We start from the raw sequence: 479,612 nt of genomic DNA, 5'->3' as shown, positions 1-479,612 counted from the left end.
CTAAGAACATCTTTTTCATGAAAAGGTAACGAATGCCATCCACTCTGTGCAGTGTCTCTGGGAGACTAAACCAGCATCTTTTCTGGAGATGTCTATAGGGTTCTTGGAAAACACGATGGACTACATCTTACATTCAAAAGTGAACAAATGGCTCTTATGCTAGAAAGAATAGATCAAAGTAGCTCAGATGTATAAACCAGAGGCAGTTAGAAAAACAGTTTTTATTTAAAGAATATGGGCCAAAAAGAAAACAGAAACTCAGAAAGTTAAAGAAGTCAGCTCAGCTCAGATCAAGAGAGAAAGAACAGCCCATGCAGCTCTGTGAACCTGGGCCAGAATCTGCATAGTGGGCCAATGGCATGGGAGAGAGAAGCTAGGAGGTTGCAGTTGGCAGGGTGAGGCTTGAGTACTAGGCTCTGCATTAGCTGCTTGTCACAGGTAATCACTAATCCTCACAACTCCTCAAGAAAGATACCATTTAGTCCACACTCCAGATGGTGAAACAGACACAGAGAAATCAATCATTTGCCTAACGTCACACAGCTAGTAAGCATCAGAACCAGAATTCAAACTCAGAACTATTTGGCTACAAACTCCTCTTTCCATAGGTTGGCTCCAATGAAACTGGAGAGCAAACAGTCCAAATCCCAATATCCAAAGGGAGAGCTGAGTTCCAGTGTAGGCATCATGTATACCTGGGAGTGAAGGATGGCAGAAAGCTCTAGACAGTGGCAATGTATGTTGTCAGGTGGGTCAAACAGGCAGGGAGGGAAGGGATAGAAGGACAATTAGAGAAGGGCCCTGTTGGATTAGAGGCAGCACCCAGCCAATGGCTAGGGATGGAAGTGGGAACAAGCCACAGCTCAGGGATAGGGACTGGCATGGCTATCTATCATCAAGGAACCATCATTGCTGGCTGGAAATTGAAATTCAAACTCAAACTGGAGGCAAAGGCCTCATTACATGGAACTAGAAACCCTGTGCACAAAATTCCTTCACAGGTAGGGTCCCTAGGCCTGGCTGGTGATAAGGGCCAATCTATGGGATGATTAGTGGGGCAATTGGGGGGCCCCCCACTGGCACCAGCCTTGGCTGGCCTGGGGCTTGCGGGCTGGGGTAGCTCCTACGTTGAGCATCTGCCCTGGGTGGTCAGTGCTCATCATAGCAATTGGTCGTTTCACCAATCATTCTGCCATTCAGTCAATTTGCATATTAGTTTTTTATCATATAGGATAGGTGTTTGGGGAGAAGAGATGAGATGACAATTATAGTTCAACAGGTTGCAAGCCCCTAGCATGCATTTCAGAGTCACTACACCTTGACTGTAAGGCAACAAGGCCATATCTGGTGGGAACACGTTTCTGTGGGTCCTGAGACTGCCCCTGAGTGGAGTCAAACCTACAGGCTAAGGGTCTTCGGCATTGGCATCCAACCATGGCTTCTAGAAGAGGACACAGAAAATAAGCAAGAAAACCAATTAACAAGCCCTATCCAGTTGTGTTCAGTGGTTAGAGTGCTGGCCTGTGGAGCGAAGGCTCAGGGGTTCGATTCCTAGTTTAGGGTGTATACCTCAGTTTCAGGCTCAGACAGCCACGTGCAGGAGGCAACCAGTCCATGTGTCTCTCTCACACTGATGTTTCTCTCCCTGTCTCTCCCACTCCCTACCACTCTCTCTAAAAATCAATGGAAAAAATATCAGAGTGAGAATTAACCAAAACACACACACACAAAAAAAAAAACACCAATTAACAAGCAAAATATTTGAAAGTCAAAGAAATTCTGAGAAAGGAAAAAACAAAGAAACAAGAGACTGAGAACAGAGAAAGAAGTAAAGGAAGACATTTACAGTAAAAAAAAGAGAAATGTGCAAAAATACCTCCGCAATGCCCATCAGCCAATCAGAAGTGAGTGTACAAATTAACCCAACAAAGGTGGTGAGTTAATTCCCATATGCAAGCACTGAGCTGCCATGGGGCTGGCAGGCAGGCAGGGCAGAAGGACTGCCAGGAGGGGAGAACTAGGGTGGGGTGAGGAGGGCAGGGGAGAGAGGAAAGAGCTGCTGGAGGCACTGGGCTGGGAGCAAAGTATGCAGGCTCCTCGGCAGCTGGGAGCAAGGACTTGCAGGCTACCCGGTAGCTGGGAATGAATCCAGAGGAAGGAAGGCCTATTCTTGCACAAATCTTCGTGCAATGGGTCTCTAGTACTTTACATAAAGTGCTCAAGAAAAGTCTCTCTATGCAAATCACATTTAAGTTGCAAATTAGGTGAGGGAACGAAGCTAAGCCAGAAAGGAGTAGAAGGAAGAGTAATCCCAACTGAGGGAACAGCTGGTGTATCAGACCTCGGGTGGGGAAAGTTGGGAAGCTAAGGAAACCCTAAGAAAGTGAGGTGAGTGAAGTGAGAAGGGGAAGAAGAACATTAAGTGATGTAAACAAATGCTATATAAAATGTCATTTATTTGTTAGGGAGAGATAAATTAATAACACTATTGATGTGACAAAAAAAAAAAAAAAAAAAAAAAAAAAACCTTGTGAGATATATACACCAAAATTTGAATGGCGATTACTTTCAGTGGTGGACTTCTGGGCATCACTTAGTCAAGGAACTAAGTAATCATACTTAATGCATTAGCAGATTATTTTTACTAGGACCACACATTTATACGTGCGTGTGTTTTTACATCTGCCTCTCTAATCAGAAAGAACGAAAACAGCCACTTTCATTCAGGAAGAAGCAGACAAACCACAGTTCGGAAACTTCAGGTGGAAGCCGGAAAGAGACAGGCTGCGGCCAGCTGCTCTGCCGCCGCTGTGATCAAAACGTAGTTTGTGTTTATTTGGTTCAACAAACACTTCCTACCCTGGGCCAGATTCCTCCTAGATGATGAAGCACAGATGAATCCATCATATTCCCTGACCTCAGTTAAGCTCACCAGGAAATAACCTGGCTTTAGATACACTTATAGAAGGTTATGTCATTTTGCTAGGATGGCTGTAACAAAATGCCACGATTTATTTGCTCATAGTTCTGGAGGCTGGCAGACCAACATGAAGGTGTCAGCTGGCAGGCTTTTTTTTTCATCCGAGGCCTCTCTACTTGGCTTACAGACGGCCACCTTCTCACTGTGCCCTCACATGTTCTTTCCTCTGTGCTCACATCCTGTGCCTAAATGTCGTCTTATAAGGACACCAGTCACACTGTACTAGGGCCCACAATCATAATTCTGAGGTTCTGGATGTTATTAACTTCAATATATAAATTTATTTTAATTTTACTGATTTTTTTTTTTACTGGAGATGTGCCTGCAACCAAGGTATATGTCCTTGACTGGAATCGAACCTGGGACCTTTCAGTTCGCAGGGTGACCCTCTATCCACTGAGCCAAAATGGTTAGGACTCAACATATAAATTTTGAGGGCTCACAATTCAGTCCACAATAAGAATCCACAAAATTAAACTATCAGTAGTAAGATTTCTATATATTTTATGATTTATTATTGATGTCTCTTAAATTTTATGAAATCTGAACCAAATATTCAGAAATACCTTACAAAATAATGAATAATAATCATAAAATAAACATAAAGAAAATTACTCTTATCTTCTTATAAAACAGATACTATATGACACTTTTATTATTTACATTCAAAATTCAGAAAGATTGACCAAAATGTAATTTTTTAAAAATGAAGAAATCTTCATTGTAGCACCTTGGAAAGGGGTACTTGGAATGAAATTTCCAGAGGGTGAGATTATATAGACTAATGCAATAGAGCTTTATAATCTATTAATAACTCCTCAAATCACTTTGCCTTATGTGTGATAAGGTGAATCAGGAGGCTCAAATAAAACCAGAGACTAAAAAGCTGAAACCACCTACAAGATTTAAAATAATTTTTCCATATGTCGAATTCAAAAATTCCACTCGCTTTGTTCAGGAATGCTCAACATCCATTCTGCTTTAAACTATATTCCATATGGAAGGGAACAGAAAGCACCGTCTAGCTGGAGAAAAGGGTGACTGCCCAAAGTGCAAACAACTAACATAACTTACCTGACCATGGTAACAAAAATCAAATAGGACACTCTATTCTAAATGGCAAGCAGGTTCCCTCTCTCACAGCAATCTTCAGGATAATGCCAGCAATATGACCTCCTTAACATACTTGGGGGGCGGGGGAGAGAAGTGGGGATCCTCTTCTTACTCTCTCTGCATTCTCTTTTGTCCAAGATTCTACATGTAAAACAGGAGGAAAGCCAGGAGGGCTGCCAAAAAAGTAGCAGCATTTTCCATCCAGTGCCAGACGCAGAGTAAATGCTCAATAGATGTATAGTGTGTGTCTATTCATTCCTTCTCTAAAATAGATCCCCCTGCAGTCACCTCTCCTTTCTCAATTGTACCCTAAGTTCCTTTGGCAGCGTCCATCTCCCAACCTCAGTCCTAGTGTGAAGACTGCCTTAACTGCACTATGTCACCAATCCTAGGAGAGGAGTCCATTTCGCTTTAGTCAATCAGCATTCCCTATCCACTTTGGCCGTGATGGTTGGTTTAAAGATGACCACATTACTTAACAACTAAAAAGATGTGAAAAGACTTGACTGAACACTCCAGGAAAGAATCTTTCTTTCTCTCACCTAGTTGGTAGATTATGAAGCCTAGAGGTAAGGCAGCTATTTTGGTACCTAAAAGGAAGAAAGAGAAAAGGAGGGAGGGAAGAAGGGAAAGAAGGAAGAGAGGGAGGGAAAAAGGAAAGGAAGGAGGGAAAGAGGAAGGGAAGAAGGGAGGAAGGAAGGGAAGGAGGGGGAGAGAGAGAATAAGAGGGAGAGGGGGGGAAAGAAGGTGAAAGTTTGAAGCATATCCCAAATATTTCTTTAATTTATTTGGGTCCTCCTTAGATAACAATTAGGGATAAGTTGTTCAACTTCGCAGTATTTAAAGAATTAGTCACATAGCTGGTCATTGTCAATAAAGAGTTTGAGAATCCTGTAACAAAAGAACAGTGCTGCCTGCTAGTATTTTTTCATAAAGGTGTAACAGCAAAGAAGAGGATAAAAAACATGCACAGAAGCTCCTGGCAATCAGTGGCTCTTGGAATCTGGGAGTCATGTGCCAGCAATCTGGTAAGGAAGCAACCTGCTTTATGCTGTCTTTATGCCTCTGAAACCAAATAGCTCTGGACACCCTGACTCAGGCACCTTGTGGGGATTGTGATGTCAGTGATACCTATACATGTATTCCCTGATTCTGCTCCAGTTGCTATACTCCAGAACTCAAATCAACTCCAGTTATTAAGACAGCATAATAAGTTATTTCAAAATTTCATGGTTCAAAACAACACTTAATTTACTGTTGGATCTGTAATCTGAGCAGGGCTTGGTAAAGACAGCTCATGGCTTCACTGGGCATCAGCTGGGAAAACTTGAAGGAGACTGAAATAATTGTAAAGCTTGCACAGTCACTTGTCCAATGTTAAATGCTGGTCATGGATTGAGAACTTAGCTGAAGACAGTGGCCAGATATTGGATATGTGTGGCCTGTTTTCCTTACAACATGGTCACAGGTTTCCAAAAGTGAACATCCTGAGAGGATCAGAGAGAGGGGGGAAAGGTGAGGGAAGAGGAAGGAAGTTGAGGGAAGGATGAGAGGCTTAGAGAGGTGGAGAAGCAGAGAGGGGGAAAGAAGAGGAAGGAAAAAGGATGAAAGGGAAAGAGAAAGAGAAAGAGAAAAAGGGGAGCGGAGAAGGCACAGAGAAAGAGAGAGAACCCAGAACCCGTTGCAGTCCTTACTCAGATTCTCTTGGTATTCCTTTCAGAAGACACATTCCAGATCTGAATCTTACATGAAAGGTCTTTAAGTGAGTATAAAGTAGGGGCAGAAAGCACTGTGGATCATATTGTAAAATCAAATGCCAAGTGCTCTAGTTAATTTATCATAACAACTAAAAATACCAGAATGAAGGAGAATAGAACCTTTTACTGAGCTATAACACTATCAATTTTATCAAGATTTAGTCACTGATTACGCTGGGAGAAGGATTATATTTTGAAAAGTGAGAAAACTGACAAATCCCTAGGCCTTTAATTTATCCCATAAACTGTATTATGATTGTCCCTGATTTACAAGAATATTAAAACCTAGAAACAAAGCCTTTTTGGAGATATTGTGTATGAACGTGATAATGTTTATTTTCATATGAAAGATGTGCAATCATTGAGATCTATTCATATTAACACATTTTATCCCTGCATAAATACCCTAGGGAGGCTGAAACTCTCTTGATTTGTTGGTTTCATGCATTGTTCCTTTATGCAATGTTTGATCAACAGAAGAGCTCTCACAATAGTTTTGAATTAATTAAAGCATTGAGAGTGCCAAGCAAGCATAATTATTTCTATATACTCTCTTTTATAAGGATAAAGTATGAGAAAATCTTTGTGTTTCCTGATGGCCATTCCAGGAAACTCAAAGATTATTTAGACATAAAGGCCATCTTAATAATTGTATTATTATGAATGTAGGATTTGAATTTAGGGAAGGCAAAATCAAGACGACTTGTCAGAAAAGATAAGAACATAAGTTATAAGTCCAATGATAAAAGAATGGTTACATGAAATATTTTTAAATAAGTAATCATAACTATTAATACTTTAACTTTAAAAAAAATAAGTAATCCTTTTTTAAAAAATAATTTAAGAGTAGTCAAAGAAACACAGAATAATTTAGCTACATAAAAGAAAATAAAAATATTTCAAATTCTAATTTGATTTTTTGTGAGTTAAATCTACGTGACAATTTGCAATAGGGGATTTGTAAGCCCTTTTTTTTTTCTTTTTGTATAAATACATACAACCTTTCAAAATTTTCAACACCTTTCTCACCACTTTTCAAATTATTGGATGTAGGCATTACAAACTTGTAAAAAAAAGGACTCAAATTTGTCTTCTTTAGCTTTATCAAGGCCAATATCCTTCAGGAACATAGTTACATTTCTTTAAAAAAAAAAAAAAACTAGCAACTGAAATCCATCAAAACACAATAATAAAAACAGTGCATGACCAAGTGGAGTTCACCCTAGAAATGTATGTTTGATTTAACATTCAAAAATCAATTGCTGATGTTCATCATGTTAAAGAAAATAAAGGAGAAAAAACACATGATTGTATAAATCAATGCAGAAAAGCATTTAATGGAATTCAATAGCTATATATCTCTGCAAATGAGGAAAAAGGGGAACTTTTCTAACCTAATAAGCGTCATCTAATACCCTAATATTATATATAACTGAAATATTGACTGCTCCTCCCCAAGATCAAGAACAAGACAAGGACTTCTACTCTCACCTCATCTACTCAACACCGTATGAAGGTCCTAACCAGTGCAAAGAAGCATGAATAATAAACACAAGTCAGAAAGATTGGGGGGGGGGAGGGGAAAGTAGAACAAATCTATTCACAGATTATATGATTGTTTACCTAGAAAATCCTAATGATCATAAATAAATTTAGTGAGTTCTCTGAGGAGAAAGTCAACATACAAAAACAAGGTGAATATACTAGCAGCAAACTATTGAGACAAAAAATATTTTTAAATATAACTTACAATAGCATCAAAAATTAAATAATTAGTAATGTCTTTAACAAAAATATATGACATATCTACAATGTAAATTTGAACTAGTGCTGGGATTTAAAAATACCTAACTAAAATGGAGCAATATATCATGTTCAAGTACTGGAAATAATATTAAGATGTCAACTATAACCAAATTGATACAGCAATTCAACACAATTCTAATTACAATCCCAGCTGATGTTTTGTAGAAACTGGTCCGCTCTTGCCAAATTATATCTGAAAAAGCAAAGGACCTAGAATATCCAAAGCTATGTTGAAAGGGAAGAATAAAGTTGGGCTCCTTGAAATTAAAACGTACTATGAAGTATTATTATCAGGACTATAGCACTGGCATGAGAATAAAACAAGAGATCTACAGAAAGAATAGAGAACAAAGAAATAGACCCAAATTTTGTGGTCATTTGATTTTCGACAAAAGTGCCAAAGCTGCCCAATAAACAAAGAAAATGTTTTTTGGTTTTTTTTTTTAAATCAAATGGTGTTAAAAACAAGTAAATATCCACATTGGAAAAAAAAAAAATAAGCCTCAGCCCCTAATTCAAAAATAATTTGAATTAATTAATTTAAAGATAAAACTATAAAGCTGTTAAACAAAAAAAATTTTTTTAGAAAACATTTATTTGATAAATCACAGAGGTAGAAGCAGTAATATCTAGAAGAAACAGGCTTAGGGAAAAAGTTATAGAAGTAAAGGAAGGACTCTTGGAACGTGAGAATGAGAAAGTTAAAAGTAAGGGGCCTGGGGCAGGGAGGGTAATGGGGACAGAGGAAGGGCTGTTAAATAAAATATGTCTTTGATACATGAAAATAAGCAAAGATTTCTTAAGATACAGAAAGAAAAATCATAAGTAAAAGTAATATTCAATTAGAATTTGTCAAAATGAAAACTTCCTCTCATCAAAAGATACTATCAAAAAATGAATAGAGAAGCAACATATCAGAAACAAATATTTGCAATACCTATTTCTTACAAAAACTTATAACCAGAATATATAGAATTTCTAAACTCAATAATAATGTAATAATAACTTTTAAATATATATTTGAGGAACATTTTATAATGGTAAACAAATCAATTCCTCAATAAATGCACTGCATGAATCTGGATTAGAATGAAGAAAACATATTAGTATCAGTCTTGGACAACTGATGAAATTTTAATATAAACATGGATGAATCTTAATAACGTTATGCTTAGTGAAAGAAGCCAGTCATAACTGACTATATATTATTCTATTTATATGAAACTAGAGGCCCAGTGCACAAAATCCATGCACTGGTAGGGGCTGCTGGCTGCCAGCCAGGTCCTCCCTCCTTTCCCTGGGTCAGCCCCACCCACTGGTTGAACTCCCAGACAACTTTCAGTCAAGGCATCAATTTGCATACTATGCTTTTATTATATCTGTAAAGACAAAAAGTAGACTAATGCTTTCTTAGGGCTGAGGAAGATGGTTAGAAAGAGGATAATAACTACAATGTTAAAAGAATTTTCTCCTACAGGTGATAAAATGTTCAAAAAATTGTGATGATGCTCACACATATCTGTGACTATTCTAGAACATTTGATGTGGTCCCTTAAAAGGGGTGAATAGTATGGTGTGTAAATTTTATTCTCAATAAAGATGTAATTTTAAAAAACCAATGGCTCTTCATGTACGCCCATATACATATCATCTAGGTTTTCTTCATGTAAACCTGAAAACAGAGCCAGAGTCTCGGATTCTAGTGTGTATAATGTATTCAGGGAGTGAGGACTGCAGTTCTGGTAGAGGGAAGAGTGGAGCAAGGATAAAGTTTAGCTCTGGGGCCTAAATTGCCCCTACAAATGCGTCCCCACCTGGAATGAAGAATGCTGGTCTTTATGTGCCCTTGTATCAGTCAGTCTTTGGCTGCAGCTACCCCCTGTGGTTGGAGTTGTAGCCTTTTTGGAAAGCAGGTTCCTATTAGCTAAGAGCAGTTATTAGGTGAAAAGGGGTAGTTGTAAGTCATTAGCAGCCAAGACACAGCCACTGAGGCATGGATGCACTCCTTTATTACAGGAAGTTTGGGCAGCACATAAACCAAAACTATTAAGCACTCCCAAAAAGTTCTCATGGGGGTTGGCAATTATTTAGCTAAAATAATTCATTACAATATGGTTTGTGATAGCAAGAATTACACTTGATTGCCCAACAGTTTAAGAGGTGTTTGTTTTATTCATACAGCAGAAAGCTATTAGCCATCTATATATATAAAAGCCAAGTGACCAGAATAGCGGGACAACCAGAGCAACTGAAACAACCAGAATGACCAGTCGCTATGACGCACACTGCAGCCAGCCAACCAGCCTGATGGGGGTGGGACCAGCTGGCCAACCTCCCGTGGGCCCTCTCCCCAGCCAGTTGGCCCTGATTGGCCCTGATCAGGGCAGGCTGGCCGGACCCCACCTGTGCAGAATTCATGCACCAGGCCTCTAGTTAAAGATATAATAGAAGACCATTTAGAGAAATGGAAAAAAAAAAAAAATCCCAGAAATATTGTGAGGGGAATAGGAACCAAAAGTATGAAAAGTATAATCCAATTTTATGAATTATGCAGTATATGTTTTGCACACATTCTTTCCCCCTTCTTGGAAGGATGTACACAAAGATTTAAATAGTGGTTATTGCTCAGTGGCGGGTTTAGAGCTATTTTTATTTTCTGAATTTTGTTTGTTCATTTCATATTTGCATTTGTTTAAAGAAGTGATGTCCAATATTATATCTCAAGAAATTAATTCTCAAATGTGAACTGAAATAATGAGAACATTCTCAGATATGGATAGGTTGCAGAGTAAGACCCCAAGAACAAACCTAGTTCTCGGAGAGGTTACCATCCCAGTGTATTATTCTCTACTTTGCACATTCAGATTTGTCATTATACCTAAAGCTGGTCAGTTGGGTGGCCACTAACAAACAAGAGATATAATCTACTGATCAAATATCCATGGGCTATTTTTTAATGAAGTGACCATTACATGTCAGCAACCTTTCCATATGTAACTTATTTACAGCCTCATGTTCCCAAGGTCGGGTACCTGAACAGCCATGTACGTTAACAGAGCATACAAAGCAGATGGTCTGGAGAGATATTATACCTAGGCTTGGTGCTGATGACTGATAAACCACAGCAGACACCCCAGGGTCTTCCTACTCACTGCTTCTCTGAGAGTCCAGCAGCCCTGGCCATAACTGAGAGAATAAAAAATGTGCCAGTGACTGGAGAGCAGCATTCCACATGTTGGTCAGACTTTGGTGTAACTTGAAGCTAAAAGGCGGGTTGATCCAAGTTGCCTCTCAGAAATTTTAAGTAGGCATTATTAAGATAATGAGGTTGCTAATGCGAGCAAAAGCTGGGACAAAGCCATGAAGTCATGGTAGGGTCACAGTGTTGTCATGGAAGTTAATGTTATGAGACAACTCACAGCTAGAAACAAGACTCCATGAGCTGATAGATAATGGCAGGCCATGAGGAGGTAGAGGGTGTCTTCAAAGGTGACCTCAATTCTTGGCTGCTCTCCTTTTTCAGCTCACAGATATCTTCAAGATAAACTGGGGTGAGCAGGATCTCGAGTGAACCTCTTGATTCATTGAATCATAAGAACTTCACTTCACATGCACTCCACCTGATGTACCACTGAGTAACCAGAAGCCTACCATACCCAGTATCTCTTAGGAACCAATGTGGATTAACTCTCCAAATTAAGTTCCAAGACAAGGGGCTAGAGAAGTGTACTACTTTGAAAATAAATGTTCCCCCCTCCTCAAGCATCTAAGATTCCTGAAAACAGGAGGCTCGTCCAGTGTGTACCCAGCATGGTAGCAGCACTAAATATTTTTTGAATGGAGGAGTCAACAAACCACTTTAAAATGTTTTACTTATTTAATTTAGTCAACAAACCACTTTAAAATGTTTTACTTATTTAATTTCCACAGCAGCCCGGTGAGATATCTCTCTCTAAACTAGGGGTGTCGAACTCAATCAGAGAAGGGGCCAAAATCTAAAATCCAGCCTAAATCGCGGGCCGAATGGTTTACTGAACAGTCATAAACTGACAATGTCATAAACTGACAGCGGAGTGCAGTGATGACAGCGCGGTGCGGGCCACATTGCAAGGCCTGGCGGGCTGGATTTGGCCCGCGGGCCTTGTGTTTGACACATGTGCTCTAAACCATGGCTTATAGTAATGCATTTGTCCATAGACCCATGTAAAATTAAAGTCAAGAGCAATGATAATACTAACTTTTAGTATTTCAATTAGTCCTTAGAGTCATTAAAAAAAAAAGACACCAAAAAAATCCCTTATCTATCAACAATGTGCTAAGCCATTTTTGTTAGTCTAACTTAATATTTCCATCAACCATATGAAATAATATTACACTCTAATTTTACACACAAAATCCAAGGCACAGAGGAGTTGCATAATTACACTCTAATTTTACACACAAAATCCAAGGCACAGAGGAGTTGAATAAAACCAGGATTCAAACATAGGTCAGAATTTTAAATCTTAGCTCTTTCCATTTATCCTGTACCATTTACAGGGATCTTAGTGATCCTCTGATTTACCCTTTTGTTTACATGTGGGGAAAGTTTTAGGAATAAAAGTAGAATTTCTGGTTCCTGATTCTTTGAGAGTTATAAAAACAGGAATACCACTATTCTACTGATGAAGGACTAAAAGCACAAAAGAGACTAAGGCAAGGATAATTCCTTACTGGAGTCACTGCAAGTATCAAGGTCATTTAATTTCTTATCCAGTTAATGATACTATTTATTCCATTTTACTATTGCAGCTGTTAAACTTTCCATGTTACACATGGATTGATGAAATCAGTGGATGGATAGATCTACTTCTCTACTCATCTAAATGCATACATAATTTCCCCTGCAGAGGAAGTTACTACACTTTATGTGATCAGTTCCTCCTCATTCGGGCAAAGGTAGATTTGTAATAATTTTGTAGAGCCACGTATTGTCCAGGTTATTTTACCTATATACCACCTTACTAATTTGGAGCTCCTAAAAAAGCCTCCATTTCCTAAATCCTCATTAATTAAAATCTCTTTCTGTGTAAAATGTGAGTGAGCATGAAAAGGCCTAATCCCACCATTGTCCCACTCTCCTGATTCCTATTGCTTCCAAGAGAGATGTGGACCACTGCCAAAAGTGGGTCCTGAGTGCTGACTTCTAAAACTGTCCTAGACCATTGACGTCATCTCATGCTGACATACTTTATGTTGCATCGAGTCAGGGTAGTAAGAAACCTGGGAAATTCCTTAATAAGTGGACTAAGGAAAGCTGAGACAAAATAATTAAACAAAGCTAAACAATTTGAGCAGTTTACAGCAACTAATGAATCACAAGGTTTTATCTTCCCTAATCAAGGACATTTATGAGCAAATGGTTTACACATTCCAAAGCATCCTGGGGCAGCAAGCCTTGGTCCCGGTCCTCCCTCAAGAAACTAACCAGAAAATAATCCTTACCCCTAAATATGCACATTTTAATGAATCAACATATTGAAGGACACACCTGAACAGCTAATGAATATTGTGTTAAAACCCTCCCCTATAGACCTTCCCTAGGATTCTGGCAGGCCAAAGAAATAGCATACCCATGCCTTGCATCTCCCTCTCTCCTAAACTCCAAGGGACCCCATGAGACTTACAATAAGGGCAGCAGTGGGAAGGCTCACCCCTGAACCTGTCTCCAAGGCCCCATTTTTCTCTGATATTCTCTCTCCTGTTGCTTCTTCTACCTTAAATCCTTGTTTTTTTGTTTCACTGTCCCCAGTTTTAATTAACATACTCTCAAAATCACCTGGACTCTTGTTGTGAAATCTTTCCTACCCAAAGTCAAGAACCTACACACTACCAGCCATCCCAAGGAAGATGTATAAGATGGGGTTAGTCCCTATCTGGTAACACCATGGTGATTAAAAGTCACACCAGCAGGACAGAATTTCATAATAACCTGGAGTTTTCTAAATTCCAGTTTGCATTCTTTAGCAATGACACCCCTGCACTAGATGTCAACAGTCGAAAACACCTAAAGATGAAATCTCTGCTTCCAAGTCATGTGAGAGGAAGCATGTCCATGCTGTCTAAGCAGCAGTGCAGGTACATGTCAGACCATGTCCATGTTCAGGTTTTGCAACTGTGGTCTCAAGACACACTGGGACTCTGAGATGCCTCAAATCTTTATTGCAAGTTGGTGGGCTATAATGAAATACACACACCAGATTTATGAACACTGCTATAACTTGATGACTTCTTTAAAACATTCTTACTCTTCAGGGCATAGTAGAAAGTTCATAAATGTCAGAGTCCAACATCTAAATTCAAATCCAAGTGCTGTGATACATTAATTTGTTTACAGTTAATCTGGGACAAGTTGCTAAACCTTCTTTTCTTCTCCTTTTTCCCTCACTTGTATAAGAAGAAGAAGAATGCATTTTCTATGAACTAATAAAATAATGTAAGCAATGCTCTTAGCACAGTACCTAGCATATAATCCTCAGTGAATGTAAGACCCCCTTCGGGTAGGAAGAATGATAGACACTATTATGTTCACAAAGGTATGACATCACAAAGTAAGTAGGCCACCAACTCATAGTTGGAAAAATACTGAAGAATATATGGAGTAAAAAACAAAGTTCCTAGAAAACCAGAGAATATTTGGAAATTCAGAATAAAATTATCTAAAGTTGAAATAACACATGGCTGTCTTCCTACAAAAAAATAGATTACAAGTTGCAGTTTAATGTGCATTTTTCTTAAGAATTTATCTCTTTAAGCCATTTTAAGACATGGATTTGAAGAGTTCGTATTTCATCAACTTGAAATTTGTAGCATTTGATCTCTTAAATTCCAACACAAACACATGGGATTTATCTATAAATATATATTTTACAGATAGATCAAAGGGAGACACTGTTCTACAAAGTCACAATGTAGAACATAAAAGAAAACTATGAGAAAATATGATGGTGCTGTGAAGTGTTTTATTTTCTAGTTAAGTATGACATTCTTTAGAGGATCATATAATTGTTAGGCCAGGCAGTGTCCCTAGGCTACTGTGAATCTTGCTGCACTCAAGTCTGCAGTGGCTTAAACCATGGCAGAGAGATGGCCTCTATTATTGTTATGACCTAGCCAGTGTGCCTCAGTGGGTTGGAGCATCGTCCTGTGCACCCAAAGACTACCAGTTTGATTCCTCGTCAGGGCACAAACCTGGGTTGTGGGTTCAATCCCTAGTGGGCTGCATTCCGGAGGCAAACAATCAATTTTCTCTTCCCTTCTCTTCTCTTCTCTTCTCTTCTCTTCTCTTCTCTTCTCTTCTCTTCTCTTCTCTTCTCTTCTCTTCTCTCTCTCTCTCTCTCTCTCTCTCTCTCTCTCTCTCTCTCTCTCTCTCTCTCTCTCTCTCTCTCTCTCTCTCTCTCTCTCTCCCTCTCTCTCCCCCTCCTCCATCTTCCTCTCTCTCTAAAATCAGTAAAACATATCCTCAGGTGAAGATTTTTTTAAAAAATAGCATTGATATAACTTCTAGCGGTTCACAATCCTAAATCATAGCAACAAAATTCATAGAACGTGCTTTTTGAAGGTTGCCTGAACTAAATAAAGCAACTGGTACTGGTATAGTTCTCCCTTAAAGGCCAGTTGTCCTGCAAACAAATTCAAGGAGTGAACCAAGGTTAACCTTCTTGACAGACTGACTTGAGCCTTTGGGGGACTTTCTTTAAACAGTGATCACAGATAAAATAAATACACTACATGGGGGACCACTCAAACCATGAATGTGAAACCCATTTATGTGATAAAATGAGTTTTCCAGGTGAACATGAAGTGTGATGCCCAAGATGGAGTCTTGATGACAGATCAAGTCAAATAAATTAGATCAATGTCATAAAAGTAAACAAATTGTTGGCATTAAGGTCATTCATTAAAAAGATGTTTTCCCAAATCTGTTCACACAAAAGGCTGACATACCAGGGACAGGGCCTAGGGTTTGTGGAATAGTGTGAACATTCCTCTTCCCTCAGACTATTCATGGGGATGTGGGGGGGATAGACCCCTGAGCAATAAAAAGGAAGCTTACCATGGAAACTCAAACTAGAAGCAAGTACTTTTAATGCTGTGTGGGGGTTTTCCATTAAGAGCAGGTAAAAATGTTCTAAAAACAAAAACAAAAAACCGAGTATCCAGTAAATGGTAGGAACACATTCATCAAGTAATAGAAATTATTCTCTAACTATGAATAATTTTTAAAATATCTGTATTTGGCATCATGCATTAAAAACTACTTTCCCATTCATAATCTGTTTTACACCTCCTATAAACGCCATATGTTCAGTGTGGTTTTTTTATTCTTTTTTTTAAATAAATTTTTATTGTTCATATTTGTTCAGTGTTATTTAGTCCCATTTTACAGATGAAGAAATGGACATGCAAGATGTTAATTAACCTGACCAAGATAACACAGCTGGTAAATGGCCCAGCTAGCATTTAATGGTGTGCTCTCTGGTTTCACAAATTCATTTGAATGGCATATATATGGTATACTTAGTTACCTCGTTTAACATTATCATACGATAAAAATTAAAATCACAAATAAAATCCTCAAAGTATGACAGAAGTACAGAGACCATCAGTTCTTCTGAGAACAGTAGCATAAGAAGCCAGCACAGAACAAGTATTATTACTCATTAAAGAAAAATAATCACTCTCTCGTGGTAGTTAATTTACTGTAGTATTAACAAAGCTTTAGAAAACCCACAGGATTATTTATTCTGCGGAAGCAGAGCAGCTTACAGATGACCAAGGAAAGCCTGGGAAGTGTGCTTCTCTCGCTTGGTTGCCCCCCCCCCTTTTTTTTTCTTTTTTTTAATTCATTGTCTTTGCTTTGCCCAGTAATTACATTTCAAAATCTCAGAGCACAGAGAAGCTGATGTAGCAAGTAAGACGATTTCAATAGGTTTGTCATGTTTCTCATAGAAGCATAATTTGCAATTACAATGTTTTCCTTCGCAGGGTGCCTTCGGTGATGGAATTCTCCCTTAGAGCAAGGAAACAGAATCGGCCAATCTGCCACATCCTTCCCCTCTGCCACCACGTTGTGATGGAAGTTCCTGTTGGGTTTGACTCTTTCCTGAATCTGAAATACTTTATTGTGATCTTAAAATAAGAAACAATGTCTCCCCCCTCTATGGTTGGGACAAGGCCCATCCTATAGAGCCAGTGATAAGCTTGACACTTTGCCATTTTCTCAAATCATACTGCAGGACAATGTGCAAGTATTTCTCAAAAATGATTCCTTTCACGAGTTTAAAAAAAACAAAACTCTCTCTACTACACAGAATGAGCACCTAATGGAGTTCCTCCTTCTGTGAAATCAGCCACCCTCCATTGCAACCTAATCAATGTAGCCACGGTTCCACAATACTGAGACTCATTCAAATTTAAAAGACTGATTACAAAATGAAATGTTTTCACCAGCTGAGTACCATCTGAACAGAATCAGAGTCGCAAAAAAGAACACTTCCAAAGGGAGTTAGGGGAAAGGATGACTAACACAGAGAGTTGGCTTTCTCATCCTTGAACTGAGCCTTGGAGATGCCCAAACACCAGGAAGAAGTTAACAGAACCCTGAAGGCCAAAAATCATGGGAAACCTCCATGAAGATAGAACCAGGGACCCAGCGGTGGCAGGAAATGGGCACCAGGAGCAGAAGTAGGCACCATGGACACGCTGTGTGTGTTAAATCAGTAGCAGCTCCGGGGAACCAATAACTTAGGATGGTTTGTCCTTCCTCACCCCTCTGTCCAACAGGCATCTGTTAGAAAGGCACAGTGCCCGAGACAAAGGTAGGTGGAGGTGCCAGAGGGGACACTTGTATTGGAGTAGGGTCAGGTGGAGGGAGCTCTCCGTCAGTCAAATGAGCACAGGAAGTGCTACCTCAACCAGAAGACCAAGGAAATTCCTCTCTGCTGCTAAGCACCCCTTTCCTTTCTTCCTTCCCCACCTGGAACTACCTCCCGACTTCATTTCTTACTCCATGTCAGTGCCAGGGTAGGGAATACAGATGATCATAAAGATGAAAAAGGAGGAAAGAAGGGAGAAGAGAAATAGGTGAGCCGCCTCCCCTGATTCTTCCATCAGCTCCCATGTGGAGGTCTGTTTTTCCCACCTCTGTGAATCATGCTACCAACTTCAAAAGGCAGATGCTGCTCACTGTAATTGGAGGTTGGTTGGTTTGTTTTAAACTGTTTCCTATTAAAACCTTAATTACTTATAACTTACCAATATTTTAATTGCACAGATAACACCTGTGTTTTTTGAATGGAGGTGGCAAGAGGTGTTCTTACTAATTCTCCAGAGCCACTGGCAGGCCAATACAGTTCTTAAGTTGCAACATTTCAGAGGGGGGAAAAAAGTATTCTTTTAATCCCAGACCATGCTATCAATATCCTGATTGATACTCTCCCACAAAAGCTTTAGCAATAACAACTTAGTAACAAAGGGACTGGTCCAGGTTTTAGTCACATGGGATGAGTGGCAGCTCTAGAACTTTCTATGAGAGCACCACAGGCAGCGGGATGGCCCCAGGACCAGAGGCCAGCTCAGAGGTGTGGCTGGAAGCTGCCCACATCCTCACTTGCAGGCTGCATAGGAAGCTGGGGAAGGGAAATGAGCCCCTTTGAGACAGAGAGGGGAAGCATAGAGTATAAGGCAGAGTCTCGGAGTACCCTGTTTCTCTAATGCAGGAAGAGCTAAAAAAAATATTTCTACCATTTTTTTTTAAGTTAAGTGGTTCCTGAAAATAAGATCAATGTTTTATGTAAGTTCAGCCTCCGTGGCTACTGGAATGTTGTATCTGATATCTGCTTTCCTCCAAATGATGTTCTTGAAACATTTGCTGAAATCTCGGAGGTAAAAGATAAAGGCAAACCAGGACCTCCAGCATTTGTTAAAATGTTCTGTGTAATCCATCCCAGCTCATTCTGCTCCTGGGCTGGCTGATTTTAATCCTCATGTGCAGTCCATTCTGACCCTCTGCCCACAAAGATAAGAGCAGTAAAGCTTTTACAATAATGGAATATCATATCTGGAAAGGATTCCACAAATCCCTCTGCGAGATTTGTACGAAAAATCCAATTTAGCAGAAGCTTTAAACACAGAGACGCACACACTTGATGCAGTGTTCCGCCGATCTATACGGCTCCTGGGGAATGAGGGCCAGGTGAGAAACAAAACCTGAACTCCCCAAAACCACATCACTTCCCAGCACACTTTTTAATTCTGCATGTAAAAATTAGACACTCTGAGCTAGTTATTAAATGGGTATTAAGAGCGTTAGATCTTTTCTCTCCCATGTGCTCTGAATCTCAGACTATCAAAAACATAATGCCTCTGTTTTACATGATGAATCTCCCAACTTTTTCTAGCAAAATAGCTACGTTTTGGCAAAACTCAATTGTGCTTTTTTTTTTCTTCTCCTTTAGGATATAGTGCCATGAGATTTCAAAGTAAATTCAAAAATTTTTTTATAATGTTAACCTTGCTGCTTTATGCTCATAGTATTATCCAGGTTTAATGGAGAATTAATAAACAAACACAAAAAGCAGTCTAATGGTTTGCCAACCAACAGCAGAACAGATAAAAGCGGTTGGTTTCCCCGGGGCAGATTTTGACCAACATTATCACAATATCTTTATCCTGTGAAGTAAAGTGATCAGCTTCTCCTAAAGCAGCCACTCAACTGCCTGCTTAAGCTATTAATCTCTTTTCATTACCTACATTTCTGTCCTCCTCGGTGCGGGCCCTTACTTGTCTTTGGTTTCAGACAGTTACAGGCTCAGGAAATGAGGTGTCGCCGTAGAGCCACGTGCACCTGGGAAGTGAAAATGCGAGTGTCATATGTGTGGAGATGACAGAAGACCTCTTTTGTGTGAGAGCTGTAGAGTCATATAAAGAAAAGGTCTTAAATAACATTTCTCTGGTCTTTGAAGAGAGTACTACCTACTTATTCTACAGTGAATTCTTTCATAAAATAAAATGTTATCTAGTGACATTGTTATCTTTAATGTATCTGTTTTACTTCTAGGTCTTCATTTGTTTAGTTTCCTAGAGTGACTTGCATTTGTTCACAAATTCGGTCTTCATTTCTTTCTGACCCCACTCCCCGCTCGCTGACAATCTCCTAGATGACAAACTCACGCGCATAAATATTCACAACAACTCTGCCTGTGCCTTCCGTTCTGCACCCGCCTTCCCTGGAACATCCTCACGTCCCACATCTCCTGCCTTCCAAGTCCTCTGGCTTCACGTTCCACCTCATGCTGTAGCTATTAGTTTGCATGTCTCGTGTTCACTACCAAGATGATCATCTCCAAGGTCAGAGCAAATCTGGCCTCATTTTTTATTACCCAGAGCTTACATAATAAGTTCTGAATAATTATTTGTTGAATTTAAACTAAAGTCCTTCTCTTATCAGCATCCAAGCTTCCCCTGACATGGGTTCAAGCAAACTGAGTTACAACACAAAATCTAAATACCTTATATAGCATACATGATTAACCATATACCTGCCCCAGAATCAGCCTTATTTCTAAGCATTAATCTCCTCTGTCCACCCCAAACTATGTGCACAATCCTTACATATTTCTAGCCACATGAATTAGATAGCAGTGTATCATGTTATTTTTCAAGAACTGATTGCATAATATTAAGAAGATTATTTGTCCTTTCTAATTATATTCCATTACTGTTGATTTCTTTTTTCAAATTTTAGTTCCCAAACCAATATTATCTTATGCTCCTGTGCTTTTGCACATAACTCCTCCCTTTAGAATGCCCCCTGCCCTGATTGCACCCACAGTGTTCTTCCCTCTTGCTCGCTATGCTATGGCTACACTAAGCTTCTCTCTGTTTTTACAACATCCCATGATGTCAACTCCATCCCTGTGTCCTTCACTACTGTATCCTCCACACATAGGCAATGCTTGGCACAGAATACTCAAAAATGCTTACTGAGCCGAAACTGGTTTGGCTCAATGGATAGAGAGTCGGCCTGCAGACTGAAAGGTCCCGGGTTCAATTCCGGTCAAGGGCACGTACCTTGGTTGCAGGCACATCCCCAGTGGGGGGGGGGGGGGGTGCAAGAGGCAGCTGGTTGATGTTTCTCTCTCCTCAGCATTTCTAACTCTCTATCCCTCTCAATTCCTCTTTGTGTAAAAATCAATAAAAATATATTTTTTTAAAAAATGCTTACTGAATGTATCAAAGGATGAATGGTTTTGAGGATCATCACCTTTATACCAGAGAGCAGTGGGATCCATTATGATCCTCTTAGCTGCAAGTATATATGATCCAACTAACAAGGTCTAAACAATAAAGAGTTTTATTATATCACACAACAAGAAGATCAAGGATAGGCAGTTTTGGGTCAGCTTTGGGTCAATTATTTCAGCTTCAGAATAACATCTTCAAATACTCAGGTTCTTTCCTTCTCTCTGTCCGTGCATGAGCCAGGCCATCCCCTTCAATCACAAACTGACTGGTATAATTTCAGCTATCACAGGTAGATGATAACATCCAGCTAACAACGGGGTTATCTCCTCCATCCAGCTCTTTGCATTAATGAGGGAAACCTTCTGAGAAGGCCCTCAGTAAAATTACCCTCAGTCTTATAGGCCAAGATTGAGTTATATGCCCTACCCATTCCTAATAAAATCACTAAGAAAAAGAAGATCACCTTAAATCAGTTATCGTTTATATTTCTGGACTAGGAAGAAGTTCATTTTTCTTAAGCAGTAAAAGAAAACCATAAAACAAAAACAGAGCTCTGCCAACAATAAAAAGTTGAGGGTCGGGGAGAAATGATAAACGGAATTGACAAGGAAAAGGCAACTAACAGTGTCCTTTAAAAAGAATATCCATAAAAGAATATCCACCATCGTCAAAGTTCAGAAATATTGTTAGCCAAAGCACATTTTCTCTATTTAAGTGTGTTATGATGACTTGGGTCTATAAGCAAAGGCTTAAAATTAATTCTAAAAAACATTTTTGTGGTGGGTAACTTGACATGTAAGGACAGAGCTCCTGTTTACAACTGATCGGACTTCAATCAAAACAGCTATAGCTTCTTTCTGTTTACTATATTGAGGCTCCACAAAATATTACAACACAAAAAAATTCTTTGACATCCATATAAATTTCTAAAAGTTTTCAAATTAAGAAAGAACCCAAACTTTTAGGGTTCTAACCTTCCAGTGAAGGTAACACCTGATCAGAAAGTAGTGTTCATGGAATGAGACAGGCAGCTATTGTCCTATGACTCTTGGTTTTCCTCTTCTCCCTAACATCCCTTCTCTATCTGTTTGTGGCCTCATCATTATGCTTCTTAAATATCGATTTACTACAATCTCTGCTTTCTATACTTTTTGCCTCACATGTTTCGTTTATTTGGTTTTGATTACCAACTTGCTAATGAACAGAAATTTCTATCCCCAGCACTTCTCTCCCATTTCAGATTTGAATTTGCAATCACTCACTGGTGATCGCCAATTAAATATTCCACACGCACCTCTAAATCCATGCCTTTAAAAATTACACACAACACCTAGAATCTCCTCACTCACCCCTACTTGCTCTCTCTCTCAGTTGTTCCCCACATGGGATATCTCCCCATCCATGAAGAACCCAAGCCAGAAACCTGGTTAGTCATGTTCTGCCCTCTCTTTTCCTTACCTACGATTCAAAAAGTTGTCAATGCTGTCACTTTCAACACTTAGATCTTTTTCAAACCTACTCCTTTCTACCCTGCTCCCTGCAAACTACCCTCATCATTTTGTAGTAAATCCTTTGATGGTATAACTTGCCCTTATAGTTCATCCTCCCTCCTGCAATTGTGATAATATCTCTAAAACAAATCTCCGAAGTTATTTTCTTTCTTAACAATTTTTTCCACATCTACAGGATGAAGTTCGGCTCCTCAGAGGACCCTGAAAGCCCCATCATGATTTAACTCTCACTTTCTCTCCAGACTAAAAGCTATAATTTATAATACATGATACTTACAAGTATTCTGCTAATTGAAAACATTTTGTACTCTTGCTTCACTCTTCTTGTGTGATTCTTCATTTGGTAATCTTTGTTCTTTAGGAATGGCACACAGGTAAACTCCAAACCAGCCTTTGTTCAAATTAGTGGCATCTACATGAATGAGATTTGCGTCTATTAATTTGAAAAACACCACCAGTGTAGCAGTCAACAATATCATGAGCTGGCAAGAAAAGTGATTCAGTAAAATCATTTTACTGAGCTGGTGGACCATGTCCAATTTTCTCTACCCAGTGTTCTAAAGATTCCTGCTGCATCTCTTATCTTCAGAATAGCTAACTACAAACTTCAACTTAGTTTTCCTTGGAGTAATACTCTTTGAGGAGCTGGTGTACCCAAGTACACTGTAATAAGGAGACAGATTAATATGAAGGGTGCAATGCAAACTTGCATGCTTGCTCTTTAGGGTGTCTGAAAATGTAGCTGAGGAGAAGCTCTGCAAATGCCAACTTCCCAGTGAGTATGGGAGGTAAGAGGAGCTGGGAGATACTGAGTGTGTGAAGACAAGTGATTGTCCGCAAAGCACATCGCCTGAGTGGTCACATGAGATCTATCAACTATATATTTTTTAAAGTATGAAATAAGGATAACTTGATTTAAGAAAGCCACACACAAAGTAAGGAATATTAGAGAAGTGATTCAGTGAGCCTGGTGCCAGGCAGGTTCAATTTGGGCATGAGAGGCGGGTCAAAGGTAGAGTTGTGTTGACTTCTACACCACAAATAAGAAGGCTCCTTGATGTTTCTTTCCTTTTTCTTTCTTTTTTCTTTTTCTTTAACATATTTTATTGATTTTTTTTTACAGAGAGGAAGGGAGAGGGGTAGAGAGCCAGAAACATTGAAGAGAGAGAAACATCGATTAGCTGCCTCCTGTACACCCCCCACTGGGGATGTGCCCGCAACCAACATACATGCCCTTTACCAGAATCAAACCTGGGACCTTTGAGTCCACAGGCCAACACTCTCTATCCACTAAGCCAAACTGGTTTTGGTGATGTTTCTTTCTAACATAAACCAACTCTAGAAGTCCAGAACATGTCTTCCTTCCCCTTTAGGTTGCAGCCACAGTGTGCTGACTAATGTTTAACAACTAGTTCTCATGGTGTAATTTTGACATGAATTTTAGTTGATGTTTTGGTTACTATTAGCGAGTAGGACAAATGTGAAACAATTAAGATATTGAAATTTCACATTTACCATTTATGTGAACAACTTTGCTGAACCAATTTCCTAATACTGAAATAATATTTTCTCAGTTTCTCTGTGCTAGTCACAATGAAACAGCTGAAAACACCGCACACTTAAGTTTTGTATGAATTATTAACATTTTCTCCATCACTTTTTTAGGTCTCGATAGACAATCAACAAAATACTACCTCAGGATTTATTGATTTTCATGATATAAAAATTCTCACCATGGTTCCTATCAACATGATGTCTTTAAATGCAAAGTTGGGAAGAAATGCACAATACTATGCTATTATTTAATTTTTACCATACAGGTAAAATAAATAATATCAAGAACATAAATTGTAAATATGGAGCAAAATGATTAAGAAGTAATGAATTTCTAGAATTTTTCCTATTTTTTAATGTAATTCACTTTATTGTAAGTTCACACAATAATTATTTAATTATGGCTTTAACAGCCAGCTTGCAAAATTCCTAAACAATTCAACAACCAACTCTCAGAGGATATTAGAGCTGGCTCCATCCAGACCACTGGTCCAGCCTAAGTATGTAAAATATCAACCTGAAAATGACTAATTTACAACCCACCTTCAACATGTGACTTGTGTCTGAGCTTTAGAGACTTCAGAGAACAGGGCACTGAAGGAAAGAGACACAAGGTCAAAAGCAACAACAAAAATTTCAGAGAATATTTATGACAACCAAAAAATACAGGAATAGATACAGGGCAGTTAATATGTCACAAAGGGTTGTTGCATTAAGGATTCCATAGATGAGACTTCTGGTTACCTATTCAATTGGTATTTATTCTCCTTATAGATGAGATAGCCAGCTGCCTATCTCCCTTCCTTCTTATTAAAAGAATACTGTTATTAAGAGCACCCATGTACCCAATTAAGAAAATGTACTTTTGCCCAGCCAGTGGATCAGTGGTTGAGTGTCAACCTATGAACCAGGAGGTTATGGTTCCTTTCCTGATCAGGGCATATTCCAGGTTTCAAGCTCCTTCCCCAGTAGGGGGGCGAACAGGAGGTGGCCAATCAATGATCTTCTCTCATCATTTATGTTTGTCTCTCTCGCCCTCTTCCTTTCTCTCTGAAATCAATAAAGGTACTTTAAAAAGAAGAAAAAGGAAGAGAAGAAGGAGGAAGAATAGGAGGAAGAAGGGAGGAATAAGGGAAGAAAGAAGGAAGGAAAAAAGAAAGGAAGGAAGGAAGGAAGGAAGGAAGGAAGGAAGGAAGGAAGGAAGGAAGGAAATGTACTTTCCAGCCTTTGCATCTAGGAATGGCCATGTGACAATTTAAGTGGAAGTCATTCAGTAGGGCTTCCAAGAAGGCTTTCCTAAAGGATTCATTCAGCTGACATGTGATATTTGTTCCTTGGTCTCATTCTTCTCTGTCTGGAATTATGTCAAGGCCCTGCATTCTTAAAACTGAGAATCCACATTTGACATATCTGAGCAGAAAGACCGGTCCCTAACAACACCCTGCCATCCCCTACTACCTACCTCGAACTCCACATTACATGAGAAAATTAGATTAAGCTGCTCTCACTTCTGTTACATGTGGCCAAACAAAAACAAAACAAAAAAAAGCCTAATTAATAAGGGACCAACATTAGATAACTGGGAAAGTTTGTTAAATGAGAATTTGATAAAGCTCAACCATCAGCATCACCACCCCAGTTTAAAAATGCATCCAGATGTCCTTCATTAACTCTCACTAACCTCCCACTAAATATTTACAAGGACCAGAAAGAGAAAACCAGGCCTGACTGATAATGTATGCTAAGAATTTGGAAGGAATTTCAATAACTATGAGGCTATTAAAGGATGAAAAAGAAATAATTGGTGACTTACAGGTCACGCTTTGCTACCAGAAGCATAGGCACAAGGCGGAAAACAGAGACACTCTGCCACTATAGCAGCCAGTGCTTCTTTGTTTCCAAATAAGAGAAATCAACTCAAATTAACATAAAATTTCAGGCCAAAAGTAAGCTAGAGGATTGTGTAATATCAGTAAGTCTCAAGTCCTCTTCATGTTTGACTGTTTTTCTTGTGTTAGCTGAATCTAATGGATCTCTGGCTCCATGTGGTGACCCTTATTAGTTCCAGGATCATATTCTCTTGGGCTCAAGCGCAGAACAAAACATCCATCTCTTTCTCAGCCTAGGAACATTATGTCTCATTGGCTCGGCCTTTTTTCACATCCCATCTTTGAATGAGTAACTGTGACCACGGGAGCATGCAATGCTCTAGTCTGCCATGCCATGGCCACCTGCCTCCTCCCTAGAACCAGGGGGGAGGAACTCCTTAGAAAGCACAGGGACAGTGGAACAGCATCACTTACTGTTGGTAGAATATCCTTATTATATTATATATATAGAATATCCTTACCAACAGGGAGAATAAGGATATGCAAAGCTACATCTTGGCCACTTTCTCTCAATGTATCTAATTCCTCTGAGAAGGCATCCTTTTGGGATAATGTGCTCTAGTGAAATAATTGTTTCCCTATTCCTACCACATATCAGAGAATAAAGAGGTATTTCTCTCAGAGAAAAAAAAAATTGAATTTGATACCAGAAAAAAAGAATCAAATGGGGAGGCAAAAATAATGTCCATTATACCCACTTCTGTCTTTGGATCAAAAATTCCATTAATGCAAAAATGGAACCCCTCTGCAGATTAACCACTCCGCAGATGGCTCAAGCAGTACTACATCACTTTCCACACACGTCAGAGGCTGCGATTTCAAGGAAACAACTAACTAAAAAATTGGAGGGAAGGAGCACGAGGGCAGCATATTTCATCCCGAGGGGTATCGTCCTGAGTGTGAAACCTTGGAGATTGGTAGAGAAAGGAAGAGCAGCTCTGCATGAAGCAGATGCTGGGATTGCCATTTTTAATGTATCACAATGATCCATGGAATCAGAGGTGGTAAAAACACAATAAGATCCTGCCAAAGCCGATTTATGATAGCTCAGTGGATAGAGTGTCGGCCTGGGGACTGAAGGGTCCCAGTTTCAATTCCGGTCAAGGGCATGTTCCTTGGTTATGGGCACATCTCCAGTAGGGGGTGTGCAGGAGGCAGCTGATCAATGTCTCTCTCTCATCGATGTTTCTATCTCCATCCCTTCCTCTCTGTGAAAAATCAATAAAAAATATATTTTTTAAAAAAAAAAAACAGAATAAGATCCTGCCTCAGTGAGACAGGACCGCATCACATGAATGCCTACCAAACACCAGGAATCAAACTGGGAGCACTTCACACCAAAAACAAGAGGATGACAATACAGTTGTCAGGTATATAGAAAGAAAAAGTAAGCCAGGGGCACATACCAATTACAGACAAAGGCTTAAATAGCACAGAGACGAGTTTATGTTGACAAGAGAAATAAACTACCATAAATCTTTATGTCAACTATAAAAAGCATAAAATACTGTAAGATAGAAAACTGATCACAAACATTATTTCAGATTGACAGTAACAAAAATAAAATCACTACATGTCAAAACTTATCAGTAAGGTAGTGTTAATGTAATGGAGGATTGTTTTAGTCATTTATTCATTGAAGAAACAAAATACCCCTGGAGAAAAGTGTTAGAATCAGTTCTCTCTCTCCTTCTTTATCATCCCAACCAGTGACCTACTTGAAACTGAATAGTCTTGAATATTCTGTGGTTTCATAATGGACATTGTTCTACTTATTCTATTCTTTATTTTTCTTCTTCGCTGTCTCCTAGGCTACAGTCCACATAACACCTATCCAATTTTTTTCTTCTTTTTAAAAAAAATATTGTATTGATTTTTTACAGAGAGGAAGGGAGATGGATAGAGAGTTAGAAACATCGATGAGAGAGAAACATTGATCAGCTGCCTCCTGCACACCCCCTACTTGGGATGTGTCCGCAACCAAGGTACATGCCCTTGACCGGAATCAAACCTGGGACCTTTAAGTCTGCAGGCCGACGCTCTATCCACTGAGCCAAACCAGTTTCGGCTCCAATCATTTTCTTAACATGACTTTGTATTGGCTTACTGTTTTTACCTCAAATACATTTACTTTATGCAGTGACTGGTGAGTAGGAAAATATAAGGTAAAGATAAAAGGTAGAAAGGCCCATGCCTTGGAGTTAGAGGACAGGGCAGAAATGCCCTAAGAAGCAAGTACTGAAGGTACACTAGTTTGATGGGATTGTTGTAACAAGGCACCAGACTGGGTAGCTTAAACACGTTCACCAGCTGTTGGTTCTGTCAACCCTTAGATATCATTGTATCTCCAGGGAGAAAGTACACAACAAATATTTGTGTGTTTTGAATAACTAGCTTGGACATTGAGCATTTGTTAATATTGCTTCTTCTGCACCAAACCAAGGATCAATATCCCAAAAGCACATCTTCCCTTAGATTCATATCACTTCCTTTCCAGTCCTGAAAAGTTTTACTCTGCTCCCATGTGCAAATTCCTGATCTGTATTGAAATGGTGAGTCTCTTCAGACTCAAATTTAAGTGTGCTTAGACTAGAACTCAAACCAAGTATGTTAGCCCTGGTCAGACACTGGTAGCTCCATTTTATGAAGCAGTAGAAATTACTCAGTCCTAAAATTTAAATATGATCAAACATCCTCCAAGTAGCCTTAATAATTCCTCTTCAAGCCTTAATATGATCATAAGGACCTATGCTGACAGAATCCCTCTAATAAAGTACAAGGAGCCAGTGTGGAGGGTTAACTCAGGCCTGGTTGCCCAAGACCTGCACATTCCAAAGAAAGGTCTGACTACAAGACAACTGGCCCTTGTTCAAAGAGATAATCTCGATCTCCTTAGAATAGCCTGCTGGATAAGAGTGATTTTATGTTCCTGAGGCCTTGGACCAGGAACAAGCTGATTTGTGCTAACAATGTGACTAATGGTAAATGCCCTTTTGTGTATGCCTGAGGTCCTGGGTCATGCTTTACCAGTTTGACCTCAGAGGGATTGGAAACTGAGTCACTGAGGTGAATCAGGTGGGTGCTGCATTCCTTTGAGACTGACCTGAAACATAAAGCTAAAAACCCTGGATTCCATGGCTCAGGTAAGTTCCCTGGTTGGCAATGCTTTGCACATGTTATCACACAGATAACTGGGAGAATTAAGGGTGTCCAAGTGACTCCACTGGGAAAGGACAAACCTCAAGTTCACTTCTCTAGGACTTCACCCTAATTGTCTTTTACCTTTGCTAATTGTAACAACTTTTCTGAATCTTGTTTGTCTTCCTAGCAAATCATCGAGTCTGAGTCTGGTCTTGAAGGGCTCTGGTGCAGGAGTGAGAGAAGCCAGATATTCTGGCTTCTCTCTACCTGTAGATGTTCTGGTACTCAGAACACTCAGGCCTTTTACATAGTTCTGTCCCAGTGGTTCTCAACCTCTCAACCCACTGGTTGAGAACCGCTAGCAGGGTCTCCTAAGACCATCGGAAAACACAGATATTTACATTAGATTCATAACAGTAGCAAAATTACAGTTATGAAGTAGCAACGAAAATAATTTTATGGTTGTGGGTCACCACAACATGAGAAACTCTATTAAAGGGTCGTGTCAATAGAAAGGTTGAGAACTACTGATCTATCTCATTACTTTGGTTTTCACCTATTTATCAAATCCCAAGAACTGACTATATCTAGAAAATTTTAAATGCCTAAATGCATTGACCAAAAAAACTCAATCTCTACAAATTTAACAAAAGTAAATGCTATATTCATTCTAGTATTTATTTGTAAATAAAAAATTAGAAGTAATGATATGCCCTTAAACACAGAAGTGTTACAATATATAATAGAATATCCTTTATGGACTCTTATGTAGTCGGGTTCTTATATAGAATGAAATCCAAGAAAAAATGTGGGGGGCAAAGGGGTTGGAAAGCAGGTATACAGAATAAGGCTTCATTTTTATAAAAACAAAATAAAATTCCAACTCTTTTGTTTCTGTACACATAGAAAAAGCTGTAATCTCATTAATTTGATGCCAGTGGGTACCATGAAGCAAAGAAGGGAGGGTAAAGTAACAGTTTCTTTGGTGATATTTAAATGTTTTAAACCATATATCATTTCCATAATTTCCACAGATTTTTAAATACCAGACACCCCAATTTTTGACCACTTTGTCTCTATTTACAATGCCAAACCACCTAACTCTAGTCAGCAAAATTCAGCAGTGTCAGAATTGGTGTTGCCTGTATTTCCACTTTTATCAGTTGGGGCATGGTTGGGACATGTGGCATGTGCAGGAGGCAACCAATCAATGCGTCTCTCTCACATCCATGTTTCTCTGTGTGTCTCTCCCCCTCCCTTCCACGCTTTCTCTCTCTCTCAAAAAAAAAAAAAAAAAAAAAAAAAAAGGAAAAATATCCTCTGGGAAGAATTAACAAAAATAAATAAATAACAACAAAAATATTCTTATTATTCCCACAAAGAGAAGGAAAAATTAAAATTTAAAAATATAAATAAAAAATGCTACCTACCACTTCATATTAGCCGTATCAGATAGTTCTAATTCTCACCAGCAATATATGTCTTTGATGAAGTGTCTATGATGAAGATGAATTAAAACTTTGGTTAATGAAAAGTGCATGTTTTATATTTATATGTCTCTTTAATTTTTTGCATGAATAAAGAGGGAACATTAATCTCTGACAATAGAGAACAGGCCTCAATGTTAACAGAAATGTAATTCAAAGAGCTTGCGATCATTTTCAATCTCTAGGACCAAATTCTAGATATTCCTAACATTTATTTCTGTCTATCAGAACTACAAGAAAAAAAAAAATTCATTTATGGTCTTCATTTCCAGAATAAATTGAGTTTCATTATAAAGCATCCCCACTTTTCTACCAGAATTAATCTGCTCACAATTCAGCCAATGGCAAAAGATTAATGGAGCACAAAGAAGTGCTGCTTTGCATGGCAGAATGACCATCACCATGACTTCAGTCATGACACCAAATGACCCAGGAGCCTAGCTCTTCTACAACAACTTGTAACATGCGTGCTGCACTACTAACTGCTTCCAAAACAGAATTATGAGTTTCTGAAATAGAATTTGCATTCTATTTCACTTTTGCAATTATAAACCCCGGACGTTAAAGGTCAAGAGAAAAGGTCAGTCAAGTCGGTTCTATAGCACCACCTGGGCAGTTGACACCAACCATTTTCATGGCGCCCTTGCAGCAGCTTCAGTGCTTCAGACTGTTGACAGAAGGAGTTCATTTTAAGTTCAACACCAATAAAATCGGGAAAAAATAATCTTGAAAAACTACCCCTACAGCAACTAAAAGCTGATATTCTATAAAGCTATGGGTTAGCTGGTGAGAACTTTTACGGAGTAGCTTTGAACCAATAGATTCTGTTAAGATCTGAGGTAGGCGCAAAATAGATAGATGACAAAATCCTTTCTTTGAAGAAATGTCCACTCTACATGGGGCTCAGAACATGGGAGACAAAATTGTAATTTGAAAATACAGGTAAAAACTAGTTTGAAATCAAATTGGGAATATAAGCACTGAGAGTCATCAAATGAAGGTGTGAAACAAGCCAAAAAAGCAGTAAACCTGTATGGCAACTTGGAGAAATGTAGCTAGGAGGAAAATTGGACAAATGGAAGCAGTTTTATAGCGTTGCATAAAAAAGGGCAAGTCTCTCAAGGCTGAAGATAAAAATTTTGATTGGCAATAGAAATTTCAGCTAGAAACAGGAATAAGCAACTTTTTGGTTAGAATCTTTCTCAACAATGCTTTTGAGTCATTTCTGGGGGCAATAAAAGATTGGGATGTTGTCAAAATACCTGGACCACACTATAGGAGCAAAAATAAAAATACTAATATTAAGCACTCATATTATCAGATTTCAGGAAAACCTAGAGTGTTTGGGTATCATGTGAGGATAGTCATACTTTGGGATTCGGCTTGGGAAATTCTAACCACTGAAAACATTATAAAACCTAGACAAATATTTAAAATAACTCCAAGCAATGAGTACAGGCAGGGTCTTGAGGGGCTTTGGTGCATAAAGAAAGGAAGGTACAGGTGTCAAGCTTTACCACATCATCCAGCTATTTCCCTGAGATTGGTTTATGTTTCCTATAAGCAGAGGAATAGATACCCAGCAAAAATATGTAGATCTTAGTGAACTATGGAGAAAAAGTTTTGAGCTTGGGCAATCAAAGTAGCTAGAACTTCAAGATTATAATCACAGAGGGAAGGGAACAATGGAAAAGTGGCCCCCTGATATGCGTATGAATTCTTCAAGTCACTGACTAACAACTAAACTCCATATGAAGAGTATGAGCATAAAGGAGAGAATTCCTACTAAATTCCATAAAACAAGAAAATAAAAAACAGCCAACATGATATTATCAGACAACATGATTGTCTTGGAAGAAAAGTCCCAATTTAACCACCTATGGTATACTTGGCTTATTGTTTTGATTTTGGAACCATGTAGATGTTTTTACATAATTTTTAAAAGTAGATGTTAAAAATTATACTGTGCATAAATACACTGAAACAAATTCACCTAATAGTCTACCACATTGATAATAGGAACATATGAAGAAAAATTACTTCGAGTGACTCTAAAACATATTTTGGTGTATCATTCTCTGGGAATGTATATGAAAGACAAAAGAAGGGCCACAGAATCACAAATGGCATTTAGCGGTATTATTTTTAGTGAAAATGCTGCCAGTGTTACTTTTCAAGTACAATAAATAAGAAATGTCACTAGGAAGCAACATCTTCAGCATAAAAGAGAAATAAATGTAAAATAAAAAATAATCTGTTTTCATCTCAATTGTTAGCTCTCTATTTCTTCGAAACAACTGTTATTCATCATCTCATTTGTGGCTTTGGAACAAGCTTGCAGGTCTGGGAAACAGGGAATCAAGACTGGAACCCAAATAAATCTGAGGACACACAAGCACTATATCATATTGATTCTAATTCAAGTGAACCATCAACCCAGAAGAGTTCAATAAGAACACAACTGCACTTCGTTCTGAAGCTTCCCAGCATAAAGAACAGCAAGAAAAATGAAAACTAAACTCATATATTTTATTTTCAGTGAACCTAGGAGAAAGAAACATCATAAAACTTCAAATAAGTGCTGCCCAAAGATGGAGCAGAACCAGGGGGAGGGATAAAAGGTGCAAAGAAGGCCTGAGGAGGAATCATCTCAGAAAGAGCCAGCACATATAAAAATTACAAAAGCATGGGTCTCCCTAGAAGGCTCTCTCTCTCTCTCTCTCTCTTTCTCTTTTTTTTTTAAGGCTCTATCTCTTGCTGATTGTCTCTAGGTGAGCCCAAGGCGGATGCCAGAAAGAGGGGACCACACAAGAGGCCCTGCTTTAAATCATTTGCTAGGGCAGCAGAGAGGAGGCCCTTGAGCTGTGAGCCTAGAGATCTACCCAGGCCTCGGCTCCCACAAGAGCTCCTGCTAAACATCACAAAACTTCCTCACTCCTCACTAAACTAAGCGTAATGACAAAGAGACATTCTCTATATTCACACAAAGATACTACCAGGAAAGTAAAAAAGATGAAAAGAGCAAGAAAGCCTTCTTAGAGACAATGAAAACAACCAGAAAAAATACTGACACAAGGTGGATAAAAAAAGTACAACCTAACATTCCAACTGAGAATGTTAAACTTTTATGCCACAACTGGGACTACAAAGGAGCAATACCACAACTCAACTCAGGAAAGAAATAGGAGAAAAAAACAAAGCCTTTTCAGAAATGAAGACTAAATGATAAGGAATAAAAGGAAGACTAGACACCATAAAAAGCACAGTGGGGATATAGAAGACTGAAATGAGAAAACCAAAAAATGCAAAATAGAGTAGAGGGAGGGAAAAAACAGTACACAGAAAATATTTATTTTTTAAGTCAGTACTAGAAGGTCATAGACCACTGAACTCACAGCAAACAGCATATAACTCATGTTTGGATGAAGTCTAACACATGTATTTTTCTCTATAAGGTACTTCACAGCTTTCCTGCACTTAAAATCACTAGACAGCACTTCATCATTCAGTTGAAGGGCCAGTTTAAACACTGTACTCGCCAACAAAAGTAAAAAAATAAAAAATAAAATGGAGCTAAATAGACTGTATGATGAAAGCTCAAACCATTAGGGGAAACGTTGCCCTGTGTCCCTCTGCTGGGACGTGCGCATCAGGTGACAAATGTTCGCCCCTGCACACATCCACCAGGGATCTCAAATCACCACGAGCATGGATTTTGGTTTACTAGTAAATGTTAGCGAGTAAGCAACTCTCAAATGCATAATGTGCAAACAAGCAGAACTGACCATAGTTTTGCAGATTCAAAAGCTCAGAAAATGTTCACATGGAAGTATCTTTACAAAACCTGTAGAGGGCAAACTCCAGCAAACTGAGAGGTAAATTAGATTAACTAAAATTAGAGGTGAAGAGAGGAGTTGGGCAAGAGAACACAGATTGGTTTCATTGCTTCTCATTTAGGGATAGTTATTGTTTTGAATAAAAGTGGAATGAGGGTATCAGGTAAAGGCAGCCCCCAGATTTAAAATTAAAACTTCCTAAATATCAAGGGGGGAAATAGATTGTAATTGGAAAAGGAAGAAGAAAAATGGTACACAGAGTAAAAGTTTTTAAAACTTTTATAAATAGACCAGAAAACATAATATGAAATTACAGAACACACATTTTCTATCAAGACATGTGCAGAAGCTTAAGTAAGCTATTAAAAGGAAAAAAATTTCAGGTTGTCTCCCAAAACAGAATCCAGTTCTGTACTATATACAAAAGACATGCCTGAAACTAATTTTAAACCATTAAAATATAGAAAAACATACCAAAAAAGCATAGATTGTGACTGTAATATGAATGGACCATATTGCCACCGGGTACAATTCACAATGAAGACATAACAATCACGCTGGTTTTAGTGACACTGTTGAAACAAGGAAGGCCACACCCCAAGTGTCCCAGCAAGTTATTCTGGGCTTGTTATAGGATTGAGGCCTGCTGGGTGATTAGGAGGAGGGTATAGGGAAGTATGGTTTAGCTCTGGACAGATGGTGTCTGCAAGGGGGAACAATTCTAAGACCAGTATCTTAATGATGTTTATCTAGGAGGTGAAAATACACACTGAGGCTAAAGCTTTCATTGGTAAAGGTAATGGTTAATTTTATTTGACTTGACTGGGTTCATGAGTGCCCAGATAGCTGGTAAAACATTATATCTAGGTACATGGATCAGCGAGGGTATTTCCAGAAGAAATTAGCATCTGATTTGGTGAACTGAGTCAAGATCCCTCTCACCATGCAGGTGGAGGGCCAGGATAGAACACAAAGGTGGAAGAAGGGTGGACTTGCTCTCTGCTTGAACTGGGCACACATACATTCCTGCCCCCTGACACTGGTGTTCCTGGTTCTTGGGCCTTCAGACTCAGACCAGGACTACATCACTGGCATGCACCGTCTCCCCGCTCTCCCTGGTCCCCCTCCCGGCCCCATTCTTCAGCTTTCACATTCAGATTTGGACCAGAACTATACCACCCGCTTTCCTGGGACTCCACCTACTAAGGGCAGATCATAGGATTCTCAGCTCCCATAATCATGTAAGCCAATATCTTATATTCAGCCTTTTTCTGCATATTTATACAGATCCCACTGCTTCTGTTTCTCTGGAGAACTCTAATAAGCACAGTAATGAAGCAGCAGTCACTCAAGATAGCTGGGAGGGGCAGACATGTGTAGTCATTTTTCTGATTTGTACAAGTTCTTATTTTTGCCTTTGCTTACATATGATTACGGACTGGTCTTCTTTGGTCATACTCAGCCCTATCGTGGCCAACATGTGTCTGATGTTGGCACCCTGTGAAATATACAGTGGTGCCTCACACAACGAACTTAATTCGTTCCAGGAGCAAGTTTGTTATGCGAAAAGTTCGTTATGTGAAACGCGTTTTCCCATAACAATACATGTTAAAAAAAATAATTCGTTCTGTAGCATAAAATATGCTAAGATGACATAAAAAAGATAAATTTTTGTTATTATTTTTATTTTTGTTATTATTTTTATTTAGATACATCTAAAAACATAATTTTTTAAAAAAAAAACACACATTTTTTTAAATTTTAAGACAGACTAAGTAGAGTCTACCGAATCTTGCACATCTTCATCCATTTTCTGCTTTTTGGCCGATGGTTTCATGAAAAACCTGTCCAAAGTCGTTTGTTTAACGACTTGAGTTTAACTTAAAAGGACGACTGCCGTGATACGTGCGTGATTTAATTTGTAATGAAGAACGATTGCCGCGATACGTGCTTAAGTTAAGCGCAGTGACTAACGACTGCCTGCAGTGCCTGCGCGGAAGGATGCAATACATCGGCAGCGATCATGGAAGCTCGGGCGAAGCAGTCGTGGAAGCTCGGGCAAAGCGGTCGTGGAAGCTCGGGCGACTTCGTTGTGTGAAACGAAGTTCGTTGTATGAATCATGAAATGAAGTTCGTTGTGTGCAGCGTTCGCTGTGCAAGGCGTTCTTTATGCGAGGCACCACTGTATGTTCAACAGCAGAACAGCATTGTCTAACTACATATAAGAGGCAGGCAAGATACCAATTGTCAGCTTCTATCAGGAGCTGCTTCCCCCTCCCTCCCATTACTGCTCTTATTTTCCTCAATATCTATACACACAAAAAGGAGAATAGCTACTTTCCATAAAACAGAAATTACAGAAGGATATAATGAGGTACTAACAAAAGGAGATTTAAATGTATCTCTCTTTGTCTAAGATCAATTTGAACAAAATGGAGAACATAGAATACCTAAACAACTCATCAATAATGTAGATCTGATTGATATGTTATCCAAGTTATCTGTCTGGAAATAGAAAATATATCTTATCTTCAAGTGCCCATGGAACATTCACTAAAATTGACTACATATTAGTCTACAAGGAAAATCTTCATAAATCCCCAAGGAATAAACAGAATATAGATAATATTAGCTAACAATGATGAAAGAAAACTGGCAATTAATTACAAATTCAGAAATGAAGCCGCGACCGGTTTGGCTCAGTGGATAGAGCATCGGCCTGGGGACTGAAAGGTTCCAGGTTCGATTCCGGTCAAGGGCATGTACCTTGGTTGCAGGCACATCCCCGGTGGGAAGTATGCAAGAGGCAGATGATAGATGATTCTCTCTCATCGATGTTTCTAACTCTCTGTCTCTCTCTCTTCCTCTCTGTAAAAAATCAATAAAATATATATATTTTTTAATTCAGAAATGAAGACTCTTCTACCCAGAAAATAAAAATCCTGATCTCATAAGACAAACAGGTAGCATGAAGAGAAATTTCAGAACTTTTAGAAAGCAATAGTAACAAAATAAATTACATATCAAAACCTATAGGCTACAACTAAAGCAATGAATAGGAAGAAACTCCTAACTTCAACATACTAACCATTAAAACGGGAAAATAAATAATGCATAGGGCTCAAAAATTTGTAAGGGAATAATAAAATAACCCCCCCCCAAAAAAAAAGCAGTAGGAAGGAATTTAAAAAGGCAAAGCAGAAATGAATTAATTAAAACAGAAAATCAATAAAAACTAATACCTAAAACAACATCATTACCACTGTTAATAAGATTTCTACCAGGCAAATTGCTTTCAAAGAATGACTCAGTCCCGGTATGAATTGTTTTCACACCCCTATCTCTATTATTGGAGCTGACTCTGAAAGATAGAAGTTTCAAGATAGTGTGACCTTGAAAGTGGAGAAGAAAATGTAATCTGTACAAAAAAAATGTACAAGCACATTAGTATTTGAGTGTACATTGTAATTGCATTGAACATTGTAATGATTTTTAATAAACAAAGCCATAGGAAGATCAACAAACTTTTTCTATAAAGTACCTAAGAGTAAATATCTTAGCCTTTGAGAGCCATATGGTCTCTGTCACCACTACCAAACTCAAATGCTGTGCTCTAAAAACAGCTATAAGTTGGGAACAATGTTGGAGGAAATTTAAAGGTAGCTATTCCAAGGGAATTAATGTCTACATTAATTCAAGGTCCACCAAAACGGTGCTTGTGCATATCTTATCCCGTGGTCGGCAAACTGCAGCTCATGAACCACATGTGGATCTTTGGCCCCTTGAGTGTGGCTCTTCTGCAAAATACCACGGTCTGAGATAGTCTATTTTGAAGAAGTGGCACTAGAAGAAGTTTAAGTTTAAAAAATGTGGCTCCCACAAGAAATTTCAATCATTGTACTGTTGATATTTGGCTCTGTTGACTAATGAGTTTACCAACCACTGTGCTATACCACATCCTCTGCATCAGGTGTCATATCATACAACCTGGAAAAGACTTCTACATTTTGATTTCTCATTATAAATTTGCATCTACAAAATCCTTGCCTCCTGATCATATGTTTTATTTCCCAGGCAATGTAAGGATAATGTTTAAATAGCCACTCAACTGGGTTTAAATCCCAACTGTCCCACTTAATAACTGTATGACTAAAAGGGAGTGTGTCCAATCCTTAAACTTAGCTCCTCCTTTATAAAATGAGGAAAATTACAGTAATATTTACAGGGTGTAAGAAAGTGAGAGGAGATCACGTATCTGAAGCACCTAGGGCAATACACGGTTCCGTTTCTTCATTCTATTTCCAATTTCAAATAATATTTCAAAACCCATCTGCTACTTTAAAGTAAAATGAATTCCCATTTTTTATTTCTCCCTTTGAATGAAATAGTAAGATTCTGTAAGGAACCACTCCCGTTTCTAAAGTTCTTATCACACATTAGTATAAATGATCACAATTTATCTATATTTAAAAATGCCTTTTAACAATGAAGCTGATTATTCATTTTATGGAAACATTCTGGATGCCTCTGTTTTTAAAGCAGAAAGATTCATAAGAACATCCAAGCATTAACTTCAAGCGTACAATATATCAAAAGTTTCAGAAATCATGCATATTTTTCCTTGTACAACATTAATATCCTTTAAAGTTGTCAAAATATGCCATCTATTTTGTTTTCTTTTTAGAAGTGCTGTTCATTAAAATTGTGAATCTTCCCATTCTGCTAGATAAACCAAAAATCTGAGAATTCTCATCACCAAACTGGAAAATGCTGAGAAAAAATAAAAAACTTTCTTGACATTGAAGGAACAGTGATCTATGGACATCGCGGCCAATCAGATACACTTGCCCAGCTATTCTCTCACTTACCGCCTCGATCTCAGTTTTAACAGATGGAAGGTTCCAGTGTCAGACTACCTATGCTCAAATCCCAGCTCTTCAACTAGTAGGATAAATAACGCTGGGTAAGTTTAGTCAGTTTCTCTGTGCCTTAGTTTTCTCATCTATAAAATGGGGCTACAGATAATATTATCACAAAGGAAGACCTGTTGTGATGATCAAATTTATGCCTAGTTTGGGTTCTTCCAAAAAATCAAGAGTCTGAGACAGGACTCAGGTTCAGGGAGTTTGTTTAGGAGGTGCTTCCAGGAAACAGGAAGAGTGAGGCCAGGGAGGGAGAAACACCACGCCCACTAACCAGATGTTACTGACTGAGTAACCAGGGCTCAATCCTGCAGGGGGCCTTCTTAAGTACCTTAAAAAATAGCACGCAAAACTCTGCCTCTGAAAGAAGCTTGAGGCACTAAACCATTAACTCCCACTCCTCATTTGTTGAGGTTCACTCCTGAAAGCTTTAATTTCTCCTCACAACCTGGCAGCTGGCTCATTCACTAGCTGACCGCCTTCCCCAGCTTCATATGATGCCCAGAGGCAGGAAAGTTGAAGTATTATATGTTCTTGAAGTGAGATGGTGGCAACAAGAATAGAACTTTTCACTACAGCTACACTAAAATCAATCTGTCGCAGGCAGAATGGTGTGGATTCTGACATTATCTGATACAATATGTGAAATACTAAGCACAACATATGGGGAAAATTGCTTAATAAAGCACAGCTCCTATTAATATCAATTTTGTTATCAGAAACTATGTCGTGCTGTAAGAAAACAAACACCATTTGTCCTTTGAGTCCTGAATTCTGAATAATGATACCTATCAGATAGGAAATGCAGGCAAAAGTGCAAGCAGCAGAAGGGCACAAAATAACAGGCTTAGCTAGGGTTGCACAGGGTCCCAGGTGCCTGCAAGATGCCGTGGTAGAGCTATGTAACAAACAGGAGTTTGTGTCTGGAACTCGGAGAAAGAATGGGTGAGAACTGGAAATGGAGACTTGGGAACCACCAGTATCTGCGTTAGAGTTCAAATATTCATGTGTGATCTTGGAGGAAGACAAGTTGGAGAAAAGAAGAAGGCTAAGACTAGGCCCTCAGGCCACGCTGATATTATGAGGCCATGAAAGGAGGGTGACCCTGGAAAGTACACTAAAAATAACCCTGCCAGGGAAGTAGGAGACAAGCAGGTGAGGGTGGTGTCATGGCCACTAGAGGAGGGGGGAAGAGAGAAGTTTCTAGAAGGGAGTATTCAGCAGTGTCAAAGTCTGCCAAGACCAGCATGAAAACAATTAAAAAATGCTCATTACATGCATATTATAAAAAGACATATTTGTTTTCAATGAAATATGACTTTAGTGGGGAAAATAGAAACAATTAAGAGCAATTTAAAAATTGAGGCACAGTGGGATCTATAAATTCAATTCAATAAGTGCTTTTATTGAGCACCTACAATCCTATATAATAAAGAGTTAATATGCTAATTAGACTGGACAGCAGAATGACCATCCAGGTGACCTTCCGGACAAAGCCAGGGCTGCGAGCGCCGAGCCCCTTGCATGAATTTCATGCATTGGGCCTCTAGTGTGCTCAATAATTGAGACTGATTGTCCAAAATTCATGTTAAAAATTCATGTCTAATTAGTAATTAAAGATTCTTTAAATCTCTTCTCATCTTTATCTATCCTTAAAAGGTGGGTTTTACAGTGTGAATAACTGATATTATGAAATTGACCACAAGCTTAAATTCCATTAGTGTTACTTAATCAGCAACCATCCCTCACTGCTCATGCTCCACTAGAATGCAAAGCATGTCACTGAACAATGGAAACCATGCAAGCCAACCTAATTATCAATCCACCCACTGGTTTTTCCAAACATATGCTTAAATATCCTCTTCAATCTAGGATCTGATAGCCTGGTATCACAAAAACAAAAAACCTCACTTGTGTCCTTGCCATAATAACCAATTGTCTTTTACTTTTGTGGTTGGGAGGCACTGGCCACTAGGTGGAGAGAGATACCCACTGACCCCCTAGGCAAAGGCATGAACTGAATTTTTAGGTCCCCACATTCGCTCAGTGACTTCCCTAGACAGTAGGTTGGATTCAGTTCTGAACAAAGGAAATCTCTATGAATGGTGATGCCAAGTATTCCATGCACTTCGGGTCATTGCTCCTTTCCCTGAAATCTATGCATTCACTCCCCAAGAATGAGTTCCCTGCCCTTTTGATCAAGATAACCCTCAGAATTTGAATTAACAAGTTACTATTCTGCCTCTCTGCCTTTAGCCTTCTGCACAGTTCCTGGGAACAGCTCTCTAGCTACATTGGTGAAATAGAGGGGATTATGCCCCTTTGTCTCCTATTGTCCTGCCTTGCCCTCAAAAGAATCCTATATAATAAACATGTAATATGAAAATTGTCCCCTCGACCGAGAGTTGTCTGGGAGTTTGACCAGGAGGTGGAGGCGGCCAGGGGAAGGGAGTGAGGCCCCAGCCGGCCAGCAGCCAGCAGCCACTAGGGACCCTAACAGTGCATGAAGTTAGTGCACTGGGCCTCTAGTAAAGAATAAAAAATAATGGACCATACCCTCCAGGGATCTAAAGGAATAAAACTCTTAAGGGTGAGATTTGAGAGCCATGATTGACACACCTATAACCCACTGTAAGATCTGTCTTGATTGAAATCATAGTAAATGTCCCACTATCTTTGAAAAACTTATGTGAACGGTATTTTATAAAGAAATCTGTTCCTCCAGCTAAAAGACGTTTTTATTCAACTAAACTAAAGAATTAACTCTACTAAATGCCCTTGGCTATATTCTTTATCTCTCAAACTTTTTAAATAACAGCATAATTTTTGTTTTCTTGCTAATGATTTTCCCTGAGTATATATCTCTCCCATTTTTAATATATTACTTTCACAAAACACCTTTTTAATTTTCTCTTTAAATAAATTTATATACTTTTTTTTCCCTTCCCTCATCTAAATAGTTAAGCACGTCCGTCCAAGTATGTGAGTTATTTACTAGAAAATATCTTTCTACTTTCCAACTGATCGTTGTTGGCAGAGAGAAACAATTAAGTCATAACTGTTTCATAAATAGAATGTTCCTCTTGTGCAAGAATATTCCAATAGCTGCCACTTTAAACTCTATATTGTATAAATTTTAAAACCTAAGAGTTATCATCACAAGGGAGAAAAACCTTTCTTTTCCTCTGCATCTACTAGTATATGAGGTGCTGAGCATTAACTATTGTGGTAATCATTACACAATATATTAAGTCAAGTCTTTCTATATATACCAGGGGTCTTCAAACTACGGCCCGCGGGCCACATGCAGCCCGCAGAGGAGTCTGATCCAGCCCGCCAGGTTTTTTGGGCAGTGAGCGCAGCCGAGGTGTTACAGTAGGAATTAGTAGTGCATATAGTCCGGCCCTCCAGCTCTCTGAGGGACCGTGATCTGGCCCCCACTTTAAAAAGTTTGAGGACCCCTGATATATACCATAAATTTATTTTTAAAAATTGAAAGATAAGCCCTGGCTGGTGTCACTCAATGGTTAGAGCATCAGACCATGCACTATAGAATCGCAGGCTCAGTTCCTTGTCAAGAGCACGTACCTGAGTTGTGGGTTCAATTACCGCCCGTGGTAAGGGTGCATGCAGGATGCAACCAGACAATGTGTTTCTTTCATATCGGTGTTTCTCTCTCCCTCCCTCCATCCCTTCCACTCTCTAAAAAGCAATGGAAAAAAATGTCCTCAGGTGAGGAGTAACATAACAAAAAAGAATGATAAAAATGGAATAATGGATGGTCAAAGATACATGGAGGGGAAGATACAGCTAAAAAAGAAACCGAATGAGAAAATAAGTGAAGGACTGAATGGAGAAACATCTGATACGGTCTGGAGTTGTATCTGAAGACCTGGGGGTTGCTGTTTTTTACCCCAGATCTGTCCCTTTCTAATCATAGGTCTTTCCATATTTGATTCCTTACTCCAATAATTTCCAGATTCATTGTTTTCCCTGATATTTTAGTTCTTGTGAAGATATCAATAGACCCAAAGACAACCATTAACTGATTATTCCAAGGAGTCGTTATAATTAACTTGGTGACTAACTACCAACTTATTACCTTTTATAATTAACTTAGTTGGTCTGAAAATGGTGAGATAAATCTTTTACTCTGCTAGATCACGTCAACCTGAAAGTGTGCCTCATGCACACTGCAAACTCCATGCACAAACGAGATCACAGGAACAGAGTGGAGACCTTAGGAAGATCTAATTCTAGCCCTTTCTTTCGAATGACAGGGCACTGAAGCCTGGAGGAGAGAAGCACCTCCCACATCTCCTAACACTGGTCCGTGGATTCAGACTTCAGCAGTACCACTCCCAATCCAAGGCTGTGCCACACACCGTGATTCTCCTGAAACAAAGATGAGCTCAGCCTAAAATGCATGTGTCTGTTATATTGACAGGAAAACAGCAGACATGCTCTGCTTTCTACCAGCAGAAATGGAACAGTGGTCTGTGCAGCCCAGATTTCTCTGACAGTTGGGGTTCATCCAATGAGGACCTAGGAGGGCCAATAGCCCAAGCCCCAAATGTAGACTTTTCACCTTATTTCCAAATAAGGTTAAACATTCAGTTACAGAAAGGTGCAAACAGAACTGACTTTCCCCGCCCAATTTTAAACTTGGGTCCCTTCCAGACCACCCTGTATGGCAACAAAATCATATGAATAACACAGTCATGTTGGATGATGCTGTGTGTGGGGTTGTGTGTTAACAGCATTGATGTGTTAAATGGATGATGCTGTGTGTGGGGGGGTGTGTTAACAGCATTGATGTGTTAAATGTAATCATGCAAACTACCTACTTTTGTATTTCACATCCTCATATGCCAGAAGATTCAAATATTAAAGTGTTCTGACCTCTTTGGACATCCATGAAACTGCTAACAGAAATACCAGGTTGCTTTGTGGGAAAACTGGGAATTCCTCCAAAACAGAAGCACCATTCAGAAACCCTCTTCTGGACATTCTATGTGGAGCAGTGCAGTATCTTATCATGTGATAACATGATTCCATGCAATCCTCATAATACCCTCTGGCATAGTATCCAGTTCACAGATGAGGAAAGTGAGGCTGAGGCCAAGCACTTGAGGACATACAACTAGTAAGAGGTTGAGCCAGGATCAGAAAGAACCCAGTCCTGGCTGACACCAAAGCCAGGTTCCGGCCCCTCTGGATCACCACCTCCCAGGATGAAAACTACCTGATGGTTTTCAACTCCTATTTAGCAACCTATCAGATATTAGGCTCTTCCCATCGACCTGTATCGCCCTATGAATATGGAGAAGGTGAGGTGCTCTAGGCCAGCAGTTGCCAATCAGTGGTCCTCGGACCACCGGTGGTCCATGAGGTCTGAAAGGTTGGTGAATGCTGCTCTAGGCTGACCTGGAGAGGTGAAGGTCTGAGTGTGAACACTGACCTACAAGTTTAATGTGAGTGATGTGCGAACCAATTGGTAGTTCAGTTACCTGTGACTCTGCATCCTTCCCCTACCTTTATTCCTAACTCATGTCAGATATGGCCACATTTGGGGTCCCTATTTTACATTACAATCTATTGAATTGGTGCAGTTGTGGCTCATTCCCCAGCTTTTCTGCCCACTTCCAAATAGTACCCAAATCCCTTTTCTGTTTCTTTTTCCAATGATCCTAAAGGACAATGTTTTTCTCCAATCTTCTCTCTATGCCCATGATGTGCCAAACCACAAAAGCCTAAAGGTTTGTGAGCTGCCAGCCAAAGGCTGAGACCAGGTAAAGGCAGAAAAAATGGGAAAAGGTGTCCTCAGCACTTACCTCTAGTTGTTCCTATATAGATCTTTTCTGTTCTGCTCTCCCTTGACCTCCTGTGCCAGCCTGCTACCCTGGATTCCTATAGTTAGGAAAGACAATGGTGAACCTGAGGAGGGGTGGTGAAGGATTAAAGAAAACAGACAAGAGAATATAGCTGGGACCAGGTGGGACACAATTGTTGGCTGGAGAAACAGTGACACAGCCTATAAGCCAAGTCTTTATTTTATAGTCAGATCCCATGAGGCAAAGTAAGGGCATGGTCAAAATGTTTACAATTCTCACGAGTTACTAATCTACTTAATTACATGCACCTGAGAACTCTATCAAGCTTTGTTTTGGCAGCACTTGCTGCACCTCCTGCAGTCTACATCACTCAGCTACCTGGGACCACAGGTTCGGACCATAAGGTCAAGCTTGCAACCATAGTCTTTGGCTATAATTGTGCTGTGAAGGCTTTTCCCTCCAAACTGGGACCTGCACATGGTTTTGCCAGGAGAGGACTGTGCCCTCTCATTAATTCAAGGCTTGAACCTGTCCAAACACTGTGGCCACTCTCCACACAATAGTGTTACTAATTCATGGCCATAGGTATTGTGACTCACTGGTCATTGTCCCTTACCCTTTCAGAGGACTCCTGGAGGGGGCAATACCTTTGGTAGAATTCAGACACTGCACACATGTTAGAGAGATATTTTTAGAAAGGTGCATTCATTATAACATATAAACAATTGTTTGCTCACATAAAGTTATCCCCTCCCTGAGCTAAGAGCTACTCATCAGGGGATGGCCAGATACGTGCCCTCGTCCCTCAGCAGAATGAGGCAGCCTCAGAAAGAAAAGAAACTGAACCAATGGAGAGAGCCAGACCTCAAGGACAAGTTCGCTCAGCCCGTGAAACAGAATATGGTACCCAGAGGATTTAAGGCAACAGGGTTAGGAAGTGGCGCAGGCAGCTGTTGACTTCCAGAACATAGCACAAATTCACAGAAGCATCCAGACAGGCAAGTAGAATAAGGAGGAGATTCGCCCTAGAGAGGGTCACATGATGAGATCTAAGCAGAAAGGTAGGAGCACCAGCCAGGCTGGGGAACAGGAGCCCTGCTGAACCCCTGGTAGGTCAATGACCAGACTGAGACAGGTCCCCCTCTCTAAAGGGACCAAGGGACCAGGCATGTGTCTGAGTTATCAATTTAGCTCAGAAAAAAATAAGAAAAGACTCTATCTCTTAAGTATAAGTGGAGAACCTGGGTCTCAGGGCAAAACCTCCCTGATCAGAGCAGAGAAAGAAATTCGGGGCCAGACCTGGTACTCTGACCCCTGCACAGAGTCCCACAAACATTCTCTGGTTTGCAGTTAGGAGGGGGCCATCCTGGAACTTGGTCCCAGTTTGAAGACCTGAGATAGGGGTCAGGTTGGGCTAACAGCCCGTATAACACTTTATATCACAAACTCAGGAAAAGGCATCCGTCTACACAGAGGTAAACCTGTGGGCACAGCGCTTGGCAAATGAACAGCATCTCTGTATTACTTGTAAAAAGATGCCTCTCCAGGTGAACACAGACCTGCGCCGGGCACAGCCTCGTGTGTGGAACACGGGCAAGGTTCAGCCTCCTCCTCCTTCATCAGACAGCAGACAACCCGATCACCAACACCAGCAGACCTAGGAAGTACATTGGCACAACAGTGAGAGAAGATTTGTTCTGGAAAGGTCTAGAATCTGGGGCAAGGGAAAGGTTTTTCTTCTCTCCTCTCAGGTATGACCAAATCTCCTCCTTATATCCTACGGGACATAAAAAGTAGAATTAAGCAGCAGGTGCATTCGAAGCTGACCGACAGACATTTTTCCTCCCAGAAAGGATATGTCAATATGAATTCAAGCTGAGAAATCTGAGGAACTCCAAAAATAAATGCTTTGGCAAAAACATACACACCGTGACTTTCTCTTCATTGTGGAGTTATGTTCCTGCTTTGTTTTTTTCCAGGCCCTCCTAGCAGGGTTTTCATTATTTATGACCAAGGAAATGATAAGTTGGACAGATGCACCATGCAGAGGCCAAGTCTCATGCAGCAATTTTTTCTGGAAGGAACATCTGGCTCTACAGCTCTGTTCCCCTCGGAGACTCAGCGGCTGTAGACGTGGCTGGCTGCTTGGCTTGCTTCCCAGCTGTGGAGATGCATCTCGAGTTGCTTCTGGCATAAGCTGTCTTTGGACATCTGACTTTATCCTTCCACTGCCTCCCCCTCTCCTTTTACGCGAGACCAACCCTAAAGGACTCGGGGTGAGGCCTCAGTAGCCACTGGAAGTGAGACCTGGCTGTGTGGGAACTGGCCTTCCGTACCCATGTTATCATTTAGGAAAGAGGTTAATCCCTTCCATCAGGCTAGACCTGAGGGGGGTGGGAGAGAGTAAGTCTCCATTCACAGGTGAGATGAAGTGAGAAATCCTTTTGGAGAGCAGGGGCTTTAGTGTCAGTGAAGCGTGAAGAGAAAGAATGAAAAAGAGGCATACATATTTAGGAGAGAAAGGAGAGCAACAGTCCCTAAGGGTCCCAGAAACACCTTTAAATTGGAAGAATTCCAGTATCATAATTTGTTTTAAGCAATGTTTTCATTTTCCAAATGAAACATACTCATTAAAGAAACTACAGGAAAGAAAAGAAAAAATAACAATTCCTAGAGAGAACAGTATTTCTTCCATCCAAACTCAGCCTGTGTGGAGCACTTCCGTCTTGCCCTTCTTTTCTCTGTATATAAAATGAGGGGGGGAGAGGGGTTTAGATCCTTTCTAGATATAACTATACATGATATATGTGTGTATAGATCATATGAGAGGGGAAGTGAGAGGGAGAGAAAGAGAGGGAAACATCAACATGAGAGCGAAACACAGATCAGTCGCCTCCTGCACTCTCCCCACCGGATCCAACCTGAAACCCGGGCACGTGCCCTGACTGAGAAATGAACCAGCCACCTTTCAGCACACAGTGACAAATTTTACAAGTTTTTATCAAGTTAATGCTTCTTTTTTAATTTAATTTTTCAATTATAGGTGACACCCAATATTATTTTAGGATAGTTTCAGGTATGCAGCACAGTGGTTAGACACATACACTTCTTTACAGTTTTTAAGGCTTCACCATTAAGTAGTTTTATCAACTTTCTAAATCGTTGTAATGTAATTTAGATTCAGTGGACACTTAAGAGACATTTTCAAAGAGGAAACAGAATCGGTGAAAAAGGGTTGGATTTAGGCAAAGAGAAGGGAGGAAAAGTTGATGCAAACTGCAAGGTAGGCACAGCCTGAGCAACCAGCAAGATGGCCTCAATAGCAAAGATACTGAAACCATGAGGGGCCTTAGAGGTTGTCTAGCACCCAAATACTCAATGGGCAATCCACAAATCACCAGCATCAGCATCAGCTGGGAGCTTCTCAGAAATGCAGAATCTCACTCCAGAATCTGCGTTTTCAAAAGACCTTTGGGTTGTTCACATGCACATTAAAGACTGAAAACCCCCAGGTTAGAACAATTCCTTCCCCTAACCAGAACAGTGAAGTCTTGCCACAGTCACTCAGTGATAAAGTGGCAGGCCTTATCTTCTTTGTACAGCAAAATGGATCTGATTCAACTAAAATAATAATGGATAATATTTATAAATGATTATGTGTCAGAAATTATTCTAATTTGCTTTATATCTGATTCTTACAACAACCCTGTCTGTGTCCCTCTTTCACAGATCAAAAATAAGATTTAAATAATGTGCCCCAGGTCACACAGCAACTGGCTGAACCCTTGCCTCAATAGCTGTGTTCTCAACCACTGCCCTGGGTGCATGGATGGACAAATGGATGGATGGATGCAGCCTTTTGCCGTAGGTTAGCCCAACTTATCTGACAAGTAGTACATTTAAGTATGTTAAGAACATACTTCAGTATTACCTGTTTATTGGATTTTCTATTCTTTATTTACCCACTGGTTTCTTCTCCCAATGCACTCCTTCACTCCAGTCTTTTTCTTTATTTTCTATTTCAGTTCTGCTCAGGGGATTATGATGATCAAAAAATTCTCTTCCCTCATCGAGTTTGCAATATAGAGGAAAAGATTAGATTAAATAAATAATACATAAACATGCATTTACCTTCAAGCAGTGCTCTGAAGGAAAATCACAGAGCTGAAAAAAATGGGGTCATGACCACATATTGAGTCAACCTTCTTTTGCACTACCCCCTCCCTGCCATTTCACACATACTTTATCTTCTTCATCACTGTCTCTCCATTCAAACATCAAACTCATTTTGATAGCATCTTACATTCTTCCAAATCACATACCTTCCCAACACCCTCCCCCCACTAAATTTGTCATCTGTACTTCTTTCCTACTTCAACTGTAATTAATTACCACAATCTCGGTGGCTTAAAACAAAGCAAATGTATTGTCTAAAAGTTCTGGAGGTAAGAAGCCCAAATTAGGTCTTCCTGGCCAAAATCACGAAGTCGGCAGGTCTGCATTCCTTCCGGAGACTGTTGGGGAGGCTCGGTTACTTGCCTTTTCTAGAGGCTACCTCGCCAGCCAGCAATGGCGTGGCTCTGACCTCCACTTCTGTCATTGTCTCTGTCACTGAATCCCCTTCTCCTGTTTTCCTCTTAACTCATAAAGCCCTTTGTGATTACACTGGGCCCACCCAGATAACCCACAGTCACATCCCTATTTCAAGATCCATACCTTAATCACATCTGCAAGGTCCCTTCTATCAAGTGTAGTAACATACTGGCAGGTTCAGGAGATTAGGATTCAGGCTTCTTTTGGGCCATTATTCTTCCTATCACAGCAGACTCATTCAATTTGCCTTGCTCTGTTCCTAGACTCTGTCTCCATGCATTCCCTTCATCCTATTAGCCACTATCCACTATTTCCTTTTCATTCTTTCCCCTCATCAGACACCGTGTAATGATTCCAGCAAAACCCAGTCAACAGGAAGAAGGAAGCATGGTGGTCAACCTGAGCCATGACTTTTCCACTGGAGCATAACCTTTCTTCTTTTTTTCAAACAATGCTTTTGTCTTGGACTGAATTTTCTAAAATCCAAAACAGCACATTTCCCGGTTCAGAATGTACCCTCAAAACAATAGAAAGACCATCATCATTTTTTCCAGGTAATTTTTATAAAGGAAAAAGTTACACTGCAACAGTTCATTATATTGGTACAGACACTGGGAAGATTAATGACTATATATCAAAAGGAACTTAAGCTCCAAAAATCTATCCTACAAATAATTAGGGATGAGCACAAAGGTGTGTACTTGTTTATAATGATGAGTAGAAAACAGTCTAATTATTCAAGACTCAGGATTGAATTATTATATCTGGGTAGCTGTTCACTGTGTAACCTTTAAGGTAATATATACTAACCTGGTATATACAGTACTAAGTGACATGGAAATAGAGTAGTGATACCCATTTTCAGAACACTACAACATAGTTGGTTAATATACATGATTATGTCCAGAATTATGTAATAAGAGAGCCACATGGCTTCATTTTTATTATTCTTGTGGCTTTATCTGTGGCTTTCTAATTGCTCCACTACAGCATAGATTACTAAGCAATCAAAAGGCAGAGTTGATCTAGCAGGTTGGCTCAGGGGATAGAGTGTCGGCCTGTGGACTGAAGGGTCCTGGGTTCAATTCCAATCAAAGGCATGTACCTGGGTTGCAGGCTTGATCCCTGGCCCTGGTCAGGTCCCATACGGGAGGCAACCAATTAATGTTTCTCTCTGTGTGTTTTTCCCCCTCCCTTCCATTCTCTCTAAAAATTAATGGGAAATTATCCTCTGGTGAGGATTAAAAAAAAAATTAAAAATTAAAAAACAGAGTTATTGCCCTAACTGGTTTGGCTCAGTGGATAGAGTGTCGGCCTGCAGACTCAAGGGTCCCAAGTTCTATTCCAGTCAAGGGCATGTACCTTGGTTGCGAGCACATACCCAGAAGGAGTGTTCAGGAGGCAGCCAATTGATGTTTCTCTCTCATCGATGTTTTTAACTCTCTATCCCTCTCCCTTCCTCTCTATAAAAAGTCAACAAAATATTTAAAACAAACCAGAGTTGTTACAAGTAGGGTTTACTGATAAAACATACAGATATTTAATAATATATCTGCATTATGTCATTAAATATAATAGTATATTTAATATAATATATCACTGAATATATCATGACTGAATATAGATTTTTATTTTGTTTTTACTTTTTCCCAGAAAGTTCTTCAAAGCTTCCTGTGTTCACTCCTCATCATTTATCCTACAAACAAGAATAATTTTAGCCGAAACCAGTTTGGCTCAATGGATAGAGCGTCGGCTTGGGGACTGAAAGGTTCTGGGTTCGATTCCGATCAAGGGCATGTACCTTGGTTGCGGGAATATCCCCAGTAGGGGGTGTGCAAGAGGCAGCTGATTGATGACTCTCTCATCGATGTTTCTAACTCTCTATCTTTCTCCCTTCCTCTCTGTACAAAATCAATAAAATACATATATTTTTAAAAAAGAATAATTTTAATTTAATCTGTATTTTTAGTTGTCATTATTACCATAGAAGCAAATATCTTTCCTATTTTTCTATATCATAACCAGAAGGAGAAGGTTTTTCTATCCTGATTCTCATATATACCCCTGAAATATAGAAACTCCAAAGGCAATTTATACAAAAACTCAAGGGCTACATCACTGTTCTTTGGTATATGTGACCAAATTTGGTTCAATCATAAAGAACTTTTTAATATAATCAACAAATCTTAAACACTAGACAGTATACATAAGAGCCAACTAACAGCTGCTAGCAATGCTGCTCACTAAAATCTACAAGAATTGACAAAACCGGTTTGGCTCAGTGGATGGAGCGTCAGCCTGTGGACTGAAAGGTCCCGGGTTCGAGTCTGGCCAAGGGCATGTACCTTGGTTGCAGGCACATCCTCAATGGGGGGTGTGCAACAGGCAGCTGATCAATGATTCTCTCTCATCGATGTTTCTAACTCTCTACCCCTCTCTCTTCCTCTCTCTGTAAAAAATCAATAAAATATATTTTTTAAAAAAACAAAAGTTAGATTTGATAGTGCATGTAAAACCAAAGACAAAAAAAAATCTACAGAATTGATGCACACCATATCGAAAGAGACTTAAAAATATGGAACTAGTTATTGAAAATCAGTAATTCAATACAACTGCGATGGTCCACCTTCAAGTTTTGGGGATTTAGCTATACAATTTAGTAAAACCTCTTTAAAATGCCCCACTATGTCATTAATTTGGTTTTTCCTGAGAGTCCTACAAGATTCCATGAATGGACACATAGAGGCTGTATTTCCCATCAGATAAGAGAGCAGAGAGGTACCAGGGCTCTTTTAAGCAACCCCTGATTTTCTCAATCACAGATTCTGACCATTCACTACCAACTAGCCTCCTGGCCTTTTTGTTAGCACCCACTACTACTAGAGTTTAATAGTTAGGAATTTTCACACTTCAGTATAAAATTACTTTACTTAAATAAACATCTATGAATATCTACCAAATGCTTAACTACTCATTTGCCTCTAAAAATAAATGGGATGTACTTACTGCCCTTAAAAATTTCAGGAGTAACTTATCTCAGATTCCCATCTGAGGTCTCAGCTCTTCTCAATCTCCTCCTCTTCCATGCCCCCAACCCTAAATGAACCCCTTGCCCAGTGTCCCCAGTTAACTTTACTTCCCACTGTTGACTGCCTTCCAGATCCCTGACTCCTACTTGAAACAACTCTGGCCCCTCTACTTTGCTCTAAAGAGGTTCTCTGCTTCTCACAGACTCTGCCTCTGGATTCAAGGCATCCTAGATCCAAGCATTTTTATTTAGGGAACATCTCCTGGTCATACCCTAAATGAAGTTACTCCCAACCTCGAGTGCCCTCTATGACATATCGACTCATTAAGCCTCCTAGTTCCTTGAACACCCCCCAAAATGTAACATTATGCCACAGGAAGCCAGTGGAGTGTATCACCCATTCAAAACCAGACATTCTTTTTCAGTCTCTTAATCTAATCTTCAGCACTTTCTGTCATGAACTTCCATTAGGACAGAATGAAAAAGGGAAGACTACAGATCCTATCTGTCATATGAATTTCAGACCTGAATCAGAGGATCCCTTGGGCTATAATTTTCCTACAGTCCTAGCTTTTACCTACAATCCTAGTGTTTGTTAGAAATTGTTCAGAAAGATGGTCACAGCGGTAGCTCCATCCCATATACCTACTGCAGTCAGAGTTTTCCACTACTCTCATAAAGCTCTGGAGCCTCCCCTTAAATCTGCATTGGCCCTCTGACTTGATTCTATTACAAGGATGATGCAGAAGGAGTGAAGATGTGTGGCTCCAATGCCAAGCTTTCAGGGAACTTACAGTGTCTATTTCCATGCTCCTGGACATTCCTGGTAGGACTGCTTCCTTGAGAACACAGCGCTGTAAGGAAACCCAAGTTAGTCAAAAAGCCAAAAGAACATTAAGACACCCCACTTGCAACTCCACTGGAGCCCAGTCTTAAACCAATCCTGCCAGCTGAAAGTAACCACCTGAGTGACTCCAAGGAATAGGAGAACCACCCAGCCAACCCATGGAATCATGAAAAGTAACTACATTTTTAAATCATTGTTCTACAACAATAAAAACTGAAACAATATTTAAGCCAAATATTTCAAGAGCCTGGGTTTAAATCCCACTCACTCTTCCACTTAATAGCTGTGTGACCTTAGGCAAGTTATCCATCCTCTCTGTGGAGCTAGATGCCCACCCCTTCTTTCATGGTAATACAATTTTCACTGGGTACACAACTGCCCGGCTAGACTACATTTCCCAGCCTCCCTTACACTTGGTGACCATGTGACTAAAGAAGGTGAGCAGGAAAATGTGTGCCATTTCTTGGTCTGGACCTTAAAGTCACTGGAAATACACTTCCTCATGCTCTCTTCTCTTTATAAAGGACTGGAACATGGATGTGCCCCAAACCTACCCTCACCCAAGCAAATATAGATGACCTAAGAAATAATGCAGAAACAAAAAGAAAGGAATATGGTGCCCTGAATCAGTATGTGGACCCAACCTGCCAAGATCCTAGATTCACTAGACTACAACACGAGAGAAATATGCTTCTTTGTTCTTAAAGTCACATTGTTATTCAGTTTCCTTGTTATGATATCTTAGTCTTAATCTATCTGATATACCCCCTATGCCTTAGTTTTAAATAATGCTTGGGGTCAATTTGGAATTAATTTATATTCTTTTGTAAAGGGGAAATGATAGGAATATTATAAAATTATTAGGGTCTTTCAATAATCCCCTACAGAAAAAGTATTTTGCTGCAGTTGAATACTATAAGACAATCTAAAACAATGTCGTGCAAGGAAATTTCTTATAACTTATTGTAAGATACAATGTGATCAAGGCTATGAAAAAAAATATTTCATGCAATTGTGACTTTAGTTGAAAAGGATTCTAAGAGCACTCAAAGCATCCCACCTACTGTTGGACTAGAATTAGTTGCTCAGATTAGCAATGTATATGTCTGAAGTTTCCAATTTTAATTCTAGACTAAATGAGGTGAGATTCCTGTTTCAACTTGGATAGTCAATACTTTAAATTTCTTAAAAGTAAATAAGGCAATTGATTTTTAGCAAATTTGATATACTACTTAAGAGCATAAGACACACTTTCTATGCTGTGGTTCATTCATTCCATTGCATTGGGGATCAATCATGAAAACAATATGGTTAAATGGAACAAATTTTCCCTTATTGTTTTTGACCCAGTGGAGTTCACTTGAGGGTCAAATATCTGGAACCACAGGACTAGAAAGCCAATTTTTATGAAAGAGAATTAAGTATAAATGCTTTATTTAAATATTTATGCTTGAAAGGAATTCTCTCTGAAATTTCATTTAGAGTTGCCCTTATACAGCAAGAATTTTGGTAAACTTACTGCAAGCTTTGACAGATGTGTAACAAGGCAAAATGTGTCCTAATGTTATCAAATGAAAAAACATAGAACTGTACTATTTCACACTAGTCTGCCAAAATTCATACTGGATGACTCATTGAAGTTTGTAAAATAAGAATGGATAAAATATGCATAAAGCCTTACACAAATATGTTGTTTTCTCATGTTTTTAATAGTTGCTGCAAAATTTGTGTTAAAATTGATGCTAACAGCCCTGAGAGAATAACCATTTAATTCAAGAATAAAATGAAAATAAGCTCAGTTGTATATTTCTTCAAATTTATACTAGTGGCCCAGTGCATGAAATTCGTGCACAGGGATAAGAGAGTGTCCCTCAGCCTGGCCTGCACCCGCTCCAATCTGGGACCCATTGGGGGATGCCCGACTGCCGGTTTAGGCCCAATCCCTGTGGGGCCTAAGCGAGCAGTTGGACATCTATCTTGCAATCTGGGGCTGCTGATTCCTAACCACTGACCTACCTGCCTGCCTAATTGCCCCTAAACACTCTGCCTGCCAGCCTGCTCACCCCCAACTGCACCCCCCCTTGTCAGCCTGATCACCAACTGCCCCTCATGCTAGCCTGCTCACCCCCAGCTGTTCCCCTGCCAGTCTGCTCGCCCCCAACTATCTCTGCCAGCCTGATCACCCCTAAATGCCTCTGCCTCAGCCCTGTCACCATGGCTTTGTCCAGAAGGACATCTGGAAAGTCTCAAGGAAGGTCTCCCAGTCAATTAGCATATTACCTTTTGATTAGTATAGATGAGTGGGTTCTTGATGTTTTAAGGTCTGTTTGGCATTCTAAGATTGCTAAGTGTAGAGAATAAGAGATAAGGAAGCCTTGACCAGTGTGGTTCAGTTGGTTGGGCATCAACCCATGTACCAGAAAAGGTTGCTGGTTTGATTCTAGGTCACGGTACATGCCAGGTTGCAGGCTCCATCCCCAGTAGGAAGTGTGCAAGAGGCAGCTGATCGATGTTATATTCTCACACTGATGTTTCTCTCTTCTCCCTTACTCTCTCTCTAAAAATCAATAATATATTCTTTAAAAGAAGAAGAAGAAGAAGAAGAAGAAGAAGAAGAAGAAGAAGAAGAAGAAGAAGAAAAAGAAGAAGAAGAAGAAGGAGGAGGAGGAGGAGGAGGAGGAGGAGGAGGAGGAGGAGGAGGAGGAAGAGGAGGAGGAGAAGAAGGAGAAGGAGAAGGAGAAGGAGAAGGAGAAGGAGAAGCAGCAGCAGCAGCAAGGAAAAAAGCCAATAGACAATTTTATGATATTAAGAATATTAAAATCCATGTAAAGGGGGGAAATAATACAATGGAAATGTATGTTAAATAATCCTCTCTTTAGAACTGGGCTGTGAGGGAAAGTAGGAGTGGTATAAAAACCAGATGTTCTCTTTGCCTACAAATGGCTAGAACCACATTGTAAAGATGATCTCAGACCACCACCCTTCCATTCAGCACTCTGGTGTGATTGAGAGATCCAACTCAGGATTAGAAGCTGAACAAATTAACATTGGTCGCATGCCAGATGCTATGAGCTAGCTGCTAGATTCCTAAAGCATCTTCTTCCTGGGGATCTGGCAATTAACAAACCAGATCTTGAGTTGTAGATATAGCTTTTAGGGGGCAAGTCGTACTTTAAAATTTAACTCTTTTAGATAATTTAACATTATAAAGGAACAATTATAACTTTACTAGAGGCTTGATGCACAAAGATTCGTGCAAGAAGAGGCCTTTCTTCCCCTGGCTGCCAGCACCGCCTTTGCTCTGGCCCAGAGCCGCCTTTCTGCCTTCACTCTGGCCTGGAGCCATCTTCGACCTCTCACCTCATCATGACAATTTGCATATTCCCTCATTATTGGCTGTGGTGCTGCCATCTTTGTCATGGAGTTATGGTCAATTTGCATATTCCATCTTTATTAGATAGGATTATGAGGGAGATCTGGCAAATACCACTTTAACCAAGTGACCAAAGTTAACATCATCAATAGTCAGGTAAGCTGGCATCTTCACCTCCTGACATGATCCACTAAGAACACACCTCACTCTTCCAATAGTCCCACCCGAAACACATAACCTGAATCTGACACTGAGGAAACATCACATAAACCTAAAGCAAGGAGCATTCCACAAAACATTGGTCTATATTCTTAAACATCTTGAAAGACAAATAAAGGCTGAGAAATTGTCCAAATTAAAAAAAGGTTTAAAAAGACATGATAAATAGATGAAAAGCAGATTCTCAGGTTGTATCCTCTATTGAAGGGGAAATTGCTCTGAAGAAATTGTGGGGTTTATGGTTATTCTTCAATTACAGCTATTTAAAAAATTGAATATGGACTGCAAATTATCAAGATGTTATATTTCCTGAATTTGATAAATAAGCTCATCCTTAGGAAAGACATGCTTAAGTATTTAGAAGTAAGAATATATAATGTCTGCAACACAGGTTCAGGAAATGCTATCTATAATAATAAAAGTGTAATATGTTAATTATACTGGACAGCCGAACAACCTTCTTGACATCATTCCGGACAAACCCAGGGGGTGGGAGCCAAGGAAGAGGAGGTTAGGGGCAATCAGGCAGGCAGGAAAGTTGTTAGGGGCAATCAAGCAAGCATGCAGAGTGGTTATGGGTGATCAGGCAAGCATGTGAGCAGTTAGGGGCATGAGCAGTTAGGGGCGATCAGGCGGGTAAGTGAGTGGTTAGGGGCAATCAGGCAGGCAGGCAGATGAGAAGTTAGGGATGATCAGGCAGGCAGCTAAGTGGTTAGGGGTATCAGGCATGCAGGTAAGTGGTTAGGGGTGATCAGGCAGGCATGTGAGCAGTTAGGGGTGTGAGCAGTTAGGGATGATAAGGCAGGCAGGTAAGTGGTTATGGGCAATCAGGCAGGCAGGCGAGTGGTTAGGGGCGATGAAGCAGGTAGGCAGGCATGCAAGCAGTTAGAAGCCAGTGATTCCAAACTGTGAGAAGGTGTAGGCTGAGGGACTATCCCCCACCCCTGTGCATGAATTTCATGCACCAGGCCTCTAATGTACAATATATATAAGGAAAGAAGGAATAATAAAACAAATGTGACAAAATGTTACTAATTGGTGAATCTAGATAAGGAATTTATAGGAGTTCTTTGTAGTATTCTTGTAACTCTTCTTTAAATTTAATAAACTTTCAAATGTTTAAGTATAACTCTTAAAATATGAGGGTACTAATACTTTAGAATATAAAATGAGAAATTATTATTTTTATGCCATATTGATTAATAATGTTGGCAAAGTCTATAACTTTAAAAAAATGATGTTTATGTCTTAGCAAAATAAGAATACAGATCATTAGAGCTCTTCATTAAACATTTTAAGTAGTAACGCCTGTATTTGAAATGGATATTTTTCAAGTGCTTTTCTTTCATAGTTGTTTCATTGAAAAATTCTATTTTGAGTGCACATTATTAAGCACCTAATATCCATATTATGATACTAGAGGTCCGATGCATGAACTCATGCACCAGTGGGGTCCCTTGGCCTGGTCTGCACCCTCTTGCAATTGGGGACCCCTTGGATGATGTCAGAGGCCCAGTGCACAGATTAGGCTCGATTCCCACAGGCTAGGCCGAGGGACCCCACTGGTGCACATGCAGCGGACTTCTAGGATGTATATCAGATCTTTGGTTAATCTCTTTCCACCCTCTCCCCCTTCCCCTTCCGTCTGAGATTCATCAGTCTAGTCCATGTTTCCATGCCTGTGTATTGAGTGTCTGCCCCCTAGTGGTCAGTGTGCATCATAGCTACCAGTTGAACGATCCAGCTGTCAGTCAAATAGTCTTGAGGTCAAACAGAAGAATAGTCTAACAGTCCCTTAGGCTTTTAGATGATAGATAGATAGATAGATAGATAGATAGATAGATAGATAGATAGATGATAGATAGATAGATAGATAGATAGATAGATAGATAGATAGATAGATAGATAGATAGAGTGCACTACAAATCCAAAGCTCCATGGCTCCTCTACAAATCTATTCCTTCAGCATATCACTGAGCCCCGTTTTATAGCAATTACTGCACTACTTGTGGGCCAACTCAAAGCTCAAGTGTTGTTTCCAATAAACTGCCAGTTCCCAGATGGATATCTCTAGCCCAAAATTCTCCTGAGCTGAATTCCACGTGGGCCAAGACCTTCTACATGTCTTCACTTGGATGTCTCAAAGGCATCACCCTGTATGTGTCAAACTCCCCTTCAAATCTGTGTGTCCTCCAGTCTTCTTCTGTTTCAATTAATACTGAATCCTTCTAGTTGATTCCAGGAATCATCTCTGCATCATCCACCTTCCTCGCCACTCATAGCCAATCAGATATCAAGTCCTCTTGTTCCTATCTCTAATATATCTTTATCTACCTTTCTCATCTCCATCTAGGAGAGACAAGTAAGTTTAGTGACTAAAGTCATGATTTATGAAATCAGATTGCTTTGATTTCAATATCTATCTCATGGCCATGTGACCTTGAGTAAGTAACTTTGCCTCATTGTGCCTCAGTTGCCTATAAAATTGGGACCAGTAATGGTATCTATTTCATAGTATTCTTATAGTAAGTGCTCAATAACTGTTAAATATTACTATCTACCTTACCATCAATGCAGTCCAAATAGCCATCATCTCTCAAATAGATAAACTAACTTTTGATCCATCTCCCTAATTCCACATTTTCACCTCTCTCCCCAATACAACAACTGAAGAATCTTTATTAAAAACACTAACAAAAGGCCCTGGCCAGTAGCTCAGTTGGTTGGAGCATTGTCCTGCATATCAAAACATTGTAGGTTCTATTCCCAATCAGATCACATACCTAAGTTACTGGTTTGATCCCAAATCAGGGTGTGTATGAGAAGCAAGACATTGATGTTTCTCTCACATGATTCTCTCTTCTCTCTCTCTCTCTCTCTCTCTCTCTCTCTCTCTCTCTCAAATCAATAAAAACATATCCTTAGGTGAGGCTTTAAAAAAAAACAAAAAAAAACAGCCAAAACCGGTTTGGCTCAGTGGTAGAGCGTGGGTCTGTGGACTGAAAGGTCCCAGGTTCGATTCCAGTCAGGGGCATGTACATTGGTTGCGGACACATCCCCGGTAGGGGGTGTGCAAGAGGCAGCTGGTCGGTGTTTCTCTCATCGACGTTTCTAGCTCTCTATCTCTCTCCCTTCCTCTCTGTAAAAAATCAATAAAATATATTTTAAAAAAATATAAATAAATAAATAAATAAAAATAAAAACACTAACAAAAGCTTGGGTGCCCACCGGGTGTAGCTCAGCAGGTGAGCATTGACCCAGGAACCAAGAGGTTCCTGAATTTTATAAGTGAGCTCACTCATTTGTGATTTGATTCAATTCAATACACTCAAATCCCTGGTTCAATTCCCGGTCGGGGCATATGCCCAGGTTGTAGGCCCGATTCCCAGTAAGGGGCATGCAGAAGGCAGCCAATCAATGATTCTCTCTCATCACTGCTATTTCTCTCTCTCCCTCTCTGAAATCAATAAAAATGTATTTTTTACAAAAAACCTGTCATTCCCTATGTTCCAGTGGCTTCCCACGGCCTTTAAATATAATCCAAACATTTTTGTTCAAAGGCTATATGCATGACCTAGCCTACTCTAGAGTTTCCCCAACTTTTGACAGCTGAAGGCCTCATGATGGGCAGTCAGTTGACAGTGTTATGAATTTTAGGTTAAGAAAAGAAACAAAGCCCAGCCAGCATGGCTCAGTGGTTGAACATCAACTTATGAACCAGGAGGTCACAGTTCAATTCCCAATCAGGTCACATGCCCAGGTTGCAGGCTCGATCCCCACTGGAGGGCATGCAGGAGGCAGCTGACCAATGATTCTCTCTCATCATTGATATTTCTCTCTCTCTCTCTCTCTCTCTCTCTCTCTCTCTCTCTCTCTCTCTCTCCCCCTTCCTTTATGAAATCAATAAAAATGTATTTTTAAAAGGATAAGAAACAAAGGCTTATCCCAATATTAGATAATAAATTCATAATTTAAAAATTAAAAATAATGGTTATGTATAACTGAGAAGTAGAATATTGTTCACAATTTTTCACCAAGGCATCCAATTCCATGTCAACTTAGATCAGTTTCCGTCCACATATAGATAATTTGTTTTCAATATTTTCTTTCCAATAAACTTTAAAATCCTAAATCACAATGTGGATATCAAGAATAGCCACTTAAAATGGATCTTTCAGAGACCCCATAACTGAATTAAGCAGACGATCCAAAACTTATGGCATGATTTTTTCAGTGAAGATCGCTTTCAAAGCTCTGTCAGATGTTAAGTCAAGGAACATATCACACATAAGGCTGAAAGAAAGGTTAGCGATTTGAACCAATTCCCAGTCCACTCTTACAGCATCCAATTCTGACAGCATTTCTTCAGTTTCTCCTACAGCACTTAGATATGATTTTCAAAATATCCCAATAGCACATAATCTTTTTTTCTCTTGCTGGAACCAGTGAAGAACATCATCATGGACTGAGGGAAAAATTAAACTCGTAACAATGAAGCCTTTTTTGCTGAAGATCATTCTCTTTATAACAAATCCCATTTTTTTATCCTTAACATTAAAAATCTTGATATGCCAGCTTTCAAGTAATGGGTCAGGCTATTTGAGATTCTGATATCACTAAAATATACCACTTGAGCAAACCATTTAAAATGTTTCAATGAGCCGAAACTGAAAGGTCCCGGGTTCGATTCCGGTCAAGGGCATGTACCTTGGTTGCGGGCCCATCCCCAGTAGGGGGTGTGCAAGAGGCAACTGATCGATGACTCTCTCATCGATGTTTCTAACTCTCTATCCCTCTCTCTTCCTCTCTGTAAAAAATCAATAAAATATATATATATATTTTAAAATGTTTCAATGACACAAAACTGTCATTATTAGATCATCATAAAGAAATATCTTTCATCTCTTCCCTCATTGCAAAATCTTGTGAACACCTTTCCTCTCATCCACATTCTCTCCTTATCTCTGAAATCAATTTTTTCCCTTTTTATTAAGACACTAGAGGCCTCATGCACGAAGATTCATGCAAGAATGGGCTTTCCTTCACCTGGCTGACAGTACCGCCTTCTCTCTAGGGGGAACCATCTTTCCACCTTCCCACACTGCCCAGGGGCCCAGAATGCCTACATCCCACCCTGCCTCCAGGCAGCTCAGTGCCTGCATATGCAAACTAAACCACCATCTTTGTTGGGTTAATTTGCATACTCACTCCTGATTGGCTGGTGGGCGTTGCAAAGATATGTCAATTTTTATCTTACTCTTTTATTAGTGTAGATTCTTATAAGCCAAAAACTGTGCTCTTATTCTGGACTTTAAAAGAAAAATATCTCCAATTTTTCTGATTCCCCTCTTAAACCTCTCCAGTCAGGTTTCTGTACCCATGCACTCCAAAACCACTCTTGTCAAGATCACCAATTACCTTCACATTATAGTTACTTGTCAATCCTCCTCCCACTTGAACATCAGCAGCACTTGGCACTGTTGGTCACTACCTCCTCTAGGAAACACCTTCTCTACCTGGCCTCCTGGACACCACACTCTCTGCGGTTCCTCCTGGAAGCACTCTCCCTGCTCTTCCTCAATCTCCTTTGCTCCTTTTATCTGAAGAGGTCTCTCCTTTCTTCAGGGAAGCAGGTCTACATCTCAAGCCCAGCTCTTTCCTGAAATCCAGGCCCATATATGTCCCTGTTTGTCTAATAGACACACCATCCCCAAAACTGAAGTCTTGGTCTTCCCTACCCAAAAATCTCTACTCACAGCCTCAGTTAATGGAAGTCCCATCTTTCTAGTTGCTCAAGGGAAAAAAAATATTTCAGATTTATCCATGACTCCTCTTACTCTTTCTAGACCCATCTTTAGACCATTGGTATACCCAGAATATGACCTCTTCTCTCCACTTCCAATCTGGTCCAACCCACCACCATATTTCACTTGGATTATTACAGCTGTGTTCCTTGCTTTCATCCTCCCCTCACTCCCAGTCTAAAATCTTCACGGAAGCCAGAGTGATCCTTTCAAATTACACTCAATCATATAATATCATATCATTCCTCTGCTCCAACCCTTCAGTGGCTCCCCATCACTCTTGACAAAAGTCTATACCTAAAAGGATCCTCAGTCTGGCATTGTGCTTCCTGCCCCCTTTTCTCCCCTCCCCCCTAACTCCCATCACTTTATCCCTCGCTTGCTCTATTTGAGGCACACTGGAGCCCAAATATTTTAGGGATACTCTCACATTAGGGCCTTTAAACTAGTTAGCCCCTCTGTCTAATACACTTCTCCCACATATCAGACATCTAGAGTCTCTGAGAACCCAGCCCTCTTCTCTAGCCAATTATCCTTATCTTGCTACAGTCTTCTTATTTTCCTATAGCACTATAAAGGTAATTTACATATTTACTCTGTCCATTATTTATTGTTTACTTTCTCCCACTAGAATGTAAGTTCCATGGGAAAATAATTTTTAAATCTGATTTGTTCACCACAATATCCCCAGTACTTGGTAAGTACTCATGGAACATCTGTTGTAGAAACTAATAAATCCATGGTAAACTCTGCTTTCAGCCACTTCCCCAAACCTATACACTACATTTAAAATCATAAAAAACAAGTGGTTATTAACAATGACTATAAAAAGGCTTGAAGAGCAAGGGTGATATGGCCTTCAGATTCAGACTTAGACCTGAACCCCTGCTTTATCTCTTAACCTACCACCTCTGTGACTCGGGTGAGACTGTTCCCATTTAAGAACAATAGAAATCATGACACCTGCCACCATGATTATTGAAAGGATTGAATGAAATAAGTGTGCAAACTTTCTTAGCACAGTGTCTAACATATAAATAGTTGTTCATTAAATGTTAGAAGATCCATCTGCCTTTTCTCCTTCCTCCTTGCTTATATAGGAAGAGTTACTTTCTGTAGCTGGTGAAGGTTGAGCAGGGTCAGAAAAGGATTTCACTTTACATGCCGATCAGTCTGCGACAGATTCCTGGAGCACAGCTTTGAGAAGGTTCTGGCAGCCGTGTCCAGATCCACCTAGAACGTGTGCCGTGACGATATTTACCCCGGTGATGGAGGGGAGAATGGTGGCATCGGACCGCCCTGGATTTAACGGCTTACCCTACTGCCCCACAGAAGAACCTCTGCTTCTCAAAATGCTCATTTGATCTTTCTAACATAACTGTGAGCGGAGCTATATTACATCAGCATCCATTCCAGGTTTCTGAGGTTCAGGAATGAGTGTCCTGCTGGCAATGACTCAGCCCCCCTGGGGAGGGTGGTTCCTGTCCAGACTAGTCCTAGGACAGTACGTTAAGTTTTAACAGTGACCAACAGATCCTGAGATTTGGGCCCCGTGGGAGATTCAGGAATGAACTCCTACAACTAGCAGCCCCTCCTGCCTCACATCATTCCCACCACTGGGAGAGGCCTGACACTGGAATGGGAGTGACGCATGATGACTGGCTGGGCATCCAGAATCCCAGGAAACACAGCACATTCCTAAGATTAGAGTTAAAGCAGTCTCCTAGGCAGAGGCTAATCCAGAACCAGCGTATCTGATCCTATTGCGTTATTTCTCTGTGTAGCTTCGAATTTCAAATACAAAAGAAAGAAAAATAGAGGAGGAAGTCTGAGCTTTTTTTTTTTTTTTTTTTAAGTCACACCAAAACTGGGCGTAATCAGAGGAGTCCGAATTATATACAAACATGTTCTGTTGGCATTTGGCAAAATTCATGTGACACCAAGTGAATTTTGTCCTCAAAGTTCAGAGGACAAGAGGGAGCCAAGGAATTAAGGCCTCTTAGAAAAAGCAGGAAATGCCGCGCAACAAGACTTCACCATGTGCTGGTAAGTTTGTGTAAACTTGGTGCTTGAGGTAAACCACATAATTAATGGCTATGAAACCACTCCCCAGTCATTGCAGATGGCCAGGATCCTGACGGACAGGCATCTGGTAAAAAACATTTTAGCAAACGGTCTTCATAGCACTTCTAAATTCATACCTAGAAACCTTTGGAATTAAAGTACATTCTTGACCATTCTACCAGGGCAAGAAATCACAATTCTTTAAACTTGTGAACCAGTAAGGACAATGATGAATTATCTTTAAAAAAAAAAAAAAAAAATTCTGTTTCTCTGCTTCAGGTATATCTTTTAATATTTAAAAAGATTTATTCTTTCATGGACAAATTGGTCTATATAATAAGCAGATTATTAAAATGTTAACTGCCATTTTTACATGAGTGTCCCAAACATTTCTCCCTGTACAAATTCAATGGGGGGAGGGAGGATCCAGTAAGAATAATGAAACAAGTTTGAGAAATATAAGCCAACATCCTCAACAGCCTTGGTCCATGTTTGCATATGATCCAATCTAGTAGATGTACCTACCCTCTGAGTCAGCGGTAAAAGACCCATAATTGGTTGTGTCGTCTCCTAATTGTCTCTCTCTCTCTCTCTCTCTTTTTTTTTTTTAATTAAGGTATAGCAATGGACACGAACTTAAATATCTGTGTCTGATGGCACAAGGTTTAGGTTATATATGGATGTAGCAAAATGTTACCCAATCCAATTTCTCGGTTTTTTCCCAGACCAAGTGTTTAGTGGGTTGGGCCTATTTGTAACGGAGGAGTTCAGGCTGGGCAGCCATGTTTGAGCACATGGTATTTGAATGGCGTACTGACCCAGGCCACATTCACTGCCTTCTCTCAGGGATAAGGTCAAAGGCAGAACTCCTCAATGGTATGCCAAATACGTATCATCACATTGTGCTCAAAGTGATCTTGTTCATCCTCAGGATGGAGTTCTCAACATTGTCAGTCACTCCTTCACCTGCACAGGTTTATCTGGCTGCCACTTCCACCCGTGAGCCTATTTTCTAGAAGGAAAATGTAAGTTTTCAAATTGCAATTTCATTACACCATATTCCAGATGTTTCAGGTAGACTGGATGAAAATACTAGTCTTTCATCGATCACATGCATGCAGTAATGGGAGCTTTCAAATGCTTCAGAACAGCATGAAGCATAAACAATTCAACTTTTGCACTGCTAATTCTACCTCAACTACGTGATCTCTGGGTTTCTAAACCACCTGTGACCCCTAGACAAGAGTCCCACAAATGCTCTCTGGTTTGCAGTCCCTATGGGCTATCCTGGAACCTGGGTGCTGCCAGCCCAGCAACTGAGAGAGCGGTGGTCCCAGTTTGAAGCCCTGAGACGGGGTCAGGTTGGGTTACCAGCCCATGTAAGACTTGAACACGAGCTCAGGAAAAGGCAGTGGTCTACACACAGGTAAACCCTCAGCCACAGCACTTGACAAGTAGACAACTGAGTGTTGCTTCCAGAAGGAAGCCTTGAAAGCCAACGCCACCTCCCACACTGATTTCTTCCTCTGCCATGGAGATTATCGTCCATGCGCTCCAGGTGGCTGCTCCATCAGCCTCGATCCCAGAATGAAGGTGACAAAAAGACACACTACAGATGCAAGAAACACACCTGTTATTCTATATCATTGAGCATTGGGAGCTATTTTCCATGGCAACATGGCCTAGTAGATATACCGTAACCTGACTGAAACACAAGCCCTTTGTAGGAAAGATTTTGGGACATGATGCAATATGGCAAATGTAACTATAGAAGAAATCTGGGCTGTATCTATTACCCAGTAGTATATACACTGAGTGGCCAGGTTATTATGATCTCTGAACGCATAATAATCTGGCCACTCAGTGTATATCCTATATAATAAAAGGCTAATATGCAAATTGTCCCCTTGACCAGGAGTTCGACCAGTAGGCAGGTCAGTCAATCTCTATGTCCCAATCCCACCCATGCACGAATTCATGCACTGGGCCTCTAATATATGAGTGTTTGTGTGTATACACACATATATATTAGAGGCCACACACACAAACACACACACACTGAGTGGTCAGATTATTATGCTTTCAGAGATCATAATAATCTGTCCACTCAGTGTATATGTGGATATACAGAGACTTTCCCACGCTCCACACACACACACACACATACACACACACACACACACACACACACACACACACAGAAAGAAACCTCCTCTAGTCAATTAGATATTCTGAATACTCAAAAGTCGGTGCTCAAAAATCTCAAAGAAACACAGTTGCTCCATCAAAAAAGGACTTGACTTATTTGTCAAAATCATTTGCTGAGTTCCACTTCTTTTCTAAGACCAAGTACATTAATCAAACTCAGAGCTTCAAAGGGACTCCATTCTGAGTGATCCAACAGGCAAATAAATTAGCTGCCCATGGTTCCTTTGTAATTGAAGGGAACCAGGCTGACCCAAGGGAATGGGGCTAAATCAAACAGGGAACCCTCCCAGTAAAAGCAGCATTTAGGGGCCTGAGCCAAATCAATGCAGCCATCCCACACACTCCCTTCCAAGAGTGAGAGTGAGCCAAGCACATGTGTGTTTCCTCACTAATAAGAAGATGCAAATGTCCCACATCTGATTGATTTCTTATGTGCTATGACCATAAAAAGGCTTGTGTCTGGAATACACATTTGTTTGAGCGTTGTGCTCAACTGTGGCAACTTTCAATCCTGAACACACGTTACACCTATGATCCAACTTTCTCTTTGAAATCCTAAACTAATCCTGGACGGTTTTGGTTTGTTTTTTTTTTCCCTCTCTCTCTCTCTCTTTATTGCAGGAAGGAATCGCTTAAGGTTTCTCATTTAAGTATGTGACGAACTGTCCATTTTTCATTTACAGAGCTTTTAAGTGGTGACTCAGAGAGGGATGATGTCATATGTTATCCTAGCACGGCTGGTGTGGTTCTCTCTGCTCCCTTAAGCCATTCCCCTGTTTCTGGGGCAGACAGTGCTCCCCAGTTTCCATCCTTTCATCAGCCTCTTCCTGGCCAGCCACAGGCAAACAGCCTCCCCAGCAGCGGACGGACAGGAAGTCTGACAGCTTGAGTCTGCAGTGGGACCCCTAGTGCTTTCCCACTCCAGGTCCTGGCAGCGTTCCCCAGAAGTACAAACACACGCACACAGAGCTCCCATTGTTGCAGCCTTCCCCAGCCCACGGAGCCTAATATGGAATGCAGCAGGAAACCCATGATTTCCTGACACTCGGCAGGCTGGAGGAAGCCAGGGGGAAACTCCATTAAAAAGCCCGGCTCTCCTCCATGTTAGCTGTGAAGGGGGAAATGGGGAAGATTCAGCAAAACCCCGTGTCTGCAGCCGGGCTGGAGAGGGGGAGAGCAGAGTGAAACCCGCAGGCTGTTGAAATATCCAGACTGCCCTTAGTGCTCGGTGAAAATGAGGGTTTCTGGACTCACACTGCTTAGGCAAAAGGGATTCGTAATTCTCCCAAGTGTGTGTTACCTTTCTCTGCCAGCATGGTAAGCCAGAGGGCATATGCCAGCTGCCTCCAACAAGTCTGCGGGACCCCAGGTACCCAAAGTCAAGCAAAGTGACCTCAAGCCTGGTGCTTGAGATCCCTTCCCGCAGCTCCATGGGCTCTGGGAGAAGCGGGAGAAGCCAGAGCAGCGGCTCAGGCACCGCAGCTGGAGCGGCGAGAATGAACTGCAAGGAGAGTGACAGCAGCTGCGGCTGCGGGGGCAGCGAGGAGAAGAAGATGCTGAAGTGTGTGGTGGTGGGGGACGGCGCCGTGGGCAAAACCTGCCTGCTGATGAGCTATGCCAACGACGCCTTCCCAGAGGAGTACGTGCCCACCGTGTTTGACCACTATGCAGGTAAGAGGAGCGGGGAGGCCGGTCCCTGCCTGCGGGGTGAGTGAGGCGGAGGCGACACCCCCCTCCCCAGGAGCCTGGCTGGCTTCTAATGTCAGTACTGGGTGCGGGTCTGGCAATACACAGGTAACTTAGCATGACATGCAACCAAGGACTTTGCTGGAATTATTAGGAGAACAATTGGTACATCGATTTGTATTGTAACTCTCCCCCACCCCCCACCCCCCCCCCAAAAAAAATCAAATGAATAATACTGGGGAAATTCCCTAAAATGCGCCTGAGACTCATCAACTTTTTTATTGTGAATATTTTAAAATGTAGTGTAATTGCACCACAATTCTTTTTTTAAAAAATCACCACTAACCACACAAGTGGTGAAAGAAGTGTTCTTGCCACTTTTCCTATATTCACCACAGGCCGTTCAGAAATGAAAATGTTGGGAATAATAAGCTGATAGAATTTTTATGCTGATAGAACAATTGGTGCTGTACTATTATACTTTGATTTTCCTGGGGGTTGGGGGGGAGTGTGTGTGTGTGTGTGGGGGGGGGGGAGTCATAAAAGGATTCAAGTATTTATTAGGCGATCTGTAACTTGAAGGAAAAGAAATATTTTTAATTGATAGGTTTTACAAAGTAAAAATAGAGATAAAAATAAAATCTAAAACTTTTTAAAGTATGTCCCAAAAGGACAAGTTTGGGGATAAAATAATTTAAAGCATGATAGTTAACATACTTTAGTCACGACTTAATTCTTCTAGGTATGTATATTTTTAAGCGTTCTAAAGTTCGTAGTGAGACTGCTTATCAATGTGATATCTTATCTAAATGTTTCCATTTTACTCTTTCTTTCTCAATTTCCAAAACAAATCTTATTTAATTTCCTAAAAGCAAGTTCATGAGATTCTTCAGAAGTTCACAATAGCCTCGATTTTATAAGTTTTTAAAATAGTGATCAGTTGGGTGAGTTATCAGGGATTTGAGATTTTGTAAGAGGAGAATTTCCTCCCCCTTGGCTCTGGGACAGACGCCCCAGAGGGGAAGTGGCCCACAGGAAACCTGTGTGAGTGTTGGCTTTGTTATGGAGCCATTTGGAAGCCTCTTTCTGCAGGAAGTAGCTTCTTTCACGAGCTAAACAATCACCTAAGTCTCCCCACCCCTCCTCAGCTTACATAGCTTATGGCAATAGTACAGAGCAGACAGCGACAGAGCCACAATGTCCATTTCCCAGCTGGTTTTCTGTGTTTGTAGAAATTAAGAGCGAATTTGAATGCTGGCTCCCTTAAGCTTTTCTGAAAATACTAGAAGCCCAGTGCATAAAATTCATGTACTCAGGGGATGGAGGGTCCCTCAGCCCGGCCTGCATCCTCTCACAGTTCGGAGCCCTTGGGGAATGTCCAACTGCCACTGTGCTCGCCAGCCAGGAGCCCGGCTTCTGGCTGAGCAGCACTCCCCCTGTGGGAGCACACTCACCACCAGGGGGCAGCTCCTGCATTGAGTGTCTGCCCCCTAGTGGTCAGTGTACATCATAGGCCCCCTGGTGGTCAGTGTACATCATAGTGAGTGGTCATTCTCCCGTTCAGTCGATTTGCATATTAGCCTTTTCTCATATAGGAAAATGACTATGCCAAGAGAAGAATATTTTAATGAGAATAGAATAAAGAGAAGAACAGGTAGGCTTTCACCTTGAGGGGAAAGAACAAATAATGAAACTATGGGGTCTGTAACTTAAAGTTACTGGGATAGTTGTAAGGTTACTTATTCCACACTCTCTTTCGGCCAGAAAAGAAAAACTGGCTGGTACCTAATTTCAAAAGTGTTTCAATCAAAGGTGGAACTCAAAATATCCTAAAGGAAGAGGTTTCAAGTTGTTTTGAAACACATGTATCCCATCCCCATCCTTGGGTGAAGCAATTACTGGATCATAGGTCAATGCTCAACCACTGAACCATACTGACCTGGAACTTTATAGCTTTTTAAATAGGCAATCTTTTCTCATGTGCTTTCAACTAGATTACAAAGGAAATGAAGACATGAGCCAATACATCTAGGATAGTAATGAAGTGAATGTTTCCATCAATAAAAGGATCTCCTCCATCACAAAACTCTAGTTCCTTTTAACACCATCCTCTAAATCTATGAGCTAAATTCTTACACATGAGAACCTATTAACAATTGTTAAAACAAAACAAAACTAATGCTCTCTTCTCCATGTGGAGTAATTAGTATCCAGTACCTTGGTCCTACCACACTATTCTGAAATAAAAACTTGCATGCAACTGACTTACTGAATCTTTAGAAAATTATAGTTCAAGTCAAAGAAAGCCTACCCCTTGAATATGTTTCCCTAATAGATGGCCTTCTCAGGAAGGTAGAGATAAAATAGTAAGGATGGAAGTACAGCATACTGCTCAAAATGGTAAGCTCTGAAGCCAGATAGCCTGGTTCTTCTACTGGCTCTGCCATTACTGTGTGACCTTGAGAAAGTTACTCAGCCTCTCTGTGCCTCAATTATCACAAATGGAAATAGATGATAGAGGTATTAGGATTTTTTTTTTTGGGCGGGGTGAATAAATTAATACATGTAGTTCTTACAACAGTGCCTTACAATGGTAGGCATTAGGTACATCATAGCTATTATAATTAAAAATAGGGTCTTTTTACTTACACACACATTTAAAAGTGAATTAAAATATAACTAAAAGATAAAGACTATAACAAAAAATATATAATTCCAAGAGTAGCCTCCACATCGAGTAGGGTGTGATGGAGTATGTGTACTGTCCTTATAGTTATCATGAGTATGATAATTGATAAATATGTACACACGGAATTATAATAATGAGATATTCACTTGGGAGATGAAATATCAGTTGTGCATGAGTGATTATAGAAAAATCAATAACCAACTAGAATCTCAATAATTTCCCCTTTTCCTTATGTGCCAGAATCCGAAAGTACATTTCCTTCACGACGCTTTCCTTGCTCCATCTTCAACTCATCTCCATGAATGTATTAAATTTCTGGAACACAACTTCCACCATTGGACAACAATTTATCCGTTTCCTTAGGTTCCCAATTTCACGGTGCTGAGAGCTCTTGAGGCAAAGGGTCACATCTTGCCAAATCAGTATTCAGTGCTCAGTCCTCCTCTTACTTGGTCTCTTGGAGGCTTTACTTATAGTTTGTTACTCTCCTTGAAACACTTTATTTACTTGGTTTCAAAGGCACCACAGTCTATTGGTCTATACTGCTCTCGCTGGCAGATCTCTCTCCGTCTTCTCTGCTGCTTCCTCCATCTCTTCCCAGCCATTAAGTGCTGGCATCCATCCAAGCTCAGTCCTTGGCCCTCTTTATTTACACTCATGCCCTTGTTGATTGTATCTTGAGTCATTGCTTTAAATATTACTTAGACACAGGTGACTCCCAAATATGTACTTCACCCCCAATAACCTCCTGAGACCCAGACTGGGATATCCACTGTCCACTTGGGTATCTAACAGGCATCTCAAACTTAACCTGACCAAAACAGAACTTTTTATTTCCCCCAATCTACTTCTCCCCTAGGTTTCCCATAAAAACCTGAAAAAGCTGGTACTCTCCTTAAGTTCTTTCTTCCTTTGACCGCGCCTTTCTCTCTCTCCATCCAACCTCTGCCAGTAGCTCAATATTCAAAATATATCCCAAACCTGACTACTCCCCACCTCCATTGCCTTTACTCTTCTCCAAGCTACCCTCATTCCTCAACCAAACTACTGTAAACACCTCCAGATTCCCTGCTGCTAATCTTGTCCCCTATAGTCAGTTCTGCACATGACTGGCAGGAGGATTACCCACAGCCCCAAATCCTCCATCACACTCAGACCCCATCACACTCAGACTCCAAATTCCATCACACTCAGACCCCATCATTTATCATGGTCTACAAGGCATTCCATGACTCCATCCCTGTTATCTCTCCAACGTCATCTCCCAACTCTGCTCTTCAGTGTTTCTGCAGTAGCCATATCAGCCATCTTGACATTATTCAAACACACTCAACTCAGTCCTCCCTGGAAGACTTTGTATTTGCTCTTCCTCTATAGTATCCAGCCTGACACTATTTCTCCAGATCCTCCTCAACTTCAACTGACTATGCTAGTTAACACATTCATACACACAGTCACTCTTTTTTTTTTCCAAATTTTTTTATTGATTTCATAGAGGAAGGGGGAGGGAGAGACAGAAACATCAATGATGAGAGAGAATCACTGATTGACTGCCTCCTGCACTGGAGATCAAGCCCGCAACTCCGGGCATGTGCCCTCCACTGGAATCAAACCCGGGACCCTTCAGTCCGCAGCCAATACTCCATCCACTGAGCCAAACCAATTAGGTCTGCAGAGTCGCTCTTTAATCTCTCATCCTGCTATGTCTTTCTTCATAATGTTTAATATACCTGGCATTATACTTATATTTGCTTACCATTTGTATCCCACACTCAAATGTATACTCCATAAGGTTAAGGACTTTGTCTTGTTCTATCCTCAGCTTCTAAAATAGAGCCCAATAGATAAGCATTGAATAAATGAATTAGTATGCCTTCCTCATTTGGGGCCCTTTAGTGCTAAGATAATTCCTGGTCCATTAAAGCTTTGATGAATAAATGAACAAATTGCTGATCCCATAGGTATTTCTTTAGGAATGAACATATAAAATTAGTACATTTATTATCTAACATGTGAACTATATTGTTCACATGTTAGAATAAATAATCATTTCATCTCTGCTGGAATTATAATACATCATTGAATTTACTTGACCTATGTAGCCAATATCAGATCTATCAAATATGTACGTCTAAATTGTACATTTCATTTGGTAACAAATGGATGTATTAAAATTCCTACAGATATCCAAAATCTTGCCTAAATTTTGGATGGCACACTCAAACATTTAAGTTCTTATATAAAGATCATGTTCTGGGATAGCCCCAAGTTCAACTAAGGGCTAGGACTAAAATTTGGGGGCAATAGAATGATGGTAGAAAAGGTCACTCACGCTTTCTACAAATGTAGGTAAATGGTGTACCTAAGAAATATCTCTGGGCCCTTCTCTCCCCTCCCCTCAGGAAGGCTCAAGATGACCTAACCTTTAGAGCTTTCACAGCTTACCATGAACAACCACATTTCTTCTCCAACCCTGTTTTTATCCTGTCTGTAAGCTTTGAGTTTTGAAGCAGACCCACCACCGAGAAAGTACTAGCAAATAATGTTTCACATGACATGACAAAAGGATAGCACTTCCATTTTGAGTTTAGTCAGAGTGCATGTTGAGTCAGACTGTGATGGTGGTTTGTATGTTTATGTGTGTGGGTGTATGAAATAAGCCCATTCAGCTGAAATCTGGAAAAGATGTACCTCATGCACCATTTCCATCACTCTCAGAATCAGAGTTGATTTTGTCTGTGGCTCTTTCTTCTAACACCCATCCCTCCTAGAGCTTGTTGAAAACCACCTGTGTTTGGAAACTCATTTTAAGCCACTATTTGCAAACCCAGGCTGCCTATGCAGGAAATTAACACAATTCATGGAAAAGGGGAGGAATCGAGTTACTCTATCAACTGAGTGATATGTAAAAGGAAGTTTCCACAGAAAGCTGAAAGTGGATTCTAACTTCTTCCACCTAATTAAATGGTCCAAGGTAGATTCAACCATAACATTAATAGCCAAAGCAGAGAGTGGGTTCCACTTTGCACCGGGGATGGGGGTGGGAGGGGAGGAATAACATAAAATAAAAAGTGAAATTTTTAAAACTTCCAGGCCTATACAGAGCTGTGACACAGTTCTGCCCATTTGAAAACAGATACTCGATAGTTTATCTTTTGTTCCTTCAGAAGACACCTGAGAGTCTCTGGAGAATGGATCCAATTCATGTTTTGTAAGCCAAAAAGGAACCCTAAAACAACTCTCATGGGTCTATGAAATAAATCACCAGGATTTTAACTTTAGACACAAATCTAAAAGAAATTAGTGAAAGGGGAGACAAGAATGAGTCAGTGGGATCATTCACTCTATTCCTTCTAAATGTAATGATGCTCAAAGCCCAGTCTCATAGGTATCCAACCCCCCAATATCTCTTTTTTGCAGCACTGTGATGGGTGTCTAATGCTTTTTCTGGACTCTGGGAGGCTACACCAAAGGCACAGTGATAGGAATTATGTGGCTAGTGCCTTCCACAGCCTACACTGTGATGCCTATGGGACCCATCAGAGGCTCCAGGGGTAGAAATTACACTCAAAAAGCAAAAGTATAGTGCAGAGTTGGTAAGAGAAGAAGGAAGGAGGAGGAGGAGAAGAAATAGGGAGGGGGAGGGAGGAGGGAGGGAGGGAGAAAAGAGGGAGAGAAGGAGGGAGAGAGGGAGGGAGGGAAGGAGGAAGGGAGGGAGGGAGGGAGGAAGGGAAGGAGGGAGAGAAGGAAGGGAGGAAAGAAGGAAGGAAGGAAGGAAGGAAGGAAGGAAGGAAGGAAGGAAGGAAGGAAGGAAGGAAGCAAGGAAGGAAGGAAGGAAGGAAGGAAGGAAGGAAGGAAGGAAGGAAGGAAGGAAGGAAAGGGAAGGGAAGGGAAGGGAAGGGAAGGGAAGGGAAGGGAAGGGAAGGGAAGGGAAGGGAAGGGAAGGGAAGGAAGGAAGGAAGGAAGGAAGGAAGGAAGGAAGGAAGGAAGAAAAAGAAGGAAAGAAAGACAGAAAGAAAGAAAGATAGAGAGAGAGAGAGAGAGAGAGAGAGAGAGAGAGAGAGAGAGAGAGAGAGAGAGAGAGAGATTAAGTATCTATGACCAGAGTGACCCGGGAAAAGCCATGCTCCCAGGTTTAGAAACTGCACCTGCAGAACCTGCCTTCCTGCCAGTGTTAGCTGCCCACAAACCAAGGGCTGTGACCAATTCAGGCCTCAGCAAACAGGCTTCCAGCAACTGAGGCTTCTAATTCCACAGAGCCTGGCTCCCTTCGCCGACCAGCTAGGAAATGCTTCATAAATTTTACTACTTAACTGCCTGTTGAGGTTGGGCTTCAAGTAAACAGTATTTTATCTCTGGAATAGTTTTCTCAAAATCTTCCATCTCTCCTCTTTTTGTGAGTCAAAGAGCAAATTGGGCTCAGTACACTGGATGTCTGTTTTTTGATACAAATGTAGGTAAAGGTGGACAATACAAGGCCTCTTGGGACAGGAGAGGGAAGAAAACAGAGACTGCCTCTCATCAGTCATGAGCACATAATCACAAAGGCCTGTGGAGGCCCTGCCCACTGTGTGGGGATCCAGGTTCTGATCAGGCAGAAAAATTACTTTACCATGAACAAGAATCCAAGCAGTTAATTTTCTGGGTGTAGCATGGTTAGGATAAATCCCATTATGAATTCAGTAGGGACTGTCTGTGAGTCACGGAGAGCCTGGCATCATTCCTGCTACTCTGAACTTTTGGATTTGCCCAATGTTCACAAAACAAAAAGAGCTGATTCATGTGTATTCACTCAGCATTTTGTCTTGGATCATAATGCAGCTTTTATCCAGGGTGTTCATCATTGCCAATCTCAGTATGTGGTAGTATTAATTACGAAACCCAAACGCCACAAGAATGTGTGTTAATAGCAATAACGACAACTGTACACTCCTATAGTCCTTCAGTCACACTTGTGTTTTCACACATCGATGGTTGCCTCCTCACAATGACCCTATGAGGTGCTACTATTTTCCCAATTTTACTAATGAGGAAATCAGGGCCCAAAGATATTTACCAATTTGCCCAAGGTTAGAGACCTGGTAATGGAAGAAGGGAAGGCCATAAAACAGTAAACAAACAAGTAAGCCGTGTATCAGTTTAAGCTAACAACATTAATCAAAAAGTCAATATTAGCTAGCCTGCTATAAAAAACAGACCCAAACATGTAAGGGATTAACACCGCAGTTAAGGGTGTTCCTTACTAATGTTATGGTCTTGGATGGGCATGTAAGTCAATGGGGCTGCTTTCTTCCATGTGGTCATCTAGGGACTTAGGCTCCTTGCACCTTGTGACCCTGCCGTCCCCTAGGATCTCCAGTTATCTGCACCCAAGCAGCCTAATGAGAAAGAACATGGAGAAACTTGAATAGAAGGTTTTATGGGCCAGGTCTGGAAGTGACAGACATTATTTCTAGTAGCTCTCCAGAGGGGATAACTTAGTGACAAGGCCACGCCTCACTCGAAGTGAGGCTGGGAAATGAAGCCCATCTACGTGGCCAAAAGAAGGAAGAATGGACTCTGATGGAAACTAGTCATCTCTGCCTGCATCAGACTCTCCGGTCACCAGATATCCTTGCACACTTTTTCCCACATACAAAGCAAACTCACCCCTTTCCTAAGAGGAACCACCCAGTGTTCCATTCTGTCACTGACGCAGGTCAAAGTCTAGCATCTGCGGGTGGCACACTCTCCTTTCCATTTGATGGAGATGTGACTCCTGTGGTCCAACGGAAAACCAATCATCTGTCCTATATACACAATCACCCTTTTGACAGTGACAGGTGGGGATGGGATAGCTAATACATTCCAGCCCCCTTTCAGAAAAGGGAAGAATGGGTGACCCATAGTAATAACAGACCCCTGAAGGCAAACACAGGGAAGACCCTGCCCTGGAAGTGGGGGGAATTGATCCTCATGCTGCTCTCTGAGAGGAATTCCTTCATCATTCTTCTTGACTTTCCCTGGCGAGGCTCTTCAGAAGGTTTTTCTTCCTCATCCATTATCCTGTAGGACTCACATCTGAATTGGACCTTAGAGGGTATGTTTTCCTTGGGGGCTGTACGACTTCAGAGCATGTTTCTTACTTGTGCAGTTTTGGGGCTCAAGTGGTTTGTTGTTGTTGTTGTTGTTGTTGTTGTTGTTCTTTTGTGGTGTTTTTATTTTGTAATCATAGCATATTTAATCCAAGCTTGACATTTCTTTGGAAATACAACTCTCCAAAATTTACTGGGCTTCTGGTAAGTTCCATGTGTCAGCAACCACATCTAAGACTGAAGTGTCTTTCCTAGACATAATTTCTTAAACATGCTTTATTTGTCTGCTTCCTCGAACCAATGCCTTTTGCTCTCAAATTAACCTTGGCTGCCTGGAGGCCATATGAAGCAGTAGGCTTAGATGGAAGGGCAATACTTGTTGGGTCTTATCTTTGACACAGAGATGATTCTATTTAAATAAAGAAATGAATATTGTTGCTCAAATCTTTTTTTTTTTCTCAAACCCTTTTTTAATTGTATCTCCTATTTGTGAAATCCAAAATAATTAATTTTCCCTGGCCAGGTAGCTCAGTTGGCCAAATTATCATCCCAATATGCCAAGGTTGTGAGGAGGGGAGAGGGGAGGAAACCCAGAACCCATGCACATGCCCTTGACCATGAATCAAACCCTCAACCCTTTGGTACTCAGGATGATGCTCTAACTCTGAGCACACCAGTCAGGACAATAAATAAATACCTTTTAAAAATAATTAATTTTCCAATTCTATAAGGCCATTAATATGTGTTCTATTTACCCCTACTTTAAAAACAACAAATTCAGCTCTTTTCTTCCTTGTAACACCTTGCTAAATACAGTAAGAATTCTGGCACTTCCCAACCTTTCCTTTGAATGCTATAGACTCTGTAGGAACTAGGTTTATTTTCCATGTTCCACAGCCAACAGCCTTGTAAAATATTTTGCCACAGAATAACAAAGATCTTTATCTTTCCAGCCTGTTCTGTGTTTGTTTTAATCACCTGCCACTTAATGGCTAAGACAACATTTTTTAAGTGTTGTTGTTGTTTTTAATGAGAGCAGCACACAATATAGGAAAGGATGCTATTAAAAAAAAAATAGGCTCTAATATATAGTGATTTAAACTATTAGAATTCTATTTCTTGCTCAGATCACAGACTTGAGCAAGTGTTCACAGTGGTGAGATGGTTCGTTCCGTGTGGTCATTCATAGACAGACTTCTTTCCATCTTGTGACTCGGCTGTTGCCTAGGACTTTGTAGTGCTCTGTATCTAAACAGTGAGAGATGAACGAATATGAAGCAGTGAAGGCAAGGAGTAATGGATGGGCCAGGTCCACAAGCTGCTTACACACCAGTTCTGTTCACATTTCATTGGAGAGAAGTTAGACCCTCAGCCACACATAATTGTAAAAGAGGTGAGCTATAGGCCCAAAGAAAGAGCAAACTGGTTTTAATAGATTTTACATTAAACACACTAGACCCACATAACTATATAAACTGCCCTAAGCATCACATTTAGTCAGGTGTTTACTCAACTACAAATGACAAGCCTGTATTTCTTGAGTTTGCCTGGTCATCAGAAAAATCTGCTTGTTAAGCATGCAGTCTTTGGTCATCCAAGGCTGCTACGCCAGATCCACTAAGAAACAGAGCTGCAAATATAAACTTCTACAATCATCTGAGGAATTTCTGATCAGATGAACCCTATGAAGCTCCCATGTTAGAGTTCAATACCATTTGGAGATTGTAAGTTCATTGTTTGATCTAATGTAATTTAGCAAGTTCAGAAAACCCTTCTTTATGTTATAAAGGTGCCTATAAATAAAATTAAGAGGAACAATTCTATATTCAACCATCAATCAGTAAAAAAGCAATTTAAAATATATAAAATATACATATATAATTTTATATATGAATTATGTGTATATATAAATATAAAACAACAAATTTTATATTTATTTTTATAAATAAAAATAACATGCAATTTCTAATACATATACATATAAAATTTCTTGACTTGATAGTTTTTAATAGGAGGAAATGTATAAAACCAGAAGAGGCCTTCAGAGCTGCTCAAAACAGCTAGAAAATTCCCAAAAGAGGAACCAGAGGGCTTGCCAAAAAATTCGGTACCCATGGCTGGGACATAGAGACCCAGAACGAAAGAGAACATACAAGACTGAGAACTAGAAAGTGTTGGGAGACGGCTGGTGCAAGGCTGGGAAAGCCTCAGAGACTCAGAACAGAGATAAGTGGGGACTATAAACCAGGGCAGGAAGGAGACTAGCCAGGCTACTTTGGGTACATCAAACAGGAGGGAGATTAACCAGGCTAACTTGGGTACACCAAGCAGGAGGAAGACTAAACAGGCTATCTTGGGTACATCAAACAGGAGGGAGACTAACCAGGCTACCTTGGGGACACGAAGCAGGAGAGAGACTAACTAGGCTAACTTGGGGGCAGCACCCAGGAAGGAGGCTATCTTGAGGCACCAAGCAGAAGGGAAATTAACCAGACTGACTTGGGGCAGCACACAGGAAGGAGACTAACCAGGCTAACTTGGGGCACCAAGCATGAAGGAAGACTAACCAGGCTAACTTAGGGGCACTACACAGAATGGAGACTACCCAGGCTAGCTTGGGGCACCCCACAGGAAGGAGACTAACCAGGCTAACTCGGGGGCACCACACAGGAGGGAGACTAACTAGGCTAACTTGGGGCACCAAGCATGAGCTGCTGGGAGAAAGGCCTCAGTCCTGATTAGCAAAGCTTTATAAGTATGAATGGCTGTTGGGTGGGCCTGCTGCCTGTAAAACAATAATCAGCAAGACTGTCAGACCTTCAGAGGGGTCACTGAGGGAAATCAGAGAACACTTACCCTCTGGAGCAAAGGAGTCTTAAAAAACAGGAAAGAGCCTGAAATCCTTGGGGTGTTTTGGGGTGGTTCTGTCTTGGACGCTGTTATAGTTCTTCCATATCCATTCAACTCTACTATTGTGAAATGAACAGAAACATCTGTTTCCCTTCTGCAAATCCTTCTGTTCTTCATGCTTTGACCTAACATTTGGGGGAAAGGAGGGGAAAAAAATGGAAAGTCGCCTAAAATTCAATTTCTCAGAGTCCAAAAAAGTTTCAGCTTGGACTAGAATCTGGTTCCTGAAAGAGACAGCATGTAAATTATGTAAGAGGCAGAAATTGCGTAACTGGGACTCGGGCAACCTTATCTGGACAACCAATTGATAAGTACTCTTGCTAATGGGGAACCAAGCCTTCCTTTGGCGCCTCTCCAGCTATTTTAAAGCAAATTGGTAAATCAGGACTTAGAGTGTGATTCTACTTGCCAACAACAGAGAAACAATGATCTGTGTGGCTGAAGCAGAATGCACCACACGGAACAAAGCTGCTTCCTGATCGTCTTGCAGCAATATTTACAGTTACTTAATAAAATAGTAATTAGCTAATTATTGAATATGTGTCAAGCCCTGTGTTACCACTGCTATCTTTCTTGAGCCTTACATTATCTCCAGGTCATAAGTATCTTCATTTCATAGACAGGAAAACTGAAACTCAGAGAAGTAACTTGTCCAACATCACATGGCTAAGTGTCAGAATGGACATTCATATCTACCTAGTTCAAATGTCACCTCCTCAACGAGGCCAGGCCACCCTGATCAAATTGGCTCCCTTTCAAAACCTGCTTATTCCCTCTGTAGTTATTATGTTGTTTGTTTCATTGTCCATTGCTTATCTCCCCATAGAATGTATGCTTCATGCAGGCAAAGTTCTATCTGTCTCATTTACTCTTATGTCCCCAGTGCCTGGGAATAGGGCTCCAACCCCACAAATATCTACTGAATGACTGGTTAGTTGAATGAATGAATGACATCCAAGCATCTCACAGTCTTATCCACTGCACTAAAGTTAGAAACCTGTGTGAAGTGTCAGGATAATTTTCTATGTTTAATTTAACCCTCCCGCATCCTAAAAGGATATATCCTAAGCATCATTAACATACATTCTGAAATATTGTACTGCCTTTGTTTAAAACATATAAAACAACTTTTTTTTTTTTTTTAGGAAAAAAATTCCAAAAGATTTTGCTTCCAATCAAATTTCAAACTTATGAATTCTGAATAATTTAGGCAAAAAAAAAGTTGTTTTCCCAATTATATTAAAGATTTCTATTTAATATCTGTTTTTCAGATGTCATATACTACAGGCAAAAAAAGAAAAATTTAAATCCTTATAGTATGTACTGTACCACTTTTTTTAAATAATGAGATAAATTAAGAGAAAAAATAGTAAGTCAATAATCTCCTTCATGTATATCAGATATAAACCTCCTAAGAATTATAATGATGTTTATAAATTGCAGCCATTCATTTTCTAGAAAGTGTACTAATTTTCAGCTGGTATGCTAGCAAGAAATTCAATGAGCATGTTCATATATATTAATAATGGGGCACTTTATACTGTCAGAGTTTTTAAGTGAAGAATGGCTCTGCTCTCTCTCCCCTCTGATCATATTGGATTAGCTTGTACTATAAGCCCTAAATGCTTCTTTTTTCAACTAAAATGAATTTTATGTGGCACTTGCAGTAGTTTCAGATGGTAAATAAGAGCTTTAAGAATATTTTATAATAAACAGGTTTTAACCAAAATTTTCAAGAGAGACAGAGTGAATATTCAATCTTAAGTGTCAATATTAGGCATAAACTCTGCTGTGGAGGTTTTACACTATTCTTTTCATTCATTTACCCTCCTAATAACTCTCTATGCCAGCCTCCCTTTTAGGTGAAACTAATCAGGTGGCAGATCAAAGCCACTTCCTCTCACACAAGTTCAGCAAGGATAGTGAAACCCTCATTATCATGCGCAGAATAATGAATCTTAATGAATTTAAAAATCAAGGAAATTTTCAGCCTTGTCATCCTGAGATAATAAATACATCCAGACCTTTCTAACGCCCATTAAATATAGGATCCGTTCTTTTCCTGTTTTTAATGGGAAGCTTCTCAAGAATTCACTTCAAGTCCATCATAAACAACTTGTAGTTCAAATCCATAGCCAACGCACAGTAGCTTTTGTAATTGTTTAGCAGGAACAGGTATCTTGTCAACAGGTTAGGTGCAGCCCTAACAGGATATGGAAGTCTAGACAAAATAATCTTTTTGATCACCACTATCTGATGTCTTTTGCCCTTGTTATGAGGAAAATAACGTGTTCTTAGGTTGACACGTGTTTTGGTATTACAGAAAACATTTTGGTCCCTGTGGTTACCATAGATCACTGTGTTTTATAGCAGTGAATACTCATGCTGACATTGTAACAGACAAGCTAGTATTCCTGGGATTTAGTATGCAGCAGATTACAAATCATCCTAACTGACTTTTATGCTCCATTCACTTCCTATCCGTTAACATAGTAAAACCTTCTTAAGAGTAGTGTACATCAGCCAAGCATGCTATTTAGCAATTTCACCAGTGACCACAGATTGAATTCCAGTTCTGCAAAAAGAAATGTTCCATGGTAATCTAGAACTCGGTCCAAGGTCATCTAGAATTCCGTGGATTTTTCTGGATGCAAAAAGAAAACCTCATGCCAACCAATACACAAACCCTGAAGTATCTACAAGAGGTCAAAAGTTATTTTGGACCCTACCACATTATAAACTAACCTGAAGCATAGGAATTTACTCAGTAAAAGAAGTTATTTCACTATAACTTGTGTCCTCAAGTCATTTCCAAAATTTCAACTAATGCCCAAGTGTTAGCTCTTACAATAGTAGGGAAGCTGTGGAAGGGGGTCAGGAAAATAGATTCATTGATGCATAGCTTTCAAAGGATCCACACATCAGTTGGGGGGAAAAACACATTTTATTTGCTTTCACTGTAACAAGGAGCTAGTACATCCCTCATAGCTTTCCTATGTGAAATCATCGCTGCCTCAGCTTTCCCATTTGTCATCATCTCGTAAACAGTGAAGAAGCCCATTGACTATGAAATGGGGAAGAGAATTTCTAGTCCATTGAAGGAGACACTTAGTTCCACTTTCACAGCCAACTTCTGGTTGCTGTCACAAACCCTGCAATTTACTCGAAGCCCAGGAAAATGAGCACCAAATAAAGCATTTTTAGGTCGAGATGAATCAGCCCACAGAAGGACCCATTTGGCCCATTAAAAATTGTTCACATTTTTCTCTTTCTTTGTAACAGGGCATCAAAGACCTTTAAACAAAGTAACCAAAAATGGTGACTTCAGAAGATTTAGTGCACATTTTTTCTTTTCATGGTTTTTAAAATCAATAATCTGCTATTGAAAGATATATGACATATTCAAGAAAGAGCCACACTAAAATGGTTTTGGTTCATATTTAGCTTTTTCATGTTCTCCTACTTCTTTTTTTAAGGGCCCTAAACTTGCTTTGGTGTGTACCTGAGCTTTGCTTCCCCTCTGAGGACAGGGAGGCCCCACTTCTAAAAGAAAGGCAGTGCCATATTAGCTTGACCAGCAGCTCTTGATTAGCCAGATTTCATGCTAATTCCATTTAAATGTTATCCTTTATTAAGGGAAAAGTGTAAGAAGTATTTTAATGGTATATGTGAGAATCATAGAAATTCAGTTATGGAAATTGCATTTGGATAGAAGAGGAATGATTACGAAGGAAGAATGCAAGTCCACGCTGAGCGATGTCTATCAAATCTATGGAAAGAGAAAATTATGTTAATTGTCTCTGTGCTTTTTCCACAACAACGTTCTTTCAGGCTCAAATCCTTATACTTTTTCCACAAGGATCCATCAGAATCTTTTTTTGGATACAGATAACAATCCTCCTCTATTATTTCTCAAATTTCTGCTTTTTTGTTTGTTTGTTTGTTCTAATATCAAGTCTCAGAAACAACAAGATCCTTATTTTCTAGAGATGAAGACTAATAGAGAAAATACCTTGACCCTGGAATCCCTGACTAGGTAACAACACCTCACCCCCCAAGAGAGGTGCTGTTTACAAGCAGTATCTGCCTGGAGTCCTGTTCCACTGGATCAGTGTAGTCATGTGACATGAGAAAACTGGGAGTTCTTAGAAAAGAGGTGGGGAGGGGGGAGGGAGGGGAGAAAGAGAAAGACCCTAACTCTCTTAGTTGGAAAAAGAAGAAAGGAAATATATTTTCATATGGCTAAGTGTCCGTCCGTCCTTCTGACCAGTAGCAATGATGTTCACTGACCACCAGGAGGCAGACGCTCAATGCAGGAGATGCCATGACACACACTGGCCATTTAAAAATAAACAGCACCACAGATCGGCACCAACAAAGCAACACTCTAGCTTCCCCTAAGTAGGATACAGGTCCTGCCACCACCTCAGAGCAATAGCCCACCAATTGCAGCTGATACTGCCATGGCACAAAATGGGGCCCACCGCCCAGCCCAGCCTGGAAATGGTCACTCTTGGCACCAGGTAATGACGTCACATAGCAATGGCTGGCTACCCCTCCCTAGCCACTAGCCTCCCTGGAGTTTCTTTAGCCCAGGAACACAACTTGCTTTATAGCCAGGTGCAAACATTTTACAGTTCAACCAAATGTTAGTGAAGCATTTTCCCATGCCTCATCTCATTTAATCCTCACAGAATTCCTGGAGTAAGTAGATAGGTGACTCAATAGAACCCTATTTTATTTTCATTAGCAAGATAACGGAGATTTAGAAAGTTTAGAAACTTAACCTGACTGAAAAGAAGTAAGAAATGGTAGAACTTAAAAATGACTTCAGGTTTTCTCATTGCACAGAATATAGTCACTGCTGCAGTTAACTATTTTACCCTTGGTTCTCTCTGCATGATCTACAATAATAATCTGCTTCATGTTAATATTTACTGCTATGTTGCTGACAATTACCCAAAAGAGAAGTTGGGGTGTTTCACTGGGCTGAAAAAAACTTAGCTACATCAGAAAGCAGGTCTAAGTAAGCAAGTTTATTCTATATCTATAAAAGGCCAAATTGATTTGTGCATGCACCAATCGCATGTGTGTGTTTTAATCTGTCATGTCGATCATGAATTTGATTGACACTCCTATTATAGAGAAAGGGCAAATAGCAATATTAAAATATTTCTTCTAATTAATTTCCTTTCAATGTGCACAAATCCGTGCACTGGGACACTAGTATATTAATATTCCTCAGGTATTGCCCCTACACAATTCTGCTTTTCCAGTTTAGGGTTCAATCTCATCCCCGCAAATTGACTACAACATGTTTTGTTTGTTTTTAAGAGAAGATGGTATTATCCATAAATACTCTTTAAAAGCTTCTATAGTCTCATTTTATAGTTCAATTTTACTCTACCCTGAGTACCTCTAAAAATATTTGGTTGAGCAAATTTATTATCACTATAACTCTCTCTAACATGAAATTTTATATTGAAAACAAGTTATCTAGGAAGTAACCTGTCTTCTTGATAACAATATTGTAAGGTTCCCCAGGCAACTAATCTGTACTAGCCCAACATTCTTAAGAAATTACAAATTCCATACTGCACGTGAAAGCATTTTGTGTGCTAGAAAACACTATCAAATGCTACTTTTTCTTAGTTATAGTAAATCACTTTATTTATTAAATGCACTACAAGTATAGAATGACATAAGTAATTAGCCACATGGTACAGCCAAGGCATAAAACCAAATGTCCTCTTTCCCTAGGACCACATCCCTAGGAATGCAGTCAATCCTTATTTTCTCCTCTACACATGCCTAAGCGGCATGGATGCTCCAGTGCCAGAAATCAGGCTCAGGACCAGAGATCTCTGCTTGGTGTGCTGTACCTCATGCACACAGGCTGCTGGTTCCTTCTGTGGGTGGAAAACGCCTCAAAATTGCTGGCGTTATCTCAGCAGCAGACATGGGAGGGGAGTGTAAGGGTCTCCACAGCCCAAGCCATCCAGCTGCAATACCAGAAAAAATTATCTCTAATCAAACATGTAAATCCATTTTTATTACCTTAAAAAGACTCGCAGTAAGAACATTTGGATATTAAAGCACTCTATTCTAAAGACATAATTGTAATTTTACTGTTTACTGTTGGTAATGTACCTCAAACAATTTATTGCCTACTGAAAAATCCAGGCCTACTTTATACCAAATTCCAAGTAGTTAATAAGTGCAGTTAGTCCCTCCTGGGATCAATGCAGAAGTTGGTTGGTTAGAAGATTTTGTCTGCTTTTTTTCTGATTTCCCTAGCATTCTCTGACTTCTAAAGTTCAAGATCACCCTTATCCCACACCCACATCCTGGGGACTCTCGCTAACTCCCAGCCTTGTTCCTCCTCAACCCTTGAACCCCATCAAGAAAAAGCATTTTCCCTAATTGCATCCAACTATCACTTAAACAACTCTTCTCACTTAAATAATTATCACTGGTACATTTTTAAGCTATAGTTGGACGTTGAGGCAGGAGATAAATTCTCCCTTGAGCAATATAAATTGCCTCTAAGCTTTCCAGAGGCTGTTTGTTAACAAAGAAGATAAGTTATTAACTTATAATAATCTCATCCCTAAGTTCCATAAATATTTCCCTTCTCAAGCAATTTCAACTCAAAATGTTTATTCAGAGTTTGTGAAAATCAATTTAATATTTTGATATTTACTTCTATAAAATTAGTAATATTTCATTGAGATTTTTCATAACCATAATTACAAAAATCTAGTTTTTTCCTCTTCTTGAAAACCTCCAAAAGAAAAGAAAAAAAAACACAGAAAACAAAAATACAAACTGTATTTTCAGTGAAATCAGGACATAGATTCCAAAATATTTTTTAAAGAATGCCAAAAACAACAGAATTCTCTGAAGAAACAAAGGGAGTAGTAAGAAGCTGAGAGAGATCCTATTAGTGATAGGTCTCAAAAACTGCCAAAAAAAAATATGCTTTTTGAAGAAAGTGAGGGATAGACCTAGAAGAAAAACAGATCTATAGCCCATGTACATAAGAGAGTACAGATAAGAGAATAACCTGAAGATGTCAGGAGCTTCCATAGACCTGGTTCAGAGCACAAAAGCTAAGTACTTCATAAAGAATCAAATAAAGGCAGACGCAAGAGAGATTTCTGGCAAGTATTTAAGAATATTTCAATGTTAGAAAAATCTGTTAATAAAATTAATAAGCCTAAGGAGAAAAGTAGTATAATCATCTTCATGAGGATTGAAAAAGAATTATAATAAATTATTTTATTAATTATTTTATTTAAATAACAAAGTAGGAAATGATATGATAGATGACCATTGTCAAATTTCTAACTATTTCAAACAATAGTTATATGTCACTCCACCCTCAAGACGTGAAGTTCATCCCCCAACCCTTGAATCTGGACTGGTCCTGAGACTGTTTTAACCAAGAGAATGAAGAGAAATTGGTTTTCTGATACATCAAAACTCAGGACTTCCTTTCTCTTAGAACCCAACTGTCAATGTTGTGAAATCCAAGCCATATGAAAAAAAAAAAAGAAAAAAAAAATGAGAACTAAAACACTCAACAGTGCCAGCTGAGCTCCCTGACAAGTCAACGCCAACCACCGCACACAGAAGTGGGCTGTCTTGGAAGCTCCAACCAGGTCAAGCTCCCGGAAGACTGCAGCCCAAACTGACATATTGTAAAGTAGAAAGGCTGTCCAGCCAAGTCCAATCAGCCCACAGAAACATGAGATAATGATTATTGTTTTAAGTCACTAAATTCTGGCATGGTTTCTCATACAGCAATAGACCACTTACCCTTGGGTATTTTGCTTATCTATCTCAGTCCAAAAGCAAGGACCATGCTTAACTGGAAAAGGCTAGAAATAGTTCCACTGAAGTCAAAAATAAGATAAGGATTCCCATATTACCATTTTTATCTAACACCTTATGGGAGCTACAAGATGATGCACTTGGATAAAGGAAAAATATTGGCGGTATTTTTTTTTAAGTTTACTCTCTCTCCTCCACTCATTCTGGGCTCTTTGCTGTTCCTTGTAAGTAAATTTCTGTTTTAGAGATTTTGCTTTTGCTGTTCCCACTGCCTGGCACTCTGTCCCCAATAGCCATACAACTGGCCTGCTCATTTCCTTCAGAGATCTACTCAAATGTCACTTAATTAGCAAGGTCTTCTCCAGTCTCTCTATATAATAATGAACTACTTCCACTTACCTTGCATGTGTCCATTAAGATAAGGGCTAGATCTATGGCATTTAAAAATCATTCTTTTGAGTGAATGATTAAAGTTTACAAGGGTTTTCACTTTTCAGTTATTTTTATATCTTGGTTTTACTTAAATTTTTATTAATATCCACCTTTTCCCTCTGATTTTTTTAGTCCTTTATAGTAGAGATTAGAGCATACTTATGAATAAGCACAGAAAATTTAAATAATTTCATAATTCAGTGAACCCAGCCATCTTGCTGGGTGACATTACAAGTAATGAAACAAATCAAAATTACTTCCTGTAAAACATTGCCATACTTAAACTACTGTTTTTCCTGGTTATTTGGGCAAAGAACTAGTCATGCTTTTATAAAATTTCATCCTATAACTATGTTGCACAACCATGGTAGGAACGGACGCAATCACGTGTAGTCAAGAAGATGTGCTGTGGATCAAAGATACCTAAATAAGACACTCGGCTCTGTCTTTCAGTGGTAGTTTCATCGTGGTTTCACTTACATTCTTTATGTTCGTTTCTTCATTTGTAAAATGGGGCCATAATAAGGACTTAATTCATCCAGGACATGAGGTGAGCCAATGGGTCAACATGTGCATCAGCGTTGAATAACCATCAGTGGCTTTGCTATTATTGTGTGTGTGTTTCATGTGGAAGAGGCACTTAATCCAACTTCTGTGTTCTTCTGTGACATCTGATCTCCTAGGCTGCATTTTCCCTGACTCTGGTCAGTTTCGAATATCCAGGGAAGAGTACACAACACAAAATGTCCACATATTAAACCAGTACAGAATGAATGTTAACTTGGTTTGGTTCATGAGACAGTGACAAGGATGGGAGTTTATAGAGTGTGTATATATGAATATCTCTCTGTAGAAAGAACAGAAAATGACAGTGCTTGGGTGGTTAGGACACTGACATATTTTGAGGCAGTGGACGATATGAAACGACTTTCTGGGGTCCCTTCTAGATAAAACCTACACTTCCTTTTTCTTGGTAAAGCATTCCCACGCTATAGGTTTCATTAAATCATTTTCAACTAGAGAATTATTACTACCTGCCTCGAGTAAATTCTTACATTCTTGGGTATTTGGCCATACTTTCTTCCTTTTTGATACTTGAAAAGATTAATTTTTCAAAAAGAGCTTATTACAGTTAAATTCAGGATGGATAGGAAAAGCTGTCTTATTTCCCCCAAACTACACTTTGCTAGATTATCATCTCAAGGAGTACTCAGACAAGAGCAAAGGGAGAAAGCAGAAGGCAGAAAGCTACATTGGGGTGCCTGGGAAATGGGCAACAAGGAAAACAGTCTACCTCTTAGAGCCACTTCTAAAAATCATATGTGAACCTGCACGTGTGGTGAAGGTGAAGGTTCCTGCTCCCACAGATCTCTGTCTGCTGTACAAATAACTGTTTTTCTTTAGCCACAGTTGTTCTTGCAGGCTTCAAACTGGTATTCTTAGCCATTTGCTAAATACATCCACTGAGGAAAGATGGCCTGGTAAAGAAATTAGTTCCCTTTCTTTTGATTGTAGAATATTTAAAAACCAGAAAACTTGTCAACACTGTGATCCCAAGATACTATGATGTTTCCTGCCAAATGTATTCTTTTTATATAAATCTCCTGTGGTTTCTATATTATGAAAGCATTTACCACTTGGGTAACTATCTATTTACTGATATACTAAGCTAAGCTCTTAGGCTGCTACTTCTGTGATTCTAAATTATTGAAAGGCATATCAAAACTATTACTGGTTCCAAATGTAATATTTTCCATAAGAAAACTGGCCTGGACTCTTATTTTAAAATATATATATATATATAAAGTAGCAACTATTATAGGTAGGGAAAAAAGGTAAATACCACTCTAGATTAAATGCCATGTTTTAACCAGACTGGGTTCTACTACAAAGAAAAAGTTGGAGTTTTTAATGTGAATTACTTTTGATTCTATGACAAAATTCATGTTAATTTTCTAGTTTATGATAACAGTTTTGTGGGAAATTTTCTAGTATATGACAACACTGATTATTTGGAGACTGTCCTTATTTTTTGGAGATGCTGCTAAAGTACTTATGGGTGCAATGTCACCATGTCTGCGATTCGCTTTCAAATGCTTTCAGGGGAGGAAGGAATGCGTGCAGAGAGAGAAATAAAGTATATGTGGCATAATGTTAGCACTGTTGAATCTAGGTGGGTGATAGAGTTCATTCTTTCAACTTTTCAGTATGTTTCAAATTTTTCAAAACAAAAAAAAAAGGGATAAAGTCCCTTTTAAAGAAGTTTTGTGTGTTTTTTAATGCTATAACACACACTTTTTCAAATTGAGCTGGTCATTTGTGATTAGACATATATCAGTGTGTTGTTAAAGTTGACATTACAGAAGTGGCTTGTTTCTGATTATTATATCTAGACCTGTGTTTAAAATCAGATTATTAATTTCCCTAATCCTACTTTAGAACCTACCAAAACACTTCAGCTTAGAATTATTTTCACACAGCAAGGAAATATATTACTTTCTTTAAAAATATCTTTTTTTCCTTAAATAATTTCCCAAGAGAAAAGTCCGCATATGGGACACGTAGAAGAAATTTCTTTTCATAAACATATTTCTTCATTATTTCAATGTTTTAAAAGCTAAACACAGCACTCACAAAGAGTTTAAATTGTTTCTACATAAATCAAATCTCCACTTCCATGTCCTTTCTCCTATGACTCCAGAAAGTCTCTTAAATGGCCAGCAAGTTCCAAGAGAGAGGATGCAAGTCTCATAAAGCACTTGACATAGTTCCTTTGCCTCTAAAAAAGCCCTTTCAACGAAATGTGCTATGTGAACCAGCTGTGATGGTAGATGACCCAGCTGAATTCCTTTTGGGATGTTCTTTCCCAAGTTCGTATGTGTCATGGAATGTTTTCTGGTGGCCAAAAAGCAGTGAAGGGTCTGGAACTTTCTCTTTGGAGAAAGAACTTTGAAACACACACACACACACGCGCGCACACACACACACACACACACACAGTGGGAAATCTTATTTCAATGAACACTGGGTAGACAAAAGAGGGTGTTTCATGAGATATAGTTTGTCTACAAAAATGAGAGAAAATATGAGCAAGATGGGGGGCGGGGGGAATCAGTTTTTCTATTGTTAAGAAAGAACTTGGTGCTAACAGGAAACAAGATGACATAAGCTCAAAAGTATGATCTGCCAAAACATTAACCAGTTCGGTTTATCTCATGAGAAAAAAAAACAACTTTAAAACTTAAAAAGAATAATTTCCTTTAGTTTCCAAAGTATGCTACGCAACACTGAAAATAGTATGAATGTTCAATCACTACAAGTTCCTGGAAACTTTCATTTTAAACATTAAAACAGATCTGCTCTTGAGAGTCATTAGTATTTCTTAAATTCTCCTGGTTTCCCTTGGAGGCCAACAGCAAGAGAGTGCTGTGTAACCTAGCATTCAATTAGCGATCAATTAGTCAAAACCTCCAAATATGCACTTGTTAAGCGTCAGGTTAATTCAGCTCCAAAGTTGTATTCAAATATGGTAGAAACAAGAGATGTGACAGAAATGCTGATGAAATGCAGATGTCCATTCTGTAAGTCAGATTTAATCATGAACTTCTACTGCATTTGCAGGTTAGGCTGAATTAATTGATGGGTATCATCGCACCATCTCCATCACACCTGGTCCTGTTACTACACGTCACAGTGAGGTCAAGGGATTTTTCACATGCTTCTCATTCTTTAGCAACTACAATTTAGGTATGAAAGGAATTTTCCCTGCTATGTAAGCCTGGCTGGCACCCCACCCTGCTTTGTTCTGCTGGCCCTACAACTGCCAAGTCTTGGCAAGCTCCAGACTGTGCTCGACACAATTTAGATTCACTCTAATGGGTCTCTCTTGGCCTTGGTTTCCACCAGCAGTAGATTCCAGCTTAGCATGACAAATCTTTCATGTAGGAAAAACTTTTTTCTTGATAACTCCTAAGTAAGACCTGAGGGGGAAAACTGCAGTGATCAGGTATATTTAGAATGCAGAGTCAAGTCCATCTTAGAGGTGTTATTAAAGGTCATTCCAATATTTTGCTTGGTTACTCACCTGTTTCTTTGTTTTCCTGTGGCATAGGAAAATTATAGAGTTCAGAGCAGACCACCTTTAGGAAGCTGTGGAAATTGTTAAAGCTGCAATCATCATCAGATCATATAACACGAGCTTTTGAGAAATCAAGGCCAGGGAAAGTCCTAAGCTGTGTACTTTTGGTCATGCTTAGAATGGTGATACACACCCTGGAGTTTATGGAACACAGCTCCCACTTCAGGAACTGTGATGGGGACATTCATACATATCCTGGGAGGTAACTCTGATTTCTCCACTTCTGGTGATGCGGACAATAAAGCACACTTAAGGAATGTGTCCTCGGTCACATCACACACAGGCAAGCAGCGGAGTTGACATTCCATCCCATGCTCAGACCATAAAACCACACTGCCTATCTTAGCCTAGGCTGGGTGCTGGGGGTCTGGGAACCGAAACTCAGCCCATGGTCTTTCTACATCACTGTACACAGCTGGACCATAACTTATTCAAAGAGTAACAAATCACTTTAAAGTAGAAATAGAAAGAAGAGTTCATCCAACAAATTTGACCTGTGTTACCAGAGAAACTCTGGGCAAGCCTCACAGAATTTCTGTGGTTCCCATATCATGAGAAGAACATGAGAAGTCAGCAGTCCAAATACTTTTACTGACCCCTTTGGGGGATTAAAATGGCTACATGTTATTTCTGAAAGTTGCTTTGACCAGAACCACTAATTTAGTTGTCAGAATCTGACCCACTGCATCTGTTGAGGACTTTTCTCTACTTCAGGGGTTCAGGGAGTCAGGTTAGGGTGCCGTGGCTATAATTTTGTGATGGGCACTGCTGACTACTTGCAGGACAGAGAGACATGAAAACAGACCTCTCAAGATGAGTAGGGGAAGGAAATGAGAAGGTTCTTCGCCAACCTGTGTTATATTTTCTGGAATGAAGAGCAGCAGAAAGGGGAAAGTATCAAACAAGTTGGCTCTATGCTGGAAGACCAGATGTGAAGTTCTGAAGAACTAAAATAGAAAACTTATGGCCGTCTGAATGTCACTGTTTCCAGTCCTCAGGGATAATGGCCCTGACTTGAATTTCCTTTATAAAGTGTCACAGAATTTTATTCTGTATAGTAAGTACTATGAAAGTATGGAAGAATGATAAAATGAATAATTCATAATATTGAAAATAGGGCCGTTGAGAAAACCATAAAGGAGTTGAATTTGATTAATAGGAAGAAATAAATGTTATTCATGGTTTAAAAAATCATAAATGTTCTAATATTAAGAGTATAATATACTTTCTAGAATAGGCTTTATGTGGTTGTGTTTAAAAGAAATTAAGGAATGCAGGGAGGAGAAACCAAGATGGCGGCATAGGTAACTGACTAACTGCAGCCTCACACAACAATTTCAAAAAATACAACTAAAATATAAAGTGGACATTATCCAGAACTACAGGAAAGTTGACTGACTGGAGATTCTACAACGAGAAGGAAAGAGAAAACCAGAAGGAAAATCAGAGGAGCTGTAAAAGCCTAAGGTACAGAGACATATTGCATGCGCAGAGAGGACAGAGCCAGAGAGGAGGGGTGGCTAAGTGACTGGCTGGCGTTCCCTAGCGGGAAGGAGACAAAAGCTCCGTACTGTGCTGAGCCCCAGTTCCGACAGTGCTGGACCCCAGTTCTGGGCAAGACCCTGTGGCCCCAGGCTCATACAGAGGGAATCTGGGCTGTAGGTGGAAGCTCAGGGGAGCGGCGAAAGGCAGAGCCCTGGAATCGCGCACATTGTTCGCAGAGTACTGACTGTTGACTGTGCTTGCTAGATTGCCCTAGTGGGAAGGAGACAAAAGCTCCAGACTGTGCTGAGCCCCAGTTCCGACTGCACTGAACCCCAGTTCTAGGCGAGACCCTCGGGGCCCCAGGCTCATACAGAGGGAATCTGGGCTGTAAGGCGGAAGCTCAGGGGAGCAGTGAAAGGCAGAGCCCCCGAGTCATGCACATTTTGCGCAGAGGACAGACTGTTGATTGAGCCGCTGGATTGCCCTAGCAGGAAGGAGACATAAGCTCCAGACTGCTCTTAACCCCACTTCCAACTGCACTGAACCCCAGTTGCGGGCTCTTTGTGGGAGAGACTAGACTGTCTGGTAGCGGGCGAAACTCTAGGGCACCTTTCTCTTAGAGGTGCTTGTAGCGAGTACCAAAGGACACTGAGGAACACTGAGACTCAGGAACCTCATAGGGCGGAGCTAATCAGAAGCCAAGGCTGTAGGCTCCATCCTGAAACTCCGCCCCATCCAAGCTGAGCACAGATGATCTTGCAGTTTTCCAAGTCTAGTCAAATAAGGCTGTCTCCTGGCATAGAAACAGCTAATCCTCACACCCTACCAACAGGAAAGCAGCGAAAATGCCGAGACAAGGAAACAGATCACAAACGAAAGAAATGGAGGACAAAAAGCAACTGGATTTAGAGTTCAAAACCACGCTTATAAGGTTTTTCAAGAATCTCCTAGAAAAGGCCGATAAAATAAGCAAGACCTATGAAGATATGAAAAGGGATCAACTAGAAATAATAAAGGATCAACAAGAAATAATAAGAGATCAACAAGAAATAAAGAATGCATTCTCTGAAATAAAAAATATTATACAGAGTGCTAAAAACAGAATGGAAGATTGCAAGAATCAAGTCAAAGACTTGGAACACAAAGAGCCAGAGGACACTCCTCTGCAGAAGCAAGAAGACAAGAGAATCCAGAAAGTTAAAGATAGTCTAAGAAACCTCTGGGACAACTTCAAGTGAACCAACATCAGAATGATGGGCATCCCAGAAGATGACAGAGAGCAAGATACCAAAAACATATTGAAAGAAATAGTGACAGAAAACTTCCCCCACCTGGTGAAAGAAATAGACTTACAAGTCCAGGAAGCGCACAGAACCCCAAACAAAAGGAACCCAAAGAAGACCACACCATAATTAAAATTCCAAGAGCAAAAGACAAGGAGAGAATATTAAAAGCAGCAAGAGAAAAGCAGGTAGTTACCTATAAAGGAGCACCCATACGATTGTCAGCTGATTTCTCAACAGAAACCATGCAGGCCAGACAGGAATGGCAAGAAATATTCAAAATAATAAATAGCAAGAACCTACAGCCAAAAATACTCTACCCAGCAAAGCTATCACTCAGAATTGAAGGCCAGATAAAGAGCTTCACTAATAAAAAAAATTAAAAATAAATTTTAAAAATTAAAAAAAAAAAAAAAAAAAAAAAAAGCTAAAGGAGTTCATCACCGCCAAACCAGAATTATATGAATTGCTGAAGGGGGTTCTTTAGGAAAAGGAAGAAAATAAAGATGAAAATTTTGAACAACAAATATGTAACTATCAACAAGTGAATCTAAAAACCAAGGGAATTAAAAACCCTGATGAACAATATTAACTGTTGAATATAATAAAATCAGAGGTACAGAAAGGGAGTGGACTGACAATTCTCAGGGAAAAGAGGAGAGGGGGGCACGGGAAGAGAGTGAACATAAACTGTGCATCTATGGATGGGGACAATGGGGGGTGGGAAAAGGGCAGAGGGTGGGGTGGGAACCTGGTGGAGGGGGGAAAAATGAGGAACTTTTGTAATAATATGAACAATAAAGATTTATTTTTAAAGAATAAAAAATAAAAGAAATTAAGGATCCTATCCTTTTCTACAGTATGTATGTATTATTTTCATCAAAACCATTAAGTACTTTTTAAATATGCTTTTATTGAATTCAGAGAGGAAGGGAGAGTGAAAGAAAGATAGAAACATCAATGATAAGAGAATCATTGATTGGCTGCCTCCTGCACATCCCCTATTGGGGACCGAGTCCACAACCCAGGCATGTGCCCTGACCAGGAACTGAATCCTGACCTCCTGACTCATAGGTTGATGCTCAACCACTTCAGCTGGGCCCATTACGTACTTTTTGGCATGAAATATTACTATACTAGTTGCTAGGCAAAGCAATTTGAACTGAAGTGTTCCCCATTCCTTTAGAAATTAGAGCTTAATTTCTGCAAAGCCTGCCACAACAATATAACAAATAAATACTGCTGGCTGACTGAAAACAGAGGGGGGAAATGATGTGACTGGAGATGTGGAGGGCTCCAGGCAACAGAATGGAAATAGTGAATAAATGAAAGTTACTGGAATATTTACATGGGACATGCGGCAGAAGCAGCGAGGGAAGGAGAGCAGATGATCAATACACAGCAGCAGCTGTCAAGAAGAAAACAAGCCCACAGACTAGAGGACCACTTTAGAATCTTGTTAGTAAGCCTCACAGAGGATATTGCACAGATACCTACTAGCTTTACAGAACAAGTAAAAAATAATGAGATCAAGTTATATCAGGACATTCCCCCATGGAATTACAATGTTTAAGGGAAATTATTCAGCTCGGTTCGTGTCACTAAGACATTTGTCACAGGATTCCACCGCATTTGTTCTCCCGTTTGCCATAATGGTTCCGTGAGATAAAAACTGTAGTTTGATAAGAGCGTGTTCAACAGTGGACTGAGTACCTAAAGCTATCGATTTCTGATTCAACCCATGGCAAGTCCTCTCTCAATATTTCACTTGCTTTCTTCCCAGGGTGCTCATGAAAAATAATGACTAATCTAAATAAATCCCAGCTACTTAGATTTATTTAGAAATTAAGGATCCTATCCTTTTCTACAGTATGTGTTTATTATTATATTAAAAGCAGCAAGAGAAAAGCAGGTAGTTACCTGTAAAGGAGCACTGCACAGGGAAGTTGCTGTGAAGTCATTACCAGTTCTCGGGTGCCTCACAAAATGCTGCTCAGGGGCCGGGCAAGCACACCGGGAGGCCGCGCCACATGTGCATTCTTCTCACGGTCATTGGCCGTAGACATTCTTTTTAATGTGGATTTTTAAACTGTGAGTCAAAAATGCAATGCCACGGGACCGGTTTGGCTCAATGGATAGAGCGTCGGCTTGGGGACTGAAGGGACCCGGGTTCGATTCCGGTCAAGGGCATGTACCTTCGTTGCGGGCATATCCCCAGTAGGGGGTGTGCAAGAGGCGGCTGATCGATGACTCTCTCTCATCGATGTTTCTAACTCTCTATCTCTCTCCCTTTCTCTCTGTACAAAATCAATAAAATATATTTTAAAATAAAAAAAAAAAAAATTGCAATGCCATCCCAGTAGTATTGATCTTCTGCCCTCCAAGCTTCTGAGAAAGTAAGGACCAAAAGTCTTTAGCGTCCTCCCAGGTCTTCGATACAGTCATCAATATTCAAGAGAAAGAGGAGGGAAAGAAAGATCTCTAATCTCATCATTCGTTTTTTCAATATATTTTTATTGATTTCAGAGAGGAAGGGAGAGGAAGAGAGAGAAACATCAAGGATGAGAGAGAAACACTGACTGACTGCCTCCTGCATGCACGCCCCCACACTGGGGATCCAGCCTGCAACCTGAGCATGTGGCCTGACCAGGAATCAAACTGTGACCTCCTGGTTCATAGGTCGATGCTCAACCACTGAGCCACACCGGCTGGTCCATTTTTAATTTTTAAACAGATACCTGTCCCCCCTGTCTCTAGGCACACATTCAGAAGAATGACTTGCCAACTGTTTGGGGTCACTTCAAAGGGAGGGTTTAGGATTTATTGATGTAAAGAAACGTAAGTACAAGCAAAAGACAATCACATCAACTGCCTTTATGGGCTTTCTGTAGCTTTGTCGCTGACTGGGACATCAATGCCCAGTTAACTCTGCAGAGCAGTTAGTAAAGCTGTTAAGAGCTGAAGACAAAAAAAGGGCAGGCTGGCATCCAAGGCCAACTAGGAAGTCAGCCTCAGGCCTGCAGGGGGTCTGCAGGAGCAGATCCCCTGCAGGCACTGGTTGATTCAGTAGCTAAATGTCAAGCTTATTTATATTCAGGCCAGGAGATCCCATGGTATTAAATGAATAAATGGTATAAGGATACTATTTACTTTTTTAAAAACCGCATTACCCTCAAGTGAATAAAAGGATCATAGTAGAATCATCAGTACCTCTCAAAATTTTCCACCAACTGTATTTTTTCTTTTTTTTGGCGATGGGGGTGGTGGGAGGGAGGTGGGGGTGGGAGAGGAATGTAGGAGAGTATACCCAGCAATGGCAAGTAAAAGATTTTTCTGAAGTTCCATGTTTTATCTCTAATATCCTTATGAATTTGATAATCTCCCCTATAATGGCCTTCTATTTGGTTGCTTTATTGGGAGCTGATGCTTTATTGGGAGTAGGACGAAGTACCTCTGTTCTGCCTGTTTAAGAAGCCTGGCCCTGAGGGAAAGGCACACATAAGCAATCACTATCGTTCTCCGTAAATAAGCCATTCCCGACTCCCATTTTGTGAGAAAAATCCATAAGCTCTTATCCGAAGTAAATACAACTGTCAACAGACCCATGCAGGCAGTTATGTTATATTTGTGGTTATGTAAGACAGATAACTCAGATGAAACATGAAATAGCCACAATTACTTGCTACATATATTATTTTTATATAAATGAAAAACTCTGACAAATAATACAAAAATAAAGGTTCATTTTCTATTGAGTTTTACAGTTCAAAACAATAGGGGTCATATGCCATGTCATCGATATCGCCAAATACCAAGAACCCACTGGATTCTAGGGGTACAGAAATATTCAAAATGATAGGGTGACCTAATGGAGAACTATAGTAATTGCACCTCATTGTAATTTTTTTACTTTTTTATTTTTGACATGACTACAGATGTTCCCGTTTCTACCCCACCCTTTGCTCACCTCCACCCAGCCCCAGCCGAACCCCTCCCCCCTCTCCCCCCCCCCCCCCGGCTTCCCTCTGGCCATTACCTCACTGTTGTCTGTGTCCATGAGCTATACATATATGTTCTTTGGCTAATCCCTTCATCTTCTTTCATCCGGTCCCCGCTGCCCCCTCCCCTCTGACAGGTGTCAATCTGTTCCATGTATCTTGTAATATTTCTTAATTTAAACTTAAAGTAATCTGAAAAATAACTTCCAAGGAAAAAGGTGATGGAATATACCATCAGTCTCTCCCTACTGACAATCTGAACAAGTGCTAATAAAAACTAAGTAAAGAAAATTATTGCTTCCCTAGACATCTTGAGATAACTCAGATGGCATCACTAGCTGGTCTCTCAATTGGAATGACCCACCCATGAGAACCAAGGCTAGCTCCTCCTATTCCTCTGCTCTTTGGAATGACATGGTGGCGTGAAACTTGGTATTTCTGATGTCCTAGCAAAGAATTCTACCCATGACCCACATCATCTTATGCCTAAATGGCAAGGACACCCTGAAAAACATGGCCATGAAACAACTCCCCAGCAACTGAGGAAGGCTTAACGCATGACTCCTCAAAACATGATGCGGTAACCAATGCACATAGACATTAAGACGGTGGGGGCTTGCCCAGCGTGGGAATGGTTGTGGGGGATGGGGATTTCAATTGGGGAAAAAGAAGACATATATAAAACTTTAGACAAAAAAAAAAAAAACATGATGCGGGAAACACAATAACGGCAACTACTCTAGAATGGTGATCTTCTTTTGAATTGGACTGTGAGAGTCGCAGACTCTTCTAAGACAACATAATCATTTACATAGCTGTATAAAAGGTGCTATCATTGATGTGATGCTAACAAGGGTAGTATCATAACAAGCAGGTTTTATAGGTGAACTCCTACAACTGAATAACATCAATTGGTCAATAACACCTATTCCTGTTCAGAACACATACAATATGCATTTCCAAAACAGATGGTCCTATTAACTTCTCATCCTCAGTCTCATTGCCTCTAACAGGGTGATGGTAGAGCTCTCTCTTCATGGACTTTTGGGTGGAATACCTGAGATACAACACACCCAGAAAAAAATGCTTTGCTATTAGCACAAGAAGACAATACATTTTAGCTATTATTACTATTATTTTTGGCATTGGTAAAACAGTTAGAGATGTGAGCAACTCATGGTAATGCCTGGTTTAAAATGCATATCTTGGAAAATTACTAACAGCTATCATTTTTGAACACCTGTCAAATCTCAATCAAGCATTATATTAGCAATACGTATACATATTATCTCTAATCCTTACACCAGTAGCACATAGGTATTTAGATACCAATTCCAAAAACAAGGAAACAAACTCAAATACATTAATTAATTTTCCAAGGTCACAATACTACATAAAAATTAATTTTCAACAAATAAAGGCATTTTCAGGCATGCAGAGCCTTAGCTTTCTTGTCTCTGATTGAGTCCACTCACACATGGGTATTTGTGCACAAAAGCAGCACAGCTTACTGAAAATAGCATGAGCCTTGGAGTCAGACAGACAAGAACTTAAATACTACGTCCAGCACTGACTAGCTGTGTGACCCTCTTTGCACACCTGTGTCCTTAACTACATAACAGACCTATACAAACTTCAAAGAGTCATCTATGACCTCCTTCATATTGACTGTGGAAAGTGCAGGGCCAAATTCATGTCTACCTCTTATGAGTCAGTGTAGAGGAGCTCAGATGGTGCATTTTGTATTACATTTTGTTTGCCTTCACTTAAGTTTTCCTTCATTAATTTTATTTTCACCTGATTTTCTTACTTGAAAAAACTCTTTTATTTTTTTTTTGACCAGCCTCTTAGACACTTTCTGGAAAAAGTATAATATTGGACATATAAAGAATAAAACTGAACAACTTATCAATTATTAATAAATAATTGATGCAGTACAACCTAACATCAACTCACTGAATAACTGAAAACAAAACATTTCTTCATCACCTCAATCACATCTATGGAAACACTTAACCCAAAAAGCTTCCACTGAGTTTTAAAGAACTTTGTATGCTATAAGGTACTCTCTCAGTGCTGTCATTTGTCAGCATTACTTTTCTTACCTTAGAGTCATCATGATGTAAGCTTAACAATGGGAAAAAGTTCAAGATGGCTTTGCTTCATTGGGAAAAAAGGCAAAAGACTCAATTGGCTTCATCAATACACAGTATATATTACTGAGAAAAATATATTTTTTAAACTGTCCAAGTCTGACCTAAGTATAGACCAGTGTATAAATCTGGGCCTATGATCTATTCATGGGCAAATGCTTATAAATCAGAGGGTTTAGAAAAGGTAAGATCCATATCCACCAATGGGAGGGATATCACAGAAGTATCCAGATATCCAGAGTGACACACAGTAGCTCAGACCATCAGAGACATCGAAAGAAGGAAGTGATTAGAGCCCAGCCTTTGAATTTTATAGACCTGGATTCTAATTCTAGTTTAATCAGCAATTCACTGTGTAGCTATACACAGATGATATGTAAACATTTCATAAAGTCAAAGGAGGCCCACCCCATAGTTAGTGCAAGGATCCATACATAGTTAAAACAGGGATTTCCCATGTTTCAAAGACCCAGTTTAGGACAGTCTTAGCCTTCCTTCCTCCCTCCCCTCAGCTCTCTGCTGGCAACAACCAAAGGAACTGGGCTGAACTCTGGGAAAGGGCCCAACCCCATGTCTGTTTACTATCACCTTCTCACATACTCACTTTCCCCTGCTGCTTTCTCCTCATGTTCTTACTTCTCACCACTCATCTCTAACCCCATCTTTCATCTTGGTTTTCAAAATACTTCTCTTTTAGTCTCTCTTCTAACATTTCATGTGTAAGCTTTTAAAAAGCACAGCACGCAATAAAAAAAATCAAAAAGTCTTAAGTGTTTAGGAAAATTGGACTTAATAATGAAGCCAATGACATCAAGAGCCTGGTAAGTGTCCAGAATTTTCTTCAGAATCTCTACAGAAACCACATACTGCGTAAAGCCTGGGCTTTGAAATCAGACCAACCTACATTCCACTCGCAGCTCTGACTCTTACTACTAGTGTGTTCTTGGGAAAATTGTCTAACTTGAGACTCTTTTTCCTTAACTGTTAGATGATATAATTCAGGTAAAGCTCTTTAGCACAGTGCCTACATAGCAAGCATTCAGGGAATGTTAGCTAGTATTAATCCTGTTAGTGTCCTCCTCCTATTTCCCTCACCTCGTTTTTCTTTCACCACTAAGATTCAAGGTACATTTTTAACAATTTTCTTCTATAACAATATGTAGTGTAAGAAGGTAGAGGAGGTGAAAGGGGCGGGCATACATAGAGATGGAAGGAGACTTGACTTGGGGCGGTGAAACACAATACAATATACAGATGGTGTATTATAGCACTTCACATCTGAAACCTATGTGTTTCTATTAAGCAATATCACCCAAATAACTTCAATTTAAAAAAAAAAAAAACTTTCTACTGCTTTTATATACATTCATAAGAATTCTGCTTTATTATGTGCTGTTGTGGACTAACCTAAAAACCTAAACATTGAGGGTTGAGGGGGAATAAATTCCAAGTTGCAAATTCTGCTTGACAAATTCAGATCACAATCTGTTTACAGGTTTATAAGAGAAGATTTAGAGTCAGCCCTTGTGGAAATAGAGTGATAAATTCCTTTTAACTTTTCCTCTGGGTTGCTCCCAAGCTCTATGTCACAGGTCTGGAGGCGGAATTAGAAGGGGATTCAGAACAAGGCTGGGCTCAGAAAGAATTAGAGATAGTAATCAGAGAGGATCCCAATAGATATATGGCTCTTGGCCTGTAAAGTTTGATGAAGTGAAGATAGAGTAACCAGATCGAAGACTAAGCAAAAGTTTATGTAACTGTGTTGAGATAATACACTGAGGTTCTCTCAGTGTGGACACTCAGGATTACATTGTCCCCTTTGATCCTCAACAAGTTTCTTAAGCAATGGAATTACAAGGGCCCGTTCTATAGTTAGTACAGAGTTCTAAGGCAGCATCTTCAATGGTGATTAACTGCTCACCAAATTTATCTGGATTTCCAAAGCATGAAATGTGAAATTAAAAATCTTATTCTTTGCAGACTCTACCCACTTTTTTTCATTCTGTTTCTGCTTCCCTCTTTCCTGCAAGCCAAGAATCTAGTGTGTTCTAGTGAATAGGTGAGAGAGAGAGAGAGAGAGAGAGAGAGAGAGAGAGAGAGAGAGAGAGAGAGAGAGAGAGAAATCAGGAAAGGAAGAAATGATATTTTCATTGTATATTGTCTGGGAAGAGACTATATAAGATTCAATTGGCAAATACAAACTATCTTTTTTCCCATTTATAAAAATTAATTGTCTCTTTCTCATATTTGAATACATCCTTGGGTAAAAGTCATCAGAGAAGTCGGCGGTAGATCTTTCTTTTGCTGTTTTCTCACCCACATGTTATGAGTGAAATGAGACAGATTTCTTATGTAAAGTATCTTTGTAGCCCCCAACAACTTAGGATATAACAAGTTATAGTGTAGTCCATGGATTAGACCTATTTATCTTTTGATAAGTGTATTGAAACACATGAACATATTTTCTTTCATAATATGGTGATTCTACAAATTCAAATATAGGCAAAGTGTTAATAATTTAAGTCAAAGTAAAGGTGATTAAATGAAGTGAATCATTTGTAAAGCTGAGGAAATAATAAAATACTTCAGTTTGGGAAGTCACTGACTTACATGCCTAGATCTGAGTCAGGTTTCCCTTGATACTAGTGTTATGGAAAAAGGATTTGCTCTTTCCTGTCCATCCCATAGCCAGATTTATTACTTATTACTGATCTTTCCCATGTTAGCTCTTTTTGTCATTGTAAGTAGTCAGAAGGAAATTCCATATTTTGCTATTTTAAGTAGATTTCAGAGTCGGAAAAACAATAAAAGTTTGGCTTCTTAGATAACCGACTTTTCTTCTGCAAATACATAAGCTCAACACTGATTTTTTTTATTTCCTAACATTCTTCTCTTTTCTCTGTTTACCATTCATTCACTCAACAAACATTTGCTGTCGTGCTGGAGCCACAGTCCCTATATCATTGCAAGTTGCAGGGGTAGTCCTAGCTTCGGGTTGAGCTTTGTACTCGACTTGCACATCTTTCAGCCCTGCCTTCTCAGGACTGGCTCATTCTCAGGGAGATTTCTTTTCACAGCTCCTAAAAAGCTACCAGTAGCTCCTGGACCTACCTCTTTGCCCATTCACTTCCAACCAAAAAGAGGATCCATTCCCCTGTAGCTAAAATAAAGGAGCCTGAATTGAGTCTTGTTGATTCCAACTGGTAAGACTTGGTTCGTGAGCCAATTCCCAGCCAATTAATGTGATCAGGATATACATTGTAGACCTACAGTAATCACAGCTCACCGCTACAACCAGTCAGAGCCCACTGCATAATGCTGAGAAGCTCAGGGCACTTTTAGAAAACAGAGGGAGGTGTGAAATTGATGCTGGAAGGAACAAGATACATACACTATACTCCCTGTCCTTGCAGAACTGGTAGCCTCTGAAGAATTGGCAGGATGATGGGAACCCATCAGCTCAGTGCATGTGTGAACCAGTTCTGGCACATGAAGGCCAACAAGTGTGTACCCTGGGAATCTTTCCATAGCAACAGGATGCAGGCTGACTGTTCTGTTCAAAACTGCCACTGAGCAGCCACCATGTGCTCAAAACTGCTGGCCCCTGGCGGTGATTTAGAGATGAAACCTTTCAAGTCCAATTAGCCCGCATGTTGATTCATGCAGTGCCTAAGAATTCACAGTTATTTATAAAGTTCAAGGTTTCAGATAAATTTGGCAGGAGATGCTAAAATACAGTGTTTGCAAGGATGTTCGTTTCCTCAGCTAATTATGATTTAATTTTTCCCATGTAGAGCTCGCTAGAGAAAACTGTAAATAGTTGACTCACGTTAGTAGAAATATTCCGTCTCCAACTTGTTTATCATCTTGAATGTTGGATTTCATTCTAACTCACATGTTACACTACAGCATCAATCTACTGCTCTCAATCAGCGGGTCTTCATCTTAGCCACATCATGGAATCACTTGGGGAGCTTTAGAATATATCTGTGCCTAGGTCTCAGCCCCAGAGATGCTGTTTTCATTGATCCAGGGTGTGCCAAGGTAGAGAGCCATTGCTCTAAGCAGAACCTTGTTAGAGATACAAATATGTCTCTCCTAGGAAACATGCCCAATTTGCAATTGCAACTAATTTAAATGCTATAATCCATTAAGAAACAGTTAACATTGATTTAGGATTCAATCAAGTTTGGCAATAGGAAGAAATGTTCTCTGGATCATCAGAAAGCACCTATCTGTGCATGCTTTTGTCCCCGCCACCACATCACATCTCCATTGCCACCACCTGGTCTAAGCCACCATCACCTTCTCCCCTGGGCCCCTGCAATAGTCTCCCAATTCCCTCCTGTCTGCTGTCACATAGCAGCTGGAGTTGAGCTTCTTAAAATATAAATTATAACATGTCATATCCTTCCTCAGAAACCTTCAAAGGCTTTCCACTGATTATGCTACAAAATACACAAGCTCTCCAGGCCACTGTCTGCTCACTCCCACCCACCACCCCATTCAGTACATGTTGGCTACATTGACCTTTCGTTTCCTCCATCTTTTCCATCTCAGTGCTTCTGGATGTGTTGTTTCTTTTGTTTAAAATATTCTACACACACACACACACACACACACACACACACACACACCCCTGATCTCTTCTCACTGCACACACAAACATCCTTTGCTTGCTCACTTATTACTAAGGTCTCTCAACTTATATGTCACTTCTTCAAAGAGATTGTCCTTCACCCTTAATCTGAAGTGAGTCCCCCTGCCCTAACTGGTTTGGCTCAGTGGATACAGTATCTGCCTGCAGACTGAAGGGTCTCAGGTTTGATGCCAGTCAAGGCAGCTTATCGATGTTTCTCTCCCATCAATGTTTATCCCTCTCCCTTCCTCTCTGTAAAAAAAAATCAATAAAATATATTTTTTAAAAATAAAGTGAGTCCCCTGTCTTACACTGTCTTAGTGCCTGATTTTATACCTTCATCGTGTGGCATTACTTGTGTAGTAACTGGCTCCCCTCTAGACCATAAGTTCCCTGAAGCCAATGATGATTCTGTTTTGCTCACCCATGTATATGCCCCAGCACCAACCTTTGCCCCAACCCAGAGTAGATTTTCAACAAATTCTCAATGCCATAGGGCATGTGTCCTTATTGTAGGAATACTGTCAGAAATAGCTTATGAAGAAGACAACCCTATTTACTCAAAACAACTACATTCTGCAAGTGTTCTCTTTACAAAAACTCATAAGATAGAGTTTTTCACAGAATCAGTTCTAGGAATAGTTAGACTTCCTTTGAGTAACCAGTTGGTGTTTTGTTGCCATATTTCATAAGTCATTTTATTCTGATTTTGTGATTCTGCAAATCATTACCCGATTAGGCATCCCTCTTTGCTTTGACTGATAAGAAGCTCAGAGCCAAATGCTGGCCCTCCCCAAGCTCACCCGTGCCAGCTCCAGAACACTCTCACGATATGTATTTTGCATCTAATCTCCCTCCAGTTGCATCCAATACATCCTTCCTTTGTTTTTCTTCTAATCATATTTAATTATAATGTACTTATAACCCATCTTAAATACTCTCTAGAACTAAGCAAGACATAGTAATTAAATGAAATAGTGACAAATAAGTCACTCAAAGAAAAGAGATAATATCTATGTGATTAACTGTGTTTCAGGGGAGTCAAAAAATAACTTTTTTCCCTGCTTGAGAGAGAAAAAAAGAGTCAAACAGAAAAAGACCAGATGGGCTTAGGACCGTGGGTAACAGTAGGCTTCCTAATCCATCACAAAAAGCATTGAAAACAAAGGCCTAAGTATCCACAGAGAGAGAGCAGAGCTTTTACGTCCCTAGGCAGACAGACTTCAAAGGGAAAGTGATGTTTCCCAGTTACTGTTCCCAAATTTACCAAGCAGACCATTCTCCATGGTCTCCACTCCCCTGGGAGCAAGCAGGTCCAAGTGCTAACATTAAGTGATGCCCTTCACATGCAAACATTAAGCCAAGGGGAAGGATATCCTCTTCCTCAAACATCATCCACTTCAAAGCATGTATTTCCAGCTGGTAGATATTCTAGCATATAAACTTCCCTGTATTCATCTCCTACTGCTGCTGTAACAGATTACCACTACTTGTTCTCTCACATTTCTAGAGATCTGAAATGTATCTCACTGGGCTAAAGCCAAAGGGTACACAGAGCTGCATTCCTACAGGCTCTAGGAGACAACCTGTTTCTTGCCTTTTCCAGCTTCGGCTGCCCTCATTCCTTGGCTCATGGTCTCCTTTACACCCCTCGTACCCCTACTTCCACTCTGACCACCAAGTAATCAAGATAATCTCTTCAACTCAAAATCCTTAACTTAAATCATATCTGTAAAGTTCCTTTACTATATAAGGTTACCTATTCACAAGTTGGGATAATTAGAAGATGAGTAATTATTTTGCTTGGGGCGGGGGTGAGTATGGATTATTCTGTCTACTATTATCACACTAAGTAATTAGGTACCTGTAGAATGCCAAGGTATGAATTAGGCATGTGTTTAAAACCATATCAAAGAACTGTTACCAGTCCAGTACCAGCCGTTCAAGCCAATTCATGCACTCCAACATGAATTTCAAAGAAATGATATAAAATACTTTTTCATCCTGGAAAAGTAGTCCAGGGATATTTCTACAATTGATTTTAACCCTAAGAAAAATGTCACTGCTTCCTAATCAATAGCCCTCTAGCATGCAGCTTTGATGAAAGAAGCTATTTGCTATTCCTCTCTCTGATCCCCCAGACCCTCCCTGCCCACTGCTCGCCTGCTCTCTCGCTCGCTTGTTCTCTCTCTCTCTCTCTCTCTCTCTCTCTCATTTCCTACCTTCCCTTCATGCCTCCAATCCCATCCCAGAACTCCAGCAGCCCCTGAACAGGGATATGAGGATGGGATGAGACGCATGTCCTAACAACAGAAATGTGATGGGTAATATTTGACAGAGAAATTAGGAAATTCCCTAAAACTGTTTAAGATGAATTTGGCTGGATTTTTAGACAATTTTTCTAGTCTTACTGGTAGCTCTAGATTTTTTATATACATATTGTTTATTCTTCTTGCCTTTTCTTACTTTTGATCAAAAGGTCAAGACCTCTATAATTCTCAAGGTGAAAGTCCTTCAAGAATCCAGCATTATGTCATGCACATAACAAAACTTTTGTTATTAACTAGAGGCCCAGTTCATGAAATTTGTGCACAGGGGGTGGGGAGTTCCCTTAGCCCAGCCTGCACCCTCTCCAATCCGGGACCCCTCGAGGGATGTCTAACTGCCAGTTTAGGCCCAATCCCACAAGAGTTGGTTGAATCCCTGGATGCAGAGACTTAACTACAGAGTCAACAATTATAGGAAGATTTTCAAATGTGTGGGGATCAGGGCCTAAAACCCTGCCATTGTTCAAGGGTCAGCTGAACATGTAGGTCTTAGATACTAAAAACATTTTTTTAGTATTTTCTCTCACTGGTTCAGATCACTGCCCACTTCTCGCCTATCTCTGCTTCCCCCCAGCTATTTCTGCTTTTCCGTGTGGCAGCACTTATTGATGGGCTACTCTCTTCTCACTCTTCCTGGGGTCATATATCTAAGACAACTAGTTACAAATGCAGTACCTCATGGAGAACCAGAAGACCTGACCCTCAGACCAAAGTCTAAAACAGAAAACTTTTTGCTGACCTCTCAAGGATCAGCCAATGTGATGACTTAATTTATTTATATTTTTAAGCAAAACTAGATTTGTCTGAAGAGCTATGGTTAGTGTTCATTTATTCTCACTAGTTTTGTTTGTTTGTTTTTACTGAAATGTATTTGGCAGGTGTGCTTTGCTATCTTTCTCTCTGTTGCTTGGCTGGGAAGTCAGATTTGGAAGCAGTCTGCAGCTCTCACAATATTCCCCACAATCCTCCCGGCAGCATGGCGGTGTGAGTGATGATGGAGCCCCTTCCTGGAAGAGGTTAGGGTCAAAGGCTTGGGCTGCTCCCCTTGGGCCCTAAAATTGGCACCCTTAATGGCTGCTTTTGTCCCTCAAGACTGAATCAGTGTCATCTCAACTGGTAGTGCTGGGAACTAGCCAGACTCCATCACTGTCTGTCTTAGAGTGTGATCAAGCCAGGGACTCAATAGCTTTCTTTGTTTTCTAGGATTGATCACTTTCAATTCTACAATTGTATCCTTGGCATCCATGCCCGAAAGTATCTCCAGGACCTCCTGCTGTTATTCCTGAGTGCTAGGAAAGTTGCAAGTCTCCACAAACTCCTTCCCTTCCCCAATCCTCCCCACCCCAGCCTGCCAACTGCTCCTGGGATCCCAGTTAGAGATGTAGCAGTTTGGCATGATCCTCTAAAATGAATATCCTCCCTGGGGGTGGGGGTCATCTAAAGCTATCCATTCATTCAGCAAGTATCCGTTGAATGTACATTATTTTCAAGATAAGATGTTGGGCCTTAGAGGTTTGTCTTTGCGTGTACGGAGTTCACAGTTAATCATTTGCAGAACCTCGGTGTGTAGCGAACTGGAAAGAAGATAGATTTTGATAAGGGAGAAAAGGAAAGGAGACTAATCACAGTGCCAGAGAGGAGAAATTGGGGTGGAGGGAGCTTGCCTAAGAAGATAAACTAGTCTGACTTCACCATGTCCACCCAGGCCGTTAGGAGGCAGGCAGACAAGCAGTAGGTGCTTCCTGAGGTCCAGAAGCACACTTTTGTAAATTAGGTCACAGAACTCCAAAAAGATACTCAGAAATCCCTATATAGAAAGAAACACATTAGTTTTTATTATGCTCCAAGCTGCTGAGTACAACCTACTGAAATATTGAAATAAATGACTGGGAAAATCAGCCCTTTTTATGGTCTCATTTGCCCAAATTGCTTGCCTCCCTCCTTTACTCATGCTCTCACATTTTGAGGTCGATTTCCCCTCAGCGATGACCCAGGGGAGTGAGGCAACATTTTCCGGGCCTCAAAATTACTTGTTTATAATTTTGTCAGTTTACAGTCCTCTTTTTTTGGCCCAAGTCCCTTCCCAGCCTCAAACCTCCACCGCGGGAAGCGGCAGCCCTCTCTGCAGGCTTCCTGAGAGCAGATGCCTTGGGCTAGGACGCCTTCATTTCTGAAGACCAGTGAGTGGGCAGGTGAGAGCCAGCACACCTGCTACTGCTCAGAGTCTGTTCCTCCTGCACTGCTTTAGTGGAGTAAGTGGAGTAGACGGCACATCTGTCAACCACCTGAGGGGCTCAAAGAGCCACGTGTAAAGTCCCCAGTGGGGGATGTGCAGGAGGCAGCTGGTCGGTGTTTCTCTCTCATTGATGTTTCTGGCTCTCTGTCCCTCTCCCTTCCTCTCTGTAAAAAAAATCAATAAAATATATTTTTAAAAGAAGGAGGAGGAGGAGGAGGAGAAGGAGGAGGAGGAGGAGGGGGGGGGAGAGGAGGAGGAATAAGAGCCTTATCACTTATGTGTGGCCTGCAGATCAGTAGCTGAGCTGAGACACCACCCAGAAGTTTATTAGAAATGTGCTAGTAGATTCTCAAGCCCCACTCAGACCAACTGAGTCAGCATCCGCACTTCAACAAGATCCACCCTACCCATCATCCTTACCCACCATCCCTACTCACCATCCTCATGGTTCAAATGCACCTTCTAATGGCAGCAGGGGATAAAAACAGCTCCAGCCCTGCTTTCTCCTGTCTCCCACTCAATTGAAAGGCCACTACTCCACGTGCTATCTTTTCTGTCTCTATGTTTGAACCACATTTCTCGGTGGCTGAAGAAGTGCCTCTTGCGCTGGCTTCAATAAGGATGCCTCCTCCATCAGGAATAGAAGGGTGGTCTGTGTCATTGTTGAACAAGGCATTTGAAAATCATCTTCACAACTTATTCATCAGCTTCATGCTTCCACAGCTCATCCCTGCGTCCCTTACCCACCACACTATACATCAACTGGCACTGGCATCAGTTCTCACCTAAAAAGCCGTGACTAAACATATCCTTTTACTTGTTAAATCCATTTGTTAAACCCCTATAGTGGGCCAAACAATGTGCTAGACACTTGTCTTCTAGCTGAGAGCCTGGAGGTCAGACTGTGCAGTCCTATCACACAGCCCTTGTATTCGTCGGGGTTCTCCAGAGAAACAGAATCAATAGGATATGAATATATATAGGCAGAGACTTTTATTATAAGGAATTGGCTCACATGATTATAAATACTAGTGGGTCCAAATCTGCAGTGTGGCTGTGTCAGCAGATTCAAGGCCCAGGAAACTTGATGGTACCAATGGAGTCCCAAAGCAATCTGATGGAGAATTCATTGTTACTCTTAGGAAGGTCAGTTGTTTTTTTTTTGGGTTTTTTTCTTCCTTGTTCCAGGCCTTAAGATAATTGGATGAGGCCCGCCCATATTATGGAGGGACATCTGCTGTACTCTACTGGTTAAAATTTTAATCTCATTCCAAAACATTCTCACAGGAATTCCCAGAATAATGTTTGACCAAATATCTAGATACCCCATAGCCAAGCCAAGTTGACACATAAAATGAACTATCACAGCCTTATTAGAAATTCATGATAGGAAGGGGAGGGAGAGGCACCAGCATCACAAGGTGGGTCACCAGAATACAGTGAAGGTTATAGACATGTTGCTGCATCCTTCCTCCTAGGCCAACAGTTAGGTCTTCTGCAACATCCTTCATCTACCATTTTCCATTTATCCAATGCCCTCAATGGAGGCTAGGGATCAGGAGCATATAATTCCATGCAGAAAAGAATAAGCTAGACAGAAATTATGAGCATTTCTTTATCACCTAGTCCCAGGCATCCCTAATAGCTATTCATGAAAGAGCTGAGCCCAGGACCAGGCCCAATCACTCTTCCTGCCACAGCCAGTTCAAACCAAGACTTTAATATTCCTTCAGAACAGGTTTGGTTTTCCCTTTGGAGAGTGTCACTCTGGATAGACAGGAGACTCAGTGGAATCCTTTTTTTTTTTTCATTAGCTGGAAAATGGAGCTTTAGAAAGCTTAGAAACTTGACCCAACTGGAAAGAAGTAAGAAATGGTGCACCTTGAAAATTACTTCAGGTTTTTTCACTGTGCAGAATATAGTCAAACACTGCTGCAGTTAAATATTTTACCCTTTGTTCTCCCTGCGTGATCTACAATACAATAATAATCTGCTTTGTGTTGATATTTACTGCTGTGTTGCTAACAATTACCTAAAAGAGAAGTTGGGGTGCCTCACTGAGCTGGAAAAAGTTTAGCTAAATCAGAAAGCAGCTCTAATTAATACATTGCAGACCAGTAGTTTTATTGCTAGCTTTACCCAGTGGCCAGATAAGTTTCTATTGAACAAGTACAAAAAACATTTTATATAAACGTTAAAGGCACGTTTTAAAATTAAATACCCATTGCATTTTGAAGTTATTTATTAGATGTTCTTACAAGCTAATATCTTTTTAAAGAATCCTCATGATTGGCCACAAGCCTTAAAACACAAGAATTCTTGTGATCCATCTGCAATGTGTTAAGCAAGTTTATATATATATATATATATATATATATATATATATATATATATATATATATCCTGCTGGTGCCAAAAGCACACATGTGTTTCAATCTGTCATTGTCAATTGTGAATTTGGTTGACACTTCTATTATAGAGAAAGGGTGAATAGTGGAATTAAAATATTTCTTCTAGTTAATTTCCTTTCAATGTGCATGAATCCGTACACTGGGTCACTAGTTAAATTATAAATGCCTACAATCCTTCCCTTCCCTCAAACCCTCCCCGCTTCTGATGAGGAGAGAAAGTGTCTTTGGCTACTTAGCTTCCCTCTCTTCCAAAGCCCAAAAGAAGAGCACCAGTCACGTCCTAGTCTTTCTCAGGTTGGCAAAAAGAAAACTAAAATATTTACAGAAGGTGTGCTGGGTCAAGGCTGAACTAGTCTATGAAAAATACTGAGAAGTTTGAACCCCCCATTGGTGTCTTGCTCTTGCTCTTAAAGTCAGAATGGTTTTAAGGACTTTGGGTTGTTAGTGTTGTGTCCTTGAATGTGAAGCTATATTGAGACCATACCATATGGGTCCCCACTTATCTATTATATTTTTTAAATCTTTGAAAATGCACAGAAACTCTACTAGGTTAATTGTACCTCACTTAGAACCTAACAGAAAAAAAAAACATCAGCAAAACAAAGAATAAGAATTCAAAGCCGCTGAAACCGGTTTGGCTCAATGGATGGAGTGTCAGCCTGCAGACTGAAAGGTCCCAGATTCCATTCCGGTCAAGGGCATGTACCTTGGTTGCGGGCACATCCCCAGGAGGGGGTGTGCAAGAGGCAGCTGATCGATGATTCTCTCTCATCGATGTTTCTAACTCTCTATCCCTCTCTCTTCCTCTCTGTAAAAAAAAAAAAAAAAAAAAAAAAAAAAAAAAAAAAAATTCATTAAAGTATATTTTTTAAAAAATTAAAATAAAAAAGAATTCAAAGCTTCATATTGCTAATTCATTGACCCAGTTGACCCCAGGTGCCAAGCACTTCATGAGGCCTCCTAGCTTTGAATAATACTTAACATAGATTCTAATGGTAGCCAACACTTCACTGGCTCTCCTTAATAGGACTGGCTAGCCATGAACCTTACATTGCTGATAAGCATCCCAGAATTAAACTTTTATTTTTAGATGTTTGGGGGGGAAACAGTTGTTGGGAAAATATGTGAACAAGGACATAGAAGTGGTAGCTGTTGCCTTATATAAACTTTGAGAAAATAAATAAAGTTATAAGATGGGCTCCCAAATATTCACTGCAGAAAGAATCCAAGAACTGTTTTATCTCAAACTGTCATACATACATCCTTCTTGATTCATAATTAACCAGAAAACATTAAAAAGTAAAAAATATATATAGTTACAGAAAAGAACACCTATTTTGATTAGGGATATTAGACTAAAATAAGTGAAACAAAAAGAAAAAAAACTCACAAATACATAAAATGCTAGGATCCTGAGTAACTATCAGGAAGACAAGTAAGTATAATCTAAAATAACCACCACGCACAACTAGAAACAATCTCATCACATTCTCCAAATTAATCTTATAATACTGTGGAAAAGAAGTTATTGAGAGCAGAAGCACACACTCCAAATATTCACTTGACTAGTTCATCTTGCTAGGCCCAGACATTGTCAATAAAGGGCTATATTTAGAAGCAATTTACTGCTGTTGTCTTTACAGCTCATATACTTCTTTCAGTTTGCAGTGGATGTGTTTTTGGCAGATTCTAGCAACTTCAAATGCACAATATTTCCTTGGTACCTGGTAAAGCATTAGTGGTTCATCATAATTCTCTGAAAAAGATAAGCTGCTCTGCAATTTATAGTTTATAAATCTGCACTGCAGCAGGCCTGTTCATCACATGTTCTACTCATAAAAACACAAGGTTGGCCCTACAGGCTAACGTAAATCTACACAAGTCTAAGACAAAATCAGAGAGGACCAAGAATAAATGGTAGAAGTTAGGTAATGGGAGACAATTTAACTTAAATGTGATGACATTTAATCATATCTGTATATAACAGTAATAACAACAACATAACCTTTTTCTGATTTACATATACAATGTAGAATCTTATCTCCTACTATCTAGCATTATATTCCTCAATACTTTACCACATTCCTCAATATTCTTTAAAAAGTTACATAGCCCAGCCAGCATGGCTTAGTGATTGAATATCAATTTATAAAACAGGAGATTACAATTGGATTCCTGGGCAGGGCGCATGCCTGGGTTGCAGGCTCAATCCCCAGTGTGGGGGGTGCAGGAGGCAGCCAATCAATGATTCTTCCCTTATCATTGATGTTTCTATCTCTCTTTCCCTCTCCCTTCTTCTCTGAAATCAGTAAAAATGTTTTTAAAAGTTACATAGTAAGTTTCCCCATAACTGATGAGGACCAGTCACCAACTCTTGACAATCCAGGTTGTGTCCAGCTGTCAGTTATAATAAACAGTTGATGAACTGCCTTTACACGTATATTGTTGTACTTACGCTTGTATGATTATTACTGGGAGCACTTTGCAGAAAAAGGCTTGCTGAGTCAAAGACAGACCCACGTTTAGGCCTTCGATCTATTCCGCCAAACAATTTGCCAGAACACTTGAACCAATGTACGCTTCCTGGCGCAGTCTGTGAGTGCCGCTTCACCAGCACTGGCTATCCCTCACTGTCTTTGTCAATTTGACAGGCCAGAGATTTCATCTTGTTTAATTTGAATTTTTTTTACTCCAGAATTTATTGGCCCTTTGTTTATTTATTAGTTGTCTTTATGCTTTATTTGCTTCTGAATTATCATCCTTATTGACTAGTAAGCATGCTTATGTATCAAATATAATCACTCTGTCATGTTCCCAAACTCAAAAATCCTATCAGACTTACTTTAAACTTATTAATTGAGGGGCTGTAACATTCTTTACAACGCAGAGCTTCCCACCCAAGACCTTGAGCTGTTTCTTCATCTGTCTTCCTCTATGTATCTCAACCAAGTGCCTCCTGTGCTGTTTCTCATAAAGGTCTTGCACATTACCAGACACATTACAGCGTTTGTTGTTGTCATGAAAATAATACTTTCCATCATTTTTTCTAACTAGTTATAGCTGGTACCTGATAGAATTTTTATGAGCCTAATAATTCTTTAAGAACTCTTGGTAGGAACACATTATTCCACTTTTATAAACATGTGGTATTTGAATTTCCTCTGTGATTATTCCTAGACAAGAAGGGGAGAGAGTTGCTACAAACAGACTGCCTGCTTTTGTACTATGAGACAGATATAATCAGAAAAATAATCTCTCTGAAGGAGTTTATAAATTTTAAGTTTTTTCCTTCGTGTTGCTTCATCTATTATTCACAAAACCTGTCTAAAGTGGATGGGATACTATAGAGTAATTGAGTTGTTAGTCTCAGAATTTTAATGATGATGAAACTGAGGTTCAGATCTCGCCTGGAGAATCTGATAAAAATGCAGACTCTTGGCCCCTACCCCACACCTATTTCCTCTGAATCTTAGGGGTAGGGTGTGCAACCCCGGGAATCTGTGTTTTTAACTCGCTCCCCTGGTGGCTGCTATGGTGCATGTAAGATCACCAAGTCAAAGTGGAGGCTAAAACCTGAAGTTCCTGCCTCTAATTTAGGTATTTATCCTACCATCCCTCAATGGCAGCTGGATTTTTGTGAGTTCCTAGCCATATATGAACATGACTAAAGGAGCTTGCACTTTTTTTAAGATTTCTTTTTTCAGGGGATCCTGCAAAAAGTATGCTCTGGTTTGCAGACCACAAGCCTCCACATGCAGGCTTCATTTATAATGCAGTCACTTCTTCCCAAAGTCTCAATGAAAAGACAGCTCCCTGTACCCTGTGGCTGCCGCCAGGAAGCCTGACTACTATAACTTGCCATCACAGTGACCCTCAAGACACCTTGGCAGTAGCCCTGCCCCTAACCCTGCTTCACTGTCTTGGAGTTGGCAGCCCTGTAGCTGGTGAAAGTTGCCTGGAAAAGTGGGAAAGTGCCCCAAGCACAGAGGCCATTCAGGACAGCCACGTTTCCATGGCATCCCCTCACAACAAGCAGGCCAGCATCAGGGTAGGATGTCATCGTTGGTGACTCCATCCTGCCCCTTAGTGTCCAGGAACACTCATGGTGACCCGTTAGGAAATGCCAAAGATTAATCTAGAGAAAACAGATGCCTCAGAGAAAACCTCCAGTTTGGTTGACGTTTAATGCACTGTCAGTCTCTCAACCCCTATTTATGGAGCTACGTGCCCGGCCCATTCTAGATGCTGGAACATGAGAATAAATAAGACACAACACTTTATGGCCCCGTGGGCAAGCAAGCATGGAAGAGGGGCTTAAGGTACTTGGCAGGCATCAAAGAGGAGTTATGGAAGTGAGTTTTCCAGGTCATGGGCGTTTTCTAGGCTGACAAGTATAGGGAAAGCATTCTAGAATTTCTTTTCCCAAGAACATGGGACAGCTTAAGCAAAGGCATCATGAGTATGACAGACTGCAATCACTCTGGATTGTAGGACAGGAAAAAATAAGAGAGATCTGGAAATGTAAACCAGAAGCCAGGTTACAAAGATTGCGTACACTCTTGAAGGTATCTGAGTTGTGTCTTAGAGACGACAGAACCACAGCTGTGGGGCTGGTGGCAGTGAGGGAAAAGCAGCACAGAAGATGGAGTCTGGGGAATGAATGTAGACTGGGAGCCCTCTGTAATGGGGATGAGGGGCTGCAGTGAGATAACTAGAGATGGGAAAGAGGAGTTAGGTTCTGGAGATATAATATTTAGCAAGCAGAATTGCAGGGCATGGAGACCAAGTGAATGTTGAGGAAGGGTGAGGCCAAGCCTCTGAAATTCCAGGATGTGGATGTCATGGAATCATGGCTCTGCCTTCGGTTTGGCCCCACCCCCAGTCAGTTCCAAGTCCTCCCCTTCTCTTTTCCCCACACCTCTCCCTGCTCCCCTTCCATCACCGAACAAGTGCTGGCAAGGAAAGATCTTTCCTGAACAGCCTCCCACACCCAGAACCAGTGCAACTTCATTCCAGCAACCTCTGTTCCCAAGTGTTGTTAAGAAGCCATGTGCTCCGTATGCCACCTTACATTTGTGTAAGCTTTGGTGAACAAAATTTTCATATTCATTATTTCCTTTGCTCCTCAGTAAATTCCATTCTGCCAGGGGGAAAAAAAAATGGAGACATAGGGAAGCTGTGGCTTGCTCAAGGCCCCAGAGTTATTTCACAATAAGCTGAGGGCTCCAACCAGTTCTTCTGTCTTAAATTCCGGGTGGTTACAATTTGGAATAACTACAAACCAAATGCCCTGTCGCAACAGGCTTACCTAACAGATCAAAGAAACATGACCAGGGAGGGAGATGCGTGGCAGACGCATTACCCTGTTCACATGCACTCCCATTACTGCAGGACGGATACCCAGGCCTCACAAAAGCAAGCCCTCAACTCAGAGTCTGAACAGATTTTCAGGAAGCCTATGAGATTTTCTCCTCAGTCTTTGTTCTATAGAAACATGTCAAACAAGACTTCCCTGAGCCACAAGCAACTTTTATTTCACACACAACACACACACACACACACACACACACACACACACACACACAGGCTGCTGCTCAGAAAACAAGAAGCATTCTTAGCAAATAAAGGAAAAGAGCAGGCTGAGGTGAGCCATGCTGATGAGTAAGAAGGGTTTCAAACCACATTAAGACCACGTATGTGGGATGGATGTGACCTCACCAGGAAGGAATTCGCCACCATTCCTGTTTATGAAAATGTATTGTTTATTTCTAGTTTCATGCTGGTTCCTAACTTATTTTAACTTGAGGGGGCTCTCACCCCAGAGGCCTCTTACAAAACGGTTCCTTATAAAATGTTCATGCATATTTGGTTCCTTATAAAATGTGCATGCATATTTGCAAGGTTTAAGCCAGGTCACAAACACACACAAGCTGCCCCTAGAGTGGACACTGGAGCCAGGTGAGTCAGTCCCAGACAAGATCTTCTAGGAAGGAAGCAGAGCAGCAGATGAGGGTCAGTACAGAGAGGGATGGGTTGGGGGAGTGGGGAGGTGAGTGGATGCTGCTGAAGAGAGCCAATCAGCAAGTATGATGAGGTTCAGGATTGTGAGTTTCCATTTAAACTCCCCATTTCTTGCCACACCCTAGACACAGAGAAGCTGCTGTGACGATTACCCCCTGACTTCTGAATAACGTATAAAGAGTTTTATGCACCTTTAGGGTAAACATGATTTGTTCATTCTCAGGTGAGAGGGAGACATACAGAGTTGCCCAACATCTCCCCAAATGAGTAGCAAAGTAGGGACCTGAATTCAGGCATGGAGAAAATTTATCTGAAACTTGGATATAAGACCAAGAGCATGCAATTGTCCTTCTAATGTCCGATGTCCTGCTGGGGCAGTGTTTAACTCCCTCCCCCAATACGTAACAATCTAGGGCAATATACCTTCATTTGATTCTACTATTAACTAAAAGCTTAGACTTCTAAGCTTTTAGAAGCTGCATGCTAACTTGTAAATCTTGTTGGGTACAGATGCCAATAGTTACCGTTTAGTATAAAAGAAAACACAAAAGGCTATCTTTTCCACAGGACAATAACCAGCTTTTTATTGAATGTAGTCATCATATTCCAACATTTTGCTTTTTAAGAACCCGTCGATGCCTGCTTCCTCAAAATGCCCTTTGAACAAGATTTACCATCTTACTGGTCCTCTCATTATTGAGTTAATAAATCTTGGACATACCCTCATCCTGTATATTCCACGAGAGTCACGTTTTAACTTTCTTAAAATTCTATTTCTCGCTATGTCTATAATCTAGTGTTTCTTCCTCCAAAATAGCACCTTTACGGTACTACATCCACACACCTCATCAGGCCTGCCTCATTCTGCCTGCCAAATATTGGGTCGGCAACTAAGTAATTGCGGGTTTCACACATATATGGCTTCAGTTGAATTTTTAGGTTTGCAGACGTAGTACAAATGTAAAACACATTTTGTATTTGATAGTTGGCTATTCAGCTGTTAATCAGTAAAAAAAGTTTTTTGATCTGTTTTGTAGTTTTTGTTTGGCGTTCGTTGAAAAATGGAAAATCAAAAGAAACATTTTCGTCATATTTTGCTTTTTTATTTCCGCAAGGGAAAAATGCATCACAAGCTCATAAAAAGTTATGTGCTGTTTATGGTGACGAAGCCTTAAAAGAACGGCAGTGTCAAAATTGGTTTGCCAAATTTCGTTCTGGTGATTTTTCACTCAAAGATGAAAGACGCTCTGGTCGTCCAGTTGAAGTTGATGATGCCCTAATCAAAGCAATAATCAATTCGGACTGTCACAGTACAACACGTGAGATTGCAGAGAAGCTTCATGTATCACATACATGCATTGAAAATCACTTAAAACAACTTGGCTATGTTCAAAAACTCGATACATGGGTTCCTCACGAACTGAAAGAATCACAGTTAACGCAACGCATTAGCAGCTGCGATTTGCTAAAGAAACGTAATGAAAATGATCCATTTTTAAAACGACTGATAACTGGCGATGAAAAATGGGTTGTTTACAACAATATCAAGCGGAAAAGATCGTGGAGCAGGCCAGGTGAACCAACTCAAACAACATCAAAAGCTGATATTCATCAAAAGAAGGTTTTGTTATCAGTTTGGTGGGATTACAAAGGAATTGTCTACTTTGAACTCTTACCACCCAACCGAACGATCAATTCTGATGTCTACATTGAACAACTAACGAAATTAAACAATGCAGTTGAAGAAAAGTGGCCCGAATTGACAAATCGAAAAGGTGTTGTATTCCATCATGACAATGCAAGGCCACACACATCTTTGGTCACTCGGCAAAAATTAATGGAGCTTGGTTGGGATGTTTTGCCACATCCACCATATAGTCCTGACCTTGCACCATCTGATTACTTTTTGTTTCGATCTTTACAAAACTCCTTGAATGGTAAAAATTTCAATAATGATGATGATGTCAAATCGTACCTGATTCAGTTTTTTGCTAATAAAAACCAGAAGTTTTTTGAACGTGGGATTATGATGCTGCCTGAAAGATGGCAAAAGGTCATTGATCAAAATGGGCAATACATTAAATAATAAAGTTATTTAGTTCCATGAAAAAATTGTCTTTGATTTTCTTTAAAAAAACCGCAATTACTTAGCTGCCGACCCAATAGAATACACTCGACATGAGTGATGCAGTCAGCTGGCTCTATGATGGGAAGAGAAGGGCGCTTCGCGGCTTCCTCCTAACTGGCCTGACATTTCCAGCCTTCGAGTTTTCAGGGTTCATCATATATTCACAATATTGATTTCAAAAGCCCATTCTTGGCAGCTGAGAAGGCCAGCCCTCCAGGCAGCAAGGAAGGGGCTTTGAGCCAGTTTCCTATTGCTGCTGATGGGCTAGGCGGGTTGGCTGGGCTGGTTTACAAATGACCAACCCGTCCTTATCCTGCAAATGACATGCGGTTTTGTGAGGTGGCCGACATGCTGAGGGGAGTTAAGTTCTCTCTGGGTGAAAGAAATCAAAGTCGGGGCTTACGTTTCACTCCAACTCACAGAAGCCACTTCAATCTGCACAGAGGAGAAACACAAGGAAGCCAAAGGTTTACAAAGAAGGCCTTCATTTCACATCCTTAAGGGGTCACTGACAACTTTTCCCACTTTGTGGAGAGAACCGTCGGAGCATGTCACGTGACCCACTCTCTTGAAAACCTCTCCAAACTCGGAAACAGCGCTAACAGTCTGAGAAGAGAAGGTGGCCTGGGATTTTTAAGCTTGACCACTGTCTGCCAGGCAGATTTGCTGGCTGCAGGCACTTCCCAGCAGTTAGTGCTTTGCCGGGAGCCTCAAGCTGCAGGTCTGCACAGCTGGAAGGACACTCCTCTGCCTGAGTTGCCCCCTGGTGCTCCATTTCCGTGTTCAGCGTCTACTACACCTGCCAGGATGTGTGCTGCGAACTGTGTGGGACATGGGGTATGGGAATCCTGTCCACGGGGGTCTTCCTGTCCAGCGGGAGACATAAGACAAAGATCTAAATATAATAGCTACCCTTTAGGATAGAAAGTGACCGGTAATTCACAAATATCAAGACCCTACTATGTGCCGGTTAATGTGCACTGGGCATACAGTGGAGAGCAAGACAGACTTGTCCTTAGAAGAGGTTTAATAAGCATTTGCTGGCGGAGAGAAAAGAACAGTTGTTCGTCACCCGCTACGGATGGGCCGGGCTGTGTGCCAGGCATTTTCTCACTGAATTTCCTTCTCACAAGTCCTCACCTCGGTAGGCCACGGTGTCTCCATTTCTAACAAATAAGGACGCAGGGGCTCGGAGATGTTAGGTTACTTTCCCAAGGCCACGCAGACAGCGAATAGCAAAGGTGGGATTGTAATGAGACCCACCTGGCTTCAAAGAGCCTGCCCTTTCGACCTCACTGCATTCACTGTTAGCATTTTAGGGCACAGCTGCCTGCTGTGCTACTGTGGCTGATTCACTTCCAAACGGAGGGGCCTCAGAGGACGCTGCAGCCTGTTGGCAACAGTAAGGCCTCCGCTGCTGGTCCGAGATAAGGGCTCGCAAAGCCATTTGGACAACCCACATCTGTGATTAACGCTCGGATCTGTCTCCGGCTGTCCCTAGATGTTCTCTAGCATCCACTGTGCGATCCACTTATCTCCCTTCCGATAAAATGGGGGAATGGAAGGGCAGAGAAGAGAGAATAAACGTGATTTCCAGAGACAGGGGCACAAGCTCTGCTCCCTTCCTCTCGATTCCTCCCGCAGAGCTGGCCAGGCACACAGAGGAGACAGACACTACCCAGGCAGAGCTGAAAATCACACCACTCCCACCCCAACATGTCACCCTCCATCTTCCCACCATTTGCCAGAACCCAAGGAAAATGTTTTCATTCCTTCTCTTTCAGTTTCTTGGGGAAGTGAGAGGATAAAGAGTGAGCACTAGGGGCTTCCATTGATAAACAAAGCCTTCTGAATAAAGGCTACATTCGTGAAACAGCCCCCTGGTCGGAAAACTGCGGCTTGTGAGCCACATACAGCTCTTTGGACCCTTGAGTTTTTAACAAAGGCCAGTTTAGGAGTACCCTAATTAAGTTAATAACAATGTACCTACCTTTATAGTTTGTTTAAAAAATGTGGCTCTCAAAAGAAATTTCAATCCTGGTACTGTTGACATTTGGCTCTGCTGAGTTTGCCGACCACTGGTCTAGCCCCACCCTGCATGCCCACCTCTTCTGCCCAATCTCCCCATGCACCATAGGGAGCTAGGGCGCCACCCCTTGCCCACCCCAGCACACCCTAGTGGCTCCTGCACCACCCTCATCCCTTCTGCCAATGCACCTTGGGTAACGTGTGACCATCCTGGGGCCTGAGCTCACACACCTCCTCCGGAAAGCCTTCTCTGACCGAGCTTCAGCAGTGTGCATGCGCACACCCAGCAGGGCCCCCTCGGGTGTCCCCACGCCCCACAGCACGCGCACACACGTGTACATACACGCACGCACGCACGCACTCACAGTAATATCTCTCTGCGAGCTCCCACGCCTCCACGCTCCCTGGCATGGAGTTTACTATGTTGCAGGGTGCCCACGCCTTGCTGGTAACCCCTCCTCTCCAGTCGGACAGTCTTCCTACTCCCAATAATGAGGACCAGGAGCTCAAACACCCTGCAGGCAGGAAGGCCTGAGAGAAAGGAAGGCTCTCCGGCCGCAGCCCACCCTTCCTGGGCTGGCGCTGGCCCCAAAGCTGCCAAGGGAGGGAAGGGTGAGGCCTGAGGACAAGCAGGCTGGAGGGCATAGTTCTCTGAGAAAGCCAGAGCAGGAGCTTCAGGGCTCCAGCGGCAAAGGTCAGGGCCATTGCTCAGGAATATTTGCGGTTCTCCGTGGAGCCCCAGGGTGACTCGGCTACTAGGGCTTGCGCCACAGGAGGCTCTGGGCCTGTAGGTCGTGGCATGGTCCAAGGGGGTCCCTGGAACAGCTGCCCCCGACCTGCATGTTCTGGGCTTGGTAGAGTTAGGAAATTCCTGGAAATGGCTGGCTTTCTTCCCTTTGCTCCTGATCCATGACTAGGTAGTGAATTGGCCACGAAAGAAAGCATGTAATCAGATTTCAGGAACATACAGCTGGACTTAAGCAAAAGCATTCAGGAAGAGAAAAACAGAGCAGGACAAAGAGTTCCAGGCCACACCAACTCACCTTCACTTCCACCACTAGCCTGGCATTTGGAGAGAAGTAAAAATGTTTAAAGTCCCTTCTGTCAGTGTTGTCACCAGGGTTGGATGGAGCCAGGTTCACCACTTAAAGTACACATTTAAAAGCTGAGTGGCTGCAGCGATGTTATCAAGCTTAATACATGTTGACCTGTACAGATTTAAAAATAAAATAAAAAATCCCAGTGTTTGTGGAGGCAGTGCTTTTAAACAAGTGCTTTGCGAGAAAGGAGCCACTTAAGAAGTACTTTGCATACATGTAGCCCATCAGCCTGAAAACAAATAAAAGTAAAATCAATACGAAATCAGCTACTGAGCAGCAGGCTGGAGAATTTGGCTGGCATATGTTGGAGATAGGGTTTTAACCATTTGCACACCATAAGCGTCTATAGACGCAAGCAGTGGACTTTTTAAATTAAATTCAAAATATCGTGGTAGTTAACTGGTTAAAAGGTTGCTACTTCAGCCCTGGCTGGGTAGCTCAGTTGGCTAGGGTGTCATCCCTGATATGCCAAGGTTGTGGGTTTGATCCCCAGTCAGGACGCATAAAGAAGCTACCAATGCATGCATAACTAGGTGGGACAACAAATAGATCTCTCTCTAGCTCTATCGCCCTCTCTCTCTAAAATCAATACAGTGGTGCCTCGCATAAAGAACGCCTCGAACAGCGAACGCTGCACACAACGAACTTCGTTTCACACAACGAAGTCGCCCGAGCTTCCACGACCGCTTTGCCCGAGCTTCCACAACTGCTTCGCCCGAGCTTCCACGATCGCTGCCGATGTATTGCATCCTTCCTCGCAGGCACTGCAGGCAGTCGTTAGTCACTGCGCTCAACTTAAGCACGTATCGCGACAATCGTTCTTCATTACGAATTAAATCACGCACGTATCACGGCAGTCGTCCTTTTAAGTTAAACTCAATATTTTTTTTATATCATGGCTTCTAAAAAAAGCAGGAAGGTGATTATGTTTTTAGATGTATCTAAATAAAAATAATAACAAAAAATTTATCTTTTTTATGTCATCTTAGCATATTTTATGCTACAGAACGAATTATTTTTTTTAACATGTATTGTTATGGGAAAATGCGTTTCACATAACGAACTTTTCGCATAACAAACTTGCTCCTGGAACGAATTAAGTTCGTTGTGTGAGGCACCACTGTAAATAAAAATAAAAGATTGCTAATTCAGTTTCCCTTTCATTTCCTGCATAGCTAATGGAGGCGTCTTTCCATTGTGTATGCAGTTTTTAATCAAATAGGAAAAATCACATTCTCCTTTATTATTTTATATCCTTTTTCCAAAGAGAAATCAATTTTTTTTTTTGAAATCTAAGTTTGCTCTTTCTACTCACCAAGAGAAGTGTATTATGCATTCAATCTGCTCAATCTCAGTTTAGTTTCAAGTTGAGACTTTATTTCATTTCCAGACATGTACAGAGTGGATGGTATCCCTCTATTCTCATTTTTGGGTACAATTGCTTGGCAAAGCAGTAAGCCTGCTGGGTAAATCAAACTCTCCACTTTTCACTCTACATACACCTTTAGGTATGTGAAACTGAACCCATACAACATGTCCTCCTGCAACTAAGGTTCAAAAGTGTAATGAGTCAGTTGAGCTAAAGCACGGAATATTCCATTTAAGAAACTTTTTTAAATAAATATGAAGTCCATTTTGTTTATTTGCTTTGCCTTAGAGATTATAAAATATGCAGGTGGGTTAATATTCTTTGTTTTGGAGGTTTTGTTAACATTTCAAAGACAGATAAAAACAGATTTCTAACAGAGAGAATGCTTATACAATTCTGTGTCCTGAAAGGTGGCTCAAACAAATGGAATGAAAAAATAACCTAACCAATAAAAAGTTCAGCATTTTTTTCCCTTCAGAAGTTTGATATCCTAGGGCTTAATAAGAATCAATGAGAAGTCTACAGAGTGCCTTCAGGTCATCAATTAATATTCATCTTGATATCATTGTAATTAACCTAGTTATTAATAACAGGAAAAGAGCGAAGGGAAGGCCCAGTTTTATAGGCATGTCATTTGGGCAGCTTTGCCAGGAAGCTACAATTTTACACTTCCAGGGGTCCAGCAAGGGAAGATAGATAAATGCCCGTAAAGTTGGGATGACATAGGGAGGGTGCTTTCCTGTCAGTCACACCTGGAATAGGTCATTGGCCAGAATGGGTGTGGCCACTGCAAGGGCCAGAAATTCAGAATATGTAATCCCCTGAACAAAGAAGTTCTCTCTCTTTGCTCTCTAAGGACTCTCTTGTGGGGCGGGGCAGCGGGGGGGGGGGGGGGGGGAGGGGGGGGTAATGCTCTCTTGACTCACCTGCATTTGCCCCACACACAATGAATTAATCGACTGAAACTAGACTAATGTTGAACTGGACCCATCTGCAACATGGAAAGGAAACTCTGGGCACTGGCTTTGCTTTTAGCTCTACTAAAACCCCAATTATACTTCTTCCCGGACTCGATTCAGGGAAATGGGACTTTCGAAACCCAGGGATGTAATCCCATGCAAATAAAAATCACTCATCTTCAGCTGAGACCGGTTTGGCTCAATGGATAGAGCGTCGGCTTGGGGACTGAAGGGTCCCGGGTTCGATTCCGGTCAAGGGCATGTGCCTTGGTTGCGGGCATATCTCCAGTGGGGGGTGTGCAAGAGGCAGCTGATCGATGACTCTCTCTCATCGATGTTTCTAACTCTCTATCTCTTTCCCTTCTTCTCTGTACAAAATCAATAAAATATATATATTTTTTTAAATCACTCATCTTCACATGCAAGTCTCAGAAAACTCTTTTTCTCCAGATATCATAAGGACTCCAACCTTGGCAGTCAGTAGGAGAGTGATACCCCAACTTCCCCCAATAACAATCTCATTTGAAAAATCTGGTCTTGGCTCAGCCCATCCACTCTTACTGCAGCCCAAGGTTGTCTTTCATTTGGAAACCATGCTGTCATCTTGGTTTAGAATATACATGGATGAGGCATATGCTTACCCTCGCTGCCCAAAGAGAGGTTGGCATGGAGAAATGTGAAGGCTCCTGATTAAAGCTTGTATTTATGGACTCTCTTTTTCTCTTCTCCCCTAGTTACTGTGACCGTGGGAGACAAGCAACACTTGCTCGGACTGTATGACACGGCAGGACAGGTATATTTTTATTATCTTGTTTTATTTTTATTATATTGGTTCCTTCAATAGATATTACCTCTTCTGATCATTGAGGGCAAATTTATTATCTACCTAAATGACAACCAAAGCTTATTCTTAACATCTTAAAAATATTTATAATTACAAAAAAAAACTAAACATTACATGATTCAAGATGTTAATAGGCAAATAATAATTTATTCATTGATTGATGACTAACAATAACCAAAATAATGTATTTGGCCAAGACTCTCAAGTTCTTCCTACTCATATCAATTCCAGATCTAGGATTACTGAGTCAATTTCAAGTTTGAGTTTCACCCATTATATTTTTGCACTATATTCTTTGTCCACCCTTTATTTGAATTGCCTAATGAGCTGTGAAAAGGTTCTGAATGAGATAGGGGATAGTGAGTAAGGGGTAGGAAGAAAACAGAGTAAGTGTTGGGAGAAAGAAAAGCCAGAACTAGATGTTTTCCAAAAGTGAATAGCTAGAAGTTGACTCTCACTTCTCTAAGATTTTTTAAATATTCTCACTCTGTCAGATATATCTCTTCAAGTTTGGAAAACCTGGCCAACCATTAACTTAAAGCAATGAACTAGAACTCTCAACACTTAACAGTTAGCACATGCTCTACTTGGTGAAAATGCCACCTTAACTTTCTTTCAAAACACCCCATACTCCATTATGAAAAGTTTCTAATGTTACAAGTTCACGGGCTGGAGAGGAGGTGGTTAAGCAATGGATAGCTGTGGGCCAATTTCTTTGATAGAGCTTTTGTTACCATATGTCTTGGGTCACTTGTTAAGGTCAAAATCAGTGGGTTGTGTAGTTTTACATCTTAAGTCCTTTGGAGTAAATATCTGACCACGCTCTTTCCCACTGTGAGTTTCCTGGTAATTGCTATTTATAGTTATACATTTGTCTAGGCCTTCCCCGCCCCTTTCTCTCCCCACTCCTCCCAAGTATCTGGTTATATGTCTTTCTGCTCAACTTGAAAGCTCTTTACTAGGAAAAAAAAAAAAGTAAATGGAATTTTATTTAGGATTTCTGTAGTCATTTGCAAGGACCACTGTATAAATGTCTGTGGGACATCAAAGGCTAATATTGGGCAGGTCTAAGAAGTGGGGAACCTAGAGAATCTAGTTCCAAACTCAAGGCTTCTAAGAGCATCCAGTTTCCCCTCATCAGCAGATGGCTATTTGGACCATCTACTCTCAGGAAGTGGGAACTCACAGTAATACCATGACACAGAACTAGAACAGGATACCCCCAGATCCCCAATATGGGAAGATTGGGTCATCTCCTCTGAGCTAAGTACAGGGGCCTCATACTTGGCTACTCCTCCACCAGAAAGCATTCCAGCAAGAAGGGTGTGCAGCTCTTTGGTCTGGAGTTGCCAAACTCAATCACATAATCATTGAGGTATCCCCCTTCATCAGGGACTCACAGTCTTAAAGAAAGAGGAGTTTACACCCTTCTCCCCTATAGTCAGGTTTTATAGATATTAAATCCAGTTTTAAAAGTTCTGTACAGCAAGAATTATGGCCTGACTCTGGAACCTCTGTTTCCCGCGCCTTCTAGAAAGTGTTCTGTGCCCCTCATGCCCTCCCCCTTGTATAGCAGTCCATGCAATTGTTAACTTCTATGAGTTAATTGTCCCCAGAACAACCTCCCCAGGCCTCTATTTAATTTCAAATTCAATAAAATGGTTTAAAAGCTCGTGTGGAGTTCAATTCTTCTTTCCCACTGCTCGGTCCTTTTTAGAAAAACAAAAATTTATACTAGTATAGGAGTTGAAGCTCTAAAGGTAGGGCAAAAATATCTTTAAACACCAAATTGAAGGAAGTGGACTGACCTAAACCTCTGACACAGGGGAAAGTGATGGGCACGGATAAAATATAACAACAAATGGTTTTAGGTATTTCTTCAACTTAACTTTCACTTTAATGTTTTCCAGCAGCTACTTTGAAAGCTCAGAGGTAGACAAAGCTCTAGGGGAACATAAAACACGAGGAAATAGAATCAGAACATGTCTTACATTTTCCTCTAGGCCTCAAATTCTATGGGTAGGAACTTTAAAAGATGACTCCAAGAGTGGTTCAGTTGGTTGGGCATCATCCAGGGCATCACAGGGTGTTGGGATCTGTTTCCAATCAGGGCATTTGCATTTGAAGGACCTCGGCTATGGGTTTGATCCCAATAGGGGGTGTGCAGGAGGCAACCAATTAATGTCTTCTCTCTCCTTCCTCTCTTTTGAAAATCCTCAGATGAGAATTAAAAAAAAAAAAAAAAAGAGCCAAAATCAGTTTGGCTCAGCAGTAGAGCGTTGGTCTGCTGACTAAAAGGTCCCGGGTTCCATTCAGGTCAAGGGCATGTACCTTGGTTGCGGGCACATCCCCAGTGGGGGGTGTGCAAGAGGCAGCTGATTGATGATTCTCTCTCATCGATGTTTCTAACTCTCTATCCCTCTCTCTTCTTCTCTGTAAAAAATCAATAAAATATATATATTTTTAAAAGAGTTAATAAAAATAAAAAAAGATGACTCTAAGAAAGGCTAAAAGAAATAGAGTAATTAAGCAAAATGATTTGAGGCTAGACCTAAGGGAAACTTTTCAGCAGTAAAGAATTAAATGTTGCCCTGACTGGTTTGGCTCAGTGGATAGAGTGTCGGCTTGTGGACTCAATGGTCCTAGGTTTGATTCCGGTCAAGGGCATGTACCTTGGTTAGGGGAACATTCCCAGTAGAGGGTGTGCAGGGGCCAGCTGATCGATGTTTCTAACTGTCTATCCCTAAAATATATATTTTTTTAAAGAACTATTAAATGTTGAAATTTGTTACACTAAGGATGACCGGTAGTTCATTTTGTAGACCAGTGCGTACACTTGAACAGGCATCACAATCACACAAAAACCAGCCACTCGGCCCCAGCCCCAATTTCTTGTTCTACAGGTAGAGCTCAAGAATTTGCATTTCTCACATGTTTCCTGGTGATACTACTACTGGTCTGTACACCATCCTTGTCACTCAAAGTATGGTCCAGTGACCAGCAGCATCAATGTCACCAGCGACCCTATTAGAAATGCACATCTCAGGCCCCACCTCTACCTACTACATTCTAAAATTTATTTTTAAAGACCCCCAGGTGATTCATGTGCACATTAAAATTTGAGAATCACCCCTCTAGAAGTCCTTGGTGGTTGAGGCATGGTCCCTAGTGTTAGGAAGAGGTGGTGAAAAATATTACTCGAGTTGATTTCTATGGTTCAATGACTCTGCCAATCAGTCTTTATGACAAATTTAATTTAGAAGCATTGTCCCAAAATTTCCACTCCCTGCCTCAGATAGAGTAGTCACCCTCCTCCGTTATAGTCTAATAATGTTGGTGCAGTCATGAGGCTAAGGAACATCTATAACAAACTCAAAAACACTCATTTGGCCAGAGTTGCTAGTAAGAAAAAGCTGTGATCTCAAACTTGATTCCTTTTTGAACTACAAAAAGGTAATAAGTCTCTGAGCCCCGCTATAGAGTTCCCAGCAAGATGCCTTGCTGTGCATAATTTTATTTCATGATTAAACCAAGGAGCAGTGTCCCTCATCTTAGCTTGAGCTAACTCTGGGTCAGAATTAATGAAACCAACCTCAAAAAGCACGTGTTCTGAAAGGTAAATTGATAGGAACTCATTATTTCTGCCCTCAAAGTTACCCCTGAACAAATCTTTTGACCTGGTTTCCACCACTTGGCTGCATTTCATTGGCCTCGGGCACAACTAGGACCTTAACCCAGCCCTGACAAGCCAGCCAAGCATTTGCTTTATAAAAACAGTTCACAGTGAAGTCACACACACACACTGCCAGCACATGGCAGCTGCTGTGAGGCATTAGCTCTCTCCCCAAAGCCTGAAACAAACTAATATTTGGACTTGGAGTAGAGTCTTCTACAAACAGTCTCTTCAGAACTCTGCTTCATCTGTTAGAATTCCAAATATTAGGTTAGGCCAGGGATTTTCAACCCTTTACATCTCATAAGCTAATTACCAGAATTCTGTGGCACACCGAAGACTGTTCTTTTTCCCAATCTGACCAAAAAAAAAAAAAAAAAAAGTGTAATTTTGATTCAGCTACACTAGACAACTATTGTTGTGTTGGCTTTTATCACTTTTTTATTTGACAATCTAAGGGAAAAGTGTCAGTGCCCCTAAGTCAGGTATTGCATGTTTTAAAAACACTTGCAGCACACCAGTTGAAAATCGCTGGGTTAGTCAATGAAATAAGGGCTGTTTCTCAGGGTGACCCTGCATGTTGCCCCTCAGCTCACACTGGGGAGGCAATAAGGCCAGGCCTGGGAGCCAGATCCCTCTAGGTCTTGCCGTCTCTTCCTGTCCGGCACATCCCCCCTAGGAGTGTATTTCTGAGCATCTCTCTGAAAGGCATCTCTAGGGTTCAGGTCTTTGGCTCAGCTTCAAAGAATCCGAGAGCCAACTTTTCCATGACGTGCTTGCAGGCCAGTAGTTTAGAGTGCATCGTGAGAGGCCAGTGGAGAGCAGGATGCTGGGGTGGGGACGCTGGAGCAACGCCTAGCCCTTCGCAGGCTGAGGAATGCCAAGCTAGGACAGGGGTCTCTCCCGGGTCATGGCTCTGTGCCCAGTGTACTCCCACCACCCAGAGTGGAGCCAGCCATGGTACTAAGACGTCTTGCCTCCTTCTCTGAGTAGGCCCTGGCTTACATATGGGCAAAGCGCTGCTCAGATGGAGGCCACTCAGACCAAACTCCAGGATGGACATATCTCAAAGCAACATCTGCAAAAGTGGCTGGTAGTGGCGCTGCCAGAGAAGAACGAGAATCTTTTGGTGTCAGGAGTCTGGTTCTCAGCAGGGTACATCCCCGAGTTCCCTGCATGCAAGCCCCGCAGGATCAGCATGTGGGCAAGCACAGAATGGGTGTGTCACTGAGAAACCGCAGCCCATGGCAGCCTATCCGTCACCAGCGACCATGGGCGCGTGGGAGCAGGAAGGCCGTCAGCTGCACGCCTCCGCCAGGGCTGCTCCGGCCCCGATTTCTCAAGGCCCCTTTCCCCAGTGGGCTACAGAGACATAGAACAGGCAGGGCGGCAAGTACAGCTGGGGTTCATTAAAGGAAACCCAGGGTCTACTTGGAAGGACGTCAGTCTTCCCCTTCACTGTTGGCTCACCCAGTGGGGCCATCTGGAGAACAGAACCTGGCTTCAGTCCTCCATGGAAAGTTTGCCTAAAACCTCAAAATAATTGTTTTTCCTCAATGAGTAACCCACCCTTTCTTGATCACACCCTTCTTACTGTGGTTTTAGAGTGTGCAAATTGGGGGTTCGATAGCAGTTTCCCCACATGACAACCTTAGGACACGATCTTACTTCCCCACACATTTTGAAAAATGAATCTGTAGAGACATTGAATCAGAGTTTCGACCAGAGCATGTAAACGTTTGGGTCTCGTTACCACTCAGTTTAGGAGAAAGCTCATTTCAGATTCAGCCCTGCTCTCCAATGAAGATAAGGGCGCTGCAGCAATCGTTGGCACGGGATGCAGGATGGACTCTGGACTGCTGAAGAGCTTACTGCATTCAGGGCTCTGCTCTAAGTGGCCTACAAATATTAACACCTTTTATACCCATCAGAGTCCTATGATGCCAACACTATTGCCAACCAGTTTATAGAGGAAGAAACTGAGGCAGAGAGAGCTTACCCAAGACTACACAGTAGTCACGGGACAGGGTGAGATTTGAACCCAGAGAAGGTGCCTCCCTAACCCATGCTCTTAAGCGCTGGGCTACACCCCCGCCCTAGGTATGTTGCCCAGGTTTTCCAAGCCAAGCCTGACAGCTATGAGCGTGTTTATGGGGTAATAGGAAAATGAGACTTGTGCTGGAAATCTGGGATAAATGTCACTAAACCCAAGAAGACTTGGAAGCAGACTCCTACTTCCAATTGACTGGGGGATAAGAGAGGTGGAAGGAGTGTGCGAAGCACTGTCCTTGCCACTCCCAGTGTGGTCCCTTGAGCAGCAGGGTCAGTGTGACCTGGAAAGTGGTTAGAAATGCAAACTCTCGGGCTTCATCCCAGACCTGCTGCTGAATAAGAATCTGTGCTTTACGTCGGCCTGTGGACTGAAGGGTCCCAGGTTCGATTCCGGTTGAGGGCATGTACCTTGGTTGCAGGCACATCCCCAGTGGAGGTGTGCAGGAGGCAGCTGATAGATGTTTCTCTCTCATCGATGTTTCTAGCTCTCTATCACTCTCCCTTCCTCTCTGTGAAAAATCAATAAAATATATATATTTTTTTAAAAGAATCTGTGCTTTAACAAGATCCTGGGGGATTCAAATGTGCATCAAGTCTGAGGAGGGCTGGTCTAATGGCTTCGCTCACCACCAGAACCATTGGATGCTAAGGGGGTCCCTGAGCTTTTCTAATAGCCACCCACAGTCCTCCCAGAACACCAGGCCTGCCTTCAAACCACTCTCCTCTCTTTGGGGTGTAGCTAGATGGGAAGTACAAAGCCTACCTTGCCCCACAACTCTCCCTAATATCCATCCCCCCGATTTTCCACCCCTACCCTCACCCCAACCTCTTTGTCCACTTTAACCCTCCGAAGGCCCATTTGAGTTTTTTTCTTTTAGATTAAATTCCCTTCAAGAAGCACTCAAGCACTGGTCGTCCAGTCTTATCAGTCATTTCAAATACCAGCTAGACTTTTTACCCACTCTCTCAGCCCTTTTACACCATCTCAACCTCCAATCTAGGCTCTCATTGTGCTCCATCACAAATAAACATAAAAATCACTTCATTATCAGCTGGTACACATTCAAATCTCTCGACCTCCCACTGCCCTGCTCTCAGTCCCAGGAGATGCTCCCTGTTGTTCATCCCCAGCCCCTGCCACACTTCACAGCTCTGGCCAGTGGCAAATGGGGGCTGAAAGAGCCCAGGCGGCCCACGTGTGAGGCTTCTTCAAAGGTATGTTTGCTTACCTTTCACTGTGAATACAGTCACTTAGATGATCTGTCTAGGCTGGGGTTTCTTAAACTACAAAATTGGCTGGGGGGAAAGGGAAGCATGGTAACCTGTGTTTCTGAAACGTGATGTTACAGAGTCACCTGGAGGGCACACAGAGACACAGAGGGTGCAGCACCCCCTCCCCAGAGCCTCAGCTCCGGGAGGGCTGGGCGGGAGCTGGAGTGGACATGCCTACCACGCTCCCAAGTGACACCAATGCTGCTGGCAGGGGACCATGCTTTTGGGAGCCGCGGTACTGACTGTCAGATCATTCAGGCAAATCAAGATTCTCATTATTGCCGAAATTGGTTTGGTTCAGTGGATAGAGCGTCGGCCTGCGGACTGAAAGGTCCCAGGTTCGATTCCAGTCAAGGGCATGTACATTGGTTGCGGGCACATCCCCGGTGGGGGTGTGCAGGAGGCAACTGGTCGATGATTCTCTCTCGTCAATGTTTCTAGCTTTCTGTCCCTCTGTAAAATATCAATAAAATATATTTTTTTAAAATAAAAATAAATAAGATTCTCATTATTCTATGATCATGGAGCTAACAAAGAACAAGAAATGCTTCACCCGTCTCACTTCCACATAAATTGAATTGTTTCCCATATTTTCCTTTCTTTCCCCCGACTGGATTGACAATTCTTATTCTCTTTATATAGTTCCTTTGGCATCCTTAACAGTGACAGATATTCAGGAGGCAATTACGATTCATTTTTAAAGGGAATAACCCAGCAAGACTAATGTTTCCGTGGAAGAGAGATCAGAATACAGAGCAGGATAAGGTCCGATGAAGGACACGGTCAGAAGCCCCTCAGCTGGAGGGACTCATTTGATAGCTTCTGGGTAGAAAGTCATGATCCTTTCCGACTCCCAGTTATTTGCTCCTACCTCGTCTAGCTGTGACATTCCTCCCAGTTTTTTGGGTTTTGTTTTGTTTTTTTGGCTTTGAGGTTTTAAATATACAGTGTTTGCTGCCATCTGGTGGTATTTTCTGATAGATGCAGGCCATGAAGGAGATAACTACTATATATATATATATATAACTAGATAGATAGATAGATAGATAGATAGATAGTAGTTATCTCTAGTTATATAGTAGATATATATATATATATATATATATATATATATATATACACACACCATGTGGTCTCTTATTTCTTAGCCCCTTGGGTAAAGCATGAGTCTATATTAAGATTCCTGGGTAACTGAATTTTTGAGAAAATGTTTAATCTGCCACTTAAAATTCTGAAGCAAATAGTGTGGTCACGATTAAGAGCTAGAGTTGGATTCAGGCTAACTATCCCATCCTGATATTTAATAGTTCTGTGACATTTGTCAGTTGCTGAACTTCTCTTAACCTTAATTTCCTCTTCTATGAAATGTGGACATTGATAATACCATCTTTCCAGTGGTGATGATTCAACAGGATAATGCATGTAAGTGCTTGAAACAATGGCTGGCCCTTAAGAATGAATCATTGAGATATATATATATATATATATATATATATATATATATATATATATATATATGGTTGATGGTGGTGATAATGATGACTATGTAATTAACTGTTCTCAATTCCAGATCAAGGAAGTCGAAATGCCCAGATGTGCAAGCCAGATATTTTTATTTAATTGGCCCCAGAGTAGGAGAGTGGGTAAGGGCAGGTAGTTGGCTAACAGGGCATCAAGATGGTCTTAAAACTCCCCAGGTGATTCTATCACAGTAAGTGACCCATGGAAAAGCCATGTGTTCATTTGCAGGTCACTGAAGACCAAGGTCATCTCATCAGTCAACAGCATTTATGGAACATTTGCCATGAACAGAGTACAAGCTGGGCATGAGGACAAAATCCACAAAGTCCTGCTCCGTTTATGACCCCGCAGGTGTGAGGAAGAAGTGAAAAGGGCAGGTGGTGTCATCAGCAGTTGTAGGTTATGGCCTGGGAAGGAGCGTTCTTAGCATGTGGGCCTCTTACCAGGGCATATTCTGCTCGGAAAAGTCTCTGGGGAGAAAACAACTAAACTGGCATTACATTTATTAGGCCGCCCTAGGGTGGTAGTTAGACTTGGAAACAAATCCCAAATTCTGAGCTCTAAACCTTCACACAACATAATTCTTCAACTCCTTGTTTTGCATTTTAGTTAACTTTTCTACGTTAAATTTAAATGCAACTTTTAAAAAGCGTACAAGGAGAGCATTTCCGTGCCTTGGCCAATGGCCCACTAATTCAAAAACATATTCAGTACAACACGGTTCCAATGTGACAGAATTGCAATAATCCTTATTGAAGTATGCGCATTAAGTGGGTGAACTTTATGGTATGTAAATTATCTCACTGAAGCTGTTAAAAATATTTTTTTAAAGTTCATCTTAAAAGGGAGCCATTTATCATTTCCACACATAGCAAAAAGATGTTTTCTAACTGATGGCTCCTTTGTTTCTAGTAACATGAGGAAGCACCAGGTTCCAGGGCAGGGAAGGCACGGGGTCTGTGGGATCTTGCCTGTGTCAGGATTCCACGGAACCAAACGGGACCCGCCTCACCAGGCTGTACCCCCTCTCCGCTCTCCCCACAGGAGGACTACAACCAGCTGAGGCCTCTCTCCTACCCCAACACGGACGTGTTTCTGATCTGCTTCTCGGTGGTAAATCCTGCCTCTTACCACAACGTCCAAGAGGAATGGGTCCCGGAGCTGAAGGACTGCATGCCCCACGTGCCTTACGTCCTCATCGGGACCCAGGTGACATAAAGGGGGCGATGGCAGGCGGGTGGGGCCGGCGGGAGAGGGCCATAAAAGGGAAGGTCCTTAGGGGAATCTCTTGAACATCCTTTTTCCTACCAAACACTGCAGAAGAGGATCTCAGGTGAGATCAATCCTACAAACAGCCCAGCCGTTCTTAAGGTCTGCATAATTACTTAGCCATCGTTGAAAAGAATAGAGCTATGTAATTCAAAACAGAAGTTTTAATGTGACCTTTCAAAATGAGTCACCTGGCTTTTTATTCTTAAATAACCAGGTAATTTTTTAAATTGGCACCCTTCTCCTGCCCTGAGCCAGAAGAATGAAGAGGGGATGTCAAGTGCACTTACCAGCTGAGATTTTGTATAACTAAGTTCCAAAATAGGTGTGAATAGCAAAGTAACGCCAGCAATCAGGATGCACAGGAACGCCTTGGTGACGCTCCTGCCAACAGATTCACTCTTCCCTCTTACCCGTAAGCGCCTGGGTCTCCCAGATCTCAGGACAAAGAGAAGACAGATATTCCAGATAAGCTAAACTGCGACCACAAAGGCCTTTAAAGTGTTTTCAAAGCTAATGAAGTTCCGCTGCTTGGATTTCACACAGTAATTGCACAAAGGTGTTAGATGTTGTCCCAACTTTTTATAGTTTTAAGTAGATTTTGTTCTTTGTATTAAACCCAAAGTACTAGCCCCAAGTCATAGAAAGGGAAGATGCTGAAGGACATGGGCCCGCATTCACACCCATTCATGTATGCCTGGGTTCTCATACACAGTGAGATGTTATAGCAACTAAAATATTTAATTAAACTACAAAACCTAACCAAACATGCATGCTACTTGCAGAGTCATCTTGCCTTTGGAGAGATGAATGCTTATTCCTTAAGCAAACAAACCCTTTGGAAATTTCTCCTTCAGACTTTCCTTCAGAGCCCGCAGCGCATTTGTTAGAATATTCTTCCAGTGGGCAAACCCTCACCCCTGTGAGGGGGGAGATCTGGTTTTAAAAAGCCAACATATATCTCTTTTGCCAGGAAATAAACTATTAAAAATGAATACTATAGTATGAAATCAACTAAGCATCACTGTAAGGTAATGAGACCCATCAGTTATCTTGTGTGCCCTATCAGAATGCTCTAGAAATAAAGAGAAAATTTCCAAAACATCTGAGACAGCCACCGAATCCTTGGAGACAGTCCTCAGCCCCCGGTAACTGCTTTGAAGGGGAGAGGACCAGGAAAGCCTGGTGCATACACGGACGAGGAAGTCCCCATCATGTTTAGACTTGGGCATGTGCGTGTGCTTTCTTAAAGAAAATGTATCAACTTCATACATTTCATGGAGGGGAGGGGAGAGATCTGTGATGTCACAGTTTAAAATACTTGGTCATGGCCGAAACCGGTTTGGCTCAATGGATAGAGCGTCGGTCTGCGGACTGAAAGGTCCAGGGTTCAATTCCGGTCAAGGGCACGTACGTTGGTTACGGGCGCCTCCCAGTAGGGGCCGTGCAAGAGGCAGCTGATCGATGATTCTCTCTCATGGATGTTTCTAACTCTCTATTCCTCTTTCTTCCTGTCTGTAAAAAAAAAAAAAAAAAAAAAAAAAAAAAAAAAAAATCAATAAAATATATTAAATAAATAAAATAAAAATAAGATACCTGGTCACTCCTGAGAAGAAGAAGGAGTTTATCACATGTGTGTATGCTTTTTTGCAGATTGATCTCCGCGATGACCCCAAAACCTTGGCCCGGTTGCTGTATATGAAGGAGAAACCTCTCACCTACGAGCACGGCGTGAAGCTCGCCAAGGCGGTAGGGTCGGGTTTGAATTTCGTTTTAAACGTACGCCGAGGGGGGTTTGCTGTCCGCTCTGGAGGGCATGCGCTGCGTAGGCTTTTGCTCTTCAAGTGCACCGTGTTCAGAACCTCCTCTAGGCTTCATTTTCTCCCGCTCTGTTCCCGCCAGGCCAGAAGGGACCGTTTGGTGGACGTTCTCATCAGCCAGCATTATCTGTTTTTCATTAAGCAAAGAAACTTGGTGAATTTCAAACAGCTGAGGCACTTAGCATGTGATTTAGCAACCTACAGAATATCCATTTGCCGTAGTTAGTATGACTAAAGAGAGTCATTAGATATGTATTTGTAAATCGCACTGCTTATTATCGGTGTAACTCATTTAAACGACCCCATAAAAGGCATTTTGTGGTTTTCTTGGGAGAAACTTAGGCAAAGCATCTGGCAGGGTGATGTTTGTTCAGTTTTTCTCACCACATAATGCACAGCCACATAGAGAGGCTGGCTGGTGTCACAAACAGCATCGAGTGGAGTAAAAGAGACGGAAAGGTACCTAGTTGGAGAACCTAAGCTGCAGACAATAGCAATTCGCTCACAGCTGGATTGTTTTCTCAGACCTTTATTCACTCTTTTTTTTTTTTTAAATATATTTCATTGATTTTTTTAGAGAGAGGAAGAGAGATGGATAGAGAGTTAGAAACATTGATGAGAGTCATTGATCAGCTGCCTCTTGCACACCCCCAACTTGGGGATGTGCCCTCAACCAAGGTACATGCCCTTGGCCGGAATCAAACCTGGGACCTTTCAGTCTGCAGACCGACGCTCTATCCACTGAGCCAAACCGGTTTTGGCCCTTTCTTCACTCTTAACATGAATAGTGATTTGGGGAGTTGAGGGTTGAGGGGAGAAATACTTTAAAAAGTATTTGCCAGACACCAAACCTTTGTCTCCCCATTACCACTGAGATGTGTGTAAAAAAGACACTATAATAAAATAAGCAAAAGGATTATAAGTCATTTTCCATAACCTGAATCCACCCTCCGTTAATTTAGCCACAAACCCATCCACCCAGGCCAGCGGTTTTCAGAAATCTCTTTTGTTTTCTGAAGAAACTATCCCTGCCCAATGCATGCCCCAAGGAGTCACCCTTTTAAAGTGAGGGAGAACGAATGAATTACAAATGCTTCATGAACAAAAGCGTATGCACTCCTCTTACTAGGTACCAAAAACTAATGACGATACACTTGAGTAGAAATCCCTTCCATAACAGTATGTTGGTGTGGGTGTGATGCAAGAGAATATCTCACACATACCTGAGAGGCTGAATGCTTCCTACTTCTGCGGATGGTAACGTCAGAGCTCCCGGGTGAGCCTTTCTCGCGGTTCTTAGTATGCTCTGCCCTTCACTAGCTGTCTCACTTCAGCCTCAGGACAACTCTTCCGAGAAGATAGGGTTTGTCCCATCTTGCAGGTGAGAAACAGAGTCTGAGGAAAACAGCCATATTTGATTTACTCAGCTAATGCCAGCATGAACAATTCTCTTCCAGCTCTGCGGGCGTCACACCTGCGCACCTGACCATTGTGTAAAACTGTCTCCTCCAACCACTTACAGTATTTTTCCTCCTGTGAAATGGGTAGATATGGCCGAAACCGGTTTGGCTCAATGGATAGAGCGTCGGCTTGGGGACTGAACGGTCCCTGGTTCAATTCCGGTCAAGGGCATGTACCTTAGTTGCGGGCATATCCCCAGTAGGAGGTGTGCAAGAGGCAGCTGATCAATGACTCTCTCTCATCGATGTTTCTAACTCTCTATCTCTCTCCCTTCCTCTCTGTACAAGATCAATAAAATATAAAAAAGGAAAAAAAAAGAAATGGGTAGATATGTCTAGAGGTTCTCCTACCTTCTCCTCAAACATCCAGTTTAAACAATCTTGCGAAGGTGCATAAATATATACCTCCACACATAGTCGTATGTGATTCCCAGCTACAGGTTTTTCACAACGAGGTCCCCAAGGCTCTGCACCAGTGGGTTGTTTTTTGTTTTGTTTTTTTCAAGAAGCGCAGTTTCTGTATCCCTTGCTTTAGGCCTGTCTCCCACCATCATCAGCATCCCAGCCTGACTTCTCATTTGGGAAGTTTTGTGTGGATTTTTTTTTCCTCTGAAAAGAAGTCGTTCCAGAGCCTCCCATCTCATTTCATACTTATTTTAGGAACAATGGCTGAGTTCACCACGTTATTGCCTTTTGCCAGCTTCTCCTAGCAACTGCTCTCAGATACAAAGAGGATCCTGTTTAGCTTACAAGATCCAATTTAGGAGAAAATCAAGCAAGAGTTTAACTTGTTTCATCACAATTCGTGTAATTATAGAGATGTTTTAAGTGTTTCTGCTCCCTCGCTTTCCTGTCAAGCAGTTTATAATAACCTCTGGCATTACGGAGTGTGCGCAGTGTGCGAGGCCTGGTGCCAACGCCTTACATGCCTTGTCTTCATTAATCCTCACAGCAGCCCCCTGACATGTGTATATTATCATCTCCGCTTTCCTAGAGAAAACTGGGACTCAGCGTCGTTGAAGCCACACCACTGGAAGGTGGCCGAGCTGAGATATGGAAGTGGGCTTTCGCCACCACTAATCGCCTCTGCCCCTCCTCTAATCTGAAAACAAACCCTTGGGTTGGGGGCTTCTTTTTCCTTTTCTATATTGGCCCCCTTTATCCTTTACTACCCTCCACCCCCTTCCCCCTGGTAACCACCATACTCGTGTGTGTGTCTATGAGTTTCATATCCCACATATACGTGAGATCATATGGTCCTTAGCTTTTTCTGTCTGACATTTCACTTAGCATAATATTCCCAAGGTCTATATCCATGTTGTCACAAATGGCAGAATTCCATCTTTTTTTTTATGGCTGATAGTACCCCATAATGTATATACTAGAGGCCCATTGCACCAAATTTGTGCAAGAGTAGGCCTTCCTTCCCTTAGCTGCCAGCACTGGCTTCCCCATGGCACCCAGTACCTGGGCTTATCTCAAAGCTCCAGCTTTGTCCAGAAGATCTTCCAGGAAGATGTCCAGTCTAATTAGCATATTATGATTTTATTATCATAGATACCACATCTTCTTTATCTAATCCTCTATCAAAGAACACTATGGTTTTCCCCATGTCTTAGCCACCATGAATAATGTTGCAGTTGACATAGGGATGCATATATCTTTGTAAATAACTGTTTTTGAGGGGTTTTTGTTGTTGTTGCTGTTGTTGTTATTAGATACCCAGAAGCAGGATTGCTGCTCATATGGTAACTCTATTCTTAATTTTTTTTTAGGAACTGGCATACTGTTTTTCCATAGTGTTGTACCAGTCTACATTCCCACCACCAGTGAGTGAGGGTTCCTTTTTCTCCACAACCTCTCCAACACTTGTTATTACCTATCTTGTTGATAATGGCCATTCTAGCAGGTGTGAGGTGGTCCTCATTGTAGTTTTGATTTGCATTTCCCTAATAGCTAGTGAAGTTGAATACCTTTTAATATAGCTGTTGGCCATTTGTATGTCTTCTTGGGAGAAGTGTCTATTCATGTCCTCTGCCCATTTTTTTTTTTAATTGGATTGTTTGGTATTGAGTTGTATGAGTTCTTTATATATTTTGGATCTTAACTCCTTGTCGAAGCTGTTGTTCGCAAATATCCTCTCTGACTCAGTTGGTTGCCCACCCCCCCCTTTTTTTTTTTACTGGTGGTTTCTTTTGCAGAAAGGTTTTGGATTAATACAGTCCATTCATTTACTTTTCCCTTTACTTCCCCTTTGGGGTCAAATTTATAAAATGTTCTCTATGACCAAGGTCCAAAGTTTAGTATCTACATTTTCTTCTATGTAATTTATTGTTTCAGATCTTATATTTAGGTCTTTGTTCCATTTTGAATTAATTTTTGCACCTGGGGACAAACTGTCATAGTTTCTTTCTTTTGTATTTGGCTTTCCAATTTTCCCAGCACCCTTTATTGAAGAGACTTTCTTTTCCCCGTTGTGTGTCTTTGGCTCTTTTGTCAAAAATTATTTGCTCCTATATGTGTGGTTTTATTTCTGAGCTCTCAATTCTGTCCCGTTGGTCTGTGTGTCTGTTTTTCTGCCAATACCATGCTGTTTAATTATCGTAGCTCTGCAATATAATTTGGAGTCAGGTAATGTGACTTCTGCTCTCTCACTTCATTCTTTTTTTCTCAGAATTGCTTTGGCTCTTTGGGGTATTTTGTGGTTCCATACAAATCTGCTACCAGATACAGAGAGAATCATACTTAGCTTACAAGATCCAATTTAGAAGAAAACCAAACAAGAGCTTAACTGGTTTCATCACAATTCATGTAATCATAGAGATGCATTAAGTTTCTCTGCCCCCTCACTTTCCTGTCAAGCAGTTTATAATAACATCTGGCATTAAAGAGTGTGCGCAAGTGTGCTGGGTCTGGTGCCAACACTTCGCATGCCTTGTCTTCATTAATCCTCACAGCAACCCCTTGAGGCGTGTATATTATTATCTGCACTTTCCTGGAGAAAACTGGCACTCAGAGTAGTTAAATCACACCACTAGAAGGTGGCAGAGCTGAGATATGAAAGTGGGCTTTAACTATAACGTTCCTTTGCCTAATCTAAAAAGAAATCCTTAGATTCAGGGCTTCTTTTTATATGCTGAAGGCCCGTATTTTTAAAAATATATTTTTTATTTATTTTATTTTTTTAGAGAGAGTAAGGGAGAGGGATAGAGAGATGGAAACATTGATGAGAGAAACATCATCGATTGGCTACCACCTGCATGCCCCCTTCCAATTATTGAGCCTGCAAGCCGGGCATGTGCCATGACGGGGAATCAAACCACAATCTCTTGATTCCTGGATCAATGCTCAACCACTGAGCCACATCAGCCATACTTAAGGCCCATATTTTAATGTGCATATTCTCCCCATACATAAACACTTTGCAAGTTGAGATTTCTCATATCCAATTCCTTTTTTTTTTTTTTTTTTTTTTTTTTTAGTATTTTTCGCTTTCCAAAGCATTTTTCATCTATCATCTCTTTTTGCTCTTGATAGCATTTTATTTTTAAAGGACATCTTTGCATCATATATATTTCTAATTTTTTTACACTTCAAAGTCAATCCTGTTTACATAAGTACTTTCTATCAGTTTATAATAAATATTTATTATTATCCCTGTACTTTTTGATCCTCCCTCTTCTTTTCATCATTGCATTTTTTCATTGTCAGCCTACTTTTCCCATTCTTTGCTCATTTGTGTATGCCCACATTGCTAGATATATTCAATAATAATTGACTGAATACCCAGTATGTGCCAGGAGCTTTGCCACACTTTAGCTCTAAGATTATAATTCTCTGTGTGTCTTTTTCCCAATTCTTCCTGATACAACCTAAACATGATTTTCTAAGCTCAGTCGTTCTAAGGTATTTCTTACTAAAACGCTTACTACCATTTTTCCTTTTTCTGTCTTTGGCCCTCTTTCCTCCTCTCCTGCCATTTTCTTCACCTTGTGCCTATATATTGTCGTTCCCACCCTTTGGTTCAGCACTGTTTCTTGCTGGGCTTTATTATAATAGGCATGGGGGAAAGGGGGAGGGGAGGTTAAAGCAACAAAATTGCTGCAAAAATCCTGTCATCGATGTCCAGCCATGATCAACTGTAGGCTTTACTACTCTCCCCCTGATGGCATAAGTCACTGATACCCTCCGTGGTTGGTTTTGGTCCTCTTTCTCCTGTTGTCATCGAAGCCTGTCATTTCATCGCTGAGGTGGGCGTTACAGAGATGAGAGAGACAGCCCCTGCCCTCAAAAGGCTAGAAGAGCAGAGACACGCAAACAGAGAATGCCAACTGAATAAACACAGCACATGTACCGGAGAGAAGGGAGCCACGGATACATTCAGGGGAGAAGAATTCAGAGAAAACATTTGGAGCAGTCGGTATCTGAGCCAGGTTTTAAGGATAAGGATATTTGTCAGGTGGACAAAGATAGGAGACTGGGGAGAAATTTTTCAAATAGGGGGACCAGTACATGCAAAAGCATCCTTTAAAGCCTGAGGAGCACATTGGCAAGTGATGGGCCAAATTTCACCTATAAATCTTTTGATCGGCCCACACAGATATTTTTAATGTGATTTAGTGGCCAACATTGAACAATTTGAAACCTTTACATAAATATATGCATTTCTGGCTTCTAAAAAAAAAAATCAGCTCTGTCCAAAGTAGCCAGCATTTCCAGATCAACTATAAGTTCTAAACAGTGTTTTAGACAAGACGTGAGTCTTCAGTTTGCCACCATCCCTACCACTGCATACTACCTGCACTCAAGCAATGCACTCACATTATTCGCCCTTGAGTTGGCAATCTCTTCTCTATAGTCTTAAAAGAAATCAATAGCGGATTTACTGAGCTTGCAGACGCTTTTCCTCTTTCAGCAGTTTGATTACAATACTGATTTGTGGAGATGGATTTTCCCGCACAGCCATTCGGTTCTTTTTCCATGTCTTGGCTCACAAGTTGCCCTCCCTGTGTATCGTTCCTAGTTCTTAAATAAGAAATAAAGAGTCTCCCTGCTATTAGCCATTTCTTTAGGTTCCAGCTTACTCTGTTTATTCTGCTAACCTCCCATCTCCTTTTATAGGAATCGCCTTACCTTTCCTTTCCTTCTCTATTTGTTCATCACTTGTGTTCTTTCAGCCACATCTTTACATTGGCTAGACACAGCCTGGCAGAGTGGTTAAGACTCTGGCTCTGGAGACAAACAAATTCAAATACCTCAGTTTTGAGGCCTGACAGGGGTTCCCTGACCTCGCTGGGCATCAGTTTTCTGAGCTGCAGATGAGGATGGTGATAGATTTACTTCAAAAGATTCTCGTGGACGATTAAATTAGCTAATTTAACACAAGGTCTGGCTCAGCAAACCAGAGTTGTTGTTGGATCTGTGTGCCCCCTCAGACACGTCTACAGAGGGAAAACCTCTTTGCCTTTTTTCCTTCCAGTCACACCCTTATTCTGTACCCTGTCGCACCTCAGCAAGGACAGCCTGGAAGGAAGACCAAGTTTTCTTCTGCTTGGTTAGTCATTGTGGGTTTGTTTATTTCTTTTCCATTTCTTCTTACCAGATACTTTAAGTTCTGCACACCTCTGTCTGATAAGTGTCCCAGCTTTGAGACAATGAATCTTAGCTATTATAATTTATTTGAAAAGTTTTTGCTCAGTTTACTTTCCTAAATCTCCTTTATTTTCTTGAAAAGAAATCCTCTTTGTGAGGCATGTTCCAGATTGCTAGCATGTGTATCTAAGCAAGAGTCTGCAAATCCTGAGCTCTTAGAGGTTGGTTCTAAAGTCCGTGTCTGTGTAGGTCACTTTGTTCCAAGAAGCAGAGGCCATAGCTGCTGTAGAGAAGCAACATTTGCCCTGACCAGTGTGACTCATTAGTTGGGCATCGTCCTGTGCACCAGAAGGTTGCTGGTTGGATTCCCAGCTGGGACACATGCCCAGGTTGTGGGCGCCATCACAAGTAGAGGTCATGCAGGAGGCAGCTGACAGTTGTTTCATTCTCACATCCATGTTTCTCTTTCTCCCTCTCTCTTCCTTTCTCTCTGAAAATCAATAAAAATATTTTTTGAAAAGAAAAGCAGTATTTCCTTGAGACAGTATCAGTATTCCATTTCCCATCTTTGAGGTGCAAATGGTGTGCTTTTGTTTTAGTTGAGAGTGGCGTGTTTGTTAGCAATCTCTATAACGTGGCTGTGCCTTTTCCCTGCACCAGGATGCATTCTTCCCTCTGACCTTCAGAGCACTTGATACTTGGTTAACAGTACTCACCTCCGACCTGGGTTCTGTTTCTCACACACAGTTCCCAAATCACACCCATAATCTGCTTGCTACTCTTTCTGGATCTATGAGTACAAAATAATATTACAGTAACCCTTGATCTACTATTTCATTATCTTCAGGGATGTCTGAATTGGAAAAGACAAGTTTGGGCTCCTCTTGCACCATCAAAAGGCAAATAGTGACACACTCAGCAGCAGTGGGGGGTGAGGGGAGGATAAGGAGAGAGTACCTGGCCCATCTTGTAGACCAGACAGCCAAGAACCCCATATGCCAGCCGAGCTCAGCCCAGCTCTCCTGTAATTTCCAGAGTCTTCTGAGGCTCATGATCATTTGTGGGGAGGTATTCCAGAGAGAATGGCCCCACTTTCTGGGCATTTTTTCAGGATGACTGACAAGAGCTAGCACACTTCAAGCCATCCTTCAGTTGACACGCTCAGTAGGGTAGTGTGCTTTTCACAGGTGTTTACATCGAGCACTGGACACAATTCCAAAATGTGACAAATGACATTTCATAGCATTGTTAAGAAAATTTTCTCTACCTTTTATCCCTCTCTTGAAACTGTTTTTTCATTATTTAAAAAAAAAAAAAAAAAAAAAAAAAGTTATGTTCTAGCTCAAAGGTCAAGCCATGGTCAAACAAAAGCCATAAAATCAATCTTCAAGATCCAATATCTTTTCTTTGGGTGTTCTCCTTTGGCTCAGACAGTAACCATTCTTTACTCCAAAAAAAAAAAATGCATAATATCTGAACTCAATCAGAACAATTTTATTTCATGGTTCGTTTTATATCTCTGGGCTTTTGCGTGAGTACACAATCTCACTTCTTTGCTTGTCTACTTGACCAGCTTCTGGCTGAGTGATAAGAGTCACAGTTTCTGTCCTGGAACAAGGCAAAGAACACCCAGAAAAGAGCCCCAGATTCTGGGTCTAGTTCTTTCACTTTCTGTTTGGGTGTCCTTAAACAATTCTGGAGCTGTTCCCACTCTGTACTAAACTAAACCATAAATTTCTTTGGTCCATGCGTTACAAGCTGGCTGGCTGCTGCCAAAGATATCCCACATCAGTGTTTTGCTTGGCCCACAGAGCATTTTGAAAATTGGTAAACATTAACTAAACATCCAAATGTCCAACTCCTCTTGAAAAATACAAAGCTGGGCAATAGTGAACCAACATGCCTGCATGGCAACATTGCCTAAAGCTGAGTGATGCCGCCAACTCCAGAGCTGGTATGCACTTCACAGCCGCAGCAATCCCCACCACTCCCTGTCGCCTGGCACCGGCCCTGCTTTATCACTGGCATAAGCTACTGGCCCTAATCTGCTCTGGTTTCTGGGAGCTCGCCATTCAGCCACCCTCTTCTAAACCTGCTTTAATTTTTCAGTTATTCTTGTAATACAAAGCATCTAATAGAAGCATTTCTCTATAGGTCCTTGATATTAAAAGGCCCTCATCCAATTGTTGGCTCACACTGAGCTTGTGAGAACTTAAAACTCCAGGTCGCCCTCTCATGAATTATCTCACGAAGTTGACTGCAAAACATGGTCTGCTTTGCCCTACAGTTTTTCTAATGACAATCTGTAGTTCTGAGTTTTTATATTTCTCACAGGGATTTTGTGATATCAAGTATATCATAGGATGAAATCATTAAAAGCTTTGAAATAAAGCTTTAAGCAAGCACAAACTATTTATCTTTAAATAGTGCATAGACTATCTACTGACAAGGATAGTCTCTGTCAATAAGTGCATTTTATGATTTTTTTTTTATGCTTTGGGTTTTTCAACTGCTTAAAAATATGCCTTTTCAAGTGTCTTAAAACAAAATAATAATAATATCAACTGGATATTACCTTTCTGAGAAATACCCTATCAAAAGTGTGTTGTATTCAATAATGACCTGTAAAACCATATACCCACTCTCTCCTCATGTTTTATCCATTAAGTTGACACTTTGCCTTTCCATGTACAGAAGGTGATAAATATATTTCACTGTACCAAATTTATACATTCTGGGTACAAAATGAGAGGATGCTTACACCTGTTGTTCACAAAAACATATTGAGACCATGATACAAGCCTCTATTTTCATAATTTTATATAAAGAATAAATGGTTATGGATGACTTTCAGAATGCATTGCTTACCAAAACTAATTCATAACCACGTATTGTTAATGGTAGAAAGTAAAAAAAATATACACACAAAAAAAAAATCGGGATAGCAGAGGCAAAGTGAAATGCAAAAGAAAACAAAACTATCTGCTCTAGCTGGTTTGGCTCAGTGGATAGAGCGTTGGCCTATGGGCGGACTGAAAGGACCAGGGTTCGATTCCAGGGAAGGGCATGTTCAAGGCATGTATGTGGGTTGCAGGCCCTAGTTGTGGTGGGTGCGGGAGGCAACCAATCCATGTGATGTGACTCTCCCACAGAGATGTTTCTCTCTGTCTCTCCCTCTCCCACTCTCTCCAAAAATCCATGGGAACATGTCCTTGGGTGAGGATTAACAAACACACAAACAAAAACCCAAACCCAGGCTGTTCGAGGAGCCGGCTGCAGCAGCCCTTTAGGGTGGGCAGAGGGCCGACCCCAGGTGCCCTTTCCATTTCTCCTCTCACGCCTTTCTCCCTTGTGTGTTTAAGATCGGAGCACAGTGCTACTTGGAATGCTCGGCCCTGACGCAGAAAGGTCTCAAGGCGGTGTTCGACGAAGCCATCTTCACCATCTTCCACCCCAAGAAAAAGAAACGCTGCTCCGGGTGTCACCGCTGCTGCTCCATCATCTGAGGTGGCGGGACCCACCGCCACCCCATTCAAGGACCAGAAGGGCAGCCAGCCAGCCTCTGCAGCCCAGCTCAAGCCCCTGCGGAAGGCGGACCGAGAGGAAGTCCCTGCACCCGGGGCCTCTGCGCCCTGAGCCCTCCACGCACAGCCACTAGCCAGCCCACTGCCACGTCCTCCCTGCAGCCGCAGCCCGCTGACAGCGTGGGAGCAAAGTCCAAGGCTGCCTTGCATACGCCCCTCCCGTGAACGTGCAGCTGATGGGAAATCATCGCGGGAAAACCCAAAGAGACACTCGCTTCCTGTCCTGGTGGCCTTACTCAGATGCCTTCTACAAATCATGGGAATGCAGCGCTGACCTCTTTTGATGCATCGGCTATTCTACCTGTGTGGCTTACCGAAACTGGTGTTTATATTTTAAGAAATTTACTAATCTGCCAGTGTCTTCGGGCCTTACACATCCACGGCAAATTAGCCTACAGACAAAGTATTTTGTATTCATGTCGTCTTCAGCCTGTTTCTACCAAAGCTATTAGATTAGAACCAACGTGGACCTCTGCATGCCTGGCTGAGAAGATGCAAGAAAGCCTTTCTGAGGGAAAGCTTTTGGAAAGTTCAGGGCCATGATTCTGGAACCTGGTTGAATGAATTGTTGCCGGTTACATTTTTGCCAAAGATTCACCCCGGAAATGCTTATGTTGATAGGTAGCCGTATTTTCTCTGTATTATATATTGTCATGGCAAATTAGGAATGAACTGTGTTTTTAAAAGTACAGTAGCATTTTCGCTTTTCAATCAAATTGATTGGGGGGAGAATATGTCAGGCTTATCCTATGAAATATTCTTTATTCAGCAAAGTGGACTTTCCTGCTCCCTCCTTTCCCCATTGCCTTCCCTTTACCTCCTTTGCTTTCACACCTTCTCCCATTTCCAATAATAACCGGATCTAAACAAAGGGTCTGGCCATGGGGCGTGAAAAAGTATGTGTTTAAAAGTTCCCAAAAGTTAATTTTTCCTATTGCTTCAACTGAAAGTATAGTTCTCCCCATCCCCCCCAATCTGTGCTTTCCCTTTCTGCCATTTCAGTTACCATGGTTAATTGCCATCTGAAAATATTAAATGGAAAATTCCAGAAACAAACAATTCATAAGTTTAAAATTTTGTGCTATTTTGAGATAAAACCTCAAACCATCCACTCGGTCCTACTCAGAACATGAATCATCCCTTTGTCCAGCGTATCCACACAGCTTATGCTCCCTGCCCTTGGTCACTCAGTACCCATCTCAGCTATCAGATCAACTGCCATGCAGGAGCAGTGTCTGTGTTCAAGGGATCCTTATTTTACTTAATGATGGCCCCAAAGCGCAAGAGTAATGACGTTAGCAATTTAGACATGCCAAAGAGAAGCTGTAAAGTGCTTCCTTTAAGTGAAAAGGGATGTGTGTACTAGTATAAGAAAAATAAATAAATAAATAAATAAAATTTTATATATATATATAAAATTTGGTTTCAGACATCCACTAGGGGTCTTGGAATATGTACCTCACAAATAAGGGGAGACGATTGCACTTCTCAGCTTGCCCCTTGTAAGCTCCCATTCTATTTAAATGTCATTTTCCAACTATAACTGGTACTAAAATATTGCCTCTCCCTATTTCCTACACTCATTGTCCCAAATGTGTAAAAACCTCCAAAAAGGATTAGTGTTCTTTCTGTATGACTCTCCCAAACATCCAGGGATCTTTCATCACAGAATTCATTACTTCCTAGCTCTTAATTACAGACTGCAAAGGCTTCTAATTAGTCTCATTTGCCTACAATTATCCTAGAAACACTCAGGTAGGCACTTTACTTTTTTATTTCAATTGCATAAGCCAAGTGCCTCTTTGTAGCATGAAATTACACCACTTTTCGTTTAAGAATTTTCAGATTCACACTCCTTCCGTGAGGAAAATCCAGTCTTCCTAGCCCCTGCAGGAAGCACATAAACACAGGAGCTCGTGTGTGGGCTTTTCTGTCAAGACCTCCCATGACACCCACTCAGTGTTTTGGGTTTTGTGTGTGTGTGTTTTAAAATTTCTGAAATGTGTTTTCCCTTCTTCCACATTTCAGATTCTATATCCCTTCTCCCCCATCTAGTTGATAACATTCTCTTAGATACCCCCACACACCAACCTAAAAGAAAACGAAAGTTTTGTAAGTCAAAGCTTGACAAGAACACGAGGACTTCCTACCTTTGTAAGAAATCAACCATGTATAAACTTAACTCTGCTGAGGTTATAAATTCATCCTTTACAAACAATAATGAGCATTTAGCCCTGAAATAAATGAAGTGCCATTAGCCAGTTTTGTTACATGATTGCATAGTTATATCTTAAGAGAGGGCCTCTCCTCACCTTTCACTGATATGAATGAAAAATTGAGAGCAGTATGTTTGCCCAGCCAAGGAGAATTGTCCAGATGGGTACACTTGACAGGCAAATGGTTCCCAGGCCATCTCCTCCCTCATGGGCCACAGGGATTACCTGTCACAGCGGGGAGGTCACACTCGCTCTCTCCTGGAACCAGAACTTGGAGGGACTGTTAGGTGTGGATGGGACATAGGCTCCTGGAGGTCTTATGAGCTAATGACTGAATGAAATAATGAAGAACAAAGCAATCTAAATGAGTTATTATCATTACACCAATTACCCATTTATCCCATTTCATAGCAAGACGTAGTTCGTTTCATGAAAAAGTATTTTCTTCCAGAAAATTGAATACAGTTATATCCTAAAGCCAACCATGAGAAGAGGCATAGAAATCTGAAGAAGTGTCCTTTTGTGTTCTACACCATTTTCCAAAGATAAGAAGGGTTGGCCCATCTCCATTTGCTGGTAGATGTTAACTTTTCAGAGCTAGAAGAGGCCTCTGGAACTATAGTCCAATCCCCTCATTGCACAGTGAGGAAACTTAAGCCTACATGGGTTAAAGAAGACATTCTGTAACAGAGCTGGGACAGATCTCAGCTTTTCTACTTCCCACCCAGTGCCCTTTGACTCCATACTATATCATTATCACAGACATTAAATTGGACATTTGTAGGTATATTACTGGAATGCATTTGTTTTTCCTATAGATCCCAGCCATATTTCAAACACATGACTTAGGTCACTATACAAAGGTAATCCATCAAACCTAGAGACAGGAATTTGATCAACATATGATATGCCTGGAATCCACAGTATACAATATAATATAACCCTAATTTAATTGCACAGTATACAGTAATGTAATCCAACTCTACTGGTTCAAATAACTAGTTTGACAGGTATTTTTTTCCAATCAGATGATTGGTTGTTTGGTAAAATTAATGGACTATTGAACTATTTTAACCCTTTGCACTCCGAACCATTCTGGACATTGGCTACCAGCTACTCGACGCTACTTTGCGGCGGAAACGTGAGTTGAATTAACTCAATTCCCCATAATCACTAATAAACTGCCATGTCCCCCCTGAGAGGGAACATCCGAGTGATATACTATTGTTGGACCCCCCGAAGGAGACCCCTGCCCTGACCCAGGATCAGCGACGACCCAGTCAAACGCAAGAGACGGCACTTGATGCAAACAGCAAGAGGATTTAATTCCAGCGCGCTGGGACCTGACCTGTTACTCACACAGGAGCAGCCAAGTCAAGTCCCGAGCAGAACTTCTTACAGGCTTATAAAGGCAAAAACCGCAAAGTTAGAACAAAGGACAAGGGGAGGGGGTCTTCCAGAAAGAGGGACAGGAATTCCTTGAGGGGAGGATAGACATTATCACAAGGAACAGGGTGGAACTGCCACAGGACGTTGATAATACATCCAGTTTACTACCTCTAGGGGCTGAGTCTGGTGGTCTGGTGCTGTGTGGCTCATATCCTGTGTTTCCTGGGGCAGTTCTAAAGGTCACATTCCCAAGGGAGGTCTGGGCTAGCAAGGGGATTTTTCTATATTATTTCTTTCAGCCTCTACACTATAATCCCAATGTCCCCTGAGAGGGGACAGCAGAGTGCAAAGGGTTAAAAACACAAAAGTACTAAGACACAAGTAAAAGCTATGTCAAAGGAAGAAATCTGGGCTGATTTCTGCCAAGAAAAGTTATACTCAACAAACAGTTACTCAATAACTATAATAACTACAGCAATCCCAAATAGGAAGCACTAAACTGAGAAGTCAAAAAAATAAGTCATACGCATATGACAAGAGGGAGTTTTAGTTATGAGACTTTGATAACAATATGTCTGGTCATGATATTGAAAGAACCAGTTGGAAGATCCTGGTCTGTAAGTGCCAGATGAAGTGGATATAAGCATACGCTATTTTCACAGAACTCAGAACAAAATGCAATTACCAGGGTAGAACATGTTTAAAACAGTACGACTTATGAAGGAAATAAAACTTAAACAGTAATAAAGAATAAATCACAACCATGCTCACAATTTAAGGAGAAATTTTAAAAAATTTAAACCCAGAATTTGAAGCCCAAACAAATGTCCTTATTTAGAGCATTAAATTCTTGTGAGCAATGATCTCGCAAAGTGGAAGGTCTTCAAGAAGAAATATTTGACTTGAGGTAAGCCTTTAACAATGCAGTATTGCATTCCTAAAGGCAAACTCTCCATGACACCAAAGTGATGGAAGATTAGAGACTAAGGTTTTGCTCTGAAGAACTGTTTGATACCATACTGGACACGATTATCTAACCTTGTTTGTCTTTGATTTTAAATCTACCCCTATGTTTAGATGCCAGAATGCAAAATGTGCATTTTCTCTCAACAGAGAATGCCACAGGTCACCAGGTATTCTCTTGAGAGCCATTGTGTAGGCTAACAAATCAGGAAACTCAACTAAGTATCTTCATTTCAAGGACCATTAGGAACACAGAGTGAAAGTATGGCGGGTCTCTCTTTTCCGAGTCCAGCACAAAAAAGAGAGATGATCGGGTTCTTTGAGTAGAAGGGCTGGGGATTAAGAAATAAAAGAAAGAAAGAGACAAAGAGATAGAGGGGAAAAGCTGGGACCAGGTAGACTGCTGCCCTCTTCTGATGGAGAGACAGTGACCCAGGGCTGATTCAACCTGTTTATTTTATACCCCCAAATACCTGGAAATCTCACCAAAAGTCAAGACAAAGAAGATTATTTGCATTCTTGAATAGGCCCAAGTCTTATTCATTCCTGGTGCTTGACTGGTTTTACATATCAAAACCCTGTTCCCAACACCTGGGCAAAGATAAGAGTCAATGCTGAGAACACATTTTCTTTTTTTGGTAAGATGTGTAACCAAGACTCAGCTTTGCATGTCGCCTGGGGTTCAGCTGACAATCGTTAAGGAAGAATGCCCATGTGCCTTCCCAGGCGCTCTCTACAGAAAAGAGAAGGTCTGGGAAACTGAGTTTCTTACAAAGGAAGTTAAGTACTTTTTTAAAGGAAATGTTTAGAGAATGGAGAGAAAAGTAAAACCAAACACAAGGCGCAAACACACACCTGACAAATTCTGCACGTTTCTGCCTGGCCTCTGGAGGCACAGGGAAGAAGGGAGAGCTGTCAATGGGAAGAGAGTTCCATATTTCCCGGTATCTAAGCAGAGTCAACCAACAGGGCAAATTGTGTGATAATTCTCCATAACCCCATGCCACGATGCATTAAAAATGGACAAAATGCTCTTTGGTTTTTGGGGGGGTCGGGGGCTCTTTAACAGCAGGGTAAGTCATAACCCTCATACTTTCTCTGCTAACACAGAACAGGCAGTCAAGGGAAACTCGCCAAAAAACATGAATGAATAAAGCATTTTGAAAGTTTCCTTGGGAAGGGACATGACTCGAAACCTGAAATGCATGACTTTGGGATATCTGTAAAGACAGTTCTTTGTACGAATGATGTTTAATCATCGTTAGTGAAATATATCTGAATGGAATCATTGCATGTAAAATGCACAGCAGCAATCATGGAGCACAAAAAAAGAAAAGGAAAAAAAAAAGGAAAAAAAAAAAAACACGAGACAAAGCAACAACTGATGGTGCTTCCATGGCCAGCAAAGATCAGAAAGGAGAGACAAGGGCCAAACTCGCACTCCAGGCAGCAGAGGCTTGGCCCCGCTCCCCCTGAGAGCTCTCTGGGTTAGGGCAGGAGTGCGTCAGGAGGGTGTGGCTCATCTCTGAATTTGTGGGATGCAAGTTCAACAACAGTTCTTGGCTTTCAATATCCACTACAGGAAATTAGAGTAAGGGATGCATGATTAATCTTGGTCACAATCTGTTTTTCCCCCCTTAGGGAATATTATATCACAATCCAGAGTCATGTGTGTGTGTGCATGTGTTGTAAACATGTTCTACCCTGGTAATTGCATTTTGTTCTGAGTTCTGTAGTGACTCAGAAACTTGAGGATACTCTCTAGCTGAAGTGATTTTGTTGCATTTCCAGCCACGTCCTCCGAGCCTTCCAGTATCTGCAGTTATCTTGATTGGTGAACAGGTTCTGATCCCTGTTTTAAGAATATGATGTCTGGGGCAATCTGAGGAGGGTCCCCAAGGCCCAGAAGTGACTCCTGCCCAGGAGCCATCACAGCCCACCTCACCTCCCAGGGGCCCTGCATAAGCCGGTCTTTTGAGTTCATGTTCATTCTTTGGAGAAATAATAAACACTCTTTCATGGTTAATTAAGATGATATGTTTGTGGCAGCTTTGAAAATACACACCTAAAAGTATCACCCACTACCACTTTTTAAATCAATTATTTTCTCCCTAGAGGAGCCCTGGGCCAGAAGGTTCAAAATTCTATGTTCTTCTTGTTGCCTGACTTTAATTGCTTTTTGTTCGGAGTAAACAGCAATTGCTGTGTAAGGACATCTCAGCAGAATTTCATCCCAGTTGAAACAGTTCCTCCCCATGTGATCTCTACACAGGAAACGATCTGACAAGGGAAGGATGGCTGACCTGCTCATGGTTGGCTTTCTTGCAATCTTCTTCTTACGTAATGACTTTCCTATGTCTACTTATCATAATTAATGGAATATAATTTCATGTTCTCTTGAACCTTGCAATTTGTTTTGTGCCATATTCTGACTTTTAAGTCATTAGTCTTTTCTCCTGTTTTCATTTCTGGGTAGTCTGAGGGTGTCTCAGGCAGCCAGTCAAGGAAACTGCCTTCCTGGGCCTCTGGAAAAATGGGAATATTGTCTAACTTTTTGCTACTCAAAGTGTGGTTCAAGAACCAACAACATGAGCATTTCCTAGGAGCTAGTTGGGACCATAGAACCTCGGCCCACTCCAGACTCAATGAATCCAAATCTGCATTTCATTTTATTATTTTTAAATTTTTTTTTTAATTTCAAAGAGGAAGGGAGAGGGAGAAACATCAATGATGAGAAATAATCATTGATTGGCTGCCTCCTGGAGGCATGCTCCACACTGGAGATCAACGCTGCAACCTGGGTATGTGCCCTGACTGGGAATTTAACCCTGACCTCCTGGTTTATAGGTCGACGCTCAATCACTGAGCCATGCTGGCTGGGCCCAAGTTTGCATTTTCTAAGACCCTGGGTGAATCATGTGCACAGTAATATTTGAGAATACTGATTTATGAGACAGCCAAGTTTATCACCAGCCTTTACATCCAGACACATCACTACCTGCTGAAGAAACCGTCAGCTTCGCTTGCCCCTCAGATGCTCCCTTCTGGGTGTTCCTTAAGCTAATATTTGAATTGTTCACTTATTGGATGGATAAAAAGGTTTTTGGAAGCCCTCCCTCTCTTTTTTTTTTTTTTTTTTTTTTGTCATGTGCTGCCCAGCTGCAGAAAAGGAAAAAGCCATGTTTTGGAATCAAAAGAGAAAGATCTGCTACCTCTGAAGGACTGCTGTTCTGAAAGCCTCTCTGGTGATTATAAGGGAGATAAAAATAAAAAAATAAAAAAATAAAACTCCCTAGAATGGTTTTCCATGAAGAAATAAGAGAGACTCATATCACAGGAAGTTAGAAAAGGGAGCTAAAACACATCTCTGAGGCATAGTTTCTGGTGAAACGTCATTAAGGCACAGCACTCCAGATGCCAGAATAAGGATTGACTGCAAACAGCCCGCCCTCTAAGCGGAGTTCTCCTGTTTGCAGGCCCCGAGCGCAGACCAGAGTGGTGGTCGCCTATTCAACAGGCGTTTATTCACCATCGCAGGGAGCCAGCGTTGTTCTTCCACCCACCTCCCACCTTGTGTACAAGAGCCCTTTAAGGAAGCACACACTTGTGTGAGTGCACACATATACACGCTGAAGCCTACCGTCTAATTCAAGTTCCACTGTTGCCGGAGAAGTTCTGAGGGCAAATCATACCTCCCTTCAAGCAAACGAAGAAAGAGCACGAGGGTTGCCACTCCCTCTGCACCTGGAAATGGAGGAATAAGCGCCTGATGTCATTGAGCACAGCCAGGCCACACGTGTCACCTCCTCTGCCCAGACCGGCTTCCGCTCCCTGCGGCAGCTTCCCCTGGCCCTGCCGGCAGGCCTGCCTTCCCGCTCCAGGCTGCAGGAACCCACTTGTCTTCAAGATGCTGTTAACTGAAAGGCTTTTAAACTGGGAAAGTGTTTACATCTGGGAGCAGCGTGGCTACCCAACGTGGCTGGTGTTCTTGGGAGGGTTTAATCAAATCCAGAAACAGAGTCTTACCAAAGATTGTGTTCCTTATTGCAGATGCACCCCTGAGTTCTTGCTCATAACCACTGGTGCGAGCTGCCCAAAGTGTCTCACACCGGGGACTGCCTGCCCTCCTGCAGCCTGCCACGGCCCTGCCCACCCCCACATCCACTCCCTTCCCCAGGCCATGCAGTAGTCTATTTTATCTCCTTCAGGAGAAATGAATAAGGCAAGAGAACTGGCATCAATAACCAATCTCCCTTCAAGAATCTATTTACCTGTAACTTTTAAATGTTTGATTCACTGTCCCTTTACTAGTACTGTGACAATAACATGAAACCCCAGTCTAAGATATCTGAAAGCCTCTATTCATTTGAATAAAAAATGTTCCTACTGAATGAAGCACATTGAAATAATTAAGTGCTGCCCTCGCTGGTTTGGCTCAGTGGATAGAGTGTTGGTCTACAGACTGAAGGGTTCCAGGTTGCATTCCGGTCAAGGGCACATGCCCCAGTTGTGGGCTCCATCCCCAGAAGGGGCATGCGGTAGGCAGCCCATCAATGATTCTCTCTCATAATTGATGTTTCTCTCTCTCTCACTCCCTCTCCCTGTCTCTGAAATAAATTTTAAAAACATATTTTAAAAAAGAAAGAAAGAATTAAGTGCTCAAGAAGATGACCCACTGGCTTCCCTCCCTCCACCTGTCTGCCGCTTCCGGAGGTCGGCATGAGTGACCGGGTGCTAGAGCAGTTCTCTTTGGCTTGTCCTGAAGTTGGCTCGGGGTTTGTTAGTGCCGGAATCTGTAGCCGATCTCAACTGAGCTCGGTTCTCATTACCTGGTCCTTACGTTTCAGCATGAGCTTCTGAGCACAAGCAGGAGCCAAAAGCTGAGCAAAGTCTTCAACTTAAAAAACTTCCCACACATTTTAAAAGGCTCAATGGCTTAATTCCACGCAGTAACATTGGTCCCCCAAAATATTTTCATTTCAATATGCAGATTTCAAGAGGAGATGGAAGGTGGAAGTCTAAAAGAGCCTCGAAGCTTAGCTCACCTTCCTGGGAAGCTGCACCACACCCTGTTGTAGGCGCCTCAGGCATCTGGGTGACCAACACAGTGAGGCATAATCTGTTCAGGCCTTTCCTGTGGAAGGAACATGCAAACAAACAGGGTTAACTTTCTATGTTAAGTGCATAATCCTGCATGTACACTTTCTCATGATAATGACTATGATGCACCTATATCCTTTATTGTGGTAGAGTATATTTTAGGTGAACAGATGCTCTTTCAAATGATTTTAAGTTGTATATTATTTGCAACTTGGGGATATTTTCATCTGTTCCTTCCTGGAAATCCTTCAATATCATTTTAAAAAAAAGTTACCATTCTCATTTTGGTAATATTGATATTCTTTGTTAAAATAAAATGCTTTTTTCTCTTTTGGGGAATGTTGTCTGGTTGGTTGATTGGCTTTGGGGAGGTAGTTGTATTGCAGGTTTTAATGACTTTTCATAAGCCCCAATTTTTTTTAATATATATTTATTGATTTCAGAGAGAGGAAAGGAGAGGGGGAGAGAGAGAGAAACACCAATGATGAGAGAGAAACATTGATCAGCTGCCTCTTGTACGTTCCCTACTGGAAATCAAGCCCACAACCTGGGCATGTGCCCCAAGTGGGAATCAAACTATGGCTGACCTCTTGGTTCATAGGTCAGTGCTCACTTACTGAGCCACACCGGCTGGGCCAAAAGCCCCCATTTTTTAACAATCAAGGACAAAGGATGTAATTGATTCTTGCTTCAGGAAGTCTTTTTCGTTAACTCGGTTATCCAGGAGGCTAAAGAAGTGGCACAGCCGGAAGAATTTAGAGTCAAACATAGAGCCAAAACCTTCAAAACTGTTTACTCCTCATAATGAGGACCTGGAGCAGGTAATAGAATAACCCTCAAATTCTTCTCTATTGGAGACAAACCCCTGCCTTCCCCTCCCATCACAGTGCTTTGCATGCACTGCTCTTGTTCTCATCCTTTCCCTCTTCTCGTTCCTTCCACAGAAACCATCCCCTCAAAGGCCTTCAGAGCCCCTTCGCTCCAGAATCACCACAACCAGCCAGTAAGCCTAGGCCTTCAAACAATCAGATTCATTTTCATCAATGGAGCTAATAAACCCAGAAGGAGAATGAGCTTTGCGAATCTATATTCTCCATCCAAAAATGCTCTCGTGAGGGGGGATCCGGGAAATTCCCCTTACCTTCTGTTAATTGCAAAATAAGTGACTTTCCAAGAGTAAGGAGCTGCTGAGAGTTGGTTTTATCCAGGGCTCCCCTACAAGCACGGGGCCGTCAATCCCCTACACCTGTGGTCGGCAAACTGCGGCTCTCGAGCCACATGCGGCTCTTTGGCCCCTTGAGTGTGGCTCTTCCACAAAATATCATGGCCTGGGCGAGTCTATTTTGAAGAAGTGGTGTTAGAAGAAGTTGAAGTGTAAAAAATGTGGCTCTCAAAAGAAATCTCAATCATTGCACTGTTGATATTTGGCTCTGCTGACTAATGAGTTTGCTGACCACTGGCCTACATCCAGCGTTCACATTACCTGGGCAGCAAGTTGCGAGCACACAACCTTCCGCTAGGCAGAGGTCTCTCTGAATTCCCCATCGAGGCCCTGCTCCTTTCCCCCCCCGACCCCCCCACCCCCCCTCCACCTCCGTCTCTCCTGGTGTGAGCTGTGATTTGAGAAACAGGAAAGCATTGTCCTCCTAGCGGTTATACAGGAAAGGAGAGAAAATTTGCAATCTCCATAAAACAACCCCAGTCTGCATTAAACACCTCCAGCAGAAACTGCTCAGTGTGGAGAGAGGCTGGCAGCAATCCACGGAAAGGCCACTCCGGCAGGAATGCCTCGGGAGGAGCTCTCCCAGAAGCCACCGTGCTTCGTAGGGGGAGGTCGGTTCTGGGTCAGAGAACCCTGGGTGTGCTGTCTGTCAGCTGTCTCTCTGAGGCCAGGTGCCTGACCTTTCTGAGCTTTGGCGTCATCCTCTGGAGAAGGGCCACCACAATGCCTCTGAGTGTGGTTGACACGGGAATTACAAAAAGTTAATAGAAAGCGTCCTGCTCGTGGTCGGAAATCCATCAAAGGCAGTAATATTTACAGCTTTATTCCCCAAACGCGGTGCCTTGCACGAGATGAGAGTTAGTAAATATTGGTGGAAGTGAGAGGAGTGAAATAGAGAAGGAGAAAGGAAAGGTGAAGAGAGAAATCTGGAAAGATTTGAGTTTAGCACTGACAGAGATAGTCTCCTCCTTTTAATTTTTTTTAATATATTTTATTGATTTTTTTTTACAGAGAGGAAGGGAGAGGGATAGAGCGTTGGAAACATCGATGAGAGAGAAACATCGATCAGTTGCCTCCTGCACACCCCCTACTGGGGATGTGCCCACAACCAAGGTACATGCCCTTGACCGGAATCGAACCTGGGACCTTTCAGTCCACAGGCCGACACTCCATCCACTGAGCCAAACCGGTTTTGGCTCCTTCTTGTAATTAATAACTTTTCTGATTGCAGTGTGTATTTACTATAGAAGTCTTTGAACACCACGGACAAGGAACAGCCCCAGGGACCCCGAAGATCGGAGTGCCCTGGCTGCCAGGCGCTCTGCTCTGCTGCCTAGGGCAGCAATTATGCCGCTTACAGCCACGTGTCGCCACTGGTCTGCTATTCCAGAACCCCGCTCCCTTCCCCTGGCACCGAGAAGCTCCGTGTCAGGGCACTTTCTCCTGCCATCACCCCCAGTCTACAAGGGACCGCCACTACCCAGCCTTCCCAAGAGGCACGCGCCCTCCCCTGTGCCCTCCTTATGTTGCCTTGTGGAGGGCCGTGGCCACGGGACCCACCAGGTGCATGCAGCCCCCCGATTCCCGGGAGGCCAGCATTTATGGACGGAATCCATGGGCTCCCTCACTCTCTGCCTCCTGGTTTGATTCGGCAGGAGATCCAGGCATGGGAGCAGAGTGAGGGAGGAGGGGGGGGCAGCCTCCCTCCCCAGCAGGCCTCACTTTGGTGATGGCTGCCTCTTCCTATGCCTCCCTCTCCTACAGTTCTCTCTGGGGTCGGATAGTCACTTCCCCTTCTTGTTCCTTTTGCCTAGGGCTGCCCGTTGCTTCTAAACCAGTGTTCAGACGTGTTTCAGAGCCCTGGTTGGTTTCCCTAACTCTGCTCAAACCCTCCTCCATGTCCACTGCAGTGCATCCTTGGTTTCCTGCAGGACCCTTGCTGATGAATTTCTCAAATTCTGGCAAGCCATCACCTCTGACTCTGCACCCAAACTTTCCTTAAGAAGCAGCCCTTTCTCTCAAAAGGTCCTGAGGGACGTTCTCGGGTATGGGTTGAGAACATTAGAATGGCGCTACTCAATATCATCCCCTGTCGCCGCCCACCTCCCCTGTCCCTGCAGAGGCCCCACGCACGCAACTACTTGCCATGCCAGCGTTGGCTTTCTTGCCTCCCAAACAGACCTGCACTGGAGAGCGGGGTGGATTTTGCTCCCGGATATCAGCCTCCCAGTCCCTGACCATCAATCCCAACTTTTGTTTTACTGATTTTGTGGGGACTCGTTATTCCCCCCCTCAGCGAGGACTCCTGGCTCCCAGCTGGGATGCGTCAGGGGTGGGAACACAGACAGAGCCACTCCAGGGACTCATGCTACCCAGCCCGCTCCATGTTCCGTCCTAAACACGACATCCCACATGGATGTCAAAGTGACGTCCCGGTTCGTTTTAAAGAGGGCTTGTTCCTGTTATCCCAGGTGTATGGAAAACCATTCTGGAAAGTTCTCATCAATTCGCAAGACAGAAGACAGGCTTTATTTGAAGCAATAAGATTCTTATGGCGTACTGTGGGAAAGGAGCCAGGTCAATGTCAACCCCCAAAATGTCAGCATTAAAGACACTTGCAAAGCACTAGAGTTTTAAAAGAGCCCCAGAGAACCAGCTGCCGGAGGCTGTAGAGAGGGCAGAAGCTACACAGTCACGAGCCAGCAATGCAGTCTTACCCCTTACAAACATTTCTTCTGAGTTTAAGAAAGAAAGTACGGTTTCCATTTAAAATAGGCTACATGGGAAAGAATGTCTGTGGTTCATCGTTTTGGGCGTGGCTTTGGGAGAGCATCCCATGAGTCTGAAAACACGAGCTTCGTTCAGTAAGTGTTTAAGTGTGAAGGACAGCTGCCGTTCCCTGTTGTTTCAGAGAACATTTATTTAAAAGGAACCTCGTTCGTAAGGATCTTGAGGGGATTTAGGGAATTTTGCTTGAAAAATGAATCACCCAAATCCAGATTCCTTTCCTGTTGAGTTACCACCTCCCTGCCTCCTCTAATAACTGCCCAGTTCAAAGGAGAGGGAGGACTTCCCCTAGGGAAGCGTGCAGTGGGGTTTGGGGTGGAGGCATGGGGACTGGAGCATGGGTTTTACTGGTTTCTGGCCCTTTCGCCATAACTCTATGGGAGGCCAGTCAGTCAGGAGGACATGAGGATTTAAAGGCTTTCTAGCCCCATTTCCTGATTACGCCTGCTGCCCTGAAACCATTGGCATGCTATCAACCCATCGTGGTGCTATACCAATGGCGTCCTGAGCTTCAGGGTAGAGGAAAATTAATTTGCAGGTGTATGAGCTGGAGAAATTGCTCCAGCAAAGGCACAAATATGGTTTTGCTTCGTTAGCTGGGTGCTGCCCCCGGGCCTGGGCCTGGGCCTGGGCCTGGGCCTGGGCCTGGGCCTGGGCCTGGGCCCGGGCCTGAGCTGAAGCCAAGGGAGACAGGCGACCTCCTCCACGGTGTGGTCCAAGGTAAACAGTCCTCCAATCCGGGGTAATCGCTGCTGGTGCTGCCCGTGCCGGGTGGGGGGTGGGGGGAAGGGTCTGCGAGGTTCAAGGCTGCCATGGTGCTGCAGGCCACACCGGCCTCAGAGGGTCTCGCACTCGGTGGTGGCGGTGGAGCAGGCCCCGCAGTCACAGCGGACGGCCACGGGGTAGGTGTAGAAAGGGTCGACCCCCGGGGCACAGTTGGGCAGCTTGACGGTCGCGTGTTTGGTCTCGTTGTAGGTGCAGACTCGGTGATGGGCTTCGATGTAGGGGGGCTCCAGAATGGGCTTCTGTCCCCACAGGTGGAAAACAGGGAACCGTTAGGACAGCCATATTCAACCGAGGTGCCGCAAGAATTGTTAAACATGCAATAGCTTAGATCAGTGGTCGGCAAACTCATTAGTCCACAGAGCCAAATATCAACAGTACAACGACTGAAATTTTTTTTTTTGAGAGCCACATTTTTTTAAACTTCAACTTCTTCTAATGCCACTTCTTCAAAATAAACTCGCCCAGGCCATGGTATTTTGTGGAAGAGCCATACTCGAGGGGCCAAAGAGCCGCCTGTGGCTTGAGAGCCGCAGTTTGCCGACCACTAACTTAGATGGTCAAATAAAAGCCGAGACAACAAGAGCAATTCGGTATAGGGAAGACATGTACCCCCCCAAAAGTTGTGTTTATCTGGCATCCAAGTTTAATGCATTGTGGTTTTGTTCTGTTTTGGGTTTATTTTTTTGCTAAATCTGGAAACCCTAAACCCAGGCCATGAGTGAAGGCTATTTTCAGCAACGTCCGACCTTCAAAGCAAATGCAGCCACTTTCTCGTCAGGAACATCCTATTTTCAGATGTGCTCCCGGATAAAAATAAATGCTTTTTATCTCAGAAATTTCCAGATTGCTGGGAAAGTAAATCTCAGCCTTTTATTTATTTTCTGTAAGTAACCTCCCTTTCCACAGCACGATCAAGGCATAAATAAAAGCGAGCTAGCATCAAGGAGAATCCTGTCTCTCATGGCCTTGCTGCCTCCGTTTCTCCAGGGACCTCCTCTGGGTGACCGTGATCCAATTAAAGTCATTCCTCAATAAATAAGGAGAAGAGAAGACAGGATTGAGGGACATGGTGGCTTGAGACCTGGGCTCCAAAGAGCCCCCACACGGAATTGGAGCAGAGGGCTCCCCATCAGGCCACACCCTGAGGATGAGAAGGTGTCCAAGTTCCCTGAGTTTGTGTGATGTCAAGTTACAGCCACAGCATCCTAGGCCACCTCATTTTCATATGGCTACTCGGTCTCAAGCCCCTAAATGATGCAAAAATAAAACTTCATTCGGTGTTTCATTTAATTCGGAGGTTTCATCACCATAACCCAGTCCTCGTCGAGGGGCCATCATTTATCTAAGCAACAGCAGATTGCTGCCTGAGTCCCCGAACAGAAGCACAGTTTTCCCAATGGCAGTGTGTCCCCTTGTGGTGCTCAGGGCTGCTAAGCTGGTGTGGATGAAGCTAGAGGAGAAACACCGTAACTCCCGGGTGAGTCCATCCCATGGAATTCAGCAGGTACTTACGAATGCTTTGTTCATACATGACTTTGACAAGAGCTGTAAAAGGTGCAAGAATTTACCCATGCCCTGAAAAAATCTTCAAACCTAGAGTTGTATTGCAGGCAAGGAAGTGAGAAGCAAGGCAGGGCAGCGTCATAAGCCATCCAGGGAGTCAGGGCCCCTGGGGAGGAGTCAGCTCCGGAGATGGGCCTCAGAGAAGAAGTCTGATCATGACAGGTGGGAAGGAGAAAGGATACAAAGAGAACCAAAGGTGAGGTCTCACGAAAGGTGTTTAATAAAACCTTTACAAATCCATCTGACAAGGCCAGGCCTCAGGCTATGTGTAACCGCTGGGAACCAGCCAGACTGTCACATTGCTAAGGACCTTGAACATTGGGCACCGAATTGGCAGGAGTGGGTGGTCCTTAATGATTTTCGCGATGGTGACAAGATCAGAGCCGGTCCCTCATTATAACCAATTCAGAGCTCAGGGGGAAGAGCTAGCCGTCACTCCATGTGATCTGATGGGGTGCTGAATGGCCTTCTTTCTCCTCACCCGGCAAACACACCCTCATCACAGCCCTGTAGGGTTCTACATTTGAGATTTTTTTATCCCCATTTAAAATGCAATGCAGCTGAAAAGGCTGATTATAATTCAATATAAAGGAACTTAGTGGCTCTGCCCGTGATAATCCTGAGCAGGTGGGTGGGGCGGGCAGGGCTTTGGGAGAGGCACTGAGGACCCGCCCTCGCCCGCCCTCTTGGCTGGCTTCCTCACCGCTGGGAGAACACTGAGCCTTTTGGTTACATGCTTGTACCAAGAATTTACTCCCACCTTTGCACCCCAGGAATAAACATGACTCTGCAGTTACTTATCCCTCAAATTCCTCCATGTCATCTGTGAAGTGGGCAGAATAACAGCACGTCTTAACCTCCCAGAGATGATTCCCAAATACACAGATACACACAAGTAAAATTATTAATTTTATCAATGCATTGTTAGAGGGACAAGATCGGATTTCTTTCCGTTTTTGTTTTGTTTTTTGAGCATGCCAAATAATTGTGTGAGTTTTTTTTTTTAATTGATTTCAGAGAGAAGAAGAGAAAGGAAGAGAGGGATTAGGAATATCAATGATGAGAATCACTGATCAGCTAAGTCCTACACACCCCCTACTGGGGATCGAGCCCGAAACCTGGGCATGTGCCCTGACAGGGAATCAAACCTAGACTTCAGGTTCATGGGTCAACACTCAACCACTGAACCACACCAGCCAGGGAAATAATAATAATTTTTTTTGTTTAATCCGAAGGAAAAAGCAGATGCTTAGAAATCAGGCCAGTGGGCCTGTCTTGGACTCACCTCCCAGGTTTCACAGCGGCCCCAGCAGGCATCGGTGGTGATCCGAAGGCCCCTGCAGCCCGGCTTCTTGGCCAGGAAAGTGAACTCCCTGACGGCACAGCCCACGAAGGTGCGCAGGTTCCCGCCGGAGGTGCTGAGGACGCAGCCGCAGCCGGCCAGGAGGAGGAGGGCCAGGGGGCCGAGGAACAGGTGTGCCAGCTTCATGCTGCTCCCCGGGAGAGGGAGAGGAAGGAGAGTCTGTTAGCTGGTCCAGCCGCCCTCCGTGGGGCGGCCAACGAGGCTGACACCAAAGGGGCCTGGCTCTCAGCATTTCAGAAGAAATAAGCCATGAAATTGCAGATGCCCACGAACCCCACTATTGGGGCCCTCATTTCCCTCTCACCGACTCCAATACAGATCCCACTGGCCCGTGTGCTCACTGGACACTCAGCCCTCCAAGGGGAACCTCGGGCTTTTCCTTGTTGTGTCTCAACTGCTGGACTTGACATGGGTGTTAAAAATCAAAATTAAAAATAAAAAAGCTGTCTCAATGAACACAGACTATGAATCACACCCAAAATTATGCATATCCTATCATACTACATGGATACACACACATTATTTTTCTTCAGATCCACTGTATTTGGTGCCATGTTGCATGTTTGTTTAAAATTATATTTTCAGCCGAAACAGATTTGGCTCAATGGATAGAGCATTGGCCTGCGGACTGAAGAGTCTCGGGTTCGATTCCGGTCGAGGGCGTGTACTATAGTTGCAGGCACATCCCCAGTGGGGCGTGTGCAGGAGGCAGCTGATCGATGATTTTCTTTCATCGATGTTTCTAACTCTCTATCCCTCTCTTTTCCTCTCTGTAAAAATCAATAAAATATTTTTTTAATTATATTTTCAGTGCTGTGGATGGAGAATCAAGCTGGGGAGGTAGGTAAATAATAATTGTACGCCCTTCTATATTTTTACTAGCCCAACTTTCCACAAAGCCTGGATGTGAACAGATGTTATGAAACCTGGCACCTGACTTGGTGGCTGTCCATAAAAGTGTGCCCCCTTCACTGCCCGGGGCCTCCGCTCTGTGCCTCTGCTGCCATGGCCCCTCACTGTGACTCCATTTAAATCCAGATGATGGAAAGCTTGGAGATGCTAAAACATAATCCCTGTAAGTCTACTGTGAGTCTGCCCTCTTTGCATCTTGGTCATTTCCTGCCTCTTTCGGGGGCCAGAGCCTCTCCCTACATGCTCAGCCCACTAGACAGAACATACGGGTGTTACAGTGAGAGTGGACATTGCACTTATGGAATACCCCCAACTCATTATCACTTAAAAGAGGTTGCAGAGTTACTTATTTCCAAACCTGACCTCCCAGCTCTTGCTTCTGACCTGTCACCTCAGCAGGGCTCTTGGGACTTCCCCTGGTGAGGAATGAAGTTCTGGAGGTGAGGTGCACTCACCTGCTCTTGCCGGAGCCAACTCTTCTCTCAGAGCTCACACTCGCCCAAGGTCTCAGCAAGTCACGATGAGTGGCAGAAGCTCGCTCTGGGTAAATGTCTCTACCCTCGGTTACCGGGCTGCTTGACTGCTCACATATATATAGGAAAGGTCTTGTCAGTCAACACAAAAGAGAGGCAGATCCTTACAGGAGCCACTGAGCACATCAAAGACCTGGGATATAAAGCAGGTCTCTATTTTCCAAAACTGATCAACTCAAAGGGTGTTGTTTTGTTTCTTAACATCACCTACTGAAACAGAAAGTTACCTCGGTGGGTGACATAATCCTAGGGAAGCAGTCAAAGGTAGTTCACCTGGCTCTAGGGACAACAAATGCATTGGGGCAGATGGATTAAATTTTCCTTCGTGGTAACCACAACTTTCTTCCGAAACAGGAGTCAGTCACTAGTAGCTCATGGCAAACTCTTTTCCTTAACTCACAATGCAACTCAATGCATTGAGAAATAACAAAGCAATAATTCTTCCTGGAAAGAACACTGGATCACTAGCTGAAAGGATGGAAATCACAGGGAGAAGAATCATTTTGAAAGTCTTAAGATGAGTTAAGGATTAGATAATATTAATAACACTTGAAAATGAATCATTGAGGGGGAAAAATATACCAAGATGTTGAAAGCGATTTATCTTCCAGCATGGGAATTAATGACATTGGATGTCCTCTACAGAGTTTTCGGCATTTTTCACATTTTCTACATTGAGCAGCCTTTTGTAATAGAAAGACAATGAATAGTGATACTTTAAAAATTAAAATAAACCGATAAGTTACATTTGTGCTACATATAATGATATGATTTCTGGTTCTTAAAAGTCTAAAATGAGAATGAAATAGTGTTCTATAGGAGTATGGGACGCCGTTTGTACTCAAATCTGCAACAGCAGCACACAAATAGATTGATGACTTCATGTCCGTGGTATTGTTCTGGATGCTCTAAAAAATAAATGAAGCAGACATCACCTTTGCCCTTTAGAGTTTACATATCACTGAAAATAATGACATAGCCGGAGACATTTAGGATGCACATTAAATGGATAAATGATACTAAAAAATAAATAAGTAAATAAGTTAAAGCATTCCCAATTTCTGCAAAATAAAAAGTGTTCTTTAAACATACATCCTACTCCCTAAAGGTTTGGGGGTTTGTTTTGGTTTTTGTTTGTTTTGTTTTTTTCCAAGACATATAACAACTCTCAGTGAATCCATCACTGTATCAACATACCTATTTCTAGAGTCAGACTATTATATGGGTTTTATAGAAAATTGAACTAGTCTGGGAATAAGGGACTTTCTTCAACCCTCTGCCTGTGAGTAGCATGATCAGAATTTGGGTGGGATGGGGACAGACTGCTTTACCTGGTGCCGGGTCTAGAGCCAGCCAGTGGGCGGTGAGCTGTCATCCTGAAGTGGGTTTCTCAAGAAAACGGCTCAACCCTTTTAGATTTGACCTGAAACATCCGGACTTGTGTCTGCAATGTCACACGGTAAAGGGAGATAACAAAAGGAGGCCACGAGTACCTTTCTTCTACAATCCCTAACTTCCTTATAACGCAGTTGTGCCAGCATGCCTCTCCTCCCCGCTCCCGCCCCCGGCATTAATGTGATAATAATGACAATTGGTAGTCACTGAGCAGCTATAAGGACCAGGCTCTGTGAAATCTGCTGCGCTCTTACCTATATTCTCTAAATCTTACCACAGTTCTGTGATTATTTTCTCCTTTGCCCATTGGGAGGAATGGAGGCTCAGCTATTTTGTCATCTGCCTTCGATGATACCGGGGAAGGCACATAGGTGTTTCATCCCTATAACCAACTGGGGTCAGTTGAAAGGTTCTGTCCGGAACCCTGTTAAAAAGGCTTCTGAACCCATTCCCAGTGGAGGGCAGAGGCCCGTCAGCCTCGCCTGGGGATAGAGAAGGGGAACGGTGCATGGAGGCCAATCCTTACACTAGGCCCCGTCACCTGCCTCTCTACCGGCAGAGTGAGGGGCTGCTGTGTGAGACAAAGGTGCTTGAGGCTCTGATCCCTATGGACCGGTAGTTCTCAACCTTCCTAATGCTGCGACCCTCTAATACAGTTCATGTTGTGGCGACCCTCAACCATAAAGTTATTTTTGTTCCTACTTCATAACTGTAATTTTGCTAGTCTTATGAATCATAATGTAAATATCTGTGTTTTCCGATGGTCTTAGGCGACCCCTGACAGTGGTTCTCAACCTGTGGGTCGTGGCCCCTTTCACAGGGATCACCTAAGACCATCGGAAAACACAGATATTTGCATAACGGTTCATAACAGTAGCAAAAGTAGTTATGAAGTAGCAATGAAAATAGTTTTATGGTTGGGGGTCACCACAACATGAGGATCTGTATTAAAGGGTCACGACATTAGGAAGGTTGAGAACCACTGCTCTAGAGCATCACCACCATAGTCTGTACATCCACCACTTTCCCTTCCATCTCCGCTGGCATTCCTACCATTAAAGTCACTCTCTTGAGGTAACAAATAAAGGTATGGGCGATGTCTCCAGGCAAAGCCCCAGAGAATCTTCTCTCATCTTCTTCCATTATCATCTTCATAAGCATTCATTGTCTCTTCAGAGGGTGAGTCACAAGATACAGGTTCTCTAGGGTTAGGGGAAGAGGAAAGGACATGGGTGAGCAACTGTCCCGAGGTCTGAAGGAGCAAGACAACAGGAGAGGAATGAGCTCAGTGCCAGTACCTCAAGAGATGATGGGCAACCGAGACTGGTCCCATCGGCCATGCTGATTCTCGGTGCCACAACTTCCTTTGTGACTGCCTGGAGAAACTCACTTCTCTCGACCTCAGTTGCCTCCTTGTAACATGATGAACTGGACCCTGTGATCATAAGGTCCTTCCTAGCACCAGAACTTAAAGGTTTGCAAACTATTCTATGACCATAACAAGCTAAGGGACAGTCAGATGGAGAATCCAAAGGCTCATATTATAATAAAGCCATCCTGATCTGTGTTCAAATCTCAACTCTGACACTTGCTAACTTGTGATCTTGGGATAAGTCTTGTAACCCTCTGAGTCTAAGCCTCCCACAAAACTGAAAATGCCACCTTCATAAGGTTCATGGGAGGATTCTATGAAATAATGTCCAAAAATTGCTCATCACAGTTCTTGATATGTGATAAATAGGCAATAAATGTAGTTTCTCTTTCTTATTTCATCACCATTGTATGTACCCCTGAGAAATAAAAAGCTGCCATTAAAAAAATGTCATGTCCAACCAGTGTGGTTCAGTGGTTGAGTGTCAACCAATGAGCCATGCTGTCTCCAGTACAATTCCTAGTCAGGGCATATAACTGGGTTTTGGGGTCTATCCCCAGTACGGGGCATGCAGGAGGCAGCGGATCAATTATTCTCTCTCATCATTGATGTTTCTATTACTCTTTTCCTCTCTCTTCCTTTCTCTGAAATAAATTTTTAAAAATATTCTTTTTAAAAAAAATAATATCACATAATCTCACCCATTTGTAGAATATAGTGAACAACATAAACTGATGAACCAAAAAAGAGCCAGAGGGGGGGAAATTTAGAATATAATAGAAGTAATCATGTTATTTTCAGATTTTTAATATTTCCAACAATTTTTGTGATACTATATTATACTATATTAGTATTGGTAATCCTAATATATAAAAACCCTGGGTCCATCACAACCAGAGTCTCAACCAGTCAGAAGTCAGTCCTTCAGTCAGTGCTGGGTTGCCATGGTGACCCAGTACTGACTGCTGTGGCTGCAGGCCTGGTGACCCAGCACTGACTGCTGAGGGGGCTGCAAATCAGGCCCAGAGAGAGGCCTGAAGGGAGAAGCAGGGTCTAATCTGTAGCCTGTGTGGCAGCTTTTGCTCAGCACTTGCCTCTCTCTTTCTCTCTGGGGTGGGCCAGCAGCTGCACCTCCATTTCTCTCCAGGCCTCCACCAGGGCTACTGATCAGCCCTGTCTTTCTTTTTTTTTTTTTTTAATTATTATCTGTGTACATATTTTAACATTGCCCCCCCCCATACATACCCTCCCTCCCCAGAGTTTTGTGTCCATTGGTTGTACTTATATGCATGTATACAAGTCCTTCAGTTGATCTCTTATCTCCCCCAGATCTCCCTACTCTCCCTGCTGTAATTTTACAGTCTGCTTGTTGCTTTACTGTCTCTATATCTATCTTTTGGTTTGTCAGTTTATAATGTGCTTTAATATCTATAAATGAGTGAGGTCATGTGGTATTTCTCTTTCATTGACTGGCTTATTTCACTCAGCATGATGTTCTCCAGTTCTATGCAGGTTGCTGCAAATGTTGAGAATTCCTTATTTTTTATGGCAGCATAGTATTCCATTGTGTAAATGTACCAAAGTTTTTTGATCCAATCATCTGCTGACAGGCACCTAGGCTGTTTCCAAATTCTGGCTATTGTAGATTGTGCTGCTATGAACATAGGGGTGCATATATCCTTTCTGATTGGTGTTTCTAGTTTCTTGGGATATATTCCTAGGAGTGGGATTACTGGGTCAAATGGGAGTTCCATTTTCAGTTTTTTGAGGAAACTCCATACTATTCTCCACAGTGGTTGTACCAGTCTGCATTCCCACCAGCAGTGCACAAGGGTTCCTTTTTCTCCGCAACCTCGCCAACACTTGTCGTTTGTTGATTTGTTGATGTTGGCCATTCTGACAGGTGTGAGATGGTACCACATTTTTGTTTTGATTTGCATCTCTCTGATCAGCCCTGTCTTTCTGATCAGGACCCGTTGATAGACCTAGAGATACTGGCTGGCATAGAAACCAACCAAATCTGATGAACTGTGAGGTGCCAACAGCTGCCTAGGAGGCAGAGCTTTTGACACTGACTGGCATAGAAATTGACCAATCAGACCAAATTGGGTGAACTGTGAGGAGCCAATGGCTGCCTAGGAGGTGGAGCTTTTGATGCTGGCTGGCATAGAAACCAGCCAATCAGAACCAAATTAGCCAGCAGAGGAGGGAAGTTGGGGGTGAGTTCAGGCCTGCAGAGGAGAGCAGTTGGGGGGCGAGATCAAGCCAACAGGGGAGAGCAGTTGGGGGCAACCAGGCTGGCAGGCGAGGGCAGTTGGGGGTGAGATCAGGCCAGCAGGGGAGGACCACTAGGGGCAACCAGGTTGGCAGGAAAGGCAGTTGGGAGAGATATCAGATCGGCAGGGAAGGGCAGTTGGGGAGATCAGGCAAGATCAGGCCAGAAGGGGAGTGCAGTTAGGAGTGATCAGGCAGACAGAGGCAGTTGGGGGCAAGATCAGGTTGGCAGGGGAGAGCAGTTAGGAGCAATCAGGCAGGCAGGTAGGCAGAGGGGTTAGGAGCAATCAAGAAGGCAGGGAGAGACAGTTAGGGGTGGTCAGGTAGGCAGGCAGGTGAAATGTTAGGAACCACCAGTTCCAGATTGCAAGAGGGATGTCCCACAGGGATCAGGCCTAAATTGGTAGTCGAACATCCCCCAAGGGGTCCCCAATTGGAGAGAGTGCAGGCTGAGCTGAGGGGAACCCCCCTCCCTGTGTACAAATTTTGTGCACCAAGCCACTAGTATTATTATATTTAAAAATTTTTGAAATATTGGTTTTTATTGCATGTAACATTATTATATTTCAAATATTTTTTTCTTGCCCTCTCCAGTTTGGCTCAGTGGATAGAGATGAAGGGTCCCAGGTTCAATTCTGGTCAAGAGCACATGCCCTGGTTGTGGGCTCGATCTCCAGCTGGGGGCATGCAGGAGACAGCCCATCAATGATTCTCTCTCATCATTGATGTTTCTATCTCTCTCCTCCCTTCCTCTCTGAAATCAATAAACTATACATAAAAAATAATAAAAATTTTAAAAAAATTGAAAATAATAATAATAATAAATAAAAAACATGTCACTAGCTATTAGGCATTTCCTGATATCAAAGGTATTAAATGTAGAAAAGTGTTTCTGAGAATAGAGGAAGCAAAGTCGTTGGGGGCGATGAGACCTCATCAGGCCTCTGAAACCGGAAGACTGGGTACCAAGCAAAATCAGCCTGGGGCTCTGATCCAACACTAAAACTAACATGCTTTGCAGCAAGAAAAAAAAGAAAAAAGAAAAAAAAGCTGAAGTGTTAGATTTAATTGTTAAGTTATAAATCACACTTTGTGGGGTGTAGGGTTTACCATACTAGCAAAATTCAATATATCAATAAATCTTCATGACTGCTTCCAAACAATTTCAGTTCTGACCAAGAATGGAGTCAAACGAACTGAGCCAATCAACTCGCCCTGCGAACCCTCTCTGGACCACAGACCCTGAAGTGAGGACCCGGAGGACGAAGCCATTGGCTGCATCCCTTACAATGAGCGCTCTCCTGAGAGCTGAGGAAGGATGTGCTTGCTCCCCTGTGCTTTTCCCCACTGTCCTCTCAGAATACACAATGTTCTGTCCAAGGGTCACATTCATCAGCGTTATGCCTCCTGTGCACGAATTTAAAAAGCCACAAATGAAGCTACATGTCTCAAGGAAGTAATAAAATTAATGACTTTCCAAAACCAGATACAAGAAAGGTTAGCCTTGGACTTTATAAAGTTGTATGTTGCTTGTAATATTCCTTATTGACGGAGGGGGGAATTCTAAAATTACAAATGAAGATGAATGGCGACGTCTTGGAAGAAATTATTTTACTGAAAAGTCATTTTCTCCCTTTCGCAGCGCTGGGTATTTGTGGGACGGCTCCTCGTTTTGACTTAAAGAGATAGCATTTGCTAGATGATAGCACAGTTGCTATGGTGAATTTTTCTTCTAACAATACTAAAAATAATGAAGCCTGTGTCTGATTTGCTAGGACAAGTCGAGCTTCCTCCACAGCTGCCTGAAAGAAGTATCTGTCGATCGCCACAGATTTATTCCAAATTAAGGGCACACGGTTAGGCACTGAGGCGGAATGTTTTTATTTCCGCCTGACTCTTCCACTTTTGAATGTCATAGCTTTGCAGGGCATGGCAGACACATGCCTAATAGAGAGGAACAGAGAGGAGCTTAATGAGTCACAAAGAGGCATTCTTTATTTCAAGTGCACCCTCTATTCTCACTGGAATGAGTCCACAGAGCGGCTGGGTCCCCGAACCCTTCATTTGTAACTCCCCAGGCAGTCGCATAGAGAAGGCCAACGTTGTTGTTTGCTAAGCTACGAAGCAACAGCACCTCATTTGTTAGTTATCGGCTTTGTTCCAGAAACGTATCCCTAGGATTGTGGCCCCAGAGTGCGTGCGTGTATCTGCGTGCGTCCGTGCTTGTGCCTGGGTGAAGGAGCAAGGTGGTAGGAGAGTACAGAGGAGACGATGGGAGCTGTTCCACTCCCCATAGTAGCCATTACATAATTTAACACATGCTTATTAAGCAACTGCTGTGTGCCAGGCACTGTCGAGCACCGGAGTCACTAGATTCATTTAATAATTGATTCTAGTATGATAAGTGCTACAAATAAAACATTATATTTAGCTTAATATTATCCAAAATGTTTATATCTTAACAAGTAACCAATTTAAAACATCCTATATAATAAAAGCCTAATATGCTAAGTGTCTAACCGTTCATTCAACCGTTTGACCAGTAGCTATGACGTGCACAGACTACCAGATGCTCTGATAGTAGGTTAGCATGCTGTTGGGGTCCAGCCTATGGGGACTGGGCGAGATGGGCCGGACATGCCCTGGAGCCCTCCTGCAGTCCCTCCCCAGCCCGATCGTGCACTGGTGGGGTCCCTCAGCCTGGCCTGTGCCCTCTCAAAATCTGGGACCCCTCAAGGGATGTTAGAGAGTTAGTTTCGGCCCCATCCCCACAGGCCAGGCTGAGAAACCCCACTGGTGAACAAATCTGTGCACCGGGCCTCTAGTTACTAATAAAAGATGTTATACTCTTTTTACATAGTTTTCCTACACCAAGTCTTTGGGTCTGATTTGTATTGATAACACATATAATTGACAATAAATACATCTCAATTCAAACCAGCCACACTTCACGTGTTCAAGAGCTACAGTGCAGGCCAGATGCACAGATTTACCACCCAGTGGAAAGGAGTCATCATTTGAACTCTTTCTAGCCCTATTTCATGTGGCATGCCTGTGAGTTCTACAACAACACCCTATGAAGTATTATTACGTACCCTTTATGATGAGGAAACTGGGACCCAAGAAGTTAAACATATTGACGAATCAGTGGTGGAGCTAGGATTCAAATCCACTGACCTTTACTGCATTCGGCTGCCATGGCTACTTGTTATGTTCCTGCAGCGAGAAACCATGGCCTACGGGAAAGGGATTATTAGATCAACCTTATTGATATCTCTGAGTCCTCGCCAGCTGAGCCCGTGCAGCTGATGCACGGGGAATTTCAAAGCTTAAAGCGGCCAAGAGCCCACAAAAGATTTTTGTTTGGGATTTGTCAAATGGCTTGTTTATCCAGAACCTGATTTCTGATCCACTGTGCCAAATGATGTTGTCTGAGAGTCTAGATTTCTGGAAATGGGTTGTTTGTCTGACTGAAGCACGGGTTCTTACCTAGTGTCACTGAAGGGCCTGCACCAAAACAAATTACGAGGAGAAATTTCTCCAAAGCAGAGATGGCCTTGACATTTCGTGAGCAATGGAGCCCGGAGAGTAATCAGATGGAGAGAAGGGATAATATAATCTGGGGCTGGAGGAATTTCATAATAAAGGATAGACGGACCGAAGGCCTATTTCTCTCTCTAGCTGTGGCCCCTGGGGCCGGGGCATCTCTTGGAACCTCTGTTCGTCTTTGCAAAATGCTGGCCAAGGATTAGAGATGTAGTTTGGGACCTCAGAGCTGAGTATAGTCAAAGTCTCTAAACTAGGGGTGTCAAACTCAATCAGAGAAGGGGCCAAAATCTAAAATCCAGCCTAAATCGCGGGCCGAATGGTTTACTGAACAGTCATAAACTGACAATGTCATAAACTGACAGCGGAGTGCAGTGATGACAGCGCGGTGCGTGCCACATTGCAAGGCCTGGCGGGCTGGATTTGGCCCGCGGGCCTTGTGTTTGACACATGTGCAGTCTAAACCATGATTCTGAGTTAAGAAGCCGTGGATAATAAACCAACTAAGCCCAGAACACAAAGCTGAAACAGTCTGAATGTCACCATATAAATATCTAATGGATTTCCTTCCTATCTATATGACCTCTTTATATAAATATCACAGAAACACCCCAACATTATTATGTCCCAAACAAAGTTCATTATCTTTCTCTCCAGGCTCTCCCCTTCCCCCCCCCCCCTTCACCTGGCATTCCCCATCTCTAAATGACACCCCTGAGATTTCATTCTAGGCACCTCCCTGTCCCGCACCCCACACCCCTACACACACAATTCTGTCAGTTCTATCTCCATACACATTGTCACTCCATTTCCTAATTCAGAATCCTTGAGGACCCTTCCCCCTGATGCCTCTGGCTCCTTCCTCTCTGCTCACTGTAGCTGGAGAGGTCCTTTGTAAATGTTAGTCTAGTCCTGATCTGTATATTCTGGTTGAAACTCTGCCCTGCTCCCCACGGCACGCAGGACAAAATACAAACTCCTCACCAAAGCTCTCTGCTTAGCCCCACCGCCTCTCCCCCTGCCTCTCCTCAGGCTCACTCCAAGCTCAGGACTTACAGACTGAGCCAAGCACCACTCTCTCTCCCATCAGGTTTTCGCCCTTGCCCTTTCCACGCCCCAACCCCTACCTCAGCTTCACCCAGATGCATCCTTTAGGACTTGGATTAGCTACTGCATCCTTCAGGAGGTCTCTGATCTTCCAAGTTGGAGGTGGGTGCCCAAGTCACGTACTTTCATCGTGGCTTCTGCCTCCCTGTCACAGCTCCTTTCACAGTTCCCTTGTCTCCAGCCGCCCCCAGATGCTAGCTCCAAGTAGCTTCACTGTGATCATCTGATCACCCTTATATCCCCAATGCCCACACGTGATAGGCAATAAACAATTAAGAACAGCAAATATCACATTTGCATTCTCCTCCAACTCAGAACTTTGTCAGTCTCCATTATAGTGTAGCAAATATATCCAGAAGAGCAAATAGTCTACTCAACAAGACTTGCCTTCCCATATCTAAGTGAAAACTCAGAGGGTCCGCGTGGGCACCATCATGAAATGCCTCAAACTTCAAGTTAGTGCCAGTGGGGCCACATGTGGGGGTGTGGACTGACTCAGGCAGCAAGCAATCCTAGAAGCTTTAGGCCCAGGTAGAAGGTCACTGTCCACTTTGTCATTATTTTATTGCCCATCTCAGGACAGGAAACCTAATGGTTTTCACCCCCCACCAATTTGAACAGGGCACACTTGGGCTCCTTGGCACATTGGTCTGGCTGGGTTTTGTGATTAATTTCACTTATGTGGAGAGGGGGGAACTATTTTCCCTCTTTGCAGTTTGAAATACCTCCTCAAAGAAATGTGGAGAGTATGGAAATCAGATTTGACAGGCAGAGAGCTATTCGTTTCCATCACTGCTGTTATTCCAGAGCTCTCTAAAGGAGTTGGCCTTTTCTGACAGCCTAATAGGTAATGACATAATTTTAATCATCCGTTCCCTTCAGGGTCAAAAGTGAAAAAGGAAACTTCATAATGAAATTACTGTGCCTCAAAGATGTAATCATTAGAGTCATCCTTTTTGCATTGTTCATGCCTAGGACTCTGGAAATAAGACATGTATTTCGGGCCGGCCTAACGCTGTGGTTGATGCTCTGCTGTCTGAACTGCCTTGAAGATCCATGAGGCCCACAGCAGACCGAGCCAAAGGCGTGACTCTTTAGAAGCACTATCAGAACACACATCCATACACAGACACACAGATCAACTCTGTTCACATAAAATTATGGGTCCGATTTCTCAATTTAAACAATTACAAGATACAGAATCCTTTTTCTTTTTAGACACCAGTCTAATCTTTTCCTCCCACTGTTATGATCAGAGCTGGTTGGGGGAGGGCGTGTTTTTCTCCCACTCTCATTTTTCTGAAGCAGACAAGAGAAAAAAGTCTGATGGGACACTCAGGCCTCCATCTCTCTATTCCACACTGTGGAGAGCTGGCACGGCCATGGCATTCTCAGCCCCAGGGCACCTTATGTGCCACACCAGCTCAGCCAGATTCAGTGACCCTGAGAGGGGGCAGTGAAGGATTGAGAAAAGACAGACAAGAGAACACAAGCGGGGTCTCAGTGGGATGCTGCTTCTCTGATGGAGAGACAGCGCCACAGACTACAAGCCGTGTCTTTATTTTATAGCCAGATGCCATGAGGCAAGGGTGTGGTCAAGATGGTTACAGCATTCCCATGGGTTTTGATCCTACTCAATTACATGCAAGTGATCAAGTTTTGTTTACTTTCAGCCTATATCACTCAGGCACGTGGGGCCATGTGTTCGGACCATAGGTTTAAGCTTACAGCTATAGCTGTTGGCTATAATTGTGCTGGGAGGACCCTGCCCTCCAAGCTGGGACTTGCACGTGGAAATGAGAGGACTGTGACCTCTCATTAGCCCAAGGCTTGAACCTGTCCAAATACTGTAGCCATTCTCCACAGACACTCACCCAAACCCTTATCTGATTGATTGATTGATTGATTGATGAGATTGGTCAATAAACATGGTGACTCCACACCTTGAAAGGTTAGAGTTCAGGGAGGTTTATCAGTTACAATGGTTTGGGCTGCAAATAACAAGTACAAACCACTGCAGGTGGCATGAATGTACTTAGGCTTAAGGAACAGGAAGCCCAGACTTGGGGAGAGGCAGTGTCAGTGTGGCTCTGCAGGTGTCACCAGGGACCTGCTGCTCCTCTTTTCTGGTCTGCCATGTTGGCATGCATGCCTTTGTGACCTGCCGCAGCTCCAAGCTTAGCTTAGTGTCCTTCAGCAACAGTGCCCAAAAGCGAGAGAGAGAGAGAGAGAGAGAGAGAGAGAGAGACAGAGAGAGAGACAGAGACAGAAAGAGAAGTATCTTGTCACAAGCATTTATCTTTTAAGAGAGAAAGCTCTTATAAGAGTTTCCTGCCAACTCCTCTTCCATCACATTGGCCAGAATCAGGCCACATGGCCAGGTCACAGCTGTAAGGAAGGCTCTGGTATTCAAGCCTCTACAGTGGAAGAGCAGCTCTGCCAACATGGGAAAAGGCAAGGAAGATCTGTAGAGTAGACAGCCACCAGGGCCTGTCAAATGTGTTGGTTCAATTCAGAACAAAGGTCATGTGACTACATATCAAGTTGCGCTCTCTAATTTAACTTCATTCAGTATGAAGCCAATGTTTTTACTTCCTCCTGTCAGATTTCTGTGTTTTTTTGAGGGGTTTTTTTAATTCTCACCCAAGGATATTTTTCCATTGATTTTTAGAGAGAATGGAAGAGAGAGGGAAAGACAGAGAGAAACATCAATGTGAGAGAAACATATCAATTGGTTGCCTCCTGCATGTGCCCTGATCAGGGCCTGGGCCATGGAGGAGCCTGCAACCAAAGTATGTGCCCTTGACTGGAATCAAACCTGGGATCCTCAGGCTCATGCTCTATCCACTGAGCCAAACCAGCTAGGCCTCTTATTTTTATTTTATTAGTTTGCAGCTCAGAGCAAGGAAAGGGTCATGATTACTTATCATCCCCAAACATTAACAATCACTGCCAGGAGCATTGTTGACTATAGGAAAACCTATCACCATCACCCCTTTGGCCCTCAGGTTCTTTATCTGGAAAGCTAGGAGGTTGGATGAGAGCATCTCCAAAGCCTCCTTCCAGCCCTGGCATTCAAATGTCTCGAAGCAATAAGTCAGATCACAATAGCCTCAGATATGCTATGGAAGGAAGAAATTTGACTCACATTTGCCTTGGGAAATCAAAACTATTACATGCCGAACTAGTATATAATGAAAGAATGATGAACTCTGAAACTAGTTTAATAAAAATAGGAACTTGTGAACATGCCCCAAGCATGCTATTGAGAGTAGCCATGTAAAAAGGCTTATAAAAGTTTAGGGAAATTGCTGTTCCCATAAAATTGAGTTTTGGAAGGAAGTAGAATGACAAGGCACTAAAAAATAGATTTCTCCTTCATCTCTGAGTTGAAAGAATTGCTAATGTCTATAGCAAACACCTTGACATATCAGAACCTTCCCAGCCAAGCATCAGCTTACACCTATATACTGAATAATAATAATAATAGGCAATATTTTTAGTCTTCCTCTGTGAAGCACTCTACATTTCATTGTCCCTTTTACTCTCACAACAAGAATATTGTTGCCAAAACCAGTTTGGCTCAGTGGATAGAGCATCGGCCTGCAGACTGAAAGGCCCCTTTTCGATTCCTGTCAAGGGCATGTACATTGGTTGCAGGCACATCCCCAGTAGGGAGTGTGCAGGAGGCAGCTGATCGATGTTTCTAACTCTCTATCCCTTTCCCTTCCTCTCTGTAAAAAAAAAAAATCAATAAAAATATATTTTAAAAAAAGAATATTGTTAAAATATTATTATCTCCAATTTACCTATGGAGAAACCAAAGGAAAGTAATTTGCCCAAGGTCACACATCTAAAGCTGGTGGAGACATAATTTGAATTAGGTAGTCTATATTCAGACCCCATGACTTCAGTCAACATGTTATATTGTTCTTACAGTGTTAAAATATTATCTTATAAATGTTTGCTTACATTTCTATTTCTAACCCATAGTGGCCATTTTTTTTTATATACCCTAGTATTGTACCTATCAGGTAATAGACACTGAATAAATAGTGAGTGAATGAATGAATGAATTCCTGTGCAGATTTCCACTGTTATTCACACACACTCTATTATATCATTGTACCTAGCTTATTCTGCTCCTTCTGCTCAACAGACACTTCCCTCAAAAATGTGCTCAAATAACATATCTTTGTTGTGTTTTTCCCATCCATCTTCCAAAGAGAAAAATAGGTCACATGGAAAACAAGTCATGGAAAAGGGAACTAGAATCAGAATGGCACAAGTTTTGATTATGAATCAGGGTCAGCTAACAGTAGCCCCTAAATCTCAATGACTTAAGACAACAAAATCAGGCACAGCCAGCAAAAGCAGAGAGATGGGCTCTGCAAACATTAAGGGACAGAGAATCCATCTTGTGGTGCCACCATCTCCAAGGTATGGCCTGTTAAGACACCCATGGAAGGGCAAGAGAGAGCCTGGAGGACTGTGGAAGTCTGAAGGAGGTACATCCCTTCCGCCCACATCCACTGGCCATAACTCAGTTGGACGACCCTGACCTAACTGCCAATGAGGCTGAGGAACGAGGTTGTCCTGTAGGCCTGCAGAGATGAAATACATTGGTGAACATATAGTAGCATTCCACCACAGTTTCTTCACAGGAATATGGAACAAAGCCTTCAGAATTCTAATTAAAGTTATTTTCATCTTGGAAAATGCTAGACCCAGACATCTTTTCAATCAATCATGAGAGTAGAATAAAGAAATGATCAGCCCTAGCCAGTGTGGCTCAGTGGATAAACTGTCAGCCTGCATACCATAGGGTCCCGGGTTTGATTCAGGTCAAGGCCATGTACCTAGGTTGCAGACTCCTCCCTGCCCCAGGCCCTGGTCAGGGTTTGTGCAGGAGGCAATCAATCAATGTATTTCTCTCACATTGATATTTCTCTTTCCCTCTCTCTTTCACGCTCTCAAAAATCAATGGAAAAATACCCTCTGGTAAGGACTAAAAAGAAAAAAATAAATGTTCACACATGCATCATCTCAGGAAGCTCCCAAAAGAATGTAAACAAGGAAGTCAATAATGGAAGAAGAAAACATTGAAAGCAGGAATTAGGGATCTAATATAAGAGTGTGGAAGAGAAGCCCAGAAATAACAGCTGTATAAAGGCTCAAACGGGAGGGTACAGGGTAACTGCATTTGAAGGACATGGCAAGGGGAAGAGAACTGGCAATGTGTGTGCTCTATTTTACCATCATTCCTGGCTTATATTGCCCTCTCATCTTCCATAGCTCAAAGTCAATACAGAGAGGCTAAAATTTATACATGTAGAAATTGCAGTAGGGGCATATTACTTGGAAATAAAGAAGTAAATTACAAAAGAAACTGCTAAAAAGTATTAAAAATGGTTGTTGCAGGAGAGCTGAATTTGGAGTGAGGTGGGACAGAGCAAGAAAACGCCATTTTTTTATTATAGCTCTTTTTAACTATGTACTGCATTTCTTTGCTAAAACTTTTACTTGGGTTTTCAATAAAGAGAAGAGAGGGAGAAAGAAGTTTGCATAATTTTTTCTTCATCCTACTCAAAGTTCCCACAAAGGACCTATGATGACTTAAAATGTCAAGGAGGGACGAATGGGATAGGCAAATGGGCACCAAGATGGAATCTTCTTTGAACCCAAAGCGAAGTATTTTCTTTCTCATTCAATTCTTGTTAAAAATTACTGGCCAATGGGCCCATCTTTCCAAATAGTTTTAGGGGGGGAGGGAAGGGGCTGAGAAAACAGATGGGGCCACAAACAGAGCCCCTGGAATATATTAATGACAGTCACCATGTTGGGTCTCTCCTCCATCTTGAAAAAAAGAAAAAAAATAAGATATCTGAGGCACTTTTCTAAAATCAATATGCTCTGTAGCCTCCTTATCTAGTGGCTTCATAAATCTTTCAAAGTACGTAATTTTTTTAGTTTGGCATGACATTTTTGTGAGTTTATGTTGATTGCTCTTAACTCGTGCCTTCTTAAATGCATGTACACCTATCAATCTTACCTAACTTCAAAAATTCACCTTTTGTTTTGTTTTGCTTTTTATTTAAGCAGCATTTGCTGATCTCTTGGCTCTCTTGTTGTCCTCCATGCTTCCAAGAGTTCACTAGCGGTGGTTCTGCTATCCGTTCTGTAAGATCTATCTGAATGCCATTCACTTAGCCCTAAATACTTGACCACTTTTTTTCATTTGGAGGTTTTAGTTGCCTCTTCAACAACATTTACCCTGCAGTTACTTATTGGGCAACATTTTAGGTATTGGGTTAGAGATGAAAAACAAATTAATAGTTCTTGCCATTAGGAAAGACTGAAAAATAAATCAATAATTTCAACAGTGATAAGGGCTATGGTAGATATATGTATAGAGGCTCTAGGTTAGGAGAGACAGCTAACCCAACCTGGAGGAGGAAGGGAAGGTTTCTTGGAATGAGTTGTCTTCTGAGCACAGGAAGGATTTGAGACTAAACATGTAGAAAAAGGAAAAGGACACTTGGCAGAGAAAGAGCATGAGAACACTCAGAAGTAAGAGGGAACTCAGAAGGGTCAGGGAATGGGAAGTCATTTGGGCATAGGGATGAGTGACGGGAGATGGAGGAAAGACACTGCAGGATTTTATTCAGAGGAGTGATATGACCAGATAGCTCCTTCTGACTCAGATAATTGAAGTGTGTGTGCAGTAGGGGAGGGAGGGTGAGGCTGGAGAAAGGAGACACCTACCGACATGAGGCCATTGAGGTAGTGAGGGGAGAAACCGACTAAGTGTCGACTAAGACAATGGAAGTGTGGATAAAAGAAAAAAATAGAGCAATAAAAATCTATTTGGGAGGTTAATGCAACAAGATGCAGCTATAGCCGAAACCGGTTTGGCTCAGTGGATAGAGCGTCGGCCTACGGACTGAAAGGTCCTGGGTTCAATTCCGGTCAAGGGCACGTACCTTGGTTGCAGGCACATCCCCAGTGCGGGGGGTGCAAGAGGCAGCTGGTCGATGTTTCTCTCCCATCGACGTTTCTAACTCTCTATCCCTCTCAATTCCTTTCTGTGTAAAATCAATAAAATATATTTAAAAAAAAAAAAAAAAAAAGAGATGCAGCTATAAAGGATGAAGGAGGGGAAGCATCTCAGACGTCCCAAGTAGCTGGCTTTGCAGACTCAGTATATGATGCCGCTATTGACCAGCAGGAAAACCTGTGGAAACAGGCTTAGAGGCAAATGAGTTCCCTTTGTGTTAACTGTGAAATATCTGCCAGGTATTTGAGTAGAGACATCTACTCACAAGTGGACACGTGGGTCTGCAGTGCAGAGGATGGTCAACAAAGAAGACAGTTGAGTCATCTGCACACAGGAGTGGTAGGGCTCTTGGGGATGAACACATTATCCCAGGAAAGGTATAGAGGAGAAAAGAGGGGCAAGAAATCAAATAAGAAGCCTCAGAGCTCAGTACTCAGCTCATCTGCACCAAGTATTTATCTCCTCAGGGTTCCCACCACACCTTGACCTAACATCCATCATTTTCATGCCCATGTGCTATTTCCCCTTCATAAGATACAATTAACTTGAAGATAGGGACGAATTTTTATTTGAATTAGTAATCCCAGGATAAAAAAACACAACTAAGAATATTCTACATGTTCAATAAATGTTTATTAAATAGTGATTGATAGCTCATTTATAGAAAAGGCAAAAAATAGCAAGTCTGATGTGCTTCAAATTCAGGGAAGCGCCAGGCTTTAGCATATTACTCAAGATGATTTTTAATCTAAGAACACACCCCCTCATTCTCTTTACTTGCGTAAGAACAGAAGTCTGTTTTCTAGACTCTACCATTTGTTTCCTTTTATCACCATGAAAACAGGAGTATTTTCTTTTTTCTGAATTGCCTGAGCTCACTTAACTAAACTAAGTTTTAAAACCATAGAAACTGTGTCAACTGGCTCTGTGCTGCAGTTAATCCTTGTCAACTCCCCTGACAGGGGGGAGAGACCAGGCTCCCTCCTGGAGACACCACCTGTGTGACAATTCCAGCACCAGCAAAGGCGAGCCTGGTTATCCTACGTGAGGATTTATCATCAGAACCTCTCCCTGGGGACAGTTTACTGACACTGGAAATTCGTCATGGTTACAAAGCACTTTGATTTCACAAAAATAAGAGGTCTCTTCTGCTGAGGTGGCGAACAGCGGTTTTGTTTTTTCTAGATTAACTAGGTAAGAACTACAAGTTCAGTGTCAAGGAGCCAAGGTTTTATCTCCCCTCCCTAAGCCAGCCTCCAACCTACTCAGAAGATTGTGACTAGTGTTTATAGTCAGTGAATTAGAGGGCTTGAGGGGAAGCAGAGGTGGAGGGCGTTTTGTCTTTGAAAGGAGGCCATCAGATGCAGGCTCCTACTCCATTGCCTGGAGAAGTCCTCATATTCCCAACTATTGCATCTTGCTTGGAAACTAAGCAAATGCAGTTAAGACCTAGTGCTTGGCATACAGTAAGAGCTCAGTCAATATTCATTAAAAGGCAAAACAAATAAAAACAAAAAGGTAACAAAGTCTGAGTTCTGAACTTTGACTTCAGTTAGGACAATGCATCCAAGAGCTGGGGCCGGGGTCCCAGACAGACCTCAGGATGGATGCTCATTACACCTGAGAAACAACAGCAACTAAATCAGCTCCGGAATCAGAAAGGTGATCAGCATTAAAGGGAAGTTCTCTCCCCCTTACCCCACCCCTGAGACTCTAGACTAGATGTTTATGGTGCCATTTCATACCTACTGACAAGAAATATCCTATATAATAAAGAGATGATATGCAAATTACCATCACTCAACACACAAGATGGCCACTCCCATGTGGTCAAAGATGGCTGCCCCCATGTGGACACAAGATGGCTGCCACAAGATGGCCTGCAGGAGAGAGCAGTGTGGGTGACTAGGCTGGCAGGGGAGGGCATTTAGGGGCAACCAGGCCAGCAGGGAAGGGCATTTAGGGGAATCTAGACAGCAGGGGAGCAGTTGGGCATCAATCAGGCTGGCAGGGCAGTGGTTAGGGGGTGATCAGGCTGGCAGGCAGAAGTGGTTAGGGGCAATCAGGCAGGCAGGCAGGTCAGTGGTTTGGAGCCAGCAGTCCTGGATTGTGAAAGGGATCTCTGACTGACTGTTTAGGCCTGATCCTAGGGTGGGATCAGGCCTAAATGGGCAGTCGGATATCCCTCAAGGAGTCCCAGACTGAAGAGGGTGCAGGCGGGGCTGAGTGACACCCCCCTGTGCATGAATTTTGTGTACTGGGCCTCTAGTATATAATAAATACCTAATACTGACAAAAGTGTTGTGCAAATAATGTCCCCAAATTCTGAAGACCTAGTATAGTGTTACAAACCTTTTGGAAAATAATTTACCCACATGTCTAAAAAGTCATAGAAAGGTTTCTACACCCTCCCATGCCTGGGAATTTATCTAAAGCAAAAACACCTAAAATGATAATATAGCTTATGCAAACTGCCTTTTTGATGTATTATTTTTCAGAAACAGTGACAAGAAACATCCTAGTTATGCAAGAATATGAAATTATTAAGTTATGGTCCATCCACACAATGGAAAAGTATTCATTCATTGAAATTATCATTAAGACTGCAGCATGTAGAAAAGCATTTGAAATAAATTTAAAGGGGAAAAAACAGAATGTAAATGATACATGATAAATGGTATAACTATATCTGTTGAACAATTATGCAAGCATATGGATAAAAACTGGAAAGTTATATAAAAAATAATTGGGTTTTGAAGGTGAGGAGATTGTGTTAACCATAAAAACTGAATTTGTTTAAATCTCCAAGGAAAGAAAATGCTGACACTATTTAACAATCTCAGGGAGAGTAGAAAAACACCCCAATTCTTTTTACAAAGACACTAATACTAAAACCAGAACAAGAGAGCACCAGAAAAGAAAGCTATAATCTTATTTCTCATGTGAATACTGATGTAACAGTGATAAATAAAATATTAGCAAACTGAATCCAGCATTATATTAACCAAACAATATATCGTGGCCAAGTGGGTTTATTCCAGAAATGCAAGGATGATTTGGTAACAGGAAATCTGTTCACATAATTCTCTGTATTAATAGATGAAAGGAGGAAAAACACATGATGTCATCTCAACAGAGGCTGCAAAAGCTTGTGATAAAATAAACACAAGGTTATTTCCTATTTAAAATATTTAAATTCTTAGTAACATGGGAAAAATAGGTACTTTCTCAATGTCATATTAAATCCATACATAAGGATGTAGTTTTGTTACAACTATAACAATGCAGCAATGGTTAATTGATCTGATGAGTTCCTTGGAGACTAACTGGGTGTAATAACCATCCAAAGGTTCAAAGGCAGCCCAGTTGATGTAGCTAAGTAGTTGAGCATTGACCTAAGAACCAGAAGGTCATGGTTCAATTACCAGTCAGGACACATGCACAGGTTGCAGGCTCAATGCTTAGTGTGGAGTGTGCAGAGGCAGCCAATCAATGGGTCTCTCTCATCGTTGATGTTTCTATCTCTCTCTCCCTCTCTTTTCTTCTCTAAATCAATAAAAATATATATTTTTCTAAAGTTGAAAGGCAGACCTGCTATCAGAGAGCACCCTGGCTTTTATGGACTATATCTTCAGGTCCAAGTTACCTAATGTCTGTACTCCTTGGACAGTTCTATTATCCAGTTTCTTTCCAGGAGACCATAAGCAGGGTTTCTGTCCCATGACTGGATACTGGAAAAGTTTCTTACCTGGTAACGAAACATACTGCAGCCATTCCCATCATTAAAGAATTAATTTTCTTCCAGTTCATGTTCATAATCTGTCCATCAGATGCCATCGATGGTAATGAAATCCATATCGTTAAAACGTAAAACTTTTTCAGCACATCTGTAAAAAGAAACTAGAGACAACAGAGATGTGTTTGTTTACTTCAGAATAACATAGTGACTCTGTGCTGTTTAGTCAACTTTCCAACTAACCCAGGATTTCTAGTATTCATAATCATGACATTTGATCAAAGGAAAATACTAGAAGGGCTACATGTGGCTTATTTCTCCATGCCCTTTTCCCTGGTAGTTAAGCCAAACACAAATTTCATTATCTGGTTTCTAGTCACATTCATGAGCCATTCTGTTCCGAAATCTCAGACAATGTAACCAGGGATTTCTTAGAGGGGTTGTAGGTAAATCTGAAAAAAGAAAACCAGAAAATAATAGTAATGGCAACAGTTTTTAGGGGCATTTCATCAAGTGGAGGGGGGAAAAGAAAAGGTAGTGAGTAAGGATTTTTCAGTGCACCAAAAGAATTCTGTAATCTCTCCTCTTAGGAACTTGTCACTCAGGTTCACTAAGGTTCTGAGACAGCCTCAGGACAACGTGGTGTCACCGCCGTTTTCCAGCTCTCCGCAAAGAACGTTCTGTAGCAGGCCGCGTCACTCTTTCTGTTTAGGGAAGCAACAACAATCATTACTGAGGGGTTACCACTTGGATCTGTTCTCTTTATGGGGCATGAAGAAAAATATCTAAAATATTCTTTACATGACACTTTTACTTGGTGGTGAGGGGCAATGCTGTAGGACTATCCATACCACCCAGGAATGTGCTCACAAAGCCACCAGAGAGGAATACAACCCAGATTAACTCAACGTATTTAAGCATATTTATAATGTACTTGAAAAGTATAAAGAGTATTGAGAGACAAATGGAATCCTGCCATGCAGTCTACAAATATCTTTTTACATACATTTACATACATACAGCAACAACCCCATTTAAATTGATGTTAACCGTATTTTATAGGAAAAAGAATAATTAACTACCAAGAGTAATATGTAAAAATTTAAATATCTCAATCATTGTGTATCTTACATACAAATAATTTGTGCTTCACTTCTGAGAATTTTGAAATTGAAGACTTTATCACATGAATAATATTGTATGTGTACATGATTAAACATATTGGTCTCAGGATCCCTTTATTCTCTTAAAAAGTATTGTGTATTCTCAAGAGCTTTTGTAGGTTCAGCCAATAGGAATCTAACATAGTAAAAACTAAAACTGAGAATTTAAAAAAATATATCTATTAATTAATTTTAAAATAACAATAATGAGCCCATTACATGTTAACATAAATAACACATTTTTAGGAAAAATAATTATGTTTTCCAAAAGAAAGACTAAGAGAAACTGTTCTGTTTTACACATTTATAAATTATAGAAACATCTGAATTCTCATAGAAATCTTTGTATTCAGTCTGCTATGGCAGCGTTTTTCAACCGCTGTTCCGCGGCACATTAGTGTGCCGCGAGATGTTGCCTGGTGTGCCGTAGGTGCAGACAAGACAAGAATTTTATAATTTTTCACTATTTTGTTTACTTAATATTTCATAATAAAGTAATTATAAAATACTTTCTTTGTGTTTATTTGATTCCTATTCAAGAGAATTACTTTATATATAGTCAATATAGGCACAGAGTTAAATTTTTTAACATTTTCTAATGGTGGTGTGCCTCGTGATTTTTTTCATGAAACAAGTGTGCCTTTGCCCAAAAAAGGTTGAAAAACACTGTGCTATGGTATATAATATTGGTGATGCATATAAAGAAAATCTAGCCTCACCCAGCCAGCGTTGCTCAGTGGTTGATGGTTAACCCATGAACCAACAGGTCACAGGTTCAATTTCTAGTCAGGGCACATGCCTGGGTTGTGGACTTGATCCCTGGTAGGGGATGTGCAGAAGGCAGCTGATCTCATCGGTATTTCTATAGCTCTATCCCTCTCACTTCCTGTGGTCATTTTCCTCACAAATTATATATGTGCAAAGAAATCTTATCCCAGCAAGTGTTCATTTTCTCCCCGGAGAGCACGGACTGGTCTCAAAGGAGAGGCATACTCCCTTCTGATCTTTCTTCAGCCAAATCCCTGGTGTTGTGAGGTCAAGGAGGCCTCCAGCCTTTGTCTCTCCCCCACCCCCACTCGTCCCTCAAAGACCTTGCAATAGCCATTGTGGACCCATGACACCAGTTCCAAATAACCTGCTAGTCCCCAATTCTCTCTCTTTAAGGGAACTCAGATCATCCAAACAAACACTACAGATAGTAACATCTCACATCCCTGTGTACGGCCTATGTCTGAGTTTCCAATGGCTGCCAAAATGAATTACCACAACCTGTTAATGTATTCCTTCACAGTTTTGATGGCCAGAAGTCCAAAATCAAGGTGTTAGTAGGATTTGTTCTTTCTGGAGGCTCCTAGGGAGAATCCACTCAGTGCCCCTCCCCTGGCTCCAGCACCCTCCATGTTCCTTGGTATGGAGCTGATAACTCCAGTCTCTGCCTCTATCTTCGCATCATCTTCTCTGTATGCCTGCATCTTTGTGTGAATCTGTCTCACTCCATCTTTCTCTTCTAAGAACACCGGACATTAGAGCCCGCCCTTAATACAGAAAGATCTAACCTCTAGATCCTTAATTACATCTGCAAGGACCCACTCCAAATCAGGTCAGGACTCAGGTTCTGGTGAACATATCTTCTGGGGCCATCACGGTACTCACTACAGCCCAGGAAAAGGGAAGAGGGAAGAGCCCAATGCTCTGGAGAGGAGGTGGGCAGGGTGACGGAGCTGTACACCGCCTCTGCAAAGCCTGCGTGCTCTTCCCTCCAGACGAGTCACACTCCAGACTTGACAATCAAAAACAATGTGACCTTGCACTGAACAGGAGCCCACTTCAAAAGAACTAATAACACAAGAATTACTTGTGTGTGTGTTTTTTAAAGAATTAGCATTTTCTACTTAGAAGAGCACTCCAAGACAACCAGTTTCTCACATCAACTGAAATTACCGCTGGACACACCAATCCACACAAAAAGGGAAAACAGATAATGAGTTTTAATGAAAGTTGACCAGAAACTTAAAGGCTCCTGGGGGTAGTTACAAGGCAGGGCCACCCTGATTAAGGTCGTTTTCCTAAGAGTCAAGTAAAAGTGAGTCTTTTAAAAAAAAGAAACAGGGCCTGGCCAGGGTGGCTAAGTGGTTGAGTGTTGACCTATGAACCAAGAGGTCACAGTTCTATTCCCAATTAGGACACATGCCCAGGTTGTGGGCTCCATCCCCAGTGTGGGACATGCATGATGCAGCCAATTAATGATTCTCTCTGATCATTGATGTTTCCCTCTCTTTCTCTCTCTCTCGCTCTCTCTTCCCCTTCCTCTCTCTGAAATCAATAAAAGAAGAAAGAAAAGAAAAGAAAAGAAAAGAAAAGAAAAGAAAAGAAAAGAAAAGAAAAGAAAAGAAAAGAAAAGAAAAGAAGGGAGGGAGGGAGGGAGGGAGGGAGGGAGGGAGGGAGGGAGGGAGGAAGGAAGGAAGGAAGGAAGGAAGGAAGGAAGGAAGGAAGGAAGGAAGAAAGGAAGGAAGGAAGGAAGGAAGGAAGGAAGGAAGGAAGGAAGGAAGGAAGGAAGGAAGGAAGGAAGGAAGGAGAATGTATTTACATGAGAGTGGAGAACAGGATGATCCTGGCTAGAACTGAAAAGCATAGTGACCTAGATGAAATGGAACAGCTGTAGGAATGGATGCTGCATATGCAGCAGCTTTTTCCCATGCAGTAGAACGGCTCACTTGGTCCACCGAGATGTAAGGACACTAAGATATAAGGACATACCTCTGGCACTCCTGAGATCGTGCGGAATAAAGCTCCTGTGATGCATACCACGTTAGACAGGCATGGTCCCTAGGGCACTCAAATGTCTACAGATCTGTCGCTCTGATATGTGCTACAGAGAAACATTCCAGATTAGTAGGGACCAAGCATGAATGCCAAGCAGCTCTTGTGAGCTGTGGGAGGCCCCCAGGGTGATCGCAAGGCTCCCCTTCAGGGTATATCCCCAGAAGTGGACACAGATCAAGGAATACCACTGCCAAGTTGGCTTGTTGGGACAGAACACAGTTCCTAGGAGGGCTTGCTAGCCTGAAGCTTTTTTATCATGTGTCAGAACGCTCGAGTACCCTGGCTGCCACCCCAGAGGACCACTGTCAGAGGAGCTACTCATGCCGCTCTGAGGCCGGATTGCTAGAGGAAACTTGTGGGCAGGGGCCCAACAGCCTGCTCTCAGATGGGACGGAGACCACAAAGCACAACCCATCACCAACGTTTCATCCTCAATAGCCTTTTAAGGCACGCTCACCCAGTGTGTCCGTGCTCCTTGGTGTCAATATTTCCCAGAATCTAAACCTAGTGGCTTGGCTTCAAGGAAATTTACTCTACTCACTCAGCAGAGAGACGAATCCCCACAGGCACAGCAAGGCAGAGGCCTGAGGCATGGCCAATGAACAGGATGGCAGCCAGTAGAGTTAGGATCAGTGAGCAAAGGAGGGGGGTAGATCATGGCTTGAAGTCTAGTTTTTATTCCTAGTGTATCAAGTTGTCATCCAAAGACTTTAGGGAGGGGAGTAACACCAGCTTATAGTCAGAGAAGTCCACTCCTTTCCTTTAGGTTTTGTGTGGGGGTTTTTGTTGTTGTTTGTTTGGTTTTTGTTTGTGTGTTGTTGTTTTGGGGTGGGGGGGTTGTTCATTTGTTTTTGCTTCTCTGCATCAGTGATGAGTCATGGGATGGAAACAAAATCTGAGTTTCCTGGGGGGGAAAAAATCACTGCAGCATCTTTGTATTTATTCCCTTACTTGCTCATAGTCCTATTTCTTTTACAGCCCGGAACCTGAAGACTCTCACTGCCTTCCCACGTCTTTCTGGGTGCAGCCGTGAAGTTGGCAGAAAGTCACTGTGAGCATTCCCACAGGGGCCATGCCTCCGGCAGCCCTGACGGCCCTTCAGCAGCTGAGACAACCCCGGGGAGGTGCCGTCCGGTGCACACAGGAGAATCGTGCCACTGTCACTCGGTGGCAGCAGAGCAGAATACTGTCTCTCCCAGCCTGTCTTCCACAGCTCACTTTGGCTTCTTGTTTCCATCTTGGAAAAGCAATCAGTAAAAACTCAGTGCACTGCTCATGTATGACTTGTGCACGCTCCCGCAAGGATATTTACTTCAATAAACAGTAAAAAGAGAAGGCTCCGTGCAATTTCCTAATGAAAGTGAAGCTCCAACATGGATGAGCTTTTCAAAGCATCATCCTAGCATCTCCATTCTCTCCCCCACTGCTGTAACTGAGCTGCCAGGTCATGCAGTGTTTTACGTTCAGTGGTTTCTCTCTAATAATTTCTCATCAAATTACATGAAAGAGGATAGGACTCCACCCACCCCACCGTGGTCAGCCTTGGGCCTCAGAAACTCCTTCCCCCTTCCTGACTGCCTCCTATCAGGCCCCTCCAGCTGGCCCCTTCCTGGCTCCGTGGACCTCCTGCAGCCAGCAGTGGGCTTTCTAAGGGAACAGCGCTATTTGGGTTCTAACAAGGAAACTGGCCTGCCTTTGAGGTTCTATGAGCTCGATTTGTTCAGTCAGAACCACTGGCGCTTCAGATGGCTCATTCTGTGAATTTGCTATGGTCTGAGACACCCGGGGTGCAACGGGAATGGCGATAATATCCTTTTTGTGTCAGTGAAATCGCCTGTGAACGCCTAACTCATTAACGCCACCTGATGTTCTCATTTCCTCAGGTAAGCAACCTGAAAGCTACCTATGCCAGCTTTATGCTCATCTGGTCACAGGTCAAGTTCTGACGCCTTGCATTCTCAAAAGCTCAAGAAAATAGTTATGCACTAGAAGTAGGATGGTGGGGGCAAGTCAGGTATTAGCTTGACATGTTACTTCCTAATGCTTGACCTGAGCCTGCTTCATCCCTCTATGTTGCAATCATTTTGGACTCAATGGAAGCCCCTCTTACACCAGCAGGTTCAGTCTGCTACACCGGAAAAAGGAATGCATACTTTTATTTTGTCTGCTTCTCAGGCATCGAGACTCTGGTAAATGGGAGTTACTCTTTCTTTGCATGATCACTCTCTTCTCTTCCTTTTTGACTACTTTTAGCTAATTTTATCTCCTTGAGCTGTTAGTAGCTGCTGCCACATTCCCAATTGCTTATATTGCTATTCCTTGACTTAGCAACTCCACAGACATTATCTAGTAAAGCTTTGGCTCATTTTGTGTGACCTCTGCCTCTCGGTCCCACCCTCCTAATGTAGCTATAGCGCCATTTTAAATTAAATCCATCATCAGACATTGTGTTAACATGACTCTGTCAATATTCTCTGCAGCCCAGTCATACACAGTGATCTCATGTGCCCGAGATCACGCACTAAGGGCATCATCTCTGAAGCATTCTTCCAAATAACGCCCAGCTTCAACCTAATCACCAGAAAACCCAAACTGAGGGGCATTCCAAAAAGTAACTGGCCAGTACTCCTCATGCAGGGGTCCTCAAACTTTTTAAAGTGGGGGCCAGATCACAGTCCCTCAGAGAGCTGGAGGGCCGGACTATATGAACTACTAATTCCTACTGTAACACCTCGGCTGCTCTCACTGCCCAAAAAACCTGGCGGGCCGGATCAGACTCCTCTGCGGGCCGCATGTGGCCCGCGGGCCATAGTTTGAAGACCCCTGAAAGGAAACACCAAGGAATATCGCAGATTGGGAGAGACTAAGGAGACACAACAAAATGCAGAACAAAAATCCAAATTTACTCAACATATGAAATACAGGAAAAATGTAACAAATTCTCAAGAAAAATGCCATTTAAATGGGCAGATTTTTTAGATAACCTCAATGTTGCAAATAATAGTTTCATGACAACTATTTTAATTATGATTAGTGATGTTAAGAAAAACATACAATGAATAAAAATATAGAACATCCCAACAAAGGAGGAGAAACTACTGTTATGTATCTCTTATAAGTGGAATTATACAGTATTTGTCTTTTTGTGACTGGCTTATTTTACTTACCATAATGTCCTTCAGGTTCATCCACAGCATAGCATATTTCAGAATTTCATTCTTTTTTGAGGTTGAATAATATTCAATTGTGTCTATATGTTTGCTTATCCATTCATTGACTACATACATGGGACACTCCATGTTTTAGCCATTGTGCATAATGATGCTATCAGCATGGGTGTACAAATCTCTTTGGGATCCTGCTTTCACTTCTTTTGGGTTTATATCCAGAACTGGAATTGCTGGATCATATGGTAATTCTATTTTTATTTTTTGAGGAACTGCCATAATGTCTTCCATGGTGGTTTTACCATTTTACATTCCTATTAACAGCACACAAAGATTTGTTTATCCACATAATCACCAGTACTTGGTGTGTGTGTGTAAAGTTAAAGTGGGATGAGATTGGGATAAAGGACTTGAAGAGTGTGATGCAGAGGTTTGGGGGGACTCCTAGAATGGATAGATTTGTGAATGGAAATGCAAGGGCGAATGAAATAAAGTTCTTACTTGCAAGAAGGGAGTAAATTTAAGCCTTCTAAGTTGTGGGGAATAAAATTTGATGTGTGGCCGAAACTGGTTTGGCTCGGTGGATAGAGCATCAGTCTGCGGACTGAAAGGTCCCAGGTTTGATTCCAGTCAAGGGCATGTACCTTGGTTGCAGGCACATCCCCAGTAGGGGGTGTTCAGGAGGCAGCTGATCGATGATTCTCTCATCAATGTTTCTCTCTATCCCTCTCTCTTCCTCTCTGTAAAAAATCAATAAAATATATATATATATATTCTTAAATTTGATGTGTGTACTCAGAAGCAGTCATCCTACTGTGTAGTGATTACTGTTCAGAGCAAACTGGAGTCAGAATCTGGATTCAATGTTTTGTAGAACCTCAGTTGTCTTAGAGAGGAGCACTTCTACCCCAGCATTGTTGTGAAAACTTAATGGCTAAAGGAAACTACTTAAGACATACAAGGCATATAATATTTGCTAAGGGTTAGTTATTATAATTATTCATTTATATTTAAGCCACCTCTGTAAATTACAACTAATAAAATAAGCATTTATCACAGGTAATGATATTAATTGCAGGTTACCATGTGCCAGGCTTTGTGTTAATTGCCATATATATATGTAATATAATACTATACACTACCATTTTTATTATATTACTAAATGTAATATAATACTATACACTACCATTGTTACCTGTATTTTACTAATGACACTGAGGCTGAGATCAAGAACCTTTCGCAAAGTCACACAGCTGACAAATAGTGATCCCATGGGCTTCTGCTTTCCAAGTCCATGGCCTGCACCTTGGGATCCTGGCCAGACACATCTTACCTGAAGAGCTTTAGCGAGGGTGAAGCGGGCCATGCTGATATCCATCCTGGTTCCAGGCCTCCTAGAATGTAGCATCCACCAAGATTGACTCCAAATTGGTCAATTCAGACTATATTTTTAAAAGAAGTAAACTAAATTAAATGACTAAAAAGACAGAAAATCTGAGCATCATAGAACAGGCAAGAATATGAACAGAGCCAATCAATGGCACTGGTCTGATCAATCAATGAATACAAGTCTTGTAGTGGACTTTCAGGTTGGAGAGCTATCAAGCTTGTTTTCTATACTCTGCCTTTTCAAGAATAAATTATACAGTGAACATGTCATTAATAAATCAGATTTTAATTCCCATTGCTATTCCATAGTTTAGTCTGTTTAAAAAAAAAATCTAAAGTGAACTTGATCTACTAGAAATCCCCTGGACACATATTATAAAAAAATCTCGGGCCCTAACTGATTTAGCTCAGTGGATAAAGTGTTTATCTGTGGACTGAAGAGTCCCAGGTTTGATTCCGGTCAAAGACATGTACCTTGGTTGCAGGCACATCCTCAGAATGGGGTGTGCAGGAGGCAGGTGATCAATATTTCTCTCTCACTGATGTTTCTAACTCTCTATTCTTCTCCTTTCCTCTCTGCAAAAATCAATGAAATATATATATATTTTTTAATCTCAGAAATAGGAATTGAACTGTATATTTACTTTGCCTCCATTATCCTAAGAGAAACATGTAAAATTTACCATACCTCTGCTATGCCCACCAGCCAATCAAAGCGAGTATGCAAATTAACACAACCAAGATGGCAGCAGCCACAGAATGGAGTGAGCAGAAGGCTTGGGTTGCCCCCAGCAATGGAGGAAGCCAAGCTTCCTGCCCGCCCTGGCCAGCCCTAGCCTCTGCTCAAAGCTACAAAGTTTCAATTATAGAAGATAAATAAATCCTAGATACTTGCTTCCAGCCGACCCTGGCCTCCACTCAAGGAGGCGCTGAAAAAAAAAAAAAAAGAAAAGAAAAGAAAAAGAGGGGCTGGGAGCTTGGGTCACCAGGGTCCGTTGCCAGGCTGCAAACAGCTGTCAGCCCCTCACCCAGGCTGGCCAGGCACCCCAGCGGGAAACCCACCCTGATCTGGGACATGCGTCAGGGGAAACCAGTTAACCCCCAACCATGCAACAGGCCTCTATCTATACTAATAAAAGAGTAATATGCTAATTAGACTGGGAGACCTTCCAGGAGAACTTCGGTTCTGTGAGATTTGATAGTTGTGGAACCAGCTGCCAGATGGCTCTTTTAACTTCGACCTACAAACGCTCAATTGGATTGAGATCTAGTGATTGTGGGGCCACCTACACAAGGTAAAGCCTCTCTCATGCTCTTGAAACCACTCCTGCACAATACGAGCACTGTGGCATGGCACATTGTCTTGTTGGAAGAAGCCATCGCCATTGGGATAGCAATATGATAGGATGAACTTGATTAGCAACAATACTTAGGTATGATGTGCTGTTCAGACATTGTTCCACATGAATTAAAGGGCCCAAATCATGTCAGGAAGACATTCCCCAAACCATAACACTGCCCCCACCAGTTTGAAGGGTTGTACTCATGCATGTGGGATGCATGCTTTCATGCTGTTTCCACCAAATTCTTACTCTGCCATCTGCATAATGCAACTGGAAACGTGATTCATTGGACCCCATGACTTTTTTCCAATACTCAACTGTCCAATCCTGTGTTCCTGTGTGAATTGGAGACGTTTTATCTTGGTAACTGCAGACAGCAAAGGTGTTTGAACAGGCCTTTGGCTTCCATATCCACTATGATGCATTGTACGGCTAATTTGCCTACAAATGTCAGGAAGTCATAATAATCTGGCCACTCAGTGTATATATCCTATATAATAAAAGCCTATTATGCTAAATGTCAGGTCAGTCAGACGTTCAACCAATCAAAGCATAATATGCTAATCATACGCTCAGGCCACTCAACTCACTATGACATGCACTGACCATTAGAGGAAGACAGTTGACCAGCAGATGCTCCAACCGGTACGTTAGCTTGCTGCTGGGGTCCAGCCAATTGGGACTGAGAGGGATGGGCCAGACACCCCCTGGAGCCTTCCCATGGTCCCTCCCTGGCTGACCAACCTCCTGTGTCTCCCCCGCTCCGACTGTGCACCTGTGGGGCCCCTCCGCCTGGCCTGAACCCTCTCACAATACAGGATCCCTCAGGGGATGTCAGAGAGCCAGTATTAGCCAATCCCACAGGGAGAGCGCTGCTCAGCCAGAAGCCGGGCTCAAGGCTGGCGAGTGCAGCAGTGGTGGCAGGAGCTCTCCCACCTCTGGCAGCACTAAGGATGTCCAGCTGATGGCTCCCTGAGGGGAGCAGGATTAAGCCATCAGTCAGACATCTCCTGAGAGTTCCCGGCCTGCGAGAGGACACAGGCCAGGCTGATGCCCTCCCCCGCCCCCCCCCCCCCCACCTTCTCCTGAGTGCAAGAATTTCACACACTGGGCCTCTAATATATATTATTGATTTCAGAGAGGAAGGGTTAGAAACATCAATGATGAGAATCATCGATTGGCTGTTGCCTGTATGCCACCCACGCACACAAGGCGGGGATCAAGCCCGCAACCCGGGCATGTGCCCTGACCAGGAATGGAACTAGGACCTCCTGATTCACAGGCCAATGCTCAACCACTGAACCACACTGGCCGGGCTCTTAGAACAATTTTTCTTAGAAACCAGTGGTCATTCTGTGAAGGAGCCCCATTAGTACGTCATGAACCAAGGCATCTGACTGAACCCCAAACCAGCAGCCAGCACCACATGCCAGCCGTGTGAGTGAGCCGTGTTGGAAGTTGAATTCTCCAACTCCACTAAACTTAAGTTGATGCTCAAGGAACAGAGACTAGATGAGCTTACCAAGTTCTGGCCAAACGGCACACTGGTGAACAAACAATAACTTGGGTTCTGCCACTAAGTTTTGGAGCAGTTTGTTATACCGCTCCTGATTTTCTCTAGATGAAAGTGTGAGCAAACCAACCCCACTGTTTCACAGGCAAGTTGGTCAAAGCTATTATTTATGTGGTTCTCGGGGCCAGAGGTCAGAACAAACACACAGCCAGGCGCCTGGGAACTCTTCACGCTTCTTTATTCGGAGGCACCCACAGCACAGAAGCTCTCACACGGCCGCCCAACGGGGGATTTACATTCTCTTTGGGAGCACCTTCATTTTTGCTTCCGTTACCACTTTGAAGAAAGGAAATCATTTTCAAAGAAAGACATTTTAGGTTCCAAGTGTTTAAGACTCCACTTGCCTTTTGTTGTGTTTGAAAAGCAGCACATTTGAGCCCGAGCTGGAAGATTGTTTTGTGGATTTTAACTTTGATGTGGATAAGAAGTCTTGGCCATCTGGTTGAACCAGTTCATCATTTTCATATGCAACTTTTCATCTTAAAAATGTTTCATTTTTACCTCTGCCCACAAACAGATGTTCATACACACACACACACACACACACACACACACACACACACACACTTAAAATCAATCATGAACCACAGCATTTCTAACAGGAAAAATGAACTTTTGCTGCCCTCTCCTGCTAAAACAATGAAATACTAAAACACCAAAAAGTTTATGGAGCTAAAGTGAAATCCTCAAACCAAAAGCAATGGGCATGTCATTCTTATATCCCTCAATCAAAAATCAGACAACAACCAGAAAATGTATTGGTAATATTTATATTTGAAAGTTCCTCACTGATACATGAGGTTTGGATTACAACTTATTTACAATAAGTGATTTCTTTAAAAAAAAAAAGGGGGGGGGGGAGAAAAAGGAGAGAGGAGGGGGAGGGAGGGAGAAAGAGAAGAAAAGGAAACCTATATTCATAGACATCGTAATATGGGATGTTTATTTCCAAGAGATACTGCTGCTGTCGTGCATAAGAAGCAGCACAAGTGAACATTCCACTGGTTCGAAATTTGCTCAACTTTCTCTCAAGATGCACAATCCTTTTCGATTTTCAAAATTAAATACTGAGAAATATAAAATGCATTGCCAATATACCTACTACAAAAATCCTTTGTGGCTCATTCCTTAACTCCACTCAGAGAAAGCAGCTGAGCCAGAATATAAAAATAAAAATATTGATGTGCAAATTAAACATCGATCATGTCTGGTGCCACCTTTTTGCTGTAGGTGACTGTCACTTGGTGATAACATTGGTAATAGCATCAAGAGAGATTCTTTTCATTTCCTGGACCAGGTGGGTGCATTTGATTAAAGTGTGTGTGGGGAGGGGAGGGAGAAGAACATAACTCTGAACACTTAAGAATGCCAATAACATCCATACATTTTCCCTTTCCCACCCTCCCCATCCCCACAAAAAAATAAAAAAGCTTTTAAAGCTCTAAATATACTTTTTTTTTTTTTCCCATAGTGTGATTGAGCCTAGGGCTATACATTTTAGTATAGCAGGTGCAATTACAAGCAGTTCCTGGCTCTGCACCCTGGACTGTCCCACGCATAGGAGGAGGTACAAAATAATTTAAACCCTTCCTTAGGCAAGCGAGCCCAAGATGAAGGAGCATAACCCTGCTTGTGAGTATCCAGCGGCATCAGGGTATTATTTCTCACTTTTTTATTTTTTATTTTATTTTATTAAAAAACAGTCAGATGTTAGGGAGAGCAAAATAGAATAAAATTTAAAAGGACAAAAACTCAACACTGAAGGAAAACAACAGGGCCACTTGCACAATGAGAAAAGGAATGCATGCTCAATTCAAAGGATGAGAGGGGACAGTTCACTCACATGGGTTTTCTAGGCCCACAACCTAAGGCCTCAGCATCACTCTAAACCACAGGGTTTTTTCTTCCAAAGACACTCTTAATCCTACCCCTGAAACCAATATGGTAGGGATAAGTTTGGAGTGATCATCACTCACTAACTACAATATTTGCTATTTTAAAAATAGATTTATATATAATTCTGGAAATTATGAAGCAAACAAATGTAACACAAAGATGCATTTGTCACAATGAGCTCAAGTCGCAGCAACAGGAGAAATGTGGGAAAGGACAGAGAGGGCTGCTGCAAATGCAGCAAGTATGTCCTTAAATATGTCACATGGTGCAACAGTCAGACAACCTCAGTTACTCTGTGTCACCGGACACAACATGACAAGTGTCACATTGTCACTTTCAATTAAAAAGAAAAGACAGTATTTCTTCTCAGAAGTTGCCCTATGAATTTTAGACATTATTTATAATTGCTTCTTTGAGTATGTCTAAAATCTGGCTTTATTCTCCTCAGTTTGGAATAATCAACACATAAATTGACATCAAGGATAACTGTGTAGTTCTCACCTTAACTCTGAGGACAGGGTAAGGTGCAAAATAGGAGCCTCGTCTTTCTCATTTCAAATTACTGCATTTCATTCTAATGTGCAGAGATATTTCATAAACCTGGGATTTTAATGTCCATTATCCTAAAAGATGAATTAATGGCAAACAAAAGTTTAGACTGTCAAAACTAAATGTAATGTAGAGTCAAAACTAACGAGCTAAAATCGAAGAGGATTTGTTATAAATTTATTTTTTATCTTTAGCTGTTGAACTTGCACCTTTGCTTCAGCACTTTAAAGGAAGTCGTTTCATCTTTGGCAGCCTCTGCCAATTTTACATCGAATTCCCATGAATGTTCTTTTTTAAAAAGAAAACCTATGAATTCCATGAAACCATGTTATGTTTGGTGTTGCATATGACTATTTTACTGCTGGTTCTTTCTCAGAATTCTCAATGCCAAGTTTCATTTGTTTTGCAAAGTTGTTGAGAGACGGTATTCATAATTAGCTGACTTTTACACACGCACTGTGACCTGGTAATCCTGAAACACGTAATAAGGGAGAAAGGTCAGCCACCTCTTTTTTTTCTTTTTCTTGGAAACAAGATAACTGCATATTCTACTTTATATTTAAATGGAAGGAAGAAAATATACAAGCCCATATTGATATTATATTTCTACCAAGAGCAACAGTTCATATGTTCATGTTTGCTGCTATGACAATTCAACACATGAACAGAAACAGCTCTATGCCATGAAGACTGCCAAAGTGATGGTTAACTCACTGCTGCTATGTCCATAACAAGCAAATGAAACCTGGAAATATGCCCCAAACACATATCTTTCAGTACAGAAAAATGCAACCACAATAGGTAAGTACATACTGTACACAGTTTTATCAGTATTTTTCTCTCTCCAAGATGTTAAGAGTCCTCTTTTAAATACAAAGCAGAGAGCCAATAAAATATAGCTATAATACAGCCCTAGATTTTGTTTTGTTTGTTTTTGTTTTTTCTTAAACAATTTGGTCACAATGCACCTTTGATATAAAAGCATTTTTAAACTTTATTATTAATACTCAGGACATTAGGAATTTCCAGATTTTTGTCAGTAGCATCTGTAGAACCACTTTTGGTAACAAATACAGTAGTTAGGAATACGCATCCAATTCAGAATGCATAATAATGTTTATCCTGAATCCTTTCTGGCTAAAAACAGGGCTGGCGCTGTGATGAGATATAGAAGGAGAATCTACAAAAAACACGGAAACATGTTTTTCCCCAGAGGCTACGTCCTCTTTTGCTGGAATACTTTATAAATACATATTAAAAAGTAAGGCAACAACTCCAAACAGTCCAAGCTGTTTGCTCAACTCTATTTCCAATTAGATCCGCAATCCTGGCGATCAATTTCATGGTTGTACTGTTTAGTGTCTGTCTTTCTGATTTCAAAATGGTCCAAAGGATGTTTTCTGACATTTCTAAAACATCTCTGGTATGTGTGTTCAATGATGTACGCAATTAATACTGCTCAGGTACTGAAGCCTATGATGTCCCAGTGCCTGTTTTCAAAGGATTCAAGACATTGATTTGGATTCACCATAAACTCCTTCATGAATCCAAAATTCCCTTCCCTACTATGTTTATCACCTCTTCTCTTTTACTCCAAATTTTAAACCTAAAGGAGTACCAGGACTACCTGGCTACTGGAAAGATGTGCACTCCAGTAAGCAAAACTTTCACCTGGGACCTTCAGACCTCACGGCCCCATTCCGCGTGGACATTCAACTCACGAAGATGTGCAAAAGGAAAGGATGTTAAGTTACAGTCAAGTTATCCAGAAGAGGGTGTAATACAAACCTATACGGAAATGACAGTCTTTTTTTTTCTTCTTCCTTTCCTATAAATACATTTAACAGCTTAGCAGAAAGACAAGCTAAATTTAAGATTGTTCACATTTGAGAATTGTTTCATACTCTCTGCTAATGATAAATAAGGAACCCCGACAATGGAATTTTAACAGCAATTTCATTAACAGGTCTCTGAAAACTGCTTTTTTTTTTTTTTTTTAAGGGTTTAGAACAATGATTATGTTTGCAAGGTTCTGAGAAGTCCATCTACTGTCCAAACTTTGGATTGAAGTCCTTATTTTTTTTTTTTTTTCCTTTACTTAGAGACAGGTATATACAGTGCTGTTGTAATAATGAAACAAATGTGAAATCTACTGTAAAGTTGCACAATACAGAAAACTGTTGCTCCATCTTCTACTACATAAAATGTGTGACTCCACAGGTTGGTAATGTTGCTGCCATTGTCTTTGTTAAGTTGGAATTATCCCATCACGTCTAAGACCTCTCTTCAACTCCAGATCCTCCAGTTTTTTCCATAATTCCTCACGCTCCTTTTCTTTCTTTTTCTCACTGGGGAAGAAACAAGATATAAAGTAAACACCTGGGGAGGTTTAAAGACATTACTCATCAATAACTGACCCTTGAACATTCTTTTTCCCATGTATGTTTTAAAAGGTCTTTGAAAAGCTTGGCATTAAGTTTATGGGTGTTTCTTCTTCTTAGTTTTTCACTCTCCTGCTCTTTTTTTTCCTTCTTTTTTTACACTTATTTAGACACAAAGTAGTATTAATGAACATGACAAGTTCCTTAGAAGATGACAACTTTAATTGTTGTTAATCCTCACCCGAGGATATTTTTCCCATTGATTTTTAGAAAATGGAAGGGAGGGGGAGAGACAGAGAAAGAGAAACATCGATGTGAGAGACACTTCAATTGGTTGCCCCCCACATGTGCCCCAACCAGCATAGAACCCACAACCCTTCAGTCTTCGGGCCAATGCATTAACCACTGAGTCAGAACCAGCTAGGGTGGTTTTACTTTAATACTCCTTTATACTTAATAAAGCATATTAACTTCAAAGTTACTGAGAAACAAAAATGAGAATCATTTATATGTATCTGTTATCCTAAAATGAATTTCAGAGGGCATAATTTTCAAACAATTACCTGTAGGGTAATTTTGACCCTGAAAATTTATATGTATAGGACAAGATTAAATAATCCTTTAATTACATTATGAATTCCAGATTCTTAACTGTAAAAGCAAGCTGTTTGGTAAATTATCTTTTTTGGTTTCTCAGTATATTTTAAGAATAATATTAAATCTAAATAAATGTTGTCAGGGAATACTGATTTGAGTACATTTAAATCAATTCTGTAGATCCTGCTGGTTTCAAAAAATATCACCTTTAATTTGGAGGAAGAGGGAGAAGAAATTGATAGACAAGGCCTTAGTATCTTTATTCAACTAAAAAACATTTTAAATATACATAAGGTTCATACTGCCCTAATTCACAGTTTAAGAACAGACATCATAAAAACATTCATCTTATTACTGAAGAGTTTCATTCATATCTTTGCTCAAAGCTTTATGGCATTCGGTGCCATCTGTCCTGTGGGGCTTTTCTTCCAGGGGAACTTTGTGCTGAGCTATCATAAATCTTTTATTCTGATAACTTTATCTTCAAAAATTCTAAACAGTTCCCACTTTTCTCTCTACCTGTAGGAGGAAGTTTTAAAAACATAACCATGTTGTCAGCTAGGATACTGTCAAATTCTCTCCCAATTTCAATTTTACATAGCACTAATGTTGGCATGTGTATCTAACAGTGTTATTTATTCCATACACTATTTCAGACTTGCAATACTTAAAATTTTATCTGAACTGAAACAATTACTAGTGTCTTGCCATCTAGAAGTGAAATCCTTCATTCAGTTCTTCTCTAATAGGACCAAATAAATATCTTTATTCTCTTTTCCTAATCTATATCTATGGAGAAACCAATGTCTCCATCTATTCCGTTTAACCTTCTACTGTTCATTGGACAAAACATTACCCTTGCTTAAAAATAATCCTTCTTGCCGAGACCGGTTTGGCTCAATGGATAGAGCGTCGGCTTGGGGACTGAAGAGTCCCGGGTTCGATTCCAGTCAAGGGCATGTACCTTGGTTGCGGGCATATCCCCAGTAGGGGGTGTGCAAGAGGCAGCTGATCGATGACTCTCTCTCATCGATGTTTCTAACTCTCTATCTCTCTCCATTCCTCTCTGTACAAAATCAATAAATATATATTTTAAATAAATAAATAAATAGCCTATTACTTTCTGTCCAAGTCTTAATGACGTGATAAACGAAATACGTTTAAAAAAATAATAATAATAATAATCCTTCTCTCAATAAGAAAGTCCATTTGCTATAAGTTACTTTAATGTATCAGATTATCAGAATCAACTTCACAGTGTCTATTCCAGATACCCTTGGTTAATTCTTATCTTTTTAAAGAGTTTGTCTGGTTTAAATATTAAGTGATCAATAAACAGATTACTGAAGTTCAATAAATATGAATTTACTTCAATCAATTTCAATATCTATATCTATATATATAAAACTCTAAGCAACTGACTGTTTGACCATTTGACCATTCACTATGACATGCACTGACCACCAGGGGGCAGACGCTCAATGAACAGGCATGGAAACATGGGACAGACTGATGTGAGAGGGAGGGTGAGAATAGATTAACCAAAGATCTTATATGCATACTAGAGGCCTGATGCATGGATTCTTGCACAGGTGGGGTCCCTCAGCCTGGCCTGTGCCCTCTCGCAATCCAGGATCCCTTGGGGGATGTTGGAGAGCCGGTTTCGGCTAGATCCCCACAGGCCAGGCCGAGACCCCACCAGTGCACTAATCTGTGCACTGGGCCTCTAGTTTTAGAAATAAAGTCTTTAATACTGTTAATGGGATTCTACATTTTAATCCTTATTCAACTGGGATAATAAGCTAATAGTTGCTTAAAAAAAAAAGGGGGGGGGGGAATATTATGTACAACATACGTTTTAATGGTATATCATAGCATGAATGTGTACTTTACTTCCTTTATTTAAATAATTATTTAAATTAGACAAATTTTTTAAAAAGGTAAGAATTAACCAAGGACATTTTAAGTTGGGGACAAGAAAAGTTATTATAAATTCTGTGATTTGCAAAAGCTGTAAATATAATTAAAAGTTCTTTTAATTACAAGTATGATCCAACATATCCCATAATTAATATTTACATTATTTTATTAAAAATCTCAACTTCTTCTGTCTACAGGTAAACACTTGCCGTAATTGTTTTTAAATGAGTGTGATGGTGCTTTGTCTTCTGCCACCAAACCTTTCCCCTCATTGCTCTCTTTGTCAGTAAAATGCAAGTAACACATTCAAACTCAGGCAAAGCAAAGCAAGGGAACCACAGAGAGTTTTGCTCAGGAGATTCCACAAGGCCCTGAACACTCACACACACATCTTTGGGATCCTCTAAGGTCCAATTTTATAATATACAGAGTGGCATTTGCTTCTGTATGATCAGAGCAAAAAAAAAAAAAGGTCCCACTACTAACAAACTCTCTAGACTTCCTTCAATGTCTCCAAGTCCAGTGATGCCAGGGCCTGAACATTCGTGCCCCCCACCCCAATTCATATACTGAAATCCTAATCCCCAAAGATAATGATATGGGTCATGAGGATGGTCCCCTCATGAATGGGATTAGTGCTCTAGTGAGCAATACCACAGAAATCCCTTGCCCCCTTCCTCCAAATGAGGACACAATGAGGAGGTGCCAGCTATGAACCAGAAAGAGGCCCTCATCCAGCCATGCTGTTGGCATGCTCTCGGACTTCCAGCCTCCAGAACTGTGAGCAATTAATTCCTGTTGTTTACAAGCTGCCTATACAACACCCATATGAGGTATTTTGTTACAGCAGCCCAAATGGCCTAAGACATCATCTTTTGGAAAGTTGGACATATTGAACAAGAAATAACAAAACTGAAGAATCACATAAATAAAATCAAAAAAGGCTTTATTCAGCCATAGCATTTATTATAAAGAGTACACCTGTTCTTTGCCCCCTTTTGGTCTTAAGCATTTCAATATTTATAAAACACCAGACTCTTCACCTCCCTGTTCTTTTCACTACAATAAATCTGTTGTGGTCTATAATAGAAAATAAATTCTGAGCCAAAGAGCTAAACAAAATGGTGCCTCATGCATCCTGATGCTGGAGTGAAGTACAAGATCAGCCCAATTGTCGTTCAAGTAAGTTCAGGACAGGAGTGGATCCAGCTGGCAAACTACCTGATTGTTCCCTTATGTGGGCCTGAATGCCAGCTCTGTGCCAAGCTCTTAACCCTGAGGTAGAAGAGAAACACTACAGAAGAGAAGGAAGAAAGCAGCCTTTTTCAAAACAACACTTTGTTGCCCAAGGGCACTAATAAAGACACAACTAATGAGCATGCAGAAATGAAAAGATAAATAAATAAATAAAACTGTGTGGCTAGGATTTCAGTGCAATTAGGCCACATCAGCAAAGAGCAAGGAAAGAACTCAGTAGTTTTGGACACAGCTAACAAAAAAGCTTTAAAAAGTTACCGCTGGCGATCTGACTTGTATGTGGCTGTCAGCTCGTCAAACATGGTGCTGTTCATTTCCATAAACGCCTTCAATACATTGTAGACTAATGCCACGATAGCCCTAGGAAGCAGAGAAGAGGGACCTGTTAGTCGTACATAATGGGATGGAGAGAAAGAAAGCACAAAACCTTGAATGAGCTCCACATATTACACACTATCTCCATCCCTTTTAGGTGGAACAACTAAAAATGACATATAGTTCATTTCCAAACCGAGAGTTACTGTCTTTACTGTTCAAAGCAAGACATCTTTTTGAGGGGTTGGCAGGATTAAAAAAAGAAAAATCTAATTTTTCCCTTCTAATTATTGGTAACCAGAATAAACTTGCCTGTGGGCAACTGTTAACTTCATTTAATGAAAGAGCAAGCATAAAAATAAAGCAACTTAGAGGCCTGAATTTGCATAGAATTTTATTTTTAAAGTGATAATATACAGAATTCATCAAACTCAAAAGCTGGAAATAGTAATTTATATTATTCATATCCGTAGATATGATATTAAACCCATATAAGTTGGGAAGTTTGATATGAGTTATGTTTCTAGTTGTGATTTGCATCAGTCCACTCACACCAGCTTGACCCCCTTGCTGACCCAATACATTGCTGGTAAGGTAGCAGGCAAGCTGGTGATGGCTGCGATGAGCGGTGGGACACTATGCAGCTAAACAGCCAAAACGGTACTCCATACTCAGCAAGGAAGAATACGCTCCTGGGCAACACGAAGACCATCCCATGATGGGCCCGACAGCTTCAGACCAGATCTAAATATCTAGCACTGCCCTTTGCCAAACTATACAACAGTGCTCCCCTTCTGCACTGTGCTCCAATGCCTCTGAAAAGGGCACTGGGAAAAGTCAGGCCAGGTGTTAAGTAAACCATGGGTTTGATGTTTCCAAAATGCTTATAAGAAGCTGTGTGCTTCTTCCCTGTGCCATTAGTGAAAGGAAAACATACTCTCCCTCCTGCTGACAGGAATGACCTCCCCAGATGCTCCGGGCAGCGATGGAGAAGGGCCAGAAACAGTGTACTGTGTGGTTAAACACTCTTGCTAAAGCCACTCTCTAGATTCTCCAGAGACTATCTGCATAAGGAGACTTCATTGTCTATCAGTTCATTTTTACCCGTTTTGTTAATAAAATTTTGTGAATTTGAAAAAATGAAAACTGTATTATTTTACAGTTGTGCGCAAAACTTTTAAAGCCAAACTAATTACTAATATTCTGAATTCTACCTGATGGTTTTTAATGCCACATTAACTTTTCTTTGTATTCCCAGAGAAATATGTAAAGCCATTCAAGTACAGAACTTTCACAGGCCTAGATATTAAAGTTCTCTTTGAAGACTGTAAACTTTTCTTCCCTACAGAACATATATAATGACTGAATTGCGTGTGGGTTTTTTAATGGCTATTGCTAAAGTGCCAATCAATTCAGACCACATCACTTTACAACTCTTTAGTGTTTCCTGAGCATCCACGTGGTGAAGGCTCATGGGGGCCCCACTCCCCTTTCTAACCTGTCTTCCAGCAACCTCCCCAAGACGCCTGTGCTTCAACCCTCCCCAACTCCCAGGTCTCAGAACTCGAAAGATGCTTTCTACATTTTTGTTCCTTTTTATGTGGCAGATGGACCCACACTCTGAAAGGGCTTCCCCATCCCATCCACCTGCCAGATTCCTTTAAGATTCAATTGGCGCCTCACCACTGCACCGATGTCCTCAAGCCCCTCCTCTCGCCCCAGAGCATCCCACATCTATTCCATTCACAGACAGGCTATGTTAACAGAACACACTTCTAACACTGCTTCATAAAGTATTTGTTTACTTGTGGGTCTTGCCAACCAGTCAGTGAATTTGTTAAAGGTAGGGACTCTATCTTTTCACATCTCTCTCTTTAGCAACAAGCACAGCATCTGGCACACAGCAAGCTCTCAAGACATTTTATCAAGCAAAAGAGAGGGAGAGAGGGAGGGAGGGAGGGGGGAGGGAGGACCAAGGGAAGAGAGCAAGAGAGGGAAGGATGGGCAAAGAAAGGCAAGGAAGAAAGGGAGGGAGGGAGGGAGGGAGGGAGGGAGGGAGGGAGGGAGGGAGGGAGGGAGGGAATAGAAAACCTACGGATTCCAATGTTCTTTTGAAATCCTATACAGACTGGAAAACATGATGGGAAGGATGACATTAGAGTTTTCTTCTATCAAACTCATGATGTATTCATTATTCCAATAATAGAGCGCCCTTTCTGCCACCTTTGAGAAAAGAAAAAGAAAATGTTAAAAGAGAAAAAGACAAAGATAAAATTATAAATCTCCAAACTAAAGTATTTTAAGACTATTTTTATATCATTCAGCCAAATGTAAAATTAAATATTAATCATGCTCTACATTTTTGTGGGGTTAAATAAAGTCTTTCAGAAATCTCCAAAGTAGTTCATCAATTTGGAGAAGAAAAAGAAGTTTCCCTACCTATTTCTATTCTCCTTTCATACTGTTCACTTCATCTGATTCCACATTTTTTCTGCATAGCTCCCAAGCTCCGGACACCTCTCTTCCCTATGCACATAATTTCCTCCCCCTCTTTAACCCCCGTCCAGACTCACCTCTTTCACCCACACGGCATGTGGCTGACAGTCAGTAGCTGCAGAGAAAACCACCTGCCCTTCCCTGCAGAGCAGTCCCCTCTGCTAAGCACCTCCTGTGGCAGGTACTGTGCCTGCACTGCAGGGGAATGTGCCATCGGACCCACCACCTGCGGAGTAGCTACTGTTGTACCCATTGTACAAAGGAGGACACTGAGGTTCAGAGAGACTGGTAACCTAGCCAAAGTCACATGACTAGCAAATGGTAAAAGCTAAAACTCCAGTATAGTGCCAAACTCCATTTCTGTCACCCTCGCTTTGGACTAAATAAGCCAAGAGAAAGTCGCTCCATTTCTGGACTCGGGGGTACTAGATGTATATATGACTGCCTGCTATCTCAGATCCCTTTTTTCTGACTACCACACTATCAACTGACTAAGAATTCAACAGAACACCTCCAAAAACAAACTAAAAAAAATCTAAAAAGTCATCTATAATAAGAATCAATATAAGCCCAATTCTAAAAAAAAAAAAAAAAATCTAAAATCCCTATAAAGGGTAGTTATATGAGAAAAGAGGGGCTTCTTTCATTCCATCAGATTAAGAATTTGTTTTCATTTAAAAATTAAATTTTAACTTAATTTTAATTTTATATGCATATATGCCTACCCCATGGACACAGACAGTAGTGCGGTGATGCCCTAGGAGGGTAGCAGTGGGGTGGAGGGGTCAATGGGGGGAAATGGGAACATCTGTAATACTTTCAACCATAAAGATAAATTAAATGAAAAATATAAAATAAATGTAATTTTAATTTTATTTAATAAAATGGTACAAGATGCATCAAAGGCACTGTGCAAAGCGTTTCACATACATATTATTTAATCCTCACCACCAACACTGATTAGGTGCCATTATTTCTATTTTGCAAGTCAGAAAACTGATGCTCAAGGTCACATGGCTGGCAAGGGACAGACTCAAAAGTCTCTGCTCTTAAACTCTTTTCTCCGTCATCCCAGACGCCAGTGGGGAAAGGAGGGATCGACCTACGAGCCTATCCAAGAAAACTGTGATACATGTCCATCAGAGAGAGAAATAAAGTGCTGGGGGAAGGCAGACAGAGCCACCCTGATGACGTTGGGGGGAGAAGAGCGGCAGGATGATGACACGGGAGGTGGCACCTAAGCTGGGCTTTGGAGGATGAAAGAAGGAAAGGCCATTCCAGGCCGAAGGGAATCCCGGGAGGGAGGCAGAGGCACCCACATGGACAGAGTGTCTAACACCACGAAGCACACGATGTGTCTGAGGCACTGGATAAATGTTTGTTGGATGAGGCAATGGACACAAGTGAATAAAGAAGAACCTCTTTACTTCTTTTGTTTTCAGTTCTTTTGTTCTATCGAATCATTTAAAATTCTTTTTTCTTTCTGCTTTGGATCGAACTGTGTCATTTCCCCACTCCCTGCAATTCCTAGGTTGAAGCCCTACCCGCAGTGTGAGTGTATTTGGAGATAGAAGGTAATTAAGGTGAGGTGAGGTCACGAGGGTAAGGCCCTAACTGAACAGGCTTGGTGGCCTTCTAAGAAGAGAGATACCGCCTCTCTTTCCACATGCACTCACCATGGAGAGGCCATGTGAGGACAAGGGACAAGGTGGCCACCTGCAAGACAGAAAGCAAGACTCACAAAAGCAGGTCACACTGGCACTCTAGTCCCAGACTGTCCCGCCTACAGAACTGAGAAATGGACTTCTGTTGTTTAGGCTACGCAGTCTGGTATGGAACCTGCTACAGTCTAAATATTTGTGTCACCTCAAAACTCATGTGTTGAGATCCTAACCCTGAAAGATGATGGTACTAGTTGGTGGGGTCTTTGGAAAGTACTTAAATCATAAGAGTGGAGCCTTCATGAATGGGGGATCAATGCCTTTCAAAGCAGCCCCTCTGCCATGTGAGCACACAAGAAGCCCGTGACCCAGGAAAGAGCCCTTACCTAACCATGCCGGCACCCTGATGTCCGACTTCCAGCCCCCATAACTGTGAGTGATCATTTCTGTTGTTCATAAGCCACCCAGTCTGTGGAATTTTGTTAGCCAGCCCCAGCTGACTGAGACACTTCATCTTCTTTCTGAGCTTCTGAGAATCACTAAGCCTTCCTGGAGACACGTATTTTAAAAGACTCCTGCTCCTTGCCCTGGCCTGTGTGGTGTGGCTCAATTGGTTGAGTATTGTCCTGTGCACCAGGAAGTTGCCAGTTCCATTCCTGGTCAAGGGCAGACACCAGGGGATTATAGGTTTGATCCCCAGTGGGAGCTTGTAGGAGGCACCTGATCTATGTTGCACTGTCATATTGATATTTCACTTTCTCTCTCCCTCTCCCTTCTTCTCTAAAAAGCAATGTCTTAAAAAAAAAAAAAAAAAAAAAAATTTAAAAGGTTCCTGCCTAGCCAGTGTGGCTTAGTGGTTGAACATAACCTATGAACTAGAAGGTCATAGTTTGATTCCGGTCAGGGCACATGCCCAGGTTGTGGGCTCAATCCCTAGTAGAGGGTGTGCAGAAGACACCAATCAATGACTCTGCCTCATCATTAATGTTTCTATCTTCCTTCCTCTCTGAAATCAATAAAAGTATTTTTTAAAAGGTTCCTGCTCCTTGCCCTAATTATACCAAACATCCTCATGAAAACAGTAAATAAGGTAAACAATCCAGATGTTTGAGCTCCACAGCCATGTGTAATATGCAAAACATCTACACAATAGCCTGAATTTTTCTTATCTAGACGTATATTACCGAATGTAATGGTTCATATAATGGTAAGTGTGTGTGGGGAGTACAATCACAAGATTGTCACAAGATCACTCACTGACTTGTGATGTCTTTAGACAACAGCAGTGTCTCTAACTGTGCAGGATAATGGCAGAGCAGGGGAAGTCCCTCAAGTCCACTGTTAACAGTGTGCTTCTGTGCTGCCAACTATAAGCTAAACAATCTCTTCAAATCAGCAGGCAATATATCGAGTCAATTCTCTACTCTGTAATTCGGACCTCTGGTGAGATACAGAAGGATGAAACCTAATGTATATTCACCCCAGATCACTCTCTTCCCTCCTGCGTGGGTTCCTCATCACTGCAACAAGGGCCCCAATGAGAAAAGGACTGCCCAGGTTCACCTGCACTGTATTCTCCCCAAGTGGCCACAAGGAGGCAGAGTTGTGCCACAGGAAGGTTCAGAAAAGAAGCTATATCTATTGATTTTACTCCCTATTAACTTGGAACCTTAAGCAAATCATTCTGAATCTCATTTTTATTTTTTTCATCTAGAAAATGGGGGTTGGGGGAGCCTCATAAGATAATTTGAAGTTTAGAAATGATGTATGCAAAGTAGCTAGGACAGAGTAAAATATTAGTGTTCTTTTTCTCTTAAGCTCTATTTAGCATTCTCTCTTATACTCTATAGCAAGCACGTCAAACTAAAAGGCTAACACAGGACAAATAAATGAGGCAAATGGCTGTGGGCCAAGAGTATGCCATGCTTGCTCTATAGGAAGCCTACCAGTCCACCTCTTATTCAGCTACTTTACTTGAGACAAATCATTCTACCACTTTGAGCTTTAGCGTTCACGTCTGTAAAAATCACAATGCCCTTCTTGCAGGTTGGTCATACTGAGCAGAAAGCATCATCACAGTGACTGGCATGCAGTGCTCAAGATAAAGGTGCTTATTGTTAAAATTATTGTTATCATGTGAGAAAATAGCAAATAAGTAACAACAGGTAGCTGGTGTCCATTATATTTTTTTCAATACAAATAAAAATTTACCAAAATAATACATGCTGCAGAGGCTGCTCTGGCTCATGCCCTCCTGGTACTAACCTGAAAATGGGGGCTAGATACACACTTGGCAATTTGTTTAAACAAAGGTTCTTGAATTTTAACAAATTGTGAAGGTTCAATCACATCCAATATTTCTTCCAGCTCCCCAAGAAACATAACCTGTAAGAAACACACAAAGCACAAAATGTCAGACATTTCATTTTAAAAATCCATAAAAACAGTGAAGATTAAAGAGAGTTAGTAATGTTTTAAGAAAAATTTATACATAAAACCAAACACATATGAACACAGGTATTATGCTGAGAGATGTTCATTTCACAAAGAATTCACCAGAAGGTACTTGCTGAGAGCAAGTCTCCTGGACATTGAAAACAAAAGTCTATTTAATTTGGAAAAAATATGTGTTACATCTATTACACAGAACAACTGCTCTTAGACAATGCGGTAGGGATCCTGCAACACAGGACTGTCCTGTGCGGCTCTCTCTCTACTGCTATCAACCCAACTATCTCCTCCCTCAACCACATGTTTTAAACAACGGGGGCGTGGCGTCCTGAATACATACACAAAAGCCCACAATGGCACATGCAGGCATTTCCCAAATATGTCCAGGCTGATCTGTGGTAGGTGTTCCTCTACGACAGAGATGGGGAACCTTTTTTCTGCCAACAGCCATTTGGATATTTATAATATCATTCTCAGGCCATACAAAATCAACTCAAAAAATAAGCCTGCTTTATTTGGTCAAACATTTAATTAACTCATACCTAATGCCTTGTCAGGGCCAGACCAAATTATTCCACAGGCCTTATATGGCCCATGGACCAATCCTCGCCTACCCCTAAGATATGCTATTGGAATAGAACACATAGGATCGGAAAGATACAAATGAACAGGTTTACCCCAAGCATGGAGCCTTTAAAGCTTTTCTACCCAATCTCCACACTTACACACATGCGCATGCACACAACTGTTCACTACTGAGCACAATGAATCTCATGACCTCAGTATCATGTGTCTCAAGAAACTGCTTTTAGATCACAAAATGGAGCCAAGTATATTCAGTTGTTTTAAGTATAATGGAAAACCGACAGAGAAACAAAAACCAGTTACCTATCTAGGCAACTACACTAATAAAAGAGAAAAATGCAAACTGACCATACCTTTGCGATGCCCACCAGCCAATCAAGAGTGAGTATGCAAATTAACCCAACAAAGATGGTGGGTTAACTTTCATACCCAGGCGCTGAGTGGCCGGGAAGTGGGACGCTTGTGTCATCACCATATGACGCAAGCGTTCCCCACCACCCTCGCCATTCCGGGCCTCTGGGCAGTGTGGGAAGGCGGAAAGGTAGCTCCAGCCAGAGCAAAGGTGGTGCTGGCAGCCAGGAGAAGGCCCATTCTTGCATGAATCTTAGTTCATTGGGCCTCTAGTAAAAAAATAATTACCTTAGAAAAATTAAGTATGCAATTAAAATATGAAAAATAGTGATGCCTTCTTCATATCTTAAGATACAGCTGAGTAGCCTAAACCAGTTTGGCTCAGTGGATAGAGCGACGGCTTGCGGACTGAAAGGTCCCAGGTTCGATTCCGGTCAAGGGCATGTACCTTGGTTGTGGGCACATCCCCAGTAGGGGGCGTGCAAGAGGCAGCTGATCGATGATTCTCTCTCATCGATGTTTCTAACTCTCTATCCCTCTCTCTTCCTCTCTGTAAAAAATCAATAAAATATATAAAAAAAAAGATACAGCTGGGTAGCAATGCATACATACTTTTAATTTTACCTAACAAGTATTAAGAAATTAGATGATTTTCTGAAGCTGTACAGGGTTTTGGAGAATTAAAACTGATTTGAAAAGGAGGGTATTTCTGTTAAAAGCAAAATTTGTAGACTCTTGACATTTGTCAAGATACAAATTCTGACCTAGCCGATTTGGCTCAGTGGGTAGAATGTCAGCATACTGAAGGGTCCTATTTTCCATTCTGGTCAGGGACATATGCTCAGATTGCAGGTTCGATCCCCAGTAGGGGGTGGGCAGGAGACAGCCAATCAATGATTCTCTCTTATCACTGATGTTTCTCTCTCTCCTTCTCCCTTCCTCTCTAAAATCAATCAATCAATAAATAAATAAATAAATTTCCCCAAAATTTTTCCAAAGTGTAAAACTAATAGCTGACCTTTTCTGGGCCATTTTCACATGATTTCTAACCTTTCAGGAGAGTGGATGCACCCAGCTAGGATCACTTCCAAGTTAAGAGACACTCCCCCACAACAACCTTGCATGGCACATGCTCAGTTAGGTCTTGGCAAAAGTACAAATCATGCCCAACTGGCGTGGTTCAGTGGTTGAGCATCGACCTATAAACCAAGAGGTCATGTTTCCATTCCCAGTCAGGGCACCTGCCCTGGTGTGGCTCAATCCCCAGTAAGGAGCATGCAGGGGGCAGCTAATCAATGATTCTTTCTAATCATCGATGTTTCTATCTCTCTCTTACTCTCCATTCCTCTCTGAAATATATATATATATATATTATTTTTTTTAAAGTACAGCTCAATTGGCATGGCTTAGTGGTTGAGTGTCAACCTATGAACCAAAAGGTCATGATTCAATTCCCAATGGGGGACATGCAGAAGGAAGGCGATCAATGATTCACTCTCATTTTTGATGTTCCTCTCTCCCCTTCTTCTCTGACATCAAATTATATATATGTTGTTGTTTTTAAAGAATATATATATATATATATATATATATATAGTAAATCATTGTAGGTCAAAGGAGTCCAGGCCACTTGTAAACAGCTAAACTACAGCTCTGTAACATTTTATGAATGTACATAGTAAGATCCCATCCACACTATGTTTTAAAGTGGGTATTTGGGCAGTCTGCTCTAGCATCTATCCACAATGACAGCAAAACCTCCACAATACGAAGGTGGCCACTAGGAAGGTGACAGAGAGAGGCCCAGACAGTTGGACACATGACTGGGACCTGGCTCGGGCTTCCATGGGGCTAAGCAGCACTGTGATAAAAGTCCATGGTTCACAAATCAGGAAGGCAGGTTCTGGCCTAACCACCTATAGTTAGGGTACTCAGCCAGGCTCCTTAACTTCTCAAGGCATCAATTTCATAACCAGTAAAATGAGAACACTGGCAGTCCTGCCTTACAGAGCTACAATGAGGATTAAGTGAAAGAATTCATTTTATACATGCTTATTAGCTTGGTGCCTGGCATTCAGCCAATTATTTAGTAAGCTATTAACACACTGACATTAAGCACTTACCTCTTTCTGACTACATGTTTTGGGCCAAAATTTCATTAACCCCCTAATAACCTAAAATGGAAAGGAGAAAAACAAATGACACTTAATTTTTCATATACACTCCATGAAAAGTGGTCTATAATTCAAAATTATGGAAAAAAGTACTTACTGGTTCTGTGAGTGAAGGATCTTTCTCCAGAAACTGTACTATGCAATATGCCAGCTGGAGAAATAAAAATGAAGGACAAAGTTAGAAATTCTATATAGTAAGGTTTCAAAAGACGTATTATTAAAACTTCCTAAAAAGTTCCCAGATTCTGGTTTTAGTTACTTCACATCCAATTCATTTTAAAAATAAAAATATATGTAAAAAGCTACTTTTCAAATCAAAGAATGGCACTAATAAGGCTTCAGGGGAATTTTTTTTTTTTAAAAGAATACCAGGATAGCCCCGGCTGGTGTGGCTCAGTTGGTTAGAACATTGCCCAGTGCACAATAAGGTTGTGAGTTTGATTCCAGTCAAGGTATATAACTAAGTTGCAGGGATGAAGCAAGCGATTGATGTATCTCTCTCACAATGATGTTTCTTTCTCTCTCTCTCTCTCTCTCTCTCTCTCTCTCTCTCTCTCTCTCTCTCTCTCTCTTCCTCCCTCACTTCCTTCCTCCCTAGGATCAATATTTTTTTAAGCCTAACATTAACAAAAGGAAAAGAATATTGAGACATGACGTAGCCAGCTAATGAAAAGCAGAAGTGAAACATCACATTCAGAATATTCTGAAAGTATCTCATCTACATATAGTTTGAACTACATCTCATGGGCTTTCTTTGTGTCTGTGCTAACCTCGATAGCACTGCGTTTTACTGTGGTTCCAGAAGAGTGTTCTATGAGGAGTAGGCTTTCCTAAAAACCTTGCTGGTTGCCTGACTGGCACATGCAAACTAAAGCAGTTTCAGGAAGACACAGAAGGTTCTCCCTGCCAGTTGGGACCTGGAAAAATATGAGTTTTACAACTCAACTAGTAGGCAAGAATTCTTCTAGATGATCACGCAATGTAACAGCCTGTTTCAAAAACTAGAGGCAAGATTTGTTAAAGGGCTGGTAAGGATTCTTGGACAAGAAACCCACTCTTGGAAAACAACTTTTTGAGGGTATTCTAAATTAGAAGCATATGGACTAATTTTCCTCGAAACACATAACTTCACATTTAAAGAGGAACACTGCTCAGAAAAATGTGTTACATTTTTATGCAAACTCAAAACATTCCCACTGGGGGGATTGGGGAGCCAGTGGTTTGAAATACTAAAACTAAAACGCCACTAGATCATTTCTCTCCCCACTAGTGACATGCTTACCATGCAAGACAGTGTTAGCATGGGAATTAGAGTGGGAATAATAGGACAGGGAACACTTTTTAAAGTAATGAAGGCTAAAAATAAAATAGATGTGAAAATATTGATTTGCTTACTGTGCATTTATTTGTGTGTAGAAAGTTAGAAAGATATGGTGAATGACTAGAAGAGGGAGCAAAAGGCAACTTAATAGACTATTATAAAATAAGACTGAGACAAAATATTCAAAAACATTCAAAAATGATTACACATGTCTAAAAATCTAAATCTGAAAAGCCCACATACATATATTACTATGCACATGTTCAATATATAATTTTGTGAACTGGCAAGTCATCTAAATTCTCTGAAAAATGAGATGACTACATAAATACTCCTTTCATTTGAAAAATATTCCCGAGTCTCCTATGCACTGAACACACACACACACACTTTTATTTTGGGGGGGGAGTATTTTAAACTTTAAAAAGTCTTTGTTACAACAAAATAAGCACATATCAGTATCAAAGAAACACTGGGTTTGCAAACTTTACTTTGCTTCCAAAAGTAGTTGTACAAAATTCTACCTGGGCATGGAAGAGTGATAAGCTCCTGACGGTGTGTAAAGGGATCAACACTTTCACCAGAAACTGTTTGTGTTCTGCCTTAAGAGGTAAAGCAAAGCCATTGATAATGCTAGGAAGAAGGAAAGAGATGTGAATTAGCAATGCTACCACAACAAGCTAAACTAAGACAAATTGTTCTTGTGAGATTGGGTTAAATCTTAATCAGTTTATGACTGGTCCAGAGCAACCCAAACCCATCCCAGAGGCAGTCAAGATTTCTTAGTTACTTCAAGGAAATTTAAGCAAAGGAAACTGGCTTCTCCTCTCTCAGCACAGGCTCCTGTGCTCTGAAACCTGGTTGGACGGTCCCCAAATCTTTTGTATCAACAACTCTTTATTCTTCCTCCCTCTTTTCCTTCCCTAAATAATTGCCTGCCTTGCTCACTTATGACCCTTTCCATTTCTAGATAACATTCTTTCCTGTCCCTGATATGTCTGCTCAGACCAAGAATACCCTAGAGCCCAGTCTAGAAAGTTAGAGAAAACCACATGGCTCCACCTTGTTTTTCTCCTCATATTAGGAGGAGAGACTAAGTAATCACATTGTCCAGTTACATTAGTCTCCCTTGAGTGTAGAAAGCTACACAACAGCTGTCTCTTTCCAATTCGTTCCACTGCACCAGGAAACAGCTGCTCAAGGACTACACCTGGGTCCACGGGTTCCTGGAACATGGCATTCTTCCCGATTTATTATAAACTTGCTTTCAAAAAATCTGGCAAAGGGCAGGTTGTCTAGAAACTAACAAGAATAAGATGTTTTGTGGTATCTGGTCTGACTGCAATCAGATGTACTGTCTGTGTAATGGGAAATAAACTGCTAGCTCTTTCAGTCATCCTAGCAGAATTGGCAATGCCTAAATGTGGAACAAGGGGAACAGGAAACCGAGTTTTGGAGAGTCAGTTGGGAAGCACGCTAAAGCACAAATGAGAGTATCAGATGTACACAGAGCAGTAGATCTAGGTCAGCATTTCCCTGCACCACCTGAACCTAATTCACAGAACGATACTCACCAGAGATTAGCAATTGGATAAAAATGTACTTACCTTCCTAATATTTCCAGCAGTTCAGCTACACCATTGAAGTGTTCTGTTTCATAAACAAACCTTTAAGAAAGAGAAAGAGTGAGAGGGAGAGAGAGAAATAAAGTCAGTACACTACATTCAAATATTTGAGGTTTACTTAATACTTCTATAAAACCACCACTTTGCTTCTTCTTCTCCCCCCTCCCTCCACTTACCTTAGAAAAATATTGTTAATCTGTTTTCGGATAAATGCTCTAAGACCAAGAAACTTGCCATAAATTCTGTGTAAGACTGTTTTTAAGTAGTCCCGTTCCCGGGGGTCTTCACTGTCAAATAGCTCCAAAAGCTGTTGTAAAAGAAAGAGGGTGCTGTCAAAAGCGGTTTCAGGAAAGAATTTAGGAATTCTGCCACTCATTATTTAAAATCCTTTCCTTCCTTCCTCAAAAATTTATTGAGTACCTATTATGTGCCAGGCACAGTGCTAGCCTTTCAGAATACAGTGATAAGTCAGTCAGACAAAGGGCTTATATTCTAGTGAAGAGATACACAATAACAATAAACATAACAATAATACTATGTAACACATGTACAGTACTTAGTATGATCATCAGGCAATTTTCTAAGCAACCTACTTACATTACTGCCTCTGAGGTAGTTTTATCCCCATTTTACAGATGAGGAAATTTGGGCAGAGTGATGTTAAGTAAAGTTGCCCACAGTCTCAAAGCTAATAAGTGGTAGGGCTAGGATTTGAACTCAAGCAGCCAAGGCCTTAGAGTCCATTATCTCAACAACTCCACTACTGTGACATCAGGTACCTCCTGAGCTTATGTTCCAGAGATACAGTTAAGATAAGCCTTCAGCTCTACCAGAGTATACAAGTAAATGAAGCAACCTAAACCGAAGCAACATCAACAAGTCCCTAATGATACAGGTAATGTTTCTTTCAAGATCTTGTTATATGGGTAAACAAATAAATATAATTGTAAATATTCATTGAGGTGAACATTCACATTTCTGTATGTATGTTATATATGAATAACATTTTGAATTTCTCAATCATTTGTAAAGTCAGTAACATATGTCAACACAAAAACATGTACATGAATGTTCACAGCACCATTATCCATAATAGCCAAAAAGTAGGAAGAATCCAAATGGCAATCATCTGATGCATGGATAAGCAAAATGTGCTATAACAAAATATTATTTGGCCATAAAAAGGAATGAAGTACGTTACTACACAAATAAATCTTTGAAACATCATACAAAGTGAAAGAAGCCAGTCACAAAAAGTCTTATATTGTATGAAATTAACAACTAGTATGAAATGTATAAATATCCCCCTTATATGAAATACACCGAATAAGCAAATTAATAGTTAAAAAGCAAAATTAGGAGGGGCTAATGAGTATAGTGTACCTTTGGAGGATGATAAATTACATAGTAGTGATGGTTACACAACGCTGTGACTATACTAAAAACAATGAATTGTAAAATTAAAAGGGTGAATTTTATTGAACTTTATATCTCAATAAAACTGCTATTTTTTTTCCTAAATCACAGTTGGCAGGTTTCTCTGGCTGAAGAACAAATTTAGATTGTTTTAAATTTTAAGGAGTTCTTCATACATTCATTATCATAGCAAAAGAGCAGAACTCATAGGTCTAATGTTGACTTTACAGCAAAACATTGCAAGAACATACAGACAGCATATACATGAATGCAAACTACGTTTATTATAAAAAGTCTATCAATATACAAAAGCATGATTTCAGGTGATTAAGACATGAGGCTAAGATTAACATCAGAATATTACTATACTCAGTGAGTACTATTCAATCAAATAAATTACCTACTTTTTGTTTGGTGCTTTTTTTTTTTTTTTTTTTACTAAAAGATGGAGTTCTAGACCAAAAAAACCTGGCCCTTCAATTAATGGCAGGAAGCACCAACTAAAGGACAGTCTCCAAAAGTGGGCAATGAGACAGATGCAATTTTTGGCTACACAATGTCATTCATCCATTCATTCATTCATTCAAAAACTGAGTATTTTGAATAAATATGTATGCAGACACATTCTGCTTTCAGAAGGCCTGCTCTAAAGAAGGATGGTGGTAAATAAACTGCAAGATAGGCATTCAGGATGCTATATAAATACATAGCAGACATATCTAATCTATTTGGGAGAAGTGGAGTGATCAGGGAAGACTTTTAGAGGAAGTAACATCCAGGCTAATCTATGAAGAAATTAGGAGCTAGATAGTGGAAGTTTTCATGGCAGATTCAATACTACATACCTTCACCGGAAGCCTATCTAAAAAGAAGATGATGTTAAAATACCTGCCCACCTGACCATTAAGTCAATCAATCAATGATAGCGATTGCCCTCACTGCTGGACACACACACACACACACACACACACACACACACACAAACTTGGAGCCCACAGGAAAAGCAATAAGCAGGTCAACCATACAGTTCCACAGAAAACAATATAAAAAAAGCCCCCATGGTTCAATATCTCTTATCTACTACATGCACAAAATGACATAATATCTGTAATCTACCTATCCTATTCCTTGTTAATAAAATTATTAACCTTTTGAGATCTATTTTTTCCTTTGGTTTCTATGTTTCAGTGTTGTAAAAGGGCTTAATGAGTAATTCCCAACCAACATAAAAGGTTGAAGAGGGGTAAACTGTTAGCAAAACTTGAATCAACTATGCTCATGTATTGTTAATCTTAAGAGTTTAATGAAAACATAATTAAGCAAAAATTATTAAACTAATGTTTTCATTAGGCCTTAAAGAAAATGCATTATTACCAGGCGTCTAACTTAAATCATGTGCAAAGCCCACAAGCATTATATACACTGAGCAGCCAGATTATTATGATCTCTGAACGCATAATAATCTGGCCACTCAGTGTATATCCTATATAATAAAAGGCTAGTATGCAAACTGTCCCCTCGACCAGGAATTCAACCAGCAGGCAGGCCGGCCAACCACCCATATCCCCTCCCCCTGGCCAGGCTGGCTGGACCCCACCCATGCACGAATTCATGCCCCAGGACTCTAATATATATACACTGAGTGGCCAGATTATTATGCATTCAGAGATAATAATCTGGACACTCAGTGTACATCATCTATATAATAAAAGCCTAAGTGAACATTATGCTGGGACGACCGGAATGACCAGTCACTATGATGTGGCACTGACCACCAGGGGCAGATGCTCAACACAGGAGCACTCCCACAGGGAGAGTGCTGCTCAGCCAGAAGCTGAGCCCATGGCTGGCAAGCACAGCGGGGTTGGCAGGAGCCTCTCCCACCTCCGAGGCAGCACTAAGGAGCAGTGAGCATGTGGGCGGTAAGGAACGAGGGGTCCTAGATTGCAAGAGGGATGTCGTCTACTGGTTTAGGCCCGCTCCCCACAAGAGGGTAAAGGCCAGGACCACCTCTTCCCCACCCCCTGCATGAATTTTGTGCACCGGGCCTCTAGTGTTCTATAAGAAAGAAAGATATATTGCAGTATATAAATTACTTTCTTGCTATTCCACAAAACACACTCTTGATGATTTTATTATGTACGAGACAAAGGAAATACTATAATAGTGCACAGGCCAAGAAAGGGGAGTAGAATAAGCTGATTTCCCAAACAAAATAATATGTGTGTGCTTTGTTACATAAAAACTACAAAAATTCCCCCCACAAAAAAAGCAATAAAATAAAATCCAGCATTTGTATGTCTGGGGGAACTGTACCCTCTACAATAAAACAGGCAACTGGTTGTCAAAAAAGAAGCTGGAGAGTTTCCAAGGTGGTTACAGAGCAAAGACAGACCTGTCAGGGTGCGGAAGCTAACAAACAGGAATGAACTGGGAAGTGGTTTAACCAAAGAACCTCCTTTGAAGCTCATAATAAACCGACAGTGAAATGAGAAGGGCAAATGAAAAAGGCAGTAAGGGTCTCTTCCAGTTAGACATGGGGACTGAACCTCTATCTTCTTGAACTCTCCCTGACATGAGAGTTAAGAAATAAAAACTGAAGGAACTACCGGACACAAAGGTCTGAAGAGCAGATTAGACAAGTTTGTACATTTTTCAAAGATGGAAAGTGGATAGCAAGGAGTAACTATCTTGGGTTTCCTCTTTCTCCACTCTGCTAAGTGTTTTTCCATTCTGCCAGCAGGGAGGGAAGCCGACAAGAAGCCAATTCACACCAAAGAACCCTTACCAGGCTTTAGAACTGAGGGCATGAGATATATCTGATGGCAAGGGTGTAAGAAACTGAAAACAGGATGGCTGAAAGTTTGCAGGAGTAACAAGACCTCCCAGACCTCTGCCCCACACAGTGCACTGAAGATTTACAATTGAAGTCTGGAGACAATAAATAAATGAGCAAGTCTCTAGTGCTGGGGACACTGTACACAGCTAAGTGAGGCCTTCATTGAAAATAACGGGGTTAAATGAAACTCTGCATGCTGAAAAGTGAGATCTTTGCTAGCCCCCTTCCCTAAATTCTAGATGAGGCAGATTAGATCCATTTTTAGAGAAACTGACAACCTTGAGAGGAAACACCTATGCGTGTACTAATGAAATGGCAAGGTCTCTACCCAATATGCCACATGTCCCTCACACACCGGTCCTAAGAGGTTTTCTGATTACTAACATCTATCTACACTAGGGGTGTCGAACTCAATCAGAGAAGGGGCCAAAATCTAAAATCCAGCCTAAATCGCGGGCCGAATGGTTTACTGAACAGTCATAAACTGACAATGTCATAAACTGACAGCGGAGTGCAGTGATGACAGCGCGGTGCGGGCCACATTGCAAGGCCTGGCGGGCTGGATTTGGCCCGCGGGCCTTGTGTTTGACACATGTGATCTACACTAATAAAAGGGTAATATGCTAATTAAATCGGGTCAACCGGTCATCTTCCGGATGTTTGACTTCCTTTTGGACAAAGCCATGTTGGTGGGACTGAGGCAAATGCAATTAGGGGCGATCAGGCCGGAGGAAACAGCAGCTGGGGGCAAGATCAGGCCAGCAGCGGAGGACAGTTGAGGGTGAGATCAGGCTGGCAGTGAAGGACAGTTGGGGGCAAGATTAGGCCTGCAAGACAGAGGCAGTTAGGACCGATCAGGCTGGCAGGGGATAGCAGTTAGGGGAGAGATCAAGCCAGCAGGGAAGGGCAGTTGGGGGTGATCGAGCAGGCAGGCAGGTGAGCGGTTAGGAGCCAGTGGTCCCAAAGGAATCAGGCCAAAATCGGCAGTCGGACATTCCCCAAGGGGTCCTCGATTAAAGAGGGTGCAGGCTGGGCAGAGGGAAACCCCTCCCCCATGAATGAATTTCATGCACCGAGCCACTAGTGTGTGTGTGTGTGTGTGTGTGTGTGTGTGTGTGTGTGTGTGTCTGTCTGTCCTATGTAATAAAAGAATAATATGCAAATTGACCATACCTCCACTACTCCCACAAGCCATGCCCACCATTCAATCAGGAGATGGTATGCAAATTAAACCAACCAAGATGGCTGCGGCCATGGAGTGAGCAGGAGGCTTGGGTTTCCCTGGCAATGGAGGAAGCCAAGCTTTCTGCACACTCTGATGGCCCTAGACTCCACTGGAGGCTACAAAGTTTCAATTATAGAAGATAAATAAATCTCAACAAAAATGGCTGTGGCCACTTAGCAAACAGGAGGCTTGGGTTTCCCTTGCAATGGAGGAAGCCAAGTTCCTGGCTGGCCCAGGCCTTTGCTGAAGGCTACAAAGTTTCAATTATAGAAGATAAATAAATCCCAACAAAAATGGCAGCAGCCACAGAGCTGGAGAGAGCAGGAGGCTTGGGTTGCCCTCGGCAATGGAGGAAGCCAAGCTCCCGCAGCCCTGACCTGCCCTGGCCTCCACTACAAAGTTTCAATTATAGAAAATAAATACATCCCAGATACCAGGGCCTCCACTTGGGTGGCCGGCACATGACTGGTCTGCAAACCACAGCAGGCCCCTACCCAGGCCTCCCCACACCCACCCTGATACGGGACACCCTTCAGGGCAAACCAGCCGGCCACCATCTGTGCATCAGGCCTCTATCCTATCTAATAAGAGTAATATGCAAATTGACTATCATTCCAACACACAAGATGGCTGCCCCCATGTGGACACAAGATGGCTACCACAAGATGGCTGGCAAGGGAGGGCAGTCATGGGTGATCAGATCAGCAGGAGAGGGCAACTGAGAGGGACCAAACCTGCAAGGGAGGGCAGTTGGGGGCATTCAAGCCTACAGGGAAAAGCAGTTGCGGGGAGGGACCAGGCCTGCAGGGAAGGAAAGTTGGGGGGGGACCAGGCCTGCAGGGAAAGGTAGTTGGGGGAGACCCAGGGAGAGCAGTTTGGGGGAACCAGGCCTGCAGAGGAGGGTAGTTAGGGGTGACCAGACCTGCAGGGAAGGGCAGTTAGGGACAAACAGGCTGGCAGGGGAGCAGTTAGGCATCAATCAGGCTGGCAGGCAGAAGTGATTAGGGACAATCAGGAAGGCAGGCAGGCATGCAGTTGGGAGATAGCAATCCTGGATTGTGAGAGGGATCAAGCCTAAAAGGGCAGTCGGACATCCCTCGAGTGGTCCCAGATTGGAGAGGGTACAGGCTAGGCCGAGGGACACACACCCCTGTGCACAAATTTTGTGCACCAGGCCTCTAGGGTGTGTGTGTGTGTGTGTGTGTGTGTGTGTGTGTGTATAAAAGCCTAATATGCTAAGTGTCTGACCAATTGGTAGACCATATGGTCAACCACTCAACCAGTCACTATGACATGCACTGACCACCATGGGGCAGATGCTCTGGCTGGTAGGTTAGCTTGATGCTGGGGTCCAGCTGATGGGGACTGGGCTAGATGGACTGGACATGCCCTGGAGTCCTCCCACGGTCACTCCCTGGCCAGTTGGCTCAGTCCCAATCGGGACTGGGTGAGATGGCCCTGATTAGCTCGATCCCCAGCCAGGCCCAGGGACACCACCCATGCACTAATTCATGCTCTGGGCCTCTAATATAACTATAAATATGAAACATAAAAGACAGAGACCAAAACGCTCGCAAAGAACTGAGGAAATAGTTACAAGGAATAGAAAAAAAACGGCAAAATCAGGATAGGTTCTATCTATAACAGACTCAGAAGTAAACAAGTGCATCCAATCTCTGAAATAACAACAAGATACTATTTCAGATAAATATTCAGGAAATAAGTAAGAGCTTTTGGAAACTCAAAATGTTAAGGGGGGTGGGGGAGGACAGAAGGACTGGAACATTAAAATTAGTCTATCTACGATGAAAACATAACAAGAAGACAAATATAGGGTGTCACCAAAAACATATATATACACTTTAACAGCTGATAACTCACTTAATTTTCATTCCTTTTCAGATTTAACTGATTTAAAATAATGGGTGATACCAAACTAAGCTTTGAACAAAGAAAAATTTATCTTAAAGTGCCACTAGACTCTTTTTTTTATGAGGATACATAAAAGATAAAGTTTATGGTACAAAACTGGCAACAATTGACAAGCTGAGGGCACACAATACTGAATGAAATAATTCTTGATGTTTGTGATTCCATTGCTTCACATTATCAGCGGTGCCTGGACCAGAAGGGTCATCAGTTTAAAAACGGGCATTGACCAAAGAAATTAATTCATTCCTGCACATTCTTTTAAATTTTGAAAATGAAATATATGTGTGTGTGTGTGTGTGTGTGTGTGTATGTATATGTGTGTGTGTATATATATATATATTTCATTTTCAAAATGTGTGTGTATACACACACACACACACACACACACACACACACACACTGACTTTAGCCTAACCAGTTTGGCTCAGTGGAATACCAAAAGGGCACAGGGACAAAAAAAGAAAAAATGAAAAGAAGGAAATTATCTGAGGAAGAATTCAACCCAAATTTTCAGGGGGAAACAAAGGGTATGAGCTTCAATATATAGTCATTTATATCCTCTGTACAATAAGTGAACAAAGACCCACATCAAAGCACCACATTGAAATTTTCTGGACACTGAGAACAAAGAGTAGATCTCAAATGCTTACAGAGAAAATAAGACACAATGAAGGATGAGGAGTTTGTCTGGCACAGGCCTTATCAATACCAACACTGGAAAATAGAAGACAATAAACCAATTCCTTAAAACTTCTGAGGGAGGCTGAATTCCAACCTATAAATCTATATATAGACAAAATGCCAATCAAGTATGTGGGTAGAATAAAGACATTTTCAGAGAAATAGTTCTCAAAAATTGTTATAATACTGTAATCCTATCTAATAAAAGAACAATATGCAAATTGACCATCACTCCAACACACAAGATGGCTGCCCCCATGTGGACACAAGATGGCCAGCAGGGGAGGGCAGTTGGGAGGGACCAGATCTGCAAGGGAGGGCAGTTGGGGGCAATCAAGCCTGCAAGGGAGGGCAGTTAGGGGTGACCAGGCCTGCAGGGGAAGGCAGTTAGGGGTGACCAAACCTGTAGGGGAGGGCAGTTAGGGCAATCAGGATGGCAGGGGAGCAGTTAGGCATTAATCAGGCTGGCATGGTAGTGGTTATGGGGTGATCAGGCTGGCAGGCAGAAGCGGTTAGGGGCAATCAGGAAGGCAGGCAGGTGAGCAGTTGGGAGCCAGCTGGATTGTGAGAGGGCTGTCTGGCTGCCCATTTAGAATTGGGCACAGTCAGATATCCCTCAAGGGGTCCCAGATTGGAGAGGGTGCAGGCTGGGCTGAGGGACAACCCCCTCCTTCCCCCCCATGCACAAATTTCATGCACCGGGCCTCTAATTTATAATAAGGAATATATATTTGGTCTTCTTCCATTATTCCTGACACATAGCTCCTAAAACCCTTGGAATTTCCTAAGTGAAGGATTACAAGTCCAATTCCTGGGCACATACCTTGGTCGCAGGTTCAAACATTGCCCCAGCCTGGAGGTGTGTGTCTCACATCAATGTTCCTCTCTCTCTTTCTTTCTCTCTTTCTCTCTTTCTCTTCTCTCCTCTCTCTCTCTCTCTCTCCCTCCCTCCCCCTCTCTCTCCCTCCCTCCCTCCCTCCCTCCCTCCCTCCCTCCCTCCCTCCCTCTCTCCTTCTCTGAAATAAACATTCCTTTTTTTTTTTTAATGTTGCACATTATGTCCTAGCCGGTTTGGCTCAGTGGATAAAGCATTCGATTCCAATCAAGGGCACATGCCCAGGTTGCAAGCTCAATGCCCAGTAGGAGGCGTGCAGGAGGCAGCTAATCAATGATTCTCATCATTGATGTTTCTCTCTCTCCCTCTCCCTTCCTCTCTGAAATTAATAAAAATATATTTTTAAATATATTTTATTGATTTTTTTTACAGAGAGGAAGAGAAAGGGATAGAGAGAAACATCAATGAGAGAGAACCATCAATCAGCTGCCTCTTGCACACCCTCTAATGGGGATGTGCCAATAACCAAGGTACATGCCCTTGACTGGAATCAAGCCTGGGACCTTTCAGTCTGCAGGCTAACACTGAGCCAAACTGGTTTCGGCAATAAAAATATATTTTTTTAAATGTTGCACATTATAAGCTTCTCTAAGGAACTTGAGTATAGAAACTTGAAAGGTGTAAATCATACAAATCATAAGCTTTTATTTCCTCTCCTTTCCCTTCTTCCCTCCCCCCTCCCCTCCTCCTTCTTCTTTTTTAATTAATCCTTACCCGAGGATATTTTTCCATTGATTTTTAGGGAGAGTGGAAGAGAGAAGGAAAGACAGAGAGAAACATCGATGTGATTGATTGCCTCTGAGGTATGTGCCCTTGACCAGAATCAAACCGGGGACCCTTTGGTCCATAGGCCAATGTTCTATCTGCTGAGCAAAACCATCTAGGGCTATTCTCTTCTTAATTTTAGGCATTCTTCTCACAAACTGGAAGTCCACTTTTTCCTCTTTCAAGCACTCATTTTATCTGATTCAAGAAAATCAGTGACTTATATCTTTAAGACAACCAATCTGGTCAGCTTTCCAAGTCACAGCTGTTATGCTACAGAACGATTCACTTCATGGATTCAGGATACATAACTAGCTATAGAACCTGCAGGTCCTAATGCAAAATGAAAATGCAGTGATTCTTGTTCAAAAATTATTAGAAATTTCGAGCCAGCAACAGCAAAGTATTAAACCAAGTGCAAGGCCCTTCCAAGCCCGGTGCCACTGCACAGTTGCACACCCATGGAGCTGGCTCTGGATGCAGGACTCAGAGCAGTGAAGCCTTTTTTTAAAGTACTTGAGTTACAGCTGGACAGGATGGGATGAGGTGATTTATTGTTAATTGGTAATGGCTATATGATAAAATTCTCTAACATTTTATAGTTTTTGCTAAACACTCAGAAATGTAAACATTTTAACATATTCAAGAACTTGTTCAGAAAATAGTTCTTTGTATTGGACTTTGTATTGAAATTTAAGGCCTCGTGGAATTTATTTCAGTTTAGAACTTAAATTTTTTAATGAGCTGTCATGTCCAATTTGTCTTGAGATTTTAAAAACATAACTAAAGGTCACTTTTAAGGACAGGCTGAATGATTTGCATAATTTGCATAATAAATAAGGCACCTTTCTGCTAACATAACTGCAAATGTGATACACAAATTACTAAATAGCATTCTGCAGCAGTACATATGTTTATGGGGATACTTGAATAGTATGTCTCTTAGCAACCACCAACTGCTTTCCAGATTTGCAAAGTGGTTGAAAGCAGTCTTTAGAAATATGCTGCTAAACTCTTGCCACAAAAATCCATCCAATAAAATAACTCAAGGTTTTGGCAATTCATTTTAATGTAATGGGGCGATAATAAAGAAACCATTTTCCAAACCATCCTAACACAGATGAAAATTACCTTTATTGGGAAGAGAGAAAGTTGTTCCATAAGCCCAGGCAAGCCTACACAGTACAGTGATAAAAGGCAGTTACCAAGTTAGCTACGTAAGTCTAAAATCAACATTACTGTATATAAGTGCACTGTGTAATCAATTGACTATCTCTGATAAATCTGACAGCTTTCCTATGTAAAGACTTAAGATTAAGTACATAAGAAATGGTAAAGGTTGAGTAAATCTAGAATAAAAATTGCAATGAAATTTAAGCAAGCCAGTCATTCTTAAATTAAAAAAGAAACAGCAAACTGTTCAAAGGTACAGGTCACAGTCCATTTTTTCTGTGACCCATACAAAAATCTGGATTTTCAGCTTATCTTGAAAAATTAGAATATCTAGCAACACTTGGCCCCTTATCTACCTACTGACCAACAGTTAACAGGAGCAGACTGGCAGGAGGGTCCAAGCTTCCTAAGTCACTCCTTTTGTCACATTCAGACTACTTCATTATGTACCACTTGTCTGGCCTCTGTAAAGATTTGAATTTGCCATCCCGGTTCTAACATATTAAAAAGTGCATGCTCCTGGCACTAACAAGCATTCACTTTCAACACTGATTGGAAGAAAACAGTTGGCAAATTGGAATTGATGAGAATCCAAGGACAGGAAAGGCCACGTGTAACATCTTTTAAAAATCCCAACAGCCAGGGAAGAATCATAAAACTAGAGTCCAACGGTGTTTTTTTTATTTTTAGAATGGTGAAAGTCAGATTTCAAAAACTCTATATAACACACTAGGTAAGACATAATACACTAACACCATATGACTTCACGGAGTGAGGCTATTCAAGAAAATATATGAAAGAAGGTTCTCAAAACAAGAACTGATCCCAATAAAATCAGTGGTGACAGCAGCAGTGTAACGTTTACTGAATACGTTGTATGTGTCAAGAATTGTTCTATGTGCTTATTTATGTATTCAATTATTAAATCTCCACAAAATCCTTTCAACATAATTACTGTTACATTGTGGATATTTTCCACCTACTTTCCAGAACGGATGAGACACAGAGTACTTATATAACTTGTACAAGGTCACACACTAAAAAATGGTAGAGCCTGAATGCAAACCCGTTTTCTACATTTAAGCAGTAATCTATACTGCTTCCTGATGAGTAAGAAACATGGGAGGTATTGAAAAGGGCTCCTGAGGCAACACAGGAAGCTTTCCATCAAGCTTCAGATTTTAAAAGGGCATATACAAATGATGAAAGGAAGGAAACATAATGAATGTTAAGTATAAAGGAATGGCACAGTCTTACAAAAATAATCTTAGGAAGGCTAATGCACAAAATCAGCTGAGGTTTATGCAGAGCAACCAAATGAGAATGTACTTATATCTGAAATATTTTGACTATTCTTACCAATTATAGCATATATGTTCATTTTTTAATGCAAAAAATAGAGAAATACAAAAATTAGAAAATGAAGATCATCACATCAGACCTGGCAATTAATAACAATTTCTATACCTCCTTCCAAAATTTTCAGTGCATATATAAATCATCCTTTTCCCTAAAATATCAGGCTGAGGCTTAAAAAAAAAAAAAAAAAAATCATACTGCTCAAAAAAGTACGTTTCATTTAAAAACAGATCAAGTGTAGCTCTATCTCATTCTTTTCACAAATTTAGGATTATTTCACTATGTAAATTTCCACAGTTTATTCAACCAACATCCTACTGAGGAACTTTTAAATTATTTTTTAAATTATTAAATTTTAAATTATTATTTTTAAATTATTATTAAATAACTTTTTAAATTATTTCCATCTTTCTATTTCCATCTTAAAAATGATGGATTCAATATCCTTGTACATGTATCTTTGTATACATACCTATTTCTCATGGACTTAGTCAAAATTTAAGTTGATATAATACTCACAGATTTCCTCTTCAGAGAATTATGCCAATTTAATGTATGTATCTATCTCTCTCTCTCTACTTACACATTTTCTTACGGGTTTTATGGTGTACCAAGAAAGGGCTTTTCTACCCAAGCCTCTATTGTATTTCATTCTCCTCTACCCACACCACAATTCAAATTGAATGTTTACCTTTACAGCATGTTTTAATAGCAAATATCATTCGTTTTCTTTTTCAAAAGCTTTTATTTCATAAAAATTTTATTTTAAATTTTTCAAATAAAGAAACTAGTGAAAATTCAATTAGAATTGCACTGATGTGTAAATTATTTGGAGATTCTATAAATATCTGCATGATGGCAAGTTTTCCCATCTAGGAAGATGTTACATTTCAACATTTATTTAACCTTTCTTTGCAAAATTTTATTATGTCTCATATAAATCTTTAAATTTTGTTTCAAAAGCTGGAGATTTTTTTAAAAACAGAATTAAACAAAGATACCCTACAATTACGGGCAGATAATATGAGGATAGTGTGAAAAGAGAAATTAATAGTTAATGGGAAACTACTATGCACCATCCATCATCTCAGCAGACATTTTTACAAGTCATATCATTTTATCATCATAACAAGCCTACTTGTTGTAGCTTGTAAGAGGTGGCTGTTATTGCCATTCTACAGAAGTAAACACAGAGGCTCAGAATAGTCAATAATCTGCCCAAGTTTTCAGTTCCTGTTTAAGATTGAAGGTAGGGATCCTATCTTTGTATTATCAATTAAGCACTAACAACTGTCACTTTGGGGGTGTGTCCCTATTTTACTTAACAATGACTCATTTATCCTGTTATCCCTGTGCCACAAATAAGGAAACTCAACCTTGGACATTAAGTAAATAAATTTATTTTAAGTCACATTGCAAATAGGAAGAAAAACTAGGGTTTGAAAGAAGTTTCTTCTTACCCCTCAGCTCATATTCTCAGCTCCTAAAATATAGTAAGAGTTCACATGGGACTCAGGATTCAAATCCAGAACTTCCAAACTTTTTTTCCACTACATTGTGTTAAAATAGCTCAATTCTTTGCTTTTGTCTTTACTGAGAGGGAAATGAGGGTCAGAATAGGTTGTAAAGAAAAAGTTAGCTGCTATGGAAAATAAATTTAAATCTCATGGCTAGAATAAATTAAATCTAACATTTAAAAAATGTTATGTTGAGCCCAACCATTGTGACTCAGTGCACCAAGAGGTCACTGGTTCGATTTCTGATCAGGGCACATGCCTAGGTTTTGGGCTCAGTCCCCAGTAGGGGGTTGCAGGAGGCAGCTAATTGATGTTCTTCTAGAATAGATGTCTCTATCTCTGCCTTCCTCTCCCTTTCTCTCTCTCTTTAAAAATCAATAAAAACATTTTTTTATAAGTGATATATTAAGACCACCAAAATTCTCTTTGAGGTATTTGAGAATCCACAGAGAATAAGAAATCTGATCAAAGAAAAGAAACAAGGTAAATGTTACCACAGGGTGGAATCTCACTAACAAGAATGTCTCAAGCTCCTAAAGACCCATTCATTTCCAGCATAAACCAAGTCAGGACCAAACTTCCCAGGAAGGGAGCTCAGAAGCAGCAGGCAGGGATTTGAGCCCTACTCCTTGAAGGTGCTGAGATCCAAGGTAAGTCATCAGCAGTAGGAAAAGGTACAGGAGACCAGCTTTATAGGTTACCAACATCAATGAAGAGGGTATTCTGAAGAATGGCAGCTAACTGGCATCCAGGGCTTATACCCAACATGACAGTTAACACACTGGCTAGTCATGTGATTATATTCAAGTACTACTCAATGGTGCCATTGAATCTGCCAAAACTCCAACCATCCCTTTCATGACTGGTTTAGAAACTGGGGTGAGCCCTGGTCTAAAGGTTGAGTTTATCAAGAGATCCAGAAGAATGTAAAGAAAGCAAAAGTTTGTAAAAATGAGGCAGGGCCTGAAAAAGTAAAGTATAAATGGATGGACTTTATTATTGATACTGTTGTGGGGTTGAACCCTGGGTTCAAAATAAGACCACCGGAGGCTGATGATTGATTTTTTAAAAAGCAGGCAATAATTTATTGAAAAACTGGCCAGGACAGCCGCAAGAGCACCACATGCAGGTGGACTCCACATGACCAACCGAACTGTTCCAGGTGTAGGCAAGTCTTTTTAAAGGATCAAACCACAGGAATTTTCCTTCATTCTAAATTCTAAAGGCTGGGAACATTGGAATGTGGTCCTATCTTGCCGATAATACAGAAGCAGAACTCAGAGGTTAATCTCTAAAGGTTATCTATAGTTTCTCCCCTGAAGCTACTGAGTCAGTGGGAATCAACCTCCTGCAACTACCCTATTGTTTAAGCAAGTAAGGGAATGCTGAAGCCAGATTAGCAGGGTTAAAATTCAAACAGCAGTTTTTACCCAAGTATGGTTGCTACCATATTTCAGATACTTTATTTCTTGTCTTTGGCAAGACTTGAGGACAGACTATCAACCCTATGGTTTATAAGTACTTAAAGTAACTTTACCAGTACACAGCAATAGCCCCAGAAATTCACTAATGCCTTGAGGCAGATGAATGGCATTCCTTTTTAAGATCAAGTTCCAAAGCCCACAGAGGAGGGGAATGCTGTAACCACAACATTCTGGCTTCTACCATACACTTTGAACAGAATATTTTTGGTTAATCCTCACCTGAGGACATTTTTTCCCCACAGTTTTTCAGAGAGATTGGGAGGGAGGGAAGGAGGAAAAAAAGGGAGAGAGGGAGGGTCAGATAGACGGAGAGAAACTGATATTGATTGGTTGCCTCCCACACACGCCCCAAACAGGGGCAACAGACTGAGAATCGAACTCACAACTTCACCAGTTTTGACTGGCACTCTAACCATTGAGCACATCTGCCCAGGGCATGAACAGAATTTTAAAACACAGGAAGGATGTGACATCAGAGTAAATTCCTGACTGGTTCAACGATGCAAATTAAAGACTGCTGATGAATGAACCCGACTACAGTAAAAGGAAGTTGCTAAAGGTGTGCCACAGGCCCCTATCCTCAGTCTAAGCTAGTTTAGCAATTTTAATCCATGACTTTGGTAAAAACAATAGCCAGCATATTTAAGAAGGTCACCGATGAGATTAAAATCAAAGACTAGTGAATAAGGTGGATGACAGATCCAAGATCCTGAAAGATTTAAAAAGTCTGAGGAAAAATGACATTCTACAGGAATATATATCAGATCCTACACCTAGATTAAAACATACACACACACACACACACACACACACACACACAATAAATAAATAAATAAATAAATAAATAAATAAATAAATAAATAAATAAGAAGACAAGGGAAACCATCACTTTACAACAATATGCATAAAGCTAAATTAGAAGGTTCAACATAAAAAAAATTTCCATCAAAAAATGGAGCAGGCTGCCTGTGTATGTGGCCTCTCCTCACTGAAAAGAGGTAAACTGAGGTCTACCCCTGATCAAAGTTTCAAAGAACTAGAATAGATAACCCAAAACATCCTTTCCCAGTCTGTATTTCTCTGCTAGTCTCATCTTACTGAGCTTCATTACTGTCAGTAGCCATTGACCATGGAGAGCACACTGAGCTGGGCCGGCATGCTTTTCAAGTAAAGAAAGCACTAGCGCCCAGCCTGTGTGGCCCAGTGGTTGAGTGTTGACCCATGAATCAGAAGGTCATGGTTTGATTCCCTTTCAGGCCACATGCCTGAGTTTTGAGATCAATCCCCAGTAGGGGGCAATGCAGGAGGCAGCCGATAGATAATTCTCTCTCAATATTGATGTTTCTCTCCCTTCTGTTCTGAAATCAATTTTAAAAAATTTAAAACAAAAAAGAAAGTACTAGCTTCATAGTACAATTGTAGAATTTATTGTTTCCGTGTTAACTAAACAGAGGCTTTACTGTGGAATCATCTGATCCTCTAAGGCAGTTTAATTTATTAAAAGTATAAGAGAACCTAGTTATTTCATTAGCATAGAGAAGCAAGGGATACTCCTGCCTTGAAGTCATTCCAAGTTACTGTGAGGTTCGGAATCACAAGGAGCCATCATGGAGCAATAGGCAGAAAAACAGAACAGAAGATATGCTTGAGAAAACATGATCTTTCTAGACCTCAGTTCATTCATCTATAAAATGGGCATAAAACTTAGCCATGTCTATTCTAGATTGTTGTGCAAATCAAATTAGACAACGCAGGTAAAGGTGCTCTGAGACTATACAGTGTGATATAATTGCAAGGGCTTTCCAATACAAACACAGACTTGTTATGTCTTGTGTTCATTTTATCTGACATGCATTTTGCAGTCTTGGTATAAGAATTTGGGTCAGTCTACCCACCTACTTACCTGCCTCTAAGTACATGTCAAACCTCAATTTTCCAAAGCTTCCATGTTAAGGTGTGAGACATGATTCCCCAGTATGATATCAATGCATGCTAAATGTGCAGTATAATTCAATGATTTGCCCACATAGCAAGAGGGAAAGAGGGGTACAGGTGCTAATGAATCAGGCAAGGCACAGCTACTCCTTTCCATCTCTTAGCTGACAGCTGAATTCGGGTTTAATTCCACTCAGCCACATAACTGGGGATGTTCAGGAACCTCCATGACCCTCGGTTCCTAGGAACTAGCCTGCTTCTGGCATTCTACTAGACTGAACCACAAGAAACTGCTGTGTTTTGAATGTCAAAAACAGTCAAAATATCAGCTATGACTCAACCTAATAAATCCACAATTCTAAATGTATTCATTTAATTAGGGAGAATGAGGCCATCCTGAAAATTATCAAACTTTTTCTAGGTAAGACACAGAGAAGATCAATTTCCTGCCAAATGAGTGGTTTAAACTTGAAGTTCTCACTGGTGGGACACTTAGCTCCCTTGGAAGTAGATATTTGTTCTTTTCTACATGAGGTGTCCATGTATCACTTAGAAAGGAACCATACACCAGCTGGCTAAATTACCCACTTTTATAGATGAATGTCAACTAGAGAAAGGAGTCAAGTGAGTATGTTGACTACATACTCAGTGCCACAAAAGTACCCAAGTCCCAGGTAAAAAGGAAGATGTTATCTGTGATATAAAATGTAAAATGACAAATCAGGAAAAATACATACTCTGATAAGTTCCAAACAGATAGGTGGGAGTTAATGCCTTCAAAGAAATTTTAAAGTGTTGATCTGTGCCATTTCCTAGCTGTGAAAACTCACCAATACTCTGACTTTGATTGTTTATTAAAGATTATGAATCATGCCTACTCAGTTTTATCAGATCTGTAAAATAGTTCCTTAAAACTCCTTATGCAAATAGTAGTTTTCAAGCAAACTAGGGTTACAAAAATAAAATTCCTTTATAACTAAATTTTAGGGGGGAAAACTGAAAGGATTTAGGCATTAGCATTCCTTTCTATTAAAATGTAATTAATTTCTAGAACAATAAATTGAAGAGACAGTTATTACTTTCAATGGGTATTAATGGAAACTAACTTATGTAGACAGGGTAGGGCAAAAGTAGGTTTACAGGTGTGAATATGCAAAACAGTTTATTCTGGTATTATTATGTATTCTTATATTATTATTTATTATTTTTCACATGAACAACTGATCTACTTTTGCCCCACCCATATATACATTTGTTTGCAAAGTGATATAACTGCCATTGCTAGATTTTAAAAACATTAAAAAAAAAAAGAGGTGAAATATTATCAAATGAATAACAAATACATGCAATCACAAGAATTTGCTTACCTGTAATACAAATTTCTGATCTATGTATTTTTTGGCAATGCTGGGTTGGAATTCTTGGCTTTCCAAAAATCGTATGAAAAATTCATATACAAGCTGCAACAACACAATTAAATTCGAATTATAATACACTGAGAATAGTATCAAAACCATGTAAAGCCTGCAACACTAAAACTGACAGGTCTTAAATGTTGATTCGCTATGATATACATCTGAAATTAATATAACATTATACATCAGCTATACTTTAACTTCTTAAAAAATCTATAAGAGAAAACATGACTGGGCTTAGAAAATTGGGTTTTAATATAAATGGATTAGTTAAACCCGCTAACTTTTCATTGTGACTCACAGTTGTGTTAGGTTTTTTAACATTTTAAATTAAAAATTAGGAAATACAGCCAAATAAAGCAAATAAAAATCCCCCATAATTTTGTCATTCAGAGATAACCACTCTTAAGATTTCAATGTATCAACCTCACAATTTTTCTCTATAGTTCTACAATACACCAATGTATTATAAATATATTTTATATTTCATAAGCTATTTTACCCCCTTAATAATATATTATGAGCAATTTGTGTTAGCAATACCTAAGCCATTTTTCTCAGTAATATAAGTTGTCCATTATACGAAATCTCTTATGCTTGGACATTTAAGTAATTTTGAGTTACTTCTCTATCAAATTATGCCACAATGAACATCATATAACATACATCAGTGTGCACTTGCTAAATTATTTTATGAAGAAATACTTCTAGAAGTGGAATTGTTAAAACCCACTACTAGATATTAAAACATTCCAGAGTTTTCAATAATCACTGAAATATTTCCTTTCAGAAAGTTTATGGCAATTTACACTCCTCTAAGCAACATAGGATGGCAGAATATTCTCATCTGCAAAGAGTAAGAACATTCTCATCTGAAGAATCAACCTTAATAACTGTTCTGATGAATAGTAGATCACTGTTTATGCTCTTTGCATAATAAATCTATGCTAAAGTATACACAAGATCCTAGTATAGTACACAGCAGTATATTAAAATAAGAATTTTTAAGAGACAGACAGACATTGGGTTGTAAGCCCAGCTCTGTTCCTCACTATTTGTGTAGCCCTATGCCAGTTAATTTCTCTACACAGGAATAACTAATATCACCACTGTCACTGTTGCCTAAAACAGCACTCTCAAGCTTTTTAGTTTCACTTTACAGTTAAAAATGATGAAGGAACCCAAAAAGCTTTTGTTTATATGTAATATAGAATATTTAGATTATAGTATAATTAGAAATAAAAACAGAAACATTTTAAGTATGTATTTCTTATTTCACTTTAAAACAAATAAAATATATTACATGTTAACATAAATCATATATTTTGTAAAAGTAACTTTATTTTCCAAAATATCATTGAGAAGAGAGGCACTGCTTTTTACTTTTGCAAGTCTCTTTAAAGACAAGTTAGAAAACAACTATAGTTGTCTTATCTGCTTCAGTATTCAATCTGTTTGGATTCAAGTAGATAAAAAAAAAAAAATCAAGCTTCACACAGATCTAGCCCATATCATATTTTCAGTCTTTTCACATAATTGGGATATTTTTCTTTGAAACCACACTACAACTCGACAAACAGTCGTTTCTTAAAGATGAGCTGCAATGCAGAATGTGAAACCTTATCAGTGAATGCTTCATACTCTATTACATTAAATTCCAATAATCTGTCTTGCAGATCTCTGAATAGATCTTTATCCATGTGTGGCTTCCTAATATTTACTGGCCAACTGGAAAACACTGGTCCACTGTGTTATGTGAATCTTCAAATGTTGACACATTTCACTAGTCACATTCCTTAATATCTCCAATTTTATCAAAAATCTAAGCTTTTGGAACCTGTAAAGTTCAAGGTGACAGATACAAGTCTCTCAAATTTTAATTCTAAATTTTGTTTGAATGCTCTGCATTAGTGGCAACAATTGTTTTCTTGGTCCATTTTAGAAAAAATATCCACCAAATGCCCAAGCTGCAATAATCCTAGACTGTTAGGCATGCCTTCATGTAAAAAACAACATTTCATGAAAAACAGCTTGGCTCGCAACTCAAAGCAATCACACAAGTGCTTCAAGGGTCTGCACAAGACCCCCTCACACTTCGGTAAGCAGCAGATGTGCTTTGTGCATGCTTTCCATTTCTTCATGAAGAATATTTTTGTTACATGTGTATTCAAAGGTCAAGATGTAATAAAATTAATAATTTTGTTGCTTCTTCAAGGACATTCTTTTTTGGGGGAGGGGACGAATATGTCACGTGTCATTTTCTAAATAAGATAGATAATTTATTTATTTTTTCTTTTTTCTTTTTAGTATATTTTTATTGATTTCAGAGAGGAAGGGAGAGGGAGAGACAGCTAGAAACATCAATGATGAGAATGAATCATCTACTGGCTGCCTCTTGCACGCTCCTACTGGGGATCAAACCCACAACCTAGGCATGAGTCTGACTGGGAATCACACTGTGACCTCCTGGTTCATGGGTCAATCCACACTGGCCAGGCTCCACTGGATATTTTTTAATCCTCACCCGAGGATATTTTTCCACTGATTTTTAAAAAGAGAGGAAGAGAGAGGGAAAGACAGAGAGAAATATCGATGTGAGAGAAACACATTGATTGGTTGCCTCCTGAAAGCACCCTGAGGACCCACACCCTGAGGGCCAGGAATGGGGAGGAGCATGCAACCAAGGTACTTGCCTTTGAGGAACATGGGACCCTTAGATCTGCAGGCCTATACTTTATTAAAACGAACCGGCTAGGGCTCCACTTAATTTTTTTTTAAATTCCTTATTAAGCAGAAGAGATTTCACATAACCAGTTTCTTATTGAACAAGGGTCATCATTATAATATTCATTTCAAGGATATTCTTAGTTGAAACTGCTTTTTTTTTTTTTTTTTTAATTGCAAATATGTGGCAGTGAAGAAGACTTCCAGCCAGTTTGACACAAATGCCTTGATTTGTGCTGAGGCAACAATTTCAACCACCATCATTCTACAACTATCAGCGCAAATGGCAACACAGTGAAAAGATCGAGTAAGGGAGTATTATTATAAAACTAGCTTTGACGGCCTTGTTTAGATCACTGAAAATCAGGTTTCAGGTCCTCCACTAAGGGCATGCAGATACCAGTAGCCCAAATGTATCCTGTAGTAACCTTCTAACTTCAGACACTAGATTTAACACTAGATTCACATTAGAATTATACTTTTTTATAAAACTACTAGAGGCCCAATCGCACGAAATTTGTGCAAGAGTAGGCTTTCCTTCCCCTAGCTGCTGGCTCCAGCTTCCCTCTGGTACCCAGGATCCAGGCTTCCTCCAGGACCCAGGCTTCCCTCGAAGCCTCAGCTTCATCCAGAAGGGCATCAGGTCTAATTAGCATATTACACTTTTATTATTATAGATGTTTTTGTCTTCGAAGCTCTCTGAATTCAGAAAAACTCCTTTTCCAATGATCTGAAGACTTCCAGTTGTACTTGTCCTCCTAGTCGTAGTAACACCTGAGTCCCAACACCTCCTAGAACCGTTCTTTTTTCAATACACTAATCTTTGAAATCATAGTTTTATAAATAGAATATAAGACTTTTTCAAGTAATCCATTCAAGGGGTTTCATCTTTCTCTTGACTCCCACAGAGTGGAGAGATTCTTGTCTTCCAGACCCAACTGCATGGCTTTCCACCGGAATTAGCAAAGTACCCTCTCCCCTCAGTCCCTTTAAGCATGGTGAAAACACTTCAGACATATCCTATATAATAAAAGTGTAACATGCTAATTAGACTGGGTATCCTTCCAGGCGACCTTTCGCAAGACCTTCGGGACGACCTTCTAGAAGAAACTGGGGCTGTGAGGGAAGCCAGAGTCCCAGGTGCCAGAGAGAAGACGGTGCCAGAAGTCAGGGAAAGGAAGACCTACTCTTGCACGAATTTCATGCATCGGGCCTCTAGTTTATTAATAACTATAAATGTTCTCTGGACTTAGGAGACAGATTTTATCTCAGAATCAAAAATCTCCCTTGACTTTCTAAAGGAAAAGATTGAGGACTTGGGAAGGATCAATTGCTTTTCAAGGTCACATAAAAGAATTCCCTAAGGAACATAAATAAAAAGACTTCGGCATTCCTGTTTTTCAGTCTCAGGTGAAAAGCATTAAAAACAATCCCTTAACTGCAAATGGGAGTTCAGTAAAATCCTAGTCTTTCTGTTGGTTGGTTGGTTGGTTTTGTTAATCCTCACCCAAGGTTATTTTTCCACTAATTTTTTAGAGAGAGTGCAAGGGAGGGAGACAGAGAGAGAAAATCTATGTGAGAGAGACAAGTTGAATCTTTAAAGATACCTCTTTTCCTGTCTCTTCTACCATAAAATGTGGAACTTTCCAGAGGAGATTATCTTTTTCTGTTTGTTTTCTTTTTAATTTTTTTTCAGACTACAGTGCACTTCTACAAACTGCTGCCAAGCATTAAGAATAAGACATGACAAGGAGTCCACACATTCAAAAGAGTAATTCTGTTTTTGGATTTTTGTCACATGAAAGGCACAGTTTTGCAAATCTCTTAGAATGTATACAGCATGTCTAGAACCTTAAAAAAAAAAACAAAAAAAAAAACACCAGGCATCTAAGATAGTAAATCAGCAATAGCATTTTAATTTACTCAATCTTGGCACTAGTAGGATAAATACATATGTATAATATGCCCAGGTAAAAGATGAGAGCAGAGCCCCTGAAAATTCTCTACATAACTAGGAAATAACATACATGTATATCTGTAGCAATCTTGAGTTGTCAAAGCAAGACAGGGAATGCTGCAAATTTATGTCAAAACTAGTGGCCTGGTGCACAAATTCATGCACATTGAAAGGAAATTAATTAGAAGGAATATTTTAATATTGCTACTTGCCCTTTCTCTATAATAGAAGTGTCAACCAAATTCACAATCAAACAATGACAGATATAAACATGCGTGCAATTGGCATCAGTGAGAGCTTTATATGTATCATGCATATGCGAGTCAAGTTAGCCTTTTATGTATATAGAATAAAGTTGCTTAATTAGACTTGCTTTCTGATGTAGCTAAACTTTTTCCAGCCCAGTGAAACATTCCAACTTCTCTTTCAGGTAATTGTCAGCAACAAAGTAGTAAATATCAACACAAAGCACATTATTATTGTAGATCACACAGGAAGACCAAAGGGTAAAATATTTAACTGCAGCAGTGTTTGACTATATTCTGCGCAGTGAGAAAACCTGAAATCATTTTCAAGGTCCACCATTTCTTACTTCTTTTCACTTGGGTCAAGTTTCTAAACTTTCTAAATCTCTGTTTTCTGGCTAATGAAAAGAAAATAGGATTCCAGTGAGTCTCCTATCCACCTACTCCAGGACTTCTGTGAGGATCAAATGAGATGAGGTATGAGAAAACATTTCCTATACATTTGGTTAAAGTGTGAAATGTTTGCACCTGGCTATAAAGCAAATCATGTTCCTGGGCTGAAGAAACTGCAAGGAGGCTACAGGAGAAGAAGTTGGACATTGCTACGTGACTTCATTACCTGGGCGCCCATAGCAACTGTTTCTGGGCTGGGCTGGGCTGTGGGCCCCATTTTGTGCCATGGCAGCATCAGCTGCAATTTGGTGGGATGTCGTTCCAAGGTGGTGGCGGGCCTGTGTCCCACTTTGGGGAAGCCAAGTGTTGCTTTGTCGGTGCCAGGTCCATGTTGCCATTTCTCTGTAAATGGCCAGTGTGTGTCATGGCTTCTGCATTGAGTGTCTTCCCTCTGGTGGTCAGTGCGTGTCATAGCAACCAGTCAGATGGGCAGAGGGACACTTAGCATATTAGCCTTTTATATATACAGATAGATTTTGTGCTTCAGAAAGTCAACCAGTAACCACACACACAGCCACAAAGATGCAGTGGCTTCTGCCTCGAGGTGAAGATGTACAAAGTTATATCCTTCTTTTTCCAGCCTTACCCTCCTTGCTAGTTCTCTAAGGACTAGCCTCTGAGGACAGTCTGACTCAGTGAAGATGACTCTGGGGTTCACTACATTAAATTTCCTTGTTCTATTCTTTTGAGAAATGTTGTTCTACAGAAGACAGCCCGGAGAGGAGGATGGAAAATGACTGGCATGAATAAGTAAATACAACACAGATGGGCCTAGAACTGGGAAAGGAGACACAGGATGGCCCTGATCTGTCCTAGTATATGAGTGTGATTGGAAAACTGGCCATCACACAAGTGTTACCTCAGCTGTTGCTCCTCCTTCCAACACTTTGAAATAGCTATTCCAATTTGCTTTTGCCCTTGCAGGCTAAAGAAACACATTTGTGGTTATCATGAAGACAGGCATACAAGTCCCCAGGCTACCCACTGCTGAAAATGAGATGTGTACTCTGTGACCTAATCACATCTAACTAATATTAATGTGAAGACAGTTCTGTTCTTGCTTGAGCTTCCAGCAGGCAGTTCACACAGAAACTCTAATAAAAAGAGCAAGAACTGCCTGTTGGGAGGCCCACACTAAAGCATTACACTGAAACTTATTATTTTATTCTTTTGCATCCTAATTATCAAAAATAAGAAACATAAAAGGCATTCTCTGGCTTCCCAATTATGTTCCCTAATTTGATTTAAGTGAATAAAGGCCCTCACGAAATGCCTATGCTAATCAGCCAGTAAGTTAATGAATCTTTCTTTTATAACAAATGGTAGTTCAAAGTACCTGTAAGTGTGGCCATGATGCCTCAAGCGTGGGTTCGTCTTCTTCTGGATCAAATTCATTGCTGTCACTAGGAGGGAGAGTTCTGAATATATTGCAAGATACCTAAAAATAAACAAGCAGCAGAGTTAGCTTGGAAGCACCTCCCAGGCAGCCCTACACAGATCTTTACGGCCAGCCAAAGGGAACACAGATGACAGATGACAGGATATCACCAAACTGGAACGAGGGCCTCTTTCTATAGGCTTCGAGGTCAGGCCTGCCTCTAGGCAAAGCCTGGAAGCTGCAAAGCAGCACCTTCTACCCCCATGAGCAGTATTCCCTGTCCTTATGTGTCTTTCCCACTGCAGGTCCCTGCGACTGTATACCTTCCATCAAAGCCTGCTTTTGGTTACTTACCAGTCAACAGGCTTCTAATTAACCAATTTACACTAAGATATAAATAACTGCTAATGGGCTTCATGCATTTCTCTTCTCAGGCTTATTCACAATTTACAAATTTACAGTTGAACTAATGGAGAAATTTAGGCATCCACAAAAAAAAAAAAAATCAGAGAAGATAGGTCATAACTCTTCTAACATGCTTAAATCAGACCTAATCTGTTCTCAGTTGGTGAATAAAATAATAACAAGCCTGGATAAGATACAAACCTCTATAGATCAGGCACTGGCAATTTCCAAATTAAATGCTAGTTGCTCAAAGAATGTCCATGAGTTGGTAACTATTTTAACTGGGTGATGACAAGATGAAGATTCATTCTACTATTCTATTGTTTTTGTATATATTCCAAAATTTCTACATAAAGTGCTTATTTTTAAATGTTGTTGCTACTATTCCCAGAGTTCCTTTTCAATTTCTATTCTGTTTATTGACCTACTTATTTACCTATCATCTCCTAATTATTTCTAAACATATCCTCAGATCTGAAGAAAAAACAGAAGAATGAAATGGGGGAGAGAGCAAGTTATATGAGTTGAAAGCAATGAAGGAACAGCAAGGAGATACTGCACTAGAAACCTCCGTTGGACTTTCTATACAGTGCAGAAAATACTAAGCTTTAATATGCTGATCTGAAAGAGGAAAGAAAAAAGGCTTTGGGGGGCCCATATCATCTAAATGTGTTTATTCATTCAACAAGTATTTAAGTGCTCACTGTGTGTGTGCACACTGTTCCAGGCATTAGAAAAATAACAGTGAGCAATGCAGATAAAAATCTGTGCCTCATGGAGCTTACATTCTAGTGAAAGTCAGATTCCCTATTTCCTAGCTATAGAAACTGAGCCCAGGTGCGTAAGCCATGCAAAGGAGATTTTATTTTATTTTAAGTGCCATAGGAAGCAACCAGAGGATTTTAATCAGGGATATGACATGATTTGATTTTTGCTTTATAGAAAAATGACTCTGGTAGCTATGTATAGAACAGACAGGAAGGAAGCAAGTTATAGATTCTGTGGACATAGTAAGAGATGATGATGGTTTGGACTAGGATGGTGACAGAGAAGACAGACAGAAATAAATTGATTCAATATACATACTGCTGACTTGGATATATGGGGTGGAGGAAAGGAAAGAATCAAGAATGAGTCATAGATTTAAGGCCATTTACCCAAGATAGAGAGAGGTCGGAAAGAAAAAGGGTGTCTTTCTTTGCTTGTTTTGATGGGAAGACCCAGAGATCCAGTTAGGTTTGTGCAGTAGGAACAAGCAATATCTTGGAAACAATCACATAAATCCAGAGCTGACCAGGTCCGGACTGGAGACAAAAGAACTCATCAGCATATACATGACATTTACAACCACGGGACTAATGGGACACCTTAGAATGGAGTGGAGAAGGGAAAGGGTCCCCAGGCACCCAACATTTAGAAATCAGATAGAAAAAGAACAGTCAAGAAAGGCAAATGAAAGGAGTAGGAGGTTGAAGAAAAGAAATTGTTTGGGGGTCTCGGGAGCTAAGAAAGAATGTCCTAAGAAATAAATCAATACCAGCAAATGCTGTAGTGAAATTAAGATGACCATAAAGCAGTTGCTATTGGTTTGGTAACCCTAAAAATTGCACATTGTTATTATCCCCAATTTACCACTGATAAAGCAAGTGTTGCTAAGATCTCAGGTTGTCAAAGGACTTGTATGCATGCATATAAGTCTAACCAATGGACACAGACAACAGGGAGGTGAGGACATGAGTAGGGGGGAGGTAGTGGGGGAATAAGTACACCTTAATCAATAAAGAAATTTTTTTTAAGAATCTCAGGTTGCAGTTACAACCAAACCCAAATTGTTAAGCTCCACCACTGCATTCCAGAAGAGTAGGTAGACCACATCCTTTGCTGGAATTTAGTTTAGATGACTGAAAAAGAGTATATTAAAATGTTTTTGTTATGGCTAATGATAGCATGCATAGTGCTACTGTTTCACTTTTGTCCCTTCCAATGATTATTAGAAATTAAATATACAAAGAAACTAGTGATTTTTCATGACCATCAACTTTTGACTTTTCTTCAATACTGCAATCACAAGGACAAAGGTTTTTTAATAATTTGCTTTCAAATCATTAAACTATACACATATTTCAAAAACTGAATTGAGTTTTCATTCTAATTAAATCATTTATATTTACTACATTTGTAACAAGTTTTCTTCCTCTCCTGAGATATGAAAGTAAACCATAAAAGTTTAAAAAAAATTTCTTAAACAGGCTTCTATATAGTAAAAATCTGGATAAAGAGATAGAAACTTCTGTTCCCCTGTATTCCTGGACACATAAACTCTCTGACAGAGTCCACCATATGCTATAGTAATTATTTGTTTACATATTTGTTTTTCTCTCCCCACTAATCAGGAATATTCAATGTCATATTCACATTTGTCTTCCTAGCATATACAAAGCATCCAATAAATAATCACAAAATAAAAGTGTGCCCTGGCCAGTGTGGTTCAGTGGTTGAGCATCAACCCATAAACCAGGAGATCATGGCTTGATTCCTAGTCAGGCCACATGCTCAGGTTGTAGGCTCCAGCCCCAACAGGGGTGTGCAGGAGGCAGCCAATCCATGATTCTCTCTCATCATTGATGTTTCTACCCCTCTCTCCCTTCCTCTGAAATCAATAAAATAAATAAATAAATAAATAAATAAATAAATAAATAAATAAAAATAAAAAATAAATAACATGGTTCAGTGAGCTGTGCATCTTATACAAGATGCTGAATTTTAAAGAGGAGGGGAGGGGAAAGAAAGGGTTAGGGTTAGGGTTAGGGTTAGGGTTAGGGTTAGGGTTAGGGTTAGGGAGGGAAGGGAAGGGAGAAGAGAAGAAAAAAAGTGTCTTTGAGGTAGTCTAATTCGTTTTCATTCTAAAGATATAATAAACATTGAATGCTGGAATCAAACTAAAAGCTTGAAGGCCCTGGCCTGACCTCCAATAAGTGGTGATAAGGACAGAAAACAAGGCTGGGAAATGGGAGGAGCAGATCTTAAAATAAATAGAAAATCTAGAATTAGAGGCTCCACAAAGTAGCTTTCAGAATCAGATATTAGAAACTTCTTTATCCAGCACTTTCTTCTTATAAATAAGAAGTGAGATTCAAAGAGTTTATGAGTTTTTCAAGGCAACACATTGCCCCAATAGGCACAGAGGGTTGGTTTTCAGGGTCTTTCTCTAGCATACCGCCTTTATCCCCACCCAAGAAGACCATGTATGAACCTTACGTCTTTATATATCTCTTTTTCCTCAGGTAGAACCTTTTGCCTCCCCATTTCTTTTTATTATTTTTATTATTCTTTCATTTTCTCACCTCTCATAATCTTCTTCCTAAGTCTTGGCCTGCCAGTGACCCTCAATGGCACCCATGAAAACTACCTACCTGAGGACATCTATAATCTATAACAATAAAAGCATAATATGCTAATTAGACCAGAGGTCCTTCCAGACGACCTTCAGGATGAAGCTACCGTGGCAGAGGCAAAGGCAGAGGTGGCCACCATGGCCAACCCCTTGTATGAATTTCATGCATCAGGCCTCTATTTCATGTATAAGCTGATGGCCTTGCTCAGCACTAACAGGGAAATATAACAATCCTTCATTCCCATTGTCTGGGTCAGAACCCCATCACCAAATATCTAAATGACTATAATAGTTTCCTTCTCTGGTATTCCTATCCCTCCCATCCCTTCTCTTATCTCTCCCAATTAGATTTTGAGCCCCCTAAGAACTTCCTTACTAATTTCTGAATGCCTGGCACCTAATCTATATATATAAAAGCCTAAGTGACCGTTACGACCGAACAACCAGAAAAAAGTCAACCAGTTGCTATCATGTGCACTGACCACCAGAGGGCAGATGCTTGATGCAAGAGATGCCCCAAAGTGGTCAGTGCACCCCCACAGCCAACCTCCCATGGCTGGCCAACCTCCCCTGGTCCGTTCCCCTAGCTGGTAAACCTCCCATCGTCCCCACCCCACATCCAGCAGGCCCTGACCAGCAGGCCCCAGTCAGCAGCTGGCAGCTGGCAGGCCCTGGTTGGCCCGGCCCCGATGGAGACTGGGTGAGACAGCCCCAATAGGTCCTGATTGCCAGCCAGGACTAGGGACCCCATCCATGCACCAATTTTATGCACCGAGCCTCTAGTATACAATAAGTAGAAATAACAGATTACCAGATAAATCTGAATTTTACATAAATAATTTTTAGTTCAAGTATATCCACATATTATTATATGGACACACTGGATTTTTTTTTTTTATGTTGTTGTGTTGTTTATTTGAAATTCAAACGTAACTAGGCAGCCTGTGTTTTTATTTGCTAAATCTGACAACTCTAAATAACACTAATACTGATTAAGAACATCCATTGGGTACAACTCAGTTGTGCTCAGAACTAGCACTGCAGCCTGCTGGGAAAGAGGAATAAAGAGGGGTGTGCTGCAAGGAAGGCACAGGACCAAGCAGCTGCTTGCTTATTTTTTAGTATTTTAGTTACTATTGATTCCTGTTAACTACGGTGCAAAAATAAATTTCAAAGTCTTAGCCAAAAATGAAAGAAGGGACAAAAAAGTTCCCAAGTGTACGGCCCAATAGGCAAAAGAGGAAGAAGTATTTAGATATATGTTCAAGTTCTGATTAAACAAACATTACCTTTGACATGCAATGTCAAAATACAAATCACTAAATATTAAAATTACTACAGAAAAAAAAACAAAAACGCACTGTTCCCAACACTTTTATCTCCATAGACTGCTAATTTTACATCATAATTTTGATGATGTTTTATTGTTTAAGAAAAATGATTAGCAAATTATAAAAGCAGAGAATGTGGCTAGTATCTAGTAACTATTCATAAATATCTACCAAGATTAACACTGAACAAAATAGAGGGTAAGGAAAATATAGTGACAGTTGTTAAACAAATAGTCTCAATTTCTGTTAGTTATATATTTGCTAGCACTATCATTATTTAAGTCTTAGGTAAACCAAATATGTAATGTGATCAGAAACCACTTTTACTACAGTATAATAAAGCAACGTAAATCAACTTCTCTGTACTTTAAAATCATTTTTCTAGCTGATTAGGTGGCATCTTCCTGTAATAAAAGCAGATGAATGAATTGACCTTTTATCTGTGAAACTAATGTCATGCAATTATGTAAGACTGCAAGAAAACTAAGTACAAATATAATTACATCAAAGCTATAAAATCAATTTTCTAAACAGTACATTTTCTAACAAAAAGGACTAAATGAATGATGTTAGAGATCATCCAAGCCAACTTCAAAGTCTCATTATTTCTTTAGCACTATTTGTATTAAGACATCATACAAGTAACAATTTCAATAATATCACTGAGCTGTCATATTGAAGCTAGGTCAGCATGCATTATTCTCATAATATTTTGTGTTACCCAACAGATGCATCTAAATGGATATGGTAAAACTAAATCCTGAAAGAAAATAGGAAAATCTCAAGAGTAGTTCATCAACATTTACTATGGACACAATTTTTAAAAATATAAAATGTGAACATAAAGCAAAACTTACTGTAAGGCTATAAATCAGACATTTAAAAAGAGAGACTATTTCCAAACATACTAGAATTTGTAATAAATATTCAGACTCTAAGAACTAAAATTCTAATAAAATTTGTCTAGATACTTTGCTATGTAATTTGTTTTATAACAGAGAGAACCAAGATGATGATGTAGGTAAACACAGGCATTCACCCGCCTTCCACAACCATATCAAAATTACACCTAAAATACAGGCCAATCAGCATTCAGAACTGCCTAAAATCTAGTTGAATAGAAGTCCTACAACTATTGATAGAAAAGTAAAGAAGAAAGTACATCAAGACTGGTAAGAGGGGCGGAAACACGGAACGGGAAAAACATGCCAACACCCATGAGTGGCATGTTTTTCATCAGGAGAGAGACCCCAGCTGCAGAGGCCTCAGTTAGCAGACTCAATAAGCACCAAAACTCCACTGAAACAAGTCGAGCTCCATAGGAGAGTCTCCTGCACAGCAGCTCTTCTCTGTAGTTGCAGCTGGTCCTCACAGCCAATTGGCTTGGATGTCACTTCCTCCCAATGACACCAACAGCAATCAACTACAATAAGACTGTGCACATAGTCCACAGAGGAGTGCACCTAGAGGACCTCAGCTCGAGTGACTGAGGAGGCTGAGCCAATAGGCCTTACAGGACACCCACTACACAAGGCCACTCTACCAATTCCAAGAGACATAGCAGCTACACCCAATACATAGAAACAAACATGAGGAAGCAGCCAAAACACAGAGGCAAAGAAACATGTAACAAATGAAACCAAGCAAACTACTGGATAAAAGTTTAAAATCATGGTTATAAGGCTACTCAAGGACCTTAATGAGAGCTTCAAGGGACTTAGTGAGGCTTATAAGAATCTTAAAATTTCAAAGACATGAAAAAGGACCAATCAGAAATAAAGGATATACTAACTGAAATGAAAAATAATTTACAGGGATTCAACAGTAGAGGATGCCAAGAATCAAATAAAACCATTTGGAATATGAGAAAGAAAAAAAAAAAAAAAATTAGAAGAGCAAAAAAGAAAAAATTATCCAAAAAATATAAAGACAGTGTAAAGAGCTTCTGGGGCAACTAACTTCAAGTGACCCAACATTTGCATTATGGGAATGTTAGGAAAAAAAGATATTGAAAACCTATTTGCATCTATTTATGATTAAAACGCCCAATAAAATAGAAATAGGAGGAAAGTACCTCAACATAATGAAAGGCCATATATGATAAACCCTCACCCAATATCATACTCAATGATGAAAAACTGAAAGCTTTTCCCCTAAGATCAGGAACCAGACAAGTATGTCCACTCTCACCACTCTTATTCAACTCTAGAGGCCTGGTGCATGTGTGGGGTCCAGCCAGCCGGCCCCAATGGGGGCCGATTGGGCCAGGCCAGCAGGGGGAGGGGATGCAGGAGGTTGGCCAACAAGCCCCACCTCTGGTAGGGGTTGGGGCGGGCCGATCAGGGGCAGGGCCAGCCAGGGGGAGGGGCCACAGGTAGTTGGGAGGGGCTGATCGGGCCGATCAGGCTGGTTGGCCACCACAGTGCACATCATAGCAACTGGTCATTCTGGTCATTCCAGTCACTTGGCTTTTTTTTTTTATATATCTAGATAGTACTGGAAGTTCTAGCCAGAGCAATAAGGCAAGAGAAAGAAATAAAAGGCACCTAAATAGTAAAGGAAGAAGTCAAACTATCACTTTTTGCGGATGACATGATGCTGTAGATAGAAAACCCTAAAGACTCTACCAAAAAACTACTAGAAACAATAAACAAATACAGTCAAGTTGATACATACAAATACAACATAGTTTAAAATGGCCATATTACCCAAAACACTGTACAGGTTTAATGCAATTCCCATCAAAATCCCAATGTCATTTTTTAAAGAAATAAAACAAAAAACCATCAGATTTGTATGGAACCACAAAAGACCCAGAATAGCCAAAATAATCCTTAAAAGAAAGAATGAAGCTGGATGTATCATGGTACTTGATTTCAATTTATACTACAGAGCTACAAAAATCGAACCAGTATTAGCAAAGAAAAAGACACATAGATCAATGGAACAGAATAAAGAGCCCAGGTATAAAACCATACATATATGGACAGATAATTTTCAACAAAGGAGCCAGAAATGGATATTGGAGTAAAGACAGTCTCTTCAAGAAGAGGTGCTGGGAAAACTGGAAAGCCATATTGAAACAAATGAAACTGAATTACAATTTGTACCCATGTGCAAAAATTAATTCAAAATGGATCAAATATTTAAACATAAAACCCAAAACTGTAAGTTACACAGAAGAAAATATAGGTACCAATCTTATGGGCCTGGGCGATAGAGAATACTTTTTGGACTTGACCCCAAAGGCAAGGAAGGTTAAGACAAAAATAAATGAATGGGTCTACATCAAACTGAAGAGTTTCTGCAAAGCAAAAGAAACAGACAAAAAAAAAAACAAGCGGCCAACCAGATGGCAGATGATATTTTCAAACAGTAGCTCTGACAAAGGTTTAATTTCCAAAATATATAAAGAACTAGTTAAACTTAACACCAAATAAACAATCCAATCAAAAAGTGGGCAGAGGACCTGAAAATACACATCTCCCAAGAAGATAGCATATATATATATATATATATATATATATATATATATATATATATATGTGTGTGTGTGTGTGTGTGTGTGTGTGTGTGTGTGTGTGTGTGTGTATGTATATATGTATATATGTATATGTATATGTATATATGTATATAAAAGCCTAATATGCAAATTGTCTCTACTGGAGCTCTATCCCTCACTATGACATGCGCTGACCACCAGGGGAAGCACGGAATAAAGGAAGGCCACGGCCAGCAGCCAGCAGTCAGGGAAGGGAGGTCCTGGCCGGTAACCAAAAGGTAACGATCAGCCCTGATCACCAGGCAGGCCTAGGGACCCTACCCATGCATAAATTTCGTGCACCAGGCCTGTAGTAGATATTTAAAAAGATGTTCAATCTCACTGGCAATTAGGGAAATGCAAACTTAAAATACATTGAGATATCACCTTATGCCTGCTAGAGTGGCATAATCAACAAGACAAGCAATAACAAGTGTTGGAGCTGTTGTGGAAAATAAGGAAACCTCATTCACTGCTGGAGGGAATGTAGACTGGTACACAACTATGGAAAGCAGTCTGGCGATTCCTCAAAATATTAAGAATAGGGCTGCCAGCCGAAACCAGTTTGACTCAGTGGATAGAGCATCGGCCTGCGGACTGAAAGGTCCCAGGTTCAATTCCGGTCAAGGGCACGTACCTCGGTTGCAGACACATTCCCAGTGCGGGGTGTGCAAGAGGCAGCTGGTCGATGTCTCTCTCGCATCGATGTTTCTAACTCTCTATTCCTCTCAATTCCTATCTGTGTAAAAATCAATAAAATATATTTTAAAAGAAAGAAAAAAAAAAAGAATAGGGCTGCCATATGACTCAAAAACCCCACACCTGAGTATATACCTGAAAAACTCTAAATTATTTATATGCAAAGATATATGCACCCCTATGTTCACTGCAGCATTATTCATAGTAGCCAAGACATGGAAACAGCCGAAGTGCCCTGTGATAGAGGATTGGATCAAAAAGATGTGGTAAATATACACAATGGACTACTACCCAGCCATAAGAAAGAATGAAATAGTGTCATTTACAATAGCATAGATGGAGTTGAGAACATTATGCTAAGTGAAATAAGTCAGACAGAAAAAGCTAAGAACCATACAATTTATATGAGGGATATAAAACAAACATATGAACACAAATAGCAGCGTGGTGGTTTCCATGAGAGGGGGACTAAGGAGAAGGGGACCCAAATATGAGGCGACAGAAGAGTTGAATTTGGGTCATGGACACATGATACTAACTTGGAAATTCACACATGAAACCTATATGTTCGTGTTGACCAATGTCAGTCACAATCATAAAATTTAATTTTTTTTTTTTTTAAAACACACCTATTTGAAGAAATAATCATAGAAAACTTTCCCTACCTAGTGAAATAAACAGACTTACAAGTCCAGGAAGCACAAAGAGTCCCAAACAAGAGGAACCCAAAGAGGCCCACACCAAGACACATCATAAATAAAATACCAAGTGTTAATAACAAAGATAGAATCTTAAAAACAACAAAAGCAGTTACTTACCTATAAGGGAGCATCCATACAACTATTAGCTGATTTCTCAACAGAAACTTTGCAGGCCAGAAGAGAGTACAAAAAATATTCAAAGTAATGAAGAGCAAGGACCTACAACCAAGATTACTCTATCCAGCAAAGCTATCATTTAGAATTGAAGGTCAGATAAAGAGCTTCACAGACAAAAAAAAAAGCTAAAGGAGTTCATCACCACCAAACCAGTATTACATGAAATGTTGAAGAGTATTGTTTAAAAAGAGGAAGAAGAAGGAAAAACAAAGATAAAAATATGAACAGTAAAATGGCAATAAATACATATCTATCAACAATTGAATCTAAAAATCAAAATAAACAAGGAATCTAATGAACAAAATAAAGTGATGAATAAAATAGAACTAGACTGAGTTTTGGAAGGTCATATTTTTTTTAAGGAATATGTCCATTTCTTCTAGGTTGACCAGTCTGTTGGAATAGAATTGTTCTATTACATAAGTATTACATAAGTTTTTAAAGTGAACATAGAGAAGGACAAGAGACATATGAAAACATGCTCAAAGTCACTAATTATCCAGGAGATGCAAATCAAAACGACAATGAGATTACATCTCACACCTGTCAGAATGGCTGTCATCAACAAATCGGCAGATGACAAGCGCTGGCGAGGATGCGGGGTAAAAGGAACCCTCTTGCATTGCTGGTGGGAATGCAGACTGGTGGTCAATGTGGAAAACAGTAGGGAGTGTCCTCAAAAAATTAAAAATCTAGTTTCCAAAATGTTGATTTTGAGATCTTCTCTACATTTTGCTTTGTTCTTGAGTTTTATTTTTCAGTAATTTTTGTGTGATTTCAGGAGGTAAAAGTAATAACATATGCATGTATTCACCTCCACCTATTTACTCAAATGTCAGTGATTATTTCCTATTAAACTATTTCTTCCATTCTCCAGTAAAGTCTGCTAATTCAAATACTTTAATTTCATATGCAAATATACCAATCCCATTTTAATGGGAAAGAACCCAATAGAACCTCAAAAAAAAACAAATAGCAACTGCTCTAACCTTAGCCAAGGTAATTGAGAGATTCCCACATCAGTTTTCTTATTCAGAATTAGCATCAACCACATTCAGTCTTAGTGTAAAACAAAATAGAAAGTAAAGCAAATTCTGGACCTTGGGATACTATATATAGAAGTGAAATGAATGTCTCAAAGTCATCATTTCACCCAATGAACAAGTGAACAGGAGAGAGAGAGAGAGAGAGAGAGAGAGAGAGAGAGAGAGAGAGAGAGAGAGAGAGAGAGAGAGAGAGAGAGAGATTGAGATTGAGAAGCCAGAACTAGAACTAAGGTAGAGCCAGACTGAAACTTTGGCATGATGTTCTCTTGATACTCAGTTCTCTGTCACCTTTTCTATCATGACTTCTGTTTTTAGGCCACATAAATGTCTTAGTCCCATTATTTCCAGTAACATGCAGAGCAGTTCTGACATCTCACTAGATCTCAAATTCAATCTACTCAAAACCAATCTCATCCTCTTTGACCTCCACGTTCCCCCTAAAAGAGATTCTATTCTCACCTTCCCAATTCTGCCTACCCCGTTGGAGTTTTCTTTAACTCTTCCTCTCTTTTACCTGTTTTATTCAACTTATCAACAACACATTTTATTTAGTCCTTCACAATGTCTCTTTGGTGCTAATGGTGGTATTAATTTTAATAATAAAAATTTGGAAACATTTTAAATATTCCAAAACAGGAAAACAGTTAATTAAACAATGGCATGCCCACATAGTGGCATATTAGGCAGCTTTGAAAAAGATATTTTTAAAAATATTTAACAATAAGAAAGCATGTTTACATGACAATACAAAGAAAATAATTTTTAAAAGAATCTAAAATTATACAGATATATAAATGTGTAGATAGATAGATAGATAGATAGATAGATAGATAGATGTAGACTAGAAAACAATTTTAACAGGAAAGAGGCACAAGGAAATTTTCTTGGGTCATGGTGATGCTCCAGATCTGGGGTTTGATTATATGAGTGTACAGAATTGTTAAATTTATTGAACATTCACTGCCGAAGACCAGTTCTTAAAATTGTATTGCATGTTAATTACATCTGACTTTTTTCTTTTTTCTTTTTTTCCCCTAAGGCCACTCCTCTGACCTACATTTGGAGCCACATCCTGAACAAGTCCTCTGGAATGTCCTACAGGTAGTGCAATACCTAACAGGACTCACAGGATTTTCATGTTCTGGCCTCTGTTTACCTTTACAGAAACTGGCAAAGTTGTTCAGGGACATTTCTATCTTAAGGAAAGAGGTATGGCATGCATTCAGTTTATTTCATTTGAATCCCAGTTATGCTGGGATTTTTAGCTCTCTGTGCTTGAGCAAATTCCTTAGGTATATTCTTATGTCTCTGTTGCCACATTTCTAAAAAGCAGAAAAGATGCAACTTGGTATGAAGATTAATGATAATGTATGTGAAGGTCTTGACCCATAATAAGTTCTAAATAAACTGCAGCTCTTTTAGTAATAGGACTGGTCAGACTTGAGAGGATAACATACAAAAGAATGGACAGTAATACTAAGTTGTCCATTGTTTCTGCTCATACTGACTTGTGTTCCATCCATTTCTGTTCTGGGTAGGGACTTGAAGAACAGATACCAGATAAAGACTGGAGCCTTGCTCTAGTCATCCTACTGTTACAGGGAGAGGAGGAGACATCGGTTCTTGTCTTCTTGAGGGAAATATTTCAATCAAGAGACAAAGTGTAGAAATGAAAGCAAGAATTTATTGACCACAGCAAAAATATACTTAGGGCAGTGAAACAAGGAAGGGCATAAAAGCAGCAACAAGAGAGCCTAGACTGAACTGCCTTAGCTCACTGGAAAGTTAGAGAATAGGGGGCCTTGGAGACAGATTCAGGGGGTTAGCCTGGGACAAGCTACTGCTGCCCATTGCTCCCCTATTTGCAAGTCTCATGGGGTCCCTTAGAGGTTAGGGGATACCTATATACATGCAGGGAGGAAGGAAGGGAATAGCCAAATAGCAGGGGTGTGCACCCTGAAGGTAGGGGATGTGTATATCTGAGTTTTTTTTATTGAAGGGGGAAACCTTATTTTTTTAAAAAAACAAAAAACAACTAGGAGAAAATTGGCCAAAATGTGAACAATGAGTGAATTTAAATAATGAAGCAATGGTTTTTTCCTTTTTTTTTTTTTTTTATAAGCACAAGTTAAAAAATATAGAGTATGGGGAGTCCCTTTATATGTTGTCCATCTCCTCTTCCTTTACTACCATCTGACAAGGCTAGAACAACAGCCCTCTAGTCCTCTGTCATCAGCCATCCTGAGTTAAATCTACCAGCCTAAACCTTCTAAAAGAACTGGAAGAAGGGTACAGACTTTGTTTCGGGGGGCTAAAGAAAGAAAAAGAATACCATTTACATTTCATCTCCTGTTCAAAAACCTTAGCAACTTCCTGCTTGCTGTCTACAGGATTAAATCTAACCTCTTCTACTCACCTTACCAAGAACTCGATAATATAGACCCATCCCTGCCTCCCCACCTTATTATCCACAGATTCCAATCAAGAACCCTCCACTCCATTAGGCTCCTATTTCAAGATTAAACTTTGCTAAAAATAGCAGGCAACTTTTTAGCTGCTAAAATGGTGATAGTAATGTTAAATTAATTCCTCTAGTCTGTTATCCCTACACAAAACTATCACAGGGAAATAATATTTCACAAAAAAAAAAAACTACATTGTACTGTCTCCAAAATTGGAAATGTAGCAGTGAATCCCCAAATGAAGACTGTTGATATTAAGTCTTGAAATCCAAGAATAGAGGTGTAAACACTGCGATAGTCAGAGTGCTTACTGTGCATAAATACAGAGCCGGCTCTCAGACTGCTGGTGTTCACAGTCCAGCACTCAGCCCCACACACAGACTAGTCTGTAATACCAGGTATTCACTACCTTTTATTGTGCATGAACTATAGTTCCTAAAATCTATAAAAGAATTACAGCGGGTAAATGAAGTGATTTCTGTAAGAACCAAAGTGCATAAATTGATAAAAACAGTAACAATTCAGGGCTTTTTGAGAGCATATAACAAACAGGTAGTCCTCAGGTTATGTCAGACTCAACGTATGTCGTTTCATTGCTATGTTGCCATCTCCCATTTATTTATTTAAAGAAAAAAAACTGTCATTTCAATATATGTACATATGTCCTTTATGTTTTTTACTAGAGGCCCAGTGCACGAAATTTGTGCGCTGGATGGGTGTCCCTCAGCCCAACCTGCCCCTTCTCACAGTCTGGGAGGCCTCAGGGGATGTCCTATTGATGGGAAGCGTGCCTAAGCCACAGTCTAGCTACAGCAGCTCAGAGCACACATCCCTGGGTGTGTCCATAGGTCTGCTTGGGGCCTTGCTTGCAGGGCAGGAGGTGCAGTGTGCCTGCCTTGGAGCTAGGCGGCACCGAACTCCCGCCAGGGCCTCACTCCCAGGGTAGGCTGCATGGTATGCCTGCCCTCAAACTCCCGACGGGAGTGACCTGGGAGCTGGGTGGCACCAGAGTTGAGGGAGGGCTCTGAGCTGGTCATGCCACAGCTTCCTGAGTTGGTCATGATGTCCCAGCCCAATTTGCATATTTCTCTCTTTTTTTATAGGATTATTTATTTACCACAAGTAAAGGTCAGAAATTGTTATCTTTTAATTTTTTTTTTTTTTTTTTTTTTTTTTTTTTTTTTTTTTTTTTTTTTTTTTTTACTGTTTCACTTCTTTACTGCTATGTATGTGGTCATGTGAGTGGCATAGGTGCTTATGTAGGTGGGTTGCAACTTATGGCGAAAATAATGTTACATCACACTGTAAGAACGGATTTCTGAAGTAATTCGAGGACCTACTGCATTATAATATCTAATTTGACCACTTTATGGCTCAAAATCAGCTAAAACTGAAAGAAAAATTAAACCTTTTGACAAATTTAAAACATGCGTGTGTGAGCCCGGCCAATAGGGCTTGGTGTTTGAGGATCAACCTATAAATCAGAAGGTCATGGTTCAATCCCCACTCGGAGACAGTCAATTAATGATTCTCTCTTATCATTGATATACTTTCCTCTCTCTGACATCAATAAAAATATATATATATTTTTTTAATATATGCTTGTGCTGTCTCAAAATTCTCTCAAACTTAAGGCTCCTGATAAACATTTCTGGCTACTGAATATGTGTTTTTATTTGTAATTAGGAAACACTGCCAAAACTGTCACTGTCCCCCACTGGGTGCATGCCTGTGGCCTTTCATGAGCTGGACAAAACCTGAGCTAGCTGGTGAGAGATGAAAACAAAAACATACCTGGAGTTAAAAGTTGTTTCCAGGAAGAAGATGGCGGCCGGCAGGACAGCAGGGAGGGAGTGTGAATGAGTGAGGGAGCGAAAGGGGAGTGTGTGTGTGTGTGTGTGTGTGTGTGTGTGTGTGTGTGGGACGGTTAGATTCCACGGGACTTTTGGAGGTTGACAGACCATGCTCCTCTGGCCAGGTAGACTCTACTACCGCTGCAATCTCTCATAGGAGAGCTGGCTCTGCCACAGAGGCCATGCCATCTTTAAAGGGAGAGCTGCCATGACTGGGAGCACAGCCTCGCTTCCACCCAGGCTGCCCTCGGACACCATCTGGGACCCTATAGCCACTGCGGCCAGGGGCCTGATCCCTCAGCTGCGGAACCATGAGCACCACGACACCAGCCTCCCCGGCCACAAGCTCTTGTGAGTTCCAGAGTGCGCTCCCCTCCCACCAGCTAGACACTTTAGGCCTATGCGCTGCAACTGCAAGCAAACATCCAAGTCTTATGCAGTAACCCCGGTTGACACATCCGAACATGAACAACCAAGCCTTATGCAGCAACCGCAAGCTCTGCAACCATGCATGAACACCCAAGTCTTACACAGCAATCCCAGGCGCCCCGTTCACAAGTGAACAGCCAACCCGTACACAGCAAATCTGGCTCTGTGTCCACGTGCAAATAGCCAAACCGTACACAGGAACCCCAAGTGCCCCATCCACATGCAAACAACCAAGCCTCATGCAGCACCCCCGGATGCCACAACTGCACTGGTCACTGCCAAGCCCAATGCTACCCCAGGCAGCAACAACAGATGCCTCACGCATATGCCACAACTGCGTGAATCACCACCAAGCCTGGCACATCAACCCCAGGCCTAATGACCGTGCAACCTGCCGCCAAGTATGCCGCTGCAGTCATAGGCCAAGTGCAACTTGATGACTAGATCCTTCAGTGAGTGCAAAAATAAGGAGACAAACAACTCCCATGGAAAGAAAAGGAGGAATCACCAGAAAGGGAACTAAATGAAATGGAGGCATGCAATTTGTCAGAAAAAGAATTCAGAATGAGGTTCATGCAGTTCATAAACCAGATGGATGAGAAAATCAACAACTTATGTAAAGATCAAGAGGAAATGAAGAGTAATATAGTTACAATAAAAAACACTATGGAAGGTTTCAACAGTAGACTAGAAGAATCGAAGGGCAGAATTAGTGAAGTAGAAAATGGCAGCAAAACACATCCAATCTGAACTGCAACTGGAGAAAAAAATTAAAAAGCAAAAGGAGAGCCTAAGGGAGCTTTGGGACAACATGAAACAAAGCAACATACGTATAATAGGGGGTGCCAGAATGACAAGAAAAAGAGCAAGGGTTAGAAAATCTACTTGAAAAAATTATGTCAGAAAACGTCCCTGTTTTAGGGAAGAAGAAAGTCACACAAGCACAGAGTCTCAAACAAGATGAACCCAAAAACACCTGTACCAAAACACAACGTAATTATGATGGCAAATTTTAATGACAAAGAGAGAATTTTAAAGGCTGCAGGAGAGAGACAGAGAGTTACCCACAAGAGATCTCCCATTAGATTATCAAATGATTTCTCAACAGAAACACATCAGACTAGAAAGAAATGAAAAGAAGGATACAAAGTAATGCAGGGCAGGGGACTAAATTCAAGCATACTCTATCCAGTAAGGCTATCATTCAGAATTGAAGGGGAGATCAGGAGCTTCACAGACAAAATAAATAAATAAACAAACAAACAAACAAACTAAGGGAGTTTATCACTACCAAGCCAACAATTCAAGAAATGCTAATGGGGCTGTTGTATAAAGGAGAAATAAGCCAAAACCAGTTTGGCTCAGTGGATAGTGTGTCAGCCTGCAGATTGAAGGGTCCCAGGTTCAATACTGGTCAAGGGCATGTACCTTGGTTGCGGGCACATCCCCAGTAGGGGGCGTGCAAGAGGCAGCTGATCGATGCCTCTCTCTCATCGATGTTTCTAACTATCTCTCTCCCTTCCTCTCTGTAGAAAATCAATAAAATATTTTTTTATCTTATTTTTTTTAAAAAAAATAGAAATAAAAAGGGAAGAAGGAACACAGGCACAAAAAATAAAAATGGCTAAAAACAAGTACCTATCAATAATAACCTTAAATATAAATGGATTGAATGTTCCAATCCAAAGACATTGATTGCCTGAATGGATAAGAAAACATGACCCATATATATAGTGTCTGCAGGAGACCCAACTCAGAACAAGGGATGCACACAGACTGAGATTGAAGGGATGGAAAAATATTTTTCAGGCAAATGAAATGGAAAAAAAAGCTGGGATAGCAATACTTATATCGGACAAAATAGACCTCAAAGTGAAGGCCATAACAAGAGATAAGGAAGACCACTGCATAATACTAAAGGGATCGACACAACAAGACAACAAGAAGATATAACTCTGGTAAACATATATGTACCCAATATAGGGGCACGCAAATACATTAAAAAAAAAAAAAAAAAAAAAAAAACTTCTGGAAGAAACCAAGGGAGAGATCAGCAACAATACAATCATAGTAGGGTACTTCAATACCCCACTGACATCACTGGATAAGTCCTCTGGACAAAAAAATCAGCAAAGAAACAGCAATCCTAAATGACTCACTAGATCGGATTGACTTAATTGACATCTTTAGAACATTTCACCCCAAAAATATAAAATATACATTCTTCTCAAGTACACGTGGGACATTTTCAAAGGCAGACCATATATTGGGTAACAAGTAGAAGTCTCTCCAAATTCAATAACATTGAAATTGTATCAACCATCTTCTCAGACCACAATGGCATTATATTAGAAACCAACTACAATAAAAACAATCCAAAAAATTCAAACCCTTGGCAGCTGAAAATCATGTTGTTAAACAATGATTGGGTTACCAAAGAGATCAAAGAAGAAATTAAAAACATCCTAGAAACTAATGACAATAAAAACACAACAATCCAAAATCTATGGGACACAATGAAAGCAGTCCTGAGAGGGAAGTTTATAGTTCTACAGGCCTACCTAAAAATAAAATAAAAAAAAGAAGCAAAGCAAAGCAAAGCAAAGCAAAGCAAAGCAAAGCAAAGCAAAGCAAAGCAAGGAAGGAAGGAAGGAAGGAAGGAAGGAAGGAAGGAAGGAAGGAAGGAAGGAAGGAAGGAAGGAAGGAAGGAAGGGAGGAAGGAAGGTAGTAAATCATCTAACTCTACAACTTAACAAATTAGAAAGAGAGCAACAAGAAAAGCAGGGCAGGGGACTAAGTCCTACAAACAAGTATCTATCAATAATAACCTTGAACATAAATGGACTGAATGCTCCAATCAAAAGACATCCAGTGCCTGAATAAGAAAAAATGACCCATATATATGGTGTCTGCAGGAGTCCCAACTTAGAACAAGGGATGCACACAGGTTGAGATTGAAGGAATGAAAAAATATCTTTCAGGCAAATGGAAATGAAATATTTTTCAGAGTGAGCAGAAGGAAGGAGATAATAAAGAGCAGAGCAGAAATAAATGACATAGAGACAAAAAAAAAAAAAAATACAAAAGATCAATGAAACCAAGAGCTGGTTCTCTGAAAGGATAAACAAGGTTGGTGAACCTCTAGCCAGGCTCACCAAGAAACAAAAAGAGAGGACCCAAATAAAATCAGAAATGAAAGAGATGAAATAACAACTGACCCCATAGACATACAAAGGATTGTAAAAATATACTACGAACAACCCTAGTCCAACAAACTACAACATTGAAGAATTGGACATATTCCTAGAAAAATACAATCTTTCAAAACTCAATCAAGAAGAATTTAAAAAAAAAAAAAAATTTGAATAGGCTGATAACTACTGATGAAATTGAAACAATAATCAAAAAACTTCCAGCAAACAGCCGAAACTGGTTTGGCTCAGTGGATAGAGTATCGGCCTGCGGACTGAAAGGTCCCAGGTTTGATTCCAGTCAGAGGCATGTACCTTGGTTGCGGGCGCATCCCCAGTAGGGGGTGTGCAAGAGGCAGCTGATTGATGATTCTCTCTCATCGATGTTTCTAACTCTCTATCCCTCTCTCTTCCTCTCTGTAAAATATCAATAATATATATATATATATATATATATATATATTTTTTTTTTTTAAACAAACAAAACAAAAAAAACTTCCAGCAAACAAAAGCCCTGGACCAGATGGCTTCACAGGGAAGTTTTACCAGATATTCAAAGAAGAACTAAAACCTATCCTTCTCGGACTATTCCAAAAAATTCAAGAGGAAGGCATACTTCCAAGTTCTTTCTATGAAGCCAGCATTACCCTACTCCCAAAACCAGATAAAGACACTACAAAGAATGAGAATTACAAACCAATATCCCTGATGAACATAGATGCTAAAATCATCAACAAAATTCTAGCAAATCGGATCCAGCATTACATTAGAACAATCATACACCATGTCCAAGTAGGATTTATTCCAGGGATTCAAGGATAGTACAATATCCGCAAATCAATAAAAGTGATACATCACATAAACAAATTGAGAGACAAAAATCACATAATCATACCTATTGATGCAGAAAAAGCATTTGACAAAATCCAACACCCTTTCCTGATAAAAACTCTCAAAAGTGGGAATAGAAGATAATAAAAGCCTTATATGAAAAACCTACAGTCAACGTATAGTTTTTTCCCATTTTACTCAATGGGCAAAAACTAAAACCATTTCCCCTAAAAACAGAAACAAACAGGGATGCTCACTTTCACCACTCCTGTTTGACATTGTAATGGAAGTACTAGCCACAACAATCAGACAAGAAGAAATAAAAGGCATCCAAATTGGAAAAGAAGTAAAATTGTCATTAATCACAGATGACATGATATTGTACATAGAAATCCCTAAAGACTCCATCAAAAAAAAAAAAACTACTAGTATTAATAAATTAATTTAGCAATGTAGCAGGATACAAAATTAACACCCAGAAATTTATGGCTTTTTTATACACCAATGATGAACTCACAAAAAGAGAAACTAATAAAACAATCCTATTTACCTTTGCAACAAAAAAACTAAGATAACTAGGAATAAATTTAACCAAGGAGGTAAAGGACCTATACTCAGAAAATTATAAGACACTGAAAAAAGAGATAGAGAAAGACAAACAAATAGAAGAATACACCGTGTTCATGGATTGGTAGAATCAACATCATTAAAATATCCATACTACCTAAAGCAATCCCCATTTAATCCCCATTAAAATACCAATGGCATATATAACCTAGAACAAACTGTCCAAAAATTCATCTGAAATTTAAAAAAAAAAAGACCCCAAATAGCTGCAGCAATCTTGAGAAAGAGGAACAAAGTTGGAGGGATCACAATACCAGATATCAAGCTATATTACAAAGCCACTGTTCTCAAAACCACCTGGTACTGGCACAAGAACAGACATAAAAACAAATGGAACAGAACAGAGAACTCAAAAATGGACCCATTAATTATGCGCAATTAATATTTGACAAAGGAGGCAAGAGCATACAATGGAGTCAAGACAGTATCTACAATAAATGATGTTGGGTAAATTGGACAGATACATGCAAAAAAAATGAAATTAGACCACCAACTTACACAATATACAAAAATAAATTAAAAATGGATAAAGGTAAGTCAGGAAACCATAAAAATCTTAGAAGCTATAGGCAGTAAAATAGCAGACATTTGTTTTAGCAATATCTTTACCGATACAGTTCCTAGGGCAATGGAAACTAAGGAGAAAATAAACAAATGGGACTACATCAAAAGAAACCATAACAAAACAACAAGAAAGCCCACTGCATGGGAGAACATGTTTGCCAATATTATCTCCAATAAGGTTTGAATCTCCAAAATTTATAGGCAACTCATACAACTTAACACACCGGTAAGAAAGATAAGCAATCCAAAAATGGGCAAATCACCTAAATAGACAGTTTTTGAAAGAGAACATAAAGGAAGCCAAGAGACATATGAAAACATGCTCAAAGTCACTAATTATCTGAGAGATGCAAATCAAAATGACACTGAGGTACCATCTCACACCTGGCAGAATGGCTATCATCAACAAATCAACAAATGGCAAGTGCTAGAGAGGTTGTGGAGAAAAAGGAACCCTCTTGCACTGCTGGTGGGAATGCAGATTGGTGCAGTCAATGTGGAAAATAGTATGGCATTTCCTCCAAAAATTAAAAATGGAACTCCCATTTGACCCAGTAATCTCACTTCTAGGAATATATCCCAAGAAAACAGAAACACCGATCAGAAAAGATATATGCACCCCTATGTTCATAGCAGCACAATTTACCATAGCTAAGATTTGGAAACAGCCTAAGTGCCCATCAGCAGATGAGTGGATTAGAAAACTGTGGAACATCTACACAATGAAATACTATGCTGCTGTAAAAAAGAAGGGATTCTTACCATTTGCAACAGCTTGGATAGACATGGAGAACATTATGCTAAGCAAAATAAGCCAGTCAGAGAAAGATAAATATCACATGATCTCGTTCATTTGTGGAATATAATGAACAACATAAACTGATGAACAAAAATAGAACCAGAGTCATAGAAGCATCCAAAAGACTGTCCAACCTATGAGGGAAAGCCAGGGGTGAGGGAGTAAGAAATCAACCAAAGGACTTATATGCATGCATATGTGCATAACCAATGGACACAGACATTAGGAGGTGAGGGCACATGCTTGGGGGGGGGGAGTCAACCAGGGAGAGGTCAATGAAGGGAAAAGGAGAACTTATATAATACTTTAAACAATAAGAATTAAAAAAAAAAAAAAATACCTGAACTACATCAGACTGTAGAGTAACATTACCCCTTACCTAATAGAACTTCTTCATAACATAGTAAAGCATGCCACTCTAGGGGGAGACAGAGAGCCCTCCCTTCCCACCCTCACTGAAGCATGCCAGCCTCATCTTGGGTGAAAGGCAGAAGTGCAGAGGCAATTTTCTCAGAAAGAAACCGAGGCCTCTAGGAATAAGGAACTGTCCAGCAACCCTGTTAGCTTCCACTTTAAATGTGCTTTTAAATATCATTGCCTTCCAATTATTTTTCCCCTCAAATAACTACTCCTTCTTCCCAGAGCAGGGCATTACAGGCTCCTCACTTAGTACGTATGCCAATAAAAATGTGAAACTCAATTTTCCAGATCTCCTCTATTGTCTAGGCTTAACAAATGTTCTAACTTTTCTAAGAGGAAAAGTCAACAGTCCCACAAAAGGAGCCTACATTATTCCAGAGGCCTATTCTCATAAAGGCCTTAACTTCTTCAGGAAGGGAAATTCCACATTTCAAAGCAGCTCATTTAGTACCTAATACTATCTATCTAGCCCCTACTCCCTGATTGTTACCTACGTTATTAAAGGGTCAGGAAACGTCATACTCTCGTATTATATTGTGCTTATGCATTTTATTAAAAATAAACCTGCTCTCCAACTTAATAAGAAGTTATAACCAGTCCTATTTTTATTCAGAAACATCTTCTCTTCTATGTGTCACCCCTGGCATCCCTGCCGATGTCCCTTTTTGCCCAGGCCCTGCCTACTGACTTAGGCTCTGGTCTTTCCAGTCTTCCCTTCCCCACTGTTCAGCCAACCCCCATCTCTAGTCATCATTGTAAAGGCATTTTTACTCTAAAAATCCTTTATCTTCTCCTCACTTTCCAGAGGCAACATCCTCCGCAGAAATCACTGGATAGCATATTTCTCATTTTCATCTACAGATCAAATTTGGCTTTTCACATTGGTCAGTAGCCAACTACCTCCTGAAAATGGCCTGCAGGTTGTTTCCTTGCCAAATTCTTGCCTCAAGCATTACTGTCTCTGAAAATTCCACATAGAGGACACACATTTTCTCCTTTTGACACTGTGGTGTAACCAGCTTTTCTGCTGCGAGAATCGACCAATAAATCTCTCTCTCTCTCTCTCTCTCTCTCTCTCTCTCTCTCTCTCTCTCTCTCTCTCTCTCTCTCTCTCTCTCTCTCTGTCTCTCTTCAGCATAGAGACAGCTATACCACATAAACTAGCACCAAATGCTAGAATTATCCAAGGTCCCCATGCATGTACCATTGGCAATATTTCCCAATTATTTTATGACGAGGAGCCCAACACGCAATTCGAAATTGTGTGGCACCATCCACCCTTGAGCTGCTGATCCAACCCTGCTTCGCTCCCCAGGCCCTTGCCTGTCCAGCCCTGCCTCACTCTCCAGCCCTTGAAGCAGCAACTGATCAGACCCTCCCCCAGCCCAGAGGCCCCTGCCACCCTGCCCCTGACGCTACACAATGCAAACTCCTCCTGTCCAGTTGACCTGTTACAGCATCCCGGTTAATTTGCATATTTCTCTATTTTATATATAGATTCATTTCCTTGATAGATTTTTTTCAGAAATATTGCTTTCTACCTATAGCCCTGTTTCCAGTTAAATTAAAAGGTGGGAGAAAAAGAAAACAGAACTTGAATGCAGTACTGTAACTTACTCTACAAAATTCTGTTTCCAACTTGGAACAGTGAGGAGACTGTTGAAGTATGCTCTTTACAGTGAGATAATAGTATTGGACAGATCAGTGCTAGACAAGTCACAGCTGTCAAACAATTTTAAGTACACTGGAAACTCTGAACAATCTGTAACAGTTAAGCCAGAAGGACTATAGCTTATAAATGAAGCAAATAGCAATCAAGAGTAGCTCAGTTGCTTCCTGAGTAAAAACTGGCTCTTAGCTCATTTAAATAAACACTAAACACATTAAAATCTCTGTCAGATTCCTTCAGAGAAAATGTGTGCAGGAGAGAAATGGTAAATTATTAACATAGTAGGAACATGAATAAACAAGTATATCAGGAGAAATTATACTTAGGTTAACTAAGGCAGTAGAGACATACATGTACATATCATTGTTCACACAATACATAGGGTCCTAAAAAAAGAATTAAAAATTATATTCCCAGAGAGAATTAAAGTTTAAAACCAACAATCAGAGAAAAGATATGGGAAGTCACATTGAAGGGTCAAAGAGCTTTCAGGCTAGCAAGAAACCATTGTAACTAGAAAAACAGAAAAGAAAGAGGTAAATCTAGCAGAAGTGGTAGAGATAGTACCATGAATAACAGTCATAATGACATCATGACAACTTACAAAGTTACAATGGGATAAACACACTTAAGAGGATTAAGGCCATCTAAGGTCACAGATAAGTCAGTAGCAGGACTGGGCCTAGGTCTGTCGGTCACACAGAAAGGACAACAAAAAGGGGAAATGGCCTCTATACAAATAAGTGCTTTCAAGGATTGGGGTCCATCATAAAGATGAAGATGAAGTGATGTTCAAATCATCTAACTCCCTTGCTGCTCACCAGGCAACTTGAAGACTGCTGGCAGAGCTTGCCTGCTTCTACTGGTGGGACAGAGAAGAGGCATGGGGGAGTGGGGGGGAGGGGGGGTCACATAATCATAGGGAACAGGATCATCTCAAAGACTGTAGTTTGGGTGGAACAGAGGAGTGTTTGGAATGACACAGCCCTCCTCTCCCCTCAATCACCATGCACTCTTATACTACTAGATCAGATGGATTTAACTGATACCTTCCAAGCATTCCACCCAAAAACAGCAGAATATACATTCATTTCAAGTGTACATGGAACATTTTCTAGGACAGACCACATGTTAGGACACAAAACAAGTCTCAATAACTTTAAGAAGATTGAAACCAGGCACTGAGAGGGAGTGGTAGGACAGTGGGGGGATTAAGATTAGTATACACCTTTGTGAAGAACCTCCAAGGATTAAGTATTTGACTACAACTCTAAACCGTAGAACTATTATAACAACCTACCAAAACTGACACAAGATGAAAAAGAAAATCTAAAGTCAGACATATACTTAAGAAATTGAATTCACTACCAAAAACTTCCCACATAGAAAACTCCAGACCCACATAGTTTCATTGGTGAAATCATTTTAACCCCTTCATTTTTTATTTTTTGTAACTACCATAAAGGGTCATTACAATCTCATCCTATATTTTCCAACAAAGCAGCACCTAGCAGAGCACTGCACACATGGAAAAATCAAGCTTAAATCATTTTGAAGTCAGATATATCTGAAAGTTTAATCAAAAACTGCATTCCTCTACCATAAAATACACAAACTTGCAGCCAACATTTGAGGGTCCACTGACTCCATGAAAACAACCTATGGACACCCTTCAATGCTAAATGAATAATAAGTGAGCATTAACTATAGAAGCATAGTGTGATAGTTATAGATGATAATTAAGGAAAGGGCAAAGTGCCTGCCAGATTCTCTACCCTCTGGTAAATTACACATGGTAATAATCTGCTCCTAACCTTAAGCAGTGAATTCTTCCTGATCTCATCTAAAAACGGCTTTTGGTAATCTTCATCATCATAACCTTCAATTCTTTTCTAATACCAAGGAATTCTTTGCTTTCTAATTTAATTCTCATGTCCTAGCTATTTTAGACACATCCTATCCTCAAAATTTAGCAGTAACTTCAGTTCCTACATGCCTTTTCCCAGATATCACTCCACTCTCTTCCATATGTATTTATATTTCCAATCATGCAAGCGGCCTACCTTAATGGCTCACAGATCTTATCTCCTTTGGGTCTGAAGAGTCACCTCCAAGGCAAATTCTGGCCAGGATGTATATTTATATTCCTTATCAGATGCAGGAAGATGAAAATGGAACTTTCATATTTCCCCCGGTAGTTACCATTCCCAAGGCTACTTTTAGATAGTTGTTATTTTACAAAAAGAAACTCTGTCCTTCAGCCAACAGAGTATGTAGTGAAGTTAACAAAGCACTCCTGTGCAGGCAGACTCTGAGAGCTTTAATTGCTATTTCATAATTTTCTACAAAACCGTATTATTCTATTAAGAGGCTAACCAGAGCACGATTTCCAGTCAAATCAGACTGTATAAAAGATGAAGCACTTAGATAAACCAAAGGACAGGGTATAATTTTTGAGAGTGAGAAAAACAAAGTTAATGGTGGCTAAGAAACAGTATAAGAACTCAAGGAAAGATTTAAATAGAAAATAATTTTAAAAAACAAATGCCATTCAACATATTTTATATATCTTAAAACTAGTTAGCTTTGGAAAATCACATGTTCTATAATTTTAGGTATTTAGAGATTTAACCATAGATTAGGAATGGGGCAGACTCTGAAACCAAGAAAAGACAAAAGATAAAATATGAAAATAATAACAGCAAATGACTGGTGGGACAAGTAAACTTTCTGCAGGAGAGAAGTGGCAGGATTCTACTTTAATCAAGACAGTACAGACAAGATTCCACCAATGTGCGTGCAATCATTATCTACAGTCATCTCGACTACCTCATACGTCATGCACTCCTCGGCCCACTAGCTCCCACCTTACCACTGCATTAGCGCACACCAATTCCCTGGTATCGCCTGGAGTTCCATCACTATTCTTTTTCTCTCCTTACTACTCCCATAATTACCAATATCTATCTCCAGCTTTCTACATGTATGTCTCCCATACCCTCAAAGTTACATCAGAAATCAACTCCTCCCAAAACCTGCTCTCCCCCCTGCTGCACTTTTCTCAAATAGTGGCACCACACACTGCCGTACTCCCAAAGCTCTTATAGACTCCTTCCCCTCTCACACTCTAAGCATCCATGCAAATGCTAAGTGGCTCCAATTTTACCTCCTGTGTCTCAGAAGCCATCCTTTTCTCTCCTTGTTTACTTCCACACCCATACTTGGTTTAGGCCCTACACAATTTCTCGAATACAGCAGTCCCCTAACAGATTCCTCTCTGCCTTCCACGTCAGCCCCCTCCAACCTATCTGACCCACTGTCATTGCATTGGAAATCTGTCACACAGCTGTTGCTGAAAACTTTTCAGTGGTTATCCATTGTCTGTAAAGTTCTTTCAGGATCTGGCTTCAATTGCCACCATTCACCTCTTCCCACTTCTGAATACACTCACAATTTAATGCTGGAACAATTTGGCATATACTGTTTCTCTGACTATATCATGGGGTTGGGGAATTCCCTTGTATCATTTAATTCTCTTTTGCATTTCAACACTATTTCAGCCACCTGAAAAATATGAACCCACCTTGAATACCCTAGTGAGGCTTAACTTACTTTGTAAAACCTTCCTTCACCATTCCTACCTACCTCTGGTCAACCACCCTTTCTCTCTACTCCTTCCTTGCCATATATGACATTATCTTATTATTTGTTCACGGGTATACTTTCTACCCAATTGTAAGTTTGTTGACAGAGTAGGGGCCTGCCCTTTTTTTTTTTTTTTTTTTAATCATCAAAATGTATAAGCGTGCATGCGCTGTCCCTCCAGAGAGCATGCTAGTGCCATTCCCTAACCTGTCCTTCCCCCAACAGGCACATATCCCCTAACCTCTAAGGGATCCCAACCTAGAAAACAATGAGCAGCGGCAGCTCATCCTGGCCCCTGAACCTGCCTCCAAGGCCCCCTTTTCTCTGAATTCTCAGTGAGCTAAAGCAGCCCAGCCTAGACTCTCCTATTGCTTCTATGCTCTTCCTGGTTTCACTAGGTATGGTTCTAAGTCATTCAGTAAATCTTACCTGGAGTTAATCAAAATAATGTCTTCACCAATGCAATGTCACACATTTTAACTATGCCCATGAGACATTTTTTTAAAAGAAAAAATATGCAAATATAAAGAATGCAAACTATTATACATAGTTCGAGTTTTGGTAAAAATAAATTAACACAAGATACTGGGAGAGTCAGAAATTCTAAGAAACCTTTCAAATGGATGAATGGCAATAGAACCAAAAAGAAAACCTGAGCACAATGTGGAAAAAGACTGCCTCAAGGACAGAAGCCTGACATTTGAGAAGATACAAAGCAGAAAGAACTAAAGCTAAAGGAACTAAATGTCCTGATTCTCATTTTTCCATCAGATATGACCCCATGAGAAATGCATAAAACAAACCACTTTACCTAAGCAACTATTTTGGCCAATGGTTTATACACTTCAAGAATGGCAGAATCCATTCCAAATTTCTTAAGACTGTGTTAACCAAAGGAGTTGGTAGTTTTCAGAGCTAACAAGATGTGAGAGATCATCATCAATCCCTCCATTGACAATACTGGGGTTTAGAGAAGAAATTGCTTACCCGTGATCTCACCACTAGTTAAGTGGAAGGTGAGGGAGAAATACGGACAGTGACTTCCACATTCTGTCTGGGGCTCTTTCCACAACCCCACACCATTCTTCTTCAAGTGAACTAAATTCTATTGTTTTATTTTGTTTGCACATAGTTGTTTTTCTTTTTTAATTCTAGCAGCCTGTAGGTGGTATTCAGACTTCAATTAACTCATAGATTACTTTTACCTATCACTCTTTTCTTGTCATAGCAATTCTCAAAGTATAGGTACCATCAAGTTGGATCAAAAGCTTTTGGTACTGCCCAGATGTGGTGACTCAGTGGATGAGCATCTACCTATGAATCAGGAGGTCACAGTTCAATTCTTGGTCAGGGCACATGCCCAGGTTGCAGGCTCCATCCCCAGTGTGAGGCATGCAGCAGGCAGCTGATCAATAATTCTCTCTTATCACTGATGTTTCTAACTCTCTCTCTCTCTCTCTCCCTTTCTCTCTGAAATCGATAAAAATATGTTTTTTTAATAAATAAAAACACTACATTTCTTCCACCAATCCTATTAAAGCAGTTTCATTTTACAGTAACAAGAAAGAAGACTAAGTAGGGACAGTGACTGTTCAACAGGCAGGATCATCTTGAAATTAAAGAATTTGAGAACCACTAAAGCAACGGAATACTAAACATCTAGCTGATAGAGCATTTTCAGTCCACAACCAGGAACTGTGGGTTAAATCAAGCATCCAATAACAAAATCATCAAAACATAACCATATTATTGATTGAATGTCTGCTGTCCTAGGCACTGTTCTAGGAGCTTTACATACATCATCAAAAATCCTGACAAAATACCCAGAAGAGAGATAAGACACAGATAAGGAAGGTGAGCAACAGTAGCACCAGAATTTTTATATACAAGGGATTCAGATGTGGCAAAATGGAAGGGAGTAGAGGAGACCAGGTGGAGACTTGGTCCCAACCCTTCTTACAGAGCGGTAAGCGCCCTGCTTATGCTTACTAGCTTGTACATATATTTGAGGTGGTGAGAACCTTGAAGTACAAACAAAAGCACAACAATTTTACTTAGATGGATTGTTTATGGAGCAGAGGTACATAGGATGGGGCCACCTTGCCCCCATTCTATGTACCTCTTAGCACCACATGAAAATTGAGGGCCCCAAAGATGGAGAGTTACAACCAAGATGATGAAGCAAATGTGGCCAGAGCTAACACTTGAACCATGTTTGTGTGGTTCCAAAGTACTTTCTACTCTACTATATTACATCCTTCTCTGAGAATATGATAATTGTCCCAGAACCACACAAAACTAGTAGTTAGCAATTTCACAAATCATGAGATACAAAAATATACATTAAAACTGAGAAGCATAAAGTACCACCTAGAAAGTTAATTTTCTTTTAATTTTTTTTTTTTTTAATTTGAGAAAGGGAAGGATAGAGAGAGGGAGAGGAGGAGAAGGAGAAGAGAAACATCAATCAGTTGCCACTCGTACACACCCCAACAAGAGATCAAACCCTGACCAGAAATCAAACCAGCAACCTTTCAGTGCACAGGATGATACTCAACCAAGTTAGCCAGACTGGCTAGAGCTAGAAAGTTAATTTTCTAATGCCCTATAATACTGTGCATGCCACAAATTTAAGGATATTTTAATTTTTATAATTGATTTGAGAAAGAGTGAGGGAAGGAGAGGTGGGAGAAAGAGAGAGAAACACTGATTTGTTGTTCCACATATTTATGCATTCATTGGTATGTGCCCTGACTGGGTATTGAACCTGCAACCTTGGCATATGAGGTCAATGCTCTAAACAACTGAGCTACCCAGCCAGGGCTCAAGTATATTTTAAACACACAATAGAAATCTTTTTCTTTTTTTTTTTTTTCTTTTTTGTGTGTGTGTGTGTGTGTGTGTGTGTGTGTGTGTGTGATGGGTACATGTGAAAGGGGTGGAGGGAGGTGGTAAGGGAGAAGAGAAAACGGTCTCCTTTTAAAAGATCAAAACTGATTTAGAGCCAAGCTGGTTATAAAAATGAAAGAGTATTTAGGTTATTGCAAATACTACATTTTAAAACTAAGTAGAATCCAATGACATTCAATATTTTCTTTTAATCCTCATTGGGAGATACGTTTTTATTGTCTTCATAAAGGAAAGGAAGAAGAGAAAGAGAAGGAGGGAGGGAGGGAGGGAGGGAGGGAGGGAGGGAGGGAGGGAGGGAGCGAGAGAGGATGAGAGATCATTGTGAGAATCATTCGGTTGCCTCCAGTACATAATCCAACCAGGGATCGAACCCACAACCAACATTCAATGTCTTAATAGTGTTTTGAATGCCTGAAATGCTTACATTTTTAGAGGGTTCATTAATCATTCAATCAATTTCAGATAGGCTTGAGCTAGAAGGCATTAGGAGGACACAGAAATGTGCAAGACACTTAGTTTTTGCCTAGAAGTGCTTAGAATCTAATTAGAAAAATCAGACAAGCGTATGAAAAGACTTAAAAAGCAACAAATGAACTAATTTGCTAAAGAAAGAAAAAAGAAAAAAAAAAGGTAGGTTGCTGAGGAATTTAAGGAAGGAGAAAACTCTGAGCTTTTCGGGTAACACTAGTAGCACTTTAAGATCCTGAAATGAAAGGGAGAATCAGAATTAGTGGTGGGGACCTGGGGATTGGAGGTAATGTAGAGGTGGAGGCGTGGTGGCAGGGAATACATGAAGGTCCAAACAGGGGGGAAAGAAAGACTATTAAAAAACAAATCAGCCCTGGCTGGGAAACTCAGAGCATTGTCCCGATACGCCAAAGTTACAGGTTCAATCCCTGTTCAGGGAACATGTAAGAATCAACCAATGAATGCATCAATAAGTAGAACAACAAATTGATGTTTTACTTTCTCTTTATCTCTCCCAGTCCAAAACTCTCTCCCTCTCTCTCAAATCAATAAATAAATGTGTGTGTTTTTAATTAGCAAATATATAGATGTTCTCACACATGGTCACACTGCTGTGCATACAAGGATATTCATAGGATATTGGTTAAATAAAGTATAGAATATCCAGACAATGAAATATTATGGAACTATTAAGATTGAGTGAGGCAGCTTTATATATACTGACATATACTATTATATATACTGATAAGTGAAAAAAGCAAGTTAGAGTGTGAATACAAATTAGTGTTTACAAGAAAACAATATTTATGCTTATATGCTTGTATTCTAACATTTTCATAAACTATCCATAGAAAGATGCAGAAGGAAGTTATAAATAATGGACACCTCTGCTGGCTGAGAACATAGGTAGGTTAAAAGCAAGGGAGCATCGCCCTAACCAGTTTGGCTCAACGAATAGAGCGTCGGCCTGCGGACTGAAGGGTCCCAGTTCTCCCTCCCCCGTCCTCTCTTAAGTAAATAAAAATATTTTTTTAAAAAGGCAAGGGAGCATCTTCTGCAGAAGGCAGGTGCACTAGAGAACATCCTAAGCTTCGGGTTAAAGTTAGATAATACGCAAACTCTAGAGCAAGGTTTCTTCACTATGCACTACAGACAATTGGGGGGTAGAGGGGGAGACGACTAGGGGTCAGAAGGGCTGTCCTGTGCAGTGTAAGATGTTTAGCAGCATTTCTGGCTTCTCTCCACTGCATGTTGATAGTACATACACCCCTCCCACCCCTGGCTGTAACTACCAAAATGTCTCTACACTGCCAAAGTGCTCTGGGAAGCATAATTGCCCCAGGTTGAGAACCACTGCTCAAGAGCCACAATGTTAACAGTTAACCTATAAAACAGTCTAGTACTATAGTACTATAAATCAACAACAAATGCAATATACACTCAGATATGGATCTAAAGAATGTAGTGGATATTATTTGGAAATAGCCTTCACACATCAGTCACAGTTTCTCATGTTATGATAATATGAACTGAACCTTTTGGGTCTCTAAAGCAATTTCGCCAGTTAGTAGACTAGCCCCAAACCCCAACCCCAATCCCACCCAAAAAGCATGCACTGATTCCAGGTCTTCCAGGGTGCCCAGGAAGGCAACCTGCCCACACAATTCTAATAGAAAATCATATTTTCCCCCAGCTTTTGGAAAACTAATATAATTATTGATCAATGCAAGTTACTTGCATTAGTTCATAATGTTTCTTCTCTTAATTCCTAACGACCACACAAAGTGCAAGACATTGTTCAAAAATAATGAAAGACATCACCCCGATTTCAAGATTATAAAGAGAATGATTAGCTTATTAAGCCAAGAGAGGCTTAACTAGATTCTATAAATCACATTTTATTAAGCATAAAGCCATTTCTAATATACCACAATCAATGAGGAAGGGGGAAGGGTATCAAGAAATCCAACAGGCTTGAATATTTTTCTAAAATGTTGTTGATTTTCCTGTATCTGTTCTTTTCCCAAAACCAGAAAACCAATAATACCCTGGCAATCTTGGCTTCATAATTTGAAGTCACTGATTCCTCCAAAACCATTGTAGGTGAAAAGTTCTGGATTTCATTCCCATAAAATAGTGCTCTTTAAATTCTAGGACTGTGTCAGCTACTTGTGCTTAGCTCTCAGGAGGTTGGCTCTCTTTCGTGGAGGCGACCTCCAGCGGCCTGCCTCTGCCATGAATACACCTGTGAGTGGCTATAGAAGGTGCTTAAAAGTGTCCGCGGCGAAAAAAAAGAAACTCACCATTCTAACTACTTCAGGGTAAGTCTGCTCTGTCAAACAGCCTCTGCTTATTGTAATGTAGTCCACCAGTTCATTAAGAGTGGAGCGCTTGTATTCTTTCATTTTAAGATCAGATAGCGTGTCCATGAAGTCAAAAATGACACAGCACTGCTGAAGTTTCTTTAGGAACAGTTCAGGCTGCTCTGAGGATGGAACGTCTAAGAAAAAAAAAGGAAATGGTATAAGTCTGTCATCAATTTCTAGGTAACAGGAATTCTCTGTGAACGTTATTTCAAAAGCAAGTTCAAAAAAAATAAGAATTCACATGACAACAGTGTTTTTTAACAGTTACATATGGCCAGGAGGGGATACCACATCCACTACTTCAGACAATTTGTCTTTGAAAATTTATGATACCAACATAATTGACCGTATTTGTCATTCCACACCAAAGATTGACCAAAATCCCAAGAGCCATTAGAGTTGGAGCTAATTTTAACCCAAACACCCCAATGTCAACTTCCTTAAGTTAAAAACAATGAAAAAGGTCAAAGTTCCCATTATAAGGTAAAAGCAAGAAGTTTTCACTGTTGGTAAAAAATTTCAAAGCAGATATGTCAGTCAATTCATTTTAATTTCATGCTGACATCCTTGGTATTTAAAGCAAATGATGAATGGTGTGTGTGTGTGTGTTACTTTGGCTTGCTATCTATGAAGTTTTTTTGTCAAAGAAATCAACAAAATGAAGTAATACCAACTCTCAAAAGAGTACATGAGTACTAGGACAATAAGAATGATTGCTACTTAAATCTATGCTCTTTCTTTTGACCCATCTTCTTCCCTTGCAGTGGAAGAAAACCACTAGCATCTTATTAATATATCCTCAGAATAAAAATCTATCTTTTCCCACAAACAGAGGGCCCAACATTTGGTTTTGTGTCATTTCTAAAAAATACCTAGAAATTTTAGGTTAAAATTCCCCAGCTAGAATGGAAGCCTGATCTAAAGTTGAACTTGAAATATTGAACTTAAAGTTGAACCGACTAAGTTGTACCTAGCTATTCCTATCTTCTTTCCACTATTTTATTCCCCCAAACTGGAGCTTCCCTAGAAAGACAATGAAATTATGACCAGAGTAAGCTCTGTAGCCTTCATCTAAGGTGATTATCTCATCAATCCTCAAAACATTATTAAAGACAAGCTGGTAGCATTGTATTATTATTCTCTATTTTCCAAAAAGAAAAGTAGAGACAATCATTGAGGTTCCACAATGAGTGAATTATAGGGCTGGCACAGTGCCCGGTTCTCTTACCACACTCCCATGTTTCCTTTGTACTGGTACTCATGAAGGACTTCAACAAGGTTTGGCCAATTACTTGCAAACAGCCTTTGTTGCCAGCCTCCCAGTAAATGCTTTACAGCAGCTTCAAAGGATGGGCCAGCTCCCTGAAGGTAAGTGCAAAAGCTAGCAGCACCCACCTTATCGCCATCAGCAGCCCCAGCAGAAAGCAGCAAGGGCTAGGCGTGTCCATGAAGTCAAAAATGACAAAAATTCATGTGACTACTCTCTACAACCCTTTGCCCCTCTTTGCACTTCACAACCCAAGTGCTACCCCAAGTATTCAGGACTTCATAGATAATTTCCCCAAAACACTGCCTGCTGCATCAATTTTAGGATAAACCTAAAATGTAGATAGGATACCTAAAAAAATGGGATTTCTCTACCAGATATAAGGGAACAAGAGGTAGTCAATGTTTTTTAAGGTATATGACATTACTGTCACTCTCAGAAAAGTTATAAATTTAGAAATCATTATTAATCAATGAGTTCCCCCTCCCACCACTGTCCCCATAGGTCCCTAAAGGCCCAATGTATCTTATAGTCAAAGACTTTGGAATCTGAGTTAAGCCATGAGACATGTCTTATTCTATGCCCCTAGACTTAATCATTTTTAAAACATCTAGCATTAGCCGAAACCGGTTTGGCTCAGTGGATAGAGCATTGGCCTGCAGACTGAAAGGTCCCAGGTTCGATTCCAGTCAAGGGCATGTACCTTGGTTGCGGGCACATCCCCAGTAGGGGGTGTGCTGAGGCAGCTGATCGATGATTCTCTCTCATCGGTGTTTCTAACTCTCTATCCCTCTCTCTTCCTCTCTGTAAAAAAAATCAATAAAATATATTTTTTTTAAAAAAATTTAGTCAGACCAAACCTCTTTAACTGTTACCTACTTCAATGTTTAAAATAAACAAAAACTAAACAAGGCTGCTCATAAACGTGACTATATACCCTTAACCAATGCCTAACTATATACACTTTTCTTAGTTCTAAATCAGGTCCCATACCTCGAAGCTGAAAGGAAGTTTTTATGCTGTTTAAGGAATAAGAAAGAGTTTATTATTGTAACATTAAAGTTAAAATATTCAAGGGAAAATTTAATTAATCCTATTTTTGATGCAGTAACTTTATTAAGGCTTAAAAACCAGACCTTCCACATGGAGAACTCCAGAACTCAACACATATGAATTATGAAGCATCTATAAATGATAACCTTTTCTCCAAAAAGCAAACCATATTTAAGCAGTGACGACAACAATTAATCTTTGTGGTCAGTGCAATAATACTCAAGAGATTCATATATTTGGTTATTTGAAAAATTCAGGCAGTTAATCTTTAGCCTATTTTTTTAATGTTAAGCAGTTAAAATGTATTTTTTATTTAGCCAAATTGATGTAATGTTATAAAACAAATGTGAAGAAGGTTATCCACCTGCTTAATGAAACAATGATGATAGTTTACATTTATTGAATGCTAGTACTAGGTACATAATTAGGTACTGTTCTAAGCACTTTCACATACTATTATCTCATTTAATCCCAACAACAATGCCATCAGTAGGTACTATTTCCAATTTAAAAGATGAGAAAACCAAGACAAAGAGATTCAAGGACTTGCCCAGAGTCACAGAGCTAACAAGTAGTGGAGACAGGATTCAAACTCAGGCAGACTGGTCCAAAGCCTGGACTCTTCACCACCATGCAACAAGAGTAATGCCATATTCGATAGAACAGAGTATGTGCAAAGTGAAGAGGAAGAATGGAGAAGGAAATCAACAAATCAATCTCTAATATGCCCCATTCATAAAGGATCATGCTGAAACCCTTCTGTGTCTCCCCTCTAGCCCATTCCCCAGAGACTAACATATGTACCAATAAGCTTTCCTTTCTACTTTTAACAGACTAAATTCTTCTAAAGTGATTTCCTCTTCTTAAAAAACTTGTCAAAACTGACTCAAAGAAAAAGAGAGGGAGAGGTTTCCTCAAAGAGCTAATTCTTTCATGGCAACAATTTTTAAAATTTTTCCATTCATGCTGAAAGATGTCCTAACTTAGTCCAAGCAAAGGGCTCTTCCTGTAATGTTCAGCCCTTGAATTGCCCCACATATTCAGGCTGCTCCCCAGCTCCTTGCTCTCCTCTCCCTAGTTTGGTGGGATTTGAAAAAGTAGAATGTGAAAAGATTGGACAGGATGGGAGAAGAAACACTCTGGATAGTTCAGAATATTTCAATTATAAAAGTTTAATGTCTATGGAACCAGACCCAGAGGCAGATACAAATGGCAGTTATACATCTCACTGTCTTGTTCTTCTCTTTCCTTTTTAATAGTTATTTTCTCCCACATGCCTTTTCATTATTATCCATCCATTTTTCCAATTATCGCAAAAAATAATGGTACCAACACAGATTGAGTATGTAAATGTGGTCTTCAATTCCCTTCACCTTAGAACTTTCCCTATGGTGTACAAACCCCATCCATGTATGCTATCAGTCCCTCATACAAAACTCTCCAAACATCAATAAAGTCAGTGAGAATTTTAATTGCATAAGGCATATTAAGATTATATTTGTAGAAAATTAGTCCCATAGTACCAGGGAAAGCTGAGCACTAAAATATTAAGTTGACCCAGCAAGTGGCTCAGTGGCTCATAGGCTGGGCATCAACCTATGAACAAGGAGGTCATGGTTTGATTCCCAGTCAGGCATATGCCCGGTTTGCAAAGTTCCACCCCAGTAGGGAGCATGTCAAAGGCAGCTGATCTATGATTCTCTCTTATCAGTGATGTTTCTATCTCTCTCTCCCTCTCCCTTGCTCTCTGAAATCAATAAAAAATGGAAAACAAGATGTTAAGTAAGATGTGATCAACAGGTATTCACTAGAATAGAAACAGAAACCAGAACTATCCACAAAATTAAGAAACATATGGAGTGAAGAAAAGCAACTTTTAGAATACATATAATATGATTCAATTTGTATAAAATTCAAAGGATGCAAAACTAAGTCATAAACTGTTTTAAACAATTAAAATAAAATATTAAGTTGACTTGGCCTTGAATGACTGAAACATGGCCGATCAACACATATGATAAAGTGCCTAATTCCCTGTCCATGTTGAATGTCCAAATCCTTGCCACCAACTTTACTTCTATACATAGATACGAGCAGCAGTCCCTTTTCGTAGCACGTATTTTAAGAAAACTAAAAAGAATCCTATTTTACTAGTGGAACTATGCTTCTATTAGAAATTGCTTTTGACATCCCAAAGAATTATAGATATAACCAATAATATTTCATAAAAACAAGGAGACACTTATAAATCTTTATAATGAATCAAATTAATAGAACTGGGCTTCATGTCCTATGAACTGTACCAAGTATAACATGACTATACAGATACTTCCATGTAAATGAGCAAGTAAGAAACTAACCTGTTAGCTAAAATTATTATATACTTGAATATTCCAATTACTTTATTACTGTATTCAGAGTAGTGGGTTCAAAAACATTTGTTGCTGATGCTGGTGGTGGCAGTATTTCAAATGACTTCAATGTGTGGCCACAGTTGAAAATCACTGTTTTTAAAGTAATAACTTTAAAATCCTTCTTTAATCTCCTTCACCTTTGAAATCCTTCTCTCTGTGTTTATTTAAAGCTATCAGTGAAAACATCCATTTCCAAGCAAAGGAAAGCCCCCGAAAACATCTCCAAGAGTGAAAGTCTTCCTAGTTGGCCTCAACTATAAGTAAATGAATGTAGAGTTGGCTGCCTTTAGAACTTATTCCAATCTGTTAGGAAAATTTAAAAGCACTTTGCTGATCATTAGCATACACTTCTTTTAAAGGTTCGAAACATGTCTCATGGAATAATATCACGAATAATATCAAAAGAATGAGACTAAGGGTATGAGTATTAAACAACAAACTGAAAGGCAAAAAAGGCCAGGACTGATATATTTCAACTGATATATATTGTTGTAAAAATAACAACAATAATAATGAACATTTGCTTTTGCAAAGCACTGTATTAAGCTCCTGGAATACATTATCCCATTTAATCCTCAGAATACCTTATGAGTGGCTACTATTAATATCCCAGTTTTTCAGATGGAAAAAACTGGGGCCCAGAACAGCTAGGTCACTTGCCCAATATTTCCCTCTAGTAAGGACTACAGCTGGTATTCAAGCCCAAGAAGTCTTACTCCAGAAGCCACCAATAACAAGAACAACAATGATGATTGTGATAAATAACAGCAACTAATAGCCACCACCACCACTGGAGATATGTATAAATTGTCATGCTTAGATACTTGTAACCTAAAAATAAGGGAAATTTTGGTAGACTTTTCTAAAAGAAATTAAATGTTTTAAAAACTTAAACAACATAAAATCAGCCTTAAACTAGTGAACAATGGTAGGTAAGTTATAGTTTTAAAAAATAATAGTATATGAATATTAATTATTCTTCCCAGCATGGACAACCATCATGTATTTATTATTGTTCTTGCATAGATCTCTTCAGTTTGCCTTTCCCAAAAGCCAACAAACTTGTGCTCTGCAATTTGTAACCAAGACCCAAAGGTCACCACCACTGATGCAGATTAGTGGCCTAAGCAGCAAAATTACAGAGTTCAGGGTTTTCGCAGTATTTTTGATACTATGTTCCAATCAGAATAAATAGAGAGAAACACACACATGACATACAATTATAAAACCTCTGATAAGTATTTCTGCTTCCAACCCTTCATTAGCTATCTTTCATGCTTTATCATCTGAGGTCAAGGCAGTCACTGAAATTTGTCAGGACAAGAAATAAAACATTTTAAATTGATCTAATCCCTAATTTTAGGTGTAGATTACTTTCCTGACACCAAGTTCACCCACAGGACAGAAGCCACTGACACCTCTAATACTGTCCATCTCTCTAATACTAATTCATAATCTAAGGGCTTATCTCCAGAGACGGAGCACCAGGATTATAAGAACCAGGGCCTTTTCAATACAATAAATTCCTGAAGCATGCTTGGTTAAGAAAAAAATAAAAAGGAGGGGGTAGGGGTGGTTGCAAGAATTATACAGTGTTCTAAAGTACCTCTGACAGCCAAAGCCGGTTTGGCTCAGTGGATAGAGCGTCGATCTGCAGACTGAAAGGTCCCGGGTTCGATTCCGGTCAAGGGCATGTACCTTGGTTATAGGCACATCTCCAGTAGGGGGTGTGCAAGAGGCAGCTGATCAATGATTCTCTCTCATCGATGTTTCTAACTCTATCCCTCTCTCTTCCTCTCTGTAAAAAAATCAATAAAATATATTTAAAAAATAAATAAATAGCCAAAACCGGTTTGGCTCAGTGGTAGAGCGTCGATCTGTGGACAGAAAGATCCTGGGTTCGATTCCGGTGAGGGGGATGTACGTTGGTTGCGGGCACATCCCCAGTGGGGGGTGTGCAAGAGGCAGCTGGTCGATGTTTCTCTCTCATCGATGTTTCTAGCTCTCTGTCTCTCTCCCTTCCTCTCTGTAAAAATCAATAAAATATATTTAATAAATAAATAAATAAATAAATAAATAAATAAAGTACCTCTGTCAGTGGTTTCCTCTTTTGAGGATTTCACATAACTTATTTACATAATTTTAAAATTACAAAAAGTAGAAGGTCACTTTTTTTCTCCCCTCCAGGTAAAGGTATTAAAATAATAACTAGCCACCATTTATTTTCACTATAATTTCATAAAAAGACCTTTTGAAAAAGAAAAGAGAACACAATCTCCAACTAAAAAACCATCCTTCCTTAAAAAGCAGGCTTGGCAATCCTATACAACACACACACACACACACACACTCACACACAAAGTCATGTATTCTCTCCCTCTAAATTCCTTCTCTTCTACTTCTTTTTTACTTCATTCAGTGCCAGTAACAACTATTCTCTTTTTTTTTCTTTTCTTTTTTAATAATTATTTTTGAAAGTTCCCTTTCCCCCCCATTGAACCCCTTCAGCCCCCCCTCACCTCACCCCACCCTCAGGCCTTCACCACCCTACTGTCTGTGTCCCTGGGTAATGCATATTTGCATACAAGGTCTTTGGTTGATTACTCCCACCCACCTACCCTCAGAGATTCCACACTCCGTTCCATGCTTCCATGTCTCTAGATCCACTCTATTCATCAGTTTGAATACCAGTAACAACTTTTCCACAGGCCTGTATTTGGGAATCCCTGGGCAATATCATTAGTGTTCCAACACATTTCTAGTAGCATGGGAAACAGTGTTAATGACAGTGCTAATTTCAAGTGTATTTAGATGACAGTAAAAGCTGAGAAAATCACGTACCAGCCATAGTATAGGAATACCTCACTTTCCAGAAGCAAAATAGTCCCTAAAAATTCTCTAACATAAAAATTTTCATAAAACTCTATACAAACCTCCATTCAAAAACTTGTCACATTATATTGGGACTTTTTTTAAACAGTGAACCTTATGTCTTGGTTATCTTTTAATATCTATCCCATGGTAGAAGTTTCTAGAATATGGTATGCATGTAATAAAAGCAGTTTGAATCAGTAAATTCTATATGTTGAATTTTATTTCCACATTTTTTATTATAAACCAAAGCTTTATTTCTCTAAAATAAAACTACTGAATAGAAAAAAAAATGTTTAATATAATATATTTGATAAATTATTTCCTAATCTATTATATATATATAAAAGCCAAGCGACCAAAACTACAGATCAACGAAACAACTAAATCGACCCAGTCACTATAACAGCGCACTATGGCGGCAGCCAACTGGCCCAATCAAGCCCCTCAAATCTCCCGCAGCCCCTTCCCTCGGGCCAGCCCAGCCACAGATCTGTTCCCTCTACCCCATCGGAAGCTGAGTGGCCAGCCGACCTCCTGTGCCACCCCTCAACTGGCCTGGCCCCAATCAGGCCCCAAACAGGGTGGGGCCAGTGGCCAACCTCCCTAGTTGGGGCAGGCTGGCTAGACCGCACCCATGCACCAATTCGTGCACCAGGCCCCTAATAATTTATTAATACTTCCATGGCAGTGCTAAGGATGTCTGACTGCCAGATTAGGCCTGCTCCCCATAGAGATTGGGCTTAAACCAGCAGTCAGACATCCCCCAAGGGCTCCTGGACTGCAAGAGGGCACAGGCCAGGTTGAAGGACATCCCACCCCTGAGTGCAGAATTTCATGCACCGGGCTTCTAGTGGTTATATTCAAGGATTAGAGGAAAATATTCAGAACGAAGAATGCACAACATGAATAAAGTAGTATAATTTGGAAATTCCCTCCATAGTAAAAGAACCTAATAATTTTGTCAATTTTATGATTAGCAACTAAAAGTAAAAAGTCTAGTGGAAAGAGCATGGACTTTGCACTATTCACACATTTATTCATGGAAAATGAAAGAGAGAGGCCAGAAGAGTGAGGGACTAATAACTGAAATCTTGTGTCTTTGTGAAACAATGCAAGGACTTCAGCATTGATTATGGTTCTGAACTAGAATTGTACCTTGACTGCTTCCTAGGTGACATTGAACAAGGCACTTATTTCTCTGAATATTAGGTTGCTTATCTGTAAACCTGAGAAAATGTACTTGACAGGGTTGAGTGCGTATTAAATGACTATCTAAAAGGTGGAAAATGCTTTTCAAAAAAAGTTACCCTTCATTTAACAAATATCTATCAAGTATCTACAGCATACAGTATGTGATCAATTCCTAATTTTAAAACTATTTTCTGTGTGTCACCCTAGCCAATGTTGCTCAGTGTTTAGAAAATCGGTCTGTGCACCAGAGGGTCACAGGTTCGATTCTTAGTCAAGAGCATATACCTGGGCTGCAGGTTCCATGATCCCTTCCCCTACTCAAGGGCACATGTAGAAGGCAACCAATCAAATGTCTCTCTCACATCAATGTCTCTCTCTCTCTTAATTCCCTTCCACTCTTTCTTAAAAAAAAAAAAAAAAAAAAAAAATCAATATAAAAAATATCAGGACCAGAATTGAACAATGACCTTATCGTTCATAGTTCAATGCTCAACCACTGGCCAGGCATGAAATTTTATTTTAATAATGTCAAACTTTGCCCTAGCCAGTTTGGCTCAGTGGATAGACTGTCGGACTGTAGATTGAAGGATCCTGGGTTTGATTCCGGTCGAGGATACATGCCCAGGGTTGTGGGCTTGTTCCCTAGTAGGGAGTGTGCAGGAGGCAGCCAATCAATGATTCTCTCTCATCATTAATGTTTCTATCAATCCTACCTTCTCTCCCTTCCTCTCTGAAATCAATAAAAATATATTTTTAAAAATAATGTCAAACGTCAATTAAACAAAGGCCATCTTTTTAAAACCCTCAAATAACCCATAACTTGTCTTCTCTTCTGTACTTGTCTTTTAAGACAAGGAGCAAATCATAAACTCATAATCTAGTAAAAAGGAATTAACAGAACAAACTTCCAGGATATGTCCAAGAGTCAGAATTGATGAAGGCCAATTTTCAGCAGCATTCACAAGTATGAGCAATAAAAATCTTCAAAAAGCACTTTACTTATGCCATGATTATAAGGTAAAGAAATAAATTAATGGAATTACAGATTTTCCACAAGCACATACCTTTTGGTTGACCCTCCTTACAAAAAAATAAATAATGCAATAGAAGAACACATGATTTTCAAGTATTTCAGTTCATTGAGGGTTCCTCTCTCCCCAAGAGATTATATCTACAAGGGATAAAAATGGCCTATCTACTTTCCAGTTGTTTTGAGGGTTAACATCAATATAAATCAGTTCAGAATGGGAAGAACCAGCAGCTATTTTAACTCTATGATATGAGGTTTAAAAACAGATATTGCCGAAAGTGGTTTGGCTGTGTGGATAGAGTGTTGGCCTGGGGATTGAAAGATCCCGGGTTCGATTCTGGTCAAGGGCATGTGCCTTGGTTGTGGGCACATCCCCACTGGGGTGTGTGCAAGAGGCAGCTGATCAATGTTTCTCTTTCATCGATGTTTCTAACTCTCTATCCCTCTCCCTTCTTCTCTGTAAAATAAATCAATAAAACTTATTTTTTAAAAACAGATAGATGGATGAGTGGATAGACAAATAGATATCACATTAGTATCGATTAAACCCACTGTCTGCTACTTTACAACTTACAGTTGACACCAAAGACATCATTAAACTTTTTTTTAAAGCATGTAAGATAGAAAACAGAGTCAATCCAATGTTGTAATGCGAGCTTAGAGGTGCTATTTCTGAACTTCAGTTGGGAATTTTCAATATGAAATCTTAAAACTCCTAGGAGGGACACAAGACTGAGTGACCATAGTGGAATGGCGTTTAATCCCAAGAGTAATAAAGAGTGTACATTTATAATTAAGGTCATAATCTGGACAATAAAACCCAACGATGGCATATAATATACCCCACTAATTGTGGAACTCACCTATACATCATAAATGTAAGCCCATCTATAATGGTCAAGGAAATCCAAAATTCTAATTTCAATCACCATACTAAGAAATAAGAAACCCTTTTAAAACCTTATTTCCTACTATGTATAAAAACAGTACTGTCGTCCTGGCCAGTGTGCTCAGTGGTTGGAGTTGCCAGCCCACACCCCAAAGGGTCTCAGACATATAGTAAAGAACTCTTTATTTGCCTGGCATGTAAAAAGTGTTCTGTAAATATTTGTGGAATGAATGGGCATATACTAGACCAGGTTTGATCCCTGCCCTGGGCAAGTGCAGGAGGCAACCAATCAACATGTCTCTCTCACATCGATGATTCCCTCTCCCATTATCTCTCTCTCTGTGTCTCCCTTTTCTTTCCCTCCCTCCCTAAAAAAATAAAAATAAATAAAATATCCTCAGGTAAGGCTTAACAAAACAAAACAACAAAAACCAGTACTGTCAAACATAAAATAGAGCAAGCATTTCAAACTTGCTGCACCCTGGGCTGCATGTGGCCCACAAGGAATATTTTTGCAGCCAGCCAATATAACAGTATGTAAGAAACATTTTAATAAAAATTTTGTAGCCGAAACCGGTTTGGCTCAGTGGTAGAGCGTCGGTCTGCAGACTGAAAGGTCCCGGGCTCGATTCCAGTCAGGGGCATGTACATTGGTTACGGACACATCCCCAGTAGGGGGTGTGCAGGAGGTAGCTGGTTGATGTTTCTCTCTCATCGACATTTCTAGCTCTCTATCTCTCTCCCTTCCTCTCTGTAAAAATCAGATTGTCTGGATTCTAAACCAGGCTTTGCCACTTTCTAGCCTGGAAACCATAAGTGAGTTTCTGTGCCTTAGTTTCCTCATATGTAAATGAAGGCATAATAATAGTTCCTACCTGATACAGCTGACTTAAGGATTAAGTGTGTGAAGAAAAATAAAAATACATAGAACAATGGAACTCTTCAGGTGCTCAATAAACTTCAGGTGCTAAATGTCCTTAAAAAAGCATTGCCGAGCCTTAATATCCTTGGTAAATGAGTCTAAGGATAGTAGCTCTGTCATAGTGCTAGCTCAAGAATTTCATGCGATAATACATAAAATGTTTCACACAATGCCTGGCACATGGAAAATGCTCAATAAATGTCAGCTTTTAAAAACAATACTGAACAGATAAACATAAATTGCTAATATATACATAGGGTTTCTTCCCTTCCCTTTGTTTGTGTGTCCAATTGTGTAACCCTTTTTTGAAGAAAATATTGAGCTTGACCTAATATCCAGTGAGATTACTTCAAAATAAAAAGGTAATTTGATTAGAGGAAAAATGAAGATGCTGACTCAATTCAATATGTGAAACGATTCAGCTGTCAGAACATGCATCAGCAACATGTCAAAATCCTGAAGGGCGATGAAAGTTAGTGTTTGGATGAATGAATGACAGACTAATAGAGCATCTGAGATAGAAAAACAAGAATTTATAGAGTTCAACAATCTGGATGAGCACTGCCAAGACCAGGACACAGCCAGATCTCACACATCCCCAGAGCTTGCTCCAGATACAATCCAGTTTATGCTTAATTTACTAAAGAAAGAAAGAAAGAAAAAAAGCCATGTTTGACAGCTCTGTCCTTTGAGTCTAAATTCTGAATTAATATTAATATTCACAGATGTTAACACTTATAAATACAAGCTAAAAGTAATAATAATAATTTACATTTGAAGAGTTCTTTACAATAACATATTCATATCAATATTATTGACCTTCCACTAAAATAACATTAAGTTCTTAACCACTTCAAAGTATTTTGCAAACCTTTTTGCTTTTCTACACACCCTATTAAAGATCTAAGGTTTTAACTAAAATTCTACAAGCTTTTTATAGCCTCCAACAAGGCCTCAGGCTAAGTGTGAAAGGAATATGATAGGTAGTTTCAACCTTACAAGAACAAACCTTTATTTGCTTAGAATCTACTATGTTTAACTTAATAATCAATCATTTATTCATTCATTCCACAAATATTTACAGAACACTTTTTACATGCCAGGCACTAATCTAGGTCTTAAGTATACATTTCTGAGCAAAATCAAACCAGATCCTAGCCTTCATGAAGCTTACAGACCAAAAGGGAAGAAAACTCAATTAAATGGTCATATAAATAAATAGATAAAAGTAAAACAGGTTGCCCTATGAAGAAAAGGTACAATGTACTATATAAGAGCACATACTACAGAGAATGAAAAATAAATATATTTGTCCTAAAAAAAAAAAAAAAGTGCAGTCTGGTGAGAAGCAAAATTAACATATATAAATAAGAGGAAAATTACAAGGAAAATACAATTAAGTACCTAAATTAATACAGAAAAGTGAAAGCACCTGGAGAGGATCTACAATACTCCAGCCAGGACCTCCACGTGTTCTCTCACTTAAGTCTTGCAAAAATCCTGCAAAGTAGCATTTTACAGATGGGAAAACTAAGGCTGCAAGATATTCAGTTCTATTAGTATGAATCAATAACTACAGTGTAGAAACAGCTTCATTAATAGAACGAAAAGGTATGATAATCTTATAGCAAAATAGAATATATGTGACATTAATTTAGACTGATATATGTAGCAGCAGAAATGAGATCAGAGCAATGAATGTGTCTTCCTCATCCTCTACCACTCTTTTCACAGCCCACCTCCAATCCCAAGGCATACAGTATTTTCACCACAATCACACCCAGTGCTCATGACCTTTCCATAGCCACAAGAAATTGGCTTTCCTTCTGAAAATGTGGTTAAGTTCCTTGGCTGCTAACAGGTTAATGGGCTTACCATGAAGAAACATATTTATACTACTGCACAGACTTCATGGAATGGCCTAATGGCTTTATTCAATGGCCTAATTTTAACAATGGGAATGTCAGACATAAAATTATTTCAAGCCCCTCCAGGCACTTCTATTCTACTTTCACAAGGATCATAAGGCAAGCCTTATCACCCAATTGGGGGGGAAGGAGGTATATCTTGATAAATATAGAAGATACTTTATACTGAAGTTTTAACAATTTATATTGCTTGCTTGTACCATTAGTGCACACTGTATCACAAAACTAAACAAGCAATAGTTTCTGAGCCACTGAATTCCAAAGACTTGAGTGTTACCAAGCACTGCATGTAAATGACGGTATCTCTTTGAAAAGTGCCAATTGCAGCAAGCTCAGGAGAGTCTCTTTAAATTACATTCATCTAGATCTCAGAAATTCTCATATTACTTATATCTGGAAAAATATGCACCAGACACTCTGTGGGAATGGAGAGCACAAACAAAATGTGTATGTTTCAAACTTCCAATGAAACCAGATGCTTTATCTTTAGATTGTTCACAGACTCAGATGGGAAGGGAGAACCTCATTCACACAGCTCTTAATGAAGTTATTTTTCACAATCTATCCTCTACTGAAAATACCATGCTCTCCTGCAGACAATCTGGCCCTTCAGAATTTGCAACACTATAAACAATGTCAAAAGATACTTGTTAATGAATTAATTAACCAAAATAAACAAGAGGCACCAAGGACAGATCAGGTATGAAAAAATATATACACATTATGAAGAGCCATTTCCTGTTTCATAATAAATAGTTCTTTCTGAAAATCTTGAGTGAATCATCATATCCCAATCATATCATGTATATATAAAAATAGTAAAAACTTAGTAAGCACTTACACTGAGACAGTCACTGTTCTAAGCAGTTTAAATGTGTTAACTCATTCAATCCTCTCCACAATGCTGTGTAGTAGGTATTATTTTACATATAGAATATTGAGTCCCAGAAATATTTAGTAACTTGCTCTTGATCACACAGCTAGAAAGATTTTTTTCAGGATTCCTGTCACTTTCTATACTCTCACCATAGGTGATCTATCTACGCCTTGGCTTTAAGATCATCTTTATTCTGTTGTCTCCCATGAGCTTCAGACAAAGCAATCTGGTACCTGTACATTATCACCTCTGCAGAACAGTAACATGAGTTGGCTTATTATTAGTTTTGTTTTTTCACCTCATTCCTACAGCATACACTAGAGGGACCACTTGGAAGGAATAACCTTCCTAATAGGTTCTTTAACATATAGACTGAGGCAGACATGAGTTCGGTCATCTACCTCCACTATATATCAAGCAAATGCAGCTACCAGGGGTTATACGGAGCCACCCCATCTGCTGGAATTAGTTCAAATGGAACATACCATATTCCAACTTCAAAAACAAACTCAACTAACTATTCACCCAAGAAACATAAATATTAGTTATGGTATGTTGATCATTTCCAAGGCATTCCATGTCTTACTATACTGGTGTAATACTAGAAAGCCAATTTTGACAGTTCATTCATTATGTCACTGCATTATTTTTCTTAATTAGCACACAAAACTCATTATAAGACTGCTGATGGTCACTGTGTTTTTATCCTTTCTTGAAAGTTCCGTTGATTTCAACTCTATTAACAATTAGTAGTAATCCATAAATTACTTATTCATGACATTCACAAATAAGACTATTATTTAGTACAAATCTAACTAAATAAAAAGCTACTTTACCTGCAGAGTATTCACTAACAGCTGAAAATTAAAGAACAAGTTGAATCACTTAGAAAACTGTAAAATATTAGAATGTCTATTTGTTTTATGACTTTACTACACACAACAACAAAAACAATAATTCTCTATTTTAAATGCTTATTTGCAAGCACCAAATCTTCCCATTAATACCCATTTAATTCAATAGGCTATTCTCAGAATTCTTTATGATGCCCACAACATATACTAAATATTTGGATCTTGGCCATGAACTATCAGTATCTGCATCATTTCATAAAAAATAAAACCATTTTTGTCGAAACCGGTTTGGTTCAGTGGATAGAGTGTCGGCCTGCGAACTGGAAGGTCCCAGGTTCAATTCCAGTCAAGGACATGTACCTTGGTTGCGAGCATATCCCCAGTAGGGGGTGTGCAGGAGGCAGCTGATCGATGATTCTCTCTCATCAATGTTTCTAACTCTCTATCCCTCTCTCTTCCTCTCTGTGAAAAATCAATAGAAGATATATTTTTTAGAAAATAAAAATAAATAAATAAGTAAATAAATAAATAAATAAATAAAACCATTTTTGCCCAGCCAGCATTGCTCAATGTTTGAGCCTCCACTAATGAACTAGGAGGGTCAAGGCACATGCCTGGGTTGCAGGTTTCATCCCCAGTAGGGGGCTTGCAGGAGGCCATACAATGATTCTCTATCTAACGATATTTCTCTCTCTCTCTCCCTCTCCCTTCCTCTCTACAATCAATAAAATATATTTTTTAAAAACAATATACCCTATCTCACTGTGTGTGTGTGTGTGTGTGTGTGTGTGTGTGTGTTGCTTTTTTTTATCTCAATTTAGGGGGCTGTAATACCATATTTCTTTAAATGAACTAGAATAGAATAGACCATCACAGAAACAATTATACCTATCACAGTAAATAAGTCCTGCGTCATTAATCTTTTATATTGGGTGTGGGTGTGGGGGTGTGTGTGTGTGTGTGTGTACTGGAGTCAGGATGTAAAATAAATTATTTACCACAGGTAGTAAAAAACTGGAATAATACCATTCTGGATTTTCCAGGACAGTTCCACTTTTATGTGATCTTGCATTTTTCAATAAAGGTAAAATATATTGACAAAATGGGATTAAATTTAATACAGTTATGTATCAAAAATCATTTTTTTTAAATCTTTATCAGACTCTAAGTTCCACCTACTGGTTAGAAAATACAAACATGGGGAGAGAATCCAAGATGGCTGCTCGGGTAGGCAACTAGCCGCAGCCGCACACAACTATTTCAATAAAATACAACTAAAATATAAAATGGACATTACCCAGAACTACAGGAAAGTCGACTGGCTGGAAATTCTACAACAAGAAGCAAGGAGAAAACCAGAAGGAAGCGCGGAGGAGCTGTAAAAGCCCAAGGTACGGAGACACGCGGCGCGCGCGGAGAGGACGGAGCCGGAGAGGAGGGAGGCCGAGTGCCTGGCTGGCATTCCCAAGCGGGAAGGAGAGAAAAGCTCCGACTGTGCTGGGCCCAGCTCCAACTGCTCTGAACCCCAATTCTAGGCCAGACCCTGGGGACCCAGGTTCATCCATAGGGAGCTGGGCTGTAAGGCGGTACCCGGGGAAGCGGCGAAAGGAGGTCCCGGAGGCACGCACACTGCGCGCAGAGAAGGGACAGTCGGCTGTGCCGCAGGATTGCCCCGGTGGGAAGGAGACAGGGGCTCCAGACTGCTCTGAACGCCACCTCCAATCCCACTACCAACTGAACTGAACCCCAACACCGGACTCGTTGGGGGAGAGCATAGACAGTTTGGCAGCAGGCGAAAATCAAGGGCACCTTTCTCTTAGAGGCCCTTGCAACAAGTACTGAAGGACCCTGAGTCTCAGGAGTCGCATAGGGCGGGGCTGACGGAAGCCAAGGCTGTAGGCTCCACCCTGAAACCCCGCCCCATCAGGAAAGCTGCCTGCGAAAATGCCTAAACCAAATAGATCACAAACGAAAGAAATGGAGGACAAAAAGCGACTGGATATAGAGTTCAAAACCACACTTATAAGGTTTTTCAAGAGTCTCCTAGAAAAGGCCGATAAAATAAATGAGACCTATGAGGATATGAAAAGGGATCAACAAGAAATAAAGAATACATTGTCTGAAATAAAAAATATTATACAGAGTCCTAAAAACAGAATAGATCGCAAGAATCAAGTCAAAGATTTGGAACATAAAGAGCCAGAAGACACTCCTCTGCAGAAGCTAGAAGGCAAGAGAATCCAGAAAATTGAAGATGATGTAAGAAACCCCTGGGACAACTTCAAATGATCCAACATCAGAATTATGGGGGTCCCAGAAGATGAGAGAGAGCAAGATATCGAAAATATACTGAAAGAAATAGTGACAGAAAACTTCCCCCACCTGATGAAAGAATTGGACTTACAAGTCCAGGAAGCACACAGAACTCCAAATAAAAGGAATCCAAAGAGGACCACACCAAGACACATCATAATTAAAATTCCAAGAGCAAAAGACAAAGAGAATATTAAAAGCAGCAAGAGCTAAGCAGGTGGTTACCTATAAAGGAGCACCTATACGATTGTCAGCTGATTTCTCAACAGAAACCATGCAGGCCAGACGGGAATGGCAAGAAATATTCAAGGTGATGAATAGTATGAACCTACAGCCAAAGATAATCTATCCAGCAAAGCTATCACTCAGATTCGAAGGTAAAGAGCTTCACTAATAAAAAAAAAGCTAAAGGAGTTCATCACCACCAAACCAGAATTATATGAATTGCTGAAGGGGGTTCTTTCAGAAGAGAAAGTAAATAAAGATAAAAATTATGAACAACAAATACGTAACTATCAACAAGTGAATCTAAAAACCAAGGAAACTAAAAAAAAAAAAATCTGAGGAACAATATTAACTGTTGAATATAATAGAATCAGAGGTATGGAAGGGGAGTGAACTGATGATTCTTGGGGAAAAGGGGAGAGGGAGATGTGAGAAGAGACTGAACATAAACTGTACACCAGGGGTCCTCAAACTTTTTAAAGTGGGGGCCAGATCACGGTCCCTCAGAGAGCTGGAGGGCCGGACTATATGAACTACTAATTCCTACTGTAACACCTTGGCTGCGCTCACTGCCCAAAAAACCTGGCGGGCAGGATCAGACTCCCCTGGGGGCTGCATGTGGCCCGAGGGCCGTAGTTTGAAGACCCCTGCTGTACACCTATAGATGAGGACAATGGGAGGTGGGGAAAGGGCAGAGGGTGGGGTGGGAAGGAACATTTGTAACAATATAAACAATAAAAATTTATAAATAAATAAAATAAAATAAATAAAATAAATAATAAAAACTGTGGCTCTCAAAAGAAACTTCAAAAAAAAAAAAAAAAAAAAGAAAATACAAACATGGCACCTACTTGGAAAACTTATAGCTTAAAACACCCATCCAGATCACATCTAGGGAGTTATCCCACAAAACACAGATAAAACTAAAATGACTTAAAAGTTCTAAACCATGGCAGCTCCCCTCCCAGTTCAAAACCTAAAAATTACTTTATTCAAGATAATTTCTGAGCATCTTAACTCTTTCTGAGTTAGCACAAAATAATTATAGGATATTTCTGTGGTTCTCAATAGTGAGGCTGGAGTATCAAAGAAAATTGTACCATGGGCAAAGATCACTGCTAAGCCAGGAAAGTCTGGATGACAACAGCCAAGCTGGCTAGGGCAGCACAATCTGAGAACACCCAGTCTAATAAGGAACATGCACTGAAATCCACAAGAACCTGATTTACCATGAGAGCGGATTAGTAAATCGCTTCACTTCTCTAGATCCCAATCTCCTCATTAAAGAAAACGTTAAGAACAGTATCTGTCTCCAGTCCATTATTCCCATAGTTCAAACAAAGACAAAAACACACAGAGACACACTCTGAGCTCTTTAGAAGATTAACTGCTATGTAAAAGCAACTTGTCAGGTACTACTCAGGTGACAGCTCCCCTGGCTGGCCCTAACACTCTCCTCTGTTCACTCAGCACCTCACTAAATGAACTGACCAGTTTGTTTGCCCACACTCAGGCTAAAGAGCTGAACAAAATGTAACTTAAGTCTTTGGGAAAATAAAGGTAAAAAGTGGCTGCATGTTTAACACCTAGCACCATATTGACAGCAAATGAAAATTCTTTTTGACAAATCTTTAAAAAGATACCGTATTTTCGGGCATATAAGACGACCCCCTAATTTTACAGTTAAAACATAGGTTTAGGCCTATATTCGCTGTATAAGACTACCCCCCACTTCAAAGAAAAGACTTACTTTGCCGTCAAGATCTGTAGGTAATTTTTGTGCAATTTTGGTCTTTTGCCCCCGATTTTCGGTTGACTTTTTTTCCTTTCAAAAGTCGTCTTATACGCCAGAAAATACGTAGTGTTTGATGATTAAAGAGCTTGGAAAAAATTCTCCTTGAGCCATCAAGCTCTGTTCCAAATAGTAAAAGGAAACTGGTTTGGAGGGAAAACCAATACCTACAATTAAATATTGCTAAGCTGAATCATATGAAACTATCATTTTTATAGGTCAAAAATAATCCAATACTGGCAATTTCATTTTGTTCAACCTAAGAGAATGCCTTATTTGTTAATGGCACTAAGACTAATGGTGTTAGTGACATCAAAGGACAGTGGTCTCGAGCCAAAATACACAATATTGGAACATTTTCCACAGAAAAAAAATGCTTTATTTAGTTTTACTTGTGTAATGTAAATATTAAAATATACTCAAAATTAGAAAGAACAATATAATAAATCCCTGGGGGCCCATCACGTAGCTTCTCTTTCTGACATTCTCTTAAAGTCAATATTTACAACATCATGGAAATTACACACCATGCAATTATCTAAACGTACAAAAAAAACTTTTCAGAATTGTAATGCAAAAATTCATTGTTTTACAAAACTCTTTCAAACTTATATGACCATAAATGTTCAAAAACTGCTGACATGGGGCTTGTGTAATTTTGGACTCTCTATAAATGATATTATGAAATTATGAGCTTTAATGAAATATTTTCTTAGTTGTTTAGTTGTTGAGTTTGGGCTTATTTAAGACAGTGAGCATGAAACAATTCCAGCTGACTAGGACATCTGAAACTAATAAAGAAAATAAACCAGCCTTTTACAAAAAGACAGATGTATTTGAATGCATAAAAATCCTAGAAATTATTTAATTATATTGACCTCTACCAGTAAGTACCAGACAAGGGCACAGGCATATATCCCTCAGAAAGTCTAACAGAATAAACTGTTCATCAAGAGTTTTAATTTATCCAGTGCCTGCTGTTAGCTGGGGCCTGAAAGACAAATATTCCTTCTAAAAATATTTCATTCCTTCAATAAATATTTCAAAGTATTTTCTATATATCAGACACTGTTCTAGACACTGATGATACAGCAGTGAACAAGAGACAAAGATCCGTGCCTGGTGGAGTTTATGTTCTAGCATGGGGGCACAGATAATATTATAAATAAAAACATTATATCTATTATGTTAAAGGGGGACAAATACAATAGAAAAAAGAAAAAGCAGAGCAAAAAAGGGAAATGGAGATCAGTCAGGGTTACAGTTCTAAATAGTGTGAGCTCACAGACTTGTGGAAAAGACAGACATTTACTTAGTTATGACATCAATGTTGTAAGTACTACATGAGATCCTATCACTGTTCTGTGGAAATGAGAAGGCATTTAATTCTGCCTTCCAGAGGAAGTGACATCTAAGCCACTGTTGAGAACGCAAGAGAAGATGGCCTGAAGCACCAAAGGAGGAAGGGCTCTGCATGCCCAGAGAACAGCATATGTGAGGACACTGAGAGGAACAAAAGCCCAGGGCATTTGCAGCAGGCTAAAACCTGGTGTGAAGGGGGGAGGAAGCAGCCAAGAGAGGCAGGCAGGAGTCAGATCAAACGGTTTTCATTTGAGGAAGGGGGTTAATAGGGCTGGGAGCCAATGAGCCCTCTGTGATACAGAAAGCCTACACAATCAGCTTTGCAAGGGCCAGGCAAGAAAGGACAGAGCAAAGTAGTAATGGTCATTGGCCAGAATAGGCGTGGCCACTGCAAGCACAGGAAGATTTGAGATACAGAAGTTCCTAAACAATGGAGTTCCCTCTCTTGGCTGCATAGGACTCTTGGGACATTTGTTAAGGGAATGTACTCTCTTGGCTCGCCTGCATTAGCCCGAATGGCCCACAGCCATGTGGACCCCACACACAATGGACTAATGGACTGATGGACTGCAACTAACCTAATGCTACACAGGACCCAGCTCCACTATGGAACGCAAACTTTGGATTCTGCTTCTAGCTCTGCTGAATCTCCAACTGCACCCCTTCCAGGACTGGATTAAGGGAAATGGAACCTTGCAAATCCAGGGATGTAATTCCATACAATAAAAATCATTCTTCTTCCCATGAAACTCTCAGAAAATTATATATATATATATATATATATATATATATATATATATATATATATATATATAATTGATTTTTTAGAGAGGAACGGAGAAGGATAGAGAGTTAGAAACATCGATGAAAGAGAAACATCAATCAGCTGCCTCCTGCACACCCCCTACTGAGGATGTGCCCGCAACCAAGGTACATGCCCTTGACCAGAATCGAACCCGGGACCCTTCAGTCCATAGGCCAACGCTCTATCCACTGAGCTAAACCAGTTTCAGTAGAAAACTATTTTCTCGGGATATTTTAAGGACCCAACCCCCAGCATCTAGTAGGGAAAAGGGATACCCCACTTTCACTGGCAAATACGTCACTTTTACCAATAATACCATCATCCCATCAACACCCCACCACCACCACCTCATCAGGCCACATTAAATACTCTGCCCCTTCCCTCTCCAGCCTCTGTCTCAATCCATCCCGAAGAGGCCCCTCTCAAATGTCATTTCTTTCATGAAACCTTTCCTGGTGATCCCCTCAGCCTGACATGATCTCTCTTTCTATTGAACTGCAAGGGCCCCTATCTTGAACCTCTCTTACTGTGCTTAACTAAGTTACATGATGCAATAATATCTGCCCTCTTGGAGTTATATTTAATTATATTTGTGTCCCTGAAGCACCTATGAGATCAGCAAATAACATGAATAGAGCTGAGCTATCTCAACCCCATGTGTATCTATAGCAAATAATGTATTTTAAAGACAGCCATACATAATGCCAGCCTGCACCAGGCCCTTTAAGAAGCCCAATTTCTACCTTAGGAAGAATCAGAGAAAGTTATTTGTACAGGAAAGTAATACAAAATACCAGTATCCTAGTATTTTAACAAATTGCTTGTTTCCATAATGCCACCAACTAAACATTTCTTGATAGTGAAAATAAATATGAATTAGCTCAAGTTATTAAAACACTTTAAAAAAAGTTATATTCCACTAGGAAATCAGATTTACAATTAAAACACATTATCCAGCCTCTCTTTTACATTCCTCTCTTTGGTCCTTTTCCAGAGCAACAGATGTTTTTCTTCTTCAACTTACTCATTTGGAGAAGAAAAGGAGATTGAAAATGGTTAAAAAGCAGAAGGGAAGTGCATGTAAATGTGGATAAATGGACAGGTCAGGGTCAATGATGTGGGCATTTTGAAATCAATCCGATGGTTTCTCAAAAGCATTCCAAGAGTCCTATAAAAAAAAAGCCTCAGATGAGAATATCTATGTTTTGAGGATCTTAACAAATTTGTAATTTTAATCCTTTCTACTTCAAATTGGTCATTTAGCTTTCAGAACATCCTTAAACTCTGTAATTAAACTCAACTGTATATCCTCTACATATTTACTATGTCAAAAAAAACCCTGCCTGTTATTTCTAAAATTCAACGCTTAATTTCAAGGTTCCATCTTCACATTGGTCATCTCAACACAAGCATTTTTTCTTAATTCTTCTCTTACATTCAAGTTCAAATATTCTTTTTTCAAGTTATTCCAAATACTGCTTTATTACAGTACTCAAAAGGTTTTGTTAATAAATTTCCTCTTCTTTATTTATTTAAAAACACACACACACACACGTATCATATTTTTATTGATTTCAGAGAGGAAGGGAAAGGGAGAGAGAAATAGAAACATCAATGATAAGAGAGAATCATTGTTCGGTTGCCTTCTGCACACCCCTTTATTGGGAATCAAGCCCACAACCCAGGCATGTGTCCTTGACCAGAATTGAACCCAGGACCCTTCAGTCCACAGGCTGAAACTCTATCCACTGAGCCAAATTGGCTAGGGCATTATTTTTCTTCATGTGGTCCCAACTACTTCCTTGTATTCTCCCTCATGTCTCCAAATTATTAAATGGTATCCTATCTAATAAAGAGGAAATATGCTAATTGACCCTCACAAAGATGGCAAATCAACATTTGATTTGTTTGACCAATACAAATATGGCAGTGCCCACAGCCAATAAGGAGGGAATATGCTAATTAAGTGCCACATCATCAAAGATGGCAGCACTCACAGCCACAAGATGGCAGTGCCCAGTCCCCTCAGCCCCCAGCCACCCAGGGCCGCCAGAGGCTCAGGTAACCAGGGCCTGCTGAGGCTTGCACTGCTAGCAATGGCAGCAGCAGAGGTGTGATGGGGAGTCACCTTCCCCTGATTGCCAGATCACCTCCTGCCCCTGAGGGCTCCCAGACTATGAGAGGGGGCAGGCTGGGCTGAGGGACCCCCCACTTCAGTGCATGAATTTTCATGCACGGGGCCTCTAGTTAATAAGATAAAGGGAAGTACTTAAGTATATAGTGCTACTCACTTTATTTCTATTATTCATTCTCATCTTTTTACTTAATTCCTTCTTTCCACCCCTATCTCAATCTCCCACTTCCCACCCCCCAAATGGGATAATTACTTCCAAATTCTTTAGGACTAAAGGACACTATTTGACACTTAGCAGGCACTTAATGAATAGTCATTCAGTGTATGATTTCAAAAGAAACTCCTGCACTTTATTCAAGCTATATATTCCTCCTAAAAGCATCTCAAAGTCTTGCAAGAAAGTTATCATGGAATTATATTACTGTATGACCAAGAAGACAAAATGAACCTAATCAGCCAAAACCGGTTTGGCTCAGTGGTAGAAGGTCGGTCTGTGGACTGAAAGGTCCCAAGTTCGATTCCGGTCAAAGGCATGTACATTGGTCGCGGGCACATCCCCAGTGGGGGTTGTACAAGAAGCAGCTGGTCGATGTTTCTCTCTCATTGACATTTCTAGCTCTCTATCTCTCTCCCTTCCTCTCTGTAAAAAATCAATAAAATATATTTTTTTTTAATGAACCTAATCAACTTTAATTTCTGCTCTTACAGATGAAGAAATGGAGACCCAGAGACATTAACTAACTTGCCCCAAATCATGCAGATGATTAATGACAGAACCAACATTTGAATCCAGGTCTTTAAATCTTTTCACTTTTGTGCACTACTGGTAGTTTTGGGTTTGGGGCTTTGTACATATTTTTTTCTTTAAATTTTTTTCTAGGGGGGATGTATTTCTAATTATAAAAAACAGTATCAGCTCACTGCAAAATATTTGGAGTGAAAAATTAGCATAAAATATTGTTGATTCACTTTTAAAATGTCACTGCTTCTCATATACCCTCACCCTATACTAACTATATTTGTCTCAAAACTCAAGTTTACTGAAGTTTAAGTTGAAATCCAACTTAGATCAATCTTCAATCTATAAAGTCTTAATGAGGTAGAGCCCATTTTCTTCTTCATGGATTTATATAGCTCCACACTCAGTGTTAGTCACCAATACCAAAATTCTTCATTTCAATTATCTACAAGTTTCCTGAGATTCAGAATACTTCTATCAGAGTATGCTAAAGTTTAATTCAAGTAAAAGTCATCGCCCCCACTTGAATGATGCTTTTCTCAGCTATCTTCCAGTTTTTAAAGAATAACTGTCACTGGAAAATTGGTATATGCACACCCACAAACACAATGTAGTTCAGGCCAATTTATGCCATCAACCACAATGCTAAAATGAGACATATTTTGATTATCTTAAACAAAATCGATTGAGGTTACTAATTACAAAATCTTTCCTTTTTCTTAAATTATATGTTAGTATATGAATACCTTTGTCTGAATGTCCTTTAACTAACAGATAGTAAAATCTTGCTGAATTGAAACAGACCAGTTAAGGTTATGCTAGGGAAGAGTAAGGGTCAAAGGGGGAAAGAGGAGGACAGCAGTAATAATTTAAGCAATAAAGATAAATATTTCTTTACAAAAAGAGGAGAAAAAAGATTACACTGTTCAGGGGTGGGAAAATGGGGGGATGTTGGTCAAACAAACCAAATATTCAGCTATAAAGTGAATAAGTTCTAGAGATCTAATGTATAGTAGGGGGATCAGAGTTAAAAATAATGTATACTTGGATTTTGCTGAGAGTAGCTCTCAAGTGTTCTCATTACAAAAAAAAAAAAATGTTAACTATGTGAGGTGATGGATATGTTCATTAGCTTTATTATGATAATTTCACAATGAATACATATCTCAAAACACCACATTGTATACCTTACATATACACAATTTTGTCAGTCATCCTATCTAATAAAGAGAGAATATGCAAATTGACCCTCATGCTGTCACAAAGATGGTGATGCCCAGTCAATAAGGAGGGAATATGCTAATTGACTGTCACACCCTCAAAGATGTGTGGTGCCCACAGCCAATAAAGAGCAAATGTACTAATTGACTGCCACGCCCTCAAGATGGTGGCACCCACAGCCACAAGATGGCAGCGCCCAGTCCCCTCTGCCCTGCCAGGGCGGCAGGTGCACAGCAAGGCCTCCAAAGTGCCTGGTCCCCTCAGCCTCTCAGCCGTCCAGGTCCGGCTCAAGGCACAGGCAAGCCTTGGATGGCAGCTGCCAAGCCACCACCCAGGCTCAGGTAACCAGTGCCAGCTAAGGCTTGCACTGCCGGCAGTGGCAGCAGCAAGGGTGTGAAAGGGGCATTGCCTTCCCCTGATGACTGAGTCACCTACGGCCCCTGAGGGCTCCCAGACTATGAGAGGGGGGCAGGTAGGGCTGAGGGACCCCCCTCCAGTGCATGAATTTTCATGCACCAGGCCTCTAGTACTTCAATAAAGCTGGAGACAAAAGGCTGTTCAAAATGGTAGCCTCTAGCCCAAAAGTGGCCATTGAGCATTTGAAATACGACTAATCCGGAGGATCCAAGATGGCTGCTCGGGTATACACCTAGCCGCAGCAGCTCACAACAATTTCAATGGAATACAACTAAAATGTAGAGTGGACATTGCCCAGAGCTACAGGTAGTCGACTGATTGAAAACTCTACAATAGGAAGGAGGGAGAAAACCAGAAGGAAAATCAGAGGAGCTGAAAAAAAGCCTAAGGTATGGAGACATGCGGCGCGCTCGCACACACGCACGCGCGGAGAGGTCGCAGCCGGAGAGGAGGAGAGGGCTGGGTGCTGCCTGGCGTTCCCTAGCAGGAAGGAAATAGAACCCCCAGCCTGGGCTGAACCCCCGAACCGGCAGCGCTGAGCCCCAAGTTATGGGCCAGACCCTGGGGACCCAGGCTCCGGCAGGGGGAGACAATCCCGGGGGACGGCGAAAGGCGGGGCCCCCGGAGTCGCGCGCAGAGGACTGAATGTTGACTCTGATGCTGGATTACCCTAGCCGGAAGAAACAAAGCCTCCGGCGGCAGCTCTGAGCCTCAGTCCAGACCGCCCCGAACTCCAGGTCTGGGCCAGTCCCTGGGGACCCAGGCTTGGGCAGGGGGAGACGGAGCTGTGAGGTGGAGTCCTGGGAGCGCGGCGAAAGGCCGAGCCCCCGGAGTCGCGCACACTGTGCGCAGAGGACAGTCTGTTGACTCTGATCGTGGACTCCCCTAGTGGGAGGGAGAAAGAAAGCTCCAGACTGGAGGAACGCGACGTGGAGCAGGAGCCCCTGCCGGACACCGGCCAGACGGGCGCCAGCAAGGAGCCGGGCGACGGGGCCCCCAGGGGGGGGGGTGCCCCTGAGCCTTCGACTGCTGAGCGCGGGCAACGAAGCCAAGGACGGGGGCTGCTTCCTGGGTGGCGCCGACCCCAGCAACAGGCTGGAGCAGCGCGGGAGCCCGCGGAGAACAAAGGGGTGCCACAGGCCAACCTGCTGAGCTCCCAGGACAAGGAGGAAGAAACCAAAGAAGTTCTCAATGTGAAGAAATCAAGTGAGAGCAAATGATAGAAAAATTACTTAAGAAAGAATACAAAGAAGATCTTGAAAAATCAAAGACTAAGTCAGAACTCAACGCACCAGCCAACATTACAACATAAATGCGTTTTTGTTTTTGTTTTTTTAAAAGAAAAAAAAAAGAGAAAAAAGGGACAGAATGTTGGAACAGCGGCAACCAGGCCTAGAGTGGCCAGGCACAAGGCAGTGGCAGCTGGGTCCGGAGCAGCAGTGGCCAGGCCCCAGAGCAGCAGCAGCCAGAACAAGAGCATCAACGGCCAGCACTGGAGCAGCCAGACCTGGGGCAGTGGCAGCCAGGCCTGAGGCAGAGGCGGCCAAGCCCAGGGTGGCCAGTCCAGGAACACCCAGACACGGAGTGGCTGGGCCCGGAGAAGCCGGGCCCAGAGCAGCCGGGTTGGGAGCAGCCAGGCCCAGAACAGCAGTAGCCAAGCACGGAGCATCCAGGTTGGGAGCGGCCAGGCCCGGAGCAGCAGCTGCCAGGCTGGGAGAGGCCAGGCCCGGAGCAGCCGGGTCTGGTGCGGCCAGGCCCGGAGCAGCGGCTGACAGGCTGGGAGCGGCCAGGCCCGGAGCGGTCGGGACCGGAGCAACCGGGCCCAGAGCAGCCGGGTCGGGTGCGGCCAGGCCTGTAGCAGCAACAGCCAAGTCCAGAGCAACTAGGTCGGGAGCGGCAGTGACCAGACCCGGAGCAGCTGGTTGTGGAACGAACCAGAGCAACAGAGGCCAGGCCCGGAGCAGCCAGGCCCGAAACAGCTCGCTCCTCGCCTGTACCTGCCCACGGCTGCCTCTCAGACATGGCTGGAAACTTTTGTGGGAACTTGAGGGTCTGCTGAATCAAGTGATGAAGGCTTAGATCTGGATGTGTTGAGTTAGTATAGATCTGTGAGTGCCTTGGGTGGGGCCTGGATGAGGCTGGTTGACCTATTTGAAAATGTCTTTTGTGTGAAGTGTATCATTGGGCATGTGGAGGTATTATTGATATGAGAAAATGCTAAGTAAAAGATTTACTATCTGAAAAGGGATTTACTATCGGGGAAAGGGAGGGAGGAAGAGACTGAACATAAACTGTGCACCTATGGACGAGGACAATGGGGGATGGGGAGGGGGCAGAGGGTGGGGTGGGAACCTGGTGGAGGGGGGAAGAAATGAGGAACCTTTGTAATAATATGAACAATAAAGATTGATTAAAAAAAAAAAATATGACTAATCCTAAGTGAGATGTGCTGTAACTATATAATAGAGATGAAAACTCAGAGACTTGGTACCAAAAAAAAGTAAAATAACTCATTTTTGTTATATATTAAAATTATATTTTAGATATACTAAATGAAAGGAATGCATTATTAAAATTAAGGTCATGCTTCCTTTTATTTTTTTTAAATTGAACTATTAAAAAATTTAAAATTACATATGTGGCTCACATTGTGGTTTGCATAATCTTTTTATCAGGGAGCATAAAACCAGGACAATGAAAGAAACAAAGGGGACAGAGAAAGACAATCAAAAAAGAAGGGGAGCTCTGGCTGGCACTGTTCAGTGGTTAGAGCATTGGCCTGAGCACCAAAGGGTCACAGGTTTGATTCCTGGTCCAGGGCACATAGCTGGGTTGCAGGTTCAATCCCCGGCCTCCAGTCGGGGCAAGTGTAGAAAGCAACCAATAAATGTGTCTCTCTCATATCGAAGTCTCTCTCTCTCTCTCTCTCTCTTTCTCTCTCTGTGTGTGTGTGTGTGCGTGTGTGTGTGTGTGTGTGTGTGTGTGTCTATCTCACCACCTTCTCTTACCCCTTACCTCCTCTCTGAAAGTCAATGGGAAAATAGCCTTGGGTAAGGACTTAAAAAGTGGGTGGGGAGAATTTCCCATTCCCTTCGACCTGGAAAAACCCAGAACCTTTCTACTCTGTGGTCATAAAAGAAAGCCAATCATTCTCTGTTAATCTATAATCTGACTTACATCTTACTTCCTCTGAACAAGAATTGCAGATGTATCTTAAATAGCACAATGAATTTTATTCGTTGATACACGTCAGGTCACATCCTTAGCCTAAACAAACCTGAATTATCAGGCAAAAGGAAGAAAGAAGAAAAGTATACCTTATTTTCCAATGGGAGAACTTCCATCTTATTCAAAAGGAAACTTATATCATGAAACTTTCTGCCCCAAGCAGCAGTTCTTTCCTGTGAAGGGCCCAAAAACTCCTGTTTTTCTCCTACAGGTTGATAATATAAGAAATGTGGCCAAATATAAAGGTGCCCTTTAGAAAGACTTCCACTAAACAAGTATTCTGTGTTGTTATGGCTCTGAGGCCTCTTGTGAAGATTTTTAAAGGGTCACAACAGGTTTAAATTAACCCAATGGAAAGAATCTGGCATTTTAAAAGGGTCTGATGACTCAAAACATTCCTTTGGACTCTCCCAGCCTCTTCACTGGAAATGCACTCAGGATAGTCATACCAGTTCGTTTTCTTTCATGCTAGCCCAGGTCAAGTACAAACTTGAAATGTGAAATAAGGATAATTACTCTATGCTCACCTTGTTCACCAAGAGTTTTGTTTGTTGGGTTTTTTGTTGTTGTTTACCTGGATGCTTGTTTCACTTCTCCATTTGAGTGGAAAAGTACTTATTTAAAATAATGATAGCCAATTCTTCCAGGAAGGAAATTACCAGAATCCTTATATCAGGTTTTACTTTGCCAAGCTCCACCTAACTCTGACTGTCTCTATCTCTGAGCAGAAAAAAAGCTAGAAATCCTAACGAAGTCCTCATAGCCTGATGTATTAGAGACAGACTTGGCATGTAGCTGCAAGAAATGGGCAGAATTGAAAATCAAGAAAATATGTAAAAAATAAATAAATAAATAAATAAATAAATAAATAAATAAATAAATAAAAATAAATAAAAAAATAAAATAAAATAAAATAAAAAAGAAATGGGCAGAATTGGTTTAAAGGAATCAGGTGGTTGTATGAATGAACACCCTAACTGGTGCTGGGTTTCCAAATCTCAGCACTATTAATATTTGGGGCCAGATAATTCTTTCAAATATATTTTCAGAGAGGAAGGGAAAGGGAGAGAGAAATAGAAACATCAATGATGAGAATCATTGACTGACTGTCTCCTGCATGCCTCCTACTGGGGATCAAGCCTGCAACTCAGCATGAGCCCTTGGCGGGAATCAAACCCAGGACCCTTCAGTCTGCAGGCCGACACTCTGTCCACTGAGCCAAACCAGCTAGGGCTAATTATTTTGAACGATGTTCTGTGACTTGTAGGATATCTAGTGGCATCCTTGGCCTCTCTACCCATTAGGTACCAGTGGGTATCTAACTCCCCACCAGAGTTGTGGCAACCAAAAAAGGACTCCAGACACTGCCAAATGTCTCTTGGAGGACAAAAATGCCCCTAGTTGAGAATCACTAATATACTAGTGGAGCAAAGCACCAGAAAAAGTTGCTACAGCAGCCAAATCAAAGGCAGTTTACACTACATCCAGGTTGGCAAGTTGCACTCCAATGTTTGGCCTTGCACACATGGTAAGAAGTATTTCTGACAATGTTTCTGATACTAACAATTTAATAAAGTACCTCAGGGATATGAACAAGCCAAGATTCACATAATATTGGGCTCTTCATCCATGGTGGAAGTGAGTCTCCTGCCTCAGTAACTAATTCAGTTTGCAGACATTTTTCTTTATCACATTAACCATAAGGATGGTTAACTATTCACAAGTCATTGTGTTCCAACTTCTAAACTCAGATTTTTTTGTTAATTTTAAAATACAGTTTTAAAAAATAAAGTTTTAAATATAAGTAAGATACTACTTTTTGACCCATATAATCAGCAAAAATTAACAAGCCTGAGGACACTCGGGAACTGTGGAAAAACAGGAATTCTCAGATACCCTTGCTAGGAATGTAAATTGCTAGTTGTAAAGCAATTTAGCAGCATCTACCAAACTTTGCATTTTTTACTCAAAATTCCACTTCTAGGAATCTATCCTGCAGATATACTAACATATGCATAAGGAAAAATATGTATTAAGCAGTCCCTACAGCACTGTTTACAACAGCAGCAAATTGTTACTACCACAAACATTATCAATAAGGATACAGTTTTAAATAAATTACTGTATATTTATATCTTGGAAGCCTGTCCAGCCATTTTAAGAAACATAACAATGTAACAAACTTTTAAGTGGGAAATAAATGTACTACATAGATGACTGATAAGATAGATAGACAGATAGATAGATAGATAGACAGATAGATAGATAGATAGATAGACAGACAGACAGGTCCCATTTTTGTAAAGATAAACGTGTATACATAGATAGATGAAAACAAAGAAAAATATCTTTAAAAAAAAAACACATCAATTCGTTTTCATTTCTTCAACTAGTATTTTTTTAAAAACAATAATTTTCAAGACATACTTTAAAATTAGACTTGAGCTGTCTTTAATGTTTCTAATTTAAAGCTTTAAAAACTTTGCAAATGTCACTTTTTCTATAAATCAAGCTTTGTGGATAATTCAGTACATTGGGATGTACTGGCATTCTCCACCTGTCCACAATTATGCTGACAATGCTGAGCCTTCAAGCAAGGTACATAGGCTTAATTTCATTTACCAAACAAACCTCAAAAAGGTAGAAACCTCACTAACTGCCTTCTTGAGCCATAACCAATTAACAATTAAGAAGATACCCAGAGAGATGTAGTTGAATTTAGAATGTTTATTTTAATGTTTATTGTTTAATTTAGCAGAATCTGATCATATGCAATCAAATTTAAATAATTCTAATTTTCCTCTCCTACTTAAATCTTGAATGAATAACCAAGGAAGTCAAACGTCTGAAAGACTGACAGGCTTGACAAGTAATAAAACTAAAGTCTCAATTCTAGATTTGGAATAGCAAATTATTTTATCTGGGTGCCAGTTATAAAATAAAAAAAAAGCAGTTTTCCAAAAAAAAATTTCTGGTTCTAAAATAAACGAGAAGACATACTTCAAACAAAATGTCAGGCACTCACCATAATAGCTATGGCCTTTAAACCATCCTAGCATCCCTCCCTCTGCCCCAGCTCTAGGCCATTTAACTACTTTCAAAAGGAACATCCTAAATTGCTATAAAAAAATAAACTATATCTATTTCTTCCTACTTAAGTCTTCCCATTTTTCTGTGACACTTTAACTTTATTCAGGCAGTTATCACAAATATACAATCCCTATATGATTTCATTTCCAAACATTTCACATAAAGCTTCATAAATGTTTGTGTATGGTAGTATTTCCTTCCTTTAAAAGAACAATTTGACAAAATAATCTTAAAAGTCTTTATTCAATTAGAACCCTGTATGTGAAGACTAGCTCCAAGAGATTTCATAAAACTTGGCCCCATATTTAAAGGCCACAATCTGCCCTAGCTAGTTTGGCTCAGCGGACAGTGTCAGCCTGCAGACCAAAGGGTCCCAAGTTCAATTCCAGTCAAGGGCACATACCTTGGTTGCAGGCTCCTCCCCGACCGGGCCTTGGTCAGGACTCATGCAGGAGACAACCAATCGATGTGTTTCTCTCACATCAATGTTTCTCTCTGTCTTTCCCTCTCTCTTCCACTCTCCCTAAAAAATCAATGGAAAAATATCCTCGAGTGAGGATTAACAAAAAATAAAAATAATAAAGGCCACAATAAAAAATAAAAAAATAATAAAGGCCACAATCCGTTTCTTTCTTAACAAGCACCATCTCTGGATAAATTACACCTCTCCATCCTCCAAAGGCAACTGAGAGTATACAGAGTAAGTAATGTAACTGCGTATAAGCATGAACTTGCTCAAAGTCTACCAGAAACTGGAAAGGTAAATCAATGTTGGCTGCAAGCTGTCACAGAACACTGTTCCCTTCGTTAATGCCATCACCTGGTATCACTTCTCCATTGTTCAATATTTTTTTGTCCCAAATACCAATTATTCTCATTTTCTTATTTGCTTAGAAGATAATAAATTTGATGAACTTTGGGCAATATGCTAGAAAATAATTTTTATGAACTTAGTACATGATTTTAGATAAATCTGTGCTTTATTCCTCATAAGCACTTATATATATTTATAAAACACAAATAGACACAAGGTTTATTATTTATGTAGTCTGCAGTTTAGAGGTTCATAGAGATGACTGAACCTCTTACAATAACTCCATATACCTCTCTAGCTTTTGGAGCTCACACTTGGGAATCATTGGCAGAGAATATGAAATATAAAAGTGCCTGGTTACAAACAGAACGGCTCTTTAAAGTAAATGTCTGCAATCTTAAGTGAAAATGTATTGTCAGGTACCAATGTTTTTCCCCTATAATACTACAATTCAAATTTAAAATCAAAGTTAGCCACAAAAATCACTTATATATAAGAATTTACTTCATAGGCGATTTTTAAGAAATGGAATTACTCAAAAAAGGGCTCAGGATACACTAAAACATAGAACAAACTAGCTTCCATTTCTACCATTACAGAGGGAAGGCTGATTTTACTCCTGAGCTCCTCTGCCCTAGCCAGTGCACCTGCAACTAAAACCTTAATAAAATTTTGAAGGTATCAGAGGTCAGAGCTACCTACAAAAGAGATGAATACCTATGGCAAAAATGCAAAAATACAAATCCTAACATAGCCAACTCAATGTGAAACTATATGGGTTGGAACAGCAATAATAAAAATGGGGGAAAGAGCAGTAAAACCATAAATGTAGACTTTTCTCTTCCATATCCTCCCCTGACTAAAGCACAGGGAATTGGTCAATGTTTGTTAATATCTTGTTTGTTGTTATGAGAAATAAACCAAATAGTTTTTGCTCTGGATAAGCCCCAAGAGGCCATCTATTCTGGTCCCATTGTCTCATTTTACAGATGAGGAAACTGTAGCCCAAATAACATAAGTGGCATGCTCCAGGTCGTTCAGCTGACTAGAAGCAAGTCCTAGTCCAGGAACTTCTGGTGTTGAGCTCAGCGTCTCCAATATCTTACCTAGTATTTCACAATCCCTCTCATATGTCCTAATCTAGTCTTGATTCACATTTATGTTGAGAATTATTTTGACAATAACTTTTTCAAACAGACATTTCTCACGCTTCGTTTTATTATCCTGCAGATCATTTAAACTAAGACATTTCCCACCTGTGAAGGTGGTAGGGGTACACTTGTTTGGGGCACTGTGGAATCTTTCTTAAGGGAACATATCTCCTCTTTAACTTGGAAATCTATAAGAAATAAATGTGTTTTAAAAAATCAGTTCCAAATGCAACTTTCAAGAACCAAACTTTAGTGAAAGTACAATTTTATTTTCAGAAACCAATGTCCTAAGTTTACTTTACTTTTGCTTTAGATCAGATGGGTGCATAATCTCTCATTCAAATAAATACACCAAGTTGCCGAATGAAGGCGCATAACTGCACTGCCAAATGCTGCCCTTTTTTTTTTTTACCAACTAAGTCTTTGTGACAGGAAATAATTTACAATGACTAAGTTCTAAACTCAGGATTTAGGACACAATATTAAAACTGACCTGAATAATTTTTATACACTTATAAGGTCAGCTGTTGACAACACAGAAACAAATAAATACCAATATGGAAAAGTACAAAATGGATTCATTAGAAGAATGACAGATCCTAGCATAATAATAGAGCTAAATTTATAGAGTACTAATTGGGGACAGGTACAGTTTTAAGTGTTAACTCATTCAATTCTTACAAACCCAAGTGAGATACTAGTAGCCCCCATTTTATAAACTGAGAAGCCAAGGCAGAGACAAATTAAAGGGAGAGTGCACATTCACACCCTTGTAAGGGGGAGAGCCAGGATTTAAACCCAGGCAGGGTAGCTCCAGAGGCTCCACAGAAAATACTAAGATACAAAGACGTTGGAAATTTTACTCAAATGTCCAGAACCGGCAAATTTAGAGACAAAAAGTAGATTAGTGGTTGCCTAGAGCTAGGGAAGGGGTAGAGAGAGGAATGGGAATGACTATTAATAGGTATGGGGTTTCTTTTAGAGGTGATACAAATGTTCTAAAATTAGACTATGGTTATAGTTATACAAATCTGTGAATAAACTAAAAACTAATGAATTATACATTTTAAATAGATGAACTGCACAGTTTGCAAAGTAATCCTCCATAAAGCTGTTTAAAAAAAAAAAAAAAAAAAGATAGTGTTGAGATATATGAAAAAATGGAGATGACAGTAATGTAAATTGCTAGTGGAAACAGTTTGAATTCTATGACTACTTTTATAACTTTAAGCCTAAAATTATTTTTTAAGTTTTTTTCATTTTAATGGAACCTTCAATGCAGCATAAAGTAGAGGGTCCTGGAGTTAGAGGCAGGAAGTGCCAGCCATGCTTCCAACCACTGGAAACTTCCCTTTTGTAAATAATGATTAGGGTGATAATACCCATCCTCCTCACTCTCTCACTTGCCACCAGGACCACTGAAGCATGATGTAATGAAGACACTTCTAAAATAACCAAATACCATTTATAGGAAGGATAAATTTTACCATGTTGAGATTTTATAAAATCAAAATTATCAGGAGATTGTTGGAAAATTATCAGAAGTCATCTGAAAGTTCATGAAATGCAGTAATCTATATATATAAAAGCCTAAACAACCGGAACGACCAAACAACAACCCGGAATGACTTATCGACCAGTCACTAAGACATGCACTGACCACCAAGAGGCAGACGCTCAATGCAGAAGCTACCCCCTGGTGGTCAGTGAGCTCCCACGAACAACCTCCCATGGCCCCTCCCCCCTGCCAGCCAGCCAACCTCCTGGGTCCCTTCCCCCGGCCTGCCGGCCCCCTGATAGGCCTCGATCAACAGCCAGGCCAAGGGACCCCACCTGTGCATGAATTCATGCAGTGGGCCTCTAGTAGGAAAAACAACAAATAGCTAATTCTTAGTGAGCACGCAGTGTGTGCCACAATGTCCGTAGCACTACTCATCTGTTTGGTTACTTAATTCTCACAACCTTATAAAATAAATACTATTATTATTAGTCCCATTTGAGAGAAGCACTTGCCAAAAGGTAAGTTGCTTAAGAAGTGGCAGAGCTATAGCATGAATTTAAGCAGTCTGGCTCCAGAGTCCTGATTTTAATCCACTTCAGTTACAGCTCCTAAAGAATATTTCTCTTTTTGAGAGCTACTCATTCACCATTCATCTGACTCATTCACACAGGCCCCACACAAGGCAAAGACCATACAGTAGTGGGCCTCAGGAAGCTTACCCTGTAGATGGGAAACCAGGCAAATAAACCCCAAATGTCCTTGTGAGAAGAGTGCTCTAAGGGAGCTGGGGATACTGAGAGAATACAGAAGAGGGGCACCTCCCTGAGACCAGGAAGTCACAGGCTTCCTGCAGGTGACATCTGAGCTACACCTTGTAGATCAATAAAAGTTCAGCAGGAAGAAAAGGAGGAGGAAGAAGAAAGGCAAGGTAACAGAAGGATGACCAATAGAGCAAGAACTAGAAACAACAGAGATAAATTCAGAGCACAGACAGAAAATTGACTACTGAGCAGGAGGAAGAACATCATCTGCACTGAAATAAGACAAAACATATATGATGCATACAAGATGAAGCATGGGACAGGAAGTTGAGGAAGTTCAAGATGATCCATGCCAGTTGGTCATCACAAAGGAGGCATATTCATTGTGGTATGTGAATAGGAAGTAGGGAATAAAACAGGGTGGGCCTAGAGATTTGAGAAAGGGGTTATCCCATTTACCCATCAAATTAATCTTTTGTGTTTAGGCTTAGTCCCATTTTATAGATAAGCTAACTGACTCAAATGGATTAAGATCTCCCTCAGAGTCACACACAAGTATAAAAGCATCAAATCTCCAAAGCCTCTTCTCTTTCACTACCCCATACTCCTTCCATGAACACAAGAAATGTCTGTACTGACACTAGCCAGCAGTGATTTGGACTCTGCCTAAAAGACTGGAAAGATAAGAGAACTGGAGAAATGTAAACATATTATTAATATAAATCATCATTCAGAGAAACTGAAGATGTATACTCTCCTTCCCCAAACCACAAGCAAAAATGTTCTGGCTCTGTTTTGAATATTTTTTAAAAAGTTAGTGGTTCCCAAAATGGAGACATACTGAGGCAGTATCCTGGTCACACACAGTTTTATATTCTTTAAATTTCAGTGTTGTAGTTCAACAAACACTAATTTGACTAGGAGATGTATTACTAGTTAAATAAGCTAATCACTCAATGTGACCTGACAAAAGGGCAAATTAATATAAATTATTAACAGTAATGGAAAAAAAAACAAAAAACAGTAATGGCCTGTTAAATTTTCACCAGATTAGTTAACAATACTGGAATAAGACAGAATTAGCCCCTCAAATAAATTTTTTATTTGCAAATTAATTCAGAATTTATTTTCAAGACCACAAGCCAATACAAATATATCATCTGCCACTGCCACCCTATTACACCCCTCTCCAGGGTGGGGGGGAGGGGGGGAAGACTTGGAAGAATTTACACCAGAATGTTTGAAATGGTGATCATCTCTAGAGCTGAGAGTAAAGATGATTTTTACCTCCTTCTGTCATATTCATCTGTATTTTCTACAATACATTCATGACTTTTAACTTTTAAAAAGTTCCCTCTTTCCTTTTTTTAGAAGACCAAAAAGCACATTCAAGTATTCACATATGAACAATTTGTACCTTTCTTCTTTTTTTTTTTTTTTTGGCAAGACTCAGAAAAACTTAGCTCAAGACTCCTAACTGAAATCCTAACAACAAAAATCTCCTGTAGCAACTGTATATTCCATTAAGACAACATTCAATGAATAGTATTTTAATGGCTGTTAAAACATTACTTGTCACAAACTTCCTAATTATAATGTAAGTGTAGCATGGGTGGAAAAAGAACTCTAAATATACTTTTTTTTAAAGAACATTCATCAAATGTAAAACTGTGGCTAGCCTTAAATCATTTGTTAGTACAGCTCTTTTCTAAATAAAAGATAAAATAGTACTAGCACATTTTTCTATTATATAAAATTGATTTAAAAAATGAGAAGAAATGCTAGCTGGGGTAGCTCAGGGTTGAACGTTGACCAATGAACCAATTCCTGGTCAGGGCATATGCCCAGGTTGCGGGCTCCATCCCCAGGATGAGGCATGCAGGAGGCAGCCAATCAATAATTCTCCTCATCACTGATATTTCTCTTTTTCTTTTTTTCTTTTTTTCTCTCTCTCTCTTTCTCTCGCTCTCACGCTCTCACTCTCCCCTTTCATATCTGAAATCAATTAAAACATTTTTTTAATGAGAAGAAATAAGTTGAATACAAACAGCTATTGGGTGCTGCAGAAAGCACAAAAAACCTAAATTATTCCTATTTTCAAAGCATTTAAAATCATATTAAGGGGAAAAAAAGGACTATTTCTTACATTAAAAGGCAGAAGGCCAGCATATAGTGTATGGGAAGCTGTACATTCCCATAAATGATATATTAGTAAGGCAGGCCAATATATGGGAATGGTCCAATGAGCGACATGGAACATAAATCAAGAATTACATACTCCATACACAAGAGCCAAGTAAGGAAAATTTATGAGTAAAACCAGCTCAATGAAAATAAGGTAGCAGCACCAATGTAAAAATAAACAAAAAGGCCTTGTCCAGAATGAAAGAGTAACAGGTATGAGTGACACTTGCAAAATAATTAGCTCCAATCAATAGTTACCATGAGAGAATATTGGACCAGTAAGAAATCCAGATTTTTAGAAGTAGCTCCTAATATTAGAGAATTTAAAACAAATTACCACATTACAGAGGAGTTTAGAGGAAGGCACCCTCTCAGGACTCTTGATCTAAGCCCTAAGGAGACAGGATATTTATTTCCATCTTGGGGGGAACGAATAGCGCATAGGCACTAAGGCCATTCAAGAACATGGGGTGTGGGGCAGCAGGCTGGGAACAGGCCAGATGGCTTGTGTTGAGGAGTGCTAAGAAAAGAGGTTAGAAAGAACACTGTGAAGCTTCCAAATCAATGTCCGGTCTGTGGCTCACAGCATCCAAACCATCTGGCCTGCACATCCCCAGGCAAGATCTACTTTTCAGAACCACTGGGGAGTACAGATGAGAATCAACAACTCAATCAACTCCTCAGTTGATTCTTATGCACAATGAAGTTTGAAAACAAATAACTGTTCCAGAGCAAGGAAGTAACAATGAATAGTAAGGGCAAAGCCAGTACATTTAAATCACATATTAAACATTACAAGGGAGACAGTTGTTTCTAAAGATGTTCTGTTTTAATATTCTCTACTACTCTATGCTTCCCAAAAAATGTTTTAATCTATTACATATTTTATTGAATTTCACATCTGAAAATCAGAGTCTCTTCCTCTTAGGTATAATGAAACTAAAATAATTATATGAAGACTTTAAAAGGTTCACATAGCAGTATTTGGGGGGAAAACCCAGTCAAATAAAACAAACTTCTGCTTTATTAAGAAGGGGCATAGCCCTATTTTTAAAAGCAAAGCAAATAAATACAAAAACAAAAATTGAAATTCTGATTAAGCATGCAGTACTGAAATCATATGCAACAGTCTTGAGTCCAAAATTTAAATACATAAGTTCATTATTCAGAAATGAAATCTGTTTAACGAGCTAGGGAATATGAGAAGTTCTAAATGACTCTCCAAGCTACTTCAAAATTTTCTTCCAAATGAAAAATCAGCCAGAGGTACAGATCATTCCTACCACTCTACCTGAATAATCACTTATAAACTTCAAAGTTCTGATTTCTACAAACAGGCCTCATGTTATCTTGGCTGGCAGAATTTTCTCTGGCAATCAAAAGAACCCCATTAAACAAGTTAGTCAACTTATTCCTGAGAACTATTTATCTGGCATATTAAGATGATTGAAGGAATGAAACACACAAAAAACATAGGTTAGCCCTAACTGGTTTGGCTCAGTGGACTGAGCATTGGTCCAAGGACTGAAGAGTCCCCGCTTGCAGGCTCAATCCCTGGCCCTGGTCAAGGTGCATGCGGGTGGCAACAATCAATGTCTCTCTCACATCAGTGTTTCTCTCTCTGCCTCTCCCCCACCACCTTCCATTTTTAGAGACCATTCTCTGTAAAAATCAATGGAAAAATATCCTCAGGTGAGAATTAACAAAGAAGCAAAAAACATAAGTTAAAATTGCTTTGGGGAGGAAAGATCAACACCCGTGAAATGCTACAATTTGTTTAATTCAAAAGCCTTGCCCACTTATTGACACTATAAAAGGGCATACCACAAATGTGTGTTCAATAAACAGTGATAAATTAAGGCTAATTTAATCACCTTTGTCACTCCAGCACCTATAAAGTTCCTAGTACAGTGTTGCTGAATGAATGTTACGATGCAGTACATATAAATATGACCTGAATGACTGACTTAGGTTATGGTAGCCCCTTCCCTCTGCTTGTCACCCTTCATCCAGTCTGTTTCACAAACTGCCCTCATTCACCATTTTCACAGGGGCCAAAATGTCACATAAGACCGTGCCCAGTGCCTATTCAAGCCCTTCTGGTGTCATCATTTTTCTAGTTTCTTGAAAAAGCATGCCTTCTGTATATGTTACCTAACATTTCCTAAGCACGTACTATGCCCCTTTATAGTACTAAGCCTTGCCATACATAACTTTATTTATTCCTTACAAGAAGTATAAGATTTAGGCACTGTCAGCACCCTCTTTTTTTAATCAAAGGAAACTGAAAGCTTAAATAACATTTTTTAACAGCCCTTAAATAGTAAATGACAAAACTAGACTAAACCCCTAGCCTGCATGCCTCCAAAGTACATGTTCTTAACCCATTATAAGAAGGCCGAGTTCCTGCTGCCATTATCAGCACTCCTTTTCCACTGACTTACCTAAAAATCCCTTGCTCCCCAGCTTTCTAACTCAAGCTTTGGGGCAACAAAAATTAACATGTATCCATCCACTTTCTGGGTTGGGAGATAATGCCAAAGGGGAAAACCTGAACGACCAGAGGGAAGAAAATGGGGCAGTGAAACCGCATGTCTTTGATATCTGATATTTCCTCTTTGATATTTCTATTTGAAACTTAAAGAATGTGATTCTAATCAAGGACAAGTTAATCTGCACCTGCACATTTTTTTACATCTTTACAAATTGGGAAATTTTAACATAAATAATCACTAACTTTCTCAAATCAAAGATTTCAAGAAATGAATGATTCCTCAAGTTCTTTGAATTTGCCTTCAATCCTGGGTCAAATAACTCCCACACAGACTTTGCTGCTTAAAACTCCTAGCTTATTCTGTAGGCCTCTTGTGAACTGTAAACATTTCCACATGGCTCATTATGTCTGCTACATCTTTGTCATATGCACTGTAATTTAAAAATCATATAGTTGCCCTTATTTTTAAATATTCTGATTGAGAGGTTTCACTAAGCCAGATTGCCCTTCCTCCTACTCATTCCCATTTCCATCTCATTATTCCAAATTAGAGGTTTGACTATATGTTACAAACATATACCTACAACCGGTTAACTCCTGTGGACCAATAGATTTCAGACTCAAAGCCTCAGAAACAGCTACAAGAAAGCCATTTGAGAGACAAATTTTACTTCTTCAAGTACAGCAACTCTAAGCCTGGGTTAGCTAAAGCTCAGAGGTAGCCTGGCCCAGTGGGGCCTGAGAATTTGGGAGACAGATCTTTAAAAAAAAAAAAAAAAAAAAAAATAAGAGACTTGGAGGGACTTAAGGAATTTCAAGAGTCCAAGAAGGTAATAACACCACAACTACCTGAGCTTCCATGTCTGGCCTACAGTGTCAGCTCTGTGTGCCATCCTCTGCAAAAAACATTCATATGTATACTTATATATTTTTGTAAACCATCAGCATATACTGGAATGATTGTATTTCTAAATCCATGAAAGGAGGTATTTATAAAGAAAAATGATCCAAACCCTAGCTTATTTGGCTTAGTGCAGTGGTCAGCAAACTCATTAGTCAACAGATCCAAAGAGCTACAGTACAACAATCAATTTCTTTTTGAGAGCCGAAAACCGACTTCTGCGCATGCGCCATGAAGTTTCAATTGCACTGTACATGCGCACCGGGACGTGGTATTTTGTGGAAGAGCCACACTCAAGGGGCCAAAAAGCCGCATGTGGCTCTAAAGCCGCATGTGGCTCTCAAGCCGCAGTTTGCCTACTACTGGCTTGGATAGGGCTTCAGCCTGCGGACCCACGGGTCCCGGCTTTGATTCCAGTCAAGGGCACGTACTCAGTTGCAGGCTCCTCTCTGTCTCAGACCCTGGTCAGGGCTCATGCAGGAGGCAACCAATCAATGTGTTTTTCTCATATTGATGTTTCTCTCTGTCTTTCCCTCTCTCTACCACTCTCTCTAAAAAAAAACAATGGAAAAATATCCTCAGGTGAGGATTAACAACAAAAAAAAGAAAAGAAAAATGATCCAAATATCATCAGCTTAAAATTGCTTAAATTTTTAAGGGGTATCAGATAGACACTTCATTAAATGTCATTACACTACTCCAGCTGAGCATCAGGCAAGGAGAGGAGATAGGTTGCCTCAGGCCTTACCAGCTCTGGGAATGAGCCATCACCCAAACCAGGCGATGAATTTCACTTAACAGTTGTTCCACTGAGGCTGAGGGAGCATATGCCCTGTGCCAGGCACTGTTCTAGAAACTAGGGATAAACACTCAAAAGTTGCTGCCCTCATGGAGCTTACAGACTAACTGGAGGATACAGAAAATAATCAGCTGTCAAGTGGTGAAAAGTGCTATGGAGTAAAATAAAGAAGCCAGAAATTGGTAAGAATGAACATTAATTTATGTAGGATGTCAGTGAAGGGCCTCTCTGCAAAGGCACAATAAACAAAGACTTAAAAGAAGTGGAGGAGGGAGCCAATGCTGAATATCTGGCAAGAAACAGCAAATACAAAGCCTCAATGTAAGAGCATGTTTAGTGTCTTTGAGAAAAGCAAGGAGCAAAGTGTGGCTGGAATAGGATTTGTGAAGAAGAGAGTGATCTGAAGTCAGAGAAAGAGCCATATCATGTAAAGTCTTGTAGCCTCAAGAGGGAATTTAAATTTTATCCTTAATGTGAGCAGAAGCCAATGGGATGTTTTGAATAGAGAGGCATGATCTGACCATTTTAAGCTTGCTCTGGCTGCTACATATTGCACAGGGGGGCAAGGGTGGGGAAGCAGGGTACCTGTTAGGAGCAAAGATAATAGTGGTTTGAAATAGGAGTAATAGAGGAGACAGTGAGAAGTGTTTGGATTCTAGATACTTTTGAAAATAATCCATTGGTTTTTGGAGTCTTCAGAATATCTGTGGCAGAGTGCACAAATGGCCACAAAAACTTTTCCCCCTTGTATTCATGCCACTGTGGTATAACTTCAGAGTTCTTCAGCGGTAGAATCTTCCTCCACCCTTGGAATTTCAGCTGACCTTGAAACTTGCTTTGACCAATGGGATAATAACAAACATAATGAAAGCAGAGATTTGAAAAGTATTTAAGCATTTTGCACTTGCCCTCTCTTACTGCTCTAGAAAACCCCACAACCCAGACTAATCTGCTAATGATAAGACTCACACAGCCCAGACACCTCTGTAGCCGCAGCCATGAGATATGGGAAAGAAACCATCCACTGCCAGCTGACTGTAGGTGAGCCCAGCCCTGGCTCATGTGGCACGGTTGGTTGAGCATCTCCCATGCACAGAAAGGCAGCTGGATCAATTCTGGGGGCGTGCAGGAGGCAGCTGATCAATGTTTCACATATTGATAATGTTTCTCTCTCCCTCTCCCTCCCTCTCTCTAAAATCAATAAAAACATAAATTAAATTAAAGAAAAAGAGTGAGCCCAGAGGAGATCAGGACCATCACACATCTGAAACCAGCCTAAATTGCCCAGCCACAGAATGGTGAACTAAATAAATGGCTGTTGTTTTTTAAGCCACCAAGTTTTGGAGTGGTTTCTTAGGCAGCAAAAGCTGATTGAATATTTTTTATCCCTTAAGTCAAATAAACCACTAAGCTCTCTTGGCTTCGCTAATGGCATTACACAAAAACAAAATTTCAATTCTAAAGTAAATTGATAGAGAATGGACATGATGTTGCCTAGTCGAATGAGCTAATTAGAAAAGAAGAGAGCAAAAGTCACAAATTAGAGTGTAGCTCATTAAAGTGTGATATGACAGCCGAGGAGCTGAGTTCTTTATGCAATGAAATACCAAGATAAGAATCTCAGAAAACAGGGAGAACAAAAGATTTCACTCCAATAGAATTTCTCTTTTCAATACCCCACACACGATTTCTGAAAATTACTAAGTACTTTACCCTCCTGCTGAACATCAAAAATAATGCTTTTTCAAGGTAATCTAGAGTGAAGAGCAATTAAAGCTTATAGAAAAGAAACCAATAATGTTGAAGAGATCACAAACTGGACTTCTCTTCCTTGGCTGATACAGATAGATAGGTTAACGAAGGACAGCGGGTGGATTAAAAAACAAACATACACCAGGTAACACATTGATTATTAACCTGACTGCTAATTTGATTAATTATGAGAATAAGCATTTATGCTATATGGAAGGACTCCTCATGCTACAACTGATTATACAAAGGTCTAATGTAATGATCACCAATATTCAATGGATTCGTATATGTACAAAGATAATAATTTAATAAAAAATAGATTAAAAAAATATTCAATGGATTCTTTTATTCCCAGTAGTTTGCTTACTTTCTATTAGTTTTGAAAACAGACGCAACTACTTTTTTGTGTTATAATTAATTTTTTTCATTGTCAAGGTAGAAGGTGAAACCCTCCACCTCTTTTTCCCAAAGATAACCACTATTTACAGTTTCTTTTTATCTCCTTCCAGACTATCTCTCTCTTAAAAGTTATGTCTGACACAACTTTAAAAACAAAAACATTTATAATTCTTTCAAACTACCTTATAAATTAAGTAAATGCATTCTATATGTGTGTTCTGCTGTCAGAGCTTTTCAAACTCTATAAAAATCTGACATTAATATTTATTATGTGCTGGCTGGCTGGGTTTCTGAAACCGCTCATCTATTATCACCAAAAAGAACTAAACAGCAATGAATGACCCCACTCTCCCTCAAAAACAAAAATATCTATAGGTGGAAGAAAAATTACATTTTTTGGAACTGAAATAGAAATCAGATGATTAAACAAAAGCATTCACTACAGTTTATGGGCTTGGTTTATATTTGACATGTGGAAATGAGTTTTCAAGAAGAAAAAAATTCCTGGAGACAGATCCTAATTATCTACGTTTCTGAAGATATGCTCACCAAAGAAAGGCCCCCTAGGGTCTATTCAGAATATACACTGAACCTCATTCAAGTACGAAGGACAAAGACACAGATAGTCTTATCAAATTATGTATAGCAAAATGAAGAGCCAGAGAAATGAGGGTTTTAGTGAAAAAACTTCCCAAATACTATATACAGTTTTTCAAATATACGAACCCCTATTACTTAGAAATTTAGCAAATCACATCAAATCTTTGCACCTCTTAATTATCCTCACTAATGAAGGGATAGAAACATGAATAATCTAAAATTTACTTCTTCTTGAATATTAAAAAATGTACCAACTGTAGAGGATGGGAGGCATGGGATGGAAAATGCAGACTTCCAGCAACAGCAAACAGAAACTTTTTCTTTTTAATTCTGATTGCCTAAGGCCAGAATTAAAATAAGATATTTAAATGTCCTAAATACATATCAAACAAAAGTGAAGACAGGTTGAGTGAAGGGAAAAGTCCATCCAGCTAAGAGGAAAGAGAAAGTACAGAGGACCAGAGAAGTAACTCTTAGAGCACTCATCTTTCATTAACCATGAAGAGCCAGAACCAGTGCCTCTGAGCTGACATAAATCCCTATAAGGCAAGAGGGGCCAGAGCAAGAGAAAGGACTAAAATATTATACTCTCCCACAGCTCACTTCCACTCACACATCCCCCACAAACCTACCCAGTGGAGACTAATGCTACACTGGGTTCCAGCCCAGTGAAAAGTTCTCTATGCCCTAGCTAGTGTGGCGATTTGGTTAAGCCGTGGTTGGCAAACTGCAGCTCGCAAGCCACATGTGGCTCTTTGGTCCCTTGAGTGTGGCTCTTCCACAAAATACCATCGCCTGGGCGAGTCTATTTTGAAGAAATGGCATTAGGCCGAAACCGGTTTGGCTCAGTGGACTGAAAGGTCCCTGGTTCAATTCCGGTCAAGGGCATGAACCATGGTTGCGGGCACATCCCTAGTAAGGGGTGTGCAGGAGGCAGCTGATCAATGATTCTCTCTCATCGATGTTTCTAGCTCCCTATCTCTCTCTCTTCCTCTCTGTAAAAAAATCAATAAAATATATTTTAAAAAAGAAAGAAAGAAATGGCATTAGAAGTTTAACAAATTTATCTCTCAAAAGAAATTTCAATCGTTGTACTGTTGATATTTGGCTCTGTTGACTAATGAGTTTGCAGACCACTGGGTTATAGCATTGGCCCAAGGACTGAAGGGTCACAGGTCTGACTCCCAGTCAAGGGCAGGAACCTGGGTTGCAGGCTCAAACCCTGGTCCTGGTTGGGGTCCTGCTCAGGGTACATAGGGGAGGCAACTAATTGATATGTCTCTCTTACATTGATGTTTCTCTTTCTCTCTCTCCTCTTTCCCCTACCCCCGCCGCTCTTTCTACCTCCATTCCTTTCTCCCTCTCTAAAAATCAATGAGAAAAAAATGACCTCAGGTGAGGATTAACCAAAAAATGAAAAAAATGAAAAGCTGTCTACAGTGTATTCCAAGGAGAGTAGCAAAAGTGCAAAGTTAGTGCCAGCAACATTTCTAATGCATCAGCAAATCTCTATCTGGTCTAAACCCGAGATGTGACAGGAACTGAGTTGTTTTTTGTCAAGGCTGCTACACTGAAATTCATTTAATGTTTGTATACTATTTCTGCTCTCCACAGCTGACAAAATAAATACTATCTAATAAAGGCCCCACTAAATTTTGATATCTGAACAATCAGCATATTCATTCATTCATTCATTCAATAAACACTTATTCCCTATCTCCTTACATGCCAGACACTGCTAGCTCTCTCAATCAGAGCCAAAATGACTGAGGATAAAACCAGAAAGAAAAACTTATGCCCAGATCCTATCAAAGCATTTGGCAACCTTTGATTATCATAAGACTTTCAGATTCAGAGACTCTGTTCTGTCCAAAGCAGCACCTTTTTGGCTAACCAGAGTGGGCCATAATCATAAAACTTTGTGGTTAAAGCCATGCTCAGTTTACTACACAACTACACTGCACAAAAACACTCTTCATTTTTAAAAAGTTCTTTAAAAGAATATTTAAAATACAAACCAGAAAAGAAAAAGGAATGAGTAAGAAGAGGTTTTATAAGTTAACACCATTTTATATATAGGTATCCCAAAAAAATGTATGCACACTTTAACAGCTGATAACTCACTTAATTTTTCACTCCTTTTCAAATCTAGCTGATTTGAAATAATGAGTGAAGCCAGACTAAGCTTTGAACTAAGAAAATTTACCCTAAAGTTCCATTAGACTTTTTCTTTGGGAATACATAAAAGAGAAAGCTTATGGTACAAAACTAGCAATAGCAGACAAATTGAGCGTACACAAACACCGAATGAAATTATTTTTCATGTTTGCCATTCCATTGCTTCCTGTTATCAGCAGTGCCTGTATCAGAACAGCCATCAGTTTGAAAACAGGCATTGACAAAAAAAAATATTCATTTCTGTAGATTCTTTTAAATTTTGAAAATGAACTGTATGTTAACAAACACTGGCCTTATAATCATTCAAAGTGTGTATACATTTTTGGGGACACCCTCTACATGAAGATTTCCCTTCCTCACTGAAAGGATGATTTCACTCAACAGGAACTCATTGAGCAGAGAAGGTGTGAAGGGAGCACTTATCCTTGACCATGGGAATTCAATCATGAATGGACATGAATCCTGACCTCAAGGATGGAAATATCATAACAACTCTCAATTACCAAGTGCCTACCATGTGTCAGCACTGGTCTGGGCATTTCATATATATCACCTCTCAAACTAATCCTGCAAGGCAGATATTATCACCACTTTACAGATGAGCAAACTGAGGCTCTAAGAAGATCATTTGTCCAAGGACACCTAACAGACAAGGAAAATTGGCTGGAATTCTAGGACTGTCTGGCTCACAAACCTATCCACTTTCCATGATTCTACCTGCTGGACATGCAATATCTTTGTCTTCATCGTCAATCTACCTAGCCTCCCATGCTACCTTTATATTTCTATATAAAGGTATTTGCATATTTCTATATATTTCTATATGTTGTCCCAAGCAAACCTACCTGCAAAATGACTTAGGAAGAAAAAATACAGAGAGAAGAAAAAAACAAAAGTCAAAAAAAAAAATTTTTTTTTTAACAGATGGATGGTGTGGGGGAGAGAACTATAGGGGACTATCTCTTTCTTTAATAAAGCTGAAATCAAACAGTATATACACCTACAGTATCCTGCCTCAACTGAGGCTCTCATTGTTAAGACTTAGAGACTTTATTTAAAATCTTTAAAATAAAAAGTAAGAACTCAAGGTAGAACAGAAACATCAGCATCTACCAACTCAGGAAGATAACTTGAAAAGAAGAATTCTGATTGACATTCCAATTCAACCACACTTACTAGACTCTGAACTGCCAGTTATTTCTTGGAACCTTGGTCCTCTCATTCTATACCTACTTCAAAATTATATGTACATGTTGCTTTTGTGAATATTTTAATTCACTTATTTTATTTGAATTTATTATGAAAGGAAAAACATCCATTGGGATTGAATACATTTTCTTCTCTCAACAGAATCTGAAGACATATCAATGACAGCACACATTACCATTGAGGTAAGTATGAGAAATGAGTGGTTTGGACATTGTAATAACCATAGCTTCCCAAATTTTCTAGATCTAAATAAAGACTAACTACAGGTTTCCCTGCTAATCACACTTATAGATGCTCAACAAATTCATAATTTCATTTCATAAAAATAGCATTAGGTAAAAACTCACAGATGAAGAAAAATTTCTAACACATGAAATTCATATTCTAAGCCACCTGCTCCAAAGATACTTTTGCAAAACTCCTAGCAACATCGTTAATTTTTTTTAGATTCTTTCTTTCATTTTCATTTTTTTCACTGTTCCCACTCAATGAAAGATGTTAGGTTACCAGCTATGTCCTATCTGTCCAGGTAACATCCACCAAGCGCTTAGCAACCATCAACAATCCCTCCCTGTGATTCACAGTGATAATGTTCAGTGTCATCACATATATCCATCTCCCCAATCTCCCCCAACATATCACCCATACCAACTGGGGAAGACAGGTGAACACAAGATTTTAACATCTGCCGTAGAGCAAAGTAGCTCACACTTGGCTAGTCTAGTCCTTAGGTCTGATAGCATACTGACTCTGACAGCTTCCAAATGTTACTTCACTCAAAAATGCTTTCTAAATGCTTTATAAAGTTCATTAGCAAATGATAGTGATATATTGTTTCACTTAAACAATTTAGTCTATGATAGACTTAATGGAGTTTAAAAAAACAAATAGCTACTTCCCTAAATATAAAATACAGAAATAAATCATCTTTAAAAGATCCACTTTAGCCCAGCTGGCGTGGCTCAGTGGTTGAATGTCGACCTATGAACCAGGACCATGGTCGGCAAACTGCGGCTCAAGAGCCACATGCGGCTCTTTGGCCCCTTGAGTGTTGCTCTTCAGCAAAATACCATGGCCTAGCGAGTCTATTTTGAAGAAGTGGCATTAGAAGAAGTTTAAGTTTAAAAAATTTGGCTCTCAAAAGAAATTTCAATTGTTGCTCTGTTGACGAATGAGTTTGCCGACCACTGAACAAGGAGGTCATGGATCCATTCTCCGTCAGGGTATATGCCAGGTTGCTGGCTTGAGTCCCAGTGTGGGGGTGTGTAGGAGGCAGCCAATCAATGATTCCCTCACATCACTGATGTTTCCATCTCTCTTTCCTTCATCCTTCCTCTCTGAAATCAATAAAAATATATTAAAGGGGGGAGGGGGAAAGCGGGGAGAAGATCCACTTGAAACCCAAATCTTAAAATACCCATCAGTAGTATTTATAAATAAATAATAACATCAACGACAACAGCAAAGACAGCTAACATTTATATAACACCATGATCTGGAACCTACTCTAAACATTAGCTATATTAACATAATCCTCAAAGTCACCTTATGGAAAAGTTTTTCATCTCTCATATTTTTTCAAATGAATCAAGCAAACTTCATGACTTATCTCACCAAGAAAGACACAAAGAACTATGATACCCTAATGTGAAAAAAGTATTATCTTTAGAGATAGTACAAAATTACAAACAACCTTGCTAAAAAATAACAGGGGAATCTTCCTCGACAAAAAATGTAGGTGGAGCCGAAACTGGTTTGGCTCAGCGATAGAGCGTCGGTCTGCGGACTGAAGGGTCCCGGGTTCGATTCCAGTCAAGGGCATGTACATTGGTTGCGGGCACATCCCCGGTGGAGGGTGTGCAAGAGGCAGCTGGTCGATGTTTCTCTCTCATCGACGTTTCTAGCTCTCTATCTCTCTCCCTTCCTCTCTGTAAAAATTCAATAAAATATATATTTTTTTAAAAATGTAGGTGGAGTGTTCTATTTACATTACCATGCAAAAGAAAAATAATATTCCATTAAGTAAAACCTTAAGAAAATATAATTTCACCAATACTATGCTGATATTAAATATAAATTTGCACTCACAAGATTGCACATTATTTGATTAATCAGAAAATGACTCTAAAATTATTTTGGAATTCATTAATCATTAAGGTACAAGAGTGGTCATTTAAGGACTGTCAAAGACTCCAAACTCTACAGGCCTTTTACTTATTTTGTTGGCCTCTCCCACAAGTCAGGGCTTTCCCTCTTAAACCATCTCAAATCCAGTTCTGCTTCAAGCACTGGTACAGAACGAAAAGCACTCACTCCACTCAATTTTCGCCACCCACAGAAGGCAGCACAGATAACAAAAAATAATTTAAATCATAATAGCTCGAGAAAATTTAAAATTAGCAAGTGACAAGGAGGTGGATTCAATTTTTAACTTCATTCAAATTATCAAATTTAAAATACTTTCAATTATTTATTTTTTCAATCTTCATAGTAACCATAACATCACAAAGTTAATTGCTTTGCCTAACTGAACTTTTATTGTTGCTTGCATCCTCATTTAATGAACTTCAACTGGTGCTGACAGTAATTCTAGCTCTAATCTTCTAAACATTTATTCTTTTAATGAATTCAGTCTATTGTATTATGTCCCCCACTATTCCAAGCAGCAGCTCATAACCCAGTGAATTAAAACACATGAAAACTTAAGATCATAAACTTCAATAACACAGGGCCACCTATGGAGCATATAGCTGAATGAGCAGATGGGTTTTATTTACATTTAAAAAGACATTTTGTACATTGTACATTTATAATCTGAAAGTAAATTGGTAATATTATTTTAAAGGAAGCAATAATTAAGTGATTTGTTTTCAAAGAAACTTCAGTATCATCAAATGACAAACACGATGTTACCGTAACAAAAGAACTTTTTCAATTCCAAATCCAACAATAAGACTATCTCAGAGTAATCTTCCAGTTATTTTCAAAGAAACCTCAGCATCATAAAATGACAAGCACGATGTTACCATGACAAAAGAACTTTTTCTAATTCCAACTCAAATGATAAGACTATCTCAATGTAATTATAGTGCTATTAATCATCACATAATTTTGGTACAACACTGGAACACATAAGCATGAGAGGAAAATATTATTTCTCACAACTGAGTAAGGAGTTTATGGGTAATTTACATATTCTATAGTTTTATATTTACAGATATGTACAAGGACAGGATCAAGGACAAATTTTAACCCAACCTGAATGATTTGGTCCTGACAATGTAAACAGTCCCATCAGTCTCTGACCTCCAGCTATAATGGTCTCTAATGACCTTTTGAGGAGAAGAACATCAACCTTCTTGATTTGCTCATTACTGTGTTCCGAAGGCAGTGTCTGGTGCATCATACTGTTCAGAAATTTGATGAATGAACTGACTGGATTATACAGCCCACAGCACAATTACAAAAATTAGAATTTAAGGCCCTTGGAGGAGACTATTTAGCCAGGCCCTATGTAGACTCCTTTCATTGCTGTTTGCTTCATATATACTTTGAAAAGCATATGCACTTGATTTATTTCATTCAAGCAGCACCATAATTCAAGAATATGAATTCAGGGTCTACTACGCCTAAGCCCAAGGGCATCTAAAGTATACACCATTTCTAGAACACCCCACTAAACCAGAAAAGCCTAAATAAATTCCACCATTAGTTGAAATGCCTTTTACAATGTTAAGATATAAATCTAATCACAACAAACTATAGTTCTATCCAAAATCTTTTAAGAAAAAACTAAACCTAGTTAGTGAATATTGTAATAACCATAACTTCCCAAATTTTCTAGACCTAAATAAAGTCTAACTACAGGTTTCCCTGCTAATCACAATTATAGATGCTAAACTAATTAATAATTTCAGTTCGTAAAAATAGTGTTAGGTAAAAACTCACAGATGAAGAAAAATTTCTAACACATGTAAAATTCATATTCTAACTTTCTCAACATCCAAAGGTTATGTCAGTTCCTCGTACCTGAAACCTTACAGACAGATCTCCCATATCCAGCCACATTCAAGTAAATTTCAGAACTAAGTTTTAGAACGTCATCTTAACTGTTTTTGATTAAAATATCCTTAAGTTTTCTTAAAGTGAAAGGAATATTATTTCTAGATGACTGGCTACTGTTAAAAACACCAATTCATTGTATTAGGTGTAGATGGAGATCAAATGTAGATAGAAGCATGGAAGGACAGCTTATATCAATGTGCTTTCAAGTCATTTTGACTTCTGCTCACAAATTAGGTAAAAACACCAGCCCTTCTGATGCATCACTATCTTTCTGGAAAATTATCTTGATGAGACAAAGATTGAAGTAGCTTCCTGACCCTCAAAAGAAACTCATTTTTGCTACAAATGTCCTTGGATTCCAAAATATTAATTGAAAAAGAAAGTGTTATATGCCTATGTCGTGCAAGTCACACGATATCTATGACTTCAAGGGATAACTTCAGATAGCTCTTTAGAAGCCTGAACCCACTCAGAAGCCTCACTGTATGTCCTTATAAAACGTGACAGAGGCCGAAACCGGTTTGGCTCAGTTGTAGAGCATCGGTCTGCAGACTGAAGGGTCCCAGGTTCCATTCCGGTCAGGGGCATGTACATTGGTTGCGGGCACATCCTCGGTAGGGGGTGTGCAGGAGGCAGCTGGTAGATGTTTCTCTCTCATCGACGTTTCTGACTCTCTATCTCTCTCCCTTACTCCCTGTAAAAAATCAATAAAATATATATTTAAAAAAAAAAAAAGTTGTAGGATGCCACAAAAGCAATAATCAGGGAATTTAAAAAAAAAAAAAAAAATTGTGACAGAGAAGTACCCCCTTCTATTTCCAGATATCCTCTTCTAAGGATGCTTTGGTAAAAAAGGATAATTCGAAAGCCTGTATCTTCCTTATTAGAAGACAGTACTTTTCCTGAAATGATGCCAAGTCCCAATTTTCTCCATGTTCTTTTTAATGTTTACCATTTTACTTTGAACAGTGTTCCAGGCACAAACAACCAGAATTAATTAAATTAAAATATACCAGTAACATCACCATAAAATGAAAGTCTTTCATGGTGCCCACATAAATGGATGAACTTTGGCCAGATCTCCCCTTACAACACTTTGTGTTCTGAAACAAGATCCAGGTTCAGAGGAGTAACTCAAAGAAAGATGGATGGCAAACAGAATAACAGAAGGAATATTTATTAAGCAACCAAACACACATTAGGCAGTTTACCCACCTGATCTCACCCTTCACTACCACCTCGGAAAATATCAGTCCCATTTTATAAGAATGGAAATTGAGCCAAAACCGCTTTGGCTCAGTGGTAGAGCGTCGGTCTGCGGACTGAAAGGTCCCAGGTTCGATTCCGGTCAAGGGCATGTACCTGAGTTGCGGGCACATCCCCAGTAGGGGGTGTGCAAGAGGCAGCTGGTCGATGTTTCTCTCTCACCGACGTTTCTAGCTCTCTATCTCTCTCCCTTCCTCTCTGTAAAAAATCAATAAAATATATTTAAAAAAATAAATAAAAAATAAAAGTCTAATTCTCACAGCTACACATACATGCTCCATATTTTTCTTCCTTAAATGAAAATAATCCATGTAATGTATTAAAAAAATGTAAATCAACTAAAAAACAATGATAAGCATTTTCTATTACACAGTTCTTCCTATACTTGTAATAATTAATATTCAACTCCTACAATGTACCCAGCACTGAACTAAATGTTTTACCTACTTGAAGGCATTGACTCTCTGAGGTAAATTCTAATACTTTTCTAGGGGAAGCGGAGGAGAAGGGGGATCCTAATATAAGGTGTCAGGAGAAGAATGGACTTTGGGTGGTGGGCACATGGTGCAATATACTGATCTTGTAACACAGAGACCCATATCTGAAACCTATATGTTCATGTTGACCAATGTTACCCCAATCAATTTAATAAATAAATATATTTTTTAAATACTACTACTACTTTCCTAATTTTGGAGATTTTCCAAAAAAACATTGTTTAGAGGTCACATTGCTATGAGTGGACCCAAAATTGAAACCTATGTATGTGTGACCCCAGGGCTTCTATTCTTACCTCAGGAAGGCCAGCTGCCTTCCTTAGATAATATATATTACATATATTCAGTATATATTAGGTAACAATACAATAATTGTTGTTCAATCAATATGTTCCTATGATTAATTCTACTGTAACCTAATAATAAGATCCCTGATTGTTTTTATAAAATTTTCAAATACAAAGGGGAGAAAAATATTTTTAAATAGTAAAAGAGGATGTCATCAATGGTAAAGAAACCAGAGCTATGTTAGTCAGCCTTTTTGAAATAGTGCCTTATATTGTGCATGTCCCCTTCTCTTTGCTCTTAAGCGTGAGGCAGACAAAACTCTACCTTCAAAGGTAGATTCTGATAGATTCCATGACGTAGATGCTATGTTTCAACACATTTCAAACAATGCCTGTTCATGAACATAAAGCTAACATATAAAAATTTAAAAAGCAACCAAAAGTATCCACCTACCTAAACAAAAGTTGAAAGGTCTGATTTACAAATACAAGTTCATATTTAAAAACTAGTCCTTAATATATTCCAATGTAAAGAGAAAAATATTATTAAACAAGAATGATCACCACATATACTTTTTATTTGTACTATCTGAAAACAAGAATGTATGTAATCAATTACTACCTGACCATCTTTTTCTTGATTTTTAAAAATGAAATCTTTCAAACATCATTTTTTATATGTAAGTTAATGGTACCTCTCCTCTATTAGGTCTACTTCCTATAATTAAGACTGTACAATTTGAAATTGTCATTGCACACAGCATGTACATCGAAATGTCAAATGAAAAATACAGACCCAGATATCTTAAAGTTTCTCTGGCAGTCAATTTTCCTGCTTATCAATGTGAGCGATCCTCCTGATAATAAGTTATTTTCATTTATCCACAGTTATTTATATTAAATTGAGCCCTTTAAAAGGGAGAAAGGGCGTATCTGATCACACACCAAAAACTTCAACAAGTCTGAAATCTCCCATCCCTCAATTTGTGACACAAAAAATTAACAAATATCAAACTCTGCAAAAAGGAAATTATATATAGATATAAAAAGATCAACTGAAAAGGAACCCATCACCTGGTCATGAGCCTTACCTTTCAGCAGTGGCAGAGGTGTTAGCTCAATAGGCTTGCCTTGAGACCTAAACTGTGAGGAACTTTGCGACCTCTTCTGTCTGGCTTTTCTGACGGACTTCCGAGAAAATCCGTCTACTTTATCCACTGATGGAGGAGTAGTTGGTGCTGAGGACATATCCCTACTGAAGAGAAAGAGGCAATAAACATATTCCCAAGGCTAAAGCATAAATGTGAGTTGCACAAATTCTAAAATTCCCATATACAATATTCATGAAAATGAGAATATGTAATAAAGCAAATAAAAACCAACTAAGGAAAATCATATTCAATGAGACAACATAAAAATCTGGTGACGAACAGAAGTACTATAACTACCATATAAGCAATACTGTAATTCTAATGTATTATGCTGTTCCTGCTATGATAAGCATTAAAGATGCTCATTTAGACTTGAAAAATTCTATGCTATCTACTCATTTCTAACTATAAAGCTCCTCTCATCTTGAGAATCCTGAAGTAATGTTGGAGGTATTCTACAGCTGGAAAACTTCCATTAATACATTTTCCCAAGGTATTTAATATTATGAATGGGACCCGTATCGTACTTCAAGCATTACACCAATGTATCGCAGCAAGTGACATTTACAATTACTGAAACTATCTAGGCATGACTTTTAATGCAATTTGCTGGCTGTGTTTGCTATGATAAACTACAACACACTGCAAATAAGAACAGGCTACATTACTTTAAACAGATCACATAAAAGGCATAATTAAAATCATTTCAAAGACATCTTTTTTAATGAAGGCATCTTAAGTTATTAAAGCTTAATAAACAAAACTATGATGAAATCATGCGCCAAAGTTGAAATGAAAACTTAAATCCACAGCCCACTTAGACCACCAAGCTGAGTTCCCTTGAAGTTCATTATCAAATATTAATTTTCATTCCATCAAACTGATGAAACTGAACAGTTCTTTTGGATTTTTTAATCCTGTCAAATTATTAAAATGAAGGCTATTTCCTAAAAGTAACATGTTAAGCTCAATGTCATTCAACAATTTAAAAAGATGCCATTATTTCCCTGCAAGATTAATGGCAGAATGGAATAGAAATAATGTATATGAGGGAAATGCTGTCATTCCAAACAGAAGACAAATGTTTAAATGAAAGGGTAAGCTAGTTTCTTTCTAAACCTGTAAGAATAAAAAGTTATCTCAATAACCTGGCTTCTGATAAAGTAAAAATAACAAAAACATTAAAAAACACACGTACAAAAACACAAACATACACACAAAACCATATGATACTGAGGGTTGAAATTCTGGTTCTCTTTTTTTTTTAAGTTTTTAGAAATTTATCTGTTCATCAAATACTATGTGACAGATTCAAAACGGAATTGTAAACTATGTATGACCACAGAAGAAGGAAGATCACTTAAAATTCTTCATAATGACTGCATCAGCGGAAAGCTCCCCATCACATTTGTACAGTGTAGATTTAGGGGCCCGCTTTCCCCATCTGGCATGTGAATTACTTAGATTTCATTTAACCGGAACAACCCAATATTTCAGTAAATCCTGTTCCTCCATTACTCTTCTTATCTCTTCTTTATTCCTCGTCTCCCACCTGTACAAGTGGCTTATTGGTAGCAATTTTTTTTTTTTTTTAATCCCTTGGCCCTTCTGTCCGCGGCCAAGAATCAACGTCAAGGACCTCAACCCTGGAGCGCCGCAGAACTGAACGTGCGGCGGCAACAGCGGGGCAGAGCCCGGGGAAACAGGTTTCGCGCTGGACCGAGGCGCCCGAAGCTCCATCCTCCTCCAAGCACCGGGCATTTCCAAGGCTCAGGGTAATCCAAGGGAGGTAATGGGGTGGAGAACCACCACGGGGAAGAGGAGATTCGTCTGCAGACATAGCTTCACAGACTCACTTGGCTCCTACCCACCCCCACCCCAAGCCCAGAAGATAAGCGGCTACAGAACCCTCACAACACCCATCTCCCCTTCTCTCCCCGCCCGGTCCGTCAGGGGAGCAGGGGTCCGAGAACACGCCTCCGATGCCGGAAGGTGCAGAGGAAAGCGGTGAGGGCGAGGGGTGCAGGAGAGGCAGCAGCCGAAGCATTTGCAGGTAAATCAGACAAGTGGGACGGGCCCTCCTCTCCGGCACCCCAGCCAGCCCACCGCACTCCTCGCCTGCCTGCCCCCGGCCAGGCCTTCCCGCGGCCGGTGCCCCGCAGGCTCCCCGGGAAGACGGGGAGGAAGCAGAGAAGCGGGCGAACCCCGGAGCTGGGGGGACGAAGTTACCTTGAAGCTTCTGGGGAAGAATCCGAAGATGATCTGAGGCTTTGGGGGGCGGGAGACGCGCGAGAGGGCCGCTGCGGGGGCGGGTGGCGGGACCCCGACCTGCGGGAGGAGGTCCGGGCAGCGGCGGGGAACCCGGGGCGAAGGCTGTCCGGCGCGGCGTCCCTCCGGTTCCGCGGCGGCGGCGGCGGCGGCGGCGGCTCTAGGCCTCACGGCCGGACCTGAACCTCGGCGCTCCGGCGGCGGCGGCGGCGGCCTCACGACCCTCCCCCTCGGGCCCGTCCCATCAAATCGGCACCGACCCCCGTTGCGGCTCCGCCGGCGGCTCCTCGCTCACATTCCCGGCGGGCGGCGCCTCAGCTCGTTGCCCCGGACCTGGCGCGGCGGCGGCGGCGGCGGCGGCGGCGACGTGGGAAGGGGGAAGGGAGGGAGGAAGACTTGGATCCGCAGCGGCAGCAGGCGAAGGAGGAGGAGCCGCCGGAGCTGGAGCCGCCGCTGCCAGAGTCGCCCGCTCGGTACCCGCAGTGGGTGCCCGTCAATGCCCCTTTCTCTCTCCTATTGTCAATATCACCGGGCGGCTGAGTCCATGGCACACGCGCAACCGAACCTTCTGGGCAGCAGCGCCCGCCCTCGGCGCCCGCTCATTGGATGCTTCAAACGGGAAGCGAGGCCTCATTGGCCGGCGCCCGCCTTCACTCCCATGCCAGCATGTGCGGCTGAGAGCCGGTCAGGGATTGGCGGCGGGGGGAGGGGGCGGGGAAACTGGAGAGTGGGAAGAGAGGAGAGCGGGGATTGGGCTTCGGGCGAGGGACCCGGATGCAGCAGCCCAGAGCTCCGGCCGCGCTGCAGCCGCTTCCGCCAGGAGGCAGGATGGCTGGAAGACCATGGTCAATGCAGCCGCCAAGGCCTGAGAGGAGCTCCCTAAACCCGGGAGCTGTGCCACCACGGACACATCAATGGAATGGGTTTCCACGCATTGCGAAACCTCTGGGCGGCGATCGTCTTCAACCAGAGGATTCCAAGGCCACGATCGGCTAAGGGTGGGGGCACCCCGGGCTGGGATTCCGCCCCCCTTCAGAGGCCAGGATGACCCTTCTGGGCTCGAGGAGCCCCACTCAGGACAGAAATAAGATACCCACCCGCGCCTGTGCCAACAGGTCCCTTGCAGCCTGCTGTGCAACCCCCGGCAATCGCTCCCCGCTGAAGCTTGTGGGAGACCTGGCACCGAAATCTGAGCCCCTGGGGCCTGGCCAAGGGTTAGGTATCGCTTCCAATTCTCTCTCACCTCGTCTCCTTTTCCCTAAACCCCTTGTTTGTTTGTTTTTTAATGTCAGCTCCCTGACGCTCCTGCAAGCCTTGTCTGAGGGCGGCTCGGTGTGGCTTGTACAGGTGGGGACGCTGACCACGCTCCGCAATCATTTGCAGGCACTGAGGTCCTCCGCACCGTCCCTCCAACCGCCCCGAGCTCAGAAACCCCCGCGCGGCGCTGGACGAACTTGGGAGCAGCTTTGAATTGGCCGGGTGGATCAAAGGAGTTTGTGCAGAAGCTTTCACTTAGCTCTAGCTAGAACAAGTGATAAAATATTTAAAAATGTGTTTGCGTCCTTGGCGAACCCTAGGCCAGATGGTGCGTTTCCAGATAATATTCTTGGACACTCTATTTGGGTGCACTCTACATACCTCTTTTGTGGGAAGGGGGTAGGAGGGAAAGGAAGAAAGAAATTTTTTTAATATATTTTTATTGATTTCAGAGAGGAAGAGAGACATAGAGACATCAATGATGAAAGAATCATTTATTGGCTGCCTCCAGCACGCCCCACACTGGGGATCAAGTCGGCAACCCCGGCATGTGCCCCGACCAGTGTGACCTCTCGGTTCCTGGGTGGACACTCAACCGCTGAGCCACACCCGGCTGGGCGAGAAAGAAATTCTTAATGCTAATTCCGCCGAGGCCGGTTTGGCTCAATGGATAGAGCGTTGGCTTGGGGACTGAAGGGTCCCGGGTTTGATTCCGGTCAAGAGCATGTACCTTGGTTGCGGGCACATCCCCGGTAGGGGGTGTGCAGGAGGTAGCTGATCGATGATTCTCTCTCATCGATGTTTCTAACTCTCTATCCCTCTCTCTTCCTCTCTGTAAAAAAAAAAATCAATAAAAAAAAGAAAAGAAAAAAAGAAATTCTTAACGCTAATTCCAAAGGCAGGATACTTTGTTCAAAGCTTAATAAATGGGGGAAGAGGAATAATTAACACTCATAATCCCTTAACCACTGTTAGCATTTTAGTGTACTTCCCTCAAGTATTTTTTTTCTTTTAATATGCGTTGTTCTGTAGCCTAGTTTTTCCCCTCAGTATTATATCATGTTTTCCATACATCCATATCTATTTCCATAGGAAATAGAACCATCAGTAAATAAAACTATATATACCATATGTGCAAGTGGTGACAAAAAAAAAAAAAAAGGCATTGCATTTCTCTTGTTTATGTTAACCATCAAGCTTTCCACAATTCTAGGCTCATTCCCAGAAATGGCTCCTGAGTAGAAAAGAAAATTTTTGTGCCCTGAAAGATACAAAATATTCCTGTCTTGAACTGAGCTGGGAACAGGAAAAGATGGCTCTCGGGTGAAAGCAGGCTCTTCTACTGACTCCAAATGATTGGCCACTTTTAACAGTGCCCATATGGGCTCTGATAAAAGTTCACGAGGCCCTATAAGATTGGCTAAAATACCAGCCTCCTACCTTAAGGAAACTTAAATTTCCACATCTCCATTTCTTTTACCAGTCTTTATGAAAACACTGTCCAAGAACTTGTTCAGTCAATCTCTGATTGAGGGTAAATGCAGAATTAAAGGAAGATTTTTAAAGCCAACTCCATTTCCCTTGGCAACAGTTGAACCGTTAAAGAGTAGTGCACGTTTGAAAAGCTCACAGCTGTTGCTTAGAACATTTCACATTTTGTAGAGTGGGAATTTTGCTTGCAAATTATGGGTCTCTACAAAGACAATTCATTTCAAAACTGTTTCCCTCTCTATAAAATGGCGGAGTCACTAAAATGAGCAGACCTTTTTAAATCAAAACATCCTTGCCTATGTGAGAAACTGTTCCTTGACACTGTACCTCCTTAATAGTTTCTAAAGGAGGCCCATGCATCCAAGGAGTGTGTGTACTCCGGGAAGAGTGCAAGGCAATCCATTTGGGATGTAGGAGAGAACATATATTTATCCTTAATTCAAATTGGGGGGAGGAGGGGGAAAAGAGCATTAAGCTCAACTAGTATTTTTATGTACAGAATGAGTATATAGCTCTGCACACGTCCATGGAATGGTTTCTTGGCCTAGAACAGCATAGATGTCCTCAAGGAAAAGTAGGAGTTACCCATTTCCAGGGGTTGGGTGTGGTGGTCCCATCAGTCAGTCTCTGCCAACTTGTAGTGACATACTGAAGTTTGCTAGGTCCAGTTAAGTGGATGTACTGATTACATTATCTAGGTTTCATGAAACAAACCCATAGAAAATAAACAAGTGACTTTACCAGAGTCCCCTGCAAAGAAACCACAGGAAAACAAATGACAGAACTGACACTTCTAGGATCAGCTCTTCGACGGCCACATTTTAAGTTAAAATAAAAATCTAGTAAATCCAACCAAATTTTGGTTTAAAAAAGATAATTCATCAAGAAGATTATTTGAAATGTGGATAAATAAGCTTTATCATTAACAATGAACTTCACCTAGGTATATATTGTATTTGAGGTATCAGCTAATGATGGTAGCATATATATATACTTGATGAATAAATATACATACAGTGCCCTAGGCAGCTTGGCTCAGTGGATAGAGTGTCAGCTTGTGGACTGAAGGGTCCCAGGTTCGATTCCAGCCAAGGGCACATGCCTAGGTTCCGGGCTTGATCCCCAGTAGGAGGGCGTGCGGGAGGCAGCCGATCAATTATTTTCTCTCATCACTGATGTTTCTATCTCTTCTTCCTTCCTCTCTGAAATCAATAAAGGAATATATTTTTTAAAAATAAATAAGTATACATACAGTATATTTATTTAATAAATGCTCCTCAAGAATATACTGATGGGAATGAATGATCAAAAACAATGTAGATAATATAAAATGAGATACATTATAGCCATCTGGGAAGCCATTATCAAATGACAAAACACTGTCCATTGCTATCTGATGAAAGCACTCACTTTCCAGACATCAAGGCTGAGCTTATCATTAATCTGCTGGCAGGCTAGCCATGTGATAAGACTAGAAGACATAGACGATCAAATGCTGGCTGACTGGTGAAGTAAAGGGCTAAGATGATACTCGGGAGCATCATCAAACCAACTATTAAGCAGAGAAGGAAAAGACCTATGCTGGTAAGACATCATCAGCGGTAGACTAGTCTAATTTGTGTGGGGGATGTGGAGCTTGGTTTGGGCTGAGAGGGAGAAACGGTGAAAAAACCTGAGGCAAGAACTGCTCTTTTAGGTAAAACAACTCGCACACCAGCTAGTGTAGATCAGGGACTTCTTTAAGCCATATTTATCTGTATAGGAAACACCCTCAGCTGTGACATTTCCTGGGGTCATAATTTAAATAGTGCAGTTAGCCTGGCTAGGGGGCTCAGTGGTTGAGCATTGACTTATGAACCAGGAGGTCACCGTTAGATTGTGGTCAGGGCACGTGCCCGAGATGCAGACTCAGTCCCCAGTGTGGGGCATGCAGGAGGCAGCCAACCAATGATTCTCTCCCATCATTGATCTCTCTCTCCTGTCCTCTCTGAAATCTATTTTAAAAATAAAAATAAATAGTGCTGTTAGATTTTCATTTGTGCTTCAAGGGTTGTTGGTTACTCATGGCTTCCCATGTGATTAATGTGTATAATTATTGCTTGCCATTTAAAATGTTTAGGTACTCTAGTTCCCTGCTGAGCAGTTAGAGGCCCTAGATGTTATTGATGAATCAAGACAGGAAGAGGGGCCCTATGTCACTGAGGGGTGAGAAAAATTGAAAAACAAACAAATGGGCCCTAGCTGGTTTCGCTCAGTGCATAGAGTTTCGAGCTTCGGCCTATGGACTGACGGGTTCTGGGTTCAAGTTTGATCAAGGACACATGCTTAGGTTTCTGGCTCTATCCCCAGAAGGGGGCGTGCAGGAGGCAGCTGATCAGTGATTCTCTCTCACCATTGATGTTTCTATCACTCCTCCCTTCCTCTCTGAAATCAATAAAAATATTTTTAGAAATAAAAAGAAACAGGAAAGAGAGGCACACTTTATCTTATACAGGATAAAACACAAAATAATTACCACGGATAATAATGTTGCTTGTAAAAATAGTCAAATTACAAAATTAAATGAACTAAAGCTATACCTACTTATAAGCATAATGATGAGAGCACAGGCTCTGGATTCAGTTATATCCAACATGGAATCCCAGCTCTGCCAGTCGGAGACTGGGGCAAATTACTCACCCCTCACAGCTTTGGTTCCCTGGGCTGTAAATAAGCAGGCTAAGATTTCCTAACTCATCGGATAAACATCAATTAAATGAGCTTATGACTTTACTACAGTGCCTGACACATATTAACTGCTCAAACAATTATTGCCCTAATCATCCACTTTCTTCGTATTCTAATACTTTTTATTTATCTAGAAGTTTTTCTTTAAGAAGTGTCCCCCCTGTTTTTAAGTTCTGCCACACCTTTCTGTGACAGGAAGTAAACAAGGAGGCATGCCTTTCAATCCACTTCCACACCAAACTATAGAATTGTGTGGGACCATTAATTACCGGTAACAATAACAAGGACTTGCATTTTACAATATCCACATACTATTTTTTCTTTGTTTTTTTAAAATATATTTTATTGATTTTTTACAGAGAGGAAGGGAGAGGAATAGAGAGTTAGAAACATCGATGAGAGAGAAACATCGACCAGCTGCCTCCTGCACACCCCCCACTGGGGATGCACCCGCAACCACTGTACATGCCCTTGACCGAATCGAACCTGGGACCCTTCAGTCCACAGACTGACGCTCTATCCACTGAGCCAAATAGGTTTCGGCAACACAGACTATTTTTTCAATGTTTCTCTTTTCTTTTTTTAAATTTTTTAAGACATAATAAGTGAAATCACTCAAGTGTATTTGAAGGTGTTATGATCAAAAACTAATTATTATGGGAGCAAAACCCAGTGACCAGGAAGGTAAGATGGAAAAGAAGAGAGAGCGAGAATGAGAGAAGGTGATTTTAAGCTAAATATTGTTACACTCAGCACTCTCATTCACTCCTGGCTTGGCACCCTGTTTGCTTATCTGTTTGCTTAAGGTATTATTACCGTGGTTCTCCGAAAATAAGACATCCTCCGAAAATAAGACCTACTTACAGGTTTCCTTCTGAGTGAAATATAAGGCATCCCCCCGAAAATAAGGCCCCCCCGTAGGCTAAACATGAGAGATTTGGTCCACTGATTCTGAAAGAAATGGAGTCACAAGAAATTCACCAGGAAATTCAGGAATTGGATTGTTATGATGATGTTCCAGAAGATGATGACATGATTGTCATTGAATAAATGAGTAAATTCTTGATACTGTAGGATTCACAGTTTGTCTGGTTTGTGTTGACAACTACTGTACTACCGTACTGTATACAGGTAATAAATTTTCTTTATTTTAATTTAACAATAAATGTGTATCGTATTCTTCTTCATGGAAAAATAAGACATCCCCTGAAAATAAGACCTAGCGCATCTTTAGAAGCAAAAATTAATATAAGACACTGTCTTATTTTGGGGGAAACAGGGTACTATGGGCCAGAAACTATCCAAAGTAAGTCACGTAGATTATTTTCATTGTACTTGTAAATGCTCAAACAGATTAATTTCTCCCTTCCATCCCTTCTCGGCATCCTTAGCAGAACCTTCAGATTTGGAAATTAGGATCCTCTCCCTCTGTGTGCTGGGGCACTGAGGTGATAGGCAGAATCTCTGAGTCAGAGCAGCAGGGGCCTTACCAGGACTTTACTGGAGCGGGTGTAAGTAAAGGGGAAACTGGTGTTAGAATTCCGGGCTGGAATGCACTCAGACTCAGCGAGCAGGGACTAGCAGCAGGACAGGAAAGCCCTAGGGGTTTTTTTGTCTCTATGATTGTGCTTCATTTTTTTCTCATGCTAACGAGGTGCTTTTTCTGAGGGCCAGGCTCCATGGTCATATGGCAGATCGAGTGCTCATGTTTCCAATGTTCCCAATGTTTCCATTGACAAGAGCAGCCAGAGGCGAGGCTTGAACCCCTGAAAAGGGGGCCCCGGTCCACTTGGATCAAGTACGCATGCCTCTTGCAATCAACTAACTGGTCAGGGATCAGAATCATGTTGCACAAAATGAATGTTTTGCTTTCTGCTGTTTCCATGTATGTTGGGGAAGAAAAAGGAGAGAAAGAGCAGTTGCCCCAAAATACATGCAATGGTTCTCTACTTACATCTTTATTTCCTCAAATTAAATTTATAATGATGGAATTAATAATCTAAGGATATGAGCATTTTTTTTTAAGTTCTTGATTAAATTCTGCCACATTGCTAACATTATGACTCCCTTTCTTATCTTGTCTAAATTTACAGGCAAAAAATTTGAAATACATCTTTCATCTCTTTGATCACAAAGTGAGAATAGTTAAAATACTTTCCACGTATTCAGTAGTCATTAGATTTTTCTGCAAAGTGTCTATTGGTGTGCTTTGCCTAGTTTTCTATCATAGTTTTAGTGCTTTGTGATTGACTTATATCAAGCTCTTATATAAATGACTTTACATAGAGGAGTATACCATACTTTCTTTGGAGTTTTTGTTTTTGTTTTTTTTGTTTGTTTGTTTTTTTTATCACCAAGCATAAATTCTCAGAAAGTCTTTTTCTTAAAAACTTCTCTTCCTGGATGAACTTTTTATGGAATGGATAAATATCCTTACAGATTTATGCTATTCTAAGTAAACATTTCTGTACTCTTAAAAATAAAAAACAACTGCGGTACATTTACACAATGGAATACTACACTGCTGTAAAAAAGTAGGAATTCTTACCATTTGCAACAGCATGGATGGACCTGGAGAGCATTATGCTAAGTGAAATAAGCCAGTCAGAGAAAGCTAAATATCACATGATCTCACCCATTTGTGGAATAAAATGAACAACATAAACTGATGAACAAAAATAGAACCAAAGACAGAAGCATGGAACAGACCGTCCAACCTCAGAGGGAAGGTGGGGGGCGAGGGATGGGGGGGGGGAGAGGATGTTAAAAGAACAACCAAAAGACTTTTATGCATGAATATAAGCATAACCAATGGATACAGACAGAAGAGGGTGAGGGCATGTGCTGGAGGGTGGGAGGAGCTGAGGAGAGGTCAATGGGGGATAAAGAAGGCATATGTAACACAGTGTTTACCTGCTTAAAATATTTACTGAGTCTATTTATAATTGTTGCTACTCCTGACAAGACTAACTTATTCTACAAAGAGCATCTATTGTCATATGTAATAAGCTTTTTACACATATTAACACCTTTCATCCTCAGAGTAACACCATGAGATAGGCACTGTTATTATTCCCATTTTACAGATGAGGAAATCGAAGCATAAGCAACCTGGATGGAATTGGAGAACATTATGCTGAGTGAAATAAGCCAGTCAATGAAAGAGAAACACCACATGACCTCACTCATTTATGGATATTAAAGAACATTATAAACTGATGATCCAAAAGACAGATATAAAGACAGTAAAGCAACAAGCAGACTGTCAAATTACAGCCGGGAGGGTAGGGATATCTGGGGGAGATAAGAGATCAACCGAAGGACTTGTATACATGCATATAAGTACAACTAATGGACACAAAACTCTGGGGAGGGAGGGTATGTATGGGGGGGGGCAATGTTAAAATATGTACACAGATAATATCAATAATTTAATGAAAATATTAAAAATTTAAAAAATAATAAAAATAAATAAATCGAAGCATAAAGAAATTAAGTCCAAGGGAAGAGTTGAACTTTGGCACACTGTCTCCAGAGTTCTAAAATAAAATAGTATGTTATTCTGCCTAAAAAAAATAAATAAATAAAAATTTCTCCTCCTGGAAATCTTACAGACAAAAGTATTGTTGCTCTGGCCAGCATGGCTCAGTTGATTAGAGTGTCATCCCATATATCAGAAGGTCCTTGTGGGTTCCATCCCCAGTCAGAGCACAGAGCACCTACGGGAAGCAACAGATCAATGTAGCTCTCTCACATTGATGTTTCTCTCTCTCTCTCTCTCTCTCTCTCTCTCTCTCTCTCTCTCTCTCTCTCATCAATTAAAAGTAAATTTTAAAAATAAAAAATAAAATAAAATAAAAATACTCCTAAGGTTCACCAGGGATATTCATTGCAAAATTTTAATAGGAAAAAATAGAAACAACCTAAATATGTTTCAATTGAGGGATAGTTAAATAATTATGGCACATTCACACCATTTAATAACATGCAGCCATTATATATAAGGGAGACATATAGGTACTCATATGGCAAAGTATCTATGATATTAAGTGGCAAAAAAGCAAGAATTACAGAATTATAGATAAAATAGCACCCTATTTATATTTTAAAAAGAAAAACCTGATATCTGGAATATACAGCTATCTAGAAAAGGTAAATGTCGTGAAAAGGTCTGAGAGAATATACTTGGAAACTGTTAACTGAATACATTTGGGCATGGGTTAGGGTGAGTGGTAAAGGTTAAATTACATACTTAGATAATGTTTTAACTTGCAATAAGGAATATATATTGTCTTTAAATTTTATTTCACAAAACATTTTAGATTTACAAAGTGCCACAATGAATAATATAACAAACTAGAGGCCCGTTGCACGAAATTCATGCACTGGTGGGGGAATGTCCCTCAGCCCAGCCTGCACCCTCTCCAATATGGGACCCCTTGGGGGATGCATCCTTTTCACAATCCAGAACTGCTGCATCCCAACCGCTCACCTGCCTGCCTTCCTGATTGCCCCTAACCGCTTCTGCCTGCCAGCCTGAGAGCCCCCTAACTGCTCCCCTGCCAGCCTGATTGACGCCTAACTACTCCCCTGCCAGCCCAATTGCCTCCCAACTGCCCTCCCCTGCTGGCCAGTTCACCCCCATCTGCCCTTCCCTGCCAACCTGGTTGCTCCTAAATGCCCTCCCCTGCTGGCCTGATCACCCACAACTACCTTCCCTTGCCGGCCATCTTGTAGCAACCATCTTTGACCACATGGGGGCAGCCATCTTCTGCGAGGGCATGAGGATCAATTTGCATATTACCTCTTTATTATGATATATAGGATACCCATGTACCTACCACACAGCTCTAAAATACCAACACAGCGGAAACTTCTTGTATAACCTTCTCCATCACATCCCTTCTTTCTCAGAAGATACCACACCCCTGAATCTGGTGCTTTTTATTCCCATGATGTCATATTTTTATTCAATATGTACATCTCCCTAAGCAGCATATAGTTCTTTTTTTCATACTTCAGGATTACATATAATTGGCATTATACTATATGCATTCTCTGTAACAATTTTCAGTCAATATGATGTGCTCTTAAACAGGATACAGACACTTTAGGTTATTTCCTTTCATTGCTACATAACAGACCATTTATAAACATTCTAAACAAAACAGAAACAGACTCATAGATATAGAGAATAGACTGATGGTTGCCACAGGGGAGGAGGGCTGAGGAACTGGCTGAAAAGGTGAAGGGATTAAGAAGTATAGATCCACAGTTACAAAATGGCCATGGGGATATAAAGTACAGTATAGAAGATACAGTCAATGATCCTATATAATCTTATATAATAAAGAGGTAATATGCAAATTGACTATCACTCCAACACAAGATGGCCACCCCCTTGTGGTCAAAGATGGCCACCCCCATGTGGACACAAGATGCCAACAAGGGAGGGCAGTTGGGGGCGACAGGCCTGCAGGGGAAGGCAGTTGGGGAGGACAAAGCCTGCAGGGGAAGGCAGTTGGGGGGGACCAGGCTGGCAGGGGAGGGCAGTTAGGGGCAACCAGGCCAGCAGGGGAGGACAGTTAGAGGTGACCAGGCCAGCAGGGGAGGGAAGTTAGGGGCAATTGGGTTGGCAGGAGAGTAGTTAGGCATCAATTAGGCTGGCAGGGGAGTGATTAGGGGGTGATCTGGCTGGCAGGCAGAAGTGGTTAGGGGCAATCAGGCAGGCAGGCAGGCGAGCAGTTGGGAGCCAGCAGTCCTGGATTGTGAGAGAGATGTCCCAGATTGGAGAGAGTGCAGGCTGGGCTGAGGGACACACACACACCCATGCATGAATTTCATGCACCAGGCCTCTAGTATTGTAATAACTATGAAGTTGGGTACTGGAAATATCGGGGGGAACAACACTTTGTAGAATATATGATTGTCTAACTCTAACCACTATGCTGTACACCTGAAACTAATATAAAATAATATTGAATGTAAACAGTAATTGAAAAAAATTGTTAATTAAGAAAAAAATGTTCTGCAGCTCATTCATCCTCTTGTCTTGTGATTTGGGGTTATTTCCAGCACTTAACTGTTTTGAATAGTGGAGCTGTGAACATTCCTAGGCTCATCTTGTGTACTATGGTTTCTCCAGTTCCTGCGTAAATCTAGGAGTGGAATCAAGTCGTTGGGTAGTACTTTTTCAACTTCAACTTCGGCTTTCCTAAGTGATTGTACTAATTAATAATCCCACCACAGTATATAGGAGATTGTGTGTCTCTCAAAATTCCTTACCCATTCAGAAAGTAATCTAATTTTTGTTTTATTTTTCTCTTGCACTACATTCTTCAATTGAGCTTGAATTAATTTTGGTTATAGAGCTGCTTCTACATCTTCAACATGGGTGTGAAATGAGAACCTAAATTGATGTTTTTAATAAATAACTTATTTTCTCACCACCATTTTTGATAAGGCAATTCCTCTTAAATTATGCTTTTAAATCTTTATCTTACTTACTATCACCTGATGATTTGTCTGGTTGGATTTCAGTATAATTTTGTAGAGCCATCCTAAACAACCCACTGAGATTTTATTGTAATTGCATTATGTCCATGAATTAGTTTGGTCTAAATACCACAGACAACAGCTCATTCCTCTATTCTCAAACCAAAACTCTTCATCCCTTCACCCGCTATTAAAGTCCCCATTGTGTGTACTCCCTCACCTTTCACACTCAATCATTTCAATCAGGCAGTGTCCTCCTTGTCTTGTGAGCTTTCCTTATTCATTTTTTCCTACAAACTTTGCTCATGAGGTTTCCTCCCAGCAGGAATGCTAACCCTTCTTTCCATTCCCCCTTATTTTGTTTATTCAAATCTTTTCCTTGCTTTAAGGGCCGGCTGGGTCCTGGCTACTCCAGGGGTCCTATCCTAATCAGGATTCAGTCCAACAACGTGCATTGCTATTCAATTTTCTCAACTGTCTGTATTTAATCTCTCCAATTCTCTGGTTGAGTTAACTAAAATAAAAAGAAATTGAGACAAGTAGAATCTGGCTGGAGATAAGTCAGTAAGAACAGTTGCTGGTAAGAGGATTGTCAACCAAATTAAGCATTCCATTTTTTAACATCTGTAATCTTGAAGTGGGGAAAAATAGGAGGAAAAAAACGGAAAAGAGAAGCTGAAGTTGGTGCCTCAACATGCCCGATGCCGGATGTGGGCAGGCACCACAGTGGTGAAGCCAGATCTAGAGAAACCCATCCTCATCACATCCAACTGCCTTACGTTTGCATAGGGCTTTGGCTCTACCAACTTGCCCTTACATCACCTACCTCATTTAACCCTTGCAAAATTCTTCGAAGTAAGTGACATGATCTCCATTTTACCAGTGAGGACACTGAGGCTTAGAGGTTAAATGCAAGCCCAAGGTCACACAGCTATAAATTGGCAGTGCCAAGTCTATAACCCCAATCTTCAAACTGACTCTAATGCATTACTCAATTCTATCACACCAGTAATTGCTTCCATGTTAACCATGTTAACTTTTAGAATGTTTCTATTTTTATTTCTTTTTAAAAATACATATTTTTATTGACTTCAGAGAGGAGGGGAAAGGGAGAGATAGAAACATCAATGATAAGAGAGAATTATCAATCAACTGACTCCTTACACCCCAAACTGGGGATTGAGCCCACAACCCCAGCATGGGTGTTGACCTAAGAACTAGGAGATCAAGGGATTGAACCTTGATCTCCTAGTTCTTAGGTCAACACCCAACCATTGAGCCACATCACCTGGACTTTATTTTTCTTTCTAATTGCAGAAGAAAAAAAAAATCCCACAATACTAAATTTCCCCTCTTAAATTTTAAACTCTAAATGTATAGTTTAATAGTTAACTGTTGTTTTGTAACAGATCTCTAATATGTTTTCACCTTGCAAAACTGAAACTCTCCAGCCTCCCTCTCCCTGCCCCCAACCCCTGGCTACCACCATTTTAGTTTCTGTTGCCATGATTTTGACTACTCTAGAGAATCCATATAAGTGGACTCATATAGTATTTGCTTTTTGGGACTGACATTTCATTCAGCATTATATCCTCAAGGTTCATCCATGTGGTGGCATATGACATGATTTCCTTCTTTTTTAAGGCTGTATGTATTGTACATATACATCACATTTTCTTATCCATTCACCTGTCCATGGACATTTGGGCTGCTTCTACATCTTGACAATTGAGTAATGATGCACTAAACATGGGTGTGCGAATATCTCTATGAGACCCTGCTTTCAATTCTCTGGTATATGTACCCAGAAGGGGGATTGCTGGATCATATGGTAATTCTATTATTTTGGGGTTTTTTTTTAGGAATCATGTTAACTTTTGAAGAAATAGCCCCCTTCTCACGGACCCTATTGCAGTATGCTAAGAGGCAGCATATTGCCTTCCCTCTAATTAAATGAAGACAGCAATCATGCTCAGATACAACCATTAAAATGTTTAAACTTCTTACTTAACATGCATTAATTACAGTGTTGGCAACTGTAGACGCTTCCATTTCCTCCCAGTCTCAGTTAACAGGCTGTTCTTCACTTTTAACACCCCTCCACCCCAACATCAGGGTCACTAGATCAGGAGCTTCGAGATGGAAGAACCTATCTGTTGTGTTCAGTACAGAGCCTCAAGCCACTGGCACGGTGGCTGACATGTAATAAGCATTCAGAAATGGAAAAATGAATGGGTGAGTGCATGAATAAAAGATCATGTTCCTGGGTACAGTTTTTAAAAATTGAACTTTGGGTGTTGTCATCGATGAGAGGGAATAGTTTTAGCACTTCTCCCAGCAAGCAGGAAGTAGAACACAGATGGCAAAGAGACATTCAACGACATATATTTTGCCAGAACAATGATAGCATCCCTAAGATAAATTCAAACGAAAGCTCTGATTGTAACACAGGATCATGAGGATTTGGGGAGCTTGGAGAACCCCTGGAGTTACAATTAGGTCCTACCAGATTAATGGGACAGTGCTCTGGGTAGGAAAAGCTAAGGGAGGGTGTGGGACTGCATTTCCCTTCTCTGCCAGACGCTATGGGCCCTGGGTAGAAGACATTGGAGGCAAAAGCATTGTCACACCAAGTGAAGATTCTCTGCTGGCTAGCTTGCTGACTGATGCCCTCTAAATGGGGACAGAAATGTGGAAGTAAGGAAAGCATTAAACACACTGAATGTAATCATTAATTCATAGAGAAAGCAAGCTCCCCTGCTACAGGCTGCTGTCCATATATCTTTGGACTTGATATATAATCTTTTGAAAGGAACTGGAGGAAATGGGATTACACTGTATCAATAGAAATTAAATTTAGACTTAACAAAACTTGCATGAATTTTTAAAGAATATGGGCCCTAGAACAAATTGTTCAGTGGAAAGTATGCTCTGCACATATCTGAAGAATGAATGAATTGAAAACTCTTCCACTCAAAGAGATGGAATTCAAAAGAAAAGGGATGGAATTCAAGAGAAAAGGATCTTCTAATAGGCCAGTCCCTTAGTGATATTGTGAAATATTTTCCCATTCCTTAGTCAAAGAATTTAAATCCACGCTAGCAGGCTAATACTGGTATAGTCAATAGGGGACCCTTTACCAGTATAGTCTGCCCCATAGATGAGTCAGTATGGTTTAATGGGAAATCTGCTACACTTCAGTCAAAAGATTTGAGTTCTGATATTGAAATTGCTTTGACTACTTTAGCCTTTTAGAGAATGATTAATTCCCACTGTCTACATTGACAACAGAATGATACATTCCAACCATGTTAGCTCCCAACATAAAATTCTTCATGGCACCCAATACCTATGGGGCAATTTTGAACACCTCAAGGTGTCCTAGCACATGCCTTCATTTTCTGGCTTCTGTTTACTTAACCAGCCTTCACTTATATCATTTGCCCTTCCTTTCATGTAAAGCAACACAATAATCTGTAGCTTCCTCGATATTCATGCTTCCTCTGCTTGGACACCTTTCTTTCTACATTCACTTGGCCAACTTCTCCTCAACATTCCTGTCTCAGCTTGAATGCCACTACTCTGACTTTCCTCCTGTGCTTCTACATGTTCACTGACTGACCCTGTCTTTGCCTTCACTGTGACAGTTGTATTGTAATTAGTAATACAATTAGTAATTAGTAATTTGCATGCCTACCTCCCCACTAGACTCTTCCCCTACCACACCTTTTTCTTTGCTGACCATAAAAGTTACATTTTTAAAAATATATATTTTATTGATTTTTTAAAGAGAAGAAGGGAGAGGGATTAGAGAGTTAGAAACATCAATGAGAGAGAAACATCCATCAGTTGCCTCCTGTACACCCCCTACTGGGGATGTGCCCACAACCAAGGTACATGCCCTTGACCACAATTGAACCTGGGACCCTTCAGTCCGCAGGCCAATGCTCTATCCACTGAGCCAAACTGGTTACAAAAGTTACATATTTTTATTATGTAAATTTAAAATGTAGAATATAAAATGCCCCTTCAAAATCCACTTCCAAACACAACTCTTGTTAATGTAAGAGTAGAAACCATAAGTTCTTCCTTTGAATTTTTTGGATTTTCAGAACATAGCAGTGCCTGGCATAAGAGTGTTGAATGGGTGAATCTATAAAATAAAGATGGCATAACTGGCTGTCCAGACAATTGTATGTTGTGATGAAAACATGATGGATAATGAATGTGAAAGTTCTCTGAGCACAGAAGAGCATGATGTAAGTATATTCCTGTGTTACTAACAGCCATGGACCTTATTTCATTTGATTCCTACTACCTGGCAAATTTAGTTCCGATGATGATGATGATGATGATGGCGGCTAACATTTTTGAGCACTTTTCATGCCCCAGGCACTATGCTAAGTGCTTCACTTGTATGAACTCATTTAATTCTTATAACAATCTAAAAGGTAAGGGCTATTAATTTCTCAAAAAAAATTTTTTTCAGATGAGGAAGCCAAGGCACAGACAGGTTATGTACAATAACTTGTCCCCCTAAATCACAGAGATAATAAGTGATAGAGCCAGGACTTAATGCAGGGCACTCTGGGATCTGAGTCCACACTCTTAACCGCATCACATTACTGTCTCCTACATCTAGCCTGAGAATGCGCCCAGATCATCACAGGAACCAGGTACTTCCCACTCTTACATTGCTTCTTGATCCAGTCTTAGAGTCAGAGGTAACTCTACTTCTGTAATCCTCTGCTCCCTCACATGTAAAATGGGGATATAAATGGTTCTTATCTCACAAAATTGTTTGTGAGAATCACCCCTAACACCTAGAGCACAGACGTAGCAGTACCAGAAACAAAAGGACCACACTCTGTAGAGAACAAGTAATCCTAATTCAGGAGGAGTTAAGCATCTCTTAACAAGTACATTTATATGGCCAGATGGATGCAGAGAACCTATCAAAGACTCCATGACCAAGTAATTAGTTCAGGCCCAGTGAAGAGAATGAGTATTCGTAAAATCGACACTCCTTATTCATTCCTTTTTTTTGTTGTTGTTGGCCATTATGAATGGTAGCAATGATGGTTACATATACCCAATAGGACAGTCAGAAATGGAAACAAAACTCTACGTTGTAACAGCAGAGTGTGCGAGTCAAGTACAAAAGAAAACTACACTGGCAGGTGCTCACTGATGGTGCTTGGACCTGGAACAGCCTTCAAACTTCGTAGAAAAGCCAATCCAACTTCAAAAGAAGTTTCCAGGCAGAGTGTTGCAGCTCTGTCCGGCTAAGTGACAGTAAAATCACGCCAGGCGCAGGACTCTGTGGGACTCATAGCCTCTAAGGGTCTCCAGGGAAAGAGTACTTGGTTAAATCTATAAAGATTTCCTTTAGCCCTAACCGGTTTGGCTCAGTTGGGTTCCGGGTTCAATTCCTGTCAAGGGCATGTACCTTGGTTGCGGGCACATCCCCAGTAGGGGGTGTGCAGGAGGCAGCTGATGGATGTTTCTATCTCTCTATCCCTTTCTCTTCCTCTCTCTATAAAAAAAAAAAAAAAAAAAAAAAAAAAAATCAATAAAATATATATATTTTTTAAAAGATTTCATTTAACTCCTAGGCCAAGCTACATTATTTGCAAAGCCCCTAAGAAAAGATAGCACCTTTATTCTGTCCTAGAGAATAGAAATGAAAGTACAGCCAGCAGCTTCATACATACAGACTAGTTTAATCAACAAGGCTACTGGAACCAAAATCAACCAACTGACCGAAAACCAACAGACAAGCTAAATTAATGCAGTGTCGTCCCTAAGCTGGGGACTAAAGACAGAAGGCAGAAAACTGGCAAACCCATTGTTAACTAGAACCGACCAGCAAGGTTTTACAAGGCCATCTTACAAACACTCTGACTGCCAGAGAAGAGAATACGCCTGAATGTACACAATAGCCCGATGAGTCACCAGCGGGGCCTTGAACTGGCACTGAGGGACATTTCTCCAGAATAGCGATATTAATAACTTCAGTTATTACCTAGTGGTATTGAGTCTGGAAAACAGGCTCAGGGAAAGTGTCCTCAGAATTAAAAAAAAGAAAAAGAAGAAAAATCAAGGCATAATAGATGAGGTGAGCCATCTACAGAGGTAACTCACCCTAAGAAATATTTTGTAAAAGTGTATGCAGGGAAACTTAGGAAGACCGGAGGCCGATGCTCATCACTAAAACTAGCCGTGTATTTTATGCCTCTGTGCCTTTGCACATGTTCCTTCTGCTGTTGCATTTTCTGTGGCTCTTTTCTCCCTTTCCTCCAGTCTGTCAGGTAAACAATTTTACTTTCAAAATACAGGCATCATCTTCTCTCAGCCGAATGAATCATTTCCTCATTCCTCCTACTTTTGTACTCTGTGCGTATTATCTCCGCATCATCTACTACAGTGCCCAGCCCAACAGGTATTTATCTCAGCTCATCAACTGAGTGGCCCCGAAGGAGAGGGCTTTCTGTCTTGTAGGAGTGGTGTATCAGAAACTGTGAGTGGGGGAGTGGTGGTTTGCATGACTGGCATATTGAATATTCTGACAGATTTAGAGCCACCAGAATCTATGTAAGCCATGAGATTTTTCTGTTTATTAAAAGAGAACTCCAATTTTGTTTTTTAAGTATATATATATATTTTTTATTGATTTCAGAGAGGAAGGGAGAGAGAGAGAGAGAAAGATGATGAGAAACATTGATTGGCTGTCTCCTGTTGGGATTGAGCTGCCTCCTATTGGGGACTGAGCCCACAACCTGGGCATGTGCCTTGACTGGGAATTGAACTATGGACCCACTGGTTTATAGGTCGATGCTCAATCACTGAGCCACGCAGGCTGGACTGATTTATTGTTGTTTTAATGAGAAAAAATGATTTAGTAGGGAGACAAATATGTAAACAAAAATGTGCAAATGGAGCCCTAACCGGTTTGGCTCAGTGGATAGAGCGTTGGCCTGTGGACTGAAAGGTCCCAGGTTCGATTCCAGTTAAGGGCATATACATTGGTTGCGGGCACATCCCCAGTGGGGGGTGTGCAGGAGGCAGCTGATCGATGTTTCTTGTTAATGTTTCTAACTCTCTCTCCCTCTCTCTTCCTCTGTAAAAAAAAAAAAAAAAAAAAAAAAAAAAAAAAGTCAATAAAATGTATTTTTAAAAATCTGCAAATTGTTACAAAAGTATACACAAGATTAATGAATGGAATAAAGCAACGAGAGGATTAATTCCCCAGGTGGGGATCAGAAAAGCTTCACAGAGGAAATGATTGGTTGATCTAGGCCTCATGGACAAAGAAGCTCATCAAACGAACCGCCAGACAGAGCAACAACCTTACCAAAGCATGGGAGTTGTATAACATTATGAATATTACTCTGTGCTTACTCTACTCTCAGATACTGTTCTAAGAGCTTTTACGTGCATTAGCCCATCTAATGTAGTCGACAATATTTAAGTGTATGCAGTGTTATCAGTTAGGTACCACTGCTTGCAAGAGACCTATAATAACAGTGGCTTAAACAGAATAATTTTTTTTTCCTTTCTCCACAAAACCTCAGGAGTCCCAGACTCCTTTTAGCCAACTACTCTAGAAGCCAGTTGCGGCCTTCATCCTCATGGTGCAGGATGTTGGCTCCTGCTCCAGCCATCACATCCACATTCCAGACAACGGGAGAGGAGACATAGGGAACTCAATAACTCATCTTATGTGGGTTCTTACAAGTTTCCACATTCACCTCATTACCCCAACACAATCTTATAACAATAAACAATTGTAAAATACCCTGGGAAATACAGTCTTCATTCTGGGCATCACTTCTCCACCTATAATTTGGGGGTTCTATAACTATGAAAAAGGAGAATGGGAGATAATTTGTAGTTTCTGTCACATGCCCTTCTCTCCATTTTTCAGATAATGAAACTGATGCAGAGTGGTTGCATTCTTTTCATGGGGCATTCAGGGATTTCAAGTAATTTCTTTAGGCTGATGAGTTAGGCATAGAGTGAAAGGATCAAAGGGTAATGGGCTATAAAATAGTATGATTTTAATTCTGACTACATGATCAAAAAAGCTAATGGGAACTAAAATGCATAAAACCCAGGTAGCACTAAAGTGTAGAAGACATAATGTTTAAGTAATCTCAAAGCTAGATAAGTGGGAGTTGGTTGCAGATCTGAGAGATGGATTTGCTAATGGGTCAGTAATTTAATAGTAAATTGGTTCAATATGACATTGCTGATTGCAGTGGCAGAAGATTACATAAAATTAGCCAAAAGAAGTCATTGGACACATTTTTCAGTGTCTCCTTTTAATTTTTATCAATGTCTACCTTTCCTCTAAACAATATTCCAATAAAGGTAGAATAGTTTGCATACTGATTAAAGTATAATAATGTAAGTTAATTATTACCTCACAAATATCTTAATTCAACATTAAAATGAAAATCTTTTTTTCCATATTTACATTTAAAAATATATTTTTATTGATTTCAAAGAGGAAGGAGAAAGAAATATCAATGATGAGAATCACTGATTGGCTGCCTCCTGCATGCTCCCCTTTGGGGCGAGCCCACAACCTGGGACCCGGGTATGTGTCCTGATTGTGACTTCCTGGTCAATGCTCAACCACTGAGCCACACTGGCCAGGCAAAATGAAATATATATTTTGAATATATATATATATATATATATATATATATATATATATATATATATATATATATATATATATATATATATATATCTGAAATCAAGTAGTACCTGTAGAGCAACTATTCATTAACCCAACCTACTTTTTTGTACCCTTCTCTGAACCCGTGTGCTCTAGGGGAGCATATGTCATTTTCAGCCCCACGGGCAGTGAATCATGATTGGGCCAGTTGGTAGAGATCACATTTTTCTTGCTCATGACTATTTTAGGCAGAGTCAGAGGCAAAGGAACAGTCCCTTTTCCATTGGACTTTGGTGAGAGCGAATATGATCACTGGCTGATTGCAGTCATCTTGTGAACTTGAAGCTGACAAGACTGGCAGAGCAGAAAACTGGCAAGAATTTGCATTCTTGTTAACAATCAAACCCTAGAAATGCTTCCTAACTTCTATGAGGTAATATGGTCCTCATTTGGTTAATTTGAATTGAGCTATTATTTGCAGCCAAAGTATCCTGATATTCTACCACAGGTTTGTATTCTACCAAAAGGTCAAGGAACAATAAAAACAGCAGTCCCCCATCCTCCTCCTCTTCTGCCTTTCTATCTTCTGGTAGGGAGTGGGGTAGGAGGACCACTTTGAACTCTTAGCTGTTTTGCCAGGTGATTTACTTAGATGCTTTTAAATAACATGCTTATATTGCTATGTTCTTCATTTATCCATAGAAAAAATGCTGACTTTCTACTATGGAAAACGAAAATTAAGCATTTGCACAACCGTCCCTTTCCCTGCTTGCAATATAGTTTTACATTTGATAAAATACATACTATGCTTACATTTCTTATACAATTCTCTACCCCTTGGAGTTAAAATTATCCCCCACCCCTTTTCCTTTGCATGTTTCTATCATTAGTTCTCATGAACCCATGTGCTCTATCAAAACTTTTTCTTATTGAAATGTTTGTCATGTCTTCTCTTTCTCTCCTCCCTCTCTCATCCTTTTATTTCTAAACCCATTTCCATTGCCTTCTTCCCCCATACCAGGCAACAGCTCTATGGTGATTAATATGCATAATTGCACATTCTTGCAAAACAAATTTTTGTATATTTTAAATTTATATAAATGGCTTTCCCCACACATACATTGTTTCTGTTTTCATTGGGCACTGTATTTTCATGATCAAGCCATATGTTTAAAATGGACCTTTGTGGCTTTTAAGCAACTACTGCAAAATACTGAATTGTGTACATCTGCCACATTTTCACCTAACCTATCTCCCATGCATGGATATCCAGGTTATCTCCAACTCCGTAACATAATGCCCAATAATGCTCTGCACATGCCTGGGGCTGCAGGCTTGTCCCCCAGTGTGGGGCATTCAGGAAGCATCTGGTCAATGAGTCTCTCACATCATTGATGTTTCTCTCTCTCTGAAATCAGTAATATGATGTATTTTAAAGCTGCATAAAAACTGTGAAATCTTGTATGTCTGCAATATTTTTAACTTCATACTTGAGGACACTTTGACCAGTCACAGAATTATAGATTGGAAAAGCAAATATCTCCCAAAATCCCAATCTCCAGCTCAGCCAATGAGTTTGATGAGCAATGAATACTGTGATAAAAATTTAGTTCAAATAAATTCAGTTCCTGAATTTGAGAGTAAATAGGAAATGTTCACTTGGTAAAGGATGTTTCAAAACCTATAATAAAAGTATTACCACTGAGGCAGTGGCTATGGGTGATCAGACTGGCAGGCAGAAGCATTAGGGGCAATCAGGAAGACAAGAAGGCGAGCAGTTGGGAGCCAGCAGTCCTGGATTGTGAGAGGGATATCTGACTGCCCCCAAGCGGTCCCAGATTAGAGAGGGTGCAGGCTGGGCTGAGGGGCATCCACATCCCCCTATGCACAGATTTCACGCACCAGGCCTCTAGTAAAAGTATAATATGCTAATTAGATTGGACATCCTTCTGAAAGAAGCCAGGGCTGTGGGGGAAGCCTGTGTCCCGGGTGCCAGAGAGAAGCCAGTGCTGGCAGTCGGGGGAAGTAATTAACATTTAAAGAGAAATATAAAAGGTTCTAAAATAACATTTGTTTTTTAATATATTTTTATTGATGTCAGAGAGGGCGAGGGAGAGAAACATCAATAATGAGATTCATTGATCGGCTGCCTCCTGAACGCCCCACACTGGGGATGGAGCCTATAACCAGGCATGTGCCCTGATCAGGAATTGAACCACGACCTCCATAGGTCAACGCTCAACCACTGAGCCAGGCAACATTTGTATTTTTTATGACAATATTACTAATGCAAAAGATAAAATTTTTAAAAAAATGTATTTTATTGATTTTTTTACAGAGAGGAAGGGAGGAGAGCCAGAAACATTGATGAGAGAGAAACATCGACCAGCTGCCTCTTGTACACCTCGTACTGGGGATGTACCCGCAACCCAGGTCGGAATCGAACCTGGGACCCTTCAGTCTGCAGGCCGACCCTCTATCCACTGAGCCAAACGGGCTAGGGCAAGGTAAAATATTTTTAAAATACTGTTGAAAATAATTTAACCTAAAATATTTTTTTATTTTATTTTATTTTTTATATATATTTTGATTTTTTACAGAGAAAGGGAGAGGGATAGAAAGCCAGAAACATCGATCAGCTGCCTCCTGCACACCCCACACTGGGGATATGCCCACAACCAAGATACATGCCCTTGACCGGAATCGAACCCGGGACCCTTCAGTCCGCAGGCCGACGCTCTATCCACTGAGCCAAACCAGTTTCAGCTAAAATATTTTTTTTTAATTAAGCATAAGAAATAGCAAACCGTTATAGAAATTAACTTTATAATTAAGATTCTTTCATCATCAGCAAACAAAAATTCCTGTTTAAAATTATGAATAAAACACTATGGAAAAAATTTTATCACAAAGTATTATGGTATTTTGAAATAAAAAGCCATTCTGCTATCATACTTTTTTATAGATTCACTTTGAATCTCAAAATGAATTTTACAAAATAATTTCCTTTTCATCAGTATGATGTCACTGTTTAACCTACAATATTTAAGTACAGATGCACATATTTACTAAGCATTTTCATTAAATAGATATCAAATCATTTTATTTCTATTTAGACTCATTAGAATATTTATATTTAAATACTCCAAGGTAACCTTTGTGTATTAGTCAAATAGGAGCTACTCAAATGAAGGTCTCATTTGTTTTGTAAATAATAAAGATTATTTAAAATGTAAAAAAATTGAGCTTAAAAAAACATAGCCTAAACTACCTGTTTTTTAAAGTCACACCAGCCATCTACTTCTAAAAAATCCTTATCAAAGCTATTTTTTAAAACCCAACATTTACTAACTCAACAGATGGGTTTTAGAAATGAAGAAAGTAATTTTACTTTCAATTCACTGATTATATAGTCAACTGGTGCCTTAAAAAAATAATTTTAGAATAAGTGAAGATTGAATTAAACCATTCTCAACATTTTTCCAAGACTTTTGCTAACTGGCTTGTTTTTACATATGAACTTTAAACATGTTCCCACAGGTAGTACACAAAAATAATTATTTGCAACTATAAACTCTCAATGTAGTATCACTGCTTTTTCCTTCTCTTGTAAGAGTCGTTACTGTGAGTTCGAACTCGCTGGTACACAGAGGATGCTATTTTCATGTTGTCTTTCTTTGTAAATTTCTTCTCTATTGCTCCTGGTTTCCAAAGTAACAACTGTGCATCTTCTCCTCCAGTCAGCAAAGAATCATCCTGCATATCCCAAAAGAACGAACGGACTGTAGCAGCATGCCCTCCCTGAAGGCTGGTCACGTGGCTCAATCCTGATGTAGTACAGCTCATTAAGTGAATAATTCCTGTGTTTGTTCCTCCAACAATAAATAATTTGTCCATCTTTTCATGATATAGGCCACCAATCAAATAGTCCAAAACACCTCCTTTCATATTAATTACTTCTCTGACATCCTGGACGTTCAAACGTGTAATTGATTCATCAGTATCCAGATGATTAAGATCCCACCAACAAAACCCTTCATCGTGTGTCATGCAGTATATCTGTTTATAATCTTTCCCAGACCAACCAATATAGCTAACTGAAGAAACTGAGTTACAAGTCGTAACCAGCGCATCTTCTTCGTTATCGGCACTAATATCAAATACATTTACCAGGCCATCTGTAGAGCCTGAGACTACCATGTTGGGATTGCTGGGATGGAAACATACTTGAGTGATATCATCACTATGTGTTTCTGAGTATGCACCAAGTGGGTCTTTAGTAGTAGACAAACCTTGAGAATTAATTCTTGCATCCCAAAATACCATCAATGCATCATCATCAACTTTTTCTGTACCAGCACAAATGACATGATCATTACAGCTGATATCAAAACTGATAAAAATATTGGAAGCATAACCCTTGAAAAGCTGGACAGGCTTTTCACTGGCTAATCGAGCATCCCAACCTTTTACTGTGCTATCGGTACATGATGAATATACAATGTCACAAGAATTTGCAAATTTAACGCCATTAAGATGTCCAGGATTTCCACCAAATTCTCGTACTATGTTTAACCTTTCTTTATCATATATTCTGATTAACCCATTAGAACATAAAACAGCAACCAAGGTTCCTTTTTCTGCTGGTACAGTCTTGGATGTGTCTATGTCAAGCAGATAAGTAGGCTCTTCAGTTCCTGAAGAACGTTTAACAATGTTCAGATTAGCAAATTGTTCTTCAATCTTCTCCATATCAGGAGTGGCATCTAAGGGTAGTAAATATCTGTAATAAAAATATAAAAATTAAAATTAAATCCACAGCTTCTCTAAAATTGTTGATAAAATCAAGAACATTTCCTTCTGAAGGCTGACATAAACAAATACAATCTATTTTAATATTGTAATAATTTTCCTACCATGATGTAACTGAAAATAAGTTACCTCCTTCTAATTCTCTCTTGAACACCAAATCTGCTACATACACTTTATGCCAGTAAGAGAGTTTACAAACATGTACAATTACTGCTGAATATTTGGTTTTTAGCTCAAACCCAACTATTGGTCCTATTCATAATCCTCAGCATTAGTTAGGACCTCCACTTTGGATTCATCTACACCTGGTCCCAGCTGCCTTATACAACTTTAGAACCTAAACATGTGTGTGTAGGCAGAAAAATGGTCCCCCCAAAGAGATCCATACCTTAATCCCTGGAACCTGTAACTATGTTAGGTCACATGGCAAAAGGGAATTGAACCTAGCAAGGGTGGCTCAGTCAACCCATGAACCAAGAGGTTATGGATTCAATTCCTGGGCACATGGCCCAGGTTGTGGGTTCAACCCCATTAGGGGTCGTGCAGGAAGCAGACAACTGATGCTTTTCTCACTGATGTTTTTCTCTCTCTATCCCTTTCCCTTCCTCTCTCTCTAAAATTAAAACAGCTCTAGCCGAAACCAGTTTGGCTCAGTGGATAGAGTGTCAGTCTGTGGACTGAAAGGTCCCAGGTTCGATTCTGGTCAAGGGCATATACCTTGGTTGCGAGCACATCCCCTGTGGGGGGTGTGCAGGAGGTAGCTGATAGATGTTTCTATCTCATCCATGTTTCTAACTCTCTATCCCTCTCCCTTCCTCTCTGTTAAAAAAAAAAAAAATCAATAAAGAATATATTTTTTAAAAATAAACAGCTCTAGCTGTTTTGGCTTAGTGGATAGAGCATCGGCTCTCAAACTAAAGGGTCCTGGGTTCAATTCCAGTCAAGGAGATATACCTCAGTTGCAGCCTTGAGTGGGGTGCATGTGGAGGCAATCAATCAATGTGTCTCTCTCATATTGATATTTCTCTCTGTCCTTCTGTTCACTTCCACTCTCACTACGAAACAATAGAAAAATATCCTTGGATGAGGATTAATAACAACAAAATTAATTTTAAAAAAATTTTAAAGGGGGAATTGAGGTTGCAGATGGAATTAAGGTTACTAATTGGTCAACTTTAAAAGGGAGAGATTAGCTCTGGCCAGGGTGGCCCAGTTGGTAGGGCTTGTCCTGTGCACCAAAAGGTTGCAGTTAGATTCTGGTCAGGGCACATGCCTGGGTTGCCTGCTTGATCCCCAGGAGAGGGTGTGCAGGAGGCAGCTGATCAATGTTTCTCCCTGTCTCTCTCCCTCCCCCTCTCTTTAAAACTCAATTAAAAAAAAATTCTCCCTTTAAAAAAATAAATAAAAGGGGGAGATTATTAAAGATTATCTTGGTGGGCCCAATGTAATCAATCACCGTTAAGTCCATGGAGCAAAAAGTAGAATCAAAGGGAGATGTTACTATGGGAGAAAGGCACAGAGAGATACTTTGCAGGGAGAAAGGCACAGAGAGATATATTGCAAAGGAGGTCAATAAATGGGTAAATGTTAATATGAGATTATTTTTTTTAAACCCACAATTCTTTGCTACTGCTTCCATTTGACCTCTGCATATGGAAAATCAGACTGATGGGAATTTTAAACAATAAGACAGTTTACTGTTGCCTTTAAGCTAATAGTAATTTATAGGACTATGCCTATGAACTGTTATACCCAAGCAGGACAGTACTAGACCTCTTCCCTTCATTTTGTTGTCTGGAAAGTGTTTCACATTGAAACAGTCCTGCAAGGCTTCAATTCAAAGGATTCGGTGATTGATGAGGCAGGACCTCAGACAGAATGGCACAGCAAACTAGCATTTCAGGACTGTAGCAATGTTAACAATCACAATGGTTGTCCATGTAATACACTGTTTAAATGAAAAAAGAAAGAGAGAAAAAATAAACAAGATATCAGAGGTAAGGAGGGTATGTCCCCCAATACTCAAGCTATAGAGCTTATATTCTTCCACAGATACATTTTAATCTCTTACAGGGAAGCATGAAAACTTCTAGCTTATGTTTAAACACATCAATATGCAAGTGAGTAATATTTAAACTAAAATTTCCAAGGCTATATAGTTAATGCTTAATTTTACATAGTAGTGAATCATTCAAAAATGATGAATACACTTTTACTTCTATGTATAGCCCTCATTTGAGTTTTATTTGCATGATCCACTTCCCAGTGTGCAAGAGAAGCCATAGGCTGTCTTTTCTTCTCACTACACTCTCAGGGGGTAACCTCATTCATATTCATGTTTTCAAGTGCCACCTATATACCAATAACCTCATCTCTCTATTTACAAATCCTATTTACAAATCTCTGCTAGCCATTCATTTCTCCTTGGATGTGTCCCCCTATACCGCAAAATAAAGTCATTATTTATGCTTCCCTCTACCCCCCCCCCCCCCGCCCCCCACCAAGCCTTCCCTTAACAACACAAATAAAAAAGTAAACTTCTCAATTTTTTCCATTTTGGTAAATTTCCAAATCCCACTTATGGCTAAAAGTTGCTTAGAGAAGTATTAGTTAGCATTTTAGATCTCAATAGATTAGTGAGAGACAAGGACATGGAGAGTGCCTTTCTTCTATCAACACACACACACACACACACACACACACAAATTAAAAAGGATGCAAAAAGATATGAACAGAAAAGAGTACTAGATTGGAAGGAGGGGTTGAGGACAAATAGGTGATACCTGAATCAATAAAGAAATTTAAAAAAAAAAAGAGTACTAAAGCAGAGTAGAGAGGAGAAAAGAAGAGAAATGAAGATAATCTAAATGAGAAAAGAGAAAGGAGTAAATAAAAAAGGGGAACTACTGCCACTACCTCCTTAATCAACTGCAGTTCTTACTGTCCCAACACAGAGATGAGACAATGAGAAGAGGTCCAGATAAAGGAAGTTTAGGAAAGTATAAAGCTATGATAGTTTGCTCGGCTAAAAGGAATTTTTCTTCACTAAAATAAATTCCTTGTCCTTGAGTTAAGAGAATGTAGTAAGCAATCATAACCAATTTAAATATGAACCCAATTGTTCTGAGAATGGAGGCAGAAAAATTATCTCATCTTGACCCACCTAGTGCAGATCAGGACATAGCAGAACCACAAGCAGTGCCCGGGCACTGAGCCACTACTGCTGCTGTGGTTCTTACTGGGATACATAATTGCCATGTCTGAATATAATACAGGTGTGAGATGTTAGAAAGATACCCCAAAACAAACACCTTAGGATTACCTTCAAGAAGGTGAGGATACAGTATTAAATTCCCGGTGAACTGCCTTCTTGCAATACACTAGACTTTTATCTGAATAACTGTCCTTATATAATTAAAAGTTGATTACCTAATAACAAGTTCCTAAATATAATTATGAGTTCCTCTTGAGGCTTTGGCCTTAAAAAGATTTGCTTTTTTATTTTTTTTATTTTTTATCAAAATGTTATTTTACTTCCTATTAAAATAAACCCAGTAAAATATTCTTTCTGCATATAAAGTACATCCTAAACACATTTAGCTGCAACTAGGTATTGCTCTTATTGCTGAACTGGCTAAGTTTGAATATGAAATCTGAAGGACAGCCTAGCTTAAACAATTCCATAATGAATAAGGAAGTAGCTTTCCCCCTACATAAACAAGGGACACAAAAAGTATTAAAAGACAATAACATACACTTTACACCTATTTAGAAAATACTGATTACAAAAGGCACAATACTAAAAGACTTCTACATATCTATATAATAAAAGCATAATATGCAAATCAAATGAACAGCAAAACGACCATCCAGACAAGCACACTATGACACACACTGGCACCAGGCCAGCCCAGGCAGGTGCGATGCGACTGGTTGGAGGGCCCTGCCATTGCCCCATGATGGCCCCACAGAGGGAGGCCCAGGTCACCCTCCGCAGGGGGCTCCACAAAACTGGGAACCGGGATTGTGTGGCAGTGGACATGGGCAGCACCAGGCCAATGCTGATGTGGGTAGGGGCTGGGGCTGCAAAGCTGGCAGCTGGGGGAAGGAAGGCCTACCCTTGCATGAATTTCGTGCATTGGGCCTCTAGTTATTTTATAAAATCAGAAATGAGCAGTATTCTTAGAAATAGGTATATTTCTATTTCTCAGGCATGAATGTTCAACTATTGAGACAATTTATTAGACTTGGGCCAAAAAACTAATTCCCCACAGCTAAAACTTAATATTGCCCATTGGCTATAAGAAACTAGCTATGACTGTGAAAGGCAGAGGTCCAGCAAATGTCCCAAACGTAGGGAGATAGTTAATGGGAAAAGACATTCAGGGATGGGCTCTAATAACTTCACAATCTGCTCTTATAATTCAATTATAATAATGCTACCACATCTATCAAATTGGGCTAGGATAATTAAGCTTCACAGAGAAGAAAATAACCATAATTGGAGTTCAATAAATGCTAGGCTATATGCTAGAAACTTATACTTAATTTTTTTTATCCTAATCATTTAACCCTGTGAGATAGGTATTTTTATCTCCATTTTAGAGAAAATATTGCAGTTCAGAGAAACTAGGTAACTTGCCAGTGATTTCATAACTACTAATGGGAGGACCCAAGCTATAACTTCAAAACCCGTGAAGCTGTGTCCATTCCAATACCATGCTATTGCTCTTCTACATAAGTACTATATAAAGTATTAGTGTCAACTTTAATTAAGGTATATACACACTAGGCTTTGAGAGGAGGGATTATATGTTAATTTTACATATAAGCAGAGAAGAGAGCAGGATGATTGGAAAAACAAACACCAACCTAGAAAAATGTTTCCATAAGCAACCATCACTCTATTTTCTTGTGCCCCACTTTTCTTTCTTTTAAACTTTTTATTACAGAGTTTGTATGGAGCAGAGAATAGTAAAAGAAACCTCCGTGCTTCCATCACCCTATACAAACAATTGTATTCCAAAAGACAGGAAGTCAGTTAAACATCCCATTTTAAAAAATATATTTTTTATTGATTTCAGAGAGGATGGTGGAGGGGCAGGGGGGAGAGAGAGAGAGAGAGAGAGAGAGAGAGAGAGAGAGAGAGAGAGAGAGAGAGAGAGAGAGAGAGGAAGAAAGAGAGACAGAGAGGAGGAAAGAGAGAGAAAGATAGAGAAAGAGAAACATCTATGATCGGTTGCCTCCTGCACACCCGCTACTGGGGATCGAGCCTGAAACCTGGGCTTGTGCCCTTGACCACAATCAAACTCGGGACCCTTCAGTCTGTAGGCGGACTGACTCAAACCAGCTAAGGCTATATTACATTTTTTTTTTTTGAAGGACAATTAAGAAACTCTAGTGGACAGTGTGCTGAAACCCCTCCAATTCATTCCCTTCTTCCCACTCTTTGTGGCATCGACAAAATTTTAGGACTTTGACCCCAGTTCCTAGGGCAGATGCTGATTAGCCAAAACCAATCACAGTAATTCCATCTTTTGTAACCAGTAATTTGGTTTAGAAACCTTACACTTTTGCTAATCATGTATGTACTCCCTTCCCAACTACAATTTGTTCAGATGTAGAACACTAATTCTAAAGTGGACCCAATCCAACTGATGGAAAGAACCTTTATCCTATGGTTCTGAGATTCCACAATTTCTGACTATTTAAGTCAATTTGCAGCACAGTTTTTGTTAATGCAATCAGAATCACCCTAACTAATTAGGGATAATCAAATAAAGTCCTTGAGTATATAATCAAGTACTGACTTAATATAAGAGGCTTCTACAAAGGAAAATTTAGAGAGCATACTTTAAAAAGTCAAATTTTATTCACATTAAAGGGGGATTTTAATGTTTTGTTTCCTTTAGAACTTATATCCTCTCCTCCCCATTTTTTAAGTTGTTTTTGTTCCAAAGTAAAAGAAAAATAATACACAAAGGAATTGTCAGAAGACTATAAAAATCTATGCTCAGTAATAATTGTAGAATTTCCTTATTCTAAAGACATCATCATCATCAACAACAACAAAACCACTGAAATGATACAATACTTTAAAACTTAATCTGAAACTCCATTTAGTAAGTTTCTGGATATTTTAAAAATGCATTTAGTTTTATTTTTTAAAATATATTTATTGATTTTTTACAGAGAGGAAGGGAGAGGGATAGAGAGTTAGAAACATCATCAATGAGAAACATCAATCAGCTGCCTCTTGCACACCTCCTACTGGGGATGTGCCCACAACCAAGCTACATGCCCTTGCTGGAATTGAACCTGAGACCCTTCAGTCCACAGGCTGACGCTCTATCCACTGAGCTAAACTGGTTAGGGCCCATTTTATAGTTTTAAAAATCGAAAACAGTCACAGGGTTCAAAGTTCAAAAGGTTTTAAAACCAATTTCTTGGAAAATTTCTGTTCTCAAGTCCTTTTCCTCTCACAGAAGTCAACAAACGAATGCTTTCCGAGACTGTCAAATTGGAAGCAATGCACTTAAGTATTTTCAGCTTATCAAAAAAACTGCCAATTTAGTACAATAAAAAACGCAATCGGGCCCTAACCTGTGTGGATCAGCTGGCTGGCTGTCATCTCATGTACTAAAAGTTTGCCTGTTCAATTCCAGGTTAGGACATATGCCTGGGTTTCGGGTTGCAGGCTTGATCCCCAGTAGGGGGAGTGCAGGAAGCAGCTAATTGGTGTCTTGCTCTCACAGCAATGCTTTTCTCTGACTCTCCCTCCTCCCTCTAAAAAAGTCAACTAAAAAATCTTCAAAAAATATAAAAGGCAATAGGTTAAAGAAAAACCCCAATTTCAATCCCTTGTTCTACCACAGACTAGCAAAGTCATCATTGTACAAATTGCCTAACCTCCCTAAGCCTGTTTTCTTTAAAGTGGGAATAAAAGTTAACACGATACTGAGTGCTTATTTTGACAAAATACTATGTGCTGAATGGGTGATGTGGGTGAAAAACTTATTTGCTGTCAAGATGGGAGTTAGACCAGTAAACAATTATAATATAGCATGACAGATACAAGGACAGAGGTAATCAGAGTATGATACAGAAATACAGAACAGAATTATGTAGAGGGCATAATTCTTGGCATAAAAAAAGTAAGCAACAACTACTTCCTTTCTAATGAGTTCTCAGTCAATTTGCCTTATTTTATTTAATTTCATATTTCTATTCTTAAAACTACAGTTCTTGCCTGGCGGATATGGCTCAGTGGTTGAGCATAGACCTATGAACCAGGAGGTCACGGTTCGATTCCCAGTCAGGGCACATGCCCAGGTTGCGGGTAGATCCCCAGTGTGAGGTATGCAGGAGGCAGCTGATTCATGATTATCTTTCATCATTGGTATTTCTCTCTCTCCCATTCTCTTCCGCTCTGAAATCAATAAAAACATTTTAAAAATTAGGGATAGACTAAGTTACTGGTATAAGAAGCATATTTCTGACATTTTTAAAAAGGGAAATAGGGTATTTAGCAGAGCACCTGGAAGCAGTAGCTACTAATGTCTAATGTCATGTGCTAGTGGCAAAGTTAGTGGCAAATTTGAAAAATCTAATGGTAGCCAGTAAAGCTCCATACTGAATATTAAAGAAGCTTATTATTTATCAAGCATATCTAAAGTCAGCTTATCGGAAGTGAAACTGCATGGGTAAAACTTAGGAATCTGGCCGAAACCGGTTTGGCTCAATGGATAGAGCATCGGACTGCGGGCTGAAAGGTCCTGGGTTCAATTCCCGTCAAGGGCATGTACATTGGTTGCGGGCACATCCCCAGTAGGGGGTGTGCAAGAGGCAGCTGATAGATGTTTCTCTCTCATTGATGTTTCTAACTCTCTATCCCTCTCTCTTCCTCTCTGTAAAAAAATTAATAAAATATATTAAAAAAACAAACAAAACAAAACAAAAAAACTTAGGAATCTGGTTATCAGTATTTCAGGGGAGAATGAAATAGGAACAGTCACTCATATGCATTACCAGTATGTCCTCAAAGAAGCACCACCTTGGCATTAAAAGCATGTACTAGCTTAACTTCAGCAAAACTTGTCTCAGAAAACTTCTATATTAAAAATTCAGATAAATTTTTGTGTATTTTAAATTAACCAGAATTGGCTTTTAAACAATTTGCAAAAAAACAAAACAAAAAAACCCACAAACCATTTGTTTTTAATTTGGGGAAAAGTGCTGAATATCTAGTGGAAGGTATGCTAACCTGACATCTGCTACAACTTCAAATGTAATTTTAAATATTATATTCACTAATGACTGAGTCTTAATGTGTTTGTAAATTAATCCTGTTTAGTGAGTCTGAATATGCTCTTCTTATTCAGATGAATGTTCAAGAAACTGGTTGCAGCAACATATGGCATCTCATGCATTAAGTACACTAAAATTCTTACAAAAAGCACAGTTTTCAAAGTGCAGGAATCTGTTACCAAGGAAAATGACACACCTTTTTATATGGTATTATCTTCCCTACAAAACTCACCCTTTATTTTTTATTTTAAAATATGTATTTTTATTGATTTCAAAAAGAAAGGGAATGGGAGAGAGAAATAACATCAATGAGAGAGAATCATTGATTGGCTGCTTCCTGTATGCCCCCTACTGGGGTTCGAACACGAAAACCAGGCAAGTGCCCTGACCAGGAATCGAACCGTGACCTCCAGGTTCATAGGTTGCTGCTCAACCAATGAGCCACGCTGACTGGACACAAACTCACCCATTAAATTAAGTCTAAGAATACCCAGCTTCTTTCAACAAGAAAAATGATCTGCCTTTGCCTTTCCATAACAACCAGCTGGTTAAGCAAACACAGAGAAGCCACACTTCCCCAGTCACCAGATGCTTAATTTCAAAGTCAGTAACAATGGGGAATATTCCAATTCTTGAATTGGTAATGTTTACTACTAATTCTTTTTCTAATTCTTAGTAGACCCTTTTAAAAATTAAGCAAAAGCTCTCTTTAATAACTGCAAAAAGAAAAGAGGTGGAGAATAAAAAGAACCATGGCTTGCCCTAGCCAGATTGGCTCAGTGGATAGTGCAACAGCCCGAGAACCAAAGGATCACAGGTTCGATTCTAGTCAAGTATGTAGAGAGCACAATTCTTGGCATAGAGAAAATAAGCAACAAATATTAACTTCCTTTCTACCTGTTGTAGGCTCCTCTTTATCCAGGGGCCGGGTTGGGACACACACAGAAGGCAACCAATCGATGTGTTTCTCTCACATCACTATTTCTCTGTCATTCCCTCTCTCTGAAAATCAATGGAAAAATATCCTCAGGTGAGGATTAAAAACACAAACCAAAAGAACCATGGCCTATAACAGAATAATGGAGCATTATGTAAGAAACAATCCATTGAATACTATGTTATAGTTAGAAATTGGTAAGTAATGTCAACATTAAATCTACTCAAAATTCCTAAAGATGTACCTTATTCAATAATTCAACAAGTCTCAAAGGGCTGATGTAATAGGCCTAAAAAAACCCACTAGATTGTGAGCAAAGAACAAAAGCAAAATCCCTGCCCTCAAGGAGGGCGGTGGGAGGAAAGATAATGAATAGTCAGTGATTTGTGTTATAGTGAAAGTAATGAGAAGAGGTTTGTGCAAAGTTTTAGGCCAGAGATATAAGAGTGGGAAGAAGTTGATGGATTCAGGCCACAACTCTGAAAGAGAAATAAACTGAATTTTCTGATTAGACAGCAAGTGGGGTATAAGAAAAAGTGTCAAAGATGATCTTTAAGTTTCTGGCCTGAGAAACAAGGCAAATATACCATAGGCATATTACTTTTAGGATACTTACAAGCTTTTAAGATAAATGCAAGAGGATTAATTAGACAATTATCCAATTATTTAAATAGTCTTTGATATACCATGTTATGTTAATAATACATTGGACTTCTATACTGCAATAAAACATACTACTGGTACATGCAACAATATGGATGAATCTTAGAACTGTTTGGTGACAGAAGCCTGAAACAAAAGAGTACTACATGGTTTTATTTATACAAAGTTAAAGAACAGGCAAAATAAATCTATAATGATAGAAATCAGAATTCTGGTTATCTTTTTTGGAGGAATATGGACTGGGAGAGAGAACTGTGGGTGGTGATTATGCACAAATATCTAAATTTCCAAAAACAAACAAACAAAAAACAAAACAAAACCATCATGGAGGATAATGAGGCTCTGCCTTAATATGATTCTCACACTGTGTAAAAAGCATCAACAGCTTACTATTGGAAGAGGAAGAGCAGGATGAAAAACACCTCTATTTGGCACAGACAAGGAGGGCCTGCTCAAAGTTGACAGTGGAGGAGAAACAATGAAAATCCTTCAACATCCCAGGCCCAATATAAGCTCAAGATATTGACAGCCCACTACTGAGGAATTTCAAGTCTATAGTGTACAGAAGGTAACTATAGCAACAACTAAACCAAAATCAGCTCCCTTAGTGATTATACTGTTCCATATCCAACATCAACAGTCTGTCAAAGGCAGAGAGGTGGCCATTTCCAGGAGTAAATATTATTTACCTCAGTCTCTACTATTATTCTACACCTAATATCCAGAATTCAGTTTTAAAAAAGACACACACACACACTCACACACACACAAACACACACACACGCGCGCGCGCAAGCAAGAAAAACACAACTGTCAAAATGAGTCAATGAACACAAAAGACCCAGAGATAACTGAGATGGACTTTAAATAGATAAACAATATATGATAGATATGCAGATAAAGGAATATAATTTGCCATAAAAAGGAATAAAGTCAAAGGCAGGGCTGGGGCAATATCTATAATAGTGTCAACAAAAGAAAAATAAAAAAAAGGAAATTAAGTACTATTACATACTACAACATGGATGAAACATGAATTTTGTGTGTGAAAGCCACCACCCTTATGAACCCTTGGCAGACGATCGCCTACAGCACTTGGAAGTCTCCATTGCACTGTAGCCCAGTGCAATCTTGAACAACAAGGAATCGGATATAACTTCATTTTCATCATGCTGATTTTTTTTAAAATATATTTTATTGATTTTTTACAGAGAGGAAGAGAGAGGGATAGAGAGTTAGAAACATCAATGAGAGAGAAACATCAGCTGCCTCTTGCACACCCCCTACTGGGGATGTGCCCGCAACCAAGGTACATGCCCTTGACCGGAATCGAACCCGGGACCTTTCAGTCCGCAGTCCGACGCTCTATCTATTGAGTCAAACCGGTTTCGGCCATCATGCTGATTTTTAAAAAGATATTTTTATTGATTTTAGGGGAGAGGGAGAGATAGAAAGATCGGGTGCCTCCTACGCACCCCCTGCTGGGGATGGAGCCCAAAACCTGGGCATGTACTCTAACTTGGAATCAAATTGGCCACATCTTAATTCATGAATTGCCACTCAACCATTAAGCAACACCGGCTGGAAATTACAACCATTTTTAACTTAAACTAAAACTTAAGAACATACAAAAGGAACCCTAACCTGTTTGGCTCAGAGGATAGAGCGTCGGCCAGCGGACTAAAAGGTCCCAGGTTCGATTCTGGTCAAGGGCATATACCTTGGTTGCAGGCACATCCCCAGTAGGGGATGTACAGGGAGACAGCTGATCGATGTTTCTCTCTCATCAATGTTTCTAACCATCTATCCCTGTTCCTTCCTCCCTGTAAAAAAAACAATAAAAAAATATTAAAAAAAAAAAAAAAGAATATATGAAAGGAGGCAGCAGTTCAGAAGTGAAGAGGGTATTAAATTAACACAATTTTTAGTAGAGGTTCCCATGGTGACAGTTTTTTTTTCCCCCTGAGAAAAACTTCACCTGCTTTATTTTTAGTAATACATTTCTGTGGGGGGAAAAATCCTTAAAAAATAATTGACTGTCTAAGACAAAAATAGTAATCACATATTGAGGGGTTATTAAAAGTAAAATATATGACAGAAATAGAGGATGAGAGGGAGGAAATAGAAAATGTTGCAAGGTTCTTACAACATAAATGACATCATCTTATTTGAAGGTAGACTCTGACAAGTTAAAGAAGTATATTGTAACCTCTCTGAAGAACAAAATGCATGTGTGTTTTTTTTCTCACCTGAGAATATGCTTTATTGATTTGAGAGAGGAGAAAGAGAAATATCCATGTGAGAAACACCAATCAGTTGGGGACAGAACCTACAACCTAGGGTTTTTATTTTATGACTTTTTTAGATGAGAAAATTAAGGATTAGAAAAATAGATATTTCTAGGTTAAGAAATACCTATTTAGAAAATGGGTATACAGTCAGACTGCTAGAGTTAAAACACTGGCTTTGATAGCTATGTTTCAGCTTTCTATTCTTTTTCTTAAATATATTTTTATTGATTTGTATTTACTTGTCTTTGTTCTGTTAACCCTCACCTGAGGATATTTATCCATTGATTTTTGCTTTTAGAGAGGAGGGGGAGAAACAGAGACAGAGAAACATTGATTGGTTGCCTCTCTCACAAGCCCTGACCAGGGTGGGGATGGAGCCTGCAACCGAGATATATATGTGCACTTGACTGGAATTGTTTTGTATATTAAACCTTTATGAGATGTATCATTGCCAAATATGTTCTCTTATACAGTGGGGCTCCTTTATGTTTTGTTAATGGCTTCTTTTGTTGTGCAAAAGCTTATTTTGATGTACTCTCATTTGTTTACTTTCTCCTTAGCTTCCTTTGCCCTAGGACAGTGGTCAGCAACTCATTAGTCAACAGAGCCAAAAATCAACAGTACAATGATTGAAATTTCTTTTGAGAACCAATTTTTAAAACTTAAACTTATTCTAATGCCATTTCTTCAAAATAGACTCGCCCAGGCCATGGTATTTTGTGGAAGAGCCACACTCAAGGGGCCAAAGAGCCACATGTGGCTCTCGAGCCAGTTTGCCAACCACAGCCCTAAATGCATCCACAAACATATTGCTGAGAGATGCCTGAGGTTTTGCTGCCTATGATTTCTTCTAGGATTCTTATGGTTTCCCGATTTACATTTAAGTCTTTTACCCATGTTGAGTTTAATTTTGTGTATGGTGTAAGATGGTGGTCTAGTTTCATTTTTTTTTTTTTTTTTTGCATATATCTGTCCAATTTTCCCAATACCATTTATTGAAAAGACTGTCATTTTTTAAATGTTACATGCAATAAACTTTAATATTTTTAAGAAAAATGATTTTAAATCTATTGCATGCAATAAATATTAATATTTCAGGAAAAAATATTTTAAATGTATTACAAAAACTGTACTAACATATCACAAAAGTTCTAGAAAATATTAAAAATCTGCAAACAGGATGAAGAGATTGTCTTGACTCCATTGTATGTTCTTGCCTCTTTGTCAAATATTAATTGAGCATAATGGCTTGGGTTGATTTCTGGGATCTCTGTTCTGATCCATTGACCTATATGCCTATTCTTGTGCCAGTACCAGGCTGTTCTGATTACGGTGGCTTTGTAGTATAACTTGAAATCTGGTATTGTAATTCCTCCAACTTTATTTTTCTTTTTCAAGATGGCTGCAGCCAAATTTTATCCCATATAAATTTTTGGAGTATTTGTTCTAGCTCTGAAATAGGCTGTTGGTATTTTAATAGGAATTGCATTGAATCTGTAGATTGCCTTGGGTAGTATGGACATTTTAATGATGTTAATTCTGATCCTGCCAACCCATTAGCTTTCCATTCTTTTTTACTGATTTCAGAGAGGAAGGGAGAGGGAGAGAGAAACATCAATGATGAGAGAACCACTGATTGGCTGCTTCCTGCACATCCCACACTGGGAAACAAACCTGCAACCCAGGCATGTGTCCCTGACTGGAATTGAACCCAGGACCCTTCAGTCCACATGCTGATGCTCTATCCAATAAGCCAAACCGGCCAGGGCAGCTTCCCATTCTTTTTTTCTTTTCTTTCTTTCTTTTTTTTTTTAAATAAATTTTTTATTGATTTTTCACAGAGAGGAAGGGAGAGAGATAGAGAGCTAGAAACGTTGATGAGAGAGAAACATCAACCAGCTGCCTCTTGCACACCCCCTACCGGGGATGTGCCCGCAACCAACGTACATGCCCTTGACCGGAATCGAACCTGGGACCTTTCAGTCCGCAGACCGATGCTCTACCGCTGAGCCAAACCAGTTTCGGCATAGCTTCCCATTCTTAAAGCAGGGATAACAGCTCCAACCTCACAGAGTTGTTAAAATGAAATTACTCAGAATGATCACACTCACAGACCAGTGTCAGCACAGAATTTCAAAGAAAAACATACCGTATTTTCCAGCGTATAAGACGACATGTTCTGTACCCGAAGCTACACTGTGTTCTAATAAAAAGCCTGCTCAGATTGGCCAGAGTCAGAGAGGCGGTCTATTAAAAAAAGAACCGGTGTTGCCTCAGAAGTGGGGGGTAGTCTTATACAGCAAATATAGGCCTAAACCTATGTTTTACCTGTAAAATTAGGGGGTCGTCTTATACACCGGAAAATACGGTAAGCATCCTATATAACAAAAGCCTATTATGTTAAGTGTCTGTTTAATAAATACAACCAGTCACTATGACACGCACTGACCACCTGGGAGCAGACACTCCAACGGGTAGATTAGTTTGCTGCTGGGGCCCCGCTAATGGCAATTGGGCAGAGCAAGCTGGACCCTCCCTGGATCTCTCCCGACCCTGATCATGGACTCGTAGGGTCCCCTCAGGGAATGTCGGAGAGCCAGTTTTGGCCAGATCCCCACAGGCTAGGGACCCCACCAGTGCATGAATCTGTGCACCAGGCCTCTAGTCAAATAATAAACTATTAAGTATAAAATCTAAGTATATCCACAATGCACCTATATACCCCATACTGTTAACCATAACAGAGAAATATATAAACACTAAAGGCCTGGTGTACAAAATTTGTGCACTCGGGGGGAGAGGAGTTCCCTTTGCACAGCCTCTGCCCTCTCGCAGTCCGGGAACCCTCCGGACTGCTCCTACCACTGCCACTGCACTAGCCAGCAGTGAGCCCAGCTTCTGGCTGAGCAGTGCTCTCCCTGTGGGAGTGAACTAAGCATTAGGGGGCAGCTCCTGCATTGAGTGTCTGCCCCCTGGTAGTCAGTGCACATCATAGCAACTGGCTGTTCTGCTGTTCAATAGATTTGCATATTAGCCTTATTTTTCTTTTTAAGTATATTTTATTGATTATTTTTACAGAGAGGAAGGGAGAGAGATACAGAGTAGAGAGTTAGAAACATCGATGAGAGAGTCATGGATCAGCTGCCTCTTGCTCGCCCCCTACTGGGGATGTGCCTGCAACCAAGTTACATGCCCTTGACTGGAATCGAACCTGGGACCTTTCAGTCCGCAGACCGACGGTCTATCCACTGAGCCAAACCGGTCTCGGCTAGCCTTTTATTATATAGGATTATATTGTCACCAAACATAAAGATGCTTTAACATATAATTCCATTCCCATTGTTAACCAGACACTGAAATAAGATTAAGGACAAAATGAGGCTTCCTGACATTGGACAGTTTATAAAAATGTCAACATATCTCTTATATAATAAGGCAATATTTTATATTTTTAAATTTGATAGTTGGACACTTTCTCTTACATTTTGAAGTAGATTTACTACTTAATACTCCAAATTAGGTGAATATCCAAAAGGGGTCGGCTGAAATAGAAATCAAAACAGTGAGAAAACCCTTAAACAGAAATTTTTGTAGCTTTATACTCATGTAAAGATACAGTAGGACACACCAGCTCTTTTAACCACTTTATGCCATATTGTGGGAAGATAAGAATCTAGTTAAGTTCTATACTCATTTCCTTTCTTCTGAACACAGTGATAGATCCTGACGTTACAGAATAACCAAGAAAAGTCATAATTTTTTGAACATCTTGCAAAAGATATTAAGAGAAAATTTTCTCACATTTTATAGAGCTGATGTAAAGGATAAAAAAAAACCTAAAAATAACATAGTTGATTGTAACTGTACTAAACATATGAAAATGCTTAGACTTAAACTGCCTAGCCCTTGGCACTGATTACTACTGCCATCTAGCAACAGGTCCAAAAATTAGAGAACACAAAAAAATCATCCAAGACTACAAAGTCTCTAAATAGAAAGATGCTTTAACTTAGTAATTATTAAAGCTTCTGCTAGTCACCACAAATTAAATTACATTTTGCTTAGTTGTTCTTTTCCTTTCTTTCTCTATGTGAACTCATATATTACCTCTATGTCAACTCAAAGATTTTACCAACTCTGATCTTTCTCCAAAATTACAATCCCCTATTTCTGTTTCCCTAGATCCCTACCTTTGAACATATTGCCAAATCTTCAAATTAAATATGCCCAAAACATAACTCAAATATCTATATTCTTCATCTCTTTTAACTACACAATATTCTGTCATCTAGACTCAAAATCTCAGAATCATTTATTATTAAAGGGAGGCAAAAAACAAGATTCAATTAAGCTAATAAATCCCACCCTGAAAATCACCCTTCACATCTCTCTCCTCACTGTTTGCTCTGCCATTACTCTCTGGTTTCTCATTACCTCTCATCTGCAACTATAGTAGCCTCCTACAAGTCTGACACAGAGCAAAGCAGGAAACACTTCATCTAAAATCTGATTCCTGGACAATGATGGGAAGTATATGAGAAAGTCTTATTTCCCGAAGGAAAAATAACAAATAAAAAAGTTTTTGTTCTTAGAAACTACCTTCATGTTGTAAAAAATGCTAACATTTGCATAACATTAAATGGAAAACAAAAGCAAAAATATGATTTCACAAATAGTTCTTAAGTATGAAATGTTTTTTATAAAGTATATTCATTCTTTTGTTGTTTTTATACATGCTGCAGATATTTGAAATGCGAATTACACATTTTATTGCAAACCCGGACTTTTCAATGTATTTTTTATAATTTTAAAAATGATTTTTTATTGATTTTTAGAGAGGAAGGGAGCAGGAAAGAAATATCGATGTGAGTGTGAAATACCCATTAGCTGCCCCTTGCATACCCTCTACTAGGCGATCAGGCTTACCTTCGAGTATGTGCCCTGACTAGGAATCCAAGTGGCTACCTTTTGGTGCAGGGGATGCCACACAATCGAGTCACACCAGCCAGGGCCAGACTCTTCATTATTTCCCCGAATAGAAGTACAAAAAGCATTGCTATTCTCTCCAAGATTTTTCTTAGCCCAGCCTAGTTTCTACTTTCCTTGAATATCAAAATATTGTGTTATTCATACAGTAATAATAATATACTAAGTGTATTGAAGTATTTTTACCTAGTTATGTTTTACATACTTATATTTGTTTATCCCCACTGTAGAGTATACACTTCTTAAGGACAGAAGCCATGTTCTCCAATTCTCTACAACCAATCTATTACTGGCCTACCTTATGAAATCCTACTTCCTGTGAGGAATGTAAACATACAAAACAAACTCAATAGAGGAAGACAAAAAGGCAAAGATAAGGAATTACACAGATATGTACAATAATGTCAAAAACAGAACACACACACACACCACCCCCTGCAAGCCTTAGAAGCAAAAGTCCCTTTTCTGGAGCGCTGGTTTGAATGTAATTTAATAGCTAGTTCTATATATCCAAATTCCAGAAATATGTTCAAAATGGTCTTCCTTCACAAAATACTTTATAGGATCAAATTATCTAAAATTTCCTGCAAATAATGCAGTTAATACTATGTGCCTTATATGATATAAACCATGTTTTTGATGTTAAAAAAAAGACACATCCACATTTTAAATCATTTAAGATTTTAAAAAATAACCCAATGATTCATAAATTGTATTCTTTGTATTTTTAGAATGGCTCAGGGGATTTGTGTGACTCTAAACCTCCTTTCTTAGTTCCTAAAAAAACCCCTTCACTTTATTTTTTACAATCTCAGAGAAAAGGAGGAAAAGTATGGAGAAAATAAAATAGCTTCATAAAAATAATTGTTTTACATTAAATGCAAATTAATGATAGGCTAATAAGATCACAACTTAAAAAAAAAACACAAAAAAACACTAACCACTATAAAAATTTAGCTTCAATATCTATTCTTTTCTTGGAAGAATGCATGCTAACAACTTTAGGTCTGAGTGATAGGGGGAACTACAGGAAGGATTCATGAAGAAAAGGGAAGGACAGCCTGGCCAGTGTGGCTCAGTGGTTGAATATTGAACTATGAATCCAAAGGTCCTAGTTTGATTGCTGGTCAAGTCACATGCCCGGGTTGTGGCCTTGATCCCCAGTATGGGGTATGCAAGAGGCAGCCAATCAATTATTCTCTCTCATTATTGATGCTTCTTTCTCTGAAATCAACAAATATATATATAAAGAGAAGGGCAGAATCAAAACCAAAAATAAAAAAGGTAGTTTAGCCGAAACCGGTTTGGCTCAGTGGAAAGAGCGTCGGCCTGCGGACTGCAAGGTCCTGGGTTCGATTCCGGGCAAGGGCATGTACCTTAATTGCCTCTTGCACACCAGTAGGGGGTGTGCAAGAGGCAACTGATCGATGACTCTCTCATCGATGTTTCTAACTCTCTATCCCTCTCTCTTCCTCCCTGTAAAAAAAATCAATAAAAAAAAAAAATATATATATATATATATATATATGTATTTTTTTTAAAGGTAGTTTAATAAAAATAGCCAAAAACTGGAAACAAAATGGGAAGTGAAGGAACCTGTAACTGGGATGAACCTAATCAATATGCATAAGCTGAACAGGTGTTATTTTAGAAAAGGTGGCAGTGCTTTTAAAGGAAAAGATCAGCACTAGAAGTGAGGAGCACTTTATATATATATATATATATATATATATATATATATATATTTTTTTTTTTTTGCCCGAGACCTTTGGTAAATCATAGATCCAACTTGAATCTTGGTTTACACACATTTTCACTCTTATTGGGAGTTTTTTGTGTGCACCAATGACATAACAGTAATTAAGATACACTGAATTCTTGCTATATGCCAGGCACTATTCTAAATGTTTATATGCAGCCCTATAAAATAGGTACCTTTACTTCTCCCATTTTATAATTAGGAAATGGAAGCTTAAAAAAGGCAGATGATTTGTCAAAGGTCAATTGACTCACAAATGCAAAGCAGAAACTAGAACTCAAATATGATTCAAGAACCACTCTCTTAAATGTTTTCTTACACTGACTCTCAAATGGACATAGTTTACGAAGCATTTTAAAATAACCAAATGTAAAATGGTGTTATAATTCTTTTAAGTTTTTACTTATTTAGTTTTTAAATATTTCAACTGAATTTTAGAGACTAGGTAGACGCACATGTGTCAAACACAAGGCCCGCGGGCCAAATCCAGCCTGCCAGGCCTTGCAATGTGGCCCGCACCGCGCTGTCATCACTGCACTCCGCTGTCAGTTTATGACATTGTCAGTTTATGACTGTTCAGTAAACCATTCGGCCCGCGATTTAGGCTGGATTTTAGATTTTGGCCCCTTCTCTGATTGAGTTCGACACCCCTAACTGGTAGAGGGAGAAAACCATCTATCGGGTCTAGTAGTAATTAATGTCGTTTTAAACATTCGTTTAAAATCTTGCTTGGCGTTGACTTGTATTGACATAACCGTCAAACACGTGGTATCTACAGAACGTGTGAAGTGCAATGAACAAGTTTTGCTTGAAAAAGTTTGTGTTTGGTTTGGTTTTTGTTGCAAAACTAGGGCTAAGAAGATGGCGGATGAAGAGCATATTTGGCACTGCATGCTTTACGAGTTCCAATTAGGAAGAAAAGCAAGTGAGGCTGCAAAAAACATCTGTAGTGCTCTTGGTCAAGATGCAGTTAGCGCCAGAAAATGCCAGCGTTGGTTTGAGAAATTTCGCGAGGGAAATTTTTCGTTAGATGACAAGAGTGGTCGAGGCCGTGTGTCCAATTTTGATCAAGAAGCTCTTCAAGCTCTTTTGGTGCAAAATCCTCAAATTACCCAACAAGAGCTTGCGACAACTTTAAATTGTTCACAAAAAACAATTTCCAATCAATTGCGTGCACTTGGCAAAGTCCAAAAGTTTGGAAAATGGGTTCCTCATGAGTTGACCGACAACAACCGTAATCAAAGAGTCACAATTTGCAGTTCGCTCCTCTCTCGTCAAAACCGTTTGCCGTTTTTTAGAGCAAATTGTTACCGGAGATGAAGAATGGGTGCTGTATGTTAATTTGAAAAGGTGGCCTCAATGGTTGGACAAAAATGAGGCTCCGCAGCCCACGCCAAAACCTGACTTGCATGCGAAAAAAGTGATGTGTGTTTGGTGGAATTTTAAAGGAATTCTTCATTATGAACTTTTACCATCTAACCAAACCATTACAAGTGCAGTGTATAGTGCCCAATTGGAAAGGTTAGCCCAAGCTTTAAGAGAAAAAGAACCTGCGCTGATTAATCGGAAGGGCGTAATTCTTCACCAGGATAACGCACGACCGCATACTGCAAGAATCACTGCTGAAAAACTGGGCCAGTTGCAATGGGAAGTTCTCCCTCAACCTGCATATTCTCCTGATATTGCCCCTTCCGATTACCATTTGTTTCGTTCTTTGCAAAACTTTCTTCTTGGAAAAAAATTTAATAATGAAGAATGCCTCAAAAATGCATTGACCGAATTTTTTGCATCAAAATCACAAGAATTTTATAACAGAGGGATTAAAATGCTTCCTGAGCGTTGGGCACAAGTAGTAGAAAACAACGGCAACTATATTGTTGATTAAATTTTGTTGTATTGTTTAAATAAATTCGATTTAAAAAAGTATTAGAAAACGACATTATTACTAGACCTAATATGTAGAGTAAAATATGGATGTGCTGCCTCCTGCACAACTCCTGGCATGGAGCAGGCAACTTGGGCATGTGCCCCAACTGGGAATTGAACTGGCAACCTTTTGGTGCATGGGACAACCAGCAACTGAGCCACATTGGCCAGGGCAATTTTTATTTATTGATCAACTTTAGAGAGGAAGAGGAAGAGAAAAACATTGATTTTGCTGTTCCACTTTAAAATATGTCATCACCTAGAGCCTTTTCTCTTTTAGCTATTATTTCACATTAAAACTTGATGAATAAAATCAAGAATTTATTTCATAGCATTTATCAGGAACTGTTTTCACACATCACAAATATTTTCTCATTTAGTTCTCATAACATCCTATGAAGTATTTGTAAGTATCCCATTCACAAATGGAAAACTGAAGCACAGAATGGTTATGTGTAAACAGCTAAAGATCATAGAGCTAGTAACTGGAGCCAGTACTTAATTCAGGCAGTTTAGTTTAAAACCTGTCTTATCTACTAGCTCTGCTACATTTCAAGGAATGGTGAAATTAAAAAAAAAAAAAAAAAAGAACAATAAAAAGTAGTAATAATCAGGATAATTGTCCACAAAAAAGAATGGAAATAAGGCCCTGGGCCGCAGGCTAAGTGGTTAGAGTACCATGGTATCCACTGAAGGGTCTGAAGGATCTTAGGTGCAATTCCAGGTCAAGGGTATGAATTTGGGTTGAAAGTTCAATCCCCAGCCCATTGGAGGGCACGCAGGAGGCAATCAATGTCTCTCACGTCAATGTTTCTCTCTTTCCCCTCCTCTCTTTCACTCCTAAAAATCAATGGGAAAAAAATATATATCCTCCTGAGGATTAACCAAAAAGAAAAAAGAATAAAGGTAAGGAATCACTTATCTTAGTATTCATACTAACCCTAGAAACACATAAGAGATAGCTTACTCTACAGGAATTTGAAGAGCAGAAACAGTCATATGTAGTTAACATTAGTAATTTACATTCACATTTATTTCTCATTTGATCCTGATAACTCTAGGAAGTAGACAAGGCTGGTACTGATTTCAATTCTATACTCAAGCAGCTGAGGATGAAAAGGGGTGACTCCCCCAAAGGTTACTAAGTGGCTCCTACTCCGATGTCTTTCTACATCACTTAACCTCCATTAACAATCAATCCACCGACTTGTAGGTGTGTGTTGTATTCTGAAGTAACTTCAAGTTAGGACCCATTTTAATTTTATGTTCATGGAAATCAAAAGCCACACTCAATTTAAGTCGTCCAAGACAAGCTGACTAGTCTATCGAATACCCGGGCTAGTCATCTAGCACTGAGTGTGTATTTTCGCGAGAAAATGACAACAGTAAAAGCAACTCTTCAGAAGTGCTACGTGATTAACGAGATAAATACACGCCAAGTGCTTAACACAGTGCATGACCTCGGAGTTCGTCCTGGGCCTTTTCCCCACGTAGACACTTGCTTTCCGACCACGAAAATGAACAAGCCAAAGGAGCTGAGCAGGAAAGAATCCGAGGGGACAAGGGGGCGGGGGGTGGGAGGAGAGAACAGGTTCACCACGTCCGTTATCCTTCCTTGAACACTTGGCAAAAGATGTTACGTTTTCTCTGTTGTGCTTAAGCCTTACCGGAGGGTACTTTTTCCTACTGATTTTTCAGGGAGGGGGGGGTGGAGGCGAGGGGAGGGGGAGTGAGAGAAAAGAACCTCGATCACTTCGATTGGTTGCCTCCCACACGTGCCCCGCGAGCCAGCAACCAAGGCACGGGCCCTTCACCAGAATCGAACCCGAGCCCCTTCAGTCCCAGGCCGATGCTCCCATCACTGAGCCACACCGGCTAGGCCTAGGGCTAGGCGCAACACTTTCAATGAATGACCCGAAGGAAGAGCTGGCGGCGGCAGAGGCCCGAGGCTCGGGTCCGCGCGGGTGGGACGGACGCTCGGACCGCGGCACCAGAAGCCCCAACGCGTGGTCCTTTCCTCCGGCTCCTCCCCACGACCCTCAGCGCTAGACTTCCGCCGTTCCGCCGCCATCGGCAGAGAGAGCCGCCCAGCCCGGCCCTACGGAAGGTACCTCAGCTACCAGTTCACAAGCGGCGCGGCAGGGAACACGAGCTCCGGCACAGCGAGGAGCGGACAACCGGAACTCCACCCTCTACCTCTCTGATTGGGTAAACGCGCCACGGAACATGAAGAGGATTGGTCAGCAGCTGGGAGGCGGGCCTTAGCGCCAGGGAAGCCAAAGAGGCGGGGAGGCGCGAGGAATTGCCGGGAGCCGGCTTCTCTTTTGATTGGCCGGAAGCAGGACGTCCGCGCTCGTGTGGAACCATGTACGTAGATCGTCGCACGCCACCTCCGCGACGTTAGGTTACGTCACCAGAAGTTTCAACCACTCATTGGTGGTGATCAAGGCTCAGCCTCCTGGCTGCGTGGCCAATGAAAGGGCCAGAATCAAGTGGGTTCCGCCTCTTCCGCTGGGGACTGGGTTCTTCCGTTGACACTAGACCACGTGAGTTCCTTCCTAGGTTAGATATTGGAACTCCCACCGGGCCAGTGTTGGGTAGGGAGCTGTTATAAAATCTCAGAAGTTTCTCTTTCGAGTGAGACATACTTAGCAAGAACATGCATTACTTCTAAATATGACTCAAAGGAACCAGCCTTTTACTCTCTCTTTGGCGTGGTTGTGTCATTGGCTGAAAAAGTTACCAACTTGAAGGTCGTTCCACCTCCCCCGCAGGGAACTGATTTGTAGTCCTAATCGCTCAAGTCCTATATCTTGAAATGTGGTTGTTCCTACTGAATCCTTATGAACACCTCTTCTGACGTCCTGATGTGTTGCGATATGTTTTTAAAATATATATATATTTTATTGATTTTTTGCAGAGAGAAAGGGAGAGGGACAGAGAGTCACAAACATCTATGGGAGAGAAACATCTATCAGCCGCCTCCTGCATCTCCCCACCCTCCACCCCCACTGGGGATATGCCCACAACCAAGGTACATGCCCTTGACTGGAATCGAACCCGGGATGCTCTATCCACTGAGCCAAACCTGTTTCAGCGCGATATGTTTGTTTATTCTTTCATTCACCAGCACTATCAAAGCCAAAAGACACTTCAGTTAAACTGAAAGGACTTCATGTACATGTTTGTGAAAGAAATATTAGTGTTTCAGACCCTTGACTACTCAACTTGGTGCTCTGCTAGTTGTTCATAATTACCATACTGGGGTGAATAGTAACATGTCTGGTTTGTAAAATTTTTACTGTGACGACAAACAGTCTTTGATTTTGATTAGTGTATATTTTGTAATATTTGAAAAGTATCCTTACCCTAGCCGGTTTGGCTCAGTGGATAGAGCGTGGGCCTGCAGACTGAAGGGTCCTAGATTCGATTTCAGTTAAGGGCACATGCCTGGGTTGTAGGCCCAATCCCCAGTGTGGGGCATGCAGGAGGCAGCCAACCAATGATTCTCATTCATCATTGATATTTCTCCCTCTCTCTCTCCCTTCTATGAAATATATATATATATATATAGATAGATAGATAGATAGATAGATAGATAGATAGATATTTAAAATATATATTTAAAATATATATATTTAAAATATATATATATTTTAAAAATATATATATATATTTTATTGATTTTTTACAGAGAGGAAGGGAGAGAGATAGATAGCTAGAAACGTCAATGAGAGAGAAACACTGACCAGTTGCCTCCTGCACACCCCCTACCGGGGATGTGCCCACAACCAATGTACATGCCCTTGACCGGAATCGAACCCGGGACCTTTCAGTCCGCAGACCGACGCTCTACCACTGAGCCAAACCAGTTTTAGCAATAAAAATATATTTTTTTAAAGTACCCTAAATTTAGCAATTGTACATACTGTGAGATAAATGCAAGATGACTCTAGAGATACAGGAAGAGAATTACAGCTTCTCTTTGTATTTACTTTTTAATCTCAACATTTTTCATGTCTGTGTTTTTAAAACTGTATACGTGATATAGCAGTATAAACCTTTTGGTATATATATATATATATATATATATATATATATATGTGTGTGTGTGTGTGTGTGTGTGTGTGTGTGTGTATATATACACACACACACACACACACACACACACACACACATATACTTGTTAAAGTCAGTAAAACTTTTTATTCAACAGGGACTACTATGGTGGGGTTTTGTAATATGGGAGAAAAAATGGACTCAACATTGACTACAACAAGAAAGATGGGATTTCTAATCAAGTAGTTGGTTGTGGCGGGGGTCTGTGGATGGAAAATTACTAAGAGGAAACACCAGAGAGTAAGGAGAATTTTTGTGTGTGTTTTTTTTACTCAAAGGATTCTTACTGAAAGCAGGCTAGGATAAGAGATATGCCTGGGGGATAGTGTAGGATAAGGAACCCAATCAGATATTGAGGGAGAAGAATTCTAGTTAAAATGGCGTAGCAGGATTCTTGCCGGAACTAGACACTACAAGGACAGTCATAGGAGCCCAAGGTTGGGCCTACTCAAAAAGCTAATGCAAATGTATACTGTCCTCCCCCCACCCCCCATACACACACACACACTCACTCCTATATATAAAAATCCATTTGCATTTGCTATTATTAAAATACAAATTGTAGCCGAGACCGGTTTGGCTCAATGGATAGAGCGTCGGCTTGGGGACTGAAAGGTCCCGGGTTCGATTCCGGTCAAGGGCATGTACCTTGGTTGCGGGCATATCCCCAGTAGAGGGTGTGCAGGAGGCAGCTGGTCGATGATCTCTCTCTCATCGATGTTTCTAGCTCTCTATCTCTCTCCCTTCCTCTCTGTACAAAATCAATAAAATATATTTTTAAAATACAAATTGTACATACTACTACTTGAAATACTCATGCTCAATCACTGTATTAGGGCTCTATTAGAGTGTCAATATAAGAAACATTTAAACCTGTAGAGAATTTTTATAAGTTTATTTGAGCCAAACTGACAATTGCCAGGAAGCAAAATCTCAACAAATTGAGAAAAGCTCCAGAAAATGGCAATTTTGCCAGTTATTTTCTACATCAGAATCAAAGGGGAAGATAAAAGGGAGTTAGATGAAATCCACTGATGGTAGGGAGGCAGGAGAAAGCAAAGCAGGGAAATCTCAGGGATTGGATAAAAAGTAAAACAAACAGAGACTTCTTTTACATTTGTGGTTACAGGGGCGTTAACAACAGGATAACAATAGCAATGAGGGGTTTTGTAGTCTATGTCCTGGTACAGCGAGGGGTCTGAGAAAAAAGAAATTACCCTGACATTCCAAAGATATGTTATTGTAGATGCAAAAGACATTTGGGCCCCAGCCGGCTTGGCTCAGTGGATAGAGTGTCAGCCTGCAGACTCAAGGGTCCCAGGTTCGATTCTGGTCAAGGGGATGTATCTTGGTTGCAGGCACATACCCAGTAGGGAGTATGCAGGAGGCAGCTGATCAATGTTTCTCATCGATGTTTCTTTCTATCCCTCTCCCTTCCTCTAAAATTTATTTTTTTAAAAACCAAATCAATAAAATATATTTTTTTAAAAACCAAAAGACAGTTGGTTTAGTTATGGTAAAGATTTACCTATCATGGAAGATACTAGGACTTTACTACCCACCATGACTCATTTTTAGTTAGAATTTTAATTTCTAACTAAAATTTTAATTTTAATTTCAGACCATCCTAGGTCGTTACTGTAGGTCTCTGCGTTTGTAAGGCCTCCCCTGAGCTTGTCAAGATTAGTAAATGGCCCCTTTTTTGTATACAAGAGAAACTGAGGCAATATACATTAAGGAATTTTTGCAAGGAATTGACTTACACAGTTGTGGGGGCTGACCAGGGATCAAGCCTGAATGCTGGACAGGTTGAGTCTTTATTTTATAGTCAGAGCACACAAAGCAAAACAAGGGTAGTGGTCAACATGTTTACAGTGTTCTTATGAGTTTCACCTTGTTTTTGTAGCACTTGCTCCACCTCCCACAGCCCATTAGCTACCTAAGAAGCAACTAGGGAGGGCTATAAGGTTAAGCTTAATTATGCTAGGAGAGCTCTGCCTTCCAAGTGGTCAGTCCCAAGCCGCTCACTACCATGGCTATTTATTAACTCCCAAGCACGAGTAAAGTTTCAGTCCACGGGCAGAATTTCTTCTGGGAAACCTCTCAAGTTCTACTCTCAAGGCCTTTCAATTAATTGAGTCAGCCGCCCCCCCCCCCAGATTATGTAAAACAATCTCCTTTATATTGATTATGAATGTTAATCATATCTACAAAATACTTTCACAATAACACATAGATGAAGAACCTCAGATTATATGAGATTGGGGTTTCAGGCTAAGAAGTCATTCCAGGGAACAATATTGAACACAGTCTTGTATGTGTGGGAGTGGGGTTATTTTATAATAATAATAATAATAATAATAATTATTATTATTATTATTATTATAGATGTTTGGTACATGGTTAACTTTATTTTGTGGGAGTGGGTTAGAATAAATTATACAGGATGTACAAATCCCATTTTCCAGCCTGCCTCTTAACTCCCTGCTTCATTTGGCTGGCTAGTCCTAGAGACCTTGGCTTAACAGCTTCGGGGTCCATTCCTAAGCACCATACTCCTTTGCCCAACTATTAAATCCCAGAACCCCCTGAGTGTTTCCCAATACCTAAGGCCCACACTTAGACATGCATACTTCTATGTAAGGAGTACTTTCTGGCACGTTATCAGCTTTGGAGCTTTTGAAAATGTCAACAGGACTGCCCTTGAAGCCAAAAGTGTGGGGAGATGCAGACATCCTGTGACAGGTGCCTGCTGGTTTATACCAGTCACTATGCCAAATTGTGGTGTGTGTGTGTGTGTGTGTGTGTGTGTGTGTGTGTGTGTGTGTTTTCAATGTAGTGGTGATATTTTAACTCCTTCCATTTTAAGATGGACTTTATTATTACCCCTTTTAGTTTAGCACATGAAAGTTAGGGAATAGGCAGAACTATTATAGTACTGAAACTGATAGTGATGTTAAAAAAACAAAACCACACCAACTATCTCCAGAAAACCTCTTCACAGAGCTGATCAAATGTGGCTGGCAATTTGACTAGTTTAAGCTGTGTGTTCTCCTCCTGCCACTTTGAATTTAAACAGAATGAGCAAACAGTAACATAGCTACTTTAAATGGAATTAAGAGAAGAGAAAAAAGGCCTGAGTGTTTGGTAAACTAGTCTCTGGGTCTTTTATTTAAACAGAGAAGTATGTTTAGGACCAAAAGGAGAAGCTTGAGATCTTGATAATTACTGTGAAAATAAATTCACTTCTTTTTTAAAATAAGATGTGAAAGTGTCTGTTTGTACATACATGTGAAGTTGATTTAGGGGATATGCTAAAAAATTGGCTCTAAATGGACAAGCTATATGTTATTGAATTGCTAAGGCAAATACTACTATAAATTTCCACCATTTTTTTTCCTCCTCAATATTCGCACCAATTTCATCCTGATTCTATCTACCTCTCAGATTGTACATACTTTTAAAAACTTTTCAGTATGGAAAAGTTCCCTCAGACACAAATATAGAAAAAACTGTATCATGAACTCTTATGTGTATGACCCTATCAACCAACTTCAACTGATTGCTAACCTTATATCTATACTTGCACCCACTATCTCTTATTTGATTATTTATAAGCAAATTACAGATGCCATTTCATTTGTAAATACTATTCTGTGTATCTCTAAATGATAGGACTTTTTCTCCAAAGAAATAATCATAATAGGCAGACTTTTTAATAAGGACTATTACTCAAAATTAGGAGTGTGGTTTTGAGCAAATTATTTAATCTCTATAATCCTCATATTGCTTATCAGGAGACTATCTACTTTCAGGGATTTTTTGAAAATTAACTGTAAATAAAATACCTAGCACAGGGCTTGCCACATTGTAGGCATTCAGGAATTATTAGTTCAAGTTCTAACCTTTGATCAACTAATGCACCTTGCTCTGAGAGATTATAGAAAGGATGTGTGAGAAGAAACAAATAAATCTTTTCTGTCAAAAAGCAGTTTAGACAGCTCCATTTTGGACTGCATAACTTGGCAGCCACCATGTTGGCTGCATGGCTTACAGCTACCCTGCGGGCTGCCATCTTGAAACAGCAAAGGCACACCCCTCCCTTTAAATTAGCCAATCGCAAAAGACTGTGCGCCAGAGCTCCAGTCAAGAGTGAGGGACAGGTCACATGTGACAAGGATTATAAAGCCGAGCAGACTGACTGCTCAGTGTGCATGTGCTTCCAGACCATGTGTGCACACCCTTTTACGTAGAAGTAAAGATATTTGCCTTGCTGCCTGGCTCCCGAGTATGTTTTGTGTTCTACCAGACCCCTGAATATAGGGGCTCACCTTATTTCTAACATGTGACAAAAAAGATGTTTGCTGCCGAAACCAGTTTGGCTCAATGGATAGAGTGTCAGCCTTTGGACTGAAAGGTCCCGGATTCGATTCCGGTCAAGGGCATGTACCTTGGTTGCAGGCACATCCCCAGTAGGGGACATGCAGGAGACAGCTGATCGGTGACTCTCTCTCATCGATGTTTCTAACTCTCTACTCTGTATCTCTCTCCCTTCCTCTCTGTAAAAAAAAAAAAAATCAATAAAATATATTTAAAAAATAAAAAGATGTTTGCTGAGCATTTTAATTGTTGAAAATGATCCTTGGAAAAAAAGGGGGTGAGGGGAAATAATGAATTTACAATAGCCAGGAAATGAAATCAAGGAAGTTTAAGTCAAGTATATTAAAGTTAGGCAAAGTAGAGTAGAGGCCAATATTAAAAGAGAATCTATGTGAACTTATGTGAAACAAAGACTATTTGACTAATCTAATATCCTTAGGGATTTTCTTTTCTCTTTTTTTTTTTCATGTAATCTCCAACTGATGTGACAGTATAATACAAAATAATTTATCTGAGCTGTAAAAGAAATATGAAAGCCTTCTGTTTTCTTTTGTAGGAGTTCTAGAACTGTTGGCACCAGACTCAAATACCAATGATATCCCTACTCATCTGTTGTTTTTTTTAGACTTACATATTGTTTGACTCCCTCATTTTTTATCCTACAAAAATAGTTATAGGAGGTTAAATTTAATTTTCTAAGCATTATAGTAAATACAAGGTGGGGGTGAAGTAGTTTGCAGTTGTGAATACACGAAACAGAGTTTATTCTTGTGTTAGTATTTATTAATTTTTGTATTGTTTTACATATGAACAATTGTAAACCTACTTTTGCCCCACCCTATACATTTTCTTGGCAGAATACACAATAATATATTAGAATACACAATAAAGATGGATCTATTTGCCTGATCAGCATGGCTCAGTGGTTGAGCCAGGAGGTCATGGTTCAATTTCCAGTCAGGGCATAGCCTGGGAGGTTGTGGCTCGATCCTGTGTGGGGCATGCAGGAGGCAGCTGATCAATGATTCTTTCTCATCATTGATGTTTCTAACTCTCCCTCTCCCTTCCTCTCTTGGGAAAAAAAAAAAAAAAAAAAGATGGATCTGCTCTTGATTGCCAGCATCTTATTATCTGAGCAATAATATCACATTGCAACAGAGCCATGTTTTCTTTCACTTTAAAAAGTACATTATGGTAATGAAGGAGATAAAATAGTCATTGAAAGTTGACATCTTGAATAAATTTTGTAATCAGGTGATTGCTCTTAGACTAATAAGGGAAAAATTGGAAGATAAAATGAACACTAAGTAGATTTAAGTCTCAGTCATGAATACATTAATTTAATTAATTAGCATTTTTCACCCTTAAATGCCAATATTGAAAACCAATACATGATAGTTTTTGGTTTGAACTATAAAATTTGCTACTTTTGATAATCATTTCTTAACCTTGTGGGATGCAATTTCTCCCATAAATCTTCTATATTTAAAAAATAACTTTTGAAAAAATTTACCTGACAACTAAGAACAGCATGAACACTTAAAGAAGAAAACTTTCTTTCAAAAAAAGCAAGATCATAAATACCAAGTATCAATAGGATAAATTTTACCCTTTGCCCTCACCTCTATGAGAATGCTCCAGGTAGGAGAAAAACAAATCCCTTTTCTCCAAATAGTGGCTTTGACTGCCTATTTGTGCTCAGACAGTGGTTCTCAACCTTTCTAAGGCCGCGATCCTTTAATACAGTTCCTCATGTTGTGGTGACCCCCAACCATAAAATTATTTTCGTTGCTACTTCATAACTGTAATTTTGCTACTGTAATGAATTATAATGTAAATATCTGTGTTTTCCGATGGTCTTAGGCTCTACAGCCGCAGTTCCCACAGGCTGAGAACCGCTAGCAGGGTCACAGCATTAGGAAGGTTGAGAACCACTGGGTTAAGATAAGGAGAAGGAGGGATTCCAGTTTTACTGGGCCTTTGAATACACAGATGATAGCTTAGAGGTAGATGATTCTGTAACATGAAATGGTTACTGTTTTGGTTCTTTCTTTTTTTTTTTTTTAAATATATATATTTTATTGATTTTTTACAGAGAGGAAGGGAGAGAGAGAGAGCTAGAAAGGTCGATGAGAGAGAAACATCGACCAGCTGCCTCCTGCACACCCCCCACCAGGGATGTGCCCACAACCAATGTACATGCCCCTGACCGGAATCGAACCTGGAACCTTTCAGTCCGCAGACCGACGCTCTACCACTGAGCCAAACCGGCTTCGGCTGGAGAACTATTTAGAATAGTGGTTCTTTTACATTTTGGTCTCAGAACCTCTTTACACTCTTAAAAATTATTGAAGATTCCAAAAACTTTTAGTTTGGATAGATTTAGATATTGATATTTACCATATTAAACATTAACTGATAACATTTATTATTTCATTTAAAAATACTTATAATAAACCTATTACATATTAACATCATGTGTTTTAGTAAAAAAAAAAAAAATCATTATGCAGTCCCAAATTTAAAAAGAATGAGAGGACTGGCATTATTATTATTTTGTTGTTAATCCTCACCCGAGGATATTTTTCCCATTGATTTTGGAGAGAATGGAAGGGAGGAGGAGAGACACAAAGAGAGAGACATTGATATGAGAAAGAAACATCCATCGGTTGCCTCCCATACCCATCCCAACTGGGGATCGAACCTGCAACCTTTTAGGGAAGGGGACGATGCTCCAACCGACTGAGCTACCTGGCTAGAGCATTAGGCACATTCTTAAGGTAAACTAGCTTTATTTTTTCCCTCTTTGGTAGCACATGGCAGTGAAGAATAACATTCCCACCAATGCATGTTGGTTGTTTTGGTTATTTCTTAATGCACAAGGAGGCATGAATAGGAAACTGGAGGATAAAAAAATGAGATACAGAAACCACTCTGAAAAAAGTAACAAAATACTACATATACTTACATTTAAAATGTGTTTTATTTAGAAAATATTTTTCCTTAAAAAATTGGTTCATTCATTCAGCAAATGTTTTTTTCCATTTTTAGATATATATTTTATTGTTGGTAGTATTAAATGATTTCTGATCATCCATTTTGTGTCTGGTATATTTTAGGTCCTGGAGATGATACCGTTGTAATTTTTTTAAATTTAATAAATCTTTATTGTTCAGATTATTACAGTTGTTCCTCTGATACCGTTGTAATTTAACATAGTTATGAGTAACTGGAAAGGAGCAAAGGGAAGGCCAGATATTACAGGCATGCCATTTGTCGCTTTGCCAGAAAGCTGCAGTTTAGACACATGCCCAGGAAAGTCTGGGTGAGATAGGGAAAATATTTGACTGTCAGTCCTTTCTGGGGATAGGTAATTGACCACAGGGTCCATGACCACTGCAAGCATGGGGAGATTTGAGATACTTAAACCCCTAAACTAGGGATGGGGAACTTCCAGGCCATATAAGGCTCACGAAATTATTTGGTCTGGCATGCCAAGGCATTAGGAGTAAGTTGAGTTAATTGAATAGCAGGCTAACTTAAAAATAAATAAATAAATAAATGAATGAATGAATGAATGAATAAATGAATAAATGAATAATATATATATATATATACACACACACATATATATAATATATATTGATTATATATATATTGATTTCAGAGAGGAAGGGAGAGGGAGAAAGAGAGAGAAACATGAATGGTAAGAGAGAATCACAGATCAACCACTGAACCACACTGGCTAGGCAAACTTAATTTTTAAGTTGGTAACTTTGTATGGCCCGTGAACGATGTTATAAATATCCAAACGGCCTTGGCAGAGAAAAGGTTTCCCACCCTTGTTGTAAAAAATGTTCGCTCTCTCCTCAGTTTGTGCTCATGCTCTTTACTCCTGGCTTGTGGAGTTCTCGGGCTCCTGCACGTGCCCACACACACTGGACTAATGGACTGCGGCCAGCCTGATGCCACACCAGGCCCAGCTCCACCATGGAGCAGAAATTCTGGACATTGGCTTTGCCTCTAGCTCTACTGAATCCCCAGCTGTACATCTTCTGGGACTGGATGAAGGGGAACAGGACTTTAGAGATGCAGAGATGCAATTCCACACAAATAGAAACCACTCATCCTCCCTTGCGAGCCTCAGAAAATTCTTTTCCTCCAGATATGGTAAGGAATTCATCCTGAGCACTCAGTGGGGAAAAGCATAACAGAGATATAATGTTAAAACAAAGTCCCTGCCCTCATGCAGCTTACTTTCTACTTAGCAGACAAACAATATTGGTATTTTATATTAAAAAGAATGTAAAGAGCCGTGCTTGCATGGCTCAGTGGTTGAGCATCAACCTATGAATCAGGAGTTCATGGTTTGATTCCTGGTTAGGGCTGGGGTTGTGGGCTTGATCCCCAGTGTGGGGCATGTGGGAGATAGCCAATCAATGACTTTCATCATTGGTGTTTCTATCTCTCCCTCTCCTTTTATCTCTGAAATCAACAAAATATGTACATATTTAAAAAAAAAGAGTGATGCTTTAAAGATATATAATTAAAATTTTTTTAAGTATATAAAGTAATTTTAGCTAATAAGTATTATAGAGGGTGGAATATTAAAAATATTTGACAGTAGGCCTGGCTGGTGTGGCTCAGTTTATTGAGCGTCATCCCATAATCTAGGAGGTCACAGTTTGATTCCCTGTCATTGTCAAGGGACATACGAGAATCAGCCAATGAATGCATGAATAAGTGGAATAATAAATCTCTTTCTCATTAATAAATTTAAAAAAAATAGGCCAGCCTGGACCGGTTTGGCTCAATGGATACAGCGTCGGCTTGGGGACTGAGAGGCCCCAGGTTCGATTCCGGTCAAGGGCATGTGCCTTAGTTGCGGGCATATCCCCAGTGGGGGGTGTACAAGAGGCAGCTGATCGATGACTCTCTCTCTCATTGATGTTTCTGGCTCTCTATCTCTCTCCCTTCCTCTCTGTACAAAAATCAATAAAACATATTAAAAAAATAAATAAATAAAAATTAAAAAAATAGGCCAGTCTTAGCTTTGTTGAGACTGGTGTTATGCCTTTAGTTATTGAATCATGGTAAGGTCTTAGAGATGCTGGGGTAACAAGAGCAGGGAATGGACTCAGGATCTGGGACAGCAGTTACTTACCAGCATAGAAGTAGGGTATTTCAATATTATAGCAATTGATGTAGCCATGCTAAAATTCATAGACTGAAAATTGGTTCTAGTGCTATGAAGAAAAATAAAGCTGGCTAAGAGAGTGGAGAATGATAGAATAACTTTATATTCTTTCTGAGAAGTATGTGTTTGTATGTGTGTGCCTGTGTATGTATGTGTGCACACATGCATATAGATATTTTATACAACACTTATCTCTTGGATGACCAGAGATCATCTGTTTACTCCACAATGACGGAGAGACTTTGGTGGGGACAAGAGGACAAGAAATAGAAATGACAAAGCCAACTTTAGACTCTTTTGATAAGGCATCCATTGTGTTGTTGTGGACTGAATAACTAATATCTTAGGACATATGTTACAATGAGTTATTGTTTTCCATAAATTGAACTGGTGTGTGTGTGTGTGTGTGTGTGTGTGAGAGAGAGAGAGAGAGAGAGAGAGAGAGAGAGAGAGAGAGAGAGAGAGAGAGAGAGAGAGAGAGAAAGAGAGAGAAATATCCTAATACAAGACAAAAAAAAACCTTCTGGGTGAGTGTTTGTGTGTATATTTTAAGGGGAGTAGAGTTTATGAGAAGGAGATCCTAAAAATCTCAGGAGTGCCCTTCTTTCTGACGTCAGTCTCTGACTATGAACTTGATCATATGTCCTCTGAGATACTGAATCATCAATTGCATCCTCACTTTATTTTTAATTTCGTCCTCAGTGCTATCTTTTCCTTCTTCCTACAAATATACGTCGCTTCTACTCTAAAAAGAACGTTCCTGTGACCCTGACTACACATTGATTTATTCCATTTTCTGTAATACCTTACATTCAGCCTCTTTTTCATCATTGCCTTCATTCTTCAATATGCTAGAACATAGCTTTAGTCTCTAGGCTTCCATGAAACCTTTTCCTCAAAGGTCACAAATCAACTTTTAATTGCCAAATGCAAAGGCTTTCTCTATTTTTGTCTGACAGGACCTACCTGCATTGGAAAACATTGACTCTGCCCCCGCTCCCCCTTCCCCATTTTGAAACCGAATACCACTGTCCTTTCGTTCTCTTTTATCCCAGTCTTCTTCCAGTCCCTTTGCTCCTTCTGAATGTAAATGCTTCCAGATCTCCACAAAAAAATTGTCTCCACCTTCTGTGCTCCTGAGTGGCTTCACTATTGCAGTCAACCACACTGAAAGCCTTGACATAATTTGACCCTCTTCATTAAGTCCCGTGTTGATAAACACATTTTAATGCACCCTTGTTTTCCCCTCTACAAACACCTAACTCAGCCACTCATTATTTACTTGGAGTTTACAATAGCTTTAAACCAGCATACTTTCTGTGATTTTTTTTTTTGCATTTCCAAAGAGCTTTCTTAATATAGAATCTGTATATCAAGCTCTTCCTTGTTAACTAATATATGTTACACATGTAATTAGTATATATGTTAATGAGAAAGCTTGATATATAAATACTAGAGCCCGTTGCAAGAAGATTCGTACTTTGTTTGCCTCCATTTTCTCCTTTCTCCAGCCTCTTCTCTATAAAGTCACCAATATTTTATCTTTAAAAAGATAAGAACTCCTCAACTCTCCTACTTAGAACTTTGGTGGAATTTTGATTTTTTTTTAAAAAAGGTAGAGTAACACATGGTTTCTCTCTGCTTCTTCCCATTTTCTAAAATTATAAAGAAATGGGAAAAGTTAACCCAGAAGAACCAAGCAAATAAGAAAGAAAAAATGAGATTTTAATAGATTTATAAGAAGATGAAAATTGAATGGAATAGTGTTAATTGATTTAGCAGGATGGAGGAAGTAAAAATTTAAGGAACAAAAGTCAGAAATGTTAATGAAAACAAGTTAATGAGTTCTGAAGACAGCTCAGAGGCTCAGTACTTATAGGCACCAGAGGCAGCTAGATAGCTTTAGACATGGGACCAAAAGTCTGGCTATAGACTCCTATCCCACACACTCTCAGCTTTGAAAATGAACAGACAGCCAAGTACCAGACATTGGAGAAAACCTCCAACATAAAGCAAGTAGGACCTAGAGAAAATAGGGTTGAAGTAGGGCAAACTAATTTTTATTATACTCGTGGAGAGAAGAATTTGCACACAGAACAGGTATTTGTGTGTATTATATTTAACATATATACTAATAAGAGAGAAATATGCAAATTGACCATACCTCCGTGACACCAGACAAATCAGAAGTAGGTATTCAAATTAACCCAACAAGATTGACGGGTTAATTTGCATAGGCAGGCGCTTTGTAGCTGGGCGGGGCAGGACACCTGCTATGAGGGGGAGGTCAGAGGGTAGAGGAGTGGTACAGGAGTGGTGCTCCAGCCAGAGCAGAAAAGACTGAGGGCTCCGGCCAGAGCAAAGATAGAAGGCAGTGGCCAGAGCGAAGGCCTGGGTCCCAGGTACCTGAGGAAAACTGGTACCAGCAGCCAGGGGAAGGAAAGCCTATTGTACGAATCTTCTTGCAATGGCCCTCTAGTATTTATATAACAAGCTTTCTCATTAACATATATACTAATTACATGTGTAACATATGTTAGTTAACAAGGAAGAGCTTGATATACAGATTCTATATTAAGAAAGCTCTTTGGAAATGCAAAAAAAAATCACAGAAAGTAGAATAAAAAGCAAAGAAATGGAAAATAAAAGAAAAAAACATTTTATAAAAAGAATTAATTTAGAAGGTTCAGTTGATACAAGGTCTGGAATGAGGAGAGAGAAAATGGAGGAGAAGCATTTATCAAAGAAATAATACAAAAATGTCCATAGAGCCCAGCAACATGGCTCAGTGGTTAAGCATTGAACGATGAACCAGGAGGTCACAGTTTAATTCCTGGTCAGGGTACATGCCCAGGTTGCAGGCTTGATCCCTGTGTGGGGTGTGCAGGAGGCAGCTGATTAATGATTTTCATTAGTGATGTTTCTATCTCTTCCTCTCCAAAATCAATTAAAAAAAAACCAACTCCAGCTCTGGAGTCAAGAGGACACTGGCACTTGCTAGATATGTGACAGAGCAGGCTACGTATCTGCTTAACATCCAGTTGCTTCATTTCTGATATGGACATTAGGACTACTGATATAATAGGGTTTGTTTGAGGATTATGTGACATAAAGTATTTAAAATGCTTGGAACATAATATCATTAGGGTCATGTCATTCTCCCCATTGGATAACATTCCTGAGCTGGACTGGGAGTGTGTTTGATTCTATCTCTTTAAAATATAATTTTTTTTATTGATTTCAAAGAGGAATGGGAGAGGGATAGAAACATTAATGAGGACAGAGAATCATTGATTGGCTGTCTCCTACACTCCCTACTGGGAATCGAACCTGCAACCCGGGCATGTGCTTTGATCAGGAATCGAACCGTAACCTCCTGACACCAGCTGGGCCGATTTGACCTTTTGACTTTCTGTCACAAATGTTTAGCCCAAAGCTTGACACCTACCAAGTACATGTTTGCTATGATGAGGAAGGAAGAAAGAAAGAGACTCTGGAACCTTAACGGTGACTATGGGACCTGAACTGGGGTTAAAGGCTGGATAACATCTAGCCAGGTCATAGGAGTGGCCAGTACAAAAAGTGTATCATTGGGCCGAAACTGGTTTGTCTCAGTGGATAGAGCAACAGCCTGCGGACTGAAAGGTCTCGGGTTCAATTCCGGTCAAGGGCATGTACCTTGGTTGCGGGCACATCACCAGTAGGGGTGTGCAAGAGGCAGCTGATTGATGATTCTCTCTCATCGATGTTTCTAGCTTTCTATCCCTCTCTCTTCCTCTCTGTAAAAAACTCAATAAAATATATTTTTTTAAAAAAGTGTATCACTGGGAAGGAGCATGTGAGGCAGTCAGCCTTTTATAGGTGGGCCTGTGCTGGGTTAATGGGAGATAAGGTTGGTACATGTGGGATAACATTGTAAGAATGAACACAGGCAGAGATGTTTATTTCTGAGGTGATAAGCAAGGGCTCTGTGAGTTCTTGAACAAGAATACTCTGAAAATACCATTACTTGAGGAAGATTAATAAGTTAGCAGGATGCAAGACTGAATTCCTGGCCTATTTCCTTCCTACACTCTACACACCCAGTGAGTCACCACACTTGGGATGGAGCTAAGCGAAGAGCATGCATCTGAGAAGTTTTAGCAGTGAAAAGAAAACAAGAGATGAGTCAGTGGCTACTTCTAAAGAGCAGCAGAATCAAGCAAGGATAAATTGGAAAATACGAGCAGATTTAGAATTAAACTGTGATAAATACAGAGAGCCCCCTCTATTTTAGAGGAAATAATACAGTATATATATATATATATATATATATATATATATATATATATATATCCATGTACATGAAGAAACATGATAATGCTGGGAGAGAGAAAATGAAGGAGAGAGCATTAGAACTGTGGTTTTAAAACTTTTGGGTCTTAGTACCTCTTTTCACTCTTAAAAATTATTGAGGACCCCAAAGAGCTTTTGTTTATGTGCATTAGGTCTGTCTATTCTTACCTACTTGAAGTTAAAACAAAATTTTAAAGTATTTTAAGTAACAATATTAAGCCCATTACATGTTAACAGAAAAATGTGAAAAATGTGCTTTCCAAAACCAACAAAAATAAATGGTAAGAAGAATTGCTCTATTTTTTTAAAAAAAATATATTTTTATTGATCTCAGGAAGGGAGAGGAAGAGATAAATAGAAATATCAGTGATAAGAGAGAATCATTAATAGGCCGCCTCCTACATGCCCCCAACTGGGGGTGGACCCCACAACCTGGAGTTGGGGAAAGGGCATGTGCCCTGACCAGGAATTGAACCCTTAACCTCCTGGTTCATGGCAACACCGGCTGGGCTTATTTGATTTAAAAATATATATATAGAGAGAGGCCCAGTGCACAAATTTGTGCACAAGTGGGGGCCTTAGCCTGGCCTGTGGTATAAGGCCAAAACTGGCTCTCTGACATCCTCTGATGGGTGCTGGATTGCAAGAGGGTACAGGCAAGGCCAAGGGACCCCACGGTGCACACTCGGCCAGAGAGGGATGCAGGAGGACTTCAGAGCATGTCTAGCCTGTCTTGCTCAGTCCAGATGGACCAGACCTCAGCAACAAGCTAACCTACCAGTTGACTGTCCCCTGGTGGTCAGTGAACATCATAGCAATGAGTTGAGCTGCCTTATCATATCATTAGCTTACTAGAGGCCCGGTGCACCAAATTCACATATGGGAGCGGGTTGGGTGGTGTCCCTCAGCTCAGCCTGCACCCTCTCCAATCTGGGACCCCTCGAGGGATTTCCGACTGTTTAGGCCCAATCCCAGTAGGGCCTAAACAGGCAGTCAGACATCCCTCTCAAACTCCAGGACTGCTGGCTCCCAACTGCTTGCCTGTGTGCCTTCTTGATTGCCCCTAATCGCTTTTGCCTGCCAGCCTGATCACCCCCTAACCATTCCCATGCCAGCCTGATTGATGTCTAACTGCTCCCCTGCCAGCCTGTTGTCCCAAACTTCCCTCCTCTGCTGGCCTGGTCACCCCTAACTGCCCTCCCCTGCAGGGTTGATTGCCTCCAACTGCTCTCCCTTGCAGGCCTGGTCCCTCTCAACTGCCCTCCCTTGCAGGCCTGGTGCCTCCCAACTGCCCTCTCCTGCTTGCCTAATCACCCACAACTGCCCTCCCTTGCAAGCCTGGTTCATTCCAACTGCCCTCCCCTGCTGGCCATCTTATGGCAACCATCTTGTATCCACATGGGGGCAGCCATCTTGTGTGTTGAAGTGATGGTCAATCTGCATATTACTCTTTTATTAGATAGGATAGAGGCCTAATGCATGGGTGGGGGCCAGTTGGTTTGCCCTGAAGGGTGTCCTTTGGGGTATGGGGCAGCCTGAGTGAGGGGCCTGTAGTGGTTTTCAGGCTAGCCATGCCTTCTGGTGACCCAAGCAGAGGCCCTGGTATCTGGAATTTATTTACCTTCAATTGAAACTTTGTAGCCTGGAGCAGAGCCAAGCCTCCTGCTTGCTCCATGGTCGGCAGCCATTTCTGTTTGGATTTGTTTACCTTCTTTTTTTTTTTTTTTTTTTTTTTTGTTTCTTCTGGTTCTATCTTTCTTTCTTTCTTTCTTTCTTTCTTTCTTTCTTTCTTTCTTTCTTTCTTCTTTTAATATATTTTATTGATTTTGTACAGAGAGGAAGGGAGAGAAATAGAGTGCTAGAAACATCGATGAGAGAGAGTCATCAATCAGCTGCCTCTTGCACACCCCCCACTGGGGATCTGCCTGCAACCAAGGTACATGCCCTTGACCGGAATTGAACCCGGGACCCTTCAGTCCCCAAGCCGACGCTCTATCCATTGAGCCAAACCGGTCCCGGCTGGATTTGTTTACCTTCTATAATTTAAACTTTGCAGCTTTGAGTGGAGGCTTAGGCTTGCGAGGGCAGGCTGAAAGCTTGGCTTCCTCTGTTGCCTGGGAAACCCAAGCCTCCCTCCTGCTCTCTATGGCTGTAGCCATCTTGGTTGGGTTTATTTGCATACTCACTCTGATTGGCTGGTGGACATGGCTTGTGGGTGTAGCAGAGAGATGGTTAATTTGCATATTACTCTTTTATTAGGTAGGATTACACTTTGATTGGTTGAATGGCTAACTGGATGACCAGACAGCGTATTAGAGTTTTATTATATAGGATTTTTCTTTTTAAATGTCAGAGAGGAAGTGAGAGGAAGGGAGGGAGATGGAAACATCAATGATGAGAGAGAATTGATCAGCTGCCTCCTGCATGCCCACACTGGGGATCTAGCCTGCAACCTGGGCATGTGCCTTTGGCTGGAATCGAACCCAGGACCCTTCAGTCCGTAGGCCAATGCTATAACCACTGAGCAAAATCAGCTAGGGCTTATTTGATTTTTTTTTTTTTTTTTTTTTTTTAAGAGAGAGATTGATCAGCTACCTCCTCTATGAGCCACCTGGCCAAGGCAAGACCACAAAGCTTTGAATCATCTACTTCACATAACTGCATACAAATACATATACAAGGATGGTCACTATATCATTGTAATTTTTTAAAACCTAGCAATGTATCTTAGTCATAAAATAGAAATCTAGTTAAATGATACTACAAGAATATAATAATATTCAGGCATTAAAATTAGGTAGATCTTTTATACACTTTTGTTAATTCTTTGCCGAGTTTATTTCTTTTCATTGATTTTTAGAGAAAGTGGAAGGGAGAGAGGAAGAGAGAAACATTTATGTGAGAGAGTAAAGAGGCAATTGATTGACTGCCACCCTCAGGAGCCCTGACAGGGCTTGGGATAGAACCTGTAACCCAGGACTTGCCCTTGACCGGTAACTGAACCCGAGACCCTTTGTTTCTTGGGCTGATGCTCCAACCAGTGAGCCACACTGACCAGGACTCATATACATTTTTAAATAAAAAATGAAATGTAGCCCTAACCAGTTTGGCTCAATGGATAGAGCGTCGGCCTGCGGACTGAAGGGTCCCAGGTTCGATTCCGGTCAAGGGCATGTACCTTGGTTACAGGCACATTCCCAGTAGGGGGTGTGCAAGAGGCTGATGATCGATGATTCTTTCTCATCGATGTTTCTAAATCTCTGTCCCTCTCTCTTCCTCTCTGTAAAAAATCAATAAAATATATTATAAATAAATAAATAAATAAATAAATAATTTTAAAAAGTTAATAAAATAATCTCAGAGTATTCTGGTTAATTTTTATTAACTGATTTAGCTAAAATCAATACACTTTAAAGTATAGATAATATTAAAATTTACAAGTTAACTCACTTATCCCCAGTTTGTTGTACATAAAAGACATCAATAAAGTTGATTTTATTTTTTAATTTACAACTTACTGCTGATTAGTTTTAGGACTTCTCTATTAAGGAGAGTGAAAGGAAGTGGTTAATGTTATTTCCTGAGTTTGCAAAACTCCAACATAGTGTTGAATAACTGCAAAGAAATAGAGAAGTGCTTTTTCTGAAAAAACAAAAAATAAACAACAACTACTGTTCCACATTTCTATGGTTACACATATTGCTCAATTTGGAAATATAAATGTAATTTTTATTCTACTGAGAGCATTCTTCATTAGATAAAAATATTGATATTACAATTCTAGAAATACTATATGCAGAAATAGGACAGAATCTTTTTTAAAAAATATATATTTTATTGATTTTTTACAGAGAGGAAGGGAGAGAGACAGAGCCAGAAATATTAATGAGAGAGACATAGATCAGCTGCCTCCTGCATACCCCTCACCGGGGATGTGCCCACAACCAAGGTACATGCCCTTGACTGGAATCAAACCTGAGACCTCTCAGTCCGCAGGCCGACACTCTATCCACTGAGCAAACCGGCTTCGGCAGGACAGAATCTTTTTAAGAAATGTCAACTTGGTATCACCAGAATTTATACTGAACACTTATTTGAAAGATTAATATTGAAAATCTTTAAAAAGGTAGCATATAAAAGATGCAAATCAAAACAACAATGCGGTACCATCTCACAACTGTCAGAATGGCCAACATCAACAAATCAACAAATGACAAGTGTTGGTGAGGTTGCGGAGAAAAAGGAACCCTTGTGCACTGCTGGTGGGAATGTAGACTGGTGCAACCACTGTGGAGAACAGTGTGGAGTTTCCTCAAAAAACTGAAAATGGAACTTCCATTTGACCCAGTAATCCCACTCCTAGGAATATATCCCAAGAAACTAGAAACACCAATCAGAAAGGATATATGCACCCCTATGTACATAGCAGCACAATCTACAATAGCCAGAATTTGGAAACAGCCTAGGTGCCCGTCGGCAGATGATTGGATCCAAAAACTTTGGTACATCTACACAATGGAATACTATGCTGCCATAAAAAAGAAGGAATTCTCATCATTTGCAGCAACCTGGATGGAATTGGAGAACATTATGCTGAGTGAAATAAGCCAGTCAATGAAAGAGAAACACCACATGACCTCACTCATTTATGGATAATAAAGAACATTATAAACTGATGAACCAAAAGATAGATATAGAGACAGTAAAGCAACAAGCAGACTGTCAAATTACAGCGGGGAGGAGAGGGAGATCTGGGGGAGATAAGAGATCAACCAAAGGACTTGTATACATGCATATAAGTATAACCAATGGACACAAAACCCTGGGGAGGGTGGGTATGTATGGGAGGGGGGGGCAATTGTAAAATATGTACACAGATAATAATTTAATAATAAATAAATAAATAAATAAAAAAGAAAAAAAAGAAAAAGGTAGCATATGTAGGTTAAGGTCCTACCAGTATTACTAATGACACATCGGTAAGTATATAATATTGGAAATTACCAATAAAACATTAGTCATGCTCTCTTTGAACACAGCAGAGGCAGCTGTGTGTTAAATTTGGCCACAAAGATTCATTTCCAATCTGGTTATAATACATTTTAGCCCTTTAAAGTTTTAACTGGTAGTTAATTATTAACAGTTGGTAAGTCTTCATCCTTTTATTATTGATTTATTTCAGACCTAGTAAAACATTCCTCACTCTGCTCAGTCCTTAAGCAGGTGACATTCTTTTAGTCTTCTAGCTGTTTTATACCTTTGTAATTATGTATTAACTTGTGAGAACCCTCCACAATAGGATTGTCTTCAAAGTGAAGTACATCAAGTTCAGGATTTTAAGGAATGCCGCATAGCAGAAAATAAAATGCTAATTTAAAAATCTGGATAAATTTAGGTGGAAGTCAAATTTCAATTTGTTCGACTTACTCTGGAAGAAATAGTTTATTTAATACACTGAAATAAAGACCTTAAATAATGGCAGGCTGAAAGGCAGAACTCAACGAGACAAGCATGCTTTCTAGATGGGATCTTTTTAAGGGACCTGGTTATTTTGAAATGCAGTATAATATGTATGTAACGGCATTGTAACAGATGTATAAATAAACTTGTTGGAGGGAAATGGAGGGGTGGGTTTTGCAGGATACATGTTACAAATGGGTAGTGAGCCAAAAATTCAAAAAAAAAAAAAAAAAGTCGTCACAAGTATGCCAAAAATTACTGTATGCAGTTTTGACGTCTTAGGAGTTGGTTCTGGTTGCCTGAGCCTTCTGAGTGCAAGCCCTGGGGAGTTTGAGAGAGATTATCTCACTGCAGGGCTTGCTGGTTCCAAATGAGTAATCATCTTGCCTCCAGCTCAGAGCTTTCTTAACAGACACAGCTGACCAATGGACCACAGTACACTTACAGGACTTAGTTAGCTCTAACTCCTTGAACTAGTTTGACGGTACAGAATCTAGGTGGTCTAAGTCATGCAGACCAAGTAGACTAGTAATTTAATAACTATGTGGCTTATTTAATGAGGAAGTGATGTTATACTACAATAACTCGAGGATGCATCCAAATCACTTGGTGAGCTTGTCCAACAAATTGCCGGAGCCCCACCCTCAAGCTTTTGATTCAATAAGTCTGAGACAGGGTTCAGGGGGGTGGGGATGGGGTGTTTGCATTTCTAACACTTTCTCAGGCGATGCTGACGCTACTGGTCAAGGAACTTCATATAGAGAATCACTGCTCCGGGTAGTTTGTAATCCCCTTGATGTGGTTCCCTAGTGTTTTCACTTTGTTTGACAGATGGGAGCTAAATGGTACCACATAGCCAGATTAAGGGTACTGAAAGTTATTGCTAAGATCAGGTGCTATCGTCATTTGATGGACACTGTTGACTTTAGGTTTTATACTCTTCCTGATTCAGATGAGCCTAATGCTAAATTTAACTAGATTTTTAAAAACTGTATATAATAAAATAAGTTCTAACATGTAATATCTCCCAATTTCACAAATCTATAAACCTCAGGAATGTACTTACTGCTTCATTCCCCAATTTCTTTTTCTGCCTAAACTCATTGTTCCCTGACTGCTGCCCCTACTATACGGTACATATTATTGAAATTGCTCTTTTAAAGGTTAGCATGAAACCCATGGCTTTTCTCTACCCTCATCCTGAATCTTTCCACTAGCATTTCACACTGTTGAACTCTTTGTTCTTCTGGAAACTTAGTGTCCCTTCCATTGGCTTCTTATCTTCCGGCTCCTCTCCCCTTTGTCCTTGGACAGACACCATTACTTGATTGTAGCACTTCTATCAACAGAATTTGAATAATTCTTCACAATGCAGTCCTTCAGGAAAACATTCTTAGTTGATAGGTGATGAGACATTTGCTGTAAAGACTAAACTCTCCAGAAGCAATCATAACTATTTCCATGGCTTTCGATTTCACTGGAACAAGCCTGGTCTGAAGCCTACTACTGCTGGACACTCCGTCAAATGAGGGAATTAATTCTTTTCACTTTTAAAAAACATTTTGACTAATGTTCTCATCATGCACTTCAAGCTCAATATTGTGTTCACGTATTTGTTTGAATACATGGAGGTTGCTGCTTACATGTTTTATTTGGGGAATTAGTAATAATAAACTAAAGACTACCTCCCTAAAATATGTTAATTAGTTCTTATACCTCATTTGTAATTCATTTGCCAGTCGTTACTTTGTAAGATATTCTTGGGTTTGAACTGATAAAACATTGACAATTTATTGGAATACTACATATTTGAGATTTAGTTATACAGTTTTATCAATATTACATATTCTGGATTTAAAAAATCTGTAATAGCCAGAGGAACATATTCTGCAATTGAATTAACTTAGTTAGATATATATAGTATATAGTATTCACAAAGAATAAGACATTGTCTCGTTTTAGCAAAAAACTTAGAGGAACAGTTATAAAGGGAAAGAGTAAGGAACACAAGAAATTATTAACTCATGGACACAGACAACAGTATGGTGATTGCAAGAGTGGGGAGAGATGGGGTGAGGTAGAAGAAGGGGGATAAATGGTGATGGAAGGAGACTTGAATTAGGATGGTAAACACACAGGAAAATATACACAAGATGCATTATAGAATTGTATATCTGAAACCTATACAATTTTATTAACCAATGTCACCCCAATAAATTCAATAAAAAAGAATATTAGCAGATCTGCTCTTTTAACAGTTGCTATTAATTTTCTTAAAATTATACATTTTCTTTATTTCAATATACCAACATTTTTATTTTAAGTATAATAATATGAATAGCAATAAATACCCATTTAAAACGATAGTTAGAAAATGATAGTTCAGTATGGGACTATTTAACATAGGCAAGGAACCAACAGAGATGAATAAGATGATGAAATGAAAGATTGAATGAAAAATTATTTGCAGAGATAATTTGAAGGATTTTATTCTAGCTTCTTATAATTCCATGGTGATTTCTGAGATATAAGAGATTTTTAAATATAACTAGACTGGGGCAGAGATGATAAAGTAACAACTTCCTCTTTCAATCTGTACTATCAAAAACAACAAACTTATTTTATGTTTAAAAATTAGTTTGTATATAAGGGCTCTTTAAATATCGGTGGGAAAGGAAATAAAAATGACGTCAGGAAAGAAAACAGGATATAGTCTTATTTATTTATCTCTTGTTAGCTTCCCTGCCCTTTGCAATCACAGCAATTACAAAAAAAGACACAAGAATCTTCAGAGTAGCATTGTTATAGCAAAAAGTTAGCAGCAATCTGCAAGTTCATTGATAGGGTCATGGTTAAGTAAACTGTATTGTACCATGCAGCACTATAAAAGGATAAGATAGATCCATTCAGTCATTCATAGGACATATTTATCGAGTCCCTACTAATTCTAGGTGCTAGGGGTAAGCAGAGAACATGATAAATACAGTCCACGCTCTCACGGAGCTTCCATGCTAGTGGGGAAAGAATATATAAGCAAACAAATAAACCGGAAAATTTCAATGCTGTGAACAAAACACAACAGGATAATCTGATGGAGAAAAACATATAGGCAATAGGGGTCCCATTAGATAAGATGACTAGGGAAAGCTTCATTGAGATCTGAATAATGAGGGTAAGCCATCCAGAGGAAGAGCTAGAGAGAAGTGTTCCAGGCAAGGAAGTTGGCAAAGGCTTTGATGCTTGAATTAGAGAAACAGGCCATTATGACCGGAATGGATTTTAAAGGCACGGAAGTAGCTAGAGACCAGTTTACAGAAGCCCTTGATGACATTGTGATGGTGTTTGGATTTAATTTCAATTACAATGGGAATACACTAGGCTAGGGGTTTTATAAAGAGTGAGTGGCATAATCTGATTTACATTTTTAAATGTCCGTGTGTGGAGAATGAATCATTGGATGGATAAGGAAGTCAGTGTGGAAGCAAGATCAGTATGCTATAGGAGGGTAGGCTAGGCAAGAATTGATACTGCTGCTGCTGCTGCTGCTTTGGAGCTGGGTGGAATGAAGTGGTGGAGGTGTTCAAATTATTCTTTGAAGGTAAATGGATTACTTTGTAAAAGGTAAGAAAGGTGGAAGAATGACAATTAGATTTTTAGATAGAAAAATTGAGGGGGTGATAGTACCACTTACTGAGATGAGTAGGTCTAGGTTAGGAACACATTTAGTGGAGAAAATCAAGAGTCCTGCTTTGTACACGTTAAATTCAAAGTGGAAATCTAAGTGGAAAGGTCAAACAGACATTGGGATATATGAACCTGAAGCATGGATAGGGAGAAGATTGAAGTGGAGTTGTCCAGGAACTGGTTGAAAGTATCTAGGGAGAGAATATAGATAAAAAGGGTAAAATAGTTCAGGAATGAACTTTTAGGCATTTCAACATCAAGGAGTTGGTAGAGGAGGAGTAGCCAGCAAAGGAAACTGGGAAGAAAGTGATATAAAAGAAGATAAAAGAAAATGTTTCAAGATGAAAAGGGTGTGGACTGTGAGGAATGCTGCTGAGAATCCAGGAAGATAACACAGAAGATGACAGTGGATTTTATAACATGGAGGTTGTTGATTACCTGGATAAGAAAATTTCAATGAAGTGGTGAGGATGGAGGTCAGATCAGAATGAGTTGAAGAGAAAGTAAAAGAAGAGGACAGAAGAAAGTAACACAAACAGAAAACAAGAAGGCAGAAAAAGCCCAATGTACCAGTAACTCCAATAAATGTAAATAAATCAGATTCACAGATGGAGATACCAAAACTTTCAGATTTTATTTAAAACACTAAATCTGAGTGTATGTTCTTTAAGAGAGACATCTATAATAAAAGCATAATATGCAAATCGACCAAATGACTGAACAGCAGAATGACCATCCAGATGACCTTCTAGATGACCAGGCTATCACACACATTGGCACCAGGCCAGCCAACGCAGGTGAGCTGCAATTGGCTGGGGGCCCCTCCATCACCCAATTGCCCCGCAGAGGGAGGCCCAGGCCAGCCAAGTGATTGTATCCCATGCCTGTCACCTGCAGAGGGAGGTAACGGGTGGCGGGGGAGAGAGGGCAGCGCCACACAGATGGCAAGCAATGGCAGCAGCCGGGGAAGGAAAGCCCCAATAGGCCCTTGATTGCTGGCCAAGACTAGGGACCCTACCCGAGGGGTCCTGGATTGTGAGAAGGCCCAGGCCGGGCTGAGGGACACCCCCTCCCCCTGTGCATGAATTTCATGCACCGGGCCTCTAGTCTTAAATAAGACCACATAGAAAATTTAAGAGGGAAAAAAAGAATATGTCATGTTGATAAAAGGAATTATCCATCAAGATAATATAACATTCATGCATATAATATATACATGCACCAGACACCATATTTTTGAATTATGTGAAGCAAAAATTGACCAAGTTACAGAGAAAATAGATATTGTCATAATCACGATGGTAGAACTTAAGAAACTTATCTAAGAAATAAATAGATAAAAAATCACCAAAATAGACTACTTAGCTGGACTGATTTGAAAACAAGCTTAATCAAATAACTATATAGAGACCTTTTTACCCAAAGATTTTCTTCCAACAACACATGTAATATTTTTTAAAACTGGCCACATATTAAGTTACAAGAGAAATGACAATGAAATCCAAAGGTAATGTAGAGGCCAAATATTCTGTTTACACTTTAATAAAAGCAGAAGTCAACAGCACAAACACCTTGAAAACTCCCTATAAATTTGAAAACAAAAATAATACTTGCACATAATACATTGTATAAATAGAAAATTATAGTAGAAAATATGAAATATTTAGAATTAATGCAAATAAAAGCACTGATACTGAAGTTTAGGAGTGAAGCAAAAAGTTCCTTTGAGAAAAAAGTGTGACCTTAAATGAATTTTATTAGAAAACAAAAATGATTCAAAGCAAATTAGCAAGAAATTAAATTTTAAAAGATATAAACCCCAAGAAAATAATAGAAGAAATTTATGAAATAGAAAATAAAACACATTTTAAAAAACTGAAAAATTATTCTTTGAAAAAACTACTAAAATATAAAAACTTCTGAAAATACTGATCAGCACCAAGAGAAACAAAGTAGAAATCAACCCTATTAGGCAAAAATAATAGAAATAGCCGAGACGGGTTTGGCTCAATGGATAGAGCGTCGGCTTGGGGACTGAAGGGTCCCGGGTTTGATTCCGGTCAAGGGCATGTACCTTGGTTGCGGGCATATCCCCGGTGGGGGGTGTGCAAGAGGCAGCTGATCCATGACTCTCTCTCATTGATGTTTCTAACTCTCTATCTCTCTCCCTTCCTCTCTGTAAAAAAAAAAAATCAATAAAATATATTAAAAAAAAATAGAAATAACTACACCTAGAGCCCACTATCACTGTTACTATTGTAACTTCTACCAGAGGCTCTCGTCAAAACACAAAGACAAGAGAAAGAAATAAGAGGCACATAGTTTTAAAAGAAAAAGTCAAGTCCACCTGAGTCAAGCATCAACACAGGAAGGAGGAGGTCACCAGTTTGATCCCTGGTCAGGGTATATGCCCAGAGTGCAGGCTCGATTCCCAGTGTGGGACATGCAGGAGGTATGATGATTCTCTCTCATCGTGAATGTTTTTGTCTCTCCCTCTCTAAAATCAATTAAATATATTAAAAAATAAAAGAGTTAAATAGCCATTATTTACAGTTGATATCATTCTCATAGAAAAAAAATGATCAGTACTACTAAGAAAGTAGTATGGCAGTATTACTATGAAAAAGTGGTGAAGATTAAGTCAACATATAAAAGTTTGTGGCTTTATTTTACACCATAAATAGCCAATGGAAAAAAATTTTTAAGATAGCACTGACATATAAAAAAAAAACAACTATAAAAAAAAACCCAACACCTAATAATATGCTCTGACTGGTTTGGCTCAGTGGATAGAGCATCGGCCTGCAGACTGAAGGGTCCCAGGTTCGATTCCAGTCAAGGGCATATACCTTGGTTGTAGGCACATCCTCAGAAGTGGGTGTGCAGGAGGCAGCAGATCAATGTTTCTCTCTCATCGATGTTTCAAACTCTCTATTCCTATCCCTTCCTCTCTGTAAAAAATTAATAAAATATATTTTAAAAAAACTAAAAATAAACATGATAAAAATGGCTTATGGTCTTTGGGAAAAGTAACTGTATTGAGGACATAAAGAAGAGCTGATTAAATAGATACTATGCACATAGATGAGAGAATGCAATCTTTTAAAGCTGTGATTCCTCCCAAATTATTTTAGATATTAATATAACAACAGTGTAGTGTAAGAAACTAATAACTAGATTCTGAAATTCGTACGAGAAAATAAAACTGAAATGTCTAAGACAATTTTTTTTGAAGAATAGTGGAGAAAAATTATTAGATATCAAGAATTAAATGAAGTAATGTAAAGAGTATAGTATTGTAATATATTAATGAAAAAAAAAAAGTGTGGTGTACTAATGTTAAGAGTAGAGAGACAAAGATATCAATGAAACAAAACAGAGTGCCTAAAAATTGACCCATGCAAATTCAGGAACTTAGACTGTGATGTAAGTAATATCACAAGTAAGTGATTCTTCAATGATATTAAGATAATTGAGTAAAAATGGTATTAAGACAAAAAGTAGATCCCATCAGTGGGGAAAAAGGAGACATATAATACTTTAATCAATAAAGAATAAAAAATAAAAAAATAGGTCCCACATTGCACACACAAAATTCAGATAGAGTAACTGTATACAGATGGGAGAAAAAAACAACCTAAATTCTATAAATATTAGAAGAAGATATGGGGACACATTTTTATGAACACAAGGCAGGGAAGGCTTTCATATATAAAACCTTAAAAACAGAAGCTATAAAGCAAAAGATAAGTTTACTATATCAGAAAGAAGTCCATACTGCAAAAGATATGACAAACAAGGTTAAAGGCAAATGACAGAAATGGCAGAAGATACTTGCCGTTTATATTGATAAAGAGTAAAGGACTCCTGTCCCAGCCGGTTTGCTTAGTGGTTAGAGATTTGACCTGCAGACTGAGGATGGAGGGTTCAATTCAGATCAAGGGTATGGTATGTACCTTGATTGCTGATTCATCCTCAGTCCTATCCATGTGGAAGGCAACCATTCCATGTGTCTCTCTCACATCAGTGTTTCTCTCTCTCTGTCTCTATCCCGTCCTTCCACTCTCTCTAAAAATCAGTGGAGTCCTAACTGATTTGGCTCAGTAGATAGAGCGTTGACCTGCAAACTGAGGGGTCTCAGGTTTCATTCTGGTCAAGGACATGCACCTTGGTTGTGGGCACAATCCCAGTGGGAGGTGTGCAGGAGGCAGCTGATAGATGTTTTTCTCTCATTGATGTTTCTAACTCTCTATCCTTCTCCCTTCCTCTCTGCGAAAAATCAATTAAATATATATTTTTAAAAATTAAAAATCAGTGGAAACAATATCCTTGGAAGAGTATTAACTAAAAAACGAACAAAAAAGAATAAAGGACTCCTGAAATTGATTTTTAAAAGAATTTAATAGCAAAATGGGCAAAATACATGAGTAGGTAAGCCACAAAGGAAACTCAAATGGCTAAGAGTAGGAAAAGTGTTCAGTTGTGATAAGAAGTAGAGATAAGATTTCATATTTTAGTGATAAGATTGCCAAAAATAGAATGTGTTGATTATGATAGGAAGCAAAAAGCACTATTATTGGGAGTGTAAGTGTACACCTCTTTTGGAGAGCAATTTGGTGATATCTACTAAAATTATAAATGTGATGACTCATTACCCAATAATTCCACTTTGGATATGTACGCAAGAGAAACCCTTGCATAATTCCACAGGGAAATTGGCACAAAATATTTATAGAACCTTTTATTTTTAGCTTTTTAAAAAAATGTACAATTTTATGGGGTTTACTCACACAGTTGTGTGAGCATCACCACTATCTAATTCTAGAATATTATCACTGTGTACAAGAAACCCCATGCCAATTAGCAGCTCTTCCCCAATCTCTCCCACCACCCCAGCATAATCCATCTACTTTCTGTCTCTACAGATCTGCCTTATCTGAACATTCCATATAATGAAATCATACAGTATGTAGTCTTTTATATCTGACTTAAACTTAGCATATTTTCAAGGTCATCCATTTTGTAGCATATATCAGTGATTAATTTATTTTTATGATTGAATAATATTCCGTCTAACATTTTGGACATCCCACATTTTATTTATCCATTCATCAATTGATGGGCATTTGGGTTGTTTGCACTTTTTTGGCTATTATAAATGATGCTACTATAAAGACTTATGTATAAGTTTTTGTGTGGTCAGATGTTTTTAATTTATTGGTTAAATATGTAGGAGTGAAATTGTGGGTTGTAGGATAACTCAGTTTATATTCTGAAGAACTGCCAACAGTTTTCCAAAATAATTGCGCCATTTTACATTCCCACCCACAACTTATGAGTTCCAATTTCTCTATATACTAACACTTGTTATTGTCCATCTTTATATAAAAATATACTTTTATTGATTTCAGAGAGGGAGAGAAACATCAGTGTTTTTTACTCAGCATTTTTTTTGTCTCTTATAATATTTTCGAATGAAATTCCCAAAGATTTTTTTCTCATTTATATATCCATTTCCATTGCTAGCATGATTTGTTGAATGAATTATAACATTACTGAAGTCTTTTATATTTTTCCTATCCGTCTGTTTGTTTTTAAACAAAGCACTATCTGTGTAGGGTGATTTTAATAGGTTGGATTAGTTAACACCTAGTGGTGACTTTAAACTTTGTTTGAACTTTTGTAATTCAAACAAAAGTTATGACAAAGCCTTGTAACCTCCTGTTATGACTCTTCTAAAGCAATGAACTCTGCTTCTCTTCGGAAATAACTGTAACTTTCTTAGAGGGGTGCATACTAAATTTTCACAGACAGAGCAAGAAATGCTCCCTCAATACAAGTGGATTAAAATTTCCTTTTTTGATAAATTTTAGTTTCCTAATTATAATAGAAATATTCCCTTTGTTTTTGCACACTTGATCTAGTACAGTTCATTAAATTTTAGAGAATATCAACTCAAACCTCTCCATTTTATATATGAGAAACCTGTCTCAAAGAAGATGGAGCTAGTGCCAGAAGTCCAGCAAATGAGCTTGGCCAGTGTGGCTCCATGGTTGAGTGTCAATTATGAACTAGGAGGTCAGGGTTCAATTCCTGGTCAGGGCACATGCCAGGTGTGTGCTTGTCCCCAGTGTGGGTTGTGCAGGAGGCAGCCAATCAGTGATTCTCTCTCATTGATGTTCCTCTCTCTCCCCCCTCCCTTCCTCTAAAAATCAATAAAAATATGTTTGTTCATTTTAAATAAAATCCAGCAAATTTCAAAGTCAAAACAAAAATCCTGATCTTCAGACTTCTTCATCCTTAACATACTTACTTGAGACTATTTCTTTTATCCAACATACCTGTTTTGTCATTGAATTTCTTGGAGAAAACAGACAGAATGGGAATATGAAAGTCAATGCCAGTTTGGCACCGCCATCTTCACACAGAATGGAATTCATACACAAAAATTTTCAAGAGAAATAACAAGCAGCAGGGTCAGGATTTCAGAGAAACCATGGCTTGTAAGCCCAGCATCTGAACCAGGTTTCTTATAGACTTTCAAGGGCAAAGGTAATATGTAACTTATGGCAATGGATCACATTCAAGTCCCCAAAGACTTATGAAACTGTTCCATGAAAAATCACCAGAGATGTCTTAGAAATGCAAGTTGCAGGTGAATGGAATGACTATAGTTGCAGATCTGCAATGGCTAGTAATATGTTTGAGAGCTGGTAATTAATTATAAGATAAATTTAAGACAATATGTCATTATCTCTTTTAAATAGATAATACACACACACACACACACACACACACACACACACACACACACACACAAGTCGAATAAGGAAGCAAAGACCCTTCTGGAACAATAATGTTGAACCAGAAAAATTTAGGTGGTCATTGGTGTATTGTAGATTACCTCACACATATTGAATATATTAATGGTGTCTCTGTGATTTTACTAGCAAACACTCTTCCTACACTCATCCTACAATCTTCATGTTCCAAGCAGTTGGGTTTAGTCAGATATGTGAAGGTTCTTATGTCCCATCCACAGATAAAGTCTCATTGTCTCAAGTATGGTGGGATAAATATTAAGTTGAAGAACACCAACAGTATCCCTAGAGCATGCCTGGAAATCACCAAGTCCTCTGGGAGGCAGTCCTCTGTGTAGAACACAGAGGCTCCCTGTAGCTGGTCTTATCCTTAAGACACATTTCCTCACGGTGTGCTAGCACATTTCTGGGTATGTCATCAGTATGCTTTACAACGCTCTAGAGAGGTTTTGGAAGGTGGTGTTGGATGTCTTAAGAAGACATAACCGCTCTATGACCAAAAAGCTGGACCTGGGCCGTTGGAGGCTCCCTACCTCCTCCTTTTTTTTTTTTTTTTTAGAATGTGTATTCCTCTTATCTTCCCTGTTCCCAGCAGCTGCCCCAAGATACCTTCAACCTTGAGAGAATAAGGTACCACTGAAACCCTGTGGATGGTATACATAGCAACCTCAGTTAGGGGCCTCGATACAAATATCTAAGATTTGGAGACAGGTACATAGATGTACTCAGCCCTCGGCTGCCTCCAAATCTGGGGTGGCCTGCCTTTCTTTGGTCTCTCCTTGCCCTCCATATACGGGGGATAGATTCAGATTATGGGGACAGATATTAACTAGACTTATTGGAGTGATCATATAACAATATATACAAATGTCAAATCAAGTTGAACATCTAAAATGAATATAAAGTTATATGTCAATATGTCTCAATTAAAAACAAAAAACAAAACTGGAGACCTGGAGACCTCAAGAGAGCCTTTAAATGTTAAGTAAAAAAACTGTTCCTTAAAACCTTAATATATCTTGTCTACATTTTAATTATTAATAACATTTTAAATATAAAAATCACAGGTTATAAATTGTACAAAGTAATATTCTCCTGAACACATTTATATAGCTTATTATTAAAAACAAGTTATATCCCTGTATATACACAGAATATTTTCTTTTCAGATTTTGTTTTAATTCTAAAGAAATTATTTTAAAACTAATTTGGATAAAAATCACATTCTATACAACAGGGAGTTGTAATTACATGCAAAAACATTTCAAGAATCTAAATTATTATCCTTTAAATATTTGCATAAAAAGTGACAAAATTCTTACCAGATAACTTTTAAAACAAGAAGAGGAAGACTATTGCATAACTTTATTTTTTTAGATCATCAATATCTTTGAGCCTCTAATGAGTGGTGTAGAATTTTCCCCAGAAAGCTGCACATGCTGAACTAGGTCAGTGGTCGGCAAACTCATTAGTCAACACAGCCAAATATCAACAGTACAACGGTTGAAATTTCTTTTGAGAGCCAAAAACCAACTGCTGTGCATGGGCCACGAAGTTTCAATCGCACTGTGCGTGCGCACCCGCACGTGGTATTTTGTGGAAGGGCCACACTCAGGGGGCCAAAGAGCTGCATGTGGCTTGTGAGCTGCAGTTTGCCGACCACTAGTCTGGGTACCGTGAGTATTCATTCTACATATATTAGTTGAATGCCTACTCTCTCCCAGGGGTCCAGAATAGAGGCACAAGCTATTTTTCCTCCTGGAGCTTACACTATAGAAATGAAGACAAAAATTTTAAAAATACATAAGACAATGACAGGTGATAATATATGCTATAATGGATATTTTCCCATATATTTTATTGATTTTTTTACAGAGAGGGAGAGGAACAGAGAGCCAGAAACAATGAGAAACATCAATCGGCTGCCTCCTGCACACCCCCACGGGGGATGCGCCTGCAACCGAGGTACATGCCCCCGACCGTAATCGAACCTGGGACCCCTCAGTCCGCAGGCTGACGCTCTATCCACTGAGCCAAACCGGTTTGGGCGGATTTGGGTTTTGAGAACTTCTAATTTTGGACAGGGGGTAAACCTCAGAACTAAAGAGGAATCTATAATTATATAAGCATAATATGCTAATTAGACTGGACAGCCAAATGATCTTCCTGATGTCATTCCGGACAAAGACCCCCAGCGGGAGCCAAGGCAGAGGTGGTTAGGGGCAATCAGGCAGGCAGGTGATTGGTTAGGGGAAATCAGGCAGGCAGGGGAGTCAAACCACCCACCTTTTGGTACACAGAGGAAGGTGTATGGGATGAGGCTCCAACCCACCCAACCAATGGAGCCACACAGGCCACGGCTCTTTCATTACTGTTTCTCAAAATATCTCCTCAGCAGACAGGAGCTCTCTTCAGAAAAATGAATTCAGCCGAAACCGGTTTGGCTCAGTGGTAGAGCATCCGTCTGCAGACTGAAAGGTTCCAGGTTCGATTCCGGTCAAGGGCATGTACATTGGTTGTGGGCACATCCCTGGTGGGGGGTGTGCAAGAGGCAGCTGGTCGATGTTTCTCTCTCATTGACATTTCTGGCTCTCTATATCTCTCCCTTCCTCTCTGTAAAAAATCAATGAAATATATATATTTAAAAAAAAAAACAGAAAAAAAAACACAATGAATTCAACTATAAAGCTGAATTTTAAAAATTGGACCTATTGATGTCCTGAATAAATAGTTTTGTTTTTAAAGCTAAACATTCTTTGCTAAAAAGAATGAAATTGCTTTGGCAAAAATAAAATAAAAAATAAAATAAAAAATCTTTGCTGTATAAATTGTGATTATATTGAAAATAAAAACATTTTAGTATTTATATATTTATCTTTATCAAGTTTCTTAGAAAATTTGCCTTTAAATTATATTCAGATCATTGAATTCATTTTTACACTGTCTTTGAAAGACGTTATTAAAAATTACTTGTAAAGAAAACTAGTAAGTAATTTTATAAGTCTGTGATAGCATTGCTTTATATTAGATCTTATAATGAGTTTCTGAAGACCTAGTTTTTGCAATTCACACATAATGGCATTTTTAAATGACAAAATGAAATATCCATGAGTTGTGGTGGGTGGATAAAAAAAAGGGGGCTATCCATATGTTTATTCTGCTTGAAAAAGTAGTTGTACCTAGTATGATTAATTCCTAAATTAATGAATTAACAGTCAACTAACTACCGTGTTTCCCCGAAAATAAGACATCCTCCGAAAATAAGACCTACTTACAGGTTTCCTTCTGAGTGAAATATAAGGCATCCCTCGAAAATAAGGCCCCCCTAGGCTAAACATGAGAGATTTGGTCCACTGATTCTGAAAGAATTGGAATCACAAGAAATTCACCAGAATTGGATTGTTATGATGATGTTCCAGAAGATGATGACATGATTGTCATTGAATAAATGAGTAAATTCTTGATACTGTAGGATTCACAGTTTGTCTGGTTTGTGTTGACAACTACCGTACTACCGTACCATATACAGGTAATAAATTTCCTTTATTTTCATTTAACAATAAATGTGTACCGTATTCTTCTTCATGGAAAAATAAGACATCCCCTGAAAATAAGACCTAGCGCATCTTTGGGAGCAAAAATTAATATAAGACACTGTCTTATTTTCGGGGAAATAAGGTATAATACTGTTAGCCACAGATTTTACTGAAACATGATTTATACATAAGTTTTTCAAAGAAACATTATGAAATTTTTTATTAAAAGTTCAATGCCATCACTGTGGCAGTCTCCTTTCCTGGCCATGGAAGAGCATTTTCTTGTTTATTGGCAAAGCTGTCACCATTTAATTGGTATCAGATTCTTGCACAAGTAACATTCTTCACTTCTAAAACCCTGGAGGGTGCTGGGTTTTTGTAAAGATGTTTCTCAATGTTTCTGCTAAGTTGAACTAATTGTTTCAATGGTGATGGAAACAAGGGATCGAAAAACCCATGACGGGTGAAGTCTCCTGGAGCTTCCTGCAGTGCACAGGATTTCCAAGTCAGCAGCTCCAGGGTTGAGTGGGAAATGTGATGAAAAAACAATGTTCTGGAAGCCACAAAGGAAGCATTTTCGGCAAAGACCTGAATGTTTTAAGTAGCGAATAAGTGTATACTTGTTATAATTAAATAAAGTGCTTGGTTCATCTGCAAAAAAATAAAAATAAAAAAAATAAAAGTTCAATGTCAAAATGATCATAAATGGAGCCCAAAGTCAACTTCAACTTTAAAGAATTACTTCAAAGTCTTCTATTACTGAAAATAGTATGCTGATTTTGAATAAAATGCTTCAGCGGGAAAGCCTACTAGAATTGAAAACTCTAAACATGTTTTATAAATTTCTACCAGATAATACCAAGACAACTGCATAGAAAGCAAATAAAACAAAACACCCTGCAACCTGAATTTGGCTTTTATTTTTAAATATATTTAGCATGGAACTAGCAAGAACAGAAAATAATAAAACACAAAGAAATGGAATATTTTCAAATACCTTTAAAGCTAGATATAAAAATTAATAAGATAGCATGGGCCCAAATTATAGGAAATAGTCCCTAAAATTTGATTCATTAAACACATTTTGAAAGAAAAGTTCTTTGCATATTTTCCAACATACCAATATGTTCCCAAGTGCATTGGTTTCCTATTAATAGATAAAGGTCCCAAATTTGGTTGCTTTATTTAAAATGATCAGATTCAGTATTGGGAAAAATTACCATGTCTCTAAATTCTCAATCAGAATTATAAAAATATGAGCTTTAATAGTTAAGCAGCCCAAAATAGAAACATCTTAAAGGATACTTCTGGATAATCAGACAGATATTGCACTAAAGTAATTCCATACCTGATGTTCATTTATGGAAAGTTAATTCTCTTTTTTATGAAAAACTTACAACAAATAAACATAATGTTAACCTAATTATAATTACACTTCAAAAATATAAAGGCACAGACAGAATAAAGAATAGTTTAATACTATCCAAAAAAGGATCTAAATACTGATACTTTTTGATTTTATAATTTACCTTAAGTAACCAATAAGTCAGTATTAAAAGGTAACTGCTACACCCAATCCTCTCCAAATAATTTAGAAAAATGATTTGTTTATATCTGAAGCTTGTGCATTGTCCCATCTATAAATTTCAATTACCTTTCCATTAACTGGAAACATCTACCTGTAGTATAAACAATCAAGACAATGTACAAAAAAATATATCTTTCTATAACTTACAGTGCACAAAAAAATACTTACAAAAATGGAAATATTTGTCCATTTAGTTTCCCAATAAATTAGTGAGAAGATTTAGCCCCTTCCACATTTCTTTCTAAACAAAGGCTAAAGAATTGAAGGTGTTTTACTTCTAGCCCTGTTAGCTTGACATATTTTAAAAATATTTGCTTGATTACATGTAAGTTAAGATTAAGTTAGCATCTTATTTTTATATCACAGTATACATGGCATTTCTTATACGGCAAACAGAAAGGCACAATTAGCAAGCAATAAAATTCAGTACCTGAATTATTAAACTGATGTTCAGGACAATTGCAAATAAAGTACATTCAAGACAGTACAGAACTGGGGGGGGGGGGGGGGGGGGGGAATGAATCCAAAAATGAATTTTTCTGAAAATTTGGTCCAATAAAATGCCTCCCATGTTCAACATCATGGGTAACATGATGGCAGTATAAAATGAGGCATAAATCAATATGTGGAAACATATGAATTCTGGTCTAATAATTACATATTAATTAGGAAATGGCTCCCATAGTAAGTAAACATTAAATATATCTGTAATAAGAACATGCCTGGATTAAGTACAAATACACAGGCACAACTGTTTGCATATTATTATTGACTTTATAATACACTGCCCAGTTTAAAAATGTAGCTATATAACTTTATATATAATATATATTAGATGCATAATAGTATATTATGCATCTTAATATATATTATATCTTGAATCCATAACAACACAAAACTCTCCAAATATTACATGAACAGTCTAAATGAATACTAATCATTTTTTCAGTGTTGAAATAGCTCAGCTCACCTAAACAATATTTGGATGTGCAATGGTAAAATGCACAAACTCATGAATTTACTTAATTATTTAAGTTAAATTCCTGCAAAAGCCTAACTCTGATTTGGCTTTAAACTGGAATATATTTTTAGATACCAGTAACTGACATACTTCTTTCTTATCGTAAACAATATTTCTCCATCAAGAGATACCAATAAAGGAAAATATGTAAGGAGCCACAAATGAGATAGAGAAACCAACCATTCCATAGGTAATGTACCGATAAGGGAGTTCAACTTCCATGTGCTGTCTTGCTTTTCGAACATCATCACATGGTATATTGAAGATTTTACAAGCTAAGGGAATGGTGAGCTTTTTCATTATTATTCTGGCTAGTAGTACAAATACCATCCCTACAAGGATACGCAACATGGCTTTTCCAAAGAGAGTCACAGTAATGGGGGGCCTAACTAAAGGTAACGTATCCAGAGGAGGGTCTAACATTAGACCCATGTTATAGGTAACATGAGAGCCACATGCAATTCCAGCACCACTTCCTAGAATCTCAGCTGTGTCTCCTCGGGATGTACTCCAGGTGTCAAGAGTGAAAGAAAAGATCCCCAAGGCTAAATGAAGCCCAATGATGATTAATGGAGCATATTTGTGAGTTTGGTTGAAGTTGTCGATCAGGTCCACAAATGGATAGAAGATAACTAAGATTAAAATGGTATATAGGAATCCAGCAATAATATCCTGGGAAAAAAGAAAAGTAGAGTTGTTTAGTATAATACTAAATTTGGCATTAAAAAGATAGATATTTTCATATTTCAAATGTTAATAAATACATATTTTTAAAAATGTCACTTTGACAAAGTAAACTTTACTATCTGCATATAATGGATACTAAAAACCGTTTTAATGATAATAAAAAAGACATTAACAGAATTATGTTTTCATAGTTCTACCCATCCATAAATTAATTTACAATGTAAGTTCAAAGTATATATAGCATGGCAGGCATGGCTTAGTGGTTGAGTGTTGACCTATGAATCAGGAGGTCATGGTTTGATTCCCAATCAAGCACATGACTGGGTTGTGGGCTTGATCCCCAGTGTAGGATATGCAGGAGGCATAATTCTCTCTCATCACTGATGTTTCTTTCTATCTCTGTCCAGCTCCCTCTCCCTCTTTGAAATCAATAATAATATATATTTTAAAAGCATATGTATGTAAGTATTTATAAATTTAAGTAAACACATATATATACACAGAAATTCATACACAAATCCTGAACAATTTATATGATTAAATTATGTAGTTTTGATTTCTAGAAGAATATACCTATTTTTCAAAGATACCATTTTCATTTTCATGCGTTTAAATATAAAATCCAATGTGATTCAAATAGTGAGAAAAGGAAAGAGAGATGTGGTATGAAGTCAAAGAGATAAGTGGAGGCCAAATCATGTAGTGCACTTGGTAAGAAGTTTAATTTTTATTTCAAAAGTGATAGGGAGCCACTGAAAGATTCCAAAGTAGGAGTGCAACAATTGAACTGCTGTGCAGAGAATGAATCATAGAGGAACAGTATGGAATGGACAGGAGACCACTGGAGACCCTGGTGGGAGGCTACTGCAGTGGTTCACTCTAGACATGGTTCAAAGCTACATGAGGAGAAGTACACTGATGGGCTTAGTAAACTATTTTAGCATTAGAGCCGACAACTCCAACTTAGTGATAGATTGAATGTGGGAAAGAAGCAAAAGAGAAAGGGCTGAAGGATGACTCCTAGTTTTAGGTATGAACAATCTGAATAGGTGAAAGAGGAAATGAAGCTACTATTAAAAGAACTTGTGTTTCTGAATCATTCTTGACATGAACAAAACTATTTTGAAACCTCTTCCTTAAATTTCTAGGATCTACTCTCTATCACTAAAAATTTTATCAAGAGTTGCTTATTTTGCCTGACTGGTTTGATTCAGTGATAGAGCGTCAGCCTGTGGACTGAAAGGTCCCGGGTTCGATTCCGGTCAAGGGCATGTTCCTTGGTTGTGGGCACATCCCCGGTAGGGGGTGTGCAAGAGGCAACTGATCAATGATTCTCTCTCATTGATGTTTCTAACTCTCAATCCCTCTCTCTTCCTCTCTGTAAAAAAAATCAATAAAATATATATATATTTTTAAAAAGAACAGCTACAGAAGATACAGATAATTATCATACTAAACAGACTAAGAATTGAATATTCAATTATCATGTTTTTAGGAAATAGATTCTATTTTGTTCACCACCACCTACCAAGTAGCTTAGCATACTGTAGAAACTCAAATATTTGTTGAGTGGATAAATGAATGAATGAATACTTTGTAGGAATTTATTTTATCTATTTTAACAAAATATATTAAATTACTTATAAATGAATATCTTTACTGCTTTTCAAAAATTACTACATTATATGCATTAGAAAAGTATTTCTATATAAAACAAGTTCTCACTGATATTTTCCTATTCTACAGTATGAGATGAGACTTAAATTTTTTATTTCTCTATAAGTGGCTCCTTTTATAGTTTCTCCAGGAAAGATAAAATCAATTAACAAAATGTTTTTAAAAGTATCAACTATGGCGGTAAATACCATTGGTGTATTTAAAGTTCTTAGAAGGACATAAAAAGCATTTTATATCTAGTTTCTACCTATCACTAAGCTTCAATGTCAGATCCTATAATGAATTTATAGACACTATTTCCTCTCATTTTGGGATTACCTTTACCATGTATATTTTAGACAAACTATTACACATCCTTTGCAATTCTGCCCAGGCATATATCTCCTCCATAAACTTCCTCCTCCTACCCCATAACAGGAATAACTTTCTTCTCTCTGCCTCCTAAGCTTTTTCTACATTCCTCTTACAGCAGTTACCACACTGTTCTCCATTTCTTTCTTTTTAAAAAATATTTTATTGATTTCAGAGAGGAAGGGAGAGGTAGAGATAGATAGAAACATCAATGATGAGAGAGAATCATTGATTGGCCGCCTTCTGAATTTCCCCCACTGGGAATCAAGCCCACAACGCAGGCAAGTGCCCTGACTGGAAATTGAACTGTGACCTCCTGGTTCCTAGGTTGACAATCAAACACTGAGCAATGCTGGCTGGGTGTTCTCCATTTCTTTGCTTGTTTACTTCTCCCAAAAAAACCAAAGGCTTACAACTCTTGCCTGCCCATTAAAATCACTCAGAGAACTTAAAAATATTGGTGCCTGTGCCAGTCCTCGGGGATTCTGATTTAACTGAATTGAAGTGGGAGTGAAGCATCAGAATTTTTTTTAAAGCTTCCTAGGGGTTCTACTATGTCATTTTCAGTTGAAAATTGCTGCATTATCTACTTATATTACACATTAGTATTCAGACTGTGATTTCTCAAAGGCAAAGACTTTCCCTTATTATACATATACCAGAGGCCCGGTGCATGACATTCGGAAGAGTCCAAGGGAGTCCGAGGAGGGGTGTCCTTCAGCCGGGCCTGCACCCTCTCCAATCTGGGACATCCCTCTCACAATCCAGGACCGCTGGCTCCTAACCACTTGCCTGCCAGCCTGATCGTCCCCTAACCACTCCCCTACAGGCCTGATGGACACCTAACTGCTCCCTGCCAGGCTGATCACCCTCAACTGCCCTCCCCTGCCAGCCTAATTGTCCCCAACTGCCCTCCCCTGCTGGCCTGATTGTCCCCAACTGCATCAGGGAGGGGGCAGCAAAAAACAGAAGACATCCCACCCTACTGAACTCAGACCCTATATACTGGCCCACCCGGCGCAGACTGGTGGGATGCTTGGCACATTCTCGGATCCCTGCTCAGGGGCAGGAGGGGTGACTGGTGGCAGCACACGTGAGAGAGGACGTCCGGGTGGCCACTCTGGTCCTGGCACTTCCTGGTCCTCTTTTCCTTCCTGGTCCTTCCTGCAGCCCTGGTCCCTCTGCCTGGATCAATCCTGGCCACAGATGGCCCCCTTGGCTCCTGGGGGTTCTGTCCTCTCCTCCCAGCCTGGAGGTCAAGGGGAGGTTATGGCTTCTCAGAGACTCCACAGCAGCCCTGTCACTCGTGTTCACACAGGGGAAGGATGCATGTGGCAGAAGCAGTATAAATGTGGGTGCAGGGGCAAGTCCTCTGGGGTCACTTGGACAGTTTGCTGATGACGTGGATCAGGGCGGGGTTCTTATCCTTAAGGCACTAGTTGTCAGGGCAGAGGTTGGACAGGCCCTTCAGCTCCTCTTCCAGCTCAGCGGCCTTGTGCTCCAGGGCCCTGAGCTCAAATCTCTCCAGCTCCAGGAGGGCCGGCCTCTCCGCAAAGCATTCCTGCCTCTGAATGGCGCACTCCAGCTCCACCCTGAGCTGCGACAGCCGCAGCATGGCCTCTGTCAGGGCCTCACAAAGTCTCTCGTTCTCTCGTTCAGCGTAGAGCTTCCTGAAGCCTCCCTCGGGCTCTTCCGATTTGGGCTGGGTTCTGGGTTGAGGGCCCGCTGCCTACGAGGGGAAGGGCTGGATTCTGGGCTGATGTCCACTCGCTTCACCTCCTCCCCCTCCAAAGGCCCTCTCCTCTCCTTGCCAGCTCTGTGGTGCTCCTTGGAAGCCTGTAGTCCCTGTCCCTGTCCCTGCTGGTCAGGAGCCTCTACTCTTTGAGCAGGGCCATCAGAGTTCTCAGCCACAGGGATGCAGGGCTGCCAGAAAGGAAGGGTTCAGGCTCTGTGCAGCCCGGCTCTTGATCAGGATGGGAGGTTGGCCGGTTGGCCGGCCCCACCCCGATTGGAGAGTTTGCTGGAGGCGGCTGGGAGCTGCCTGTGCCCATGGGAGCTGGGGGGAGGGACCAGAGGTTAGCACCTCAGCCTGCTCGCCAGTCAATGCCATTTCATGGTGACAGGTCATCTGGTCGTTTCGGTCATCACGGTCCCTGGCTTTTTATATATATGGATACCCAGTGTCTAGCACACAATAAGCAGGTAATAAATACTTGGTGAGCTAAGTTAAGACAGTTAAAGTAACTCCTTAGAGTCATCACATTTTGCCTGACAAGAACTCTATAAGAGAAATAGATGAAACATAATTTCTTAAAATTAGGCTAGACATTTTCAGGGAATAATAATTCTTTGTGTACTAAAAGCATTTATTGTAATATTTTATATTTAATTCTCACAACCATCCTAATATAACTTGCCTGGGACAATCACATATTGCTTTGTTCCCCCAAAATAAATGTTAAAAGTACTTCCCTTTCAAAAGTGTCCAAATTTGGTGAAAATTTATGGTTACTGCAAATAACCAGTTTTGAAAGAAAGAAAAATAGACTAAGGCCACATAGCTAGTTATTTAATCTCCTAGATTGAAAGTTTAAAAAAGAGAATAATGTATTAGGAATTAAATATTAAGAGTAAGAGAAACTAAAATTTCAACATTCTTTAAAATATAAAGTCTTCCATAAAAATGCATTAATATATACTAAAATAATTACTTAAGAATTCTGGTTAACTGAATTTTATTGCAATCACTCAAAAATTCTGCAAATAACCCTACCTCTGACCATACTTTAGAATATGCAGATCTCAAATCATATGACTATCAAACTCTATTCCTTACATTTCAGGCCCCCAATTGCCAAATAATTTCACTTTATGAGGTTATGTTCCTTTGCTATCTTACCCTTCCTTCCGTACTTGAAATTAAAGGCACAGGTCTCAGGGAACCACCACAGGATTTTCACTACTAGGGTGGAAGCTGTTGCTTATTTTTTGTTTAAATTCATAACTGATTCAAAATTTTAAGTTATATGCAACTGAGGTACATGTTCTGAGCTTTATAATTCTCATATAGAAATAGATGCTTTAAGTGTTGATTGTGTATCTCCATGAATATTAAACTTAGATTGCTACAAGACTACGCAAATCTTTCTTTCAAATATATTTTTATTGATTTCGGAGAGGAAGAGAAAGATAGAAACATCAATGTTGAGAGAGAACCATTGACTGGCTGCCTCCTGGTGACCTGCTATTGGGAATCAAGCCCACAACCCTGGCATGTGCCCTTGACTGGAATCAAACCTGGGACCCTTCAGGCCATAGGCCGGCATTCTATCCACTGAGCCAAATTGGCTAGGGCTTCTTCCTTTTCAGTTTGTTTTCTAATTGTTCATGATATTACTCTGGATAGTAAGGGCGTGCTGAAATTCCATGCAACAAAACCAGAAGTAATGCATGATAGAGTTCAGGACATAAACTCGATGAACTAAATATCAATAGGATATTTAATGTATAACATTAAAATGTATAAATAAGTGCTTTTAAGTACTACATTATAAAGTACGCAATAAAGAAAGTTAATGTTGCCGAAACCGGTTTGGCTCAGTGGTAGAGCGTCGGTCTGCGGACTGAGGAGTCCCGGGTTCGATTCCGGTTGGGGGCATGTACGTTGGTTGCGGGCACATCCCTGGTAGGGGGTGTGCAGGAGGCAGCTGGTTGATATTTCTCTCTCATTGATGTTTCTAGCTATCTATCTCTCTCCCTTCCTCTCTGTAAAAAATCAATAAAATATATTAAAAAAAGAAAAAGAAAGTTAATGTTAAATGTAACATAAAGAACTCAAAGTAGCAAATTTTCCAAAAAGAAACTTAGTGAATAATTTAGATATTAATTATAATTTCTATGCCCTGAAAGTTGTTATATGCTAATGTGGAAGTGTCTCTGACTTTGATGTCTCTCTCTCTCTCCTTCTCCACCCCACCTTCCTTTCCACTCTCAAAAAATCAATGGAAAAAATAACCTCGAGTGAGGATTAACAAAAAACAAAAACCAGAACCAATCAACAAAATAAAAAAAAATAGTTATTATCCAGGAACTACTATTAAAACGCATCACTATAAGAACGCTTAGTGTTTACTGTTTCAGATCTTTCTCTATAACAAAAGTAATTTGAAAAGTACTCAGTCTAGTAACTTGAAAATGGCTTGTGTTTTAAGAAATTAAATTTGAGAGCTAGGTTTGGTAACAAATAAAGAAAAGATGGGGATAACGAAAATCAATTTAGGGAAGTAGGTGGATATTAAAAATAAATGAAGCTGTTGTTCTTTGTATTGTAACAATAACAAAGCTTATAGGAAATACTGAATGAATGAAGTTTTCATTATAAATTATTTAGAACACATCTGAACTCTCCTCTTAATGTTAATGAAGATATCAGCTTAGATAGTATGGTATCTAAGCACCTATGAACAACCGGTTTGGCTCAGTGGATAGAGAGTCAGCCTGCGGACTGAAGGGTTGCGGGTTCGATTCCGGTCAAGGGCATGTACCTTGGTTGCGGGCACATCCCCAATAGGGGGCGTGCAGGAGGCAGCTGATCGATGATTCTCTCTCATCGATGTTTCTAGTTCTCTAACCCTCTCTCTTCCTCTCTGTGAAAAATCAATAAGATATATAAATAAAAAAAATAGTTCAGCCCTAGCTGGTTTAGCTCAATGGATAGAGCATCGGCCTGTGGACCGAAGGGTCCTGGGTTCAATCCCGGAGGTAACCAATCCATGTATTTCTCTCACATCAATATTTCTCTGTCTTTCCCTCTCTCTTCCACTCTCTCTAAAAAAATCAATGAAAAAATATTCTCAGGTGCAGATTTAAAAAAAAAAAATAGTTCAAAATGCAGGTAATTACCAAATTAAACCCTATTAAAATATCTGCTGTGGGCCCTATTAAAATATACAAAAAAACACAAAAAACAAAAACAAAAATTGTGGGGAAAATTAGGCCCAAATGTTAAAAGAAAAAGGGCTCATTCCTAATTATCAAATGAAATAATTGTGGTTATAACATAATCATAACTTACAATATTTACAAGTTTTGTGATTTTACTTTTAAAGGAAAAGCAAAAACTTGTAATATACATAAGATAATTCTTAAAAGTACTAAGATTATAGGAGTCATTTGAAAAATAATACAACAGTATTGTTTTTATTTCAGCTGTTCATGAATAGACATTATCTGGCATATAAAAAATGAACTAGCCCTGGCCAGTGTTGCTCAGTGGTTAAGCACTGTCCTATGAACGAGGAGGTCACAGTTTAATTCCCAGTCAGGGCACATGCCCAGGTAGTGGGCATGCAGGAGGCAGCTGATCAATGATTCTCATCATTGATGTTTCTAACTCTACCTCCCTCTCCCTTTCTTTCTGAAATCAATAAAAAATATATTTTTTAAAATAGCAGCATGTTTGAAATTATACATTCAATATAATCAGATTCATTGTATGATAATAATGAACCTAAGTATAGATAGTATTATCTAACTAGAGGCCCGGTGCACAAAAATTCATGCACTGTGGCGGGGGGGGGGGGGAGTTCCTCAGCCCCGTCTGCGCCCTCTCACAGTCTGGGACCCCTGAGGGGATGTACACCTGTTGGCTTAGGCCTGCTCCCTGGGAGATTGGGCCTAAACTGGCAGCTAGACATCCCTCTGGCAGCCCAGGAGCTGCCACGCGGGGAGCAGGCCTAAGCCAGCAGTCAGACATCCTTAGCACTGCCGAGGAGGTGGGAAAGGCTCCAGCCCATTGCCACTGCACTCTGCTGTCAACCTGGCTTGTGGCAGAGTGGAGCGCCCCCTGTGGAGCTCCTTGGTGGTAAGTGTGCATCATAGAGACCAGTTGTTTTGCCTTAGGGTCAATTTGCATATTACCCTTTTATTATATAGGATATATTTTCCTTCAGGAAATCTCAAGGATTCATTTTTTCACTCAAAGATGCATAACCATTTCAAAGTTTTTAAGGAATGATATTGCTAAATTTTGGTAGTAGAAGGAAGTAACTAACAAGGCACAGATATAGAGAAAACCTTCTTTTGACAAATATTATGGTTGATATAAGACTGTGATACTTAGTCTCATTATAAAATTGATATTAGATAGGATTTTATATAAATTCACAATTTGTATTACTATAATTATAAAAAGTCAAATAGGAAAATTCTAAAAGTAAATGTTGTTAAGGACAAGAAAAATTAAATATAATTCACTAGAAATTTTTTGATTCTGTGAATTAGTTAATATATCTCCACCTTTTCTTCTGATCTTTCATTATGGTATAATATATAACAGGTTCATAGAATGTCCTAAGAGACACCACACTACATGCAAGGATAGAGAGAGAAAACAGTTTATTTTTTCCTGTTGCTTCTTGTCTGATAGGGGGTTACAGATAAAGAAAAAAGCATTTGCAGTTTAGGGTAAGTGCAATGCCAGAATGATATTCAAAAGGCCCTGAGAGAAGGAAGGGTCTTAAGAAAGGAAAGTTGGGAAAGGTATGAGGCCTTAGGAGATAAGAGCATTTTGTGCATCTTGAACAACAGGTAGATTAGCTAGGCTAGTCTAAGAAAGATAAAGGGCATTTCATACGTAGGCTCTAGCAATCCTGTAAGTATGGAGGTAAGAAACACCCTTTGCATTTGAGGAAATGTAAAGTCATTCAGTATGGCCTCATATTTCTGTTTTGGGAGGCACACTTCAAGAGACTGAACACTGCGGGGAACCCTGTCAGACCTGAAAGAGAACTAATTAAAAAGCTGTTGCAGTAATTTGGTTGAGAGATGACTAAGGGAATGTCAATAGGGACAGGGAGGAAGTGAGCACATGTGACTAAAAGGAGTACATGGCCTCTGTGTTGCTGTCTTTGAAACTGAATTGCATTCTCACAATAAAATATCTGCTCTGAGCCCTGAAATACTGCTAGAAAAGAGAAGACACTAGAGTTTAATATGTAAATACAAGTTGCACCACAATAGTTTAAGAGCATTTAAGTTTTTAGTCACTAACAAGTAAAGCTCTCCTTGGTTTCTGTTGGTTTTGGCTCAGAGTCAGGAGAGGCATAGAAGAGAACGAGAAAAATAAATATATAAAACTGAGATGGGAAGAAGGGACAAATGTTATCCTGAGTATAACACCTGGTTATTGTGGGTGCTGGGAATTGTTTGCATGAAGTACATGATTACTACATTAAAACTTCACAAAATCATGCTGATATTTTTGCAAAAAAACAGATTTACAATAACAACATTTTCTCATTTAGGTTTCACATGTTTACAAATGATCAAAAATTATTAAATTGCCTGTCAATTTCAGAAAAAATAAAGCACTATAAATACAACATTTTTCTTACCAGAATGGAGTGCATTCCCATGTAAATTCTACTTAGGCAAACTAGGGAACACCAGCAGGCAATAAGAATCAGTCCATATATAAGAGGATACTAAAGGGGGGAAAAGTAAAATGAAATAAATTAGGCTAAATATAAACAAGCAAATAAAAAACAATCACTATATTATAAGTTCCATGAAAACAAGAACGATGTGTTTTTATTGCCCAATGTATTCCCAGCACTAACCCTTAACATGACACACAGCAGACACTCAAGAAGTATTTTTGCATGAAATGAACAAGTGATAAAATCTTATGTTTCCTTACTCTTCACTGTGGGAACTGACTCATTTTTGCTTTTACAGTAAAGATTCAATCACCAGCATGCTACAGAAGAAAAACAGGTAGGGGACATACTTGTAATATGACTACAAAGAAAAGCACCTCTGAAATACACCTGAATCTGGCCCATGTCAGGCTCTTCAGCTCTCTGGGGACGAAGACTAAGCATTATCTCCCTCTCACTCCCATTAGTGACTGCCATCTGCAATTTCTATTGACATTTCCCCATTTTGTATTCAATATTCAACACCTTGTAATATGTTTTCCACTTCTGCCCCACCACTAAAATTTCAAGTGGTAACTTTATTGAAAAAACGTTTGATGGGCTACTGGGAGCAGAAGGCTATAAAAAGGAACAAACAAAATGTAGACAAGTCTTGGTATCAGTGGCCCGCTTATGAGTTGGCTTTGACTCTCCTGGCATTAGAGCTAGGGAGAAAGAAAAGGGGGATGGGGTAAGTTTCTAATTGTCAAGAATTTGAAGCCAAGGTGGTTCAATGAGGAGTGGTGTTTAAAATAAGCGAGTTAAGGAGGGTTGTAAGAAAAATGGTAAAGATTTAGTACATAGTTCTTTATGGCCCACCACTTTCTTTATACAGCATCATACTATCCTGGTTCCCTTTTAACCATCTATTTTCTTTTTCTTTTGTTTGTTTCCCACACAAGAACACATCTTCTTCTTGTTCCTTAAACATTGGTATAAGTACTAGTAAGAATTCAGCCGGTTTGGCTCAGTGGTAGAGCATCTGTCTGCGGACTGAGAGGTCCCAGGTTCGATTCCGGTCAAGGACATGTACATTGGTATCCCCGGTGGGCGGTGTGCAGGAGGCAGCTGGTCGATGTTTCTCTCTCATTGACATTTCTAGCTCTCTCTCTTCTTCCTCTCTGTAAAAAAATCAATAAAAATATATTTAAAAAAAAGAATTCAGCCCTTACTAGTTATTTGCAGCTTCACCTTTTATTTTTTAACTTCTACTTGTAATGTTGAAGACCTATCCATTTCCCTGGGTTTAAAAGTCAGTCAGCCACCTCCTGCACATACTCTACCTTGAGATCTCCATGGAGCTAAACCCAACAATACCTCAAACCAAAATCATCATCCTGCCAGCGAAACTTGTTCCTACTTTCATATTTGCTATTTCATTTGGAAACATTTAATACACAAAGTTTAAATGATAAATATGAATTATCTTTTACTTCTTCCTTATCCTTCCATTGCAACCCATAATCAAGTCTTGCTGACTTTACCTTCTAAATATTTCTTGATTCTGTTATCTCTTCTCCATTCTACTTACACTGCTCTTGTTTAGATCCTCATAGTTTCTTTTCCAAGCTCTATTTTTTCCAGCCATTTTCCCATATGCATAAAGAACATGACTAATGAGCAAAAAGAATGTAACCATATAATGAGATAAGTGCTATAATGGGAGTACACTAAAAGCCCAGAGAGAGTCTACAGAATGGGCATTTAACTTGGTTTAAAGATGTTAACAAAGACTCCCAGATTAACTAAGATTCAAGTTATCCTGAAAGGTAAGTAAGATTTAGTCTTTAAAGAGAAAGGAGTGAATACAGGACAAAAGAGGTGGGGGGCATTACAAACATCAGGAACACCATGAGCAAAGGTGTGTACTAGGCATTAGGTAGTGTCTAGCAGAATAAGCTTACATTCTTCCTGGAGAGAGGCATTACATAGTAAACATAAAATATGCACTATATAAATATATGAGCAATATATGAAAACAAATTTTACAAATGTGGTAAGTACTATGGAGAAATAAGAGAACAGGTATTGAAGAAACATTAAACATTCATCAAATATTCTTTGTGTTCCTTCTACATTTTCAGGTTTACCTGCAGCTAGATTGGGGACCAAGTGACTAGTTTTGGCCAGTGAGCTCGGAAAATGTGACTTATGCCACTTTCAATCAGTCTATGAACTTTCTTCTCTACAGATATGACCCTGGAAGCCACATGCATCACAACAAGGAATGAGGAGATGCATCACAAGATGGGAAACCTAAGTAGAACAAAGCTAGCCCATAATGAATATGTAGCAAAAATGAGAAGAGCTAAGATTGGGGGGGTAAGTCATCTCAGAGCATAATCAAGCCTATCATAATTAAAACGGTAATAGAAAAAGGATCAGATATTTAGGAGTATGTGTCGGGCAGGTTAAAGTAGTAAATAAAAGACTACTATGTGTGGCTCAGTGGTTGAGCATAGACCTATGAACCAGGCGGTCATGGTTCAATTCACTGTCAGAGCACATGCCCGGGTTGTAGGCTCAATCCCCAGTGGGGCATGCAGAAGGCAGCCAATGAGTCTCTCTCATCATTGATGCTTCCCTCTCTCTCCCTTTCCCTTCCTCTCTGAAGTCAATAAAAAAAAAAAAAAAAAAAAAGGGAAAAAAAGCAAAGACAGTAAATGCAAGCAACCAATGGATGTGTCTACCTCACGGGTGATGTTTCTGTTTCTGTCTCTTTCTCCTTCTCTCTCCACCCGACCCCCCTCTAAAAAAAATTAATGGGAAAAATATCCCTGGGTGAGGATTAACACACACATCCTCAGGTGAGGATTTTAAAAAAATGTGAACTGAAACATTTTCAATTCAATCTATTGTTTTGATCTATTCATATCTGATGTCATTTTAGTTACTGTTTCTCTTTTGAACTCAAATCACAAAGTATCAGTTTAACAATAGAATTAATCACATAAATATTAATTATAATCATAAATATTATATATTACAAACCATAATAAGGAAAGTACTAATTGTTACCATACTAGTTAATATAGCCTTATGTTAACAAAATAGGATCCATTTCTCAATTCCTATAATAGGGAAGGGATTTGTGAGGAAAGAAGAGAAAGGCTATGTGTTATAGCTCATATCATTTTAGAGCTGCAAGAAAGAGCACAGTTTCCCAGATAGTTAATTAAGATGAAGAAATTCCTGACTGCCTCTGCAAAACCAAGTGTAGATATAGAAGAAATAGTAAATCCAGTCTTCCATTCTCACTTTCTTTTTTAAAATATTGATTAGAGGCTCGGTGCACAAAATTCATGCATGGGGGGACCCCTCAAGGGAAGTCCAACTGCCCGTTTAGGCCTGATCCCACCTAAATGGGCAGTCGGACATCCCTCTCACAATCCAGGACTGCTGGCTCCCAACCACTTGCTTGCTCCTAGCTTCTTGTCTGCCAGCCTGATCACCCCATAACCACTCCCCTGACAGCCTGGTTGATGTCTAACTGTTCCCCTGCTGGCCTGGTCCCCCCAACTGCTCTCCCCCAGGCCTGGTCCCCCCCAATTGCCCTCCCCTGCAGGCCTGGTCCCCCCCAACTGTCCTCTCCCAGGCCTGGTCCCCCCAAACTGCCCTCCCCTGCAGGCCTGTTCCCTCCAAGTTCTCTTCCCTGCAGGCCTGGTCACCCCCAACAGCCTTCTCCTGCAGGCTTGATCGCCCTCAACTGCCCTCCCCTGCAGGCCTGGTCACCCCCAACAGCCTTCCCCTGCAGACCTGGTTTCTCCCAACTGCCCTACCCTGCATGCCTGGGTCCCTCCCCAACTGTCCTCCCTGCAGGCGTGGGTCCCCCCCAACTGCCCTCCCCTGCAGGCCATCTTGTGGTGGCCATATTGTGTCCACATGGAGGCGGCCATATCTGACCAAATGGAAGTGGCCATCTTGTGTGTTGGAATGATGGTCAATTTGCATATTACTTTTTTATTAGATAGGATTTCAGAGAGGAAGGGGGAGGGAGAGAGATAGAAACCTCAATGATGAATCATTGATCAGCTGCCTCCTGCATGCCCCCTACTGGGGATCAAGCCTGAAACTCAGGCATGTGCCCTGACCAGGAATCAAACTGTGACCTCTTGGTTCATAGGTCAATGCTCAGCCACTGAGCCACACTGACCAGGCCGCTCTCACTTTCTACTTCTATTCGTACCTAATTCAACCCTTTATTTCTGATAAATAAACAGGCTGGATTTTTTTTTTTTTTTTAAATCCAAAGTTCAATTGTAGGCAGATGTTAAAAGAAATGAATGTGGATTTGTTCTTTACTGAAATGTTAAGAATTTTTTTTTTCTTAATTCTCATTTGAGGATATTTTTCCATTGATTTTTAGAAAGTGTGGAAAGGAGGGGGAGAGACACATAGATTGGTTGCCTCTCACACACATGCTTCCAGACCAAGGTCAGGGATTGAGCCTGCAACTTAGCTATGTGCCTTGGGCTAGAATCAAACCTTGGACCCTTCAGTCCCCAGGCCAACATTCTAACCACTGAGCAAAACTGGCTAGGGCATCACTCAGTTATTTTTAATTATATTTTTCTTATAATGGAGCTAGGTACAAATTTCACTTAATTAGAGGTATAAGAGATGCTAAAGGTATTAGTTTCACTCTCCTTGCTTTACAGATGAAGAAATAGACCCAGAACATGCTAAATAACATGTAATAGTGTATTCTAGTGGCCTATTCTGATGCCTTTTACAATTTATTATGCTTGTTATTTTCTACATTTTATCACACACAAATACAGTAGGTAATAATTTAAGTTTGGCAGCAGTTCCTAGTTTCTATTTTCTTTTTCTTGGAGAATGTTGACCTTTATCAGCTGAATTTATGTATCTCCTCAAATAAGGTTTTTACTTAAACTCAATCTTTAGGTTAAAAAAAAGATGAAAAAAAAATGTACAAGTCCTCACATTATTTTCAAATTAATAAAAATTTACCAAAACCAAAATAGGGCCTCCCAAAGCTTTTAATTACAAACTTTCTAATCTTTTCATTGCACATCCTACTACAGGAACACTTATCTAAACATTTCCTTCAGTTATTCTACTGAACAGTTGTATTCTTACTGATATGCTTTCCTTAACTATTTATCACACATAATCAGAATTATTTTTTACGTTATGGCATTTTCCACTTACATTCATGGAAGTTAGTAAAAGAAGTCAATAAAATTACTTGCAATTAAAGCAATTACAAAAACTATAATAGAATTAAAATTTTTTAGAGTGATTTAAATATAGACAAAGGCAGACACCAGAAAAAATTATATTTTGAATTTGAGGAATGGCTAATGTATATGTAAATAACTTTTTTTTAATTTTATTGATTTTTAAAATATATTTTATTGATTTTGTACAGAGAGGAAAGGAGAGAGATAGAGAGTTAAAAACATCAATGAGAGAGAGTCATCGATCAGCTGCCTCCTGCACATCCCCTACCGGGCATATGCCCGCAACCAAGGTACATGCCCTTGACCGGAACTGAACCCGGGACCCTTCAGTCCCCAAGCCGATGCTCTATCCATTGAGCCAAACCGGTCCCGGCAAATTTTATTGATTTTTTTATAGAGAGGAAAGGAGAGAGATAGAGAGCTAGAAACGTTGATGAGAGAGAAACATCGACCAGCTGCCTCTTGCACAACCCCCACCGGCGATGCACCCGCAACCAAGGTACATACCCTTGACTGGAATCGAACTTGGGACCGTTCAGTCCGCAGGCCAACGCTCTACCACTGAGCCAAACCGGTTTCGACACATTTGACAATAACACATTAATGATATACCTGCCTGGTTCTCAAACATTGCTATGTTAATGAAAATAGATGCAATCTTTCCGGAAAGCCTTTTCTGTCTATACATAAAAGAGCTCTAAATGGTCTAAATGTATATACAATGACCCAGTAATCTCTCCTAGAATTGTATACTAGTTCTATATACAGAAATGTGGGCAAGGATCCATACATTATAATGTTTATCATAAAACTATATATACCACGAAACAATGAATATACCAACATTTACTGATTATGTCATAGTTTAAAATATGGGTTTTTGGAACTCCACAAACCTAGCTCTAGCCTTTTACTAATGCATTTATTGGGAATCTAAGTAACAGAAATCTTGAGAGGGAAAAAAAGATATAAGTATGTCACAGAACCCAAGGCAAAATGAGGCTAAGCTTTAAGAGGAAACCGGAACTATAAACAGGACAGTCATAGGACCATCTTTTCTTTAGATATATTTGCTTCATTCTTTTTCTGCAGACTAGCTTCTCTGCTCTTCAGTCCACATGGTAGATGAAGGCTTCTGAATGTACTTCTTCACTGAGGAACCCTGCCCAAACTCAGTATCTATTCTCAAATCTTGGCGGACAAGATTCTATACAGAAAGTATTGGCTGCCCTAGAGGTGAGGGGGCTTACAGAGGGCTGGTAGTGAGGCGGACGCCCCAAACGGTGCCCATTTCTTCAGGTGTGGGAAGTGGGCCAGTTTCATAATCTCGTGGCATCATAATTTCCTCATCTCTATATGGACACCCAAAGGTGTAAAAACTATTTTGTAGGAATATAAAAAATTTTATTCTTAAGAATGTTTCTAGAAATTTTTGCTGATTGGAAAATTTGTGACATGTGTTAGAATTTCTCCAGAGAAATAGAACCATTGAAGTTAGTAAAAGTCAATAAAATGATTTGCAATTAACTTGCCTAACTTCAATAGGATGTATGTACACACACACACACACGAGGCCTGGTGCACGGATTCATGCTCCGGTGGGATCCCTCAGCTTGGCCTGTGCCCTCTCTTAATCCGGGACTCCCCAGAGGATGTTCAACTGCCGGTTTCAGCCCAATCCCCACAGGCCAGGCAGTAGCAGTGCGTGAAGTGCCAGGCGGCGGCGGGGGGTGGGGTGGGGAGCCCGAGCCCCATCCAGGCACCCTGCCACTCCCTCACCCAGTCCCCACTGCGCCTGCCGCTGCCACTGCTCAGTAGTTATGCACAGAAGCGGGAGAGAGCCCCGTGCCTGGCTTTGGTCAACTGAAGGGCGCTCCTGCTGTGGGAGTGCACTAACCGCCAGGAGGCAGCTCCTGCATTGAGCCGTCTGGCCCCTGGTGGTCAGTGCACATCATAGTGACCAGTTGCTTAGGCTTTTATATAGAGATAGAGATTTATTATAAGGAATTGGCATATCAGGAGGATGTCCTAACCAACTGAACTACCTGGCCACGGCCTAAAATATAGCTTCTAAAATAAAAGTGGACCATGGGGCCATGGTGCGCGGGTGGCAGGTGAGGCACTTCACCTCTGGAACCAGAAAATCTAAAATGGAGAGAATATTTGACCAGGCTCCCTGAAGTGTAGAAGGTTAGAACGTTGACCAAGGAAGAAGCAGATGATGCTAATACAGAAAGCTAAATTAAGACGCACAGAAGTACAGAAAGGAATTGAAGAACTCAAATTAAAACTTGCTGCTAGAGCAATTGATAGTTTTTAAAACTGCAGGCAGCTCTCTCTCTCTATGGAGCATGCCCAGAGGGTGATCTCTCTCTCCCTTCTGGAGCAGACCTGCACCTCTCCTCCCTCTTTCACCTCTCAAGGCACATCTCTCTCCCTCTTTCCCTTAAGCTCCAAGGACCTTGCTTTTGCCTTTGTAACTTATTTTCTGAGCCCATTTCTTCTACAGCTCATTTCTTCTACCTCTGTGACTTTAGAAACTTTCTCTTATAAAAAAGAAAGAAGAAAGGAAAGGAAGAAAGGAAGAAGGGGGAGGGAGGAAGGAAGGAAGGAAGGCAAGAATGAAGAAAGGAAGAAATTTCAATCACAGGCAAGTGACTAGTGAGGCAGGCAACTTTTCATGGAGGAGGGAGAAATAATTGCTATAAACAACTACAGCACATCTAGCAGCACTTTCTGGAGAGCAAGACACCAGGTTGCTTTGAGATTCATTATGGAGATACCAAATTCAGCAAAAGGGCAAACACCTGGAGATTCCAGACTGCAAAAAGCTGATTACCAGGCAGGAATCTAAGCAGATGACTAAAGACAGAGCAAAAGACAGAGCAAATCCATGTGGCTGGTAAAGAGCTGACAGGTAACTCAAAGTACCCATAAAGCAATTGCAAATCAAGGAGAACTAACTGCATTGGACAACCTGACATCAGATGGTTAAAAATATTAAAGAATGAGCCCTGGTCAGTGTTACTCATTTGGCATTGTCCCATGCACCTCGAAGTTGCCATTTCAATTCCGGTTCGATTCTTCTTAGCCCAGGAACATGCCTGGGTTGCAGGCTCCATCCATGGTGGGGGGTGTGCAGGAGGCAGCTGTTTGATGATGTTTCGCTCTCACATCAGTTTTTCTCTCTCCCTTCCCTCTCTCTAAAAAGCAATGAAATTATTTTTAAATAATACATTATTTTTAAAAATTAAAGAATGAGGGAGGAGGGGCAGGCTAGAAGGAGTCAATGGGGAAAATAAGGAGACATATACAATACTTTCACCAATAAACAATTTTTTTAAACATTAAAGAATGAGAAAACCACAGGCCAGGCTGGATTCAATGAAACAGCTGTCATAAGCAACTGCTTTTGCCCACCAGTGTGGCTCAGTAGTTGAGCATCAACCCATAAACCAGGAAGTCATGGTTCCATTCTTGGTCAGAGTACATGCCCGGGTTGCGGGCTCAATCCCCAAAAGGGGGTGTGCAGGAGGCAGATCAATGATTCTCTCTCACTAATGTTTCTCTCTCTCTCTCTCCTTTTCCCTCCCTCTTTGAAATCAATAAAAATGTATTATTTTTTAAAAACAACTGCTTTTGCCAACAGGGCTGGTGGGCGTGGCTGGTGGGATGAGGCCTAAATGGGCAGTCGGACTCTATCACCACAATCAACTTTAGAACATTTTCATCATCCCATGAGCAGTTAGGCATCAATCAGGCTGGCAGGGGAGTGGTTAGGGGGTGATCAGGCTGGCAGGCAAACGAGCGGTTGGGAGCCAGCAGTCCTGAATTGTGAGAGGGATCCCAGATTGTAGAGGGTGCAGGCTGGGCTGGACATACCTTGTTCCCCTCTCCCCCCATGCATGAATTTTTTGCGCTGGGTCTCTAGTATTTCAATAAGCTATTATTTTTTAAAAAAATTTTTTGAGGGTACATTTATCAAAACTGGGGACAGTGAAACAAGAAAGGGCTTAGGAAAGAAGCAGCAGCAGGAGACAACCTAGGCAGAGCTGCTTTGTCTCTAGGAATGTTCTAGGAAAGAGATGAGCTTAGGCAGGGCTGCTGTGGCTCACGAACAAGTCTTTTTTTTTTTTTTTTTTTTTTTTTTGCCTCAAACTACTTTTTATTTGCAACTACATGATTTCACACAATTCTTCGAAACAATGACATAAAATATATTTCCCTGCGTATAAATAACTTACATACTCTCCATAAAGTAAATGCTCAAAGGTGCTATTATAACAGATCGACCACTCCTACAGTGTTCTCGTATGCAACAGAGTTGATGCACAATATATAAATACTCAAATCCAATATTAAAAACTCAGGCACTTGACTAACTTTAATAAAATACGAAGAAATCTTATTTGACTTTTATTTAAGGGGCCTCCAAGACAGGCTCAAAGGGGTTAACCTTGGACAAGCTGCTGCTGCCCATTGCTCCCCTAGTTGCAAGTCTTCTGTGATCCCTTAGAGTTTAGGAGATGAAATGAAAGAAGGGCATGGTGGGTAGGCTCCTGGGAGTGGTATCATGCTAAGCTTTATATATTAAAACACACACACACACACACACACAAAAACAAACAAACAAACAAACAAAAAAACACAACACAGTAAGTAGAGGTGACAGGATCTGTTTTTGACCATAAAAGATTAACTGTTATAAGAACAGCTGCTCCACTGTAAATAAGAAAAGTAGCCAAATTATATGAAACAACTATTTTCAAATATTGGGAAAACAGCAGCAAAGGACTGTGATGAAGAGAAAAGGGAAACATGAGATAAGCCCTATGATTGCCCGAGCATGCTGCTATAAGCAGTTTCCAGGCTGTAGCATGGGAAGAGGAACCAAAACAAAGTTCAGCAGTCTCACTGAATCAGGAGAAAGACTGGAGTTCCCCGAGCCCAAAGCAGCCATATTTTGCAGGTCAGAGTACTGGAGAGAGGGAGAGAGGAATCTACACAGAGAATGAGCCCTGTAGAAAGGTCTCTGAAAAATGTTAGGTGAGTACTAATCTGTGCATGATGGGGTAAAAATCCACAAGGCTGGAAAACGACACTAGAAAGCAGTGGTCCATACAATTCTCAAAGCTCACATAGCTCTGGAATTGTTTTCCCATCAGGCAGAGAGCTGAGGAAACTGGGTCTTTAGAATACCACCTTATTAGTAAGTTAAAGTAGCTCTAGACTATGGTTAGTCAGGACCCACTCTGACAAGCCATTTAATTATACACCAGAACAAAATCCAACACTATTGAAAGGAATACAACAAAATCTAAAACTCTATGAAAATTACCAGCAAAGAAGCAGGAGAATGTGATCCATAGCCAGGAGAAATAGTAGAATCACATAAGAGATGACGAGATTAGGGATAAGGGCATTAAAACTCTTACAAACATACTCAGGAAATAAAGGAAAACAGGAACATAATGGAGAAATGGGAGGTTTAAAAAGTATCTGAAATTATATCCCATCCTACTTGATTGATGAGCTTACCAGAAAATTAGACATTGCAGAAGATGAGTAAACTTAGAAGTCATAGGAATAGAATCTATAAAAATTAATCAGAGTAAAAACACTGCCATAATCATCATCATCATCATCATCATCATCATCATCAGAGCATCAGTGATCTGTAAGTTACTAGTGTTAAACAGTCTAACATACTTGAAATTAAAGTTCCAGGAGGGGAGGGGGTTGGGGAAAAGAGGATAAAAAATATTTCTAAAAATAATGCTTGAACATTATACAAAATTAATGTAAGTTTTATAACATATGTAGATGTAAAACATCTGATGATTAATTCTAAGAAGGGGAGAGGGAAAAATGAAAGTTTACTGTTGCAGTATATGTTATATATTAAGTCCTCAGTTAATACTGTAGATAAATTCTTAGAAAGTGCAACTTTAAGTAAAATGAGACATAACAAAAGCAACTTTACCATAGGCTAATTGATAACAAGAATTAGGTTTCTACAGTATATTTCTGGTCACAAAAACATCACCAAACTTCTAAATAAAGACTCAAGCCCAGCCAGTGTTGCTCAATGGTTACGTGTCGACCCATGAACCAAGAGGCGATGGTTCAATTCCAGGTCAGGGCACAAGCCTGGGTGGCAAGCTCAAACCTCAGAATCCAGGAGGCAGTCGACTGACGATTCTCTCTCATCATTAATGTTTCTATTTCTCCCTTTCCCTTCACCTCTTTAAATAACTGGTATATATAAAAGACTCAAAAACTTCTAGTATTAAACATTGAAATAAATGTGAGCTATATATACATTTAAGAAAGATTAATTTTAAAAGTAAGATAATTCCTTTCCAACCTGCTTATTCCAGTTCCCCAAGGGGGGTGCGAGCAGGGGCCTGATTGAGCCCTGCCGATTATCTCCCAGATCAGCAGCAGCGGCAGGGGTGGGGCCGTCGCCCAGCTCCCAGGCACTGAGGAAGTTGGGAATCCCCTTTCCTTTCTTCCTCCCTTCCTCCCATCATCCCTCTCCCCCCCCCCCCCCCCACACACACACACACAATCCATCACCCACAGACAGCGACCTGCAGGCCCTGACTGCCCTATTGGGGGTTGGTCCCTAGGCTGGGGGGTGGGTGGCCCCTCCATGCCAGATGCTCGAGCTTCGATTGCCAGCCAGGCCTAGGGATGGCAACCGTGCATGTATTTTGTGCACCAGGCCTCTAGTCAATGATAAGAGGGAATCATTGATTGGCTGCCTCCAGCATGGCCCCTACAGGGGAGCAAGCCCACAACCTGAGCATGTGCCCTTGACCGGAATCGAACCTGGGACCCTTCAATTCACAAACTAACACTCTATCCACTGAGCCAAGCCAGGTAAGGCCATAATGTGTCTTTAGGTGATTTCCAGTTGTGCAAACATCAGAGTACACCTACACAAATGTAGATGGTACAGCTACTTCACACCTAGCTTTCCGAGGAGGAATAATTTCCCCTCTATTCTCCTGGGTTCTTGGCTGAGACACCACAGGAATAAAAGACATATTAACAGGAGAAAAACAAACAGAAGTTTAGTAACACCTCCTGTATACACTGGATGTGATCTCTGAACGCATAATAATCAGGCCACTCAGTGGATATCCTATATAATAAAAGGCTAATATCAAATTGTCCCCTCAACCAAGAGTTCAATTAGCAAGCAGGCAGGCCAACTGCCCAATTCCCCTCCCCCTGGTCATGCTGCCAGACCCTACCCATACACAAATTCATGCACTGGGCCTCTAATATATACATACACACATATACGTATACGTATACATATACATATACATATACATACACATACACACACATACATACACACACATATATATGTATACACACACACACTGAGTGGCAAGATTATTATGCATTCAGAGATCATAATAATTTGGCCACTCAATGTATATCCTATATAATAAAAGGCTAATATGCAAATTGTCCCCTAGACCGGGAGTTCGACCAGCAGGCAGGCAGGCCAAGCGCCCATGTCCCCTCCCCCTGGCCAGGCTGGCTGGACCCTACCCATACATGAATTCATGCACTGGGCCTCTAATAGACACACACACACACACACACACACACACACACACACACACGAGCGGCCAGATCATTATGCATTCAGTTCAGAGATCATAATAATCTGAGCACTGAGTATATAAGGGAGAGATGCAGGAAAACTTATTTATCTCCCCAAATGGCTGAGACCACCACCCTAAAATACCATCTTCAGTAGAAGATAGAAGATGTTTCAAGTGGAAGGATTCAGTGAAGAGAGGTTACCAAAAAAGAACAGTAAACAAGGGTAAGGTTGTTATGCAGATTTATGTCTTTTCATCTGCATTGAGAAGATAGGTCAGCACCCTGTTCCACACACAAAGGGTAAATTCTACTTGATTTTACAAGTTTCTCCCATGTGTGCCATTTATTTTAAAAATATTTTTATTGATTTCAGAGAGGAAGAGATAGAAACATCAATGATGAGAGAAAATCATTGACCTGCTGCCTCCTACATGCTTTACTTTGGGGATTGAGCCAGCAGCCCAGGCATGTTTCCTGTCTGGGAATCGAACTATGACCTCCTGGTTCACAGATCAACGATCAACCACTGAGCCATGCCAGCTGGGCGATTTCTTAAAATTAACCAGCGCAAAATAGCTTTCTGTCAAAAAGATGTATTTTGGAGTGACATAACTTTCCCTACAGCTCCTAGGTCCACTATAATCCTACAGCATGTTACTGTACTGAATACAGAAGGCAATTGTGACATAACATAAGTACTTGTGTAATACTTTGCACTACTACACGAAAACAGCTACCAGATCACTAGGCAATAGTTTTCCAGCTCCGTTATTATTTTATGGGGCCAACTTTATAAATGTGTCTTTCCTTGGTGGAAATGTCATTATTTGGCACATGACTGTAATACAGAGTATACTGCTATGGACAGGCAGTGTAACAGCAACAAAGTGTCACTTTGCAGCCAAATTTCCTGGGTTTGAATCCTGGCTCTGTTACGTACTTGCTGAGTCATCTTGCACAAGTTGCTTAACTTCCTTCTGCCTCAGTTTCTTCTATAAACAAGTGGTAATTCTCATAGGGTTTTATGGCAATTAGAAAAGTTAAGTGATTTAAGGCATTGAAAACAATACCAAGCATAATATTAGTATTTATTAATTTCTGAGTTAAGAAAAGGAAAATCTCCACAGTATATTTCTACTTGAAAAAACAAGGTCCAGAACAATATGGAATGTACCATCTGTGTAAAATATAAACTATATAAATATATGTCCATAAAAGTAAAGACTTATCTCTAGAAGGCTAAACAAGAAATATAAAACAATAGCCGAAACCGATTTGGCTCAGTGGATAGAGCGTCAGCCTGTGGACTCAAGGGTCCCGGGTTTGATTCCGGAAAAGGACATGTACCTTGGTTGCGGGCACATCCCCAGCGTGCAGGGGGCAACTGATTGATGTTCCTCTCTCATAGATGTTTCTAACTCTCTATCCCTCTCCCTTCCTCTCTGTAAAAAAATCAATAAAATATATTAAAAAAGAAAAGAAAATAAATATAAAACAATAAATCCTTCTGGAAAAGAGATCCTGCTATCTTTGAAACAGAAAAGAGAAATGTACTCTTCTTTTTGTATTTTTATGTAAATGTTGAATTTTCCCATTCAAATCAGTAAAATTAATTTTAAATCAATAATTAACAATAAGCATTTTTAAAAATCATGAAAATGTGTATTTTAAATGCTAGGTTAAAAAAAAAAAAGTAGCAAACCAATTTTATTTCCCCTAAACTGTTTCTTGCCAGGATTACCACAGTGATCAGCTTCCCTCGGCTCCTGAAGCAATTTCTGGTCTTTGTCTTTTGTGACCAACTTTTGTAAATCTTACTTCTTGCCTTCCTTCCTTTTATCTTTTCATGATTTCACAGATGTCATCCTTTATTATCAATAATAAACTATACTTTGATAGAATTGATAGAATATCTTCTTATGTACTTTTCTTTTCCCAAAGCTCTTATGTCAAATTTATTTATGTCAGGAATATAAAGGAAAAGGGTGATCAAATCTGCATTGGATCTCAGTAAAGGTCATTTTGTTTAGAACACAAGTATTTATGGATACTGTATATATGTGTGCATACACATTATCTTCTCAAGGATATATAGCTTATTTTTATGTTTTAAGAACAATGCTATCTATTTTAAAAAATCAAACCTTGATCTCTTGGTTCTTGGGTCAACATTCCCACTAAGCCACACTACCAGGTGGAAACTGGCTTTATTAAACAAGATCTTGAGTGAATGTCATTTTTAAGAGATACCTGCATAGACTCTGGATGTCACCAGAAAGCTTTAAGGAATTTAAGACTGACTTTGGTCCTGGACAGGTAGCCCAGCTGGTTAGAGTATTGTCCCAATACACCAAGGTTGCAGGCTCAACCCCCTATCAGGGTACATACAAGAGTCATGCCTAAATCCGTGGAACAACAAATCAATGTTTTTATCTCTCCCTTCCTGTCTCTCTGATTAATAAATAAAAGATAGACTTTGGAAGCTGATAAAAGCCCCTTGAAAAAACTGTTTGGTACCCTGCTTATTTACCTGGTTTAGAGTGGTCTTTCCAGGTGAAGAATGAAGGTGGCTTTCCTGGGAGATGGCAAAGAAAGAACCTCACGGCATTTTGGGGTACCTCAAGAACTTGAGGAATTCACCCAAATCTATGGGAAAGTCGGATGGCAACTATGTGCCGTGGCTTCTTCACCGGAGAGGCTACTCAAAGTTCAATCTGGAGATTCCTTGTGAGTCTCAGATTTAAGAGTCTATGGGATCAATTACTATTCTTGTTGAATTTTTGCAAATAATCAAGCCAAATTTATTGAAACTAGACTCAGGCAGTAAGTGACCATCTTTGAGAAAAATGAGGGTGATTTTAGGGGGAGAAATTGTGTTTCCATAGAATCTACAGGGTTGGGCAAATGTAGATTTAAGTTGTTCATATGGAAAATAATACAATAATTAATAAGTAATAATACATGATAAACTCTGTTTCCCATACTCCTACTTTAAAAAAATGTATATTTTATTCATTTTTTTACAGGGAGGAAGGGAGAGAGAGAGAGAGCTAGAAATGTCGATGAGAGAGAAACATCGTCCAGCTGCCTCCTTCACACTCCTCACCGGGGATGTGCCTGCAATCAAGGTACATGCTCTTGACCAGAATCAAATCCAGGACCTTTCAGTCCGCAGACCGACGCTCTACCACTGAGCCAAACCGGTTTCGGCCCCATACTCCTACTTTTGCCACACCCTGCATAATACAGTTATGGATATTAGACTCTAGTTCAGCTAATTGTATTTAAGGTTTAATTTTCACCTATAAACTGGACTGGCTCCTGAATTTTTCTAATTTTCTTAAATATTTGGCTATAACCCTCCAAACTTTTCATTTTTCTACCGTCCTTTGACATGGAATTACTAAAAACTAAATTTTTTCTGAGTCTTGCAATTCCAAATGGCAGCTAAAGCACATAGTATAGACTTCAGAAAAATCGCCACAACAGCTCATACTTAAACAGTCTCAGTGACTGACGCTCTGTAAGCCATGCAGAATTCACCAGAGCATTGGATGGCATTGTCAGAGACATTAAACAAGGCAGACAAGTAAGATCAGACAGTCACTGCCTACTTTCATTCCAGCAAAAGAAACTTTGAGACTTACATTCAGAAATTGTCTTGACTGACAGCCTTACAAACTCAGGAACTGGTTTATAATTTGCTCTGATCTTTACCCTTTTTTTCTTTTGCATTCATAGACATACTCCTTGCTAAATACCTGACTGCTTGCATACACAGTATAGGCCTCACTCTGGGAACCTATGTGTATCACAGCCTCCTGAAAAGAAACTCAACACATTTAACTGAACTGAATTATTCTCGAAACTGCATGACTGAACCAATAAAATACGGAGGAAGCTACCAACTTACTGGTTGCTTCTAGAATGTAGAAAGTTTATCATTTAAAACTAGAGGCCTGGTGCACGGAATTTGTGCCCTTGCGGGGTATCCCTCAGCCTGGACTGTGCCCTCTAGCAGCCCTGGGAGGATGTCCAACTGACGCTTAGCGGGCCCAAGCCATCAGTCAGGCATATCCTTAGCATTGCCTCGGAGGCAGGAGAGGCTCCCATCACCGCCACTGGGCTCACCAGCCAACAGTGAGCCCGGCTTCTGGCTGAGCTGTGCTTCCCCTGTGGGAGCACACTGACCACCAGGGGGCAGCTCCTGCGTTGAGTGTCTGCTCTGGTGGTCAGCATGCATCACAGTGACCCATCATGCCACGGTTCGGTCATTTGCATATTAGCCTTTTATTATGTAGGATTTCAAAGGCAAGACTAAAGGGACAAAAATTATGCCAACCTGAAGCTGCTTTTTGGATACTGACTTTAAGCCACTTAGTATTAAGAAACAAAAAACTCAGAACCTTAGACTATGCCCTCCCCCTCCTTTCCTGCCTAAGAGATACAGATAGAGAAAAACATGCTCCAGGAAGGGTATTTTAGGATGCTGCCTTGCCCTAATTTGAGTTAAATATGGTAAATAAGAGGGCTTCAGGCACCTGCCGTTGTCTGGATACCCACTGTATCCTATTGTTTATGAGGGGTCTTAGGGGACAGTCCTGCCCAGTGAGTTCTGCCCTTTTTCACCTGGCCCATTCTCACTTCTAAAATACCCCTTTCCCTACCTTCACCTTTTTCCTTTGTTTAAACAGTTTTATAAACCCAGTGTTGGCTCACTATCTTTGAGAATTTTCAGGGATTTACCATGACTTTGTGAATCCCCCAGGCACACATATTAAACTTTTATTTTTTCCAATTTTAAAAAAAAGGTCACCCTGGCTGGGTAGCTCAGTTGGTTGGAGTATCATCCTGATACACCAAGGTTGCAGGTTTGATCCCTGGCCAGGGCACAACCAATGAATGCTTAAGTCGGTGGAACAACAAATCTCTCTCTTTCTCCCACCCCTTCCTTTCTAAAAATCAATAAAAAATATCATTTTTTATTTTTTTACTGAATTATTACAAACAATTGTAAACATAAAACTTTCATAAAAGGGAGCCTATCTTTCAAAATGACTAACCAAAAGATAAACAATTATTCAAATTTAGATGTATATTTCAAATTTATAATAAAAGATGTAAAATAATGAATTTAAATTAATTATATAAGTGTAATTAGTGTTTCCACATGAGTAAAATGATAGTTTGCAACTAGGAAATTTCTAAAATCCTGTATAGCTCCAATTCTAAAATTTGTATACAAAGTCCTCAAACTTTGAATTAAATATACTAGGTTTGTTCAAACTTCCTGTTATAGCATGTTCTGAATGAATGATGAATAATAAATAACTATTTTCTCTGCTAATATTAATAGCATGCAACATAACTACTCATTGAGGAGGAGTTACATAACTATAGATTCCTGAAAGCCTCATGAATATATGAAAAACATTAGCTAAACAGTGAACATCATGCCAAACATATCTGAATACAGTACCTTAACTTGTGAAATATTTAGATTAAATAAAATTTGAGATATTTATCTGTACACATGACAAGGGGGCACCACTTTATCAGCTGAACATTACTGTAAATCTCCTTTTCTTAAAAAAAGGAAAGAAAGCCTGTCCTCGGTACCCTTCCCTCGGAGTTGTGTCATTCTTAGTGTGCACATTGAGTATTTTCCACGTGCGGTAAGAGAGAGGCACTGGCAGAAGTGTCCGTGGGAACAAGATGTTATCTATAATGAAACTAAATCTGGAAGAAGTAAGCTCATCATAAAGGAGTGTTACACAGAGTGTGTATTTCTCAATGTAAGATGATTTTATGCTGTAATGGAAAAAACCTGGAGAGCCGGGACTGGTTTAGCTCAGTGGACAGAGCGTCGGCCTGCGGACTGAAGGGTCCCGGGTTCGATTCCGGTCAAGGGCATGTACCTCGGTTGCGGGCACATCCCCAGTGGGGGGTGTGCAGGAGGCAGGTGGTCGATGTTTCTCTCCCATCGACGTTTCTAACTTTCTGTCCCTCTCAATTCCTCTCTGTGTAAAATCAATAAAATATATTAAAAAAGAAAAGAAAAGAAAAAACCTGGAGAAAGTCTGACTCCTTAGATTTCCCCCATAAATATTAACTTTATTCTTAAACTAAGGGACTGGTCTTACAATTTAAAACACTATGGAAACAAGACAGCAGCCTAAGAATAACTTTTGCATCTTTAAGAAAGAGTTTTTAAGCTTACCTTACGGACCAGCCAAAAGAAGTGGGCAAACTATAGAGAGTTTACCAAGTAAATACTCTTCTCAAATAATCAGGCTTACTCTGCTTGCCATTTCTACAAACCCACTCATCTGATCAAGAACTCTCGTTTTAAGAATAAAACCACACTTAAAACACACACACACACACACACACACACACAAAAACAAAAAAAAAAAAAAAAAAAAAAAACTAATGCCACGAGCCTAAGGCAGGAGCTCAACAATAGATACTACAGATTAGTGATCCAGAAGATAAAATGTGCCACATCAGCAACTTTGCAACCACACCCCTTAAAAAAGAGAACTCGGTCTTGTTCTCCATGAACTTCCATAACGGGTAGTAGCTCTTTCGTTTAAAAGACACTGCCTGGTCTGACCATCCTGGTTTTGGAATGACACTGTGTTAAACACTGTCTCAGAGCCAGGCATACAACTTTGCCTACGCCTGAAACTGTCAGTTTGGGGCGGGGGAGACGACACCACATACTACGGTGAAACGTAATCTTGGTTACCTGACAACTCATGTTAAGGACACTATCCTTCATCACAACTATATTCTGTGCATCACAAGGCTTCAACCCGCTTAAAAAAAAAAAAAAAACAAAAAAAAAAAACTCGATCAAAGCCCAATGATCATGGGATTCCTTCAAACACCGCGTATCCTCTGGGTGCTAAGAAAGGCGTTCACTAAGAAAATACGGCTTGATGGCCAAGTCTTCCAGGTTTCCCCGATCACTTATACTCTTTCAAACCTAGGAACGGGCCTGCGTGTGGGCGCCGGGAAACCCTTGCAGAAAAGACAAGTTTGGGAGGGAGGGGCGCGAGCCGCCCAGTGACAATGACCGTGGCCGGCAGAGAGAACGCCGTGTTCCCGCACCGCCCGGAGGCTGCGCGGGGCGAGGCGGCGCGGGAAGGAGCCTTACCTGCCAGCGGCCGTAGGTGAGGAGCACGATGGAGATGGGGATGGCGGTGCCGGACATGGCGTGGGTGGAGGGCATGCTGTACTCGGAGTTGTAGAAGACCTCCAGCTTGACCACGGGCGGCGAGGCGGGCCGCGGCCAGCGGACGATGTCCTTGGTGCACTGGCCCAGGTACATGACCAGCACCCAGATGACCACCAGCCGCCGGCCCACCAGCGCGTCCAGGTTCCAGAGCCAGAAGGGGAAGAAGAGGATGTAGAAGAGCTCGTTGCCCAGCTCGGTGCCCAGGCAGAAGAGGTAGTAGAGCGGCCAGTTGCTCACGTGGGCCAGCTCGCCCTCCTCGCCCGTCAGCGAGTTCCGCCGCAGGGCGCCCGCCGGGCGCGCCGAGGCCGGGCCCAGCTCGGCGGCCAGCCCGTTCCGCACGCCGTTGGGGGCGCCGCCGCCGAGGCCGCCGCTCCCGCCGCCGCCCGGCTTGGCCGGGCACTGATTGCGGTCGCCGCCGCCGGGGGGCTGGGGGCCCCCGCACGCCCCGGGCCGGCGCTCCCGGCCCCGGGCGTCCCCGGAGCGCGGCGCCTCCGCCTTCTCGCCCTCCCTCGGGGCGGCGGCGGCGGCGGGGCGGCTCGGCGGCGCTCCCACCCCGCACAGCCGCTGGAAACGCGCCACTTTGTGCGGGTCCTGCAGGCGCGCCGCCAGCCGCGCCAGGCGCTGCCCCAGCGACATGGTAACGGGACCCGCGCGCGGTCCGCGAACGAACCCGAGGACGACGGCCCCGAGTCGTTCCCGCGCGCCGGGTTCTGCTGGGTGACGGCGCCACAGGCCGCAGCCGCCGCGCGCCCCTCCCTCGCCGCGCGCTCCGCCACCGCCCGCGGCCTCCACGCGCCGGCGCGCGCCGGGCCCCGCCCCCTCGCCCGCCCCGCCCCGCCCCCGCCCGCCGCCCCGGGGGGAGCGCGGCCGCCGAGCGCGCCGGCGGCGACTGGGTGCCGAGCCCGCTCCGCTGCGCCCTCGGCTTCGCCTGAATCGCCTCCGGGCGTCGCGGCGCCCGCTCTCCCTCCCCAACTCCAGCCCCGCTTCCTCCCCACGGTCCCGGTCCCGGTCCCGGGCTCGCTCCCGCGGTGCCCGCGGCCGGCCGAGCACCCGGATATCCCGCTGGCGCGGAACCAAACGGTGAAAGAAGGCGAAGGAACCACCACGCGCCCCGAGTCGTTGGGCTCAATCATCACCAGTGATGACAGAGCGGCGGCTCCGGGGTGGCGGCCCTGCGAGCCCCGCGCCAGCGGACCCGCGGGGTCAGGGCTGGGTGTGGCTCCCGGGACGAGGCTGTGCCGCTGACCAAATGTGGTAGTAGAAGCACCGAGACCTCAGGTGCTTTTGACTCATGTGTAGGAATTCCTTTTCATAAATTCTAATAGCTGCCGAAACCGGTTTGCCTGAGGACTGAAGGGCCCCAGGTTCGATTCCGGTCAAGGGCATGTACCTTGGTTGCGGGCACACCCCCAGTGGTGGGTGTGCGGGAGGCAACTGATGGATGTTTCTCTCTCATGGATGTTTCTGACTCTATTCCTCTCTGTAAAAAAAAAAATCAATAAAATATATTTTAAAAACTCTAATAGCTGCGGGGCTGGCACAGAAATTGATGGCTGAATGCAGTGTGTAGATTTTTATCGTTTGTTTGATTAGGTGTCTGTCTCACAAGTTACAGATCTGACCTCTAGAAAGAACAGTCTTTATTAGAAAGCCTCAGAACCTCAGGAAGTTGTTTTTGGTAAGGTGAATGCCTATAATGAAAGAATTTGGACCTCTTCCAAGAAGCAGGCTGGAGAATTCCCCCGCGGTTATGTCATTGGAAGCGCTTTCTGCTTTCCCAGGTAGAGTTCTCCTCTCACGGCAATTGTTAAGCTGTGACTTATCCCTGCCCTCAAGATGCTCACAGTATAAATGGGAGACGTAGGGCCCGCTCTAGAGAACAGAGAAAAGTCTAAAATAGAGACGTTAGCACGTGCTCTGGGGAGAAGAAACAAGTGCACCAGGGCGGCAGGAAAGGTGTGAAGAGGTGATGCTGTTCAGATGGATTGTCATTAAAGAGCAAAGTACCAATAGATGGAGGAGCCTACTTTAGGAAGAGAGAAAAAGCGATAAACAGGCGGTGGAAATGAGTCAAGATGTATTTAGTAAACAGCAGCTCACAGAGTACAGGGCGGGAAGGTGGTTGGAATGAAGTTAGAAAGGGAAGATAGGATCAAATTGTAAAGCCCTTACATGCTGAGCTGGGGATTATATTTTGTAAGCAGTCGGGAGTGATGCAAGGCTTTTAAGCAAAGGAGAGACAACATCAACACGGCTTTAAAAAGGTAACTGGGAAGAAAATCTAAGATAAGTTGCCAGCCTTCTGACACCAAAGGCCAGATTTATAAAATGTCTTTGGACATTTTCAAATGTATATTTTTAAACAACCTATCCTTTTATTTAAAAAAAATATATTAGTTTTTTACAGAGAGGAAGGGAGAGAGACAGAGAGCCAGAAACATCGATGAGAGAGCAATATCGACCAGCCGCCTCCTACACATCCCCCACATCCCCCACCGGGGATGTGCCGGCAACCAAGCTACATGCCCTTGATCAGATTCGAACCCGGGACCCTTCAGTCCACAGACCGACGTTCTACCACTGAGCCAAACCGGCTTCGGCACAACCTATCCTTTTAGAGGCCAGTTTTTATTGTCAAAAATACATAGCATGAAATTCACCATCTTAACCTTAAAAAAAAAAGATCTTTGTGTGTGTGTGTGTGGTTATTTGAGGACTTTGAAGACTAAAGGTCATGATTTAGAAATGGACATAGAATTGTAGAGCTAGAAGGGGTTGAGAAGCCATTTTATTAACTAGTTTTACGAGAATCATTTAGTTTATAAATTAAGCACCGATTGTGCTAGATTCCTGGAGATGCATTGTTATTAAGACATCTGCTTTCAAGATGCTTATCTTCAGATTGTCACCGACATTACTGATAGCATTGTTAAATGCTATCATCCTTCTAGGCTCCTAGATTAGATGAGTGGGTGTTGTCTTTTGAGTTTCCTTTCTCTGAATTCTCTCACCCATTCTTCATCCTCGTTTTTTAAAACCTCACCCGAGGATATTTTTCCATTGATCTTTAGAGAGAGTGGAAGAAAGAGGGAAAGACATCCTTTGGTTGCCTCCTGCACGAGCCCTGATCAGGGCTGGAGATTGAAGCTGTAACCCAGGTACGTGCCCTTGACTGAGAATCACACCCAAAACCCTTCACTGCACAGGCCGGCGCTCTAACCACTGAACCGCTAGCCAGGGCTCACCATTCTTCTTTATACCCACGGCCACAACCCTAAACCGAGTTTTGTTGACAAAGAAGGAGCTTTCTAAGAAGTGGTTGAGGATTTATTTGTGATATAAACTAGGGTTTCAGAGTCACAGTCTATACAAGAAACCTGTAATGGCTGCTTCAACTTGGAACAAATTCTGTTGTACCTTTTTTAGTTCCATCATAGCAATCCAATGTTATTGCCAGAGGGAACAAGGATGTAGCCTCCATTCCAATCAGGCTTGTCTTTCATTCACAGACCACCTACATCACTAATTCAAAGCCTACTCCCCCTACCTCAAACACTGGCTTTCTTTCCTTCTACCTAACTATATCATGCCCTGTGTTCAAGGCTCATGTCTTTCATAAAGTACCCAAGAAAACGAGCACCTGGGATAATCTTTCTAGCACACTGTGGAACTGACTGCTCTGGTCACCACAAATTGGGCACCTACCTTCTGCTGGGCCAAGAGAGCAGGTTCCCTGAGATTTTTTGTGCTTCGGGCAAGCTAAAGCTTTAACATACACTCAGAAACATGGTGGATGCAGTTCTTCCTTTAGAGAAAACTGATTAGTAGTGAAAGTGAAACTGTCGTATAGGCAGCAACAGAAACCAAACGTTTCAAGACACCTATCAAAGTTTGAGCCCTTCTTTCCAGTTGTTCCTCAGGGCCTCCTCTGCAGCCCTGCCGTTCTTGACACTTGGCTGTTCATCCCTTCTTTGGATTTCAAAAGCCAACAAATTCCCCTTTTAAAAAAGGGATATTGCCCAGACCAGTTTGGCTCAGTGGATAGGGCATCATCCCCTGTGGATTCAAGGGTCCCAGGTTCTATTCCAGTCAATAGGCGTGTACCTTGGTTGCAGGCACATTCCCAGTGGGGGGTGTGCAGGAGGCAGCTGGTCGATGTTTCTCTTTCATTGATGTTTCTAACTCTCTATTCCTCTCCCTTCCTCTCTGTGAAAAATCAATAAAATATATTTTTTAAAAAAGTTAATTTCTAAAAAATAAAAATAAATAAATAAGTAAAAATTAGAATAGAATAAATAAATTTTGAGCAAAAACTATATATATATTTGATTATTTGGTATTGGCTCATTCCCAGCATGCATTGGGTTATATTAGTCATTTTCTTATCTGGTTCTTATGCAAGTTTTTTAGGAAACCTAATGATCCTCAAAAATGCCACAGGTTTTAATCAAACCAGTGATTCCAGTAGTTATGAAACCGGACAACCAATGGGTCTTGGCTGCCTGTCACAACTTGAGCCAATTAAGCAGAGATAGGGGTTGCATCAGATATGAGCATTTATTCCAATAATGCAGACAGTTTGGGGTGCAGCAGGTTATATGAAAATATGCTCTGCACCCCTCTCCCCCCAAAATAAACCAGCTGCTTACATTGGATAGGACACAGGGGAAGTAGGCAAAAGGAACAAGAGTGAGCATAAGGATTACAGGTTAAGGCAATGAAGGCGGAACTCCATTGTTTGGGTAACAAGGTTGTTTGTTAATCTTTCCGTGATAATAGGATGGGAATGGGCCTCATTCCAAGGTTGGTTCCCAGGTCCAAGGTTGACTCCCACATCCCATGGGTGTATAACTCCCAGCAAGGTTAGAATGTGCTTTCTTTAACCAGAACAAAACTATCATGGTTAACAGAGCATGATTGATATTTCTTATAGCTGTAGCTGGTCCCCAATATTCTATTTCTGCCTCTTACAGCTACTTGGTAATGCATTCTTTGGAAATATTTGACTTAAATTATCACTAAGAAGCAACAAGAGAAACTTTTTCTTTTTTGGGTAGCCGATTTTGATAATAAAGGTAATACTAATTGGGTAAGACCTACCCAATTAGTAATAAAGGTAATTTATTACTAATGCACTACTCGATGTGCTTTTCAGATATTAATTAATTTAATCTTCACAATCCTGTAAAGTATATGTTCTTCCTATCTTCATCCTACATATGAAAAATTGAAGCACAGAAACAGTAAATAAATATGCTCAAGCTTACAGAGCTAGTAAGTAGTAAAGCTGGTTTTAGATAGTATCTGAAAACAGAGCCTACACTCTTAATACATTATGTTTCATTACCTCCCAAGAACTCATAAAACCACTGGTTCAAACTTTGCTATTCTCTTATCATCATCATTATTTAGGAAATTCCATTTTCTGTCTTATAGTAACAACATTCAGTTGCCTTCTCTGAGTTTAGAACTCTTGCACTATATTAAGTAGATCATCCTATCTAATAAAATAATAATATACAAATTAACCATCACTCTGCTATACCCATAAGCCATTTCCACAAGCCACGCCACAAGCCAATCAGGAACAAATATGCAAATAAACCCAACCAAGATGGCTACGGCCACAGAGAGCAGGAGGGAGGCTTGGGTTTCCCCGGCAATGGAAGCAGCCAAGCTTTCCGCCTCCCCTTGAGGGCCTAGGCCTCCACTCAAGGCTACAAAGTTTCAATGATAACAGATACATAAATCCAAACAGAAATGGCAGCAGCCATGGAGCTGGAAAGAGCAGGTGGGTAGGGTTGCCCCAGGCGATGGAGGAAGCCAAGCTTTCCACACACCCTGGCTGGCCAGGCTTCTGCTTAAAGCTACAAAGTTTCAATTATAGAAGGTACATAAATCCCAACAGAAATGGCTGCTGCCATGGAGCAAGCAGAAGACTTGTCTCTGCTCCAGGCTACAAAGTTTCAATTGTAGAAGATAAATAAACCTGAGATACCAGGGCCTCCACTTGGGTCACAAGGCAGCATGGCTGGCCTGCAAATTACCACAGGCCCCTCACCCAGGCCGCCCCATGCCCCAAGGTAACCCCCACCCTGATCCTGGACATCCTTCAGGGCAAACCAGCTGGCCTCCACCATGCACCAGGCCTCTATCCTATTTAATAAAAGAGTAATATACAGATTGACCATCACTCCAACATACAAAATGGTTTCCCCCATGTGGTCAAAGATCCTGTCCCTATGTGGACACAAGATGGCCACCATAAGATGGCCAGCAGGGGAGGGCAGTTAGGAGGGACCAGGCCTGCAAGGGAGGGCAGTTGTGGGTGATCAGGCCAACAGGGAAGAGAAGTTGGGAGGGACCCAACCTGCAGGGGAGAGCAGTTGGGGGGTGGGGTTGACCAGGCCTGCAGGGGAGGGCAGTTAGGGGTGACCAAGCCTGCAGGGAAGCAGTTAGGCATCAATCAGGCTGTCAAGGGAGTGGTTAGGGGGTGATCAGGCTGGCAGGCAGAAGTGGTTAGGGGCAATCAGGAAGGCAGGCAGGCGAGCAGTTGGGAGCCAGCAGTTCTGGATTGTAAGAGAGATGTCCAACTGTCCATTGAGGCTTGATCCCTCGAGGGGTCCCAGATTGGAGAGGGTGCAGGCTGGGCTGAATTTAATGCACTGGGCCTCGTCTGTCTGTCTGTCTGTCTCTCTCTCTCTCTCTCTCTCTCTCTCTCTCTCTCTCTCTATATATATATATATATATATATATATATATATATGCCTAAGTGACCATTAGATCAGTAGCTATGATGGGCACTGATCACTAGGGGACAGATGCTCAGTGCACTAGCATGGAAACGTGGAACAGACTGATGAATCTCAGAGGGAAGGGAGAAGGGGAAAGGTCAGGAAGAGATTAACCGATCTTATATGTGTACCAGAGGCCCAGATTGGTGCACTGGTGGGGTCTCTTGGCCTGGTCTGCTGGGAATAGAGCCAAAACCAGCAGTCTGACATCCCCCAAGGGGCCCTGGATTACAAGAGGGAGCAAGCCAGGCTGAGGGAACCCACTGATGCACGAATCTGTGCACTGAGCCTGTAGTTAAGATATAATAAACAGCCTTTGCCAGTTTGGCTCAGTGAGTAGAACACAGTCCTACAGACTAAAGGGTCAAGAGCACATAGGCTCAATCCCCAGCCCTGGTTGGGGCTTTTGTGGGAGGCAACCATGTCTCTCTCATGTCCACTTTTCTCTCCCTCTCTCTCTCTCTCTGTCTTTCTCTCTCTCTTCTCTCTCTCTCTCTCTCTCTCTCTCTCTCTCTCTCTCTCTCTCTCTCTCAAAAAAAAAAAAAAAAAAAGTCCTGCTGGTTTGGTTCAGTGGATAGAGAGTCCCCTGCGGACTGAGGGGCCCATGGTTTGATTGATTCCAGTCAGGGGCACATGCCCCTGTTGCGAGCTCAATCCTCATTGGGGACATGCAGGAGGCAACCAATCAAGGATTCTCTTTTATCATTATTATTTCTTTTTATTTTTTTAATTATAAGGAAGTTTTTATTTTTTTAAAAGGATTGTGAGTAATATTTCAGGGAACATAATGTGTGGCCTTATCTCATTTTCTGTTTTGTCTACTTGCAGTTTCAGGATGTGAAGGACAGGTCATTGGCTTGCGATATCCCAGGATCAAGTTTCCAGCCGGAGAGATGGGAAGGTAATATTAGCTGCTTTAGGTTAGCTCTGTGTGGGGGAAATTTTTTTTTCCTTGGGTAAATTTTCAGTAAATAAATGGCAACATAACAAAACTTAAAACCTCCATTCCAGTGTTTTATTGAAGGTCTCCTGAAGGGGAAACAATAGGGAATTGGTTCAGATATGCAAACAGTAGAAGTGAGATTAGGAACTGTCAAGGTGAGACCATTTAAGGCCGTGAAAGCATGTGTGGCCCTGGTGAAGGGCTGTGGGGCACAGGATGGAACAGAGTAGGTAGGACAATGTGGGAAGACTGCTGGCCTGATCTAGGGCGACCACAATGAAGGGCCAAAGCCCTGTGAGCTGGGGTGAGATCACCGCCTGTGAGCATCTGAGGAGCAAAGGCGTGGCCATGAGCAAAGGTTGTCTGGGCTCTGGAGAGGGTTTGTCCAACTGAGAAGCAGTGCCTACAAGCAGATTGCAGTGAAACCCTGGACTTGGGAAAATTAACATATCATTGATGTTTCTATCTCTCTCCCTCTGCCTTCTTCTCTAAACTCAATACAGATATATTAAAAACAAAACAAAAAGAACAATGGAAACATATTCTTGGGTGAAGAACAACAACAAAAGGTATAATAAATATACATTACACAAAATGTTACATGGAACCACAAAGGAAATGGAATAGTTTTCAGTTCATTTTAATTAAAAAAATAAATCTAATACCTTTCCAAATGCAAGGCATTAGGCTTAGGGCTAGAGAAGATACCCAGAGGAATAAGTTTATAATCTGCAATGAAAGGTTAAAAAAAAAAAATGTACTCAAGATCCCTGTAATAAAAGACAACTGCCTTAAACGTTTTAATGGAGGTACAAACACAATGTACACAAGGAATAATGGAAGAGATCAATTCCCAAACAGGGAAGGAATGACATTTGTGTTGGATAGACATTCAGAGTAAGGAGTTTTGGAAGAAAAACATTTGATGCCCAAGAAAAGAAAATGGGTATGTGTGTAGGAACTAGGCCTCTGTGATCCTTCTTCAACAGAGTCAACTTTTAGTGGAGAATACTGACAGCATGTTGCCAGTTGGTTACTGAATCTTCCCAGGGCAAACAGGATATAAGGAGGAGGGGAAAGGCCATAAGAACAGAGAACTGTGTATGTGACCAGCAGCACATTTTCTACGAAGATCCTCCCGCCACAACTAGACAAAGGGAAGTGGAGACAACAAGAAAAGGCCTCAGCCCATTTTAAAAAAATAACCCAATTAGGAGACAATAAAACGTAAGCCACCTTCGGGGAAAACTGTTAACCCCATAGCACTCACCCAATGAAGAGCCAGGGTAGGGACTCTTGCACACTCGGGACAAATTGCCTGTGATGCCCGCTCCAGGTATACCTGCTCAACCAGACACCTGGTCTTGAAAGACCACATTGAAGGTCTCGTTTTCGCCATACTTCATATTGCGAAGTCCATTATATGAATTCGGACAGGTGAGCATTTCTCACAAATAAACATGATGAAAAAGGAAAACTTTTGTTTAAGAAACAGATGAAACAGTTCCTGTGAGGAGAAGAGATGTGGTTATACCTTAATGAAGAGACAAAATCTATGCTAGGGAATTTGGACTTTAGTCTCTGAGAAAAAAAAAAAAGAAAAAAAAGGAGCAATAAGAGTGCAAAAGAATGCTGAACCGGGAATAATAATAATTAGGAATATTCGTTTGCTAGCAATGTGAAAAGTTAAATGAAATTGGAGGCTGAGGAGACTAGTTTATAATGGGCAAGGGTGAGTTTAATGAGGGCCTGAATGAGAGCAGTGGTAATGGAAAGAAGGTGGCAGGTGTAAGGTATCCAGTTAGAACGAAGTAATGTGAAATCAGTTTAAGAAATGTCATATTCACCCAGGTGGTGTGGCTCAGTGTTTGACCTATGAACCAAGAGGTCACAGTTCGATTCCCAGTCAGGGCACATGCCTGGGTTTTGGGCTCAATCTCCAGGTGGGAAATGTGCAGGAAGCAGCCAATCAATGATTCTCATCATTGATGTTATCTCTCTCTTCCTCTCTGAAATAAATAAAAACATATTTTTAAAGAAAGAAATGTCACATTCAAAGATAGACTATGTCAAATAAAAAACAAATCTGAGAGGATTATCCAGGTGAAGGCGGGGGAAACTGTGGCAATAGGGAGAACCCTGGGAACATAAGATGTGTGAGCATCAAGAGTTGGACAAAAAAAAGATATTTCTTAATCTTTTTTGTTGTTAATCCTCACTCAAGGATACTTTTAAGAGAGCTGAAGGGAAGGGGAGAGACAAAGAAACCCCAATGTGTCACATTGATTCCTGTATCCTGACCAGGGCCTGGGGTCGAGTTTGCTACTGAGGTACATGCCCTGGACTGGAATGGAACCCAGGACCCTTCCGTCTAAGAACTGATGCTCTATCCAGTGAGCCAACCCAGCTAGGGCAAAAAGGGTATTCTTCGATAGGGAAGAGTAAACAGAACCAGAAGGACCAGGTTGGGGACTTGGGAGGAAAGGGTGGTGTGATAAGACGGTAGATAAGGTAATTTTTACTCCGAGGCCAGGGAACTGCCCTTACAGGAGTATCTGTGCTGGTTCAGGTTATGCAAAAGGTCAGGTCACTCGGAGGAAAGAGGCTTAACTAAAGCTTGATTAATATAATTTTGTTTCTATCGATCAGTGGGGACAAAACGATTCAGCCAGTCGTTTATGAGATAAAGAATGGGAATTTGGAGCGTCTGTGTCTGGCTTAGTCATAGGGAAACTAGCCAAGAGTCTTATCTAACTTCTATAGGAAAGAGTGGTTCCTTGCAGTAAGCTATTTTCACAAATGAAATGTGGACTTATTAACCTTCAGGTAAAGTTCAAGATTGTCAAATAAGGAGGCATTACTTGACATTGAGATTCCTACTGAGGAGTGAAAGGGTTTGGTATTCTTTGAATGTCAAGCCCAAACCTGAGTTTCATTTCAACACCTAGACAGAGTTACTAACTCTGACACACCCACATGTAGTATATACAGGACAGATTCCAATATTTAAACATTTATTTGAAACATAGCCATTTAATGTTTTCAGAACTGTCCTTATCTATTTAATGCCCTTACATAGTCACTAAGAATAGGAGTGGTTATCAGATACTAAAACTGTTGCTTAATGGTGAACAGCAACAAGGGTAATAAGGAGTGTTGACACGAAGCAACTTTGGATTTTTCTCAATGTGAGGCTGATGTGTGAACCAAAAAAGGGGCGACATAGTAAACCTGACAAGCTCAGGAGAGGCCTGCATGGCAGCCTTACAGACAGAGACCTAAAGCAACCACTTGGGATGGTCTGAACTTAAAACTTCTAACTAAAAGCGAGTCCTGGCGGGTAGTCAGACTCTAGGTCGCTATCTTCCGTGACAAAGGTTAATCTTTACCTAAATCGATCCTGTCTATGTATTTTTGCATCGAAGATAACATACCTTTGGAATGCCAGAGTAGTCTCCTTTTCCAGACACCTCAGGGCACCACCTCCTCATAGAGCTCTAGACTCAGAGCTCAAGCCCTTCACTGTTATCTCTTTGCCTGTGTACCGTTTCTATATTCTGTAAATGTTCATTGTTGACTACCCTATACCACCAGTGTAGAAGAAGCACGCGTCTCTGCACTTTACTCTTTATTCCAAGCATATTCAAACTCAAAGGCTAACACGGGCCAAATAAACAAGGTTTATGTTGGCACAAAAAAACAAAAGCTTCAATTTTCATAGAAACGTAGGTTTATTTCCATAGAGACATGCTGAATACAAAGGGCTGAGATAAATGAGTAATCATTAACATAAAATAATAGACATTTAATAAAAATTATTTTTTCTTGAACATTAACTTACCAGACACCGAATAACTGCACAAATTAATAAGCATAACGCAAATAAACCTATTTTTCTCCGAAAGCGAAATATTTCCTGTTGCTCACACCAAACAAGTCAGTACAAGATTAATGACACGGCCATCGGCTGCTAAAATATTCGCTGCTGGTATTAGTGGAGAGAAATGGTGCGCCTGCACGTAAGGTGCATAAGGGAAATGAATGCAACACGATTATAGTAATCAGTAATTAGCCAACGTTGTAATTCGTTATTAATAATTATGTATAGCAGGTCATTGTAAAAATTAAGTTAGGAAATTTTTATTAAAACATTTCTTACAGCCGAAATCGGTTTGGCTCAGTGGATAGAGCATTGCCTGCGGACTGAAAGGTCCCAGGTTCGATTCCTGTCAAGGGCATGTACCTTGGTTGTGGGCACATCCCCAGCAGGGGGTGTGCAAGAGGCAACTGATCGATGATTCTCATTGATGTTTCTAACTCTATCCCTCTCTCTTCCTCTCTGTAAAAAAAAAAAAAAAAAAAAATCAATAAAAAATATTTTTAAAAATTTCAAAAAACAAACAAACAAAAAAACATTTCTTACAGACTGTTATGTTGACATGGTCGCAAAAATATTCATTGTGGGCTGCATGTGGGCAGAGGGCTGCGAGTTTGACATGCTTGCTTTATTCAATCTCAGAGATACATTCTTCCTTTGCTTCCTAGCCTCCCTAACCTACCTCCAGTGAATTTTACGTACCCTCCTCTCCTCTCCCCCTTCCCCCACACACATCTCCTCCTTTGATTGTAATGTATAAAATAAACTGTAAAACTGCCATTCTCTGGAGCATTTTCTCAATCTGTTTGAGATTTTGCTTCCTGGCAATTTTCAGTTTGGCTCAAGTAAACCCATAAAAATCTTCTACAGGAGAAGTTGATGTTTAAACCATCAAGTCAAGAGACAGAAATTACAGCCTCAGACAGACTTTCTCCTTCACCAAACCCGAGTCGGACTCCTTGAGCCCTCTTCTCCACTAGGTCCCACGTTTGGGATCTGTCCTCTACTGCTTAGTCCAGTTTTAGCTAGAATCCTACTGAGTCTTGATATCTGATCATCTTCCATAGATCAAATTCATCATCCTGCATCCTTGATATCTTTTTTTAATCATTTAAAATTTTTTCAATTATAGTTGACATAACATCATTATATTTGTTACAGGTGTACATTCTGATGACCAGACATTATATAACAATAAGTAAGCAAAATAAACAAACAAACAAACAAACCAAAAAAAAAAAACACAAAAAACTGTACCCATCCTTGGCTTGTTGAATTAGCAAGAATTTCTCTAAGTAATTTTTCCATTCACTGACCTCTGCTGTCCAACTTGGCTATAAATCCCCACTCCTACTTGTTGCATTCATATTCTTGCTCCTACAGCAAAACCTCCATCTAAGTAGTTCCTCTTGAATAAAATATTCCTTACCATATTTTTAAAAATTCTTTTTAAAATATGTTTGTATTGGTTTCAGAGAAAGGAAGAGAGAGAGAAAGAAACATCAAAGATGAGACAGAAACATCAGCTGCTTCCTGCATACCCCCCTCCCCGACTCCCCCTCCCCTCAACCCCCAGCGGGGATCAAGTCCACAACCGGGGCATGTGCCCTGATGGGGAATAGATTCTCAATCTCCTGAGATTCTCAACAACTGAGCCCCACCAATGAGGCTGAAAATTCTTTGACATCACAACCAAGTTTGTGTGTAGATCAGAAGTGGGATATCACTTCAAAAGCAGGTCTGTATTGCTTCTCCCCTTGTTTTTCATAAGGTTTTGATTGCTTGGTAAACAAGATTATTTAGTTTCATGTCTAAATTATGAGTGCTATAAATCCATACCATTTTCACTTACTGTCTGAGGAGAACAGCAATCTTTTGGCTGCAAAAATTCCACTTTTCTATCTTTTTACATTAACTCTACAACTAATTTTAGCCACTCTAGATTTTCAAAAGTAGGTACATTTTCATCCAAAAATATATTTAATAGAAAAAGAAGTTAAATTGCATATTCTTATATTTTGAGTTATCAAGAATACCAGAGTATAAAAAGAACAATGAGCCGAAACCGGTTTGGTTCAGTGGTAGAGCGTCGGTCTGCGCACTGAAAGGTCCCGGGTTCGATTCCGGTCAGGCGCATGTACGTTGGTTGCGGGCACATCCCCGATAGGGGGTGTGCAAGAGGCAGCTGGTTGATGTTTCTCTCTCATTGACGTTTCTAGCTCTCTATCTCTCTCCCTTCCTCTCTGTAAAAAATCAATAAAATATATATTTAAAAAAAAAAAAAAGAACAATGATACATCATAGTTCAAGTAGTACATTTATATAAATTGACTTTTATATGCATCATTTTATCCTTAATAAAAGAACTGTAATGAATATTATCTCCATTGTATAGTTGAGGCAACTTAGAAAGTAGCAGAGCTGGAATGAGAATTAAGTATGCTGGGTAGTGGTGGACTACTGTTTTTCTTTTACTAGACTGCTCTGTCCAGTACAAAGCCAGAAAAAATGTTCTATGTAGGAGTGCAAGAAGATTAATATAATTAGTAAATAAAATATATTAATATATAAAAGGCCAGGGCTGTAATGACCAATCACAACCAAAAGCTGACCAACCCAGCACTGACTGCCCAGATGGCTGAGACTCAGAGAGAGAGGCAGGGTCTGATCCGCAGCCTCGGTGGCAGCTGTTGATTAGTACTTAACTCTCTCTCTCTCTCTCCCTGTTTCTTTCTGAGGTTGACCAGCAGCTGGGCTTTTTTTCTCTCTCCCGGTCTCAGCTGGAACTGCTGTTCAACCCCGCCTCTTTAATCAGGCCCAGAGATAGGCCCAGAGATGCTGACTGGCATAGGAACCAACCAATCAGATCCAAATTTGGGTGCTGTGGGGAGCCAATGTCTTTCTAGGAGGCAGAGCTTTTGACACTGGCATAGAAACTGACCAATCAGAACCAAATTGGCTTGCAGAGGAGGGCAGTTGGGGGTGATATCAGGCCAGCAGGGGAGTGCTATTGGGGGCAAGATCAGGTTGGCAGGGGAGGACAGTTAGGGGTGATCAGGCAGACAGGCAGGTGAGCAGTAGGAGCCATCGGTCCCAGATTGCAAGAGGATGTCCGACTGTGGGATCGGGCCTAAACTGGCAGTCAGACATCCCCCAAGAGATCCCCAATTGGAGAGGGTGCAGACTTAGCTGAGGAACTCCCCCTCTGTGCACGAATTTCGTGCACTGGGCCGCTAGTAATTAATATAATAAAGAATGATAGTGTACATCAAAGCATTTACTTTGAAAATATCTGCCTCTTTAACTTGTTTACTTATGACATAATTCAGAAATGTCCATTTACAGAGAAATAACATTTTTATCTACAAACTTATGTATTCCTCTTCTGTAGATAAATGACACCCTGCCCAGTTTTTAAGTATATCAATGGAAGTGGATTGAATGCATGCTTGGAGCAATGTAGTATAACTTAATTTCCTATTCTATTATTTGGGTGACTCAAGAGCTGATATAGTTTCTAGATGTACCATTCCATAGAGTAATATTTAATCAGACGAATGTGACCTTGAGAACCAAAACCAGAAAAGGAAAGTACAGAAAAGGAAAATTACTGGCTACTTTCATTCATGAAATGAGACATGGATATTCTAAATGAAACATTAGTAAATCAAATCAACAATGCAAGAGAAAACTAATAAATAAATAAATAAATAAATAATACAGCACAAGAGAAAAATAAAAAAATCCAACAATGGCCAAAACCGGTTTGGCTCAGTGGTAGAGCATCGGTCTGCGCACTGAAAGGTCTCAGGTTCGATTCCGGTCAGGGGCATGTACATTGGTTGTGGGCACATCCCCGGTAGGAGGTGTGCAAGAGGCAGCTGGTCAGTGTTTCTCTCATCGACGTTTCTAGCTCTCTCCCTTCCTCTCTGTAAAAACTCAATAAAAATATATTTTTTTAAAAATCCAACAATGCATTAAAAATGCTAGCAACTTTGCCCCACCTTATGTGTATACAAACCGACCTTTTCTCCACCCTGTGTATAGTGGTTACCCAAAGACTATGTAGTGGTTACCTCTCAGGTCATGTGGAAAGAGCACAAAGTGGGCTTCTAAAGCATCTATGATTTTTTTTCTATCTTTTTAAAATATGGAACACTTCATGAATTTGTGTGTCATGTTTGCCCAGGGACCATGCTTGGGCAAATCTTCTTTATATCGTTTCAGTTTTAGTATGTGGGCCGCCGAAGCCAGCACGCTATGATCTTCTGTTTCTAAGTGGGGGCTGATATTTGGATGTTCCAGTTCTCTAGATGGTGCAGATGCATTTCGTAGCCTTTTGTATGCATGATATTCAAAATAGTAGAAAGGAAAGCAACAATTTAAAAACTAGGGCCATGGAGCAGCAACGGCCAGGCCCCAGAGCAGCAGCAGCCAGAACCAGAGCAACAACAGCCAGCACTGGAGCAGCCAGACCTGGGGCAGTGGCAGCCAGGCCTGAGGCGGAGGCAGCCAAGCCCAGGATGGCCAGTCCAGGAACACCCAGACCCGGAGTGGCCGGGCCCGGAGAAGCCAGGCCCAGAGCAGCCGGGTTGGGAGCAGCCAGGCCCAGAACAGCAGTAGCCAAGCCCGGAGCATCCAGGCTGGGAGCGGCCAGACTCGGAGTGGCCGGGCCTGGGGCAGCCAGTCCCAGAGCAGCCGGGTCGGGTGCGGCCAGGCCCGGAGCAACAGCTGCCAGGCTGGGAGCGGCCAGGCCCGGAGCAGCCGGGTCGGGTGCGGCCAGGCCCGGAGCAGCGGCTGCCAGGCTGGGAGCGGCCAGGCCCGGAGCAGCCGGGTCTGGTGCGGCCAGGCCCGGAGCAGCAGTTGCCAGGCTGGGAGCGGCCAGGCCCGAAGCAGCTGTTGCCAGGCTGGGAGCAGCCAGGCCCGGAGCAGCGGCTGCCAGGCTGGGAGCGGCCAGGCTCGGAACAGCCAGGTCTGGTGTGGCCAGGCCCGGAGCAGCGGCTGCCAGGCTGGGAGCGGCCAGGCCTGGAGCAGCGGCTGCCAGGCTGGGAGCGGCCAGGCTCGGAGCAGCCAGGTCTGGTGCAGCCAGGCCCGAAGCAGCAGTTGCCAGGCTGGGAGCAGCCAGGCCCGGAGCAGCAGCTGCCAGGCTGGGAGCAGCCAGGCCCGGAGCAGCAGCTGCCAGGCTGGGAGCGGCCAGGCCCGGAGCAGCGGCTGCCAGGCTGGGAGCGGCCAGGCCCGGAGCAGCCGGGTCGGGTGCGGCCAGGCCCGGAGCAGCGGCTGCCAGGCTGGGAGCGGCCAGGCCCGGAGCAGCCGGGTCTGGTGCAGCCAGGTCCGAAGCAGCAGCTGCCAGGCTGGGAGCGGCCAGGCCTGGAGCAGCCGGGTCTGGTGTGGCCAGGCCCGGAGCAGCAGCTGCCAGGCTGGGAGCAGCCAGGCCCGGAGCAGTGGCTGCCAGGATGGGAGCATCCAGGCCCGGAGCAGCCGGGTCGGGTGCAGCCAGGCCTGGAGCAGCGGCTGCCAGGCTGGGAGTGACCAGGCTCGGAGCAGCCGGGTCTGGTGCGGCCAGGCCCGAAGCAGCAGTTGCCAGGCTGGGAGCAGCCAGGCCTGGAGCAGCCGGGTCAGGTGCAGCCAGGCCCGGAGCAGCAGCTGCCAGGCTGGGAGCGGCCAGGCCCAGAGCGGCCTGACCCGGAGCAGCCGGGCCCAGAGCAGCCGGGTCGGGTGCGGCCAGGCCTGGAGCAGCAGCAGCCAAGTCCAGAGCAACTAGGTCGGGAGCAGCAGTGACCAGACCCGGAGCAGCTGGTTGTGGAACAAACCAGAGCAACAGAGGCCAGGCCCGGAGCATCCAGGCCCGGAACAGCTTGCTCCTCGCCTGCCCCTGCCCCACGGATGCCTCTCAGACATGGCTGGAAACTTTTGCGGGAACTTGAGGATCTGCTGAATCAAGTGATGAAGGCTTAGATCTGGATGTGTTGAGTTAGTATAGCTCTGGGGTGTTGATCTGTGAGTGCCTTGGGTGGGTCCTCGATGAGGCTGGTTGACCTATTTGGAAATGTCTTTTGTGTGAAGTGTATCATTGGGCATGTGGAGGTATTATTGATATGAGAAAATGCTAAGTAACTGATTTACTACCTGAAAAGGGATTTACTATCGGGGAAAGGGAGGGAGGAAGAGACTGAACATAAACTGCACCTATGGATGAGGACAATGGGGGATGGGGAGGGGGCGGAGGGTGGGGTGGGAACCTGGTGGAGGGGGGAAGAAATGAGGAACCTTTGTAATAATATGAACAATAAAGATTGATTTTAAAAAATAATAAAAAAAATAATAAAATAATAAAAACTAGGGCCATTGTGATGGGGTTGTGCTTCATTGTACCTACGCAAAGGCTGTGACACATTTGCCAGAGCTTACAGACTCCAGATGTGCAAGGACCTGCGATGTTAGTGATATCTTGGTATTACTGTATTTACAGCACACATTGATAGTGGATCTACAGTCAAGTCTTTCTTTTGTTTGCAAGTGGGAGAAGCCCAGCTTAAACGAGCTTAAACACAAAGGGCTTCTGTTGGCCGCGTGACTGGGAAATGCAAGATTGTTTCAGCTTCACCTACAGCAGAGACTCAGTTTCAAATGAGGTCACGGGAATGTTGCCACGTGCCCACTCAGCATTTTCTTCTCCCTGTTGTTGGCTTTATTGTCTCACAGACTTTCTTCAAATGGTGGCAGAGACCTAGCTAGATACTCTGCCACCATCCATTTACTCCCAAGGTGATGGTGGTGGTATATGTGGAAGTGTATGTATGGTGGAGAGGAGGTATGGAATTAGCCCCATCGGAACCACAGTAAATGGAGTGCTCGCAAGAAAACAGGGAAGAAATGCCACCTGGGTAGAAAAAAAGACGGTAACTAGGACAGTGCCCTCCCAATACTAAAGTGGCCTGGCATGTCCAGTGTGTTACATTTGTTGCTCACACATCCAAAAATTTCAGATCCTCTGTATGCACTCAGGTTTTCAAATTCTTAAACTTTGAAATCATCCCTCAGACATGGCTATAGAAAGTTAATCAGCAATATTAGAGTTCAAAGATCAGCCCTATTATTAGAATTTATCAAGAAAGTCAGGTATTGCAGCAATACATAATGTGACTTTCATGACTTATGCAAATGATTCATACATTTTCCTGACAAATGGCTGCACAACAGCACCAATAGCTTTTTTTATTATTATTAAATTATTTTTTTTAAAATATATTTTATTGATTTTTTTTTACCACCTCCCTCCCTCCCACACATCCCCTCCCTCCCCAGAGTTTTGTGTCCATTGGTTGTACTTATATGCATGTATACAAGTCCTTTGGTTGATCTCTTATCTCCCCCAGATCTCCCTCTCCTCCCCGCTGTAATTTGACAGTCTGCTTGTTGCTTTACTGTCTCTATATCTATCTTTTGGTTCATCAGTTTATAATGTTCTTTATTATCCATAAATGAGTGAGGTCATGTGGTGTTTCTCTTTTATTGACTGGCTTATTTCACTCAGCATGATGTTCTCCAATTCCATCCAGGTTGCTGCAAATGATGAGAATTCCTTCTTTTTATGGCAGCATAGTATTCCATTGTATATATATACCATAGTTTTTTTTTTATCCAATCATCTGCTGATGGGCACCTAGGCTGTTTCCAAATCCTAGCTATTGTAGATTGTGCTGCTATGAACATAGGGGTGCACCAATAGCTTTTTTTTCATGGCTTTATCGCCTCCTCACGGACTCATTATTTTACTTTGAAGCAGATATTGTTGCCCAAGATGCCAGACAAATGCTAGATTTGGGAACTCGTGTAGAGAGTTTTGTCCATTACCTCCCCAATTTTCTTCCCTGTTTACATTTTTTAAAATATATATATTTTATTGATTTTTTTTACAGAGAGGAAGGGAGTGGAATAGAGAGTTAGAAACATTGATGGGAGAGAAACATGGATCAGCTGCCTCCTGCACACCTCCTACTGGGGATGTGCCCCCAACCAAGTATATGCCCTTGACCAGAATCGAACCCAGGACCTTTCAGTCCGCAGGCTGACGCTCTATCCACTGAGCCAAACTGGTTAGGGCTCCTGTTTACATTTTTATTTGTAAAGTGGTAAGCTCTTATTCGCTACCTTCCATGTCAGTCAGAGCAATTACATTATCAAACTTGTCTCCAATACATGCTGCATAGAAGGGAGTATGAATGGTGGTCAGGAGATAAGCTTTAGAGACAAGTAGGAGTATGTAGATTCTGTTCCTAGCACTGTGACTTCTTGGCTGGGTGATCCTGGAATAGGTAATATTGCTTTTTACATCAGATGGATTTTTGTGAAGAATAAAATGAGGTTGTTTATGTAAAAAGTTTAACACAATGCCTGCCACATAGGAAACATTTAATAAATTGTAGTTATTATTGTTGATCTTCTGTTTTCAACATGCTAAAATTGCTATTTCTCTTTTTTATTATTCTTTGAAGTATTCATTGTAACTTTTAAGTTTTCTTACTTTCTTGCATTCCTTATTCTAGTTTCCTATCTTTTTTTGGTCACTGCAATAAAATTTATTTAGACAATGAAAGATCCTAAAATAATTCAGCACCTCACTTGAAGAAAAACTGGCCTTGAGAGTAAAATGAATTTGTCAAGTCACCTTTGTTTAGAATTGGTATTTAAAACTGGTAGTTATGGGGTACAAGAAATCTAAAGAGACAACTAGTTAGTAAAATACATAATCAACCATAATTGTGAAATTTTGGAAACTTACAGCTCAGAGGAAGCATAGGTTGGATTTCTTTGTCATTGTTGCTGTGTGTGTCATAACATTTTTATGAAAAAGAAAAGGGGAAGAAAGGGATATTATGAAAATAAAAGAAACAAACGTTTGAACTATTTAATTGCCACTCTAAAGAATTAATAATGTGCCTTTGTGTGGAATCTTTGTTTTTGTTTTGTCTGTAAACAGTCATTTTACTCAGTTCCCAATGGGCCCCTCTAGGTCCCTCCATGCCAGTTCTATCACCTTGCCCACACACCTCGAACACTTTATCTGCCGATACACCCCAAAACAGGCACACACCCAGAGGCAGTAGGAATCTCTCTGGTTCAGCTCCCAGCCTTGCTCTTCTTGTTTGTGTAACTTTGGGCCAGTCCCAGCCCCTCTGAGCCTCATTTTCCCATCTGTGAATGGGGAGCAGAATCTCCACCTGGTAGGGAACTTTTGGGTGCAGGTGCATTGCACAGTCCTGGTTTCCTGCTTTCTCTTTCTCTGTTTCTTCTTCTTCTTCTTCTTCTTCTTCTTCTTCTTCTTCTTCTTCTTCTTCTTCTTCTTCTTCTTCTTCTTCTTCTTCTTCTTCTTCCTCCTCCTCCCCCTCCTCCTCCTCCTCCTCCTCCTCCTCCTCCTCCTCCTCCTCCTCCTCCTCTTCTTCTTCTTCTTCTTCTTCTTCTTCTTCTTCTTCTTCCCATGCCCCACTGGGAAGAAGTTGTCTTGCATAGTCCTGAAGGACAAACACCAGATATTGGAGACCATTGCCTTAGAAAACTAAAAAGTCACATAACTTGGGGTATTACGTTTATTTACATGCTTTGTTACTCTCAATTGTAAAAAAAAAAAATTTTAATTGATTGATTTGAGAGAGAGAAACAAACACTGATTTGCTGTTTCACTTATTTATTCACTCATTGATACTTATATGTGCCCATACTGGGAATTGAACTTGCAACCTTGGTGTATTAGAACAATGCTCTAACCAACTGAGCTACCTGGCCAGCCTCTCCATTATTTAAAATTTAAAAAATTTAATTGTAAATAGTAAGAATAAAATGAGATTAAAATTTTGTATGCATTTAATGCTAGATATTTGCATTCATTTTTTGAGGATTGAGTTTATAATTCAGGTTCAAAATTTGCATATTACTTATTTATTTTTGCTGCTTAACCTTATGTTTCATTGAATTTTATAAGAAAAGCTAGAAGTATAGATGAAACTGTCAAGCACAGCCCACAAACTAAAGTGGGCAGAACAAATCGCCATGTCTAAGACTCACTTTAGCACAGAACCTAGAGATGTCATTATACAAAGACAAGCACTACAAGCTTGAATTAGAACTTTTGGGCTGCTTATTGTAGGCTTCTAGACACTATTTCTAAGAAATAAGCAAATAGTTCAAAGCATTCCAGCAGGATCTCGAAAAAATATTTCCATTCTCTGTAGTCTCCATTTTAGGGAAGGCATACAGAAAGAGGATGGGAAATTAATATTGAGGCATGTACTGGGAGAAAAATCTAATGTCCCTGAAGAAAAGGAACCTTGTTCACTGATACAAGAAAATATTAAGTAGTAAGGCTTATGAACTATTAAATTTATATTTAATACGCCAATCAATGTTAGATCAGTGTGCTAAATAGGAAGTACCAGGAAAGTAATAACCTGAAAGAAACACACAGTCATATTCTGATTTTCATTTTGAAACTGTTTAGCTCACTTTGCAGTGTGAATACATGAATAGATTTGTGGACAGAAAAAGGGGGTTGTTTGAAAGTAACCTCAGGAGGTGATCTGATCATAAATTCCTAACTGAGCAGATCATGTGGGCAGTCATGCCTCAAGCATACAACTTCTTTAGCAAAAGCTTTATCTTTGCCTTAAGCAAGCCCTGTTCATTTTTTCTGTGCATCTAAGTTAACACACCTTTGCCATAACCACCCTCAAGAGAGCACATCATCTTAACTGTCCTGTAATCCAGTCCCTGCCGTGTGCCTCCCATTTCTCTGTAATCTGTCTTTCTTTTTCTTTTTAAAGAAATGAAC

General features: G+C 40.4%; 5 protein-coding genes and 3 long non-coding RNA genes across 11 annotated transcripts; 3 read left to right on the top strand and 5 right to left on the bottom strand.

The window, feature by feature from the left end:
* The first annotated feature begins 68,034 nt into the window (after nt 1–68,034).
* Nucleotides 68,035–152,499, top strand: RHOJ (ras homolog family member J). The gene is made up of 5 exons (XM_084867240.1): nt 68,035–68,924; nt 127,890–127,948; nt 137,562–137,726; nt 139,440–139,535; nt 150,021–152,499. The coding sequence occupies exons 1-5, from the start codon at nt 68,684–68,686 to the stop codon at nt 150,162–150,164; spliced, it is 705 nt and encodes a 234-aa protein (XP_084723366.1). The 5' UTR covers nt 68,035–68,683; the 3' UTR covers nt 150,165–152,499.
* Nucleotides 77,421–97,826, bottom strand: LOC311613469. Its single transcript, XR_014793464.1, has 3 exons — nt 97,707–97,826; nt 80,559–80,737; nt 77,421–78,950 (listed from the first exon to the last, which is right to left on the bottom strand). It is a non-coding gene; the product is annotated as an uncharacterized lncRNA (long non-coding RNA).
* A 12,233-nt stretch (nt 152,500–164,732) lies between the features above and the next one.
* On the bottom strand, nt 164,733–168,034 carry GPHB5 (glycoprotein hormone subunit beta 5). The gene is made up of 2 exons (XM_084882183.1): nt 167,554–168,034; nt 164,733–164,944 (listed from the first exon to the last, which is right to left on the bottom strand). The coding sequence occupies exons 1-2, from the start codon at nt 167,755–167,757 to the stop codon at nt 164,756–164,758; spliced, it is 393 nt and encodes a 130-aa protein (XP_084738309.1). The 5' UTR covers nt 167,758–168,034; the 3' UTR covers nt 164,733–164,755.
* A 33,741-nt stretch (nt 168,035–201,775) lies between these two features.
* PPP2R5E (protein phosphatase 2 regulatory subunit B'epsilon) lies at nt 201,776–341,005 on the bottom strand. 2 transcript variants are annotated; one of them, XM_084866826.1, is made up of 14 exons: nt 340,385–341,005; nt 338,096–338,259; nt 281,459–281,655; nt 247,952–248,053; nt 241,189–241,281; nt 222,777–222,907; nt 222,583–222,642; nt 221,500–221,608; nt 219,752–219,805; nt 219,604–219,654; nt 216,359–216,478; nt 212,032–212,159; nt 209,880–209,981; nt 201,776–205,814 (listed from the first exon to the last, which is right to left on the bottom strand). In XM_084866826.1, the coding sequence occupies exons 2-14, from the start codon at nt 338,250–338,252 to the stop codon at nt 205,715–205,717; spliced, it is 1,404 nt and encodes a 467-aa protein (XP_084722952.1). In that variant the 5' UTR covers nt 338,253–338,259; nt 340,385–341,005; the 3' UTR covers nt 201,776–205,714. The 2 variants fall into 2 exon arrangements, with proteins under 2 accessions (XP_084722952.1, XP_084722953.1); XM_084866827.1 differs by having other exon boundaries at nt 338,096–338,256.
* On the top strand, nt 309,201–474,776 carry LOC311613452. Of its 2 annotated transcripts, none has more exons than XR_014793458.1 (3): nt 309,201–309,254; nt 473,247–473,378; nt 474,631–474,776. It is a non-coding gene; the product is annotated as an uncharacterized lncRNA (long non-coding RNA). The 2 variants fall into 2 exon arrangements; XR_014793459.1 differs by lacking the exon at nt 474,631–474,776 and adding an exon at nt 474,570–474,585.
* Nucleotides 341,181–342,558, top strand: LOC311613457. The gene is made up of 2 exons (XR_014793460.1): nt 341,181–341,421; nt 341,539–342,558. It is a non-coding gene; the product is annotated as an uncharacterized lncRNA (long non-coding RNA).
* Nucleotides 363,510–388,969, bottom strand: WDR89 (WD repeat domain 89). 2 transcript variants are annotated; one of them, XM_084874011.1, is made up of 2 exons: nt 388,872–388,969; nt 363,510–365,862 (listed from the first exon to the last, which is right to left on the bottom strand). In XM_084874011.1, exon 2 carries the CDS (start codon nt 365,829–365,831, stop codon nt 364,668–364,670), a length of 1,164 nt encoding a protein of 387 aa, XP_084730137.1. In that variant the 5' UTR covers nt 365,832–365,862; nt 388,872–388,969; the 3' UTR covers nt 363,510–364,667. The 2 variants fall into 2 exon arrangements, with proteins under 2 accessions (XP_084730137.1, XP_084730138.1); XM_084874012.1 differs by lacking the exon at nt 388,872–388,969 and adding an exon at nt 388,428–388,859.
* SGPP1 (sphingosine-1-phosphate phosphatase 1) lies at nt 425,191–457,953 on the bottom strand. Its single transcript, XM_084897461.1, has 3 exons — nt 457,093–457,953; nt 437,011–437,100; nt 425,191–427,573 (listed from the first exon to the last, which is right to left on the bottom strand). Exons 1-3 carry the CDS (start codon nt 457,807–457,809, stop codon nt 427,022–427,024), a joined length of 1,359 nt encoding a protein of 452 aa, XP_084753587.1. The 5' UTR covers nt 457,810–457,953; the 3' UTR covers nt 425,191–427,021.
* Nucleotides 474,777–479,612: the final 4,836 nt, after the last annotated feature.

This window comes from Pipistrellus hanaki (assembly GCF_964339955.1).
Source record: "Pipistrellus hanaki genome assembly, chromosome: 1".
NCBI classification, from domain to species: Eukaryota; Metazoa; Chordata; class Mammalia; order Chiroptera; family Vespertilionidae; genus Pipistrellus; species Pipistrellus hanaki.
Note: the sequence above shows the minus strand (reverse complement) of the source record. Positions and strands in the feature narration are given on the sequence as shown.

Bases quoted from the DNA above. Each gene is read 5' to 3' on its own strand.
- RHOJ (XM_084867240.1), top strand. From the start codon at position 68,684: ATGGGCTCTGGGAGAAGCGGGAGAAGCCAGAGCAGCGGCTCAGGCACC. The intron at 68,925-127,889 runs GTAAGAGGAGCG...CTTCTCCCCTAG, and splicing joins CGTGTTTGACCACTATGCAG to TTACTGTGACCGTGGGAGAC. The intron at 139,536-150,020 runs GTAGGGTCGGGT...TGTGTGTTTAAG, and splicing joins GCGTGAAGCTCGCCAAGGCG to ATCGGAGCACAGTGCTACTT.
- GPHB5 (XM_084882183.1), bottom strand. From the start codon at position 167,757: ATGAAGCTGGCACACCTGTTCCTCGGCCCCCTGGCCCTCCTCCTCCTG. The intron at 164,945-167,553 runs GTGAGTCCAAGA...CTGTGGGGACAG, and splicing joins GCCGCTGTGAAACCTGGGAG to AAGCCCATTCTGGAGCCCCC.
- PPP2R5E (XM_084866826.1), bottom strand. From the start codon at position 338,252: ATGTCCTCAGCACCAACTACTCCTCCATCAGTGGATAAAGTAGACGGA. The intron at 241,282-247,951 runs GTACTTTGAACT...GTGTTGTTGCAG, and splicing joins CATCATGGCCACACTTACAG to CTTGTATATGAATTTTTCAT. The intron at 209,982-212,031 runs GTAGGTTTTCTA...TCTGCTTCCTAG, and splicing joins TCAAAAGAACATTGGAATCC to GGCTATCGTGGCATTAGTCT.
- WDR89 (XM_084874011.1), bottom strand. From the start codon at position 365,831: ATGGAGAAGATTGAAGAACAATTTGCTAATCTGAACATTGTTAAACGT.
- SGPP1 (XM_084897461.1), bottom strand. From the start codon at position 457,809: ATGTCGCTGGGGCAGCGCCTGGCGCGGCTGGCGGCGCGCCTGCAGGAC. The intron at 437,101-457,092 runs GTAAGGCTCCTT...TCCCCCCTTTAG, and splicing joins TCACCTACGGCCGCTGGCAG to TATCCTCTTATATATGGACT. The intron at 427,574-437,010 runs GTAAGAAAAATG...CTTTTTTCCCAG, and splicing joins TGGGAATGCACTCCATTCTG to GATATTATTGCTGGATTCCT.